Genomic DNA, 576,716 nt, shown 5'->3' with positions numbered 1-576,716 from the left:
TGATCATGTGATTTCAGTTTTTCTTTTTTAATAAATTTGCAAAAAATTCTACATTTGGTTTTTTTTCAGTCAAGATGGGGTGCAGAGTGTACATTAATGAGAAAAAAAATTACCGTATTTTTCGGACTATAAGACGCACTTAGGTTTTAAAGGAGGAAAATAGGAAAAAAATGTAAGCAAAAAATGTGGTCATGATGCCCTGTTATGGGGGAGGGGGTCTGCTGCTGACACTGGTATTGGGGTAATGTCCCCCAATTCTGTTAATATCCTCCATCCTGGTATGTATGACCCGTCGTTCCTGGTATAAGTGGCCCCCATCCCATCCTGGTATGCATGGTACCCCTTGATTCCCCCATCCTGGTATGCATGGCACCCCTTGATCCCCCATCCTCGTATGCATGGCACCCCTTGATCCCCCATCCTGGTAAGCATGGCACCCCTTGATCCCCCATCCTGGTAAGCATGGCACCCCTTGATCCCCAATCCTGGTATGCATGGCACCCCTTTATCCCCCCATCCTGGTATATATGACACCCCTTGAGCCCCCATCCTGGTATGCATGGCACCCCTTGAGCCCCCATCCTGGTATGCATGGCACCCTCTGAGCCCCCATCCTGGTATGCATGGAACCCCTTGAGTCCCCATCCTGGTATGCATGGAACACTCTGAGCCCCCATCCTGGTATGCATGGCACCCTCTGAGCCCCCATCCTGGTATGCATGGCACCCTCTGAGCCGCATTACAATACACTGGTATTGGGGTAATGTCCCCCAATTCTGTTAATATCCTCAATCCTGGTATGTATGGCCCCTCCTTCCTGGTATAAGTGGCCCCCATCCCATCCTGGTATACCTGGCCCTAATCCCCATCCTGTTATGCATGGTACCCCTTGATCCCCCATCTTGGTATGTATGGCACCCCTTTATCCCCCATCCTGATATTCATGGCACCCCTGATTCCCCATCCTGGTATGCATGGCACCCCCTGAGCCCCCATCCTGGTATGCATGGCACCCCCTGAGCCCTCATCCTGGTATGCATGGCACCCCCTGAGCCCCCATCCTGCTATGCATGGCACCCCCTGAGCCCTCATCCTGGTATGCATGGCACCCCCTGAGCCCCCATCCTGCTATGCATGGCACCCCCTGAGCCCCCATCCTGGTATGTATGGCACCCTCTGAGCCCCCATCACGCTGCCTACAAAAAAACAAATAAACAATCATACTCACCTCCTCTCTCCTCCAGCGCTGTCCCGCTCTGCTGCCGACACTCTCACTGTATGAGCCGCGCATGGCCGGGCGCGCCTAGCGTCCCTGCCATGCGCCCTTACACAGTGTGAGACGCTGTGCTGGAATAGTCACTGCTCCCCACGCCAGGACTCTGTGCTTGGGGAGCAGTGACCAGTCTGTTCAATAGCCGGCACACTGGAGTAGCAGCGCGGCTCCTGCTGCCGCTCTGCGGTCATTGTACCTGCTATTAAAGACCATGGATATTCACTACAACCCATAGGACTGGGTCATATGGAATATTTATGAGCTTTAATAGCGGGCCAGCTATTAAGAAAAATGAATATTCATTGCTCTCCATGCCCATGGGTGTGGGGAGCAGGGAATATTAATTTTCTTTAGTAGCAGGCACAGCGTAGGCTGCAGCTGGCGGCTGCTGCCTCCTGTGCCACGCTGATCCCCCGCTGACGCTCCCCCACACCCACCACCATGCACAGCCATGTATATAGTATTTGGACTATAAGACGCACCCCCCACTTTCCTCCAAAATTTTAGAGGAAAAAAGTGCGTCTTATAGTACGAAAAACACGGTAACTTTTTAGAATTTACCAAATGGCTGCAATGAAACAAAGAGTGAAAAATTTAAATGGGTCTGAATACTTAACCATACCCACTGTATGTACTTTTCTTTCAACGACTTTCGTAAAATCGTCTTTAAATTACAAGTAAACCTTACATTTTCCATGTCAAGAGTGTTCTGAGTAAGATCATCTGACACTTATGTTTCCAGAGAAGACTTGGTCCAAGTCAGATCTTGAAATCTCTTTGCGGATTGTTCTTGTAGCACATTCAGGGTCTTTAATATTTTTAGTTACAGCAACATTACCATGATTTGTCTTGCTGTTGTGTAACACAGGTGCCGGAATGTAATGCACAGAGACAGAAGGCAAGAACAGTCAGGGATTGATAAAACCACTTTATATGTATAACAAGTATTATTAAAGGGGGTTAGTAACAGGGATAATAAACAGCAACTTTGAAAAACAATAAGAAATAGTTTCAGTGAATAACGGTAAAGTTCTTTGCAAAAGTGTGATGCACCCAGTCGTGGGAGTCACCAAGTGAGCTCTCTTTGTATGGCCGTAGCGGGGGTCACAGGTTCTTCATGCTAGGCCGCAAGTGTCTTCTGGATAAAGTCTATCACATCCCATTTAGCCTCCCGCTCACCAATCGGCCCCCACCCAATCTGAAAACCTAATCCCAACTGTCCCCGGTACCGTAGGTGAGAGTTGGAAGTGACGGCCCTGTTTGCTTGCGCGATTCCTCCGCTGTTGCTGGCGAGTCTCTCCTGTCGCAGTTCTCTCTCAGCTCATCTCGGCTTGACCGTTGATGGTAGTCTCTCACTCTTGGGGCAAGGGGATCCAGACCTCGGCTCTTGACAGGCGGCGTCAGGTCCCGGGAACTTACTCAGTGTTGGGCGCAGGTCCTGACTCTGACCAACATAAGCAGGGCTCAGGGCACTTCTGTGAGTAGTCCGGAGCCTCTCAGGCAGTGTCTGACTCTGGTGCAGTGCAGGCCTCCGGCTGAGGCCTGTTGCGCTGGGCTCTGCAGTCCCTCTGGAGCACATCTGTCCACTCTGCTGCCTGGCGCCAAATTTGCCTGTGTCTTGGCACGCTGGACTTTTATATTCAGGAAATCCTTCCTGGGGTCACCTGATCAGGTCCGGCATCTGAATTTGCTCCGCCTTCAACTCTTCTAGCACAACTTGGTTCCTCTTGATTTCGCCTGGCCAGCAGATGGCAATCTTTCCTCATTTCTGGCACATCCTGCAAGAATTCTCCTGATGATTCATTGCCCTCTACTACAGTTGTATGCATGATCCTTTAGATGCCATAACATATTTTCATCAGCTTCATATAGACCACAATTTGAACCTGAGTGCTTTCTAAAGGACTTTTTTATCCTATTTGCGGGAGTCAGTTCCTGAAGATGTTTCATTTCCTCTGGCAATAATCTGGGAGGCTCAGGGACAATATATTCCTGGAAATCTTTTTGATGTGAGAGAGGTTCTGTATATTAATGACGATATTGAATATATACATCAAAAGTTTCTAACCAGCGATCATACTGTTCTTTTTACTTATACTTCCTGTCAGTGTCGGACTGGGGTGCCTAGGGACCACAGGAGGAATTGATCCCACAGGCCCCACCAGACTGTTAACTTACATATCAATTGTACCTGTTTATACTCAAACGTCATGCACATTGAGGCACCATACAGCGTTTAAATCAGAGTGTGCCTCTTAATGAACTTGGCGCATTTTTCACCTTACATCCACCACTACAAGTGTAGCGCTATGCCCGGCGCCCCTGCATGGTGTCCCCTTCTCCCTCCATGCAGGGACACCGGTTTACTCCCTGCCCCAGCCTGGAAGTGCAGTTGCCACAGTGGTGACGATTTTACCACATATGTGGCTACTGACTGACTGCAGCAGTCACGTGACCTTCAGGCTGTAATAGAAATTGTGAACACCAGTTGGGCACATGGGTAGCGTTTCTGGCAAACTACAGGGGTCATTTATGTATATAATTTATTTTTACTTTCAGACTACAAAGAGACACAAATGTGCCAGGGGAGAAGATTATACAAGTTCTTTATTTTACACGCTGCTGTCTTCCATAGTGAGTTACCAGAAAGATCTGCACCAAAAATCATGCAATTTAATGCAGATTATTTTTTTTTGTGGATTTTCTTGTAGATTCTTGCTGATTTGCTATTTAAATTCTCCACGGAAATTCTGCTACATTAGGACAGACTGGGCTTCATGCAAATGTCTGTTTTTTTTCGGGTACATAAAAAATAAATTAAAACGATTTGCATCAGAGTGCTGGATCAGATTTTTATTGCTGTTTGGGCAGAGTGTGAGTTTTCACTGCATGCAAAAAAAATAAAAAATATGGACATGTGGACGGCCCCATAGTCTAAGAAGGGTACATATTCTGTCCATAAAAAAAATGGATGGAATATGGATTGAAATAACAGAGGTCTAGCTGAGACCTCTACCCCACGTAAATTATCTAATAAAAGTGCAGCCCTCACCCTATACATAACATTTACAGCAAATCCCCCTGCTGAATATATATGATCTATTTTATGGTTTATAAAGTATTCTTTCTGCCCACACATAGCATACAGTACATGTAGCATACATTTACAATAAAGCTGCTACCAAAAAAATAAATTCATAGAGAATACTCCTGCCCCACACATACCACATATAAGTCCCCCCTCCCCCACACATAGTATGCACAGCCAAGTCCCCCTTCCTCCACACATAGTATGCACAGCCAAGTCCTCCCTCCCCCACACATAGTATGCACAGCCAAGTCCTCCCTCCCCCACACATAGTATGCACAGCCAAGTCCCCTCCTCCCCTACACATAGTATGCACAGCCAAGTCCCCCTTCCCCCACACATAGTATGCACAGCCAAGTCCTCCCTCCCCCACACATAGTATGCACAGCCAAGTCCTCCCTCCCCCACATAGTATGCACAGCCAAGTCCTCCCTCCCCCACACATAGTATGCACAGCCAAGTCCTCCCTCCCCCACACATAGTATGCACAGCCAAGTCCTCCCTCCCCCACATAGTATGCACAGCCAAGTCCTCCCTCCCCCACACATAGTATGCACAGCCAAGTCCTCCCTCCCCCACATAGTATGCACAGCCAAGTCCTCCCTCCCCCACACATAGTATGCACAGCCAAGTCCTCCCTCCCCCACACATAGTATGCACAGCCAAGTCCCCCTTCCCCCACACAAAGTATGCACAGCCAAGTCCTCCCTCCTCCACACATAGTATGCACAGCCAAGTCCCCTCCTCCCCCACACATAGTATGCACAGCCAAGTCCCCCTTCCCCCACACAGTATGCACAGCCAAGTCCTCCCTCCCCCACACATAGTATGCACAGCCAAGTCCCCTCCTCCCCCACATAGTATGCACAGCCAAGTCCTCCCTCCCCCACACATAGTATGCACAGCCAAGTCCCCTCCTCCCCCACATAGTATGCACAGCCAAGTCCTCCCTCCCCCACACATAGTATGCACAGCCAAGTCCCCCTTCCCCCACACATAGTATGCACAGCCAAGTCCCCCTTCCCCCACTCATAGTATGCACAGCCAAGTCACCTCCTCCCCCACACATAGTATGCACAGCCAAGTCCTCCCTCCCCCACACATAATATGCACAGCCAAGTCCCCCTTCCCCTACACATAGTATGCACAGCCAAGTCCCCCTTCCCCCACACATAGTATGCACAGCCAAGTCCTCCCTCCCCCACACATAGTATGCACAGCCAAGTCCCCCTTCCCCCACACATAGTATGCACAGCCAAGTCACCTCCTCCCCCACACATAGTATGCACAGCCAAGTCCCCCTTCCCCCACACATAGTATGCACAGCCAAGTCCTCCCTCCCCCACACATAGTATGCACAGCCAAGTCCCCCTTCCCCCACACATAGTATGCACAGCCAAGTCCCCCTTCCCCCACACATAGTATGCACAGACAAGTCCTCCCTCCCCCATACATAGTATGCACTGCCAAGTTCCCCTCCCCCACACATAGTATGCACAGCCAAGTCCGCTCCTCCCCCACACATAGTATGCACAGCCAAGTCCCCTCATCCCCCACACATAGTATGCACAGCCAAGTCCCCTCCTCCCCCACACATAGTATGCACAGCCAAGTCCCCCTTCCCCCACACATAGTATGCACAGCCAAGTCCTCCCTCCCCCATACATAGTATGTGACTTGCCCCCTGGGCCGTGGGGCACCCGAACCGGGCTTCTGTGCGATGCTGGGGGTAGTAGTGGCAACCCGATCCCGTGGCTGAGGGTGGTCAGACCAAATGCTGTGGCAGTCTATTTATCAGTGTTTTGAATGTCCGACTATGCCACCCGTGGATTGCGGTCAGGGATGACCGCCGCTGCATGGCAGACCGCTGAGGCTGGTGTTGGTGTGCAGCACAGGGATAGGATAACTCCCCACGGGAAGAGTGTAGCCTCAGGGCGATGTAGGTGGATGCTGGGGGTGATGGTGCAGGCGCAGCATAAATCACACAGAGTCCAATGGTGCAGTTCAGGCCTTTTACTCACAGTTGATATCCAAGTCACCTCTGTCAGCAATGACTTCCCAAGCCGTTCTGCGTCCACCAGGTGAGGGGCTCGGTCAACCCTCAGGCAACTCAGGAGTGTGGCACAGGACCCCCTTCTATCCTTTCTCTGGCCTCTCGTGCCCCACCAGTGACCACGCTTCTGTCCGGCTGCCTCGGGCCTTCTCTGGTAAAACTTGGCGCCAGTTTCCCTGACCCTATGTGGTGCCTTCCTAGCGGGTGTAGCAAGGGGTCGCACCAATAAATGATCACGACCTCTGGTTCTTGGCTGAGGGATGATTTACCTCCACCAACTTGGGAATCCGGTACCCTTCCGCGGCCTGACCCTTCACCCGATATAACGTGGGCTTGCAACGGTTGCTGTCCGTTCTGCTCTCTTAGGGTCCCTTCTGCCTTCTTGTTTCTGGAGCCTTTCTACTCCTCTGTCTCTCCTCTTTCCTTCCTTCTCCTCTTCTCCTCTCTGGCCCCGGCCTTCTCTCCAGGCCTGCCTCGTGGAGCTGAGCTCAGGCTGAGCCATAGCTCCCTGTCAGCTCTCTCTGGCTGAACTACTTCTCTCTCAACAGAACTGAACTCTGACTAAAGATGTCTCCCACCTTTTATCTACCTCCTGTGTCTGAGCTCAGGTGACCTGCACCCAATGAGCTCCTTCCTGTGCTCCAGAAACCGTCCCCTACTGCTCCTACATCACTGGGTTCTCTCCCCCCACTCCAGCCAGGGACATGGTCAGTTGTGCCTGCATAAATGGGAGCACCGTCGAGCTGTTCCCCGGAAATGGGGTGAGTGTGTGTATGCAGCTTACTGAGCCCTGGTCCACACTCCATCCTTACCTGGGAGTGGAATATCACACCTCTGGTTGAGGTGCAATACCCCTGTAGCAACTGAACCCTCGGGGCGCCACATATGCACAGCCAAGTTCCCCTCCCCCACACATAATGTAGCAAGTATAGCCAAATGACCCTCTCTTACACATAGCATATGAACAGCCTCCCCCAAAATTGATGTATATAGGTCCACTATTCTATTATACATACAATTTTCACATTAAATAAAATTAAAAAATGAAAACTGCTTTTCCTACACGATGCTGAAGTTGCAGAATTGTTTTTCCTACCGGTCTTCAAGCTCACAGAAGTCTTCTTGATGCCACCACTGGCAGCAGAAGAGGGAGAATGTCCGTGTAGAACGAGCAAAAAAGCTTGTAAAAGAACTTCAACATGACGTTTCAAGGATGGAGCGAGACTGCCATCTACTGGCCAGAGACAGTCAAGCGGAACCAAAATATACAAGGGAAGTTGCAGGGAGGGCAGATTCAGAGGCTGGACCCGATCAGGTGACTTCCAGGAAGGAGTTCAGAGAGATAAGAGGCCAGCGCGCCAAACCTGAGGGGTCTTTGGCGCCAAGCAGCAGAAAGGAGCAGACGTGCTCCCTGCGTCCTGAGAAACCCCGCGTGACAGGCCAAATCAAGAGGCCTGAGAGGTGCTCCAGCCGGGCACCGGTAAAAGAGCTCCGGATCCCTCACAGTTGTGACTCGAGTGCTGTGCCTGCTGAGGATACTAGGAACCTGATCGCGGTGCTGAGTGAGTTCGCGGAACCCGACGTCAGCCGCCGACAGACGAGGCCTGGACCCCCTATCCAAGGCTCGAGAGACTGCCCCCAACAGCCAAGCAGGGAGGAGCTGCATACGTGAGCAGGGCCGTCACTTCCACTGCTCACCCACGGTACCGGGGACAATTGGGTTTAAGTACTCAGGTTGGGAGGGGAACGGTTGGGGCTAAAGTAGCACAATGTGATTTAGTTGAATTCATCCGGAAAGAGACTCACGGCCTAGCGGGAATAACCGGTGACCCCTGCTAGGGCCAAATTCACGGTTAAAGAACTTGTGTGGTGCTTCTCATGCTTGAGGGCATCACCTTACTTTAAGAGACTGCGCCTTATTTTAAGAGACTGCGCCTTATTTTGAGAAATTTCGTATTTTTCTGATATTTCAAACCACTGTTCATTACCCTTGTTGCTAATCCCTTGTTTCAGTATAACTGTTGTATAAAACTGTTTACAAAACATCTCTGACTGTTCTCGCCTTGTGTCTCTGTGCGTTGCATTCCGGTACCTGCTTTACATCCGGGCGGTAGCTGTGGTGACCCATTGGCTCCCTGTGAAAACATTGCAGGGGGCTGATGGGAGCTGGTCAGATTGATATCTCTGCAGGTGAAGTGTCCCTAGCACAGCTATGCACTGCTCAGCTAATCTGATTCTATAGTGGCAGAAGAGGTGAGTTTACTGAGATCTGTGTAGGAGAGGTTTAGTGACACTTCTTTTGCAAAGGTGTTAGTCTGACTCTAATACATAGCAGTGGCACTGCAGTGGGAGGAGCGAGTCTGCCACTGTGGATGCAGGTTAGCTAAGCAGTGCATTGCTTGCTAGGATAGGAGGGGACATCCATCGGCCAGCAGCAGGGCCCACCGGAGGATTCACTGATTTCTGTGTGGGCCAGTCTGAGCCTGCTTTCTGTATTTGCTATAAAGCAAATATCAGGAAGTTTTGGAGATGCATTCTGCTCAATGCTGATAGATACATCTTCAAAAGACGCGTCAGAGATATTCATAGAATCATAGAATGGTAGAGTTGGAAGGGACCTCCTGGGTCATCTGGTCCAACCCCCTGCTAAAAGCAGGATTCACTAGATCATCTCAGACAGATGTCTGTCCAGCCTCTGTTTGAAGACGTCCATTGAAGGGGAACTCACCACCTCTCGTGGCAGCCTGTTCCACTCATTAATCACCCTAACTGTCAAAAAGTTTTTTCTAATATCTAATCTGTGTCTCCTCCCATTTAGTTTCATCCCATTGCTTCTAGTCTTTCCTTGTGCAAATGAGAATAAAGATGATCCTTCTACAATGTGACAGCCCTTGACATGTTTGTAGACAGCTATTAAGTCTCCTCTCAGTCTTCTTTTTTGCAAGCTAAACATTCCCAAATCCTGCAACCGTTCCTCATAGGACATGGTTTGCAGACCAGTCACCATTCTGGTCGCTCTTCTCTGAACTTGCTCCAGTTTGTCGATGTCTTTTTTAAAATGTGGTGCCCAAAACTGTACACAGTATTCCAGATGAGGTCTGACCAAAGAGGAGTAAAGACCGATAATGACTTCACGTGATCTAGACTGTATGCTTCTGTTAATACATCCCAGAATTGTATTTGCCTTTTTTGCTGCTGCATCACACTGTTGACTCATGTTCAGTCTATGATCTATTAGTATACCTAAGTCTTTTTCACATGTACTGTTGCTTAGCTCTATTCCTCCCATTCTGTATATGCTTTTTTCATTTTTATTGCCCAGATGTAGTACTTTGCATTTTCCCCTGTTAAAAACCATTCTGTTGGTTGCTGCCCACTGCTCCAGTTTATTTAGGTCTTTTTGAATCCTCTCTCTCTCTTCTCTAGTATTAGCTATCCCTCCTAGCTTTGTGTCATCAGCAAATTTAATCAGTTTACCCTCAATTCCTTCATCTAAATCATTGATAAAGATGTTGAACAATACAGGTCCCAGGACGGAGCCCTGTGGTACCCCACTTGAGACATTCATCCAGCTGGATGTGAAGCCATTTACAACCACCCTTTGAGTCCGATCACTAAGCCAGTTATGAATCCACCTAACAGTTGCCTGGTCCATTGCATACTTGGTCATTTTTTCAATAAGGATGATGTGAGATACTTTGTCAAATGCTTTGCTGAAGTCAAGATATACTATATCTACAGCATTTCCCTGATCCACCCAGTCAGTGATTCTGTCATAGAAGGAAATTAAGTTAGTCTGACATGACTTGTTAGTTACAAACCCATGCTGACTCTGGTTAATCACTTCATTCTTATCCATGTACTTACATACATGTTGTTTAATAATTTGTTCAAAGATCTTTCCTGGTATAGAAGTCAGACTCACCGGCCTATAGTTCCCTGGGTCCACCTTCTTCCCCTTTTTGAAGATAGGAACAACATTTGCTCTTCTCCAGTCTTCTGGGACTTCTCCTGTTCTCCAAGAATTTTCAAAGATTATGGAGAGTGGTTCTAAAATTTCTTCTACAATCTCCTTCAGTACTCTGGGGTGTAATTCATCTGGACCTGGAGACTTGAACTCATTTATGTTAGCTAAATATTCCCTCACAATCTTTCTGTTTACTGATAACTTGGATTCCTCTATTCCTTTAAAAGGACAGTGAAGATCAGTTGATGTTACATTTTCTTTCTGAGAGAAAACAGATGCAAAATAGGAATTAAAAAGTTCGGCCTTCTCAACATCCTCTCTTACCATTTCTCCATTTTCATCCTGTAAAAATCCTATAGCATCTTTGACTTTTCTTTTACTTTTGACATACCCCCAAAATCCTTTTTTATTGCTTTTGACATCTCTTGCAAGCCTTAATTCATTGTCAGCTTTAGCTAACCTGATACGTGCCCTGCAGGATCTGCAGACTGCATTATAATCTTCTTTAGATATGCCTCCCTCTTTCCATTTAATAAACATTTCTTTCTTTCTTTTTAGCATGTGTTTAAGTTCTGTGTTCATCCATCCTGGTTTCCTTAAATGCTTCCCATTCTTCCTACTTTTCGGGATTGTTAACGATTGTGCTTTGAGAATCTCATTTTTAAAAACTTCCCATCCTTCCTGGACATTTTTGTCCTTAAGGACATCCAGCCATTGGATCCCTCCTATTCTCTTTCTGAGTCTCTTAAAATCTGCCTTTCTAAAATCTAACCTTGAAGTTTGAGTCTTCACATGTCTTCCTCCTCTAGTTATCCAAAATTCTATAATAGCATGATCGCTGCCTCCTAGGGTCCCAGCCACCTTTACCTCCTCAACCATTTCCTCCCTGTTTATAAGGATTAGATCCAAAGTAGCAGATCCCCTTGTTTTCTCCCCTACCTTTTGGAAGATAAAGTTGTCAGCAAGAGAGGATAAGAATTTGCTTGACCTGTTAGTTTTACTTGAGAGAGATTCCCAACAAATGTCTGGATAGTTGAAATCTCCCATGACCACTACGTCATATTTTTTGGAGAACTTGGTCATTTGATACATAAAGAGTTCATCCATATCTTCAGCTTGCCCAGGTGGCCTGTAGTAAATGCCTACAATGGTGTCCTTTCCGTTGTTCTCTCCTTGTATTCTTACCCAAACAGTTTCCACAGAACTCCCAGTCTCTGAAGCTTCAATCTCTGTGCAGATATACGCTTTTCTAACATACAATGCGACACCTCCTCCTCGTTTATCAAGTCTGTTTCTTGCAAATAAGTTGTATCCTTTTAGCCTTTTATTCCAATCATGTGTATCGTCCCACCAAGTTTCAGTGATTCCAATGACATCATATTCCTTTTCCTGCATTAGTAGTTCCAATTCTCCTTGTTTGTTGCCCATGCTTTGTGCATTTGTATAAAAACATTTTAGTTTGTGATTGGTTTCTCTTCCTCCCATATTTTTATTATTTAGATTTTTTTGTCTTTGTTCTTCTTTTCCACTTCCAGTAGCAGAGATCTCAATAGTATTTGTCAGCTGTATGGCTTTTTCTGGCCTTTTGCTTCCCTTCCCACATTGTTCTAGTTTAAAGCTCTTCTGATGAGTGTAGCAAGGCGACTTCCAAATACATGTTTTCCAGTCTTCGTAAGGTGCACCCCATCTCTAGCAAGTAGTCCATCGTATAGGTAATTCATTCCGTGATCCAGAAATCCAAATCCTTGTTGACGGCACCATCGACGTAGCCAGTTGTTCACCTGTAGAATCTTATTCCACCTCATTGTTCCATGGCCATCCACTGGGAGGATGGATGAGAAGACCACCTGCGCTCCCAATTCTTTCACTTTCTTGCCTAAGTCTTCAAAGTCACTGCAGATGGTTTCCAGGTCCTTTCTTGCGGTGTCATTTGTCCCCACATGTATTAGCAGGAATGGGTAGTGATCTGTAGGTCTGAAGAGTCTTGATATCCTGTCAGACACATCTTTAATTTTTGCTCCTGGAAGACAGCACATTTCTCTTGAGGTTATGTCTGGTCTGCAGATAGCGGCCTCTGTTCCTCTTAACAGGGAATCCCCCATGACCACCACTCTCCGTTTTTTCTTCACAACATTCTTCTTTCTCCATCCAGGAGGATTCTGAGGGCTTACAAGGTTATTCATTGCTGGCAAAGTCTTATCTTGCTGTATTTCTTCATGGTTCTCCTGTGTGAGAGCCTGGTACTGGTTCCTGAGCAGTATGGGTGCTGACTGCCTCTCGATCCTCCTGCTTCTGTGGGTCACATGCTTCCATTCCTCTGTTTCGTCAGGTGCAGTTCGAATTTCTTCTCTTTCTGAATCATGAAGAGATAATTCTGCTCTGTCTAAGAACTCTTCACCTTCCTTAATGATTTTCAAGGTAGTTAACCTCTCTTCTAGATTTCGCAACTTTTCCTCCAACAGGGACACAAGCTTGCATTTCTGGCATGTGAAGTCTGGCTTTTCCACTGGCAAGTCTGTGAACATGTAGCAGGATATGCAGCTCACCAAATGGCTCCTGGACTCTTCCATGTTCTTATTGTTAATGTTCTGAAAACAGTGAAAAAAGCTTAAAAAAAAAGCTTCAAAATGCGCGCGCCTATCGGCGCGCGGTTTACCGGTGTCCTCTTTTCAGCTCCAACAGCCAAAATCCAGTGTTCCTTGAGCTCGCGGAGACTCTTCACTTACCCCAAAATGCAGTGGGAATATGCAAATTATGTCCTCAGGACTCCTCCCCTGGAGGTTATCTGGAGGTTATCTTATTAAGCGGTTATCTTGAGGAGGCATCACAGCTGACATCATGCAGTATCGGCCCCGGCCGATCTTGATTCCGATAGTGGCCGATTAACCGCTTAAATACCGCTGTCAATCGTGACAGCGGTATTTAAGTGATTATCAGGGGGTCTTGTGACCCCTTTAGTAATCATCGGACCCCCGCGATGATAATTGCGGGTCCTGATGGTCTCCATGGTACCTTGAGATCTTGTGATCTCAGGCCTGTGAGATCCAGCAATAAGCTGCAGAGTATGAGACCAGCTATCAAAATAACAATCACATACAGTGGCATGTAAATGTTTGGGCACCCCTGGTAAAAAAAATACTGTTATTGTGAACAGTTAAGCAAGTTGAAGATGAAATGACCTCTAAAAGGCCTAAAGTTAAAGATGACACATTTCCTTTATATTTTTGGCAAAAAAATAAATATTTTCTTATTTTTTACAGTTTAAAAATTACAAAAAGGAAAGTGGACTGATGCAAAAGTTTGAGCACCCTTGAAGATTTGTGTTCTCAGATAACTTTGACCAAGGTTTCAGACTTTAATTAGTCTGTTAGGATTATGGCTTATTCACTATCATCGTTAGGAAAGGCCAGGTGATGCAAATTTCCCAGCTTTATAAAAACTCAGCCTCCTCTAACCTTGTGCCAAAAAACTGCAGCTTTGGGTGCTGCTAAGCAGTTGCCTAGCACTCTGAAAATGAAAATGGTGGAGGCCCACAAAGCAGGAGAAAGCTATAAGAAGATAGCAAAGCATTTTAAGTTGCCCTTTCCTCACTTCAAAATGTAATTAAGAAATGGTAGCTAACAGGAGCAGTGGAGGTCAAGATAAGGTCTGGAAGACCAAGCAAAATTTCAGTGAGAGCTGCTTGTAGGATTGCTAAAGAGGCAATTAAGATCCCCCGCTTGACTGCAAAAGACCTTCAGAAAGATTTAGCAGACTCTGGAATTGTGGTACATTGTTCTACTGTTCAGAGACACCTGCACAAATATGGCCTTCATGGAAGAGACATCAGAAGAAAACGTCTCCTGCATCCTCACCATGAATTCAGCATTAGAACAATGCAAAAGAACATCTAAACAAGCCGGATGCATTTTAGAAACAAGTCCTGTGGACCGATGAGGTTAAAATAGAACTCTTTGGCCACAATGATGAAAGGTATATGTGGAGAAAAAAAACACAGAATTTCAGGAAAAGAACATCTCGCTAACCATTAAGCATCGGGGTGGATCAATCATGCTTTGGGGTTGTGTTGCAACCTATGGCACGGGGAACATCTCACGGGTAGAGCAAAGAATGGATTCAATGTCATTTTAACAAATTCTGGATGCAAATATAACACCATCTGTAATAAAGCTCCAGTTGAAAAGAGGATGGCTTCAACAAATGGATAATGATCTTAACACACATCAAAATCCACAATAGCCTACCTCAAAAGGAGCAAGCTGAAGGTTTTACAATTGCCCTTACAGTCCCCTGATCTGAACATCATTGAAAATCTGTGGCTAGACCTCAAAATAGCAGTGCATACAAGATGACCCAGAAATCTCACAGAACTGGAAGAATTTTCCAAGGCAGAATGGATGAAAATCCCTCAAAGAAGAATTGAAAGACTCTTGGCTGGCTACAAAAAGCATTTACAAGCTGTTATATTTTCAAAAGGGGCTGCTACTAGGTACTAACCATTTCCACACACAAACCACAGTTAATAATCTGGTTTAAGGAAGATATACAACAAAAATCTTAATAAAATCATTCTTTTATTTCACCAATTAAAAAAAAATTTTTCATAAGAATACAATAAGAAATAAGTAAAAGCAGAGACCTAAAAACAATGAAGGAGACCACTCCCAATCAATCCAGTAACATATAGTATTATCCCTAACTGATATATCTACAAGAAATTTGGTATCACTCCAGATCCATTAAGACAGCAGCACAAATTGCACTATTCCCATAAAAAATACTCCTAATTTAATTTTGTGCATAATATGGAAAGCAATATTGTGAATAAATGTCAAGTGACAGACTAATTATAGAATGTAATCATAGTATAAAGTGCCAAAAAATAGTGCAATTGTTCTAGTGTAAAACCCAGGTATGAAATATCTAGGGTATGTCTAAGGCATCTAAGGTATGTCTAAGGTATCTATATTTAAGACAGCCGTAATACTTACAAAGGGATTGCTGATAATGCTATGTATCTGGAGGTCTCCAAGACAGAACCTGCCCCGACGACGCCGTTTCGCTAATGTGCTTCTTCAATAGGGGCGTATACTCAGTACGAAGCCTTCCGTTTTTATAAGTCCCCCACCAGCCGATTTCAATAATTATCAATATGGGAGTGGTTTCGGCGCATGACCGCATTACTGGGAGTACCGTGTGCATAACCGGACTTCCGGAATATGGCGCCTGACACGCATGCGATGGAACGCACGCTGTGTGTAGTGCGCAAGACCGGAAGTCCCACGGGTCCGCTCGTGCTCATGCGCACTCTCCATACTAGGTTCCCCATATAGAAGTGGCGAAGCATAGATCGTGCCCGTAAGTGGATAACCATTATATTTACTGTTGTGTATGGTTTGAACCCTATAACACGCGGTACGGCAGTAGCTTTAACTATAATTGAATCCAAGGGTGACCATATAGTCATTATGAAATAATAATGTACATATGTGGCATAGCAATAAAAAAAAAAAAAAAATTATCAAAAAGAAGTGCCATATAAAGATGAATTTATATAAATAGTGTACTGTATATCAAATAATGTCTATTGTACAATGCATAAATAAATTAGTCATAACAGATGCCATGAATAACACATAATATAGATGTAAACTACTGTGTATGAATTATAAAGTGATGTGTAGGGAGGTATAATTATTTATTGTTAATATTACATAAGATATAAAGTATAAAGGTGAAAAAAGTGGTGCAATATAATAGTGTGATGTAAATGAAAGAGGATTTAAATATATTATAGTGAAGTGACCATATTCATATATGTAATATATTATACAGTGACATGTAGAATATAGTGACGTGTGCAAAAAATCATAAATAATAAAAAATAAAAAATATAAATGGCGGTGTCCCTTGTGTTGGTCGTGGTTTGGTTGTGTCCTTGTGGTGATCTGGCCAGACCTCTGCAAAAAAGGAGATGAATAACATAAGAAGATAAAGGTCGGAGCCTCTACCTGAAACCGAATCAACAAATAGCATAAATTTAAACTGTGGACTTCCTAAAAAAAGTAAAAACATGTATGTGTACAGTGATGATGGAATTAGTTATAATTGGAGGAATTATGAGCTGTATCGCATTACTGTTATATATTACATTAATTAATTATATATTTTTTATTTAGATCTTATATGTCTCTGTAAAATATTATATATAAAAAATTGTTTTATTCATTTATTTATTTATTCTTCAACCTAGTAACACTAGTTCACTTTAGTCACCCTATATATTTTTTATTTTTTATTATTTATGATTTTTTGCACACGTCACTATATTCTACATGTCACTGTATAATATATTACATATATGAATATGGTCACTTCACTATAATATATTTAAATCCTCTTTCATTCACATCACACTATTATATTGCACCACTTTTTTCACCTTTATACTTTATATCTTATGTGATATTAACAATAAATAATTATACCTCCCTACACATCACTTTATAATTCATACACAGTAGTTTACATCTATATTATGTGTTATTCATGGCATCTGTTATGACTAATTTATTTATGCATTGTACAATAGACATTATTTGATATACAGTACACTATTTATATAAATTCATCTTTATATGGCACTTCTTTTTGATAATTTTTTTTTTTTTTTTATTGCTATGCCACATATGTACATTATTATTTCATAATGACTATATGGTCACCCTTGGATTCAATTATAGTTAAAGCTACTGCCGTACCGCGTGTTATAGGGTTCAAACCATACACAACAGTAAATATAATGGTTATCCACTTACGGGCACGATCTATGCTTCGCCACTTCTATATGGGGAACCTAGTATGGAGAGTGCGCATGAGCACGAGCGGACCCGTGGGACTTCCGGTCTTGCGCACTACACACAGCGTGCGTTCCACCGCATGCGTGTCAGGCGCCATATTCCGGAAGTCCGGTTATGCACACGGTACTCCCAGTAATGCGGTCATGCGCCGAAACCACTCCCATATTGATAATTATTGAAATCGGCTGGTGGGGGACTTATAAAAACGGAAGGCTTCGTACTGAGTATACGCCCCTATTGAAGAAGCACATTAGCGAAACGGCGTCGTCAGGGCAGGTTCTGTCTTGGAGACCTCCAGATACATAGCATTATCAGCAATCCCTTTGTAAGTATTACGGCTGTCTTAAATATAGATACCTTAGACATACCTTAGATGCCTTAGACATACCCTAGATATTTCATACCTGGGTTTTACACTAGAACAATTGCACTATTTTTTGGCACTTTATACTATGATTACATTCTATAATTAGTCTGTCACTTGACATTTATTCACAATATTGCTTTCCATATTATGCACAAAATTAAATTAGGAGTATTTTTTATGGGAATAGTGCAATTTGTGCTGCTGTCTTAATGGATCTGGAGTGATACCAAATTTCTTGTAGATATATCAGTTAGGGATAATACTATATGTTACTGGATTGATTGGGAGTGGTCTCCTTCATTGTTTTTAGGTCTCTGCTTTTACTTATTTCTTATTGTATTCTTATGAAAAAAAAATTTTTAATTGGTGAAATAAAAGAATGATTTTATTAAGATTTTTGTTGTATATCTTCCTTAAACCAGATTATTAACTGTGGTTTGTGTGTGGAAAAGATTCTATGGCGGAGGAATACTCTTTGACCTTTTTGATATAAAACTAACTGTGTACTATTTTTGAACAGATGGTCTAACAAATTTAAATGGATTTCAAAGCCAGGGAGACAGCCTGGAGATCCAAAGCTTCCGATATGTTTAAGCAGGGACTCTCAGGTGCTGCACAGGACCCTATAAAGGAAAATAGGGATTTGATGATGCAATACAAATTTGAAATTCAGAAGAAATTGAGGGTATGGTGGAATAAGACAACATTAGAAAATTATCATGAACAGAAAATCATCCCTAGGGGTTTGCGAGTCCAAGTATATCCATCCTTTGACCTGGAGAACATAGATCTGATTAATAGGTGGAAAAATGCCGCTAGTGCTTGTTCATTAGAGTTTCTAAAAATAATTATTGAGAAAAATACTATTTCTCTCAATATAATTGACAAAAAAATTGAAGATCTACATAACGATCTGAGAAAGGAGCTCCACTCGGATAGATTTGACAGTTATCTTAAAACTGTAGAAAATGACATTGACAAGTGGGAAGATGAGATCAGTAGAATCAAACAAAAGAAATATATATGGGATTTGCATGACTATGAGAACAATAAAATTTTTAAGTGGCAATTGCCTAAACGTAAGACTCAGAATCAATTGAATGCCACCAAGTCCTCGGTTGCTGAACCATTTGGTTCAGAAACTAGCACCTCATGCAGTGAGACTGAAGAAACTGCTGAACAGACGAGACCCAACACAAGATTACAACAAAGAAAATACCCCGAGATATTCTCGAAAAGGTCTGGCAGGAAACAAGATGATAGACTAAAGGTAATAAACTTATCAAACGTGACACTAACAACAACACAGGTAAGAGTCTTGGAAAAGGGTTTAACATTCTCTCCATCCTCATATTTAGATCAATTCACGGTGGTAAAAGACCTCCACCTTTTTGCTAGGAAATTGGTCCTACAAAAGCTTCATTTTAAGTCAGATTTGGACTTACTTTTTCCCACCGAACTGGAAAGGAGGACCCTCAAAGATCTTGAAGATCTAGAGAATGAAAATGTACAGAGTACCAGAGGTAGGTTTCCCATGCATCTGGTCCAAAAATCAAAAATCTTTCCCCCACTCTCGACATGTTCAGCGGTAGATGTCTTCACTAGAATGGTGACTACCGAGATTGAATCACTTCCACGCGTCTCCAGGAGTAGACTTAACCTAAGTTCTGAAGAAAAAGTGGCCCTTGAGGATCTGAAAAAGCTACCAAATGTGATCATAAAACCGGCCGATAAAGGCGGGAATTTGGTTATTTGGCCACAAAATCTCTATGAGAAACAAGCCAATAAAATCCTGGACTTCCCCGGTTGTTATCAGAAACTTACCTATAACCCATTGACCCAATTTCAGTCTCAATTAGTCGTAATCCTTGAAAAAGCATTTGAAGCAGATTTAATTCCCAAGAAATTTGTCGACTTAATTAAAAAACTACGACCAAGATTGTCTACTTTTTATTTACTACCAAAACTACATAAAGATCAGATGGACCCCCCTGGGAGGCCCATTATCTCTGGCAATGGTAGTCTCTGTGAGGATATTTGTGTCATTATTGATTTCTTTCTTCAGCCTTTGGTCCACACGTTACCATCATACATCAAAGACTCTACTGAAGCCTTGAAAAGAATGGACTCAGTACATTTGGAGACAGGATCTATGATGGTAACTGTTGATGTTGAGGCACTTTATTCATCAATTAGACATCAAGACGGATTGAAGGCAGTGGCCCTGTTTCTTTACGAGAGTAATATCGAACAATCTATGTCGACATTAATTATCACTCTACTTGAATTTGTTTTAGAACATAATGTTTTTATTTTCAATAAGAAAATTTATTTACAAAAACAAGGCACTGCAATGGGGGCTTCCTGTGCCCCTTCATATGCAAATTTATTCTTGGGGGCATGGGAGAGATCTCTTTTTCAGGGCGATGTCATCGATGATATCCACCTCGTACAGGGGTGGATGAGATTCATCGATGACATCTGGTTCATTTGGGAAGGTACTGACGTGCAATTGAAGAGATTCATGGAGCAATTGAACAACAACGATTTGAATATTAAATTGACATTTCAATATGGGTGGGAAGTCAATTTTTTGGATTTACATATCTGGACCTCTGTTAGTGGTTGTATCATGACGGATATATATAGAAAAAAGACCGCCACTAACACCATACTCCATAATACCTCCTCCCACCCACCATCCACCATTAGGGGCATTCCTGTGGGCCAATTTTTGAGGCTAAGACGGATTTGTACAAGCAATGAATCCTTTCAAAGTCAATCACGGGACCTTGTAAGACGCTTTCAGGACCATGGATATAGTAAAAGGAATATAAAGGCGGGCTTTAAGAGAGCGGCAAATACTGATCGGCAACAACTATTATATGGTAATAAGACAACTAGGGAAGATAAACCAGGAATTGTCAGATTCATATCAGATTATAATGTGCAGTGGCCGGAACTTGGGGCAATATTGAGGAAACATTGGGGAGTCCTATTAACTGACCCCATACTGAAAAAATTTTTACCTCCAAAACCAGTCATGGTTGCAAGACGTTCCAGGAACCTGAAGGATTCCTTGGTACACAGCCATTATGAAAAAGATTCACATGTGCGTAAAGTGGACGACAATAAGAATGGCTTCTTCGTATGCGGAAAATGTAAATCATGCAAAAATATGACCAATAGTAAGTGACGCGCCCCCTGGGCCATATTCTTTAGGGGAATACCCGGAGCCGGATCAGATGGGAGTTGTAGTCTTCCGAGTGGCTGTGACCCGGTCCGTGCCCAGGGTGTCAAACTCAGTTGTATGTGGCAGTCCTACAGATGTTATTAAGTTCTTAATGTCGACTACGCCACCCGTTGTATTGCGGTCACTATGGCCGCCGCTGCAGCAGGGTCCGCTGAGGCTGATGGTGTTGGTGCAGCTTTTGGTAGTATAACCCCCAACGGGTGGGGTATAGCCTCAGGGGGTCAGGTGCAGAGAATGGGGGTTGTGGTGGTGCAGCATAGATGTTAAATGAAGACAGAGTCGGGTTGTGCAGTTTAGGGTATTTACTTACTGCTGATGTTCCGGTCACTCCAGCTTCAAGTGACCACCCGAGCCGTGCTGCGTCCACCAGGTCCTGGATTCAGCCAACCCCCAAGCAAGTCCGGAGCGTGACCCTGAGCCCTCCTTCCTGTCCTGTCTTCTGGCCGTCCCCACCAGGGATCCACCTAGGTCCAGCTCCCTCGGGCCTTCTGTTGGGAGACCCTTGGCCTTGGGTTCCCTGACCCTACACGTGGTTTGCCTTCAGGGTGGATGTGGTGGGTGGCCGTGGCAGATCCTGCCCACGGCCTCCGGTCTCTGGCTAGGGTGTGCTTTTGCCCCCACCAGTTTGGGATCCGGTACCCTATTGCCGACTCTTCACCCGGGGATTGAATTTGGGTTCTCAGAGTCCTCTCTTTGTCTCCTCTGGGTCTTTCCTTCTCTGCTCCACTCTCTCTCTCTCTCTGGGGCTTCTCTGCTCCTCTTCCTCCTCTGACTTCTCTCTGCAAAAGGCTGGCAGACTGACTGACCCTGATCTTAGATGGTGCCCACCTTATATACACCCTCTATGTGTGAGCTCAGGCGACCAGCACCCAATGAGCTCCTATCTTTACCCAGGCTGCTCCCCCTATCTGCCCCTACACTACTTGGGATGTTCCACCCCCCTCCCACTCCAGCCAGGAACAGACTCGGTCGTACCTGCACATTTCTAAGTGGGAGTACCGTCGGCCTGCCCCTCGGAAATGGGATGTGTGTAGTGCATGCAGCCTACCGAGCTCAGGTCCACACTCCATCCTTACCCGGGAGTGGAATATCACACCTCTGGGTTGAGGTGCAATACCCCTGTAGCAGCCGAATCCTCAGGGTGCTACATAAGGAGTTCAGGAATCACGACAATAGTCGAATATACGAGATTAGAAAGCCCCTATCATGCAGTTCAAAGGGTGTTATTTATCATGCGGAGTGTCCGTGTAAGAAAATATATATTGGGCTCACAACACGAGAATTAAGAATAAGGACTAGGGAGCATATCCTGGATATACAGAAATCAATGTCCATGGAGGAAACAACTGGATTGAGAACTCTCCCTAGACACTTCAAGCTCCATCATAATAGCGACCCCAGAGGTCTCATAATAAAAGGCATTGACCAGGTTGATATGGGGATTAGAGGTGGTAATTTGGGCCAAGCCTTAGCGAGACTGGAGAGTAAATGGATATTCAGGCTGGGCACTATATCCCCCCAAGGCCTGAATGAACAATTCGGCTTCGCTGCCTTTTTATAGCAACTTCATTAAGAATTAATTGGGATATATGGCATATATTCATATCCATATCCATGATATCATTTCCATAATTTTGAATTGCATAACATCTAATACAGATTCCATTATATAGAACCTAAATTTTAGTCTATACAATTGTCGCTGTATCTTCTTCATTCTCTAATATACAATTTTTCATTCCCTTAAATCTTGTCCGGCACCTTTTTAAGCTGTTCCGTGTTTTTATGTGGTTTTAACTTTATTTTGTTCTATTTAGTCCTCACCTGTTGTTCTGGTCGATGTTCCGTGGTGGTGTCCCTTGTGTTGGTCGTGGTTTGGTTGTGTCCTTGTGGTGATCTGGCCAGACCTCTGCAAAAAAGGAGATGAATAACATAAGAAGATAAAGGTCGGAGCCTCTACCTGAAACCGAATCAACAAATAGCATAAATTTAAACTGTGGACTTCCTAAAAAAAGTAAAAACATGTATGTGTACAGTGATGATGGAATTAGTTATAATTGGAGGAATTATGAGCTGTATCGCATTACTGTTATATATTACATTAATTAATTATATATTTTTTATTTAGATCTTATATGTCTCTGTAAAATATTATATATAAAAAATTGTTTTATTCATTTATTTATTTATTCTTCAACCTAGTAACACTAGTTCACTTTAGTCACCCTATATATTTTTTATATTTTTTATTTTTTATTATTTATGATTTTTTGCACGTCACTATATTCTACATGTCACTGTATAATATATTACATATATGAATATGGTCACTTCACTATAATATATTTAAATCCTCTTTCATTCACATCACACTATTATATTGCACCACTTTTTTCACCTTTATACTTTATATCTTATGTAATATTAACAATAAATAATTATACCTCCCTACACATCACTTTATAATTCATACACAGTAGTTTACATCTATATTATGTGTTATTCATGGCATCTGTTATGACTAATTTATTTATGCATTGTACAATAGACATTATTTGATATACAGTACACTATTTATATAAATTCATCTTTATATGGCACTTCTTTTTGATAATTTTTTTTTTTTTTTTTTTATTGCTATGCCACATATGTACATTATTATTTCATAATGACTATATGGTCACCCTTGGATTCAATTATAGTTAAAGCTACTGCCGTACCGCGTGTTATAGGGTTCAAACCATACACAACAGTAAATATAATGGTTATCCACTTACGGGCACGATCTATGCTTCGCCACTTCTATATGGGGAACCTAGTATGGAGAGTGCGCATGAGCACGAGCGGACCCGTGGGACTTCCGGTCTTGCGCACTACACACAGCGTGCGTTCCATCGCATGCGTGTCAGGCGCCATATTCCGGAAGTCCGGTTATGCACACGGTACTCCCAGTAATGCGGTCATGCGCCGAAACCACTCCCATATTGATAATTATTGAAATCGGCTGGTGGGGGACTTATAAAAACGGAAGGCTTCGTACTGAGTATACACCCCTATTGAAGAAGCACATTAGCGAAACGGCGTCGTCAGGGCAGGTTCTGTCTTGGAGACCTCCAGATACATAGCATTATCAGCAATCCCTTTGTAAGTATTACGGCTGTCTTAAATATAGATACCTTAGACATACCTTAGATGCCTTAGACATACCCTAGATATTTCATACCTGGGTTTTACACTAGAACAATTGCACTATTTTTTGGCACTTTATAGTATGATTACATTCTATAATTAGTCTGTCACTTGACATTTATTCACAATATTGCTTTCCATATTATGCACAAAATTAAATTAGGAGTATTTTTTATGGGAATAGTGCAATTTGTGCTGCTGTCTTAATGGATCTGGAGTGATACCAAATTTCTTGTAGATATATCAGTTAGGGATAATACTATATGTTACTGGATTGATTGGGAGTGGTCTCCTTCATTGTTTTTAGGTCTCTGCTTTTACTTATTTCTTATTGTATTCTTATGAAAAAAATTTTTTTAATTGGTGAAATAAAAGAATGATTTTATTAAGATTTTTGTTGTATATCTTCCTTAAACCAGATTATTAACTGTGGTTTGTGTGTGGAAAAGATTCTATGGCGGAGGAATACTCTTTGACCTTTTTGATATAAAACTAATAGGTACTAACCATGCAGGATGCCCAAACTTTTGCATGTGCCCATTTTCCTTTTTATAATTTTTAAAATGTAAAAGATAAAAATATATCATTTTTATTTGCCTAAAATACAAAGGAAACGTGTCATCTTTAACTTTAGGCCTTTTAGAGATAATTTCTTTGTTAAGTTGCTTAACTGTTTACAATAACAGTAATTTTGACCAGGGGTGCCCAAACTTTTACATGCCACTGTATGTCCCACGGTGGGACTTGGTGAAAAAGTAAAAAAAAGTTAAATAAAATGTGTAAAAATGTAAAAAAAAAAAAACACAAAAAAGCGCACACAAATCACTAAAATCCATTTCGCCACTCAAAACTCAACGTTTGTGATAAAACAAAAATAAATGAAAAAACGTACACATAATTGGTATCGCCATGTCCAGAACGACCCGCTCTATAAAACTGTTGCGTAATTTAGTCCGTTTGGCAAATGCCATAAAAAAATAAGAATAAAAAACACGCCAAAAATTACGCTTTTTCATCATACTGACTCACAAAAAAGTGAATAAAAAGAGATCAAAAAGTCGTATGTATAAAAAACAAATTATACAAATAAAAACGCCAAACCGTCCCTCAAGAAAGAAGCCATAATATGGCTCATTTGGCAAAAAAATAAAAAAGTTACAGCTCTCAGAATGCGACGATGCAAAATCAAGTTCTTTTTTGTAAAATACTGTTTTTAGCCTGTGAAAATAGCAAAGCATGAAAAAAATATATAAATCTGGTTTCGCTGTAATCGTACCGACCCGGCAGACAAATTGGTCTTATCACTTTTACCGCACGGCGAACGGCGCAAAAAAATAAAAAATAAAAACAATAACTAAATTGCTGGTTTTTGTTCATTCTGTGTCTTAAAATTCTGAATAAAAAGCAATCAAAAATTACTATGTGCCCCAAAATGATACCAAAAAAATCTGCAACTCGTCCTGCAAAAAATAAGCCATCATACAGCTCTGTTCACCAAAAGATAAAAAAATTACAGCTCTCAGAATATGGTAACGAAAATAACTACTTTATATAAAAAAAGCATTTTTATTGTGTGATAGCTGCAAAACCTAAAAAAAAACATTAATCTGATATCGCAGTCATCACACCGACCCGAAGAATAAATCCACCTAATCACTTATACCGCACGGTGAACTGCGAAAAAAAACTATTCTGGTATTGCTGTCTATTTCTTCATTCTGCCTCCAAAAAATCAGAATAAGGCTCGGCTCACGTTTATCCTGCGTTCTTCGCTGAGCGCTTACGTTGGGGTTTCTGTGTAAATTCACCAAAACCACAATTCAGACAAAAAAACCCAGATGGAGCCACTCACTTATGAGGCTGATGGAGTCTCTTTGGACTGGTCTCTGCTCCAGCGTGCGTACCATCATTTTAGGCTTTTTTAGCGCACAAGTGTGGACGACCACAGATCTGTGGATCAGACGTCAAACAGGCTCCAAAGTGTCTCCATCTGCCTCTTTGTGGTGGGTGGTTCCGTTGGGGGTTTCGTCTGAATCGCATTTTTGTGGGATTTACATGGAAACCCCGTCATAAGTGCTCAGCGTAGACTGGTGATCCTGTCTTATTCTGGAAGCAATCAAAAATTATGTACCCCAAAATGTTACCAATAAAACCCCTAATTTATCCCACACAAAACCAGCCCCCTCTCAGGTCTGTCATCTGTCACTGGGACTATAAGGGGTCCCACGTTACTGGTAAAACAAAGACTCTGGAAAAGCGACAGCTCCCGCCCCCTCAAATAAAATCCAGTGAATTCTGTGCTCCCAAATCCATATGCCCCCTCCTTCTGAGCCCCACTGAGCCTAAAACGCAGTAAGCGGCCACATGTTTGACTTTATTATAGCAGGGAGAGCACTTAATTTACGAGGTGTGTGTCACCAGGAGAAATGTATGGAGGCACTACACTTTATGGGAGCACAATGTATGGGCATTAAACTGGCATATTTGGAATTTTCCAGAATAAAGCCTGGCTTGGATGTTACATAATAGTCACTGCAGCAGTAGATTAATTCATTGAGATGTGTAATTTCTACAATGGGGTCACTTTTGAGGTTGTTCTGCTGTTCTGGCAGCTTGGGGGTTCCGCAAATGTCGCCCACAAACTATTCTTCCAAAATCTATGCTCCCAAAGCCAAATAGTGCTCCTTCCTTCTCAGCCCTGACGTGTGGCCTAACAGTAATTTCTGATGACATAGGGGGCATCATCGCGTTCGGGAGAAATAGCATAACAAATTATGGGGTCCGTTTTCTTCTATTATCCATTGCAAAACTTACAAATTTGGGGCTAAAACTAGATTTTCGTGAAAGAGATTAAAATTTTCAGTATGACGACCTAATGTTATCAAATTCTGTGTAGTACCTGTGGGTTCAAAATGCTCACTATACCCCTGGATAAAATCCTTGAGGGGTGTATTTTCCAAAATGGGGTCCCTTGGGAGGATTTCCACTGTTTAGGCACATCAGGGGCTCTCCAAACTCGACACCCGCAGACCATTCCATCAAAGTCTGCATTCCAAACGTCACTCCTTCCTTTCCAAGCCCTGCCGTGCGCCCAAACAATAGTTTTCCCCTACATATAGGGTATGTCCGTACTCAAAAGCAATTGTACAACAAATTTTGGGGTCTATTTTTTCCTGTTACCCTTGTGAAAATAAAAAAATTGGGGCTGAAAGTACATTTTTGTGGAAAAAAATTTGATTTTTTAATTTCACGAATGGCTCTACGTTATAAACCTCTGTGAAGCACCTGGCAGTCCCAGGTGCTCACCACACATCTAGATAAGTTCCCTGAGGGCATCCGCTAATTATTCAAGCAAATTTTACATTCAAAAAGTCAAATGGTACTCCTTCCCTTCTGAACCCTGCCATGCTACCAGTGTTTTTTCCCCACATATGGGGTATTGGCTTACTCAGGAGGAATTGCACACCAAATGGTATGGGGTAATTTCTCCTGTTACCCTTCTGAAAATGCAAAATTGGGGGCTGAAAAACATTTTTGTGGGAAAAATGTGAAAATTTTATTTTTACGGCTCCATGTTATAAGCTTCTGTCAAGCACCTGGGAGTTCAAGGTGTTCAGCACACTTCTAGATAAGTTCCCTGAGGCGTCTAGTTTCCAAAATGGTGTCAGTTGTGGGGAGTTTCCACTGTTTAGGCACATCAGGGGCTCCCCAAACGCGACATGGCATCCACTAATTATTCAAGCAAATTTTAAAATGCAAAAAGTCAAATGGTGCCGTGCCATGTTTTTTCCCCACATATGGGGTATTGGCTTACTCAGGAGGAATTGCACAAAAAATGGTATGTGGCAATTTCTCCTGTTATTCTTATGACAGCTCAAAATTGGGGGCTGAAAAACATTTTTGGGGTTTGTTGTTTTCCCCCACATAAGGGATATCGGCATGCTCAGGAGAAATTGCACAACAAATTTTGTGGTCCGTTTTCTCTCATTACCCTTGTGAAAATATAAAAAATTGGGTCTGAAGTAAACACTCTGTGAAAAAAAGTTAAATGTTCATTTTTTCCTTCCACGTTGCTTCAGTTCCTGCGAAGCACGTTAAGGGTTAATAAACTTCTTGAATGTGGTTTTGAGCACCTTGAGGGGTGCAGTTTTTAGAATGGTGTTACTTTTGGGTATTTTCTGTCATATAGATCCCTCAAAGTCACTTCAAATATGATGTGGTCCCTAAAAAAAATGGTTTTATAAATTTTTTTGGAAAAATAAATCGCTGGTTAAATTTTAACCCTTATAACTTCCGAACAAAAAAAAAAATTTGGTTAAAAAAAATTGTTCTGATGTAAAGTAGACATGTGGGAAATGTTATTTATTAAGTATCTTGTGTGACATATCTCTCTGATTTAAGGGCATGAAAAATCAAAGTTTGAAAATTGCAAAATTTTCAAAATTTTCGCCAAATTTCCATTTTTTTCACAAGTAAACGCAAGTCTTCTTGAAGAAATTTTACCACTATCATGAAGTACAATATGTCACAAAAAATATTCTCAGAATCAGTGGGATCCGTTGAAGCATTCCAGAGTTATTACCTCATAAAGTGACACTGGTCAGAATTGTAAAATTTGGCCCAGTCATTAAGGATATAATTGGCTCCCTCCTTAAGGGGTTAATTTAACAGAGTGACACCAGGTAATACATCAAAGCATAAATGATTCGACAGACTTCTATGAATGCTGAAATGTTTGTAATGTCCCCTTTTGGGTCATTCATTACATATAGCAGAACCGCTCCTTTCTAATGGTAACATGTTGTTACGGAGGCCCACATCTATGCGTCTTTAAATTGTTATTGGGGCATTTCCCAAATTTAGACAGCCGTTGTAGTCACTGCATACGCAATAACTGTATAGAAGAACTGCTCCTTTCTAATGGGAACATGTCGTTACTGAGGCCCACCTCTATGTGTCTTCAAATTGGCATTGAGGTATTTCCCAAATTTAGGCAGCCCTTGCAATCACTGCATGGGCATTACCACAATAGGAGACGCACTCCTTTATAATGTGAACATTTTTTTTACTGATGCCCTCCTCTATGACTCTTCAAAAGGGTATTGGGGTGCGTCCAAATTTTTGGTAGCCTTTGCAGTCACTACATACACAATAACACTATAGTAGACCCACTCTTTAATAATGGGAACAACAAAGCATAGTCGGCTGATGGCCCTCTAACAATAGTAAAGGGCTGACTGCTGGCCCTTTAAGAATAGTAAGGGCCGCCTGATGGCCTTATAAAAATAGACTGTCACGGGTGTGTCAGAAGTGACAAACAGTCGCCCTGCAGCTGTTATGATCTGCTACAGGGACTAAGGAAAGACAGGAGAACTGTCCCTACAATAGAACTAAACTAGATCCCTACGATGTAACGGGGAACCTGATCCTGCGATCAGACCCGCTAAAGTCCTCGGCTAGTCTGAACGAAGACCTATAGATGTGAGGGAGGGATCCCTACAAGAACTAGGGACTGGGATAAGTTGGACACCTCCTAGCAGAAATAGTAGCAGTCAAAGACAAACACACAACAAAAAGCATAGAGGTCAGAAGACCTAGCAAAACTAACAGAGAACGGCAACAGAGCACCAAGCTAGCTCAAGAGTAGTAAATACAATGAAGTCCAGCAAGACCAGGAGGGCGGAGCCGGATTAAATAGGCAAAAATGGTCATGTGACCAGCAAACTAAAAAAAAACTAACAGGAGAGTTCTAACAGTACCCCCTCTTCTAAGAGGATCCTCCAGATCCCCTAGGCCCAGGCCTACCAGGAAACCTCCTGTGAAATGCTCTGACAAGTCTGGAAGCAGAAACATCATCCGCCCTCACCCATGAGTTATCCTCAGGTCCGAAACCCTTCCAAGCGACGAGATACTGCAAACTCCCTCTATACCGTCTAGAATTTAGGATGCGGGAAATTTCATATTCCCTGTCCTCCACCACCGGAGGAACAGTGGCAGAGGCATCACCATCAGACACATCAGCTTTTTTCAACAGAGAAACATGAAACACCGGGTTAATCTTCCAGGACGTAGGAACCTCCAACCTAACAGCAGATTGGTTAACTATCTGAAGCACCTTAAAGGGCCCTACGAACTTGGGACCCAATTTTTTAGAAGGAATCCTCAATCGCAGATTCTTAGAGGACAACCAAACCATGTCACCAACAGCAAACAAAACCTCTTGCTGTTTCCTATCAAAGTACCTCTTAGATTTTTTGTTAGCCTCCTGAAGATTACCACGCACATCCGTCCAAACTCTCTCCAAATCACTGGAAAAACTCTCCTCCTCAGGCACAGCCGAAACCAATTTGGAGAATGACCCAAAAGACGGATGTCTCCCAGAACAACAAAAAAAGGCGAACACCCAGCAGAAGAGGATGTATGGTTGTTAAGAGCAAATTCAGCAAGTGGCAGAAACTCAGACCACCCCTCTTGATTGTCTGCCACAAAACAACTCAAGAACTGCTCAACATCCTGGTTCTTCCTTTCTGTCTGGCCATTAGACTCAGGATGATATCCAGATGAAAACGACAAATGAACTCCCAACCTGTCACAAAAGGCACGCCAAAAACGAGCCACGAACTGAGGTCCCCTATCAGAAACAATGTCAGTAGGAACACCATGTAGTCTGACAATTTCCTTGACAAAGGCCTTAGCGAGTGTCTTAGCGCAAGGCAGTTTGATGAAGGGAACCAAGTGACACATCTTGCTAAAACGGTCCACGACCACCCAGATGACCGTGAAACCTTCAGAGGGGGGAAGGTCAGTAATAAAGTCCATAGCCAGATGTGTCCAAGGTGCACTAGGAACCTCCAGAGGGCAAAGCAACCCCGCAGCAAGAGCATGCGAAGACTTGGATCTAGCACACACAGTACATTGGCGCACCCACTTAATGACTTCCTTCTGCCATCCAGGCCACCAAAAACTGCGACCCACAAGTCTCTTGGTCTCAGAAATTCCTGGATGACCTGCCAACCGAGACTCATGACACTCAACAAACAAATCTCTCCTAAAGGTCCTAGGCACAAACAACCTCCCATGGGGAGTGTTAGATGGGGCATTCTCCTGAGCTTTAAGAATCTCATCCTCCAAAACGGAGTCCAAAGCAGCAATCACAACACCTTCTTGTAAAATGCTCTCCTCTTCCTCCTCAACACCGACCATTGGAGAAAAGCTGCGAGACAAAGCATCCGCTTTAACATTCTTGGTACCCGGGATGTAAGTAACGGAAAAATTAAACCGCGAGAAAAAAAGTGCCCACCTAGCCTGACGGGCATTCAAGCGCTTGGCAGCATCAAGATAGATCAGATTTTTATGATCAGTGAAAACCTGAATGGGAAATTCAGCACCTTCCAAGAGGTGACGCCAGTGTTCAAATGCGAGTTTAATCGCCAGCAATTCCCAATTACCAATATCGTAATTAAGTTCAGTCTCAGAAAATTTTTTTGAAAAAAGGTCACAGGGATGTACTCCATCCTTGTTTTCCTGAGACAACACCGCACCGACCCCCACCGAAGAAGCATCAACCTCAACCAAAAACGGCTTAGTCACATCAGGCTGCATAAGGATGGGAGCAGAGGTGAACCTCTCCTTTAGAAACACAAAAGCTTCAATGGCCTCAGAAGTCCACTGAACAGCATTAGCACCTTTCCTGGTGAGATCGGTCAACGGTTTGACAATAATAGAAATTTTTTTTATGAATTTTCTGTAATAATTGGCGAAACCCAAAAACCTCTGTATCGATTTCAAACCAATAGGCCTAGGCCATTCCTGCACAGCTTGAACTTTAACCGGGTCCATCTCAAAACCTTCACTGGAGATAATGTAGCCCAAAAAACTAATTCTCTGTACAGCGAACTCACATTTCTCCAGCTTAGCAAAAAGCGAATTGTCCATTAATAACTGTAATACCTCACGTACGCTCCGCCAATGAGACTCCAGATCAGGCGAATAAATCAGAATGTCATCCAAATACACAACCACATTTTTGCCGATTAAAGGTCTAAGGATGTCATTAATAAGATTCTGAAAAAATGCTGGAGCATTGGTAAGACCAAAAGGCATAACCAGATTCTCAAAATGACCCACAGGAGTGTTAAAAGCAGTCTTCCATTCATCACCCTCCTTCATGCGCAACAAATTGTATGCCCCCCGGAGATCAATTTTAGAGAACCACTTGGCCCCCACTAACTGGTTAAATAAATCAGGAATCAATGGCAGTGGGTAAGGATTGCGTACAGTAATTTTATTAATCTCACGAAAGTCCAGACTAGGATGTAAACCGCCATCTTTTTTTTTTACAAAAAAAAATCCAACAGCCACAGGAGACTTGGAAGGCCTAATGTGACCGGCGGCCAAGCTTGTCTGTATGTATTCCTCCAAAGCCTTTCTCTCAGGAATAGTAAGATTAAATAAACGACTTTTAGGAAGAGTCGCTCCAGGGACAAATTCAATGGTACAATCATAGTCTCTATGGGGAGGCAATATTTGTGACTCCGCCTCAGAAAAAACTCTCCAAAAATCCTGAATAGGTACAGGCAATTCCCCTTTATCCACAGCAGCAATATGTCCGTTACAACACTTGTCATAACACTTAGGGCTCCATGACTTAATTTCATTGGTAGACCAATCCAGTACAGGATTGTGCAATTTTAACCAGGGTAACCCCAATATTACTGGAGAAGGCAAATTATCCAATACCACCAAATCCAAATTTTCTTGGTGAATACCATTAATAGTGAGGGGAAATTCACAGACCTTATGAGTAACACTCTTCAAGGGAGAGCCATCAACAGAAACCACAGCAATAGGGGATGACAAAGTTTTAGGTTCTAATCTAAGTTTTTCCAAGAATCCCCCATCAATCACATTCAGAGTAGAACCACAATCCACAAATACCCGAAATTCAATTAATTCATCCTGAGCAGCAGTAGTGGCAGATAGGAATACTCCCTTAGAATTTAAACAGGCAATACGGGCATAACTGACCATTTTTTTTTCTTTCTTCAAACGAAGCACACAGTTCTTAATAAAATGACCAGAATTTCCGCAATAGAAGCACAAGCCTTCAGAAAGCCTGCGATCTTTTTCCTGAGAGCGGGGTGCCATCGCCCCAATCTCCATTGGCTCTCCATTGTCAGCACAGACCCTCTCAAGACTCGGAGCTGACATAGCAGAGGATTTGCTCTCATTAACCCTTGCACGCAGTCTCCTGTCCACCCGTATAGCTAATTGCATTGCCTCCTGCAAGTTTCCAGGTGTGGGATAAGCAATCAGTAAATCCTTAACCCTTTCACCTAGCCCTGCAAGAAACAAGCTTTTCAAAGCTGAATCGTTCCACCCCACCTGGGCAGACCACCGACGGAAGTGAGAACAATATTTTTCCACATTACCTGATCCCTGCCTCAAACGTCTCAATTCAGACTCAGCAGATGAGACACGATCAGGATCATCATACAACAAACCCAAAGCAGAAAAAAAACTATCCACTGATCTAAAGCACGGATCACTAGGTTGGAGAGAGAAGGCCCATCCCTGAGGATCTTTGCGCAAAAGTGACATTATGAACCCTATGCGCTGTGATTCATCACCAGAGGATCCGGGTCTCAAACGAAAATACAATAAACAAGCATTTTTAAAAGAAAAAAAATCTTGTTGTTCGCCAAAAAATAAATCAGGCAGACGTACCTTTGGTTCCACAAAATGTGCTCCAGAACAGCTACTCACGTGTTGTTGGAGCTTGGCCACCTCCAGAGAGAGTCCCTGCAAGCGTTGAGCCAAATCTTGAACCGAGACCATGATGGAAAACTGGACGTCTTTCCTTAGTGAAAATTTTTTTTTTTTCTTTTAGGGCTGGACCTACTGTTATGATCTGCTACAGGGACTAAGGAAAGACAGGAGAACTGTCCCTACAATAGAACTAAACTAGATCCCTACGATGTAACGGGGAACCTGATCCTGCGATCAGACCCGCTAAAGTCCTCGGCTAGTCTGAACGAAGACCTATAGTTGTGAGGGAGGGATCCCTACAAGAACTAGGGACTGGGATAAGTTGGACACCTCCTAGCAGAAATAGTAGCAGTCAAAGACAAACACACAACAAAAAGCATAGAGGTCAGAAGACCTAGCAAAACTAACAGAGAACGGCAACAGAGCACCAAGCTAGCTCAAGAGTAGTAAATACAATGAAGTCCAGCAAGACCAGGAGGGCGGAGCCGGATTAAATAGGCAAAAATGGTCATGTGACCAGCAAACTAAAAAAAAACTAACAGGAGAGTTCTAACAGCAGCTGGTTGCAGGAGATCTCTTCGTGGCATTACAGACACCTTCTTAGAGGCTGTCTCTCTAGAACCCAGCGTCTACCTTCCTCTTGCTAATAAACATCCTGGTCTGGGTATATAAATACCTGCTGTCTGCTAGAGGGAGGTTCCGGTAATACTCACATTACTCCTTGTGAAGGCTCGGAGCAAGTGCATTACTTCATCTTCTCTGGAGCTATGAGGACGGGTGTTCATCTCTCTGAAGTCGACTAAAAGCTAAGCTATCTTTCCTTGTTTGTTCCCCCTTGTTGTCTTTAGTTGTCAGTGGGGATCGACTAGCGCTCATCCCCCTCCATTCCTGAGCCAGAGCCAAATGCCAGGGAAAGACAGGGAGAGGTTCACGTGCGGCAATTGGTGAAGAACCAATATAGGGACATTAGTGGAGACAGGGTGATATTAGATCAGCCTAGGAGGTCTCCACTCCCCCTTTCCCTAGAGTCTGGGCTCCCTTTCCCTCTTCCCTTTGTGTTGCACTAAGTGATTCCCACACCTTACGTGACATAGGCTTTGTGACTTTCAGAGTCCCTCCTTCATAAATGAAACAGGATTTGTCTGATCATGTCTTGCACACCACATGGGAAGATAAGGTAGTAAAATGTTAAAATGACATTTACTGGTAAATGTATTTTTCACAGTTGAAAGCAATGCAAAAGTGCAAAAATGCATCAAAAAAGCTACGTGTGAACATAACCCAGGGTGTGGAGGAGCATTTTTGTTTTTGTTTATTTATTTTGCCTTATATACAAGTCATTACTAGTGCTGAGCGAGCATGCTCGACACTGCTCGGTACTCGCCCGAGCATCTCACTACTCGGGATGTTTGGCGAGCACCGAGCATTTTCGGGTTACTCGGGCGGGAGCTCGGGTCTCCGCCCTGCATGTTTGGCGCTCTTTACAGAGCCAATGAACATGCAGGGATTGCCAGCCAGTCACTGTAATGCCGCAGCCATGTTGGTTATGGGCATTACAGTGATTGGCAGGCCGCACAGCGTCACGTCGAGTATTTAAAACCAGGCGCAGCCATCTTGGACACAGTCGCTCCGGATCAGACAGTGTTGGGAGAGTGCTGCTGAGCTAGGGAGAGATTTATACTGCGAAATAGGTAGTGTAGGGTCTCTAAATCCTGCAAATCAAACAAACAGTCCTTCTGAGGACTAATATCCATCCCAGATATCAGGCAGGCAGGCTGTATAGGAGACGCAGTGGTTATACCAACAAACACTGCAGTACAGTCCTGTGTGCTGCTGCTGCTGCTCAAATTCCTAGACTTAGCCCCAGGTCTCAGGGGCCAGGAAAAATCCTTTTTTTTTCATCTAAATCCTCTTTTTTCTTTCCCTCAGTCAGACTGTACAAATACCCATCTTATTAACCTTTTGGTATTTCCCACCCCCCAAAAAAATAATTGAGTGTGTCTGTGAGTGTTCAGACACAAATATATCTGTTTAAAAGAGTCTGGTTTCGGCCAGATAACTAGAACTGTGGTTTTGCAGTTCCACGGTTCAAATCTCTGTATTATCCACTTTTTTGCCTTTTTTCCATAAGAAAAAAACAGTTTGAGTGTCTTGCTGACTGTTCAGACACAAATATATCTTTTTAAAAAAGTCTGGTATACTCCAGGAAATTAGAACTGTGGTTTTCCTCTTCCATGGTTCAAATCTGGGTGGTATCCACCTCTTTGCCTTTTTTCCATAAAAAAAAACAGTTTCAGTGTCTCGGTGACTGTTCAGACGCAAATATATCTATTTAAAACAAGTCTGGTATACCCCAGGAAATTAGAACTGTGGTTTTCCTCTTCCACGGTTCAAATCTGGGTGTTATCCACCTTTTTGCCTTTTTTACATAAAAAAAACAGTTTGAGTGTCTCGCTGACTGTTCAGACACAAATATATCTGTTTAAAAGATTCTGGTGTAGGCCAGAGAACTAGAACTGTGGTTTTCCTCTTCCACGGTTCAAATCTGGGTGTAATCCACCTTTTTGCCTTTTTTACATAAAAAAACAGTTTGAGTGTCTCGCTGACTGTTCAGACACAAATATATCTGTTTAAAAGATTCTGGTGTAGGCCAGAGAAATAGAACTGTGGTTTTCCTCTTCCACGGTTCAAATCTGGGTGTAATCCACCTTTTTGCCTTTTTTACATAAAAAAAACAGTTTGAGTGTCTCGCTGACTGTTCAGACACAAATATATCTGTTTAAAAGATTCTGGTGTAGGCCAGAGAAATAGAACTGTGGTTTTCCTCTTCCACGGTTCAAATCTGGGTGTAATCCACCTTTTTGCCTTTTTTACATAAAAAAAAACAGTTTGAGTGTCTCGCTGACTGTTCAGACACAAATATATCTGTTTAAAAGATTCTGGTGTAGGCCAGAGAACTAGAACTGTGGTTTTCCTCTTCCACGGTTCTAATCTCCTTTTTATTACCCTTTTGCCATTAAAAATTAATAGTGCGAGTGTAAGCTATTTTACTTCATTTACAATGGGCAAGGCGCGTGGCAAGGGACGTGGAACTGGACGTTCTGGTGATGTTGCGTGCAGAGGACGGGGCCATGGCCAAGGTGAAAATGTGCCACAACCAACAGCCACATCTTCTTGCTCCCAGTTCTTGACCGAATTACTAGGGAAGCACACAACACCACTATTGCGAACTGATCAGTGTGAACAGGTTATTAATTGGATAGCAGATAATACTTCCAGTCACCTGGGCACCACCACCTCCGGTCTGTCTTCCACACGGTCAAGTCTTAGTAGTCGTGAGTCTCGACCGCATACTCCTCTTCACCCTGATGCTCCTTCCTCCCACCATGCCGAGTATCATCAGACAGCAACTGATCCCACAGTTGGACAATCTGAAGAGCTGTTCACTGGTCCATTTCCATATTTGGGCCCCTCGCCTGCTCTGCTTGAAGTGGTGGAAGAGGAGATCCCATGTAGCGATGGCCAAATATTTGAACAGCCACGGCCACAGGAAGGCGGTGCTGGCAATTTGTCACAAGAGGTGGACGATGACGAGACACAATTGCCACGAAGTGAGGAGGAGGACCGTGGTGCGGAAGTGGAAGAGGAGGAGGTGGTGGATGATCTAGTAATTGACCCAACATGGCAGGAGGACACGCAGAGCGAGGCCAGCAGCACACAGCGGGAAGGAGGAAGAGTACCCCAAAAGGCAGGAAGAAGCAGTGTGGTGGGTGCAGACAGAAGGCGGGCAACCGCTCCCCGTAACACCAACATGAGGGACGTTGCCAGTACAACCGGTAGGTCTTCCAGAGTCTGGAATTTTTTTAAAGACTCTGCTGATAATCACAAAAAGGCCATTTGTACCACCTGCCAGGCCAGCATCAGCAGGGGTGACAAAACGACCGGCCTGACCACCACCAGCATGATCAGGCACATGTCAGCAAAGCACCCGACTTTGTGAGGCGAACTCCAGGGTCCACGACTAGTGTCAGCGGGTGTCACCACTGCTTCTTCCGCTGTTGTGCATGTAAGAGAAACCCTGTTGTGCGTGCAAGGCAATCCCCTGTCCATACTGCATGCAAAGATGCCCCCTCATCTCAGTCTTCACTTGTTATGGCAGTTTCTCAAGAAACAGCATCAACGTCCATGTCCCACCGCAGCTTTCAATTGTCCATATCCCAGACCTTTGAACGAAAGCACAAATTCGCAGCCAACGCCCCACAGGCCACAGTCCTAAATTCGCACATTTCATGACTGCTTGCATTGGAAATGCTGCCTTTTAGGCTGGTGGAGACGGAATCCTTCCGCAACCTTATGGCGGTGGCCGTCCCTCGGTACTCGGTTCCCAGTCGACACTATTTTGCCCGGTGTGCCATCCCCGCACTACACAAGCACGTGTCCCAAAACATCTGCCGTGCCCTCAACAACGCAGTTACTGGGAGAGTCCACCTGACAACGGACACGTGGACAAGTGCTTGTGGCCAGGGACGGTACATCTCCCTGACGGCACACTGGGTAAACATAGTGGAAGCCGGGACCCAGTCGGACCTTGGGACGGAACACATCCTCCCCACACCGAGGATTGCGGGCCCTATGTCAGTCAGAGTTGCCCCCACAGTGTACAGCTCCTGCGCATCCTCCTCCTCCTCATGTTCAGCCTCCATCTCAGATATCACCACATCAGTTACAAGCTGGAAGCACTGCAGTGCTGCCTCAGCCAAGCGGCAACAGGCTGTGCTGAAACTCATAAGCTTAGGTGATAAACCTCACACTACTTGTGAGTTGTGGACAGCTGTGAAAGAGCAGGCAGCTCTGTGGCTGAGACCGCTGAACCTACATCCAGGCATGGTCGTGTGTGACAATAGCCGTAACCTGGTGGCGGCTCTGAGGCGAGGCGAGATAACACATGTACCATGCCTGGCTCATGTGCTTAACCTCGTGGTTCAGCGGTTTCTTAAATCGTACCCTGAGTTGCCAGATCTACTCATCAAAGTACTCCGCCTGTCAGCTCATTTTCGGAAGTCGGCTACAGCTTCCGCCACCCTTGCTGTGTTGCAGCAGCGTTTGCAGCTTCCGGCACACCGACTGGTGTGTGATGTCCCCACACGTTGAAACTCTACCCTCCACATGTTGCAAAGGATTTGTGAGCAGAAGAGAGCAGTTGTAGAGTACCAGCTGCAACAATCCGTCGATATTCAGGTCAGACTCCACACATAAAACCTCAGGAGTGGACCTGGATGTCTGACATATGTACCATCCTGACAAACTTTGAGGAGTCCACCAAGATGGTGAGTGACGATGACGCCATCATTAGCGTCAGCATCCCACTTGTCTGTCTTTTGCAACGCTCTCTGCAGAGAATTAAAGAGGAGGCATTGCAGCCAGAGTATGATGAGATGGATCAAGAAGCCTTAGCGGGCGATTACACACAGCCCAGCCTCATCTCATCCCAATGTGCACTGGGGACAATGAGGGAGAGGAGGAGGAAGAACAGGAGCTGGTATCATACGCTGTAGACGGTAGTACCTGTACAACTGTCATACCGTCGGTTCAGCGTGGGTGGCCTGAGGACAGGGGGGAGGAGGAGGACAGCATGATCAGTCGTAATCTTGGTGAGGACACGGAAGTCTTGCCCGTTACCAGTCTGGCACGCATGGCTGACTTTATGTTACGCTGCCTTAACCGTGACCCTCGCGTTGTCAAAATGTTGGGTGACAGTCATTACTGGTTGGTGACACTTTTAGACCCCCGCTACAAGGAGAACTTTCATTCTCTTATTCCTGAGGTGGAGAAGTCTACAAAAATGGGGCAGTACCAGAAGGCCCTTGCTGCAGAACTGTTAAAAAAAAATCCCATCTGAACACGCTAGTGGCAAAGGTCACAGTTCGTTGCCCAACCAAGGCGTACAGGTGAGAGAGACGCAACTCCAATCCAGCAGAGGCAGGAGAACACTGTCAACGTTCTGGGACAGTTTTCTGAGACCCGCCTTACAGGCCCTGAGGTGCGGGGTACTCTCACAAGGAGTGGAAAGTTTCAAAAGATGGTGAGGGAGTACCTTGCCGACTGTCCCAGCATCCTCCGTGATTCCTCTGTGCCTTCTAATTATTGGGTATCCAAGCTGAACACTTGGAATGAACTCGCTCTGTACGCCTTGGAGGTCCTGGCCTGCCCTGCCGCTAGCGTGTTATCGGAGCGTGTTTTTAGTGCCGCTGGGGGAATTATAACTGATAAGCGCACTCGCCTGTCAACTGACAATGCTGACAAGCTGACCCTTATCAAAATGAACAAGGGCTGGATTGGGCCAGACTTCTCATCACCACCAAATGACGGCAGAGTAACATAAAGTCAAATCCACTGTGTTATTTCGGGAGGTGTATTCCCATGCACCGCTTCACACCCACACATGGGTATACGCTTCCTTATTTCGGCTGTTTTTTGCTCTTCTCCTTCTCCTCAGCCTCCACCACCACTACACTGTGCTCTGAATTATTAGGCAAGTTGTATTTTAGAGGATTATTTTTATTATTGATCAACAACTATGTTCTCAATCAACCCAAAAGTCTCATAAATATCCAAGCTTAATATTTTTGGAAGTTGGAGTGGTTTTTTTTTTAGATTTGGCTATCTTAGGAGGATATCTGTTTGTGCAGGTAACTATTACTGTGCAGAATTATTAGGCAACTTAATAAAAAACAAATATAATCCCATCTCACTTGTTTATTTTCACCAGGTAAACCAATATCAGTGCACAAAATTTAGAAATAAACATTTCTGACATGCAAAAACAAAAACCAAAATAATTAGTGATCAATATAGCCACCTTTCTTTATGATGACACTCAACAGCCTTCCATCCATAGATTCTGTCAGTTGCTTGATCTGTTTTCGATCTACATTGCGTGCAGCAGCCACCACAGCCTCCCAGACACTGTTCCGAGAGGTGTACAGTTTTCCCTCCCTGTAGATCTCACATTTTATGATGGACCATAGGTTCTCTATGGGGTTCAGATCAGGTGAACAAGAGGCCCATGTCATTATTTTTTCTTCTTTTAGACCTTTACTGGCCAGCCACGCTGTGGAGTAGTTGGATGCATGTGATGGCGCATTGTTCTGCATGAAAATCATGTTTTTCTTGAACAATACCGACTTCTTCCTGTATCACTGCTTGAAGAAGTTGTCTTCCAGAAACTGGCAGTATGTCTGGGAGTTGAGCTTCACTCCATCCTAAACCCGAAAAGGTCCCACAAGTTCATCTTTGATGATACCAGCTCATACCAGTACCCCACCTCCACCTTGCTGGCTTCTGAGTCGGAGTGGAGCTCTCTGCCCTTTACTGATCCAGCCTCTGGCCCATCATGAGTCACTCTCATTTCATCAGTCCATAAAACCTTTGAGAAATCAGTCTTATAATATTTCTTGAACCATTCTTGAAGTTTTATCTTATGTTTCTTGTTCAAAGGTGGTCGTGTCACGCTGTCTCTGTATACTGGAGGTAGGGGGCCTAAGCTGACCCTAAGCTGGGGCCCTGACTAATCCCTCAACCTGGAGGTACTGTTAAAGGTACAGAGGTCCAGGCCGCCAGCGTAACCCCTACCTCCTGAGGATCCCTGCACCTAAGTAATCTAGTCCTGAGAAGGACCCCGATCACAACAAAAGGGGACAAGTAATAATATGCCCACACACAGTACTTAGACGAACGAGACAGTACAAGGGAAAAACCAAAACCACCTTGCATACAAAAACTACACAACTACAACAGAGGGAACACCAACGGGAAAGGAGATAAATGATAAAGCGAGGAAGGGAAAAAACTCTCCGAATACACTTATCTCTGAAACTCCAAATACCACGATCCGCTCTGTTAGTCTGCATGAAATGCTTTCACCGACACTTCCCTAACAGACCAGCAGGCATTTGAAGGAGTCTCACTACAGCAGCATTGATTGCAGCTGGGCAAGGCTGGACCTCGTCTAGCACAGAGAGAGAGAATTAACTCCCTCACTGCCGAAAAACACAAAGCACCAAAAAGTCAGCTGCGAGAAGTCAGGCTGTGTAATCGTGACGATCTTCGTGGCGACACACCCGTGACAGTACCCCCCCTTCTACGAGGGGCCTCCGGACCCTCAGGGCCAGGTTTATCCGGGTGAGTCGTGTGGAAGGCCCGAACTAATCGGTCTGCGTTAATATCCGACGCAGGAACCCACATCCTCAAAGTCCGCCAGAAATGGAGGTAAGACCCAAGGAGTAACCGCACCGATGACCGTGTTCATGCAGTTTTTATTACAGAATTTACTCCATTGGCTTATCTCTCTGGTTTGCCAATTAATAACCGGGTTATGCTTAGTTAACCAAGGAAGGCCCAACACTATAGGAGTGGGAAGACCCTCCAACACGTAGCAAGACAACAGTTCTTTATGTATCGCCCCCACTTGAAGTTTTACGTCATGCACAGCTTGCAAAAAACTTCCCTGACCGAGAGGCCTGGCATCGATCGAGAATATGGGGATGGGTTTAGCCAACTCACTCAATCGCATACCTTGAACCCGGGCAAACCGAGCATCAACCAGATTAGCCCCGGCCCCACTATCCAGAAGAACAGATATCCTCTCAGTTCTCGTACCCACCACCACCTCCGCCGGTACGAGAAACTGAGACGAACCTAGGGACGAAATACCTACTCCCAGATTGCCGTCCACCACACAACCTGGGATCAACAGTTTTCCGACGACTCTTCACTCTGCAAGGGACGGGATGGACACCCCCCAATAAAATGTCCCTTTCTCCCGCAGAAGAAACACCTTCCTGTCTTATGGCGCACCACCGGTCCCCTCCCCCGAAATGATGTCCCTCCTAATTGCATAGGCTCCTCTGGACTGACCAGGGGAACCACCATATGAGGGGACCTTGTAGGAGGTGGAGTCATCACAGGGGGTAGAGTTATCCCGCACCTCTCCCGAAGCCGTCTGTCAACGCGAAGAGCAAGGGCCATAGCGGCTTCCAGTGACGCGGGAGAGTCATACTGTGCCAACACATCCTGTAATTTGTCGGATAAACCTTGACAAAACTGGCTCCTAAGAGCCGGGTCATTCCACTGGGTGTCCGTGGCCCACCTACGGAACTCCGAACAGAATTCCTCCGCCGGACGATCTCCCTGCTGGATCCTACGTAACTTAGACTCAGCAAGGGAGATCCGATCTGGGTCATCATATACGAGTCCCAGAGCAGCGAAAAACCTATCCACTGACTGGAGAGCCGGGGAGCCCGGGGGAAGAGAGAACGCCCAAGATTGTGGGTCCCCTTGTAGGAGCGAGATGACAATTCCCACCCTTTGTTCTTCACTCCCCGATGACCGAGGCCGCAGCCGAAAGTACAACTTGCATGCCTCCCGGAAAACAAAAAACTTGTCCCGCCCCCCAGTGAACCTGTCAGGGAGAGCTACTTTAGGTTCTGGTCCGGCTTGCTCCTGAGGATACAAAACCTTGGACCTAATGTCCGCCAGCTCCATGGACAAACTCTGCAACTGCCGAGCTAGACCGGCTACTGGATCCATGGTAGCTGGAGAAAAACTAAGTGGTCGGTGAAAATGTCACGCTGTCTCTGTATACTGGAGGTAGGGGGCCTAAGCTGACCCTAAGCTGGGGCCCTGACTAATCCCTCAACCTGGAGGTACTGTTAAAGGTACAGAGGTCCAGGCCGCCAGCGTAACCCCTACCTCCTGAGGATCCCTGCACCTCAGTAATCTAGTCCTGAGAAGGACCCCGATCACAACAAAAGGGGACAAGTAATAATATGCCCACACACAGTACTTAGACGAACGAGACAGTACAAGGGAAAAACCAAAACCACCTTGCATACAAAAACTACACAACTACAACAGAGGGAACACCAACGGGAAAGGAGATAAATGATAAAGTGAGGAAGGGAAAAAACTCTCCGAATACACTTATCTCTGAAACTCCAAATACCACGATCCGCTCTGTTAGTCTGCATGAAATGCTTTCACCGACACTTCCCTAACAGACCAGCAGGCATTTGAAGGAGTCTCACTACAGCAGCATTGATTGCAGCTGGGCGAGGCTGGACCTCGTCTAGCACAGAGAGAGAGAATTAACTCCCTCACTGCCGAAAAACACAAAGCACCAAAAAGTCAGCTGCGAGAAGTCAGGCTGTGTAATCGTGACGATCTTCGTGGCGACACACCCGTGACAGGTCGTTTTTCAGCCTTCCTTACCTTGGCCATGTCCCTGAGTATTGCACACCTTGTGCTTTTTGATACTCCAGTAACGTTGCAGCTCTGAAATATGGCGCAACTGGTGGCGAATGGCATCTTGGCAGCTTCATGCTTGATTTTCCTCAATTCATGGGCAGTTATTTTGTGCCTTTTTTGGCCAACACGCTTCTTGCGACCTTGTTGGCTATTTTCCATGAAACGCTTGATTGTTCGGTGATCACGCGTCAAAAGTTTGGAAATTTCAAGACTGCTGCATCCCTCTGCAAGACATCTCACAATTTTGGACTTTTCAGAGCCCATCAAAACTCTCTTCTGACCCATTTTGCCAAAGGAAAGGAAGTTGCCTAATAATTAAGCACACCTTATATAGGATGTTGATATCATTAGTCAACACCCCTCCTCATTACAGAGATGCACATCACCAGATTTACTTAATTGGTAGTTGGCTCTCAAGCCTATGCAGCTTGGAGTAGGACAACATGTATAAAAAGTATCATGTGATCAAAATACTCATTTGCCTAATAATTCTGAACACAGTGTATACCACCAGGGTGACCGTGGTCCGTGTTGCCAGCATTGCAAGTTCCTCTGTCCTAATTTTTGGCAGCTTTTGCTTGGAAGGCATAGGCAAAGACTATGGGAGACCCACTCCCCAATAATGGGAATAATATTTTTAATATGCTGTACTGCATGGCTCTTGTAAAGGGCATTGCAAGTTCCTCCGTCCTAATTTTTGGCACCTTTTGCTTCGAAGGCATAGGCAAAGACTATGGGAGACCCACTCCCCAATAATGGGAATAATGTTTTTAATATGCTGTACTGCATGGCTCTTGTAAGGGGCATTAAAATCGTCTTGTTAAGCTACTGTGACCTCCACGTCTCTTCCAAGTGTCATTGATATTGTCTTTTTATTACACTCTGAACTCCACGTCTCTTCCAAGGGGCATTAAAACCGTCTTGTTAAGCTACTGTGACCTCCACAGCTCTTCCAAGGGGCATTGAAATGTTGTTTTTAATTACCTCTAACCTCCATGACTCTTCCAACGGGCATTGCATTTCCTCCTTAATTTAGTCAGCTTTTGCTTTTCAATGCATAGGCGAACACTAAGGGAGACCCACTCCCCAATAATGGGTAGAAGGTTTTTAGTACGCTGTAATCCACGTCTGTTTCAAGGGGCATTGCAGTTCCTCATAATTTTTGGAAAGCCTTCCATTCACTGCTTAGGCCAACAGTGTACAAGAGACCCAGTTGCTATAAATGGAAAAAACGGTTTAGTTAGGGCCCTCTGACCTTCATGTCACATCCAAGGGACATTGGAGTGCCTCGAAATTTTTGGTAGGCATTGCACTCACTGTATGCCCTATAACTGTGTAGCCGAACCGCTCCTTTTGGTACAGAAACATATCCTACAAGACATGTGTGGCTGACTGGCCTGATATTGATGTGAATGGTCCCTGTTCCTCCTGCTCTTTCTCCTTTGCCACCACCTCATCCATCATTCTTCACCTGAACCTTTGTTTTAACGGGAGTCATAGAACTGGGATAGTAGCAGGAAAACATCCAGCAATCCTCGGAGGAGGTAGGATATGTGCCAAAACGCTGACCACCTCAGGCCTAGCCGCTACTACATACATGCACTTGCATTACAAGGAACAGAAAGCTAAGGAGATGGATGGTCTCATGATCATGAATAATTTACTCGTTGTGTAGGAGGCCGACCACTGCTGCTGTCTACCTTCTGAACTTTGTGTTGAAGCCTGATAGACCCAGGACCCGCAATCCTCTATGTCTGCAGGACATGTTGCATCCCAGTGTCCAACTGTGTCCCGGCTTCCACAATATTAACCCAGTGTGAAGGCATCAGTGAGACGGACCATCCCTGGCCACATTCACTTGTCCACTTGTTTGTGATTAGGCTGTCCTTCCCACTAAATGCACTGGGGAGGGCACAGGTAATGTTTGGGTATGTGCGCTTGTGTATAAGGCCTCCTCCAAACTGAAAGGCCCCATTTCAAGTGCAAGCTAGCAGTATAGTATTGCAGCCTGCGGGTGGGTGGGTGGTTGGCTGCATATTTGCGCTTGCATTGCAAGGAATGGGGTAGGTACAATTGAACACTGCCCTGGGACAAGGACTTGCACGGGGATAGTTGCAAGTCTGCATCTTCTGATGCGGCAAGGATCACTTCTGATGGACACACTTTTAGGCAGTGACCTGGGTGTCATAGATGCTTCCAGGGGTCTTCCCCATGCTGTTCCCATGTCTTTTCAGCACTGTATACATGTGTCACACAGCACATGGCCAGGTTGTAAAATGTTAAAATGACATTTCCCGGTGAATGCATTTGTCACGGTTGAAAGCAATACAAAAGTGCAAAAACGCATAAAAAATGCTACTTATGAACATAGCCCAAGGTGTGGAGGAGTATTTTTGTTTTTGGTTATTTGTTTTACCTTATACACAAGTCTTTACCCTGGAAAGGATGTTCCTTAACATATTTCACAGGAAAACAGTTTCAGTTTGGTTTTTGAACGTTTTATTGTGAGCCCGTAAAAGTGGCTTAATACCTTTGACCACGTTGTTGACAGCAGCAACCTGGGGGGTCAGAAATGCTTCCTGGGGCGATCCCCATGCTGTCCCCATGTCATTTGAGCACTGTCACTATCGTTTTGGGCACTTTTTAGGCTTTCTACAGACTGCTGGGGGTGCCGCCGCAAAAATGCTCGGGTCTCCCATAGACTAACATTGGGCTCGTTGCTAGGGTCGAGCACCCGAGTATCACGGTGAGTCGAGCACTCGAGCATTCCAATTTGCTCGACTCGAGCAATGAGTACCTGAGCATTTTAGTGCTTGCTAGTCACTAGTGCTGGCATGAGCAGGGGGGCCTTGCGTGCCTTGCAGGATTTTAATCCATGATGGCGTAGTATGTTACTAACAGTAATGTTTGATACTGTGGTCTTCGCTCTCTTCAGGACATTGACTAGGTCCTCCCTTGTAGATCTGGGTTGATTCCTGTCCTTACCCCATCCTTACCCCACGAGGCGAGCCCCAGACCAAGGAAGATTGACAGTCACCTTGTGTTTCTTCCATTTTCTAATAATTGTGCCATCAGTTGATGCCTTCTCACCAAGCTGCTTGCCTATTGTCCTATAGCCCATACTAGCCTTGTGCAGGTCTACTACTTTGTCCCTGGTGTCCTTAGATAGCTCTTTGGTCTTGGCCATGGTGCAGAGGTTTTAGTGTGATTGTGTGGACAGGTGTCTTTTATACAAGTAACGAGTTCAAACAGGTGCACTTAATACTGGTAATGAGTGCAGAGTAGGAGGGCCTCTTAAAAAAAAATAACAGGTCTGTGAAAGCCAGAATTCTTGCTGGTTGGTAGGTGATCAAATACTTATTTCATGCAATAAAATGCAATTTAATTATTTAAAAATCATACAATATAATTTTCTGTTTTTTTATTTTTCGATTCTGTCTCTCACAGTTGAAGTGTACCTATGATAAAAATTACAGACCTCTCCATTCTTTGTAGGTGGGAAAGCTTGCAAAATCGTCAGTGTATCAAATACTTATTTTCCATACTGAATGTCCCCCATCCTGGTATACGTGTCCCCCATCCTGGTATACGTGTCCCCCATCTTGGTATACGTGTCTCCCATCCTGGTATACGTGTCTCCCATCCTGGTATATGTGTCCCCAATCCTGGTATTGATGTCCCCCATCCTGGTATACATGTCCCCCATTCTGGTATACATGTCCCCCATCCTGGTCTACATGTCCCACATACTGTTATATCTGTTCCCCATCCTGGTATACCTGTCTCCCTACCTGTTATACATGCCCACCCATCCTGGTATATATGTCCCCTTTCCTGGTATACATGTCCCCCATTCTGGTCTACATGTCCCGCATACTGTTATATCTGTCCCCCATCCTGGTATACCTGTCTCCCTACCTGGTATACATGCCCCCCCATCCTGGTATACATGTCCCCTATCCTGGTATACATGTCCCACATTCTGGTCTACATGTCCCGCATCCTATTATACTTGTCCCCCATTCTGGTATATCTGTCCCCCATTCTGGTATACATGCCCCCCCATGATGGTATACATGCCCCCCCATCCTGGTATACATGTCCCCCATCCTGATATACATGTCCTCCATTAAGGTATATATGACCTCCCATCCTGGTATCTGTGCCTCTCATTCTGGTGTACTTGTCCCTCATGCTGATATACATGTTACCCATCCTGGTATACATGTCGCTCTTCCTGGTATACATGTCCACCTTCCTGGTATACATGTCCCTCCTCCTAGTATATATGTCCCCCTTCCTGGTATACATGTCTCTCATTTTGGTATACATGCCCCACCATCCCGGTATACATGTCCTTCATACTGGTATACATGTCCTCCATTCTACTTCTAAATAAAAAAACAAAACAAAAACATTCTTCTCACCTTCTTCCAATCCCATGACATGCGGTGTCCTCGTCTGTTGGCGGCGCTGAGGCCAGCAGCTGACATCGGCGTTCCTGCCATAGTAAGGCATGACTTCACTGCCAAGCGACACCGACGTCAGCTGCTGGCCTCTGATTGGCCAACGGCGTGTATTGCAGAGCAGGAAGCCGGAGTGTCTCTGAGCTGCAATACACTTCAGCTGATTGTGCGTCCTCGGAAACACATCCAACTGAAGTTGGCACTGGGGTCGACGGGCACCCCTCCTGTACAGGCCTAGTTGTGGTTGCCCCCTCTGCAACCGCGATCGTTACGCCCCTGTGTACCTCCATTCAATGTGTAGCTGCCACTGGTGGCTACTGCAGAATAGCTTATTTTCTCCTGTGTAAATCTGGCTGCCGCCAGAGCTGATAACGGCTGCATGGTGGAGGTGCTGGGAGTCGAACTTCCACAGAGCCAATATTGATGATCTATTCTATAGATAGATCATCAATATGTTGTGAAGTCGGCCACTCCTACCAACTTATAAAGGACCAACTGACCATTAGATGTCTATTGAGACAGTAGACTCTTCCGTAACATATTTAAATACCCGTTCCATTGCATATTGGGAGATGACACCAGAGGTGTCTAGTAGAGATGAGCAGATACTTTCGCGGGACTCTGTTCCAGTGTCCAGGTCAGCAGTACCTAGCAGCAAAACGGAAGTCCTGCGAATCTCTTACCTTCCGGCTTAGCTTTTGTTTAGCCAGGGCTTGCACAAATGATGTCACGCCAGCCCTGACTAATCAAATGCTGCACTGGGGACATCGAAAGGTAATTGATTTTTGGGCCTTCTGTCTAACTGCCAGGTACCACTGACCTGGACGCTGAACTGAAGTCTCGCACATCGATCTGCTCATCTCTAGTGTCTAGCAGTGGCTTTCCCTATTGACTACACATAAACCCTCAGTCATGCTGATCATTCTATTAAATGGGGAAGTCAGAAAAGATATTTGTTGGCAGGACAAGTGTCTTGTCAATAGTAACTCGTGTCTATGGCCACCTTAGCATCCAAAAAGCCATTCTCCAACCTACCATAAAAACAGAGGATAGGTAAATGATGTTACACCCTCAGCTAAGTCTCACTTAAAAGAAGTCATGTAACAAATATTCTATAATAGTAATGTAAATAAATGTCATTTTCCAAAACTTTATTTAGCATTCACTCAGAAAATTAAAATCATTAAAATATAAACTCCATTTTAAATTTTAAAAAAAAAAGCTGCAGGGGCAACAGTTTTTGTTCTGAAACTCCTTTGTGGTCAAGCTGCCCTTCTGTCAAAGGCCATGCTTGTTCTTGGTCTTCCCCATCCTGCGAATTCTGAAGACCAGGATTGCTCCTCGGGGTCAGGCTTTTGTTGACTAGTCGTGAGGTCAGAATGCGATGGAGATATTTAGCCTTCAGTTTAGGAAAGCAAGAGGGGAATAAGATAAATGTGATGTACTGACAAGACAGAGCTAAAAAAACAATATGTATGAAATAGCATGTGACGTTGCAAGTTGAACAAAAATTGGGCCACAATGACCAAAGTGCAGTAGCATTAAAGAGCTTACAAAATGCATGATTTAAAGAGAAACTGTCATTTGCCATAAATATGTAATTTTTTTCCAAAACAACTTCAGGGTAACAAAATCATTTAGCCCAGTTAAATATTTCCATATTTATGGCAAGTGACAGATCTTCTTTAAAGAAGAACTCCCGACAAACATTTTATCTTGTAAACCTTTCTAGATACGATATGTATGCTATGTAGTATTATCGTATTACAATACTTACTGATCACCTTCTACCCCGGTTTTCAGAGCCACCACGGAACATTAAGCTGCTAGAACTTTTTTGCACACCCCCAAATCTTTATTCAATTAGTCCATAACCCTGATCTTATGAAACCTTCTCTTCATCCCAACTAAGCTTTAATGGCATGTGGCTGAAAGAGATCTTCCTCATCAGAATCACCCTACATGTAAACTTTAGGGAATCCAACAATGACTAAAAATTTCTGACCATCACCATCACATTACACCGCATTCACCTCTCGAACTTCCACTAATAAGCTAATCACCTTGACAGCTGGCAGCCTACACTGCCCTTTTAGTGAGTCCGCTTCTATTCATAAATAGGACAGTCTTGAAAGTGGAAAAATATTTTTTTTGTGAATTCCATTAATAATTTCTCCTCTGCTTCCTCGCTACCTGGCTAAGTCTGTCTTCGCTAACAAGACTTACATAAAAAAAAAAAACATCCACGTACTCTCCTTCCCTGATGCTCTTACTACAAATGTATAAGTGGATGACAATAAACATATCCTGCGCTGTGACTAGTAACTCACTGTTCTGAGCTTTCAGCCACACTTCACAGCTTTCAAACACTTTATTAACGTGTTAAACATATTTCCTTCCTAACTGCATGCGTCTTCATCTGACCATACAGCCCCATCCAATGAATTAGAATAAGACTTACTTGGCTACTGCAGTGCTACTTGGATTGTGTCCTTGCTGTGACTTGGCCTTGTTTGGCCAATGTTTGCTGTGTCAGACCTCCATACTCCGGCCACCTCTTATCGTCTAGTGTCCACATCTTGTTGCACCTTGCCCCTCTCTTGATCTCTGCAACAACAGACACTGTGCGAGTATGCGTTCACATGTGATTTCACTGAGGATGCAACAAATTCCTGCCCACGCCAATTACTCCCTGTATTTGGCCTATGCTGTGACCACTCACCTAATCCTTTTCGCTGTCCATGGTTCCCAACTTGAATTTGTCCTGGACTCTGTTCCTTACATCTCCTAGTTCTGAGTCCTTGATCTGCTCCTGCTATATACCGGTTATGTTCAAGGCCTATTTCTTGTTATAGCTTGTGGTCATGAACAGGGGTGGATTAAGAGTAGCAAGGGCCCCGGGCAGTTTAGAAGGCGTGCCCCCCCCACACACACACACCTGATGTATCATGTGACATGTCACATGATCCCCTTTGATAGATCATGTGATAGTTCACGTGAAATTAATTTTGCACAATATTAATATATTATAATCATTTTTTTACATTAATTGTATGACTTAATATTGAGCACAATTAAGTATGCTGACATCCCCTATATACAGTATGAGACCCTACACACAATATGAGCTGCCACATAATCCTCCTATACACAGCAGGAGGCCGCACATAGCCATCTATACACAGCGAGAGGCCGCACGGTGCCATCTATACACAGCGGGAGGCCGCACGTAGGCATCTATACACAGCGGGAGGCCGCACATAGCCATCTATACACAACAGTAGGCCGCATGTAGCCATCTATACACAGTGGGAGGCTGCATGGTGCCATCTATACACAGCGGGAGGCCGCACATAGCTATCTATGCACAGCAGGAGGCCGCACATTGCCATCTATACACAGCAGGAGGCCGCACATTGCCATCTATACCATCTATACACAGCGGGAGGCCGAACGTAGCCATCTATACACAGCGGGAGGCCGCACGTAGCCATCTATACACAGCGGGGGGCGCATGTAGCTATCTATACACAGCGGGAGGCTGTACTTAGCCATCTATACAAAGCAGGAGGCCGCACGTAGCCATCTATACACAGCAGGGGCCGCACGTAGCCATCTATACACAGCGGGAGGCCGCACGTAGCCATCTATACACAGCGGGAGGCCGCACATAGCCATCTATACACAGCGGGAGGCTGCACGTAGCCATCTATACACAGTGGGAGGCCGCACGTAGCCATCTATACACAGCGGGAGGCCGCACGTAACCATCTATACACAGCGGGAGGCCACACGTTGCCATCTATACACAGCAGGAGGCCGCACATAGTCATCTATACACAGCGGGAGGCCGCACGTAGCCATCTATACACAGCGGGGGGGTGCACGTAGCCATCTATACACAGCGGGAGGCCGCACGTAGCCATCTATACACAGCGGGAGGCCGCACATAGCCATCTATACACAGCGGGAGGCTGCACGTAGCCATCTATACACAGTGGGAGGCCGCACGTAGCCATCTATACACAGCGGGAGGCCGCACGTAACCATCTATACACAGCGGGAGGCCACACGTTGCCATCTATACACAGCGGGAGGCCGCACATAGTCATCTATACACAGCGGGAGGCCGCATGTAGCCATCTATACACAGCGGGGGGGTGCACGTAGCCATCTATACACAGCGAGAGGCTGCACATAGCTATCTATGCATAACAGGAGGCCGCACGTAGCCATCTATACACAGCAAGGGCCGCACGTAGCCATCTATACACAGCAGGGGCCACACGTAGCCATCTATACACAGCAGGAGGCCGCAAGTAGCCATCTATACACAGCAGGAGGCCGCACGTAGCCATCTATACACAGCAGGGGGCGGCATGTTGCCATCTATACACAGCGAGAGGCCGCACGTAGCCATCTATACACAGCGGGAGGCCGCACGTAGCCATCTATACACAGCGGGAGGCCACACGTAGCCATCTATATACAGCGGGAGGCCACACGTAGCCATCTATACACAGGAGGAGGCCGCACGTAACCATCTATATACAGCATGAGGCCGTACATGGCCATCTATACACAGCTGGAGGCCGCTGGGCGCCCCCCCAGATACAACGGGAGGAGGCCATACGCAGTCATGCACACACATACAAACACAAAAATACATATAAACAGACATCAAACAATGATATCTGCACACAGAGACACACTATGACATGCACTCACACACACACACACACGTACATCACTCACCATCCCCCGGCTCGGCTCCAGACGTCGTCCAGCTCCTGTCCGATGCAGCAGTGCAGGGCACACACTGTGTTACGTCACACTAGCGGACACAGCCGCGCAAATGGCGTGGCTCCTAACTGTGACGCGGCCGGGCAGCACAAGCACACAGGGAAGCTAACATGTGCAGTGCTGGCCCAGCCGAAGAAGAAGCAGCGGCCCTGCGCCGCTGCTGGGGGAGCGGTCCGGGGGGCCCCCGCCTCTGCCTGCCGGTGTGTGCCGCATTGACGTCGCTGCACCGCACATATTATAATGAGGGCAATCTGGCCATGGGTCCCCCGGAGTCCCGGGCCCCGAGCGGTAGCTAAGATTGCCCTCATTATAATTCGCCTATGGTCATGAACCTGATCTCGGCTGTGTCCCTGGTGCAATGATCCTGGATGCAGCTACTTGCTGTGTCCTAGTTGTCTGTGACCGTGCTTACAGCTCAACATCTGATACTCAAAGGGGTTTTCCAATGAACAAAAGTTCATTTTAATCAATACATCTTGGAATAATAATAACTTCCACAATTGGATGTATTTAAATAAAATGTTCCTGTGCTAAAATAATCTTAGAAATGTGCCCCTGCTGTGTACCGTTTAATGGCCCGACTTCTGCATGGCACTGAAACACACGGCCCCGTGTTGGGGTGCCACCGAAGCACAAGGTTCCGCGTTCGGGTGCCACCGAAGCACACGGCCCCGCATCCGGGTGCCACCGAAGCACATGATCCCGCATCCAGGTGACACCAAAGCACTCGGGCCCACGTCCGGGTACCACCGAAGCACACGGCCCCGTATCCGTGTGCCGCCGAAGCACACGGTCCCGCGTACATGTGCCACTGAAGCACACAGAAACGCGTCCCGGTGCCACCGAAGCACACGGTCCCGCATTCAGGTGCCACCAAAGCACACGGTCCCACGTCCGGGTGCCACCGAGCACATTGTCTCGCATACGGGTGCCATCGAAGCACAAGGTCCCGCATCCATGTGCCACTGAAGCACACGGTCCCGCGTACTGGTGCCACAGAAGCACACAGCAATGCATAACTGTGCCACTGAAGCACACGGCCTTGCATCCGGATGCCACCGAAGCACACGGTCCCACGTCCGGGTGCCACCGAAGCACACAATCCGAGTCGATGTGCCACCGAAGCACATGGTCCCGCGTACTGGTGCCATCGAAGCACGCGGTCCCGTTTTCGGGTGCCGCCGAAGCACACGGTCCTGCAAATGGTTGCCACCTAAGCACACGGTCCTGTGTACCGGTGCCACAGAAGCACACGGCAATGTGTCCCGGTGCCACCGAAGCACACGGCCCCGCATCCGGATGCCACTGAAGCACATGGTCCCACGTCCGGGTGCCACCGAAGCACACATTTTGTGTCCGGATGCCACCGAAGCACACAGTCTCGCGTACTGGTGCCGACGAAGCACGCGACAACACGTCTCGGTGCCAATGAAGCACACGGCAATGCGTACTGGTGCCACCGAAGCACACGGCCCCGCATACCGGTGCCACTGAAGCACATGTCTCTGCATACTGGTGCCACTCAAGCACACGGCAATGTGTACTGGTGCCACTGAAGGACACGGCTTCGCATCCGGATGCCTTCAAAGCACACGGTCCCACATCCGAGTGACACCAAAGCACTCGGACCCACGTCTGGGTGCCACCGAAGCAAATGGCCCCGTATCCATGTGCCACCGAAGCGCACTGTCCCGCATACCTGTGCCACTGATGCACTCGACAACGCGTCCCGGTGCCACCGAAGCACGCGGTCACGCATAAGGGTGCCACGGAAGCACATGGCCGTGCGTACTTGTGCCACAGAAGCACACAGTCCCGCATCCGGGTGCCACCGGAGCACACAGTCCCACATCCGTGTGCCACCGAAGCACACAGTCCTGTGTTTGAGTGCCAACGAAGCACATGGTCCCGCGTTCGGGTGCCACCGAAGCACATGATCCCGCGTACCGGTGCCACCAAAGCACACGGACCCGCATTCTGGTGCCACCGAAGCACACAGCCCTGCGTACTGGTGTCACCGAAGCACACAATCCACATTCGGGTGCTACCGAAGCACACAATCGGCCTCCAGGTGCCACCGAAGCACACGGTCCTGCATCCAGTTGCCACCCAGCATACGGTCTCGCGTACGGGTGCCACCGAAGCACACGCTCCTGCATCCATGTGCTACTGAAGCACACGGTCCCACGTACCGGTGCCACGGAAGCACATGGCAATGCGTCCCGGTGCCACCGTAGCACACGGCCTTGCATCTGGATGCCACCGAAGCACACGGCCCAACATCCGGGTGCCACCGAAGCACACAATCTGCGTCCGTGTGCCACCAAAGCACACGGATCCACTTACCGGTGCCACCAAAGTACACGGCAACACGTCCCGGTGCCACGTAAGCACACGGTAATGTGTCCAGGTGCCATCAAAGCACATGGCCTTGCATCCGGATGCCATTGAAGCACACGGTCCCACGTCCGGGTGCCACCGAAGCACATAACCCGCGTCCAGGTGCCACTGAAGCACACGGTCCCGCATATGGGTGCCACCGAAGCACACGGCAATGCGTTCCGGTGCCACCGAAACACACGGCCCCGCATCCGGATGCCACCGAAGCACACGGTCCCGAATCCAGGTGCCACCGAAACACACGGTCCCACGTCCGGGTGCCACCGAGCACAAGGTCTTGCATACATGTGCCACCAAAGCACACGGTCCTGCATCGGGGTGCCACCGAAGCACACGGCCCCATGTCCAGTTGCCACCGAAGCACACAACCCCGCGTCCGGGTGCCACTGAAGAACACGGCCCCGCATATGGGTAAAAACAAAGCACACGGTCTTGCGTACCGGTGCCACGGAAGCACACGGCAACACTTCCCGGTGCCAACGAAGCACACTGCCCGCATCTGGATGCATTCAAAGCACATGGTCCCGCGTCTGGGTGCCACGAAGCACACGGTCCTGTGTACTGGTGCCATCAAAGCACGCATTTCCCGCTTTCGGGTGCCACCGAAGCACACGGTCCTGTGTACGGTTGCCACCTAAGCACACGGTCCTGTGTACCGGTGCCACGGAAGCACACGGCAATGTGTCCCGGTGCCACCGAAGCACACAGCCCCGGATCCGTATGCCACCGAAGCACACGGTCCCACGTCCGGGTGCCACCAAAGCACACAATCCACGTCCGGGTGCCACCGAAGCACATAGTTTCGCGTACCAGCGCCAATGAAGCATGCGGCAACATGTCCCGATGCCACCGAAGCACACGGCAACACATCCCGGTGCCACCGAAGCACACGGTCCCACGTAAGGGTGCCATCAAAGCACACGGCAATGCGCACTGGTGCCACCGAAGCACACGGCCCCGCATACCGGTGCCACAAAGCACATGGCCCTGGGTACTGGTGCCGCTCAAGGACACGGCAATGCGTCCTGGTGCCACCGAAGCACACGGTCCCGCATCCGGGTGCCACCGAAGCACACAGTCCCGTATTTGAGTGCCACCGAAGCACACGGTTCCACGTTCGGGTGCCACTGAAGCACATGATCCCGTGTACCGGTGCCACGGAAGCACATGGACCCGCGTTCTGGTGCCAACGAAGCACACAATCCGCGTCCGGGTGCCACTGAAGCACAAGGTCCCGCATCCGTGTGCCACTGAAGCACAAGGTTCCGCGTACCAGTGCCAAGGAAGCACACGGCAATTCGTCCTGGTGCCACCGGGGCACACGGCCCCGCATCCAGATGCCACCAAAGCACACGGTTCCACGTTCAGGTGCAACCAAAGCACACAATCCGCATCCGAGTGCCAGAGAAGCACACGGTCCCGCATACCACTGCCACCAAAGCACATGGCAACATGTTCCGGTACCACCGAAGCACACGGTCCCGCGTAAGGGTGTCACCAAAGCACACGGCAATGCGTACTGGTGCCATCGAAGCACACGGCCCTGCATACCGGTGCCACCGAAGCACATGGCCCTGCATACTGGTGCCACTGAAGCACACGGCAATGCGTACTGGTGCCACTGAAGCACACAATTTTGCATCTGGATGCCTTCAAAGCACACGGTCCCACATCCGAGTGACACCAAAGCAATCAGACCCACGTCCGGGTGCCACCGAAGCAAACGGCCCCGTATCCGTGTGACACCGAAGCACACGGTCCCGCGTACCGGTGCCACCAAAGCACACGGCAACATCTCCCGGTGCCACCGAAGCACACGGTCCCGTGTAAGGGTGCCACCGAAGCACACAGCCCCGCATCCGGATGCCACCGAAGCACACGGTCCCACGTCCGGATGCCACCGAAGCACACGGTCCCACGTCCGGGTGCCGCCAAAGCACACAATCCGCGTCCATGTGCCACCGAAGCACACAGTCCCGCATCCGGATGCCACCGAAACACATGGTTCCGCATCCAAGTGCCACCGATGCACACAGCCCCATGTCCAGGTGCCACCAAAGCACACGGCCCCACGTCCAGATGCCACCGAAGAACACGGCCCCGCGTCCGGGTGCCACCGAAGCACATGGTCCCGCATACCGGTGCCATCGAAGCACATGGCAATGCATACTGGTGCCACCGAAGCACACGGCCCCACATACCGGTGCCACCAAAGCACATGGCCCTGCATACTGGTGCCACTCAAGCAAACGGCAATGCATTCTGGTGCCACCGAAACACACAATCCCGAATCCAGGCGCCGCTGAAGGACACGATCTCACGTCCGGGTTCCACCGAGCACAATGTCTCTTTTAATGGTGTCATCGAAGCACACATTCCTGCATCTGGGTGCCACCGAAGCACACGGGCCCGCGTCCGGGTGCCACCGAAGAACACGGCCCCGCATCCGGGTGCCAACAAAGCACACAGTCCCGCATCCATGTTAAACCGAAGCATACGGTCCCACATCCGGTTGCCACCGAGCACACGGTCTCGCGTATGGGTGCCACCAAAGCACACGGCAACATCTCCCTGTGCCACCGAAGCACACGGTCCCGTGTAAGGGTGCCACCGAAGCACACAGCCCCGCATCCGGATGCCACCGAAGCACACGGTCCCACGTCCGGATGCCACCGAAGCACACGGTCCCACGTCCGGGTGCCGCCAAAGCACACAATCCGCGTCCATGTGCCACCGAAGCACACAGTCCCGCATCCGGATGCCACCGAAACACATGGTTCCGCATCCAAGTGCCACCGATGCACACAGCCCCATGTCCAGGTGCCACCAAAGCACACGGCCCCACGTCCAGATGCCACCGAAGAACACGGCCCCGCGTCCGGGTGCCACCGAAGCACATGGTCCCGCATACCGGTGCCATCAAAGCACATGGCAATGCATACTGGTGCCACCGAAGCACACGGCCCCACATACCGGTGCCACCAAAGCACATGGCCCTGCATACTGGTGCCACTCAAGCAAACGGCAATGCATTCTGGTGCCACCGAAACACACAATCCCGAATCCAGGCGCCGCTGAAGGACACGATCTCACGTCCGGGTTCCACCGAGCACAATGTCTCTTTTAATGGTGTCATCGAAGCACACATTCCTGCATCTGGGTGCCACCGAAGCACACGGGCCCGCGTCCGGGTGCCACTGAAGAACACGGCCCCGCATCCGGGTGCCAACAAAGCACACAGTCCCGCATCCATGTTAAACCGAAGCATACGGTCCCACATCCGGTTGCCACCGAGCACACGGTCTCGCGAATGGGTGCCACCGAAGCACACGGTCCCGCAGCCATGTGCCACTCAAGTCCACGGTCCCGTGTACCGGTGCCACCGAAAGCACACAGCCTTGCATCCAGATGCCACCGAAGCACACGGTCCCACGTCCGGATGCCACCGAAGCACACGGTCCCACGTCCGGGTGCCGCCAAAGCACACAATCCGCGTCCATGTGCCACCGAAGCACACAGTCCCGCATCCGGATGCCACCGAAACACATGGTTCCGCATCCAAGTGCCACCGATGCACACAGCCCCATGTCCAGGTGCCACCAAAGCACACGGCCCCACGTCCAGATGCCACCGAAGAACACGGCCCCGCGTCCGGGTGCCACCGAAGCACATGGTCCCGCATACCGGTGCCATCGAAGCACATGGCAATGCATACTGGTGCCACCGAAGCACACGGCCCCACATACCGGTGCCACCAAAGCACATGGCCCTGCATACTGGTGCCACTCAAGCAAACGGCAATGCATTCTGGTGCCACCGAAACACACAATCCCGAATCCAGGCGCCGCTGAAGGACACGATCTCACGTCCGGGTTCCACCGAGCACAATCTCTTTTAAGGGTGTCATCGAAGCACACATTCCTGCATCTGGGTGCCACCGAAGCACACGGGCCCACGTCCGGGTGCCACCGAAGAACACGGCCCCGCATCCGGGTGCCAACAAAGCACACAGTCCCGCATCCATGTTAAACCGAAGCATACGGTCCCACATCCGGTTGCCACCGAGCACACGGTCTCGCGTATGGGTGCCACCGAAGCACACGGTCCCGCAGCCATGTGCCACTGAAGTCCACGGTCCCGTGTACCGGTGCCACCGAAAGCACACAGCCTTGCATCCAGATGCCACCGAAGCACACGGTCCCACGTCCGGGTGCCACCGAAGCACACAATCCGCGTCCGTGTGCCACCGAAGCACACGGTTACGTGTACCGGTGCCACGAAATAACACAGCAACACATCCCGGGGCCACTGAAGCACACAGTCCCGCATAAGGGTGCCACCGAAGCACACGGCAATGCGTACTGGTGCCACTCAAACAAAAGGTAATGCATATCGCTGCCACCGAAGCACACGGTCCCACCTTCGGGTGACACCAAAGCACACTGCCCCGCATACCGGTGCCATGGTAGCACACGGCAACGCATGCCGGTGCCACCGAAGCACACGGTCCTGCAAATGGGTGCCACCGAACCACACGGCCCTGCGTACTGGTGCCTCTGAAGCATACAGCAATGCGTCTCGGTGCCACCGAGCACACGGCCCCGCATTGAAGCACACGGTATTGCGTACGGGTCCCACCAAAGCACACGGTCTCACGTCCGGGTGCCACCGAAGCACACAATCCGCGTCTGGGTGCCACCAAAGCACACGGTTACGCATACCGGTGCTACCAAAGCACACGTCAACACGTCCTAGTGCCACGGAGGCACACGGTTTCACATCCGGATGCCACCGTAGCACACGGTTACGCGTACTGGTGCCACAGAAACACACAGCAACATGTTAAGGTGCCACCGAAGCACACAGTCCCGCGTAAGGGTGCCACCGAAGCACATGGCAACACATCCTGGTGCTACTGAAGCACACAATCCGCGTCCGTTTGCCACCAAAGCACACAGCCCCGCTTACGGATGCCACCGAAGCACACAGCCCCGCATTTGGATGCCACTAAAGCACACGGTCCCACGTCCGGATGCCACTGAGCACACGGTCTCATGTACATTTGCCACCGAACCACATGGTCCCGCATCCGTGTGCCACTGAAGCACACGGTCCCGCGTACTGGTGCCACGGAAGCTCACGGCTATGCATCCTGGTGCCACCGAAGCACACGGCCTTGCATCCAGATGCCACCAAAGAACACGGTCCCACCGCGTACCGGTGCCACTAAAGCACACAGCAACACGTCCCGGTGCCACGGTAGCACATGGCAATGCGTCCCGGAGCCATCGAAGCACACGGCGTTGCATCTGGATGCCATCAAAGCACACGGTTCCATGTACCGGTGCCACCGAAGCACACGGAAATGTGTCCCGGAGCCACCGAAGCACACGGCTTTGCATCCGGATGCCACCGAAGCGCACGGTCCCACGTATCGATGCCACCGAAGCACACAGCAATGCATCCCGGTGCCACCGAAGCACACAGTCCTGCATCCGGATGCCACCGAAGCACACAGCCCCGCATCTGGATGCCACCGAAGCACATGTCCCCATGTCCGGGAGCCACTTAAGCACACAGCAATGCGTCCTGGTGCCATCGAAGCACACAGTCCCATGACCGGTTGCCACCGAAGCACACAATCCGCGTCCGTGTGCCAACGAAGCACACAATCCACGTCCGGGTGCCACTGAAGCACACGGTCCCGCATCCGTGTGCCACTGAAGCACAAGGTCCCGCATACCAGTGCCAAGAAAGCACACGGCAATTCGTCCTGGTGCCACCAGAGCACACGGCCCCGCATCCAGATGCCACTAAAGCACACGGTTCCACGTCCGGGTGCCACCAAAGCACACAATCCGCATCTGAGTGCCAGAGAAGTACATGGTCCCACGTACCGGTGCCATCGAAGCACATGGCAACATGTCCCGGTGCCACCGAAGCACACGGTACCGCGTAAGGGTGCCACCAAAGCACAGGGCACTGCATACTGGTGCCACCGAAGCACATGGCCCTGCGTACTGGTGGCACTCAAGCACACGGCAATGTGTACTGGTGCCACTGAAGCACACGACTTCGCATCCGGATGCCTTCAAAGCACACGGTCCCGCATCCGAGTGACACCAAAGCAATCGGACCACATCCAGGTGCCACCGAAGCAAACGGCCCCTATCCATGTGCCACTGAAGCACACGGTCCCGCGTACCAGTGCCACCAAAGCACACGGCAACATGTCCCGGTGCCACCGAAGCACACGGTCAAGTGTAAGGGTGCCACCGATGCACACAGTCCCGCATACCGGTGCCACCGAAGCACATGGCAATGCGTACTGTTGTCACTGAAGCACACGGCCCCGCATACAGGTGCCACCAAAGCACATGGCCCTGCGTACTGGTGCAACTCAAGCAAACGACAATGTGTTCCGGTGCCAACGAAACACACGATCCTGCATCCAGGTGCCACCGAAGCACACGATCTCACTTCCGGGTTCCACCGAGCACAATGTCTCGTGTAAGGGTGCCACAGAAGCACACAGTCCTGCATCTGGGTGCCACCGAAGCACACGGGCCCGCGTCCGGGTGCCACCGAAAAACACGACCCCGCCTCCGGGTGCCAACAAAGCACACAGTCTTGCGTAACGGTGCCACCGAAGCACACGGTCCCGCATATGGGTGCCAACGAAACACACGGCTCCGCTTTCCGGTGCCACCAAAGCACACAGCCCTGCGTACTGGTGTCACCAAAGCACACAATCCACTTCCGGGTGCCACTGAAGCAAACAATCCGCGTCCGGGTGCCACCGAAGCACATGGTCCCGCATCCGAATGCCACCGAAGCACACGGTCCCGTATCCAGGTGCCACCAAAGCATATGGTCCCACATTCGGGTGCCACCGAAGCACACGGTCCCGCATCTGGGTGCCACTGAAGCACACGGTCCTGTGTCTGGGTGCCACCGAAGCACACAGCCCCGTGTCCGGGTGCCACTCAAGCACACGGCAATGTGTCCTGGTGCCACCGAAGCACACAGTCCCATGTCCGGGTGCCACCGAAGCACAGAATCCGCATCCGGGTGCCACCAAAGCACACAATCCGCATCCGCTTGCCACCGAAGCACACAGTCCCGCATCCATGTTAAACTGAAGCACACGGTCCCACATCCGGGTGCCACCGAGCACACGGTCTCACGTATGGGTGCCACCGAAGCACATGGTCCCGCAGCCATGTGCCACCGAAGTCCACGGTCCAATGTACCGGTGCCACCGAAAGCACACGGCCTTGCATCCTGATGCCACCGAAGCACACGGTCCCACGTCCGGGTGCCACCAAAGCACACAATCCGCGTCCGTGTGCCACCGAAGCACACGGTTACATGTACCGGTGCCACGGAATAACACAGCAACACATCCCGGTGCCATTGAAGCGCACAGTCCCGCATAAGGGTGCCACCGAAGCACACGGCCCCGCATATTGGTGCCACGAAAACACACGGCAACGCATCCCAGTACAACCTAATCACACGGTCTTGCATATGGGTGCCACCAAAGCACAGGGCCCTGCGTACTGGTGCCACTGAAACATACAGCAATGCGTCCTGGTGCCGAGCACACAGTCTAGCGTACGGGTGCCACCAAAGCACACGGTCCCGCATCCGTGTTCCACTGAAACACACAGTCCCGCATACTGATGCCACTGAACCACATGGCAATGCGTCCTGGTGCCACCGAAGCACACGTCCTTGCATCCGTATGCCACCGAAGCACAAGGTCCCGCATCCGTGTGCCACCGAGCACACGTTCTCGCGTACGGGTGCCACAGAAGCACATGGTCCCGCGTCCGAGTGCCATCAAAGCACACGACCCCGCATCTAGATGCCACCGAAGCACACAATCCGCTTCCAGGTGCCTCCGAAGCACACGGTCCCACGTACTGGTGTCACCGAAGCACACCGCAACACATCCCGGTGCCACTGAAGCACACGGTCCCGCATACTGATGCCACGGAACCACACAGCAATGCGTCCTGGTGCCACCGAAGCACACGGCCTTGCATCCGTATGCCACCGAAGCACACGGTCCCGCATCCGTGTGCCACCGAGCACACTTTCTTGCGTACGGGTGCCACAGAAGCACACGGTCCCGTGTCCGGGTGCCACCGAAGCACACAATCCGCGTCCGGGTGCCAACGAAGCACACAATCCGCTTCCAGGTGCCTCCGAAGCACACGGTCCCACGTACTGGTGTCACCGAAGCACACCGCAACACATCCCGGTGCCACTGAAGCACACGGTCCCGCATACTGATGCCACAGAACCACACAGCAATGCGTCCTGGTGCCACCGAAGCACACGGCCTTGCATCCGTATGCCACCGAAGCACACGGTCCCGCATCCGTGTGCCACCGAGCACACTTTCTTGCGTACGGGTGCCACAGAAGCACACGGTCCCATGTCCGGGTGCCACCGAAGCACACAATCCGCGTCCGGGTGCCAACGAAGCACACAATCTGCTTCCAGGTGCCTCCAAAGCACACAATCCGCTTCCAGGTGCCTCCGAAGCACACGGTCCCGCGTACTGGTGCCACCGAAGCACACCGCAACACATCCCGGTGCCACTGAAGCACATGGTCCCGTGTAAGGGTGCCACCGAAGCACACGGCAATGCGTACTGGTGCCACTCAAACACACGGCAATGCATATCGGTGCCACAGAAGCACACGGTCCCACCTCCGGGTGACATCGAAGCACACGACCCTGCATACGGTGCCACGGTAGCACACGGAAACGCATCCCGGCGCCCCGAAGCACACAGTCCTGCAAATGGGTGCCACCGAACCACACGGCCCTGCGTACTGGTGCCACTGAAGCATACGGCAATGCGTCCCGGTGCCACCGAGCACACGGCCCTGCATCGGATGCAATAGAAGCACACGGTCTTGCGTATGGGTGCCACCGAAGCACACGGTCTCACGTCCGGGTGCCACCGAAACACACAATCCGCGTCTGGGTGCCACCAAAGCACACGGTTATGCATACCGGTGCCACCGAAGCACACGTCAACACGTCCTAGTGCCACGGAAGCACACGGTTTCACGTCCGGGTGCCACCATAGCACACAATCCGCATAAGGGTGCCACCTGAGCCCATGGCAACACATCCCGTTGCCACCAAAGCACACAGCCCCGCATCCGGATGCCACCGAAGCACACAGCCCCGCATCCGGATGCCACTAAAGCACACGGTCCCATGTCCAGGTGCCACCGAGCACATGGTCTCATGTACGGGTGCCACCGAACCGCATGGTCCCGCATCCGTGTGCCACTGAAGCACACAGTCCCGCGTACCGGTGCCACGGAAGCTCACGGCTATGCATCCCGGTGCCACCGAAGTACACGGCCTTGCATCTAGATGCCACCAAAGAACACGGTCCCACATCCGGGTGCCACCGAAGCACACAATCCGAGTCCGTGTGCCACCGAAGCACACGGTTCCGCGTACAGGTGCCGCTAAAGCACACAGCAACCCTTCCCGTGCCACGGTAGCACACGGCAATGCGTCCCGGAGCCACCGAATCACACGGCTTTGCATCCGGATGCCATCGAAGCACACGGTCCCACGTACTGGTGCCACCGAAGCACACGGAAATGCGTCCCGGAGCCACCGAAGCACACAGCTTTGCATCCGGATTCCACAGAAGCACACGGTCCCAAGTATCGGTGCCGCCGAAGCACACGGCAATGCATCTCAGTGCCACCGAAGCACACAGCCCCGCATCCGGATGCCACAGAAGCACACAGCCCCGCATCCAGATGCCACCGAAGCACATGTCCCCGTGTCCGGGAGCCACTCAAGCACACGGCAATGCGTCCTGGTGCCACCGAAGCACACAGTCCCATGTCTGGTTGCTACCGAAGCACACAATCCGCGTCCGTGTGCCAACAAAGCACACAATCCATGTCTGTGTGCCACCGAAGCACACGGCCTTGCATCCGGATGCCACCGAAGCACACGGTCCCATGTCCGGGTGCCACAGAAGCACACATTCCACGTCCGGGTGCCACAGAAGCACACAGTCCCGCGTACTGGTGCCAACAAAGCACACGGCAACAGGTCCCGATGCCCCTGAAGCACACGGTCCCACCGAAGCACATGGCCCTGCGTACTGGTGCCACTCAAGCACACGGCAATGCGTCACGGTGCCACCGAAGCACACGGCCTCGCATCCGGATGCCACCGAAGCACACAGCCCTGCATCCGGTTGCCACCGAAGCACACGGTCCCACATCCAGGTGCCTCCGAGCACATGGTCTCGCGTACGGGTCCCACCGAAGCACACGACAATGCGTATTGGTGCCACGGAAGCACACGGTCCTGCGTACGGTTGCCACCTAAGCACACAGTCCTGTGTACCGTGCCACGGAAGCATATGGCAATGTGTCCCGGTGCCACCGAAGCACATGGCCTCGCATCTGGATGCCACCGAAGCACACAGTCCCACGTCCGGGTGTACCGAAGCACACAATCCGCATCCCGGTGCCACCGAAGCACACGGTCCCGCATCCGGGTGCCACCGAAGCACACAGTTCCACGTCCGGGTGCCACCGAAGCACACGGTCCCGTGTTTGAGTGCCAACGAAGCACACGGTCCCGCATTCGGGTGCCATCGAAGCACACGGCCCTGCATACTGGTGTCACCTAAGCACACAATCCGTGTCCGGGTGGCACCGAAGCACACAATCCGCGTCCAGGTGCCACTGAAGCACACGGTCCCGCATTCTGGTGCCACCAAAGCACACGGCCCTGCATACTGGTGTCACCTAAGCACACAATCCGTGTCCGGGTGGCACCGAAGCACACAATCCGCGTCCAGGTGCCACTGAAGCACACGGTCCCGCATCCAGTTGCCACCCAGCACACGGTCTCACGTACGGGTGCCACCGAAGCACACGCTCCTGCATCCGTGTGCCACGGAAGCACACGGTCCCGCATACCGGTGCCATGGAAGCACATGGCAATGCGTCCCGGTGCCACTGAAGCACACGGCCTTGCATCTGGATGCCACCGAAGCACACGGCCTTGCATGTGGATGCCACCGAAGAACACGGTCCAACATCCGGGTGCCACCAAAGCACATAATTCGCATCCAGGTGCCACTGAAGCACACGGTCCCGCATATGGGTGCCACCGAAGCACACGACCCTGTGTACTGGTGCCACTCAAGCACACAGCTATGCGTTCCGGTGCCACCAAAGCACACGGCCCTGCATCCGGATGCCACCGAAGCACACGATCCCGAATCCAGGTGCCACTGAAGCACACGGTCCCACGTCCGGGTGCCACCGAGCACAAGGTCTCGCGTACGTGTGCCACCAAAGCACACAGTCCTGCATCTGGGTGCCCCAAAGCACACGGCCCCGTTTCCGGGTGCCACCGAAGCACACAACCCCATATCCGGGTGCCACCGAAGCACACGGCAACACATCCCGGTGCCACTGAAGCATATGGTCCCGCGTAAGGGTGCCCCCAAAGCACACGGCAATGTATACTGGTGCCACCGAAGCACACGGCCCCACATACTGGTGCCACCGAAGCACATGTCCCTGCGCACTGGTGCCACTCAAGCACACGGCAATGCGTACTGGAGCCACTGAAGCACACAGCTTTGCATCCAGATGCCTTCAAAGCACACGGTCCCGCATCCGAGTGACACCAAAGCACTCGGACCCACGTCCGGGTGCCACCGAAGCAAACAGCCCGATATCCATGTGCCACCGAAGCACACAGCCCCGCATCCGGATGCCACTGAAACACATGGTCCCGCATCCAAGTGCCACCGATGCACACGGCCCCATGTCCAGGTGCCACCAAAGCACACGGGCCCACGTCCAGATGCCAACAAAGAACACGGCCCCACGTCCGGGTGCCACCGAAACACACGGTCCCGCATACCGGTGCCACCGAAGCACATGGCAATGCTTACTGGTGCCACCGAAGCACACGGCCCCGCATACCGGTGCCATCAAAGCACATGGCCCTGCGTACTGGTGCCACTCAAGCAAACGGCAATGCGTTCCGGTGCCACCGAAACACACAATCCCGCGTCCAGGTGCCGCCGAAGCACACGATCTCACGTCCGGGTTCCACCGAGCACAATGTCTTGTGTAAGGGTGCCACCGAAGCACACAGTCCTGCCTCTGGGTGCCACCGAAGCACACGGGCCCGCGTCCAGGTGCCACCGAAGAACACGGCCCCGTGTCCGGGTGCCAACAAAGCACACAGTCTTGCGTACCGGTGCCACCAAAGCACACGGTCCCGCATATGGGTGCCAACGAAACAAACGGCCCCGCTTTCTGGTGCCACCAAAGCACACGGCCCTGAGTACTGGTGTCACTGAAGCACACAATCCACGTCCGAGTGCCACTGAAGCAAACAATCCGCCTCCGGGTGCCTATGAAGCACACGGTACCGCATCCGAATGCCACCGAAGCACACGGTCCCGCATCCAGGTGCCACCAAAGCACATGGTCCCACCAAAGCACACGGTCCCGCATCTGGGTGCCACCGAAGCACATGGTCCCGCGTCCGGGTGCCATCGAAGCACACAGTCCTGTGTCTGGGTGCCACTGAAGCACACGGGTCCGTGTCCGGGTGCTACTCAAGCACACGGCAATGCGTCCCGTTGCCACCGATGCACACAGTCCCGTGTCCAGGTGCCACCGAAGCACAGAATCCGCATCCGGGTGCCACCGAAGCACACAATCCGTGTCCGTGTGCCACCGAAGCACACAGTCCCGCATCCATGTTAAACCAAAGCACACGGTCCCACATCTGGATGCCACCGAGCACACGGTCTCACGTACGGGTGCCACAGAAGCACACGGTCCCGCGTCCGGGTGCCATCAAAGCACACGACCCCGCATCCGGATGCCACCGAAGCACACGGTCCCACGTCCGGGTGCCACCGAAGCACACAATCCGTGTCCGAGTGCCACCGAAGCACATAACCCGCGTCCGTGTGCCACTGAAGCACACAGCCCTGCATCCGATTGCCACCGAAGCACACAATCCGCGTCCGGGTGCCAACGAAGCACACAATCCGCTTCCCACGTACTGGTGCCACCGAAGCACATGGCAACACATCCCGGTGCCACTGAAGCACACGGTCTCGCGTAAGGGTGTCACCGAAGCACACGGCGATGCGTACTGGTGCCACTCAAACAAACAGTAATGCATATCGGTGCCACCGAAGCACACGGTCCCACCTCCGGCTGACACCGAAGCACACGGCCCTGCATACCGGTGCCACAGTAGCACACGGCAACGCATGCCAGCGCCACTGAAGCACACGGTCCTGCAAATGGGTGCCACCGAACCACACGACCCTGCGTACTGGTGCCACTGAAGCATACGACAATGCGTCCCGGTGCCACCGAGCACACGGCCCCGCATCCGGATGCAATCGAAGCACACGGTCTGGCGTACGGGTGCCACCGAAGCATACGGTCTCACGTCCGGGTGCCACCGTAGCACACAATCCGCGTCCGGGTGCCACCGAAGCACACGGTTACGCGTACCAGTGCCACAGAAGCACACAGCAACACGTCAAGGTGCCACCGAAGCACACGGTCCCGCGCAAGGGTGCCACCGAAGCACATGGCAACACATCCTGGTGCTACCGAAGCACACAATCCGCATCTGTGTGCCACCAAAGCACACAGCCCCGCATTCAGATGCCACCAAAGCACAGTCCCGCATCCGGATCCCACTAAAGCACACGGTCCCACGTCCGGGTGCCACCGAGCACACGGTCTCATGTACGGGTGCCACCAAACCGCATGGTCCCACATCCGTGTGCCACTGAAACACACGGTCCCGCGTACCAGTGCCACGGAAGCTCACGGCTATGCATCCCGGTGCCACCGAAGCACATGGCCTTGCATCCAGATGCCAATAAAGAACACGGTCCCACATCCGTATGCCACCGAAGCACACGGTTCCGCGTACCGGTGCCACTAAAGCACACAGCAACACGTCCCGGTGCCACGGTAGCACACGGCAATGCGTCCCGGAGCCATCAAAGCACACAGCTTTGCATCCGGATTTCATCGAAGCACACAGCCCCGCATCCGGATGCCACCGAAGCACACAGCCCCGCATCCGGATGCCACCGAAGCACATGTCCCCATGTCCGGGAGCCACTTAAGCACACGGCAATGCGTCCTGGTGCCATCGAAACACACAGTTCCATGTCCGGTTGCCACCAAAGCACACAATCCGCGTCCGTGTGCCAACGAAGCACACGGCCTTGCATCCGGATGCCACCGAAGCACACGGTCCCACGTCCGGGTGCCACAGAAGCACACATTCTGCATCCGGGTGCCACAGAAGCACACAGTCCCGCGTAAGGGTGCCACCAAAGCACACGGCAATGCATACTGGTGCCACCGAAGCACACGGCCCCGCATACCGATGCCACAAAGCACATGGCCCTGCGTACTGGAGCCGCTCAAGGACACGGCAATGCGTCCTGGTGCCACCGAAGCACACGATCCCGCATCCGGGTGCCACCGAAGCACACGGTCTCGTATTTGAGTGCCAACGAAGCACACGGTTCAGATGCCACCAAAGCACACGGTTCCACGTTCGGGTGCCACCAAAGCACACAATCCGCATCCGAGTGCCAGAGAAGCACACGGTCCCGCGTACCGGTGCCACCGAAGCACATGGCAACATGTCCCGGTGCCACCGAAGCACATGGTCCCGCGTAAGGGTGCCACCAAAGCACACGGCAATGCGTACTGGTGCCACCAAAGCACACGGCCCAGCATACCGGTGCCACCGAAGCACATGGCCCTATGTACTGGTGCCACTCAAGCACACAGCAATGCGAACTGGTGCCATTGAAGCACATGACTTCGCATCCGGATGCCTTCAAAGCACACGGTCCCGCATCCGAGTGACACCAAAGCAATCGGACCCATGTCCGGGTGCCACCGAAGCAAACAGTCCTGTATCCGTGTGCCACCGAAGCGCGCGGTCCCGCGTACCGGTGCCACCGAAGCACATGGCAGCATGTCCCGGTGCCACCGAAGCACACGGTCCCGTGTAAGGGTGCCACCGAAGCACACTGCCCCGCATCCGGATGCCACTGAAGCACACAGTCCCACGTCCAGGTGCCACCAAAGCACACAATCTGCATCCATGTGCCACCGAAGCACACAGCCCCGCATCCGGATGCCACCAAAGCACATGGCCCCACGTCCAGATGCCACCGAAGAACAAGGCCCCGCGTCCGGGTGCCACCAAAGCACAAGGTCCCGCATCCGAATGCCACCGAAGCACACGGCCCCGCATCCAGGTGCCACCAAAGCAAATGGTCCCACATCCGGGTGCCACCAAAGCACACGGTCCCGCATCCGGGTGCCACCGAAGCACACGGTACCGTGTCCGGGTGCCATTGAAGCACACGGTCCTGTGTCCGGGTGCCACTGAAGCACACGGCCCCGTGTCCAGGTGCCACTCAAGCACAAGGCAATGCATCCCGGTGCCACCGAAGCACACAGTCCCGTGTCCGGGTGCCACCGAAGCACACAATCCGCATCCGTGTGCCACCGAAGCACACAGTCCCGCATCCATGTTAAACCGAAGCACACGGTCCCACATCCGGGTGCCACCGAGCACACGGTCTCGCGTATGGGTGCCACCGTAGCACACGGTCCCGCAGCAATGTGCCACTGAAGCACACGGTCCCACGTCCGGGCACAAGGTTACGTGTACCGTGTAACACAGCAACACATCCCGGTGCCACTGAAGCACACAGTCCCGCGTAAGGGTGCCACCGAAGCACACGGCCCTGCGTATTGGTGCCACTCAAGCACACGGCAATGCGTTCAGGTGCCACCGAAGCACACGGCCCCGCATCCAGATGCCAGTGAAACACACAGTCCCACGTCCGGGAGCCACCGAAGCACACAATCCGCGTCCGTGTGCCACAGAAGCACACGGCCCTGCGTACTGGTGCCACTCAAGCACACGGCAATGCGTCCAGGTGCCACCGAAGCACACAACCCCGCATCCGGATGCCAGCGAAATACACGATCCCACGTCCGGGTGCCACCGAAGTACACAATCCGCGTCCGTGTGTCACCGAACCACACGGCTCCGCATACCGGTGCCACGAAAGCACACAGCAACGCATCCTGGTGCCACCCAATCACATGGTCCCGCATATGGGTGCCACCAAAGCGCAGGGCCCTGCGTACTGGTGCCACTGAAGCATACGGCAATGCGTCCCGGTGCCACCGAAGCACACAGCCCCGCATCCGGATGCCACCGAAACACACGGTCCCGCATCTAGGTGCCACCGATGCACACGACCCCATGTACAGGTGCCACCAAAGCACACGGCCCCACGTCCAGATGCCACCGAAGAACACGGCCCCGCGTCCGGGTGCCACCAAAGCACACGGTCCCGCATACCGGTGCCACGGAAGCACATGGCAATGCGTACTGGTGCCACCGAAGCACATGGCCCCGCATACTGGTGCCACCAAAGCACATGGCCCTGCGTACTGGTGCCACTCAAGCAAACGGCAATGCGATCCGGTGCCACCGAAACACACGATCCTGCGTCCAGGTGCCGCCGAAGCACACGATCTCACGTCCGGGTTCCACCGAGCACAATGTCTCGTGTAAGGGTGCCACCGAAGCACACAGTCCTGCATCTGGGTGCCACCGAAGCACATGGGTCTGCGTCCAGGTGCCACCGAAGAACACGGCCCCGCGTCCGGGTGCCAACAAAGCACACAGTCTTGCATACCGGTGCCACCGAAGCACACGGTCCCGCATATGGGTGCCAACGAAACACACAGCCCCGCTTTCTGGTGCCACCAAAGCACACGGCCCTGCATACTGGTGTCACCGAAGCACACAATCCATGTCCGGGTGCCACTGAAGCAAAGAATCCGCGTCCGGGTGCCACCGAAGCACACGGTCCCGCATCCGAATGCCACCAAAGCACACAGTCCCGCATCCATGTGCCACCAAAGCACATGGTCCCACATCCGGGTGCCACCGAAGCACACGGTCCCGCATCCGGGTGCCACCGAAGCATACGGTCCCGCATCCGGGTGCCACCGAAGCACACGGCCCCGTGTCCGGGTGCCACTTAAGCACACGGCAATGCGTCCCAGTGCCACCGAAGCACACAGTCCCGTGTCCGGGTGCCACCGAAGCACAGAATCCGCATCCGGGTGCCACCGAAGCACACAATCCGCATCCGTGTGCCACCGAAGCACATAGTCCCGCATCCATGTTAAACCGAAGCACACGGTCCCACATCCGGGTGCCACCGACACGGTCTCGCATATGGGTGCCACCGTTGCACACGGTCCAGCAGCCATGTGCCACTGAAGTCCACGGTCCCGTGTACCGGTGCCACCGAAAGCACACGGCCTTGCATCCAGATGCCACCGAAGCACACGGTCCCACGTCCGGGTGCAACTGAAGCACACAATCCGTGTCCATGTGCCACCGAAGCACACAGCCCCGCATCCGGTTGCCACCGAAGCAGACGGTCCCACGTCCGGGTGCCTCCGAGCACACGGTCTCGCGTAAGCGTGCCACCGAAGCACACAGTCCCGCGTTTGGGTGCCACCGAAGCACACAGTCCCACGTTCGGGTGCCACAGAAGCACACGGTCCCACGTTCCGGTGCCACCGAAGCACACGGTCCCGCGTTCCGGTGCCACCGAAAAACACGGTCCCGCAAAAGGGTGCCACCGCAGCACACGGCAATGCATACTGGTGCCACTCAAACACACAGCAATGTGTATCGGTGCCACCGAAGCACACGGTCCCACCTCCGAGTGACACCGAAGAACACTGCCCCATGGCCCCTGTGAAGATACGAGATGTGCAGCATTTGAAACGGATGCTGGAACCCTGTGCTACCATTTCTTCTGTGGTGTTGCTACCACTGTGTCAAGAGTGGGAGAAGAGGGTTGCCTTGACAATCCAACACAATGGGCAGCACTTTGAACACATTTTATAAGTGGTCATAAACTTGTAAAAAACTCATGAAAGAATAAAGTTACGTTAAAACCAAGCACACCATTGTTTTTCTTATGAAATTATCAATAAGTTTGATGTGTCACATGACCCTCTTTCCACTGAAAAAAATAAAGTTGGATCCAAAATGGTCGAGCTCAAAATGGCCGCCATGGTCACCACCCATCTGGAAAAGTTTTCCCCCTCCCATATACTAATGTGCCACAAACAGGAAGTTGATATTACCAACCATTCCCATTTAATTTAGGTGTATCCATATAAATGGCCCACCCTGTAGTGTATTTCTAAAAGTCAGACTAGTATTTGTCTAACCCTGATTGCAGTCTCCTCTTGGGTAGGTCAACAATGTTGTTTGCTAATATGCTAATTGTACTATTACTAAAGCCAGCTATTTAAAACAGCCCCTGTGATACCAACTATGTAAATAGATTATCTCAAACAATGATAGGTGAGCCCTGCACCTTTACCTCTGACATGTGATATACACACTTAACTTTGGGGGAGGACAGTGAGAGCAGTTCTGCCATTCAGGGGCCTGAGCCTAGAAAAGCAGAAGGGACATGTGTTTTTTGTAAGAGTCATACTTGAGCCCACAGAAGCAGAAAGGAGATGTGTTTCTGAGACAGGGTGAGTCTTGGGACAGAGATTGAGACTTGACACAGAGATTCAGACAGACTTTGGAAGGAGAATGAGAGACATCCTTCAGGAAAGTAGATGGACTGCATGGCATTACCAAAAAGACACAGATTTGAATTCTATATTATTCTAGCCTAAGGGTACCGGCCCTGACTTGAAAGATTCGGATCTGCTCCATTAACCATCAGGAAGACATGGATACATTTTGGGGGGTCCAGGAGAGGACGAAGAAGTCACCTGGCCCCATGGATATGTTGTTTTGGGGTTGCTAGGAGGGACCCACCGGTCACCTAGAATCCATGGAGACATTTGGAGTTGCCAGGAGGGACCCATCGGTCGCCTGGCCCCATGGAAACTCTCGGAGAGGCCAGGTTGGGACCCTCGGGTCTCCTGGTCTTGTATCTCGATGGACTCCTAGCTTCCTAAGCTCACCGCTACCTCCTCTCTGTGGGGGCCCGCCAGAAGCGGGGGGCCTCTGGTTGAGGTAGTCGGCCCTGGAAGTCTCCAAAGTCGCGGCTGTTCTATCCCAGGCGGGCGGAGAGGAAGGGTGAGACTGTGTAATGTTGTACCTTCTTGGGTATTTGCTGGGACTGTTCTGTGTGTTTATTGTCCGCTTTGTGGTTCAATAAAGTATTGCCATGCTGTTTTACCCTCTCCCCGTGTTGTCTGAGTAGCGTTACGCCCACGGAAGACCCCGGGTCTTCACAAATACCGTGGTGAAAAACAACCACGGTATCTAAGTGGATAGACATAGGGAGGAGATCCTTTAATCTCAGTATCTCTAAAATGTGAAATAATGGAGTATTCAGAAGTACAAAAAAAAATAAGTTAAAACCAAAAAATAACTTTTTTTTTACATTAAAACGTGTTTTAACAAAAAAATCACAAGCAAAAAAATATAAACCTACGGTAATTTATATTGCAGCATCTGTAACTACCCAAACTATAAAGTCATCACAATATTTATCCTGACTGAAAAATGGCATAATAATAATAACACCACAATTGCTATTATTGATCATAAAAAAAACACCAGAATATATTACCTATACTGCTTTATAAACTCTGTACAGAAAAAAAAAATAGGCATGGATTTTTAAATAAATAACCAAATGGAAAAATTCATACCAGTCGTCACCCCCCATGGATGAAACAGAGAATGCTCCGATGCAGGGCCGGCTCCAGGTTTTTCTGGGCCCCGGGCGAAAGAGTCTCAGTGGCCCCTTTAACACATACCACGATTCATGATGCAGAGATACGGCGGAGAAATAAATATATATATATATATATATATATATATATATATATATATATATAGTACAATGCAAAGATTTCACTTCTTACATTACATGAGTGATATCTATTGTAAATTCCACAATAGCTCAGAAACCGGTGAATAGCTCCACACAGAATACTGGCCCCCATATAAGGCTCCATACGGAATACTGGCCCCCATATAAGGCCCCATACGGAATACTGGCCCCCATATAAGGAATACTGGCCCCCATATAAGGCTCCATACGGAATACTGGCCCCCATATAAGGCCCCATACGGAATACTGGCCCCCATATAAGGAATACTGGCCCCCATATAAGGCCCCATACGGAATACTGGCCCCCATATAAGGCTCCATACAGAATACTGGCCCCCATATAAGGCTCCATACAGAATACTGGCCCCCATATAAGGCTCCATACAGAATACTGGCCCCCATATAAGGCTCCATACGGAATACTGGCCCCCATATAAGGCTCCATACGGAATACTGGCCCCCATATAAGGCTCCATACGGAATACTGGCCCCCATATAAGGCTCCATACGGAATACTGGCCCCCATATAAGGCTCCATACGGAATACTGGCCCCCATATAAGGCTCCATACGGAATACTGGCCCCCATATAAGGCTCCATACGGAATACTGGCCCCCATATAAGGCTCCATACGGAATACTGGCCCCCATATAAGGCTCCATACGGAATACTGGCCCCCATATAAAGCTCCATACAGGATACTGGCCCCCATATAACGCTCCATACAGGATACTGGTCCCCTTATAACGCTCCATACAGGATACTGGTCCCCATATAATGCTGCATGCAGGCTGTTACCCCCCACATAATGCCCCATACAGGCTGTCCCCCCTTATAATGCTCCATGCAGGCTGTTACCCCCCACATAATGCCCCATACAGGCTGTCCCCCCCTTATAATGCTCCATGCAGGCTGTTACCCCCCCACATAATGCCCCATACAGCCCCCCCCCTTATAATGCTCCATGCAGGCTGTTCCCCCCCACATAATGCACTATGCAGTCTGCCCCCCCCCTTTATAATGCCCCATGCAGGCTGTTCCCCACCTTATAATGCCCCATGCAGGATGTCACCCCCCCTCTTTATAATGCCCCATGCAGGATGTCCCCCCCCTCTCTTTATAATGCCCCATGCAGGATGTCCCCCCCTCTCCTTATAATGCCCCATGCCTCCATACATTAAAAAAAAAAATCAAATACTCACCTCCCTTCTCCTCACCTGCTGCCTGCTGCCCGCTGCCTGCTGCCTGCTGCCCGCTGCTCGGGTCCGAACTCCAGCGTTGTCGGCATCTTCCCGCTCAGCGCTCCCTGTGACGGCTCAGGGGAGGGCGCGGTGTAAAGACGTCACCGCGCCCTCTGACCTCACACGTCACAGGGAGCGCAGAGCAGGAAGACAGCTGATCTGCGGAGGCACGGGGAGAGGTAAGTATCCAGCTGCCGGGGCCCTGAGCAAGCGGAGGGGAGAGGGGAGGGGGTGCTGACACCGCTCTCCTCCGCCCATAGCCCAGCGGGGTGCGCGACCGCCAGTGGGCCCCTCTGCCTGCTCAGGGCCCCGGCATTTGCCCGGGTGCGCCGGGTGCTGACGCCGGCCCTGCTCCGGTGGTCTGCATCAGATCCGGAAGTGATGATTTCGCCGTCCGGATGTTACTTGATCGCTGATTCACTGCCGAGGTCAGGAAACATCTAATGACTCACTGGTTCAATCGCCTGTCCGGCCAATCTCAGGCTTCAGCATCGGTCACATCTGGACGGCTTAGTCATCGTTTGTATCTATGGTGAGGGGGGATATAGCATTTGTTTGTTATTTTTAAAAGATCAATGCTGAATAAAAATATTGGATAACTAATTTAAAAGTAAAATAATGGTAGCTCTCAGAAAATGAAGTGATTATATTGAGCAAAAGCTTGTAAGCTTAAAAACCTTCTAATTTAGGTATATTGCTAAAAAAAAAACTAAATACCGTATATACTCGAGTATAAGCCGACCCGAATATAAGCCGAGGCACCTAATTTTTCCACAAAAAACTGGGGAAACGTATTGACTCGAGTATAAGCCTAGGGTGGGAAATGCAGCAGCTACTGGTAAATTTCCTCATCCTGGTAAGAATGGCCCCCTCATCCCCAATCCTGGTATGCATGGCCCCCTAATTCCAATCCTGGTATGGATCGTACCCCTCATCCCAATCCTGATATGCATGGCTCTCCTCAATCCCAATCCTGGTATGCATGGCTCCCCTCATCCCCAATTCTGGTATGCATGGCTTCCCTCATCTCCAATCCTGGTATGCATGGCTCCCCTCATCCCCAATCCTGGTATGCATGGCTCCCCTCATCCCAATCTTGGTATGCATGGCACTCCTTATTCCAATCCTGGTATGCATGGCACCCCTCATTCCAATCCTGGTATGCATGGCACCCCTAATCCCAATCCTGGTATGCATGGCACCCCTCATCCCAATCCTGGTATGCAAGGCCCCCTCATCCCAATCCTGGTATGCATGGCACCCCTCATCCCAATCCTGGTATGCATGGCACCCCTCATCCCAATCCTGGTATGCATGGCACCCCTCATCCCAATCCTGGTATGCATGGCACCCCTCATCCCAATCCTGGTATGCATGGCACCCCTCATCCCAATCCTGATATGCATGGCACCCCTCATCCCAATCCTGATATGCATGGCACCCCTAATCCCAATCCTGGTATGCATGGCACCCCTCATCACCAGTCCTGGTATACATGGCCCCCCATCACTGCACACTTGAAAAAAAAAACTCTTCTACTCACCTACCTTCCTTGATCCCGTCCAGCGCTGCATCCTGTCTGCCAGCATCTCACCTCCGCATCTGAGCAGCGCATGACGTCACTGCTATGCACCCTCAGACGCAGAGGTGCCGGAATATTCACTCCTCTTCACGCCGGGACTATGGGCATGGAGAGGAGTGAAAAGTCATTCTCCTTACTAGCGCAGTGTGAGTCGCAGGCCCAGAGGATCGATGAGTCGCAGCAGGAGGCGGCAGCTGCGACTCACACTGTGCTATTAAAGAAAATGAATATTCACCCCTCTCCACTCCCACAGGCGTGGAGAAGAGTGAATACTCATTTACCTTTAGCAGCGGGCACATATGGTAGCGGCAGCAGCAGCTGCTGCTTGTGCCCGCTCCTCCGCCGCCGCAATTCCCACCCCACACACAGTATATACTGCATATATAAGTATATATAAAGTATATACCAGAGTATAAGCTGAGGGGTTTTGTTTCAGAAATATGTACTGAAGAAGTCGGCTTATACTCAAGTATATACGGTAACATTTTTTCCACAGAATGTAGCTTTTTTTTTGTTCATCTTTCCTAAAAAAAATGGAATTAAAAAGTGAAATGTCTTTACCCTAAAATAGTACCACTGCGCGCTATAGATTGTCCTGGAAAATTCAAGCCTTCATATAGCTTAGTCAACAGAAAAAAAATAACAAGTTATTGCTCTTAAAATATGGCAATACAAAATCAAATACATATTTTGTCCCTTTCCAGATTTCTGATTCACTTGTACAATGTATGTGGGGTGATTGTGTACGTGGCCCACTCCATACAGGGTGGGTGCTGGCTGTGTTATACAGATGGCACTGGCCTCTGAACAGCAGCTGCTGAAAATAGCACCGATTGTTGCTGTCAATTTATGATAGCGGCATTTAAAAACGTGTGGGCGTTTGTTTGGGCGACTATTGCTACCAGCCCCCACCACGCACTATAGAATAGCGAGTGCTGCTGGCTTTGACATTGTTCAATTTCACCAAACAAATTACAAAACAACCCAACATGGTATTACTAAAACCAACAGCTCAAAAAAAGAAAAAATGCATTGGTCTCTGAATATGGCGACACAAGGCAATTTATTTTTACAAAACTTTGGCTTTCTTAATCCCAGTTTCCCTGACACGGGCGAGCTGAGCCTACATCTTTGACAGCAGATGATGGCTGTGTTATTCAGCCATCACTTGCCTCTAACAGCTGCGAGTGTAGCAGAGCTTCGCCCATAGCTGTTAACCATTTAAATGCTGCTGTCAATCTGTGACAGAGGCATTAACAGCACGGTCCAGGGGAGCGCTCTTCTAATTGCCCTTTGGCGCCAGCGCAACGTGATTGTGAGGCGCCGGGTTGCCATGACAGCTGGGGGTCTGCTGAAGACCCCGGTTGCTCGTCAGTACTGACAGTACTCTGGTGAACTCCAGATTCTAGTTGTCATTCATAGGAGATCAAACACCGAGATTTTTTTCTATATACAGCAATACAGTGGCATTGCTGTATAAAGTACAAGCGATCAGAAGATCAGACTAATAATTACAGTGAAAAGGAAAAAAAAGTTCTAATCACCCTCCTTTTCCCCCATTAAAAATAAGTAAAAAATAAAAATTGACACATAGTGTGGTATCGCGATTTCTGTATAAAATAAATTAACCCAATCAGTAACAGCGTAATGAGAAAAAAATGCAACATGAGGCGATCGAAACATCGTATCTACCCCTAAATTATATCAATAAAAACATCAGCTCTGGGCGCAAAAAGCGAACCCCTCGCACAGCCCCATCCACCAACACTGGGAAACCTATCGGGTCTCAGAAAATGACAACACAAGGGAATTTTTTTTTTTTTACAAATTTCCGATTTGTTTTCTACACGTAAAGAAAAAATAACTATGTATGTTTGGTATCGCTGAAATCGTACTGCCCGGGAATCATTGCCAGGACATTGTTACCATATAATGAACACTGGAAATAATACAGAGTTGTGGGATTGCGCTTTTTTCACTGCAGTTGGAATTTATCAGAAGATAAAATGGTGACATTCAATAGCAGAACCCGTCCCCCAATAAACCCCCTTTATCTCTCGGCCCCTGGATGCACATTATATGGACACGTGAATGGAGTCATTAATAAGAGGAAATCACTCAGCAAATCAGGAGCCGTCGCAGGGTTCTGCCGACAGAAGAAGAAGAGTTATGGAGGAAAAATAACAGTGCGGAAATCAGAACTGTCAGGAAGGGGTTAAAGTGTATTTACTCCATTAGTATATTTCTATATTTGGTGTCAGCTGAATCCCCCAGAATAACCCAGCAGTGCAGAGACCCCCATCACCCATGTATGTATGTACACTGCTATCTATATACACACACAATGCTCACAGCTCGTACATCGCACAGCCTCAGCCGGGGGCTCCACCACCCGCAGCACAGACCTCGGACCCCCGCTGTGAGCGGTCATATCGCTGCTGGCTCTGCTCCTCCGCCCTCAGCAATACTGGGCGCAGGGGCGTGGCTTCTCACTGTAACTGTCGCTGACGTGTTGTCATGGAGATCTCATGGGGCGTGGTCTCTCGGAAATGGGCGGAGTCTCTCGGGAACGGGCGGGGCTTCTGGTTTATAGTGTTCCGCACATAACAGGAAGTAGCAGCAGTGCATGCTGGTCCATACAGTCTATGATCCATCCTGCTGCTGCTACTAGGGGAAGGTGGAGAGGGACAGAGAGCGAAAGGACAGATCTGTAAGAGGAGAGAGAGATGGGAATCTGTGTGAGAGGGAAGATAATGGGGGGCAGTGTGTAATAGTGGGGGGACGATGAGGAGCAGGCTGTATGAGAGGGGACTACAAGGAGCCAGCTGTATGAGAGGGGACTATGGGGAAAGTGTGGGGGCTGAGGAGCAGACTCTGTGAGACGGAACTATGGGGAAAGTGGGAGGACTATGAGGAGCAGGTTGTATGAGATGGGACTATGGGGAAAGTGGGAGGACTATGAGGAGTAGGCTGTATGAGAGGGGACTATGAGGAACAGGCTGTATGAGAGGGGACTCCAAGGAGCCAGCTGTATGAGAGGGGACTATGAGGAAAGTGGGGAGACTAGAAGGAGCCAGCTGTATGAGTGGGGACTATGAGGAAAGTGGGGGGACTATGAGGAGCAGGCTGTATGAGAGGAGACTGGGGAAAGTGGGGGGACTATGAGGAGCAGGCTGTATGAGAGGGAATTATGAGGAAAGTGGGGGGACTATGAGGAGAAGGCTGTATGAGAGGGAACTATGAGGAAAGTGGGGGGACTGCAAGAAGCCAGCTGTATGAGAGGGGACTATGAGGAAAGTGTGGGGGCTATGAGGAGCAGGCTGTATGAGAGGGGACTACGAGGAGTCAGCTGTATGAGAGGGGACTATGAGGAAAGTGGGGGGACTATGAGGAGCAGGCTGTATGAGAGGGAACTACGAGGAAAGTGGGGGGACTACAAGGAGCCAGCTGTATGAGAGGGGACTATGAGGAAAGTGTGGGGGCTATGAGGAGCAGACTGTATGAGAGGGAACTATGGGGAAAGTGAGAGGACTATGAGGAGTAGGCTGTATGAGAGGGAACTATGAGGAAAGTGGGTGGACTACAAGGAGCCAGCTGTATGAGAGGAGCCAGCTGTATGAGAGGGGACTATGGGGAAAGTGGAAGGACTATGAGGGGTAGGCTCTATGAGAGGGAACTATGGAGAGCAGGCTGTATGAGAGGGGACTATGGAGAAAGTGAGTGGACTATGAGGACCAGACTGTACGAGAGGGAACTATGGGGGAAGTGGGGGGGCTTTGAGGAGCAGGCTGTATGAGGGAACTATGTGGAAAGTGGGAGGACTATGAGGAGCAGGCTGTATGAGAGGGGACTATGAGGAGCAGGCTGTATGAGAGGGAACTATGAGAAAAGTGGGGGGACTATGAGGAGCAGGCTGTATGAGAGGGGACTATGGGGAAAGTGGGGGGACTATGAGGAGCAGGCTGTATGAGAGGGAACTATGAGGAAAGTGGGGGGGCTATGAGGGGTAGGCTGTATGAGAGGGAACTATGAGGAAAGATGGTGGACTACAAGGAGCCAGCTGTATGAGAGGAGCCAGCTGTATGAGAGGGGACTATGGGGAAAGTGGGAGGACTATGAGGGGTAGGCTGTATGAGAGGGAACTATGGGGAGCAGGCTGTATGAGAGGGGACTATGGAGAAAGTGAGTGGACTATGATGATCAGACTGTATGAGAGGGAACTATGGGGAAAGTGGGGGGGCTTTGAGGAGCAGGCTGTATGAGGGAACTATGGGGAAAGTGGGAGGACTATGAGGAGCAGGCTGTATGAGAGGGGACTATGGGGAAAGTGGGAGGACTATGAGGGGTAGGCTGTATGAGAGGGAACTATGAGGAAAGTGGGTGGACTACAAGGAGCCAGCTGTATGAGAGGGGACTATGGGGAAAGTGGGAGGACTATGAGGGGTAGGCTGTATGAGAGGGAACTATGGGGAGCAGGCTGTATGAGAGGGGACTATGGAGAAAGTGAGTGGACTATGAGGATCAGACGGTATGAGAGGGAACTGTGGGGGGGCTTTGAGGAGCAGGCTGTATGAGGGAACTATGGGGAAAGTGGGAGGACTATGAGGAATAGGCTGTATGAGAGGGGACTATGAGGAGCAGGCTGTATGAGAGGGGACTATGAGGAGCAGGCTGTATAAGAGGGGACTATGGGGAAAGTGTGGGGGCTATGAGAAGCCAGCTGTATGAGAGGAGCCAGCTGTATGAGAGGGGACTATGGGGAAAGTGGGAGGACTATGAGGGGTAGGCTGTATGAGAGGGAACTATGAGCATCAGGCTGTATGAAAGGGGACCCTGGGGAAAGTGGTGGGACTATGAGGATCAGACTGCATGAGAGGGAACTATGGGGGAAGTGGGGGGGCTTTGAGGAGCAGGCTGTATGAGGGAACTATGGGGAAAGTGGGAGGACTATGAGGGGTAGGCTCTATGAGAGGGAACTATGGAGAGCAGGCTGTATGAGAGGGGACTATGGAGAAAGTGAGTGGACTATGAGGACCAGACTGTATGAGAGGGAACTATGGGGGAAGTGGGGGGGCTTTGAGGAGCAGGCTGTATGAGGGAACTATGGGGAAAGTGGGAGGACTATGAGGAGCAGGCTGTATGAGAGGGGACTATGAGGAGCAGGCTGTATGAGAGGGAACTATGAGGAAAGTGGGGGGACTATGAGGAGCAGGCTGTATGAGAGGGGACTATGGGGAAAGTGGGAGGACTATGAGGAGCAGGCTGTATGAGAGGGGACTATGAGGAGCAGGCTGTATGAGAGGGAACTATGAGGAAAGTGGGGGGACTATGAGGAGCAGGCTGTATGAGAGGGGACTATGGGGAAAGTGGGGGGACTATGAGGGGTAGGCTGTATGAGAGGGAACTATGAGGAAAGTGGGTGGACTACAAGGAGCCAGCTGTATGAGAGGGGACTATGGGGAAAGTGGGAGGACTATGAGTGGTAGACTGTATGAGAGGAAACTATGGGGAGCAGGCGGGACTATGGAGAAAGTGAGTGGACTATGAGGATCAGACTGTATGAGAGGGAACTATGGGGGAAGTGGGGGGGCTTTGAGGAGCAGGCTGTATGAGGGAACTATGGGGAAAGTGGGAGGACTATGAGGAGCAGCCTGTATGAGAGGGGACTATGGGGAAAGTGGGAGGACTATGAGGGGTAGGCTGTATGAGAGGGAACTATGAGGAAAGTGGGTGGACTACAAGGAGCCAGCTGTATGAGAGGGGACTATGGGGAAAGTGGGAGGACTATGAGGGGTAGGCTGTATGAGAGGGAACTATGGGGAGCAGGCTGTATGAGAGGGGACTATGGAGAAAGTGAGTGGACTATGAGGATCAGACGGTATGAGAGGGAACTATGGGGGAAGTGGGGGGGGGCTTTGAGGAGCAGGCTGTATGAGGGAACTATGGGGAAAGTGGGAGGACTATGAGGAGTAGGCTGTATGAGAGGGGACTATGAGGAGCAGGCTGTATGAGAGGGGACTATGAGGAGCAGGCTGTATGAGAGGGGACTATGGGGAAAGTGTGGGGGCTATGAGGAGCAAACTGTATGAGAGGGAACTATTGGGTAACTGGGAGGACTATGAGGAGCAGGCTGTATGAGAGGGAACTATGTGGGAGGTGGGAGGACTATGAGGAGCAGGCTGTATGAGAGGGAACTATGGGGAAAGTGGGAGGACTATGAGGAGTAGGCTGTATGAGAGGGGACTGTGAGGAGCAGGCTGTATGAGAGGGGACTATGAGGAGCAGACTGTAGGAGAGGGAACTATGGAGAAAGTGAGTGGACTATGAGCATCAGGCTGTATGAAAGGGGACCATGGGGAAAGTGGTGGGACTATGAGGATCAGACTGCATGAGAGGGAACTATGGGGGAAGTGGGGGGGCTTTGAGGAGCAGGCTGTATGAGGGAACTATGGGGAAAGTGGGAGGACTATGAGGAGTAGGCTATATGAGAGGGGACTATGGGGAGACTGAGGAGCAGGTTGTATGAGAGGGAACTATGAAGAAAGTGGGGGGCTTTGAGGAGCAGGCTGTATGAGGGAACTATGGGGAAAGTGGGAGGACTATGAGGAGCAGGTTGTATGAGAGGAGACTATGGGGAAAGTGGGGTAATATGAGGAGTAGGCTGTATGAGGAGACTATGGGGAAAGTGGGGTAATATGAGGAGTAGGCTGTATGAGAGGGGACTATGGGGAAAGTGGGAGGACTATGAGGAGTAGGCTGTATGAGAGGGGACTATGGGGAGCAGGCTGTATGAGAGGGAGCTATGGGGAAAGTGGGGAGTTCTCTATGAGAGGAGGAACTAAAGGGAAAATGAACGGTCTGTGGGGAGTTTACTGTGAGAAGAGGGACTATGGAGCATATAAAGGACATTAGGAAGTGGTCTGTGAGTGAAAAGGTTTGGGTAAAATGAGGGACCATAGCTGGTGTCTGTGAGAGAAGGGATTATGGAGAAAGTGGAGGAACCATGAGGAGTGGTCTGACAGAGCGAACTATGGGGAAAGTGGAAGGACCATGTGAAGGAGTTTGTGAGAGGAAGGACTATGGGGAAACCATGGGACATGGTCTATGAGAGGAGGCCTATAGAGAAGTGGAAGATGAGGGGAGTGGTCTGTAAGAGATCAAAGACTTGGGGGACAGTCTGTAAAAGTGGGGGTACCACAGGGAGCCGTCAGTTAATTTGGCCAGTGCGGAATGGGGGGAACCGTGGTGAGCGGTCTCTGATCGGGACCATGGGAAGCAGTTTGTGTTAATTGAGAGACAATCGGGATCACAAGATGAGAGGAGTGACTGAGAGGAGAGGTCAGGTGCTCATCATATAGATTAATGGCTGAGTGTATGGCATGTGCTGTGATGAATATAAAGTCTGCACTGTTGCATCATGATGTTCTGTCTGATAAGTGACAGTGAGCCCTGGACCCAGAGGTACAAACCCACTGCACACCGCCCCTGCCCCCCAGTTCTAAATTACCCTAGGTACAAGCCCCCTGCACACAGCTCCTGCCCCTCAGTTCTATATTACCCTAGGCACAAGCCCCCTGCACACAGCTCCTGCCCCTCAGTTCTATATTACCCTAGGTACAAGCCCCCTGCACACAGCTCCTGTCCCCTCAGTTCTAAATTAGCCTAGGTACAAGCCCCCTGCACACAGCTCCTGTCCCCTCAGTTCTAAATTAGCCTAGGTACAAGCCCCCTGCACACAGCTCCTGCCCCTCAGTTTTATATTACCCTAGGTACAAGCCCCCTGCACACAGCTCCTGTCCCCTCAGTTCTAAATTAGCCTAGGTACAAGCCCCCTGCACACAGCTCCTGTCCCCTCAGTTCTAAATTAGCCTAGGTACAAGCCCCCTGCACACAGCTCCTGCCCCTCAGTTTTATATTACCCTAGGTACAAGCCCCCTGCACACAGCTCCTGCCCCCCAGTTCTAAATTACCCTAGGTACAAGCCCCCCGCACACAGCTCCTACCCCCAGTTCTAAATTACCCTAGGTACAAGCCCCCTGCACACAGCTCCTGTCCCCTCAGTTCTAAATTACCCTAGGTACAAGCCCCCTGCACACAGCTCCTGCCCCCCAGTTCTAAATTACCCTAGGTACAAGCCCCCCGCACACAGCTCCTACCCCCAGTTCTAAATTACCCTAGGTACAAGCCCCCTGCACACAGCTCCTGCCCCCAGTTCTAAATTACCCTAGGTACAAGCCCCCTGCACACAGCTCCTGCCCCCAGTTCTGCATTACCCACAGATACACGCCCCTTCACATAGCCTCTCTCCTCCAGCTCAAAAAAAAAACAAAACACAAATGTTACACAGCTCCATGGGCACACTGCAGCAGCACAGCAGGCTTTACTGTATATGGTCTAATGGTACGGCCCCTCTCCTTTCTTCACAGATGCAGCCCGAAATTAAATAGGCGTGATCAGCGGCTACTTCCTTTCTCTATGAGACCGCGGTGCCGGCAGGTGGTGTGAGGGCGCGGAGGAGAAGAGCACGTGCTCCAGGCATGGCAACTCCAAGTAGAAGAGTCAGACGCACTATCTTTATGTGTGCCTCGAGCACAGCGGTTCCTGGCCAGGGACGGAGCAGTGCCATGGCTCCATTATATGTCCCTCTAGGTCGGCTGGCAATGCCATGGCTCCATTATATGTAACCATGTTTCCTCTAGGTCGGCTGGCAGTGCCATGGCTCCATTCTATGTCCCTCTAGGTCGGCTGGCTGTGCCATGGCTCCATTATATGTCCCTCTAGGTCTGCTAGCAGTGCCATGGCTCCATATGTCTCTGTTTCCTGTAGGTCAGCTGGCAGTGCCATGGCTCCATTATATGTCCCTCTGTTTCCTCTAGGTCAGCTGGCAGTGCCATGGCTCCACTATATGTCCCTCTGTTTCCTCTAGGTCGGCTGGCTGTGCCATGGCTCCATTATATGTCCCTCTAGGTCGGCTGGCTGTGCCATGGCTCCATTATATGTCCCTCTAGGTCTGCTAGCAGTGCCATGGCTCCGTTGTGTCACTCTAGGTCGGCTGGCAGTGTCAAGGATCCATTATATGTCCCTTTAGGTCTGCTGGCAGTGCCATGGCTCCATTATATGTCACTCTGTTTCCTCTAGGTCTGCTGGCTGTGCCATGGCTTCATTATATGTCCCTCTAGGTCTGCTGGCAGTGCCATGGCTCCATTATATGTACCCCTGTTTCCTCTAGGTCTGCTGGCTGTGCCATGGCTTCATTATATGTCCCTCTAGGTCTGCTGGCAGTGCCATGGCTCCATTATATGTCCCTCTAGGTCGGCTGGCAGTACCATGGCTCCATTATGTCCCTCTAGGTCTTCTGGCAGTGCCATGGCTCCATTATTTTTTGTCCCTCTGTTTCCTCTAGGTCGACTGGCTGTGCCATGGCTCCATTATATGTCCCCCTGTTTCCTCTAGGTCGGCTGGTAGTGCCATGGCTCCATTATATGTCCCTCTAGATCAGCTGGCAGTGCCATGGCTCCATTATATGTCCCTCTGGGTCTGCTGGCAGTGCCATGGCTCCATTATATGTCCCTCTAGGTCTGCTGGCAGTGCCATGGCTCCATTATATGTCTGTCCCTCTAGGTCGGCTGGTAGTGCCATGGCTCCATTATATGTCCCTCTAGGTCAGCTGGCAGTGCCATGGCTCCATTATATGTCCCTCTAGGTCTGCTGGCTGTGCCATGGCTCCATTATATGTCCCTCTAGGTCTGCTGGCAGTGCCATGGCTCCATTATATGTCCCTTTAGGTCTGCTGGCAGTGCCATGGCTCCATTATATGTCCCTCTAGGTCTGCTGGCTGTGCCATGGCTCCATTATATGTCCCCCTGTTTCCTCTAGGTCGGCTGGTAGTGCCATGGCTCCATTATATGTCCCTCTAGGTCTGCTGGCTGTGCCATGGCTCCATTATATGTCCCTTTAGGTCGGCTGGCAGTACCATGGCTCCATTATGTCCCTCTAGGTCTGCTGGCAGTGCCATGACTCCATTATATGTCCCTCTAGGTCTGCTGGCAGTGCCATGGCTACATTTTTTGTCCCTCTGGGTCGACTGGCTGTGCCATGGCTCCATATGATGGTCCGCACTTTCCTGGTCGCCTGCTGATGCCCAGCAGCAATAAGTGCTCCGTGGCTTCCTGTGGGACTGATACCGCTCTGGTAATGTCCAGTTACATCATTCCTCTGCTGTTTGATGCCCGCTGCCTTTGTATTGCCCATTTACTGTATAATTGGTAACTGTGGTGTCAAATAAGGCAGAAAGAAATGCCATCATTGCTGCCTGGCTCTGGGAGGTCTCCTCCCTGAGTGTATATCTGTGCTGGGATACTCCTGTACCATCTATCACTTGGCAGCACACGATGCAGGTGTTACTTGTATACTAGTAGATGCTGTCCATCGCCACTAACTGACAGCGATGAAAACTTATCCAGTTTTCTTCCTGCAGGGGCAGCGCTGGTCTGTGCACGCTGGGTACTCTGACACCGCTCTGCTGCTGGGTCCTTACTGCTGATCTGAGCTGACAGGGTGTGTGCTTATTGTGCACATTGTGCAGGGACTAGCCCAGCCTGTAAGGGTATGTTCCCACAATCGGGACCCGCTGCAAAATAGCTGCGCCACTTCTGCCCCAATACAAATGAGCATGTACACACTTTTTCTCCTTCCCCCATGACGGCACCACAGAGAGAGGGGATCCGCCCTTCAAGGACAGGAAACCTACAGATAAAAGGGCGGTACCTCTCTCCCGCATCAGTTGGTTTCCTGTCCTTGACGGGACCCTACAGTTCGGAGGAGGCATACCTGCGGGGTGCCAGAAGATTGACGTCGTGGGATGCCAGGCCCGGCCAGTCCGATCCAGGCAGCGGGGGTCCCCCTGCCTCGGCTGGTGCGGTGTCCTGAAGCGCCACCGCTGAGGTCAGAGGTCCTTTAGGGTGTGCGGAGGGAGGTCTGGACGAAGAGGAGGCCACCAGGACGGTGCTAGACCCCCCTGGTTGCGGAGGTGAGAACGCGCGCGGCCCGGCAACATGTATTTAAGCTTCCGGGTTTACCGCGCATGCACGGGCGCCCCCGGATGGCGCCGCAATGCATGACTGGGTAACCAGTCTGTGCAGGTGGGGGCGTCCCCCCATGGGTGCGGTGTAGGGAGGGTGGGGGCCTTAAAACACAGCAGAAGACTCCAGTATTTGCTCTTCTGGGCTCTGGCACGCTGTGTGAAAAAAAAAAAAAAAACTGTAACAATGAGTGACCAGGACCTACCTGAGGAGCAGCAGCTACATCCTCAGTCGCCACCATCACCGCCTACCCAACGGAAAAAGGGACCGGAAGGCCAGAACCGGAGTGGAAGCGGGCGCTCTGGCAGATCGTCGCAGCGCAGCAAGGACTCCACCTCGGCATCTTCCAGGAGGACTTCGGCTACAAAGATGGCTCCACCTCCTGAACGGGTACCTGCTCTTCCGTCTGGTTGGTAAGTGAACTTCGTGAAAGTCCACTTTGTAACTAGGGGCCCTTGCTCTCTATCTCTTTTGTCTCCCGTAGGGAAAAAAGAGTAAAGGGAAAACAAAAAATAGGACTTCTGCATTATGCACTGAGGCCTTGCCCACTACTTGGGAAAAGAAGCTCTGCAGCTCCTGCATTGAGCAGACCATATGCGAGGGAACCCTGAGATTTGCCTCTGATCTTAGAGACCTAATTAAGTCGCAAGTTGAAAACACTATTAAATCTTTTCAGGGCAAAAGATTAAAGAAAACTAAAAACATATCCCCCGAGTCCACGTCTAGTAGTTCTGAGGATGACGGGGATTCGGACACTTCCACCTCTTCCTCCTCCTCTTCCTCGTCTACAGTTAGAGGAGGTCGGAGCTGTTTTCCCGTTGAGAAAACAGATAGCCTTATCAAGGCAGTCAGGTCTACCATGGGTCTAACAGATCCCTGGCCCAAAAAATCCATACAAGACATGATGTTTAGCGGCCTAGAACAGAAAAAAAGGAGATCTTTTCCACTCAATGAACATGTTCATTCGCTGATTATGAAGGAGTGGAAAAGACCGGAGAGGAAGGGCTTCCTTTCCCCTAAACGAAAGTACCCGTTTGAGGACCCCGTATGCTCCTTTTGGGAGAAAGCACCAAAACTGGATGTCGCTATAGCCGAAGCCTCAAAAAAATACTCCCTTCCATTTGAAGACATGGGTGTCTTGAACGACTCCCATGGATAAAAAGGCAGACACCTTTTTAAAGGGTTCCTGGGAAGCCGCTGGGGGGGGGTTAAAACCGGCGATAGCTGCCACGTGTACGGCCAGATCCCTAATGGTCTGGTTGGACCAGCTAGAATCACAACTGAGGCAGAAGACATCCAGAGACACAATCCTTGAAGCCATCCCGACAATGAAAGGGGCAGCGGCCTTCCTGGCAGATGCCTCGGCGGACTCCGTCAGGTTAAGTGCTAGAGCGGCGGGGCTTGCCAACGCGGCTAGACGAGCCTTCTGGCTCAAATGTTGGCCCGGGGACCTACATACTAAATCCAGATTGTGCTCCATCCCCTGTGAGGGCGAGTTTCTATTTGGGCCTGCCCTTGATGACATCCTGGATAAAGCAGGGGATAATAAGAAACGGTTTCCTGTCCCGTCTAATGCTGCTTACAAGAAGCCTTTTCGGAGTAGAAGATTTATGCGTAGGAAACCCCCTAAAGAGCAGGATAGGTGGGAAGACAGGAGAAGGAAGACCAAGGGATTCCTATTTAACAAGCCCTCCAGTGATAATAGAAAGGCCGCCCAATGAAGATTTGCCCCGGGTGGGGGGAAGGCTATCAAGTTTTCTCCCGGCCTGGGAGCTAATATCCAACAGCTCATGGATTCTGACCCTAATTCAATCGGGCCTGAAACTCCAGTTCTTCAAAGTCCCTCAGAGAAACTTTATTATAACCCCCAAAAGATCTTCAAACGAGGAGCAACTAGCCTTGGAGCAGGAAATCCGGCGACTAGTAGGGAAAGCAGTCTTCCAGGAGGTCCCGGGGGAAAGGAAGGCATGGGCTTCTATTCTCCACTATTCCTGAGAAAAAAACAGATGGGACATACAGGACGATTGTGAATCTGAAAAAGCTGAACAAGCTGTTGAAGGTGGAACCCTTCAAAATGGAAACAATAAAATCTTCAATAAAAATGCTGTTTCCTGGTTGTTTCATGGCCGTCCTGGACTTAAAAGACGCTTATTATCACGTCCCGATACACAAGGACTACCAGAAGTTCCTCAGGGTAGCTGTTCCTATGGGTGGAGTGGTCAAGCACTACCAATATACAGCCCTCCCATTCGGCATCGCCATAGCCCCAAGGGTCTTCACCAAAGTGGTTGCAGAGGCGATGGCTCATCTAAGGGAGCAGAACACCCTGGTCGTCCCATACCAGACGACTTCCTGATAATAGGCAGCTCCATCCTGGACTGCAAATCCCATCTGGAAAAGGTCATGGATTCCTTGACTCGATTAGGGTGGCTTTTGAATCTGGAAAAGTCCAAGACAGAACCATGCCAGATACAGGAGTACCTAGGCGTCATACTGGATTCAAAAATTCAGGAGTGTCGTCTCCCCTCAGGGAAAATTCAAAAAATCTTAAACCTGATATCACGGGCGAAATCCCACCCGTCTATGTCCCTTTGGAAGGCCATGTCCCTGCTAGGTTCCCTGGCAGCGTGCTTTCTGGCCGTTCAATGGGCTCAAATACATACCAGGACCCTTCAGTGGGAAATCCTAGAGGCAGAAAAGGCACTAAAAGGGCGTTTAGAAGGGCTGTTAACGCTATCTGTAAAAACCACACTTTCCCTAGAGTGGTGGGGGAACATACACAATCTGGCCCGGGGGATTCCTTGGACAATCCCGACACCGCAAGTCCTGACCACAGAGGCAAGCCCCGGGGGCTGGGGGGCCCACCTCAACAACCTGGTAGCTCAGGGGGTCTGGACAGAACGCCTGAAACTAATGTCCTCAAACATGAAGGAGCTCCTACTCCGGGAGTTCATGCACACACTACAAGGACATCACGTGAGGGTCTTCTCAGACAACCAAGTAGTAGTGGCATACCTGAACCACCAGGGGGGTACACGGTCCCATTCCCTAATGCAGACGACAGAGGTCATCTTTCACTTCGCCGAGGAGAACTTGCAATCCCTATCCTCTCTACACATAAAAGGGGTAGAAAACCGCACCGCAGACTTTCTGAGTCGGACTCAGTTGAAGCAGGGCGAGTGGGAATTAAGTCAGGCGGTTTTTCGGCAGATTGTACAAAGGTGGGGCCGTCCCTTCATAGATCTGTTTGCCAACAATCAGAACAAAAAAACACGCTCTTTTTGCTCCCTAGATCCCAAAGGGAACCCGGTAGCCGTGGATGCCTTTATGATCCCTTGGAATTACCCTCTAGCTTATGCTTTTCCTCCGACCTCTCTGATTCCAGCTGTTCTGAGGAAAATCAGAGAAGAGGAAGCGAGGGTAATCCTAATAGCCCCCTTTTGGCCAAAGAGAGCATGGTTTTCATGGCTGAGGAGGTTGTCAATCTCCGATCCATGGGTTCTCCCGGAGCTCCCGGACCTTCTTTCTCAAGGTCCGGTCCTCCATCCTCAGGTGTCAAGCTTACACTTGACAGCCTGGAATTTGAGAGGGCTCTTCTGAAAGACAAAGGTTTCTCCCCAAATTTGATCACCACACTACTTCAAAGTAGAAAACCAGTCACCACCAAACTATACGGGAAAACCTGGAAGAAATTCCTTTCAGTCTCAGGTTCCAGGTTGGGTGGGGAGGTTCCGTTGACAGCTATCCTGGAATTTTTACAGAGGGGTTTGGGGTTTGGAGCAGGGCCTGACCACAAGTACCTTAAAAGTTCAAGTTGCGGCCCTGGGAGCACTCTATAAATTTGACCTAGCCAGGGATAGATGGGTATCTAGGTTTATTAAGGCATCAGCTAGATCCCACCCTATCCCATCCCGAAATACTACACCCTGGGATTTGAACTTGGTCCTTTCAGCCCTAACTGAGGCACCTTTTGAACCCCTGTCAGAAGCGTCCCTAAAAACTCTGTCTCTAAAAACAGCACTCTTGGTAGCTCTCACATCCGCATGTAGGGTTAGTGATATTCAGGCCCTATCGGCAGGTCCCCCCTTCACACAAATCTTGGAGGATTGGGTTATTCTGAAAACTGACCCTGCCTATCTACCAAAAGTGGCATCAAGATTTCACAGGTCCCAGGAAATCAACCTCCCTTCTTTCTGCCCTAACCCTAGGAACACGAAAGAGAGGGTCCTGCATACACTAGACGTCAGAAGGTGCCTAATCCAGTATCTAGAGGCAACACGAGTGTAGGCAGGATAGTTCTCTCTTTGTCTGCTTTCAGGGTCCTCGTAAGGGGAAGAAAGTTTCTAAGGGCAGGCTGGCCAGATGCATAAGGGAGGCCATCACATTATCTTACTCCTCACGTGGAGAAGCTGCCCCGGAGAAACTGAAGGCCCACTCAACAAGAGCAGTGGCAGCCTCCTGGGCGGAGAAGGCCAGTGCTACGATAGAGCCGATATGTAGAGCGGCAACCTGGTCTTCCCCCTTTACCTTCTTTAATCACTACCGGCTAGACTTAACCTCTACTTCAGACCTTACTTTCGGTAGAAGGGTTCTGGAAGCTGTGGTCCCCCCCTAATGAGTCACTTCTCTGCAATTCTCTCTGTGGTGCCGTCATGGGGGAAGGAGAAAGACGTAGTTACTTACCGGTAACGGGATTTCTCAGAACCCATGACGGCACCCGTACATTCCCTCCCTTCACGTGTGGGTGCGCATGCTTATTAGTTAATTATTGTAGCCACGTGGTGTGTCTAGCGAGGTCTTAAATTGTAAAATTTTGTGTTACTAACCTGGTGGTCCTCTCATGCTCTGTAAACAACTGATGCGGGAGAGAGGTACCGCCCTTTTATCTGTAGGTTTCCTGTCCTTGAAGGGCGGATCCCCTCTCTCCGTGGTGCCGTCATGGGTTCTGAGAAATACCGTTACCGGTAAGTAACTACGTCTTTTTTCCACATGTGGACTTTCCCCATTGATGCAAGACTATGGGGAAAGTCCACATGCGGTCCTGCAAGAGAAATTGACATGCTGCGGATCTGAAAGACGTGCTGCCGCATGTCAATGATCTGCAGGTGTACATAGACTCATAGTGGACATAGGATTTCTACAAACCCCATCCACTATGCTGTAACATCTGGGAGCTGTGGGTTTCACACTGCATAAACACGCAGCGTCAAAACTGCAGCAAATCCTGAACATGAGAACCCACCCTTAGACTGAGTCACTGACACTTAGTGTTCTTGTGGTCTTGTTTTTTACATACTATATAATAAGAATCTGTTTTCTTTGTTACTTCTAGGTCTATTTTGCTGTGACATGATTCCTCACACTCTATTCTTGAATGATGGATGACAATCCCCTAGGCACTTAATGATGCCCAACAGAAATAAAGGGTCAGTGATTTCCTGCTGAGATAAGGACATTGCCTCGTTAATACTGGTCATGTACAGAACTTATTTAATTGTTGCCCATTTGCTATATAAATGGTGAATGTGGTGTCAGGAAAGGCAGACAGTAATCCCATCATGGCCTGCCGCACCTCCCGATGTCTCCTCTCTAGGTGTATGGCTGTGCTGGAATAATTCTGCAGCTTCTCACTTGGCGGCACCAAATTACCATTATTGTACTGATAGAGGTTGTTCAGGAATACTTTGCCTTCCGATAAGTGAAGAATAAACATGTTGGTTTGCTTCTCTGCATGGGATGGTTACACCAGTGTCCATCTGCTTCACTAGCTGGTCTAGCAGTTAAAGGGAATCTGTCAGCAGGGTTTTCCACTTAATCTGAGAGCATCATAATATAGGGCACGAGAGCCTGATTCTAGGGATGTATTGGGCTGTGGGTTTCCATGCAAACAGTGTTATCAGTAGGAGATCAGGACTACAGCTCAGGTGACCAGCATCAGGCAATCTGTGTTAACCCACTGGTCACAATGCAGTGTGCACAGGAAGCTGCCAGTCAGGGTGTGGGTCAGGTTATATCAGACTAAACGGCTAAACTATGAAAACTACACCAAGCAGCCCAGTGAGTGATACATCCCTGGAATAAGGCTTTCTTGCCCTATGTCACGCTGCTCTCAGATTATATAGCTCATACCTGTTGACAGATTCCCTTTAACGGGAACCAGAAAGCAGTTTTTTTCCCCTATGAGGTAAGTCTAGTACCTTTCAGCCCTCATATACTGCATTCTATAATTCTGTATATATGCCCCCAATCCAGCCTGCAAGACAAGAAAAATAGCTTTTATTACTCACCTATGGGGCGGTCTGGTCTGATGGGTGTTGCCTCCTCTCTTCTTGATGTTCCCCTCCTTCTCTGCTTCGTGTGGGTGACGCGTCCTACGTGATCCAGTGTCCACCACCATGCTCCTGCGCAGGCGTTCTTTATGCCGTGGTGAGGGCAGAGCAAAGTACTGCGGTGCACATGCTCTGCGCTGTGTGGCCTTTCCCTGCGCACTGCGGTACTTGTACTTCTCTGCCCTGCTGAGAGCAGCCTGTGCAGGAGTGCAATGCTGGACACTGGATGAAGTAGGATGCGTCATCCACACGAAGCAGAGGAGCTGCCGGGTCAAGACAAGCGACACCCATCGGACCGCCCCGTAGGAGAGTATAATAAAAGGTGTTTTTATTGTCTTGCATGCTGAATTGGGGGCTTATATACAGCATATTAGTATAGTTAAAAATACAAACTACAAAAATTGATATAAAGTGCACACAAAGACAGAAGAATAAAAAGCGCTTAGCCCAAATTTTCCATAATTCATACGAATGGTATCCCATGTTAATGAATACAGGACCATAAATATACTCATGCTGTCAAATATAGTGTAATAGAAAATCTTTATCCATGTTTTATGGTCCTGTATTCATTAACATGGGAAACCATTCGTATGAATTATGGAAAATTTGGGCTAAGCGCCTTTTATTCTTCTGTCTTTGTGTGCACTTTATATCATTTTTTGTAGTTTGTATTTTTAACTATTCTAATGAATAAAATAATTTTTTATGAGCCAATAAGACTCCATGTGTTCTCCAGTTTAAGTATCGCTATATGAGGAGTTTTGGGAAAGGGCACCTATTTCTTTATTGACACTTGTCTTAATTGGGTGCTCTGAATAATACACTGCTCACAAAAAATAAAGGGAACGCTCAAATAACACATCCTAGATCTGAATGAATTAAATATTCTCATTGAATACTTTGTTCTGTACAAAGTTGAATGTGCTGTCAACAAAATCATGCAAAAATCATCAACTTTGATGTAATGTCCTTTAAAACAAGTCAAAATGAGGCTCAGTATTGTGTGTGGCCTCCACGTGCCTGTATGACCTCCCTACAACACCTGGTCATGCTCTTGATGAGGTTGCGGATGGTCTCCTGTGGACTCTCCTCCAGGATGGCACATCAATGTGAGCTGTGGCAAGAAGGTTTGCTGTGTCTGTCAGCATAGTGTCCAGAGGCTGGAGGCGCTACCAGGAGACAGGCCAGTACATCAGGAGATGTGTAGGGGGCCGTAGGAGGGCAACAACCCAGCAGCAGGACCTCTACCTCCGCCTTTGTGCAAGGAGGAACAGGAGGAGCACTGCTAGAGCCCTGCAAAATGACCTCCAGCTGGCCACAAATGTGCATGTGTCTGCACAAACGGTTAGAAACAGACTCCCTGAGGGTGGTATGAGGGCCCGACGTCCACAGATGGGGGTTGTGCTCACAGGCCAAAACCATGCAGCAAGCTTGACATTTGCCACACAACACCAGGATTGGCGAAGTCGCCACTGGCGCTCTGTGCTCTTCACAGATGAAAGCAGGTTCACGCTGAGCACATGTGACAGAGTCTGGAGATGCCGTGGAGAGCGATCTGCTGCCTGCAACATCCTTCAGCATAACCGGTTTGCAAGTGGGTCAGTAATAGTGTGGGGTGGCATTTCTTTGGAGGGCCGCACAGCCTTACATGTGCTCGCCAGAGGTAGCCTGACTGCCATTAGGTACCGAGATGAGACGATATGCTGGTGCGGTTGGCCCTGGGTTCCTCCTAATGCAGGACAATGCCAGACCTCATGTGGCTGGAGTGTGTCAGCAGTTCCTGCAAGATGAAGGCATTGAAGCTATGCACTGGCCGGCCCGTTTCCCAGACCTGAAACCAATTGAGCACATCTGGGACATCATGTCTCGCTCCATCCACCAACATCGCGTTGCACCACAGACTGTCCAGGAGTTGGCGGATGCTTTGGTCCAGGTCTGGGAGGAGATCCCACAGGAGACCATCCGCAACCTCATCAGGAGCATGCCCAGGCATTGTAGGGAGGTCATACAGGCACGTGGAGGCCACACACAATACTGAGCCTCATTTGTGACTTGTTTTAAGGACACTACATCAAAGTTGGATCAGCCTGTAGTGTGTTTTTCCGCTTTAATTTTGGGGGCGACTCCAAATCCAGGCCTCCATTGGTTAATAAATTTGATTTCCATTGATTATTTTTGTGAGATTTTGTTGTCAGCACATTCAACTTTGTACAGAACAAAGTATTCAATGAGAATACACCCCTGGCAAAAATTATGGAATCACCGGGCTCGGATGATGTTCATTCAGTTGTTTAATGTTGTTGAAAAAAAGCCGATCAGACATGGCACAAAACTAAAGTCATTTCAAATGGTTACTTTAGGGCTTTAAGAAACACTAAAAGAAATCAAGATTAAAAATGTGGTACTCAGTAAGGGTAATTTTTTCAGACCAAGCAGAGGGAAAAAATTATGGAATCACCCTGTAAATGTTCATTTCCAAAACTAACACCTGCATCAAATTAGATCTGCTTGTTAGTCTGCATCTAAAAAGGAGTGATCACACCTTGGAGAGCTGTTGCACCAAGTGGACTGACATGAATCATGGCTCCAACACGAGAGATGTCAGTTGAAACAAAGGAGAGGATTATCAAACTTTTAAAAGAAGGTAAATCATCACGCAATGTTGCAAAAGATGTTGGTTGTTCAGTCAGCTGTGTCTAAAATCTGGACCAAATACAAACAACATGGGTAGGTTGTTAAAGGCAAACATACTGGTAGACCAAGGAAGACATCAAAGCGTCAAGACCGGAAACTTAAAGCAATATGTCTCCAAAACAAGAAATTCACAACAAAACAAATGAGGAACGAATGGGAGGAAACTGGAGTCAGTCTGTGACCGAACTGTAGGAAACCACCTACAGGAAATGGGATTTACATAAAGAAAAGCTAAACATAAGCCATCATTAACACCTAAACAGAAAAAACAAGGTTACAATGGGCTAAGGAAAAGCAATTGTGGACTGTGGATGACTGGATGAAAGTCATATTCAGTGATTAATCGCAAATCTGCATTGTGCAAGGTGATGATGCTGGACCTTTTGTTTGGTGCTGTTCCAATGAGATTTATAAAGATGACTGCATGAAGAGAACATGCAAATTTCCAGTCATTGATGATATGGGGCTGCATGTCAGGTAAAGGCACCGGGAAGATGGCTGTCATTACATCTTCAATAAATGCCCAAGTTTACATTGATATTTTGGAGTTTTCTTATCCCATCAATTGAAATGATGTTTGGGGATGATGACATCATTTTTCAAGATGATAATGCATCCTGCCATAGAGCAAAAACTGTGAAAACATTCCTTGAAAGAAGACACATAAGGTCAATGTCATGGCCTGAAAATAGTCCGGATCTCAATCCAATTGAAAATCTTTGGTGGAAGTTGAAGAAAATGGTCCATGACAAGGCTCCAACCTGCAAGGCTGATCTGGCAACAGCAATCAGAGAAAGTTGGAGACAGATTGATGAAGAGTACGGTTTGTCACTCATTAAGTCCATGCCTCAGAGACTGCAAGCTGTTATTAAAGCCAGAGGTGGTGCAACAAAATACTAATGATGCATTGGAGTGTTCTATTGTGTTTGTTTTTCATGATTCCATAATTTTTTCCTCAGAATTAAGTGATTCCATAATTTTTTTTCCTTCTGCTTGGTCTGAAAAAAATTACCCTTACTGAGTACCACATTTTTAATCTTGATTTCTTTTAGTGTTTCTTAAAGTCCTAAAGTTGCCATTTGAAATGACTTTAGTTTTGTGCCATGTCTGTGATCTGCTTTTTTTCAACAACATTAAACAACTGAATGAACATCCTCTGAGCCCGGTGATTCCATAATTTTTACCAGGGGTTGTATTTCATTCATTCAGATCTAGGATGTGTTATTTGAGTGTTCCCTTTATTTTTTTGCTCAGTGTATATAGGATGTTATTGCTGGGATTCTGTTCACTTAGCATATTAGTATGCTATATATCAGGGCGTACTGGCCTTGTCTCATTTGGGAAAAGCCCGCTGACCGGTTCCCTTTAAGGCATATTCTTATTGGGTCAATAATGCCTTATCTGCAGAAATTGCCTCTGATTTCCTGTAGTTGCTTGACTTTCCACAAATCAGGAAAAGGATCTGCTCCAAATAAGTCCACTTAAGGCAATATTCCTGGTTGCTATGCATCAAACTGGGTTAGACGCCCATTCCCTACGTGGGGTAGGGGGGGACTCCGCTTTAATTCTGGTGGTGTAATTGCAAATAATCTAGAAAAATTGCATGCGACAATGAAGATTTCATTTCCTGTTTTGAGGATTCTCACATTTTTTTTCATACTTGTAGGTAACGTAATCAACCCTTCACTTAATGCACACCATAAGGAGCCTGTTAGGAGGTAAGCACAAACCATATTCTGACACTTTTACATTCAAATTATGGGAGGATTTCCCGACGGGACTCTCATTTGTAATTCTGGTGATTGCTTCCTTAATCGATCACATGATGGCGGTACCATCCTCTGCAGCATCACCCGCATGGAAAAGTTGCTGGATTATTTAAGAATTTTCAATGTTTTCTTACTGTGGGGGTTTGAGTGGAAAACAATTGCAAAAAGACTTGATCAAAGTAATTCAGCCCCCAAATTTTTTTGCCACCACTCTAGAGCCCGATAAGTCTTATTAGTCCAACTTTTTGTGGACATCTGAGGACAATGTCATCCTGGTTACTCTTATTACTTGTGCTTCAAGCCCTCTCTTATGAGAACCCATTTTCTATGTTCTAAGTTTACAAAATGTTCTGTTGTGCTGGAGCAGGGAGGTTTGCCTTTGTGTTACCCATTCATTTTATCAAAATGATGAATGTGGCGTCAAACAAGGCATACAGTAACTTCCATGCCCCTTGTCGTGCCCTGATATTATTGTGCGGGTACTAGGTTGAATGGGAACAGTTGTGTCCTAACGTACATTGTACTGTTTTGTGTATTTTTAACTATTCATGCTCAGAATATAAAAACTTGGGTTTAATTTATCAAAATTGTCTGAAACAAACTATTACCCATAGCAAGCGGTCATATGCCTGCAGAACTTTTAGAGCTTTGGAAAAAAAAAAGCTGCTTTGACAGGCTGCTATGGGCAGCAAATACTTTTGGTTTATTTTTGACTGCTTTGCTAAATCTCCCCAATGAGGTCATTAGTATGGCACATGCACCAGGAAACTGCCCTGCTTGTTTTACAACTGTTCTGGACACTGTGCCTTCCCCATTGGTGCATGGCTTATCTTTAGTGATGAGTGCAAGTGCTCCTTACTCCTTTGCCGAGGGTGCTCGGGTATAGCGGGTGCTCGAGTGACATGTTCGAGTCCCTGCAGCTGCATATTTCGCGGCTGTTTGACCTCCACAAAACATGGGATTGCCTGCGTTTGTCAGACAATCCCTGCATTTTTTGTGGCTGTCTAAAAACTGCAAAACATGCGGCCACATGGACCCTAACATGTCACTCGAGCACCCGTGATATTTGGTGTATCCCCGAGCACCCTCGGCAAACGAGTAACGAGCACTACTTCTCTTGTGATGCGGTTATGCCCGGTGACATGCACAATGCCAGTCTTAATGAACTGTGTTGTGTAATTTGGCTTATAAAGCAGAAAGGCACAATCTGGGTCAATCACAAACCCCATGAACCCTAACCTTTACATTTCTGGGATCTTCAGTAAGATCTATAGGTCAATGTTAATAAGGGTGCACTCATATTGGCTGACAGTGACCATTAAATATTTAATGGCCTATTTAGACTGGCCCACCACACTTTCATATGCACAGATTGATCGTTAGAGGGGTTGTCTGGTCTAAAATAAGTACAGGAGGTCGAGTCCTTATGGGTGGCGATACATGGGGCAAAAAACAATAATAAAATTATCATAGGAGTCTGTTATAAACCACCAAATATAGCAGAAGCCACGGAAAGTCTATTAATGAGACAAATAGACGAAGTAGCAAAAAATAACGAGGTGATTATTATGGGCGACTTCAACTACCCCGATATAGACTGGGAAACCGAAAGCTGTAGATCTCAGAAAGGAAACAGGTTTCTGTCAATTATCAAAGACAATTATTTGTCACAACTTGTGCAGGAACCAACTAGAGGGACGGCCCTTTTAGACTTAATATTAACTAACAGGCCAGACAGAATAACTGAGGTGCAGGTCGGGGGGGCACCTGGGAAATAGTGACCACAACATTATACAATTCCACATGTGCTTCAGTAGGGTGTCCAGCAAGGGAGTCACAAAAACACTGAACTTCAGGAGGGCAAAGTTTGATCAGCTAAGAGATGCCCTTCACCTTATAGACTGGGATAGTATCTTCAGTAATAGGAGCACGGATAGAAAATGGGAAATTTTCAAAACAGTCCTACATAGTCACTGTAGAAGGTGCATACCTTATGGGAATAAAAGGGCTAGGAATAGGAGGAAGCCAATGTGGCTAAATAAGGAAGTCAAGAGGGCAATGAAAAACAAAAAAAGGGCTTTCGGTAAACTTAAACAAGAAGGCAGCGAGGAAGCGCTAATATCTTATAGGGAAAAAAACAAAATCTGTAAGAAACAAATAAGAATAGCAAAAGAGGAGACAGAGAGACTAATTGCCAAGGAAAGTAAAACGAATCCCAAACTGTTCTTTAACTATATAAACAGTAAAAGGATTAAAACTGATGGAGTTGGCCCATTGAAAAATAACCTGGGTAAAATCATAGAGGGCAATGAGGGTAAAGCAAACCTACTCAATAGCTTCTTCTCCACTGTTTTCACAAAAGAAAACAATTTATCAGAGGAAATGCAGAGTGATAAAGTAAACCCTCCGCTAAATATCACCCACCTAACCCAGGAGGAAGTTCAGAAACGCCTAAATAATATCAAAATAGACAAGTCACCAGGCCCAGATGACATACACCCCCGGGTACTAAAAGAATTAAGTAATGTGATAGACAGACCGCTGTATCTTATATTCAAGCACTTATTATGGACAGGGACTGTCCCACTAGACTGGCGCCAAGTAAATGTGGTACCAATATTCAAAAAGGGGTCTAAAAGTGACCCTGGGAACTATAGACCAGTAAGCTTAACGTCTGTTGTGGGTAAATTGTTTGAAGGATTTCTTAGAGATGCTATTGTAGAATATCTTAATGATAATAACTGTCTAACTCCATATCAACATGGATTCATGAGGGATCGCTCCTGCCAAACAAACCTGATGGCCTTCTATGAGGAGGTGAGCTCACAGCTGGACCGGGGAGAGTCAGTGGATGTTGTATACCTTGACTTCTCCAAAGCGTTTGATACCGTGCCACACAAAAGGTTGGTATATAAAATGAGAATGTTTGGTCTGGGGGATAATGTGTGCAAGTGGGTAAATAGCTGGCTGAGTGATAGAAAGCAGAGGGTGGTTATCAATGGAGTAAGCTCAGGGTGTGTCAGGGTTACTAACGGGGTGCCTCAAGGGTCTGTCTTGGGCCCTATATTATTTAATATATTTATTAATGATCTAGTGGAAGGGTTGCATAGTAAAATAGCAATATTTGCAGATGATACTAAACTTTGTAAAGTAGTTAATACAGATGAGGATAGGGCACAGCTACAGGAGGATTTAGATAAATTGGGGAGTTGGGCCAAAAAATGGCAAATGGGGTTCAATGCCGATAAATGTAAGGTCATGCACATGGGAAAGAAAAACAGCAGTCACCCATACATATTAAATGGGAAACCGTTGGGGAAATCTGACATGGAGAAGGACCTGGGCGTCTTGGTTAACAGCAAATTAAATTGGAGTGCCCAGTGTCAGGCAGCAGCTGCGAAGTCAAATAGAGTCATGGCATGCATCAGAAGAGGAATAGGGGCATATGATAAGAACATTGTTCTTCCTCTGTATAAAGCGCTGGTAAGGCCACACTTAGAATATTGTGCACAGTTCTGGGCTCCGGTGCTCAGGAAAGACATATTGGAGCTAGAGAGGGTACAAAGGAGGGCGACTAAGGTAATAAAGGGAATGGAGGGACTAGAATACCCAGAGAGGTTGTCAAAATTAGGCCTATTTACGTTGGAAAAGAGAAGGCTTAGGGGAGACCTCATAAACATGTATAAATACATCAGGGGGCAGTACAGAGATCTCTCCCATGACCTGTTTATACCAAGGATGGTGACAAAGACGAGGGGGCACACTATGCGTCTGGAGGAAAGGAGGTTCCTGCACCAGCATAGAAGGGGATTCTTTACGGTCAGAGCCGTGAGACTCTGGAACTCTCTGGGAGAGGAAGTGGTGATGTCCAACTCACTTAATGAGTTCAAGAGAGGCCTGGACGCCTTTCTTGAGAACAATAAAATTACATCTTATGCTTAGTGATAGTTAATTAATCCAGGGATTTAATCTGACTGCCAGATTGGAGTTGGGAAGTGAATTTTTCCTCAATGATGTAAATTGGCCTATACCGCATGGGGTTTTTTTTGCCTTCCCCTGGATCAACGCTGCGGAATAGCTGCAGTGCACAAGAAATAGGCTGAACTGGATGGACGCTTGTCTTTTTTCGGCCTTATAAACTATGTAACCTATGTACAGTCACTGTGACTTGTTAATCCCCTCAGCGCGCACACTGCATGCATTGGCCAGTTTCTGAGCCTGGAATGGTGATGTATGCGATATGCCTACTCCAGGGAGAAGCAGTCTAGTGGGCACGGCCTCTCTCCATATGAGTGTTATCGAGTGATGCTGCACCCACTAGACTGGTTCTGCCCAGGAGTAGGCATATCGCATACATCACTGACGTTCACAGCTCAGAAACCGGCAAGTCACTGCAGTGTACAGTGCCTGCGCTGGGGGGATTCATAAGTCTGCAGTCACACACACTGACTGCAAACTTATCATTTGAGACTGGAAAAACCCCTTTAAAGTAATTTTCGGTATCCAGAAACCTAGCCCAAAGCTGCAGTTTGTTTTTTTTAATCTAAAAACTTTTTTATTCAACCTATCCAGGTCCAGCACGGAGTCTGTGCCCCTGGTATACTGCAGCTGGGGGACAAAGGTTTTCTGAAATGGAAAACCTCTAGAATTTCAAGTGTTCTGAGTTCTAGAATATTCTTGACAGCACATCCTGTTTACATAGGACATGTGCCACCAAGAAGCTCCAAGCTTAAAAATCATTGCACGCTACAAATGAGTAAACCGCTTGGGTGTTGGCAGCCTGCTTATCCAGGCCAACAGTCGGGAAACGAGCATTTCCAGGAGCACTGGTTTTCTCATTATAATTGGACCTCAGCCCTGACTACATTATTCCTATAGCTTGGACATGATCAAAACTCTTGCACTAAAACCTCGAATGAATCCCTGCTCCCTTGGCAGTCACGATAGTGCTGTGCACCATTGTGCGAAGGTAGGAGGCAGGCAAGGCTGGGAAGGCAGTGGCTGCTACAACCTGGAACTTGTTACCATATTGCTTTTATACAGTATTGGTTACCTGCCAAACTAAAATTGTCACATTTTCTTGACATCATTCTGTACTTACACCACTTTTTTCCTTATTCTTTCTAGATCGTCAGGAATTGTACATGAGCAGCTTGTAAATACGAAGAACTTGTCCATCCTGATCTCAGATGTGTTTCTGACCATTTGGAATTCATTAAATTACATTAAAACCTTATAAACTGTAATTGGATCTTGTCTTTATTTGCATAATGTTATGTATGCGTATGAGGCTGAAACGTTCTGGTCAGGAGACCTGCAGCCGATCCAGGAATCAGTCTGTACTTACACCTTTGTCACGGTCTGTGTGACTGCAGGATTACACGGTCAGGCGGCCTCTGGCTCCATCTAGTGGTAAACTCCTAATTATGAAGAATGCCGTAAATGATGCAACTTTTGTTTCTCACGTCAAGATTACTAATTTACACAAGATGGAAATGTGTGGAAGGTTAAACAAAGCCTGCAAGAAAAAAATACCACACTTGAATAGAAGTTAAAATAAATTAATAAATGGCTAAAAATACATAAGTTTATATGATGAATAAACTTATGTTTGGTGTGGTTGTTATGTGTGGTGATCACACACAATGAATGGATTTAGGGAAAGGGGGGGTGTGTAGGGTAGTCTTTACAGTAACTGTCCGATAATCACTAAATATCATAATCCAAATTACTTCTAAATAAGATGCAAATTGTTTCTTCAGAAAGGAAGAGGACATGAACTGTAGCGCCACCTATTGGAAACAGCAATCCTACAAGTCCTTATCGACCCTTTAACGAGCCTTGAAATATGACTTAAGATAAAAGCAAATTCAAAATCTGTTTGTAGACAGTGTTTCAGGGTATTGCCCCTTGTCAGTACAAGCGGGATAAAAGCCAAATCAGAATCTCAATTTCTAGGCACTAATGAGGGGCAATACCCTGAAATACAAAATGAGATTTTGACTTGGCTTTTATCCGGAGTCATATTTCAAGGCTCGTTAAAGGGAATCTGTCATCCCCTGGGACTTTTCAGACCGCTAATATGGGCATACAGGTGATAGAAATGTGAATCTATACTTACCTGTATATATTAGCGGTCTGGTTTCTGTGTAATCGCATTTTTATTAAATGATTTCTGCTAAGCTTCGCATCCCCAGACGCCAAGAAATGCCCGCGTACTAGCCCTATTTTCATACTCTCCCCACCTCCCCTGCACGTCACATGGCCCAGTAACGTGCAGTTCCCGGCCGCATCCTGCGCCTGCGCTGTTTCCTCTGTACGGACGGCGCTCTACTCCCTGCCGTCCGTACAGCCTTGTGGAGCAGGGAACTTGTGTGCAGGTGCTGGAAAGGCCAGAAACTTGTCCTACCATTTTGAGGTCTTTATAGCTCACAAGTGTGGTCAACCACAGACCTGTGATGCCTAAAAATATGGACACCACCGGAGCAGACACGAAACCGGAGTCTAAAGCGTCTCCATCTGCCTCATTATGGTGGGTGGTTTTGTCTGAATTGCATTTTTTAAAATGTACACGGAAACCCTGACGTAAGTGCTCAGCACAGAACACAGGATTGTGATTCCAGCCTTATACTGAAAGTGATCAAAAAATGTTATGTACCCCAAAATGTTACCAATAAAAACCCTAACGTATCCCGCACAAAACCAGCCCTCACTCGGGTCTGCCACCTGTCACTGGAACTATAGGGGTTTCCCATGTTACTGGTAGAACAAAGACTCAGGAAAAGTGACATGGCTCCTGTCCCCTCAATAAAATCCAGTGAATTCTGCGCTCACAAATCCAAATGCCCCACTGTGCCTAAATCATAGTAAGCGGCCACATGTTTGTCATTATTGTGGTGGGGAGAGCACTTAATTTATGGAGTGTGTGTCGTCAGAAGCACAAGCTGGGCACAATGTATGGGGGCACAATGTATAGGCACTAAACTGGCAGATTTGCAATTCTCTAGAAAAAGAATGGCGTGGATGTTACAAAATAGTCACTGCAGCCATAGATGAATTCATTGAGAGGTGTAATTTCTACAATGGGGTCACTTTTCAGGGGTTTCTGTTGCTCTGGCACCTTTGGGGCTCCACAAATGTCGCCAGAAAACTATTCTAGAAAAATCTGTTCAACAACAAATAGCGCTCCTTCCTGGTCAGCCCGGACGTGTGGCCTAACAGTAATTTCTGGCATATGGGGCATCACCACTTTCGGGAGAAATTGCGCAATAAATTATGGAGTCCAGTTTCACCTATTAACCCTTGTGTTACATGATAAATTTGCAGCAAATACAAAAATTACGTTTTTACCACAAAATTGTCATATTTCCTGTCTCAATGCTCTAAAATTGTGAGGCACCGTGGATTCAAAATACTCACTACACCCCTAGATGAATTCCTTAGGCAGTGAAGTTTCTAATATGGGGACAGCTGGGGGGTTTCTGCTGTTCTGGCACCTCAGGGGTTCGGCTAATCGAGCCCATAATCTATTAAAACAAAATCTGCATTCTAAAAGCCAAGTCTCTCCTTCCCATCCATCCGGTGTGCTCAAACAGTAGTGTACATCCACATATGGGGTACTGCCACATTCTGGAGAAATTATATAACAAATTGTGGGGTCCAATTTCTCCCATTACCCCTCGTGTAAATTATAAATTTGGTGCTAGAACAGTATTTTAATGGAAAAAAAAAATTTTTTCTCACATCTGAATGTTATAAAGTTTCGTGAATCACTTGTAGGTTAAAAGTACACCCATAGATGAATTCCTTGAGGGGTCTAGTTTCCAAAATGAGGTGGGGGGTTTCCACTGTTCAAGAGCATTAGGGGCTCTCCAAACGCGACATGGCGTCCACTATCTATTCCAGCCATTTGTGCATTCAAAAAGTCAAACAGTTCTCCTTCCCTTCCAAGCCCTGGCATGAGATCAGACAGTAGTTTTCCCCCACATATGGGGTATTGGCATATTCAGAAGAAAATGGAACAAAATTTGCTGTGAAATTTCTTCTGTTACCCTTGTAAAAATAAAAAGTTTGGGGCTTAAAGTACATTTTTGTGGGAAAAATGTAGAGCCGTGAAAGCAAAAATTACATTTTTTTCCCACAGGAATGTACGTTTAGCCCCAAACTTCTTATTTTCACAAGGGTAACAGAAGGAAATGGACCCCAAAATTTGCTGTGAAAAAAAATTCATTTTTTCCTTACACATTGCTTGAATGTGGTTTTGAGCACCTTGAGGGGTGCAGTTTTTAGAATGGTGTCACTTTTGGGTATGTTCTGTCATATAGGTCCCCTAAAGTCACTTCAAATGTGATGTGGTCCCCAGAAAAATGGTTTCTTAAATTTTGTTGAAAAAATAAGAAATTGCTGATCAACTTTTAACCCTTATAACTTCCTAACAAAAAAAAAATGCAAGCAGTTATGATGCTGGGGCCCAAGTAGGGTGGAGGCTGAGGTCCTTTTTCAATGAGCGTGCCTCCAGGCCGGCAGAGGTCAGTAGGTTTTAGACACGGTTGTTTGGGGTCTCAGAAGAGCTTTTTGTACCATCCCCATAGTAAGGTTAATAGAAATAAAAGTGGGTGCAAGGGACCAAGCTGTGATAGAAAGGGAAGTTCTAGATTTGTTCGGTCAGAGTGCCAAAAGCACCTCATCTTGTTGCTCAAAAAATTATTTTATTTTTTACTTCTATAGCACCAATTATTTTTTTTGCACAATTGTGTGGTATGTTTTTAACGTTATACCTTAATAAATATATAATTTTAAAATGTCTTCCCTTTAGTTTATATACTTATCTAGCACCATCATAGTCCACAGCGTTTCAGATATTATCCCATACAGCTTTGTTGACAGAAAAATGTTGAACTTACGAATCTCAGAACAAGGTGACACAAACTCTTTTTCAAACAGTATTGTATGAAAGTAATAAAACGATCACTGTGACATTGACATAATCCTGCTGATCCACAGAATTGCAGCAAATAAAAGAGCGTCACATTTTAACTATCAAAAACCAGCAGAATTGCTGGGTAAGGGGTGTTGTTATGCGCATAAAAAGTTAATAAAAATTAAGAAATGTTGTTTGTACCCCAAAATGGTGACACTGACCAATAAAACTCATCCTGCAAAAAAAAACAAGCTTTGGTATAGAGCTAAGTCACCAAGAAATAAGCTATGGCTCCTGGATTGCAACGATGAAAGACAAATTGTGGACATTCAAGGGTCATTTTGAAGTTGTCTCCTGAGCAGTTCACAACTCTACAGTCTCCTTACTGCCTGGTTAGCAGAGCTGTAATACTAGTAGAACTACAGTATATAGCTCTGCACAACTTCTGCTGTAACACATTCAGCTATCAGTGGTTTGTTCTGAGTCTACACTTTTAAAATTAGCTGTAGACAGGGATGTCAAACAAACACAGAGGGACAAAATGAAAAACTTGGACAAAAGTCGTGGGCCAACCAGTATACAGTATAATGGGAACACACAGTCTTCCATACAGAATAATGCCGGCGGTTCTGGTGTTGCGGGCCAAATATAATCAATCCCCTGTGGGCCAGATTTGGCCCGAGGGCCAAAGTTTGGCACTTATGCTGTAGAGCCATGGCAACATCTACTTGAAGGACCCAAGTTCCCAGTGACTATACTGACCATACAAATCTGGAATGCCTTCAGTTGGTCCATAAGGCTGAACCCTCGTCAAGATCGATGGTTAATCTTCTTATCATGGTTTAACTTAATCCTCACTTACTGTGCTGCCAAGAAAAATCACAGGGCTAATGCATTATATAATCCTTTGATCCTTGTGATGCCTGTGAAGATGAACCTCACATATAATTGAACCTGAATATATCCTTGCTACCATCTTTTCGATTCTCCACCTAAATGACTTTCGAAAGCACTCTACTGGAAAGTCTCATCGTGGGCCCATTTTTCTATTCACTCTGGTCACCCAGGAGTTACACAAACTGCTAAACTACTTTCCTATTTCTACAGGTGGCACAAATAGAAACAAGATGTGAAAGAATTCGTAGTATCTTGCCCACAGTGTGTGCAGTTTAATCCATCAAGTCACGCACCTCTCAGTCCTCTTCAGCCTCTTCCTATACCACAAAAACCTTGGGCCGAGATTTAAATCTAGATGTTTTGAATATTGTATTTCCATTTTTTCATCATTTGCTCATCATTAATATGTCCATCGACCCTTTGATTTCCATAATTCCATGACTTTTTCTTATTGGTGTTGAAATTTTAATGATGGCAAATGTATATAAGATTTGTATATAAGATTCAGTAAAATATATGAATGTGATGTGACCGACTATACAGAACAAATAGAATATAGATGTAAAGGCTAAAGCCTTCCAATTACATTCAATATTTTCCCTAAAAAAAATATTGAAGCAAAAAAACACAGACATGTGAATAGCCACACGGACTTTAATTGGTTCGTGTTCTATCCATGAAAACCACGGAAAGAACAAGTATGTGAAAAACGGAGGTCGGAATGAGATCGAACTCTTATAGACAATAATACTTTAAAACTTCCCAACCAGGCGATGTTCTGTTTTTGCACTTTCGATCTTTCTTCCCTCTTCTTTAAAGAGCCATAACTTTTAATTTTCTGTCAACATTGCAATAGGAGTGCTTGTTTTTGCCGAATGAATTGAGATGTAGTTTTGAATGATATCATTCATTTTCCCATTCAATGTACTGAAAAATGTGAAAAGACTTCCAAATGATCTGGGATTGCAAAAAAAAACACAAATGCAATTCTGCATTTTTGCTGCACAATTAATGCCATGAAAATAAATTAAAAAACCAAATGTCGAAATTTAGTTTTTTCTTTTCACCATTTCACCACTCGTGGAATTTTTTTTCCATTTCCTCTTACTCTATAATGGTGAAATGAATGGTATCATTCAGAACTACAACTCAACAGGCAAAAAAAAAACAAGCCCTCATATGTTTATATTGACAGAAAACTAAAAATGTCATGGCTATTTGAAAAAGGGGAGGAAAGAATGAAAACTGTAAAGATTAAAATTGTCTGCTTCTGATGGGTTAACAGCAGTGGACCATCATCTGCCAGGTATGATGCAGACTCGATCGGCATCATAAATGGGGCCCGATATAGGACGCACCAATATGCTCAATATTGGGAAGGGGCTAAAATACCATCTATTTCAAAGTATTATGGAAGCAATAAAACTACTGTTGCTTCACGATCATTAGGAAAAAAGTACAATTACAATTATTAAAGGTTTCGTTTGTTTTTTTTTTAAGTATAATCTAAGTATAATCTAAGATCAGCTATTTTACTGGATGGTAAACAAAAAAAAAAGAAAAAAACAAGCAATTGCATTTGTTTTTTTTTTGCATCTCTCCCATGAATAATTGCATCAGTTACCGAATAATGCAGATACAGGTGCATCTCACTAAATTAGAATATCATAAAAAAAGTTAATTTACTTCAGTTCTTCAATACAAAAAGTGAAACATTATATAGAGTCATTAAAAACAGAGTGATCTATTTCAAGTGTTTATTTCTGTTAATGTTGATGATTATGGCTTACAGTCAATGACAACACAAAAGTCATTATCTCAGAAAATTAAAATAATTAACAAAAAGCACCTGCAAAGGCTTCCTAAGCGTTTATAAAGGTCCCTTAGTCTGTTTCAGTAGGCTCCACAATCATGAGGAAGACTGCTGAGTTGACAGATGTCCAGAAGGCAGTTATTGACACACTCCACAAGGTCCCAGAGTTCCAATTTTCATTTGGAAATCAAGGTCCCAGAGTCTGGAGGAAGAGTGGAGGGGCACACAATCCAAGCTGCTTGAGGTCTAGTGTGAAGTTTCCACAATCAGTGATGGTTTGGGGAGCCATGTCATCTGCTGGTGTAGGTCCACTGAGTTTTATCAAGAGCAAAGTCAGCGCAGCAGTCTACCAGGACATTTTAGAGCACTTCATGCTTCCCTCTGCTGACTTGCTTTTTGGAGATGGAAATTTCATTCTCCGGCAGGACTTGGCACCTGTCCACACTGCCAAAAGTACCAATACCTGGTTTAAAAACAACAGTATCACTGTGCTTGATTGGCCAACAAACTCACCTGACCTTAACCCCATAGAGAATCTATGGGGTATTGTCAAGAGGAAGATGAGACACCAGACCCAACAATGCAAACGAGCTGAAAGCTTCTATCTAAATCAACCTGGGCTTCCATAACACCTCAGCAGTGCCACAGGCTGATCGTCTCTATGCCACGCCACATTGATGCAGTAATTGATGCAAAAGGAGCCCTGACCAAAAGTGGCCGGACAAAATTGTTGGCACCCACAACTTAATATTTGGTTGCACACCCTTTGGAACACATAACTGCAATCAATCGCTTCCTATAACCATCAAATAGCTTCTTACGCCTCTCAACTGAAATTTTGGACCACTCTTCCTTTACAAACTGCTCTAGGTCTCCCATATTTGAAGGGTGCCTTCTCCAAATAGCAATTTTAAAATCTCTCCACAGGTGTTCAAATGGGATTTAGACCTGGATTCATTGCTGGCCACTTTATAACTCTCCGGCGCTTTGTTTCCATCCATTTCTGGGTGCTTTTTGAAGTATGTTTGGGTCATTGTTCTGCTGGAAGATCCATGACCTAGGATGCAAAACTAGCTTTCTGACACTGGGTACTATATTGCGAACCAAAATCCTTTGTGTGCAAGGCATCTTGAAGAATCTGAAGAGTACCAGTCAAGGCATCCAGTGCCTGAGGCAGCAAAACAACCCCAAAACATCCTTGAACCTCCACCATATTTGACTGTAGGTACGGTGTTCTTTTCTTTGTAGGCCTTATTCCTTTTTCGGTAAACAGTAGACTGATGTGTTTTACCAAAAAGTTTCATGTTGGTCACATCTGTCCACAAGATGGATTTTGGCTTACTCATGTAAATTTTGGCAAATTGCAGTCTAGCTTTTTTATGTCTCTGTGTCAGCAGTGGGGTCCTCCTGGGTCCATAGGGTTTCATTTCATTCAAATGTCAATGGATAGTTCACGCTGACACTGATGCACCCTGAGCCTGCAGGACAGCTTTAAATTTCTTTGAAACTTGATTGGGGCTGCTTATCCAAGATCCGGACTGTCCTGTGTTGCCATCTTTCATCAATTTTTCTCTGGCATCCACATCCAGGGAGATTAACTACAGTGCCATGGGTTGTAAATTTCTTGATTATTTTGCAAAGTAACATCAAGATCTCTGGAGATTGATTTGTATCATTGTTAATAATTTTCAACAATTCTGGTTCTTAAGTCCTCAGACTGGTTCTTAAGTCCTTCTCCTCTTTCTGTTCTCCATGCTTAGAGTGGCACACACAGACACACAATGCAAAGATTAAGTTAACTACTCCCCTTTTTATCTGGTTTCTGGTATGATTTTCATATTGCCCACACCTGTTACTTGCCACAGGTGAGTTTGAATGAGCATCACATGCTTGAAACAAAGCTGTTTACCCATAATTTTGGAAAGGTGCCAACAATTTTGTCCTGCCCATTTTTGGAATTTTGTGTTTAATGATGTCCAATTTGCCTTTTTTAATCTGTTTTTTTTATGCTGTTCCAATACACAAAGGAAATAAAACGTGTATAACAAAATGTGTAATTGCAATACATTTCTTGGAGAAATACTTCATTTTCTGGAACAATTTCAAGGGTGCCAACAATTTCAGCCATGACTGTATTTAGATCCTGGCTAAGATTTTGTTGAGTACTTGGCTTTGCTCTGTGCCAGGTATTTTTTGTCGCATACTAATTGATTTGATATCCCTACTGTAGAAGGCATTGCTCTTGCTGCTGCTGTTTGCTAGGAAATCTGTGGTTACACATCTGGTGAATAAATACAAGTAGACTTTTGTTTTGTTTTTAAGATTTTATTCTTAAATACTTTTAGATTTTAATACTGCAAGAATAAAATAAATTCAAAATGTCCTCAAAAAAAAAAAAAAAAAATTACAAATAATGTTTCACTTGGTATACAAGCATCTATAGGCCAAATGTCCTTAAACAACTAGAATCTAAGATTGTGCCAAACAAGTAGGTGTGACGTCAAAGATTTCAAAATTCCGGCAGCTAGAAATGATTGGCTTTCGTCATCACAGACCACATAAAATGTACACAGGGTTCGTAACAATGGCATTGGAGCAGCAGATTTCATGTGGTCACTGTAACATTGGCGGCTGATGTATGAGACACAAGCTTTGTTTGGGTTTTCCTAGAACAGTCTAGAGTTTGGTTTCCACAACTTTCTATAGAAAGTGGTCACATAACGCACGGGTAATAACTTTGCCATTACGATCACTGTGGTGCAGGCTCCAGCGATAACAAGGGCTGAAGAGATTTTCCATTTAGTCTGTCATGGAAATGTAATTTATGGGGGTTCTTGGTCCATAGATCATCCTAACATTTCCACTGTTGTCAGGTTTCGGAGGTAAGGCGTGAGGTCTGCACTGTTTTGGTGTTTTTCAGACTGTGCTTTCCATCCCGGCTGCCATGAGACACACCGGCCTCAATCAGGCTATCCTTGGACCCGTTCCGTCTCTGAAATCAAAGTTGAAATTATTACGTCAAATGTGTCTCTATGGAGGTTATCACAAACTGGTAAAATAAGACATCGTCAACAATGTTTTATGTACTATTAAAAAAAAATCAATCTGCAAAAAAAAAATAAAAAAGTGTTAATCACAAAATACCTGTGAGGAAGGTCCAGTGATGCAATGGGTATCTGAGGCTCGTGTTACAGTCAAAGGAGGCACAAGATCAGTTTTCACACTAAAAGAGATATACAGATATCACTGGCTTAGCAAAAATGAAGAACATGATGGAGAATCCACATAAGGAATATCAGGCTACTGTGATCATCGGTCTGGACTGGGCGCAGGGGTGCACAACTCCAGTCCTCAAGGGACACCAACAGTGCATGTTTTCAGGATTTCCTTATTATTGCACAGCTGATAATTTAATCACCTGCATAGGTGATGCTTCCCACACCTTGTGCAATGCTAAGGAAATTTATGCTTCTCCCCATTTCTGCTATTGTTTCCAATACTGCAGTCACATCTACAGCGCTGCAGCCAATAATAATAATAATAATTTTTATTTTTATAGCGCCAACATATTCCGCAGCACTTTACAATTTTAGGGGGGACTTATACAGACAATACAGAATAAGCATATCTCATATCGAAAGGAGTGAGGGCCCTGCTCGCAAGCTTACAGTCTATGAGGAAATGGGGGAGACACAAAAGGTAAAATGTACATATATTGTATAATGCAGCCTTGATATACTAAATAGGATAAATAATAATACATGGACTGGTCGCCTGCCAGTATGTGTGCAGTCCTGACCGAGGCTATTATGTGCATGGATGGTATGAGCCTGAAATTGAAGAAGATTTAAATATGAGCCAAATATGGGACGGACAGATAGTGTGTTGAGGCGATACAGCGATACACCAGTCTAAAGAAATGGGTTTTTAGGGTCCACTTGCAACTGTGGGTATTGGGAATTAATCGAACTGTCCTGGGTAGTGCATTCCAAAGAATTGGCGCAGCACGCGAGAAATCTTGGAGATGGGAGTGGGAAGTTCTGATTATGGAGGGTTTTAGTTTTAAGTCATTGGCAGAACGGAGGGCACGTGTAGGGTGGTAGACTGAGACAAGGGAGGAGATGTAGGGGGGTACTGAAGCATGGAGCGCTTTGTGGGTAAGCGTGATAAGTTTAAATTGAACTCTATATTGGATGGGCAACCAATGTAATGACTGGCACAGGGAAGAGGCATCAATGTAGCGGTTGGCGAGGAATATGATCCTGGCTGCTGCGTTAAGGACGGATTGGAGAGGGGAGAGTTTAGTAAGAGGGAGCCCGATAAGTAGAGAGTTGCAGTAGTCCAGACAAGAATGAATAAGAGCTACAGTAAGAGTTTTTGCTGAGTCAAAGGTGAGAAAAGTCCTGATTCTTGAGAGGTTTTTGAGGTGTAGATGACATGAACGAGCGAGTGATTTGATGTGAGGAGTGAAGGAAAGATCTGAATCAAAAATGACCCCAAGACAGCGGGCTTGTTGCTGGGGAGTAATGGTTGAGCCACAAACGGAAATGGCAATATCGGGCACAGGTAGGTTAATGGAGGGAGGAAATACGAGTAGTTCCGTTTTTGACAGATACAGTTTTAGACAGAGGGAGGACATAATGTTAGACACAGCAGAAAGAATCACTGGTCTTTTGTAGTAATGCAGGGGTGAAGTCCAGAGAAGAGGTGTATAATTGGGTGTCATCAGCATAGAGATGGTACTGAAAACCGAATCTGCTGATTGTTTGTCCAATAGGAGCGGTGTATAAGGAGAAAAGAAGGGGGCCTAGGACCTATCCTTGAGGAACCCGACAGTAAGGGGAAGGAGAGAGGAGGAGGAGCCAGCAAAAGACACAGAGAAGGAGCGGTCAGAGAGATAGGAGGAGAACCAGCAGGGAACAGTGTCCTTGAGGCCAATAGTGCGGAGCATAGTGAGGAGGAGCTGGTGATCCACAGTGTCGAATGCAGCAGAGAGATCCAGGAGAATCAGCAGGGAATAGTGACCATTAGATTTAGCTGTTAGTAGATCATTAGAGACTTTAGTGAGGGCAGTTTCAGTAGAATGTAAAGAGCGGAAACCAGATTGTAAAGGGTCAAGAAGAGAGTTGTCTGAGAGATAGCGGATTAGACGGGATTGGACCAGGCGTTCCAGGAGTTTAGAGATAAAGGGAAGATTGGAAACAGGTCTGTAGTTGGCCGTGCAGTTCTGGTCAAGGGAAGGTTTTTTAAGTAATGGTTGTATGCTGGCATGTTTAAAAGAAGAGGGAAAGATACCAGATGAGAGGGAGAGGTTGAAAATTTTAGTTAGGTGAGTGGTGACAGCTGGAGAAAGGGACTGAAGGAGATGTGCGTGAATAGGGTCACTGGTGCAGGTGGTAGGGCGAGAAGATGCAAGGGTCGTGATCACTTCATCTTTCGTGACTGGTTTGAAGTCAGAAAGTGAGCAAGATACAATGTGGGGGGGGGGGCATGCATAACGTTTGGGGATTGGGAGAAAATTTCCTGTCAGATATGGTCAATTTTTTCAGATTGCCAGTGCTGAGGTCGGTGGTCGGGGCCTGTGCTGTTTGATTGAGGAAAGAGTGAAACGTGTCAAAGAGTCGTTTAGGATTATTGGAAAGTGAGATGATGAGGTTGTTGACGTAGGTTTGATTGGAGAGGTGAAGGGCAGAGTTATAGGTTTTCAGCATAAATTTATAATGGAGAAAATCTTCGGGCAGATTAGATTTTCTCCACAGCCGTTCAGCGCACCTGGAGCACCGCTGGAGAAGACGTGTTTGAGGCATGTGCCAGGGTTGTCGCCGTCTATGCCGAATTGTTCTTTGTGTAGGAGGGGAGGCTTCATCCAGGGCGCATAGCAATATTTCGTTATAATGCTTCAATGCAGAGTCGGCACATGAGAGGGAGGAGATCGGGGCCAATGATGATTGCAACTGTTTCATAAATTTCTGGGTGTTAATGGCGCGTATATTTCTATAAGTGTGGAAAGTGGGGGTTTCTTGAGTAGAGTCACAGTTCTTGATAGAGAATGAAAGAAGATTATGGTCAGAGAGTGGAAGGGGAGAGTTAGTAAAGTCATGTACTGAACAAAGCGGGAGAAGATCAGGTCCAATGTGTTCCCATCTTCATGTGTAGGAGAATTAACAAGCTGTGAAAGGCTGAAGGAGGAGGTTAGCGATAAAAGATGAGCGGAAGATGGGGAAAGAGAATCGCCAATTGGGATGTTAAAATCTCCCATGATTAGAGTGGGGATGTCACAGGATAGAAAATTTGGAAACCAGGCAGCAAAGTGATCCAGAAACTGACGGGAGGGACCTGGAGGGCGATAGACAACCGCCACTCGCAGGGAGAAGGGCCGATAGAGTCTGAATGAGTGGGCCTCAAAAGAAGGGAAGACAAGGGAGGGTACTGGGGGGATAACCTGAAAAGTACAATGACTAAGCTCAGCAGCTCCACCCTATTTGAAGGCAGAGACAGACGCTGAGCTCAGTTATTGGCCACAGCGCTGTCAACATGACATGAGTGCTGCAGATAATACCACACACTGGTAAGCAGCGGAGACAAAAGAACATTTTTTTAAATACGGCTTAGTGAAAAGACAGCCCTGGTGTCCGTTCTACGCTTCCATGACTAATTTCATCAGGGTCCACCAGTGCAAAGCGAATGAACAAAAGAGAAATCAAAATTAAAATCAATATTTGGTGTGATCATCCTTTGCCTTCAAAACAACATCTAAGCATCAATTCATCTAGGCACAGCCGCACAGTTTTTGAAGTAACTCACCAGGGAGGTTGTTCCAAACATCTTTTAGAATTAAACTCAGATCGTTTGTGAATGTAGGCTTGCGCAAATCCTTCTGTTTTTTTTTCATGTAATTCTAGACAGACTCAATGTTGTTGAGATCAGGGCTTTGTGCGGGTTATCTCATCACTTTCAGGACTCCTTGTTATTCTTTACACTGAAGATAGTCCTTAATGACATTGGCTGTATGTTTGGGGTCATTGTCCTGCTGCAGAATAAATTTGGAGCCAATCAGATGCCTTTCAGATAGTATTGCATGATGGATAAGTATCAGCTTGTATTTCTCAAATACAGCCTCAAACTTGCAAAAAACCTCCACCATGCTTCACTGTGTCCTGCAGACACTCATTGTTCCGCTCTCCAGCCCTTTGGTGAACAAACTGATTTCTGGTACAGCTAAATATTTCTCATTTTGACTCATCAATCCAGAGCACCTGCTGCCATTTTTCTGCACCCCAGTTACCAAGTTTTTGTGCATAGATGAGTCGTTTGGCCTTGTTTTCATGTTAAAGCTATGGTTACTGGTTGCTTCCAGTTCAGAGTTTATGGCGCTGCTGGACTTCTTCCCATTTTGATGGGAAGTAAACATGATGGTAAACATGATGTGTCTTTCATCTACTGCACTAAGTTTCCTTGGCTGACCACTGCATATGCAGTCCTCAAAGTTCCCCATTTTTTGGTGTTATAAACGCTGAGAATACAGATATTTATCCATCATGCAGTACCCTCAGGGAGGCTTCTTATTGGCTCCAAATTTATTCTCCAGCAGGACAATAACTTCAAACGTACAGCCAATGTCATTAAAAACTATCTTCAGTGTAAAAAAGAACTAGAATTTCTGAAGTGATGATATGGCCCCCACATCATCAAATCTGTTTGGGATTACATGAAGAGACTAAAGGATTTGTGCAAGTCACATATATAGCAGATCTGTGGTTAGTTCTCCAAGATGTTTGGAACAACCTCTCTGCTGAGTTCCTTCAAAAAAAGCGCAAGAGAACCTATAAGAATTGATGCTGTTTTGAAGGCAAAGAGAGATCACACCAAATATTGCTTTGATTAACTATTAACACGGTCTTACTTTGCAGCATATTTGACTCCTGACTAGTGTTGAGCATTCCGATACTGTAATATCGGGTATCGGCCGATATTCGCGGTATCGGAGTTCCGATACTTTTAGAATATCGAATACCGGAATCGGAAGTTCCCATAATGCCTGCGCTCTGCAGTGTTTCTGAAGGATGACAAGCTGGATGGCAGCGCTCAGCTGTGATCCAACCTGTCATCAGAATGCCACCCCAGCCTGGGAGAATTCTCCTGATGGTTTAAAAGCCGGCGGGCGGTAAAAAGCCGCCGGCTTTTAAACAATCACACAGCCCTATACTGCTTCCCCGCAGCCTCCCACCCCGATCCTCCGCTCCCCTCGCCACCTCACATCCCGATCGTAAGTTAGGACCGGGCGGGGAGCGTAGCACCAGGGAGCGGGGAGCGAAGGACCCGGGCGGGGAAGCCGGCAGTGAAAAGACTTCACCGCGGCTTTCCCGTTCTGTCCTGCGCTCTCCCGCCGGGTATTTCAAATGAACAGCTGAGGTATCAGGTGATGCCGATCAACTGTTCATTTGAAGTAGCCGCGGTGCCCTCAGAGGGTTCATGTGAGTTCATGCTTGACTGCATTGCATGAACTCACATGAACTTTCCCATGGCCGCACAGGTCAGCCTCACCTCCCAAACCATCAGCCCGTCATGATTGGTGTGTGCGCGGTGTCTGTGCGATGTCTGCAGGTGTGTGCGTGCAGGCAGACATAGGCCGATGTGACACTACTACTCCCATCGGCCTATGTCTGTCGCCCGTCCACTCGTGCCAGCAGGATCAGCTCGATGGGAGCAGTAGTTCCCATCAGCCTGATCCTGCTATTTAAACTGCCCCATATGTTATTTTTGCCCCTATACATCTTTTATTCTTTTAGGCCCCCATATATTTTTTTGTTTTTGGTCCCCAATAAATTTTAAATACATGTCATTGGTGGCCAGTGGTTCCCTAAAATAAATTAGTTCATACATTACCTGTCCCCGCCGATCGCCACCTAAAATAAAGTAAAAAATAAAAAACTACACCTATACTCACCTAGACACCCAATTCCCCGAAGCCATCGATCTCCTGTAATAAAATCTAAAATAATAAACCAAAACCTTATCCTTACCCCTCCGTAGTAGTCCACGAGTGTCCCACGAAGATCTCCAGTTTAGAGCAGCCACATAGAATGTGACCACTCTGAACCGCTGCCGCCGCTAGAATGACGGGGCCGTAAAGCAGCCCCATCATTGCATAAGCGGGTTCGCCGGAGTTCAGGCAGCGCTGCTCCGGTTAGCTCCTTTACAGCCCTGCTGTACCGTGAGAAATTCCCACGGTACAGCAGTGCCGTAAAGGAGGTCTCCGGAGCTGCGCTGACTGAATGCACTCCGGTGACCTCAGTCAGTGGCTCCCGCTGCCGGGAGCAGACGTGTTCCCGGCAGTGTGAGCTTACAGCAGCCATGCACAGCTGTCACCATCTCCAGATGTGACAGCTGTGCATGGGAGATCAGCGCAGGAACGTGGACAGGTAACTATTTTTTTTTAGTAAACTAAGAATTAAATAAAATGGTGTGTTTTATTTCAAATAAATTATTTTTTTCTGGGTGTAGTGTGTGTTTTTTCTTTTTAACACTTTGTAGGTTAGTAATGGCAGTGTCTTATAGACGCCCATCATTACTAACCTGGGCTTCATAGCAGCTGGCGCTGACATGAACCCCACCACTATTACCCCCTGCCACCGCACCAGGGAACCGCACCCTGCCAGCGCACCTTCGCCATATTTTTGTATGCCAGCAGGTACAGCATCCAGGAACGGGCTGCCCCCAACTCCCAGCTGCCTATTTGTACCTGGCCGGACACAACAATATAGGGAAGCCCTTTTTTTTATTATTATTATTTTTATTATTATTTAATGAATTTCATAAAAAAAATTTAAAAAATACGTGGGGCTTCGCCATATATTTGTGTCCAGCCAGGTACAACTAAGCAGCTGGGGGCTGGAATCCACAGCGCAGGGTGGCCCAAGCTTTGTGGACCCCCCTGCTGCGAACTGCAGTCCGCAGCCACCCCAGAAAATATCACGTTCATAGAAGCGCCATCTTCTGGCGCTGTATCCAGCTCATCCAGGGCCCTGGTGCGGTGGCTCACTGGGTAATAAAGGGGTTAGGGCCAGCTTTGTATTATCCGCTGGCCCTAAGCCCAAAATTCATGGGGTCACGCCAATATTAGGCTATGTGCCCACGATGCAGAAATGAAGCAGACATTCCCCCCCCCCCCAAAAAAAAAAAATAGGGTCCCCCTAAAAATTGGAGCCAGCAAAGGCTAGGCGGACAGCTGCGACCTGATATTAATAGCCTAGATAGGGGCCATGGTTATAGGCCCCCTCCCAGGCTATAATATCAGCCCTCAGCCGCCCCAGATTTGGCACATCCTATTTGTGCGCCAAATCTGGCGCTTAGCCTCGCTCTTCCACACAGCCCTGGTGCGGTGGCAGGGGGTAATAGTGGTGGGGTTCATGTCAGCGCCAGCTGCCATGAAGCCCAGGTTAGTAATGATGGGCGTCTATAAGACACCCCCATTACTAACCTACAAATTGTTAGAAAGAAAAAACACACACTACACCCAGAAAAAAATTATTTATTTGAAATAAAACACACAATTTTATTTAATTCTTAGTTTACTAAAAAAAAATAGTTACCTGTCCACGTTCCTGCGCTGATCTCCCATGCACAGCTGTCACATCTGGAGATGGTGACAGCTGTGCATGGCTGCTGTAAGCTCACACTGCCGGGAACATGTCCGCTCCCGGCAGCGGGAGCCACTGACTGAGGTCACCGGAGTGCATTCAGTCAGCGCAGCTCCGGAGATCTCCTTTACGGCACTGCTGTACCGTGGGAATTTCTCACGGTACAGCAGGGCTGTAAAGGAGCTAACTGGAGCAGCGCTGCCTGAACTCCGGCGAACCCGCTTATGCAATGATGGGGCTGCTTTACGGCCCCGTCATTCTAGCGGCGGCAGCGGTTCAGAGCGGTCAAATTCTATGTGGCTGCTCTAAACTGGAGATCATCGTGGGACACTCGTGGACTACTACGGAGGGGTAAGGATAAGGTTGTGGTTTATCATTTTATATTTTATTACAGGAGATCGATGGCTTTGGGGAATTAGGTGTCTAGGTGAGTATAGGTGTAGTTTTTTATTTTTTACTTTATTTTAGGTGGCGATCGGCGGGGACAGGTAATGTATGAACTAATTTATTTTAGGGAACCACTGGCCACCAATGACATGTATTTAAAATTTATTGGGGACCAAAAACAAAAAAAATATATGGGGGCCTAAAAGAATAAAAGATGTATAGGGGCAAAAATAACATATGGGGCAGTTTAAATAGCAGGATCATGCTGATGGGAACTACTGCTCCCATCCTGCTGGCACGAGTGGATGGGGGACAGACATAGGCCGATGGGAGTAGTAGTGTCACATCGACCTATGTCTGCCTGCACGCACACACCTGCAGACATCGCACAGACACCCCGCACACACCAATCATGACGGGCTGATGGTCTGGGAGGTGAGGCTGACCTGTGCGGCCGTGGGAAAGTTCATGTGAGTTCATGCAATGCAGTCAAGCATGAACTCACATGAACCCTCTGAGGGCACCGCGGCTACTTCAAATGAACAGCTGATCGGCATCACCTGATACCTCAGCTGTTCATTTGAAATAACCGGCGGGAGAGCGCAGGACAGAACGGGAAAGCCGCGGTGAAGTCTTTTCACTGCCGGCTTCCCCGCCCGGGTCCTTCGCTCCCCGCTCCCTGGTGCTGCGCTCCCCGCCCGGTCCTAACTTACGATCGGGATGTGAGGTGGCGAGGGGAGCGGAGGATCGGGGTGGGAGGCTTCGGGGAAGCAGTATGGGGCTGTGTGATTGTTTAAAAGGCGGCGGCTTTTTACCGCCCGCCGGCTTTTAAACAATCAGGAGAATTCTCTCACGCTGGGATGGCATTCCGATATTAGTGTCCCATTGACTTGCATTGGTTTCCGGTATCGGAATCGGCGATATCCGATACTTTTTGGGTATCGGTCCGATCCAATCCGATCCGATATTTCCCGATATCGGAAGGTATCACTTAACACTACTCCTGACCAATTCTTTTGCACAGTTATATTATATAAAAATATATACATACATACACACACACACACACACACACACATACTGTATATGTATGTCAAAAGGGTGAACAAACTTTTAATTTGATTTTGATATTCCTACAGTGTACCTGGTAGGGCACCTACTAACTGCATTTTGTCTTTGCTTGTGCTGACTCAACTTTATATAAATATATATATTTATTTGTGTGTGTATGTATATAATTTATGCACATGCATGCACAGTACAAGATACAACTCCAGTCTACATTTCTATATTTTTCCTTGAATAAGATTGCTCTAGATATTTCTATATTTTTCATGAATAAGAGTACTAAAGATATTTATAAATATATAACATTGGTGATTTCAGAACTTACTTGACTTCAGATAGAACTGATCTTTCACCATCAGAACACTGAGATCTTCTGTACTGACGAAAGCTTCGTGGGGAGTGAGAGTGCCTGATGCGTATAGGGTCACCTTGAGTCCTGGATAAACCAAATGGACGTTATATACAATAGAAGTATCTTATTTACATTATCTACAAGTTAGCAATGTATTACATACTGTAAGGGCAGTAGGGGCAGAACTAGGAAGGGCTGGGCCCCATAGCATTCTTTTGAATTGTCGTCCCCCCAGTCCTAAATATCACTCTTAGGCCTCATTCAGACGTTAATTTTTTTGACATGTGACAAAAATAGATTGCGTTTCATCAGTTTTATGAGATTTTCATCGGCGTGTAATCAGAGTTTAGTCAGTTTCATCAGTTGTTTTCACCGATGAGTAAATAAAATTATTTCTCCAACTTCTTCTATCAGACAGTGAAAAACTGACAGAGCGGTGACGTCAGTAACGTCCCTGCTCTTCACAGTCACCTGGTCTCGTGGAGCGCAGCGTGAGCTGGGAGTAGCTGGTGCTAAAAAGCCTATGGAGCCTCGAAACTAGACTCCATAGGTTTTGGTCGACGGAATCGAGGAACATCGGGGGAAGGAGCTGGACTTTAATAATAAAATTGGTGAATGAAGGACAGGTCTTGTTTTTATTTCTTTTTATGTTTTTCAGGTTTCCATTTGCAGACTACATCGGATTCCCTGGCTATGTCGGACCTGAATAGGATTGTTTGTTTGTTGTTTTTTTTTAAATAAATTGGTGGACCAATTTGGGGGAGTTGGGGAGTGTTTTGTAAAATAAACTTTTTGTGTGTGTGTTTTTTACTTTTTAGTACTAGGTTAGTAATGGGGATGTCTGATAGACACTTCTCCATTTCTGACATCAGGGATTGATGTCAGCTGTGTTTTTGGACAATTCACAGCTGACAGCAACTCCTACTACCATTACCCCAATTGCCAATACACCAGGGCAAAATCAGGAAGAGTGAAGGTGAAGCACCAGACTTGGGTGGCTGTGGGCTGGTATTTTTAGGCTGGGAAGGGCCCAATAACCAGGGACCTTCGCATCCTAATAATATTGTGGTGCCCCTGCGGGTCCAGTTGCCACAGAGGTACTGCATCTCAGCCAGAGGTGTGGTAACCCACTCTCAGTTAAGGAGGGAGCACTACCCGGGACCTACACACCTACATCCAACACTACACCACTCCAGACCAGCAGGAGGGGCAAGATGCACTTGGTCACTGCTGAGCCCTGTCCCTGGCTGGAAGGGGGGAACCAAGAGAGAGGGAATCATGTAGTGGGTGTGGGTGGAGGAAGGAGTTTAGGGGAGCACTGAGAGAAGCATATAAAAAGAAGGGTGGAAAGATGTAGAAGGAGTTCAGAATGAGTTCTGCTCAGGGGAGCAGTTCAGTTCTGCTCAGGAGAGCAGAGGAGTGGGGCCCAGTGAGAGAGGCCCAGGAGGAGAGTGAGGAGGGAAGACAGGAGCAGTGGGAAAGGCTCCAGATATAGAGGGGATCCTAGGTACACGGTGAGTGCGGAGTCCACCCATGCGACCGAGTTCACGCTGACCATGGAGGGATTAGGCCGCTGTAGGGGACTGGCCCCAGACTAGTGGAGTACTTCAAGTCTCAGCTAGCAAACCGGAGGTTGCGGTATCTTCAAGTGCTGTAGCCACAATCCACACATAATCGCTGAAAAGGTGGCCATATAGGACCAAGGGGACTCAGAGGACGTCGTCCAACAAGGCCTGTGGCCACTGGCTTGGGACAATGTGTGTGAAGCGCAGGGAAGGAGGGCGAAAGCCAGCGCAGAGAGAGACGACCTGGGAAGGTACATAAGAAAGGGTTCCCGTTCAAGTGCTTCCAAAATATCTGAGAGTTGGCTGGATCACTTCCCCTGAGGACACAGGACGACATGGGCAGTTACAGACCGGTAACTGTAACCTGGAGAACTTAACAACTGTGAGTAAAACCTGAAGACGGCACCCCACTGTGTCCTTGAATAATTGCTGCACCATCACCTGCCTGGCACTACATCAGCAACATCTACAACACCCATCTAATATACTGCTCTGGGGCCTAGCTCTGCCCGTGGAGAGCCGATTTATCTTTGCTGCGTCACCATCAGCCCCAGTGGATCTGACCCGCAGCGGCGGCCCCATATAGCTGCATACTACGGGTGGCGTCACGAACATTATCCCCAAATCTTTATTCCCCCAATTGACTGTTACTTTAATTGACCGCCCTGGGTCATGGACGGGGTCACTGCCACCATGACTACCCCAATACAGGACCGGCCCGGCTACAGAGTACCCCACGGCGTCAATATCAACTCACAGCTGTCTGCTTTACCTTTCCTGGATTCGTAAAATAGAGTGGACCCCACATAGTTTTTTTTTTAATTCATTAATTTATAAAGTTAAACATGCATAAAAGCTGTAGAATAAACTCCACCTGAAAGGGTTCAAGTTAAAATATGTAGGGGATTGTATAATTATATATCTGCAGGATATCCATCTTTATTTCTATTTATTATACCTTATATACTTAATATCTTTCTATAATTATCTATATCTTTATACAAGATTGCTTTATCATTTTGTCAGTTTCCATAAAGTATTATAGTATGTAAAAGATGAAGTTAAAAACGCATAGCATACGGATTGCATACGCATGTTATACGAATCACATACGGATCCGAACCAAGAAAATAATCTCACACTCGCATAACAAAGGTAAATTGTACGGATTCCACTTGTCCCAACTTTTCTGGATGAGAATGGGACCGTTTTATTAAACGCTAGTGTGAGCGAACCCTCAATGTGTACATTCAGATGGACTGTATCTGATCAGATACTGGCCAATGCCAGGAGTGGATCCAAAGGAAGGAAACTTATAAAGGAGAGAATTAAACTTCTTTCTTTTGTTTCCATTACATTGTTTGCACAAAATAGACAGCACCAAAAACTGCTTTTCAGCCTAAAAGAGACAAGTTATTTAAATTGTAAATTATTAACAGGTCAAAAGAATATTAAAGGGCTTGTCCGGGATTAAAAAAAAAATAAGGTAATGGCAGGAATTGTGTAAAATAATACAATAACCATTGCTCACTTATTGATACCCTGCCATACCAGCAATGCCACTCCAATGGTCTCTGCAGCGATGATGTCATGTGATTCAGTCATGTGAATGATATTACTGCCATATCACCACTGCCGGACTACAGGGACCAGAGGAGCTGGAGTGTCAGGTGGTGGTGGGGGGGTTTGAATAACTAAGGCTTATTTTATTATTGTAACACATTTCTAGCTAGACAACCTCCTTAAGGAAACCAGTAGTCTTGAGATTAGCAGAGTCTCAAAACTCAGATCACCCATCAAAGGTTTCCTCTCACAACACAATTCAAATCATAAACATGATGAACACTTTTGCAATTATTTTTTTATTCTTCCAGTGCATATACAATAGACAGGAAAGCCACTATGCAAAAAGTCTTGGTTTCTATATCTCTCTTCTTTTTGGGTCTTCAGCTCCTATGCAGATCAATGTGTCTCCACATTTACAGACTAAATTCACAGCCTGTGTGTAACCTGATCCTGCAGTTTTTTTGTTACTCTGTTCCGCCTATTCTTCCTCTTCTTCTTGCTAACCCGACAGTCAACGGAAGAGAAGGCAAGTTCAGGAAATTGTAGGATTATAAATTCAAATTACACAGGGTGTTTATAACCTGCAACCACGGAGACGCATGGGACTGCATTGTTGCTGTATACACAAATAGTAGATTTTTTGGTTGTGACACTACTGTTTAGCTGCATTATGCAGGTCCATATTCAAGAACACATTTTCACTCTTGCAGTATTACTTTACAAGCCTTCAGCTTGCAGCGAGGGTGCATTTAAGGTTAATTAACTTACTCTATCTTCATGTACGGAATTTCCTTTAATTGTTCTGCGGATAAACCTGAGGGGTCGACCAGTTCCTTCCTGCAAATTAACAATATCCAGATCTGAATATGTGTGTACTTACATATAAACACGTCTACTGCACGGCTGATAAATGTAACTAATGAAATAAACGCAGATTTAGAGTACAGGTGATGGACTTTGCCATAATTATTAAAGGGGTATTCCCATCTCCAAGATCCTATCTCAATATGTAGTAGGTGTAATAACAATAATATTAGCAAATACCTCCAATTAGAAATGTAGTATAGTATTTTAGATTTGCCATGTCTCTTTCCTCATGTGCAGGCATTGCAGGACCTTAGGTATCCACAGATACGACCAGCTAGTTAACTGTCACTTTATCAGTGGACTTAACCATGGATACCTAAGGTCCTGCAATGCCTGCACATGAGGAAAGAGACATAGCAAATCAAAAATACTACACTACATTTCTAATTGGAGGTATTTTCTAATATTATTATTATTATTACTACACCTACTACATATTGGGATAGGATCTTGGAGATGGGAATACCCATTTAAGTCTTACATTTTGCTAGTAGCTTTTGAGGACACTGGTAGGTTCGTCCTTTACTTTCTGTGTGTGGTAGAACAGTAATGGACTGGTTTATATTCCGCAGCCATTATCAGCGCCTCTACTTTCTGACTATTTCTCCTATTAGAGTAGACACTACGGCTGGTAAATTAGGAAGCTTATGCTAAAAGGGCTGTTTCTTAAAAGCCAAATGAGGCAGGCAAAGTGATCTGTTTTATTCTTGGCAGAAATTGCAACCGGCAATATTTATTTTATTTTACTCACTTATATAGCGCCATTAATTCCACAGCGCTTTGCAGACATTATGGACACTTTCCCCATTGGGGCTCACAATCTATATTCCCTATCAGTATGTCTTTGGAGTGTGGGAGGAAATCGGAGAACCCGGAGGAAACCCACACAAAAATGGGGAGAACAAACTCCTTATAGATATCTTCCTTGGTGGGATTTGAAACCAAGACCCCAGCGCTGCAAAGCAACTGTGCTAACCACTGAGCCACCCTGCTGGCCAATACGTAGAAAGCCTCATTAAGACAACCATACATTTTCTCATATGTGGGAAAAAAAACTATTTTCATCAGTGTGCTAGATCAGATTTTCATCAGTGTGCTAGATCAGATTTTCATCAGTGTTTGGTCAGTGTGTGTTTATACCAGCACTGATTTTCTCGTTTGCAAAAAAAGAGAAAAGAAACTTTGCAAAGCTTCTCATACCTGTTTCAGTTTAAAAATCTATGTTTTGTCCTTGATTTCCATAGAGCTGACCCATAATACTTGTATGGGCGATTTCAATCTGTGACTTGGATCATGTCCCCGTGACTATTTTGTGGACACTCAGTCCACAAAAATAAAACCCCAAAGGAAAATGAATAGTTCCAGAAGTTCTAAGTGCTATATGTTTTATCAGTGAAGAGCACGGACAGAACACGCAGATAAAATACCGGACAACTGGACGAGACCTTAGTGAGACATCTCCTTCTGTATTATTGTGCTGGCAGTAGATTTGGGACACATTAGATCTAGGTGTTAGAGGGGCAGGAACTTACCAGGTTTGAAGTTTAGAACTGCGCAATTTCTGATACTATTGCACCAACTTAATAGTGTGTGACATCGTCACATTGACGGTGATACAGTCTTTAAATATAAGGTGTTGGACATGAGCTAAATTCAACCAGCAGAGATGAAAACCAATCCTTCCTTAGGAAATGCTGGTTACAGTGGCCAGAACAAGGCCATTAATATGTTCTATTAATACCACTAATGCCAATAGCTTCTCTCTTGTATCATCAGAGCTTCATTATCACTGGACATACTGGTTTAGTGAGTATGAACAGAAGGAAACATACATCCAAAGAGAGGAGAAATGAAAACTATCTATCTAAGTAGTTCCACTTGGAAGCAGATGTCTTATATGGCATTACATTGACCTCCAGGGTAGCTACCTCTACTAGGTGGCACTGCCAAGACAGTTTTCTTTCCTTCCTGGACAGAGCTCATTTGCACGTTTTTTTCCCAACGAAACGTTACATTTAAGACTCCAAAGTCAGCTGGTATTCTTACAGAAAGCAAGACCCCAAAGAAGAAGTGATGATGTGGTGTCCTATGGTCCAATGTGTGAGGAATGAGACTTTATACAAGGGGGACTGTTACTGGGGATAAGCATTTGATAATATGGAGTAATGGGTATACAAGGGGGCATTTTATTTCTTTAAAGTCTATTTGGCCCACTATAATATTAATAGGTTTCTTAGAGAACAATAATTTTTTTTTAGTGTTTAAAACATTATTTTCAGAAGCCTTCTGCCATAAAAGAGGAAATAGTGGAATCTTACTGAATATGTTTCCACAGTTCTTCTTTCGCTTGGACATCTGGGCTTCTCCTGACAAAAAGAAAAAAAAAATCAATTAAATCATTTAGGTTTCATATATCGGCAGATCCGTTGTTAGTTTCATGCCATAGTGATCTGATAGCTCAGAGATTTACATGTTTTATAAATCTCATCTCCGTAACAAAGAACACTCAAAAATAAGCAACTTTGTAAATATCTGATTAGAGAAATCTGCTTCTTTCTCCTCATGGACTGGTTATACATTCTATTTAATGGTAAAATCGGTATTCAGTGAAGACAGATTTTCCAATTACCAAGATAGGAGATGACAGTTGGAGCTTATAAAGTTCTATGTAGATGGGAAGAGGGAGCAGCTAGAGGCAGACACTGGCATTCTGCTGCAAGTTCTCCTGAAAGTTACACTTTCAACATTCATTTCTTGTTTAGTGTTCCTTTAAGATAGTTGTAGATTACATCTATCTTTACAGTTATCATTAGATCTGTATCAGGTCTTTTTAAGAATCAGAGATGCAGAAAATCCATTAGTACATTTGTATTAATGTGTTGTGCTGAAGCCCAAATAGAATTAAAGGGGTTGTTCACCTTTAGTAAATTAATTTCCACAGCTGAAGGTTATTGTAAAGAAACAAACTGTGCTGCACTCACTTTTCCCAGGTCCACTGGCGACATGCCACTTATTCTCCCAGTGTCTGGCATTGGCTATGGCACTGACGTCATGTCCACAGCCAACCAATGCAGAGCGGCTGATCTCACTGATTTATTGCCATGCTGTCGACATGACGTCATTGTCACATCCAAAGCCACACATCAGGAACACCAGTGGACCTGGGGAAGGCAAGTACAGGGCGGTTTGTTTCTTTACAATAACCTACAGCCGGGTGCATTAATTTACTAAAAGGGAACAACCCCTGTAAGAATACTCCTTAAAGCACCACTCCAGTTTTGTTTTTCCTTTTCCTGCTGGAGTACTGCCATGAATCCAAGTTCCCTGCTCCTGGTATCATACTCACCAACCGCCATCTTCTTCTGTTATCGCTGCCGCTCTGGTCGTTCTTCTGCAGGCTGGGATCTGCCAGATCGCTCCAGTGTTTGTTAAGCGAGTCGGAAGTCACAACTCAATCTAGGGCCACGTTCACATGTTCAGTTTGTGGTCAGTATTTTACATCAGTATGTGTAAGCCAAAACCAGGAGTGGAACAATCAGAGGAAAGTATAATAGAAACACATCACCACTTCTGTATTTATCACCCACTCTTGGTTTTGGCTTACAAATACTGATGTAAAACACTGGCCTATGTAAGTTAGCGCTATTCATCACGCTGGGGTACTCGCTTCACCGGATCAATTAAAGCACACATGCAACGCTTTCCGGTAATATGTAGTCCAGCAGTTTATTACACATCATAAACAGCACATAACATAGTCCATCTCAGTGGCTCGCAGGAGTGTTACACATGTATCCTAGAGCCTTTTCAGTGGCAGCTCTGCCCGCTTGGCTTCAAATACAGACTTCAGCAAGGTACAGCAACAATATTCACTTATAGCGCCAATTTACCTTTGCCAGGTCTCAGCTGCTTCTATCAGCTCGGTTCTGCCACAGCTGTGGCTTTAAGGCTTCCCCGATGTGGCCTCCAGGCCACGTGCCTTCCAAGGCTACTGGTATCTCAAACACAGGGATCCAGCCTCTGCCTTCCAGGCTTCACCAGGCCTCTCTCTCTCTAATTGTTTTAAAATCACCAGGGTTTATATATCCTTCTGTGCACACAGGACCTGTGATAATGTCACAGTCATGTGATCAGTCACTTGAGGGGGAGGTAAATGGTCAGCCAGAACACACCCCCTGGATATTTTAGCAATGCAGCAAGCTGCTGCATTACATATCCCCCCCTCTGTTCAAACTTGTGGGGTTGAACACATAATACACACAATCATTATAACCCACAGTTCACACAGAGACCATGTACTTGACATTTGCGCTGCTCAGCCCCTGGAACATTAGTCATCAACATTAGCCCATTCCTTAGGGACCTACCATCTGTCATTGTCACAAACTTCGTCAAGTCACATTTCCGAGTCGTAACCTTGTCAGACCTCCCCTGCTCCCAGCGGTCAATACAGCAGTGTGACTCACTTGCCCTTGTATCTAAGGTCAGTTCTGACTTCGTGCTGTCCCGTACTCTATTGGGTCGTTTGTATAGGCCTCTCAGACCTGAGTTACTGGAGGTCTCACTACTTCTAAACCCACGCCCACTAGCCTCAGGAAATCTTGGAAGGTCTCTAACTTCTACTGTAGCCGTCCTATTATTTGAAGGGCCCTTTCTCTGTCTGGTCCCACAACTTATAGACGGCTGCCTTCTTCTGCTGCTCAGACGATGCGGTCTTTCCATTCACAGTCTGGCGAGATTCAACTGTTCTACCTCTCGCAGGTAGGTCACTCGGTACTCCATCACCATGCGTATATATGCAAGACTTACTTCTGTTCCGACAGGGGAGAATGACACCATGCCGTCTTCATCTGGTATCCAGTCCTGACGATCACGTGGACTGCTTACTTTCATCACACCAGACTTCTTTACCATCATTTGCATGTTTCGGCCATTTCTCCCAATGAGCTTTCTTACCAAAGCATGAGGCACACGGATGACTTCTTCCCGCAGACTGAGCTTTTCTCATAAGCTCCAGTTGTCTAATCGCTTGTTAAGTCTTCAACCGGACAAACCGCTTCGTGTGAACACATCGCCAGTGCATGTCACTTAGGATAGCCACCCTCTTCACTGTGACTTCGGTTGTGGACAGGACCACCAGCTGTTTAGCTTCTGAAGTCGAGTACACCTTACATGCTCCCACGGCCTTCTTAAACTCTTCATGCACTGACTCTCTGGTGCATTCCTCTCTCAAATCTTCGGGTACATCTATGAGGCACTTGTACCGAGACGTTTCCGTCTCACCAGTGGTCTCCCAATGATCATCTGGCTCAGGTTTCAGGGACAACTGCCTTTCAGCTTCTTCACCCTGTATGCTTCCCCTGAGCTGACTCACAGCTATGAACTCAAGAATTCTCATCTTGACCACTTCCATTTCATACTTATCTTCTTTTAACACTCTCTCAGCTCTCCTCAGGTCCACCTTCTCATGGTATAAAGGATTAAGCGCAACTTGTTCGTCCTTTTCCTTCTCCAAGGAGGCCTCATTCACTGATTGGTACTTTGCCAGGTGACCTTTGAGTTCAAAAACTTCTTCCTCTAGCTCAACTACTCGCCTCTCTGCAACCCATCTCTGAAGCTCTTCCGGCTTCAACTGCTCCTTTATCAGCAGAATTTTCTTAGACCTCTCTCTGTCTCCAATGCGCCCACTCGGCTCTCGACAGCCAGTCTCTCAAGCTTCTCTTGCTTCAAATGGGCTTGTAGCGTCTCCTTGAGCTCCTTGATCTCAGCTCTTACATCCACCGAATCATCCAAGCTTGCATTATTCGCGGAGGCATTTGCTTTATACCTTCCTTCTCCAATAGACTCCTTCATCCTGCAGATTCTATCCTTAAGGCACGTCTCTGCCCTCTGGAGATCACCACAGAACGTCTGCAGCTCCTTCACCTGAGCTTCCAGTCCTGGGATCTTTCTGCGGAGATCATCATTCTCATCACGGGTGTCCTGTAGAGTAGTCTCAATCACTTGGCGCATGAGCTCTGCATCAGTTTTATCATCCTCTAGTTTTTCCTTAACCTTGAGGAGATCCTCATAGTCTCTCTTGATTTGTTGTAGTTCCCTATTGAACATTTCATGCCTCTTTTCTGCCTCACGGTCGTGACCAGACACTTCATCTTTTATTGCCTCTTTTAGAGCGGATAGCTCCCTGTCTCGCTGGTACAGAGAGTCCACCAGCCGCTCCTTCTCCTGCATTAGAGGCTTTACTTGGTCCTGGAATTGCTGCAGCTCCCTCATGAGTTCACCATACTCCTTCTTGGAGTCACACAGCTCCCGGTTGAACTGTTCGCGCAGTCATTCTAGGTTTTGATCATGTCTAGAAACTTCATCCTGCAGCGCTTCTTTTAAGGCAGAAAGCTCCCTATCCCTCTGGTGTAGACCCTCATCCAGCTTTTGCTTAACCTGCATCAGATCTAACTGTACCAGGGAGAACCGATCTTTCATCTCACACAGCTCATCTTCAAACTCCGCTTTGTCAAGCTCCAACTGAAAAACCTCCTCTTTATTTTTCTGGAACTTTTCCTTCCAATTGTTGACTTCCTTGCTACTTTCCTCCAGTTCTCGCTGTAAGTTCCTCACAACCTGGTTTATTTTCTGTCGTTCAGACTCCAGGCTCAGCTGGTCTGAGGACACGTTCTCCAGGTTTTTCCTTAGTTACTGCACGTCACGCTGATACGGCAGCTTGACAGGCTCAAGCTCTTGGTCAGGATTGGCCACCTCCTCCTTCAGGGCTGTCGGTTCCTGATCCTTCTGTCTCAGTAGACCATCCTGCTTGTAACTAATCTGCAGAACTGCATCCAACTCTTCCTCCTTATCTTCTGCTTCTAAAGGAGGATCCATACTCTGAATAAGGGCACACAACATTGCATTTTCTTTATTTGCCCTTTCAGCAATGTCTACAGGAGCAACTTTTTTGTGGCCCTTGCGCCGTCGACGACGAGAGGGGGGCTTTCTCACCTCGTCTAGCTCCTCCTAACTGAATTCTCTTTCTACTTTCGTAGTGTCACCATCAGCTGTGGGGTCTGTGTCACTCCCCATGGTGTTGTGGACCAACAAGTCACCTCCCACTTTGACGTCAACCCCTTCTACAGGAGCTGCCCTGTTATCAACGGTCAAATTGTCATTTTTAGGAAGTACCAACCCACAACCAGTAACCAATTTTGGTTTTCTATACTCCACGCTCTTTTGAAACTCCGCCCCCTTTTGGACACCCACACCTGTAGGGGGATTTAAAAAAAAAAAAAAAAAAAAACACACACGATAGTCTTAGGACCCAGTTCACAACATCTCTTACCACCTCGCCGGGCACTCTGGGGCAATTCCGGCGCCCCAGGAGAACTCACCGCCATTCTATAAGGTGCCAACAGCTCCTGCCGTTCCTGCACCATGTCCTGTTGCTGTAATTTTAACAGGTACCTTAACAGCCCAGCAGCTTCAGTCTCATCTGCTGCTCCCTTCACAGCCATCTTTATCTGCTCCTGCATTTCTTCAGAAAACTCTATTTTGCTGAAGAGCGTTTGCAGCCAGTCATCTAACCACTTCTCCATTCCGACTGGGGATACTGCTCCACTCATAGCCATCGCGGTACACTGTTCACACTAGACACTTCACACCGCTCTCCCCGGAAATTTTTCGTAGCCCCACCAAGCCACAGCAAATCAAGTTTGAGTGCGACGACAATTTTCGTAACCCTGCCGAGTTACAGCCAGATGCTTTAATCTTCGTGACACCGCCGAGCCACAGCAAAATGCTTGCATCCACATTAGTCGTCCTGTGCCGTTACCTCTAACAACCAGGCTGCAGTTGCCCGCATTCTCCAACCACATGTAAGGTAGCGCTATTCATCACGCTGGGGTACTCGCTTCACCGGATCAATTAAAGCACACATGCAACGTTTTCCGGTAATATGTAGTCTAGCAGTTTATTACACATCATAAACTGCACATAACATAGTCCATCTCAGTGGCTCGCAGGAGTGTTACACATTTATCCTAGAGCCTTTTCAGTGGCAGCTATGACCGCTTGGCTTCAAATACAGACTTCAGGAAGGTACAACAACAATATTCACTTATAGCGCCGATTTACCTTTGCCGGGTCTCAGCTGCTTCTATCAGCTCGGTTCTGCCAACGCTGTGGCTTTAAGGCTTCAAAGATGTGGCCTCCGGGCCACGTGTCTTCCAAGGCTACTGGTATCTCAAACACGGATCCAACCTCTGCCTTCCAGGCTTCACCAGGCCTCTCTCTCTCTAATTGTTTTAAAATCACCAGGGTTTATATATCCTTCTGTGCACACAGGACCTGTGATGACGTCACAATCATGTGATCAGTCACCTGAGGGGGAGGTAAATGGTCAGCCAGAACACACCCCCTGGACATTATAGCAATGCAGCAAGCCGCTGCATTACACCTAATACTGAACGTGTGAATGTGGCCTAAGTCTGTGAGAGCCAGAACGAGGTTCTCTTAGATTTACATTGAGAGCTTCTGACAATTACCTCCGACTTCCGGTCAGCCAGAAGTTGTGGTTACAAGATGATGGATTGGGACCGGAGTGGCGCCAGAAGAATAGAAGACAACAGCTGGTAAGTATAATACTAGGATCAGGGAACATACATTAGTGACACCACTCCAGCGTGGAAATAAAAAACGGTGGAGTGGTGCTTTAATTGCTGATAATAAAATTCTCCTACTAGTTCACATAATATGCAGATTTATTTATTGGTTTAAGGATAATAACTCTTTGCTCAAATCATCACTGAGCAATGGACCATGCAGTCTCACTCAAAAACAAAATCCAGTTACTCAGGTGAGGTGAAAGAGGTGAAACAGTAAAACTGATGAGGACCTATCCACAAACTGTACATTTATACTTAACATACGATCGAGACCGATGTTTTGACCTCCGGGAATTAGGGTCGCCCTGGTTCTTCTCTTTTTGTCTTCTTAATACAGCTTCCCACTGCGGAGCAGAATCCACCATGTCATTTTCCTGCCGTAACCTGCAATAAATGAATTCTTTATATTTCCAGTGAAGCAAGTGCAAAGTGCAATCATGTGACTCATACTTTTGCTACTATGTAATTTTGCCGCTGTGCTTGTTTTAGAGAATTACATAGTGGGTCTAAAGAAATGAAAGTCTGACTTGTGAAATACAGGGGAAAGTTGAGTATTGGTAACAAACAACAGAAAACACTGTAAAATACCCATCTTAGAAACATTTGGCATATGTAGAAAAGGCCTCCATTCAGAAGACTGTGTATTCGCTGCATATTTCTTGTTATTTAGAAGTTCTATGTCTATTTATTAATTAATATTAATTTTCTATTAGTCAGTAACAGCTGTGGCAGCAATACACACAACCATTCTTATATCTGTACTGTACACATCGCGTGTCCCTGAGGAAGTGCAACAAAACGCTCGTCAGGGTGGAGGACATTGGACCTTCTCGGCGCCTTGCCCAAGTCTATGCATTCTATTTGAAAGGTATTTATTATGCTTACCACTTGGTTTGATGGCACATGCTAAAGCACCAAGCACTTAAATTGGAGATAGTTTCACTTTCTATTAGGTCACTTTATTAATATTGCTAGACACTATGTGTAGCTGTTGTGATCTAAATAGATTAGAAAGATTGCACCATGGTATTACCTAATGTATTATTATATATATGTTGCTAGGCAGTGCGACCAGCTATAAAGTCTATATATTTAGAGATCCAGTTGCAGTTATGTATTCAAACTGAGACAATTCACAGCCTGCACACAGGGGCGCTCTATGCAGACAGTAGCAGGTCTATTTCATGTCCCTCACAGTGTGAGGCTCCTTTTTAACTTCATAATTAGTGTTGAGCGAGTAGGTTCTGTCCGAGTATGCTCGGGCCGAGCTCCGAGTATTTATAGCTGCTCGGTGATATGCTTGAATCACTCCCGAGTGCATGATTTGCAACTGTTTGGCAGCTTTATTACATGTGAGGAATGTGTAAGAAATAGACATTCCTCACATGTAATAAAACTGTCAAACAGCTGCAAATCATGCACACGGGAGCGATTCAACCATATCACCGAGCAGCTATAAATACTCGGAGCTCGGCCCGAGCATACTCGCCGAAAGGGTTAACAGAACATACTCGCTCAACACTATTCATAATGTTTTTGGGAATTTGTTAAATATTGTTTCATCAATAAAGAGTTTATATGCTATCTAAATGTATGCTGTGGGTGCTTGGTTATACCAATATAGTGAACTGAGCCAATTGATTAGTTATGGTATTTATAACTGACTGACAAAACAAAACCTGTTTACAACATGCATCATCTACTATATAATCGGCTTATCCCGTCTGTCTGTCCGTCAAGGAAATCCGGCGTCGCTGATTGGTCCGGACGCGACCAATCAGCGACGCGGGATTTCAGAACAAGATGGCGGCCGTTAGTGGCTCATCTGCTGCACGGAGGCCAGCGGCGATGCAGCCGGGAGATGACTGGCTGCTCGCAGCAGAAGTACCCCGGCCGGCGGCCTAGGCGGCGCCGCTCCCCGGTCCTCCCTTCACACTTGCCGTCGGGAGTTCAGCGGCCCTAGCCGCTGATCTCCCGACGGTAGCCGCATAGAGGACAGCGGCGAAGCAGCCCGGTCATTTCCCGGCTGCTCGCAGCGGAAGTACCCGCACAGGCAGCACTGCTCACCGGTCCTCACTAACACGGTTCGCTGATTGGTCGCGGCCGCCAGCTGCGACCAATCAGCGATATTGGCATGAAATTTAAAACACTGCTGTCCTGATTGAATACCCGAAGTGTTAGAATCGGGCCACCATCTAGTACATCTATATGGACATAAAAAGAGGTGAATATGTGGATGCATCAAGATTAAAGAGGATGTCTGGGTAAAAATGTAGTTAAATGTGCTTAAAGGCGTTGTCCAACAGAATACTATACAGTGAGTACGGAAACTATTCAGACCCCTTTAAATTTTTCACTCTGTTTCATTGGTAAATTCTAAAAAGTAAAAAAAAATTTCACTAAAGTACACTCTGCACCCCATCTTGACTGAAAAAAAACAAATGTAGAAATTTTTGCAAATTGATTAAAAAAGAAAAACTGAAATATAACATGATCTTAAGTATTCAGACCCTTTGCTCAGTATTGAGTAGAAGCACCCTTTTGAGCTAGTATAGCCATGAGTCTTCTTGGGAATGATGCAACAAGTTTTTCACACCTGGATTTGGGGATCCTCTGCCATTCTTTCTTGCAGATCCTCTCCAGTTCCGTCAGGTTGGATGGTGAACGTTGGTGGACAGCCATTTTCAGGTCTCTCCAGAGATGCTCAATTGGGTTTAGGTCAGGACTCTGGCTGGGCCAGTCAAGAATGGCCACAGAGTTATTCTGAAGCCACTCCTTTGTTATTTTAGCTGTGTGCCTAGGGTCATTGTCTTGTTGGAAGGTGAACCTCCTGCCAAGTCTGTGGTCCAAAGCACTCTGGAAGAGCTTTTCATCCAGGATATCTCTGTACTTGGCCGCATTCATGTTTCCTTCAATTGCAACCAGTTGTCCTGCCCCTGCAGCTGAAAAACACTCCCATAGCATGATGCTGCCACCAACATGTTTCACTGTTGGGATTGTATTGGGCAGATGATGAGCAGTGCCTGGTTTTCTCCACACATACCGCTTAGAATTATCACCAAAAAGTTCTATCTTCATCTCATCAGACCAGAGAATCTTATTTATTTCTCATAGTCTGGGAGTCCTTCATGTGTTTTTGAGCAAACACTATGCAAGCTTTCATATGTCTTGCACTGAGGAGAGGCTTCAGTCGGGCCACTTTGCCATAAAGGCCTGACTGGTTGAGGGCTGCAGTGATAGTTCCACAAAGTCAACTTTCTCCAATCTCCTTACTGCATCTCTGGAGCTCAGCCACAGTGATCTTGGGGTTCTTCTTTACCTCTCTCACCAAGGCTCTTCTCCCACGATTGCTCAGTTTGGCTGGACGGCCAGGTATAGGAAAGACTTCTGGTGGTCCCAAACTTCTTCCATTTAAGGATTATGGAGACCACTGTGCTCTTAGGAACCTTGAATAATGCAGAATTTCTTTTGTAACCTTGGCCAGATCTGAGCCTTGCCACAATTCTGTCTCTGAGCTCCTTGGGCATGATTCTCATTTGGTCTGACATGCACTGTGAGCTGTGAGGTCTTATATAGACAGGTGTGTGCCTTTCCAAATCAAGTCCTATCAGTTTAATTAAACACAGCTGGACTCCAATGAAGGAGTAGAACCATCTCAAGGAGGATCACAAGGAAATGGACAGCATGTGACTTAAATATGAGTGTCTGAGCAAAGGGTCTGAATACTTATGACCATGTGATATTTCAGTTTGTCTATTTTAATAAATTTGCAAAAATGTCTACATTTCAGTTTTTTTTTCAGTCAACATGGGGTGCAGAGTGTACTTTAATGAGAAAAAAATGAACTTTTTAGAATTTACCAAATGGCTGCAATGAAACAGAGTGAAAAATTTAAAGGGGTCTGAATACTTTCCGTACCCACTGTATATTTAATAAGTCTTGGAATAATTGTAAGGTGCATAATTAGATGTGATGAACTAATAAATGTGGCCTTGCTATGTACTGTGTTATTTGTGGTGTCCAACCATGCAGAGCTGCTCAAGTTCATGGTTGGCACATACCACAGCTCCTGACCAGGGGAGAAGCACAAGTCACTTATGACCACTATACAGACAACACAGCAGGGGCTCACAGCTGCTTTTTTTCTATGAGGTAACACATTTCCCTGCCTGTTTTATCACAGGAGCGAGTGTTTCTGCCATTTCTCCAGCCCTATGAGCTCATCATAAATCAAGTCAGTGACATAGGAGCTCCTGATGGCTGCTTAGCTCAGAGGGTGGAGACGCTGCAAGATCAGTCAATGCTGTGTCATCTGTATATTTTCTTATATCTTTCTTCCCTGGCCAGGAGCTGTGATATGTGGTGACCATGAACTGGAGCAGCTCTACATGGTCAGACATTGTAGACAGTACATAGCAGAGGTGATCCCTTAAAGGGATTGTATCACATATAGTATTAATTATATGAAGCTATTTTTAAAACAAATTAAACATTTTTCTATTAATTAGTTTTTTATTATTTTTTTTTCTTCAGACACTTGCGACTACCATTTTTATTTGCTGGTGTATAAACAGAGCACAACACTAACACGCTGCAAATACAGCAGCTCAAGGCCATAAGTGACTGTGATCGGTGTCCAACCACATCGCCTATACTGTAGCTACCTGAGCTGTGTACTCTGCATGCCCACCTCTTACTGTAACCCAGCGCTGTGCGCTGAGCTACAGTTCCCCCTCATCACAGCTACTTACAGCAGTGACAGGAGGTTCGGGCACCAGGCAGCGGCAGTGAGAACACGTCGGCAGCCTGGTATTTTACTACTATGCCAGACTACTGACCTGTTTTCACCGCTGGAAGAAGTTACTTCCGGAGCCCTGCTCTGATCAGTGTTGGGGTGGTGACTTCTTCCAGCAGTGAGAACAGATCCCTAACCTGGCATTAGTCATACAGTACCAGTCTGCCGATGTGTTCTCACTGTTGCAGTGTAATGATCACTCTGCTGTGCACAGAACACTGACTGAGCTCTACTATGTCAGTGTAAAGAAGCGATTACTTTGCCAATGGATACGGTGCTCAGCACATTCAACTTCAATGTGCAGAGCGCAGTAACCAGTGATAAAGACATCACTTCTGATGAGCTTTGAAGACAGCAGTAAAGCCTCACTCAGACATCCCCATACATCACAGGTGTCCGAATGAGGCTTTGCACACTGATTCAGCACTGCTCAGTCAGTGTAGAGGGTGCAGTAGAAAAGTAAGAAGTAAAAAAAAAAAAGAAATTAAGTAAAAGGTAAAAAAATGTAAAAATAAAATGCGAATTCCCCTCTACCTTCTTTCTTATTAAAAATAAAGAAAATCATATAAAAAAGGTAAACAGTCCCTGTATTTGTCCAGTCTATAAAAATATATATTTTATTAAACTTTACGGTAAATGCCATAAACAGGAAAAAAGTCAAAATTCCCATAATTATTTTTTTGGGTTACCCCACCTCCCCAAAAAGATTGCAATAAAAAAAAAAAAAAATTAAAACATTGTATGCACCCTAATCAATTAAAATATCAGCTCACCACGCAAAAAAAACCAAGCTCTAACATATCCCCATCGACAGATAAAACCCATAAAGGGTCTCAGAAAATGATGCCACAAACCCTGCCAAAATCAATACAAGTTTGGTATCACGGTAATCATACTGATCCGGAGAATCATGATGACAGGTCATTTATATCAAACAATGAACGCCGTTAATAAAAACCACAAAACAATGGAGGCATTGTGCTTATTCACTGCATGTTTATATTGCACTGTGGTGAAGGGGCGCCATTTCAATTTTTGTTTCTTTTGCAGAAAAGCCAGAATCAGCCCTGCCAGCCGTCCTCGGCGACACTGTCCACATGTCAGTATCACACTGCAGTCACCACTGTGATCCTAAACTTCATCCTCCCTTATCCTTATGCAAACACCCAGAAGGGGAGGGGAGAAGTGACATCAAAAAATGCCGCCCACATTTACTGCAGTCATAATGCGAGCCAGCACTAGGTTTCATGACAAACGTCAGCAGCTGCTCCCCCTACTGTTTATGGATTGAAAATATCAAAACCTTTTATATCATTTTTCATATTTTATACTACTTAAAACACACATATATATTATTTTTTTTAATTAAGCGTTACATTTTTTCAATTGTTGATTATTTTTCATGACCATTGTTCCCTTTAATTAATATACCTATGGACAGAGTGTATTCCACTAATTATATGAATTATAATACGTGCAGATTTAGAAGTGCAACATCAGAATATACAGGGCACTAACTATCAATTAATGACAAGGGTGTCATGTATAGTTTAGATCAAAACTTTGGCCATGTCCTTTTATTATCTGAATGTAAGACTCAAGTCAAAAAGCAAGAGTCAGGCTATGTGCACACGAAGCGTTTTTGATGCGTTTTCGTGGAGGTTTTCCCGCCGCAGAAACACTGCGAAAACGCTTGTTAATAGGTCTGCCAGCAATAGCAATGGTAATCCTGATGTGTTGTGCACATGATGCGGAAATTTCCGCTCAGGATTCGCATTGCGGTATAAACCGCAGCATGACCATTGTGCGGGCGTTTCTGCTGCAAATTCGCACCCATTGACTTGAATTGAACCGCAGCAAAACCACAGGTATAATATTTATACCTGCAGATTTGCTGTGTTTCAATTAAAGCCAATGGCCGCGAATTCGCGGCAGAAACGCGGTGAGGGTGGTACCGGGGTCGGAGAGGACTACTACTTTTCTCATCCGACCGCCGCTCCCGCTGATAACAGCGAGAGCGGCTCGGCTGGGGGAAGCAATAAAAAAAAAAGTCCTTACACTCACCTGTCCGGCACCCCCAGGTGTCCTCCTGGTCCTAGGCGATGCTCTCTCTCCGCGTGAGTGATCTGTGCTTCCAGGACCTGCGGTCACAAGGGCGATCAGCTGATCACTCATGAGACCTCACCGTGGGGGCATTCTGAAGAATGTTCCCAGGGTGATGGTGGTGAGAGCTCACTGGGGCTGCTCAGCTGATGAACCCCAGTGATCTCCTGCACAACAATGTATACTGATAGGAGTGATTTTACACTCCTGTCAGTATACACTGCTGTCTTCTACAGCAGTGACATCAGCGATTGCTGATGTCACTGCTATAGAAGTGACCCGGATCGCCGTGGGACAATCGTTGGCGGTACATGGACTGCGTCGTGACGGCGGACAGGTGAGGAATATGGTTGCTTGTTTTTTACTTTTTTTTCCAGAAGATCGATGACTTCATGGACCCAGTACAATAACAATTTTTTGTTTAAAAAAAACAGTGTTTTTTATTTCATTAAAATACTTTATTCTGGCCGTGTATTTATTGCAAAAGTGGCAACCATTTTACTACGCAGTTAGTAAGGGGACGCCCTCCATTACTAACTTGGGCTTCACATCAGCCGCCAATACAAGGCTGACGTGAACCCCAACCCCATTACCCCACTCGCCACTGCTACACGGCAGTGGGAAGAGCGGAGGCTAAGCGCCAGATTTGGCGCATCTTATGGATGCGCAATTTCTGGGGCTGCTGAGGGGTGATATTAATAGCCGCGGAGAGGGATAGTATCCATGGCTATTAATATCAGCCCGCAGATGTCTAGTTTAGTCTTTTCTCGTTAGATTTTATAGGGGGACCCTACGTCAATTTTTTTCTGGGGTCCCCCTGTAATCTAGCCAGTAAAGGCTAAACAAACAGCTGTGGGCTGATATTAATAGCCAGGGAACATTTTTGGCTAATGGCGTTACTAATATCAGCCCCCAGCGGTAGACTTTCCCTCTGCTGGTTATAAAAATGACGTGGGAGCCTACGCCATTTTTTTTTAAATTTTAGGCTGTGTGCCCACGATCCGGACAAAGCAGCGCTTTGGACGCATATTTTTGCTGCGTCCAAAACAGTGCATTCTATTGAACGCAGGTAAATCCACATGTGTTCAATGAACCATGCGTATTTACCGAATTCAATACATTCTAGTGGTCAAATTTCTAATGCAGAGACAAGTGCCTCCACAAGAGAATTTGACATGCTGCGGTCCTGAAAGATGTGCCGCATGTCATTGTCCACGGGTGATCCACAGCCTCAAATGCACGCATAGTGGACATGGGATTTCTAGAGATCCCATCCACTATGCTGTAACATCTGAACGCTGCGGGTTTGACGCTGTATAAACACGCAGTGTTAAACCTGCAGCGGCTCCGGATCGTGGCCACGTACCCAAACTCACCTGCAGCATGTCAATTTCTGTAGCGGGCACACTGGTCTCCACTGCAGATTTTGACAGATTGAAGTGTCATTATATGCGGTGGATTCACATTTACCGACAACAAAAGTGCGGCATTAGAACACCGTGTTTTGAATGCAACAAAAATGCACTGCGTCCAAAACGCTACTGAGTGCTGATCGGGGGGGACGAACCAGCTGTGAGCTACTAACTATAACCAGGGACCATGTTTGCAAATGGCACCTTACCAGGCTTAAAATAGAAGCTCACAGCTGCCGCATAAATTAAAAATAAAAATGCTAATGAACATTTGGTGAATGGGACTGACACCCAGCTCTTTTGTTTGGTGATGACAAGGTGTCAATCAGACCTTTCCATGACCAAACTTAATTAAAGTAAAGTAAAGAGTTAAATAAACACACAGACACAGAGCAAACACTTAATTTAAATGATTAAAGAATGTGTCTGTTGTATTTCAAATAAAGTAATATACCCACCAAGTTCTGATGATAAACAAAGAGTTTAAGCAATGTCCCACCAAATAACTTTGATGTACAAAAACGCATAAAACCGGGTAAAAAACGCGAGGAATTTCTGCAGCGTTTTTCCTGCCAAGGAGATGCAGAAACGCTCAGGAAATTTCTGCTTCAAATTCTGATCGTGCACACATAGCCTTAACGTGGTTCAGGGAATATGATCAACGGTGAAGGGTGATTTTTGTCAAATGATTATCAGATTGGGTCTTGAAACACAGAATTGTTCTACTCATGTGCATACTCATGTAAAGGTCAGTTCTCACACTTTAATCCAAGGGTAAATTTGGGTTCCAGTTAAACCTGGCATGTAGCAGGGTAAACTTCAGCGACAGCCTGATATAAAAGTGATGTGACCCAGCAGGAGCTATTCACCGGGACAAGCAATCCAGAAATCTATAATGACATTAATGTATCCAATTGCACATGTGCGTTCACACAACTACAACACAGGCTGACAACCTCCCGCTGAGACCATGAAAGATTAAAGAGAATTCTGAATTTGTGCCAAAATACAACCAGCTTTTTGTTCTCCACCTATTCTCTGCTGCTGCTTTATTCTCTTGAATGAGGATGAAGTCAAAGAAAGCAGAAATATACAGTACAGACCAAAAGTTTGGACACACCTTCTCATTTAAAGATTTTTCTGTATTTTCATGACTATGAAAATTGTACATTCACACTGAAGGCATCAAAACTATGAATTAACACATGTGGAATTATATACTTAACAAAAAAGTGTGAAACAACTGAAAATATGTCTTATATTCTAGGTTCTTCAAAGTAGCCACCTTTTGCTTTGCACACTCTTGATCTTTAAATGAGGTGTGTCCAAACTTTTGGTCTGTACTGTATAGGAATCAACTTATCAAGGTTAAGCCCAAACCATACAGCCTAATATCTGCCAATGAGGTGAATTTGCACAACCTGCAAAACCAGGCACATTTTTTTCCTAATGGAAAAAAACAAAGCTATTTAAATTAAACTTGAGTGTGGACGACCCAAACCTGAATGGTGCCCATGTAATACTATGTTACTCCTGCAGCGACCGCTGAAGACACAATGCCTTGCTTTCCTTGGCCTAATTTTAAAGAGAATCTGTCACCAGTTTTCTTGATTACCCCATCAGGGAGCAGCATAATGTAGGGGCTGAAACCCTGATTCCAGTCACTTCCTAAACTGCTTGCTGCAGATTTGATGAAATTGCAGCTTTTTCTGCTGCAGATCTACCAGTTATCTGAATGTTGAGCTCTCTATAGCCCCGCCCACAACCCTTATTGAAAGTTTTAAGCCTATGCACAGTGTACACAGAAAACTGTTAATCAGTGGTGGGGGCGGGGTTATACGGAGCTCATGAATATGGAAGACTACATGGCAGCTGGTTTATTAGTCCTCTACTGATAAGGCCTCATTCACACATCAGTATTTTTAATCAGTATTTCATCAGTATTTGTATGCCAAAATTAAGAGTGTCTCCAAAACACAGAGCAGTTGTTAATCTTTCAATTATATTTCAATTATAGTTTTTCTCTGTTAGTTCCACTCCTGTTTTGGCAATACAAACACTGATACAAAATACTGACCAAATACTGATGTCTGAATGAAGCCTAAAACTGTGATTTTATCAAACCTGCACCAAGTCCAGTAAGTGACACATCGCTGGAATGAGGGTCTGTATCTGTACATTAGGCTGCTCTCAGATTAGGTGATGAAAAACAGCTGATTCCTGTGTACACTGGCAGCTTGCTGACAATGTACAATCAGTGGTGAGGACGGGGTTACACAGATTAGCTGGACTGCTTGGCACACCATACCTAGTCCTGCAGTGATAATCTCCTGCAAATTAAACACTGATTGTATTGAAATTACAGCAAACTGCTGAGCAAGTGACATTGTTGCAATCAGGCTCTCTGCCCCTATGTCATGCTGTTGTCAGATTGAATAGCAAAAACCTGCTGACAAATTCCCTGTAAGATTTATATGAAAAGATTTCTTCTTGATTGTGAATAAACAGGATTCATTCTTGAAAGAGTGCGCTGACATTTAGGAATCTATTGAAGCAGATCACTGATTTCACTTCTAATATTTGCTATTGAATACTATAAAAAGTGGATTATTAAATCCCACGATTCATGTATATGTACAGACCAACGCAGCTGAGAATCAGTCTGGAGCACCTATATTCTTGATCTGGGACTACACACACGCTTATTTTTTGATGTCTTCAATGATGATTTTGGTCTAATGCTCTTTTTTTCATGCATGAATTCTGATAGTTGACAAAAAGTAGCATGTATATACAATTGCCATAAAGTATAGGACAATCGGCATTATATAAAGCCAGAAACTTAGCACTGGAAAAGTTATTATTAATTTTAATGTATTTTTATAGTAATTATACATTTGTTTTCCTAATAAATAGCTCTTAATATATATGGGTATTAAACAGAATGGGGCATATCTATCATGCTAATTGCACCAGAATTATCTGCACCCAAAAAAATAACTGTCATTCATGGACTGCACCATATTTATGATGCGTTTTAGACCCTTTTTACAATGTGTAGCCTCGCCAAAAGGGTCATGGTTGGAAAAGGGCCATGTCTTATTGTTTACTACTGCTCCAAAAATTGTGGTGCACATTTCTGGAACAAAGCAAGCCATCTAATTAATAGGTGGGATTTTTCAAACATGAACTACTTTGATAAATTTGACACAGACTGATTAATTCTTGAACAGTTAATTCTTACACTAGACAGTTTGGATAAATATGCCCTAATGTTCAGGGTGAGTTTAGCCACCAGAGGGGGCTACAAGCATATGGTGCTTATTATGGACTCTTACGATCCCCTAGTGTTGAATGCAGGTCTGAATTTTGGGTTAATGAGGACCTTTCAACACTATGGGCAAGTCTATATAAGTAAATGCTTCTATTCACCATGAAATAACAATTCTGGAGCAACTTTTCTTACGACTCTGCATTGTATTGTGACATTCTTCTATTATTACTCAGAAACCTATGATCAAATTGAGATTTATAAATCCCCTTTATTTCTCGTTAAACTGCCAGCACTGATTGGACAGTATCAGAGTCTGTACACACCCCAATTGGTAACACCCAGCTGTCAATTTATTCACAAATTTTTAAGACTAATAACAGAGGAATAGCACAACACGAAGACAAAGACGCTGCTGCAGCTTCTAGTGACTGTGTTCCCATCCCAGTGCTGTATTTACAGCAACAATGCTCAGTAATGCTGTAAAATGCCCTTCATGCTGCTGCTTAGGACTATGAGATTGAAATGGACTCCTCACCATTGATATTGCAACACCAAGAAGGAAAAGTCATTGAACTATGGAAATCAAAGGATCAATGAACATGTTGATGATATGAAAATAATGAAAAACTCAATTTTCAAAACATCTCGATTTGTTCAGGATTGGATATGTGCGCCACATGCTGAAATACACACTTACACGCTTTACCGACCAATGGCTTTCCAGATGTTCTCAATGGGTGACAAGTCCAGAGATGCTGCAGCCCTTAGTAGCACATTTAGGCCATGCAGGCTGCTCACAGTAGCACGAGCAACATACGTCTGGGGTTGTTGTATTGAAAAAATGGCTCTGGCTACCATACATTATGCCACCCCACACCATATTACCTTGAGTAGGATCAGTATGAAGTTGCCTCGCGAAGGCGGAGACATGTGGTCTCCAGACCAATATCTGGCTATCTTTGCATCCAAGACAAAAGCAGGATGCATCACTAAAGAGAATAGACTTCCATTTCAGCCTCCATTACCTTCTTGCTCTGCACCCTAACACCCTTTAGGAGCATTGGCCTGAGGTCAATGGATCACCTTCATGTGGGAACATCACGCCAGTCATACTCCAATGATTATGGTGTGGGGTGACATAATGTACTGTATCCAGACCCCTTTAGTCTTTTATTCCAGGTACACTAATAGATCTGAGTTACATTGATTTGGTTGTGGAACGGCCATCTCTCCAAAGAGTCACAAAAGATGTTTTTCAACACAACAATGCCAGGCAGCATGTTGCTCGTACTACTGTGAGTAGCCTGCATGGCCTAAACGTACTGCCATGGCCTGTAGTGTCTCCAGAGTTGTCTTCCATCAAGCACATCTAGGACTTCATTGGTCGGCAATTGCAAAGGGAGCTGCCAGCAGTGGAGCTTGATTATTTATGTACCCAAGTGCATTGTGTGTGGCAGAACATTCCTCAGATAACCATTAGTAACCTCACTGATAGCAACCAAGGTGTGCAAGTGCTGGGATTTCTGCACGTGGCACTTATATTTGATACCGAATAAATCAAGATGATTTGAACATATTGTCTCCATTTTTTCATTATTTACATATCATCACATATCAGGTCTCTCAATCCTTTAATTTCCATAACTCCATGACTTTTCCGTATTACTGTTGCAAAATCAATGTTGAGGTGTGTAGATAAAAAGAGCAGGACCTCATGTTTTCCCATAAAATCTAGTTTAAGATTTTTTTAGAACTAACCTCATGAAAAATTGACAAGAGATTTAGCCTGCTGTTGTGGAAACAAATGATAAAAGCGCCATATATTGGTCAGAAACAGCTCTGCTACTGATGTACACATTATATTTCATACTGAAAAGTAACCTCCAAAGACAGGATATTTGGAACATCTTATCAGAAAAAAAACAAAGCTCCAATGGCTATAAAGATTTATTGAGAAACTAATCAGCATGGAATATTGAACCTAAGGAATTTATTTATTTTACTCACTTATATAGCGCCATTAATTCCATAATGCTTCACAGACATTATCATCACTGTCCCCATTGGGGCTTACAATCTACATTCCCTATCAGGATGTCTTTGGAGTGTGTGAGGAACCCGGAGAACCTGGAGGAAACCCACACAAACATGGGGAGAACATACAAACTCCTTGCAGATGTTGTCCTTGGTGGGATTTGAACCCAGGACCCCAGTGCTGCAAGGCTGCAGTGCTAACCACTGAGCCACCGTGCTATATTTATAGAGCTTCACTGATTAATTGCATTCCTGTGTCATCGGTTCTCATTTATAAAAGCAGTAGGAATCGTAGATGAGAAGTAATGGATGCCATGATATGAGATATCAAGTAGAGCAATGCTTCATTCATTTTTATTATGGGATTATCGCATAGTGTTCACATAGCTTGAAGACACCAGTCCTCCGCTTGTGAAAGCTTCGCCTTGTTAGATGATTTGGTGGAGTAGCGGCAATAACATGGCGCTAACTCTGATGACCGTTACTAATGTTGTAGACAACTTGGCAGATAATCATGCAATAAATCAGTAATGCTTTTGCATATAACATGTTAATATAAGTATCTTTGTATTCTGCACTACTGCATGATAAATGATAGTCAGCCTAATGAGATTTTACAGAAAAGCAAACACTCTCCGGCTCGCCGTATCAATCCTGACAGTACACACGCATCATAAAGAAAGGCTGCTTACACATGCTCATTAAGCTCATGTTTATGACCACTTTTCTTGCCATCTTGTTGCGCCAAGTAATTTTAATTTATCATGACGTTGTCAAGTATTGATCGCACCAAGCTCTGCATGAAAAAGACTATGGAGAGTAAATGAGGACATTGCTGATTAGGTGAGACGCTGCTTCAGTAGACAGGATTATTACAGGTTTTGCTATTGTTGGGCAGTGGAATAGATTGGCCATCAGTGCGGAGAAAAATGGTAATAAGTGACTTCTTTACTGTCAGGCACTGTCTGCAAAGAAAAAACTATTTACAATGGCTTTGCACTCTCCAATCACATACGTCCAATCCTAAATAGAGAAAGAGGCACAGCGCCTGTATGGGTATGTCCTATACCAGTCCAATATTGGAAGCACGGGGGCTCAGTGGTTAGCACTGTAGCCTTGCAGCACTGGGGTCCTGGGTTCAAATCCCACCAAGGAGTTGTATGTCCTCCCTGTGTTTGCATGGGTTTCCTCTGGGTTCTTCCCAAACACATACTGATAGGGAATTTAGATTGTGAGTCCCAATGGGTACAGTGATGATAATATCTGTAAAGCAATGTGGAATTAAATAATATTGAAAAGTGTAGTCATTGTCTGTTTCCTATAGGCGACCTTTATTGTATATCTATGTGTCCTGGGATGTTCAGCAGTGCCCATATCCGGATTCTTCATGCAGAGACAATCACCAACAAGCACATGCCACTGCATTATATTTCTATGAGCAACAGTTTAAGTTTAGATTTTTTAGACTAGCTTAGAAAGTGTTCTGGATAGTTTTTTGCCTTGCTAGACAAGAGTGTGTGGCTTAGTATGAAAGAGACGCGACTTGAACTGCAACACAATCCGGAAAATTTTGGCACAAATTCTTAGCGCAAAATATGCCAACAAATGGGCGCCATAGACTTATAAAATATATATATATATATATGCTGTAGTGGTGAATGTGGCATTTTTAGACTGTCTAGTCCAAGTTTGCACTGCTCTTTTATGAGGTTTCTTTTTCACAAATGCTCTCTTTTCAATACGAATTATAACATTTCACATTTGCTTATGCAATGCACCAGCTACAGCACTTCTTAAAAAGTTGTCCCTTAGATATGGGATAATTTTCTGTTTGCAGGAACCATAGTGGCCCCGAGAACTTGGATGGAGCAAAGGTGTGAATGTTCGACTTCCACTGCAGTATTTGACTGCTGAAAGCAGCGGAACGCTGTACTCTCCAGCAGTCACATAGACAATCAATGGAGCAGAGATCGAGCATGAGCACCTTTGCAGGGCTGCAGGGCCCGGTTCCTGGGTTTCAGAGGCCTGATTCCCGATTGGAGTGCCAATGGCTCTATAAGACAAAAGTTTAGCAGTATTGCTGATTTTGGGTCCCAGAAATCAGACTTCCAGAGATCAACAAGTCATTCCATAAGCAATGTATAAGGGATAAAGGGTTATTTCCAAAGTAACAAGTTAAGGCATAAATGATTAAATCATACTGATGAATATCTTCTATTCAATTCATAACAATGTAATGACCCAAGTGTATTTTTGTACCACTGGAAATCACCTCTCTACACCACTAGGTGGCAGGCAAAGAATCTTTACTAATCCATCAGTAATAAGAAAGAGATAAAGAATGGAGGCAGGTGCACATGCAAGATTGCTGAATATGTACAAATTACAGCAATTTTTCAGTATTGATTCAAAGAGAATTTCTTTTTTTTTTTCTTTTTAAAAGGGGTTAAAGTAATCTAGTAAAGGAAATTTTTCTTACTACTAACTGTAAAAAGAAAAAAGTGAGGTGTACATGGACCGTGAGATCAATTATATATCTATCTAAAGTATCCAGCTTATTTTACCGGAGACTCTTATTTCTAAAAATGATATAATACATACTATGACTCAAAAGAAAAGCTATGCTTTCAGCCTTTAAAAATAAAAATGTATCGGATTATAATTGTTTACCCATTGAAAACATACACACATACTAAGTGAATAAATATTTTCTATGGGATACCATACTACAAGATACTCCCACAAATGTGGGCCATTGATTGCAAACAAGATTTGTTATTTTGCACACTCAAAAAGGTAATTTTCCTAACAAATTCATTCAAGAACATGTTGCGAAAATGTGTACACCCCAATATAAGTTTTAGGACCAAAGTTTAAGTTTAGACTACAAAATTCTAATTAACAAGAATTCGACCACAGGTAAGTGTAATTAGTCATTAAACATGTTTCCAGCAGACAATTGGCTATAAAATAGTGTTGTTTAACAAAGAAAACCTCTTCCTATTTTATGCTGACACACATGGCACCACATGGAAGAGAAATGTCACAAGACTGGAGAAAGGAAATAATTTCTTTACACTAGAAAGGTGAAGGCTACAAGAAGATCAGCAAAGCTTTACTTATCAGTCAGAATACTGTAGCAAAAGTGATCCAAATTTATCAAAGATGGAACTATAACCATCTCACAGAGATGTCTAGATCGACCACGGATGTTAACATCTTGTGATGAGAAGAGTTGAAGAAAATTGACAAGCAAGTTCACTGCAGCTAAAGAAGTAGACGGTCAAAGCAAAAACAATACGGCATACAATGTAAGAATGGCAGGTATGGGTATTGTCCATGAAGAAACCTTTTCCTAAAGCCCATGCACAAAAAAGGACCACCTACAATCTGTGAGGTCCCATGCTGAAAAATATGAAGACTATTGGATCTCTCTACTTTGGAGTGATAAGAGTAAGATAAATGTCTTTGGAGCTGATGGCCAAAATTGTATGGTGTCACAAAAGTGAGGAGTACAAAAGAAAAATATATGGTGCCTACAGTGAAACAAGGATGTGGCAGTGTCTTTATGTGGGGCTGCATGAGTGCTGCTGGTGTCGGGAGCTACAGTTCAATAGTAGTATCATGAAATCACATGTACTGCTCTATACTGAAATAGAAGATGCTACCATCACTCTGTGCCCTTGGTATACGTGCATGTTTCAGTTATGACAATGATCCAAAACACACATCTAAGGCCACTGTTGCATTTCTGAACAAGAACAGGGTGAAAGTGATTCAGTGGCCAAGTGTCTCCTGATCTGAACCCAACCAAACACCTATGGGGAATTCTGACGAGACAAGTTGAGCAACATTCTCCATCCAGCATCCAGGCTGTAAGAGAAGTCGTTCTTGAAGAATGGAAAAAGATAAGATGTTGCAATATGTCACCAACTTGTTCATTCAATGCCTAGTAGACTTGATGCAGTCCTTAAAAATTATGCAGGTCATACAAGATTTGAGATGTAGTAGTTTTAAGTTTTTGAGGTGGGGCGTACTCATTTTTACATTAACTAATTTGCGTAAAACTGAAGATTTTGTAATGAAAGTTATATTATTAACCATACTTTTCATGTTATGGGCTAAAATAATATTCTATGAAACGAAGACTTGTCAAAATTTTGAAAATTGTTCTTGTGTTCAGTTACATATACATTTCCAGGAGAAGTTGTATTGTTCACAGCTGATGGAATCGTCACCAGTTACTGACCGATTACCTGTTTCGTTTTTTGCGATGTTCCCTGTTACAGTTTTCAGACTCACTGCCGCTACTAGTATTACAGCGAGATCGAGACCTGAAGAATTGGACATCAATATATCAGTGGTGGAATTTCAATAAAAACAGTAACTGATAATCCATAATGCAAAGCCTTATGCACATGGCCATATTGTGCCTCTGCACATATTAATAGCTATGTGCAGATGTGATATGGCAGCCCAGAACTCTATGGGCCCACATAGTACTTCTACACATATTATATTCCATATTTTGACAAAATTAAAAAATAAAAATCTGGATGACGCCATGTCACATCAATGCTTCTGGAGGACAATATGTTTTATACATTACATGTCGGATTGCCTATGGCTCTATAAGACAAAGCCTTGAATATTACATGTGTCATCACACAGTCCAAATTTAAAACCACACTATAAATGCCTTTTTTGAACGATCCAGATTTGGTCCCTCGTGAAAAATGTCCGTCACTGTCAGTGGCTTTTGTGGAGAAAGCCTTCTAAAAAGGAGACAAGCTCCTCCGGACCGCTGACAGAACCAGCCCTGACGACACCAGCGATGATCCGATCAAAGGGCAATGGAGGGGGAGAGGTGTTTCTCACTTTTTAGATATCACAGACAGATACAACCATTTTGAGAAGATGCAATAGGGCTCCACAAGAGAGGATCAGTGAGAAAAGCAGGGCACCAAGTATTTATGACAATGAACAAACATTTGTAGGACAATCCACTATTGTAGGATAAGAGGGTCTGCATCTGCCGGCTTGAGGTGTGACAGCTTCCAATACAGGCTCCAGGTACAGTCTTGTATGGAGACATTTATAAGCGTGTATGTGCCGGCATGTAGACAATACATACATTTTTTACCACAGTTAACTCAGCTCTGCGTCCACTTCATCAGTATCTAGGAGATCTTTGCGTGTCTATACATTTAAATCGTGATGAAAAAAGGTTTTATGTGCAGCATATTGACATATGTGAGGAGGGAAATGTGGTACATTAGGAACAATAAGTGTGCGACTTCTAAGGAGCTGTGGCATCATATTATTACGTTGTTGTCTTTTTGTTCTTTCGTTTTATCTTTTTATATGCACTTGTTGATTTACTGTCAGGGGCTGTCCAGTAAAAAGTAGTTATCGCCTATCCGTGGGAGATGTGATAGCTTGTAGATCAGTGAGGGTCCCGCTCTAACCACCATTATGGGCAACTTTTATCCTCGTTAGAATGGAGTGCTGCACTTGCTCGATCGCTGCTCCATTTTTTCCCTGTGGGATGGCCAGGTGCTGCAGTCCCCATTCTAATGGGGATCCTTACTTACCCCGTTCTGATGATCGGTGGGGGTCCCAGTGGTTGGACCCAATCTATCACTTATCCCGTGACAGATGATGGCTTCTTTTTTTCTGGACAACCGCTTTAAGACACAGAATTTGAGAGATCATGTATCTGGACAGAGATTGGTACAGCTGTGCCACCATTCATCTTTCTTGAATTATGCGAAGTTATTCAACTTGTCCTGATACCAATTCAATAAAACCTTGCATCGTTCAGTAAAATATGTGTTCGTTAAACAGATGTTTCTACATTTTTTTTAACAGGTGAGCCAATGGGTGATCGATGGCAAATGGAAAGCATCCGTCTGATATACGTTTGATTAACACTTTGTGACATACATACGAGACATGTGAGGTATAGAGACAAGAAGGACACATCTGTACCTAGAGAAAAGTGATGACTTCATTGCCACAAGCAGGCTCATTCTTTAAGGAACTGTCTGTCAAGCGACCACTAAATCTATTTGTGACTGTACAACAATAATTATTATATAGCAAAATGAGTGCACTGAAAAGTCCGTAATACACGCACCTCCTTCTGTGCTTGAGATCAGAGTCCTCTCCGCTGTTCTGTGCTTTCCTGCATATTACAGAATACAAAATTATACAGACATATGCGCTACAAGATATTAACATTTTAGTTACAAAAAAAAAAAATCATAATTTTATCAAAATGACGATAAGTATGCAAATAATAAGACACGGCTATATAATCATTTCATTATATTATAGTATCACATCATTAATAAAATGCACATCAACCACATCAAAATATATATTTTATATACACAGTTGCAATCAGACTAATTCAACCCCCATTGCAAATTAGCTGACAAATTGTACATTTCGTTAAACCGGTCTAGAATAAAACGAACAATTTATATTCAATCTGTTTTATTAAACATCAATTAAGCATTAATTATTAATCATTTTACATTTTGCAGATCAAGAAAAATATATTGTATTCGACTTTGAAGAAAATATAACAAAATAGAATTATAAAAAAATGTCCAAAGTTCATATGGGGTCACTTTTTTCAAATAATTCAAATGGTAGTGTATTGAACAATATAATAGTTGTAAGATATCCGCCTATAAGAGGATCATATGTTGAGGCAATTTCTATACTGTATCTGAAAAGCCCATATAAGAAGAAAAAAGAAAAGGAGGGAGAAAAGAGAAAAGAAAAGAAAAGACAGGGGGTCAGGGAGAGGGGAGAGGTCCTTATGCCTGTGTGACTAATTATGAACCCAATCACATGTATCTGTTCAAACTATTAGAACTGGGTATGAAAATCAGGTGAGTCCTGGAACAGAATCCATCCGCTCCAAACCCTTCTAAGTTTATCATTGGTTCCATTATATTCTGCAGACAGTTCTTCCATTCTACATAGATTCACCATTTCCTTGTACCAATCTAATATATTAGGGGGGTTTTTAAGTTTCCAAAACCGCGGAATTACCGTCCATGCCGGTGTTATGCAAAATCAAAGTAAATCCTTCTTTCGTACACCTATTGAGGAAGGAAGGATTGACAGAAGGGCTATTTGAGGAGACCCTAATACTCTGTTTCCTGTGATACATTGGTAATTGTCAAATACCTTCTCCCAAAATGGTTTAATTTTAGAACACTCCCATCAGATATACAAACAATTTATATACCGGAGCACAAATGATGTAACAAGTGGTTTCTCTAAATTGAACACAAAATGCCACTTTCAATGACTACAGCAGTCTCAGAATTATTAAACCTCACAGTCAGAGAATGGTCCTGGCTTGTTCTACTGTCAAAACTTTCATTCCCCTTATGCATAAGGGACATTGAAAATATACAATCACTTGATTTCTTCTTTTAGTCCTCATAAACCGACCCTCCTAATCTCTTGGGAAATAAAAAAAAAAAAAAAAAAAAAGTTAAACATTATCCTAACCGACTCTGAAGTCAGGACTATCCTCTAACTCACACGGCTTCTCTAAGTGTACACTTTTACAGGAAAATTCTTACAAAATACTATCTCGGTGGTACAGGACCCCTTATGTCCTACACCACCTACGGTTAACCGATTCTAACTTGAGATGTAGTACTCACAAAGGTGCCCTATTCTCACATATTATGGTTCTGTACTAACTTATCGTAATTCTGGGCCGAAATTAACCAGACTCTGCGAGATTTAGGCTTAATTAAACAAACTGAAACCATCAGAAGTCATACTATCGTGCCCTTCCAAGTACTTTAAACCTTGGAAACATGATCTCCAAGCTCTAATGATTGGAGCTGCGAAGCACCTAATCCCTATACATTGGAAACAGTCCACTCCCCCCACACACAGAGTGGTTATCTAAAATACACCTAATACACTGACTAGAAGAATTGTCTAGTTGGGAAACACATACACATCTACACATCAAGTTTTCCTTAAAACATGGTCACCCTGGATTAATAAATCCTAATGTACGACACCAAGAGATACACCTCCCATTTCTGGCCATCTCTCCGCCTCTTCCCTCACTACCGCCTTTGCCACTATAAAGTTCCTATTCAATCTTCTCTAACGATCTCCTTGTTAGTGCCTCCTTCACTTTATTTTGCCCTACTCCAGCCATATATTCCATGATGGACTGGTTTATCTACTCAATTTAAGGTTGTTTATTTTTGCATTTTATAACCTCTGCTCATCTTAACCGTACATTTTGCTATGTACCAAATTCCTTGTTTATGTTTTTTGATATTCTGATATATATGTTGCATTTGCCTTGTCGTTTTATTAAAATAAAGAACTATTTAAAAAAAATAATTATTAAACCTCTTCATGACAAGCGTCTTTAGTACTTCATAAAGTCCTTTTGGCTTTTATAACCTGCTCCAATAGTGATGCATAGTCATTACTTCTGGTAGAGTTTCAGAGAAATCTTAGTCCACTCCTCAGGGGCAGAGACCTCCAGTTTACCAGTATTGTTGGGTTTGTATGCTGCAAACGCCATCCTACCAAAGATTTTCTCTGGGGCTCAAGTCAGGTGCTGTGACGGCCACTCCAGAATCTTCCAGAACTTCTTCTAGATCCAAGGCTTGGTGAACTTTGAGGTACGCTTGGTGTCATTGTTCTGTTGGACAGTCAAGTGACATTCAAGATGCACCTTCTTCACAGACATTTTCTCCAAAAATTTTGATACTTAATTGAATCCATTTTGCCCTCCATATGTTGTAAGTGTCAAGTACCAGAGGAAGCAACGCAAGCCCAGAACATTACCACACCATCATCATGCTTCACTGCCATGATTTACTGTAGGCAGGTTGTTCTGTTCAGCGTATGCTTCTTCCTCCTCTAGACATATCACTAATCCTCAGGAATCTGATGACAACCGGTGATCGCTTACTCTTTTTGCCTTATCCAGGTAGTGTAGCCAATGTCTTTTTAAACTGAACTTGTTAACTCTGCTTACAAATTTATATCTCTAGGAACATTCAGTGCATTTGTTAGTATCCTTTTCCTTGTTTATGTAAAAATCCCTTCTCTTAACTTTTTGGACCTCTCTCTTGACAACCCAAGAAAATAAGGAAACTGGAGGCATTTATACATGAGGATTGGGCTAATATTCCTCAGGAACATTGCCAGAAGCTGGTGTTTGGCTATGCATCATGTTTGCAGCAGGTCATTACAGCCAAAAGGATGCTCAACTCAGGTTCTGTTCACATGTCCAGTTGTCTTCCATTTGTAACAGATCCAGGATTAATAAAAAACTTGATCCATTACAAATTGTGCAAAAATAGATACAAAATGGAAACCATCCATTATATTTAATTTCCCATACACTTCAATGTTAGAGAACTCACCAAGGTGTTACTTCAATGTTAAAGAATGGACCTAGCTGCTATCTGTTTTTTTAGCCAGACAAAAACAAAAAAGTTGTGCATACAATGTTTTTAAACTCAGCTAAAAAACAGCAGATGGAAAGGAAGCAAATGGAAGACATTTTATGACATTTCTATTGTAATTCAAATGAATGGATCCTCTACTGGAACATTTTATTCCAAAAAGAATCCAAAATCGGAAATAGCTATAGGACATGGGAACAGAGACGAAGTGCTAAAGACAATTGTCACAAAGGGGATGAATAATTCTGAAACTGTAGTAGCTATTAAAAGTGGCAATATGTAAAACACATAATTAATTTGCAGAAACCACTTGTTACATTACTTGTGTTGAGTAATTTTACATTGTTCCTGATTGACTGCTTTTTTGCAAACAGCAAAAAGTTTGTAAAGTTTGACAATCAAATTTGCAATGCGAGTTGAATCATTTTGATTGCAACCGTTAGTGGTGAGTGTATATACACGGCTCAAAAAAATAAAAGGGAACACTTAAACAACAGAATATAACTCCAAGTAAATCAAACTTCTGTGAAATCAAACTGTCCACTTAGGAAGCAACACTGATTGACAATCAATCTCACATGCAATAGACATGGAATAGACAATAGATGGAAATTATTGGCAATTATCAAGACACACTCAATAAATGAATTGTTCTGCAGGTGGGGACCACAGACCACATCTCGGTACCAATGCTTTCTGGCTGATGTTTTGGTCACTTTTGAATGTTGGTTGTGCTTTCACACTCGTGGTAACATGAGACGGACTCTACAACCCACAGAAGTTGCTCAGGTAGTGCAGCTCATCCAGGACGGCACATCAATGCGAGCTGTGGCAAGAAGGTTTGCTGTGTCTGTCAGCGTAGTGTCCAGAGGCTGGAGGCGTTACCAGGAGACAGGCTAGTACACCAGGAGGCATGGAGGGGGCCGTAGGAGGGCAACAACCCAGCAGCAGGACCGCTACCCTCTGCCTTTGTGCAAGGGGGAACAGGAGGAGCACTGCCAGAGTCCTGCAAAAATGACCTCCAGCGGGCCACAAATGTGCATGTGTCTGCACAAACTGTTAGAAACCGACTCCATGAGGGTGGTATGAGGGCCCGACATCCACAGATGGGGGTTGTGCTCACAGCCCAACACCGTGCAGGACGCTTGGCATTTGCCACAGAACACCAGGATTGGCAAAGTCGCCACTGGCGCCCTGTGCTCTTCACAGATGAAAGCAGGTTCACACTGAGCACGTGTGACAGACGTGAGAGTCTGGAGATGCCGTGGAGAGTGATCTGCTGCCTGCAACATTCTTCAGCATGACCAGTTTCGCAGTGGATCAGTGATGGTGTGGGGTGGCATTTCTTTGGAGCACCGCACAGCCCTCCATGTGCTCGCCAGAGGTAGCCTGACTGCCATTAGGTACCGAGATGAGATAGTCAGACCCTTTGTGAGACCATATGCTGGTGCGGTTGGCCCTGGGCTCCTCCTAATGCAGGACAATGCCAGACCTCATGTGGCTGGAGTGTGTCAACAGTTCCTGCAAGATGAAGGCATTGAAGCTATGGACTGGCCCGCCCATTCCCCAGACCTGAATCCGTTTGAGCACATCTGGGACATCATGTCTCGCTCCATCCACCAACGTCACGTTGCACCACAGACTGTCCAGGAGTTGGCGGATGCTTTAGTCCTGGTCTGGGAGGAGATCCCACAGGAGCATGCCCAGGCATTGTAGGGAGGTCATACAGGAACGTGGAGGCCACACACAATACTGACCCTCATTTTGACTTGTTTTAAGGACATTACATCAAAGTTGAATCAGCCTGTAGTGTGTTTTTCCACTTTAATTTTGGGGGTGACTCCAAATCCAGGCCTCCATTGGTTAATAAATTTGATTTCCATTGATGATTTTTGTGTGATTTTGTTGTCAGCACATTCAACTTTGTACAGAACAAAGTATTCAATGAGAATATTTCATTCATTCAGATCTAGGATGTGTTATTTGAGTGTTCCCTTTATTTTTTTGAGCAGTGTATATTGTTATACACACATACACAGTCAGGTTTAAAAGGACCATAGTCCACCCTAAGGGCATCTTTTCATATGGAACCACCCTTGTCATCTACAGTGGTGGCCAAAAGTATTGGCACCCCTGCAATTCTGTCAGATAATACTCAGTTTCTTCCTGAAAATGATTGCAATCACAAATTCTTTGGTATTATTATCTTCATTTAATTTGCTTGCAAGGAAAAAACACAAAAGAGAATGAAGCAAAAATAAAATCATTGATCATTTCACACAAAACTCCAAAAATGGGCCAGACAAAAGTATTGGCACCCTCAGCCTAATACTTGGTTGCACAACCTTTAGCCAAAATAACTGCGAACAACCGCTTCCGGTAACCATCAATGAGTTTCTTACAATGCCCTGCTGGAATTGTAGACCATTCTTCTTTGGCAAACTGCTCCAGGTCCCTGATATTTGAAGGGTGCCTTCTCCAAACTGCCATTTTGAGATCTCTCCACAGGTGTTCTATGGGATTCAGGTCTGGACTCATTGCTGGCCACCCTAGAAGTCTCCAGTGCTTTCTCTCAAACCATTTTATAGTGCTTTTGGAAGTGTGTTTTGGGTCATTGTCCCGCTGGAAGACCCATGTCCTCTGAGGGAGACCCAGCTTTCTCACACTGGGCCCTACATTATGCTGCAAAATTTGTTGGTAGTCTTCAGACTTCATAATGCCATGCACACGGTCAAGCAGTCCAGTGCCAGAGGCAGCAAAGCAACCCCAAAACATCAGGGAACCTCCGCCATGTTTGACTGTAGGGACCGTGTTCTTTTCTTTGAATGGCTCTTTTTTTTTCCTGTACACTCTATGCTGATGCTTTTTGCCAAAAAGCTCTACTTTTGTCTCATCTGACCAGAGAACATTCTTCCAAAACGTTTTAGGCTTTCTCAGGTAAGTTTTGGCAAACTCCAGCCTGGCTTTTTTATGTCTCGGGGTAAGAAGTGGGGTCTTCCTGGGTATCCTACCATACAGTCCCTTTTCATTCAGACGCCGACGGATAGTACGGGTTGACACTGTTGTACCCTCGGACTGCAGGGCAGCTTGAACTTGTTTGGATGTTAGTTGAGGTTCTTCATCCACCATCCGCACAATCTTGCGTTGAAATCTCTCGTCAATTTTTCTTTTCCGTCCACATCTAGAGAGGTTAGCCACAGAGCCATGGGCTTTAAACTTCTTGATGACACTGCGCATGGAAGACACAGGAACATTCAGGTCTTTGGAGATGGACTTGTAACCTTGAGATTGCTCATACTTCCTCACAATTTGGTTTCTCAAGTCCTCAGACAGTTCTTTGGTCTTCTTTCTTTTCTCCATGCTCAATGTGGTACACACAAGGACACAGGACAGAGGTTGAGTCAACTTTAATCCATGTTAACTGGCTGCAAGTGTGATTTAGTTATTGCCAACACCTGTTAGGTGCCACAGGTAAGTTACAGGTGCTGTTAATTACACGAATTACAGAAGTATCACATGATTTTTCAAACAGTGCCAATACTTTTGTCCACCCCCTTTTTTAGGTTTGGTGTGGAATTGTATCCAATTTGGCTTCAGGACAATTCTTTTTGTGTTTTTTCATTGAAGACAAATTAAATGAAGAGAATAATACCAAAGAATTTGTGATTGCAATCATTTTCAGGAAGAAACTGAGTATTATCTGACAGAATTGCAGGGGTGCCAATACTTTTGGCCACCACTGTATACTGTGTTTTCTTAGGATGCTACCTGGATTATTCCCATTAGTTGGATGCAGTCTGCTGTATGATTGATGTGGTTATCTCCAGCACAACTCTAAATGCAGCTCTTCATTATCCATCTCTGTGTTTTATATATTTTTAGAGCAGACATCGGCCATTGAGTACCCAGAATAATAATCAAGATGCTTTTATGCAGTCCAGCAGCAATCGTTAGCATATGTTAACCGGCAGCCGATGTACTATAGATACAGATGTAAGAAAACATTGGGATGCCACTTACCTCCTCGTAGGTGGTCCTGACTCATTTTCACTCCCGGACTGATTGCGCCGTCGAGGACTGGGGAACTTTGGTGACTTTGTGCGGTCATTGGGAGAATTATAAAGACCACTGAAAAGAGTTAAGCAGTAAATTCTCTGGTACGTGTGTCCTTTATGCAGATTATTGCAGCACAGCTGAGTAATTGGATCTCTCTAGTAGCACTCACAGAGTGACACACTTGACCCATGAAAATGAAGACTGGGGAAAGAGACGGGTTTCACTATGCAAAGAAACAATTCTCAGGCTAGCTTTGATTGAAAATGATTTTGTATGAATCTGGTGATCCTGAAGTCTTGGTAATCTGATAACCTATATTACATATACAGTAAGTGTATATATCCAAGTAATAAGAACATATAAAATTAGGCTGCATCGAGGTACAGCAGATCAATAAAAAGAACTTGTGATCATTTTTTTTAACAGAGATTAGTGTTAGCGATCATACACCTCTCAGGTGGTAACTAAAGGCGTATTATGTATGCAATCCTAGTGCTGATGTATGGGGTCTCTGAGGTGCATTCTTTCCTTGGGGCATGCAATAGTTTTTTTCTTATCAAATTAGAATGAAAACTCTGTACGTCCTATTACAAAACCAGAGGTACATGGAGATGTAGTATGGGCCTATAGGAGACTGGCACCACATGACTGAGCTTTACAATACAGATCTGTAATGTAGCCATGTGCATGAGACCTTAATATAGTGAATGAATTTAATTCTATATCTAATAAGGTCCATAATGAATGCACTTTATCATTATATACAAGATATGATAAAGGAAGGGCCAGGAATCAGTACACCTGCATTAGACACAGTGAGCCTAGAAGTAAAAACACTTTTTAGAGCACAGTACCTCGCAGAGCCATTTTCTTCCCAAGGGGCACTTGCTTTACTTCTTTGGGTATCTGGGCTGTTGTCACGTTTGACCTTCTTGGAACTGCAGAAATGCATAAATGAAGAAAAATGTGAATCCCCTTAATAAGATATACAAAATAAGTTCTTCAGGACTTTTTTTTTGGACCTAATTGTACATTAAAATTCCAGGTGTTGCTAGGTTCACGTCACGTTTAGGATCTATGCCCGGTACATATGCACCCAAAAATGCCTCCAATGTATACATCTAATATACCCATTGACTTTCATTACCCAATTGTACAGTATATCATAAGAGTGTAATTTGGCATACACTTTGCTGGTACATTTTGGTATACCGGTATAAACATACCAAGCTGCCATCGTGCACACAGGCTCTGATTCATGCTGACCATGCTTTGGGTGGTATGAATCAGATGACAGGTTCCCTATAAACTCTGCAGCAGCAAAATTGGAGATAATTTTTTTATGAAAACTATTTAGTACGTTGAATAAGCAAGGTGAAGAGAGCGGCACTTCCAGCAGGTGAAAAAAAAACAAAAACAATTTCTTTATTCAAGCCATAATAAACAATAGACAAATGATAAAAGACTGACGCGTTTCTGGCATCTAACACACCCTTATTCATAGTAGTTACCGTCACCTTGCTTATTCATTAATGCTGTGCTGCACCAGCCGGAGACATGGTACCCACCGGTTCCATCCTCGCATGGACTTATATTAAACAGGTGTGGTAAGTTCCTTTTTTTTCTCCTATATTTAGAAAGTTTATTAAGTTTCCATTTAGGAAGCAAATGAGCAATAAAAAAAGTTCTGTGTGAATGTGTACACAGCCTTTAAAGTGTTCTTCTCAGCAACTCTTTTCAGTAGCGCACTAGTACCCAACCTCCCAACTTCCCGCGGCTTTCAGGAACTGATTGCAGAGGTGAGCAGTGACCGGATCATGAGATGATGAGGAAGATGACTGCACTTTAGAACGGCTCATGGACTACTGTGCCTGCTCAGGAGCCATTGTATAGAAATGAATGGGACTATAGAGAGCTGGCCAGGATTAGGAGCTAAAGTGCATGTTCAAGATCCTGACAGACCTCAGTACAAACTGTGCATGTTCTGCCACCGCTCCTAGAGATCAGTGGTGGCTGGTGAATTATTATTATTATTTTCTATAATATATATATATTATATATATATATATATATTCCCAAATATATATACCCTTTCACCGAGTGCGCTCAGGTGCTTGCCAAGTATCTTCGATGCGCTCATATATTATGTTCGAGTCCCTGTGTCTACATGATTTACAGCTGTAAGACAGCTTCAACACATGTGAGGATTCCCTAACAAACAGTCAATCTCTGCATGTGTTGAGGCTGTCTAACAGCTGTAAATCATGTAGACACAGGGACTCGAACATAATATATGAGCACACAGAAGATACTCTGCAAGCACACGAACATGCATGGTAAAAGGGTTAAACAAGCATGCACGCTCATCACTCACTAGTTACCATCATTTCTAAAACCAGGAATGGTTAAAAAAAGAGATCCCACATGCATATTACACTCCATTTACAAGACAAATATGGGATTCCTGTTTTTTACTCTATGGGGTTGTGAGTGGTGGGATCCTCATGATCATACACATACCACTTGTCCAGTGGATAGGAAATAAAAATTGGTGGTGGGATCATTTTAAACTTTACATAATTCAGTCTCTTCCTTCTTGTGGGATATATGAGGATGCAGTACAGAAATCTATATACATAGTGTATAGTCAGTGTGTGAAACAAATGAACATATACAGCTCTGGCAAAAATTAAGAGACCACTGAACAGTTTTCTATTGGAAAGCATGGAAAGCCTGGTGGAAAGCATGGCAAGACGCATGAAAGCTGTGATTAAAAATCATGGTTATTCCACCAAATATTGATTTCTGAACTTTTCCTGAGTTAAAACATGAGTAATTTGAGGTCTGAAAGCACATTTTTTTTTTGTATTTTGACGCTTTATCATTTGCTGCAAATAAATACAAAAATTTTTGCTTTAAATTTCAGAGACATGTTGTCAGGAGTTTATAGATTAAAACAACAATGTACATTTTACTCAAAAATATACCTATAAAGAGAAAAATCAGAGAAACTGAAAATTTTGCACTGGTTCTTAATTTTTGCCAGAGCTGTATATTCCAAGAACGATATCTCCCAATTTACAGAGTTTCACAGTGTGAATTACTGATGCAAACTAATGTTTCGTTTTACGTCAATGGAGAATTTCTTTTCCCGGTCGTTGCTTGTTCTAGAGAAATGAATACATGTACATGGGCTTGTACTGAGCGGAGAAGTCATTAGTAGAACAATCACAGCAGGGAGAACAATGAGCGCATGTGTGGCTGGGGCAGCGCCTGCGAAACGCTACACTGCTACAAAACAAAACACCAAATACATAGTTTATTCCAAGAATAAGAAAGATGAAGATTTTATATGACAATGAAAAAGATAATACTATATGCAAACTTTTTTCAGCTTATTATAAACTTTCTTGCATGAGTAAATGACAGCTGAATGCAAATATGCAGAATTTATATGAAATTTCTTCTGGACATCATTTTTGTCTGTGATAAATGCATAAAAATATATATTTCACCATGTTTAAGACACAGCTGTCATACATTTCCTATACTAGAAAATGATGAAGTTTTTTTTATACATATCACAGAATGATATTTTATACATATCACATATTCCCTCTAAAATCAAATGAACATGCATAAGACATAAGAGGGAATGGAAGTCATCAGATGTCTGCAGCTGCCACCAGAGGGGAAAGGGGCATTAGGAATTACTAAAGATAGATTTCATATTAAATGTCCCCAATCAGTTACCCTTGTAGTGGCCGCAGGCAGCCAGAATTTTATTCTCTAATTCTATGCCTGAGAGTAGTAAAGCAAGTAATTTGCTTCTCTTGACCCATAAATGTTTGGATGTCTGACCACTAAAAACTCATATTATAAAATTAAAGACTTTGAATTTTTTTTTTAATAATTTTTACCCACATGGAAAGTTATGAAACTTTGCAAATTATTTTTTTGGGCAAATTTGTCTTTATTCCTGAAAATAAATGCATGCAAGTGTTTTCCAAACCCCTGCTTTTCCACTGTATATTTGCCAAAATGTACTCATTAGGAGTACAGATGATGGCAGTTAAAGGGTCAGCTCAGTACCTATGTGGCACTAACTCTGGGGATCTGATGATCTGATATGCACAACATTTAGAGGAGAAGACAAGGCTGACCCTTTCAATGCTAGCATCTGTACTCCAAAGGAGTACGTTCTGATATCAGTGCAGGTAAAGGCAGGCAAATAGACAAGGGAAAAGCAGGGGGTTTGGAAGCCACTTATATGCAATATTTTTTTTAAAGGAATGAAGACCAAACCCCTAACAAAGTGATTTACAAAGCTTCAGAACTTTCCTTGCTGACAGTGATGGGCAGTCCGGCTCTTTCTGGTGAGTTTGACCATGTGGCTCCGCTCATCAAAAAGTCAGGTCTTTTGGATCCCAAATGGATCCCTATTAAATGTGTTCATCCACAGGTGAACACATATTTAAAGGTAAAATCGCTGCTGTCCCATGCAGGGTTTTCGCATCATGGATGAGTTTTACCCACTTTGAGAGCTATTCAGAAACTTCAAGAATGAAACTTTAGTTACTTTTTAACCATCCTGTCTTGTACACACTTAGACCAATAAAAACACTACATTATTTTTTCACTTTCAATCTCCATTTCATGTAATCATCCACAATAAATATATTATAATATGGAATAATGTTGTAATGTACCTTTTTATTGGTGATGGGGCAATAATTTTGGTTGTGCCCTCGCTTTCCCCATTTTCTCCGTTCGTCATGATCTGTTCTGAATTATTTGAGCCTAGAAACAAAAAAAACTTTCCTTGTGAGTTGGTAACTTCTTTTTGTATCATGCATGACAGACAGATGCTCATGTTATATTACATTTATTTCAGGTCTACTCATTTCTGTCATCACAGATCAGCAATGCAAAAATCAAAATGCCGCTTAGGGCTAAAATCACAAGTCAGATGAACATGTTTCTTTGAAGTAGTTTTGCTCTGCTGATATAGCTGTATTGTCAAAGCTGGGCGAATTTCTGAGAAAAGTGTTGGGTTAGAGGGAAGCTTTTTGGCAAACTCAGCAGTTGTTGAAGGTTGTTCTGTGGAAGTTCATTCTGTAAAGGTTCCATTTCAAAAACAAAATTTCTACAATATATGTCCTCCAAAAAGTCAAGACTACATAAAGGTATCAATAAAGTGATAAAAAGAACTAATCAACTTCAAAGTATATGCAAAGTGTCTGCTCTGATTCACCATAGAGTGCCTTGAAAAAGTATTCATACCCCGTGAACTTTTCCACGTTACACCCACAAACTTAAATGTATATTATTGTGATTTTGTGTGAGCTATAAAACACAAAGTAGCAAGTATTTATGAATTGTAAAGGAAGTGATACATGGTTTTCTAATTATTTTAAGAATATAAATCTGAAAATTGTGACATGCATTTGTATCATGTAGTCTGATACCCTTAAATAAAATCCTGAGTGACCCATTGCCTCCACATAATCACATAAGGTGATTATGTCACATAATTGAGTCCACCTATGTGTAATTTATTCTCAGTATAACTACAGCTGTTCTGTGAAGGCCTCAGAGGTTTGTCCGAGAACATTAAGAATCAAACAACATGATGAAAACCAAGGAACACACCAAACAGGTCAGGGATAAAGTTGTTGCAAAGAGTCAAGCAGGGTTAGGTTATAAAAAAATAGTCCAAACTCTGAACATCTCACGTAGCAATGTTCAATTCATCATTCAAAATGGAAGGAGTATGGCACAAGTCCAAACCTACCAAGACATGGCCATCCATCTAAACCGACATCAAAGCAAGGAGAGCACTAATTAGAAAAGCAGCCAATAGACCCATGGTCAATCTGGAGGAGCTGCAGAGATCCACAACTCAGGTAGGAGAATCTGTCCACAGGACAAGTATTAGTCATATATTCCACAAATCTAGCCTTTATGGAAGAGTGGCAAGAAGAAAGTCATTTTTGAAAGCCAGCCATAAGAAGTCCCATTTTCAGCTTGCAAAAAGCCATGTAGTTCTTGTAAGTGTTAGATAATGACGAGGTCAACAGATTCTAAGAAAGCGGATGCAGAAGAGGCGAGAAAGTTCTGTCAGTACAAGTCTCCAAACAGCATGAGGACACATCTCAAGCTTCATGAGGATGCCGGGCCAGTCTTGGGCCTAAGGCCCGGAAGAGGTATTGAGTGTCATATCTCTGTTCCCCCTGTGAGGACATTTTCGGATGGGTCTAAGTGTAAGGGAAGGTTGGTGGGCCTCAGGGAAGCTTTTATGTCTGAAAGGAAGTCCCTAAGGTGAGCAGAAGAAGTTGGGCTAGGAACAGGTCAGGCAGAATGTAGTCAAGGACTGATAGGGAGACAGAATCCCCTTCGTATGATGTTCCCTTTGTCCAGTATACTATGTGCTGCAACTGCATGTATCCAAATTGCACAGTAAAGCCGAAGTTGTTGAACCGGGCCTATGGTCAAATTTGTAGCTGCAGTCTGTCCCATGGACGGGGAGGTAACAAGGACCCCAAAACTACAAGTAAGTAAAGAAAGAACCCCGCCTCACTTCATACATCACTCAGATTCCTGTTTAGAAGAGGGGTTTCAGAGCGAAGGGAACTCAGTTCCGGCCCACAGCATATCGGCACTGTACCCCCCCCCCTCACGTATGTTGCTGCAGTGTTGGTAAAATCACTGTTTTATTTGCTGCAGGTCAGCTAGTCCTCAAAGATGAGCTAAGTCTATCCATGTCCACACCATTGACCGTTTTCTGCTTACATTACCTGCCAAACAGTAGTGGCCAGTGGGGAAAGTCAGAGCTCATGATTATAGAGTACCAAATAACAGAACCTCAACTTTGAAAGGATTAGCAGAGCTGGATCAGATAAAACAGTGTTTATGAAAACTACAAGAAGAGGTGAGTAACCAAGTACTAAAATTAAGGTCTCTATCAATATTATTAAATTAGACAGGCTCAGTAAAATATGTCAGTAATGATCCTTGCAAGATACTTTTTAATCAAAGCAAAACCCAAATAGGAGTGTGAGGCTGTGTGCCCACTATGCGTTTTTTAAGCGTTTCCGCAGCAGCAAAAACGCTGCAGAAACGCTTAAAAAACGCATGGTAGAAGGCCTGCCATGGTCCCCAATGATAATCCGCATGTGCTGTGCACATGCTGCGGAAATGTCCGCTGCGGGTTATGATTGTGGGGAAAAAAGCAGCACTGCCAATTATTTTGCGGAAGTGCTGCGTTTTCGCCGCCATTGACTTGCATTGAAACGCATGGATTACGCATCACTGGATAAGTAGATGCACATTCCATGCGTTCCAATGTGCGGATGGTACCCAGGTCTAGAGGAGAGGAGACTCTCCTCCGGACCCGGGTACCATAGAAACTGTAAAAAAAAAGAATAAAATAAAAAATAAATGTTATGTTTACCTTCTGATGGCCTGCGGTGTGCTTGTCTTGTCTTGTCGGCAGATCACGGTGGACTCAAGAACCTGCGCTGACATAATTTAGTCATGTGACGGCAGGTCCTTCAGTGTACCGCGAGCTGCCGGCAAGGGAGTACGGAGTGAAGCAAGACTCCAGGGGCCATCAGAAGGTAAGTATAGATTATTTTTTTTATTTTTAAACATTTCTTTAAGGTCACACTATATAAGTCCATGCCGTTTACATGGATTTATATAGTGTGACCAAGTTGACAAGCACTTTCCAAGTGATGCTAAAATCGCTTGGAAAGCTCTTGACAACCCGCATGCGGAAATGCATGTGAAGAACGCTTCACATCCGCTTGTCCCTGGCAGGAAAAATGCATGTACAATCCGCATGTACAATCTGCATGTACAATCCGCATGCGTTTTTTCTGCCAGGGAGATGCAGAAACGCTCAGGAAAAATCCTGAGCATTTCTGCATCGTGGGCACATAGCCTTAATGGGTGGATTGAGAGTTATTCTGTTTTTCAAACAATGGTTCTGCCAAAATATTTTATGTTTATAAGAAAATTAAAGACTATATCCACCTGCACAACCAGATTAAAAACGTCATACATTTTCTGCCTACAGCTACTATGCAGAGATATCAGTTTCCAAAGTAACAATTAATAAAACAAGTAGTATGGTGATCCTCCTACCATCTGTCCCTGACTTCTGATGTATCAGCAAACAATTGGGTGCAATGGAGGGACGTTTGATAACTTGATCAGTCTATTCAAAGTTTGTTTGTTTTTTCTTTAATCAAGACTATTTACAGATTTGCTTAGTTATAAATTATGGTCATAGCTTTAGGTGCATAAAAAAATCTAATACCTGATATACAGGCAAATTCAAGATTTAAAGGTAATCTGTCAACAGGTTTTTGCTACCTCATCTGAGAGCACCATAATATAGTAATATAGGCAAAGAGAACCTGAATCCAACAATGTATCACTTAGACTATTGGGTGCAGCCGTTCTGACACAATCAGAGTTAATAGATTTAGCAATGCAGCAGAGCTGAGAAAGCTAACCTCGCCCACACCAGGGTCTCTATGTACATTGTCTATAGACCATGAGCTGCTTATCACAGAAGGGGCGGAGCCAGACCAGGGTCACACAATTCTGTAGTTTGAGCAATGCTAATCTCAAGATGCTAAAACCTTCAGTCCAACTAAACAACAGCACACAGCTGGACATGTGACACATCATTGAATTCTGTCTTTTAACCCCTACCTCATGCTGTCCTCATTAAATAGCAAAAACCTGCTGACAGATTCACTTTATGGCCATTCCCCTTTGGGCTGTACATCTTGTCCATTTAGCTATTCATAGGCAGGTGTAAAACAGTCAGGTCTAGGTCCTGCTCCGCCCTCATCTATTTTGAGGCCGGCTTGCACATATCAAGGCGAGATATTAGAGGTAGGGACCATCCTGATTGGGTACACCTTGTCATGGTGGGATGGCTTTTATGCTCTTTTGATCAAAATAGTGTCAACTAAGTCCCCTATGTTATTTACAGTACATGTTCTATTACTATGTATTTACTTACTGCAGAGTATTTGCTAATTGTTTTCATTCTAGGTTTTGTCTGTTAATGACCAGAGTGTGAATGTGCACCTACACACTGCACTTATACCAACAGATATGCTTGCTCATGTCTTTGGGTCAAATGTAACAACCATTACACAATACCTGGCTGCTGTGTAAGAGCTGTTCTTTTAGGATAGGTCTTACTCCGACTTCTCTCTACCCTTTGATCAGGCCGGGGAAGCTGGATGGACAGGTCTCTGCACATTTGTGAGGCAGTCCTACCACTGGGAATAACAGAACAGATTGTAATTTCAATGCATAATTAAAGAGTTAATGAAAGCATCTGTACATGAAGGCTGCCATTGCAGCCCCTAGTGCATGCAACTCACAAACCGTTTATAACTGAAGACTTTCAACATGATCATCAGAAGTAACCTTTAAAATGTAATAAATCAGAAAGTGACAAGGAATCTGAGAGAACATCAGACTCAGCGGAGATCTTAAAGGAAATATAACAATGAATGAGCTTTATGGATGCACTGAACACCACAAAAAATCAATAATCGTCCCATGAAACAATAAGTCTAATATAACTTTCAAAAAATCTACTAATATATCTACATTATGTAAGACGTGCTCGCCTATAGGCACATATCACACACCTGTATCGATGTCTGGAGCCTAAGGAGCCAAGTTTACTGAGCTTCCTCGACAAAGTGTTTGAATCATTTTCAGGAATCCTTGAAGGGAAAAATATGTTAAAAAAAACAGTCCCAAATCAATAGTTATATCCCCAAATAGTGACTCGGAAGTAATAGGAGGCTCGTGTCCTCCTGTATGTGTCTCCCCGGCTGGTCTTAGCACTAGCACTGGGGTAAAAAACATAACATTTCTTTAATATCTTTATCATCATTTTTTATACATTATAATATAATATTTTGAGCTGTTTTTTGAGACTCACTTTGAAAAAAAAATGTCAAGAAGTAACCATTGTTTAAATTTATTTTATTCTTTCACTCTATTCAGTGGTAAAATCTGTCTTCAGTGTATACAGATTTTCCAATTACGGAGATGTAAGATAACAGTTGGTGCTTATAAGATTCTATGGAGAAGAGAGGAGAGTGAGGAGCTAGAGACAAACCTAGACATTCTGCTGCAAGTTCTCCTGAAAGGACAGTTACATCAGGACCTTTGGTTTTGGTTTATGCAGTATATTAGTATACTATATCAAAATTACATTTATGTTAGTATATTTAGATATTCATGTTTCATGCAGAGTGGCAGGAGACAGTTCTAATGATCCTACTATGTATAGCAATGGGTCTAGAAAACTAAACCTATAAAATATATATATATATATATATACTGTATATATGTCCACTGCGATTCATTAATCAAATTCGTTTTATTGAAAAAAGTATTAAAATATTTTTCTATACATAAATATAAAAAAAAACAGGTAGGGAGCCAAAAACACATATTGTAAGGGTAATAATAGACAAATGGGCAAACAGCCCACTATAAAAGTATGTCAATAGATTAAAGTTGTATGAATATGCATGGTGAGATTGTAGAGATATATAAACAGTAAGGTGTAATCAAGGTTCTATGGAATTGTATATAAATACTACATGAATAGGGATATCTGTGATTAACAGAAAATATATAATTCTAAACAAAGTACACCATCATAGTAAACTGGGATGAGACATACCTAATAGGGAGAGCTCTCACTCCAACGTATGTTTCGCACAGAGCTTTTTCAAGGAGTGATGTATATTCACATATATGTATGTATATTCATTTATGTGGGATCAATTAACAGGAAATAATAAATGCCATTTTGGACACAATGTGGGAGGCACGATAGAGAGATGGAGGGTCCATTTATAAAGAGGTTGATTACTTTATCTTGATTTTAGCAAAAGTGTGGGGGACATGATTTTGTGGCACTTACTAATATGCAAGTATTACATGTTCTTTTTCTTCTTCCTCACAAACAGTGCAGCTCTCCTATTCTCAAAACATCTGCGGATGAAGAAGCATGTGACCAGACCTGTCAGCCACCTCCAACAGAAAATCAGCATTCCCATGTGAGGTGTTTTTCAATTGGAGGAGGCTGATGGACCGGTGTCAGAATTCCTGTTGTCCTTCTACATTTTGACCACTAGTGACTGCTATTGTTCACATTAATAATTATGCTGCAATCCCACTCCTTACCACTGGAGGCAGATGTTCTGCAGTTGCCTTTTACTGGGATGGCAGATTCTGAACCTGTGGGATCCATCTTATTTCCTGTTTGGGCCTACTTAAAGCTGCATGGATCTCGCACTCATTGCTTGAGTATTGTGTCTAGCCTTTAGCCTAGTTCCAGTCTCCAGCTCCTGAACATTCTTACCCAGACTGTTCTCACCTATCTACAGATTGTTTGCTACAACTACTTTGCTAACTCCAAAAACTTTTAATACCGCTTGCTGTTCCTGGTCGTGCTCCTTCGGCCACTGGTTTTCCAGCAGTACTATCCCAGTATCGTAACAACCGGTCACATGCTCCTACATCAGCAGCCATTTTGTGAGAAGGAAAGCTATGCAGTCTGTGGAGAAGTCAGCACAAACAAGAGCAGGAGAAGAACCTGTAATACTTATATATTACTAAGTGTCACAAAATCATGTCCTTAACACATCTGTTAAAATAAAAATGAAGTAACCAAACCTCTGAAGATATAGTAGTTATTGTCTCTGCAGGATCACTGACATCCACTGAAATTAATAGGTGTGGAGTAATTTTTTCATCTTTCCTACAGCAGTGAAGGAATATTTGCATTACCTCCCTGCCACCCCCCAAGACAGCTGATGAGGAGGGGGGTCTCTGAGGTCCAGAAACATGGAAATTCCCATTTCTAGCTTACTTTTAGAAAGACATTGTAACAATGTCTTTAAATTGAGTTTTGGGGTTTAATGTAAAGAAAGCTTCATCCCCACATAAATGCAGATATACATAATAAACTGATTCAATCTCACATAAAAAAGCATCGGAAATAGAAAAACAATAAGCATGGATACATTCACATATGGAGATTACACTTCATTTTCCTAAGCCTAACGGTAATGTACTGACCATCGCATTACTTCATTCATATAAGATAATAATCAAGCTGAAGAAATTTTACCTTATAACACTGTCTCCCTACACAAGTAGCTTGATTCATGCAGCTATGTATTAGCAGCATTGTATGTACTGTATCTGCCAGTACAATTATTCAGTCCATGTAAAAGTTACATTTAAAATAAGCATAAAACAGTTTAGTGCAATAATCAGGCCTCAGGTCTTCATGTCGGCTGGTAAATAGTGTATGACGGGCAGTGCTGAGCTTTAGAAAGAGAACCTGCGCCTCCTGCTGATAGACAGGCAAGGAAACATGAAAAGAATAAGCTTTTTCACAGCAAACTACACCCACACAGCTAAACTATGAAGTCCTGAAACCCATCATTTTACCAGCTGGGCAGCTGTGCTGTCAATCTGCTCCATGCGATTCTGCTGTGATTATTAAGATATGTTTATGCGCGCAGAATTTCCCTGCAATTGTGGAACTAGAACTAGATGTGGTTCAACAGCACAAAGTCAAGCGATACTGTATATATGGATTATGGCTCCACTGAATTGCAGTATGATAAATCAGCACCTTCTGGGGCACTTTTTTCACTTAAAGGGAACCGGTCACGTTGGATAATGCCATTTACCAGCAGCTCTAGGGTTAATCTTCAGGTTATTAGCGCATTAAAATGCTGTTCAGTCACCATACTGAAAGTGCGGCTACCAGGAGAAAATTAACTTATTTAGTTCTGGAAGCTGCCAGCTTTCAGTCATAGAAGTGGGCCGGCACAGCCACAGTCACAGTCACCGCTCACAGCATGTGTGAGCATGCCCCAGCACTTTAACTGACAGCTGGATCTGCCCTGATGCACTGCAGAGCCACCTGACAAATCACGTGTCGGGGTGTGCTTACAGCTGGCACGCCTGTATGACTAAACGCCAGAGTCTCCCAGGAGGAATAAAGTTAGTTTTCTCCCAGGAGCTGCACTTTCAGTACAGCAGGCAGCTGCGCACGCTATTTGTCTGAAGATTAACTCTTCACCTGCAGATTAACATCATTATCTGAAGTGACAGGCTGGCCTAAAAAAAAAAGAATATTTTTTGCAATTGGGTTTTGCACCATTTGCCTTCTATAGCTTCTACATTGCACTGTCTTTTGCTGGCTGCTGAATGAGTTATCTAAGAATCCATCAGTAAGCTCATTCTAAAGGGAAAGTTTGCAACACGTCTTTCTTTTTCTGAGCTTCTCTTAATAGATTTATGACCGATCACAGACCACGTCAATGTTGATCTGAGCTTTCATGTAATCATACATCTGCTCAGTGGGGCTCAGAAGAAGATAAAGAGTTACAAGTTCTCGTGTCAGATCAAGTTGACTTGACAGATTCTCAATTGAAAATTTCATAGTTTTTAAGGTTGAAGGTTAAGTCCATCAAGCTGAACCTATAGCCTACCATGTTGATCCAGAGGAAGGCAAAAACCCCATGGGGCAGACACTAATTTTCCCATATTAGGGGAAAAATTCCTTCCCGTCTCCACATGTGGCAATTGGACTAGTTCCCTGGATCAATGTCCCATCACAGAATCTAGCGCCAATAATCTGTAATATTATATTTTTCAAGAAAAGCATCCAGTTAACTCATTCTGCAGCCAGCAATAGATGCGACACAGACTATAAAAGGAAAACCGTGTCAAATTTTTAATGAAACCCAATTTGATTACTCATGGATTCTCAATTAACTCATTGACAAGTCAGCAATATACAGGGAAACAAAGAGCCTGTAAGGCTAAGCTCCCATGATAAGTATTTGGTATGTTTTTGATGTAGCTGGTATTCTGCACAAATTAGCTAAATTAGATTACCTGTTTGTTTTCATTGCATTTTTCAGTGCGATTTTTTTTTACACAAATTTTTATTGAGTTTTTTTCTTCTGCGTTTTTTGTCTCCTTTTGGTGTGTCCTGTTTTAAATAAAGCAGCTTTGTTTTGGAAACAGCTTGGATAAAACTTTAATGATAAACTCAAGTGTGGATTACATGCATTTTAAAGTGCGTTCCCGTTGTGGAAAAAAGCACTAAAAAGACACATGAGTTTTCCTCCTGTGAATCAATAGTCTATAGGTAAAGTAAAAAACTTTACCACAAAAGAAATTGATGTTCCCCATTTCAAAAACGGAACCACAGGTCAGATTATGCAGCATGTAGAAAATAAAAAAAACAAATTGGGCATGACATGTGTCACGGGTGTACCACGACAGAGAGGGGCCAGAAGACCACGGTGTCTGGTTTCACGCACTCCTGCACTGGTTAGAAGTACTTCACCATTTTATGTAACAGTGCAGGTTTTTTCCTTGCTAGCAGTGCAAGGGTTAATTAACTATTCAGTAGAAGCTCCTGGAGCTTTCCTACTTGGATTGTCCCAGATGTTAAGCGTTGGCCACTCCCATCTGTTATATATTCTCGCCACTGGCACTTCGGGATTGCCAGTGTTAGTTCTTCCTGCCTGGTTCTGGAGTTGGAGGTGTTGTTCGTGGTTGAAATTAGCATTTGGAGATTGTTGCTTGGAGTTTTGTCTGTGTGCACATCCTCATCCTCTCCTATTTAGTTTCTCCTTCCTTTAACTCCTCTGTGTCCCAATCTGTAGTTTTGTGTGTGTATTTTGTAGGATTGCTATTTTCATTTATCCCTGTCGATCTTCCCTTGTTTGTCTGGATAGTGTGTGCCTATACACTTCAGGTTTCCACTACACTGGCTGGGGGATGGGACAGATCAGGGTAGATATAGGAGCATAGCAAGGCAAGAGAACCCGGCATCTCCACCTTCAGGAGTAATCCGGGGGGGGGACAGGGATATACTAGGGCACCCTTAGTTCTAGGGACCTGGTTAGCGCCAGAAGTCCCAACCTCATCGTGACAATATGTCTATAAATCCCATCCACTTTGCTTGAACTGTAAAAACGCAGCTTCAAAAACCCAACAAATACTCATCGTGGGAACTTAACCTGAGAGCCAAACTGTGCCTAATTTTTAATGAAACCCAAGTGTAAATATGATCTTTAGCCCAAAATGCAAGCATTTAAGTAAAAAAAAAATTGTCCCCAAAGATGTGTGTATCCTTAAAAAAACAGTTTGTGGTACCAATCCCAACTACATTCACGTGTTTGAAGTCTAACTTGCAAACATGAGTATATTTCCCATTGCTCCATCAATGACACACACTGTGTGAACAACGCATGCATACAAACCTGAAAAACGTGTGGTGCTCCACACAACATTTCCACAGGTGCTTACAGGCCACTTTGTTCCGTGTTTCAAAAAAAAAAGAGGTTTCAGAACACTAAAAAAAAAAAGAATAGAAAGAAAGGGACAATAAGAAGCCAGACTGCTTTATGCCTATAATAAAATTACTCTTAAACCACTGATTTATCTGTCGGTTCCTTCACCATTTCTGTACAATCCTGATGAGGTCTGATTGACATTTCTACTTCAAAAATAAAAAGATACAACCTCTGCCAACTCAAACACACACTGATTTCAGATGGCAGGGATCCAAGCTCAACGCTGACAATATACACAGGTGTCTGCTAAAATAACTAGAATGATGGCTGCTCTGACCGCAATACACCTACAAGAGCTGCTAACGAAAACCTCAGCAGCATTAGCAATGTACACGAGATCTGTACTTGGCCTACAAAATCAAATATTTTCTTTTTTCCTGGATGTGTCCTAGCATACACCACATTTAGATCTCGTCACATGATGGAAAAGCTACATGATGGCAGCCAGGGTCATAGCCCCGTACTACAGAGCCATATAGGATCCATGTAGCACCACAATTCTCACTAGAGTGTGATATTATAGGGTTAATCTGTCCAACGCTTCTAGAATGAGAAAAGGTCCATACATGCCGCATCTGATAAAGGATGTCACAATTTGTTTCTTGTAAACTTCCTGCAATTCTGTAGGTACCCTATTACAGGAAAGTACAAAACAAGGTAGTCTACATGAAGCCCTAGATTTAGGTTTATTTTAGTTTTTGGTTTTATTTTTTTAATAATTGTGAATTTAAGAGTTCAACAGGGTCGAGATCACTGATCTGCGTGAGCCAGTCAAGGTCTTCCACATCAAATTCGCTCACCCATGCCTTTATGGATCTTGCTTTGTGTACTGAAACAGTCATCCTGAAACAGAAAAGGGCCTTCCGCAAACTGTTCCAACATAGCTGGAAACATTCAATTGTCGAAAATATCAAAAAAGTTATGCTGAAGAATTCAGAGATCCTTGATGTCGAGAGAGTATGCTGTTTATTCTCAAAGCGTTTCAAAGTTGGGCCAAATTCTTCCTCAGGAGAACCACAGGCTCCTGAGGAAGAATTCGGCACAATGAAGTCGTGCCGACTTCTTCCTTAGAAGGCTCTATTCTGTGGTTCTCCTAAGGAAGAAGTCAGCATGACTTTGAAGGCGTTGAGAATAAACAGCATACCAAGTTGTGCCAACTTCTTCCTCAGGAGAACCACAGAATAGAGGTTCCTGAGGAAGAATTCAGCACAACCTGGGCAGCACGGTGGCTCAGTGGTTAGCACTGCAGCCTTGCAGCACTGGGGTCCTGGGTTCAATTCCACCAAGGACAACATCTGCAAGGAGTTTGTATGTTCTCCCCGTGTTTGCGTGGGTTTCCTCCCACACTTCAAAGACATCCTGATAGGGAGTCTAGATTGTGAGCCCCAATGGGGCCAGTGATTATTATATCTGTAAAGCGGTGTGGAATTAATGGCGCTATATAAGAGAGTAAATAAATAAACCTAGACTAGCATATCAGACGGTAAGATAGAGAAGTGTGATCACTCCACAGATCACGTTTACACTGCTCCAGAGTCCATTATCGGTCATGGAAAACCATATACTGAAACATTTTTTGGCAGATGTTAATGGCAGAAGACTTTTGGAACTCTGCAGTCATTCAGTCAGCAGAAAGTGGGTGATTTTTATGACTTTTGTGCCTTAGAACTCTGCGACCCCACTTTTATAACGTCATATAATCTGCCACTATGGTTCCTAGACACTTCACTTTTTAAGAATACCACTCCCAGTTGATTGCTGAATATTTAGGAGGGAAGACATTTCACAAACTATCTTGTTCCAACAGGCCACGCTCGAATTCAGTGAGCCATTTATAATGACCCATTTTTTCACAAAGTCTGTAAGGACAGACTGCATGGCGAGGGCTGGATTTTTGCACCTGTGGCAACAGGACTGAATGAAAAAAAAACTAAATTTCAGTGATAAAGAAATGTGTTCCAATACTTTTCTCCATATAGTGTAGATAGATCCCAATGCCCCCTCTATACTATGCTATCCTCAGTTGGGATAAGATAGAAGACTTTACAGATCACCTTTAACTTTATAGATCTGCAATCTGGTCATTTCTTTTTCTTTTAATTTCTTTAAAATTTTTATGTGCTTAAAAAAATAAATAAATAAGTTTTGTAGCATACTTATATCAGCCTGACAAACACAGTTCTGCATGCGGGCTGCATACTTTAACTGGTAGAAATATTTTATCAAGTATATCTGCATCATTTTTTTGGGATGCATTAGAGCAAAAAAGAGCCTTTTAAATGGAATATATTGTACTATTATGATTAATGAGATATTGCTATAAATAAAAGATTACAATACGTATTATTTAAATTCGCTCATTAAAAGCCGCCGATTCATGCGGTACAGGTTTTTTCTTGTAACAGGTAATTTCTGATAAAGGGGGGCAATATGTTGGCCTTCTTTAAGCAATTAAATAAAACAAATCTTTAATTAGAGAAAATTACACTTTCATCAAAAGGATTTCACTGAAAAATATGTTCTGTAGAGATTGCACGGGTAATTAACAAATATCTCTCTCCGTGCTATGAATTTCTGACAAACAGCTAGAGCCGAGCACCTGAATCCCACATGTAAATGTGCATTGGTCTTTTTTCAACTGCTTATTTATGTATTTTTACAGATAAAACGCCTCATGAAAGGAAAATTATCAAGAATACCACTGTGAGGCTTTAAAGGAAAAAGTGTTAGCTGTATTATTCTATGAACGTGCATATGGCACGTTATGTATCACAGCCACTCCGTTCTCGGCTTTGTCAGGGAGAATGGAGGGGGCACGAAGAATATACAAAATCATTATATGAAGATAAGGCGGAAACATATGCAGACATATAAGACTTAATTCAGAGCAGAAATGTAAAAAAAAACTCATTCTGCTGTGATAATACAACAATTATTAAAACTAAACAACCAACAAACTAACAGGTGGTTAACTGGTATTGTACGTGTGCCCAATTAGCTAAAATTAGTATTGTTGCCTGCATGCTAGGCTCTTCTGTGCAGCGGGCTAGAACTTCACAGCAAGTGTCACATGCATACATTCATTACATTATTCTGCTTGTCAGTATGAGATGTACTTCTTCATAGCATTGATTAAAGGGGATGCGTCACCCCCTGGGCAATATCAGACCTCTACTATGGCCATACAGGGTATAGAAAAGTAAATCTATACTTACCTGTATGCAGGGCCGGCGTCAGCACCCGGCGCACCCGGGCAAATGCCGGGGCCCTGAGCAGGCAAAGGGGCCCACTGGCGGTCGCGCACCCCGCTGGGCTATGGGCGGAGGAGAGCGGTGTCAGCGCCCCCTCCCCTCTCCCCTCCGCTTGCTCAGGGCCCCGGCAGCTGGATACTTACCTCTCCCCGTGCCTCCGCAGATCAGCTGTCTTCCTGCTCTGCGCTCCCTGTGACGTGTGAGGTCAGAGGGCGCGGCGACGTCTTTACACCGCGCCCTCCCCTGAGCCGTCACAGGGAGCGCTGAGCGGGAAGATGTCGACAACGCTGGAGTTCGGACCCGAGCAGCGGGCAGCAGGCAGCAGGCAGCGGGCAGCAGGCAGCAGGTGAGGAGAAGGGAGGTGAGTATTTGATTTTTTTTTTTAATGTATGGAGGCATGGGGCATTATAAGGAGAGGGGGGGACATCCTGCATGGGGCATTATAAAGAGAGGTGGGGGGGACATCCTGCATGGGGCATTATAAAGAGGGGGGGTGACATCCTGCATGGGGCATTATAAGGTGGGGAACAGCCTGCATGGGGCATTATAAAGGGGGGGGGCAGACTGCATAGTGCATTATGTGGGGGGGGGGGGGGACAGCCTGCATGGAGCATTATAAGGGGGGGGCTGTATGGGGCATTATGTGGGGGGGTAACAGCCTGCATGGAGCATTATAAGGGGGGGACAGCCTGTATGGGGCATTATGTGGGGGGTAACAGCCTGCATGGAGCATTATAAGGGGGGGACAGCCTGTATGGGGCATTATGTGGGGGGTAACAGCCTGCATGCAGCATTATATGGGGACCAGTATCCTGTATGGAGCGTTATAAGGGGACCAGTATCCTGTATGGAGCGTTATATGTGGGCCAGTATCCTGTATGGAGCTTTATATGGGGGCCAGTATTCCGTATGGAGCCTTATATGGGGGCCAGTATTCCGTATGGAGCCTTATATGGGGGCCAGTATTCCGTATGGAGCCTTATATGGGGGCCAGTATTCCGTATGGAGCCTTATATGGGGGCCAGTATTCCGTATGGAGCCTTATATGGGGGCCAGTATTCCGTATGGAGCCTTATATGGGGGCCAGTATTCCGTATGGAGCCTTATATGGGGGCCAGTATTCCGTATGGAGCCTTATATGGGGGCCAGTATTCCGTATGGAGCCTTATATGGGGGCCAGTATTCCGTATGGAGCCTTATATGGGGGCCAGTATTCCGTATGGAGCCTTATATGGGGGCCAGTATTCTGTATGGAGCCTTATATGGGGGCCAGTATTCTGTATGGAGCCTTATATGGGGGCCAGTATTCCGTATGGAGCCTTATATGGGGGCCAGTATTCCGTATGGGGCCTTATATGGGGGCCAGTATTCCGTATGGAGCCTTATATGGGGACCAGTATTCTGTATGGAGCCTTATATGGGGGCCAGTATTCTGTATGGAGCCTTATATGGGGGCCAGTATTCTGTATGGAGCCTTATATGGGGGCCAGTATTCCGTATGGGGCCTTATATGGGGGCCAGTATTCCTTATATGGGGGCCAGTATTCCGTATGGTGCCTTATATGGGGGCCAGTATTCTGTATGGAGCCTTATATGGGGGCCAGTATTCCGTATGGGGTGGGGCCTTATATGGGGGCCAGTATTCCGTATGGAGCCTTATATGGGGGCCAGTATTCTGTGTGGAGCGATTCACCGGTTTCTGAGCTATTGTGGAATTTACAATAGATATCACTCATGTAATGTAAGAAGTGAAATCTTTGCATTGTACTATATATATATATATATATATATATATATATATATATATATATATATATATATATATATATATATATATATATATATATATATATATATATATATATATATATATATATATATATTTTTTTTTTTTTATTTCTCCGCCGTATCTCTGCATCATGAATCGTGGTATGTGTTAAAGGGGCCACTGAGACTCTTTCGCCCGGGGCCCAGAAAAACCTGGAGCCGGCCCTGCCTGTATGTCCCATAGCAGAGGTCTGATTGCAGAGATATCTGGTTTTATAAAGTCTGTTTTCCAGAGGCTTGGCATCCGAGGGACACCAAGCAAACCCCTCCTATCTGCTTACTATTCCCCTAAATCGCCGCCTCTGTGCTAAATTACCATATTCCCCCCCTCCCCTGCTCATCACAGGGACCTGTGACGTACCGTGCTCTGCCTCCCCTCCCGCACATGCGCAAAGCGACGCTCCCACGGAGCGCACTTTGTTTCCCTCTGGCCCCGTTTGGCTGTGTACTGCCAGCGGAGCGGAAGTCTCAGTGACTCACCGTTGCTTCCGCAATACAAAGCTGTGGTGCAGCACGCAGCCAAATGGGGCCGGAGGGCAACAGAGCGTGCTCCATGGGAGCGGCGCTTTGAGCATGCACGGGAGGGGAGGCAGAACAGGGCACTGGGGAATATGGTAATTTAGCACCGAGGCGGCGATTTAGGGGAATAGTAAGCAGATAGGAGGGGTTTGCTTGGCGTCCCCCGGATGCCAAGCCTCTGGAAAACAGACTTTATAAAACCAGATTTCTCTGCAATCAGACCTCTGCTATAGACAGGTAAGTATAGATTTACTTTTCTATACCCTGTATGACCATAGTAGAGGTCTGATATTGCCCGGGGGGGTGACCGATTCCCTTTAAAGGGGTTGGCCACTTATTTACATATCCCTCTCATGTAATCTAACTGCCACAGATAAGCACTTAACTAAATACTGTATAAGTCGAGTTTTTCAGCACATCTTATGTGCTGAAAAAGTCCCCCTCTGCTTATACTCGGGTATATACTCGAGTATATAGAAATTCCGGTGGTGGATAATGGTGGGGGGTTGCGGTGGCGGAGGAGTGGGGCATACGCAGTAGCAGGCTGCTGCAGCTACCACGTGTGCCCGCTACTATAGGGAAATTAATATTCACTCTTCTCCACTTCCATGGGTGTGAAGAAGAATGAATATTCATTCTCTTTAGTAGCGGGCACAGAGAAGCGCTGAGCCACGGCTCCTGCTGACAGTGCCCACTACTAAAGAGAATGCATATTCACTCTTCTCCACGGCCATAGTCCCAGCGTGGAGAGGAGTGAATATGCCGGCAGCTCACATCAGAGTCTGAGAGCACATGGCTGTGATGCCATGCGCTGCTTAGATGTTGGCATGAGCTGCTGCAGCAGAACAGGACGCAGCGCTGGAGCAGAGGTGAGGAAGGAAAGTGAGTATAAGTGTTTATTTTTTATGTGTGCAATGATGGGCCATACATACCAGGATTGGGTGATGAGGGGTGCCATACATACCAGGATTGGGGGATGAAGGGTGCCAAGCATACCAGGACTGGGGATGAGGGGGGGGCCATGCATACCAGGACTGGGGATGAGGGGGGCCATGCATACCAGGACTGGGGATGAGGGGGGCCATGCATACCAGGACTGGGGATGAGTGGGGCCATGCATACCAGGACTGGGGATGAGTGGGGCCATGCATACCAGGACTGGGGATGAGTGGGGCCATGCATACCAGGACTGGGGATGAGTGGGGCCATGCATACCAGGACTGGGGATGAGTGGGGCCATGCATACCAGGACTGGGGATGAGTGGGGCCATGCATACCAGGACTGGGGATGAGTGGGGCCATGCATACCAGGACTGGGGATGAGTGGGGCCATGCATACCAGGATTGGGGATGAGTGGGGCCATGCATACCAGGATTGGGGATGAGTGGGGCCATGCATACCAGGATTGGGGATGAGTGGGGCCATGCATACCAGGATTGGGGATGAGGGAGCAATGAGTACCAGGATTGGGGATGAGGGAGCAATGAGTACCAGGATTGGGGATGAGGGAGCAATGAGTACCAGGATTGGGAATGAGGGAGCAATGCGGACCAGGATTGGGGATGAGGGAGCAATGCGGACCAGGATTGCGGATGAGGGAACAATGCGGACCAGAATTGGGGATGAGGGAGCAATGCGGACCAGGATTGGGGATGAGGGAGCAATGCGGACCAGGATTGGGCATGAGGGAGCAATGCGGACCAGGATTGGGGATGAGTGGGGCCATGCATACCAGGACTGGGGATGAGTGGGGCCATGCATACCAGGACTGGGGATGAGTGGGGCCATGCATACCAGGACTGGGGATGAGTGGGGCCATGCATACCAGGACTGGGGATGAGTGGGGCCATGCATACCAGGACTGGGGATGAGTGGGGCCATGCATACCAGGATTGGGGATGAGTGGGGCCATGCATACCAGGATTGGGGATGAGTGGGGCCATGCATACCAGGATTGGGGATGAGTGGGGCCATGCATACCAGGATTGGGGATGAGTGGGGCCATGCATACCAGGATTGGGGATGAGTGGGGCCATGCATACCAGGATTGGGGATGAGTGGGGCCATGCATACCAGGATTGGGGATGAGGGAGCAATGAGTAGCAGGATTGGGGATGAGGGAGCAATGAGTACCAGGATTGGGAATGAGGGAGCAATGCGGACCAGGATTGGGGATGAGGGAACAATGCGGACCAGAATTGGGGATGAGGGAGCAATGCGGACCAGGATTGGGGATGAGGGAGCAATGCGGACCAGGATTGGGGATGAGGGAGCAATGCGGACCAGGATTGGGGATGAGGGAGCAATGCGGACCAGGATTGGGGATGAGGGAGCAATGCGGACCAGGATTGGGGATGAGGGAGCAATGCGGACCAGGATTGGGGATGAGGGAGCAATGCGGACCAGGATTGGGGATGAGGGAGCAATGCGGACCAGGATTGGGGATGAGGGAGCAATGCGGACCAGGATTGGGGATGAGGGAGCAATGCGGACCAGGATTGGGGATGAGGGAGCAATGTGGACCAGGATTGGGGATGAGGGAGCAATGCGGACCAGGATTGGGGAAACTTACCAGTAGCTGCTGCATTTCCCACCCTAGGCTTATACTCGAGTCAATACGTTTTCCCAGTTTTTTGGGGTAAAATTAGGTGCCTCGGCTTATACTCGGATCGGCTTATACTCGAGTATATACGGTACTTTACCAAATCCTGCAGTAACTGGAGCTGCTCTCCTGGCCACATGGTCTCTGGCTGAGTATCCCCTGCTTCCTTTGATGTCAAGTCAGTTTCTCGCTCTGTTCCAGGAGCTGGACATTTATGGGTGGGCGGACTTGCCGAGCGGGTGGGCGGGGCTGCATTTGTCAGAGCTCACTCAGTTTCTGTAAATAATGCTAGCTCCTCCTGCAGACCCAGCTCTCCCCTGCATCTGTACAGGGCATTATAGCTAAACATCCTCACTTTGCTCTGGTCTGTCTAAAAGGACATTATTCCACAAGTCTTGCTGTTTCTTCAACTGGAAAGATTGGCAATTCTCTTGAATGTTTCCTCTTGCGAATAATCTCTGTGTCACTGTATAATGATGGACTCCAAATTGTTTGGAAATGGCCTTATGACCAGGGTGCACCTAGTTTTTCTCATGACTGTATATATAGTCCTGTGTAAAAGTTTTAGGCAGGTGTGGGAAAAAAATGCTTAATACGGATATTAACCCCATATAGGTATGTCATCGGTCATCTCCCTACCCACATTAGATTAGCTGTCATGTGCATCTAACAGCCGCGAGTGGAATTTGCGATCCACGCGTGGCTGTTAAGTTAAATGCCGCTGTCAATCTCTGACAGCAAGCATTTAACACGCACTGGCCACTGTCGCCCCTGTCATGTGATCACGGGGTGCCGATGGGTTGTCATGTCAGCCTGGGGTCTGTAGAAGACCCCTGTGTCCGTCATTGTAAATCTCCTATGAACGCCGGACGGTGTTCATTGGAGATCAGGATTTATGCTACACATAACAGTGCGGCAGCTCTGCTATGTGTAGCACAGGCTATCAGATGATCCCAGCTTCAAATCTTGATATTACGGAGTTCAGAAATGTCCGATCTATCAAAATATAAAGTAAATTAATCTGATCGGTAAACGGTGTAACGAGAAAAAAAATGTGAAAGAACAGAATTAAGTTTTTTTGGCCACCGCCACAGTGCAATAAAATGCAATAAGAGGCGATCAAAACATTGCATCTACTCCTAAATGGTAATAATAAAAACGTCAGCTCAGTGCGCAAAAAATAAGCCCTCACCCAACCCCGATCCTGAAAAAATTGCATTTTTTTTTTTTGCAATACCACCGCACTTGAATTTTTTTCCTGTATACTATATGGTAAAGTGAATGGTGTCATTCAAAAGCACAACTCATCCCGCAAAATACAAGCGCACATATTGACGGATAAATCAAAAAGTTATGGCTCTGGAAAGAAGGGGAGGAAAAAAACAAAAACGAAAAAAACAGAAAAATGCCCGGGGGTGAAGGGGTTAATATTCTAGCTAAAATTTTTGCTTTGAGATTAAGTCGGGTTCTGTCAATAATACAGCCTGACCAAACTGATTTCATTCCTAGTGAAGCAAAATATTAATATTAAACGGTTAATCTTAAATATAGCAGCTGCCCTTGATGACCCTTTTCCCGGTTTTGTTACATCCCTGGATGTATGTAAAGCCTTTGACTCTGTCGAATGGCAATATTTGCATTCACTATTGTCGCACCTCAAGTTTGGTCCCAACTTTTGTATTTGGGATAAACCATTATACAATTCTCCTAGAGTAAGAATTCAAACTAACTTGGAGATGTCACAAGCTTTTCCTTTGCAAAGAGGGACTACACAGGGGTGCCCCTTGTCTCCTCTGCGGTTTGCAGTAGCCATCGAGCCATTAGCCCTGGCTAATTGGCAGGCTCGGGACTTCAAAGGTTTAATCCAAGGGTCCTTAACAGAAAAACTCTGTATGCAGATGATACCTTAGTAAATACAGCAGACATCAGTCCTTCCCTGTCTTCCCTCCTAAGGTTGGTTGATGAATTTGGGTCATTTTCTGCATTAAATGTTAATTGGCAGAATATAATAATAATAATCATCATCTTTACAAATTGGTTCTTTTCCGTCTATCACGTTCATATAGTCGGAGCCAGACTCAAGATGTTTGTGTACCAGTAGCTGAAAATTTTAAGTATTTGGGGATTATGGTTTCTCAAAAGGTAGAACAATTTATTGCATTAAATGTTGATCTTCTAATAGCAGAGACGGGTAGACAACTCAACTCTAAACAACATTTCCCTCTAACTCTTATTGGGTGCATAAATCTCTTTAAAATTATATATTTGCCAAATTCTTATATTTATTTCATTCCTTCCCAGGTTATAATTATTAGAGGAACATTTTGGCTCTTGGAAAGTTTGGTGCGTACCTTTTACTGGCAAGGAAGTTCCCCTAGAATAAGTTTATCAAGTTTGCAAGCGCGAAAACATCATGGAGACCTGGCGGCTCCTAACTTATTCTTTTACTTCCTGGCCGCTCAGTCAGTGTACGCTTATTGATGGATAGATATGGACATGAGCAAGGCCGCCACTGCACAAGCAGGCTCCAATTCCTCTAAATACAGTAGGTAAAGTGTGGGGCAATAGCACAGAGTATATTGAGGGGCTCAGATACAACACCGGTGTCGCCCAGTGTGCTGCTTTGGTTTAATCTCCACCTTCCACATTTACATTCTTTGCCTGATATGGTTCTCTGGGCGAAGTATGGCGTCAAATTCGCCTTTCATATTTTCTCAGATACCTCCGAATTACTTACCCTTAAGGATTTCCAAACTAGATATGGAATTCCTGATACCGCTAAGATCCTATAAGTACAACTTCGTCATGCACAATTTGGGAGAGCGCCAGTGTCCCTAGGCTTTTTAAAACTGGAGGAGCTCTTGGGGACATCTGATTTACTTAAACCCCTAACACAAGCATATTCTCTTCTCCAGTCATCTGTTGTCAAGCCTTAAGATCAGGCTTAAGTGAAATGGGTTTTATTTCTCAGTAGTAAGCGCTATGGACGGTTTGATCCAGACAAAATTTCTAAACAGAGTTTACTACACTCCAGAAAGGTTGAGGAGGTTTGGGATGGCTCTGGATGATTTCTGTTTTCATTGTCAAGCGGCGGAGGGTTCCTTTCTCCACTCAATTTGGTCCGGTCCAAAAATTCTTCCATTCTGGCCTGAGCCCCTTCTGTTTATTCATTAACACTCTGACTTCCCTAGGGTGTTGTCCCCCTAAAAAGAGTGCCTGCTGGGTACTATATTATATTATTGATGGGTCCTACAATAGACTATTTTTTAGATGTCTGTATTTCTGTGCTAGAAAAATACTTATAATACCATAGAAATCCATGGAAGTCTTCTGTATACTCCACTGGCTGCAATTAATAAATACAGTGCATTGTGAAAGTATTTGGTCCCCCTTGAACTTTTCTACCTTTTGCCACATTTCTGTCTTCAAACATAAAGATATAAAATTCTAATTTTTGGGGGAAGAATCAACAACAAGTGGGACACAATAGTGAAGTGGAATGAAATTTATTGGATATTATAAAATTAAAAAAATAAATAAATAAATGAAAAGTGGGGCGTGCAACATTATTTGGCCCCTTTACTTTCAGTGCAGCAAACTCAATCCAGAAGTTCAGTGAGGATCTCTGAATGATCCAATGTTGCCCTAAATGACTGGTAATGATAAATAGAATCCACCTGTGTGTAATCAAGTCTCTGTATAAATGCACCTGCTCTGTGATAGTCTCAGGGTCCTGTTTCAAGTGCAGAGAGCATCATGAAGACCAAGAAACACACCAGGCAGGTCCAAGATACTGTTGTGGCGAAGTTTAAAGCCAGATTTGGATACAAAAAGATTTCCCAAGTTTTTAACATCTCAAGGAGCACTGTGCAAACGCCCTCCATCCAACCTCAATGAGCTCGAGCTGTTTTGCAAGGAAGAATGGGCAAGAATTTCAGCCTCTCGATGTGCAAAACTGATCCAGACATACCCCAAGCGACTTGCAGCTGTAATCGCAGCAAAAGGTGGCGCTACAAAATATTAACTCAAGGGGGCCGAATAATATTGCACGCCCCACTTTTCAGTTTTTAATTTTTTTTAAAAGTTTAAAATATCCAATAAATTTCGTTCCACTTCACCATTGTGTCCCACTTGTTGTGGATTCTTCCCAAAAATTAGAATTTTATATCTTTATGTTGGAAGCCAGAAATGTGGCAAAAGGTAGAACAGTTCAAGGGGGCCAAATACTTCCACAATGCACTGTAAATATAGTCCATACGAGATAAATTATGTCATACTAGATGAACATGCATACTGCTCTAATACAATATTCAAGAGTATGGATCTCAGAAACTACCGGTTCCAAGAAGAACTATATGTATAAAGCTATAGACAATAAAATCTGCATAGTCATCCATATGCGAGCAGTCAACTAATAATAACCACCGTAACCATACAAGTCAAAAGCTACTTGAAAATTATCTTACATTGATTTGGACTGCATTAAATGGGTTGTCTCATCCTGAACATTTATGGCGTATACACAAGACATGCCATAAGTTTCTTACAGATGCAAACTTCTACTGTGACTGCTGCTCAAGAAGGGGCCCCACTGTGCCCAGTGGTGGGACCTACATCTGTGAGACATTTACGCCATATCTTGTGCATCTGCCATAAAAGTTTGAGATGGATGAACCCCTTAAAAAATCATCCCACATATTATCTGTCATTGAGCTACTAAACACAACCACATCAGACATTTAGAATCCTTGAAATACCCTGGTTCTGTCTTCACAATGTGCAAACAATGTCCATGCGCCAGTTTACTCCTCCAGAAATAATGATGCTGTTTATCCAGTGATTTTACATAGCTGGAATAACTGTGTTGATTAGTTAGTTAGACAACATTTACTTAGTCTTCTTTCCAATTGTAAAAATGCCACATATTATATATCTGGTCAATCATGCTGCTAAAAAATATATATATATATTTGATCAATCCCTGTCCCTCACTAGAGCTTGCAATCTACTAGGGTTAATTCATGGGAATGTCAATATAGAAATATAGGAACCAGCTCATCCATCCTGCCATACACATAGGCAAACATAAGCCCGCAATATCGGCACTGCCCGATGTATCATGGTATGTAAAGGAAGAATAAGGGTCCTTCTCCAGATTAAATTCAAACATTAAAATCCATCGTTCTTTATTGGAGATCCACTTAATCCTACGTTAAGAACATGCTCGATGTTTGAAAAGTGTTGGTGAATAATATGGTACTGCATCACTATATGTTAGAACAGATCTTCAATAAAGGACAATGGATTTTAAAGAGAATCTGTCAGTAAGATCAACTCTCTTAGGCCATCTATATGGGCATGTAGGTCATAGGAAGCTGAATAAAATGATACCTTGATATCTGCGATCCAATGTCTTATTCCAGAGAAAGCCACGTTTTCTTAATATGTAAATGAGCTGTTCGGAACTATGGGCCGGAAACTGATCTGCATGAGAAGCTTCCTTCAGAGATCATTTTAAATAAAAGGGAGAGTTCCCAGTGTGATATGTAATGGCCGCTTTCTGCTCTCCTGATCTCACTGCAGAGCTGTGTGTGACTAGAACTCACACAGTACAGTATTAACCATATCTTCAGTGTCGTCTCATTGCTTCAGCTTCCATCCCACAGGCAGTCAGAGACAGAGGTCAGTTCTACTGTACCGTGATAGTTACATGCCTCACTCTGAAATGCCCACTTTTAAAATCAGGAGCTGGAACATTTTTTGTACATTTACATAATAATTCTTAGAAAGCCAATTAACCTATTAGAATATTTTTGCCATGTAGAAGGAAGTAGCAAAATCTCTTTTACACAGATAGTTGTATTGTTAATACGGTTGAAAAAAGACAAATGTACATCAAGTTCAACCAAAGGATGGGAAGTGATAAAGGGGATGGGGTATACGTGCAACTGTAATGCATGATCCAGTCTGCCCCACTCTTCTGCCAGTACTAACCATCGAGCCACCGTACTTCTTATATACTTAATACATCCAATGAACTTTAGTGATTTAGTTTAGATACAGGGTTGGCGTCAGCACCCGGGCAAGTGCCGGGGCCCTGAGCAAGCAGGGGGGGTGCCCAATCACCTTTGTGGACAACAGCACACTATGGGGCCCATTCTCTATGGAGCATTATATGGTGCACATTATTCTTTATGGAGCATTATATGGGGTCCATTATTCTGTATGGAGCATTATATGGGGTCCATTATTCTGTATGGAGCATTATATGAGGCCCATTCTGTATGGGTAACAAACCAAAGAGCAAAAAATACCCATTAAAAAGTAACTTTTAATTTTACATTTAAAAAATATGTACCAAATAGTACAGTTAGGACAAACTACACATATTGAGATGAGATGAGATACTTGATAATAAGGGAGTGGTGGGGATAGTCATATCACAATGAAAATAAATAATAAACCCTGAATGACCCTGGTAGAGGAGCTCTCCCTACCTAGCAGCGGAGTGTTTTCACCCTAAGAGTAAAATGGTGCCCCCGCTCCACGACCGCTGTCCCTCACCTGACCCTAAATATCCTTACTCAAACACACACACAAGAATGACCAGTAACTGCCTAATTGCTGAACTAGATATGTATCAAGCACCCAATAATTATGTCAATAGGGATAGTAAACAGACACACAAAAAATAAAATGAAAAGGATCGCCTAAAAAATGAAGGCAATCCTAAAGAAACAATAGCCAATTGCAACATATACTGGTCAAAAATTATATGATTTCAAAAATATATAGCAATGGACATTAGTCTTATTCAAGTCTTTCTGAGGTTCCAACTGGTATTGAGGGACTATGAGACTATTCTGAAGGGACTTTTTGATCCGTTGACGATTTTGGGACTGTATGTAAGATATATGTTGCCTGCTGATGACTCCATATTTGTCTGAGGTACCACTACTAAGGGTACCTGGTGTGCTTCTGAAGTAATCTGCTTATATGTTCTGCTGAGACTACCTCCTGGACCGGGTTCATACAGCCACACACTCGTTGGGTCTGAAGGGGATATCTCCCTGAACACCAGCCGGAACCTCAGAAGGATCTGAATAAGATAAGTCCATTGCTATATAATTTTTGAATTTTTTTGAGATTCTTCGGGACTTTTTTTTTTGATCCTCTGATGATTTTGGGATTATATCTAAGAGACATATTACCTGCTGGTGATTCTATATCTGCCTAAGGGACCGCTATTAAGGGCATCTGATGTATTTTTGAAGTGAAGGTGTTTTGCTGGGAGTACTTCTTGGACCTGGTTCACACAGCCACATATTCTTTGGGTCTGAAGGGGATATTTGCCTCAATACCAGTTGGAACCTCAGAAAGACTTGAATAAGACTAATGTCCATTGCTATATATTTTTGAAATCATATAATTTTTGACCAGTATATGTTGCAATTGGCTATTGTTTCTTTAGGATTGCCTTCATTTTTTAGGCGATCCTTTTCATTTTATTTTTTATGTGTCTGTTTACTATCCCTATTGACATAATTATTGGGTGCTTGATACATATCTAGTTCAGCAATTAGACAGTTACTGGTCATTCTTGTGTGTGTGTTTGAGTAGGGATATTTAGGGTCAGGTGAGGGACAGCGGTCGTGGAGCGGGGGCACCATTTTACTCTTAGGGTGAAAACACTCCGCTGCTAGGTAGGGAGAGCTCCTCAACCAGGGTCATTCAGGGTTTATTATTTATTTTCATTGTGATATGACTATCCCCACCACTCCCTTATTATCAAGTATCTCATCTCATCTCAATATGTGTAGTTTGTCCTAACTGTACTATTTGGTACATATTTTTTAAATGTAAAATTAAAAGTTACTTTTTAATGGGTATTTTTTGCTCTTTGGTTTGTTAGTTAGTTTATTTACCCTGTTTCTCCAACAGTTGTTAGATATTTTTCTGGTATTTCCCATTCTGTATGGGGTATTATATGGGGTCCATTATTCTGTATGGAGCATTATATGGGGTCCATTATTCTGTATGGAGCATTATATGGGGTCCATTATTCTGTATGGAGCATTATATGGGGTCCATTATTCTGTATGGAGCATTATATGGGGTCCATTATTTTGTATGGAGCATTAGATGGGGTCCATTATTCTGTATGGAGCATTATATGGGGTCCATTATTTTGTATGGAGCATTAGATGGGGTCCATTATTCTGTATGGAGCATTATATGGGGTCCATTATTTTGTATGGAGCATTATATGGGGTCCATTAGTCTGTATGAAGCTATATATGGGGCTCATAATGCTGTATGGAGGGCTATACTATCCGGTCTGCACTGTGTGCTGTGAGGATTCGCCAGTTTCTGAGCTATTGTAGAATTTACAATAGATATCACTCATGTAATGTAAGAAGTGAAATCTTTGGGATTGTACTATTATATATATATATATATACATATATACACACACATATACACAGTACAGACCAAAAGTTTGGACACACCTTCTAATTTAAAGATTTTACTGTATTTTCATGACGATGAAAATTGTACATTCACACTGAAGACATTAAAACTATGAAATAACACATGTGGAATTATATACTTAACAAAAAAGTGTGAAACAACTGAAAATATGTCTTATATTCTAGGTTCTTCAAAGTAGCCACCTTTTGCTTTGATGACTGCTTTGCATACTCTTGGCATTCTCTTGATGAGCTTCAAGAGGTAGTCACTGGAAATGGTTTTCACTTCACAGATGTCCCCTGTCAGGTTTAATAAGTGGGATTTCTTGCCTTGTAAATGGGGTTGGGACCATCAGTTGTGTTGTGCAGAAGTCAGGTGGAGACACAGCTGATAGTCCTACTGAATAGACTGTAAGAATTTGTATTATGGCAAGAAAAAAGCAGCTAAGTAAAGAAAAACGAGTGGCCATCATTACTTTAAGAAATGAAGGTCAGTCAGTGTGAAAAATTGGGAAAACTTTGAAAGTATCCCCAAGTGCAGTTGCAATAACCATCAAGCGCTACAAAGAAACTGGCTCACATGAGGACCGCCCCAGGAAAGGAAGACCAAGAGTCACCTCTGCTTCTGAGGATAAGTTTATCCGAGTCACCAGCCTCAGAAATCTCAGGTTAACAGCAGCTCAGATTAGAGACCAGGTCAATGCCATACAGAGTTCTAGCAGCAGACACATCTCTACAACAACTGTTAAGAGGAGACTTTGTACAGCAGGCCTTCATGGTAAAATAGCTGCTAGGAAACCACTGCTAAGGACAGGCAACAAGCAGAAGAGACTTGCTTGGGCTAAAGAACACAAGGAATGGACATTAGACCAGTGGAAAGGTGAACGGATGGACTCGACATGCCTGGTTCCCACCGTGAAGCAAGGAGGAGGAGGTGTGATGGTGTGGGGGTGCTTTGTTGGTGACACTGTTGGGGATTTATTCAAAATTGAAGGCATACTGAACCAGCATGGCTACCACAGCGTCTTGCAGCGGCATGCTATTCCATCCGGATTGCGTTTAGTTGGACCAGCATTTATTTTTCAACAGGACAATGACCCCAAACACACCTCCAGGCTGTGTAAGGGCTATTTGACCAAGAAGGAGAGTGATGGGGTGCTACGCCAGATGACCTGGCCTCCGCAGTCACCAGGCCTGTACCCAATCGAGATGATTTGGGGTGAGCTGGACCGCAGAGTGAAGGCAAAAGGGCCAACAAGTGCTAAGAATCTCTGGGAACTCCTTCAAGATTGTTGGAAGACTATTTCCGGTGACTACCTCTTGAAGCTCATCAAGAGAATGCCAAGAGTGTGCAAAGCAGTCATCAAAGCAAAAGGTGGCTACTTTGAAGAACCTACAATATAAGACATATTTTCAGTTGTTCCACACTTTTTTGTTAAGTATATAATTCCACATGTGTTAATTCATAGTTTTGATGCCCTCAGTGTGAATGTACAATTTTCATAGTCATGAAAATACAGAAAAATCTTTAAATGAGAAGGTGTGTCCAAACTTTTGGTCTGTACTGTATATATATATATATATATATTTCTTATCTGTGCATCATGAATTGTGGTATGTGCTAAAGGGGCCCACTGAGACTCTGTCGCCCGGGGCCCACGAAAACCTGGAGCCGGCCCTGTTTGGATGCACTGAATATTACTTATGAGATAACTAGAAATTAGTTTATCCTAAGCAGAAATGTGAACTGATGGCTCATTCCCTCATCAATTAATGCAAACGTGATTACTGCTGCTCCCGCTTCCTGTGAAGACAGTATGAAGCCACAAAACCCATTACTGCAAATAATAATGTACATGTGAACTGTAAGCAATTAATATTCATTAGCTCAATGCAGTTAGTGAGATAAAATGGTGTTACATGGAATCAAAGCTGAAATAATAAACTGGAAGATCACAGCAAAAAGCTCTTAACAATCTTGTATCAATCACCGGCATAATAAGTAAAGCAGGAGCGGGTGATAAGGAGAACGTGAATAGAAATTAATTTGACAAAATTATTTCCAGTTAGCGGACAGCGACACTATAAAAGATCAATGGGTAAAATATTAACATTCCGCAATTAATCTGTATCACAAACTATACAATCTCTCAACTTTGTCTTCTGCTGGCTGCATACAAAACTTCCACTAAATAGACTATGCAAGTGCAAGAGAGATAAGACCTCTGAATAAAAACACCTTAAATGTACTAAACAATTATAACCAAAAAGTAAAGTTTCCAGATAGCACGTGTCCACAAGAAGTCCATGTGACCGCAAGTATGCAATATGAATACTTCTGGCCACATTCCGACTAGACGTATTCGGCCTTGCTCAATTCACTTGTTTTGAGCAAGGCCGCACACGTCTAGTTGTCATGTAACTGCACGTATGCAAAAAGCATACCTGCAGCCATTCGCCCACCTGCTACTAGAGAATCCTACGAGCGCGCACACTGAACATTGTGAGGATTCACTCTACGTGACTGCAGACTTGAACTACAGGCCTGGACCACCACTTTAACAGCACCAAAATGAAAGAAATACATCTTACATTTTGGAATTTACATATTTGGATAAATGTAATGACTTAAAAAAGGTATATTAATTGTAAAGTTTCATCAAATGAATTAAACAAGTGGAATGAAAAATGACAACTTTCCGCTATTCCAGAACAAATTATTTATTTAGCTTTCATTCAATGGCTGATAATGACCAAAAGCACAGCAATGATGTTTCCAAGTATTCTGCCCCAAGTCATTAGTCTGGGCTGGCTACAGACGCACCTGCAAGTCATTCTTTGTCCTCACTAACAGGTAATACTGGTAAGAGTTTGCCTTTTAAGGAAGGTCATATTGCATGCCAGGCATAGCTTGTGCAGAGAAGCATGAACTGGCAGTACAGCCGGGGGTGAGTGAAAATTAACTCAAGGAACGCTGGGCATGATGATTCATGTAAACAGCAGCCGCATGTCTCCATGTTCTTCTTGTGCTAATGTGCTCTATACTAGAAGTGAATTAGGTAGAAAAGAAAGAAAACTTTTGCCATATATTATTTTAAAGAAGCACAAGTTGTATATATTAGTCAGATAAAAGGTGTATACTATGCTCAGGGAGTACTTATTACTGGAAGTTGCCCAGGATGGAGGACATTATTATAGGATGGGGAACATTCTTAAACAAAGGGCTCAGGACAGGGGACATTATTAAATAATAGGGACTATTATACCAGGAATGGGCCCAGGATAGAGTACATTGCTACAGCATGGGGCCCAGGATGAGGGGAATTATTACTAGATGGGCCCAGGACAGGGGGCATGATTACGGGAAGGGGCCAAGGATGGGGCGCGATTACTGGAAGGGGCCCAGGACGGGGCGCATTACTACTGGAAGGGGCCCAGGAAGGTGGACATTATTACTGGAAAGGGTCAAGGATGTGTGACATTAGCACTGTCAGAAGCCAATACGAGGGACATTATTACATAGGGGGCGAACATGTATGTCTTTATAGGATCTGGAACACTACAAGGGCCCATACATCTCACCAACATGCAGTTGGGAGCCCAGGTCCAAATTTTGCACTGCGGCCCATCGGACTCTAGATATGCCACTGTTTCATGCCATACAGTCTCCTGGGTCCTGATACACAGTTGGTTCACGTAGAAAACAGTCACTGCATCAACAACACAATATATAAAGATATAATCTTATGTGTGTTCTTATTGTTAAAGGGGTTATCCCCCAGCAACATTATCATCTATCCAATGATCAATAATACGGGGAACCAATGTACTCAGTGTGAATGGCTCAGTATTGCACCTTTTGACCACTTATATGGCAGCAGTAGAGTGCATGTGTGACCATTGCTCCCATAGATGGTGAATGGAGCAGCAGTTATGTAGTCACACTACTGCTGCAAGGGGTAACGATTCTCCTTGTGGAGAGTTACATGCCAAGCCAGGCATGCCAATGTGAGGAGACTTAAGCCTCACAATGCTCCTCTAGGAAATTAAATATGCAAATTGCCTCTTCAGAGAGGAAGAGGACTAGAACTCTAGTGCCACCTATAGAGTTCTAATCCTCTTCCTCTCCGTAGAGGCAATTTGCATACTACTGCTCCATTCACACTGGACAGAAGACTCCGTTTTCCTGATCTTAGGTCCCAGCAGTAGATTTTCCACCAATCCTATACTGATCACTAATCCTGTGGATAGTTACTTATCCATAATTCACATTTTCCAGCAGATTTGTGTCAGGTATTTGTATAGGGATTCTAAGTAACATGTTCAGCAATGGCCAAAAGCAATTCATCTTGTGTCTTGCATGAAACTTTAACAATGAATTTTCTCCTTTATGTTTTAGCCAAATTAAGTTTTACAATAATAAACCACATTAAGAATAAGAATTCTAAACTTTTTAAAGAATAGAATAGTTTACGACTAGCCAAGTTAAAGGGATTCTAAAATGCGGAGATATTGAGGATATAGCCTTAGGACAGGTCATCAACATCAGATCTGTAGAGGTCTGACATCCGGCATCCCCACCAATCAGCCAGCGGAAGTACACAATGGACGGTACCAGGACACCCCAGCTCCATACACTCTAGTGGCTTTTTTGAGCACTACAGCTCAGCTCTCATTCACTTCAATAGGAGCTTGGCAGCAGCATCCGAGAACAGCTGATCGGCAGGGTGGATCATTACTGATCACATTAATGATGTATCCTGAGCACTGGACAGCCCCTTTTAAAAAATGCATTTCAGTCATATCTTCATGACACTTTTGAAGAATACTATCACAATCGTAAAGAAAAAGTGAATATGTTCCCTTGGAAATCAGGATATTGTAGACAGAGTTATGTTACATTAATATACCAGGTGAAACATTTACGTATGAGGAAGCCCAGCCTGTCTGCTAGTTGTACAGGGTGAGAGTAACCTGCCAAGCAGGGCATCCTCCCTAATTCCTGACAGCATACCTCATCCCTGCTGTGCTGTTTGCAGACCTCGATATGTGCCAGCTCGCTGGCTCTGCTCACTTTCATGAAGTTTGGGGGAATTTAGTTTAATCACCAGGCAAACAGCCTATTAGCTGAGGTCAATGGCAACAGAAATATCTCAAAGCGGTATTATTTGGGTGTGGGTATGATGCACGGTGACGTGAAAGAGGGGGATGTTAGCATTACGAGGAGGAAATGTTACTGTATTACAAGATTCTGCATTCTCTTCGGAGACACGGCTGGAGTTTCATCTTGTTTGTTCGCCGTCGTTAATCCCTTCGGTTGAATTTCAACAACCGAGAGGCTGATCTTTATGTGCCATCAATATATAAAGAAAAACATGCATAGCGGTCTAGGCGAACATCCAAATCATGAAAAAGTCCACTTTGGATTCCAAAAATGCTCACCCATCACCAGGAAAGAAAAATGAAATGGTGTGAAAAGATTACACCTTTATTTGTCAAGTGATTAAATCCCTGAGTGTGTAGGAACATGTTTCTTAAAGAGCATAAAATAAAGAAATGGTTTTAAATATGAAAAAAAGTCTATTTTCTTCCCCTTCCATGCCCATAATAAATATCTCCATTATATAGACCATGCATAGTGGTCCGTACTCTGACAGTGATACAAGAACATTTAAATATGGTCTATGGGTTCGTTCAAACAAACATATTTTCGGTCAGACACATGTCGATGTGAAGAACAGACGGCACAATGATCATAAATGTGTTAGTTCACATGAATGCCTTTCCACGCAGACGTAATTGATCTGTTAAAGTATTGATGTATAAAAATGGATACCGTATGGAAGTCAAAATCGGACACATGGAGGGCATACCGGTGACAATATGGAAAAAAATAGTCTACTTTTTTCAAGGTGATAAACAACGCCTAAGGATACATTCACACATTCCTGTGACACACATCTTAGTCCTGTCCATTTTTTTTCTCAGACAGTACACTGGCCCATAGAGTTTCATTGATACATACACACATCAGTTTCAAAAATGGGTGTGTGTCCGGGAGACTCAGTGTATGCCCTATTCTCATCTCTTCTGCAGATCAGACTCAGCCATAAAAATCTATGGTAATCCATGAGATACATATGAAACTGGGAAGACAAAGTCTGTACTTCTGTTTAAATACAAGTGTTGAAGTTGTACAATCAGTAATGACAATTAAAGACTCTGGAGGACACACCCTGTTGACAAACTGAACAGTAACATCTATTTGTTCTGCTTTCATCAATATTTCCAACATTAAAAGGGGTTATCCGGGACTTGTATCATTTTTGCACATGGGGCTAAGAACTAACAGGCAGGTAATTGTTGACTAACTGCCTGTTCTGCTAATCTCTGCCGCCCAGAGTATTCAAAGACCACTCCTGTTAAAAAGGACCACAAATCTGCGGCTTCATTTGACCTCATGTCAATAAAGCAGCATTTCCTCTTCCGCTCAGTTGACAGGACCTTACTATCGACGTCATGCTTATTCATAGCCGATTCCCCGCAGTTAGGCACTGGGGAGCCGGCGGTCAATCAGAATGACATTGGAAGTGGTACCCTGACAACAGAGCAGAGCTGAAGACAAGAATCTGCTCAGATGATGTGACATAACCGGAAGCCATAGAATCGCCGGCAGGGACTACCTGCCTGGAAGTTCTTACCCTCGGAGGGGAAAATAAGCAAACTCCCAGATAAGGCTTCATTCAAATATTGTGATTCATCAGTATTTTGGATCGGATTTTCTTTGTTTTTTGGACTGTATGTCAATATATACCATCAGCTTTTTTCTTACGCTACATAGAACTGATGAAGGTTTCTCAAGCTTCTCCTAATAATCAAGAAAACGAACAGCACTAAGATGCAACCAGGATGGCATCCATGTGTGTTCAAGACTTGAATGAGCGAGTTTGACCCATGACTGGAAATCAAAAGAAGTCAGGTCTGTTTTCTTCTTGCTGGCCACCCACTCAGTCCGCAAAAAACCCCATCAGACACGTGCACAGCGAGATAGAAATATGTACTCACTGCAGTCTATTTGTGAAAAACGCAAATAGTACATGTATATGAGATGTCTGAACGAGCCCTAGATGATAACTATGCATTATATGTAGATTAATATCTTTACAAATTAACTGTTTTATTAAATTCACTATACAAACAATAATCATGTATGTAAAATAGCCTTTATTACAATACACTTATAATTCAGGCTGTGTTTTTTCCCCTGAAATGATGTGATACATCAGTTTTAATACACAGTATAATCTACATGCATTGAATAATTTACTTATCGATATACATTTGTACATGTAATTTTTATCCCTTTCTTCTATTCATTATCCCTTGAATCCTATTATTCCATGCAGCTACTTGCGTCTTTCTAACACCACTATTAATGACATCACGGCAAAAATATATCAACACTGACAGTTTAATTTACTTACATCTTTTCCAACAACTCGTAGTTCAAACTGTGTCTCCTTGAAATGAATCTTTGTAATTCTAGGCCTATTAGGAAAAAAAAAAGAACATTATTGAATATGAGCCCACAATTACTTGTATTTCTGACTGCTTGATTCACGAGGAAAAGTTCACAATTTTAATTAAATTTCCAGCAAGCTGTTCCAGAGATATTCTGTGTACTCAGGTTGTTGGATCAGGGCTGAACAGTAAGTTGTGCCAGCAGCAGATTACATAACTTTGTGCCGATATCTCCATTCCATTCACCATGTACATGTTCACAACAAGTAACGAGGCCAAACGACAAGACAAAACAAACAGGCGCCAGAATGGACGAATCTACCATGTACACCACTGACAAGAGCGCTAATGTACACAAATGATAACTATTTCACCTGCACACCTTGTCTAATAATGTGCTTGTAAGGCTGGGGCTACACACAAACATTCCTCACATGCCTTCCATTATGAATACATTTAACCACTTCAGTATCAGTTTTACTAAATGTGTTGCTAAATTCTTTTTTCACTTATTTGCGGAATTATTCTTATTTCTGTGCTGTGACTAAGGCCCCTTTCACATAGGGTTCTTCTCCACGTTCAGTGGTCCCGTCGAGGCATGCACCTGAACCCCTCACAAAACGAGATTGGGGTGTATGTGCCGACAGGGCCATTGACTAGAATGGTGCCGACGTGGTCAACGGGTGCTCTGATGTGCATAATTTTCGGACATATATACTTACTGGAGGCGGACACTAAGGGCTCATACCCATATGTGTGAAAAAAAAGTTCAGATATCTGGACCAAAAAATTGGACGAGTGTCATGCAAGTGTCTTGCGATTTTCATGAGAGGACAATGCGATTTTTCACACCTAGCATCCATATGACATCCGTATGAATGCGTTTTTTTTCCCTGCAACTAATTTTTTCTCAGTCCGATTTCAGCTGAGAAAAAAAATCGCAGATGAGCTGTAACTTATAGAATAACATTGGTCAGAGTGCAATTCGATAAAAAATCGGATTGCACTCTGACCAATGTTTTTCTATAAGTTACAGCTCATCTGCGATTTTTTTCTCAGCTGAAATCGGACTGAGAAAAAAAATTGCAGGTATTGCCGCGTATATCGGACTAGACTCGCCAATGCAAGTCAATGGGTGCGAGAGGAAAAAACGGACGGCACACGGACCATCTGTACGTCTATTTTTCTCACAAATGAGTATGAGCCCTAAGACGCAGTCTACTATGTCTGAGTGTCCGCCTCCAGTAGGCGTATACAACCAAAAATTATGCATGTTAGAGCATCCGCTGACCATGGTGGCGCATATGCCCTTATCCCGTTTTGTGGAGGCGTTTGGACACAAGCCCCAACAGGTCTGCTGAACGTGGGCAAGAACACAATATGAAAGCACTCTTACTTCTTACTTTTCTATATATTATTGATGCACTATTAAGAAACTGACAACCTATTTTTAGGATAGGTCACAGAAGTCAGATTCTTTTGTATAAGAGTTGATCTGCAATACCCAGGAGCAGTTACCAAATAGTGCACCAAGTTGTGCTGTTCGGCTCTATACACTAACTAGGAGAGCTACACTACTACCGAAACGCGATGTGGTGGTTTAACCATCAACTGCTATAATTACATTTAAGTCAAGCAAATGAGAGGATATAAAAAAAGAATGTACTTGAATTCTATGGTTTACATCAAGTCTTTCAAGGTCTTAAAAGTAGGTCAATACAATTTCAGATGAACAAACACTATATACAGCAAATTACACAGTTTCATTATTTAACAAAAACTAGGCCAAATGAAGAACAGTATGTGAAATTAAGTACACCATTAATGCTTTAACAATAAATCATGTAAATAACAGCCAGCTGCTGCTAATCAAATGCCATCAATTAATTGTTCATCAAAAAGTGTGAAAACCTCTATAAAAGTAAAAGATTTTGACAGTTTTCTCAAGTGGAAAACATTCAAGACCGTTCAAAATGTTCCCATGAGTGAACTACCCAGCAAAGGTCAAACTGTGCAAAGTTCAAAGAAATTTAAAAAAAAAAAAAAAAAAAAACAAGAGCTACAGCTCAGCCTCTAAAGGCCTCACATAGCATGTTAAATGTTCAAGTTTCTCACAGTACAATTATAAAAAGACTAAACAAGCAAGGATTGTTTGGAAAGCTAGCAGGAGAAAGCCTCTTCTAGCTAAAAAGAACAAGGTAGCACAGTTAAAGAAGTTGTCCACTACTTTATATGAACCCCCCCAATGTATCCCCCCGGGGCCCTGAAGTGTTTTTGCAAATACCTTGCAGTACCTTTTCTGCCTCTGAGCAGCGCTATCGCTGAGCGGCATCAAGTGAGCCGTGACATCAGTGACGCGCTCCCCGCGGTGGAAGCAGGGCTGTGGGCGGGGTTACCCCGTGCGTCACACCCAGCATCCAACACGCGTTTTCCCAGTGAATGAGGAGAGTGAGAGTGCGCAGTGGATGCCGGGTGTGAAGCGTGGGGTAGCCCCGCCCACAACCCAGCAGCCACCAGTGGAACGCGGAAAAGGCACCACAAGGTATTTAGAGAAACACTTATGGGCCCTGGGGGAATATATTGGGGGATCATATACAGTAGTGGACAACCTCTTTAATGTTTGCAAAGCTGCATCTGAACAAAGCACAAGACTTCTGGATCAATAAGCTTTGGACAGAAGAGACCAATGTGGCGATGTATGGGCATTATGCCTTGCACCACATATCAGTACAAACATCTTACACCAAGTGTCCAACACCTCACAATAGTGAAGGGGTTATTATTTTGGCTAGTTTTGCAGCCACAGGACCTGGGCTTCTTGCATGGAGTCAACCATGAACTCCTCAGTATACCAAAGTATTCTATGTGAAGTCAACTATGAAAATCTAAGGCTTGGCCGAAACTGGGTCATGCAGCAGGACAATGATCCCAGGCACACCAGTAAATCTACAATATGATAGCTGAAAACGTAAAGAAACAAGGTGTAATGGCTCAGTCAAAGTCCAGACTTCAACCTAATTGAAAGGATGTAACGGGATCTTAAAGGAAACCTGTTACCTGATTCATGCTATCCAAATTGTTGGAAGCACAAAGTATTGATAAATAGAAGCATGCTCTTCCCAGAACCAGACTAATCTAGTCTGGTTATGGTGTGTACTTAAAGGGGTATTCTTATCTCCGAGATCCTATACCAATATGTAGTAGGTGTACTAATAATATTAGCAAATATCTCCAATTAGAAATGTAGTATAGTTTTTCTGATTCACTATGTCACTTACCCCATGTGCAGGACATTGCAGTAGCTAAGGTATCCATGGTTACGACCACTAACAACTAACTGTCACTGTATGAGTGGTCATTACCATGGATACCTAAGCTACTGCAATGCCCTGCACATGAGGTAAGTGATTGTATTTTCTTAAATTTAAGAGCTTCTAAGGGCCAGATGTCCTCATATGCAGGGGCGGACATAACATTTGTGCAACCGAACAGGGCCCAGAGAGGTAAGCAGGTGGAACTGTGCATTAACTATTGGACTGCACAGGTCCATATATCATACTTGCACAGGGTCCATATATCGTACTTGCACAGGGGCCCTATTTTGTCTTTTTCCAGTGCCAATACGTAAAATAGAATTCAAACAGGGTGTACTTAGTTTTCACATGACTGTTCATCTAAACTTATCTGTCAACTACTTCCACAGCATTCATAGCATCTAATCAGTAACCACATTTGAAGTCGTATAACCCTTTCAAAAGACCAAAATAAATGAAAATACCCGATCAATCATCTAATGTTCGTAAAACAAAAAAAACTTACCAAAAATACTTTCCCACTTGCTTCTTATTCTTGTACACAACCAGCCCTACAGGGGTGAGACCTAAAAAGTATTCAGAGTTGTTTTCCCCCTAAAAAAAAAATATAATGAAGCACAAAATATTGATAAATGTCTCTATTAATAGGACGGTTGTACAGAAGACAGAGGCTTTACATGTGCTCCATCCAAAAACACCTGCCACTACCTTTATGTATTTTAGGCCCCTTTCAAAGCACCTTCATACATGCAATTTTTTTTTTTTTTGCTTTTGTGTTACATTCGCCACAACCAGCTTCCAGAGTCATAGGAGCTAGAGTGAAACATTTATGGTTCTTAAAATCTGGTTCTGATGAACTGCGGGATATCTGGGCGTTATGTCTGTAATAAGCACAAACAGTGCCCGTATTATGGTTTCTGCAAACTGCCTTAAAGGGTTAGTCCAAAACTCAAAAGTAAATTTCAATTAATAAATCTTTAAAAACTAATAACTTTTGTAATTTAAGACATGGTGAAATTCCCTACCACTCACTCTGTACTGCCACTTAGGGTTCTGATGGTATTACCCACTTCCTATAACAAATTTGTTTATGAATCCCAGTGCATGATGGGATACTCAAATGAATAGTCATCTGCTGCCACTCCCCTTTCTGCCTTGAAACGAAGCATCAGTGATGACGTCTCGTTTCTTGAGTCAAGAGAACAAATGCGTTACCGCCCCCTGATGAAGCTTCATTTCAGAGCGACAAGCGAGGCAAGGGGAGAGTCGGGAAGTCCCAGCCCCCCGATGATGCTTCGTTTCAGGGTGGAAAGGGGAGTGACAGTTTTAGCCAGCAGATGACTATTCATTTGAGTATCCCATCATGCACTGGGGTTCTTAAATAAATCTTCATAGGAAGTGGTAATACAATCAGAACCCCAAGTTGCAGTACAAAGTGAATGGTCAGGAATATTACCATGTCTTAAATGATAAAAGTTATTCGTTTTTAAAGATTTACTTTTGGATTTTGGACTAGACGTTTAAGGCTTATTCACACATTAGTATTTGGTCTGTATTTTCCATTAGCGTTTGTATGCCAAAATCAGGAGTGGAACTTAGAGAAAAACTATAATTGAAAGATTGACACCTGTCCTGTGTTTTGGAGATACTCCTGGTTTTGGCATACAAATACTGATGAAATACTGATGTGTAAATAAAGCCATAGGCTGAGTTCACACCAGCTTTAAATGTGTGCCACACCAATTATTGGTTTTCGTAATCTATTAGATTTCTATTGCTTTTTGATATTATCCAATAAAAATTACAAAAAAAGAATCCACCCATTGTAAGTCAATGTGACACATCTGGATCATAATAGACATGGATGACAGATCCAATATCCACAAAATTAAGCAGAAAGACTAGATTTTCTGTTTTTGATAAATGAGGCCCAATGTATAACGTATATGATGTATAATATTGTTGGAAACATCATTATATTTTGACTTATTACACAATTTCAGGCACTATATTATAATAGATGTTATGATAATCATTTGTTACTATGTTTCCCGTATTTCTTACTGAAGAATGCACATATAATATAAATCTACATAAAATATATTCAAATTTATACTCGGCTCGATGAAGAATAAAATATGAATTCTCATTTCAAACACATAAAAACTCTAAGGCTGGTAATAAGGCCAATTCCCTCAGATAGGGCTAATGGAACAGAAACATTTACATTGTTAAACCTTTATGCTTGTAATTGAATACGGGAAATACATTTATTCTGCCTGTTTTATTATACTCAGCAAGGGCACATTACAGCCAATTAACAGTTTATATAGAGTCTGCATGAAACGATGAGATCAAGTACTAAAGTCAACTCATTTGGCAGAGGATGAATCCATCTCTATGTTTCTGGGACATAAACTACTTTGATATTTTTCCAATGTTACATCAAATTTTGCAATCCAAAAAAACAGAGCTGAAACGAGTAGGTGCATCATGTACCCCCCAAGGGCACCAGCAGTTTCATTTTTAAGGAAAACATTGGGGTAATTTATTAAAACTGGTGTTTTGTGAGCCAGTCTTAATTGAAAGTACAAGATGAGCCTAATTAAGTAAGATTTTATTAATGTGTCTTAAAGTGTAACTAAACTCTTATTAGACTTCTGATAATTTGGAACTCCTTTAACATTGTGTAGCTCACTCCACTTAGTGCTCCAATCAATTTAGAGAAGTGCTCAGCTTCTGCATAAGCATGTGCACAGCAGTCTATGATCCCAAACACTACTGTGTGTACCCATATAGTAGCAGAGTGCTTTTGCTTGTTGAGCGATCCACTGATCAGGATCTGGGCCACCACTGATCTACAGAATGTTTAATGGGCTCCAAAATAAATAATTAAAAAAAAAACAATTAAAGTTTAGTTACACATCTCTGGTCGCCTATGGGCTACAGGAACATTTTATTACTTACAAAAGCTTAAAAATGCCATTACAATTACCAATGCATGAATAGTCCTATTTGTTAGGGCAGGTGGGGAAAGACTGAGATGGCTGCTTCTTAGGTGCTTTACGGTTTAATGAGGAACAGAATCTGTATGGTAACACGTCCAAATGGCATAAGACCTCACCAAACAAACGTAACTGGAACTGCTGAAGACTTTGAGGCTCATTTTGAAGCAATTGCCTTGAGCACCAGAAGAGTCTGTCCCACCCCTGAGGAACATTTAAGAGATGGCATCACAAGAGCAAATCTCTGCATGATCCCTCCTTTTGAAGGATGGTCCTCACAAAGAAGATGTGTATTATGCACAGTATGATATAAGTCTTCTGAAATTGATGGTCTTTCGGAGAAGTTTCACCATAATGCAGTTTCCCAATATTTCATATTATGTACTGAAACTGTTACACATGATGGTGTACTCAGAATTATGCAGACAATCATGGCTGGCTAAATTATGGCCAAGTGCTATGAGGCCTCTTTCATAGAATAGGGGAAACAAAATGGTGTCAGAACTGTTCTTGAATCCTAAACTATTGTGAAAAATCTCAACCTTTGTGGAGATTTCATTCATAGGGGTTTGAAGACCCCTCACTTGCTTTTTAGTAAGAAATTCACTACACTTCTTCACTAGTTGGTAATTTAAAAGTGAATGCCATAGAGATCAATGGTGTTCAAGTGCAAATTAGTAACAGTGCATGCACTGCGGTGTTACACTCACAAAGGAAACCTTCATAGAGGTAGCTAATGTTGTGGATGTTAGAGTGATATCAAATGCCTACATTGGCCTCAAAAGTCACTAGAGCTAATCTGTAAAGCTTTATAGTAGTTTCTGGAATCTATACTAAAACAGGTTTCTACTTCTTTCATCCTTCTAAGAAATGGAGGATTTTTATGTGAAAAAATTGTTTAATATCTCTTTACACATATTACTAATAGGCTGTAAAACAATTCCTGAACTACATTAAGGAATGACCCTGTTCTGACTGTAAATAGTATTCTGTGCTTTAGGATATCAATAAATCTTTTTCTTTATTGTGTCAATAACCACCTGGAATGTATAGTTACCTGGAATGTATAGTTAGCCCATTAGAGCAGGGGTCTCAAACTCGGCTGGGTATGTGGGCCGCACATGGAAAAAATTTGAATTTGGGGGGCCGCATTCTTTGCAGGTCAAAGTGCCATTTTTAGTGATACCATTTTTTTTTGTATACACAGTTTGAACATTTTTGCCGTGTTTATTTATTTTTTTATGGCTTGGGTCGTTACGGATGTGGCAATAATAAACGTGCACTTTTTTGTGTTTACTTTAGTTTATATATAAAACAGCATTTTTAGTGCCAACATATATTTTTCATGCTTTATTTTTTTATTTTTTTTTTTTTTTTTTTAACTTTTACAATTTTGTTTCCCCCAATTGGCCACATACATTAATATTGTCTTACAATTAGCACCATATAGTAATTCTGGCAAACATCTTGTAGCAATGCGCCCCATCCAGGTCCCCATCTTGTAGTAATGCGCCAGATCCAGATCCCCATCTTGTAGCAATGCACCCCATCCAGGTCCCCATCTTGTAGCAATGCGCCCCATCCAGGTCTTCACCTTGTAGCAATGCGCCCCATCCAGGTCCCCATCTTGTAGCAATGCGCCCCATCCAGGTTTTCACCTTCTAGCAATGCGCCCCATCCAGGTCCCCATCTTGTAGCAATGCGCCCCATCCAGGTCCCCATCTTGTAGCAATGCGCCCCATCCAGGTCCCCATCTTGTAGCAATGCGCCCCATCCAGGTCCCCATCTTGTAGCAATGACAGTGACGTCAAACGCCTCTGCACCAGCACACAAATATCAGCTGCTGGCCTCTGATTGGCAGGGGGCTGGCATTGGTAATGCTGTGCTGGGAGACAGTCTCTGCGCACAGTGCGCAGCAATGCAGCGCTGCTGTTGATGGCTCCTCCTGGACCAGGTTGGGATCGTCAAGGGGTCTGACTCTGTGGTGCCTGCGGGCCGCATAAAGCAGCCTCAGGGACCGCGTGTTTGAGACGTCTGCATTAGAGGAACCGAGTCACCTCAAGAAAAAAAAAACATTTACCTGCAAATATAGGTTTTATTTGCAGGTAAACAGTGTTACAATGGTGCCTGGCTGCCTTACTGAAAGTGCGGCTACTGGGAGAAAATGAACTTATTTCTTCCTGGGAGCCACCGGTTTTCAGTCATGGGGGCGTACGTAACTGCTAGACTCACAGCATCAATCAATATACTATAAGCGATCTTTCACTCTGCGCAGATGGCTGCAAATCAATTTGCTGGGGCTATTTGGCTATGGAGTCCAAATTTTACCGGAATAATGCATCATGTACTTATACAGTACAGACCAAAAGTTTGGACACACTTTCTCATTTAAAGATTTTTCTGTATTTTCATGACTATGAAAATTGTACATTCACACTGAAGGCATCAAAACTATGAATTAACACATGTGGAATTATATACTTAACAAAAAAGTGTGAAACAACTGAAAATATGTTTTATATTCTAGGTTCTTCAAAGTAGCCACCTTTTGCTTTGATGACTGCTTTGCACACTCTTGGCATTCTCTTGATGAGCTTCCAGAGGTAGTCACCGGAAATGGTTTTCACTTCACAGGTGTGCCCTGTCAGGTTTAATAAGTGGGATTTCTTGCCTTATAAATGGGGTTGGGACCATCAGTTGTGTTGTGCAGAAGTCTGGTGGATACACAGCTGATAGTCCTACTGAATAGACTGTTAGAATTTGTATTATGGCAAGAAAAAAGCAGCTAAGTAAAGAAAAACGAGTGGCCAACATTACTTTAAGAAATGAAGGTCAGTCAGTCCGAAAAATTGGGCAAACTTTGAAAGTGTCCCCAAGTGCAGTTGCAAAAACCATCAAGCGCTACAAAGAAACTGGCTCACATGAGGACTGCCCCAGGAAAGGAAGACCAAGAGTCACCTCTGCTTCTGAGGATAAGTTTATCCGAGTCACCAGCCTCAGAAATCGCAGGTTAACAGCAGCTCAGATTAGAGACCAGGTCAATGCCACACAGAGTTCTAGCAGCAGACACATCTCTTCAACAACTTTTAAGAGGAGACTTTGTGCAGCAGGCCTTCATGGTAAAATAGCTGCTAGGAAACCACTGCTAAGGACAGGCAACAAGCAAAAGAGACAAGTTTGGGCTAAAGAACACAAGGAATGGACATTAGACCAGTGGAAATCTGTGCTTTGGTCTGAGGAGTCCAAATTTGAGATCTTTGGTTCCAACCACCGTGTCTTTGTGCGACGCAGAAAAGGTGAACGGATGGACTCTACATGCCTGGTTCCCACCGTGAAGCATGGAAGATGAGGTGTGACGATGTGGGGGAGCTTTGCTGGTGACACTGTTGGGGATTTATTCAAAATTGAAGGCATACTGAACCAGCATGGCTACCACAGCATCTTGCAGCAGCATGGTATTCCATCCGGTTTGCGTTTAGTTGGACCATCATTTATTTTTCAACAGGACAATGACCCCAAACACACCTCCAGGCTGTGTAAGGGCTATTTGACCAAGAAAGAGAGTGATGGGGTGGTACGCCAGATGACCTGGCCTCCACAGTTACCAGACCTGAACCCAATCAAGATGGTTTGGGGTGAGCTGGACCACAGAGTGAAGGCAAAAGGGCCAACAAGTGCTAAGCATCTCTGGGAACTCCTTCAAGATTGCTGGAAGACCATTTCCGGTGACTACCTCTTGAAGCTCATCAAGAGAATGCCAAGAGTGTGCAAAGCAGACATCAAAGCAAAAGGTGGCTACTTTGAAGAACCTAGAATATAAGACATATTTTCAGTTGTTTCACACTTTTTTGTTAAGTATATAATTCCACATGTGTTAATTCATAGTTTTGATGCCCTCAGTGTGAATGTACAATTTTCATAGTCATGAAAATACAGAAAAATCTTTAAATGAGAAGGGGTGTCCAAACTTTTGGTCTGTACTGTACGTCTGAAGGTGGGGACAGTGACGCCAGCGTTGCTAGGGGTCAGGGCTCCAGGAACGAGAGTGCAGACACTGGTGGATCGGCTCCGGCACGGGCGATGAGTAAAAAAGTGTTTTTATTTTCATGGGGGCAGACATTCAGATCAAGAAGGGGTTGTCCTAGTAGTGGGCAACCACTTTAATGTGTTGCCATATTGTAAGAGACTTTACTTTTTAATTTTTTCATTAATGGAACGGTGGTTCGGCTTGTTTTTATTTGCAGGACAGGCTATAATATTCATTGGCATTATTTTGGGGAACATTTTGCTGTTTTGATCATTACATTTTTTGACACACGATCAACAAAAACAAGTTGTTCTACCAGTGTTTATTTATTTTCAAATGTTCGCCATGCGGAATAGACAACATGATAAACTTATAGTTCAGGTTGTTACGAGGGATGCAGCGATATCAATTATGAATATTTTTTAGATTTTATTACTTTTGCACAATAAAATCTCTTATTTTAAGAAACAAAAATCACGGTGTTCTATTAAGCCACAATTGTTTTATTTTTTTGACGTTGGATTGTTATGTTTTTTTACTTAGTCCCACTGTGGAACTTGAATATTTATCAGTTTGATCACTGGTATAGTACACTGAAATACTTCTGTATTGCAGTGAATTATATCTGTCACAGTCATCTTAATTGACCCTGCTGCTAGCAGGGCATAAAAAGGGCTTCCATGTTTTGCTAACCCAGAGGCAGTTAAAACTTTGGCATTCATCAGCATCCAGTGATCGCATCACAGGGGGCCAACAGAAGAACAGAGGGAGCCCTCATCTTCTGTCAACCATCCAGCACTGGGCCAGCAGTGGTTAAACGGAGTCTGTCAGCACAAAATGACTGATCAAACCAAGCACAGTCACTGTGCGCACCCTTTGTGTTGCCAAGCAGTTCAGTGCATCTTCCAGCCTACTTGTTTTACATCCATCTAACCCATCGTTCCTTGTTTGACAGTTCCAGCTTTACAGGAGTCAGAGCACTGAACTGTTCGCCAAGGATGCCCGAGATCATGTGTTTCTCGTTCATGGTAGCATTTAAAGAGAACCTGTCACCTTTAATTTGTCTCTTAAGAAATACTTGTATTTTGCAAAATATACTAGCTCTAGATTATCTTTTCTTAGAACTCTGTTTTGTTCCATTCCTCTGTTTTTCTCACTGGAAATAAATGAATAAGGTCTCATTCAGACGTCCATGTATCATGGTCCTCATATTTGGAGGCTGTCAAAGTTCAGGTCAGGAGACCTGCGGCCAGTCTCTGCATCGCAGTCAGAAATCAGACCGTGATACACAGATGTCTGAATGAGAGACCTGGTTACCATTCCCTTATTATTGGGGTAATGTCAAACACTGTGATATTGCTCAATCAGTGCAGACAGTGTCAAACTTTGTAGGGAGAAACCCTATTGACAAGGGCAATGGTAATGCCCAGTTATTAAAATATTCATACAATGTCAGAGGAATGGAACAATGCAGAGTTCTAAGAAAGGATGTGTTAGTTGATATTTCATATGGAATGTAAGCAGACAGGTCCGCTTTAACAGAGAACATGCATGTGGCTCAAATTTTATTAATAATTGCATATTTTGCACCAGTTAGTTCAGGGAGGTTCGTGGGTAAAAGCTATGTCTAATTTATGTAGAGCATGGTACCTAAATGATTCAGAGAACTATGCCTAATATTTATAAATGGGGTGAATTTATACTTGTCTGATTAATTTTTTATATGCTCTTGACACACAAGTCTAAAAGTGTGCATATAGCTGGTTTTATTAAACTGAATTGGCAAGACAAAGAGCAAAAAATTGGGAAATTTTATGGAACCTCTTTTTATATTGTGCAATTTTAGGTTAAAATTTCTACATTTCTAACTAAATCCACATGGCCATGTACAATAAAATCAGCCGGTACTCACTCTTCCGGGGTCCAGCAAAGCATCGCTGCTACAGTGATTGTGTACAATCCGCAGAAGTGATGGCACATCTACAGCGCTGCAGCCAATCACCTGGGCTCAGCGTCTTGATCAATCTACATCGGCAAATCCTCTGAGCCCAGTGAATGGCTGCAGGGCTGTTAATGTGACGTCAACTCTTCAGCCTACACACAATCACTGAAGCATCAGTAGAGGAACGGCACTTACCCCAGGGCGGATAATCAACAGATAATTTTATTCTTTTCAACATGGCCATAAGGATTTATTTGAAAAAAAAATTAAAAAGGGGAAAATCCATTTAAAGTTAATAATAAATCTGACAAATATCTATAGTTCTAAATTCCCAAAACAGTCTGTTCTAGTGAAAATAAATATTTGCATAACTATTACACATTTTATTCCTTTCATTTATACAAGGCAAAGAGATAATAGTTCTCTGGTTTAGGTTCAATTACTGTTGTTTTTTCTTATTTGTTTTTAAGCAGAAGCTCAAAAATAGTCGTTCTAGGCCGATAGATACACAACAAAGAAAATGACTTGGAAAGAAGAAATATCATTTTTTCAGAGAATAGAGACTAATTTAGCACTTCTAACACTTATCACTCTAAAATAAAGTCTTTCTTCTTTCCTTTCTTCTGCTCCCTTCACAAGTTGGGTAAAAAGTAAAGATAATTTCGCTTGTTTATGTTTTATGCGAAACAGTCAGCCTGACAAACCTCTGTAAAGATTCCCAAATACAAGTATATTAGACATATTTGCACCCTTTATATACCCATAAACACTCTCAAAATACCAGTGAACATACGGCTTTTCTTTTAATATTGGTTTCCTTAAAGGGGTTTTCCCATCAACAATGTATAGCAATGTGACATCTTTTATAAGTGGCGGCTTCAGCTGCTTCTTTCTTTCTTGGATGCCATGAAGAGCCAAGAGTGATCGAGGGAAGAGTGGGGTTAATGACTCAAGTTTCTTTGGTCAAAATGCATATGTAATGATCTTGTATGACTCTAGCTGACTTAGAGGTTTTCCCCATGGACAAAAGTTTATTCAAAGATCCAGTGATTAAAATTATCATAAGTTCCACAATTGGATGTATTTAAATAAAATGTTCCTGTGCTGAGATAATCTTATAAATGTGCCCCTGCTGTGTACTGTGTAATGGCTGTGTTTCACCATACAGGAACATGGTCTGATCATACCACATCTCCTGGGCAGGGGAGGAAGCAAAAGAGTATACAGACATTACAGCAGGGGATCACAGCTGATTCTTTCTTTGAAGTAAAACATTGTTTAAAAACCGGCAGTGAAATGTTTTACCTCATAAAATGAATCAGCTGTGATCCCCTGCTGTAATGTCTGTATACTCTTTTGCTTCTCCCCTGCACAGCAGATGTGGTATGATCAGACCATGTTCCTGTATGGTCAGACATTACACCGTACACAGCAGGGGCACATTTATAAGATTATCTCCGCACAGGAACATTTTATTTAAACACATCCAATTGTGGAAGTTATTATTATTCCAAGATCTATTGATTAAAATTAACTTTTGTTCGTGGGGAAAACCTCTAAGTCAACTAGAGTCATACAAGATCATTACATATGCATTTTGACCAAAGAAACTTGAGTCATTAACCCCACTCTTCCCTCGATCACTCTTGGCTCTTCATGGCATCCAAGAAAGAAAGAAGTAGCTGAAGCCGCCACTTATAAAAGATGTTACATTGCTATACAATGTGCAGCAGAAAAAGTCTGACAATATCAAAACTGTCATTTACTACTTGCTGATGCTAATCTACTTGGTCCTAACAAACTTTAACTGCACCTTATCCCTCCGCCATATCATGACATCACTAATGTAAGGAACAGCCCTGTAAGAAAACATGACCATGTGTTTGCATCTTCTGATCAGCCGAACCTCAAGTGTTACATATCATAAATGTTTGTAAAAGGGACATGTCCATCAAGCTTGTGTGACGCCTCTACTCAGAAAGCCCGTGTTTTACCCTGGGTGTTGGGGGACTCTGTGTCGGGCCCTGCGTTGAAGAGATGGGATGCAGCCGTGGCCCGGGCCCGACCCGTGCTCAGGGCCGTCACATTAGAAAGAGATGGTGTGGGCTATTCCGGGTTGAGTGGCTGATTAATGACTTTGCCACCTGTGGTGTCTGGTGAAAGGCCACCAGCGCAGCTACAGTCCGCCGAGGCCTGGTGTCGTGGCGGCTAAAGTTCTCACTGCTCCCCACAGGCGGAGCAAGGCCTCAGGGCAGGCAAGACAGGATGAAGGGGGGTAGCAGTAGCGTGGGAGAGAGTACGGACACAGCGTCGCGTGGTATGGCGCGTAATGAACAGTCCGGAGGCCTTAGGGGTGAACTTCCAAAGCTTTACTCACTCAGAGATGTTAGCGGGAAGGCGACTCCCTGCTCCCCGCGGAGTCCTGCGGCCACCAGGGACGGGGGTCCGACTACCTCCAAGGAAGTCCAGTGTTCGGTAGCGACCCTGCACCAGAGTGTTCCTGCACTACAGACTTCACCCTTTCCCGTCTGTGCGTGTGTAGATAGGCCGGGTATCCCTCTGAGCTCCTCTCAGGTGTAGGGGTCGGGTGGCAATTCCTCTCCATCCGACGCCCGGTGGGATCCTCAGGGCCTAACCGGGCTTTCCCGTCCTGAACGTAGAGTACGAGGTCGGGGGCCGGTACCTCTCTTGCAGCCGGAATCCCTCTGAATAGATCAGGTAGGCGAGGACAGGTGGCGTACTCCGCTCCGTCTGCATCCTCCCCGGGACCCATTTGCTAGGGAGCCACACTCTAAAGCTCCCGGGCCTTCTTGATCCTGGTCCTCGGCCGGGTTGAGACATTCCTCGTCTGCAACCTACCTCTCGTCCCAAAGATCGGGGTACGAGGGCTGTGTCCCATGCCGGTGCAGGCCCACACAGGATCTGCGCTCCTGGAGGGAAGTCACATTACACACAGTAGTTTAACAGCACAGTGACAGCCGACAGACTAGCAAAGGCTAGACTGATGGACCAGAGAAGAACCGAAAAAGTCTAAGATCAAAGATGGCATTCTATTAAATATGAAATCTAAAGTGTCACTATCTAGTTGTTCCTCCACCCACACACCACTAACTGGTTCCTACCACTTTGTGTTCCCCAGTCTCCCTGTAACCAGGGGAGCAGCACCTAGTGCATACTAGCTCCCTCTGGTGGAAATGTGGTGTTGGATGCAAAAGGTTAGGTCACTACCATCACACTGGCCTTACCTCAGAGGAGGAACACCACACTCCATTGAAGAAGTGCAGCATTCCTGTGGCGGTCGAACCCTCAGGGGCGCCACACTTGACCAAGGAAGGGAAGGTATTGTGGAAGAAAGGAAGTACGGGGAATCTCACAACTTAGGCCTTCTTCACATGTCTGTATAAAACACATACGTGGAGAACCTGGACCGGTGTCATCAGTGTTTTCCACCCGTGTGTCTGTTTTTACCATCAATGTGTCATCAGTGTTTTTCATAAATGCATAAAAGAAATGAGTTCATTACAAAGCTTCTCCTGTACTTTACAACGTTAAACATGGACAGCGCATAGATAGCACACAGATGCCATCGTGAGCTGTATGTGTTTTTCATGGACCCATAGACTTGTATTGGCCCTTCGTCATCTGTGCTGCTGGAAAAAAATGGACATTTCTCTATGCGTTTTGCATGTACACACAGTCCATGTAAAAACACAGACATAGGGTATAATGGGTACGTGTGGGATCCGTGAAAACATACCACACATACTGGAAACAAGGAAATGTAAAGGCTGATGAGGAAGGAGCATTCCAAGGAACGCATGTTTCATGATTTTTGGCCTGTTTAAACAGGATGGCAATCACTCAACGACCGAGCAAAAAGCTTGTTTGTCGGGTGAAACGATTATTAATCAATCTAAAAACTACAGTTCTTGGCAGCATATCGTAGTGTGTGAACAAGAGATGTGCTGCCAATAAGTTGATATTCTATGAACACAAAACGATGATCGTATTAGCGATTGTTCTGTGCGCATAGAAGTGTGTTCAGCTTGTCTAAATAGGCCATGAAACTTTTAACAGCTATGTTCAGAATGTACAGTACAGACCAAAAGTTTGGACACACCTTCTCATTTAAAGATTTTTCTGTATTTTCATAACTATGAAAATTGTACATTCACACTGAAGGCATCAAAACTATGAATTAACACATGTGGAATTATATACTTAACAAAAAAGTGTGAAACAACTGAAAATATGTCTTATATTCTAGGTTCTTCAAAGTAGCCACCTTTTGCTTTGATGTCTGCTTTGCACACTCTTGGCATTCTCTTGATGAGCTTCAAGAGGTAGTCACCGGAAATGGTTGTTCTAACAATCTTGAAGGAGTTCCCAGAGATGCTTAGCACTTGTTGGCCCTTTTGCCTTCACTCTGCGGTCCAGGTCACCCCAAACCATCTCGATTGGGTTCAGGTCTGGTGACTGTGGAGGCCAGGTCATCAGGCGTAGCACCTCATCACTCTCCTTCTTGGTCAAATAGCCCTTACACAGCCTGGAGGTGTGTTTGGGGTCATTGTCCTGTTTAAAAATAAATGATGGTCCAACTAAACGCAAACCAGATGGAATAGCATTCCGCTGCAAGATGCTGTGGTAGCCATGCTGGTTCAGTATGCCTTCAATTTTGAATAAATCCCCAACAGTGTCACCAGCAAAGCACCCCCACACCATCACACCTCCTCATCTATGCTTCACGGTGGGAACCAGGCATGTATAGTCCATCCGTTCACCTTTTCTGCGTCGCACAAAGACACGGTGGTTGGAACCAAAGATCTCAAATTTGGACTCATCAGACCAAAGCACAGATTTCCACCGGTCTAATGTCCATTCCTTGTGTTCTTTAGCCCAAACTTGTCTCTTCTGCTTGCTGCCTGTCCTTAAGCAGTGGTTTCCTAGCAGCTATTTTACCATGAAGGCCAGCTGCACAAAGTCTCCTCTTAACAGTTGTTGAAGAGATGTGTCTGCTGCTAGAACTCTGTGTGGCATTGACCTGGTCTCTAATCTGAGCTGCTGCTAACCTGCGATTTCTGAGGCTGGTGACTCGGATAAACTTATCCTCAGAAGCAGAAGTGACTCTTGGTCTTCCTTTTCTGGGGTGGTCCTCATGTGAGCCAGTTTCTTTGTAGTGCTTGATGGTTTTTGCAACTGCACTTGGGGACACTTTCAAAGTTTGCCCAATTTTTCGGACTGACTGACCTTCATTTCTTAAAGTAATGATGGCCACTCGTTTTTCTTTACTTAGCTGCTTTTTTCTTGCCCTAATACAAATTCTAACAGTCTATTCAGTAGGACTATCAGCTGTGTATCCACCTGACTTCTGCACAACACAACTGATGGTCCCAACCCCATTTATAAGGCAAGAAATCCCACTTATTAAACCTGACAGGGCACACCTGCGAAGTGAAAACCATTTCCGGTGACTACCTCTGGAAAGAGTGTGCAAAGCAGTCATCAAAGTAAAAGGTGGCTACTTTGAAGAACCTAGAATATAAGACATATTTTCAGTTGTTTCACACTTTTTTGTTAAGTATATAATTTCACATGTGTTAATTCATCGTTTTGATGCCTTCAGTGTGAATGTACAATTTTCATAGTCAGGAAAATACAGAAAAATCTTTAAATGAGAAGGTGTGTCCAAACTTTTGGTCTGTACTGTATATATATGTGCCCTTCATTAAAAAGAAAAAAAAAAAACAGAAAAAAACAAAAGTAGGCTGTATGGCTGGGAGAACTTGCTGAAAAAAAAATAGTAGGTGAAGGTTCTCTTGTTGGACAGTGCGTTTCTATTATGTACTGGTGTCTTTTTCAAGTAAAAAAAAAAATTTTTTTTTTTTTACAAGAAAATTTTCTTGGGAATTGCCTCCTACCTGCCGGCGTCCCTGGATCCTCTTTTGATTAGGCAGCCTGGCGCGTCACACCGCAATGATGTGCTAGCTAACCTAAAGAGCAGCCAGAAATGCTGGTGGCCAGGAGGTAGTCCTCAGAGCTCCCACATTCCTGCGAATCTATTCTCTCATCTCTCGTTTCCATGCTGCGAATCTATTTGCTAATCTCTCGTTTCCATGCTGCGAATCTATTTGCTAATCTCTCGTTTCCATGCTCTCCATCTTCATTATGCACATGTAAAAAGTATAGAATTTACTTTTCATTTCCACTTACATAGACAGGGTGCAGGTCAACTCCATACATTTCAAGAGATTTGGCCACCGACAAATAATTAGATTCCGCTACGGCAGGGACCTGACTCCTACAGAAAGAGAAAATTAAAGAAAAAAAAAATATCATTAGTCAAAATATTTGACAATCCATCTGACAGGTTTTCAATGTAATTTAGAGGGGATTTCAGAAATCATATAAACAAGATGGGAATCTCAAGCTTAGCATCCAGTAGCGCTACAAAACAGTATGAAACTCATAAGATGCCTCCTAATGGGTATGTTCCTACAAGAACCGTTCACTGCATTATTATATACTGTATATAAATAATATAGACACAAGAAATGAGTGGGACTTTTATTTTAGAGTCCGGCGAGGATGGAGATTTCAGACAATAGCAGAAGATTTAAGATTAGAAACCATATGGGACAGCAAGGTTCACTTTACCTCTCCACCTGTAAGGGACGGCTTCCCGCTTTTGTAGCTATGAAATATAACATGACATTGTCCCTGTAGAGTCCCACGGGCTGCATATATTTTATCTTCACCCCTTACTCTGTATTAAACATATGGACCAAAGGGTCTGAAGCCATCACAAGACTTTACTGTGGGCTTATTGGCTTTAGATTGCATTGATGATTTGTTCCAGTGCCGATTATTACTTTACCACCAGATTTCACAATACAAACGCATATATTATTGTATAGATCTTAGACTGGATGATTCTGTTAAATGCTCAAATTATAATGAACATGCTCATTTGAATATTAGGCAAGGAAACTTTTAGAAAAGTCTACACATTCATCCTTAAGGTATGTTCACACTGTGTTTTTGATGAGTTTTTCCCACGAAAAAGCAGCATTTTTACTGTCCCAGCAAAGTGAATGAGACTTCTGAAATCACAGTGGTTTTACCTTCTATATCACTGCAGGCAAAAAGAGCCTGAGGGACTTTATACAGTAGTTTTTGGGCAAATTCATACGCAGTTGACACATTATAAATGCAGGTTAAATTTTATTTGAAAGATCCTATTACTATTCCAAAGTCTAATTTTGTTGGAATCACAATCACAGTTGAGATACATGTGGATAAATTGAAGGGGTTGTCCAGGCTTGCTACAAAAGTTTGCAGTCACTTTATGTGACAACAGAATGCCGAATCAGTGTGCAGTGCACATTCGGTCACAATTTCCCAATGTGACCGCATTTATGAGATTTGCATACTTGCGGTCACGTGCCAACTAGACATGTTTGGCGTTGCTCAATACAAGTGAATTAAGAGAAGCCAGATGAGTCTAGTTGGCATGTGACTGCAAGCATGCAAATTATATAAATGTAGTCATGTGACCATCCGGTCCCAATGGGAATGTGGTCACGATTTGGCTGTCTGCAGTCTCGTAGTGACTGCAGATTTTGTCCCAGGCCCGGAATACCCCCTTTAACAAATTTATCTGCAGACCAGGAATTTCCACTAATGATGGCAATTTTACTACAGAATGAAATAAGGGCCTTTAAGCACAAAGAACGTTTGCTGTTAGATCCGACATTTACATAAGTAGCACACAGCACAGGTCACAGTAAGTACACCGCTTATCTTGCTCATCAGAGTCCCTTCACAGTACAGAACTGACAACACAATGAGCGGCAGACAAGAAGCAATCAGGAATGTTAGGTAAGCAATTAATCTAAACTGAGCAACTACAGAGACAAAAATAATTAAATCCTCTCTCAGGCAGCCAGTTTAGGCTTTCGTGACCAAGCCCTATTTTTCCAAATCTGACATGAGTCACTTTATGTAGTTTTGACCAATTGAATATGAGGTGGATTCTCATGTACCGACAAAAAAAGTGCGGCATTATTACAAAGCGTTTGGACACCGCAAAAATATGCTGCGTCCAAACAGCTGCTTGTTGCTGATCAGGGGGATGTAGCGGCTAACGAAAAAGATGTGAGCTGTTAATAATAGCCAGGGACCATGTATGCCTATTAGCACCTTCCTAGACTAAAAATAGCAGCTCACAGCTGCCCCAGAAATTACATGAATGGGAATGCTAATGAAGATTGGGTTTATGGGAGTAGCTGACACCTAGCTCTTTTGTTTGGTGATGAAAAGGTGTCAATCAGACCATTTCATCACCAAACCTAATTAAAGTAAAGAACACACAGACACAGAGCAAGCATTATTTGAAATACAACAGACACGTTCTTAAATTAACCAATATACTCACTTCAGTTCTGATGGTAATCCAAGGATTAATAAAGCAATGTCCCACGTTACTTTTCAAATAACTATTTAGCTCCAAAAAGCATTCATTTATGTACAAAAAAGCTTAAAAAAACACGGCAAAACGCATGTTTTTTTCCGCAGCGTTTTTCCTGCCAAGGAGATGCAGAAACACTACAGAAATTTCTGCTTCAAATCCGGAACGTGCGCACATACCCTAACAAGGAGCAAGGTGAAAACTCTTCTGAGATAAACTTCAATGCATGGACTATTGCAAAAACGCATCAAGATGGTCCCCAAGCGGTTTGTGATCATCTTCTATGGCCAAGAGAAGCAAATGTAGAACCTCTGAAGATCACATGTCATTACACCGGATATAACACACATACCCAAAAACATATATGGTTTTAGGCTATGTTCCCACATGTTGTGTTTTTTTTCAGTCAGAAATCTGCAGCAAAACTGATCTCTGGCAGGAAATCAACTGCGTCAAATCTGCAGGTTTTGCTGCGTTTTTTCCCGTGTTTTTTTCTGCTGATAAAACAGATTTTATTGAATCTATAGCAAGCAGACCAGGAAGTGATACAATCAGAGTCTCTGCTCCTACATTATGCTGCTCTCAGATTGGATTGCAATAACTTGGGTGACAGATTCCTTTTAAAGTGGATCTGTCACCAGATTTCACAATATAGATCTCTTACACCTGATGAGGCTGGCGTACTTACTTTAAAAATGGCTGTAAAATCCTTTATGAAAGTTGTCTAACCAGATATTCAAAGAAGCATGTTATGAGTCCCGGTTTTGTTAGACTAATAAAATTATAATTTTCGTATCAGGATTATACTGCCAATTTGATATGGATTTTCAAAGTAAGTACACCAGCATCATCAAGTCTAAGCAGATCTTTGTAACAATGCATGCGGTTTGGATTATAAAATCCGGTGACCGATCTACTTTAATATTTTGTCTTATTGAGAAGGTTAATAAAAGAATCCAGTATTCATTTTTCATTATTGTTCTTGCTCAGCTTATTAACAGGAGATACCAGACAGTATATTATTCTGTCAACAGAGAAACACGTGGATGTCTGGACATATTAGGAAACAAAATGAAAAATGTTGTAAACTACATATGCCATGTTTCAGAGTAATGAGAGACGACATATTGTAGGCGCCTCCAGAACGTATCTCATAAACATTGCTTCATTAGTCCATCGCAGTCTTTTAAAATGCTCACCTCAATATTCCACCATGTAAAGTGCTACAGAGGATGGAAGCACAATAGAAGTAATCATACCTTGGCCGCAGACATTAGATTGAGGGCGGTGATAAGTTGCCATGGATTCTTAGAGAAAAAAAACAGATTGCTATTCTATAAGATAATTGGAGTCAGTTGTGTCTTCCAGCCATATACAGGAAAAAAAACTTGTACACAGCAAAGCCTACATAAAGAGCTGTAGGCACCCTGCGTGTCACCATATGGTGCGCCAAAGTCAAGGTATGGTCTGTAATATGACATCTTTAGTCACACAGGGATATAGTAGGTTCCTATAAAAGCTTATAGGCTTCATAATATAGCTCTATAAAACTCAGGAGGTTGTATGAACTGTTACACTTATGTATTTAAGAGCTAAAGTGCTCAACTAGTCAAACTAAGTTCTAATGTCAATCAAATCTCTTTCAATCAAAACTTTTTCACAGCCAAAATGTTGATCATACATAGTCAATAAATTTTAGATTAGTTTCCCAAGTGGGTGTTATCAGATAGTTTTCACGAGGGGTGTGTATTTCTTCACCCTGTATGATGCTGACCAATCATAAGCAGGTAGCAACACACAGCAGAAAAAAAAAAAAAAAAACGCCACCAGAGTAGCTTAGAGCAGGATTCTTGGGGTACGAGATGTGTTCACACTTAGGCTATGTGCCCACGATGCAGAAATGAAGCAGAAAATTTCTGCAGCATTTCTGCATCTCCCTGGTAGAAAAAACGCATGCAGATTGTGCATGCGTTTTTCCTGCAGAATACATGCGGATCCACATGCGGATTCACATGCGTTTCTGCATGCAGATTGACAAGCGCTTTCCATGCGATAGCATCACTTGGAAAGTGCTTGACAAGTAGGTCACACTGTATAAATCCATGCAAACAGCATGGATTTATACAGTGTGAACCGTAAAAATTAAAACAAATAAAGCTATACTCACCCCCGAGGCCCCGGCGTGGCTGCAGCGCTCGTTCCCGTCTGGTTCCCGGCTGCCGGCATATCGCGAGACAGAGCGGTGAAGGGCCTGCGGTCACATGACTGTGACGTCACCGCAGGTCCTCAAGCGATGCCAGCATTCAGAGAGAAGCCGCCGGACAGGTGAGTATAAACTTTATTTGTTATTTTATTCTTTTTTTACAGGTACAATGGTACCCAGGTCTGGATGAGAGTCTCCTCTCCTCCAGAACTGGGTACCATCCGCACATAGAGACGCATAGAAGCCGCTTGTAGAAATGTACAGTCGCGGTTTCTATGCGTTTCAATGCAAGTCAATGGCGGGAGTTCCGCTGCACTTCCGCAAAATTAAATGACATGCTGCGAATTTTTGTACACAGCATTAACGCTGCGGAAAAATCCGCAGCATGTGCATAGAACATGCGGAATCCCCTTGGGGACCATGTGGGGCGGATTACCTAGCGTTTAACAAGCGTTTACGCTGCGGAAATTCCGCAGCATAAACGCTTGAAAAACGCTACGTGGGCAGTATTCCAATTTTAGCAATTTTTTTTTGTAGATTTAAAAAAAATATACAATTTTTTGAGAAAATAAATTAGGCACTTGCAAATTTGCCCATTTTAGATGGTGGAATTAACCCCTCAATAGAACTTTGCACGCGGTCTGCACATGCCCTGCTTACGAGAGGTGACGGGTTGTTGCTGCTGCCGACATTTATAATTTCTTTTAAAGAGTAGATCAGCTGACGAACAAGCATTTGCTTCTTTGTGGCAATCAACAACCATGTTTGCAAAGGTCAAAGATCGGTCAATTATCAGCCTGTGTTTTTTATAGCATGATTACATATGTTTTTTTTCTTGGTGCCATTTCCTCGCATTTCTCAATGAGGAGGTAATTTCCTTTTTTGTTGCCCTTTATATTTTGTGCAATCTTTCCTTTTTTCCATTGTTGATGAAAGCTTGGGATGGGCTGAAACGCGTCCTGTGTGTTAATTAGATTAAAGTCTTATTCATCAGTACGTGAGTGCTGGGACTTCATTGGATATTACATATGTATTTTCCATGGGCATCACTTGAGTTTACCGAGAGACAATCTATGTTGGGATTGTGCAAAACACGCTATGCATGTGTCCATCACATGATCTGGACTGGTTTATAGGTGGTAATTAATGATGAGCGCAAGTGTTCGTTACTAGAGTTTGCCTAGGGTGCTTGGGTGTGCACAGAGAATCGCGGGTGCTCAGGTGACATGTTCAAGTCCCTGCGTGAATGTATACACGGGCAATCCCCGCATGTTTTGTGGCTGTCTAACAGCTGGGAAACAGGTGGTCGCAGGGACTCGAACAGGTCACTCGAGCACCCAGGATACTCTGTGCACACCCGAGCACCCTAGGCAAACTCGAGTAACGAGAACTTGCGCTCATTACTAGTGGTAAAGAATAATGGTTACTACTAAATTCCGCCAAGCAAAGATCTTAAAAAGACAAGAGGGATTGATACAGAAAATATTTTGAAAAAAGTATAACTTTTCATTTATGAGCTAAAACTGTAATCCACTTGCATCATATTTCTTATTTTTCACCTCCAAATTCTCTTTTCTAGGACGATTGAAACTCAACTTCATTTTCAGAGTGTATGTCAAATTTAGAAAGGCACCTTTATACCCTATATAATTAAGCATAAGAACAAAAGTGCCAGTATTCCATGTAGTTTACTAAGAAGTCCTTATTTTTACCCAGGAAAACCATGCCATCCATGAATCAACACTGCCATACTAACAAATGCTTGTATAGCCCACTAATGCTTCAACAATATCCTTGATGTAGGCGTCAGATCTGGGAGCAGAAAATACATTCTTTATGAGTGTGAACGTTATTCTTTGTTTCCACGTGAAGGTGACCTGTGAAAGGTCAGTGAAAGTGAGCGATTAGTATGCAGAGCACTAGCCAGGAGGCGCACCCTGCATCACCGGAGGTCCTGCAACTCATGTTAAAGTATTAAAAAAATAAAGATGAAAATCTAAAAAGTAAAAAAAAAAAAAAAAAAAACAGCTAGGCAGATAAAGCTTTATAGTTTGATACACTATATTTCATGAAGATGTCTTTATTCCTTTATGGATGTTAAAAATAAACATTAATTCATTCACTTTATGCCAAAGTCCTCATCAACAATATAAAAAGTCATACGATAGTCCCAGTATTTATTGTGTCCACGGTGACTAAGGCTTTTGGCATTACCAAGTCAAGAAAGGTATCACAAGTACTAGAATTGCCGGATGTGACCTCGGAGGAATCCTACACATGTCATCTGTAATGTCACACAGAGCACACATCATGTTCTCCCATAATTATTGTAGGAGTCTAAGTTTACATCACCTTGGTCAATAAAGTCTAGCAATAACGTATGTGCACAAGGGAAGGGAATGCCGAGTGCAGATTTGGCCATCGAATATCCAAAGTGAAATATAGCACTACGCATGCGGATAAGATTTTAACAAATTTTTATATGCAGAAATTGATCTGTGTTCTGTCATTAATCCACATTATGTCAATTTCAGATGTTTCCTGTGGATTTAAACTGACCGCACAATCTGCATGTTACGCAGTTATGGATTCACAGTGAATTTTTCATTACATCAGGACCTGGCCTTAAACATTTTTATATTATGGTATATTTACAAGCCTGAAACATACAGCAGGACTTAACTTTATTGAAGAAATAAAATGGTATTTAACAAATGTTTGATCATATTTTCTGCAACACAAACCTTTGTATGTCTGGAGGAGCTACCATGTAGCAACACATGGGGAGTGGTTGCAACGTAATAAGGTCGGACAGCCAAAACCACAACAATCCCAAAAGTGAAGGAACTGCAGTGCTAGTTAATTTTATAGCTTTTTTTCTGCACAATAGTGCCCCTGTCCACCCAGGTCTATTCACTTGAATAAAGCTGTAAAGAAGTTTTCTGCATAGAGGATGGACAAGAGCTTGGATATCATGTGTGTACTCGCCAAATCAAGCATACATGTGTATAGGGGTTGCAGGAGAGATAGCTGCTGGACTAACAAGCTTTAACCCCTTCAGGACCCAGCCTATTTTGACCCTAAAGACCTTGGCATTTTTGTCAATTCTGACCAGTGTCCCTTTACGAAGTAAAAACTCTGGAACACTTCAACGGATCCTAGCGATTCTGAGATTGTTTTTTCGTGACATATTGGGCTTCATGTTAGTATTAAATTTAGGTCGATAATATTTGCGTTTATTTGTGAAAAAATCAAAAATATGGGAAAAATTTTGAAAATTTTGCAATTTTCAAATTTTGAATTTTTATTCTGCTAAACTAGAGAGTGATGTGACACAAAATAGTTAATAAATAACATTTCCCACATGTCTACTTTACATCAGCACAATTTTTGAAAAAAAAAAAATTTTTGGTAGGAAGTTAGAAGGGTTCAAAGTTCATCAGCAAATTTTCTTTTTTCCAGCAAAATTTGCAAAGCCATTTTTTTTAGTGACCACATCACATTTGAAGTCCCTTTGAGGGGTGTACATGACAGAAAACACCCAAAAGTGACACCATTCCAAAAACTGCACCCCTCAAGCTACTCAAAACTACATTCAAGAAGATTATTAACCCTTCAGGTGCATCACAGGAACTAAAGCCACATGGAAGAAAAAAATGAACATTTTTATTTTTCTAACAAAAATTTTCTTTTAGCCTAAATTTTTTAATTTTCACATGGGTAACAGGATAAAATGCATCCTAAAATTTGTTGGTCAATTTCTCCTTAGTACACTGATACCTCATATGTGGTCATAAACCACTGTTTGGGCACACGGCAGGGCTCAGAAGGGAAGGAGCGCCATTTTACTTTTTGAATGGAAAATTAGCTCCAAAAGTCAAATTGCGCTCCTTCTCTTCTGAGCCCTGTCATGTGCCCAAACAGTGGTTTACGACCACATATGAGGTATCAGTGTACTCAGGAGAAATTGACCAATACATTTTAGGATGCATTTTATCCTGTTACCCATGTGAAAATTAAAAAATTTAGGCTAAAAGAAAATTTTTGTGAAAAAAAAAGTACTTTTTTGTTTTCACAGATCATTTTGTGAAGCACCTGGGGGTTCCAAGTGCTCACTATGCATCTAGATAGGTGCCTTGGGGGGTCTAGTTTCCAAAGTGGGGTCACTTGTGGGGGAGCTCCACTGTTTAGGCACATTAGGGGCTCTCCAAACGCAACATGGTGTCCGCTAACAATTTGAGCCGATTTTCCATTCAATTTGTTAGCGGACACCATGTCGCGTTTGGAGAGCCGCTGTGTGGCCAAACATTGGAGCTCCCCCACAAGTGACCCCATTTTGGAAACTAGACCCCCCAAGGCACCTATCTAGATGCACAGTGAGCACTTGGAACCCCCAGGTCATTCACAAATTAATCCGTAAAAATAAAAAAGTGTTTTTTTTTCCACTTTTTCATTTTTATGAATCAATTTGTGAAGCACCTGGGGGTTCCAAGTGCTCACTATGCATCTAGATAGGTGCCTTTGGGGGTCTAGTTTCCAAAATGGGGTCACTTGTGGGGGAGCTCCAATGTTTGGGCACACAGCGGCTCTCCAAAAGCAACATGGTGTCCGCTAACAAATTGTCGGCTCAAATTGTTAGAAGACACCATGTTGCGTTTGGAGAGCCGCTGTGTGGCCAAACATTGGAGCTCCCCCACAAGTGACCCCATTTTGGAAACTAGACCCCCCAAGGCACCTATCTAGATGCATAGTGAGCACTTGGAACCCCCAGGTCCTTCACAAATTAATCCGTAAAAATAAAAAAGTGTTTTTTTTTCCACTTTTTCATTTTTATGAATCAATTTGTGAAGCACCTGGGGGTTCCAAGTGCTCACTATGCATCTAGATAGGTGCCTTGGGGGGTCTAGTTTCCAAAATGGGGTCACTTGTTGGGGAGCTCCAATGTTTGGGCACACAGCGGCTCTCCAAAAGCAACATGGTGTCCGCTAACAAATTGTCGGCTCAAATTGTTAGAAGACACCATGTTGCGTTTGGAGAGCCGCTGTGTGGCCAAACATTGGAGCTCCCCCACAAGTGACCCCATTTTGGAAACTAGACCCCCCAAGGCACCTATCTAGATGCATAGTGAGCACTTGGAACCCCCAGATCCTTCACAAATTAATCCGTAAAAATAAAAAAGTGTTTTTTTTTCCACTTTTTCATTTTTATGAATCAATTTGTGAAGCACCTGGGGGTTTCAAGTGCTCACTATGCATCTAGATAGGTGCCTTGGGGGGTCTAGTTTCCAAAATGGGGTCACTTGTTGGGGAGCTCCAATGTTTGGGCACACAGGGACTCTCCAAACGCAACATGGTTCCAATTTGTTAGTGGACACCATTGTGTAGTGTATGTCAGGTTGGTGTGCGGTGTGGTATATTGTAGTGTATACACCACACACACTACAACACACACACCAACCTGACATAGCCTACTAAGCTGAGTACGCCCTAGACTGGGATGAGTGGGACGGGCGGGACATTTTGTGTGCTGTGTGCGTGTGTAAAAAAAAAAAAAAAAAAAAAAAAAAAAAATCTAAACTTTATTATAGTGTGAGTGTACGTGTGTGTGTGTGTGTGCTTGGTGTAACCTTCTGCAGTCACGTGTGGGGGCTGTCAGGCGTAGGGGGGCTGTCAGGCGTAGGGGGGCTGTCAGGCGTAGGGGGGCTGTCAGGCGTAGGGGGGCTGTCAGGCGTAGGGGGCTGTCAGGCGTAGGGGGGCTGTCAGGCGTAGGGGGGCTGTCAGGCGTAGGGGGCTGTCAGGCGTAGGGGGCTGTCAGGCGTAGGGGGGGGGCTGAAGAGATGGAGGAGCCAGCAGCTGCAGCAAGGGGGGTGATCACTGGGGCAGGAGCCGGCAGTAGCAAGGGGGGTGATCACTGGGGCAGGAGCCGGCAGCAGCAAGGGGGGTGATCACTGGGGCAGGAGCCGGCAGCAGCAAGGGGGGTGATCACTGGGTTTGCGGGGGGGGGGGGATGATCACTGGGATGGGGGGGTGCACACTGGGGATGGGGAGTGAACACTGGAGACAGGGGGGGTGAACACTGGGGACAGGGGGGGGTGAACACTGGGGGGGTGAACACTGGGGTCAGGGGGGGTGAACACTGGGGACAGGGGGGGTGAACACTGGGGACAGGGGGGGTGAACACTGGGGACAGGGGGGGTGAACACTGGGGGAGGGGTGATTATTGGGAGGTGGGGGGTGATATCACTGGGACTGGGGGATGGTGGGTTTGATCACAGGAGCAGGGCATTTACACTGAGCCTGCTGCTGCTGTGATCACAGTCCACCGGCTGTCAGAAGGAGAGCAGCAGCCGGTGGATGAAGACGTGGGAGAGGGAGCAGAGGGAGCGGAGGTCGGGGTGCAGGTATGAAAGTGGAGGGGGGGTCGGGGGTGGAGGGGGGGGCAGGGTGGAGTGGAGGGGGGGTCGGGGGGGAGCGGGGGCAATACTACCTGATGCAGATCAGCGGCGGCAGCAGGCGATCAGCGGCGGCAGCAGGCGATCCACGGGGGGGCAGCTGCAGAGGGTCCACGGGGGGGCAGCAGCAGAGGGTCCACAGGAGGCAGCAGCAGAGGGTCCACAACGGCCGGCACCCGATCCATGGACGGGCAGTTGCGGCCATCATTAAAAACTCCCTCCACATCTGATTGGGGCTAGTATCCATGTGACGCTAGCCCCCCAATCAGATCTGGGGGGAGGGGGGGACAGAGGTGACACTCCCCCCAGCCAATGGCTGATGCTGTAAGCATCAGGCCATGCCCAGATTTAAATATTACACCAATTTTCATTGGTGAAATATTTAATTCATACCGATTGGCAGTTTCATTAAAAGTGAAAATGAAACAGCCAATCGGAGGGGTCCCAGGCACGGGGGGGTTAATCCACCCCCCGGGGGGTCGACTTCAGGATGTCCAGTTGCAGTAGCAACTGTGACACCTGAGCGACCCCGCTCGCAGGCGCTGCAGGGGGTCTTTCCCTCCATGTCACAGACGCTGTGACATGGGTCGGGAACGAACTGTTTTCCATGTCACAAACGGTGTGACACGGGTCGGGAAGGGGTTAAAGGGAACCTATTCATTAGAGTCATGCTGCCCTAAACACAGGCAGCATGAAGCAGAGCCTAGCTGTGGATTGCAGCAAGGTATGGTTTTCTCTGAAACGCCAGAGAAAATATAGTTTCAAGAGCCAACTGGGGGAATATGGAGAGAAGAGACTAGTTCTGCGCAGCCAATGGCCATCGTCTTCCTGCTTTGCTGCAGGTGATTGACAAGTGTTTCCCCATGTACAGACATGGGAGCGACGTGTCAATCAGTAAGACCGATGCAGGAAGAATCCGTGCAGGGTTGTGCTGGACTAGTTTAGTCTCTCCCTATAGTTCCCGGCCAGATGTTCACACTATGTTTTGCCTGAAACACAGGAATATTTCAGAGAGAAACATAACTGGCTGCAATCACACAGACAGGCTCTGATTCATGCTGCCCATGGTTTGGGGAACATGAATCAACCGACAGGTTTCCTTTATGGGCAGTTTAAATCTCGGAGATAAATGGAGGAGATAAAACACTAACTTGTATAATAACCACAGTTCACACATTACATTTTTATCTAAACATAAATCAAAGTTCATCTACACAGAAATATTCTGCTATTGTAGTAAAATAAACTAAAGAAGGAGATTTTGCTTGTTTTGCAGCAGGAAAACTAAAAACTGTTGACCTTTTATACCATTATCATCTATTGCCTACATGCAGTTATTAACTATGGTCTCTTACAGTCAAAATACAAAGGTAAATAGTAATTTGTGATGTATCACCAAATTAACCATGTTGAATTGGACACATGATTTAATAGTGGCTGCAGAGCGGAATAAAACTTTTCAATTTTGCCTCTCTGTTGCAGAAATATTAGAAATTAAAGTATTTGGCACCTACAGATTTAACTTTGGTTAAGTACAAGTTGGTGTTATTAGATAGTTTTCACTAGAGGCGTGTACTTCTTCTCCCTGTGTGAGGCTGACCAATCAAAAGCAGGTAGCAACACACAGCAGAAAAAGAACACGCCTCCACAGTAGCTCAGAGCAGGTTTCTTAGGGTGTGAGATGTGATCACACTTATATCCGCTATGCTGAATCATATTGTACTTGCTCGGCAGTGATATCAGATTAGGGCTGTCATTATATTTCATAAAGGAGCAGCCTGTTTGTTCTGGACTACTACTGCCTGATATGTAATGACAGCCTGCTGTCATCTTACTACAGAGCCAGCCCAAGTTGATCACTGGAGACAAAAGTGTGATTACTGACACATTTCTGGAGAGGCAGTCTGAGGTGAAGGGCAATATAACAGAGGTGATAGTGCTATGAGAAGAGGAGTAGACCCGATAGAAGGGTTTGTAATGTGACACAGCTAAACTCTGATAAGTTGGACTTGAAAGTGAACTCACTAGGTACAAAATCCTTTGATTGCTAATATCTCTGCAAAGGAAAGACTAAAAAAAAAAATAAAGAAAGTTTTATTCCACTCTGCAGCCACTATTGCTCCGTGTATCCAGTTCAACATGAAAAATTTGGTGAAAGGTCCTCTTCAAAAAGCTACTATATTCTGTGCAGGGCAAATATGGGAATTGCTATTTGTTTGGATATTTATTCCCATGTGTCTGGTAGTAGAAGATAAACTATTAATGTGCCAAAAAAGTCCTGTGCCAAGTTGTGCCAATCAAGAAATAAATATATCTCCTAAACCCCTCAAGCACTAAATGCAATAAGTCTAGATGTTTAATATTGCAAGAACAGAGAATGGTAACAAGCTTCATAAAAAAAAAACATGCAAAAAAAAAAAAAAGTATTGAAAAAAACAGAATGTCACATGCTCACAATCAAATCAATACACATCAAAAAAAGAGGTGAAGCGGAGGTGAGCACATAGCTACAGGCAGTAATGGATATTGTGTCAAGTTTTCCAACTCTCCCAGTTCAGACTTCTAACAATGACGGTAATTAGTCTGCAGAGTACAGCAAAGAATGAGTGGCCAATGTAACCAGACAGCAAGTCAAAATTAGCTACACACATACATTACTGGTCGAGTTGGAACCCCAGGACTTGGGGTCTCTCTCTGCACCAGTGGTATGCCCACCCCTGATTATATTATACAGAGTATACATATATATCAGTAGATTTATTCTCAACACTTTCCTATAACAGTTTAAGAAAAATCCTCCATATCATAGCAAAAAATACAAATGCAAACAATAATTTCTGCAGAAAGTTACATTTTTAATTTGATAATCATGCTTCATCATAGTAAACAGAAAAAAAGCTGCATTTCCGGCCATCACTTTTTAAAGTTTTACAGGTCAGTAATAATAATGGATGTACACTGCTCAAAAAAATAAAGGAAACACTTAAACAACACAATGTAACTCCAAGTCAATAACACTTCTGTGAAATCTACCTGTCCAGTTATAAAGCAGCACTGATTGTGAATCAATTTCTCCTGCTGTTGTGCAAATGGAACAGACAACTGGTAGAAATGATCGGCAATTAGCAAGAAACCCCCTATAAAGGAGTGGTTCTGCAGGTGGTGACCACAGACCATTTCTCTGCTCTCATCCTTTTTGGCTGTTGTTTTGGTCACTTTTTCATTTTGCCATTACTCTCACCTCTAGAGGTACAGTAGCATGAGGCGGTGTCTACAGTACAACCCACAGAAATAGCTCAGGTAGTGCTGTTCATCCAGGATGGCACATCAATGCGAGCTGTGGCAAGAAGGGTAGCTGTGTCTGTCAGCACAGTGTCCAGAGCATGGAGCAGATACCAGGAGATGTGGAGGGGGCCATAGGAGGGCAATAACCCAGCAGCAGGACAGATACCTCCTACTTTGTGCAAGGAGGAACAGGAGGAGCACTGCCAGAGCCCTGCAAAATGACCTCCAGCAGGCCACAAATGTGCATGTGTCTGCACAAACTGTTAGAAACAGACTCCATGAGGATGTGTGGCACCCCAGGGGTCTGGTTGCCACAGTAATAGAAATATTATGTCTGGGAGCAAGTGGGAGGTTTCTCTGGTCATGAGCCCTAAGCATGCAACACGGCCCACCCAGACCTGGGAGGGGAGGAATCTGCCCTTATAAACTGGGTCTGGGGCGGGATTAGGGAGTGAAGTCCCAGACAGAGACGCAGTCAAGTCTGGAGGACAGCAGACACAGGGAAAGTGACAACAGGAGCTCTGTAGGAGCAGGAGCGAGTGCCAGAGGCTGGAAGCTAGAAAGCTCGCCTTGGCTAAAGACACTAAACCCGGACACGGAGTCCGAGGCTGTGGGGACATCCAGGTCCAGCAGCAGAATCCAACCGGCAGGGGATTCCATGTCCTCTGGCCATAGAAGCCCGGAGGCACGGTCACAAGCAAGGGACCAGCACCGCCATCGTGAAGCGGAGGCTAACGGAAGGCCCCAAGTCACCGGCCATACGGGTGAGCACCACACGGTATACTCAGGGACGTGGGCTACTTCTACCCGCATAGAGCAAGGTAGCCAGGAAAGAGTGCAGATAGTCGGGGAGGCCTACAACTTCATCTGGCCAGGGGAGATCCTACTTGCTTACAGACTGACCAGGCCCCTACTGCTAACCAGTACTCCCGGGAGGGTCTGCGTTATTCCATCAGTAAAGACCCTGAACTGCACCACACGTCTCTGTGTTTCATCGCCGCACCAGCACCATCAGTACTGGGACGCTCACACCATCACTCCCATCATCCACACTAGCTGCCCTGAAGCAATACTTCTCCCGTGGGGAGTTATCCCATACTTGGCTGCGCATACAACATCAGCTTCAGCGGTCTGCAGCGCAGCGGCGGTCCCCACTGACCGCAATCCACGGGTGGCGTAGTCGGACATTTGTTATCACACTCAGACTGCCACTGGTTTGACCGCCCTGGGCACGGACCGGGTCACAGCCACGGAGGACTACAACCCCCAGCGATCCGGCTCCGGGTATCCCCTGCACAGCACAGGCCCAGGGGGCGCGTCAGATGGTATGAGGGCCCGACGTCCACAGATGGGGGTTGTGCTCACAGCCCAACACCGTGCAGGATGCTTGGCATTTGCCACAGAACACCAGGATTGGCAAAGTCGCCACTGGCACCCTGTGCTCTTCACAGATGAAAGCAGATTCACACTGAGCACATGTGACAGACGTGAGAGTCTGGAGACGCCGTGGAGAGCAATCTGATGCCTGCAACATCCTTCAGCATGACCGGTTTGGCACTGGGTCAGTAATGGTGTGGGGTGGCATTTCTTTGGAGGGCCACACTGCCCTCCATGTGCTCGCGCCAGAGGTAGCCTGACTGCCATTGGGTACCGAGATGAGATCCTCAGACCCCTTGTGAGACCATATGCTGGTGCGGTTGGCCCTGGGTTCCTAATGCAGGACAATGCCAGACCTCATGTGGCTGGAGTGTGTCAGCAGTTCCTGCAAGATGAAGGCATTGAAGCTATGGACTGGCCCCCCGTTCCCCAGACCTGAATCCGATTGAGCACATCTGGGACATCATGTCTCGCTCCATCCATCAACGTCACATTGCACCACAGACTGTCCAGGAGTTGGCGGATGCTTTAGTCCAGGTCTGGGAGGAGATCTCACAGGAGACCATCCGCAACCTCATCAGGAGCATGCCCAGGCGTTGTAGGGAGGTCATACAGGCACGTGGAGGCCACACACAATACTGAGACTCATTTTGACTTGTTTTAAGGACATTACATCAAAGTTGGATCAGCCTGTAGTGTGTTTTTCCACTTTAATTTTGGGGGTGACTCCAAATCCAGGCCTCCATTGGTTAATAAGTTTGATTTCCATTGATGATTTTTGTGTGATTTTGTTGTCAGCACATTCAGCTTTGCACAGAACAAAGTATTCAATGAGAATATTTCATTCATTCAGATCTAGGATGGGTTATTTGAGTGTTCCCTTTATTTTTTGAGCAGTGTATTTGTTAAATATGAACGGATGCAAAATGAAATATTGAGTTCTGATGGCAAAAATACTCAAGAATTGAACAAAAAAAATACAATAATGCAAACAAAAAAAAAAGGTCTGTAAAATTGCTTTTTTTCTGGTATGCAAAGCTTTTATAAACGCCCCCATCATTTCTATTGACCAGAAGTGTGAATTGTTGTAAGCTCCGGCTGTGACAAGTGACACAGAATTCAGCCATTACAACCAGCAAGTTTAGGGGCAATAACCTTTGCTCCTCATAAAAATGTGTCAATATATTAACACTGTTTTATACACATTCTTGTCAGAGGCCAATAAATCTAAAAAGTCAACTTGTGAGAGCTGTTATATGGGCTACATTCAGGTCAGGGAGCCAGGGTTACACAGAAGTCATCACTTGTCAGTAAAGAAGAAACCTCCTGAAAGAACAGGACTCAAAAAAAAGGTGCACCTATAGGACGTGCATGTCATACAGGCCAACTGGTAATGGAAAAGCACCTGACATCTTTCAATGAAAACCTCTCTCATGCATACTCTTAAAAAGGATTTTCTGGTTTCAAAGAACCCCTGTCCACGAGCTGCAGTTTGTTTTACAAAACCAAACTGCGCTTCACTCACTCTCATCAGGTCCAGTGGTGAGTCTTCACCACCATTCTCAGTATCTATTATTGTCAGCACTGCTGACGTCACGCCGACAGTAGATGGCACAAGACACTCCAAGACACTGAGCTCAGTGATAATACATAATATAAGTAATGCAGAATATACAAACCAAAGAATACTCTGTAAGCACTAAGATATATGCAAACATTGAATATATGAAATTTTGAACTGCATTAAAGCTATATAGAATATATTTATAAAAAATTAAGGGAATTGGTCAATTCATGAGAACCCATCAGCCATGACAAGACGATCTTTCTTTGATGGGACCCCAAACCTAATATTTATCAAACATGTCTCTCCCGGGCTAAAAGCCTACAAATTTAAAGAAAATGTAGGATCCAGCCGAAATTAAAAACAGCCTTAAGCTTATGGTAGGAGTGCACAGTCAGTACCTTCATTTTCACATGTTTTTTTGCAGCATACTATTGGAGGATTTGACTGCCTCCTCTTCTGACTGAGCACTCCTCCCATCAGCCGAAGGCGGTTTTTAATTAAAGATGGATCCTACTTGCCCTTTACATTAGTAGACTTTTAGCCCGGAGAGGCATGTTTGATAACTATTAGGTTTGGGATCCTATCAAAGATAGGTTGCCTTGTCATGGCTGATGAGCCCTCATGAATTGGCCAATTTATGAGCCAAGTACCTTCATTTTTATAAGCATATTCTATATAACAGTAAAGCAGTTCAAATTTAATATCTTCAATGTTTACATACATCTTAGTGGTTACAGAGTACTGTTGTATTCTTTTGTTTGTATACGAAGCTCAATGATTGTCTGCACCGCCGATGATGTGAGATCAACACTACGGAGAATAACAGGCACAAGGAGCAGCAGCGGAGATTCATCGCTGGACCCTGCGGGGGAGATTGAGTAAAGCACAGTTTTGTTTTTTTAAACAAACTGCGCCAAGGGGAAGGGCTTATCTGAAACTCGAAAACCCCTTTAATTGGCACTACTAATGAAAATCACACATGATTGAAATACTTACATTAGTGTTTTATGTATACGTTCAATGGCTTCCTCCAGCTCTTCCTTCTGGTCAGGCACAAAACGATACTCAGATACATAACTAGAGAGGTTCTTATATGGATCATAGTCACCAAGTTCCGCTGCAAAAGAGAGAAGCCGCCATTAATGATTACGATATCACATTATGGGTCATCTTAATCTTGGAACCTCGGAGGAATTCAAATATGGAAGGCGGCTCAAAGAGGAAAAAGAAGCAGAAAGTCCTGTGAAGTTTGTGCAGGATACAATACATTCTTTCTATCTGTAAAAATGGGTTATACCAATAGAGGCCTGTCCCACAACAGCATCTATTAGAAGAACGAGACCCCTTCATGCATCGCTGTCAGAGAAGAGGCGGTCGCACAGTGGAAGGCAACAGGACCCCGATCTGAAGATAGATACATGTACCATTGGTAGGATCCGCGTCTACCATAAATGCATGGCATGATTTGTGGATATACCCTAAATATACAAAATGGGAATAGCCCTTTAATCAACATCAAGTAGCACAGCTAATTAACTATCCAATTTTAGGCAACGTTCACATTTTGGACGGTCTTGTTTTTTGTTCATGCAATTGTGGTAATCAAGGGTAAAACAATGCATTTTTAAGATGATAAAAACCCGCAACGCGTGAATGCATCATTGGGTCGTGTACACACGGTGTGTTACCAATGTGTTTTTTGGTCTGAAGAAGATGCATTTTTAGCTGGATTCACACAGATTGATAGAGGTGAAGTTGAACACATGAAAGCTAAAAGGTGTAAAAAAAAAATAGATAAATAAAAAAACAAGCTGTGTGTTAGTGATGGAAATTCAGACATTTCCATTGATTTATAAGTAATATTTCCAGAGACTTTATATATTTTATGTAGGGAATATGGGTATTAATGATGCTAACATATTACAGATATGGCATAGTTGCCTATTTATTTGGTATAACATTCCTGTAGCCTAGAAATAGGACACAAAGAAGACTCCAGCCAACACCAGCTTTTCCGCTGGGAAATCAGCCCTAAAACCTATTTCAAGAAAAAGATAGAGCTAAGCATTTTTAATGCATTTGTAAATGTTAGCTTTCCAGGACGTACAATAGTGAAGCTTATCATTACTTTCTGGAAGGACATTAATGAGAAATATATATATTAGTAGAAGAAGGTGCTGTGTGTATTTTTCTATCTCGGGCTAGATTTGCTCTATCTTGGGGATTGACATTTTAGCATATATGTTTGGCGGGAAGGGCCTTGAAGGTTGTCTGTGAGCGATAAAAACTCAACTTCAAAGTTCTATTTATTGTAAGAAAAGCTTTTTCAATTCAAGGGAGTTAACGGCAGAACATTATTATCCCGAAGGAAAAAATAAGAGAAACTTTCTGACACACTGAAGCTTCACCTGAAGGGGCCTTCTTCTCGACAGAAAGCCAAATGAGCTTTTTGGAGGAAAGGACACAAAAATAATGATAAACAAGAAAAGCGTTTAATCCTTCTCTACTCAAAAAAAGCTGGTTATTTGTGTAGGAGCAGGGTTTCTTAAGTAGATACTTCTAGGATCCAAGCTCTTTCAACCCAACTGTGTTTTCATCTCCTTCAGCCTATAGAAATCTGTCATTATTTGTTATCTGATGCAGGACTGTGCTAACCCCATTGACATTCCTCACATTCAGTTTCCTTCATCCATCCGGCAACACTATAATGGTATAGGAATGGATTAGACTGGGTATTATAAATTTAATAGAAACTTAAAAAGTGGGACTAAAACAGGCCTCATCATCAGTAACATTTGGGAATAATCAAGTGGAACGTATAACGATTTTCCATTTATCAATAACAAGTATATATAAAAATGTAAAATAACTGTTAAAAATGTTGTGGATTTTGAGTAAAAATTGGGAGCCAAGCATTCAACAAAATAAGCATTACTTATCTACTGAAGCCCTCGTCGCTCCAGTGCAGCTTTTCCACCGCTCCCTGCTGCCATTTCTTCACAAAGCTGCAGCCCTGACTTCATGTCTATGACACAAGACCCGCTATAGTCACTTACTAGCCCCAGCTGTTATGCGGGAGCAGACAAGACCACTATAGCTTATAATTGGCAGCAGGAGTCATGTGTTTTAGTCGGGACATCATTGCTGTTGGACTGTAAATAAAAAGAGCAAGCAGCAGCGATAAGGTGGTACTAGTGAGGTGGCTTCAACAAGCAAGAAATGCTTAAAGGTTTAGTCTCATGACATGAAATTGGTAGTTTGATAGACAGCAGGAAAATGAGCAAGTTTGCAATTGACTTGCTATTTCTATCCGCTGTGGTTCTCCTGCTAGGAGAGTTTTAGAGGGGTTGTCCAGTCTAAAATGAAATGTCTGCAATCACTCTGACTGCAGACTTGTGATTCCTCCCCAGTGCACGCACTGTGGTCAATATGCGATATGCATACTCCCGGGCAGAACCCGTCTAATGGGCACGGCCTCACTCAATACAAGGGTATAGACAGGTTCTGCCCGGGAGTATGGATAAGATATATCGCGTACCTGAGCGCCCTTTCCCGGGCAGAGAATGGCGGACCCTTGCAGCGCACATTTAATTTTAGACCGGACAATCACTTTAATCTTACATTGTTTAAAGCTCCTTGGCAAGGAGCTAACGAGTATGAGCAGTATCTACATTCCAGGATAAGGAGTTAACTCTTGAGATTGCAGTCACCTCTCTCCAGACCATTAATTTATGTGCAGCAGTTAGCTGCTCACCTCCCATTCCTTGCCAGCCACTAATCTCATGTCCCTGCTTCCACATCAGTTTTCCTCATCATTTCTCACTTTCCCAAAGCATGTGCCTGTTCAAAGGCCCTGTTATCTCTGTATGCAAATATAGCGATAACAAGGTAGACTTCAGAACAAGCACTGACCAATGTGCCACTGCAGCCCATAAGCTCAGCAGAAGGATGATGAAACTGAACCAGAATGGTCACTCAAGGAGGAGTTCTCCCCTAACCCCAGCAACAAGGAGGTGAAAAGGCTGGAGAGCTGATAGCTCCTGATGAAACATGTTGAGAATAAAACAAAAGATACAAAACCCCTTTTACAAGTAGCTCAGTGCAGCTATTATATTTTAATTCATGGGAGTAAGTATACCATTGTATGAGTTAAGTTACAATTGTATTCATCAGCAATTAACCGATTGCTAATCAGCAGGTTGGAACACACTATATGGAAAGCTTTACAAACACAAACACTAAATTTAAATAAGCTTTCAGTATTATGAAGAATGTCAAGGGGTGGTACGGCACTTAAAATTTATTTTCCAACTATCCATATTTATACTCTACCCATTTTTTTTTTCCCGTTTGAGGGCAGTGCTAGAAGCTGTGGAGCGGCGCTGGTGTCACTCATTGCTTCTATTTCGACCCCCTGATGACGACTTCTTTCACAGAAGTTAGGGCAGCATGAACTCACATCTCACAGAGTCCATCAGGATATCTTCAGCGGGGGCAGCGATGCAAGAAACGAATGAGTAAGTGGAGCGCTGACCCCTGTGACATCCAACCAGGAGCCGATGGATGCTGCAGGGAGGCAGTGCAGCCCCAGCCTCCTGTGACGTCACATTTGAGACTCCTCTCAAACAAAACATAACCGGAAATAAAGTAAAAAAATACATTTAGAGATCAGGTAGACAGGGATAAGTGTAGGGTGTTGTGTAAAAAAGCTCAATACAAAAGTGGTGAGGATGTAAAGATAGATAGAAAATACAGTTTAGGTGCCAACCACCACTTTAAGAAAGTTAACTTAAAGAGGTTGTCCACTAATTTTACACTGATGGCCTATCCTTAGGATAGGTTATCAATGTCTGATCGGCCGGAGCCTGACACCCGCCCCCTGATCAGCGGATGTCGGCGGCCAACAGCTGGAAGTATTTACTTGCCAAGCTGGCAGTCTGCTTGTAGTGGCTGCTGCATGGGTGTTACAAGTAGACAGCCAGCTCGGCAAGTAAGTACTTCCAGCTGTTGGCCGCCGACAGACAACACCGATAACTGCTGTTAGGGAGAGGAGGGGAAGCAGAGTGTTGGACTCTGGCCAATCAGACATTGATGACCTATCCTAAGGATCAATGTAAAAGTAGTGGACACCCTCTTTAACTAGGATTAATTGCAACTAAATTGTGTAATTATATGTCAATCACATTACTCAACTGCTTTTACAAAGACTATGGCGAGTATTTATCAATTCTAATTTAGGACTTTGCAAACTTAGATTATAAAACAGACAGTCTTGCCAAATTGCTAATTTATCATATTGGTTCATCCAGTTTTATAAATCTGAACCAGCCTTAGATGGTCTAGTCTAAGCTTACACCATATATTGTCTTACTTTGAGTCAGAAATTTGAATGAAAATTTAAGCATATTTTTTGCAGCACAGTTGCACAAGCCACTTTTGACCAGTACCACCCACATTTACTGCTAAGCACCTCTTCTTGACAGAAAGTCAGAAAGTGTCTATTACATACACTGTGTGCAGAGTTATTAGGTAAGTTGTATTTTAGAGGATTATTTTTATTATTGATCAACAACTATGTTCTCAATCAACCCAAAAGACTCATAAATATCCAAGCTTAATATTTTTGGAAGTTGGAGTGGGTTTTTTTTTTAGATTTGGCTATCTTAGGAGGATATCTGTTTGTGCAGGTAACTATTACTGTGCAGAATTATTAGGCAACTTAATAAAGAACAAATATAATCCCATCTCACTTGTTTATTTCTAAATGTTGTGCACTGATATTGGTTTACCTGGTGAAAATAAACATTTCTGACATGCAAAAACAAAACCCCAAAAAATTAGTGATCAATATAGCCACCTTTCTTTATGATGACACTCAACAGCCTTCCATCCATAGATTCTGTCAGTTGCTTGATCTGTTTTGGATCAACATTGCGTGCAGCAGCCACCACAGCCTCCCAGACACTGTTCCGAGAGGTGTACTGTTTTCCCTCCCTGTAGATCTCACATTTTATGATGGACCACAGTTTCTCTATGGGGTTCAGATCAGGTGAACAAGGGGTCATGTCATTATTTTTTCTTCTTTTAGACCTTTACTGGCCAGCCACGCTGTGGAGTAGTTGGATGCATGTGATGGAGCATTGTCCTGCATGAAAATCATGTTTTTCTTGAACGATACCGACTTCTTCCTGTACCACTGCTTGAAGAAGTTGTCTTCCAGAAACTGGCAGTAGGTCTGGGAGTTGAGCTGGACTCCATCCTCAACCCGAAAAGGGCCCACAAGTTCATCTTTGATGATACCAGCCCATACCAGTACCCCACCTCCACCTTGCTGGCGTCTGAGTCGGAGTGGAGCTCTGTGCCCTTTACTGATCCAGCCTCTGGCCCATCCATCTGGCCCATCAAGAGTCACTCTCATTTCATCAGTCCATAAAACCTTTGAAAAATCAGTCTTAAGATATTTCTTGGCCCATTTTTGTCGTTTTATCTTATGTTTCTTGTTCAAAGGTGGTCGTTTTTCAGCCTTCCTTACCTTGGCCATGTCCCTGAGTATCGCACACCTTGTGCTTTTTGATACTCCAGTAACGTTGCAGCTCTGAAATATGGCAAAACTGGTGGCGAATGGCATCTTGGCAGCTTCACGCTTGATTTTCCTCAATTCATAGGCAGTTGTTTTGCGCCTTTTTTGGCCAGCACGCTTCTTGCGACCCTGTTGGCTATTTGCCATGAAACGCTTGATTGTTCGGTGATCACGCTTCAAAAGTTTGGAAATTTCAAGACTGCTGCATCCCTCGCAAGACATCTCACAATTTTGGACTTTTCAGAGCCCGTCAAATCTCTCTTCTGACCCATTTTGCCAAAGGAAAGGAAGTTGCCTAATAATTAAGCACACCTTATATAGGGTGTTGATGTCATTAGTCAACACCCCTCCTCATTACAGAGATGCACATCACCAGATTTACTTAATTGGTAGTTGGCTCTCAAGCCTATGCAGCTTGGAGTAGGACAACGTGTATAAAAAGTATCAGTGATCAAAATACTCATTTGCCTAATAATTCTGCACGCAGTGTATAAAAAACATGGTGCAAGTCATGAAAGACATTTCTGGCGCAGATTGTGGTATAATGCTGCTGCTTTAAACTTGAGGAATTTAATCTGGGTTGCCACATATGAACTGCATTTTTTAGTACCTGACTTGGGTTGAAAACAGGGATAAATTCAAGAATAAGGTAAAATATAAAACGGGGCCTTCTTTTGCATTCTGTTTAATTGTATCACTGAATAATTGCGCTGCACTTGTGTATAATATTGCAGAATTCATGGTTTCTCAAGAGGCAAGCTGTCCGGATTATGGAGAAGCAAACTGTTACTTTGCCGGCTTGTCTGATGCTTGCTTTGTGCCACATGCAACATGATAACTATTGTCCAGTATAACTTTTCTATCCATAAACCGTATCATAAACCATATGGAGATCATCAAAGGGTCTTGCATTTTTATTACATTTTGTGAAATTACCCTGTTACTCTCAGACTAAGTGCCCACGATGCAGAAATGCTGCATATTTTTTCCGCTTCTCCCTGGCAGGAAAAAGGCATGCGGATTTTACATGTGTTTTTCCTGCCAGGTAGAAGCGTTTGTCAAGCGTTTTTGCATGCATTTCTGCATGCGGGTTATCAAGCGCGTTTCCAAGCGATTTTAGCATCACTTGGAAAAGTGCTTGACAACTTGGTCACATTATATAAATCCATGCAGCCGGCATGGATTTATATAGTTTGACCAAGTAATAGTTAAAAAAAAAAAAAAAAAAGAGGAATCATGTTAAAAAATAAAGATTATACTTACCTTCCGATGGCCCCCGGTCTTTTCTCCCGTGCGTCCCTGGGGGAGGGAGGCGTAGCACCACAAAAGGCAGGAAGAAGCAGTGTGGTGGCGCTAGAGACAAGGCGGGAAAGTGTTCCCCGTAACACCAACAAAACGGAAGCTGCCAATACAACTGTTAGGTCTTCCCGAGTCTAGTTGTTTTTTAAAAAGTCTTCAGATAACCTCAAAAAGGTCATTTGCACCACCTGCCAGAACAGCATCAGCAGGGGTAGCAAAACTAGCAGCCTGACCACCACCAGCATGATCAGGCACCTAGCAGCAAAGCACCCTACTAAGTGGGCCGAACCCCAGGGTCCAGGAACAGTGTCTGTGGGTGATATCACTGCTTCTTCCGCTGTTGTGCGTGTACGCCAATCCCCTGTCAATGGCGCATGCGAAGATGCCTCCCACCCTGCACCTGTCATTGCATACTCTCAACTAGCACCATCAGAAAGCACATCCAAGTCCTTGTCCCAGCGCAGCGTTCAGTTGTTCCTACCCCAGTCTTGGAACGCAAGCGCAAATACGCAGCCAATGCTCCACAGGCCACACTACTAAATTCACACATTTCGCAACTGCTTTTTTGATACTCCAGTAATGTTACAGCTCTGAAATATGGCAAAACTGGTGGCGAATGGCATCTTGGCAGCTTCACGCTTGATTTTCCTCAATTCATAGGCAGTTGTTTTGCTCCTTTTTTGGCCAGCATGCTTCTTGCGACCCTGTTGGCTATTTGCCATGAAACGCTTCATTGTTCGGTGATCATGCTTCGCAAATACGCAGCCAATGCCCCCCCACACTACTAAATTCACACATTTCGCAACTGCTTGCGCTCGATATGTTGCCTTTTAGGCTCGTGGAGACGGAAGCTTTCCGCAACCTGACGGCAGCCGTCCCTTGGTGCTCTGTCCCCAGCCGCCACAGTTTCTCCCGGTGTGCCGTCCCCACATTACACGAGCACGTGTCCCACAACATTAGCCGTGCCCTCAACAACGCAGTTACTAGAAAAGTTAATCTAACCACGGACACGAGGATGAGGACAAGTGCTTGTGGGCAGGGGCAGTACATCTTGCTGATGGCACACTGTTAATATGGTGGAAGCTGGGACCCAGTCGGACCTTGGAACGGAACACGTCCTCCCGACTCCGAAGATTGGGGGCCCTGGGTCAATTTAGTTTGCCCCCACATTCTACACCTCCTCCTCCTCTTCAGCTTCCATCTCCGAAATGACCACATCAGTCACAAGCTGGAAGCACTGCAGCACTGCCTCGGCCAAGCAACAGGCTGTGCTAAAGCGAATATCCTTAGGTGACAAACCACACACCGCTGAAGAGTTGTGGACAGCTCTGAAAGAGCAGGTAGATCTGTGGCTGACACCACTGAACCTACAGCCACGTATGGTCATGTGTGACAATGGCCGGAACCTGGTGGTGGCTCTGAAGCGAGGTGAGCTCACACACGAACCATGCCTGGCCCATGTGCTTAACCTCGTGGTTCAGCAGTTTCTCAAAACCTACCCGTATCTGCTTGTCAAAGTACGCCGCGTGTGCGCCCATTTTAGAAAGTCAGCTACAGCTTACGGCTCACCGACTGGTGTGCGATGTCCCCACGCGTTGGAACTCTACATTGCAGATGTTCGGAAGGATTTGTGAGCAGAAGAGGGCAGTTGTTGACTACCAGCATCAACACGGCATTCGGTATTCAGGTCAGACTCCATGCATAGGACCTCAGGACTGGACATGGATGTCAGACATCTGTACCATCTTCCAAAACTTTGAGGACTCCACCAAGATGGTGAGCGGCAATGACGCCATAATTAGCGTCACCATCCTGCTTCTCTGTCTTCTGAAACGCTCTCTGCTCACAATCAAAGAGGATGCATTGCAGGTGGAGCACGATGAGATGGAGCAAGGAACCATACAGGGTGATTACACACAGCCAAGCCTCATCTCATCCTAACGTGGATTGGGTGACAATGAGGAAGAGGAGGAAGAACAGGAGCTAGTTTCCTGCGCTATAGAAGGTACTACCTGCACAACCGTCATACTGTTCAGCATGGATGGCATGAGGACAGGGAGGAAGAGGAGGAGGAGAGCATGGTAAGTCGTCCTATTGGTAAGGACACAGAAGTCTTGCCTCTTTGCAGTCCGGCACACATGGCTGGGTTTATGTTACACTGCCTTTCCCGCGACCCTCGCGTTGTCCAAATTTTGGGTGACAGTCATTACTGGTTGGTGACACTTCTAGACCCACGCTATAAGGAGAACTTTCTCTCTCTTATTCCCGCGCAGGACTGACCTAATAAAATGGGGCAGTACGAGAAGGCCCTTGTTGCGGAATTATTTAAAAAATTTGCATCTGAAAACGCTCGCGGCAGAGGTCACAATTTGTTGGACAACCAAGGAGTACAGGCGAGATAGACACAAATGCAATCCAGCAGAGGCAGGGGAACACTGTCAAAGTTCTGGAACAGTTTTCTCAGACTCTTCCATTGCACAGGCCCTGAGGCGTGGGGTACTCTCACAAAGAGGGAAAAGTTTTAGAAAATGGTGAGGGAGTACCTTGCCAAACGTATCAACATCCTCTAGGATTCCTCTGTGCCTTATAATTATTGGGGATCCAAGCTGGACACGTGGCATGAACTGGCTCTCTATGCCTAGGAGTTCCTGGCCTGCTCTGCCACTAGCGTTTTGTCAGAGTGGGTTTTTAGTGCTACTGGTGGAATTATAACCGATAGGCGCATCCGTCTGTCAACTGAAAATGCTGACAGGCTGACTATTCTAAAAATGAACAAGGCCAGGATTGGGCCAGACTTCTCAACACCACCAAATGATAGCAGCGTAGAATAAGCTCAAATACAGTGTGTTTTCTTGGGAGGTCTAACTATTTGCATGCACCTCTGTCTTCACACCCAGACATGGGTATACGCTTCCTGATTTTGCCTATTTGCTCTTGTCCTCCTTTTCCTCATCCTTAACCAGCAGATCATCACAATATCTACCATATCTACGTCTCTTGCAAGGGGCATTGGAGTTCCTCCAAATTTTGGCAGCTGTTGCAGTCACTGAGTAGGCAAGCAGTATGGGAGACCCACTTCCTAATAATGAGAACATGGTTTTCAAGAGGCCCTCCGACCTCTACGTCTCTTGCAAGGGACATTTGAGTTCCTCCAAATTTTTGGCAGCTGTTGCATTCACTGCATAGGCAAACAGTATGGGACACCCACTTCCAAATAATAGGAACATGTTGTTACTATGGCCCAGCTCTATGCGTCTTTAAATTGGTATTGGGGTTTTTTCCCAAATTTTGGCAGCCCTTGCAGTCACTGCATGGGCATTACCACTATAGGCGACCTACTCCTTTATAATAGGAACATTTTTTTTACTGAGGCCCTCCTTTATGTCTCTTCAAAGGGGTATTGGGGTGCGTCCAAATTTTTGGCAGCCCTTGCAGTCACTGCATACCCAATAACAGTATAGGAGACCCACTCTTTAATAATGGGAACAACAAAGCATAGCCAACTGCTGTCCCTTTAACAATAGTAAGGGCCGCCTGATGGCCCTATAAAAATATAGTGTTTGTGACCTTCAGAGTCCCTCCTTCATAAATGAAACAGGATATGTCTGATCATGTCTCACACACCACATGGTAAGATAAGGTAGTAAAATGTTAAAATGACATTTACTGGTGAATGTATTTTTCATTGTTGAAAGCAGTGCAAAAAAGGCATCAAAAATGCTACGTGTGAACATAGCCAAAGTTGTGGAGAAGCATTTTTGTTTTTGCATATTTATTTTGCCTTATATACAAGTCATTACCCTGGAAAGGATGCTCCTTAACATTTTTCCCAGGAAAATCCATTTTGCCAGTGTCCCATCCCCTGAGGATGCCGCACATGCGGTGAATGTTGGGGGGGGGGGGGGGGAGAGAGACTCATGCTAAGAGAACAGTTTGTCTTATTCTGCCATTTGGATGAAGGCACCTCGTGGTGCCGTTAGATTTAGATTAGGGATGTTTTATATACCAATAGGCATTTTTAATCAAATATGAAATAAAAGCTACGTTTTACGGTTTGTTAGAGAGGGGTCTCTTTTGGGGTTCTCCCCAATTTGTAAATATATTATCAATATACCCTCCCAGGCCATTGTTTTCCTCACAGTTTGTTACTTAAAATCTGAAAGTAAATACTTTTCCACAGAAATGAATCAATTGAAAGTACAGAACACGCTCTTATGTCATGAAGGACATGTTATACACCAGGGGTGTGGGAACCTCGGCCGGCGGGCCGTTTACGGCCCTCGATGACCTTTTATCAGGCCTCTGGGCAGATGCCCCAGGGCCGAAGTGCTTCGGCCAGCCCATTAATTTCTTGCTCTGTGACCACGCGCACGCAGTGTTCTCCACTGACGGTCAGGGTGCGAGCAATGAAAGATTACGTCCTGACACCACTGCCGGCGTCAGGACGTACTTTTGGTTAAGTTAGCGCGCAATTTGTATGGCCCTCGAAGGACTACCCACCACGGTTATACACAGTATCACAGGGAAGGACTAGACCTAATATCATGTATGTGGACATTTGTGAGGTGTCCTTTGAATCTTTGGCAGGTGGTTAAGAATAATTCATAGTTTTAATTACCCTTTTAGCAGTAACAGAATAATCTTAGCAGGAATACTGACATGTGGGGTACAAAATAAATTATCTACTTTCACAGAATTGAAGTTTAAGGTGACTTAATATTCTCTGGCTTAGATCGGAAGTTGTAATTGGAGGAAATACGTTTTTTGTATGATTAAAAAATGTGTGCATATTGCAGGAAAGTTCTATATACATGCATAATACATCAGGTCAATTATGAGAACGCCTCCACCTGTCTTGGCAGGTGCCTATGCTGTTATCCGAATAAAGAGAACTGTAAACAATTGTCACAAAGTCAGATTTTTTCCTAGAACAACAGCTGTCACATGGATATACTGCAGAAACGTTTTTCCTTTGGCACCCAGGTATACATGTGAAGACGTAGCCGGGAGTATATTGAGTCTAAATGTACACATACATTCTCTAATACATTTTTCACAAAGTGAACTCATAAGCAAGGTCAGATTAGTTTTTTTTATAAATATTATATATCAGTTTATTAATAAGGAAAAATAATAGAAGAGAAAATATTAGTCACCAAAGAGATGACATTTATTTAAAGACAACCTGTCATCAGATTCATGCTGCTTGAACTGGGGTGTCACTTGGGTAATACTGATCACAAAATAATACATTTTCACTTATACATCCTTTAATGAGCCGTTCAGGAGAGGGGCAAATAGGGCACTAAACAAATTCCCAGGGGTCTGTATTGGGCCCTCGTCTTTTTAATTTATTATTAACAACCTTTATAAAGGACATACAGTGTAAAAAATAAATATTTTCAGATGATAGTAAACTCTGCAAAGTAATTAACAAAGAGGAGGATAATTTAACATTACAGAGGGATTTATGCAAGCTTGATACTTGGGTGGGGACATGACAATTAAGGTTTAAAGTAGACAAATATAAGGTCATGCACTTTGGTCAAGGAAATAAAATGTACAATATTGTAATAAGTGTTAAAATACTAGGCAAAGTCTAAGGGAAAGACTGTTTAATCATCATCACAGATTAAGATTCTTTACTGTAAGAGTAGCGACATTAGGAAACTCTGTCACAAGATATGGTTGATTCACTAAAAAAAAAAAAAGTTCAAGGAGGGCCTGGATGTCTTTCTTGAAAAATATATTACAAGTTATGGGTACTAAATTGTATAATGGGAGCTAGTTTAATAGCTATATGTGAAATCAGGAGTTTCCCCCCTAATATGGGGCAATTAGCAACTGCCTCAAGGGAATTTTGACTTCCTAAGGATCATAAGCTATAGGTTGAACTCAATGGACTTAAAAACTTATAAAACGTTTTACCTGTATGACATTGACCAATCATAAGCAGGAGGCTACACTTCTTGCAGCTCTCATCTCATGGCAGTCAATATGGGGGAGAGACTGAGTAGAGAAGTACTGACAGTGCTATGAGAGGAGAGCTGTAAGAGGTGATTGTAATTGCACACAGCTCTGCTATACTCCCTTCCCCAGCTTGTAATCACAGTTGATGTCAGAAGAGAGATCAGTGAGGAGAGCAGGACTGTGTGTTATTACATATCGCACACAGAGAAAGCTGTTCTGACTTTCTTTGGAGGAGTGTTCTTTTTTCTCCCTGCTTAATACTTTCTGCTCATGATTGGTCAAGGTCATGCAAGGGAAAATGTAAATGTCCCAGACAAGAATCTCCGCAAACGCATCCTTTGTCTTACTGAAAATTAGAATTTAAACTTGACAAGCGAATGTCCCTGCAACAGAGTTCGTTACATAGGTTGAAAAAAATACTTCATCCGTCAAGATCAATCAAAAAATAAAAAACAAAGTTTTATTCAGCCCTGCAGCCACTATTCCATGCTGTGGCCAGTTTAACATGTTCAAATTGGGTCAAGGTCCTCTTTAAAGGCAGTTAAATGTTACACATACCCAGCACCCCAATTTATTTTTATACTTACATTGTATAGCATAGGCCCCAAGCTGAGCAGCAATATTAAAAGGACAAGGCAATCTACCTTGCAAAACATCCTGTTTCACTTGCAAAAAGAACTGATACCTAAAGGAACAAAAAATACACATTTATAACAGATCAGCATCTTTGCTTATGAACTTAAAGAGTAACCGTCGTTTTAAATTTTATTCCATAAATCAATAGTACACGTGAAAATAAGCAACTTTGTAATATATCTCAGAGAAATCTGCTTCCTTCTCTGCCAAAATTGATCATTATCAAAATTTTCAATTCGGAGGTAAAAATAGAATTAGTCCTTACCGGTAATTACTTTTCTAGGAGCTTTCCACGACAGCATTGGAGGATGTCGTCCACGCCCTATTGCGGGACAGGAACACAGAGAGGTTAAAAGCCCCTCCCCACATCAATCACAAGTGTTTACCAATATCACCTGGAAATGGTTACCTGACAGTTATATGGAAATCCAAGAACCAAGTAGGGAGGGAAATTCGTGCTGTTGTGGAAAGCTCCTAGAAAACGAATTACCGGTAAGGACTAATTCTATTTTCTCATAACTCCTTCCACGACAGCATTGGAGGAATACCAACAATATTTCATTAGGGAGGGACAATAGCTTGGAGGACTTTCCTACCAAAGGCTAAATCCCTACTAGATGACAGATCTAATCTATAATGCTTGGAGAATGTGTGAAGGGAAGACCATGCAGCTGCCCTGCAGATCTGCTCTGAAGATGCGCCCACTCTTTCGGCCCAGGAAGCTGATGTAGATCTGGTAGAAAGTGCCTTTAGAACAATCGGAGGAGCTAGCTGTTGGTTGATGTAGGCTTCGCTGATCGCCTTCTTAATCCAGTTTGCTATAGTGGATTTAGCTGCCTTCCTCTGATATGCCCTGAGTGTTAGATAAAGAGATTCTGGTCCTGTCCCCAAGACTTGGTTTGTTGAAGATAGTGAAGAACAACTCTGCAGACATCTAGGAGATGAAACTCTGCTTCCTTTGAATTAGTAGGGTTTTGGCATTAGGAGGGAAGGAAGACCTCCTGAGAGTGATGAAAATCTGAGACCACCTTCGGGAGAAATGAAGGATCCAGGCAAAGTGTAATTCTATCCTCAGTCACATTCATGTAGGGTTCTCTGATAGAGAGAGCCTGCAGTTCTCCCACTCTTCGAGGTGAAGTGATGGCTATTAAAAAGGCAGTCTTATGAGAGAGAGATTGTATCGTGCTGGAGGATAGTGGCTCGAAGGGAAAGAGAGTTAGACCCTTGAGCACCATGTTTAGGTCCCAAGTTGGGACATGAATCTGAATTCTCGGATGAAGTCTGAGTGCCGAAGTCATGAATCTCTTGATCCATCTGTGAGAGGCCAGATCTTGATTGAACACAGAACTTGGGGCTGAAATCTGCACTTTAAGGGTACTAGGTTTAAGCCCCAACTCCAATCCACTCTGTAAAAAAATCAAGGATCTGAGCTATGTTAGGGTTTAGGGGATCAGGAGTGTCCAGAGCACACCAAGAAATTTTTTTCCATATCTTGCCGTATATGGCATTGGTTAATGAATTCCTACTCAGCTGAAGAGTTCTTATGACTTTCTCCGAAAGACATTTGGATTTTAGGATCGCGGCTTCAGTAACCAGGTTGCAAGGTTTAGCCATTGAGGATTTGGGTGGAATAGTGGGCCCTGTGAGAGAAGGTTGCTGACCTGTGGAAGTATCATTGGACCGTCCAGACAAAGTTCTGTGATGGCTCCAAACCAGGGCCTCTTGGGCCACAGAGGGGCCACTTTTTCTAACCGGATTTTCTGGATAGTTTTTGACAGCAGGGGAATTGGAGGAAATGCATAAACCAGTTTGAAGTGCCAGGGATGTACTAATGCGTCCAACTCTATGGCACGGTCTCTTCCGTCCAGTGAGACAAAGAGAGGAACTTTTGCGTTTAGGCGACTAGCAAAGAGATCCACCTTGGGGAGACCCCATTTTGATACCAGTGACTTTAACACCTGAAGATTCAGGCTCCATTCTCCTGGATGGATGTCTTTCCTGCTTAGAAAGTCTGCTTGTGTGTTGTGTGAGCCCTTCAGGTGAACTGCCGAAAGCGGTAGAAGATGATGTTCTGCCCAGGAGAATATTCGACCCGCGACTTGTTTCAGACTGTCTACCTTCGTGCCTCCTTGATGATGAAGGAAGGCGACTGTAGTCATGTTGTCCGAGAGTATTTTGATGTGAGACCCCTGGATCAGGTTGACTGCGGCTCTGAGGGCTTCTTCTACTGCTTTTAGCTCCTTGAAGTTGGAGGATTTGATACTCATCTCGTGACTCCATTTGCCCTGAAAAGGAGTGTGTGCCACCATGGCCCCCCAACCTCGTATGCTGGCATCGGTAATAATTGTAATTAGAGGGTCTTGGGTCCAAGAGATCCCTCTCTGAAGATTCTGGGAGCTTAGCCACCAAGAAAGGGAAGCCTTTACCCGACCGGGAGTCGTGGTCCATTTGTTTAGAGAGTCCCCCCCCATCTGTTCCTGGATTTCAGGATCTGATTCTGAAGGAGCCTTGAGTGGGCCTGAGCCCATGATACCGACTGGATACAAGCTGTCATCGACCCCAATAATGACACGGCTGTTCTCAAGGTTGGGTTTTCCTGGTGTCTGAAAATCGAAACCTTGGTTTTGAGAGCAGTTTGATGCTCCAGCGGAAGGAAAGAAGTTTGTTTTTTGGATTTTTGGAGCCTAGTAGGACACCCAGGAATCTTCTCCTTGATGATGGAAGGAGCTTGGATTTTTTGGTGTTTAGAATCCACCCTAAAGAACAGAGGGTTTCTAAGGTTCTGGACACCTGAAGATGAGTGACACCACGGAAGGTTCCGGACACCCATGAAGTCACCACGGAAGGGGCTACGATCAACACGTCGTCCAGGTATGGCATTATACAGACACCCTGTTTTTGAATGAACGCAATGACTTCGGCCATAATCTTCGCAAACACCCGAGGTGCTGAAGAGATGCCGAATGGCAGTACTTTGTACTGGTAGTGTTTCATCATATTGTCCCGGGAGATTGCGAAGCATAGGAACTTCCTGTGGGACGGATGGATTGTTACATAGTAATAAGCGTCCTTTAAATCTATAGTTGCCATCACATAGTCTTTCCCTATTAGTGGGATAATTGATCTTATGGATTCCAACTTGAATTGTCTGTACTTGATGTGATGGTTCAGGGACTTCAGGTTGATTATGATGCGCGGGGTCCCCGAAGGTTTTCGTATTAAAAATACTTTTGAGTAATGACTCGTCCCTTACCTACCAGGGGGGACTGGAGATATTACTCCAGAGTTTAGAAGGTCCTGTAGACCGACTGATAACAAGTACTGAGCTCTACGAGAAGGAAGGGAAGTGACCCGTAGGACCTGAGGGGGACGAGTCTCAAATTCCAAGAGAAGACCCTCTTTGATGATATTGAGGATCCACTGGCATGAAGATATTGCCTGCCACTGGGGAAAGAAACCCGAGATACGCCCCCCCGACACTGATCAAGTCACTACTACTCCTGCTGCTGAGGTACAAGGATGTTACGGCCCTTGCCTACTTTAGGGTAGCCCCAGTGCCCAGATTTTCCCTTCCCCTTATATTGCAAGGGATGATTCTGAGGAGGTCGAAAAGAACGCTTCTTAGCTTGTTCCTGCTCAGGAAGGGTTTTCTTTCTGTCAGAGGCCTTTTCCAGGATATCATCCAGGGCTGGCCCGAATACATATTTTCCCTGAAAGGGGATGGAGCAGAGTTTTACCTTAGAGGTGACATCTCCACACCACGTTTTAAGCCACAGTGCGCAGCGAGCGGTATTGGATAAAACAGCTGCTCTGGCCGCGATTAGGACTGACTCAGCCGAGGTGTACGCCAAGAAGCCCGTGGCTTTTTGAAGGAGGGGAATGGAATCTAGCAGGTCTTCTCTAGATGTGCCCAGGACAGATGTTCCTCCAGTTGAGCTAGCCACTTGAAGAGGGATCTGGCCACACAAGTTGAAGAGATATTGACCTTGAGAGAGGCAGAAGAAGTTTCCCATGATTTTTTAAAAACGCTTTCCATTTTACGGTCCAAGGGGTCCTTTAATTGGGGTGAGTCTTCAAAGGGGAGCGAGGAAATCCAGTTTGCTTTTTTGATTTAAGACCCCTACACATTTCATCCTGAACAGAACAGGGAACCTCAACCTCTTCTAGCCCCATAGTGCCCCTGACGGCATCATTTAACTCCTCCAAGTTGTCTGATGAGAAATAATATCTACCAATCTCCATTTTTTTTGACGGGGCCTAAGGATGCTCTCTCTTCAAAATCGTCTGAGGCAGAACTACTGGCCTCAAAGGAAAACACGTCTGAATCTACCTCTTGAACCCTTCTCTTCTTAGGGGAAGAGGGTCTAGAGGAGGTGTAGTTGGGCAGGGCGGCAATGGATGCCTGGACCTCCTGCTTGACGACCTGGACTTCTTGTCTAACCAGCGACCTAAGTTCCTCTATTAAAGAAGGGTTTTCTTCTTTAACTACATTATCCTTGCAGGGTTGGCACAATTTCTTCCTATGGGACGAGGGCAGCTTTTTAGCGCAGATACCACATCTACGGGACTGGTTCTTATCCTTCTTAGTATGCGGGGGCCTCGTCTTCCAAGAGAGGGGAAGAGAAGGGAACCCATGTAACTAGAAGGAGGGGAAACTAGTGTCATCTCAAAAAGAGAGGCTAAGTTAACCCCTTAGTGACCAACTCCAGTACTACTCACTGTAGCCGGGGGTGTGCTGGGCTCTGTACATGCAGGGATACTGGCTCTGTCACCCTCCATGATGGAGATAGCCTTATCTGGTGATGTCTTCTGGCAGGTTTTTCTAGGAAAAAACTGTGCCCCCAGCAAGGAACACCTGTTCCCTCCCACTTCCGGTCAAACTGGCGTGTCATCCCCTGCATGCTGGCTCTGGAAAGCGTGGAACGCATAGCCCGGAAGTGACTAGGACCTTGGATGACGTCACTACCGGCGCGCGCGCCCATACCGCCGGAGGAAGCACGAGATGCCGGAGAGCTGAAACAGGCCTCCGGCATGAAAATTATCCGGCCTGCTTTACCCTCTGAGGCGCAGGAAAACCAGGACGGTCCCCATCGGGAGCAGCATGGAGTGAGGAGGGAGCACCCCGACCGATCACTACCCGGAAAGTATAACCTTTAACACAATGCTGCCCTGCCGGCCAGAAAGCACTGCAGGACCTCTCCATGCCCCAAGGGAGACAGGAAAACACTGGTGATTGATGGTGGGGAGGGGCTTTTAACCTCTCTGTTCCTGTCCCCCAATAGGGCGTGGACGACATCCTCCAATGCTGTCGTGGAAGGAGTTTTGAGAAATCTGTATTGCATAAGTGAAGACAGACTTTCCCATTAGGATAGATAGGAGATGGCAGCTGCTACTTATGAGATAACTAAATAGGAGGGGCTCCGCCTATAGCTCCTCTTTCCTCCTCCTATCTACAGACATAGAATCTCATCAGTAGCAGCTGCCATCTCCAATCTCAGTAATGGGAAAGTCAGTCTTCACTGAATACAGATTTTACATCAGAATTGATAATTTTGGCAGAGACCGCAGCAGATTTTTCTGATCAGATATATTACAAAGTTGCTGATTTTCAAGTGCACTATTGATTTATGAATTAAAAATTAAAATGACGGTTGCACTGTAAATAGTGTCAGAAATAAAAACAAGAATGAAACAAAAACAAACAAAATGATGGCCATACAAATTAGCCTGGCAGCCACGTAATTTGATAGCCGTCACCAAGCAACAATTCCAAAGACATGTCAAACATTAAACTGACTGACCATACACCGTTAAAAGGCGGGAAGGAGAATGTGGGATAGAGATAAAGGCAAAGGTTTTCTACAAGGTGCATTATAAAGAGCAGTCTAGCTATATATTCATAAATATAAATTATACGGTAATAAGTGAAACACCTGGTATTAAAGGGAATCTGTCAGCAGGCTTTTGCTACTTCATCTGAAAGCAGTATAACGTAGGAGAAGAGACCCTATTCTAGGGATGTATCACTTAGTCTACTGGGTGCAGCAGTTGTGACACAATCAAAATTTATAGATGTAGCAAGTAGCAGAGCTGAGAAAGCTAACCTCGCCCACACCAGGCTCTCACTGTACATTGTATATATTGACAGTGAGCAGCTAATCAGTGCTGGGGGCAGAGTTGGACCAGGATGCACAGAAGTAGTCATGTAAATTGAATCTCCTGCTAATAAAATACAGATTGCACTGAAACAACAGAACACAGCCTAATAAGGGCCACATCGCTGAAATTAGTGCCTCATCCCCCATCTGATGCTGCTCTCAGGTTACTTAGCAAAAATCTGCTGTCCTTTAAGTGACTAGGCAGCAGATGACTGGCTGAAATTATATGTTATAGTCGTAGTGACTAGAGATGCTAGAGAGGTGCTAAATTCCGAACACGGACTTCTCTTGGGAGTTTTGGGGGAAGTCTGGAGAAGGAGAGAGAGAGAAAGAAAAAAAAAAAGAGAAAGAAAAAAAGAGAAAAGGAGAAAAAAAGAGAGAAGGAGAAAAAAAGAGAAAAGGAGAAAAAAAGAGAAAAGGAGAAAAAAAGAGAAAGGAGAAAAAAAGGAGAAAAAAAGAGAAAAGGAGAAAAAAAGAGAAAAGGAGAAAAAGAGAGAAGGAGAAAAAGAGAGAAGGAGAAAAAGAGAGAAGGAGAAAAAGAGAGAAGGAGAAAAAGAGAGAAGGAGAAAAAGAGAGAAGGAGAAAAAGAGAGAAGGAGAAAAAGAGAGAAGGAGAAAGAGAAAAATTTCAAGCTCCATAGTTCGGGTCGCCATTTTTTTTTCAATGGAGTTCAGGTTCAAGTTCGGGTACAGTTCTGGTACCCGAACTTTGGACTAAAGTTCGGGTGGGGCACCAGAACCCGAACTTCCATGGTTCCGCTCATCTCTAGTAGTGACCAGGAAAAATACTTTTTCCTGTCAAAATTTCTTTCATGGACTTTTAAGCCAAGGTCAATGAAGAGTATTTGGTGAGTTTTTCACGCTGTGTATTTTCGTTGCAATGAAGGCAGGGTCTTCAAAGTTCCAACAAAGTAGACGGGATTTATAGAAACCTCACCCCCTGTGCTTTTTTTTTTTATGCCGCGCAAACTGACCTACAGTGTGTATTTGAAGTCCGCAGCATGTGAATTTCTCTTGCGGTAAATGTGTGATTTTCTGATTTTCCCCATAGACGAATAAAATGAGGAAAATCCATAGGTAAAATTTACATAACCATTTTCAGTGTTTAGCTTTTGCAGCAGAAACACACTAAAAATGCAAGTAATGTGTATATGACTATCAATAAAGTTTTACCAAACACAAATACCACGAGGTATAAAAGAAACAAAGCAGTTTTATTTAAAACATGATATACTACCATAAATAGACAAAAAATAAGCAGATAAAACGTGATTATACTGCATATAGAAAACACACTCAGAAACACAATGAAAAATATAATTAATCTACTTTAGCTAATTGGTGAAAAAAATTCTTCAACATCCAAACCTCACCAAATGCTCATAATGGGAACTTTACCGTAAAATAGGAATAAAATAACCATTTTATTAAGAACCAACAGCATATAATAAGGATTTATACAGGGTACTCCTGTTCCAGTTTTGCTGGTGAGTGCAGTGAGATATTTTAGTAAAGCTCCCAATGTACACTGTTGGCAATGAACATGACTATATCTTAGATTCACTGTTCTCACTACAACTACAGTATATGGTGGATTTCCAGCACGCTGCAGCCTGCATGAGGTGAGGGGAAAAAAAGCAACATGGTGCAATATATCAAACCAAAGCCAGGAATGGATCCATAAAGTAGTTGAAAATACTTGTGTAAAAACTATCTAAATTTTTTTGATGAGGTTGTGTTGTAACAGCCAGCAGCATCTCCTGCATCTGCTGAGCGTGTCCCATTTGGGATAGCACTACAGAGCGTGCTACATGTAGTCACTAATGATTTAGAACTTAAAGCACCACTCCAGGGTTTTTTAATTTTTTTTCAGCGCTGGAGTGGAGCTTTAAATGTAAGTCCCCTGCCTCCGGTCATATACTTCACCCTCCGGCGTCTTCACCGTTTTTCGGCACCGCTCCGGATCTGAGATGCCACCTTGTGACCGTAGCTTCTGACTGGCCAGAAGTCAAAAGATCTGTCACAAACTTGCAATGCAAGAGAGCCAGACTCTCATAGATTAGTATTGAAAAGTCACCTCCGCGCAGCTCCATGAAACACTGGAGCATCCGGCAGGTCACCTTTCGCCAGAGACAGACAGGAGTGAAGTTGGAAAATGAGGAAGGTGAGGCGGCGGGTGAGTGTGAGACGGGGCAAGGGACTTACATTTAAAAGCACCAATCCAGCAGTGCAATTAAAAAAAAAAAGCTGGAGAGGTGCTTTAAGGTGCTATGGCCCTGGCCAGATGGTTCTCTCAGTTCACGAGGTCAATTAGCTAAATATGGAGGGTGCTTTTCTCAAGAAAAGTAAGAGGGGTGTACAGCAGGTGCAGGAGCACCACTGCCTTAATTCTTCCGCCCTGAGATTTTTCCTAGTGACAGACTTCTGCTAAAGAAAATGTAAGACAAGCATTGTTATATCGTTTGCCATAAGGGCACAGTGCTCAATTGTGTGTGAATAAGGCCTGAAGAAAAGGCCTCATGATTTATTTAGTGCAGCAAGTATATGTCATGATCCAGTCACTCGCTGTGTCCTAGGGACGCTCAGCCGCCCAATGGATAGAAGGGGTTTGTCAGGCTGTCAGTGTAATGTTTGGGTTTCCTCCAGATATTTTCCTTTCCAAATAACTGCCAGGCTATTTAACTGGCTGGCAATGTTATGTCATTGCCAATTGTAGCTTTGTTCCTGAGGTGTGTGTCTGATCTATGCTTTTAGTCTGGTATTCTGATATTTGCTGTTCGACCTAGGATTTGTCTGGCCTAGCCCATTTGTCGTGATCCGCTACCTTCTTAGAATTCTGACCTCGGACTGTTTCCTAACTATGTCTTTGTCTCACCCCTCTGTCTATGATCTATCCTCTTGACTTTTGACCTCGGACCTCGTGACTACACAGCCTCATGGCTTGTCTCACAGCAGGAAGTTTCAGTGTGCTCACTATGTCGTTGTCCTCACTTAAAAAATAAAATATATTTAACTGAAAAATGAGCAAAACAGACGTTGTTTGGTAAGTGTTATTTCAGTGCACAGCAGTGTTCAGTTTCATCAAACATAATATGTTTAGAGGTTCTGGAATGACTGATGCATATTTTGTTTGAATGCAGATTGCACATTTTCTGTTCGTACAATAAACCTCATTTCAAGGCAAAAACATTACTGTGTCCAACAGTTATTACATATATCAAACTGAAATAGCTGTTGCAAAAACACCAATTTTTATAAAACATTAAGCTTAAGATTAATAGGGGTGCCCAAACTTTTTCATATAACTGTATGTATGTATGTAAACTTCTGGTTTCAAATGTATGTATGTATGTATGTATTGTAAGGCAGCACTAGTCATCATAATGGGGGATACTCGCTGCACCGGGTCAATTAATGCACACCAGCAAGGTCTTTCCGGTATTTCTCAATTCAGCAGTTTATTATTGCACTTCATAAACCGCAGTTCACACATATAAAGTCCACGAGCCTTTCCAGTGGCAGCTATGCCCACTTGGCTCCAGGTAAACTATAACACTTGGCTTCAGCAAACTATAACAATGTCCATATATCACAATGTCCATATAACGTACCGCTTTTACCTTTTGCAGGGTCTTAACGGTTCCAGGTTTAGTTTGCCACCACTTCCGCTTTTAGGCTTCCCAGGTGGGGGTCTCAAGCCCTCGTACCTTCGAAGGCTACTGGTATGTTTTCACTCACATCCAGTCTGCGCCTTTCAGGACGCTTATCCTCCAAAGCCGCTGCCTTCCAAGGCCACTGACATCTACACAAGATCCAGCCTCGACCTTTCAGGCTGCCAGGCTTCACTCTATCACGGTGTCCCACACACACGGGGAACAGGCCTCACGCCCAACACACCGAACACACCTGTCTCCCATCAAGCAGGGTTTATATATCCATCCCGTGCACACACACACACACACACACACACACACACAGGACCTTGCTGATGTCACAGTCATGTGATCAGACATTCTGTGCACGCAGGACCTGTGTGATGTCACAGTCATGTGACCAGTCAGCTGAGGGAGAAGGTACATGGTCAAGTAAAACACATCCTGGACCATTACCGTAATGCCAGCAAGTCGCTGCATTACAGTATGTATTTATGCATGTATGTATGTAAACTTCTGGTTTCGTATGTATGTATGTATTGTAAAGCAGCGCTAGTCATCATGCTGGGGGACACTCGCTTCACCTGATCAATTAAAGCACACCAGCCACGTTTTCCAGCATTTCACAATTCAGCAGTTTATTACACTTCATAACTGCTTATAACCGAGTCCATCTTAGTGGCTCGCTGACATATTACACATATAATGTCCAAGAGCCTTTCCAGTGACAGATATGTCCACTTGGCTCCAGATACAGCCTTCAGCAAGGTAACAATATAAACGTCCACATCAAGCATTGTTTTACCTTTGCTTGGTTTTAGCTGCTTCAGATTTGTTCTGCAACAGCTGTGGCTTTACGGCTTCCCAGATGGGGGTCTCCAGCCCTCGTACCATCCAAGGCTACTGGCATCTACTGCACACACAGGATCCAGCCCCTGCCTTTCACGACTCTTGTCTTTCAAGCCTCTTGCCCTCCAAGGCTACTTGCATCGCTTACACATAAGGATCCAGCCTCTGACTTTCAGGCTTCACCAGGCCTCACCAGGCCTCACACTCTAACGGTATCCTATACAGGGAACAGGCCTCACGCCTTTCACACCTGTTTCAAAACTACCAGGGTTTATATATCTTCCAGTGCACACACAGGACCTGTGCTGATGTCACAGTCATGTGATCAGTCACCTGAGGGGGAGGTACATGGTCAGCCAAAACACACCCCCTGGACCATTACAGTAAGGCCGCAAGCCGTTGAATTACATATCCCCCCCCTGTTCAAACTTGTGGGGTTGAACACATAATATACACAATCACATTATAACCCACAGTTCACACAGAGACCATGTACTTGACAATTGCGCTGCTCAGCCCCTGGAACATTAGTCATCGACATTAGCCCATTCCTTAGGGGCCTACCATTTGTCATAGTCACTGACTTCGTCAAGTCACATTTCCGGGTCGTAACCTTGTCAGACCTCCCCCGCTTCCAGCGGTCAGTCGTAACCTTGTCAGACCTCCCCCGGTCAATACAGCAGTGTGACTCACATGCCCTAGTATCTAAGGTCCGGTTTGACTCCGTACTGTCCCGTACTATATTGGGTCGTTTGTATGGGCCACTCAGACCTGAGTTACTGGAGGTCTCACCACCTCTAAACCCACGTCCACTATCCTCAGGACATCTTGGAAAGTCTCTAACTTCTACTGTAGCCATTCTATTATTTGAAGGGCCCTTTCTCTGTCTGGTCTCACAATTTCTAGACGGCTGCCATCTTCTGCTGCTCAGGCGATTCTGTCTTTCCACTCGCAGTCTAGCGAGATTCAACGGTTCTACCTCTCGCAGGAAGGTCACTCGGTACTCCATCAGCATGCGTATACAGTACAGACCAAAAGTTTGGACATACCTTCTCATTGAAAGATTTTTCTGTATTTTCATGACAATGAAAATTTTACATTCACACTAAAGGCATCAAAACTATGAATTAACACATGTGGAATTATATACGTAACAAAAAAAGTGTGAAACAACTGAAAATATGTCTTATATTCTAGGTTCTTCAAAGTAGCCACCTTTTGCTTTGATGACTGCTTTGCACACTCTTGGCATTCTCTTGATGAGCTTCAAGAGGTAGTCATCGGAAATGGTCTTCCAACAATCTTGAAGGAGTTCCCAGAGATGCTTAGCACTTGTTGGCCCTTTTGCCTTCACTCTGCGGTCCAGCTCACCCCAAACCATCTTGATTGGGTTCAGGTCTGGTGACTGTGGAGGCCAGGTCATCTGGCGTAGCACCCCATCACTCTTCCCCTTGGTCAAATAGCCCTTACACAGCCTGGAGGCGTGTTTGGGGGTCATTGTCCTGTTGAAAAATAAATGATGGTCCAACTAAACGCAAACCAGATGGAATAGCATGCCGCTGCAAGATGCTGTGGTAGCCATGCTGGTTCAGTATGCCTTCAATTTTGAATAAATCCCCAACAGTGTAACCAGCAAAGCACCCCCAGACCATCACACCTCCTCCTCCATGCTTCACGGTGGGAACCAGGCATGTAGAGTCCACCCGTTCACCTTTTCTGCGTCGCACAAAGACACGGTGGTTGGAACCAAAGATCTCAAATTTGGACTCCTCAGACCAAAGCACAGATTTCCACTGGTCTAATGTCCATTCCTTGTGTTCTTTAGCCCAAACAAGTCTCTTCTGCTTGTTGCCGGTCCTTCGCAGTGGTTTCCTAGCAGCTATTTTAACATGAAGGCCAGTGGCACAAAGTCTCCTCTTAACAGTTGTTGTAGAGAGGAGTCTGCTGCTAGAACTGTGTGTGGCATTGACCTGGTCTCAAATCTGAGCTGCTGTTAACCTGCGATTTCGGAGGCTGGTGACTCGGATAAACTTATCCTCAGAAGCAGAGGTGACTCTTGGTCTTCCTTTCCTGGGGCGGTCCTCATGTGAGCCAGTTTCTTTGTAGCGCTTGATGGTTTTTGCAACTGCACTTGGGGACACTTTCAAAGTTTGCCCAATTTTTCGCACTGACTGACCTTCATTTCTTAAAGTAATGATGGCCACTCATATTTCTTTACTTAGAATTTGTATTATGGCAAGAAAAAAGCAGCTAACAGTCTATTCAGTAGGACTATCAGCTGTGTATCCACCAGACTTCTGCACAACACAACTGATGGTCCCAACCCCATTTATAAGACCAGAAATCCCACTTATTAAACCTGACAGGGCACACCTGTGAAGTGAAAACCATTTCCGGTGACTACCTCTTGAAGCTCATCAAGAGAATGCCAAGAGTGTGCAAAGCAGTCATCAAAGCAAAAGCTGGCTACTTTGAAGCACCTAGAATATAAGACATATTTTCAGTTGTTTCACACTTTTTTGTTAAGTATATAATTTCACATGTGTTAATTCATAGTTTTGATGCCTTCAGTGTGAATACACAATTTTCATAGTCAAGAAAATACAGAAAAATCTTTAAATGAGAAGGTGTGTCCAAACTTTTGGTCTGTACTGTATATACAAGACTTCCTACAGCGGAGAATGACACCATGCCGTCTTCATCTGGTATCCAGTCCTGTCGATCATGTGGACTGCTTACTTTCATCACACCAGACTTCTTTACCATCATTTGCATGGTTCGGCCATTTCTCCCAATGAGCTTTCTTACCAGAGCCTGAGGCACCCGGATGACCTCTACACGCAGACTTTGAGCTTTTCTCATAAGCTCCAGTTGTCTAATGGCTTGTTCCGTCTTCAACGGGACAAACCGCTTTGTGCGAATACATCGCCAGTGCATGTCACTTAGGATAGCCACCCTCTTCACTGTGACTTCGGTTGTGGACAGGACCAGCAGTTGTTTAGCTTCTGAGGTCGAATACACCTTACAGGCTCCCACGGCCTTCTTAAACTCTTCATGCACGGACTCACTGGTGCATTGTTCTCTCAAATCCTCGGGTACATCTATGAGGCACTTGTACCGAGAGGTTTCTGTCTCACCAGTGGTCTCCAAACGATCATCTGGCTCAGGTTTCAGGGGCAACTGACTTTCAGCTTCTTCACCCTGTATGCTTCCCCTGAGCTGACTCACAGCTACAAATTCAAGAATTTTCGACTTGACCACTTCAGTTTCATACTTATCTTCTGTTAACACTCTCTTAGCTCTCCTCAGGTCCACCTTCTCATGGTATAAAGGAATAAGTGCAACTTATTTGCCCTTTTCCTTCTCCAAGTAGGCCTCGTTCACTGAGTGATACTTTGCTAGGTGAGCTTTGAGCTCGAAAACTTCTTCCTCTAGCTCAGCTACTCGCCTCTCAGCAGCCCATCTCTTAAGCTCTTCCTGATTCAACTGCTCTTTTAACAGTAGAGTTCTCTCAGACCTCTCTGTCTCCAATGTGCCCACTCGGCTCTCAACAGCCAGTCTCTCAAGCTTCTCTTGCTTCAAATGGGCTTGTAGCGTCTCCTTGAGCTCCTTGATCTCGGTTTTTACATCCACCGCATCATCCGAGCTAGCATTTTTCGAGGAGGTATCTGTTTCATACCTCCCATCTCCAGTGGCCAACTCCTGGCCCTGGTCTGTGGCTTCTCCGATAGATTCCTCCATCTGTTTCCGCTCAGCTTCCATCTTGCTGATTCTTTCCTTAAGGCACGTCTCTGCCCTCTGGAGATTATCACAGAACGTCTGCAGCTTTTTCACCTGAGCTTCCAGACCTAGGGTCTTTCTGCGGAGATCATCATTTTCATCACGGGTGTCCTGCAGAGTGGTCTCAACCACTTGGCGCATGTGCTCTGCATCCGCCTTATCATCCTCTAGTTTTTCTTTAATCCTGAGGAGATCCTCATAGTCTCTCTTAATTTGTTGCAGTTCCCCACTGCGTTCACCATATTCCTTCTTGGATTCACACAGCTCCCAGTTGAACTGTTCGCGCAGTCATTCTAGGTTTTGTTCACGCCCAGAAACTTCATCCTGCAGCGCCTCCTTCTCAAGCTTCAACTGCAAAGCCTCCTCCTTGGTTTTTCGGCGGTCCTCCTTAATTTCCTGGAACATTTCCTTCCATTGGTTAATTTCCTCGTTGCTTCCCTCCAGGTCTCGCTGTAAGTTCCTCACAACCTGGTATATTTTCTGCCGTTCAGACTCCAGGCTCCGCTGGTCTGAGAACACGTTCTTCAGGTTTTCTCATAGTTGCTGCACGTCACTCTGACACTGCTGCCTGATAGGCTCCAGCTCTTGGTCATGACTGGCCACCTCCTCTTTCAGGGCTGTCAGATCCTGATCCTTCTGTCTCAGTACTGTACCGGAGGTTGCTACTGGCAACGTCACCTCATCTTCTGCCTCTAAAGGAGGATCCACACTAGAAATAAAGGCACACAGTACTACATTTTCTTTATTTTCACTTGCAGCAAAGACTACAGGAGCAACCTTTTGGTGGCCCTTGCGCCGTCGACGACGAGAGGGGGATTATCTCCCCTCGTCTAGCCCCTCCTGACTGAACTCTCTTTCTACTTTCATAGTGTCACCGTCAGCTACGGGGTCTGTGTCACTCCCCATGGTTTTGTGGACTAACAGGTCACCTCCCACTTTGACGTCAACCCCTTCTACTGGAGCTACCCCATTATCGACGGTCAAATTGTCGTTTTTAGGAGGTACCAACCCACAACCAGTAACAAATTTTGGTTTTCTATACTCCATGTTCTTTTTTACAAAAAAAAAAAAACAACAATAGTATTAGGACCCAGTTCACAACATCTCTTACCACCTCCCCGGGCACTCTGGGACAATACTGGCGCCCCCGGAGAGTTCACAGAATGGTCCACTGCCGCCATTCTATACGGTGCCCACAGCTCCTGCACCATGTCTTCTAGACGTTTCTCAAATACCTGCAGCGGTTTTAACCGGTACTTTAATCGCTCAATAGCTTCATTTTCTTTTGCTGCTCTGTTCACAGCCATCGCGGTACACTATTCACACTAGACCCTTCACACCGCTCTCCCCGGAAAATTTTCGTGGCCCCGCCGAGCCACAGCAAACCAGGTTTCAGTGCGAGAACAATTTTCGTAACCCCGTCGAGTTACAGCAAACCAGGTTTGAGTGCAAGGACAATTTTCGTAACCCCACCGAGTTACAGCAAGATGCTTTAATCTTCGTGACCCCGCCGAGCCACAGCAAGATGTATGTATCCACACTCGTCGTCCTGTGCCGTTACCCCTAGCAACCAGGCTGCAGTTGCCCCTAGCAACTGGGCTGCAGTTGCTCGCATTCTACAACCACATGTAAGGCAGCGCTAGTCATCATGCTGGGGGACACTCGCTTCACCTGATCAATTAAAGCACACCAGCCACGTTTTCCAGCATTTCACAATTCCGCAGTTTATTAAACTTCATAACTGCTTATAACCGAGTCCATCTTAGTGGCTCGCCGACATATTACACATATAATGTCCAAGAGCCTTTCCAGTGACAGATATGTCCACTTGGCTCCAGATACAGCCTTCAGCAAGGTAACAATATAGAAGTCCACATCAAGCATGGTTTTACCTTTGCTTGGTTTTAGCTGCTTCAGATTAGTTCTGCCACAGCTGTGGCTTTACGGCTTCCCAGATGGGGGTCTCCAGCCCTCGTACCATCCAAGGCTACTGGCATCTCTTGCACACACAGGATCCAGCCTCTGCCTTTCAGGCTTCCCCAGGCTTCACTAGGCCTCACACTCTAATGGTGTCACACACAGGGAACAGGCCTCACGCCTTTCACACCTGTTTCAAAACTACCAGGGTTTATATATCTTCCAGTGCACACACAGGACCTGTGCTGATGTCACAGTCATGTGATCAGTCACCTGAGGGGGAGGTACATGGTCAGCCAAAACACACCCTGGACCATTACAGTAGTGCCGCAAGCCGCTGCATTACAGTATGTAAACTTCTGGTTTCGTATGTATGTATGCATGTAAACTTCTGGTTTCGTATGTATGTATGCATGTAAACTTCTGGTTTCGTATGTATGTCTGTATGTATGTATGTGACCTGTAAAGGCATGGCCTTTTTGCTGAATGCCATCACACAGCCATACAGATACTCAGTATACTATACCTGGTTATCTCTTCCTTCAGTTTACATGGATCTTCCGTATAGAATTTAACCCCAAAATATAGTGTGTAGGGAGGGCCGGCTATAAAACAGAAAAGAGCAGAAGTTGCATACATGTATCATATGTTTAAGATAATGTAATTGTTTATATTAGCAGCAGCAACTATAGAACAGCTGCTAGAATTCAGAATTCAAATACACAGAGGGACAAAATTAAAAGCTTACACAAAGTCGAGGGCCAACCTTGATATTTATTAAAATAATTTCTACAATTGAGAAAGTTTTTCCTCATAATTAAAAATAAAGATGAACATTTTCATATAAAAACAAACTTAAACGGGTTGTCCCAAGAACAAAGTACATTTCAACTAAAAGTTCTTAAGAGTCAGATCACATGACCAGAGCATTGGGTATTTCCTCAAGGGCAGGGGTCTACATAGAAATTAAGGGGCCACATAGCAGAAGTTATAATTTGCTCCACCAAAAAGATAAAACCTTAATATTTGGTGGGGTCACAGAGGAGCATATATCACAACTTTCCAGCCCTTACAAAGTCATTTTCCTTCTATTGAAGCACCTAGTTTGCCCTTTCATTGCCCCCATAAAATATGATGCCAACAAAAGTGCCCCCTCAAACATAGTATGATACCATCACATGCACGGTATGATGACCCTACTGTACCCCCCTCAATACTCCCAGCAATGTATGTTGACCCCAACACAGTACGATGCCCCAAATGTGATCCCCACAGAACCTTACACACAAAATAATGGGCACCACATAGTTCTCTAGAGGCAGCCATTAACCTTCACCAGTATAAGAACAGAATTATATTGGTCGCCATCAAATCACACTGTTGTCTTTTTGCACTTTGCTTAATTATGCCTGATTCTCGTCAGTTTCCTGTAAAGGCAATATACTCACCCAACATCACTTACAGTAAGCCAGAGACCCTTTGTCACTGTACCGAGTGCTGTGCTGCGGCGTCACTGCTTTACAGGCCCATGGTTAGGCTCATAATGCAATGCTAATGATGCTCTGGTATGTCATGAAAAGGGACAATGTTGTGAACCCTTCCAAGTATTCAGGAATATCATACTCATTCCCAACCGCTGCATGGAACGGTCAGTCCTTAGAAATCAATGCATAAATCTAGATAATTCCAATAAACTGAGTTCTGATTATTATCACATTTACAAACACAAAATAATAAGACACAAAACAGTTGTCTGTCAGCGTAGTGTCCAGAGGCTGGAGGCGCTACCAGGAGACAGGCCAGTACACCAAGAGATGTGGAGGGGGCCGTAGGAGGGCAACAACCCAGCAGCAGGACCGCTACCTCCGCCTTTGGACAAGGAGGAACAGGAGGAGCACTGCCAGAGCCCTGCAAAATGACCTCCAGCAGGACACAAATGTGCATGTGTCTGCACAAACGGTTAGAAACCGACTCCATGAGGGTGGCATGAGGGCCCGACATCCACAGATGGGGGTTGTGCTCACAGCCCAACACCGTGCAGGACGCTTGGCAGTTGCCACAGAACACCAGGATTGACAAAGTCGCCACTGGCGCCCTGTGATCATCACAGATGAAAGCAGGTTCACACTGAGCACATGTGACAGACGTAACAGAGTCTGGAGACGCCGTGGAGAGCAATCTGCTGCCTGCAACATCCTTCAGCATGACCGGTTTGGCAGTGGGTCAGTAATGGTGTGGGGTGGCATTTCTTTGGAGGGCTGCACAGTCCTCCATATGCTCGCAAGAGGTAGCCTGACTGCCATTAGGTACCGAGATGAGATCCTCAGACCCCTTGTGAGACCATATGCTGGTGCGGTTGGCCCTGGGTTCCTCCTAATGCAGGACAATGCCAGACCTCATGTGGCTGGAGTGTGTCAGCACTTCCTGCAAGACGAAGGCATTGAAGCTATGGACTGGCCCGCCCGTTCCCCAGACGTGAATCCGATTGAGCACATCTGGGACATCATGTCTCGCTCCATCCACCAACGTCACGTTGCACCACAGACTGTCCAGGAGTTGGCGGATGCTTTAGTCCAGGTCTGGGAGAGATCCCACAGGAGACCATCTGCAACCTCATTAGGAGCAAGCCCAGGCGTTGAAGGGAGGTCATACAGGCACGTGGAGGCCACACGCAATACTGAGCCTCATTTTGAATTGTTTTAAGGACATTACATCAAAGTTGGATCAGCCTGTAGTGTGTTATTCCACTTTAATTTTGGGGGGTGACTCCAAATCCAGGCCTCCATTGGTAAATAAATTTGATTTCCATTGATGATTTTTGCGTGATTTTGTTGTCAGCACATTCAACTTTGTACAGAACAAAGTATTCAATGAGAATATTTCATTCATTCAAATCTAGGATGTGTTATTTGAGTGTTCCCTTTATTTTTTTGAGCAGTATATATATAGTACAGACTAAAAGTTTGGACACACCTTCTCATTTAAAGATTTTTCTGTATTTTCATGACTATGAAAATTGTACATTCACACTGAAGGCATCAAAACTCTGAATTCATAGAATCATAGAATGGTAGAGTTGGAAGGGACCTCCTGGGTCATCTGGTCCAACCCCCTGCTCAAAGCAGGATTCACTAAATCATCTCAGACAGATGTCTGTCCAGCCTCTGTTTGAAGACGTCCATTGAAGGGGAACTCACCACCTCTCGTGGCAGCCTGTTCCACTCATTAATCACCCTAACTGTCAAAAAGTTTTTTCTAATATCTAATCTGTGTCTCCTCCCATTTAGTTTCATCCCATTGCTTCTAGTCTTTCCTTGTGCAAATGAGAATAAAGATGATCCTTCTACAATGTGACAGCCCTTGACATATTTGTAGACAGCTATTAAGTCTCCTCTCAGTCTTCTTTTTTGCAAGCTAAACATTCCCAAATCCTGCAACCGTTCCTCATAGGACATGGTTTGCAGACCAGTCACCATTCTGGTCGCTCTTCTCTGAACTTGCTCCAGTTTGTCTATGTCTTTTTTAAAATGTGGGGCCCAAAACTGTACACAGTATTCCAGATGAGGTCTGACCAAAGAGGAGTAAAGACCAATAATGACTTCACGTGATCTAGACTGTATGCTTCTGTTAATACATCCCAGAATTGTATTTGCCTTTTTTGCTGCTGCATCACACTGTTGACTCATGTTCAGTCTATGATCTATTAGTATACCTAAATCTTTTTCACATGTACTGTTGCTTAGCTCTATTCCTCCCATTCTGTATATGCTTTTTTCATTTTTATTGCCCAGATGTAGTACTTTGCATTTTTCCCTGTTAAAAACCATTCTGTTGGTTGCTGCCCACTGCTCCAGTTTACTTAGGTCTTTTTGAATCCTCTCTCTCTCTTCTCTAGTATTAGCTATCCCTCCTAGCTTTGTGTCATCAGCAAATTTAATCAGTTTACCCTCAATTCCTTCATCTAAATCATTGATAAAGATGTTGAACAATACAGGTCCCAGGACGGAGCCCTGTGGTACCCCACTTGAGACATTCATCCAGCTGGATGTGAAGCCATTTACAATCACCCTTTGAGTCCGATCACTAAGCCAGTTATGAATCCACCTAACAGTTGCCTGGTCCATTGCATACTTGGTCATTTTTTCAATAAGGATGGTGTGAGATACTTTGTCAAATGCTTTGCTGAAGTCAAGATATACTATATCTACAGCATTTCCCTGATCCACCCAGTCAGTGATTCTGTCATAGAAGGAAATTAAGTTAGTCTGACATGACTTGTTAGTTACAAACCCATGCTGACTCTGGTTAATCACTTCATTCTTATCCAGGTACTTACATACATGTTGTTTAATAATTTGTTCAAAGATCTTTCCTGGTATAGAAGTCAGACTCACCGGCCTATAGTTCCCTGGGTCCACCTTCTTCCCCTTTTTGAATATAGGAACAACATTTGCTCTTCTCCAGTCTTCTGGGACTTCTCCTGTTCTCCAAGAATTTTCAAAGATTATGGAGAGTGGTTCTAAAATTTCTTCTACGATCTCCTTTAGTACTCTGGGGTGTAATTCATCTGGACCTGGAGACTTGAACTCATTTATGTTAGCTAAATATTCCCTCACAATCTTTCTGTTTACAGATAACTTGGATTCTTCTATTCCTTTAAAAGGACAGTGAAGATCAGTTGATGTTACATTTTCTTTCTGAGAGAAAACAGATGCAAAATAGGAATTAAAAAGTTTGGCCTTCTCAACATCCTCTCTTACCATTTCTCCATTTTCATCCTGTAAAAATCCTATAGCATCTTTGACTTTTCTTTTACTTTTGACATACCCCCAAAATCCTTTTTTATTGCTTTTGACATCTCTTGCAAGCCTTAATTCATTGTCAGCTTTAGCTAACCTGATACATGCCCTGCAGGATCTGCAGACTGCATTATAATCTTCTTTAGATATGCCTCCCTCTTTCCATTTAATAAACATTTCTTTCTTTCTTTTTAGCATGTGTTTAAGTTCTGTGTTCATCCATCCTGGTTTCCTTAAATGCTTCCCATTCTTCCTACTTTTCGGGATTGTTAACGATTGTGCTTTGAGAATCTCATTTTTAAAAATTTCCCATCCTTCCTGGACATTTTTGTCCTTAAGGACATCCAGCCATTGGATCCCTCCTATTCTCTTTCTGAGTCTCTTAAAATCTGCCTTTCTAAAATCTAACCTTGAAGTTTGAGTCTTCACATGTCTTCCTCCTCTAGTTATCCAAAATTCTATAATAGCATGATCGCTGCCTCCTAGGGTCCCAGCCACTTTTACCTCCTCAACCATTTCCTCCTTGTTTATAAGGATTAGATCCAAAGTAGCAGATCCCCTTGTTTTCTCCCCTACCTTTTGGAAGATAAAGTTGTCAGCAAGAGAGGATAAGAATTTGCTTGACCTGTTAGTTTTACTTGAGAGAGATTCCCAACAAATGTCTGGATAGTTGAAATCTCCCATGACCACTACGTCATATTTTTTTGAGAACTTGGTCATTTGATACATAAAGAGTTCATCCATATCTTCAGCTTGCCCAGGTGGCCTGTAGTAAATGCCTACAATGGTGTCCTTTCCGTTGTTCTCTCCTTGTATTCTTACCCAAACAGTTTCCACAGAAATCCCAGTCTCTGAAGCTTCAATCTCTGTGCAGATATACGCTTTTCTAACATACAATGCGACACCTCCTCCTCGTTTATCAAGTCTGTTTCTTGCAAATAAGTTGTATCCTTTTAGCCTTTTATTCCAATCATGTGTATCGTCCCACCAAGTTTCAGTGATTCCAATGACATCATATTTCTTTTCCTGCGTTAGTAGTTCTAATTCTCCTTGTTTGTTGCCCATGCTTTGTGCATTTGTATAAAAACATTTTAGTTTGTGATTGGTTTCTCTTCCTCCCATATTTTTATTATTTAAATTGTTTTGTCTTTGTTCTTCCTTTCCACTTCCAGTAGCAGAGATCTCAATAGTATTTGTCAGCTGTATGGCTTTTTCTGGCCTTTTGCTTCCCTTCCCACATTGTTCTAGTTTAAAGCTCTTCTGATGAGTGTAGCAAGGCGACTTCCAAATACATGTTTTCCAGTCTTCGTAAGGTGCACCCCATCTCTAGCAAGTAGTCCATCGTATAGGTAATTCATTCCGTGATCCAGAAATCCAAATCCTTGTTGACGGCACCATCGACGTAGCCAGTTGTTCACCTGTAGAATCTTATTCCACCTCATCGTTCCATGGCCATCCACTGGGAGGATGGATGAGAAGACCACCTGCGCTCCCAATTCTTTCACTTTCTTGCCCAAGTCTTCAAAGTCACTGCAGATGGTTTCCAGGTCCTTTCTTGCGGTATCATTTGTCCCCACATGTATTAGCAGGAATGGGTAGTGATCTGTAGGTCTGAAGAGTCTTGATATCCTGTCAGACACATCTTTAATTTTTGCTCCTGGAAGACAGCACATTTCTCTTGAGGTTATGTCTGGTCTGCAGATAGCGGCCTCTGTTCCTCTTAACAAGGAATCCCCCATGACCACCACTCTCCGTTTTTTCTTCACAACATTCTTCTTTCTCCATCCAGGAGGATTCTGAGGGCTTACAAGGTTATTCATTGCTGGCAAAGTCTTATCTTGCTGTATTTCTTCATGGTTCTCCTGCGTGAGAGCCTGGTACTGGTTCCTGAGCAGTATGGGTGCTGACTGCCTCTCGATCCTCCGGCTTCTGTGGGTCACATGCTTCCATTCCTCTGTTTCCTCAGGTGCAGTTCGAATTTCTTCTTTTTCTGAATCATGAAGAGATAATTCTGCTCTGTCTAAGAACTCTTCACCTTCCTTAATGATTTTCAAGGTAGTTAACCTCTCTTCTAGATTTCGCAACTTTTCCTCCAACAGGGACACAAGCTTGCATTTCTGGCATGTGAAGTTTGGCTTTTCCACTGGCAAGTCTGTGAACATGTAGCAGGATATGCAGCTCACCAAATGGCTCCTGGACTCTTCCATGTTCTTACTGTTAATGTTCTGAAAACAGTGAAAAAAGCTTAAAAAAAAAGCTTCAAAATGCGGCGCGCGGTTTACCGATGTCCTCTTTTCAGCTCCAACAGCCAAAATCCAGTGTTCTTTGATCTCACGGAGACTCTTCACTTACCCCAAAATGCAGTGGGAATATGCAAATTATCTCCTCAGGACTCCTCCCCTGGTTTACCGATGTCCTCTTTTCAGCTCCAACAGTCAAAATCCAGTGTTCTTTGAGCTCACATGTGGAATTAACACATGTGGAATTATATACGTAACAAAAAAGTGTGAAACAACTGAAAATATGTCTTATATTCTAGGTTCTTCAAAGTAGCCACCTTTTGCTTTGATGACTGCTTTGCACACTCTTGGCATTCTCTTGATGAGCTTCAAGAGGTAGTCACCAGAAATGGTCTTCCAACAATCTTGAAGGAGTTCCCAGAGATGCTTAGCACTTGTTGGCCCTTTTGCCTTCACTCTGCGGTCCAGCTCACCCCAAACCATCTCGATTGGGTTCAGGTCTGGTGACTGTGGAGGCCAGGTCATCTGGCGTAGCACCCCATCACTCTCCTTCTTGGGTAAATAGCCCTTACACAGCCTTGAGGTGTGTTTGGGGTCATTGTCCTGTTGAAAAATAAATGATGGTCCAACTAAACGCAAACCGGATGGAATAGCATGCCGCTGCAAGATGCTGTGGTAGCCATGCTGGTTCAGTATGCCTTCAATTTTGAATAAATCCCCCACAGTGTCACCAGCAAAGCACCCCCACACCATCACACCTCCTCCTCCATGCGACACGGTGGGAAACAGGCATGTAGAGTCCATCCGTTCACCTTTTCTGCGTCGCACAAAGACACGGTGGTTGGAACCAAAGATCTCAAATTTGGACTCATCAGACCAAAGCACACATTTCCACTGGTCTAATGTCCATTCCTTGTGTTCTTTAGCCCAAACAAGTCTCTTCTGCTTGTTGCCTGTCCTTAGCAGTGGTTTCCTAGCAGCTATTTTACCATGAAGGCCAGCAGCACAAAGTCTCCTCTTAACAGTTGTTGTAGAGATGTGTCTGCTGCTAGAACTCTGTGTGGCATTGACCTGGTCTCTAATCTGAGCTGCTGTTAACCTGCGATTTCTGAGACTGGTGACTCGGATAAACTTATCCTCAGAAGCAGAGGTGACTCTTTGTCTTCCTTTCCTGTGAGCCAGTTTTTTTGTAGCGCTTGATGGTTTTTGCAACTGCACTTGGGGACACTTTCAAAGTTTGCCCAATTTTTCAGACTGACTGACCTTCATTTCTTAAAGTAATGATGGCCACTTGTTTTTCTTTACTTAGAATTTGTATTATGGCAAGAAAAAAGCAGCTAACAGTCTATTCAGTAGGACTATCAGCTGTGTATCCACCAGACTTCTGCACAACACAACTGATGGTTCCAACCCCATTTATAAGGCAATAAATCCCACTTATTAAACCTGACAGGGCACACCTGTGAAGTGAAAACCATTTCCGGTGACTACCTCTTGAAGCTCATCAAGAGAATGCCAAGAGTGTGCAAAGCAGTCATCAAAGCAAAAGGTGGCTACTTTGAAGAACCTACAATATAAGACATATTTTCAGTTGTTTCACACTTTTTTGTTAAGTATATAATTCCACATGTGTTAATTCATAGTTTTGATGCCTTCAGTGTGAATGTACAATTTTCAAAGTCATGAAAATACAGAAAAATCTGTAAATGAGAAGGTGTGTCCAAACTTATGGTCTATAATATATATATATATATATATATATATATATATATATATATATATATATATATATATATATATATATAATCTCTGCAGTGCAAGGTGAAAAAGTTAATGGATCCATTAATTTTTTAACCTGTAGATCCCACTTCAGCAGCAATAACCAGCACAAAATGTTTTGTTTAGCTGCAATTAAGATTTGCATAATAATGCCGAGGAATTTTGGATAATTTCTTTCTGTAGATGTGTTTCGGTTCATTAATATTTCTGGGACGCCTTTCATGTACAGCTCTATTCAGGTCATCCCAAAGCATCTAAGAGTTAAGGGTCAGGACTTGGACTTGACCATTCCAAACCATTAATTTTATTCTTTTTTATTCATTTAGTTGAGTAATTATGTGCTTTGGGTTATCATCTTGTTGAATCAGGGTCTTCGGCCTGCTGCCTTTACATTCTCATGTAAAATAATCACAAGTCAGCCAGGTCCGGAGGCAGCAAAGCACTACTGAACCATGAGCTTCCTCCATGCTTCACAGTTGGGATGAGGTTTTGATGCTGGTGTGACATGTTTTATATTCCACTGAGAATAAAATTGTGCATTTGTGCCAAAATGTTCCCCTTTTGCCTCATCAGTCCAGAATTTATTTTACCAAAAACATTGCTTTTGACAAGCCACAATTTATCTTTTTAGTCCCCTTCTTTGTGGTGTCCTTCCACAAACACCATTCTTGTTAAGTGTTTTCCTAATGGTGGATGCATGAACAGAGGTTTTTGCAGTTTGTAGAGTCTTCAGTAGGTCTTTTGTTGTGACACTTCAAATCTTTCTCATCTCTTTCGGGATTGGTGAAATCTTACCAGAGATTGCAACAGTCCTGAAATTTGTAGACAACCTAACCATATATTGATGTACAGAAAGGTTTTAGCAATGCTTTCATAGCATTTTCCAAGTTCAGTTTCTCTATGACACATCTTCTTGCCTCAAGGTATGGCTCAAACTAACCAATCTTTCTTGAAATGAACAGATTTATCAGCAACCAGGCTGTGTGTGCCTTATTTAAAGGTATCTAGGGGTAATATTTCTCCTTGAGGAGAGTGACATGTTAAGCAAGTCAGGTGAGGAGACTTTTAAAGCCGCAATGCTCCTCTGGGATATATGCAAATTGTCTCTTCAGAGAGGAAGAGGACTAGAACTCTAGTGCCACCTACAGGAAGTAACAATCCTAAAAGTTAATAGTGACCCTTTAACGAGCCTCATCACATGACTTAGGATAAAAAGTCAAGACAAGAAACTCAATTTGCAGACACTGCACTGACGAAGGGTTGTACCCGAAACACAAAGTGTGAGTTCTGGTTTGGCTGGATGAGAGGCGTCAGACCAGTATCTAGGGGTAATATTTCTCTTTGCGGAGAGTGACGTTTATTTAAAGGGCATAGGAATTGTGAAAGACATTAAACACAGAGAATGTTCCTTATGGTTATTGCACTATGGATATTTATAACCTATGAAAAAACAATTGAGCATATACCCTGAAGTAAGTAAATAGTAATAGTACATGTAAAATAATATAGGGTATTTAGTTCACACTATTTTGATCAAAAAAAGCATAAAAACCTTCCCACCACGACATGGTGTGCCCAATCAGCATTGTCCTATCTCTCTATGTGCCAGCAGGCCTCAATAGATGGAGGAAGAGCAGGACCCAGACCTTACTGTTCTACACCTGCCCCTGGAAAGCTATATACACAAGATGAACAGCCCAATTTAGTTATTCACTTACTGCAGGGTGTTTGCTCACTGTATTTTTATTCTAGGTTCTGTCTGTTAATGGCCACAGTGTGACTGTTCTCCTACACATTGAACTTATAGCAACACGCGCTCCAGCTAATTTCTTTGCTTTTACTTCTTGTGGATATTTACTTAATCTGTGTGAACAGTACAACTGTTTCGTTAGTTTACTTAGATTGTGTTTTATTGTAACCTGTTATCTGATTTAAGAAAAATTTAATCGACAAACCATGCAACATTAACAATCAATGCAGAAATATTACACAGTGTGGTCATGGTACTCTAACCTTGAAATACAGAGAATGCCACAGAGTTCACTTAACTTTTTTTTGCAACTGTAGTGCCATAATGTCTACTCAATACGATGTAGAACAGGTGTGGGAACCTTATTTCTGCCAAGGGCCACTTGGATATTCATACCATCCTTCAGGGGCCGCACAAATTGCACGCCAACTCCGCCCTCAATGTACGTCCTGACACTGTCACTGGCGTCAGGACGTAATCTTTCATTGCACGCGCCTCAACACTGCGTGCGCATGCTCACAAACAAGAAGTAATTAAAGGGCCGGTAACTGTCAAAATACAGCTGCCCCTGGGAATCTGCCCGGGGGCCGGATAAAAGGTCATTAAGGGCTGTAAACAGCCCGCAGGCCTGAGGTTCACCACCTCTGATGTAGAATAAAAAAAATTGTTTTTTGTTGGCTACCATGGTACCAAAATATATGTAAATGCTTTTATGTCAAAGGACAAAACGTATCACTCCTAGAATACTTTTTTTTACCATAAAAATATTTACATACATTACTCCCTTCAAAATCACAATAAACATCTTATGATAATATCTATGCATTCTCCTGAAGACAAAATTCACTGACCAATGTGTGTATTGTCGTAGTATCTACCCATTTTCCTAGTCCCTGTAAAATCTTTGAATCGCAAAATCTTTATTTTTTTTCCACTTGATTTTTTTGTTGTTGTCGTAATGAATAAAGAAATCAAAAAGTATCTAAAGTTAACAGACATCAACTGGATGTAACAAGCATCTCTACATTGCCATGTTTTGTTATTCTGGGATCTCATTACATGAAATGCATTATTGCGAGCATTGCTAATCCTGTAAAACACTCTATTCTGATGCATAATCTGGCTAATCCATGTCGTGTCTCATACAAACTCCTGGCAGATCACATACAAAGTACTTACTGCTAATCAAGTCTTTATGTTCTGAAATAGTCTTTGCTGGATCCAGCCAGTACTGTGTGGGAAAAAAAATAAAAAAAGTGTCACATATTAATATAATAGAAAAGAAATAACATTGTATTATGCTTTTTGCGTTATCTAATATTTCAATGTTATTTCAGGTCATTTTTAGATAGTAAAGTACATGTAGAAGTTAATTTGAAGAGAACCCATCACGTCAAAAGAAGACAGTTTTTGCTCTTATTTTATTATTCCGGTTGCTCCTACAGTATTTCATTTCTTGCTTTATCTTTTTAATACACCATACTGTCCCAGAGATATGGGCCTTTTTATTTAGTGCTAATTTTTATGTTATTTTTTTATACACAGGATACAGACGGTGCTAGACTACAGTGAAGCATTATTACAGGAACGCACTTCATGAACACTGTTTTTTAGTCATCATGAAGGCCTCAGCACAGCCTTGACATGCTGGCATCAATTTCTTGATGGATTTTTTAGATAGTATGTGGCCCCAATGTACAGAGAGAACATCATAGGAAGAAGCTATTTGTGTTGTTAACAGGATGGGAGATCAGTGGATTGTTTAACCAAGTGACAAATGGGGATTTTCACATTGGAGATAAATTCCCCTCCTTGCTGGTAACATCATCGTTGTCCTGCAGAAAGCTATAATGCTCCTGGCATTGTAAATCAGGTTTTTTTATTTTTGTTATATGCAGAATTAAAAGCAATGATAAAAAATATAAATACATTTTATTATGATACAAGGATCCGGTGAAAGTAGTGTAAAATGCCTTCTCTCAATGTATTGGAACACAATATAGGATTCATTCTCCATGCATTTTTCTTGTGAACTAGACATTTCCCATGCCCCTTAAAAGGCACAGATTGACTGTTGAAAGCAAGTACAGGCGGTCTATGCTTCACGACGGCCAATCTTTTATATACAGCTCCCCACCTGCTTGGTTTCTATCTATCTCCGCCCTTCTCTGGTTCTATAAAGACAGAGCTGTCAATCAAAGAAGAGGGGGTGGAGATTGATAGAAAACAAGTAGGTGAGAAGGTGTATATAAATGATAGGCCCCGCTGTGAAGCACCGAGCGGCGGGACTTAGTTTGAATAGTCACTTTAAGGGGCATGGGAAATGTCTAGTTCCCAAGAAAAATGCACGGACAGACATTACAGTAGGGAATCACAGCTGATTCTATGAAGTAAAACATGGTTTATAAACTGGCAGGGAAATGTTTTACCTCACAGAAAGAACCAGCTGTGATCCCCTGCTGTAATGTCTGTATACTCTTTTGCTTCCTCCACTGCCCAGGAGCTGTGATATGATCAGACCATGTTCCTGTACAGTCAGACACAGACATTACACAGTACACAGCAGGGGAACATTTATAACATTGTTCCCCAACTCCAGTCCTCAAGACCCACCAACAGATCATGTTTTCAGGATTTCCTTAGTATTGTTCAGGTAATAATTCCATCACCTATACAATACTAAGGAAATCCTGAAAACATGATCTGTTGGTGGGTCTTGAGGACTGGAGTTGGGGAACACTGAGTTATAAGATTATCTCAGCACAGGAACATTTTATTTCAACACATCCAATTATGGAAGTTATTATTTTTCTAAGATCTATTGATTAAAATTAACTTTCGTTCGTGAGAAAACTCCTTTTAAAAAAAAAACTATAAGTAATGCAGTCAGCCAGCTGATATTTTTTTTCACTAAGGGGCAGGATTTCTTTCTAATTACTGATAAGATTTCAACGGGTGCCATGACTTTCCATGGTGTTATGCACACTCTCTCTCTTCATGTGTTCAATACTTTTTCCCTGCGTCATTTCTCATTATTACACATAACTTAAAGGGGTTGTCCGGTCTAGAATGATGTATGCGATATGCATACTCCCAGGCAGAACCTATCTAGTGGGAATGGCCTCGCTCCATATACTTGTATTGAGTGAGGCCTCGCCAACAGGTTCTGGACGGGGGTGTATGTGTAGCACCCTGAGGACTCGGCTGCTACAGGGGTATTACACCTCAAGCCAGAGGTGTGGTATTCCACTCCCGGGTAAGGATGGAGTGTGGGACTGAGCTCAGATAGCTGCATACACTACATACATCCCATTTCCGGGGGACAGACCGACGGTACTCCCACCAGTATATGTGCAGGTACGACAGTGTCTGTCCCTGGCTGGAGTGGGAGGGGGGTGGAACATCCCAGTAGTGTAGGGGCAGATAGGGGGAGCAGTCTGGGTAAGGCTAGGAGCTCATTGGGTGCTGGTCACCTGAGCTCACACATAGAGGGAGTATATAAGGTGGGCACCATCTTAGATCAGGGTCAGTCTTCTGTAGAGGGTCAGTCAGTCCTGAGAGAGGTCCAGGAGCGCCTGCAGAGAGAAGAGAGAGAGGAGAAGAGAAGGACCCAGAGGGGGAGAAGAAGGAACCCCAAGAACCCAGTATACAACCAGAAGGGTGAAGGGTTGGCACGCAAGGGAACCGGATCCCAAATTAGTGGAGGAGAGAAACTACCCTCAACTAAGAACCGGAGGCTGCGACATTACATGTGGAGCAGCCCCTCACCAAGTCCACTAAGAAGGCACACCGAGCATAGGGTCAGGGAAGCCAAAAGAAGGTTCACCCAACAGGAGACCCGAGGGAGCCGGACATAAGTGGACCCCTGGTGGGAACGGCCAGTAGAGAGGACAGTCAGAAAGGGAGCTCAGGACCACGCTCCAGAATTGCTTGGGGGTTGGCCGAGTCCAGGACCTGGTGGACGCAGCACGGCTCGGGCGGTCACTCAAGGCCAGAGTGACCAACAGAACAGCAGTAAGTAAAAACCCTGAACTGCACAGCCCGACTCTGAGTCTTCTTACCATCCACACTGCACCACCACTACCACCATCCTCTACACCTGACCCCCTGAGGCTATACCCCTCCCGTTGGGGGTTATACTACCACAGCTGCACATATACCACCAGCCTCAGCGGACCCTGCTGCAGCGGCGGCCTTTTGACCGCAAATCAACGGGTGGCGTAGTCGACACTAAGAACAACTAATAACATCTGTAAAGACTGCCACACACTGAGTTTGACACCCTGGGCACGGACCGGGTCGCCGCCACTCGGAGACTACAACCCCCATCAGATCCGGCTCCGGGTAATCCCCAAACAGCACTGGCCCAGGGGGCGCGTCATATGCACATCACATACCTGACTGCCGTTCTTGTGGAAGAGAACAGTGAATCCTCGCAGCACACAGTGTGTGTGCTGGGAGAATTCGAAAGCCTGCAGTCACAGAGAATTGCACACTTTTCATTCTAGACCGGACATCCCCTTTCATTTATGGACATCTATGGTTTGATTTCTTTGCCTGTGTGGATTAGATGGGTTGTTACTAATATTGGGTGAGAATTTCATGTCAATAACACCTTTAGAAATACATTTACTTAGAAAATTGGTGACGTGTTCAATACTTATTTCACCCGCTGTATATGTATATTATACAAATTTTAAAGAAGAAGATAGTTTAAGCATATAAAATAACAGTACAGATTGAAGTGGCATAAAAAGTAATTCCCTGCAGATTAAGTCATATAAGGTGCAAATGGTGCAATAACAAATGGTGTAAACGTAATTAGGCTCACCCACCAAACACCCGACGCGCGTTTCACCAATGCTTCGACCCTTGATGAAGCATTTGTGAAATGCGTGTAAGGGTGTTTGTTAGGTGAACCTTATTAGGTTTACATCATTCATAGTATGCATTAATTGCAACTAATACGACAAGATAAAAAAGGAAAGAGACTTAAAAAAAGACGCAAATGATGAATCAAGACCTACATGTACAACAACAAAACCCTTTTAATTGCCCAAGAAAGGTCACTTGACATTATATATATATATATATATATATTTATTTATTATTTACATATACACACATACACTGCTCAAAAAAAATAAAGGGAACACTCAAATAACACATCCTAGATCTGAATGAATTAAATATTCTCATTGAATACTTTGTTCTGTACAAAGTTGAATGTGAGGACAACAAAATCACACAAAAATCATCAATGGAAATCAAATTTATTAACCAATGGAGGCCTGGATTTGGAGTCACCCCCAAAATTAAAGTGGAAAAACACACTACAGGCTGATCCAACTTTGATGTAATGTATTTAAAACAAGTCAAAATGAGGCTCAGTATTGTGTGTGGCCTCCACGTGCCTGTATGACCTCCCTACAATGCCTGGGCATGCTCCTGATGAGGTTGCGGATGGTCTCCTGTGGGATCTCCTCCCAGACCTGGACTAAAGCATCCGCCAACTCCTGGACAGTCTGTGGTGCAACGTGTCATTGGTGGATGGAGCGAGACATGATGTCCCAGATTTGCTCAATCGAATTCAGGTCTGGGCGGGCCAGTCCATAGCTTCAATGCCTTCATCTTGCAGGAACTGCTGACACACTCCAGCCACATGAGGTCTTGCATTGTCCTGCATTAGGAGGAACCCAGTGCCAACCGCACCAGCATATGGTGTCACAAGGGGTCTGAGGGTCTCATCTCGGTACCTAATGGCAGTCAGGCTACCTCTTGCGAGCACATGGAGGACTGTGCGGCCCTCCAAAGAAATGCCACCCCACACCATTACTGACTCACTGCCAAACCAGCCATCCTGAAGGATGTAGCAGGCAGCAGATCGCTCTCCACGGCATCTCCAGACTCTGTCACGTCTGTCACAAATGCTCAGTGTGAACCTGCTTTCATCTGTGAAGAGCACAGGACGCCAATGGTGACTTTGCCAATCCTGGTGTTCTGTGGCAAATGCCAAGCGTCCTGCACGGGTGTTGGGCTGTGAGCACAACCCCCACCTGTGGACGTTGGGCCCTCATACCACACTCATTGAGTCGGTTTCTAACAGTTTGTGCAGACACATGCACATTTGTGGCCAGCTGAAGGTCATTTTGAAGGGCTCTGGTAGCGCTCCTCCTGTTCCTCCTTGCACAAAGGTGGAGGTAGCGGTCCTTCTGCTAGGTTGTTGCCCTCATACGGCCCCCTCCACGTCTCCTGGTGTACTGGCCTGTCTCCTGGTAGCGCCTCCAGCCTCTGGAAACTATGCTGACAGACACAGCAAACCTTCTTACCACAGCTCGCATTGATGTGCCATCCTGGATGAGCTGCACTACCTGAGCAACTTCTGTGGGTTGTAGAGTCTGTCTCATGCTACCACGAGTGTGAAAGCACAACCAACATTCAAAAGTGACCAAAACATCAGCCAGAAAGCATTGGTACTGAGATGTAGTCTGTGGTCCCCACCTGCAGAACTACTCCTTTATTGAGGGTGTCTTGATAATTGCCAATAATTTCCATCTATTGTCTACTCCATTTGCACAACAACATGTGAACTTGACTGTCAATCAGTGTTGCTTCCTAAGTGGACAGTTTGATTTCACAGAAGTTTGATGTACTTGGAGTTATATTCTGTTGTTTAAGTGTTCCCTTTATTTTTTTGAGCAATATTTCTATACTACCTCTTGAAGCTCATCAATAGAATGCCAAGAGTGTGCAAAGCAGTCATCAAAGCAAAAGGTGGCTACTTTGAAGAACCTAGAATATAAGACATATTTTCAGTTGTTTCACACTTTTTTGTTAAGTATATAATTCCACATGTGTTAATTCATAGTTTTGATGCCTTCAGTGTGAATGTACAATTTTCATAGTCATGAAAATACAGAAAAATCTTTAAATGAGAAGGTGTGTCCAAACTTTTGGTCTGTACTGAGATATATATCCTTATGGCTCTGAACTAGACATCACTGTGCTTTTTAGTGGGTCTGCTCTTGTATCCACTGGTTAGCACTAATAGACCGTCTGATAAACGCTCCAAACTAAGTCAGCTACAAACAATGATAATTATTATTAAAACATATAAAAAGGAAAGATTAGTTTCAACCGTAGGAAATTTGTCCCATTAGTTGCTGGATTTTCCTTAATGGTTTTCCCAGTAGTCAGTGATTAAATGTTGTGGAGTAATATCTTGAAACTACATCTGCATTTACACTGTAATAGAATTGAGAATGAGCTCTCTTAAAAGTACTCATTTCATGATACTCTTAGTGCAAAAAAGCTGTAAAACAAGCTGCTGATCACCCGATAAAACGAGCAAAACAATGTTTTGTGCAGCACAAAAAATCATCCTTCTCGGCAGCACATCGTCCTGTGTAAACAGGACTCATGCTGCCGAGGACAATGTCAGCCTGTGAGTGATCCATTACAGATCGTTCACTGCACATCGTTTAGCATGGTCGGCATGTGTAAAGGCTACTAAAAAAAACGTTGATTGGTAAATCGGATTTACTGACTGGCGGTAGTTTAGTGCACACAGAGTTCATTGATTTTTCGGGTGAAATGTGGTGGAGGGGGCACGTTTTCACTAGGAAGAAAAAAAACCTTGAAAAATTGCTTAAAAAATGTTTGAAAGACTCTAATTTTTCATTTCTATTGTAAAACTACTGTGATGTCTATATGTTCAGTCCTTTAAGCAAGAAGAGGCGGAGGTATGTCACTTTTTTGAAGTGGCGACTAATGTAATATAGCCCAAACTATGCACTGTCCAATCTGGAGCGGTGGCGGAGCGGCCGCAGTGCTGCTAGCATAGCAGCTAAGAGCAGAGTGCAGAGGACGCGGGGCGGTGCAGTCCAAGATCCTGAATATCTATAAATGCGTGCATCTGACCTGTGTAGAGATACATAGAGACGCAGGTCAGATGACCACAGCATGCTGCCCTGACTTCTCCTCACAGTGAGTGCGCCAGACTCCGTCAGTACACCCTCACAACTTAAGTTTAATAAAACTGCAAAGGCCTGCCCCATGTAAGTATAGAACAAGATATTGGGCTTAATACACATGTGACATGTAGGATGCATGGATCCACATGTGCATGAGGCCCTCTATCTTTTATTACAAGTTAAAAGGGGCTGTCCAGAATTGGTATTAAAGGGGTTGTCCGCTACTAGGACAGCCCCTTCTTAAGCTAAATGTTCGCCCCGATAAAATAAAAACACCTATACTCACCTCCTGTGCCGGCTCCATTCCAGTGGTGACGGTACTTGCGGTCCGGGGGCTGTGATGCGGTGGAATTACATATGATGCCCGGCGCCCAATCAGCGCTGGCATCACTGTACTTCCTCTTCATGTTCAGTTTGTATGAAGGCGAAGTCTGGGATCAGCTTCCTCTTCATGTTCATGTTACGGTCTCCTTCCCCGTTCCTGTAGAATGTAAGCCAGCAAGGGCAGGGCCCTCTTCTCTCTGTACCTTTCAATCAGTTAGTTTGTTTAATGTAAGTGATATCTGTATTTGGTATGTAACCCCTTCTCATGTACAGCGCCATGGAATTAATGGCGCTATATAAATAAATAATAATAATAATGTTCAGTTTGTATGAAGGCGAAGGACAGTGACGCCAGCGCTGATTGGGCGCCGGGCATCATATGTAATTCCACCACATCAGAGCCCCCGGACCGCAAGTGCCGTCACCACTGGAATGGAGCCGGCACAGGAGGTGAGTATAGGTGTTTTTATTTTACCTGGGCCGAACATTTAGCTTCAGAAGGGGTTGTCCTAGTAGCGGACAACCCATTTTAAGTCTGTAGTCACTCTATGTGACACAATCCTACATCTGAATCCTCAAAGAACGAGGTGCGCAATTCTCCAGGAGCGAGTATAAGTATGTGATCTGCATACTCCCGGCCACATTCCGACTAGATAGGTACAGCCTCGCTCAATGCAAGTGTATTGAGCAAGGCCGCTCACATCTAGTTCAAATGTGGCCGGAAGTATGCAGATCACATACTTGCGCTCACACAACTGCCTGCTCGCAGAGAATCCTGACAATGCACACACTACGCAGTGTGAGGATTCACAAGTCTGCCGTTACATCAAGTAACGGCAAACTTGAGCCCCAGGCCTGGACAACACCTTTTAAATAAGGCAGATGTATATAAATGACATTCATAATGCGTAAATGCTAATAACCTGCAGATACAGGTTTAATCTAAAGGTTAATTGCACTCTAAAGCTGTGCAGCTGCTTTGAAAGCGGAGCTATGGGAAGAAATGAACTTTAATCCTCCCGGCAGCCTCAGGCTGAGACACGGCTACAGTCACCGCTCAGTACAAAGTGAGCGGCGTCTGTAAGCATGTCCCGCTCACTTTGACAGCTTGCTTTGCAGTACATCAGTACAGACCTGGCTGTGTGTTGGCATGCTTACATCTACTGCTCACCATGTACTGAGCAGTGACTGAAAGCCAGAGGATGCCTGGAGGAATAAAATTGTGTAGGGGTAACATGTTGACTAGCTTCTACTAGATTTTACTATAAAGCTTATTATAACATGTATTCCTACCAAAATAAACATCTAATCAAAACCGTATAATTTACTGTTTTTCAGAACCAATAAAATATTGAGCTGAATTCAGTTCAGCCGATTGGTTCGGCCCTCCACAACTGTCCCAGTTCCTCATGTAGCCCCTTGGGAAAAGTAATTGCCCACCCCTGGTCTAGGCCATACGTGTCAAACATCGGCCCGTGAGCCAAATCTGACCCGCAGGTTGATTATATTTGGCCCGCGACACCAAAACCTGTATACTGGTTGGCCTCCGACTTTGTCCAAGTTTTTCATTTTAGCCCTCTGTGTGTTTAAGTTTGACATCCCTGGTCTAGGCAAAAGCAAAAAAGAGTCCACTGTACAGCTTCCCTTCAGCATTGCTTGATTGACAGGTTTTTCCCTGTGTGCAAATAGGGAGAGACCTCTTAATGAAGCAGAGTCAGGCGGGGAGAATCTGGCGGTAGCTGCCTTACTGACTCATTATTCTCTTTTGCTCAAACTCTTGTTCCGGTGTTTGGCATGGCTGGCAAGCTGGATATTCAGAGCGAAATATAATTTTCTCGATCGCAGTATTCAGAGGGTTAACAGCCAGGGGCGGCGCTGACACTGCTCCTGGCTGTTTAGTGCCAGCGCTCAGCCACTGGCAGCGCTGACCTCCGGCACTGATCGGGCAGCAGACGCTGAAATTTCAGCGTCTCCTGCTCCATCATGCTGTGATCGGTCAGTCAGATTGACTGACCGATCGCAGCGATCTGGGTGCAGGGACCGACGGCACAGGTCCCTGCACCCCTTCTAGTGCCACTCAGCTGTCACAGACAGCTGTTGGCACTGAACGGGCACAGCGTGCTTACACACTGTGCCAGTTCAAAGCTAATGACGGACACTGCACGGCAAGGAGCGATAATTTACACCATGCCGTGCAGTGTTCGTTATTGAGCGCTATGGGGTTAAAGGGAATCTGTAAACAGGTTTTTGCTATGTAATCTGAAGAGAGCAGGAGATAGAGGCTGAGACACATAATTCTGGGATGACTCACTTGTCAAAGTAGTACTGTTGTTTACTAACTGTGAAGGATTTATCACTAAGAGATTAACATTGTCAACTAGCCAGGCAACTAAGCACCTCACTCTCTATGGACTTTGTACATACAGAGTCTGGTGTGGGCGAGGTTAGCTTTCTCAGCTCTGCTTCATTCTAAATCTAAAAGCTCTGATTGTGTCAGAATGGCTGCACCCAGTAATCCAAGTTATACCTCCTTGGAGTCAGCTTCCCTTTGCCTACATCAAGATGTTCTCAGATGATGTAGCAAAAACCTGCTAACAGAGTCCCTTTAACTTCTCTCAATTCTTTTGTATGGAGAGAAGCCAGGCACATCTAGTCGGAAAGTGGCCGGAAGTATGAAACGTGCATTTGTGCAGTCACGTGACTGTCCGCTCCCTCCGGCAAGACTGGTGAATCCTCACAGCGTGCACACTGGCAAGATTCAGAGGTCTGCAATTACAGAGTGAATTCAGACTTTTACCAGAAGACTGGACAACCCCTTTAATGTCCATACAAGATATGAACCAGTTAAAAAGCAGATAGATACAGTTATAGTAATACTAAATGTGGCAGAGGCGTTTCATGAATATTATATGCAAGAAAGTTTTCAATCAGTGGTGCGGGCGGAAATATACTGACCTAAGCATTAGAGAACTGCTAGAGCTGCAACAGATAAAATCACTGCTTTATCAAAACTGCAGCAAGTAGCCCTGTAAGTGACATCTCTGGAATCAAGGTTTCCGCCCCTACATCATGCTGCTCTAAGATGGTTTAGCAATACCTGGTCATAGATTTCCTTTAAAGTATATGTTTATCTTGACAGACTTTGTATAGCAGGGGAAAAGATGAACAGATGCAAACAACACAGGCAGAGCTTGTCCTGGGAGTAGCAATGTAAAAGGACAGAAGTAAAATCCAGTAGAAAGGCTCACAGACAGGCTCGGACTGGTCCACAGGTAAACAGGGGAATCCTCCGGTGGGCCCCTGTGCATGAGTAGTACACCCTCCTATATGAGTAGTACTTGGCACAATACACTTGACGGACTATGTACAGACAAAGGCAACATATCATCATTCATTTAACAAACTACCCAGTTTTAATATAACAATTTGTGAATGAGGGTAATGTAATATATGCATGCAGCTGAGTAGTGGGCCCCCAGAGTTGATGTTACAGGTGGGTCCTTGGCACCTCACTCCAGTACTGCACACGGATATTAAACTGTCAGCAGATTTCTCTGATTCCTCAAGAATTTCTGACAAATATAAAACCCATTACCACAGTCACACCTATTATTAACCAATGACACCTAATAACCAGGTCATTGACTCCGACAAGAGTGAAATCCACTGTGAAATCTGCAAAATAATGAGCATCCTGCACATTTCAAAACCTGCATCATGCGCATATTTCTGCACAGATTTTTCCCACTGTGGGTAGAAAAGAAGGAGTTTTCAGGATGGAGTTCTGAACACCTCATCCACAAATTCAGTGCAGTAAGATCTGCGGTGCAGAATCCGTAGTACAGGACGTGGTATAATGCCCCTCGCTATCTGCCTAAAAGAATTGGAAAGGACGTGCTATTAATGCCATGACACTGCCATGTAATCCAGCATTACACCAAATCATTCTTATCTATAGCACTTAAGCACATTATGGATGGTCTGCAGAATCAAAACAACCTTTAGCAATCTATTTAAATAGAGATTATCAGGACGAAAATGTAATTAGCAGATAAAAAAGCTAATTATACCAAGAAAATTGGAATTGCCTACATTTAAGGAAGGAAAAATTAAGCCTTGAATATAAACTATAGCAAACATTCATACATCGATCATCACACACCAGAAAATCGGGCATAATAGTGTATATAATATCTCCATATAGTTCAGGGAGGTCAAACTCAAATACACAGACAGAGGACCAAAATTAAAAACTTGGACCAACTTTGATATTTAGTTAAATAAATGTGTTCAATTGAGCAAGTTTTTCCATATCAACAAATATAATGATGAAACTTTTCATATGGAAACAAACTTAAAGGGCTTGTCCCATGAACAAAGTACATTGTATCAATAAAGCTTAGATTATGTGCTAATTTTAATCACAAATGGGGCATACTAGAATAATATAATATGTTATGTAAGAGCAGTAAAAAGCATATGGTCCAATGGCCTAGTTTAAATATGTAATAACAAAGAATAAAAAACCTTGAATTGAGAAATACAAATAAAAGTATGATGCCAACAAAAGTGCCCCCAAACACAGTGTGATACCCACACAGTGAACTTCTCAACGGTACCCTCCACATACACAGTATGATGACCCTACTGTACCCCCCAGCAAAGTATGGTGACTCATTACAGCATGATGCCCAAACTGTGATCCCCACACAGACCTCCACACAGTATAATGGGCCCCACATAGTCCTCCACACAGTGTAATAGGCCCCACATAGTCCTCCATACAGAATAATGGACCCACATAGTCCTCCATACAGTAAAATGGGCCCCACATGATTGAGGAGGAGGGGTGCCATGCATACCAGGACTGAGGAGGAGGGGTGCCATGCATACCAGGATTGTGGATGAGGGGGCCATGCATAGCAGGATTGGGGATGAGGGGGCCATACATACCAGGATTGGGGATGGGGTCCATACATACCAGGATTGGGGATGAGTGGGCAATACTTACCAGGATGGGGAAATTTAGCAGTAGCTGCTGCCTTTCCCCACCCTAGGCTTATACTCGAGTCAATAAGTTTTCCCAGTTTTTGTGGTAAAATTAGGTGCCTTGGCTTATACGGTACTTATTATTCTGCAAAAGTTTCACCTTCTGTTTTTTTTTTTTTTTTAGAAGTGGGTATTTAGAGTGTATTGTTAAAAAGTTTGACTAACATTGCGACGTAAGTATATCTAACGGACCTTGTTCTAGAAGTGGCATCCACATCAATAAGTAAAAAAGAAAAATAGCATTACGCATGAAAAGCTAGACAAACAGTAGTCAAAAAGTAGATTGTAATCTTTTCGCAGAGCTCAGAGCAGTGACCTGCAGGTCTTGATGATCATCAGTCTGCTCTCTTGCTGGCTTCATAAAATGGAAACACTGTACACAGATAGGCCTGTGTTTAAAGGGTTAGGTCAGACATAAAATAACAAAATTCTCAAAACAGCTTAGAATATTTTAAAATAAGGTCCTATCCATTTTACAAATCCCCGTTCACTCTAATTCCAATACTTAGTGATTTCTGGCTGGTTTCTGTACATCCCTGCAGGAAACCACATGCTGTTTAGGCATGTTAACGTTGCAGCCATTTACTACTCATGAAAAGTAGTAATGACTTTTGTATTTTCATTAGCTGCAAGCCATAATCATCAACATTAATAGAAATAAACACTAGAAATAGATCACTCTTTTTGTAATGATTATGTCATATGTTTCACTTTTTGTATTGAAGAGCTGAAATAAATGAACTTTTTGATGATATTCTAATTTAGTAAGACGCACCTGTACTTGGCCACTAAGTCACTTTCACCCAGTCTTCAGAAATGCAACAGATGTGTGTTTTGGGTCATTGTAATGTTGGAAAAAAGCATGTCTACCAAGGACACGGAGTGATGGTAACATCTTCTCGATTAATATAGAGCAGTATGTCTCTGAATTCATGATACCATCAATGAAATGTAGCTCCCCAACACCAGCAGGACTCTTGCAGCCGCACATAAGTAAACTGCCACCACCATGTTTCACTGTAGGCATCATGCATTTAGAAAAAAGCAAGTCTACCAATAGCACAAAGTGATGGTAGCATCTTCTCTTTCAATACAGAGCAGTACATTTGTGAATTCATGATACCATTAATGAAATACAGCTCCATGTTTCACAGTAGGCACCATGCATTTTTCTAAATTATTTTGTCTAAATGCATGCTAGCATCACTCCATGCCATTGGTAGGCGTGCACTTTTCAAACATGACAATGATCCAAAACATAAAAACACAAATCTGTTGCATTTATGAAGAGAAGTGTGAAAGTGATTTAGTGGCCAAGTACCCTCCTGATCAGAACCCAGCCAAAACTCCTATGGGAAATTCTGAAGAGACAAGTTGATCATCACTCTTCATCCAGCATCCAGGCTCTAAAATAGGTCATTTTTGAAGAATCGAAAAAGATAGATGTTGCAATATGTCACAGACTTGTTCATTCCATGCCTAGAAGACTTGGTGCTGTCCTTAACAATCATGGAGGTCATACAAAATACTAGATGTAGTAGTATTTGATGTGGGGTGTATTTTTGCATCAACTAATTTGAGTAAAACTGAAGATTTTGTAATGAAAGTTATATTATTGACATAACTTTCATATTATTGGTTAAAAAAAGTTCACTGAAACTAATGTCTAGTCAAAAATTCCAAAATTGTTCTGGTATTCAGAAAGATATTAATTACGGTAACATCCTACCTTTCAAAGGGGGTGTACTCATTTATACTGAGCACTGTCTCCTTTGGATAGGCGATAACTTTTTTTTTTACTGGACAACCTCTTTAAGGCTGAGTGCCCACGATGCAGATTTAATGCGTTTCCGCGGCGACATTCCCGCCGCGGAAACGCATTTAAATCGCTCGTTAAGAGGTCTGGGACGTATCCGAATGACAATCCCCATGTGCTGTGCACATGCTGCGGAAATTTCCGCTGCGGATTAGCATTGCGGAAAATTCCGCAGCACAACCAAGCCATTGCCGCCGACACTGATAACAGCTTTTCGGCGGGGGTGCTGGACGTCAGACCTCGACCAATCAGACATTGATGACCTATCCTAAGGATAGATCTTCAATGATAAAGTAGTGGACAACCTCTTTAAAGGGACTGTCAGCACAAAATGACTGTTCCAACCAAGGACAGGCGCTCGGTGCTTCACAGCGGGGCCGATCATTTATATACACCTTCCCACCTGCTTGTTTTCCCCCAATCTCCACCCCCTTCTTTGACTGACAGCTCTGGCTTCATAGGGCCAGGGAAGGGTGGCGATAGATGGAAACCAAGCAGGTGGGGAGGTGTATATAAATGATTGGCCCCTCTGTGAAGCACCGAGCGGCAGGACTTGGTTTGAACAGTCATTCTCTGCTGACAATCCCTTTATATCACTGTGTTCATTGAAGATGCCATATTTTTGAGTCAATTAGTAAATGTAAAGGTGCGTTACCTCTTCTTACCCTTAAACTTGAATGATAGATTAGGGCTCATTTCTATAGATGAAGCAATCTGTTGTTTTTCTCTCTGGCATGATAGTGAAATTCCAGAGGAAAACTGATCTAATAAAGAGTGTGTGATATAAGCACTGTAAGGCTTATATCACACACGATGTCCACGATGCATTTTTTAAGTGTTTCCGCAGCGGCAATTCCGCCGCGGAAACGTTTAAAAAAAGCTTGGTAGAAGGTCTGCAATGTTCCCCAATGATAATCCACATGTGCTGTGCACATGCTGTGGAAATTTCCGCTGCGGATTATCATTGCGGAAAAATCCGCAGCACTACCATTAATTTTGCGGAATCGTGGCGTTTTAGCCGCCATTGACTTGCATTGAACCACATAATATCCGCATGTATACATGCGGATGTTATGCGGTTAAATGCGCGGATGGTACCCAGGTCTGGAGAAAAGGAGACTCTCCTCCAACCCGGGTACCATGGTACCTGCAAGTTAAAAAATAATTATAAAGTAAAAAATAAAACTAAATATTCACACTCCCCTCTCCGGCAGCCCCCGGTCTCCTTCCGGCCGCGTCCTCTCTCCTCGGCATCTCACGGTGTACTGGTAGGACCTGCAGTGACGTCATTTAGTCAGCTGATGGTCACGCGACCGCTGACGTCAGCGGTCAGGTGATGGTCGCGTGACCATCAGCTGACTAAATGACGTCACCGCAGGTTCTGCCAGTACACCGCGGGACGCTGAGGAGAGAGGACGCGGTCGGGAGGAGACCGGAGAGATGAATATTTTTTTTTTATTTCTTTTTACTTTAATTCTTTTTTTTACTTTAGATGCAGCATTTGATAGTAGAAATTTCCTCTAAGTTGGTCACACAATATAAATACATTTCAGTTGCATGCCCCGTCTCATGCTGCACATAACACATCTGCATCTCTGGCTGCTGTGGGCATAAAAGGGGACAAACTTATGGTGTGGCACCCATGCTCCCCTGACCTCAACCCCATTGAGAACCTCTGGAGCATCATCAAAAGGAGTGTCTATGATGGCGGGAGGCAGTTCACATCTAAGCAACAGCTCTGGGAGGGTATTCTGTCCTCATGCAAAACAATTGAAGCAGAAACCATCCAAAACCTGACAAATTCAATGGACGAGAGAGTTCAGAAGCTCCTTTCGAACAAGGGGTCCTATGTGCAAATGTAACATCACCTAGAATAAAGTTTTGAGTTGAAAACTGTTTAATTTCAGTTTGTAATAACCTGCTAATGCTTATAATTTCAAAAATGACCATTTTTTTTGTTCTTTATTAAAATTAAAAGGTTGAAAACTCTGCTGTGCATAATAATTTGGAACATGCATTTTGAGTGCAGTTTGATAACAGTATATTTTTAAAAAAATAAAAACCTCAGAGGCAGTTTGTACAAAAACCTTTCAATTGTACTCTAATAGTTATTTGACTGGAAAATTACAATGACTGCAATTCATATAGGTAATTTGGGAAAATCTGAGAAAATATTATTTGCATAATAATTTGGAACACAGTGTATTGTGTGACTAACTTGTCAAGCCCTTTTCCAAGTGATGCTCAAAATTGCTTGGAAAAATGCTTGAAAAAAAAAGCATGCATAAACGTATGTAAAAACGCTGAAAAAACGCATGTAAAATCCGCATGCGTTCTTTCTGCCAAGGAGATGCAGAAATGCTCAGGAAATTTCTTCTTCAAATCTGCATCATGGGCACATGATAAAAAAAAATGTAAACATTTCTTATAGTATGTCTGAAACAAGCAGCCTAAGGCTATGTGCCCAAGATGCAGAAATGCTCCGGATATTTCCTGAGCGTTTCTGCATCTCCCTGGCAGAAAAAACACATGCGGATTGCGCTTTCCAAGCGATTTTAGCATCACTTGGAAAGTGCTTGACAACGTGGTCACACTATATAAATCCATGCAAACGGCATGGATTTATATACTGTGACCGAAAGAATGGTAAAAAATAAAAATATATATATATACACTTAAATTTCTGATGGCCCCCGGAGTCTATATCCGATGCGTCTCGGCTTGCCGGCAGCTCGCGGTACACTGAAAGAACATGCCGAAGTCAGCGGTCGCGTGACCCGTCACATGACTAAATGACGTCACGGCAGGTCCCTTACAGACCATCGCGAGCTGCCGGCAAGCCAGGACGGATCGCTATGGAGACCGGGGGCCATCAGAAGGTAAGTATAATATTTATTTTTTATTTTATTATTTTTCTTTTTACAGGTTCTATGGTACCCAGGTCCAGAGGAGTCTCCTCTTCTCCAAACCCGGGTACCATCCGCACATTGAAACACATAGAATGCGCATCTACAGATCCAGTGATGCGGATTCCATGTGTTCCAATGCAAGTCAATGGCGGCGAAAACGCTGCGTTTACACAAAATAATTGGTAGTGGTGCGGATTTTTCCGCACTGATAATCCGCAGCGGAAATTTCCGCAGAATGTGCACAGCACATGCGGATTATCATTGGGGAACATGGCAGACCTTCTACAAAGCGTCTTAAGCGTTTCTGCAGCGGAATTGCCGCTGCGGAAACGCTTAAAAAACGCATATTGGGCACACAGCCTTAATAACAATACTTCGTGTAGTATGAATAACAATACTGATATATGATCCTCTTTGGTTTCACATAGCAATAGGGTTTCGCATTATCATAACAGTCTGATAATAGAAAGGAGGCCCCGTCTCCTGATCACCAGTCACACACAGCAGAGAAATACTACAATAGCACAGGGGATCCATTACACAGCATGGCATACATTCAACACCCTGTCTCATTCATCAGCATGTTATCAAATTGTGTGATAAATGTCTCATAAAGCCGTATGATGACTGAAGGTATCATCCCTTACAGATGAGTTTTGTTATCCAGTTATCTACACAGACAGTGAGTTACATGAACAAATGGCCTGATAAAGCCTGAAGACAAAGTACGGTACTGTTCCTTGATGAAGTATTCCGATGCAGTGAAATGAGCACAAAAAGCCACTTATTAGCAATTTACATGTTTCCCAACCCCACTTCAAAAAAACAAAAACCGTCATCTAGTAAAAGAAGAGAAACCTTTCTTGATTCTAGAACAGAGGTCTTTGATATTAAAATGACTTTAATCTACAGTAGAGAAGTAATTATTACAAAGTACTCTCACAAGGACTAATTATACAGGATCTGCTACAAAAAAAAGTCTATTTGAATGGAATTATCCAGAGCAGAAAAGACATGAACATAAATTCAGATAAGGCATTGATCAACAAGATGTGAACCAAGCTTTAATAGTGGCATGTGTCCATCATTGATTACTGCCTTAAAAAAGAATTATTAGACACATTGGTAATCTGGTTAGAAGTCTTCATGTCAGCACACCTTGTTCATACAGCCTGGTGTCAAAGCACTGCGGGGTGGGGCGAGGGAGTACCTGCACCTTATGAGTACAAGGTGAAAGCCCTTTAAACCTTTTTGCAGAAATTCTAACAAGCAAGGAATAGCTGGCCTATCCAAGTCCAGAAGCTGACCATAGCAAACTTCTTTGGAAGGAGAGAACTTCTTACAAACCTTAAAGATACATTTTGGAAGTAGTGGCTTGCCTACTGAAAAATATTTTGGGAAATCACTTTTTCTGAAAGTACCTCTCTAAGTTAAATTAAAGGGGTATTCCGATCTCCAAGAGCCAATCACGTGTAGTAGGTGTAATAATAATAATATTAGCAAATACCTCCAATTAAAAATGTAGTATAGTTTTTCTGATTTGCTATGTCTCTTTCCTCAAGTGCAGGCATTGCAGGACCTTAGGTATCCATGGTTACCACCACTAGCACCTAGCTGTCACTATATCAGTGGTCGTAACCATGGATACCCAAGATCCTGCAATGCCTAAAAGAGACATAGCGAATCAGAAAAACTATACTACATTTCTAATTGGAGGTATTTGCTAATATTATTGCACCTACTACATATTGAGATAGGATCTTGGCGATGGGAATACCCCTTTAAGTTTTCAGTATCCAGGCAAAAACATCAAGTAGGTTAACCCTTTTGCAACCTTGGGATTTTCCATTTTTGTTTTTTGCTTCCCTTCTTCCCAGAGCCATAGCGTTTTTATTTTTTGGTCAATATGGCCATGTGAGGGCTTATTTTTTGCGGGACGAGTTGTACTTTTGAACGACATTACTGGTTTTACCATATCGTGTACGGGAAAAAAATTCCAAGTGTGGTGAAATTGCAAAAAAGTGCAATACCACAGATGTTTTTTTTTTTTTTTTTTTTTTAAACACGTTCACTGAATGCTAAAACTGACCTGCCATTATTATTCTCCAGGTCATTACGAGTTCGGAGACACGAAACATGTATAGGTTCTTTTTTATTTAAGTGGTGAAAAAAAGTTCCAAAGCTTGCTATAAAAAAAATTAAAAAAAAATTGGCGCCATTTTCCAAGACCCGTAGCGTCTCCATTTTTCGGGATCTGGGGCCGGGTGAGGGCTTATTTTTTGCGCGCCGAGCTGACATTTTTATTGATACCATTTTGGGGTAGATTCGATGTTTTGATCACCCATTATTGCATTTTATTGCAATTTTGCGGCAACCAAAAAAAGTAATTCTGGCGTTTAGAATTTTTTTCTCGTTACGCCGTTAACCGATTGAATTAATTTTTTTTTTATATTGATAGATCGGGCGATTCTGAACGTGGCGATACCCAATATGTGTATGTGGGTTTTTTTCTTTATTATTTTATTTTGAATGGGGCGAAAGGGGAGCGATTATAAAACTTTTATTTTTTTTTTATATATTTTTAAAACCATTTTTTTTTTCACTTTTTGCTTGCTTCTATAGTATCCATAGGCGACTAGAAGCAGCACTTGTCTGATCGCCTCTGCTACATACAGGTGATCAGCAGATCTCCACTATGCAGCAGAAATGCTCCTGTGCTATGAGCGCCGACCACTAGGTGGCGCTCATAGTGATCAGCTCATGACAACCACTGGAGTCTGCTGCAGACCCAGGGTTGTCATGCCCACGCATCGGTGACCCGCGGTCACGTGACAGGGTCACCGATGGGCAGGGTAAGTGATGCGCTTCCGACGCGGCGCTGTTAAATGCTGCTGTCAGATTCACAGCGGCATTTAACATGTTGCGGGCACATGTCAGCTGTAATAATCAGCTGACATGTGCCCGGTTCAGTGCGGGCTCAGCGCCGGTGCCCTCACTGAACCGGGGGTTACAGCCTGGTGCGTACTAATACGTCCCAGGCTGTAAAGGGGGATTGTGTTGATAAACTGAATCCTAAAGTGGGAGCTGGGACATTTGGAATATGGACCAGGCTCTAAAGACTCATTTTCTTCAGAAATGCAAACTAGATTTTGTTGGGTCAGTACGAAGCTACCAGGATTATAGTATCGGTTTCTCTAACTAGACCTTCAGAATCCGAGAAATTGTTAGAAAGTAGGGATGAGAGAGAGAATATTTTCCAGTTCTGAAGTTCGGGTCCCTGTACATTTCAATGGGGTTTGGGTTCACATTCAAGTTCGGGTTAAGTTCTGGTGCCCAAACTGAAGTTTGGACAAAGTTCGATCGGGTACCAGAACCCAAACTTCCACGGGTCCGGTCTTCCCTACTAGAAAGCCATAGACCAGATTGAAACTCTAATGCTAGTTAAGGCATCTACTAGGAAGATCTGAGGGATTTGAAAAGAAGAATAAGTCGGTCTTTTGGTTTGTCTTTGTTGCAAAACAGTCTATTTGAAGGAGAACCAACTGGACATCAGCTGATAAAAGATCTATGTGAAAAGTGACCATTTTCCCCAATCCACCTTCTTGTTCAAAAAGCCCTGAGTTAAGCTGCAGTTAGAATGAACTGATTTCTCAACTCAGAAAAAAAAATTGTTTGCAATAGCCTGTAGAGGACCATTGCCTGATCTCCCCTAGTAATGGGTGAAAGCTATTTCTATTGTATGATCTGTGTAAATTTTTGGGTCAGTTTTAGGTCAAGTGTTGACACTTCTGAAGGGTCTTCCAAATTACTTGAAATTTCTTGTAGTTTGAAGATTTAAAACGCACATGATTGAGGCGACTTTCTTCCCTGCAGAGTTAGATGCTAGGCTTGTACTCCCCAGCCTCACATGCTCACATCGGAAGTGATAGGATAGATCTGTTTCAGAAGCTAAGGAACCACTCTGGCTAGGATATGGGTCAAGATCCACCATCTTAAAAGGAGTACTTGACCTTGGCTGATATGACAATCCATCTTTCCAAGGAAGACTGACTTCTGTTCCAGTTGGAAAGGATGAATTTTTGAAGAGGTCTTTTATAAAATTGGACCCAGGCTACAACAGATATGCAGGATGTCATGTGGTTCAGAACTGGCAGCAAATTCTAAAGTTGAGGAGCATTAAGACAAGAACATTTTTTATTTGATTGTGTGGTCACACCAAATATGGATTTGATTTAGATTTCTCTTTTGTTCATTAATTTTGCATTTTCTTAATAAAAATGAACTATTAACACTTCTATTTTTTCTCTCTGAGCTGTTGGGCAGTAACTAATTAGATGTCTCCCATAAATACCCATAAATACTACATAGCAAAAGGGATTCCGGCTCTTCTTTCTCTGTAGTAAATAGAGAGAAGCAGCAGCATGGAGGGCATTATACAGCTGTACGGAGAAGTATGGCTGTGAATCCAGCGAACCCATCTGACTGTGCTTTGTGCTCCTCACTCCTCCCCTCTCTATGGAGCATAACAGGAGGTGTAATCGAACACCTCACAGTGCTGGCAGTCCATCTTGGTTTAACCATGACAGATTTGAGCTCTTTTTCAGAATGAATGATGAGTTCGGTATGCAGGAAAAAGGAAACAAGTGGCTCATGAGTGGAGAAAGAAGCAGATTTCTCTGCTATATTACAAAGTTTCTTATGTTCGCTTGTACTACCAATTTGTGGAAAATTTGAGGAAGTGACAGTGACCATTGAAAGTGAAAATGTAAGGGGTTCCTTCCAGCACATTGATATCGAGTATGGGCATCCACAGATATTACATCCCAAACATTGCAACTATACCATAAAGTTTAAAGTTGTATTACACAAAAGTTAGTCATGGTCTTTAGTTTGCATATTGAAGAGAGAGGAGCATGAGCACTGACCATGACCCATGTGCATGGAGGCCTTTATTGTTGGAAAGCTACCACAGCCTTAGCTAAGTTTAGCTAGCGTCTCGCCAGCCTTAGACAGTGGTAGATGTGGCGTGTAGATATACAGAACAGTATGCTTTGCTCATCACACATTTGTTGCACTGCACCTGAGAGATTAGGATCAGGGCTCCAACATAATGTAGCAGCCTGAGTCATACAATGAATGAGGTGTCAAACAACACAGCTTAAGTATCTGTATGTTATCTTGTGGACCTCTCCCCTTCATGATGAAAGGGTGTAACATGCAAAGACAGGATTCTTGTTGAAAGGAGAAATATTAATTCCAACACTACAAGGTTTCCACTTTCACTACAACTATAGTTATGTTTTCATTCTGTCATAGTCTATTAAACTGCCAGTCAGCAACCATCCATTAGAAGTGTCAGTGGCACCGACAAGGAAGCCTCACTGTAAGTATCATGTACAATGGTCACAGAGACCTAAAACACCGTCATTCAAGGTAAAAAGGCTACAATATTTTCTATTGTTTACACAGAGCAGGTAATGGCACAGCGCAAATGTCTAACTGTACAATGTCTTGAATTTAAAGGGAATTGGTCACCAAGTGTTTACTACACCATCAGAAAGCAGCATAATGTAGGGGCAGAAATGCAGATTCCAGCAATGTATCACTTTCTGAGTTGCTTGCTGCAGTTTTGATAGAATCACTGCTTTCTCTGCTGCAGATCTAGCAGTTCTCTGACTGCTGAGCTCTGTATAACCCCGCCCACACCACTGATGGGTAGTTTCTGCCCATGTGCAGTGTATTGTACACAGAAAGCTGCCAATCAGTGGTGGGGGTGGGGTTATAAAAAGCTCATGAATATGCTTGACTACCTGGCAGCAGGTTTACTAGTCCTCTAGTGATAATCTCCAACTGATAGTGATCACTGAACAGTGATTTTATCAAAACTAAAATAAGAAGCCCTGTAAGTGACACATCAGTAGAATGAGGCTCTGTCTCTACATTATGCTGAGCTCAGATTAAGTGGCAAAAGCCTTACATTAAAAGGGACAGATTTCCTTTAATGTCTGACTAAACTGACAGACACACTTATGTGCCTACTCTTAGGGTAGATACACATGACCAATTTATCAATCATTTTCTATACGAACCAACACCCCCTGCCCCTCCCCAAACATCCTACAAATAAGTTCCATACTGTGGCTTACACAGATTTACATTAAAGTGGGTCGTAATCATGAGGCCTAGCGGAAATTATAACTGGACATTTGGATTTTTCATGCATTTTTTATGCAACGCTGGTGGATGTGGATCCAGTCCTCATAACTGCAGCAGCTAACTAGAGGGTCAGAGGTACGGGTACAAGGTACAGGAGGGCGAGACAGAGGCGTAGTCAAACGGTCTGAGGTCAAGCAGACAGCACGGGTTTACAGTACATACGGGGAGTCAGTCATGGAGAAGTCAAACAAAGTGGGTAAACAGGCCGGGTCGATAACAGGAGACAGAATAGAGAGATATGCAGAAACTAGGTGCTAGCAGGTTAGGAACCAATGTTCAGGCAGAGAGTGGTGGAAGGAGCTGCCTAATATGGACCATGCTGGCACGTGATAGGCCAAGGAACCTAACCTCTGCAGGACACAGCAGTGTTAAATTCCTGCAGAGACCGGTTACGACCCCCTAAAGCCACATGGAAACCACATGCAAATGCAGCAGTGCTGCAAAAGGCAAACTCAGCGAGATTGCCTGACTCAAGGAGAAGCAGCGAGATGACCACGGTGAGTAAGGTGGCGGTGGGAGGCATGCGATTTACCACAGTGCCATTTTACTTATATGTTAACATGTTCCAGGGGCAGCTCCTTAACTCTTCCTTCTTCTTAAGATGATTAGCTAAGTTTTTAATTTTAACACAGGGGTGAATCGAGTCCATATGTGGTCAAAAAACTATTTCAGAGATTTTTTGGAATGTTTTCCCACACTTTACTGAGTAAACTTTGAAGGAAAGCTTTGTAAAATGAGTTATATTTGGTGTGACTTACTTTTTTTCCCCTAATTATTCATATATGTCGGTAATATGGGTGCAGAGATACAGTTAGGTCCAGAAATATTTGGACAACGACATGTTTTGGCATTTAAGCCGTTTACCAAAACATATTCAAGATGCAGTTATATAGTCAATATGGGCTTATAGTGCAGACTCTCGGTTTTAATTTGACATAATTCAGATCTTAATTGAAGTAAGGGTTTAGGAATTACAGCTCATTAACATCTTAAAAGTAACTGGACAATAATCTCAAAAGCTCTTTAATTGGCCGCATGGACTATTCCCTTGTTAATCCATCATCAGTTAAGCAGGTAAAAGGTCTGGAACTCATTCCAGGTTTGGAATTTGCATTTGGAAGCTGTTGCTGTGAACCCACAACATGTAGTCAAAGGAGCTTTCAATGGAAGAGAAACAGACCATCACTAGGCTGAAAAAAAGAAGAAATCCATCAGAGATAGAAGAAATGTTAGGAGTGGCCAAATCAACAGTTTGAAACATTCTGCAAAAGAAGGTGCGCACTAGTTGTCACACTGACACTGCATACAGGAGGTCAGGGGCCTAAGCTGACCCTAAGCTGGGGCCCTGACTAATCCCTCTACCTGGAGGTACTGTTAAAGGTACAGAGGTCCAGGCCGCCAGCGTAACCCCTACCTCCTGAGGATCCCTGCACCTCAGTAATCTAGTCCTGAGAAGGACCCCGATCACAACAATAGGGGACAGGAAATAATATGCCAACACACAGTACTTAGACGAACGGGACAGTACAAGGGTCAAACCAAAAACCACCTTGCATACAAAAACTACACCACAACTACAGAGGGAACACCAACGGGAAAGGAGATAAATGATAAAGCGAGGAAGGGAAAAACCACACCAAATACACTTAGCTCAGAACTCCAAAATACCACGATCCGCTCTGTTTGTCTGTATGAAATGCTTTCACCGACACTTCCCTAACAGACCGGCAGGCATTTGAAGGAGTCCCACTACAGCAGCATTGATTGCAGCTGGGCGAGGCTGGACCTCGTCTAGCACAGAGAGAGAGAGTTAACTCCCTCACTGCCGAAAAACACAAAACACCAAAAACTCAGCTGCGAGAAGTCAGGCTGTGTAATCGTGACGATCTTCGTAGCGACACACCCGTGACAGTACCCCCCCTTCTACGAGGGGCCTCCGGACCCTCAGGGCCAGGTTTATCCGGGTGAGTCATGTGGAAGGCCCGAACTAATCGGTCTGCGTTAATATCTGACGCAGGAACCCTTCCAATGAACCAGGTATTGAAGGGACCGGCGATTAAAGCGTGAATCGATGACCTTCGATACCTGGAACTCCAAGTTACCATTGACCACCACTGGAGGGGGAGGTAAAGGTGACGGTATCACCGGCGCCACATACCTCTTAAGCAACGATCTGTGGAACACGTTGTGAATTTTAAACGTAGGGGGGGAGGTCAAGGCGGAAAGCCACCGGATTAATTATAGAACTGATCCTGTACGGCCCGATGAACCTGGGACCCAGTTTCCAGGAGGGAACCTTAAGTTTTATATTCCTGGTAGACAACCATACCCGATCGTTCACACTTAGGTCCGGACCAGACACTCTCCTCCTATCAGCCATACGTTTGTATCGGTTCCCCATAGTATTCAGATTCTTCAGCACCCCACTCCATACTGAAGCGAGTGACGACGAAAATCGTTCCTCCTCAGGAACCCCCGAAGAGCCCCCTCTACTGAAAGTACAAAACTGGGGGTGAAAACCATATGCTCCAAAAAACGGGGACTTACCAGTGGATTCGCTCCGCCTATTATTAAGAGCAAACTCCGCCAGAGGTAAGAAAGAAGCCCAGTCCTCCTGGTTCTCTGACACAAAACACCGGAGATATGTCTCCAAGCTCTGGTTCATACGTTCCGTCTGACCATTGGTCTGAGGATGAAAAGCCGATGAGAATGACAAATGCATCCCCCGCCGTGCACAAAATGCCTTCCAGAATTTGGAGACAAACTGAGACCCCCGATCTGACACCATCTCGGAGGGTACCCCGTGAAGCCTCACAATCTCCCCAATGAACACCTGCGCAAGAGTTTTAGCATTAGGAAGAGCAGGAAGAGCGATAAAATGTGCCATCTTGCTGAACCTGTCCACTACAACGAGTATGACCATTTTACCCGAAGACGGCGGGAGGTCCGTAATAAAGTCCATAGACAGATGAGTCCAAGGACGCTCCGGGATCTTCAAAGGTAAGAGGGCCCCAGACGGACGGGTATGTGAGGTCTTAGAGCGCGCACAAACCCCACAGGACGCGACAAAAGTTACCACCTCCCTATGTAAGTTAGGCCGCCAAAACCGACGCGAGAGGAGATCCACAGTTGCTTTACTCCCCGGGTGTCCTGCAAAAACTGAGTTATGGTGTGCCTCGATCACCTTTTGTCGCAACTGATCTGGAACAAACAGTCTCCCTGGAGGTCCAACAGGGGCGTCCCCCTGAGCCTCCAATACCTCCTCCTCAAGCTCAGAGCATACTGCCGAAACCACCACCCCCTCCTGAAGGATAGGAACCGGGTCGTCCGTATTCCCGGCCCCAGGGAAACTACGAGATAAGGCATCCGCCTTTACATTTTTTGACCCAGGACGATATGCAACGACAACATTAAACCTGGTAAAAAACAATGACCACCTAGCTTGTCTGGGATTCAGACATTTAGCGGACTCCAGATATAGCAGGTTCTTGTGATCGGTGATGATGGTGACCGGATGGACTGCCCCCTCTAAAAAATGGCGGCACTCCTCAAAAGCTAACTTAATGGCCAAGAGTTCCCTATTGCCGACATCGTAATTCCTCTCAGCGGACGACAATTTTTTAGAGAAAAAGGCGCACGGATGCCACTTACCAGGGGACGAACCTTGTGACAATACTGCTCCCACCCCTACTTCGGAAGCGTCTACTTCTACAATGAATGGCTGTGACGCATCACGTTGAATGAGTATGGGTGCCGAGGCAAAACATTTTTTCAAGGAGGAGAATGCTTGACAAGCCTTGTCAGACCACCAAGAAAAATCCATCCCCTTTTTTGTCATGTCTGTGAGAGGTTTAACCATGGACGAGAAATTACGAATGAACTTCCGGTAATAATTAGCAAACCCCAGGAAACGTTGTAGTGCCTTAAGATTCTCTGGCAGATCCCACTCAAGAACTGCCCGCACTTTCCCAGGGTCCATACGAAAACTGGACGCTGAAACCAGGAAGCCTAAAAACTGGAGTTCCTGTACGGCGAACACACACTTTTCCCATTTGGCATACAGTTTATTATCCCGCAAGATCTGTAACACCTGCCTAACATGCTCCTGATGAGACACCAGATTCGGCGAGTAAATTAAGATATCATCCAGATATATGACAACAAACTGTCCCACCAGGCGGCGAAAAATGTCATTAACAAAGTGTTGGAACACCGCCGGGGCATTAGTCAGACCGAATGGCATGACAAGGTTCTCATAATGCCCCTCCGGAGTGTTAAACGCCGTCTTCCACTCATCCCCCTCCTTCATCCTAATCAGATTGTACGCCCCCCTGAGATCCAACTTAGAGAACCATTTGGCGCCCACGATCTGATTAAAGAGATCGGGAATAAGTGGGAGCGGATACGGATCTCGGACCGTTATCCGATTAAGTTCACGGAAATCCAGGCAAGGGCGTAGGCCTCCATCTTTCTTCTTCACAAAGAAGAACCCCGCGGCCACCGGTGAAGATGAAGGTCTAATATGCCCCTTAGCCAGACTTTCAGAAATATAATCCTTCATGGCCTGCCTCTCAGGACCAGAAAGGTTATACAACCTAGCTTTAGGTAACTTGGCCTCAGGGAGCAGTTTTACAGAACAGTCATACTCGCGATGAGGAGGTAGTTCCTGACACCCTTTCTCCGAGAATACATCCTCAAAGTCCGCCAGAAATGGAGGTAAGACCCTAGGAGTAACCGCACCGATGACCGTATTCATGCAGTTTTTATTACAGAATTTACTCCATTGGCTTATCTCTCTAGATTGCCAATTAATAACCGGGTTATGCTTAGTTAACCAAGGAAGGCCCAACACTATAGGAGTGGGAAGACCCTCCAACACGTAGCAAGACAACAGTTCCTTATGTATCGCCCCCACTTGAAGTTTTACGTTATGCACAGCTTGCAAAAAACTTCCCTGACAGAGGGGCCTGGCATCGATCGAGAATATGGGGATGGGTTTAGCCAACTCACTCAATCGCATACCTTTAACCCGGGCAAACCGAGCGTCCACCAGATTAGCCCCGGCCCCACTATCCAGAAGAACAGATATCCTCTCAGTTCTCGTACCCACCACCACCTCCGCCGGTACGAGAAACTGAGATGAACCTAGGGACGAAATACCTTCTCCCAGATTGCCGTCCACCACACAACCTGGGATCAACAGTTTTCCGACGACTCTTCACTCTGCAAGGGACGGGATGGACAGCCCCCAATAAAATGTCCCTTTCTCCCGCAGAAGAAACACCTTCCTGTCTTATGGCGCACCACCGGTCCCCTCCCCCGAAATGATGTCCCTCCTAATTGCATAGGCTCCTCTGGACTGACCAGGGGACCCTCCATATAAGGAACCCTTGTAGAAGGTGGAGTCATCACAGGGGGCGGAGTTGCCCCGCACCTCTCCCGAAGCCGTCTGTCAATGCGAATAGCAAGGGCCATAGCGGCTTCCAGTGACGCGGGAGGGTCATACTGAGCCAACACATCCTTTAATTTGTCGGATAAACCTTGACAAAACTGGCTCCTAAGAGCCGGGTCATTCCACTGGGTGTCCGTGGCCCACCTACGGAACTCCGAACAGAATTCCTCCGCCGGACGATCTCCCTGCTGGATCCTACGTAACTTAGATTCAGCAAGGGAGATCCGATCCGGGTCATCATATACGAGACCCAGAGCTGCAAAAAACCTATCCACTGACTGGAGAGCCGGGGAGCCTGGGGGAAGAGAGAACGCCCAAGATTGTGGGTCCCCTTGTAGGAGCGAGATCACAATTCCCACCCTTTGTTCTTCACTCCCCGACAACCGAGGCCGCAGCCAAAAGTACAACTTGCATGCCTCCCGGAAAACAAAAAACTTGTCCCGCCCCCCAGTAAACCTGTCAGGGAGAGCTACTTTAGGTTCTGGTCCGGCTTGCTCCTGGGGATACAAAACCTTGGACCTAACGTCCGCCAGCTCCATGGACAAACTCTGCAACTGCCGAGCTAGACTGGCTACTGGATCCATGGTAGCTGGAGAGAATCTTAGTGGGTCGGTGAAAATGTCACACTGACACTGCATACAGGAGGTCAGGGGCCTAAGCTGACCCTAAGCTGGGGCCCTGACTAATCCCTCTACCTGGAGGTACTGTTAAAGGTACAGAGGTCCAGGCCGCCAGCGTAACCCCTACCTCCTGAGGATCCCTGCACCTCAGTAATCTAGTCCTGAGAAGGACCCCGATCACAACAATAGGGGACAGGAAATAATATGCCAACACACAGTACTTAGACGAACGGGATAGTACAAGGGTCAAACCAAAAACCACCTTGCATACAAAAACTACACCACAACTACAGAGGGAACACCAACGGGAAAGGAGATAAATGATAAAGCGAGGAAGGGAAAAACCACACCAAATACACTTAGCTCAGAACTCCAAAATACCACGATCCGCTCTGTTTGTCTGTATGAAATGCTTTCACCGACACTTCCCTAACAGACCGGCAGGCATTTGAAGGAGTCCCACTACAGCAGCATTGATTGCAGCTGGGCGAGGCTGGACCTCGTCTAGCACAGAGAGAGAGAGTTAACTCCCTCACTGCCGAAAAACACAAAACACCAAAAACTCAGCTGCGAGAAGTCAGGCTGTGTAATCGTGACGATCTTCGTGGCGACACACCCGTGACACTAGTAGAACGACTTCACACACACACACTTTTTCTGAGGGTTTTTTAAACAAGTTTTTATTGGTTTTTCAAATATCAACCAAACACACAAAACACACAATTCCGGGTTTGCTGACCTATAAAGGGGTTGTCCAGCCTTATGAAACTGATGACCTATCCTTAAGACTGGTGGGTCTAACACACGGCACCGCCACAGATCAGATGTTTTTCAGTTCAAATGTTGGCCGGATGTAATCCGTGAACAGACCCACAACAGCACAGCTCCGTACATTGTTTAATTGATGCTGCCTAAAATTGCAATGCAGCACCTATTCAGTTGAATAGTATCAGCAGAGCGGTGGGGTGCTGGTGTAAAAATGCCATACATTCACAAGTTTTTTTTTTTTTTTTTTTTAAATATATATATATATAATAATATTATATTATATTATATATATATATATATATATATATATATACACACACACACATACATACATATACATACACACATACATATATACACACACATACATACACACACACACGTACTGTATATACATATATACACACACGCTTTTATAAGCTTTCTTTTGTCATTTGACAAGCATTTTTAATCCAACTATATTTTAAATTCCATTTAAAAGCTTATAGACAAAAAAAAAAAAAATCACTCCCAAAGCATCGTGTGTTTTAATGAAAGTAACAAAAATGCAGCAAACCAAGATGCTTTGTAGGTAAACTTTACAATACCTACAAACCACTGAGAAAGTGCATCCAAACTCTTGCAAGGATTTCCTAAGCTACTCGTGCCAGATTTCCGGCTTAGGCTAGGTCCACACGACATTTGTAGCTATTGTTGGGCACATATGCTAAGGAGGTATGCACACAATGGGAGCCACTCTCAGGATGGGTGCCGACACATCTGTCCATCATACGGACCCATAATTAAGAAACGTGCACATCACGGTGTAGGTTTCTTCGCAGTGGCCTTCTATGTAGGAAAGAGTAGTTTGCTGTGCTCTACTATACAGTTAAAAAATTGTTATGCAAATGCATTTGATACAGACCAAGGCAGAAAGAACACACTTTTGTCCTCTGTCGCCTATGGCAAAGTAGGTACTGTAGGTTAAGAGCACAGAGGAAGTCCATGTTTTGCACCACATTTATTATGTGTTTTAGAAAGATTTTTCAACAGGCTTGACAACTAGGTGTGGCCTATCAGTGGACTGGGGTGTGGTGCTGCGTGACAAAACCGCTCTGAAATCATGCCACACATTGGCATAACTTAGTTAACTAAACTAAGTCAACTAATAAGTGGTGCAAACATAGAATAATCTGAAGAGGTTTCCAAATTATCAGACATCAGTAGCTACTTTTAAACATTTTAAATTACCGTATATTTTTAAAACAGTTTAAACTAACTTTGCATTGTCTAAAAGTTACACAGTTTAAGTAAATCCAGCCCTTGTGTGCAAGAGCTTACCAACGAGCAGAATTGTAAATGCTGCTCTGGACTACAATAAATGTGGAATTGTAAGTGCTGCTCTGGACTGCCTATTAGCTAAGTTATGACAGCTATATTTCACCGTCAAATAGATAGGCGTGCGCTCAATTTCAAGAGGGGAGGTTCAAGTGGAACGGTGTCTAAAGCCCATCACACATCTCTGGTAGTGATGGGCGAGCACTAAAATGCTCGGGTGCTCGATGCTTAGGTCGAGCACATTGGAATACTCTGGGCTCGTGGCTTGGGTCGAGAACCCATGTAAATCTATGGGAAACGCAAGCATTTTTCAGGCGGCTCCCCCCAGCGGTCTGCAGAGGGCCTAAAAATTGCCCAAATCAATGGGAACAGTGATCAAATGACATGGGAACAGCATGGGGAAGAACCCTGGAAGCATTTCTGACTCCCAAGTCACTGCTGTCAACGACGTTGTCAGACGTATTACGCCACTTACAGACAATAAAACATACAAAAACTAAACCAAAATGGATTTTCCTGGGAAATATGTTAAGGAACATCCTTTCCAGGGTAATGACTTGTATGTAAAGCAAAATAAATAACCAAAAACAAAAATACTCCACCACACCTTTGGCTATGTTCATACTTAGCGTTTTTGATGTGTTTTTGCGTGGGTGTAGAAGTGTCACCAACCAGTAATGACTGTCACCAAAAATTGTGAGAAAGCGAGGGTCATGGGAAAGGCAGAATAACAAACTCAGCCATACGTGTCAGACTGCTAACAGGCAAGACTTCCGTGTCCTCACCAAGAGGATGACTGACCATGCTCTCCTCCTCCTCTCTGTCCTCTGGCCACCGACGCTGAACAGACGGTATGACAGTTGTGCAGGTAGTACCGTCTATAGCGAATGAAACTAGCTCCTGTTCTTCTTCCTCCTCCTCCTCCTCATTGTCACCCAATCCACGTTGGGATGAGATGAGGCTGGGCTGTGTGTAATCACCCTGTATGGTTCCTTGCTCCATCTCATCGTGCTCCACCTGCAATGCATCCTCTTTGATTGTGAGCAGAGAGCATTTCAGAAGACAGAGAAGCGGGATGGTGACGGTAATTATGACCTCATCGCCGCTCACCATCTTGGTGGAGTCCTCAAAGTTTTGGAGTATGGTACAGATGTCAGACATCCATGTCCACTCCTGAGTTAATGTGTGGAGTCTGAACTGAATACCGACGGCCTGGTTGATGCTGGTACTCAACAACTGCCTTCTTCTGTTCACAAATCCTTCCCAACATCTGCAGTGTAGAGTTCCAACACTTGGGGACATCACACACCAGTCTGTGAGCCGGAAGCTGCAAATGCTGCTCAAACACAGCAAGGGCGGCGGAAGCTGTAGGTGACTTTCTAAAATGGGCACACAGGCGGCGTACTTTAACAAGCAGATCCGGCAGCTCCGGGTAGGATTTGAGAAACTGCTGAACCACGAGGTTAAAACACATGGGCCAGGCATGGTACGTGAGTGAGCTCACCTTGCCTCAGAGGCACCACCAGGTTCCGGCTATTGTCACACACGACCATGCCTGGCTGTAGGTTCAGCTGTGTGAGTCACAGATCTGCCTGCTCTTTCAGAGCTGTCCACAACTCTTCAGCATTGTGCGGTTTGTCACCTAAGCATATTAGCTTCAACACAGCCTGTTGCCGCTTGGCCAAGGCAGTGCTGAAGTGCTTCCAAGCTTGTGACTTATGTGGTCATTTTGGAGATGGAGGCTGAAGAGGAGCAGGAGGATGAGGTGCAGGAGCTGTAGACTGTGGGGACAGCCCAGATTGACCTAGGGCCAGCAATCCTTGGCGTCGGGAGGACGTGTTCCGTCCCAAGGTCCGACTGGATCCTGGCTTCCACTATGTTAACCCAGTGTTCCATCAGCGAGATGTACCGTACCTGCTCACAAACACTTGTCCACGTGTCCGTGGTTAGGTGGACTTTCCCGGTAACTGCGTTGTTGACGGCACGGCTAATGTTTTGGGACACGTGCTTGTGTAATGCGGGGACGGCACACCGGGAGAAATAGTGGCGGCTGGGGACCAAGTACCGAGGGACGGTCGCCGCCATCAGGTTGCGGAATGCTTCCGTCTGCACAAGCCTAAAAGGCAACATTTCGAGTGCAAGCAGTCGTGAAATCTGGCAATTTAGTAGTGTGGCCTGTGGGGCATTGGCTGTGTATTTGCGCTTGCGTTCCAAGGACTGGGGTATGGACAACTGAATGGTGCGCTGGGACAAGTACGTGGACGTGCTTGCTGATGGTGCTAGTTGTGAGTTTGCAATAACTGGTGCAGGGCAGGATGCATCTTTGCTTGCACCATGGACAGGGGATTGGCTTCCATGCACAACAGCGGAAGAAGCAATGGTGCCACCCACAGACACTGTTCTTGGACCCTGGGGTTCGGCCCACAAAGTCGGGTGCTTTGCTGCCATGAGCCTGATCATGCTAGTGGTGGTCAGGCTGGTCGTTTTGCCACCCCTGCTGATGCTGGCCTGGCAGGTGGTGCAAATGGCCTTTTTGGGGTTATCGGCAGAGTCTTTAAAAAACAACCAGACTCGGGAACAGCTGTACTGGCAACTTCCTTCGAGTTGGTGTTACTGGGAACGGTTGCGAGCCTTCTTCCTGCCTGTTGGGGTGCTCTACCTCCCTCCCCGTGCGCTGCTGTCCTCGCTCTGCATGTCCTCCTGCCAGGTTGGGTCAGTTACTATATCATGCACCACCTCATCTTCCACTTCCACACCCTGGTCCTCCTCCTGACTTTCTGGCAATTGTGTCTCATCATCGTCCACCTCTTGGACACTTTCCCACCGTTGCCTTTGTGTGACTGTGGCTGCTCAAATATTTGGGCATCGCTACATGCGATCTCCTCTTGCCCTGCTTCAAGTGGACCGGGCGAGAGGTCCGAATCTATAAATGTAAAAGTGAACAGCTCTTCAGAGTGTCCAAGTGTGGGATCAGTTGTCTCCGGGCACTCGGCATGGTGGGAGGAAGGAGGATCAGGGTGAGGAATATGCAGTCCAGACTCACGGCTAGGCTACTGAGACTTGACTGTGTAGAAGACAGGGTGGTGGTGGTGGCTAAGTGACTGGAAGTATTATCCGCTATCCAACCAACAAACTTTTGAGACTGCTCTGGGTTTAATAGTGTTGTGCTGCGGTCCCCTAGGAATTGGGACAGGAAGGTCGGGCGAGAAGATGTGGGTGTTTGTTGTGGCACAATTTCAGCTTGCCCACAGCCTCGGCCTCTGCATGCACTATCACCATCACGTCCAGTTCCCCGTCCCTTGCCACGTGCCTTGCCCATTTTAAATGGAGGACAATATCTTCCATGCTCACTACAAATGGCTGAATTTGGAGCGAAGTTACATGTAATCCGTGTGATGGAGAAACCACAGTTTTAAATACCTGGCCTGTAGGTAACTATTTTGAACAGCAAACCGGTATCAAAAACTTCGCTGACACTGAAAAAAAAATTTGAATGAGGCAGTATTTTCAGCGCAATTATATGCGAGTGTGATCCGTGTGACGGACAAACCACAGTTTTAAATAGCTAGATTTTTAGCGCTGTAATATGGAAAGGACCTGGCTGTATTCTGCTGTGCCAACAAGCAAATGGCGCAGAAAAACGGTGTTCTCTGGATTGCTTTTTAAGCAAATAATGAGGATTAAGATCCAAAAAAAATTATTCCTGGCCCCTGAGACCTGGGCCTATTTCTAGAAATATCTAACAGCACCAGAAGGCAGAATTGGAATGGAGCCTCTTGTGCTATATGCACTGCAATCTACTATATACCGTACCTGCCTGCCTGATATCTCTGCAGATGGATTAGTCCTCAGAAGGACTGTTTGTTGAGATGGATATGTGTAATGTACTCGTTTTCTCCCCACACTACATAATATATAACCAAATCTCTCCCTAGCTCAGCAGCACCTCTCCCTACACTGCCTGATTGCGGAGTAGACTGACGAGCACAGTGGCGCCAGGTCTGATATAGACCTGATGACGCTGTGCGGCCAGCCAATCACTGTAATGCCCACAACCAACATGGCTACGGCATTACAGTGCATGGCAGGCAATCCCTGCATGTTCACTGGCACTCTAAAAAGCGCCAAACATGCAGGGAGGGGACCCGAGCATCTCGCAAGTACTGAGATGCTTGGGCGAGTACCGAGTACTTGCGAGTATGTTCGCTCATCCCTAATCTCTGACAAATTCAATGGAGAGTGTCCGTCATTTATTGCACATTAGAGAATTAGCAAGATTCATAAGTAGGGCAACAGGATATCAATGAATGTTCCTCCTGGATCTTTATCAGGAATGTTGCTCAGTTGAAGACATGGATAACTAATAAAGCGGTCTTATCAGCGTATACAGTTCACAATGCTCGGACTGAGAAGGTGCATCCTGCCCCAAACTTAAAGACTCAAATACCCCATGAGGCTGCAAGTTAGAATCACTTTTGTATGGTGACCGGTGACTAGTTTGGGCATTGCCGGATCGTCAAATAGTGCCATATGAGCCTGGTTTTAAGTGATCCTCTAGTTCACGGACCACATTTAACAAACAATAGGGTATAAGGACCAATACTATCTGGTGCCCTCCTTTTGGTTCACTCTGCTACCGAGCCACAATTTTAGAGACTTCTCTTCTTACGCCCAGCATAACCATTGCAACTCTGACACGGAAACATTCTCTCTCTATTACAGTGCCAGGTACCACGTATACCTTATAATCCATCACATGTGAAAATTGGGTCTATGGACCAGTGGGTCGCTTTTATTGTAAAATGGTGCTTAAGATTAAGATATATTTGAAAACTGATAAATTGTAGCCAATGGTAGCTAGAGGCATAGAAGATTGGAATGGTGAGATGGTGAGGATAAGGGACAAAAAAAAAGTAAAACAAATAAAAGGGGCAGGATGAAGAAAGGTAAAGATCAAGGATTTTAAGGCACACGTCCTCCAAGAGGAGAAGATTTTCAGAAGTTTTGCAGATCTAAAATTGAAATTTAGTTTTCATTAAAGTCTTTTCCACACTTGCGAACAAAGTGCTATTTTACAATTCATTTTATGTGCACCCTTAGGATATCTTAATATGAGTTACAAGGTTTTGGAGAGTCCGGTCATGTTTCGATATGAAGGAAAATAAATAAATTATGCAACTTGAAGTTTTAATCAGAATCGTGCTGTGACATGAAACGCTTATAGAATTTTCTATACATAACCCTTTATTACTGAACAAACTGCACAACGGTCACTTAGACTAAATGTACACCTGAGCGTTCTTCAAAGGACGTCTGTTTATACAGAATGGAGGAGGAATTCTACAATGAACCGAGAGGTGAGAACATTAAGGCTTCTATGTACAAAGTGAAGTAAGGTCAGCTTCTACCAATAAATACCAGGAGATAAATCAGGGCTGACAGCACAAATATGCCTCACATACTATTTGCTGCTTGTACGCAGGGTACAGTCATAACCTATGGCTGGGATATTGTACAAGGCAAGACCCACACCAGCATTTTACATTGCAAGCTTTATTCCATATTTCATGAAACAAATTCCAGAGCAATGAATCATTCTCCTTTATTCCTCCATGATTAATTAGGGCATCAGTCTGATAAAACCCAGTAATGTCTTCTGGTGCACATGCACTGTAGAGAACGGAAGCCTGAGCAAGCTGGAAAGCGCTCCCAACTCCCCCATACACATGAATGATCGGCTCAGCTGAGTGTTTCATGTGTTCTCTATGGGGAGAGCAGAGTAAGCGGCTGCTATACTCAGGAGCTCACCTTCAGAACAAGAGGATTAATGTCTGAAATCACATCACCCCATTATTATCTCCACAGACATCATCTGCAGCGAGAAAGTTGGGGGAACACTATACACAGCTTTACTAGGTATGGTTCAATAAGAAGGTATCTACAAACAGGTATCCAGCTACCGCCAAAAAACATTTTCTGAAAATCATTGTTTATTGGTATGCTCTAAAAGAAGGATAGCTAAAAATAAAGGAAACAGTGCCTACGCATTTCAAGCATTAAAAGCTAAAGTCATGGTTTAATTACAGAACCAATGACAGATTCTTGTCTGTCACACTTTATACCAATACTAGCTGTACTACCCAGCTTCACCCGGGTTAATAACTGCTGTTAGCAAAATAGAATGTGTTAACAAAAATGTATTCTCCACACAAAAAAAAACACAAAACAAATAGATAGACAGTTCATTGGCTCTTGAGGAAGCAGTTCTTGTTCTCTTGTCTGCAAGCCTCGCTTCCCTCTCCTCAGAAAGTTCATTGGCTCTTGAAGAAGCAGCTCTTGCTTTCTTGTCTGCAAGCCTCGCTTCCTTCTCAGAAAGTTCATTGGCCCTTGAGGAAGCAGCTCTTGTTCTCTTGTCTGCAAGCCTCGCTTCCCTCTGCTCAGAAAGTTCATTGGCTCTTGAAGAAGCAGCTCTTGTTTTCATGTCTGCAAGCCTCGCTTCCCTCTCCTCAGAAAGTTCATTGGCTCTTGAGGAGGCAGCTCTTGCTTTCTTGTCTGCAAGCCTCGCTTCCCTCTCAGAAAGTTCATTGGCCCTTGAGGAAGCAGCTCTTGTTCTCTTGTCTGCAAGCCTCGCTTCCCTCTGCTCAGAAAGTTCATTGGCTCTTGAGGAAGCAGCTGCTGTTCTCATGTGTGTCAGCCTTGTTTCTCGGTCTTCACATTTTTCATTGGCCCGTAATGCAGCTTTTCGTTTCGCATCAGCTGACATTCGTGCCATAAAATTCCTTTTCTTATGAGGCATTATTGTGGTAAAATTAGTCTGTAGCTGGCAGTTTCTATATCCTCTCACAAAGAAGTAATGTGACTGACATCAGCCTTTCCACCAACACACCCTAACTGACATCTTATTACCTTACACAAGCTTTGTTATACTGAGAATGTCCTTTGTTGCCTATATTAACCAATCACAGCTCAGATTAATTAACTGTAGCAAAATAGAAGTTGAGCGGTGATTGGTTGCTATTGGCAGCCTGATAAATCTTTGTGAGAGGAGTTTTGTGTGTGCTGAGGGTGGTATATGTGTTCAAGCACATGATAGTGTGTGGCGCATTTTGTGTGTGTGTTTATATCCCCGTGTGTGGTGAGTATGAGTATCCCATGTCGGGGCCCCACCTTAGCAACTGTACGGTATATACTCTTTGGCGCCATCGCTCTCATTCTTTAATTCTCCCTTGTTCACATGTGGCAGCTGTCAATTTGCCTCCAACACTTCCTTTCACTTTTTCCCCATTATGTAGATAGGGGCAAAATTGTTTGGTGAATTGGAGTGCGCGGGGTTAAAATTTCGCCTCACAACCCAGCCTATGACGCTATCGGGGTCCAAACGTGTGACTGTTCAAAATTTTGTGGCTGTAGCTGCGACGGTGCAGATGCCAATCCCGGACATACACACATACATACACATTCAGCTTTATATATTAGATTTGGGGCAAAACTGTGGTGTAACCAGGCAAACTTAAAAGCTAAATAAAAAAAAACAAAAAAACAATCTAAAATACATTTCAAGCATAATTATAATATACACTGCTCAAAAAAAATAAAGGGAACACTTAAACAACAGAATATAACTCCAAGTAAATCAAACTTCTGTGAAATCAAACTGTCCTCTTAGGAAGCAGCACCGATTGACAATCAATTTCACATGCTGTTGTGCAAATGGAATAGACAATAGATGGAAATTATTGGCAATTATCAAGACACCCTCAATAAAGGAGTAGGTCAGCAGGTGGGGACCACAGACCACATCTCAGTACCAATGCTTTCTGGCTGATGTTTTGGTCACTTTTGAATGTTGGTTGTGCTTTCACACTCGCGGTAGCATGAGAAGGACTCTACAACCCACAGAAGTTGCTCAGGTAGTGCAGCTCATCCAGGATGGCACATCAATGCGAGCTGTGGCAAGAAGGTTTGCTGTGTCTGTCAGAGTAGTGTCCAGAGGCTGGAGGCGCTACAAGGAGACAGGCCAGTACACCAGGATACGTGGAGGGGGCCGTAGGAGGGCAACAACCCACCAGCAGGACCATTACCTCCGCCTTTGTGCAAGGTGGAGCAGGAGGAGCACTGCCAGAGCCCTGCAAAATGACCTCCAGCAGGCCACAAATGTGCATGTGTCTGCACAAATTGTTAGAAACCGACTCCATGAGGGTGGTATGAGGGCCCAATGTCCACAGATGGGGGTTGTGCTCACAGCCCAACACCATGCAGGATGCTTGGCATTTGCAACAGAAAACCAGGATTGGTACCATGTGCTCTTCACAGATGAAAGCAGGTTCACACTGAGCACGTGACAGACGTGTCAGAGTCTGGAGACGTCGTGGAGAGCGATCTGCTGCCGGCAACATCCTTCAGCATGACCGGTTTGGCAGTGGGTCGGTAATGGTGTGGGGTGGCATTTCTTTGGAGGGCCGCACAGCCCTCCATGTGCTCGCCAGAGGTAGCCTGACTGCCATTAGGTACAGAGGTGAGATCCTTAGACCCCTCGTGATACCATATGCTGGTGCGGTTGGCCCTGGGTTCCTCCTAATGCAGGACAATGTCAGACCTCATGTGGCTGGAGTGTGTCAGCAGTTCCTGCAAGATGAAGGCATTGAAGCTATGGACTGGCCCGCCCGTTCCCCAGACCTGAATCCGATTGAGCACATCTGGGACATCATGTCTCGCTCTATCCACCAACGTCACATTGCACCACAGACTGTCCAGGAGTTGGCGAATGCTTTAGTCCAGGTCTGGGAGGAGATCCCACAGGAGACCATCCGCAACCTCATCAGGAGCATGCCCAGGCATTGTAGGGAGGTCATACAGGCACATGGAGACCACACACAATACTGAGCCTCATTTTGACTTGTTTTATGGACATTACATCAAAGTTGGATCAGCCTGTAGTGTGTTTTTCCACTTTCATTTTGGGGGTGACTCCAAATCCAGGCCTCCATTGGTTAATAAATTTTATTTCCATTGATGATTTGTGTGTGATTTTATTGTCAGCACATTCAACTTTGTACAGAACAAAGTATTCAATGAGAATATTTAATTCATTCAGATCTAGGATGTGGTAGTTGAGTGTTCCCTTTATTTTTTTGAGCAGTGTATGTAGGAAGGTGCTGTGGTCAGATGAAACCAAAATTGAACTTTTTTGCCATCAAGGTAAACTATGTCTGGCGCCAAACCAACACATCTCATCACCCCAAAAACATCATCATCATGTTTTTCGGCAGCAGGGACAAGGAGAATGTCCTGAGTCGAGGGAAGATGGATGGTGTGAAATACAGGAATATTCTTAAGCAACACCTATTTCAGTCTGTCAGTGATTTGAGACTGGGACAGAGGTTCACCTTTCAACAAGACAATGACCCAAAGTATACTGCTAAAGCAACACTCGAGTGGTTTAAGGGAAAACGTGTAAATGTTTGGAGTGGCCTAGTCAAAGCCCAGATCTTAATCCAATTGAGAATGTGTAGTAAGACTTGAAGATTGCTGTTCACCAGAAGAAGCCATCTAACTTGAAGGAGCTGGAGCAGTTTTGCATTGAGGAATGGACAAAAATCCCAGTGACAAGATGTGGAAAGCTCATAGAGACTTATCCAAAGCGACTTACAGCTGTAAGTGCCGCAAAACGAGGCTCTACAAAGTACTGACTTTAGGGGGTGAATAGTTAATGCACACTGACGTTTTAAAGTTATTTTGTCCTATTGGTTGTTTGCTTCACAATAAAAAGATAACCAAATATTTACAGTAGTAGGCATGTTCTTTACATAAACTGATGAAAACTCTAAAAAAAACAAAACTGAAATTCCAGGTTGTGAGGTAGCAAAACATGAAAAATGACGGGAAGTGGGGGTGGGGGAGTGATGTGAATACTTTCGCAAGCCACTGTAGGTCTTTAGTAATACACACCTGTGTGTGGGTGACTGGATGGGTGTGTGTGTGTACATAATTTTAAAGCCATGCCCCCTCTCTTGGAAAAAAAAGTCTAACTAGTCAAATGTGGTTCCCAGCCAGCGCCTCACCGCCCTGCTCAAGTTGACTAACAGGTCTCTTTCATGTGTGTGCATAGGAGAGACCTGTTAATCAACTGGATCAATAGGAAGCTGGTCAGGGACCGCATCGGACTAGTCCGGTCTCTTCCCTTAGTCCAAGGCCAGCTTTTCAAAGCAGGTTTTCTTTGAGATAGACCTGTCTGCGAGGTCAGACTGATTCATTTTGCCCTTGGTTCAGTCAGCATGAAGCTAATGAAACGTTCATTCAGCTGTTAGTCTATTTTTCTTGCACAACTGAGTTTCAGCAGATTTTCCTCACCGTTTGGACAGAGTTTCATCAGTTTTTTTTCACAGATTTCTTTTCTCTCCACATTCTCCTATAGATCAGTCAGTAATAGACAGATAGCATGTCAATGCTGTCAGATTTTTTCACTGACCCATAGACTTGTATTGCCAATTTTGACCCAATACTCAGACCAATATCAGACATGCCTCCGCAATTTTGCACAGACCACTCAGTCTAACGAAAAAAATTTGACATGTGAACAGCCCCAGACTGTCATAGGGCTGATTGCCATCTGGGGAAAAACGGAGAGCCCTCGTACGTGAAAAACTGTCATGCGAATGAGCTCATGAGGTGGTTTTTATGTTAAAGTTACTAGTTTTCAGTCCTCTACTCAGACCTTAATTGATAAATAGAGTAATCGGAAGCTGACAAACATTTACTTGTGAATATTTGGCATTTTGGTTATATTTTAAAAAGGCAAGGAAGAGCCTGGCTTCCAGTGTGCAGAGTATCATTTCCAATTTAATATTGCATAAAACTAACTTTTTCTTCATTTCATTTACTTTCTTGTGGTCTAATTATATACATGTTCGTTTGCTGTTCTTATGGCACGCAGAGTAAAAGCTTCCAGATAGTAATTATATGAACGTCAATTCTGATTCCTTTTTGTTTTGGCATCGTAATTAAGTCACCTGTGCACATGTAAGGGGTTTCTGGAGACCGGCTTTGCAGGTGGGACTTGAAGACTGGCTTTAACAACCAATATTTCTTTCATTGCAGACAACATGCATTTTCCACTTGTCATTAAACACCATCTCTCAGCGATCTCTCCGGAGTCGGTCTGTCAGACTGCCTTTATGAGGAAGCATTAAGAGCTCTGCCTGCTTCTTCTAACAGAGCCGGTGCAACGCTTTAGGGAAATCACGTATCCACAACAAAATTACTTGTATTGAACATGCACAAAACAGGAGGAAATGGGGCCTTACTTATCACCGTCTATGTCTAAAGGTTCATACAAGCCGGCAGCATCAGCGGGGCACAAACAAGTGACCAAGGACTCACTGAGAACGTAGCCATTGGGCAAAAGCAAGGAGAGCAGAGTCACGCTGACTACCGGCCTCTAAAATTGTGGTTGTTTCAACCACTTGGGGTGATACTGCAAGAAGAGGAACATGCTCAGGATGGGGTGAAGTGGAAATATTTGTGTCCAGGTCAAGTTATGTATGAAGCACGAAATAGGATTGTGACAAAGACGTACCTGAAAAAAAAGTCACATGTAAACCGAATGCGGAGAGAAAGTCTAAAGGCCCAAGGAAGAGAGATCCATAGAATGGGTGCAGCTTGGGAAAAATCATGTTAGGCAGATGGAGGAAACAACAAGGGCTGGTAAAAGCATACCTTCCCCCACACACTTTACAATACACCACCACCTGGCACACGTTATGACAACCCCACAGTGCTCTCCATGCAATGATGCCCCCTATAGAGTATGATTTTGCTACAGTGCTCTCCAACACACTATGGTGCCCTCCTTCCCAACTGTATGGTGCCCTTTTACTTCACCCCACTGATGAAAATATAACTCAAGTAACCCCTTTCCTACAATGAAAGAAAACAGAACTCTGTTCTCTGCTGTGTGTGACTGTGCAAAGTGGGCGCGATCTAACGATGGTATCACACCTCCTGTGTCAAGCCTCAGACACCACAAAAGAATCATCAAGCAGGGAGCTGCGGTTCCCTGCGCCACCATTATATTCACCTGTATTTGCATCCCAAAGCTCACCGAATAGAGGACAGTCTCACTGCATCCAGGACAGCTGGGAGGCATGTAAAAGTGATGGGTAGCTAAGCAATCAGCACAAGTGGGTAAATAGCCTGAGATCAGAGCATCCATGTAAGCAGTGCAACCAGGGCTGTGGAGTCAGAGTAGGAGTAGGTGTCCATTTTGGTGGAGTCTGGGTTGGAGTTGGTATAAAATGGACCGACTCCTAAAATATATAAATAAATTGGTACAGTAGTTCAATGCAGAATGTACTGTCAATGTTTTCATAAGAATTTGACAAAGTTATGAAATGTCCTATAAATGTCTGTTCTATTCCTGATCTAAGGATCTCGGCTTTTAGTGGAGATGAATCTGTGCTGCACTTTATGTACACGCTCAGTAGTGAGGCCGGGCTGTGGGGTTGGAAGTCAGGGAAATTGAGGAGACTGGTTTGGCTTATCGACTCTACAGCCCTGACTGCAACCACTAAGAATAATCATTATGGATGTAAAAAGAACAAACATGATTGCTAATCAGAGACCCTAAAATTATGGTTTTAGGAAATGTACTGAATTACTGGATATTAAAAATTTTAGACCCTACATGCATACTGAGAGTTTGTCTGCTGATGGTCAAATCTTCTAGTTTATAACCATAGAACACCATAGAACATAAAACAAATTAAAGGCGCTGGCTGGGACTTTTACATTGATGGCCTATCCTAAGGGTAGAGTCAGAGGGCCATAGAAATACATGCAGCTGTCATGCCTGGGTGGGGAGAGCAGCCAGCCAGTCCGTTAACTACCTTGTGTTCTCACTCTGATTTATACGGCCATTTGATTCTGCCCTTAGGATAGGTCATCAATAGCTGATCAGTGGGGGTGCTGCACCCGATGCCCACCACCAATCAGCTTTTTCCAATGCGGTTTGCGGCTGCAAATTCTCAGTTGTGGAGCTACACAACACCACTCCATATATTGTATAGTGGCAGTGGCCGAATACGTGACCCCTATTGATTAGAGTAGCGGGCGGAAATGCAGTACCTGTCCGAGCCCACCATACACAGCTGATAGAGCCGTTCTGTGCAGCTCCACAACTGAGCACTTTCACCCACTGCCACCACCAGCTGATTGGTAGGGTGCGGTGTGTGTCGCACTCTCCCCAATCACATATTGATGACCTATCTAGGCTACCTAAGGTTAGACCATCAGTATAAAAGTCCCAGATGACCCAATAAGGTTAATAGAGTGATGAAGAGATGGTAATAATTTCAAGAATAAAACTAAAACCGAAACGGAGGCCACGGCAAGCAGCAGAAAAACAAACAGAAAAAAATACAGAAATAATATAAAATTATACTTCAAATTGCACCTTATTAGAAGCCACGCTTCTCTACGATGCTTGTTACGCTGTGTCCACCTGATACTTGTGCCATGAATCCCCAAGGAAGCTATATAGCTCCCACTGACATCTGCGAGAAAGAAATGCATTAAGGCCACGGCCCCACCATCAGTATTCGGTCAGTATTTTTCTCAGGAGTGGAGCCAAAACCTTGTGAGGAACAATCAGATAAAAGCTATAATAGAAACAAGTCACCAATTCTGCATTTATCACCCACTCCTGGTTTTGGCTCCCACTCCTGAGAAAAAATACTGACCGGATACTGACCAAATACTGATAGTGGGGCCATGGCCTTTGTAGAGAGAATTAAAGCCTTTTTAAAATTAGAATGCTTCCTTGTAAGTTTACAGACATAAAAGGTGAAAGACCTTCATTCTTATGGTGTTGTATGAAGACATAAAATAACACCCGTCCATCGGTGACCACCAGCTAAAGTTGGAGCTGATCAGAGGGGGAACACCTTTGATCTCTACGAAATTTCTATAAAACTGAAGGTTCAAGATGATGTGGAGAATGGGGCAGTATAACTAACAGGAAGGACAAATCGATTTCTAGTTTCATGCAAAGATTATTTTCAAAATTTAATGTTCCTCTAAAGCACCTAAAATACAGTAGGTAAAAAAGGTCAGTCTAGTAATAGGAGAGAGCTACTGCCCCTACAGCGTTATCAAGATTTCATTCATAGGTTACCCATAAGTCTCAGGTAGTTTCTGTCTGAACAACAGGTGGTTAAACAGCTTATTTGACAGACCTACTTATGTGGCAGGTTTTTAGATACGGATGACTTGCGTTAAGAAATGCATTCACTGACCCTTAGGAATGTTTCGGGTGTAGTATACACACACACTGAATGTTCTACATCTGGTCTCTCTAGAAAAAGAAGTGCTAGATTCTCTAGGTAGTTAGTAAATGATCGATAGTAACTGTGCTTGCATAATGTAATAGACTCTTGACTCTGAATGGAGTAACAGATAGGGAAAGGAAGTCTAAGGGCGGCCAGACAAACAATGCTGGTCGATGGATCAGCCGATAGCCATATCTCCCATACACAGGAGGACTTTATTGCGTGAGTGCTACTGTGTTCTCTTTGAGAGAAAAATGCAATTGGCAGTCAAAAATCAGAGGTGCCTGATCGACAACTCCCCCCAAACACAACTGTCAGCCCAACCCGTCGATATTTGCGAGTTTGGCTGACATTAGTCTAATCTGTAGGAGGGGCTGTAGGCTATGTGCACACAGAGTTTTTTGAGGCTTTCAAAAACTACAAGAAACCACTCTAGGAAACGCTCATTTTTCGGGGAGTTTTTCTTTTCTTAAAGAGTTTTCTGAAATAAGTTTGAAGGGTTTTAGAAAAAGATTTAACCTAAAGCGTTTTTTTCTGCAGCCTTGTGATTGGTCAGTGCCTATTTTGGAACGGATTCTTTTATGATCTGCTTCAAAAGAAAAGACATGCAACTTTCTTTTTCCACCAGATATTTTTCAAAATGTCTTCAGGAAAAAAAGCTAAAAAAAATACTTCTATCAACAGCAAATTGGATTTCCCATCAAAATTAATTGGAAGATTTTGGGGAGGATGCACTCAAAAAAACTGTACACAAACCCCAAAAAGGTATGCCGAAGGGTATGGCACAAAAAGTCATATTCTGGTTGTGTACACAAACAGTTAGGGTTTTGCTGAAGCGGCTTTGTCTGATACAACTTGGCGGGTGTGTCGGTGTCGAAGGGTTTGTTTTTGCAGGAGAAACTGATCAAAACCTCACCAAATCCTTCTACAAATCTTATAAAAACCTTAGAGTTTCCGCTCAGTTTCTGCTCTGAAAGCTCAACCAGACTCTGTGTACACATAGCCTTACGGTATGTCCACACAGAGTTTTTGAGGCAGTCAAAAATTAGGAGTTTTCTAGTGGAAGCTACTTCAGGAAACACTACTTGTTTGGGAAGTTTTTGTATAATTGAGGCAGATTCCATCAGGAGCCACTGCAAAAAAGTAAAAAAAAATTTTTATTTATTTTTTTTTTATTCAAAATCTAAAGCAGAAATAAATCTTCAAAAAACTAAATGCATCAACAGCAGAGTGGTTTTACAATAGAAATTAATAGGAAGAATTTTTCAAGCACTTTTTAAGCAGACCTGCACAAAAAAAATTGTGTGTGTACATACTCTCAAATTTATGACATGAAGTATCAAGGATAGCGTATACAAAATAAGGTAATAAGGTATAAATAACTTATTAGATATACAGTTCGGACATTTCTTTATACATTGTGCTACAGTTAGTTTATTATGTATCGATATAAACCATTAGGGACAGTTTGAGACTAACAGCTTTTCAAGGATCCTATTTAAGAAATAGCACGTTGGGGATAATTTTCTAGGTAGTTTCTAAATCATACTCTTAGATCTGGTGTATGGCATTACTAGGACTTTCGGTTATATACATTCTTGAGACAAAGTAGCTAAAAAAAACCCACAAACATTTAATGTGTAAGAAAGTGTTCCGACTCTTCCCAGGAGCAGACACATGGAGAAAGAAGGAAATCAAATAGGCCGGGTACTTTATTCCTAGAAGAAATAGGTCACTCTTTCCCCATTAAGAACACCAACATGATTGCTCGACAAAGCACACACAGTGGGGAGAAAAAGTCTACACACCCTTTTAAGTTTTTACATTTTGACATGTAAAAAAAAAAAAAAAAAAACTACCCCGAAGAATCATTTCGAAACATTTTCCATCTTTAATGTCACCCATAATCTGTACAAATGCATTGAAAAACAAACTGAAATAATTTAGAGGAGGGAAATAAAAATAACAAAACTAAAATAATGTGGTTGAATAAGTGTGAACACCCACTTATAATTGCAGATGTGGTTGGAGCTCAGTATTAACCAAATCACATTGTCAGTATTTTACATCAGTATTTGTAAGCCAAGACCAGGAGTGGGTAAAAAATGCAGAAGTGGTGACGTGTTTCTATTATACATTTCCTCTGATTGGTCAGTATTTCACATCAGCATTAGTAAGCTAAAATCAGGAGTGGAACAAATACTGAACGTATGCACGTGGTCTTAAACTCAAGTTAAATAGTGCTCACTACACAGCTGCCATCATTTACAGAAATTCTGATTAACCAAATATAAAGTTTAGCTGTCCCAGTAAGATTTTCCAGACATTTTAATTCCATTTTACTTCAAAAGCCAAGGACCATAAACGGCTTACAATACAGCAAAGGGATCTTATTGTTATAAATTATTAGTCAGGAGAAGCATACAAAAAAAAAAAAAAAGTTGAAGGCATTAGATGTACCATGCAATATTGTAAAGACTCATCAAGAAGTGGCTTAAATGTGGCACAACAAACAGTGACAATACCTAGAACTGGATGTCCCTCAAAAATTGATGAACAATACTATTTTGCCAAAAACTAAATCACATCTGCCAAAAGAATGTGGGAAAACGTGCTATGATCCGGTGAGACCAATGTTGAACTTTTTAGCTATAATTCAAAAAGGTACAGTACAGACCAAAAGTTTGGACACACCTCATTTAAAGATTTTTCTGTATTTTCATGACTATGAAAATTGTACATTCACACTGAAGGCATCAAAACTATGAATTAACACATGTGGAATTATATACTTAACAAAAAAGTGTGAAACACCTGAAAATATTTCTTATATTCTAGGTTCTTCAAAGTAGCCACCTTTTGCTTTGATGACTGCTTTGCACACTCTTGGCATTCCCTTGATGAGCTTCAAGAGGTAATCACCGGAAATGGTCTTCCACAATCTTGAAGGAGTTCCCAGAGATGCTTAGCACTTGTTGGCCCTTTTGCCTTCACTCTGCGGTCCAGCTCACCCCAAACCATCTCGATTGGGTTCAGGTCTGGTGACTGTGGAGGCCAAGTCATCTGGCGTAGCGCCCCATCACTCTCCCTCTTGGTCAAATAGCCCTTACACAGCCTGGAGGTGTGTTTGGGGTCATTGTCCTGTTAAAAAATAAATGATGGTCCAACTAAACGCAAACTGGATGGAATAGCATGCCGCTGCAAGATGCTGTGGTAGCCATGCTGGTTCAGTATGCCTTCAATTTTGAATAAATCCCCAACAGTGTCACCAGCAAAGCACCCCCACACCATCACACCTCCCTCCATGCTTCGCGGTGGGAACCAGGCATGTAGAGTCCATCCATTCACCTTTTCTGCGTCGCACAAAGACACGGTTGTTGGAACCAAAGATCTCAAATTTGGACTCATCAGACCAAAGCACAGGTTTCCACTGGTCTAAGGTCCATTCCTTGTGTTCTATAGCCCAAACAAGTCTCTTCTGCTTGTTGCCTGTCCTTAGCAGTGATTTCCTAGCAGCTATTTTACCATGAAGGCCTGCTGCACAAAGTCTCCTCTTAACAGTTGTTGTAGAGATGAGTCTGCTGCTAGAACTCTGTGTGGCATTGACCTGGTCTCTAATCTGAGCTGCTGTTAACCTGCGATTTCTGACGCTGGTGACTTGGATAAACTTATCCTCAGAAGCAGAGGTGACTCTTGGTCTTCCTTTCCTGGGGCAGTCCTCATGTGAGCCAGTTTCTTTGTAGCGCTTGATGATTTTTACAACTGCACTTGGAGACACTTTCAAAGTTTGCCCAATTTTTCAGACTGACTGACCTTCATTTCTTAAAGTAATGATGGCCACTCATTTTTCTTTATTTAGCTGCTTTTTTCTTGCCATAATACAAATTCTAACATACTATTCAGTAGGACTACCAGCTGTGTATCCACCTGACTTCTGCACAACACAACTGATGGTCCCAACCCCATTTATAAGGCAAGAAATCCCACTTATTAAACCTGACAAGGGCTCACCTGTGAAGTGAAAACCATTTCCGGTGACTACCTCTTGAAGCTCATCAAGAGAATGCCAAGAGTGTGCAAAGCAGTCATCAAAGCAAAAGGTGGCTACTTTGAAGAACCTAGAATATAAGACATATTTTCAGTTGTTTCACACTTTTTTGTTAAGTATATAATTCCACATGTGTTAATTCATAGTTTTGATGCCTTCAGTGTGAATGTACAATTTTCATAGTTATGAAAATACAGAAAAATCTTTAAATGAGAAGGTGTGTCCAAACTTTTGGTCTGTATTGTATGCTTAGCGCAAGACCAACACTGCATATCACCAAAATAACACCATACCGACAGTGAAGCATGGTGGAGGCAGCATTACGCTTTTGGGCTATTTTTCGGCAGCCAGAATTAGAGCTTTAGTCAAGGTGGTTATTAAAAATCTGAAGAATAGGAATTTCACCTTTCAGCATGACAACGACCCCAAGCATAAATGCAAATCAACAAAAGAATGTCTTTTTCCAGAAAAAGATAAAAGTTTTGGAATTGCCCAGACTTGAATCCAATTTAAAATCTGTGGGCTGACCTGAAGAGGGTGCTGTACACAGGAGATGCCCCTGCAATCTGACAGATATGGACTTACTGCAATGTATACCCTCAAGGCATAGGCTAAAAAAGTGAGATAGAAAGGATACCTATAAGGAAATAAATCTTGAAAGGGTATTAACAGTATATGCGTTTCTGATTTTATTAAAAAAAAAAAAAATCAATTAGTTTATACAACAGAATTACAAATCAGTGCAACATTATACAGCTACGAATTTCACAATATTTCAGTGATTGAGTGTGTCATGGCTGAAAGATGAAAAGGTAAGGCGATTTCCGCTCTCCATCTGCTATCATAGAAAACCCAGCTCTGGGAAGTGACCCTCATTGTCTGCTTTGCCAAGAAGTCGGAAATAATTCAAACTCCACAATAACGCAGAGTCACAAATGGCTATTAAACTGTCAGCAGAAGCATTTACTGCATGAAGCACAAGAGGCAGCCAGAGTGACTGAAGCCATCATTCTTAATGTGATTTTCAGCCACTATGAAAGGGCAACACTTAACTTTTAATATCTGCTAGAAGAGTGAGGACGTGTTACAAGATGGATAATAATATGTTTGTTGATGGGGGGGGGCGAACAAGATGCCAGGATATTACCGGTGTATGACCGTAAATGCTTGACTGCTCGCCTCCATAAGAAAATTGGAAGTTGTGTGCTTTGAGTAAAGGGGTCCATCTCCTTTTTATGTCACACTGACTGCGATTAAAAGAATACCAGCAGGGGTTTTATAGCCACACACCCACTGCCGATCACACAAGCACACCTGTAAAGTGTCGCGTTACCATTGTCCACATCTTATTCATTTTTGATATACCAAACAAAACAATTAAAAAATAAATACAAAAAAAAATTAGCCTCACAACACTTCGCTATCACTTATGTTGAAACGCCTTTGATCGAGAAGGCCTGAGTATGAATATTTAACCGATCGCCAAGACTCATTTCCTTTCTATGGATCTGTCCATTTAAATGCCTAGCCTTGTCGTCATCTTGGCCCTGGTACTTCATGCATAACCAGCACTTTGACTCTGATCAGCCATGTTTTTTGATGATTTTTTTCTGCTATCCAGAACATAATCTCATTCAATGTGATTGTTGAAGAATCTGTGTGTCAAAATAATACTTAGGTATGCAAGAAGAAGCAATAACGATGGACCCTTCTTTCAATGCCCTTCGCGTGCCGGCTACATTGAGCAGGGCAAGATTCGCAGGAACATGTAGAGAAGTTGATGAGCGCAATTTGAACATACCACATTCTTGGCGATTACTTTAAAACTTCTGTGTATGTATGGGAGGGGCAAAGTGGCGGCCCATATACCTTGCTCTATAGCCCTGAGCGGCCAGATCCCCTTACCCATTATACTTGCAGAGTTATTTACAATGTAATCTAAGTTGACTTAAAAAAAAATATACATGCCACGAAAATAGCAAATGTAATTTCCAATTTAAGGCTAAAAGAAGTAAGCTTATAATATTACACCAACATTACAGAATTTTCATGGGAAAATAGCGTGCTGCATAGCAAAATATTCATAAATGTATAAATTGTTTTCTTTTTAAATCACATTATGAAAGTGAAATTAATGCCTGTCACGGTAAAACTATAAAAAGCTGAATTTTCATTAGGAATAAGAATTGGCTAAATTATTTTCCAGAAAAGGAATCACATGTGAAGTGATACCAGACAGGTGTTAATGTTCATGCTGGAGAAAAGGAAATGTAGCAAACAATATATCCCATTACCCTGCAGGGCCATCTCCTGGAAGATGAGCAAATATGTATGGGTCTAGGAACTCATCAGATGTCAGCCAACGCCCTGGAGGGTCAACGGCTGAACTATGGTGGAAGTAGGAGAGATTTAGGTTTCCGAGCTGTCTTTTCTTTAACTCTATAAAAAGCTAAACTTCACAAATGTATTAATAAAGCAGAACACCAGAACAGCCATGTAAACCCCATTTCCATTAGTAAATGTTTCGCTGATCCACTGAATTTTCATTGTACAATGGTTCCCACTAGATCAAAATTACTAGATCTATAAAACATTTTATTCTACACACACTCTCTGGACAAAAGTATTGTGCTACCTACACATTACACCTACAGGAGCTTTTATGACATCCCATTGATCCCTCCATAAGCATTAATACGGAGTTGGTCCCTCCTTTTGCAGCTTTAATAGCTTCCATTCTTCTGGGAAGACTTTTTACAGGAATTTGAAGCGTGTCTGTGGGAATTTCCCCCCCATTCATCCAGAAGAGCATTTGTGAGGTCAGAAACTGATGTTAGATGAGAGTCCATGGCTCACAATTGTCATTATAGTTCATCCCAAAGGTATTTGATAGGTCCGAGTTCAGGACGCGGTGTGGGACAGTCAAGTTCTTACTCACCAAACCCTTTCTTTATGGATCTTCCCATGGCATCGGGCTACAAATCGTGATGGAATAGAAATCGTGCAGCACCTTTAAAGTTAGGGACCCACTGAGAGGTTCACTGTGACGTGGCAGTGGGCTTCATATTGTCTGATCAGAATGTTAAACTAAGAACTTCATGTTCAGTTTCATACATTTTTGCTTAGCTGCAATAGATCAATGTATAAGTTTTGGATATGTGGTCCATGGGTCTTCCCCCAAACTATACCCACAAAGATGGAAACACATAATTGTCCAAAAACTCTTGGTTTACTGAAGCATTAAGATTTCCCTCCACTGGAACTAAGGGCCTAGGCTGACCCCTAAAAAAAAACAAACTCAATATCATCATTGCTATGCCACCAAACTTTACAGTCGGCACAATATAGTCAGAAAGATAAAGTTCTACTTGAATTTGCCAAACCCAAACTTTTCCATAAGACTGCCAGATAGAGAACTGTGATTCGTCACTCCACTGAACACATTTCCACTGATTCAGAGTCCAGTGGCAGCCTGCTTTACATCACTCCATCTCACCCCTTGGCATTGTGAATGGTGATTGAAAGCTTTCATGCTACTGCTAGGCAATAGAAAGCCAGGCCATGGAGCTCTCAGCACAGCGCTGGCAGCTTTTATGTCCTATGTGCCTCAGCACTAAGTGACCCCGCTGTGTAACTTTACATGATCTGTCACTTTGTTGCCAAATTGCTGCGGTTCCTAAATGCTTCCACTTTTCAATAATACAGCTCATAGTTGATCATGAAATTTCTTCCCAATACAGTGCTGTAACCCAGACACAATGCACTACAGGTATGTGTGACTGGTACCCTATACAATGTAAGTTTTTCTTTTAAGGCTTCCGTCTTGCCAGCTTACCCCTCAGGCCAGACATATAAGAATATGGGAGATTGTTGTCCCATAAAGTACACAACCAGTACTTGCCAGAAACTGCTGCAGCTTCTTTAATGTCCCTCTAGGCCTCTTGGCAGTCTCTCAGACCAAATTTTCTTTTCGTCTTTTCAGCAATTTTTGAGGGACATTCAGTTTTAAATAATGTCACCTTGTGCCAAATTTAAGCCACTTCTTGGTGACGATCTTCAGTGTTCCATGATATATCTAATTTTTGTACAGGTCTCCTGACCGATAACTTTGAACAATGAAATCCCTTTGCGGTGCTGTAAGCTGTTTATGGAGAATGTCTTTTTACTGTAAAAGAAAATGGCAGGAAAAACCTGCTATAACAGCTAAACTTTATATGGGGTACTGACTACTAATTAACATGTGTTAGGAAGACCAGGTTAGGTGACTCTTCTAAACTTCAGGTCCAGGTGGGCACATAGACCCCCAACGTTGATGCACAAAGCAGAAAAGCACAAAGCAGCATGAACTTGGCACGCTTAGGAATCTCAGGAGTGTTAAAATAGATTAAGTGGAATGCAGCAAGGATGGAAACAAGTAAAAGCACAGTATGCATAGAAGGTGGAGCACACCAAACATAGAAGTCTAGAGTCTTATTCCCAAAACAAAGGCGTGTGTCTTAATAGGCCTTAAATAGGTCTAGGGAGATGAGGTCATTGATCCATGCCAGGCAACTTGCAAAACTCAACATGGAGCACAACAGAGAGCAGCGGACCCAGGTGAAGGAAGTGGAGACCGATACCCAGGACAGGTGTGTAACAACATGAGTTTAAATGTGATTGGCTAATACTGATCACAACCACATCCCCAATTATAAGAAGGTGTTCATACTTTGGGTTTAATAAATTATGAAATTTAGACTTCGCATTCAAAGATCATTTCACCTGCCGAATTCGCATTTTGCTTGTTCATCAAGTGAACAGGAGCCTGTTTAGACTGCACGGCCATCCGGAAACAAGCATTCCTAAAAACCCTCGTTCATGATAATTGTGCAGTGTAAATGCACCTTAAAATATATTTAGACAGTGGTTATATTGAGATTTATTGCCACAACTAGCACAAAATCAAGGGAAAACTTTGTGATTTCGAAAATCACTGAATTTGGCAGCAATTTAATTGTGGACGTAGCAGAAAAAAACAAAACAATATGGACTGCTATGTCTGGAGTGATCCCAGTTTTAAAGTTCTTTGTCTCCATGTACAATGTGAAGACCACTAATGGCAGTCTCTACATACACTGTGTTCCAAATTATTATGCAAATAATATTTTCTCAGATTTTCCCAAATTACCTATATGAATTGCAGTCATTGTAATTTTCCAGTCAAATAACTATTAGAGTACAATTGAAAGGTTTTTGTACAAACTGCCTATGATAACAGTATATTTTTTAAAAAATAAACTCAAACTGTACTCAAAATGCATGTTCCAAATTATTATGCACAGCAGAGTTTTCAACCTTTTAATTTTAATAAAGAACAAAAAAAATGGTCATTTTTGAAATTATATGCATTAGCAGGTTATTACAAACTGAAATTAAACAGTTTTCAACTCAAAACTTTATTGTAGGTGATGTTACATTTGCACATAGGACCCCTTGTTCGAAAGGAGCTTCTGAACTCTCTCGTCCATTGAATTTGTCAGGTTTTGGATGGTTTCTGCTTCAATTGTTTTGCATGAGGACAGAATACCCTCCCAGAGCTGTTGCTTAGATGTGAACTGCCTCCCGCCATCATAGACACTCCTTTTGATGATGCTCCAGAGGTTCTCAATGGGGTTGAGGTCAGGGGAGCATGGGTGCCACACCATAAGTTTGTCCCCTTTTATGCCCATAGCAGCCAGAGATGAAGATGTGTTATGTGCAGCATGAGACGGGGCATTATCATGCATGAAATGATCTCGATGGTCCAGATGGATGGAGTGGAGGATGGCTGGTTGATGGACACCCCATGCAAACACGGCTACGGCGCTAACAAGGAGGAGGTGGAGTAATGTTTTGGGCTGGAATCATGGGGAGAGAGATTGTTGGCCCTTTTAGGATCCCTGAAGGGGTAAAGATGAACTCCATAATGTATGTTGAGTTTCTCAAACAGCACTTCCTTCCATGGTTCAAGAAGAAGAACCATGCATTCCGCAGCAAGATCATTTTCATGCATGATAATACCCCGTCTCATGCTGCACATAACACATCTGCATCTCTGGCTGCTGTGGGCATAAAAGGGAACAAACTTATGGTGTGGCACCCATACTCCCCTGACCTCAACCCCATTGAGAACCTCTGGAGCATCATCAAAAGGAGTGTCTATGATGGCGGGAGGCAGTTCACATCTAAGCAACAGCTCTGGGAGGGTATTCTGTCCTCATGCAAAACAATTGAAGCAGAAACCATCCAAAACCTGACAAATTCAATGAATGAGAGAGGTCAGAAGCTCCTTTTGAACAAGGGGTCCTATGTGCAAATGTAACATCACCTAGAATAAAGTTTTGAGTTGAAAACTGTTTGATTTCAGTTTGTAATAACCTGCTAATGCTTATAATTTCAAAAATTACCATTTTTTTGTTCTTTATTAAAATGAAAAGGTTGAAAACTCTGCTGTGCATAATAATTTGGAACATGCATTTTGAGTGTTTTATTTTTTAAAAAATATACTGTTATCATAGGCAGTTTGTACAAAAACCTTTCAATTGTACTCTAATAGTTATTTGACTGGAAAATTACAATGACTGCAATTCATATAGGTAATTTGGGAAAATCTGAGAAAATATTTGCATAATAATTTGGAACACAGTGTAGAAGTAAATACTGGGAGGCCACTCTCAGGAGATCCCCATTACCAATTATTACTATTGACTACTAGCATATAAGATCAAGAAAACTCAGTAACGACTAAATGGAATAGAAGTAAAAAAATAAAATAAATTATATACACCCTATTTTTCAGATTAGAAGACACACTTTCCCCTTCACCCAAAAAAATTTGGGGGGCAAATGGGGGTGTGTCTTAATCAGAATGTAGCTTACCAGCTGCGGTGTAGCAGGGTCGCTGCTGCAGGAAACATCTGGTGGCGGCAGGAGTGGGGCAATGCTGCGGGCCCCAGGCTAGTAGGGGGGGGGGGGAGAGGAGAGGAGAGGGGGGTGTTCGGCGGAGCCGCCAACAATTTCCATGCTTTTGAATGAGGTAGACTCCAGGAAAATTGCCGGCGCATGCCCATATTGAGATATCGGCACTGAGATCTCGTCTCCCAAGATCTCAATTAAGCATGCGCCGCCTCCGGCAACCATTTACCCAGAGTCCACCGCATTCAAAAGCATGGAAAGTGAGGGAGCTCTGGGCTTTCACAAAATGTTGGCGGAGCACGCGCACTGCCAAACACCGCCTCCTACCAGCCTGGGGCCCGTAGCATCTCCTGCCGCCTCCACCAGCTTCCTGCAGCAGTGAACCCACTCCATCGCCACCCCCCCCCAGGTAAGCTATTGTAAAAGCGGAAAACACAGGACCTGTGACGATACAGAGTAAAATCTTAAGCCAGACGTTTAGATTTGTTAAGCCAAGAGAAATAGACTATTATATTTACAATTCAATTTAAACACATGTGTATCTCTGTGGCTGTGGACAGACCAGTATTTGTATAATCCTGAATTCTATTCATTTGGAAACAATCATGTTTACTATTCTAATGACAAATTGTACTAAAAGTCAGCTAGAGGTTTATTTGCAATAGCAACTAACTATGCTAATGGATTCGCTAAAACAATGATAGCTGAGCCATGCGAGTCTGCCCGCTAAAAACCTCTTGACCTGTGGATGCGTATTTAAAAAGGAGATATGCTTCTGAAGGAGGCAGTCTTGGGACAGATGCAGAAAGGCTTTTCAAGGAGAATGAGAGACATCCTTCAAGACAGTAGATGGATTGCGTGGCATCCAAACAGACTAGAATTATGTAGAATACAAATCTGTGTCTAAGGGTATCGGATCTGACTGTAAAGAAACGGATTTGCTCCATTTAATCATCAGAGAGACCATAGATACTTTTGGGGAGTCCAGGAGAGGACGAAGAAGTCACCTGGCCCCATAGATATGTTGTTTTGGGTTTTCTAGGAGGGACCCACCGGTCGCCTAGAACCCATGGAGACATTTGAAGTGGCCAAGAGGGACCAACCGGCTGCCTCGCCCCATGGATACTCTCGGAGGGGCCAGGGTGGGACCCTTGGGTCTCCTGGCCTTGTACCTCAATGGACTACTAGCTTCCTAAGCTTGCCACTACCTTCTCTCTGTGGGGGCTCGCCAGAAGCGGGGGGCCACTGGTTGAGGTAGTTGGCCCTGGAAGTCTCCAAAGTCACAGCTGTTCTATCCCAGGCAGGAGGAGAAGGAAGGGTGAGACTGTAATGTTGTACCATCTTGGGTATTTGCTGGGACTGTTCTATGTGTTTATTGTCCGCTTTGTGGTTCAATAAAGTATTGCCACGGTGTTTTACCCTCACCCTGTGTTGTCTGAGTAGCGTTACGCCCACGGAAGACCCCGGGTTTTCACACCACCATTTCATTAAAAACATTTTTTTTCCTATTTTCCTGCACAAAATTTGGGGTCAGTCTTGTAATTCGATTCATTTTAAAATCTGCAAAATACGATAGATATAGATATATATATACACACACACACACACACACACACACACACACACACACACAGTACAGACCAAAAGTTTGGACACACCTTCTCATTTAAAGTTTTTTCTGTATTTTCATGACTTTGAAAATTGTACATTTACACTGAAGGCATCAAAACTATGAATTAACACATGTGGAATTATATACTTAACAAAAAAGTGTGAAACAACTGAAAATATGTCTTATATTCTAGGTTCTTCAGCCACCCTTTGCTTTGATGACTGCTTTGCACACTCTTGGCATTCTCTTGATGAGCTCCAAGAGGTAGTCACTGAAATGGTCTCCCAACAATCTTGAAGGAGTTCCCAGAGATGCTTAGCACTTGTTGGCCCTTTTTCCTTCACTCTGCGGTCCAGCTGACCCCAAACCATCTCGATTGGGTTCAGGTCCGGTGACTGTGGAGGCCAGGTCATCTGGAGCAGCACCCCGTCACTCTCCTTTTTGGTCAAATAGCCCTTACATAGCTTGGTGGTGTGTTTGGGGTCATTGTGCTGTTGAAAAATAAATGATGGTCCAACTAAACGCAAACCAGATGGAATAGCATGCTGCAAGATGCTGTGGTAGCCATGCTGGTTCAGTATGCCTTCAATTTTGAATAAATCCCCAACAGTGTCACCAGCAAAGCACCCCCACACCATCACACCTCCTCCTCTATGCTTCACGGTGGGAAACAGGCATGTAGAGTCCATCCGTTCACCTTTTCTGCGTCGCACAAAGACACGGTGGTTGGAACCAAAGATCTCAAATTTGGACTCATCAGACCAAAGCACAGATTTCCACTGGTCTAATGTCCATTCCTTGTGTTCTTTAGCCCAAACAAGTCTCTTCTGCTTGTTGCCTGTCCTTGGCAGTGGTTTCCTAGCAGCTATTTTACCATGAAGGCCTTCTGCACAAAGTCTCCTCTTAACAGTTGTTGTAGAGATGTGTCTGCTGCTAGAACTCTGTGTGGCATTGACCTGGTCTCTAATCTGAACTGCTGTTAACCTGCGATTTCTGAGGCTGGTGACTCGGATAAACATCCTCAGAAGCAGAGGTGACTCTTGGTCTTCCTTTCCTGGGGCAGTCCTCATGTGAGCCAGTTTCTTTGTAGCGCTTGATGGTTTTTGCAACTGCACTTGGGGACACATTCAAAGTTTGCCCAATTTTTCAGACTGACTTACCTTCATTTCTTAAAGTAATAATGGCCACTCGTTTTTCTTTACTTATCTGTTTTTTTCTTGCCATAATACAAATTCTAACAGTCTATTCAGTAGGACTATCAGCTGTGCATACACCTGACTTTTGCACAACACAACTGATGGTCCCAACCCCATTTATAAGGCAAGAAATCCCACTTATTAAACCTGACAGGGCACACCTGTGAAGTGAAAACCATTTCCTGTGACTACCTCTTGAAGCTCATCAAGAGAATGCCAAGAGTGTGCAAAGCAGTCATCAAAGCAAAAGGTGGCTACTTTGAAGAACCTAGAATATAAGACATATTTTCAGTTGTTTCACACTTTTTTGTTAAGTATATAATTCCACATGTGTTAATTCATAGTTTTGATGCCTTCAGTGTAAATGTACAATTTTCAAAGTCATGAAAATACAGAAAAATCTTTAAATGAGAAGGTGTGTCCAAACTTTTGGTCTGTACTGTATAATATATATATATATATATATATATATATATATATATATATATATATATATATATATATATATATATATATATATATATATATATATATATATATATATATATTTTATTTATTTTTTTTCCTCTCTATATATACATACACACACACATAATTTTTTTAATAAGTTTTGAACACCTCACCGAATTTCTAAGAATCTATTTCTAAAGGTGCTATTGACATTAAATTCTCACCAGAGGTCAGTAACAACCCATCCAATCCACACAGGCAAAGAAATCAAACCTTAGATGGCCATAAATTAAGTTATGTGTAATGATGAGAAATGATACAGTGAAAAAGTACTGAACACGTGAAGAAAGAGGTACAAAAAGCCATGGAAAGTCATGACACCAGCTGAAGTCTGAGTAATTAGAAAGCAATCCTTTTTTTTGAACCAGCTTACATTATTTTTCACTAATGGCCTATAAAAAAGGTGTCTCATTACTAAGGTGCCACACAAGAAACATCTCATGATGCGCAAAATCAGTGAGCTGTCTCTATCGTCACAACCTTATTGTTGCAAAACATACTGACGGCATTGGTTACAGAAGAATTTCTAAACTACTTAAGGTTCCAGTGAGCACTCTTGGGGCCATAATTCAGAAGTGAAAAGAACATCATTTCACCATAAACCAGCCACGACCAGGTGCTCCCTGCAAGATTATAGACAGAGGAGTGAAAATAATTATCAGAAGAGTTGTCCAGACCTGGAATCAGCAGGTACAATGGTTTAAAAGAAAACTATAAGTAATGCACTTAACCTCCATGGCTTGTATGCACGCTCACTACGCAAGACTCCATTGCTGAACAAAAACCATGTTCAAGTGTGTTTAAAGTTTGCTCAACAACATTTAGACAAGCCTGTGAAATACTGGAAGAATATAGTCTGGTCAGATGAGACCAAAATTGAACTCTTTGGATTCCATAAGACACACCATGCTTGGAGGCCAAAAAGCACTGCCTATCACCCCAAAAACACCATACCAACAGTGAAGTTTGGAGGTGGGAACATCATGGTGTGCGGCTGTTTTTCAGCACTGGCAAACTTCATATAATTGAAGGATGAATGGACAAGTGTACAGCCATTCTTGATAAAAATCTGCTGCCATCTAACAGGATGATGAAGATGAAAGGAGGGTGGACATTTCAGCAAGACAATAATCCCAAACACGCAGCCAAGGAAACGCTCAATTGGTTTCAGAAAAAAAAAAAATCCACAAGAAAAAAAAAAGTCTGAGGCCGTGAAACAGCAGTTAGCTTTTACTGCATATTTGTCTCCTGTATATTTCTTTTATGCACGTAATGTAAATAAACAGAAATCTTGGATGAAGATCTATGTGGTGAGTGTTGTGAATATACCGCTCTTCATGAAATAGAAAGAAAATAAAGCTGCTGTAATGGCCCAGCCAATCACCTGACCTGAATCCAATGGAAAATTTATGGAAGAAGCCAGAAGCTCAGAGTTCATAGAAGGAGCCCACAGAACCTTCAGGATGTGCAGAGTGTTTATGTGGAAGAACTGGTCAAAAATCACACCTGAGCAATGCATGCGACTAGTTTCTCCATACAGGAGGAGTCTTGAATATGTTATCACCAACAAAGGCTTTTGTATGAAGTATTAAATAAATTTCAGTAACAGTGTTCAATACCTTTTCCCTGTGTCATTTCTGATTATTACACATTACTTAATTTATGGACATCTATGGTTTGATTTCTTTGCCTGTGTGAATTGGGTCTGTAATTTCTAAAATTATTTTACTTGCTTATATAGCCGTTAATTTCCACAATCCATTACAGACATCATCATCATCTAAATCTATTATTTCTATAGATTGTTACAAAGAAAACGCTATGGTTACAAGAAATCAGGTTTAAAATAAACAAAAAAATAAAACAAAAAAACGTAGCCATTAGTACATCGCTATTCACATCTTGTGACCATGATTGCATCTATGCCTCCCTTCATCCTCGGGTGAGCTACATCAATATAAAAGGTCACAGACAGATGCAATGGTTGGACAAACAGAATGTGCACTGTCTCTTACTCACCGTCTGATGGCTTCTGTCACAGTAACGTAGTCCAAAGTAATCTATCTCCACAAGGTTTAGGTGACGGAATACGTAGTCCAGGACAACAGAGCCTTTAGTTGACTTCTGTGGGAAAGAATGTACAGAATCTATTCAGGAGAATATTTCGGGTTGTCAGCGTCATTCATGCATTCACTATGGCTTTGTGTAAGGAGAGGGGTTTGTATTATTGACTAGGAGCTACGTTTGGCCTCCTCACAGCAAGAGACTCTTAATGCTTTGTCGTTTTACTCCAAGGGTTTATTCACTTTGCCTGGATTTCATGCATTTTGTAAAGGTGCCGCTTTTGTGTTCCTCTGCACCGTGTCTGACAAGTGACAGTCCACTGTCAGGGGCGTTTCCTTATCATTTCTATAAACCCACGGTAAGACACAGACACCTGATACTGTCTACATGCTACATCATTTATCTCGGAGAAGTGACTGACCGCATGAGAATATTACACCGAGCACTGGTACGAGGAATAGCGAAGAATTCCACCAATATCAGGAATTTCAATGTAACTTCCCTTCACAAGATACTAAACTCCCAAATGCCACTACTATTATGACTTCAGATTTACCTATAGACTCACATGGAAATTTTGATCAGAAGCAAGGAGTTATCCAGACGTGTGAAACCGGCCTTAGACTATTTCCGGTCCCGGAAAAAACGGTACCGGACATATCAGTGTCCCGTGTGTGTCACACTTGTGGCAACCATTTGCCACATCAGGATCACACGTTCTGCACACGAATGCCATCTGTGTGACACATTCCGGTGCTTGGGAATCAGTGTACAATTAGCGCTGTTCCCAGGGGCAGAGTGCTGAAAAATTCCCTCATCATGGTTCCCTGCCGGCGCTGCGATCAGCACCAGCAGGGACAATGTTGAGAGTAGTAGTGTCCACTCCCGCAATGTCCTCACCTGTAAAAATAAGAATTAAAAAAATCCATATACTCACCTGTCCTAAGTCCCCCGCTGTAATCCATGCAACTGCTCAGCAGAGGAGCTGGGGAGAATGACTCTTGCAGTGAGCGGGCCCCGGACCTCTGCTGAGCTCAGGAGCGATGTCCTGTTACTCACTGAGCGCAACTCCGGGGCCCGCTCGCTGCAGCGGCTCATTCTCCCCGGCTCCTCTGCTGATCAGTAGCATGGATTACAGTGGGGTACACTTAGGTCAAGTGAGTTTAAGGATTTGAATCCGAGACTAGCTCCGTTTGTTTGCAAATGTGTATGTCTCGTTCTGAAACGGCTCCGAATTTCAGAAGACAATATGGTTCAGGCTGCATGAATCAACAGTCATGTTCCTCTAAGACTTGCAACTTTAGTCATACAACATCAAACATCTTGTCCGTTGTACATCCCAAAAAAACGTGTGCCATTTACCCTTAACTGGTCATCACACAACTATTTTTGGGTTGCAATTTTGGAGGGAAGAAAACAACCAAATCTCAACAGGTTCCAAGCAATTCAAAGTTACACGTGGATTACTTTGTGGCCCATTATGGCAAAGTCACACATGAGTTGCTACTGAAATCGAGCAAGTTTGTTTTTTTGCAGATATAAAGTAATTTGAAGGAACTGGCAAATATTAAATGTCGTATTGCAATTTTAGGGCTCATTCACAAGTCCTATTTTCACATACGATTGCCATCTGTATTTTTCGCACTAGTACCTGTGAAAGTCTATGGAGCCATTCACATGTCTGATTTTTAGCGGACCGGTCAAAAGAAAATCGCAGTGACATGTTCGATTTTGATACAAGAGGACATCAGAATAACTGTCTGTTTTTCTATGTTAAAAAAACAGATGTGTGAATGAGTCCTAACACTGCGGCCTTCACGTTGGGATACCAAAGCCAATCTACAGCCCTAGCCTAAGGGGCATACACAATAGACAGAAGTTAGCTCAACCTGTCATCATCGGCAGGATCAGATAATAGTCTAAAGTGTATGGTGGCCTGACTATCCTGCAACAGAGGATGTCGGAGAGAAGGATCCTGCGTGCTGGAATCCCAACAGCAAATTGTTTTGGCCTGTGACAGATAAGCCACTACCAGGAGTCTGACAGCTGCTCTCAGACAGAACACAGGAGCTCTCGGTCGAGCCGAGAGGTCCTATGTATGGGGCAGTTGGGCTAGATAGCCATCACCCGAACAATAATTTGGCTGACACTATCTAATGTATATGGGGGCCTTAATTTATAAACTTTAAAAAGTACCAGACAGCTTATACATGCTGCCCATTCCAAGAGCAGCATATCACTCTTATAGGTATGAATACCATCAGTGAAAAACACAGATCGCACTTGTATGCAAAAACACAACAGACACCTGAATGAGCCCTTATACTGACATGTGAATGCAGCCTATCACAATCCGTGATTTCCAGACCATAGAATCATAGAATCATAGAATCATAGAATGGTAGAGTTGGAAGGGACCTCCTGGGTCATCTGGTCCAACCCCCTGCTCAAAGCAGGATTCACTAGATCATCTCAGACAGATGTCTGTCCAGCCTCTGTTTGAAGACGTCCATTGAAGGGGAACTCACCACCTCTCGTGGCAGCCTGTTCCACTCATTAATCACCCTAACTGTCAAAAAGTTTTTTCTAATATCTAATCTGTGTCTCCTCCCATTTAGTTTCATCCCATTGCTTCTAGTCTTTCCTTGTGCAAATGAGAATAAAGATGATCCTTCTACAATGTGACAGCCCTTGACATATTTGTAGACAGCTATTAAGTCTCCTCTCAGTCTTCTTTTTTGCAAGCTAAACATTCCCAAATCCTGCAACCGTTCCTCATAGGACATGGTTTGCAGACCAGTCACCATTCTGGTCGCTCTTCTCTGAACTTGCTCCAGTTTGTCTATGTCTTTTTTAAAATGTGGTGCCCAAAACTGTACACAGTATTCCAGATGAGGTCTGACCAAAGAGGAGTAAAGACCGATAATGACTTCACGTGATCTAGACTGTATGCTTCTGTTAATACATCCCAGAATTGTATTTGCCTTTTTTGCTGCTGCATCACACTGTTGACTCATGTTCAGTCTATGATCTATTAGTATACCTAAGTCTTTTTCACATGTACTGTTGCTTAGCTCTATTCCTCCCATTCTGTATATGCTTTTTTCATTTTTATTGCCCAGATGTAGTACTTTGCATTTTTCCCTGTTAAAAACCATTCTGTTGGTTGCTGCCCACTGCTCCAGTTTATTTAGGTCTTTTTGAATCCTCTCTCTCTCTTCTCTAGTATTAGCTATCCCTCCTAGCTTTGTGTCATCAGCAAATTTAATCAGTTTACCCTCAATTCCTTCATCTAAATCATTGATAAAGATGTTGAACAATACAGGTCCCAGGACGGAGCCCTGTGGTACCCCACTTGAGACATTCATCCAGCTGGATGTGAAGCCATTTACAACCACCCTTTGAGTCCGATCACTAAGCCAGTTATGAATCCACCTAACAGTTGCCTGGTCCATTGCATACTTGGTCATTTTTTCAATAAGGATGGTGTGAGATACTTTGTCAAATGCTTTGCTGAAGTCAAGATATACTATATCTACAGCATTTCCCTGATCCACCCAGTCAGTGATTCTGTCATAGAAGGAAATTAAGTTAGTCTGACATGACTTGTTAGTTACAAACCCATGCTGACTCTGGTTAATCACTTCATTCTTATCCATATACTTACATACATGTTGTTTAATAATTTGTTCAAAGATCTTTCCTGGTATAGAAGTCAGACTCACCGGCCTATAGTTCCCTGGGTCCACCTTCTTCCCCTTTTTGAAGATAGGAACAACATTTGCTCTTCTCCAGTCTTCTGGGACTTCTCCTGTTCTCCAAGAATTTTCAAAGATTATGGAGAGTGGTTCTAAAATTTCTTCTACGATCTCCTTCAGTACTCTGGGGTGTAATTCATCTGGACCTGGAGACTTGAACTCATTTATGTTAGCTAAATATTCCCTCACAATCTTTCTGTTTACAGATAACTTGGATTCCTCTATTCCTTTAAAAGTACAGTGAAGATCAGTTGATGTTACATTTTCTTTCTGAGAGAAAACAGATGCAAAATAGGAATTAAAAAGTTCGGCCTTCTCAACATCCTCTCTTACCATTTCTCCATTTTCATCCTGTAAAAATCCTATAGCATCTTTGACTTTTCTTTTACTTTTGACATACCCCCAAAATCCTTTTTTATTGCTTTTGACATCTCTTGCAAGCCTTAATTCATTGTCAGCTTTAGCTAACCTGATACGTGCCCTGCAGGATCTGCAGACTGCATTATAATCTTCTTTAGATATGCCTCCCTCTTTCCATTTAATAAACATTTCTTTCTTTCTTTTTAGCATGTGTTTAAGTTCTGTGTTCATCCATCCTGGTTTCCTTAAATGCTTCCCATTCTTCCTACTTTTCGGGATTGTTAACGATTGTGCTTTGAGAATCTCATTTTTAAAAATTTCCCATCCTTCCTGGACATTTTTGTCCTTAAGGACATCCAGCCATTGGATCCCTCCTATTCTCTTTCTGAGTCTCTTAAAATCTGCCTTTCTAAAATCTAACCTTGAAGTCTGAGTCTTCACATGTCTTCCTCCTCTAGTTATCCAAAATTCTATAATAGCATGATCGCTGCCTCCTAGGGTCCCAGCCACCTTTACCTCCTCAACCATTTCCTCCCTGTTTATAAGGATTAGATCCAAAGTAGCAGATCCCCTTGTTTTCTCCCCTACCTTTTGGAAGATAAAGTTGTCAGCAAGAGAGGATAAGAATTTGCTTGACCTGTTAGTTTTACTTGAGAGAGATTCCCAACAAATGTCTGGATAGTTGAAATCTCCCATGACCACTACGTCATATTTTTTGGAGAACTTGGTCATTTGATACATAAAGAGTTCATCCATATCTTCAGCTTGCCCAGGTGGCCTGTAGTAAATGCCTACAATGGTGTCCTTTCCGTTGTTCTCTCCTTGTATTCTTACCCAAACAGTTTCCACAGAACTCCCAGTCTCTGAAGCTTCAATCTCTGTGCAGATATACGCTTTTCTAACATACAATGCAACACCTCCTCCTCGTTTATCAAGTCTGTTTCTTGCAAATAAGTTGTATCCTTTTAGCCTTTTATTCCAATCATGTGTATCGTCCCACCAAGTTTCAGTGATTCCAATGACATCATATTCCTTTTCCTGCATTAGTAGTTCCAATTCTCCTTGTTTGTTGCCCATGCTTTGTGCATTTGTATAAAAACATTTTAGTTTGTGATTGGTTTCTCTTCCTCCCATATTTTTATTATTTAAATTGTTTTGTCTTTGTTCTTCCTTTCCACTTCCAGTAGCAGAGATCTCAATAGTATTTGTCAGCTGTATGGCTTTTTCTGGCCTTTTGCTTCCCTTCCCACATTGTTCTAGTTTAAAGCTCTTCTGATGAGTGTAGCAAGGCGACTTCCAAATACATGTTTTCCAGTCTTCGTAAGGTGCACCCCATCTCTAGCAAGTAGTCCATCGTATAGGTAATTCATTCCGTGATCCAGAAATCCAAATCCTTGTTGACGGCACCATCGACGTAGCCAGTTGTTCACCTGTAGAATCTTATTCCACCTCATTGTTCCATGGCCATCCACTGGGAGGATGGATGAGAAGACCACCTGCGCTCCCAATTCTTTCACTTTCTTGCCCAAGTCTTCAAAGTCACTGCAGATGGTTTCCAGGTCCTTTCTTGCGGTGTCATTTGTCCCCACATGTATTAGCAGGAATGGGTAGTGATCTGTAGGTCTGAAGAGTCTTGATATCCTGTCAGACACATCTTTAATTTTTGCTCCTGGAAGACAGCACATTTCTCTTGAGGTTATGTCTGGTCTGCAGATAGCGGCCTCTGTTCCTCTTAACAGGGAATCCCCCATGACCACCACTCTCCGTTTTTTCTTCACAACATTCTTCTTTCTCCATCCAGGAGGATTCTGAGGGCTTACAAGGTTATTCATTGCTGGCAAAGTCTTATTTTGCTGTATTTCTTCATGGTTCTCCTGCGTGAGAGCCTGGTACTGGTTCCTGAGCAGTATGGGTGCTGACTGCCTCTCGATCCTCCTGCTTCTGTGGGTCACATGCTTCCATTCCTCTGTTTCGTCAGGTGCAGTTCGAATTTCTTCTCTTTCTGAATCATGAAGAGATAATTCTGCTCTGTCTAAGAACTCTTCACCTTCCTTAATGATTTTCAAGGTAGTTAACCTCTCTTCTAGATTTCGCAACTTTTCCTCCAACAGGGACACAAGCTTGCATTTCTGGCATGTGAAGTTTGGCTTTTCCACTGGCAAGTCTGTGAACATGTAGCAGGATATGCAGCTCACCAAATGGCTCCTGGACTCTTCCATGTTCTTATTGTTAATGTTCTGAAAACAGTGAAAAAAGCTTAAAAAAAAAGCTTCAAAATGCGCGCGCCGGCAGGCGCGCGGTTTACCAATGTCCTCTTTTCAGCTCCAACAGCCAAAATCCAGTGTTCTTTGAGCTGGCGGAGACTCTTCACTTACCCCAAAATGCAGTGGGAATATGCAAATTATCTCCTCAGGACTCCTCCCCTGGACCAATTGCGGAATTAACGGCCTCATAGGCATATATGAAGCCGTTGAGTTGTGTTGGTATACCGACTGTCGGGTCTGGAAATTACAGCCTACAGACACAAACCATGAAAAATTGACATGTGAATGTAGCCTTACAGCACTGAATAAATCTATTCAATTCCAATATGCCTAATACTTTTCATATAATAGATATTTATTTTCTATAAAAAAAATACATATATTCCAGAAAACAGACGCTAACTTACTAGTATACTTTGGTTTTGGCTAAACACAACAGCAGAACAATTACCTTCATTAGATCAGTCTCTATTTTTTCGTGACAGATTTACTCCAATATATACACTGTCAATGCAGAGCTGAATGCTTAATGGATCTGCTGCTAATGAAGCATCGATCAATAACGCTCAGCTATAGAATGATTGGACGAGCTATTGTCTGATTTAGAGAGGCATAAACGAGCTGTTAAAATAGAAGACTATTCCTTCCTCTTCCATCCTAGTTCTAGGGCTGTAGAAAGGTTTTTAATTAACCATGATGTTTGAAAACAGATCATAGCAATTCCTGCAATTATAGCTTCCACCCCTCTGCTCCTATTGGATCTTGTATTAAAATAAAACACATACATACATACATACATACACACATATTATATATATATATAGTCTCTAATATGCAAACAGAAGAGATTATCCATCCCCTTTCTCCGTAGAAACTGGTCTTTGCATGTAACTGACTGCAGAAGGAGCCTCCCCCCACTGCTCTGCCTGCAATAAAAAAAACAGTAATGTTAAAGAGAACCTGACAGCTGATACATGATGCCCAATCCACAGGTGGCATCAGGCATTGGCGGTATGAACTCAGCCAGGTATGGCTGAGTTCATACAGCCACTGTGATACATGCTGAGCAATCCTTGGGCAGCATGCATCAGGTTCTCTTTAAGCGCCATCTCCTTGGCTTAGCCCCATCCCTATCCCTTTTGTCAAACAAAATCAGAAGGGAATTAGTAACTAAGTTTCCCGCACCACGTGTTTTTTTTTATATTTTAGCCAGGAAAAAGTTGAAAAAGTGGTTTTCTGAATTAGCAAAAAATGTATGGAAAAAAGAGGCAAGAACGCTGGCACTGCTACAACACTTGTATGGCAATTCGTCCAGAAGCAAATTATGGCAAAAAACGTATTGGGTGACCAGATCTAGCAGTGCACAGCTTATAGAAAATAAACTGGAGAAAAGCAGCAGCACTCCCCATTGGAACCTTGAACCGGAAGAAGCGTAATTTATGCAAAACAGCTCTTACCCATTCATCCTTTCCTCTCCTCATGTGATGACCTAATAAAGTTGCAGTTTTTTTCCATTTTTCATTCTCCAGTTTCATGTTTTATATTAGAAAAATGTATGCCTAGCCACCAAGTAACTCAAAAGGTGTAAAAAGAACTATCCCTATCGGACTCCTAATCGAGCTTGCAGGACTTATCCAAAATTAGTGTTTCCCCAAACCCACCCCTCTACTTTTTTCTATTTTTCTTGTATAACTAAAAAAATATAAAAAATAATAACAAAAAAAAAAAAGCTTTAGAGCCACGTCTTGATCGCTGCAGCAGGTTAGAAGAAAACCAGTAGGCAGAAACAGGGATACGGCACTGGAGCAGAAATGAATGAATGGGAGAGTACACTTTTCATTTTTTTTTTTTTACTTATTTTGTGTGTATTGGTGGCTGGGGCAGATTTTTTTAAATAACTTGAAAAACCTTTTTACAGTTAACTAGGACAAATAATAATTTCATCTATTAAAAGCTAGAGTTTTCAACTAAATTGAATGCCAATTGAGGATCTTACAATACAAAAGAAAACCCATAACAAAAAAATAAAATTTGACTTTCAAGCTTCCCTACAATTAGTAATTCATTGACCATTTAGCTATTAAAAGAGCAAATTTAAAAAAATAAGCACAAATGGGATAGATGAAAACACCGCCAATCAAGAAATTAGGGCACAATAATAGAGAAGGAGTACGCTGAGTAAGATAGATTACTTTCTTAAAAGTAAGTCAGTGCAAAATGACTGTTCAAACCCAGCACATGCGCAAGGTGCACCCTTGGATCCATCTTGAACGCCCCCCCCACTCTTCCTTCATTGACAGCTGTGGCAGAAATAAATGGAAAGTAAGTAAATGGGAAGGTGTACTGAATTTTTCAGCCACAACAAAGGTGCATCGAGTACAATATGCTTGGTTTGAACAGTCAGTCATTTTGTGCTGACAGACTCCCTTTAAAACTTCACATTAAATACTAAGTAGATCCTAAAAAGTTACTAAAAACAGAATGAAAATCTGATTAACTTTGTACCTCTACAGTATAATTGGAAAGGAAAATGATTCTTTTGTGCACTGCAATAGCTGGCGTTTCAAGTATGAAGCCCTTGAAGTGCACTCGTAGGGGTATTACATAATCAGCATGTACTTGACGATTCCAGACTTGAAGTACTATGAAACTTTATAGCAGAATGCATTTATCCTGGATACCCATCAGTAAGGCTTTCAGTAGACAACAAAGGCTGCTCCACAGACCTATAAATACTGTTTGTACCTTTCATTTCATAAAACTAATGTTCAAAGTATTCTTTCTGCAAAATAGATAAACCCTCTGTGCCAATGATCACATGTAGCATAAAAACCAATATCCTAAGAAAATCAGAATATTCAACATGTCGTTGGATGAGAAATGCAGAAGGGAAGATTGCAAACTGGAAAGAAGAACATTGTCATTTTGGTCAGTGCTTGATTAACCCTCTTCAAAGAAAATAATCAATGATGAAGTCAATGTGCTGTGCAATATAAAAGTCCTAGAACAAACTGTTATGGGAGTTACACACTGTGATATTGGGCGCGCTGTCTACTTATGTTTCAGCTACGTTGTGCCACAACCAATTGGCCGCATTCATTAAGACCGGCATTGTTCATGCCCTGACCCACCCCAGTTCCATTACTTTGGGAGATATAAGAAAAGGCCTCCATTAACCCCTTCACCCCGAGCCAGTTTTCACCTTCATGACCAGGCCAAATTTTACAATTCTGACCACTGTCACTTTATGAGGTAATACCTCTGGAACGCTTCCTCGGATCCCACTGATTCTGAGGTTGTTTTTTTGTGACATATCGTACTTCATGATAGTGGTAAAATTTCTTCAATATGACTTGCATTTATTTGTGAAAAAAAATAAAAATTTTAGAAAATTTTTCAATTTTCAAACTTCATTTTTATGCCCTTAAATCAGAGAGAGAACAAAATTTACATTTTTTTTTTTTTTTTAGGGACCATATCACATTTGAAGTAACCTTGAGGGGGTCTATATGACAGAAAATGTCCAAATGTGACACCATTCTAAAAATGTCAGCCCTCAAGGTGCTCAAAACCACATTCAAGAAGTTTAATTCCTGTGAAGCACTTGAAGGGTTAATAATGGAATATTTTTTTTTTTTTCACAAAAAAAATTTTTTAGACGCAAAATTTTTCAATTTTCACAAGGGTAACAGGAGAAATTGCACAACAAATTTGTGGGTCCATTTTCTCCGGAGTATGCAGATACCAAATATGTGAAGGAAAACTACTGTGTGGGGGCACAGCAGGACTTGAAAGGGAAGGAGCGCCATTTGACTTCTTGAAGGTAAAATTTGTTGGAATAATTAGTGGACACCATGTCGCGTTTGGGGAGCCCCTGATGTGCCTAAATAGTGGAAACCCCCCACAAGTGACACCATTTTGGAAATTAGACCCCTCTTGGAATTTATCTAGATGTGTGGTGAGCCCCTTGAACCCACAGGTGCTTCACAGAATTTTACAACATGGAACTGTAAAAATAGAAACAATATATATTTTTCCCACAAAAATATTGTTTTAGTCCCACATTTTTTCATTTTCACAAGGATAGCAGGAGAAAATGGACCCCAAAATTTGTTGTGCAATTTCTCCTGTGTACGCAGATACCCCATATGTGGTCGAAAACTACTTTTGAGGCACGGTGCAAAGCTCAGAAGGGAAGAAGCGCCATATTGGAGTTCAGATATTGCTGGACTGATTTGAGGGTGCCATGTCACACTTGCAGAGCCCCTGAGGTGCAAGAACAGCAGAACCCTCCATAAGAGACCCCATTTTACAAACTACACCTCTCAATGAATTCAACTAGGGGTGCAGTGATCTATTGACACCACAGGAGGGTCACAGAATGTTGTACCATTGGGCAGTGAAGAAAAAATAATTACATTTTTACCACCAAAATTTAGTTTTAGCCCCAGATTTAAATTTGAACACTGAGAAATGAGTAAAAATGCACCAAAATTTGTCCCACAATTTCTGCTTAATGTAGAAATACCCTATATGTGGCTGTACAGTACTGCTTAGCCATACGGAGAGACTCGAGTGGGACGGAGCAGATTTTTCTAGAATAGTATGTGGACTCCATATACAGAGCCCCTAAGTGCTAGAATAGCAGAATCCCCCCTCAAGTGACCCCATTTTGGAAATTATACCCCTTTGCAAATTTATACTCTGGATTTTGACTCCATGGGGGTTTTCCAGAAACAAGCAGCAGTGGATGCTGCTGAGTGAAAATTGCAAACTGCCGTTGTAGTGACCAGTACGTTGTGTTCAGCTTGTGCTTCTGGAGACATGCACCCGTAAATTAGGTGGGCTCTCATTGCTACAGTTAGGCCAAACATGTGGACGCTAACTGTGGTCTAGGCACACTGGGGCTCAGAAGGGAGTTGGGCATTTGGATTTGGGAGTGCAGAATTCATTGGATTTCTTCTGGGGAACAAGGAGCAATTTAAATTTTCCTGAGCCTTTGTGCTACCAGCAGCGTGGAAGCCCCCTATATTTCCGTTAACAGATGACCTGAGTAGGGGCTTTTTTTGTGGATTGATTGAAGCTTATGTTAGGAACATTTTACATAACATTTTGGATCACATTTTTCTGATGCTCTACGCTGAGCACTTATATTAGAGTTTCCATCTAAATCTCTGAGTGACGCGATTCAGATGAAATCCTCGAATGATCAGTTCACCATAATGAGGCAGCAGAGTTACACTGGACTCAGTCTTGCCTTTTTTCAGTGGTGTCCTTTTAAGAAGTGCACAAAACTGTGGCCGACAGCACTTTTATGCACACCTAAAAAGACGGACACCGCTGGATCACAGGCCAAACGGCAAACACAGTGCGTCCATTTGCCTCATTACAGGGAATCTTCCTCCAGGGGTTCTGTCTGAATCACGTATTTCAGAGATTTACACGGAATCCCCGATGTAAGCGCTCAGCGTAGAGCGCAGGATAAATGTGAGCCGAGCCTTACTGCGATCTTTGGGAGGCAGAATAAACAAATCAACAACAGGTGAAGAATTGGTTTTATTTATTTTTTACGCCGTTCCTCGTGCATTATAAGTGATTGGATGACTTTAACCTTCGGGTCGGTGCAAGTACAGGGATACCAGATTTATATCGGGTTTTTATATTTGGCTGCTTTTACACACTAAAAGACGCTTTTTATTGCGCATCGCCATATTTTGAGAGCTATAATTTTTCCATATTTTTGCTGACAAAAGTCATGTGAGGGCGAGTTTTTTTGTGGGACGAGTTGACGTTTACATTGGTTTTCGGGTACATGACATTGTTTGATCATATCTATTCCGATTTTTGGGAGGCAGAATAAACAAAAACCAGCAATTCAGGAATAGATATTGTTTTTTGCTTTTTACGACGTTCCGCGTGTGATAAAATTTAATAAGGCAGCTTTATTCTTCGGGTCAGTACAATTACAGCAATAACACATTTATATAGTTTTTTTATATTGTGGTGCTTTTACACAAAAAGTTTTATAGAAAAAATAATTATTTTTGCATCGCTTTATTCTGAGAGCTATAACTTTTTTATTTTTCCGCTGATTGAGCTGTATGGCGGCTTATTTTTTGCAGGACAAGTTGAGGTTTTCAGAGATACAATATTTATTTACATTTCCCTTTTTGATTGCGTTTTAATCCAGTTTTTGTTTGACGGTATGATAAAGCACAGTTTTTTTTTTTTTACGGTGTTCACTGAAGGGGTTATAAACTGAGACAATTTTATACGTTGGGTCGTTTCAGACACGATGATACCAAAATATGTGTTTTGTGGGGTTTTTTTTTTTGCATAAAAATATTTATTTATGGGTACAATATATTTTAAATGTATTATTTTAGGATTTTTTTTTTATATTTTTACTTTTTTTCTTTTGTAGCTGTATAGTGGCTTGTTTTTTTTGTGGGACAAGAGGACGTTTATATTAAAAATAAATAATTCGGGAAGTCCTTCCCGACCACAATTTATATATACTGCAAATGGCACAAAGAGGTTAATGTGCATCTTCATATGTAAAACGCCATGAAATAAATGGCGCTATAATAATAATAATAATCTTGTCTTCCAAAAATAGGTAATCCAAACATAAGGAGAGGGAGGAGAGACCTGAAACCCCCCCTCCCCCCCCCCCCGAAAAAAAAAAAATATCAGGGAATAGCTATGCCAAAAAGATTTCTATCCATCATTTTCCATGAAGAGTATTTGTGGAATAGTGCGCACTGGCAGGGAGAGCTTCCATGTGCATAATCTCCACTGAAAGTCGATGAATGACTGGCGTCACAATGCCGGAGTGTGGGCACATGCTGTATTGATGAGATCCCGGATCACTGAGTTGCAATATGACGGGAATTTAATGTTATGATGATGGAGAAAAAAAAAGCCAGGTAATAAGGGAGAGATTTTGCCAGATATTTGTAGAGCATTTCAGACTGTTGAAATGTTAACCTAAGGCAGAAATCTGAGCAGCAGAAGTATCAGCGATGTCACGACTGGCGCATGACTTTGCTGACTTCTGACCTGCTAAATAGTTCTAAGGACACTTGGAATAGGAGCAGTTGTCAGTTTGGTGTGTGTAGTAATGGGATCAGAGGACGGCGTCTGATATCCAGGAAGAGATCTTCTCAGTTATGAGACATATAAAGTTCTCGGTGGATTAGATGCTATTTCCAGTAGCATCTCCTGCACACACTACTTTGTACTGTCATGAGGAGAAGTTTAAAGCCATGACAATATTCTATTCCCTGCTGATGAAGGACAGTGATCAGACTTCACGACAACTGTTCTTCTTTATTGTGAGTATATCAAGTACATTGAGGTAAACATCTAATTATATATATATATATATATATATATATATATATATATATATATATATATATATATATATATATATATATATATTAGATAAGTGTTTACCTGAATGTGCTAGATGATACCTTGAATATAACTAAGCTTTAGGAGTCCAGAAAAGAAAGAAAACAAATAACCCATAACCACAAAATGAGACTAGGTCTTTAAAGAGAGCATGTCACATTAACAGGTTATTGGGCAAGATATACTGAGTTCACTGACATACTGAATCTTCACATACAGTAGTGTTCAAAATAACAGCAGTCGAATATGACTAACCAGATTAATCCCTGTTTTTGGTATAAAATTATATTACCACATGTCAAACAATATCCCAGTTGGTGCAGTAGATTGTAAGAAAACCAACAGACTCCACATTCATGATCTGCATGTTTTTGAGTCTGTGTATTTGAATAATTAATTGTAAGGGAGTGTGTTCAAAATAATGGCAGTGTGGAGTTCAATTAGTGAGGTCAATCATTCTGTGAAGAAACAGGTGTGAATCAGGTGGCCCTAATTTATGGGTGAAGCCAGCACATGTTGTACATGCATTTCTCCTTGAAAGCCTGAGAAATATGGGTCATTCGAGACATTGATCAGAAGAACAGCGTACTTTAATTAAAAAGTTGATTGGAGAGAGTAAAACTTATAAAGGAGTACAGACAAGGATAGGCTGTTCAGCTAAAATGATCTCCAATGCTTTAAAATGGAAAGCAAAACCAGAGAGACGTGGAAGAAAACAGAAGACTACCATTCGAATGGATCAAAGAATATCCAGAATGGCAAAAGGCTCAGCCAATGATCAGCTCCAGGATGATCAAAGACCAGTTTCAAGTTACCTGTGAGTACTGTGACAGTTAGAAGACGCCTGTGTGAAGCTAATCTCTTAGCAAGAAGTCGCCACAAAGTCCCACTGTTAAAAAAAAAAAAACACATGTACTGAAGAGGATACAATTTGACAAAGAACACATCAACTGGCCTAAAGAGAAATGGAGAAACATTTTGTGGACTGATGAAAGTAAAATTGTTCTCTTTGGGTCCAAGAGCCGTAGACATAGTCAGACGACTCCCAAACTCTGCATTCAAGCCACAATACACTCTGAAGGCAGTGAAGCATGATGGTTTCTCTTACTATGGTGCCGGACCTATTTACCGCATACCATGGATCATGGACCAGTTTGCATACAGTACAGACCAAAAGTTTGGACACACCTTGTCATTTAAAGATTTTTCTGTATTTTCATGACTATGAAAATTGTACATTCACACTGAAGGCATCAAAAACTATGAATTAACACATGTGGAATTATATACTTAACAAAAAAGTGTGAAACAACTGAAAATATGTCTTATATTCTAGGTTCTTCAAAGTAGCCACATTTTGCTTTGATGACTGATTTGCACACTCTTGGCATTCTCTTGATGAGCTTCAAGAGGTGGTCATCGGAAATGGTTTTCACTTCACAGGTGTGCCCTGTCAGGTTTAATAAGTGGGATTTCTTGCCTTATAAATGGGGTTGGGACCATCAGTTGTGTTGTGCAGAAGTCTGGTGGATACACAGCTGATAGTCCTACTGAATAGACTGTTAGAATTTGTATTATGGCTAGAAAAAAGCAGCCAAGTAAAGAAAAACGAGTGGTCATCATTACTTTAAGAAATGAAGGTCAGTCAGTGCGAAAAATTGGGAAAACTTTGAAAGTGTCCCCAAGTGCAGTTGCAAAAACCATCAAGCGCTACAAAGAAACTGGCTCACATGAGGACCGCCCCAGGAAAAGAAGACCAAGAGTCACCTCTGCTTCGGAGGATAAGTTTATCCGAGTCACCAGCCTCAGAAATCGCAGGTTAACAGCAGCTCAGATTAGAGACCAGGTCAATGCCACACAGAGTTCTAGCAGCAGACACATCTCTACAACAACTGTTAAGAGGAGACTTTGTGCAGCAGGCCTTCATGGTAAAATATCTGCTAGGAAACCACTGCTAAGGACAGGCAACAAGCAGAAGAGACTTGTTTGGGCTAAAGAACACAAGGAATGGACATTAGACCAGTGGAAATCTGTGCTTTGGTCTGATGAGTCCAAATTTGAGATCTTTGGTTCCAACCACCGTGTCTTTGTGCGACGCAGAAAAGGTGAACGGATGGACTCTACATGCCTGGTTCCCACCATGAAGCATGGAGGAGGAGGTGTGATGGTGTGGGGGTGCTTTGCTGGTGACACTGTTGGGCATTTATTCAAAATTGAAGGCATACTGAACCAGCATGGCTACCACAGCATCTTGCAGCGGCATGCTATTCCTTCCGGTTTGCATTTAGTTGGACCATCATTTATTTTTGAACAGGACAATGACCCAAACACACCTCCAGGCTGTATAAGGGCTATTTGACCAAGAAGGAGAGTGATTGGGTGCTACGCCAGATGACCTGGCCTCCACAGTCACCAGAGCTGAACCCAATCGAGATGGTTTGGGGTGAGCTGGACCGCAGAGTGAAGGCAAAAGGGCCAACAAGTGCTAAGCATCTCTGGGAACTCCTTCAAGATTGTTGGAAGACCATTTCCGGTGACTACCTCTTGAAGCTCATCAAGAGAATGCCAAGAGTGTGCAAAGCAGTCATCAAAGCAAAAGGTGGCTACTTTGAAGAACCTAGAATATAAGACATATTTTCAGTGGTTTCACACTTTTTTGTTAAGTATATAATTCCACATGTGTTAATTCATAGTTTTGATGCCTTCAGTGTGAATGTACAATTTTCAAAGTCATGAAAATACAGAAAAATCCTTAAATGAGAAGGTGTGTCCAAACTTTTGGTCTGTACTGTATATTAAAATACTTGGAAGTCATGTTATTTTGCGTCAATGACCCTGAACACACCAGTAAATGAGCAAAATCTTGGTTCCATTTCAACAAAATTCAGGTTATTGAGTGGCCAGCCCAATCCCCGGACCTTAATCCGATAGAACACTTGTGGGGTGACAGCAAAAATGCCGTCTGAGGTAAAGCCAACAAATGCCAAAAAATTGTGGTATGTAGTCAAAGCATCCTGGGCTGGAATAACAGTTGACAGGTGCCAGAAGTTGGTTGACTCTCTGGAACATAGAGGTGAAGCAGTTTTAAAAAACTGTGGGTATACAACTAAATATTAGGTTAGTGATTCACAGGAATGCTAAATCCTCAAAAAAAAGGAGTACATATTGTGAGTTTGTAAAGACAAATGCAGATGCTGCTAATTTTTAGAACAGCCCAATGTTCAGTTTTTGTTATTTTCTGTAAAGTAGTTAAAAATTATATACATTTCTCTTCATGTTTTGACTTAGAAAACAGTGAGCAATGTTCCCAATGCATGGAAATAAAAACTAGTAAAGATTTTTTGCTTAACTCATGTTTTTGAACACACTGCTATTATTTTGAACACTACTGTATATAACATGTTTATTTTAATTCCTACTATGCTTTGGAGTCCAGTGGAAGGTTCTATTTAGTGTATGATTGTGCAGAACCTCCCACTGGACTCCCAAGAATAGAAAGAGCAGGGTTTTCAATGAAGAGGATATAGGTGTCACACAAGGTGTGGGAAAAACTTATTGCAACTCAGACGGAAGAGGGAAAGGGAGCACAAACACTGGGGAAAGGGGGGAGTGAAGACCTCCTAGTCTGGTCTAATGTCACCCTGTCTCAACTACCATCCCTATATTGGCTCTTCACCAATCGCAGCACGCGTGCCTCGCCCTGACTTTCCCTGGCATATGGCTATGGAAGGAAGGAGATGAGCACTAGTCAACCTCCACTAAACTCTGTAGACAACAAGGGTAGACAAACAGGGTGGAAATTGCTTAGCTTTAGACGACTCCAAACAATTGCGCACACGGCATCGAGCTCCAGAGAGGACGAAGTACTGCGCTTGCTAAGCCTCACAAGTAGTAATGAATATTGCCGGCACCTCCCTCAGACATTTATACACCCAGGCCAGGGAGCTAATTAGCCAGAGGGAGGTAGCTGCTGGGTCCTACAGACAGCCAGCCTCTAGGAAAATGTTTGTAATGCCTAACATAGAGATCTCCTGCAACCAACTGCAGGGCGACTGTCACCTCTGACATCCCTAGTTTTGTGATGAATCTTACAAAGCTATATTAAATTTAACCTCACAGAGGATCCTTGCTGCACGATCTCCCTATATGCGCACGTAGGCAGAGACCTGTTACTCCAGGGCAGTGGTGGGGAGAAGCCGCCAGGGACTCTCCTGTCTGACTAGTCTCCAACGCTGCTCGGTTCTTGGCGGCTTTCAAAGTAGGTGTATCTCTGAAACGCCGCAGCGTTTCAGAGTCAAACATGTCTAGCTGAATTCATACAGCAAGTGCCTGATACACGCTGCCCGTAAAATATAACATGTACGCTGTAAAACACATTATGAAGTGCCAAGTATTAATTATTCTGATTTCAACCTAGTGTTGTCAGTGATGGTAGGCTAACCCTGTTTCTGGTGACTATTATCTGTGATCCAATGTGGTCTGTACTTTTCCCTCTATAATGTTAAATGGAACTGGTTCAATTCATGTTGCGCAAAATATGGAAGCGATGTGGGAAGAAGCCGGCCAGGGGCAGCATCGCACCAGTCAAGTCTGTTCAAACTATGTGTTTCTCCTGAAATGTCAAAAAAATATATAGCTTTCTGGTCATGCACTCAGGCTCTGATTCATGCTGCCCATAGTTTGCCAGCATGAATCCACTAGTTTACTTTTAAGCAAGTTGTTACATCACACAAAACAGAACTTTTTTTCAATAGCATTCATTAGAAAATTCTGCCATGCCATCTACAATAAGGGTACCATATTTTGCAGACTATAAGACGCACGTTTTCCCCAAAAAATTTGGGAGGAAAATGGGGGTGCATCTATAGTCCAAATGTAGTTTACCAGGTGGTGGAGCGGGGTCACATGAGGCAGGGATGCCGCTGCAGGAAGCCGGCGGCGGCAGGAGTGGGGCGATGCTGTGGCACCTGGGCAGGGAGGAGGGCGTGTGTTGGCGGTGGACTTCAAGAAAATATTGGTGATGCAGATTTATCTCCCAGCAGTGGACTACAAGAAAATGGCAGCCGGAGGCAGAACATGCACATATCTAGCTCAATGACTAGCAGAGATCTCAATTTGCGCATTCGCCACCTCCAGCGACCATGTTCCTGAAGTCCACCGCCAGGAGACGAATGTGCAGAGGGGGACTCGGCTCCAGCCTGCACCACCAACATTTTCTTGAAGCCCGCCTCCGGGACACCCCCTCCTCCCAGAGTCTCAACCCAGGGCCCACAGCTTCGTACCACTCCTGCTGCCGCTGGCTTCTTGCAGCGGCAACCCTGCCTCCCGTGGTCTCTCTCCACTGCCGACCCCCTCTCCACACCTCCCCCGCTAAGCTAAATTCAGACTATTTAAGAAGGATCCTCATTTGACACATTAAAAAAATAATAATTTTCCTCTTCAAAATTTGGGGTGCGTCTTATGGTCCGCAAAATACGGTATGTGCACATGACATCATACACTCCGTAACCCGCCTGAAAAACCGGTCATTAAAAATAATTAAACATATGCACTGCAAGGTCAAAACGACTTGCTGTGCACATGTTCCATCTTTTTAACATTGTTTAATTGCTCTAGGCTTCGAAAGTCGAGAAGTGGTTAAAAGTAGTGAGCTGGCCAATCTTCAGGCGGCTTCTGCTTGGAAGCTGACACTATTATATATATAAAATTTATAAAAATAAAAATAAAAAAAATGAAGACGACGCTGGTGGTAAAGTTGCCACAAAGACGATAAGAAAGACCACAAAGAAGCCTTCCTATAGCAAAATATATGCAGGTACGCTGGTGTCTATAAGCCGCTGGGTGCGCATACATATGTCCTTCTATTCACAAGATCCTCAGGCACAGGGGCGGTGGAGTCATCGCTGCTATTGTCCAGCCAATACAAGCTGGGACAGAAGAAACAGCTCTCACCACCACTGGACATAGTAGGTGGACTTTCTTAGGGGGGAATGGAAAAAGAGCAGGGGGCATCAAAGCAATATATAATTGCAATATCTAGACACAGGGTATTTTTTTTCTTTATAAAAGCAGTTGAATAATTCTGATGTTTTCATAATGATCCAACAGAGTAAGTTCATATTCAATCGTGGGACAACCCAACTTAGAATTTTGCTAGTGTGCTAAAAGTTTCTCAATAACCAAGAAGATGTCAAGAACAATTATGGAACCACCAAGGTTGTACAATAAAAGTGTACAAAAGCAGCAGAAAAACAAAAGAAAAAAAAATACAGAAATAATATAAAATTATACTTCGAATTGCACCTTATTAGAAGCCACGCTTCTCTACGATGCTTGTTACGCTGTGTCCACCTGATACTTGTGCCATGGATCCCCAAGCAAGCTATATAGATCCCACTGACATCTGCGAGAAAGAAATGCATTAAGGCCACCGCCCTATCATCAGTATTTGGTCAGTATTTTTTCTCAGGAGTGGGAACCAAAACCAAGTGAGGATCAATCATAGGAAAGGTATAATAGAAACAAGTCACCAATTCTGCATTTATCACCCACTCCTGTTTTTTTCTCCCACTCCTGAGAAATAATACTGACCGAATACTGATCGTGGGGCCGTGGCCTAAGGTGCAATGTAGCATTTCTTCTTCTCTCACTGACTGAGGAAATACCGCTGTTGCTGTATGTGGTTTTCTTTTGATAGACGGGTATTCATGAGATAATGACCGCCAGTGATTGCAGATGTGCCCGTAGTAAGTGAGCGATAACAGAACATATTTGGGTCATTTACCAAAAGCAAATGCCACCATATTGGACTGAAGTTATTTATGGTTTTGGTGACTGTTCCTTTTGTGAATCTCAAAATCACTGAATTGCCAAAATCGGAAATGAAAAAAAGAATCAGACTTTTAGGGTAGATTCAAATGTCGTGGATTTGGTGCAGAATTTTCCATCACATATCTGCAGCAAAATCCATGCATAGTACAAACCTCTTTTCAAACTAAACTAGTCATGACAATTCTTCAAACTATTCATACATTTTCAGAAAAAAATAACGCAGAAACAGTAAAAATTAACATTACTGAAACGCTCTAGAATTGCTATTTTACAGGAAACACAAATGTTCACCCAAAAAGACTTGTCTGCAAAGCTGACAGATTGTACGTGACGTTATCAATCAAAGCCAATGAATGCATGAGCACCGGACCGTTCAGTCTATACAAATATCGTCCATGCGCTGCCATTGACTGTTCACCGATTGACTTTTACTATTAAATTGAAGTTAAATTTCAGGAAAATAGCCATTTTCAGTTAGCCATTAAAAGGTATCAACCACTGAGGACTCTCAAATCTAAATAGTTAAATTTTGTAACAGTCTCTACCAATGATTGTTTTATCAGTTTTTTTATTTTACACTGGCCCAATATCATTACAGGGTCATAAAAATAGGAATTATAAAACCAGAGACATATAAATAACCTTTATACCTACATATAGCAAAGGAGAAGATGAAAATTACCCTGGTTTACATCATGGCTGTCTTCATCATGACAAGTCTTCACTAAAGGCCATATGAGAAGGAGGAGTGATCTGTCGCCTGAGGTTCAGACTCGGCAGACATGTTGGCTTACACAAGGGATATGCCTGCAAATTGTACTTCAAGTATGTTAGAGTTCCCAGAGGGTAGGAGCTGACAATTACACTGTATGCAGTTTTAACTTTTAATAAATAGTCTATGACAAAGCTGGATAATTCCCAGGAGGCGAAAAGAAAATCTACAAAGTTTCTTACTTCTAATTTTTTTTTTTTTTTTTTTACATTAAGTTCTTCCTATGACCACTAAGTCAAGTTGGCTCCTGGAAAGAACTGACTGCTAAAGCCTACATCTCCTTGTCCTCAGGAGTGGTAATGTGTGCCTCATATGTTACGACCACTTGTGACAGTTGGTAAAATAAAGCGGCGCCCTCTAACACTGCGGTGTTTGCATTGCATTAAACATTCACTTGAGTAGAGTTTGCTGCTGCAGAGTTAAAACTGTCGTGAAAGAAGATTTATGAAACATTAACTCAAGTTGTGCAAGTATTAAAACAGTAAGTTGTTCATTTTATTTTTTTCAAGACCTTAGGTTTCTTAAAAATGTTGTCAATTTTACAAAAAGGGTTCAATAAGGAGAAACAAGTCTAGTAAAAATTAAAGGTTGTTCACTACTTTTTCATTGATGACCTATCCTTAGGATAGATAATCAATGCCTGATCGGCCGGAGTACGACACCCGGCACCCCCGCCGATCATTTCTATCAGTGGCCGCCGGCCGGATGTACTTCCTTCCGCAGCTGGCCGTCTACTTGTAGTGGCTGCCACAGGGTACTACACATCCGCCTCCTATTGATGTGAATAGGAGGCGGATGTGCAGTAACAAGCCCCGGCCACTACAAGTAGACTGCCAGCTCTGCAAGTAAGTACATCCCACCGCCGACACCGATAACAGCTGATCGGCAGGGGTGGATTAAGAGTAGCCAGGGCCCCGGGCAGTTTAGAAGGCATGGGCCCCAGTACCTGGTGTATCACGTGACATGTCACATGATCCCCTTTGATAAATCATGTGATAGTTAATGTGAGTAACATACAAGTACTCTGGTGCAGATCTGTAAACGGAAAAAGATAGTGGGGCACACCTTGCGCGCCCCGCAAATTTTTCCCTTGTGTACAGCACTATGCATAACATAGCGCTATACAAAATAGAGCAGGGTAGGAAATTAATTTTCCCAAGGGGACGCATGAAAGACTGACTGTTGTGGAGGCCGAACCAATAGGCTGAAATTAATTCTGCTCAATATTAATATTAAACATATTAATTATTTTTTTTACATTAATTGTATGACTTAATATTGAGCACAATTAAGTATGCTGACATCCCCTATATATAGTATGAGATCCTACACACAATATGAGCTTCCGCATAATCTCCCTGTATACAGTATAAGCCGCACGGCGCTCCCCAGATACAGCGTAGGGCCGCACGGCGCTCCCTAGACACAGTACACGCACACGTGGTTATGCACAAGCAGTCATGTATACACATGCAAACTTGAACGTCTACGGGTCACAGAAATGTGCACACGTGTACACACACACACACACACACACACACACACACACACAAACATATTTGAATATATACACAAAAATACATATAAACAGACATATCACACATACATAGCTAAAACACAATCATACATGTACACACAGACACACTGTCTCACACACACACACACACACACACACACACAATCACACGTCACTCACCATCCCCCAGCTCCTGCTGGTGTAGCAGTGTGCACTGCGTGAAGTCACGTTGGCAGACATGGCCACGCACAGGGCCATGTCTCCTAGCTGTGACGCGGCCGGGCAAGCACCTAAGCAAGTTTAAAGGTGCAGTGCCGGCCTGGCCAAAGAAAAAAGCAGAGGCTCTGTGCAGCTGCTGGGGAAGCAGCCCTTTAGTAGAATTTTCCTGAAATATATCATATATGAAACATTATGGCAGAAAAGTTACATAAGTATCCAGGAAGGTGTATAAGAATGCCTAAATAGGAAAGTAATTGAAAGTATACAGCCCAAGTAAAAGAGAACACAAGGAGGATGACTTACAGAGGAAAGAATAGCGAAGGCTAGAAAAGTCAGAATTAAAAAAAAAAAAAAAAAATTTAAAACGAGGGGGATGCGAGAGTGAAAGGAGAGGATGTGGGTGAGAGCACTGCTATGGAGGCTGAAGAAAGCAGAAAGACTTGTGAGGGGCAGCAATGATCAAGTAAAGGGATCAAACCTTAGACTTGAAAAGGAACTACACTTCTTCATAAAATAATAATACAAGTGAAGATAAAAAAAAAACACCTTTGTTATATATTTTATTACAGAAGTTTGCTTCTCTGTCCACTTGCCATTGTCTCCTGCTCTGATCATCCACTCTCAGAAATGATCTCAGGGTATGTGCTCACGATGTCTTTCAGGTAGATTCTGTCTGGAACCCGCTGGAAAAAAAAAATCGCTGCAAAACTGCTGAAAAAGTTACTATAATGCACAGCAATGTAAAAACATCATGTCTGTGCACATGTGCAACTTATTGTGGCTTCTAGTAACCACTTCAGAGTAAGGAAACTGGTGGGTAGTCATAGATTAAATTATAGCAAAAAGACGCTGGCCGCCATAAGAAAACGATGGCCAAATCGCCAGCGAAGCCACTTCAGGAATAAGACCGCCAGCTCTCTCTTGAAGTGGCTTTGCTTAGAAAAACCTTGATGTATGCGCGGCCGTTTAAAGGGGAACCTGTCATCTGGAAAAAAAACTTTATCCCAATATCTGCAGGTTAATAGTTTTGTTAAATTGCCCAATGCCTGAGCTGAGACCCACGCTGCTGTAAGGAAATTAACATTATTAAATGCCGCCAGCATTCCGGATTCAGCCTTGGGGGTGAAGCCGGCATGGGTTCAGTCACCGCTCTGTGTATAGAAAGCAGCGGCTGTAACTGCGCACTCGGCACTGACTGACAGCTGAGCCCCAATGCTGAGCGGCTGTCAGTCAGTGCGGGGGGTGCGGTTACAGCTGCTGCTCTCTATACACAGAGTGAAGACTGAACCAGCGCCAGTGCTGCCCCCATGACAAACTGGAATGCTGGCGGTGGGAATAGCCTTAGTTACTTACCGGTAACGGGATTTTTCGGAGCCCATGACAGCACCACGTGAGAGAGAGGATCCGCCCATCAAGGACAGGAAACCTACAAGTTAAAAAGGGCGGCCCTCTCTTTCCGCCTCAGTTTAGTTAACAGAGCATGAGAGTACCGCCAAGGTTAGTTATAACAAAACATAATCACATTAAGTACATTACTTTTCATCAATTTCCCACAAGGGTGCACAAAAAGAAATCAAATCTACAGGAGTGCACAACACCAGTGAAGGGAGGGAATATACGGGTGCTGTCATGGGCTCCGAAAAATCCCGTTACCGGTAAGTAACTAAGGCTTTATTCGGTCATCCATGACAGCACCACGTGAGAGAATTACAGAGACGAAGGAAATTAGGGAGGGACCACAGCTTGAAGCACCCTTCTCCCGAAAGTGAGATCTGCAGAGCCACCCAGATCCAATCTATAGTGCCTATAGAAAGTAGAGGGAGAAGACCAAGTGGCAGCCTTACAAATCTCCTCAATGGAAAGCCCTGTCTTCTCCGCCCAGGAGGTTCACACCGCTCTGGTAGAATGCGCCCTCAATCCCTCTGGTATCTCTTTATCCCCTGAGGAGTATGCGAGGGAAATGGCCTCCTTAATCCATCTAGCGATTGTAGCCTTTGAGGCCTTACAACCCTTCCTAGCCCCCTGATAGCAAATAAATAGGGACTTATCCTTTCTAAAGCCATCTGATACTTCTAAGTACCTTAGTACGCACCTCCTAACGTCTAAAGTGTGAAGTCTCTCCTCTTTTTGATTTTTGGGCGGAAAGCAAAAAGTTGGGAGAACTATTTCCTGGGTTCTATGGAATCGAGTGGTCACTTTAGGAAGAAAGGCAGGATCAGGTTTTAATATAATCCTATCGTCCAGAATTTGCGTGAATGGAGGGCATATTGAAAGGGCCTGTAGGTCACTGACTCTCCTGGCTGAAGTTAGGGCTACTAACAGGACAGTCTTTAGGAAAATCATTTTGGGGGAGACTAAATCTAGTGGCTCAAAAGGAGGACTGGTCAAGGCATCTAAGACATAATTCAAATCCCAGGGAGACATCTTTGCTTTGGTAATGGGTCTACACCTAAAGGAAGCTTTTATAAAACGGCCTATCAAATAGTTATCTGCAATATTGGAAGAAAATAAAGCTCCCCACGCCGACACCTGTACTTTCAAGGTACTGGTAGTGAGACCTAATTCTAAGCCTCGCTGCAGAAATTCCAGAATTTTCCCAATAGGGGGCCCCTCCTCCACCTTAACTTATGCAAAGGACAGAAACTTCCTCCAGGTCCTGGCATAAATTCACTACATTTGCGGGGAATCCTTTGTTGGTCAATAACACCCTCTCAAATTCCACGCCGTCAAATGTAGACTCGGGGTTGGAGGATGGGAAAGTGGCCCTTGAGTGAGGAGGTCCGGAATCTCCGGAAGAACCCAGGGATCTGATATGGACATCTTCCGGAGACAAGGGAACCACGGTCTTTTGGGCCAAAAGGGACATACGAGTATCACTCTGGCCCGGTCTGCCCTGATCTTTTTTATCACCGCTGGGAGCAGGATCATGGGAGGGAAGGCATATGCCAGAGGAAACCTCCAGGGAACCATAAAGGCGTCCACTGCCAGGGGTCCTTCTCTGGGGTATAAGGAACAAAAATTTTCCACTTTCCGATTGGCTCTTGTTGCGAATAAGTCCACAGTCGGAAGGCCCCACATTTCTACGATTCTGGAGAATATTTGTGTATTTAGGGACCACTCTCCTTCTTTTACAGAAGTACGGCTGAGGAAAATCCGCTGTGATGTTTTCCTTGCCTTTTAGATGAGTAGCCGAAAGAGAGAGACAGTGATCTTCGGCTTTCAGCAGAAGTGCGTTCGCTACCCTCATCAAGTTTCTTGAGCGGGTTCCCCCTTGGTGGTTTATGTAAGCTACCGTGACTTGATTGTCCGAGAGTACACGGACATGCTGGTCCTGAAAATATATAAGGAACTCGTTGAACGCATGCAGCACCGCCAGAAGCTCCTTAACATTTGATGACAACTGTTGCTCACTGCTTGACCAGGTTCCCTGCACTAATTTCCCTTCAAAGTGAGCTCCCCAACCTGTAGCACTTGCATCAGTGGACAAGACTGCAGTTGTACTACATTCCCAGGGAACCCCTTTAGCAAGATTGTCTTGTCGTAACCACCAACAAAGGGACCATATGGCACGAGGACCTAGCGTAAACTTACAGTCTAGATGCCCCTCTAAAGCTGCGTTATTGTACAACACATCCCACTGAAAGGCTCTTGAATGCAATTGTGACCAACGAACCGCAGGAAAAGTGGAGGTGAAGGTTCCCAATAGTAACATGGCCTTACGGAGTGACATAGAAGGTTTACGTATACATTGTTCTACCAACTCCCGGATTCTATCAATTTTCTCTTCTGGAAGACAACATAGCTATTTCCTGGAATCTAATATGACCCTCAGATATTGTTGTACCTTGAGTGGAGATAGTCTAGATTTTTCTAAATTTAGAAACCACCCCAAACTCTTTAAGACCGACATGGTCTCCTGCAGGTGGGTCTCGCATTGAACCAACGAATTCCCCACTATCAGGAGATCATAGAATCATAGAATGGTAGAGTTGGAAGGGACCTCCTGGGTCATCTGGTCCAACCCCCTGCTCAAAGCAGGATTCACTAGATCATCTCAGACAGATGTCTGTCCAGCCTCTGTTTGAAGACGTCCATTGAAGGGGAACTCACCACCTCTCGTGGCAGCCTGTTCCACTCATTAATCACCCTAACTGTCAAAAAGTTTTTTCTAATATCTAATCTGTGTCTCCTCCCATTTAGTTTCATCCCATTGCTTCTAGTCTTTCCTTGTGCAAATGAGAATAAAGATGATCCTTCTACAATGTGACAGCCCTTGACATATTTGTAGACAGCTATTAAGTCTCCTCTCAGTCTTCTTTTTTGCAAGCTAAACATTCCCAAATCCTGCAACCGTTCCTCATAGGACATGGTTTGCAGACCATTCACCATTCTGGTCGCTCTTCTCTGAACTTGCTCCAGTTTGTCTATGTCTTTTTTAAAATGTGGTGCCCAAAACTGTACACAGTATTCCAGATGAGGTCTGACCAAAGAGGAGTAAAGACCGATAATGACTTCACGTGATCTAGACTGTATGCTTCTGTTAATACATCCCAGAATTGTATTTGCCTTTTTTGCTGCTGCATCACACTGTTGACTCATGTTCAGTCTATGATCTATTAGTATACCTAAGTCTTTTTCACATGTACTGTTGCTTAGCTCTATTCCTCCCATTCTGTATATGCTTTTTTCATTTTTATTGCCCAGATGTAGTACTTTGCATTTTTCCCTGTTAAAAACCATTCTGTTGGTTGCTGCCCACTGCTCCAGTTTATTTAGGTCTTTTTGAATCCGCTCTCTCTCTTCTCTAGTATTAGCTATCCCTCCTAGCTTTGTGTCATCAGCAAATTTAATCAGTTTACCCTCAATTCCTTCATCTAAATCATTGATAAAGATGTTGAACAATACAGGTCCCAGGACGGAGCCCTGTGGTACCCCACTTGAGACATTCATCCAGCTGGATGTGAAGCCATTTACAACCACCCTTTGAGTCCGATCACTAAGCCAGTTATGAATCCACCTAACAGTTGCCTGGTCCATTGCATACTTGGTCATTTTTTCAATAAGGATGGTGTGAGATACTTTGTCAAATGCTTTGCTGAAGTCAAGATATACTATATCGACAGCATTTCCCTGATCCACCCAGTCAGTGATTCTGTCATAGAAGGAAATTAAGTTAGTCTGACATGACTTGTTAGTTACAAACCCATGCTGACTCTGGTTAATCACTTCATTCTTATCCATGTACTTGCATACATGTTGTTTAATAATTTGTTCAAAGATCTTTCCTGGTATAGAAGTCAGACTCACCGGCCTATAGTTCCCTGGGTCCACCGTCTTCCCCTTTTTGAAGATAGGAACAACATTTGCTCTTCTCCAGTCTTCTGGGACTTCTCCTGTTCTCCAAGAATTTTCAAAGATTATGGAGAGTGGTTCTAAAATTTCTTCTACGATCTCCTTCAGTACTCTGGGGTGTAATTCATCTGGACCTGGAGACTTGAACTCATTTATGTTAGCTAAATGTTCCCTCACAATCTCTCTGTTTACAGATAACTTGGATTCCTCTATTCCTTTAAAAGGACAGTGAAGATCAGTTGATGTTACATTTTCTTTCTGAGAGAAAACAGATGCAAAATAGGAATTAAAAAGTTCGGCCTTCTCAACATCCTCTCTTACCATTTCTCCATTTTCATCCTGTAAAAATCCTATAGCATCTTTGACTTTTCTTTTACTTTTGACATACCCCCAAAATCCTTTTTTATTGCTTTTGACATCTCTTGCAAGCCTTAATTCATTGTCAGCTTTAGCTAACCTGATACGTGCCCTGCAGGATCTGCAGACTGCATTATAATCTTCTTTAGATATGCCTCCCTCTTTCCATTTAATAAACATTTCTTTCTTTCTTTTTAGCATGTGTTTAAGTTCTGTGTTCATCCATCCTGGTTTCCTTAAATGCTTCCCATTCTTCCTACTTTTCGGGATTGTTAACGATTGTGCTTTGAGAATCTCATTTTTAAAAATTTCCCATCCTTCCTGGACATTTTTGTCCTTAAGGACATCCAGCCATTGGATCCCTCCTATTCTCTTTCTGAGTCTCTTAAAATCTGCCTTTCTAAAATCTAACCTTGAAGTTTGAGTCTTCACATGTCTTCCTCCTCTAGTTATCCAAAATTCTATAATAGCATGATCGCTGCCTCCTAGGGTCCCAGCCACCTTTACCTCCTCAACCATTTCCTCCCTGTTTATAAGGATTAGATCCAAAGTAGCAGATCCCCTCGTTTTCTCCCCTACCTTTTGGAAGATAAAGTTGTCAGCAAGAGAGAATAAGAATTTGCTTGACCTGTTAGTTTTACTTGAGAGAGATTCCCAACAAATGTCTGGATAGTTGAAATCTCCCATGACCACTACGTCATATTTTTTGGAGAACTTGGTCATTTGATACATAAAGAGTTCATCCATATCTTCAGCTTGCCCAGGTGGCCTGTAGTAAATGCCTACAATGGTGTCCTTTCCGTTGTTCTCTCCTTGTATTCTTACCCAAACAGTTTCCACAGAACTCCCAGTCTCTGAAGCTTCAATCTCTGTGCAGATATACGCTTTTCTAACATACAATGCAACACCTCCTCCTCGTTTATCAAGTCTGTTTCTTGCAAATAAGTTGTATCCTTTTAGCCTTTTATTCCAATCATGTGTATCGTCCCACCAAGTTTCAGTGATTCCAATGACATCATATTCCTTTTCCTGCATTAGTAGTTCCAATTCTCCTTGTTTGTTGCCCATGCTTTGTGCATTTGTATAAAAACATTTTAGTTTGTGATTGGTTTCTCTTCCTCCCATATTTTTATTATTTAAAAATTGTTTTGTCTTTGTTCTTCTTTTCCACTTCCAGTAGCAGAGATCTCAATAGTATTTGTCAGCTGTATGCCTTTTTCTGGCCTTTTGCTTCCCTTCCCACATTGTTCTAGTTTAAAGCTCTTCTGATGAGTGTAGCAAGGCGACTTCCAAATACATGTTTTCCAGTCTTCGTAAGGTGCACCCCATCTCTAGCAAGTAGTCCATCGTATAGGTAATTCATTCCGTGATCCAGAAATCCAAATCCTTGTTGATGGCACCATCGACGTAGCCAGTTGTTCACCTGTAGAATCTTATTCCACCTCATTGTTCCATGGCCACCTGCGCTCCCAATTCTTTCACTTTCTTGCCTAAGTCTTCAAAGTCACTGCAGATGGTTTCCAGGTCCTTTCTTGCGGTGTCATTTGTCCCCACATGTATTAGCAGGAATGGGTAGTGATCTGTAGGTCTGAAGAGTCTTGATATCCTGTCAGACACATCTTTAATTTTTGCTCCTGGAAGACAGCACATTTCTCTTGAGGTTATGTCTGGTCTGCAGATAGCGGCCTCTGTTCCTCTTAACAGGGAATCCCCCATGACCACCACTCTCCGTTTTTTCTTCACAACATTCTTCTTTCTCCATCCAGGAGGATTCTGAGGGCTTACAAGGTTATTCATTGCTGGCAAAGTCTTATTTTGCTGTATTTCTTCATGGTTCTCCTGCGTGAGAGCCTGGTACTGGTTCCTGAGCAGTATGGGTGCTGACTGCCTCTCGATCCTCCTGCTTCTGTGGGTCACATGCTTCCATTCCTCTGTTTCGTCAGGTGCAGTTCAAATTTATTCTCTTTCTGAATCATGAAGAGATAATTCTGCTCTGTCTAAGAACTCTTCACCTTCCTTAATGATTTTCAAGGTAGTTAACCTCTCTTCTAGATTTCGCAACTTTTCCTCCAACAGGGACACAAGCTTGCATTTCTGGCATGTGAAGTCTGGCTTTTCCACTGGCAAGTCTGTGAACATGTAGCAGGATATGCAGCTCACCAAATGGCTCCTGGACTCTTCCATGTTCTTATTGTTAATGTTCTGAAAACAGTGAAAAAAGCTTAAAAAAAAAAAAAGCTTCAAAATGCCGGCGCGCGGTTTTCAGCTCCAACAGCCAAAATCCAGTGTTCTTTGAGCTCGCGGAGACTCTTCACTTACCCCAAAATGCAGTGGGAATATGCAAATTATCTCCTCAGGACTCCTCCCCTGGTTTAGGATCATCCAGGTAAGGGATAATTAGAATGTCCCTTTCTCTTATATGGGCCATAACTTCCGCCATTACTTTAGTAAAAACCCGTGGGGCTATAGCTAAACCGAAGGGGAGTGCAGTGTATTGGAAGTGTTTAACCACCCCGTCTATTTCAATGGCCAGCCTCAAGTATTTCTGGTAATCACTATGAATTGGGATATGGTAATACGCATCTTTGAGATCGAGCACTACCATATAGCAGTGGGGAAAAAGTAACTTTATTACGGATTTTAAAGACTCCATTTTAAAGGTGTGTATTTTAAGGAAATTATTCAGGGATTTCAGATTTATAATTGTCCTGAAACTTCCATCCGGTTTCGGAATCAAGAAGAGCGGGGAGTAGAAACCAAGACCCTTTTCAGCTTCCGGAACCTCAATCAGGACGTGCTTTCTTATTAGGGTTTGTACTTCCGAAACGAGGGCAGCCTGGCGTTCTGGGGAAGAACTGGAGGGAACAACCATGAACCTTTTGTCAGGCAATGCTTTAAATTGAAACTTAAGACCATACTTAATCAGGCTCAAAATCCAATTACTATGATAAATCTGTTCCCAAGCTGGGACAAAAAAAAAATGACAATCTCCCTCCCACCTGGGCTGATTGTGTATCCCCTGTCTTCTGCTCAATTTTTGGAGACGGACCAAAGAGTAGACCTCTACCTTTTCGACCTCTTTCATCAGACTTGTCTTGCTCCCTGAAATCTCTCTTCCGGAAAAATTTCCTCTTCCGGAACGATCTCTTAAAAGGAGGGTAGAGGTACTGATGGAAACCCCTTCTTAGGGTCCCCCGCTTTCTCCAATAAGTCGTCCATGGTCTGACCAAAGAGGTATTCCCCTTCACACGGGATTGTACACAGTCTGGACTTAGTCTGTAAATCCCCTGGCCAGCTTTTAATCCACAAGGCTCGCCGAGCCGCATTTGACAGTGCTGCTGACTTTGCTGCCAACCTCACCGAGTCCACAGATGCATCAGCAAGAAAAGCTGCCGCCCCCTGAACCAGTGGAAGGGAAGAAATAATGTCTTTCCTAGAAGTCCCATCCTTCAACTGACTGTCTAGCTGTTCAAGCCACACCATCAGGGCTCTGGACGTACAGGTAGCTGCTACTGTTGGTCTCAGTGCTCCCGCAGCTGTCTCAAATGCCCCTTTCCGGAAAGTATCAGCCAGTCTGTCTAGGGGGACCCTCAATGCACCCATATCATCGAACGGGAGGGAAGTTCTTTTCGCTGCTTTAGTAACAGCAACATCCAGCTTGGGTGCTTTTAACCAGGAGGAACACATAGCATCCTCAAACAGATATTTCCTTTTAAAGGATGGAGGAACACTACCCTTCTTGTCAGGCTTTCTCCACTCCTTATCAATGAGGTCTTTCACCCTTGAATTTACTGGAAAGACCCTTCTCTTCTTTAGCCCCAGACCACCAAACATAACATCCTCAGCTGACTTCTCTACCCTCAAGTCCACTATCCCCATTGTAGATCGGACGGCTTTTACTAGGGCATCGACCTCCTTCAGGGGGAAGCACTGTCTGTCTGGCTCACTATCAGAGGAAGAGAAGGCGGAGGAGGAAGCGACCGATAGCTCAGAGTCTGAACCCGGCTGGGTTTCTTGAGGAATATGCCCAGACTCTGAACCTTGCAATGCTTTGCCCATTTCTTCCCTTATTAAAGTTCTTAGGCCTAGGGAAAAATCTGGGGTCTCCTCCGATATCATTTTGCTGATACAAAGCTGACACAACCTTTTGCTATAAGAATCAGGGAGTGGACAGCTGCATAAGGCACACTCTCTGTGCTTGGACTTCGAGGAACATTTCTTGCTCTAAAAGAAAGTCATAGATAGAAAGAAGGAGGAAACATTAGTAGAACTTTCACAAAGATTCCACTCACCCCACAGAACCTTCGGTACCGTAGAAGCAGAAGAATCCAGCATGCATGGCGAGGAATCACGCCGCACCGGACCGTCCTTCCTGCTCTTAGTGGTAGCTCTTCTAGTTGTACGACCAGACCCTAGCCGGGAATGACGCTGCGCCACTAGTTGTGAGGGCTCCCCAGAGGGCTGCTCCTGCAGCAGATGTTGTTGCCTAGGTGACAGCTCCTGTGAATCTTCCATAGCTTACAATGTAAGAATGGGCTGGGAAGCACCTCTGTATGTTACCAGACCCTTTATATACTGGCCATACCGGTTCCATGTGTGGGTGTGTGTTTCCTTTTTTTTTTTTTTTTTTTTTTTTACCCAGGAGGGCGTTACCTGCTCCTTGGTCTTCCTCCCCAGGTCCAGGTGGGATCCAGGTGGGCTACTCGCCGCCAAGTCCTCAATCCCCCGGCGTTCAGCTGCTCGCGCCAAAAAATTCAAACGAGCCCCGCCCTTTCCGGTGACGTCACAGGGCTTCCTGCCCAGCGCACCGGAAGTCGCGTCAGAAGTTCGCGCCCGTCACGTGCGCCGCCGGCGCGACCTGGATCTCCTGCAAGCGGTAGCGAGGGGGGGGGGGGAGCACCTGGCGGACATCTACCTCCCGTGAGGCGATGTCGTGCCTGCCCCATGAGCCCTGCCGTGGCGTTTCCAGAGGACCGGGACGGACCGGCTCCAACCACCTGCTGTGGCCCTCTCTGGGACAGGAGTCCATCTTCTGCAGGTAAGCCTGCAAGGTCCCCCATCATGGACAGGAAACCTAAACTGAGGCGGAAAGAGAGGGCCGCCCTTTTTAACCTGTAGGTTTCCTGTCCTTGATGGGCGGATCCTCTCTCTCACGTGGTGCGGTCATGGACGACCAAATAAAAAGTTAATTTCCTATCGGCAGTGTGGGTCTAAGTGCCGGAGCCGAGCAGATTCACAATGCTATTAACCCCATATCTGAAGGTTAATAGCATTTTTTCAGGTGACAGGTTCCCTTTAAAATAAGTTGTGTGCACAAACCCCAAATGTGTCTACAAATCTGTCTTCAGTGAGTATAAAAGCCTATGGAGAAGGGAGGCAGGCAGCAAGGAAAAAAATGCAGAGCGCACAAGGAGAAAATGCTAAAAGCGGTCAAAAAAAAAAAAAAAATGCACAATACAAGTCATATAATGGCAAGAAGAAATGTTACTCCTTCTCTACATAAATGACAGCTTATTCTGAAAAGTCACCTGAAAGGGCAGTTATATATTAAATAAAGGTTAAAGTGTAACACTTTTCTGTGCAGGAGCAGGAGGCAGGTCAAGATCCTAACCCAAGGGCAGGATACTACTGCCAATTTCATCAAGCCCAGCAGGTCCAATCAGGAAAGTCCGCTTATGAAGTCTGCACTTTCCCTAAGGGCTCATGCACAAGATCCTATTTTTGGTCCAAGTGGTATCCAGCAAAAAAATTTGCATTGCGTTCAGACCAATGTTATTCAAGGGGCAGTGCAGATGAGCGATTTTTATATTTATACATATACACATGGATACATACATACATACATGGCATGCACTAGTTTCTTCCGTAAATAACATGAAACTCATCCATTCAAGTCTTTAGGTGTGAGAAAAAAAAAGGATACCATGCGGAGACACCGTATAGCTTCAGTTGTTTTTATGGATAGATTGCAATTTGGGAACATAGGAAACTGTAAATGGTTTTTGTAAATGATTAATAGCTGCTGCTGTAAAAAAAAAAAAATAATAAATTGACTGCACAAATGAAAAAATAAAATTGTTGCATTTTTTCCAGATGAAACTATGAACAAATTTTTATACGGTCGTGTGACTCTACTCTAAAAGGTGACCAACAAAACCAAGTGCCTCATAAGTCTTCAACACAATCCAGTATAATGTTTATGTAGCACCCAACAAATTATTCATGCTTCATGTCTAAAAATAACAGTAAATAAATCGCCCATTGTTCTTTCAGTGCAAGTTAGAATATTAAATTGCTGTCCTAATTAGCTGATGAACCATTTGTCTGCACTTGTCCATATGTGAAGCCAGATGACTGAGTGGGTACTTCCCAAGGAATGCAGGGGCGGACAGATCATTGGTGGAACCTGCCGCACAGGGGATCAAGAGGTAAGGGGGTCCCATTCCCAGCTACAATACAGATGGGATTGTGCATTATAATGACTTATTGGACAGTAAGGCCATGTGCCCACATAGCGTTTTTGCAGCCGCAAAAAAGCTTGTAAAACCGTCTGCCATGCAAAGCAATGTGAATTTGGATGTGCTGTGCACGATGCGCTAATTAGCGCGCCAAATTCGCATTGCGTGGTAGCCGGGATGAAGAGGAGTTGTAGTCTCCTCTCCATCCCAGGTAGCACACGCATCCCGATTACGCTGCAAGTTCGCGGCCATTGAGTAACATTGAAACGCAGCAAACCCGCAGGTATATGTGGATTTGCTGCGTTTCAATTAAATTCAATGGCTGCGAATTTGCAGCGTAATCGCGGTGCGTGTGGTACCCGGGATGCAGAGGAGACTACAACTCCTCTTCATCCCGGCTACCACGCGGTGAAAAAAAGAAATAAAGTTAAAAATAAAAAAAAAACAACTGTATACTAACCTCTCCGGTCTGTTCCTGGCAGCGTCCTCTCTCCTTGGCGTCCCACGGTGTACTTGCAGGACCTGCGCTGACGTCATTTAGTCAGCCGATGGTCACGCGACCGCTGACGTCAGCGATCAGGTGATGGTCGCGTGACCATCAGCTGACTAAATTACGTCACCGCAGGTCCTGCAAGTACTCCGCGGGATGCCGAAGAGAGAGGACGCCGCCGGGAGCAGACCGGAGAGGTGAGTATACAGGTTTTTTTTATTTTTAACTTTCAATTTTTTTTTTTTTTTACTATAGATGCAGCATTTAAAGCAGCATAAGCTGGTCACACAATATAAATCTATGCCGGTTGCATGGATTTATATTGTGTGACCAAGTTGTCAAGCACTTTTCCAAGTGATGCTCAAAATCGCTTGGAAAAGTGCTTGAAAAAACGCTTCTCTCTGGCAGAAAAAATGCATGTAAATTTGCATACGTTTTTTTTTTCTGCCAGAGAGGCAAAAACGCTCTGCATCAAATCTGCTATGTGGGCACATAGCCTCAAAGGTCCATACACTGTTCTTGAACAGGGGCCTCTTGTACTGTTCGCCAGTAAAGGAATGAGTTGGAGAACTAATAAAAGGCTATTCTTACTGGCACAAAGCATATTTACTGACATTAAGTTATTTGCCATTAGCTGTCAGTAATACTAAAATGACATACCCTTAAAGGGAACCTGTCATGTCCTATCTACTATCTACACTGCCCCCATAGCGTTGTTAGTGCTGCAATGTGCATCACTAACACGCTTTTTTCATTAAAATTGGTAGTAATAAAAGAAGTATATAACATTTTAAATATGTATATTCTACCTGCTCGTTTTTAGTCATAGGGGTGTGATCCTAGTATTCACTCACTGCTTGTGCCGCCCACGTATTAGAATTTTGCTCCTGGATAGCGCTGATATAAGTGGAGCGCTTACGCAGTATGACATCATCAGTCTTGGCCCCCCGCGCGTGCACTGAGGCTGTGTAGTTCCCAGCTTCACTGGGACGAGCGGCTCCGGCTTCACACAGTGACGCTCAGAACTACACTGCGCACACGCAGGGACCCGAGACTGGCAACGTAAAACTGCGCATGCGCCCCACTAATATCAGAGCTAGCCAGGAGCAAAATTCTAATACGTGGGCGGCGCCAGCACTGAATGAATATGAGGATCACGCCCCTATGACTAAAACGAACAGGTAGGATATAAGTATATAAAATATTATAGAATCATTATATTACCACAAATTTTAATGAAAAAAGCTGGTTAGTGATGCACATTGCAGCACTAACAAAGCTATGGGGACAGTGTAGATAGTAGATAGGACACGACAGGTTTCCTTTAAGCAAATTAGATGATAAAAGGGATAACAGATGCAGTGATTTATATGCACGTAATGAATAGGTGTAGCATCGGCGTCTCTGCCCTCTGCTAGGCAGCGACGCCGTCCCTCTTACCGCCGCGCTCCTGCGTCTTCCGGCCTCCCTGCTGCTGCTGCATGCAGCTTCCTGGGCACTGTGCATAGGGCACGCGCGCACCCTCCCTCTTAAAGGGGCCGTGCGCCGTCCTAAAAAGTCCCCGGCCAATGGCTGGAGGATTCTCCCTATTTAAAGCACCTCCTCCAATATGGAGGTACCCGTGCAAGGTTGTTGCTTTGTGATACTTACTTTGCTTCAGCCCTCAGGTCCTCTGCAAGTCAGTCCAGTCCGCCAGCCTGACTACTTTCCAGCCCGACAGTCTGTCTATGGGCTCTGCCTGCCTGCTTACCTGGAAGCACCTGCCATGCCCACCTGCCTGCTCACCTGAAAGCACCTGCCTGTTATCTGTTGTGGCCGCCAGCTTGCCTACCCGGAGCACCTGTCTGGCTATCAGCCGAATCACCCTGTCTGACTACCTGGACCACCCGTCAGCCTGCCTGCCGTGCTCTTCCGCTGTACCGGTCATTTCCTGCTTTCAGACCCGTGTGAGTCATCTGCTCTCATACAAGGTCGGTCCCAGAGTGGCACCTGGTCCCTCTGCTCGGTCCCTCCCTGGTTCACAGAGTCGATTGAGCCGCCGTGTGACCTTGGTCAGGCCGAGTAGGTACTTAGTCACGCCCCTCTGGTCCCTCTTTGCACTGCAGCACAGAGGTTCCACCACCCGGATCCGTAACAATAGGTCCGGGTTCTCCATTAGAAACTAACATTTTTATATAGCAGAAAAGTACAGTACATGTCCTCAACCAACTGATTTGAAAGACAAAGGGCTTGTCATATGGGGCATGCAAACTTTTTACAAGAAACAATCTATGAACTATAGCAGGAGAAGGATGGACTGTTCACCTGTCACCATTGCTGGTCAGGAAGTGGAGCAAGTCGAGAGTTATAAATATTTTGGGGTCCACTGGGACAGTAAACTGGACTGGAGGGGCCGTACGGAGAAGATTTACAAGAAGGAGATGAACAAACTGTACTTCCTACGAAAACTAAGGTCGTTCAATGTGTGCAAAATGTTAGAAATGTTCTACCAGTCCATAGTGCAAAGTGCCATCTTTTTCGCAATCATATACTGGGGAAGTAGTGTGCGGGTGTCTGATGCTATCTTGACACTTGAGGAAGTAATGGAGGAAAAAATTCAGTAGAAGTATGTAGCGATAATGAGCAATAATGCACCCCATTATAAGAGCTGTTGATGAGGCAGAGGAGCACCTTCAGTAACCGTCTAATCCTACTAAGGTGTAAGAAGGAAAGATACAGGAGATTGTTCGTGCCGACTGCTATGGGAATGTACAACAACTACCCAAGTGGAAAATCCTCAAAGTGAATTGTTGTTCTATTTGATACCAAATGTGTATGACCTGTGGATAATTGTGTATGACTGTGTATAACAGTAATGTTTGACTTTCTTCTGTTAATGAATAAAAACAAAAACAGTAGAGTCAAGTACTTTCATGTTCTTGTATATGTTGTGCTGCTGTGATACTACAATTTCCCTCGGGATCAATAAAATGTATTGTATTGCATATCAAGAAAAAAACTTTTCATAGACCAAAGCAGGGCACCTAAATATCATAAAGCAGGGGTCTCAAACACGGAGACCAGCCCTCTGCGCCACAATACTGTACCTATACCAGCAATTATGTTATATACCAGCAGCTGACGTCGCTGTGCCCGTTGCAGCAGCACATGACGTCACTGCTAAGCACCGCCCCAGCTGGGAAGGAGGAAGAGGACTCTATTCGCCGAGGGAGCGAGGTCAGGTGAGATTTTTTTTTAATGTGTATCTGAAAAACGGCATATTGGGGGACTTTATTACAAGAGGACGACCAGGATGGGGGAAATTACTGCAAGATGGGACCAGGAAAGGGCGTAGGATGGGGGGCATTACTATAAGATGGGGACACGCCCCCTGACGAAGCAAGGGTGAAACACGCGTTGGGGTTAATCTGACCACACTACACCTATCCTGTCTGTAGCACCACATGATGCAAGTACAATTCTATTACTTAATAAAATATTTTGCAACTAAAAATGACGTTTTATGTAAAAATTGAAGTAAAAAAGAAAAAAATTCTACCATAACACGTGATAAACCCCATTAATAAAATATGGCAAAAATGGTACAAAATGATCAAAAAGTCATATAGAACAAGAAATGGCATCATCGCACGAAAAGATGATGTTTTCAAAGAACTAGGCCCGTCATATTCGAATTTTTACTATGTGGCGACACATTTACTCGGCTGAGTTTGAGACCCCTGCCATAGAGGATGGTTCCCCATATACATAGAGTGGAGAGTCACTAACATAATAACTTTTAATATGACCAGCATGTAATATTTCATAATGTACTAAACACTACAGTGGACAATATGGCTGGCCGCATATATTGGGAATGTAAGGTCTCAACCTTTAAATTGACTGTACGATTAGAAAATGACCTATTGTTTAAATCAGGCTTTGTGTCAAATGTTTTTGTTTTTTTTAAAAAATGCATTTTTTCATATAACAATTTGTAGTAAAAAATAGAAATCAATAGATTCATACTTCATGTTCTTTACAGAACAGTTTTCAACAGTCTCACTATCATCACAGACATGATTACAATGACTGGTAACTCCTCAATATGCAGTAGATAACACCGGGTCCACCATTCACAATATGCGATGTTACTTCTTATCTCCTCCTCTTCCTTTACAATGACCTTTGCACACACTCATTAGATGCTGCAGTACATAAATAGGGTCTGAGTCAGTCTGTTGCTACTTATGAGGATTTCCTTTAAAAACCGGAAATAAAATATTAGGCTGCCTTAGTGGCCAGTGTGAAGTTTGCAAGATTTTTATTTCTTCTTTTAATACATATGGTGACATGAAAGAAAAAAAAAAAAAAAAAAAAAAAAAAAAAAAAAAAGCAAGGGCCAAAAATTTGTAAAAAAAAACACAAATACAAAACTACACCTACCACATATAAAGCCAGATTTACAGGTAATATGTCAGTAGGATCAACCCTCCTAAGCCGTCTATATGGTCATGCAGGTCAAAGAGTTGAATAAAATGATACCTTGATATCTGCGATTCAATATAATATTCCAGAGAAATCCGCATTTTTTTCTTAACATGTAAATGAACAATAAAGATCTATGGGCCAGACACTGATATCAGGGTGAGACATGTAATGACTGATGGTCTGCTCTCCTGATCTACATGTCTCACACTGATAACGCCCCTTAAATTTAAAATAATCTCTGGGAGCAGATTCGCAGGGAGCTCAGTGTCTGGCCCATAGTTCTTAACAGCTCATTTATATAGTCCACAGGGACTTTACTATTTATTACTCTTTCCTTCTTTGTTAAAAGGGTTGTCCACTACTATTCAAAATAGCCCAATGTATTTTTATGATGAAAAGAAGCTTCTTTCTAATTACCTCCCGCGGCTGTTTCTGCCTGTGAGCGGCGCTATCGCGGGCCTCTCATAGGCAGCATGTGACCCCCCCCGCTGACGTCACGTCAACACGTCACATCCAGCATCCATCATGCACTCTCCCAATGAATGGGCAGAGGGAGAGCGCATGGTGGATGCCGGGGTGACGCGGGGGGTAACCCCGCCCACAATCCAGCAGCCACCGTGGAAAGCAGAAGAGAGAAACTCCCGGCTGCAGCCTGGGTCATGTGATGCCTGTGAGAGGCCAGTGATAGCGCCGCTCACAGGCAGAAACAGCAGAGGTACTTAATTACAAAGAAAATTCTATTCAGCATAAAAACACATTGGGCTATTTTGAAAAGTAGTGGACAACCCCTTTAACTATGTAGTGTCGGCGTCCCTGCCTCCTGCTAGGCAGAGACACAGTTCCTCTCACCTCTCCGCTCCGTGCCCGGCGTCCTCTTCCCGCGCTGCCGCTTCCCAGGCACTGTGCTTAGGGAACGCGCTCCCTCTCTCTCTCTTAAAGGGGCCGCGCGCGCGCCGTCCTAAGGAGTCCCGGCTAATAGCCGGTGGAGCTCCCATATATAAGGCACCTCCTCCAAAAAGGAGGTGCCCGAGCAAGTTGTTGCAAAGCCTTTCACCTCTGCTTCAGCCCTCAGGTCCCACTGCCAGTCTGTTTTCCAGCTCTGTTTACCTGCTTGCATTCCCTGCGGTCCGACAGTCTGTCTACCAGCATCTGCCAGTCTGTCTATGGACCAGTCCGCCTGCGGATTAGGAAGCACCTGCCTGATACCTGCCTGAGACCACCTGCCAGCCAGAAGAGAGACTCTTTCCCGCTCACCTGGGAGAGCTCACCTGCTACCGCCAGCTAGCCTACCTGGAGGCTCTGCCGTCACTTGCCGTGACCTCCTGCCCTTCTACCCAGAGACCGTTCCTGTCGCTTGCCGTGTCTACCTGCCCGCCTTCCCTGGGAGCCACCCGCTTCCTTACAAGGACTGCCCCTTTGTATAGTAGCTCAGAGGTTCCACCTCCCAGACGCATTACAAACTATATTAGTTGATTTGACACCCTTTTTTCTACACATGCAATTTTTGCCTGTGGTCCCTTAGTGTTATTCTTTCTATACATGTGCAATACACCTGTATATGTAGCTTTCTGGCTCACCCACCATCTTGTTTCCTGTGTCTGTGTATTTTTTGGATTTTTATCTATTTATATATTTTTTAATGAGAAGGGAACACTCAAATAACACATCCTAGATCTGAATGAATGAAATATTCTCATTGAATACTTTGTTCTGTACAAAGTTGAATGTGCTGACAACAAAATCACACAAAAATCATCAATGGAAATCAAATTTATTAACCAATGGAGGCCTGGATTTGGAGTCAACTCCAAAATTAAAGTGGGAAAACACATTACAGGCTGATCCAACATTGATGTAATGTCCTTAAAACAAGTCAAAATGAGGGTCAGTATTGTGTGTGGCCTCCACGTGCCTGTACATAGTTACAATGCCTGGCCAATGCCGGATGAGGTTGTGGATGGTCTCCTGTGGGATGTCCTCCCAGACCTGGATTAAAGCATCCGCCAATTCCTGGACAGTCTGTGGTGCAACGTGACGTTGGTGGATGGAGCGAGACATGATGTCCCAGATGTGCTCAATCGGATTCAGGTCTGGGGAACGGGCGGGCCAGTCCATAGCTTCAATGCCTTCATCTTGCAGGAACTGCTGACACACTCCAGCCACATGAGGTCTGGCATTGTCCTGCATTAGGAGGAACCCAGGGCCAACCGCACCAGCATATGGTCTCACAAGGGGTCCGAGGATCTCATCTCGATACCTAATGGCAGTCAGGCTACCTCTGGTGAGCACATGGAGGGCTGTACGGCCCTCCCAAGAAATGCCACCTTACACCATTACTGACCCACTGCCAAACCGGTCATGCTGAAGGTTGTTGCAGGCAGCAGATCGCTCTCCAAGGCATCTCCAGACTCTGTCACATGTGCTCAGTGTGAACCTGCTTTCATCTGTGAAGAGCACAAGGTGCCAGTGGCGACTATGCCAATCCTGGTGTTCTAAACGGTGTCGGGCTGTGAGCACAACCCCCATCTGTGGACATCGGGCCCTCATACCACCCTCATGGAGTCGGTTTCTAACCATTTGTGCAGACACATGCACATTTGTGTCCTTCTGGAGGTAATTTTGAAGGGCTCTGGCAGTGCTCCTCCTGTTCCTCCTTGCACAAAGGCGGAGATAGAAGTCCTGCTGCTGGGTTGTTGCCCTCCTATGGCCCCCTCCACGTCTCCTGGTAGCGCCTCCAGCCTCTGGACACTACGCTGACAGCTCACATTGATGTGCCATCCTGGATGAGCTGCACTACCTGAGCAACTTCTGTGGGTTGTAGAGTCCATCTCATGCTACTGTGGCACCCCAGGGGTCTGGTTTCCACAGTAACGGCAATGTTATGTCTGAGAGCAGGTGGGAGGTCTCTTGGTCAGGGATCCTGTGCATGCCACACCTCCTGCCCAGTCCTGGGAGGGGAAGAACTTCCCCTATATAAACCTAGGGCTGAGGCAGGGTTAGTGAGTAGAGAAGAAGTAGAGACAGAGAAGCAGATATAGGAAAAGAACATCAGGAGCTCTGTGGGAGCAGTGCTACAAGGAGTCAGGGGCTGGCAGCTGCAGAGCTCGCCCTGACTGAGAAGTTATCACCGGACCCGGAGTCCGAGGCTGTGGGGACTAACTCCTATCCAGCAGCAGAAACCGACCGGCAGGGGATTGCAGGTCCTCTGGCCCAGTAACCCGAAGGCACGGTCACACGCGTGGGACCAGCACCGCCGTCGTGGAGCGGAAGCTACTAGAAGGCCCCGAGTCACCGGCCATACGGGTGAGCACCACACGGTACACTCAGGGACGTGGGCTACTTATACCCGCTTCTAGCAAGGTAGCCAGAAGAGTATCGTTAGTTTGGGAGGCCTACAACTCCGCCTGGCCAGGGGAGATCCCATCTGCTCAAGGACTGACCAGGCCCCAATCGCTAGCCAGTACTCCGGGAGGGTCTATCTTTATCACCAGTAAAGACCCTGAACTACACCGTACCGTCTCCGAGTGGTTCCTGCTACCCCCATCATCCACGTCGGCTGCCCTGAGGCCATACCCCTCCCGTTGGGGGTTATACCATCACGCTGCACAATCCTACCACCGGCCTCAGCGGTCTGCCCTGCAGCAGCAGCTCCTTAGCTGTACTCAACGGGTGGCGTAGTCGTCCAACATCTACCAATACAGCGCCACTTAGTCTGACTCCCTGGGCACGGACCGGATCACCGCCACGAGACTACAACCCTCAAGAGATCCGGCTCCGGGTAAGCTCCCGCGTGCGCAACGCAGCGAGACACAGGCCCAGGGGCGCGTCACTACCACGAATGTGAAAGCACAACCAACATTCAAAAGTGACCAAAACATCAGCCAGAAAGCTGAGATGTGGTCTGTGGTCCCCACCTACAGAACCACTCCTTTATTGAGTGTGTCTTGATAATTGCCAATAATTTCCATCTATTGTCTATTCCATTTGCACAACAGCATGTGAAATTGATTGTCAATCAGTGTTGTTTCCTAAGTGGACAGTTTGATTTCACAGAAGTCTGACTTACTTGGAGTTATATTCTGTTGTTTAAGTGCTCCCTTTATTTTTTTGAGCAGTGTATATTTTCTTGTGATTTTTTTTTTATTCTGCACTTTCTCCTTTCGTTTAAGCTCATTTAGACATTAAGAAAACCGTGGGTTTCTCTGGGCCATCGTAGATATCAAGGTATCATTTATTCAGCTTCCTATGACCATGTCCATATAGACGGCTTAGGAGGGTTGTTCCTACTGACAGATTCCCTTGAAACAATAGGTAATTTTCTGGTGACACTACCTTTAAAGTTATAGTTTTGAGTTCACGGAGAAAAGTGAGCTTATAGCTTAGCTACAAAATATTGTACATTTCAGATACTGAACAAATCTTACAAATTATTCTCTTATGGTGCTTGAAGATTTTGACATTCTTATGTTATATGAATAGTATATGGATATGACTTTACCGTTCGTTAACACATTTTCTATGCAGCACCCAGTCATATATCGATCTCTCAGACCAAATGTCAATATGGAAGATTCTCTCTTACTATACAGTCAGCTATTGTTTCACCTACCGGAAAGCTCACTTAATTGACAAAGAAAACGTTCTCGATGCCAATGTTCGCTAATTGTCAGCTATGACCTCTGTTTAGAATTACCAAGGATGCAGAAAATGCAGCAATTACAGGGTGCAAGGGCGTATGTGATCTGATTAGCTAGACTAACGCTGGGCTCCAGAGAGGCAAAATTAGGAATTGTTCTCTAATAATATTTATTACATAACAAGAAACTACCAAGATACCACTTTAAAGAGGACCTATCACTTGCCATAAATATGTCATTTTTTCACTTGGTGTAACTGCCGCTGTTCTCCTCTGGCATTCACTATATTTTTGTTCCTATGCCCCTCCATTTCTGAGATGTGGCCCCCTTTAATGCTAGGGTCAGACAGCCATAGATTCTCTGATCCGAGAAAATTGGGCCGATTATGCTGATGACATTCTGATCAAACTCTGATTTTGGCATAGTGCGATCCAATTGTTTCGGATGAGAAGATTGTGAACAAAGTTTCTCCATCTTCTCCACTGTGTCAGTGCGTGGAAATCGGCCTGCACTCAGATGTCATCAGAGTGCAGTCCAATAAATTGCATGGCAGAGTTCAATCCGATAATCGAATCAAACTGACATGCTGCGATTTTTTTTTCCTTGGACTGACTTGGTCCGAGGGGAAAAAAAAAAAAAAAAAAAAAAAATATATAATAATAATAATAATAATAATAATAATAATAATAATAATAATAATAATAATAATAATAATAATTGGACATGTGTGCAGCCCCATAGACTAACATTTCACCCAAGTGCAATCCGATGTTTTGTCGAATTGCACTGGGACGGTAAATATGGCCATGTGCACCTGGCCTTACCTGTATATAAATCTAGTCTTTTTAGCAAAATGAGTGTGGTTATCAAGAATGTAGCAGCAGATGAGCATGCCCACTTAACTAAAAATATTGCTGTATTTTCCGGCGTATAAGACTACTTTTTAATCCCTGAAAATCTTCTCAAAAGTCAGGAGTCGTTTTATAAGCCAGGTGTCATCTTATAGTGCATATAATTATGGTAATTTATAAGCCCTCCCTGTCTCCAAGACTATCAGAGCGTTAGCACATCCCTCTGGCCGGCCCCTGTATCCCATTACCAATACCTTCTTCTCTGCCTCTCTGATCTCGCTCCTGAGGACTGCCGTGACGAGGTGAGGGGGCGCCTCACCGGGAAAGTGTAAGTGAAGCAAGCTGCAGGCATCCGGGACGCCTGGGGTGTGGAAAAAAGAGAAAGAGCGGTGCTGTGCCCAGAAAAAGCCTCTTTCACTCGTCTGGCCCGCCATTGTATTACCTCCTTCTCTGCCTCTCAGATCTCGCTCCTGAGGACTGCAGTGAAGCGGCGCAGGCGCGCATGTGCGAGATCGGAGAGGCAAAAAAGGAGGTAATACAATGGCGGGCCAGACGAGTAAAAGAGGCTTTTTCTGGGCACAGCACCGCTCCTTCTCTTTTTTCCATACCCCGGGTGTCCCGGATGCCTGCAGCTTGTTTCACTTACACTTTCCCGGCGAGGCGCCCCCTCACCTCGTCACGGCAGTCCTCAGGAGCGAGATCAGAGAGGCAGAGAAGGAGGTACCGGTAATAGGATACAAGGGAGGGCCAGAGGGATGTGCTACCGCTCTGATAGTCTTGGAGACAGGGAGAGCTGGGCAATCCAAGCAGGATTTGTATGCAACAACCAGCCAATCGCTGGTAAGGTTCATCACTTTAAAATTACCATATTGAAGTCAAATCTGATTTATTTTTATTTTTTTTCCCTATGTGCGTTAGAAGAGGGGTAGTCTTATACGGCGAGTATATCCCAAACTCTATATTTTAACTGGAAAAGTTGGGGGTTGTCTTATACGCCGGAAAATACGGTACATACAGTGAAGAGGGGGCCATATTTCAGGGACAATGAGGCACAGAATCAAAAAAATATTCAGGAGAACAGCAGCATTTATACTAAATAGTTACCAGCACATACATTATCAGGAAAAAAAAAGTCCAAAATTACACCTATGGCACTTCAAACACATACTCTGCTCAAATTATCCAGATACAGAGTAAAGAAGAGATCCATATTCATTAAAAAACAAATTCTTTATTAGACAATGGTTTAAAACATTTAAATAAAATATAGAAACAGAGTGCCCAGTAGGGGGGACACCACTACATCCCCAGTAATACACTATTATTCACGTAGGATATCCAAGGTTAAACAAAAAGAGTAAAAAAGGTGAATAAAACTCCAAACTGTGACAGTATATACTCGTACCTGATGTTTGCTTTGAATGAAGTACAGAGCAAAAATGCCACAGGTCTGGTAGAAAAAGGAATGATCCCACAGCCCAGCTCAATGAAAATGCTTGCATAAATGGATAACCCTAGTGTGGGTACTAAAGCCCTACACGGAGACTATGCTGTGTAAAATATTTCATATAAACAATGCATTTACACAGGCAAAGCCAAAGATGGACAAATTAATAGGAAAATACCTTCAAATTAAATGTGTAAAGAGAAGGCAGGTGAGGCAGGATGTAAGGAGCGCCCCCTCACCCCGACGCATGTTTCGCCACTAGCTTCTTCCGGGGGCGTGTCAGGGTGAGGGGTAACTGCATGAGTGTCAATGAACACTTCCGAGGAAGCTTACATTGTATATGGGGAGGAGCGCACGCGTCATGCGCTGCTGATGTCAGGAGTGCACAAACACACACCGCCTCTCGGCAGTACTATTGGTGGACAGTATATAAAAGGGCTTTTATCCCTCACGCCCCCTGAAGAAGCTAGGGGCGAAACGCATTGTATGATTTTTACATTTTATTGCATGTAATAAGTATTTGCTACAATAGAAAAACAGAACTTAATATTTGGTACAGAAACCTTTGTTTGCAATTACAGAGGTCAGACGTTTCCTGTAGTCCTTGACCAAGTTTGCACACACTGCAGCAGGGATTTTGGCCCACTCCTCCATACAGATATTCTCTAGATCTTTCAGATTTCAGGGTTGTCGCTGGGCAACATTGAGTTTCAGCTTCCACCAAAGATTTTCTATTGGGTTCAGGTCTAGAGACTGGCTAGACCACTCCGGGAATTTGAAATGCTTCTTACAGGGCCACTCCTTAGTTGCCATGGCTGTGTGTTTCGGGTCATTGTCATGCTGAAAGACCGAGCCACGACCCATCTTCAATGCGCTTACTGAGGGAAAGAGGCCATTGGCCAAAATCTCCCGATACATGACCCCATCCATCCTCCCTTCAATACGGTGCAGTTGTTCTATCCACTTTGCAGAAAATAACCCCCAAAGTATGATGTTTCTCCCACCATGCTTCACGGTTGGGACGGTGTTATTGGGGTTGTACTCATCATTCTTCCTCCTAATACTGCGTGTGGAGTTGATGCCAAAAAGTTCTATTTTGGTCTCATCTGACCACATGACCTTGTCCCATGCCTCCTCTGAGTCATCAAGATGGTCATTGGCGAACTTCAAATAGGCTTGGACATGTGCTAGCGTGAGTAGGGGGACCTTGCATGCCCTGCAGGATTTTAATCCATGACAGCATAGTGTGTTACTAACAACAATGTTTGAGACTGTGGTCCCAGCTCTCTTCAGGTCATTGACCAGGTCCTCCAATGTAGTGCTGGACTGTTTCCTGACATTTCTCAATCATCCTTACCCCACGAGCTGAGATCTTACATGGAGCCCCAGACCGAAGAAGACTGACTGTCATCTTGTGTTTCTTACATTTTCTAATAATTGTGCTAACAGTTGTTGCTTTCTCACCAAGCTGCTTGTCTATTGTCCTATAGTTCATCACAGTCTTGCGCAGGTCTACAATTTTGTCACTGGTGTCCTTAGACAGCTATTTGGTCTTGGCTATGGTAGAGAGGTTGTAGTGTGATTGAGTGTGTGGACAGGTGTATTTTATACAGGTAACAAGTTAAATCAAACAGGTGTGATTTAAACAGATAATGAGTGCAGAGCAGGAGGGCTTCTTAAAGAAAAACTAACAGGTCTGTGAGAGCCAGAATACTTCCTGGTTGGTAGGTGATCAAATACGTATTTCATGCAATGAAATTAAATTTAATTATGTAAAAATCATACAATGTGATTTTCTGACTTTTTTTTAAAAATTACAGACCTCTCCATTCTTTGTAGGTGGTAAAACTTGCAAAATCAGCAGTGTATCTAATACTTATTTTCCCCACTGTATGTAGCAGCTGTTAATATTTGTATAGGCACTGTATAAATTTGTATAAAGCAAAATACAGTATATAAAATATGGTGATAATTGACTAACTACTAACAAGCTGTTCAGCCGATGATACATTATATCTTCTCCTTACATGACTATGGAATTTTAGGATGGAAGTGAGAGGCATGAACGCATAAAAAGGGTTATGGATTTGTAAATACCTGCAGACTTGTCCCTTCTGACACAGCATGCACGGCCCCAGGGAAATGCTATTAGCTTCGTATAATCTAATACTCTGCCTGTGCTGTCAAGTCTTGACACTAAGTACAGGGATACAGGGTGTATACTGGCTTATAGATACAAGAAAACTCACGTCTAAAGTCAAAATATATTTTTTATTTACCTAAAAATACTACAAAATGAGAAAATTAGAACATCAGTGAATCTCATCACTGAAATGGCACAATAATAAATGGATAGTATCACTTATATCGTGTGAGAATGACGCATGTCTAGTCTCCAGTGCCATAGGATAAAACAGGAGTATTACTAACACGGGTGCCAAGATCATTAACTTAATAACAGGTTATCTGTAGCATTATGTAATGTGGGAGGTTTTCACAGATATTAAAATACTAAGGTGATTAGTGGTAAAGTGCGGATAATACTCTTCTGCCTACATGAGGGTTATACAAATAGTAAAAAGAAAACAAGTCAGAACTACAGTTCACTAATAATTCAACCAATATGTGCGTTATGTTAAAAGGGCATCAGTCAGTAGGATCAACTCCCCTAAGCGGTCTACATGCGCATGTATGTCATAGGAAACTGAGTAAAATGATACCTTGATATCTGCGATCTGATGTTTTATTCCAGAGAAATCCAGGGTTTCTTATAAGTAAATGACATCTTCAGGACTATGGGTCAAACATAGATTTGCATGAGAATCTGCCTCCAGAGATTACTTTACATAAAGGGGGAGTTACCAGTGTGAGACAAGTAAAACTGAACTTTATCGCCTTACAAACACATTTTTTGAAGCTCTCTCAGCTCTGCTGTATTGTAACAATATTGCTGCCCTGTCTGACTGTGAGCTGGAAGCTGAAGTGGAGAGGAACCTGCAGATGTGTCAGGTATAATCACACACAGCTCTGCAGTGAGATCAGGAGAGCAGAGAGCGGCCATTACATGTCTCATACTGGGAACTCTCCCTTCATGTATAATAATCTCAAGATGAAGATTCTCATGCAGATCAGTGTCAGGCCCATAGCCTGGAACAGCTCATTTACATACAAGAAAAACCTGGATTATTGGCTTAAGACATCAGATCGAAGATATTAAAGGTATCATTTTATCCAGCTTCTTCAACCTGGTTGCCATTTGTTAGTCCGTAAAACACAATAATTTTTTCTATATAAATATATGTCCATACAGTACATAAATTTAGGGGAAATTTGTAAAATTTGTCATGAATGTTGCTTCAGTTTTGCTGCAGATTTTATTTGCATTGCAGAGGGTGAAATCCATACTAAAAACCTGCAGCACATATTAACATGACGTGAATTTATCACCTTCCTTATCAAGTGACTTTTCATTTTTTGCGCTTTTGTTCCCTCCTCCACCTTTTTACAGCCCAAGAGCCCCAACTTTATTTTTTCATCGACAATGTATGAGAGCTTGATTTTTTGTGGGACGTGTTGTAGTTTTGAACACCACCATTCAAATTACTAAAAAAATTATTGAAAAATTATAAACAAAATTCAAAGGGTGAAAGGGTTTAGAAAGGAATCCCACTATTGGTGTTTTTTTTATTTTAATTTAGTTTCTTATTGCCTTCATTATGTGGAAAAAATGACCTGGAAGCAAAATTCTCCAAATCAGTACGATTACCTCAACATCAAACATAATACATAAATATATACACTGCTCAAAAAAAAAAAAAGGGACCACTAAAATACCACATCCTAGATATCACCAAATGGAATATTCCAGTTGCAAATCTTTATTCATTACATGGTGGAATGCGTTGAGAACAAAAAACATGAAAATGATCAACGTATATCAAAATTAATATCCCATGGAGATGAGGATTTGGAATCAAAATCAAAGTGCAGAATAAAATTACAGGCTGATCCAACTTCAGTGGAAATGCCTCAAGACAAGGAAATGATGCTCAGTAGTATGTGGCCTGGGGCATGCTCCTGATGAGGCGGCAGATGTTCTCCTGAGGGATCTCCTCCCAAACCTGGATTAAAGTAGTCAACTCCTAGACAATCTGTGGTGCAACGTGGCGTTAGAGGATGGAATGAGACATGATGTCCCAGATGTGCTCGATTTAATTCAGGTCTGGGGAACGGGCAGGCCCGTCCATAGCTTCAATGCCTTCATCATGCAGGAACTGCTGACACACTCCAGCCACATGAGGTCTAGCCTTGTCATGCATCAGAAGAAACCCAGGGCCAACCGCACCAGCACAGGGTCTCACATTGGGTCTGAGGATCTCATCCCAGTACCTAATGGCAGTCAGGGTACCTCTGGCTAGCACATGGAGGACTGTGTAGCCCTCCAAAGAAATGCCTCCTCACACCATTACTGACCCACTTCCAAACTGGTCATGCTGGAGGATCTAGAAGGCAGCAGAATGTTCTCCATGCCAACTCCGTCATGTCTGTCACATGTGCTCAGTGTGAACCTGTTCTCATCTGTGAAGAGCACAGGGTGCCAATGTGGAATCTGCCAATCTTGGTGTTCTCTGGCAAATGCCAATCGCCCTGCACAGTGTTGGGCTGTAAGCACAACACTCACTTGTGGACGTCGGGCCCTCATACCACCCTCATGGAGTCTGTTTCTGACAGTTTGAGTAGACACATGGATGTTAGTTGCCTGCTGGTGGTCAATTTGCAGAGCTATGGCACTGTTCCTCCTTGCACAATGGAGGATGTAGCAGTCCTGATGCTGGGTTGTTGCCCTCCTACGGCCCCTTCCACGTCTCCTGGTATACTGGCCTGTCTCCTGGTATCTGCTCCATGCTATGGACATTGTGCTGACAGACACAGCTACCCTTCTTGCCACAACTCTCATTAGTATGCTATTCTGGATGAGCTGCACTACCTGAGCAACTTCTGTGGGTTGTACTGTAGACACTGCCTCATGCTGCTGTACCTCTATGGGTGAGAGCAATGACAAAATGCAAAAGTGACCAAAACAGCCAAAAAGGAGGAGTACAGAGAAATGGCCTGTGGTCACCACCTGCAGAACCACTCCTTTATAAGGTCTGTCTTGCTAATTGCCTATCATTTCTACCTGTTCTATTTGTCCTACAGCAGGAGAAATTGATTCACAATGAGCATAACTGGACAGATTGATTTCACAGAACTGTGATTGACTCGGAGTTACATTGTGTTAATTGTTCCCTTTATTTTTTTTGAGCATTGCAATTAAATTATATATTTATATTTGTATCTTTTTTTTTTTTTTTTTTTTTTTAAGTAGTGAAAACAAATTCTGAATTTGTTGGTGTCACCATTTTCTGATACACAACTTTTGCTTTTCCTTCAATGGAGCTGTGTGACAGCTTTTTTTTTTTATAAGGAGTTGTAATTTGCTGGATGTATTGCACAGCGGACACTTGCCCTGTGTGCAGTAGGCTCAGTTCCAGAGCCTGCTCCAAATACCAGCACATAGAACGTAACAGTAAGTTATATATTGGGAAGGGGTTAAAATCAGGGCGGCATTCCCATGTGGGCTCAGAGTGGATTTTTTTCTGAATAACGTATGGATGAAATTCGGTATTATATGTGTATATTTTTTTTTTTCACATTACAATCTCTACTAAAATAAAAAATAGATCTCTTGCAATTCTCACACTGGCCACTGGGGCTTTTTTAGATTCTAACTTCCTGTTTCAGGAAACACCACATGCACATTAGCCACAATGATCAGACCTGAACCATTCTTTGGTACTGAAGTGTCTTATGCGCATGTGCAAAGGTCTTTGTGAAAGAGGAGGAACAGGGTGAGCTGTTACATCACCTACTGTGATTGGTGGATCCTATGTAATCAGCTGTGTATAGAGGTATTATCTGTCACTGTAATTCTGCCTCTGATAATTCAGGGCCTTGCTGAAAAGGTTTCCTGAAACGACAGGAAGTAGGAGTCTAAAAAAGTCACAGTAGCCAGTGTGAAAATTGCAAGATTTTTTTTTTTTCCCCACATCACGATCCGTATTAAAATGAGAAAAAAAAAAAAAGTAAAGTCAAAATGTTTTAAAAAAGACATGTAACACAAAAACCTAATTAAAACAGGAGAATAGCTTCCTTTTAAAACACTTGCATCTTTATAATCAACTTCCAAAACTTGAAGGACATATTCATATTGTTTTCCCAAGACGAAATCCTTGAATCACGCCCGCGTTCTGCAAATAGCTTGGGCTGACAGCGCTGCCAATGAACAGAAAACTTTCAAGCGCAGCATAATAAAACTTAGACATAAAAATACAGTAACTAATTATATTATCTCAAGACTTCTTTTTGTCATTTTCTACCAAAGCTATTAAAACTTTCACTTCAAAGGCAGTAATTAAAAAGTATGTACTAGACATGAAACTGAACGATTTTCTGCATGGCTGAGAAGTTAAAATGTAAAAAGCTTATTTTATAAGATTTGAACAAATGCCCCAATTAAGAAAATATCTACTTCAAAAGTAATCCCCGAAGCACTATACAACCTCTTTCTACATTCGCAATAATAGCAATTGTTAAAACCTATTCATGTTATTTGCCACGGGTCCAGAGTGCGTACTGTACATATATCATTTATATTAATGTCCTGAGACCAAAAATGACTAGACATGTAAAATGGATCCAATCATATACATATTAAGAGTTCCAAAATACAGTCATAGAACTTAAAAAAAAAAAAAGTTATTTTAATGAAATATTATAGAATAGTTAATTTTCTAAACATTTTTAGCATCTCTGGGTGTTCCACATATATATGAGGACACAAGAATAATTCAGTGGATAAAGATATGATGAAGTCAACAAAGGATAAGAACCTCGAGGCATTACCCTTGTACTCAAGGAATCTGTCATGTCAAAAAAACGTTATTAACCTGGGGTTATTCTGCAGGTTAATAGCGTTCTAAAGATGCCCGGCCGCCGCACTGAAAGCCTGGTTACCGGGAAGAAATTAACTTTATCCCTCCCGGCAGCCTCCGGCTTTCAGTCTTAGGATGGGCCGGTGTGATTTCAGTCCCTGCTCAGTGCATAGTGAGTGGCGGCTGTAAACACGTCCCAGGACTGACTGACAGCTCTGCACTAACTGCACAATAAAGTGGCTAATTCAAGACAACAATATATATTACAGATCAACAAAAACATTACCAGACATGTTGGATGTTTAGGTCATTACTAGAGCTGGTGCTAATCAATACAAATAAACCGGGCCATCGACCAGTAATCTGTGGCTTCTGGATGGGAGCCATGAGACCCGTCTCTTACCTGATGGCATCTACTGCTGTTCTTTTCATTAGCCGGCATGGGGCAAAGTCATTGTAACAGCGTTGACACATGTGAAGTCACATCAGGCTGGCTAATGAAGATAAGAGTTGCGGATGCATTCAGGTAAGAGATGGCCCTAATGGCTCCCTTCCTATGGCCATAGATTACTGACGAGGCCGACCAGGTAACGCAAATCGATCCACATGAACTGTTGTCATTACTTAATTCTAATTTGATGAGCAGCTGATATGCAGCCAACAGAGGACTTTCATTTTTGCATGTGAAATCTTTTGTATATGAATAGTTGTATGGGATTTGTAGCGCTAGCCCTTAATATACTATTGGAACTGCTGGTATATCTGATCGCCAGTTTTCAACCCATGTGGCTATAGCTCCATTCTTTTACAAAATCTGCACATTCAACAATTGATGAGCATGGAAGGAATAACAAAATGGGAAAACTCACAACCTCCTATTGGGGTGAAAAGATACAATATATGGAGCACCAGCGACTGACATCTGAACAGCATGTTGAACAATGCATTGCCATGTGCAGTAATTACTGATAGACTCCGATGGCTCTGCATGGGGCTTTAATGACAGTTGAGTAATTATATCTACTGTGTTTTTAAAGGGAACCTGTCAAAAATTTGTACCTGCTCACCCTCCAAACCAATAATATTATTTTGTTGCCCTTTAAAAAAGAAGCCCTACATGGAACTCACATTTTGAAGTTGTGCCTGGAGGTGTACTGGGGTGTGACGATGCACTTACAGCTGGTCACCCTCAGGCTGTATTCCCTACCTAACCGCCCCATCCCCTGGCTGATTGACTGGTCATTTGTTCTGGTATACTGACCTGTCAATCAGCCGGGGGAGGATGCTGCTAGGTAGGGAATACAGCATGAGGCTGAGAAGCTGGAAGTGCATTGTCACTCCCTGATGCACTTCGAACAGTATCTACATTATCATACAAATGAATTTGAGGATTGTGAGAGGGGGGTTAAAGTTTCTAATAGGTTGCCTTTAAGGGAAATCTGTCACCATTACTATGTAATCTGAGAGCGGTATGATGTTGGGGCAGATTCCCTGATTCCAGAGCTATGTCACTTACTGGGCTGCATGCTGTCATTTTGATAAAATCCCTATTTTCCCTGCTGCAAATCTAGTAGCTCTCTGAATGCAGAGCTCTGTATAACCCCACCCACAACCCTGATTGGCACCTTTCAGTCAATGTACAGAGAAAGCTGCCAATCAGTGGAGGGGGCGTGGTTACACAGAGCAGGATGACTACATGGCAGGAGGCTACTAGTCCTCTAGTGATAAACTCCTGCTGATAAAACACTGATTTTATCGTAACAACCACGCAGAGACCAGTAAGCGACATCTCTAATCAGGGTTTGAAACCCTACATCATGCTACTCTCAGATTACATAGCAAAAACTCGGTGACAGATTCCCTTAAAGATTCTAGAAGAAAATGTGCTAGAATGTTGGTAGCTCAACAGTTGAAGGTAAATCCTAAAAAAATAAAATGACACAAAAGGTATATTTTCTATTATTACTGTAATCATACCCAGTCACTTCTAGACAATATTAAACCAATACAGTAAAAATAATGGGATAATGATATAAATGATCAATAAAATAGTCAACGTTTAGACTTGCCAAAGCATTAGTAAATCTGTAGTGGAAGGATCACATTAAGTCTTAATTCTGGAAGAGGGTGACTTGCCCAGGCTCGCCATCACTCTGACACAGTAACAACAGAAGTAATTACCAGCCTTTCTGTAACGCTGTCATCTGAATTAGCTTCTATGATATTAATATCAGAGCCGCTTGTCTCAATTATTCTCCCATAGGAGAAGATATTCTGGATATTTTCTCAAAAGATGTTACCACTTAATTACTGTGCACTTAAGTCTGCAATTTTGACACTGGTTTTGACTAAAATATTCGGGATTTCCTTTCTTCTACATAGAAGGTAATGGGGATGTCTAGGATTTAAAAAAAAAAAAATGCAGCTAACAGCAGAAATGTAAGTAAAAATTAAAAATACCTAGTAAAGCCTCCACAAATTGAGCATCAATTTGTGATCCCTGAAGGTCTTTGTTTCTGAAAATTAGCCCTGACCTGGAAAACCCCTTTAAGAGAAGAGATCATGGCCTTGAAAGGAATATAAGAAGATGGCAAAGGATAGCAAAGACATTGAATGTTCCTAGTCATACAGCTGAAGAGCACACAAGCTCAAAGTCAAAGAAACACTGGCTACACTACCAGGGCACAAAGTGGAATCCATCACCGGCTGCCACCAGATTCCTAACAATGCAGATGGTCAAAACCCACGAGTGACTGCAAAAGACCTGCAGTAAGATTTGGTGGCAGCGGCACTGAAGTCTTTGTTTGCACAGCAAGGGGCATATTAAATGCTGAAGATTAGATAATGGCCAGACTCCAAGACAAATCTGTAGAGCCAAAAGCACAAGAAAAGCTAACTACAATATGGTCAAAGTCATAAATGAGCCACAAAATCTGTTCTGTGGAGCGATTGAGTCTATTCTGGTACGGGAATGCTGCAGTATATGGAGGACAAGATGAATTCAATGAAAGTATATTGGAATCCTATGAGTAAGCGTCATGACGTCTGTGAGGAGGCTGAGGCTTGGCCATCACTGCAACTTCAAACCGGACAATTATCTCAAGCATACCTCAAAGTCCACCATGGATTGGTTTCAGAAAAAGTCCTGGAAGCTTCTGTAGTGGCCGTCAGTTTTCTGACTTGAAACCTAGATAAAATCTTTGATGGGATTTGAAGACTGTTGCAGAACGCAAACCCCAAAATATTAGTGAATTGCAGGCTACTGCCCATGAGGAATGGGCCAAGATTCCTCAGGAACGCTGCCAGAAGCTGGTGTCAGGCTAAGCATCATGTTTGTAGAAGGTCATAACATCCAAGAGCGCTCTACTAGAGATGCTGGTCATAAATGGGATGAATGATTCAGAGACTGCTGTGGCCATGAAAAAGTCACATTAGGTGTTGAATTTGAAGAAACCACTTAAATTACTCGTTTGATAAAGAATAAGAAACAGGAGAAAGTTTGTAAATGTTGATAAACCTAATTTGCAGTCGGGATTCAATCATTTTGATTTATATTGGGGGCACATTTGAACAAAATTGGTCTAACATTCCCAGGTGTAGGGACTCTTATTTCTTTCTGGACAGCTTATCAAAAAATTACAGACAATATATATATATTTTTTTTTTTACGGACACTTTGGAAAATCATAATAAATCTAAATCATAAGTGATCCACGTCTACAGCCCATAATTCTGATATGACGATATCAGCCTCATTCACTGAACTGTAAAATGATGATAATCTGTACCAGTTTCTTCAGATTAAAAAATAAATAAAATCATCAGACACCTTAAATTTTATTATTTTTTTTATGGACAGGCAAAAAGTGCCTTTTTTTTTTACAAAACTGTCCTGGAATTTTTGGACAGTTGGCAAGTGCAACTGACGCGCCCCCTGGGCCTGTGTTGTGCAGGGATTACCCGGATCGCTGGGGGTTGTAGTCTCCGTGGCGGTGACCCGGTCCGTGCCCAGGGTGGTCAATTCAGTGGCAGTCTTAGTGTAATAACAAGTGTCCGACTACGCCACCCGTGGATTGCGGTCAATGGGGACCGCCGCTGCAAGGCAGACCGCTGAGGCCGGTGTTATGTGTGCAGCTAAGAATGGGATGACTCCCCACGGGAGGAGTACAGCCTCAGGGCAGTTCGCGTGGATGATGGGAGTGATGGTGGAGATAGTCCCAATACCAATAGTGCCGGAGGAGCAAGAAGTCACAGACAACGTGTTGCAATCCAATGTCCTTTACTCACAGTTTGTATTCTCCAGGTCACTCTCGAAGCAGTGACCACCCAAGCCGTGCTGCGTCCACCAGGCAAGGGACTCGGTCAACTCCCAGGTCTTTCTGGAGTATGTCTCAAAGCTCCCTTCCGTCCTCTCTCTGGCTCGTGCCCCACCAGTGACCAAGCTTATGTCCAGCTCCCGCGGGCCTTCTCTTGGGAGGGCTACGTGCCCACGTCCCTGACCCTATATGGTATGCCTTACTAGCAAGGTGTAACAAGGGATGAGGTGCAATACCTCTGTAGCGACCAAGTCCTCGGGGCGCTACACAACCCTTGAGCCTTAACACCAAAGTAGAGTAAGAAAAGGTTTATAATTTATTTATTTTTTTATATATAAAAAAAGCAGAATCATTATTTATTGTTAAAATTCAATATAAACACTGGATCTCAGCACTTGACTAGACAATATTTATAGCAGAGCGTATAGTTCGTTAAATTGACATTAAAAAAACTTCTGCAAAAGAACACAGCCAGTTTGAACAGAACTTCATTTCCACCATATATTATGCATAATTCCCCCCCAGAATTAACGTAATTGTACATAGCTGTCTCAAGAAGGTTTTACTGTGTATTGTAAACAACGTACAAGTCCTCGGTGTATGGATATGGTCCTAATAGGCAGACAAGCAGAAACTTCTAATCTCATGTTCACTAAATCATGGAGGAGCCACAGGTCTATGAAATAAAGATGGAAGTCCCATATAGCCCATCAATCTTTTCTACATATTTTAAAATGTTCCAATTAAAATGACAAAAATTAAAAAAAAGACAGAGCTTTGACATTTTGCCTTCAGATCAGATCATTTCAGAACACTTGATAGTCAATCAATACTTAGAAATGAGTGAAGACCACAACTTCATCATCTAGATTCTCTTGGTCACATCAGCAAATTATTCTTCTTAACACATACAATTTTATGATTCCACATATCTGGCGAAGGGACAGTAAAATTTACTCCTTAGCATTTTAATTTAATTTCTAGTAATCAATATCCATTGACGGGGGATGTAAAAGTTGCCCACCTTATTCGAAGCTCTGCTGTACTTTGAAGATCACAGAGGTAACAGTGTATGGAAACATCCAAAAGGGTGCATTATTATCATAGCTAAAATTATGATGGGACTTCCATAGTTGGGACATTAAAAGGCCCCAAAAGAAAGATCTGGCATGTTCGATTTTGGCCTGCAGATTATTTTGTTCTGTAAGGGTATGTGCACACGGTGCGGATTTGCTGCGGTTTTGATGCGGCAGAATTTCGGCACCATTTCTGCACCGAATATGCAAATTAGGTTAATTGCGTTTTTTTTTATGCATGCGTTTTTCAGGTCTTCATGTTGAAATTTGCAGAGTTTCAGAGAATAGGGTTTTTTTAAACAAACTTTATTGATCATCATGTAGTGTTTTTGTGTGCGTTTTCGCTGCGGAAACCCTATTGAAAACACATGCGTTTTTTACGCATGCGGATTTTCCTTATCTAATGCAAGTTTAAGGAGAAAATCCGCATGCGTTTCCACACCTCAAGTCAGTTTCCGCAGGGTACACAAAAACGCATAGTGGGCATGGGATTTCTAGAAATCCCACCAACTATGCTGTAACATCAGGCCGCTGCGGTTTTGATGCTGCATAAAAACGCAGCAAATCCGCACCGTGTGCACATACTAAGAGATAAGCTGCCGCCAAAGAGGTCTGGTAGCGGCTCTCATACAGGGAACCCCTTTTTCTCCATTCCAAAAAAAAATGTAAAAAAATAAAAAAACATTAGAAAAAAAAAGCAATTAACATATTTGGTATTGACGCATTTGAAAAAATCCAATTAAACCAATCAGTAAATGCCATAAAACAAAACAAAAACGCCAGAATTCCTTTTTTTTTCCCCTAAGACACCTCACCTCCTCAAAGACATAATAAGAAATCAAAGTATCTTATGTACGCAAAATCAATACAAATAAAAACGTTGAGCAAAACACAAACCCTCGCTCAACCCCATCAACAGAAAATTATAAATGTTATGGGTTTCAGAAAATGGTGACAAGACAACAAAAAAAGTTTTAAAATATTCTGAATTTTTTTCATCACTTAAATAGAAAAAAAAAAAAAAGGATGCATGTTTCTGTGATCGTCATTATCGGACTGACCAGGACAATCAAGCTTCCAGGTTATTTTCATAGTACAATAAACGCCGTAAAAACAAAACCCAAAAAAAGAATGGTGGAATTGCATTTTTTCTTCACTATTTCATCCCACTTGGATTTTTTCCCGATTTTCCAGTACATTATATGACAAAATGAATGGTGCAATTCAAAACTACAACTGGTCCCATTTATTAAAAAAAAAAAAAAAAAAAAAAAAAAAAAGCCCTCACACATCTAGATAGACAGAAAAAAAAAAATTACGGCTCTTGCAAAACAGTGATGAAAAAATAAAAGTACAAAAATTAAAAAAAATTCCCTGGCTCCTGCGATAACACTTCATCAAAAACGCAGCTACTTACAGTTCCAGTTAAGTGGATAGGATTAGAGAAATCTCCTGTCCACTGCGCTTTTTTTTTTAATCTGCAACATGTCAATTTCTCTTGTGTTTTGTGTGATTTTTTCCCAAAGAATTACATTAAAATGTGTAAAATTAACAGGTAAAAAAAACAAAACAAACAAACAAAAACAAAAAAAAAAAAACACACATGCACTCCACACATGACTGTGTGAAAAACAAGAAGTATGAAAAACAAAGCAGCTTTATTTAAAACATGACACCAACCCGAAACAAAAATCCTCAGCGGAAAAAAGTGGTTAAAAAAAAAAGATAAAAACACACTCAAAAACGCAAAGAAAAAAAACGCCTAAGTCACCTAATTGACATAAGTGCAGAAAATCTGGAACACCAAAAACTCGCTAAATACTTATTATTGGAACATACTATGAAGACTGTTAGGCTATTAGTGCAGCAAACAATGGTTTATAAGGGTGAACAAGTGAGACCCCCCCACCCTCAGTCGGCCTAGGCTCTTGCTTTGCTTCAATAGCTCTGGAAACATTTTATTGAGTGTATAATCCCATCTGCTCAGGTAATGCCAACCAACAACATGACTCTGGTTTAAGAAGTCCTTTACCCCTGCGGTTTTCCAAGGTTTCCCCAAAGAATCAATTAATCTTGCATGTAAAACAGCTACTGCACCTAGAAGACGGTGCAGCCGATGGTAATGGAAAGTGGAGAGGCGGCAGCGGCACAGGGCTGTTACGGTATGACGCCGCAGAATGACAGCTGCATGTGAACGCAGCTTACGTGATCTTCAGGTCCTGGATGATGGCACATATTTTAATAAGAACTAATGAGCTCTACATTAAAATATTTTATTGAGAGGTTTTCATAGATGTTTTTCCCCCTTAAACCTTTCTTCAAATCTTCTAAAAGAAAGAGGTGAAGCGTTAAATTGGATTCAATACCTAAATGCAGTGGATTAAAATTTTACTCCAGAAACCCTTCATGTACATTATTAAGCTAAAATACTTTAAGAATTAGATTTAATAACCACCAGCCGCACGCAAATTTTATACCAGTCATCAAATGATGAAATAACCCTGGCAGTCATTAGAGGTCATCCTGAAAAGCTTATGATATTCAACTTAAAAAGACATTTTGGGTAGCAAATATAGCTATTGGCGACATGTATAATTGATAGGAGCCACAGCCATGGCAGCCATGGAGATTTCAATCAGGTTGTAGGATTTAGGAAATCATAGCAACAAAAGCGAACTCAAAAATTTCCAATTGGGGAAGTAGCATTGAGCTGGGCATTATAACAGGTCTTTATTTTCACTTTAATTACCTAAGCATATAGTGAAATGATGGAGTACCATTCTAATTTTTGATCATAGAATGGATGATTTGAGCGAAGGGGAGACTGTTCACGTACACTTGTCCATGAACATGGGATATTCCCAAAGACACCTATATATAGTAAATAACACCTGGTCAATGAATGTAGCTTTACATATTGTCAAAGTTACACATTAATTCAAAATATGAAGTATCAAATTGTGTTCAAAGGTAAGCCATAAGCGATGAAGTCTGAAATGAAAAGTCACTTTGTGACTGCAGACAGTCAAATCCTAACAGTGTGCAATGCGCACAATGCCATGATTCCCTGTGGGGGTAAGAGATAAGATCGCGCTCAGTGGGGAAAAACTAAACAATCTTGCAGTTATGATACCTTTTAATGGCTAACAAAAATGAAATAAATGATGTTACATAGCAAGCTTTCAAGATTTCTTAGTTCTCTTCCTCAGGCATGGTATAACAAAGTACCATATATACCTGAGCATAAGCGGCGGTACCTAATTTTACCACAAAAAAAAAAAAAACTGGGAAAATTTATTGACTTGAGTATAAGCCTAGAGTGGGAAATGCAGCAGCTACTGCTAAATTTCCCCATCCTGGTACGCATTGCTCCCTCATCCCCAGTCCCGGTATGCATGGCCCCTTCATCCCCAATCCTGGTATCCATGGCACCCCTCGTCCCCAATCCTGGTATGCATGGCACCCCTCATCTCAATTCCTGGTAGTGGGGAAAAAAAGTATTTAATCAGCCACCAATTGTGCAAGTTCTCCCACTTAAAAAGATGAGAGAGGCCTGTAATTGACATCATAGGTAGACCTCAACTATGAGAGACAAAATGAGAAAACAAATCCTGAAAATCACATTGTCTGATTTGGAAAGATATTTTTTTCAAATTTTGGTGGAAAATAAGTATTTGGTCAATTACAAACAAGCAAAATTTCTGGCTCTCACAGACCTGTAACAACTTCTTTAAGAGGCTCCTCTGTCCTCCACTCATTACCTGTAGTACTGGAACCTGTTTGAGGTTGTGGACAGGTATCTTTTATACTGATAAGTTCAAACAGTCACACTCCAAACTCCACTATGATGAAGACCAAAGAGCTGTCGAATGACACCAGAAACAAAATTGTAGCCCTGCACCAGGCTGGGAAGTCTGAATCTGCGATCGGCAAGCAGCTTGGTGAGAAGAAATCAACTGCGGGAGCAATAATTAGAAAATGGAAGACATACAAGACCACCGATAATCTCCCTTGATCTGGGGCTCCACACAAGATCTCACCCCGTGGGGTCAAAATGATCTCAAGAACGGTGAGCAAAAATCCCAGAACCACACGGGGGGACAGAGTGAATGACCTGCAGAGAGCTGGGACCAACGTTACACAGGCTACCATCAGTAACACACTACGCCGTCAGGGACTCAGATCCTGCAGTGCCAGACGTGTCCTCCTGGTTAAGCCATTACATGTCTGGGCCCGTCTGAAGCTTGCTAGAGAGCATTTGGATGATCCAGAAGAGTATTGGGAGAATGTCATATGGTCAGATGAAACCAAAGTAGAACTGTTTGGTAGAAACACAACTCAGCGTGTTTGGAGGAGAAAGAAATAATGCCGAGTTGCATCCAAAGAACACCATACCTACTGTGAAGCATGGGGGTGGCAACATCATGCTTTGGGGCTGTTTCTCTGGCAAGGGACCAGGACGACTGATCCGTGTACATGAAAGAATGAATAGAGCCATGTACCGTGAGATTTTGAGTGCAAACCTCATTCCATCAGCAAGGGCATTGAAAATGAAACGTGGCTGGGTCTTTCAGCATGACAATGATCCCAAGCACACCACCAGGGCAACGAAGGAGTGGCATCCTAAGAAGCATTTCAAGATCCTGGAGTGGCCTAGCCAGTCTCCAGATCTAAACCCTATAGAAAACCTTTGGAGGGAGTTGAAAGTCCGTGTTGCCCAGCGACAGCCCCAAAACATCACTGCTCTAGAGGAGATCTGCATGGAGGAACGGGCCAACATACCAGCAAACAGTGTGTGCCAACCTTGTGAAGACTTACAGAAAACGTTTGAACTCTGTCATTGCCAACAAAGGATATATAACAAAGTATTGAGATGAACTTTTGTAATTGACCAAATAACCCACCAAAATTTGAAAAAAAAAAATCATTTCCAAATCAGACAATGGGATTTTCAGGAATTGTTTTCTCATTTTGTCTCTTAGTTGAGGTGTACCTATGATGTCAATTATAGGCCTCTCTCATCTTTTTAAGTGGGAGAACTTGCACAATTGGTGGCTGACTAAATACTTTTTTTCCCCACGGTATGCATAGGGCCCCTCATCGCCCCCAATCCTGGTATGCATAGGGCCCCTCATCGCCCCCAATCCTAGTATGCATAGGGCCCCTCATCGCCCCCAATCCTGGTATGCATAGGGCCCCTCATCGCCCCCAATCCTGGTATGCATAGGGCCTCTCATCGCCCCCAATCCTTTTATGCATAGGGCCCCTCATCGCCCCCAATCCTGGTATGCATAGGGCCCCTCATCCCCCCCCAATCCTGGTATGCATAGGGCCCCTCATCGCCCCCCAATCCTGGTATGCATAGGGCCCCTCATCGCCCCCCAATCCTGGTATGCATAGGGCCCCTCATCCCCCAATCCTGGTATTTATGGCCCCATCACTGCACACATAAAAAAATAAAACACTTATACTCACCTTCCTTCCTCACCTCTGCTCCAACACTGCGTTCTGTTCTCCTTCTGCAGCTCATGTCAGCATTTGAGCAGAGCATGGCGTCACAGCCATGCGCTCTCAGACACTGATGAGCTGCTGCTGCAGGCATATTCACTCCTCTCCACGCCAGGACTATGGGTGTGGAGAGGAATGAATATGCATCATCTTTAGTAGCAGTCACTGTCAGCAGGAGCCGCAGCTTAGCGCTCCTCTGTGCCCGCTACTAAAGAGAATGAATATTCCCTCTTCTCCACACCCATGGGAATATTCATTCACCTTTAGCAGCGGGCACACGTGGATCTGCAGCAGCGGCTACTGCTTGTGAACCGCTCCTCAACCGCCCGAACACCCCACCACTACTATCCACCAACGGAATTTCTATATACTCGGGTATATACCCAAGTAAAAGCAGAGGGGGGGCTTTTTCAGCACAAAAAATGTACTGAAAAACTCGACTTATTCTCTAGTATATAAAGTAATAACTATAGCACACCTGTCCAATATATGCACAAAAAGTGGGAAGGCATGGCGTAATAAATGGACATTTAAATAAACAAACAAACTGAGCTCAGAGAGTGAATCCTTAACTGGATTAGATTAATGGTGTGAAAGTTTTATGGTCCCAATATCCATGTGTAGCACCCTGAGGATTCGGCTGCTACAGGGGTATTGCACCTCAAGCCAGAGGTGTGATATTCCACTCCCGGGTAAGGATGGAGTGTGGAACTGAGCTCAGTTAGCTGCATGCACTACACACATCCCATTTCCGAGGAACAGACCGATGGTACTCCCACTAGAGAAATGTGCAGGTACGACAGTGTCTGTTCCTGGCTGGAGTGGGAGGGGGGTGGAACATCCCAGTAGTGTAGGGGCAGATAGGGGGAGCAGTCTGGGTAAAGCTAGGAGCTCATTGGGTGCTGGTCACCTGAGCTCACACATAGAGGGAGTATATAAGGTGGGCACCATCTTAGATCAGGGTCAGTCTGTCAGTCTTTTGTCAGAGCAGAGCAGAGGAAGAGAGCAGAGGAGAAGAGCGGCTCCAAGGCCCAGAGAGAGAGAGGAGAAAGAAAGACCCAGAGGGGGAGAAAGAAGGAACTCCAAGAGCCCAAATTAGACCAGAGGGTGAAGAGTTGGCAACAGGGTACCGGATCCCAAGCTGGCAGAGGCTACAGCACACCTTAGCCAGGAACCGGAGGTCGTGGGCAGGATCTGCCACGATCACCCACTAAATCCACCCGGAAGGCAGACCACGAATAGGGTCAGGGAACCCAGAGACAAGGGTTTACCACCAAAAGGCCCGAGGGAGCCGGACATAGGTGGATCCCTGGTGGGGAAGGCCAGAGAAGAGGACAGGACAGAAAGGGAGCTCAGGACCACGCTCCAGAATCACCTGGGGGTTGGCCGAGTCCAGGACCTGGTGGACGCAGCACGGCTCGGGTGGTCACTTAAGGCCGGAGTGACCAGAACAACTGCAGTAAGTAAACAAACCCTGAACTGCACAGCCCGACTCTGAGTCTCATTTCCATCCCCGCTGCACCACCACAACCCCCATCCTCTGCAACTGACCCCCTGAGGCTATACCCCTCCCGTTGGGGGTTATACTACCTGAGCTGCACATACATCACCAGCCTCAGCGGACCCTGCTGCAGCGGCGGCCGTATTGACCGCAATTCAACGGGTGGCGTAGTCGACACAAAAGAACATCTAGTAACATCATAAGGACTGCCACACTCTGAGCTTGACACCCTGGGCACGGACCGGGTCACAGCCACTCGGAGACTACAAACCCCATCTGATCCGGCTCCGGGTATCCCCAACAACACTGGCCCAGGGGGCGCGTCACATGCAAGAGCATAGACCTGGTGCCCTCACTGTCTCTGGAGTAGATTCCTCAGATTTTATCAGAAGCTCCCTGTCATCTCCACCAGCTACAGGTACCTTTCCTTGCAACCAGAAAAAAAATGTAAAACCTGTCCGTTTATAATGCCCACAGACAAGATAAAGATCCCCAATTCACATCAGGACTATAAGATCCCAGGTACTTTCAGCAGTATCACATCTAACGTAGTGTACTTAATTATATGTACCAAATGTCCAGCTGGGGGGGGTCTGTATGTAGGGGAGACAGGGCAAAAACTTAGGACAAGGATGAATCATCATCACCACACAATTAAAGGAAAAAAAGAATAGATCTACTTGTAGCCAAGCATTTTTGTTCCCCTGATCACAGAATCAAAGACATTAAATTATTGGTATTAAAAAGGTAATTTCAAATCTCAAAGAGAAAGAAGAATCTCGGAATATAAACTGATGAGGACCTTTGCCACTTTCAGAGCAGGAATGAATGTGTCGCATGGATTTGTGTCATTCTACATCAACTAAGGAATGTGCTCCTCAGACCTGTGAGGCCATCATAACACTGTTCCTAGTTACAGAACAATAAAACCTTCACACTCCTTATCTATTAGCCGCTAAAATATTTATAGTCCAAACGGTTTATCTCTCCCATAATAACCCTGCTTTCCATCACCTGTCTTATCTATTGCATTATCTTTGTGTCTTATGGTGTATAAATGTGACTCTTCAGATTTTGTGTTATACTAGCCTGATGAAGAGACCTGCGTACGCTAGAAAGCTTGCAATTTGTTACCATCTTTTCAGTTAGCCATTAAGGTATCAACCACTGAGGACTCGTCTAAATATTTTTCAGATTTTGTAGTACGTGATAAAACCTCCTGACAGATTTATTCTTGTGTGGAGGGAATCAAAGACTAAGTTTGTATTCCCAGACCCTTCGATGTTTTTGTGATTTGAAGTTGCCTTTCAATATGACAACTTTAATATTGTTGATGTTATGTCCTGGAGCACAAAAAAGTTTGGCCACAAGCAAGAGGTTTTTTTTTTTGGTATCTGTAATTGTGTGGTGATGAGACCTTATCCTTGCTACCAATTTGTCTCGTTTCTCCCACATAAAGACCACCAATAGGACATATAGTGCACGGAACTAAGTACACCACAGTGGAAGAGGAACAGCAGGACTATAATATTCCCAGGACATTCACATACTTCAAAATTATAGTGTAACTGGCACTTGCAGAGAAAATGAAAAATTGGATTGGATTTGTAACCCCCCCCCCCACCTCCACCCCATTGAAAACAATGACAAACTCCAAAAATGCTTATAAAATGCAGCCTAACCTTTGTGCTGAGTTTTTTTTCCAAGTTTATTTGCAGTGTTCCTGTTTTTATTAAAAAGGCTCGTCTTTACAGACAAAGTTAATTAAAAAAAAATAATAATTAACATATACTGTAGCTAAAAAGCACAAGAAATCTGCCTGGAAAACACACACAAAAAACAAACAAATGTAACAAGCGACAAATGCATGTGTACTCACTTATATAGCGCCATTAATTCCATAGCACTTTACAGACATTATGGGCACTGTCACCATTGGGGCTCACAATTTAAATTCCCTATCAGGATGTCTTTGGAGTGTGGGAGGAAACTCATGCAAATACGGAGAGAACATACAAACTCCTTGCAGATGTTGTCCTTGGTGGGATATGAACCCAGGACCCCAGCGCTGCAAGGCTGCAGTGCTAACCACTGAGCCATCATGCTGCCCATATCCTTACTCTTTAAAGAGAATCTGTCAGCAGGTTTTTGCTATGTAATCTGAAGACAGCAGGAGACCGAGGCGGAAATACAGAATTCAGGGATGTGTCACTTGTCAAAGTACTGGTGCATCTCACCAAATTAGAATATCATAAAGTTAATTTATTTCAGTTCTTCAATACAAAAAGTGAAACTCGTATTATATAGAGTCATTACAAACAGAGTGATCTATTTCAAGTGTTTATTTCTGTTAATGTTTATGATTATGGCTTACAGCCAATGAAAACACAAAAGTCATCTCATTAAATTAGAATAATTAACAAAAAACACCTGCAAAGGCTTCCTAAGCATTTAAAAAGGTCACTTAGTCTGTTTCGGTAGGCTCCACAATCATGGGGAAGACTGCTGACTTGACAGATGTCCAGAAGGCAGTCATTGACACTCCACAAGGTCCCAGAGTTCCAATTTTCATTTGGAAATCAAGGTCCCAGAGTCTTGAGGAAGAGTGGAGAGGCACACAATCCAAGCTGCTTGAGGTCTAGTGTGAAGTTTCCACAATCCGTGATGGTTTGGGGAGCCATTTCATCTTCTGGTGTAGGTCCAGTGTTTTATCAAGACCAAAGTCAGCGCAGCTGTCTACCAGGACATTTTAGAGCATTTCATGCTTCCCTCTGCTGACTTGCTTTTTGGAGATGGAAATGTCATTCTCCAGCAGGACTTGGCACCTGTCCACACTGCCAAAAGTACCAATACCTGGTTTAAAAACCACAGTATCACTGTGCTTGATTGGCCAACAAACTCACCTGACCTTAACCCCATAGGTATTGTCAAGAGGAAGATGAGACACCAGACCCAACAATGCAAACGAGCTGAAGGATGCTATCAAAGCAACCTGGGCTTCCATAACACCTCAGCAGTGCCACAGGCTGATCGCCTCCATGCCACGCCACATTGATGCAGTAATTGATGCAAAAGTAGCCTCGACCAAGTATGGAGTTAATTTATTTAACATACATTTCAGTAGGCCAACATTTCGGATTCTAAAAACATTTTTCAAGCTGTTATAAAAGTATTCTAATTTACTGAGATAATGACTTTTGTGTTTTCATTGACTAATCCATAATCATCAACATTAACATTAACAGAAATAAACACTTGAAACAGATGACTCTGTAACGACTATATAATATATGAGTTTCACCTTTTGTATTGAAGAATTTAAATAAATTAACTTTATGATGATATTCTAATTTAGGGAGATGCACCTGTAATTCTATAGGTGCCATCTGTTGGCTCAGGACACCTCTAGGGGATTGCAGAGCTGTGTACAAGTCATTACTTTTAGGCCTCGCTCAGATGTCCGTCATTTTCAAGTTTCCTCAGTATCAGTTTTTACCATCAGTGTTTCATTAGTGATTTTCACATATCAAAAAAAAAAAATTAATTGCAAAGCTCTTATTCATTGCAATGTTGGTCACAGACAGCACACGGATTTCACATAGATGCCATCAGTGTGTTTTATGTGATTTTCACGGATCCATATACTTGTATCCGTGACGCAGATCAAAATTAAACCGGTCTCTTATTTTTTTTTGTGGATACGGTTCACAGAAAATCTCAGACATGTGAGCAGCAGATTATAATGGGTACATGATTCCCAAATGTCTGAATGATGCCTTACATTGTAGGCTGGAATCTGTTGGTTGTGGAGAGTAACGGCGCTGTCTATATCTGCTGCACTTCTTTGCATTTCTTCGCTAAGAGAATTCTACGAAACGCTGATAATTCTGATAATTGTAGTGATTTGAGAACAGAAATCACTCAGGGAATAGATCATTGATCTGTGCATCCAAAGCATGCTCCTGATAATGAAGACACTTTGGTTTTATACTAAACCTCTATAAGTGTGAGATTATCTGCTCAGAATTATTCACTGGGAAAGGAACAGAGACGCAGATGAAAATGGAACAGTAACTTGAAAGTAACTAAACTTACACCCATCTGTTGCTTCTAAAAATATCCCCCGTACGTTCCCTTATTAAACCTGCCATTTATGAGACAGTAAGATTGTAGAATTGATTATTTATATGTTACAGGCTTTCGTGCTGTTGCCTAGTAACCTGCGCTTTTAGATATAATGTCTCCACATGTCTTATTAACGGTGAGCCAGTGATCTCACAAGCCCATGGCCTAAAATACACCGGGATGGAACGACAAGAGCAGGGACCAATTTACAGTGTATCTTCTGTTAGAACCAAAAAGTAAAGTAAGGCAGGATGTGCGTTCCCAAATTATTCTTCATAGAAAATGTACAGTATCCCTAGCCCCCCTGATTATAGCCACCTTTGTTGTAGAAGATTGAATAGGTGCTTACTGCATTATTATTTATTAAAGCAGTATTACTACGGGATTTATAAATAATATCTGATTGGCGACAGTGCCACCTCTAGAAGGTCTGTCAGGAGGTGGTCGAGGGAAGTTTGCCCTCTAACTTTCACAATTGCATGCAGAAGGACACGATCTGCGCAGTCATCTCTTCATTCATTCAGTGTACACCGCTCATCACAGCAACTGAGGTTGGGGACGAGCCATAACCGGAGAGATAGGAGTTCCAAAAATGGTAGGGGTTGGCATCATATCTCTAGCCAGTGAGTCATAGAGCTAAGCGTCGTGTGCGGTCAACCTCTGCAGAAAGAACAGAGCTCTGCGAATGGCTAGAGTGGTGATCGGCGCTGGGGACGTGACATCACCGCCCTAGTTACAACACCAGGGACCGCGTGACATCACCGCCCTAGTTACAACACCAGGGACCGCGTGACATCACCGCCCTAGTTACAACACAGTGGGGAGCGTCCATTTTTTTGTGGTACAGGGTGCCGTTACCACCTTCAAAAATGCAATTTTTTTTTTTTTTTTTATATTTGCATTTTTTGAAGGTGGTAACAGCACCCTGTACCACAAAAAATGGACGCTCACCACTGTGAGGTCCATTAGATTATGCTTTTAAACCACAGAGCACTTTATAGCACCGAGTCACTTTTTTTTGTAGTGCTCCCCTAGATACGAGCTACACTCCCCTGATGAATCCTCTTTGAGGAGGAAGAAACGCGTCGGGAGGCATTATTTTGTGGGGTAATCGATACACTTGGGTACTGCCTTTGTTAGGGCGGGAGTAATTATCAGGGGCACGACAGGGTAGATTTACTCTCAGTGAAACAAAACAACTGAATTGGAGGGAAAAAAAAACCCTGGATGATGTCCACAGACAAGAGAATGGGTGAGATCCACACATATTGTTAAAGTTTTTATATCACTGTGTTCAAGTTATATATGGACCAGACCGGATTAATATTGCTGGTTCTTTCTAACATGCAATGTAAGAGTTTATCCATAGTGTCCTGTTTTCATGTTTGGGTGTATGAGTAGTTTATATTGGACATTGGAGGTACAAAATAATTTTAAAGATTTAATAAAAGTTATATTTTAAGAGTTTTCCTCTTGGCTGATTTATATATTTAATGTACTTTACACACTTTGATGACCATTTTACAGAAAGTGAATATCCCTTGACTTTTTTTTTTTGCACAAAAAGTTAAACGTTTTGCAAAGAAAAAAAAAGTTGCGACAAAATATCTCATATGGAGTACTTTTGCAACAAATTTTGCTACACTGTGTGCAGAATTATTAGGCGAGTTGTATTTTAGAGGATTATTTTTATTATTGATCAACAACTATGTTCTCAATCAACCCAAAAGACTCAAATATCCAAGCTTAATATTTTTGGAAGTTGGAGTGGTTTTTTTTAGATTTGGCTATCGTAGGAGGATATCTGTTTGTGCAGGTAACTATTACTGTGCAGAATTATTAGGCAACTTAATAAAAACCAAATATAATCCCATCTCATTTATTTTCACCAGGTAAACCAATATCAGTGCACAAAATTTAGAAATAAACATTTTTGACATGCAAAATCAAAAAAATTAGTGATCAATATAGCCACCTTTCTTTATGATGACACTCAACAGCCTTCCATCCATAGATTCTGTCAGTTGCTTGATCTGTTTTCGATCAACATTGCGTGCAGCAGCCACCACAGCCTCCCAGCCACTGTTCCGAGAGGTGTACCGTTTTCCCTCCCTGTAGATCTCACATTTTATGATGGACCACAGGTTCTCTATGGGGTTCAGATCAGGTGAACAAGGGGACCATGTCATTATTTTTTCTTCTTTTAGACCTTTACTGGCCAGCCACGCTGTGGAGTAGTTGGATGCATGTGATGGAGCATTGTCCTGCATGAAAATCATGTTTTTCTTGAACGATACCGACTTCTTCCTGTACCACTGCTTGAAGAAGTTGTCTTCCAGAAACTGGCAGTAGGTCTGGGAGTTGAGCTTCACTCCATCCTCAACCCAAAAAGGTCCCACAAGTTAATCGTTGATGATACCAGCCTATACCAGTACCCCACCTTCACCTTGCTGGCATCTGAGTCGGAGTGGAGCTCTCTGTCCTTTACTGATCCAGCCTCTAGCCCATCCATCTGGCCCACCAAAGAGTCACTCTCATTTCATCAGTCCATAAAACCTTTGAAAAATCAGGCTTAAGATATTTCTTGGCCCATTCTTGACATTTTATCTTATGTTTCTAGTTCAAAGGTGGTCGTTTTTCAGCCTTCCTTACCATGGCCATGTCCCTGAGTATCGCGCACCTTGTGCTTTTTGATACTCCAGTAACGTTGCAGCTATGAAATATGGCAAAACTGGTGGCGAATGGCATCTTGGTAGCTTCATGCTTGATTTTCCTCAATTCATGGGCAGTTATTTTGCGCCTTTTTTGGCCAACAAGAGTCTTGCGACCCCGTTGGCTATTTGCTATGAAACGCTTGATTGTTCGGTGATCACGCGTCAAAAGTTTGGAAATTTCAAGACTGCTGCATCCCTCTGCAAGACATCTCACAATTTTGGACTTTTCAGAGCCCGTCAAATCTCTCTTCTGACCCATTTTGCCAAAGGAAAGGAAGTTGCCTAATAATTAAGCCCACCTTATATAGGGTGTTGATGTCATTAGTCAACACCCCTCCTCATTACAGAGATGCACATCACCAGATTTACTTAATTGGTAGTTGGCTCTCAAGCCTATGCAGCTTGGAGTAGGACAACATGTATAAAAAGTATCATGTGATCAAAATACTCATTTGCCTAAAAATTCTGCACACAGTGCATATTTTGAAAACTCACAAATGATGAATTATAAGAAAACATCTGGAAACCCCAAGATCTGCCCACAATGGTGAACTAAAAAACAAAAAAAAAAACAAACCCGTAGACTTTAAAAAGACATGAATGGAATGAGGAATGTGGAACAAAATAAAAAATGCATTTATGAATTGGATCCACAGGCCTTGATTCAGGATTTGGGCTTTAAGACGCTTTCCTTTTTTTAGTCTTGTGTTATTAGTTGCCGTTTTTGGCGCCAAATTTATCCAAATGGTGACATGACAAATATGATTCATGAATTCAGTACAAAGTAAAGAAAAAAAACGTTTTATTTCCGATCTTGAACTGGTTATTTTTTGCGTCTTTTGCCGTCAAAAGTCACAATTTGGCATCAAAAGTCTAGGTTTGGTGTACTCAGAAATAGTGACCTTTTAAAAAGTTGCAATTGATAAACACAAAACCGGCACAAAGGCAATGATCAATTGGGGCGATCGTGTTTTGTACTCAAGCCTCAAAACACTGCAGAAAATGTATGCAGAACGCCTACAGATGTTAATCCTGAGCTGTCGCTGTCCTGCCGACTGCTCACCAGGTGTTGACCTCATGTGAAATTGGACATTTAATGATGACAGCCCAATACATTGGAGTCCTGTGAGGTTCAATGGCAGAAAATAACAGTACAGGGCCGGGCTGGCATCCATAGTCACAGCATCTACATAGGAACTGAACAGGAAAAAATGAAAAATGCTAAAATAAAACTCCTCTCCGTAAGCTGCTGGCAGAGAAGATGAAATATTGAAATCAAATATTTCTGACAGCTTCTTCTGACAATTGCCGTCTTGTGAAGTCCATTGATTACGTCTGGAACATATAAAAGAAGTTGGCAACATCAAAGCAAAACTGAATTAGTGAGATGGACGACAGCAGCGCTCCTGACAAGCCGACCACGGCCTCCTGACAGTGGTAGATGTAAAGGAAAAAATGTGTAGAAACGAAGTCCTATCACTCGCAATAAACTGTTCAAGAACATTGTACTGCCGCTGTCAGTGATGACTGGCATACTGGTGGTCAGATATGGCTGCCAAGTGCCGGATGTACCCAGGAATCTATTCATTTACTGTCAATTAAGCAGATATCATAACATTTATGGGAAATTGAAGAACAAAGTTAATTAAAATATCACAAAATTACTAAAATTGACTGTCCCAACTAGACAAGCCTTTCTCAAAATAAAATCTGCAGAGTTCAAAGCGGCATTCCAGTCTCATACTTTTATGGCACAGCCACTGTACACTTATGGCCTATCCAGTATATAAGCCATTAATGTACAAAATAGTAATACCACTTTAACTATAATCCTGTAATTTACAAAATATTGTGATTCAACATGAATGTCACCGATTAAGTCAAACCCTTCATGCGGGAGGCTCAATAGTGTAATCATGGCAGGACCGGCCCTAGTCCCAATAAATTCCTAATTGTGCTTGGGAAATCTATGGCCAGCCAAAGATTTCATCCTCTCCAAAATGGACAATGGGCAGCACGGTGGCTCAGTGGTTAGTATTGAAGCTTTGCAGCGCTGGGGTCCTAAATTCAAATCCCACCAAGGACAACATCTGCAAGGAGTTTGTATGTTCTCCTTGTGTTTGTTTGTTTGTTTGTGTTTCCTTCGGGTTCTCTGGTTTCCTTCCATTCTCCAAAGACATACTGATAGGGAATGTAGATTGTGAGCCCCAATGTGGGCAGCGATGAGGAGGTCTGTAGAAAACTGCAGAATTAAAAGGGAACCTGTCATCTGCAGATTAATAGCGTTTTTGTGGTGACAGATTCCCTTTACTGACGCTATATAAGTGAGCATAATAGATAAATGTTCCAGATGGTATTTACTGAGTGGCATAAGGAAACCTCAAAATTTAACTCACAGTAGGTGTAACTTCCACTCCTAAAACCAGAAGTGAAAGACCAGCACATGCTTAAAGTGTTTCAGTTTTCATCAAAGAAGCCTGCCTCCTAGGCACTTCAAGAGTAACTGAAAATTTAATTTCTACTTCATCAATGAATAGTACATGTGAAAGTAAGAAACTTTGTAATATATCTTATCAGAGGAATCTGCTTCTTTCTCCTCCTGGACTGATCTTTCACTATGAATTCTTGAGTAAAATCTGCATTCAGTGAAGATAGGTTTTCCCATTACTGAGGTAGGCAATGGCAGTTGGTGCTTTTAAAATTCTATGAATAAGAGAGGAGCTAGAGGCAGACAGACATTCTGCTAGGTCTGTTCTTATGAAATGACACCTAGTTCTCCATGGAACTTTATAAGCACCAAAGGTCATTTGACTCAGTAATGGGAAAATCTTCACTGAATACAAATTTAACCCATGAAAATTAATAAGTCCAGGAGGAGAAAGGAGCAGATTTCTCTGATATTTTGCAAAGTTTATTTTCATATGTACTAATAATTTATATATAAAAAAATAAAATGAGGGCTACTCTTTAAGAACAAATTTATTTTGCCCATAAGTGGTTTCCACAGACTTTACTCCTGGATTCCCTTCTATCCATCCCATCCGCTGCACTTTTCTAATGTACTCTCTGTTGCGGTTTAGTTATGAGACCCCTAAATATTTCATTATGTAGCTGGAGTCTAAGTATTTTAAATCCTTTTTGATATGAATTTTCAAAGTAAATTCACCTGTTTCATCAGGTCTAAGATATGTTTAATAAATGCAGTTTGTTTTGCGAAACCTGGTGTAAAATCCGCTTTAAAGTAGTAATTTTTATTGTGGCAGCAGAAAGGTTTTAATATTTTTCAATACTCTCAGGAAACCCCTTTTATTCCAATGTTATTACATAATTCAATGTGAAACTGTAGAACTTGTGGAATTGAGATTATTGACGATTATTATGTCCTAATTATGGCAATGACATTAGCAACACAATGGAAATGGAGAAACTCTTGTTTAGTTTCCCGCATTAATATCCATGTTGCATATTCCAAAGCAGGATGTTCTGCCGGCAGCTCAACGATTGCATCTTAAAAAAGGCAATAAAATATTGTAAAAAGTTTCAAAACTTATTTGACAAACTTTGCAGCCCATTGATATGTTAAGTATTTGGAATTATTAAAATATCAAAGTCTGCAATAATTTAGGGGAAGGCAGATCGTATTACTCACAAGCTTTTATTTGCAAATGTTGAACTTTCAAGCTCTGTCCCTTGTGAAAAAGCAACGTCTTAAAGTCGAAACTGATGCCTTTCTGCTTTCTTCTAAGAGTAGTAGTCATGGCTGACATGTGATTTGCCGCATCCAGCAGAAAACTTCACCTTTGAAGTGAAGTTGTTGTACATCAGGTTGCAGGAGTTAGATGGGAAGTAAATGTCAGAAGAAATTAGGACAGCCGTATGTACTCTGCAACTCTCCATCTGGGCTAATGGATTTATCAGCCAACAAACCAGACTCGATAGATGTATAGTGGGTGCAGAACGTCAATAGCACTCAGCGCCGGGATAAAAGAAACACTTCACACTGGCTCCGGCCCATACGCATCAAATGCTACTTAACCTACCTGATGCCAGAAGACACTACAAATCTCAGGCTGCAACTATTACCTGTCACACGTGTGGGGAGATTTTATCAGTCCCAATATGCTTTCCTCAATGGGTGGGGAAGGGGTGGATTGGGGCAGTACCAGACATTTCTCATAGCAGGTTATCTCCCTTAAGATGGCTCTGTCAAAGATTTCAAAATACAAACTATATACATTATTAAATACTTGATGAAGCTGGTGTGCTTACTTTGAAAAATCCATGCCGAATTCACAAATGGCTTATTAGAATATCAGGCAAGAAAACTTTTAAAAAAGGAAGGTACTTTCAAAAAAAAAATCCAAATCAGTATTACACCAGGTTCAACAGATCTGTCGCATGATTTCACAATACAAACTATAGATCATAAGAACAAAAAGATTCGTCATGCTGTAAACCAACATTATTTATACTTTATTCCTCCTGACATTCAATATCAGAAAAGAATCAGGACACTAATTCACATTGGATGATCAGTCGGTCTGACAGAAATCAGGGAATTAGGTCAATATTCCTATAATGTGAATAGCCCCCCCTTACACATATATACGGTAAATAACAGAGGGGTCTCACCACTTACGATAGGTGAAGGACAAAGCTCTTCTCCTTCCCTTCTCTACAAAGTTCAAGTTTCAAATTCTCCCATTGAAATCGTAAAAGGGAATCTGTCAGCAGGTTTTTGGTGTTTAATCTAAGAACAGCATCATGTAGGAACAGAGACCCTGTTTCTTGGGATGTGTCACTTACTAGGCTGTGTGCTGTAGTTTCAATACAATCAATGTTTTATCAGCTAGATATTATCACTTCTGTCTAGGTCTCGCGTCCAGTCAGCTTAATCTGTGTAACCCCACCCCCACCACTGATTGGCAGCTGACAATGCACAGTGTACACAGGAAGATCAGGGGTGGGCAAATCAGGGGTGTGGGTGGGGGTTATACATAGCTCAGCATTCTGAGCACTGCTACATCTACAGCAGAGAAAACAGGGATTCTAACCAAACTACAGCAAGCAGTTGAATAAGTGACACATTGTTGGAATCAAGGTCTCTATTCTTACATCATGCAGCCCTCAGATAACACAGAAAAACCTGCTGACAGATTCCCTTTAAGATAACGTCACACTAATCGTGCCTATGGTCCATGTAGCTGCTGTTATGCATATCTCTAAAATCTGTTAACAGAAGCTCAAGAAAGATGGCCGTGCCTATAATCATGTACTGTAAGTAAAAGAAAAAAATAATCTACAGTTAAAAATTCACATAGATAAACCCCTATCAGGCAATGTATTCCCATCTTCATGGATGGGCAGATTTGGATAGTGCTTGTGAAAACAAATAACTTTCCAATTTACTGTTTATTAAAATGCCTCCCTTATAATTACAGTTATATATTTTTCTATATCTGGTAGCCCAGAAGCACCGGCCACCGCCGTGGTCTAGCAGCAGTGGCCATGCATGCACAGTGCTTACAGGCCCTTTTGTAATCGAGCTCTGAAGTACTGCTCTGAATCTGGCAGGGGACAACTTTTAGCCTCTAATCCTGAGCAGCTTCAGTGATCCTGCGCTCCTCCAATGTTACAGAGCCATAGCTGTCTCATATAGGAGAGTCAGAGAGTTCACAGTTACCAGCAGTGCGAAAGGTCGCTGGTCCAAACTGTCAATCAAGCAGGAGGGCGTCACATCCCCATGCAGTCAGGAGGGCTGGAGGTTGGGAGCTCTGCATTCCTACTTCAGAAAACGGGAAAAAGACTTTAAATGCATCTTTGTATGAAAAATAAATAAATTTAAAAAAATAAATTAAAAAAAGACAACTTGTAAAATTATGAATTTTTAGTCTAAACTTTTAAGTTAAAAAATAACAAGAGGGAGAATCAAGAATTTTGACTTTTAAATATTCATAAGGGCTTATCTGGTCACAAACTGATAACAAATCCATCTCATACAGTCATGTCAAACTCTGGCCCACAGGGTGGTTATATTGGCCCCTACACCAGAACCGCCACCCCTATGTGGTACCCATATTCTGTATGGAGGACCGTGTGGCAGGGCCGGCTCCAGGTTTTTCTGGGCCCCGGGCGAAAGAGTCTCAGTGGCCCCTTTAACACATACCACGATTCATGATGCAGAGAAATAAATATAAATTATATAAATATATATATATATATAGTACAATGCAAAGATTTCACTTCTTACATTACATGAGTGATATCTATTGTAAATTCTACAATAGGTCAGAAACCGGTGAATCGCTCCACACAGAATACTGGCCCCCATATAAGGCCCCATACAGAATACTGGCCCCCATATAAGGCTCCATACGGAATACTGGCCCCCATATAAGGCCCCATACAGAATACTGGCCCCCATATGGAATACTGGCCCCCATATGGAATACTGGCCCCCATATAAGGCTCCATACGGAATACTGGCCCCCATATAAGGCTCCATACGGAATACTGGCCCCCATATAAGGCTCCATACGGAATACTGGCCCCCATATAAGGCCCCATACAGAATACTGGCCCCCATATAAGGAATACTGGCCCCCATATAAGGCTCCATACGGAATACTGGCCCCCATATAAGGCTCCATACGGAATACTGGCCCCCATATAAGGCTCCATACGGAATACTGGCCCCCATATAAAGCTCCATACAGGATACTGGCCCCCATATAAGGCCCCATACGGAATACTGGCCCCCATATAAGGCTCCATACGGAATACTGGCCCCCATATAAGGCTCCATACGGAATACTGGCCCCCATATAAGGCTCCATACGGAATACTGGCCCCCATATAAGGCTCCATACGGAATACTGGCCCCCATATAAGGCTCCATACGGAATACTGGCCCCCATATAAGGCTCCATACGGAATACTGGCCCCCATATAAGGCTCCATACGGAATACTGGCCCCCATATAAAGCTCCATACAGGATACTGGCCCCCATATAACGCTCCATACAGGATACTGGTCCCCATATAATGCTGCATGCAGGCTGTTACCCCCCACATAATGCCCCATATAGGCTGTCCCCCCCTTATAATGCTCCATGCAGGCTGTTACCCCCCACATAATGCCCCATACAGGCTGTCCCCCCCCCCTTATAATGCTCCATGCAGGCTGTTCCCCCCCACATAATGCACTATGCAGTCTGCCCCCCCCCCCTTTATAATGCCCCATGCAGGCTGTTCCCCACCTTATAATGCCCCATGCAGGATGTCACCCCCCCCTCTTTATAATGCCCCATGCAGGATGTCCCCCCCCCCCCTCTCTTTATAATGCCCCATGCAGGATGTCCCCCCCTCTCCTTATAATGCCCCATGCCTCCATACATTAAAAAAAAAAAAATCAAATACTCACCTCCCTTCTCCTCACCTGCTGCCTGCTGCCCGGGTCCGAACTCCAGCGTTGTCGGCATCTTCCCGCTCAGCGCTCCCTGTGACGGCTCAGGGGAGGGCGCGGTGTAAAGACGTCACCGCGCCCTCTGACCTCACACGTCACAGGGAGCGCAGAGCAGGAAGACAGCTGATCTGCGGAGGCACGGGGAGAGGTAAGTATCCAGCTGCCGGGGCCCTGAGCAAGCGGAGGGGAGAGGGGAGGGGGCGCTGACACCGCTCTCCTCCGCCCATAGCCCAGCGGGGTGCGCGACCGCCAGTGGGCCCCTCTGCCTGCTCAGGGCCCCGGCATTTGCCCGGGTGCTGACGCCGGCCCTGCCGTGTGGGGCCCACTATTCTGTATGGAGGACCGTGTGGGGCCCACTATTCTGTATGGAGGACCGTGTGGGGCCCACTATTCTGTATGGAGGACCGTGTGGGGCCCACTATTCTGTATGGAGGACCGTGTGGGGCCCACTATTCTGTATACTGGTTGGCCGGCAACTTTGTCCAAGTTTTTCATTTTGGCCCTCTGTGTGTTTGAGTTTGACATCTCTAATCTAACATCTTGAACAGGATCTGTTTTGCAGTACCCAGCAGACTTAATGGATCCGTACTTTGCAGCTCTCCAGGAGGGTAACGATCGCAATCACAGAGTAAAAAACAGCAGTCGGTGAGAGAGATCGGTGTTGGACCCCCACTGATCTGATAGTGATAGTCTAACCCATGGATCGGTCATCAGTTTATTGTGACTGGACAACTCCTTTAAACTCAAAATATATTGAAATATATTTTGCAAGCATATCCAGATAAGAATAATAAAAAAAAAAAAAAATCAAGATTACTTTCTCCTCAACCAAAATTGAAAATCAGGATAGACACTGCAGAGGATTTTCTGCTGGATACATAGTGATCACCTCGATCCTCTCCACTACAGCACTACTACACATCACTTTCTAGATATTACCCAACACAATCAGTTAGTTACAGGATTTCTACTTGGCTGGACATGTAACGGGTCTAGTGTTTTCTATTACTGCCAATCCACATCCACTTCATGCAGCGAAAGTTATCTGGAACCTAAAAGCTGAAGGTGATGGGGGCAGGTGAAGAAGGAACAAGAACTTTCACCTGTTAGTCACGGAAGGAATTTAACGCATGCGAGTCCTTGCTCTAAAGGTGTATAAAGGACAGAGGCTGCTCTCGTATCACATCACTGGACGTTCCTGTAGTATAGTACCAGATCAAAGCAATAGTAAAACTGAATGCTGAATAACAAAAATTACAATTCTCAATTACAAAAATGACAACTGCTGTATAAGTTGTGAGGAAACACATGCAATAAATGTCTCACAACTATTCCATATAATGTGGTTAAACACAAATATATATATATATATATGAAGACGACCACAGTAATGAAAATATGTCTGAAGGCAAATCCTGTAAAATAGCGGAATCTAAGCTCTGTGCCGTCCTTTCGCTCCGTTAGGCTTTTGTATCCTCTAATTGACAAAATACCCAACGAGCAATGTAAACTTAAAGGGTTTATCCCGGACATTATTTTTACTAAAAGCCAAAAACTAACAGGCAGGTACGGTAGTTGCTTGTTCTATCCGATGCCGGCACAGAACAATGACTGACTATTCCTGCCTGTTCCAAATCAACAGAGCAGCTCTTCTTCTTCCGGTCTGCTCTGTCAACGGTGCGTAACTGCCGACGTCATGCTGAATGACAGCTGGCTTCCCATTACGAACTAACAGAGAAGAGCGAAAAGAAGCAGTTGATATGTCAAAGTGAAGTCTGTGGAAGTTGCAGAATACTCACCTGATAAATTTGATGCAGTTCCGATGATCCTGCCGATAGGGTTGACTTATCCTATGCACGACATGCCAACCATGCACATGTAAAAGTTGCAGTCAGTCAATCACTGGCCTCAGTGGTCTCGTGTCGTACAAGTACCACAGCTAAGGACAGTGATTGACTGCAAAGGTCACAAGAAGCAGAGAGATCATGTCCTCTCTACCAGAGAAGTAAACAAGACTGGCAGGACCACAGGAGCGGTAGTGATGGAGCGGCAGGTGGTGTGAGGGTAGAAGTTATTTTTTATTTTATCACATTCCCTGCAGTTACAATTATTTTTTAAAAATCCTGGACGAACTGCCTCCTAGGGCTGCACCTGCCATTAAGGTTATTACAGTGTCAGGCAAATAGTTTAAGGGTAAATGTATTTGCTTTTAAATTTTGCAATTTTCAAAAAGATACTTTGTTACATCAGTTCCCCGCAATCCTCAAAGTATGTACTTTGAATCCATTTCATTTTCTCGGTGCGCACACTCTTTAAGGGGATCCATAGTTTTATATTTAATCATTTTGTGGAACATAATTGTAAGCGAGGATGAAATTTGCTGTCACTTAAGACCTTTTTGATGGGTTAAAAATGCCGGTGTTCCAAATTAAATCACAAATTAGGCTGGAGGGGGGCAAATACTGGGTACTTTTTATAAGCTTAAATGACAAAATGTATAAACAGTACTCAAATGCACGAAACTACTACACAGGCATAACCAACAAACATACATAATACAATGTGACAAAAGGGCCCGGACGCTGCTGTGTATTTAATTAAATTCTGATAAGGTTGGGAGGAGGATCAGAAAAAAAAAAAAAGGGATCCTAGTTTCTGTAGATGGAAAGTCCCAGGTGGGACAGACAATGCCGGTCTCATCTGTAAAAACCCTGGAGAAATTACTAATCTAGTTTAGCGATGTGAAGGCAATTCCTAAGACTAGTTAATTTATGGCCGGATTTGTGGAGGCCTTTGTTCCTGGCGAGGCGCAAGTCAATGTCTGTTTTATTTTTCTGCAGAATCAGAATACATTACTGCAAAAACCGATCTCCCAAATTTACATTTAAATACAAATAAACACTTACATGAAGCTTAACAATTTGATTACAAAAGATCCGTTCTGAATTGAAATATTTCACAACAACTTTTGAATAGAAAATAAACAGCAGTCACGGTTTCCTCATTTCTAGCTCTGATAACATTGTTGATTGACAGGTCATTTTACAAAAGGAGTCTCTGGCTGGAATTTAAGAGGTTATCTCCAGCATTCGGCTTTGGCTACAAGAGAAACTTGAGAACAACTTTCTCCCAATATGAGTTTTAAATGGCAGGGTCATTGTAGACACAGAAGCACGTGTGCCTACGGGGAACACAAGTCTCCATCCACCAAGCAATTGTCAGATTTTCACTGAGACATGTGCCCATTTGTAAGCCAAGTGTCGAATACTTTCATTGAAATCTTTCAGAAAAACAGAGGTGTTCCAATCCCAGTTGTCTTTTTTTTTTAATGAAAGAGTGTAAAAAAATTTTTTTTTTTTTTTTTAAAAAGTGTGGCTTGTAGCCCAAAGAAATAGTTGACAAACGGCTGACAGTGGTGATAAATGAGAAAAGGAGCAGAGGGAGGTATTCAGATGTTGCATCGTAGGTGCAGTTAATAACTGCATATGGGAAAAAAAAAAAAAAAAAAAAACAGACACACTTTGCCTTTCAATATGACGATTACAGATAAAGAAAAAAAAAAAACCATGTACCTGTGGCCAAACATTTCTGTAGTCCAGGACACAACAATATGAAACTTTTCATATTAAAAGGCAACTTGAAATCATGAAAACATCTAAGGGTTTGGGAATACAAACTGATTAGGGTCTTTGACACCCTCCACACAGGACTAAATCTGTCAGGAGGATTTATGACTCACTACAAAATCTGAGGAATTTGCTCCAGAGACAGTGAGGGTACCAGACCTCTGATCTTACAGGGTTATTGGGACCAGAAAACTGTCACACCACTAATCTAATCCAATTAAGGATTTATTCTGAGCTCAGTTTATTTAAATGTCCATTTATTAGGCCATGCTTCTGCATTTTTTTTTTGTGCATATATTTGTGTTTCTTCATATATTTTGTTATACCATGCCTGTGGAACAGACCTAAGATGTCTCAAAAGCTTGCTATGCAACATCCTTTATTTTATTTGCCATTAAAAAGGTATCATAACTACAAGATTATCTTGTTTTTCCCACTGACCGCAATCTTGTCACCAGGGCTGTGCAGTCGGTAATCCAAACCTCCGACTCCTCAATTTCCATGACACCGACTCCACCTCCCTCATACATGGCTCATGTTTAAGTGATCAATTTACTGTAGCACAGATTTCTCTCAGCTAAAAGTCTAGACCCTTCGATCAGGAATAGGACATTTCAGAACTTTCCCAAATTCTTGTGAGAAAAAAAATATATTCCCCACAAACTGCACTGAACTACTGTAACCAATTTATTATATATTTTAGGAGTCGGAGTTGGTCCATTTTATACCGACTCCACAGCCCTGCTTTTCACAGTACATAGAGTGACGGCAGACTTGTGAATCCTCACAGCATGCACAGTGCGCGCTGTCAGGATTCTCCGGTACCAGTGCTGGGAGCGGGTGATCATGTGACCGCAAAGATGCAATTAGCATACTTCCAGCCACAATCTGACTAGCGTGCTCAAGCTCACCCAAATCATTTGTATGGAGTGAGGCCATGCAAGTCTAGTCAGTACATGACCGCACGCATGCAAATCTCATACTTGAGGACACGCACCGGCCCGCTCCCAGTGTCTGAGAATCCTGAGAGTGCGCACTGTCAGGATTCACAAGTCTGCAGTCACAAAAAGTGACGGTAGACTTGAACCCCCAAGCCTGAACAACCCTTTTAGGATATTATGCATTTTTTTGTGCTATATTGGGATACACACTGATCTTCTAGGATTACCCTTTATTTATATATTAGGACTGTATAAAAGGACACTATAACCATCTATCTATATTGTACCTATTGCATATGTTTTGTGTTTAGTCCCTGATTTATCACTAAATTTTCTATATTAGGCTTATTGCTCTTACAAAGAAAAAAAAAATCCTTTTTTTTTGCTACTATTTTATATAAAATTCTTTAATAAAGATATATTTTTAGTAATATTATAATATAGAATTTATTGATTATCTTTGGCAATTTAACAGGATGATGTTCATTATTTCAGAAGACCTGCTCAATCGATCACGTTCTTATTACAACTATGTCAGTACCTCTTCTTCAATCATTACTGAAATGAGGAAAGCAAGCCATATATTAGTGTTTTTATATTACTGCTGTCTGAACAACTAGTGGTTGGTCTGTGACAAAACAATCGATCAATCTATGCTGTGATCTGTCTAGACCAGGTTTACACAACCTAACTGGCAGTGTTAATGACCACTGACCTGGTTTGCCGACGGGTGGTCGTTTAATCACTAAAGATGCATTTACAATCGTGGCCAAAAGTTTTGAGACTGACTCAAATTCTAGTTTTCACAAAGTTTACTAATTCAGGTTTTATAGGGGCAATTTGCATCAACTCTAAATTGCTATGAAGAGTGATCAGATGAATTTTCAAAATATTGTAAAGTCATCCTGTGCCATGAAAACTAAACTTAAAACCATTTCTATTGAATTTCAGCACTGCCAAAAAATTATCTGCTTACACCATTTCAAATTATCTTATTGTTAGCTCAGGAGAAAGTGTTAATGAGGACAAGGTAGCTTATATCACTCTATCATAATTCAGTCAACATCAGAGAAGAATAGTTGCTTTAAAAGGGGGCTGAAATCATGGTCTTCTGGTAAGTATAGTCAGCTCCAAAAACACATGTGTAGTCATCATTGCTTTGTCATCCTACAAAAGGACTTTCCAGGCAAGGACATTGCTGTTTGTAAGACTGGCCCTAAATCAACCATTTATTGGACCATCAATGACTTCAGAGGTTCAATTCCTGTGAAGAAGGTTTCAGGGCAACCAAGAAAGTCCAGCAAGTGCCAGGACCATCTCCTAAAGAGGATTCAACTACAGGATTGATTCAATTGCAGAGCTTGCTCAGGAATGGCAGCAGGCAGGTGTCCGCACGTATGCACACTCAGTAAGGTAAAGGCTTTTGGAGGATACCCTGATGTCAAGTAGAACAGCAAATAAGTTTTTATTGGAGAGAAGTGGCACCCAGGACAGACTGACATTCTACAGGAAGTACACAGATTGGACTGTACAGGATTGGGGAAAAGTTATTTTCGCTGATGAAGCCCCTTTCAGACTGATTAGAGAAGTCTGAAAGAATGATTGTCTGGAGAAGAAAAGATGAACATAAACACGAGTCCTGTGTCATCCAAGGGAATATTGTTTACTCACAATTTTGCCAAAAAACATTGCCATGGATAAAGAACGGTATCTAAACATCCTCCAAGAGCCACTTCCCCCAATGATCCAGGAGCAATTTGGTGATGAACAATATTTTTCTAGCATGATGGAGACCATCTCACAAAGAAAAAGTGATAAATAAGCAACTCTGTGGGCAAAACATTGAGATTTTAGATCCATAGCCAGGAAACTCCCCAGATCTCAATCCCACAGAGAATTCTGAATAAAATGAGTGGACAAGCAAAAACAGAAATTGTGGAAACTGGTATTGGACATTGTAGATTCCTTATGGAGCTCTAAATGCCCAATTAGCCCCTTTTACACTATTGGAATAACTCAGGCGATGAAATCAATAAATTTGAGGGCCCTCCAAAACGGTTACATATTCTACTCTATTATAAAAAAAATGAATTCCTAAATATTGATTGCACCCTCCATCCCAGAATTAATAGCCCAGATTAAACATTATACAGAACTGCATGACACATCTTGGAGGATGTCAAAGCAAATCTTGGCCAACTCCGCAACACTGGTTGACAGAAATCGGCTCAGTACAAACATAGCAACGGGACAGTCTCCCCTTATCCTTCTTAGACGATGGCTTTTTACATAGTCTTATTTTAATACTGTTTGTCAGGTCTATGGAGTCGGAGTCTGTGCTCATTTTGGTGGAGTCGGACTCCTAAAATATACACTGCTCAAAAAAATAAAGGGAACACTCAAATAACACATCCTAGATCTGAATGAATGAAATATTCTCATTGAATACTTTGTTCTGTACAAAGTTGAATGTGCTGACAACCAAATCACGCAAAAATCATCAATGGAAATCAAATTTATTAACCAATGGAGGCCTGGATTTGGAGTCACCCCCAAAATTAAAGTGGAAAAACACACTACAGGCTGATCCAACTTTGATGTAATGTCCTTAAAACAAGTCAAAATGAGGGTCAGTATTGTGTGTGGCCTCCACGTGCCAGTATGACCTCCCTACAACACCTGGGCATGCTCCTGATGAGGTTGTGGATGGTCTCCTGTGGGATCTCCTCCCAGACCTGGACTAAAGCATCCGCCAACTCCTGGACAGTCTGTGGTGCAACGTGACGTTGGTGGATGGAGCGAGACATGATGTCCCAGATGTGCTCAATCGGATTCAGGTCTGGGGAACAGGCGGGGCAGTCCATAGCTTCAATGCCTTCATCTTGCAAGAACTGCTGACACACTCCAGCCACATGAGGTCTGGCATTGTCCTGCATTAGGAGGAACACCGGGCCAACCGCACCAGCATATGGTCTCACAAGGGGTCTGAGGATCTCATCTCGGTACCCAATGGCAGTCAGGCTACCTCTGGAGAGCACATGGAGGGCTGTGCGGCCCTCCAAAGAAATGCCACCCTACACCATTACGGACACACTGCCAAACCGGTCATGCTGAAGGATGTTGCAGGCAGCAGAACGCTCTCCACGGCGTCTCCAGACTATGTCACGTTTGTCACATGTGCTCAGTGTGAACCTGCTTTCATCTGTGAAGAGCACAGGGCGCCAGTGGCGACTTTGCCAATCCTGGTGTCCAATGGCAAATGACAAGCGTCCTGCACGGTGTTGGACTGTGAGCACAACCCCCATCTGTGGACGTCGGGCCCTCATACCACCCTCATGGAGTCGGTTTCTAACCGTTTGTGCAGACACATGCACATTTGTGGCCTGCTGGAGGTCATTTTGCAGGGCTCTGGCAATGCTCCTCCTGTTTCTCCTTACACAAAGGCGGAGGTAGCGGTCCCACTGCTGGGTTGTTGCCCTCTTACCGCCCCCTCCACGTCTCCTGGTGTACTGGCCTGTCTCCTGGTAGTGCCTCCAGCCTCTGGACACTACGCTGACAGACACAGCAAACCTTCTTGCCACAGCTCGCATTGATGTGCCATCCTGGATGAGCTGCACTACCTGAGCAACTTCTGTGGGTTGTAGAGTCCGTCTCATGATACCACGAGTGTGAAAGCACAACCAACATTCAAAAGTGACCAAAACATCAGCCAGAAAGCATTGGTACTGAGATGTGGTGTGTGGTCCCCACCTGCAGAAATACTCCTTTATTGAGGGTGTCTTGATAATTGCCAATAATTTCCATCTATTGTCTATTCCATTTGCACAACAGCATGTGAAATCGATTTTCAGGGTTGCTTGCTAAGAGGACAGTTTGATTTCACAGAAGTTTGATTTACTTGTTATATTCTGTTTAAGTGTTCCCTTTATTTTTTTTTGAGCAGTGTATAATAAATTGGGTACAGTAGTTTAATGCAGAATGTGCTGAATATTTTTTCATAGGAATTTGGGAAAGTTATGAAATGTCCTATAAATAGCTGTTCTATTCCTGATCTAAGGCTACATTCACACACAGCGTTTTTGCTGCGTTTTTTGAGGATACGTTTTTCAGCTGCAAAAGCAGATCAGCTTTTTAAAAAAACACATCACCTGAAATGTTTAATGTTAATGTTTTCAATAGCAAAAGCAGATTAGAAAAACGCCGCACAAACTGACATGCTCATTCTTTGTGAGCATCCGTTTTTGAGCCCAAAACGGATCCTCACAAAACGATGTGTCTGAATCGCATATCTTGAAACCCATTGACTTTGCTGGGATGCCCAGAGTCACTGCATTTTACTGCAAAAAAACGTATCTGCAAAAACGCTCGGTGTGAATCATGGCCGTAGCCAGCGAGGGGCAGCTGCCCCCCCCCCCCCCCTAGAAGCAGGGGCATGCACATATCAAAACTCACTTGTATGCTGCAGTGCTCCAGTCCTGCACCCGCTGCAGACTGCAGGGGGCAATCTCCCCTCCTCTGTCCTGTCTTCTGCCGTCTTCACCAGAGAGAGGAGGGGGGTGCCTGCCCTGCACAGGATCTGATTCCTGGGCCCAGAGCTGGAGAAAGTGAAAGTACTACTGCTCATCTGTCACAGGAAGGTAACTAATGCTAATATTGTAGGTGATTATTATGTGCAATGCACTATTTGCTGTCTGTAGCTGTCATCTGTCTATCACACACTATCCCTCCATGTATTCATCTATCCCTCCAGCTATCCATCCATACATCCCTCTATGACTTTATCTATTTAAATATAAGCAATATATGTGGGAGTAGGAGTCGTGGAGTCGGAGTAAGGGAAATTGAGGAGTCGGAGTTGCAGGTTTGGCTTACCGACTCCACAGCCCTGGTTTATATGGTCATCAGCATTACCTACCCAGTCTGCGTACTATAATTGGGTTATCTATAGTGATGAGCGAGCACTAAAATGCTTGGGTACTCGTTACTCGGGTCGAGCAAATTGGAATACTCGGGTGCTCGACCCGAGCAACGAGCCCAATGTAAGTCTATGGGAAACTCGAGCATTTTTCAGGCGGCTCCCCCGGTGGTCTGCAGAGGGCCTAAAAGTTGCCCAAATCGATGGGAACAGTGCTCAAATGACATGGGAACAGCATGGGGGAAGACCCCTGGAAGCATTTCTGACTCCCAGAAATGGATTTTCTTGGGAAATATGTTAAGGAACATCCTTTCCAGGGTAATGACTTGTATATAAGGCAAAATAAATATACAAAAACAAAAATGCTCCTCCACACCTTGGGCTATGTTCCCATGTAGCGTTTTTGATGCGTTTTTTGCACTTTTGAATTGCTTTCAACCAAGACAAATGCATTCACCAGGAAATATCATTTTAACATTTTACAACCTTATCTTGCCATGTGGTGTGTGATACATCATCAGACACATGCATACAGTGCTGAAAAGACATGGAAACAGCATGGGGAACACCTCTGGAAGCATCTCTGACTTCCAGGTCACTGCCTAAAAGGGTGCCCATCATAAGTGATCCTTGGCGCATGCAAAGATGCCTCCCGCCATGCACCCGTCGTTGCAGGCTTGCAACAATCACCGTCCACGTCCTTGTCCCACTGCAGCGTTCAGTTGTCCCTACCCTATTCCTTGGAAAGCAAGCGCAAGTATGCAGACTGGCACGAACCCACAGGCTGCAATACTATACTGCCAAATTTTTGACAGCTGCTTGCACTTGAAATGTGGCATTTTAGGCTCGTGGAGGCGGAAGCTTTTCACAACCTCATGCCGGCGGCGGCCGGGTGTCCATACTCTGTCCCCAGCTGCCACTATTTCTCCTGGTATAGTCTCCACCTTCCACAAGCACGGGTCCCACAACATTACCCGTGCCCTCCCCAGTGCACATACTGGGAAGGACCGCCTAACCACAAACACGTGGACAGGTGAATGTGGCCAGGGACGGTACTGAGCCAGTCCACAACTTTTTTGGCTGAGAGTTGTATTTAGCTTGGTGAAAGGACCTGCATGTCATTTCTCCCAGGAAGTCCTCTAAAGCTGCTTGCACTTGAAATGTTGCCGGAACATTACTGCTGGTACTTTTCTGGGGGAATTTGCTTGCCTCCTACCAGCCTGGAATATTTCCAGCAAACTATGGTACGACGCCATGGTATTAGCACTGCCCCCAGTACCAGTAGCGAAGCCATCCCCAATTTCCTTCTCAGGAATTTTATTTGGTAGACTGAGTGGCTGCCCAAATACATTAGTTTCTCACAAAGGAGCTGAAGATAGAGTGGCAGTAGGTGCAAGTTTCTCCAGCTTGTTAGATATTAGAGGGTGAACGACAGCACATTGGATCAGTGGTTAGCACTGAAGCCTTGCAGTGCTGGGATCCTGGGTTCAAGTCCCAGCAAGGACAACATCTGCAAGGACTTTGTATGTTCTCCCCGTGTTTGCATGTGTTTCCTCCTCAGTAAAAAAGCAGCCATAGAGTGTCCGGGAACCTTCCCACACACTTTTCTTAGCCAGGACTGGTTCTCAGCAGGGTTGGACGGTCCCACCAGAGAATCCTCTGGTGTGCCTTGGCTTCTACCTCAGGAGAGTTCAGGATAGCGCTAACTTTGCAGCTGCTATGGGGCTCTTGAGCGGGTGAGAAAGGTTAGCCCTCAGAATCAAATCCTCTGGTGGGCATAATGTTTTTCAATCTGAAACAGCTTCTCAGTTTGAGTTGTATTTCACCACAGCCATATTCTTTAGCTCGGTGAAAGGACTGGCATAGAGGGAAACCGTATCTACCCCGGCTGTCATTTCTCCATCACCAGGTTCCACCCATTGTCACACACGACCATGCCTGGCTGTATGTTCAGCGGTGAAAGCCACAGATAAGTCTGCTGTGTTACAGCTTTCAAACAACTCTGCAGCACTGGGCGGTTTGTCAATTAAGCATGTTGTTATCTTCAGCACAGCCTGTTGCCGCTTGGCCAAGGCAGTGCTGTCAGCTTGTGACTGATGTGGTCATTTCGGAGATGGAGGAGGAGGTGCATGAGCTGAACAATGATTACATTGAGGTTAAATTGGTGACGCTGTTTTTTATACTAAAGAAAGATCCTATTGTTTTGGGTTTTTTTACGCTATTTTTTTTTTTTTTTTTTTTTTTTTTTTTAAGACAAATGCATTCACCGGGAAACGTCATTTTAACATTTTACAACCTTATCTGGCAGTGTGGAATGTGACACATCATCAGACACATCCTTTTTTATTTATGATGGAGGGACTCAAAGTCATAAAGCCTATTTTTACAGGGACATCAGACGGCCCTTACTATTCTTAAAAGGCCACCAGTCGGCCGTAGCTATTGTTAGAGAGCCATCAGCCGGCTATGCTTTGTTGTTCCCATTATTAACAAGTGGGTCTCCTATACTGTTATTGCGTATCCAGTGACTGCAAGGGCTGCCAAAAATTTGGACGCAATCCAATACCCCTTTGAAGAGACAAATAGGAGGGTCTCAGTAAAAAAAAAAAATGTTCCCATTATAAAGGAGCGGGTCTCCTATAGTGGTAATGCCCATGCTGTGACTGCAAGGGCTGCCAAAATTTGGGAAAAACCCCACTAAGAATTTAAAGACACATGAAGCAGGGCCACAGTAACAAGGTACGACATGTTCCCATTAGAAAGGAGAGGGTCTGCTATACAGTTAAAGGGTATACAGTGAGTCCAACGGCTGACCAATTTTAAGAAAAACCCCACTAAGAATTTAAAGACACAGAGCAGGGCCACAGTAATGACAAATTCCCATTAGAAAGGGGAGAGTCTCCCATAGTGTTGGCCTATGCAGTGAATGCAAGGGCAGCCAAAAATTTGGAGGCACTCCAATGCTTCTTGGAAGAGACGTGGAGGAGGACCTCATAAAAAAAATGTTCCCATTAGAAAGGAGCGGGCCTCCTATACTTGTAATGCCCATGCACTAAGTGTATGGGCTGACAAACATTTACCCCTGGGGGTATACATGAACATACTGTATAAAACATTTTTTTTTTTTTTTTTTTTTTTTTTTTTTAACGGGCATCATAAACGCCCTTTAAAAAAATTATGTGTTGCATCACTGACCACGGTCACCCTGGTGATATGGTGGTGGAGGATGAGGAGAAGGAGGAGGACAAGAGCAAATAGCCAAAATCAGGAAGTGTATACCCATGTGTGGGTGTGAAGAGGTGCATGGGAATACACCTCTCAAGAAAAGACACTGGATTGGAGTTTGTTACGCTGCTATCATTCGGTGGTGTTGAGAAGTCTGGCCCAATCCAGCCCTTCTTCATTTTTATAAGAGTCAGCCTGTCAGCATTTTCAGTTGACAGGCGGATGCGCTTATCAGTTATAATTCCACCAGCGGCACTAAAAACCCGCTCTGATAAAACGCTGGCGGCAGGGCAGGCCAGGACCTCCAAGACAGAGAGCCAGTTCATTCCACGTATCCAGCTTGGACACCCAATAATTATAAGGCACAGCGGAATCACGGAGGACGTTGGTACGGTAGGCAAGGTACTCCCTCAGCATCTTCCCAAACTTTGTACTCCTTGTGAGAGCACCCCGCGCCTCAGGGCCTGTGCGATGGGAGGGTCTGAGAAAACTCTCCCAGAACTTTGACTGTGTTCCCCTGCCTCTGCTGGATTGAAGTTGTGTCTCTCTCGCCTGTACTCCTTGGTTTTCCAACTAAGTGTGCCCTCTGCCGCCAGTGGTTTCAGATGGGAATTTTTTTTTTTTTTTTTTTTTAAGAGTTCCGCAACAAGGGCCTTCTGGTACAGCCTCATTTTTGTAGACCTGTCCGCCTCAGGAAAAAGAGATATAAAGTTCACCTTGTAGCGTGGGTCTAGAAGTGTCACCAACCAGTAATGACGGTCACCCAAAATTTTGAGAACGCGAGGGTCATGGAAAAGGCAGCGTAACAAACTCAGCCATGCGTGCCAGACTACTAACAGGCAAGACTTCCGTGTCCTCACCAAGAGGATGACTGACCATTCTCTCCTCCTCCGCTCTGTCCATCCAAGCTGAACAGATGGTATGACAGCTGTGCAGGTCGTACCGTCTATAGTGCATGAAACTAGCTCCTGTCCTTCCTCCTCTTCCTCATTGTCACCCAATCCACGTTGGGATGAGATGAGGCTTGGCTGTGTGTAATCACCCTGTATGGTTCCTTGCTCCATCTCATCGTGCTCCGCCTCCAATGCATCCTCTTTGATTGTGAGCAGAGAGCGCTTCAGAAGACAGAAGCAGGATGGTGACACTAATTATGGCGTCATCGCCGCTCACCATCTTGGTGGAGTCCTCAAAGTTTTGGAGGATGGTACATATGTCTGCCATCCATGTCCACTCCTGAGGTCTTATGTGTGGAGTCTGCACTGAATACAGACTGCCTTGTTGATGCTGGTACTCAACAACTGCCCTCTTCTACTCACAAATCCTTCCCAACATGTGCAGTGTAGAGTTCCAACACGTGGGGACATCACACACCAGTCTGTGAGCCGGAAGCTGCAAACGTTGCTGAAACACTGCAAGGGCGGCGAAAGCTGTAGGATCAGGGTGAGGAATATGCGGTGCAGACTCACAGCTATTGAGACTTGACCGTGTGGAAGACAGGGTGGTGGTGGTGGTGGCTAAGTGACTGGAAGCATTATCCGCTATCCAACCAACAACCTTTTGACACTGCTCTGGGTTCAATAGTGGTGTGCTACGGTCCCCTAGAAATTGGGACAGGAAGGTCAGGCGAGAAGATGTGGATGTTTGTTGTGGCACAATTTCGGCTTGCCCACGGCCTTGTCCTCGGCCTCTGCATGTACCATTACTATCACGTCCAGTGATGGACGCCCATTTGGATGCCCATTTTAAATGGAGGACAGTATCTTCCACGCTCACTACAAATGACTGAGTTTGGAGCGAACTTGTATGTGATCCGTGTGATAGAGAAAACAGAGTTTTAAATACCTGGCCTGTAGGTAAGTAGTTTGAACAGCAAACTGCGGTGAATTGCTTCAATGACACACTAAAGGAAATTTTTAATGGAGGCCAGAAATGGCAGTATTTTCTGACGACGTGTATGTGATCCGTGTGACAGAGAAAACAGTTTTAATTAGCTGGATTTCTAGCGCTCCAATATGGAAAGGAGCTGGCTGTATTCTGCAGTGCCAACAAGGAAATGGCGCAGAAAAGATGGTGTTCTCTGGATTGCTTTTTAAGCAAATAATGAGGATTAAGATCCAAAGAAGAGTATTCATGGCCCCTGAGACCTGGGCCTTTGTATAGAAACATCTAACAGCAGCAGAAGGCAGAATTGGAATGGAGCCTCTTGTGCTATATGCACTGCAGTCTGCTATCTACACTGCCTGCCTGATATCTCTGCAGATTGATTAGTCCTCAGAAGGACTGTTTGTTAAGATGGAAGTGTGTAATGTACGGTTTTTCTCCCTACACTACCTAATACACGATCAAATCTCTCCCTGACACAGCAGCACCTCTCCCTACACTGTCTGATCTGGAGTGACTGTGACAAGCATGGCGGCGCCAGGTCTGATCTAGACCTGATGACGCTATGCGGCCAGCCAATCACTGTAATGCCACAACCAACATGGCTACGGCATTACAGTGCATGGCAGGCAATCCCTGCATGTTCATTGGCTCTCTAAAGAGCGCCAAACATGCAGGGAGGGGACCCGAGTTCCCGCCCAAGCAACCCGGAAATATTCGGCGAGCGCCGAGCATCTCGAGCAGTGAGATGCTCGGGCGAGCACCGAGCAGTAGCGAGCATGCTCGCTCATCACTAGTTATCACCCTTGTTTATGTTGAATTATACAATTTGTTAAAACTTTCAATTAAAATGATATATTAGAAAAAAAAAAAAAGAGAAAAATTGTAATAACCTCCAAGCACTGATTAGACAAAAATAGTTGTCAGTCAGAATCTGGCAAAGAAGCGGATATCCAGCTGCCAGGGTAAATTGCAGAAGTCTTGAAAAACATGGGTCAGCACTGTGAATATTGAGTCGTTACGCAAGTTTTCAGTCTTGCATCAAGTTTATGAAATGTTTAAAATTCTACTTCAGTAATCATAGAAAGATCTGGCTAAGGCTGTGTGCCCATGATGCGTTTTGTAAGCGTTTCCGCAGCGGCAAAAACGCTGCAGAAACGCATGGTAGTAGGCCTGCCATGTTCCCCAATGATAATCCGCATGTTCTGTGCACATGCTGCGGAAATTTCCATTGCGGAAAAAAACGCAGCACTACCAATTATTTTGCGGAAGCGCTGCGTTTTCGCCGCCATTGACTTGCATTGGAACGCATGTAATCCGCATCACTGGATCTGTACATGCGGATTACATGCGTTTCAATGCGCGGATGGTACCCGGGTCTAGAGGAGAGGAGACTCTCCTCCGGACCTGGGTACCATAGAACCTGTAAAAAAAAAAGAATAAAATAAAAAATAAAATATTATACTTACCTTCTGATGGCCCCCGATGCGCTTGTCTTCGCTTGCCAGCAGCACGCGGTGGACTGAAGGACCTGCGCTGACGTCATAGTCATGTGACGCGGTACACTGAAGGACCTGCCGAGCTGCCGGCAAGCCAGGACGGAGTGAAGCAAGACTCCGGGGGCCATCAGAAGGTAAGTATAGATTTATTTTTTTATTTTTTGACATTCTTTGGGGGTCACACTATATAAATCCATGCCGTTTGCATGGATTTATATAGTGTGACCAAGTTGTCAAGCACTTTCCAAGTGATGCTAAAATCGCTTGGAAAGCGCTTGTCAACCCGCATGCGGAAATGCATGTGAAGAACGCTTCACATCCGCTTGTCCCTGGCAGGAAAAACGCATGTACAATCCGCATGCGGTTTTTTTCTGCCAGGAAGATGCAGAAACGCTCAGGAAAAATCCGGAGCATTTCTGCATCGTGGGCACATAGCCTAAAGGATCTAAAAACGATGAAGGAGCAAACTTTGTGAAAACCAAAACTTCTCTCCATGGCTGTACACCATGCGATTATCATGAACAGTGTGCTTAGGAACGCTCTTTTCCTAAAAATACTGCAGTGTGAACAGGCTGTCAATCACCTGATGGACGCGCAAAATGATCTTTTGGCCTTTTTAAAAAATCATTGTTCTGGCCATCATTGTCTTGTGTAAACTGGACCTGTGCTACAGAGATCCGTGGCTGCCTATGCACAATTTTCAGTCTATTACAGATCATTCAGTGTGCAACTGCAGCACAGTCTGCCTGTCTATACTGGCTGTTAAACGACTGCCAATTGGCAAGCATGTCACCGATCAGCGGTCGTTTACCATAGCCAGCAGGGTAGTGTAAATCTACCTTTAGAAAGACTGCACTTCACATGCGCACAGAGTGATTAGTATTCGATTGATCAGTGCACATGGGCTGCCATGGTTCTCAGACAGGTTATGTGCTGCCAAGAATGATGATCTTTTAAGGAATGCAAAAGTTCATTTCACCTGACGAACGAGAGTTTTGCTTGTTCATCAGGACATTGGCAGCCTGTATATACACACTGCAGGATCAGGAAAAAAGCATTCCCAAGATTGCTTGCTCCTGATAATCGTAACAGACAACTGTCAATTAGTGATGTGGGAAGGGTTATTCAGAGCACTGCTAGAGCTACAGATAAAATAGTGATTGTATCAAAATGATGTCACGCAGCCCAATTAGTGACACATCGCTGAAATCAGGGTCTCTAACCCTACATCATGCACTTCTCAGATTACATACCAAAACCTGGAGACAAATTAATTGGGACTTGCATTTATGGGATACAGATCTGTTCTTTATATTGGTAGAAAATGGCGTAAATCTGTATGGCCACCTTAGGTTAAAGAGAATCCATCATCCGGTGAAAAACCTGAGTTTTCATGTATTGAAAAATAAAAAATAAAAAAATCCAAAATACCGTTACAGAGAAATGGGTCTTTTTTGTTTAGTGCAAAATATTTTTTTTTTTGGGGCTTTACAGGAAGACATGGCTCACAGATATTCTAAGTACATATCTTTAGGTTGCGTTGCAAAGTTAACCTGTGGACCATGACCCCTAGGTTTAGACCATAAAAAGTAGTACTAAATAATAAAGACCCATATCACTGGGACCGGATTTAAAACAAAAACCTTGATACTTCTTAGGGAAACCGTGGGAGCAAAGGGACCACTTTTGATCTAATGAAAGGTTTTCTTTAACTCTCAATGGCATCATATATAGTATATCTCCCCATGCCCTTTTTAATGTTGGCGCTTCTCATTGCCATTGGTTATAGTCATCTTTTAAAAATTACAAAAAGGAAAATGGGCCGATGCAAAAGTTTGGGCACCCTACATGGTTATTACCTAGCACCCCTTCTTTTAAGTATCACAGCTTGTAAATGCTTTTTGTAGCCAGTCAATTCCTGTTTGAGGGATTTTCATCCATTCTTCCTTGGAAAATTCTTCCAGTTCTGTGAGATTCCTGGGTCGTCTTTCATGCACTGCTATTTTGAGGTCTAGCCACAGATTTTCAATGATGTTCAGATCAGGGTACTGTGAGGGCCATTGTAAAACCTTCAGCTTGCGCCTTTTAAAGTAGTCTATTGTGGATTTTGATGTCTGTTTAGGATCATGATCCATTTGTAGAAGCCATCCTCTTTTCAACTTCAGCTTTTTTACAGATAGCGTAATGCTTGGATTCAATGAAATTTCAACAAATTCTTGATGTATTCTTCCCTCTACATGTAAAATGTTCCCTGTGCCATTGGCTGAAACACAAGCCCAAAGTATGATTGATCCACCCCCATGCTTAATGGTTGGCGAGATTTTCTTTTCCTAAAATTCTGTGACCTTTTTTCTCCACACATACCTTTGATCATTGTGGCCAAAGAGTTCTATTTGAACCTCATCGGTCCACAGGACTTGCTTCCAACATGCATCATGCTTGTTTAGATGTTCTTTTGCATACTTCAGATGCTGAATTTTATGTTGAGGACGCAGGAGAGCTTTTCTTCTGATGACTCTTCCATGAAGGCCATATTTGTGCAGGTGTAGAACAATGTACCACAACTCCAGAGTCTGCTAAATATTTCTGAAGTCAAGCAGGGGTTGTGATTTGCCTTTCCAGCAATCTTACAAGCAGCTCTCACTGAAATGTAGCTTGGTCTTCCAAACCTTATCTTGACCTCCACTGTTCTTGTTAACTGCCATTTCTTAAAGGGAATCTGTCACCCCCTGGGACGTATATAACCTATTAACATGGGCATACAGGTGATAGAAATGTTAAACTAATCCTACCTGTATGCCTCATATTAGTGGTCTTGTTGAGAAATCTAATTGCATTTCTTTATACTAATGATTTCTTCCAGGCTCCGGGGCGTGCGGTGCCTGGAAGAAACCCTGCCTCCTGTCTTCATTATAATGCCACCCCCTCCCCTGCCCTGTGATGTGCAGTTGTGGTGCTGGAATCCGGCACCTGCGCCTTGCACTCGCGCCATTATCTGTATCGTTTCCTCCCTTCTATGGGCAGTGTATGCAGTGATCTTCCGCGCAGTCACTAGAGCGGAAGTTGCAGTGACTTGCTTGCGGAGAACATCCCTGAATACACTGCACTAAAGGGAGGAAAAGATACGGATTTGGAGGGAGAGCAGGGAGCGGGATTCTAGCGCCACAACTGCACGTCACAGGGCACTGATGTGCAGGGGAGGGGGTGGCATTATAATGAAGAGAGGAGGCAGGGATTTCTCCCAAGCATCCTATGCCCCGGAAGAAATCATTAGCATAAAGAAATAAAATAAGATTTCTCAACAACAACACCATTAATATAGGCATAGAGGTAGGACTAGTTTAACATTTCTATCACTGGTATGCCCATATTAATAGGCTATAAATGTCACGGGGGGGGGGGGGGGGTGACAGATTCCCTTTAATCACATTTCAAACTGAGGACAGGGCAACTTGAAAACGCTTTCCTATGTTCTTATAGCCTTCTCCTGCTTTGAGGGCCTCCACCATTTTCATTCTCAGAGTGCTAGGCAGCCACTTAGAGGAACCCATGGCTGCTGTTTTTTGGCAAAAGGTTAGAGGAGGCTGGGTTTTTATAAAGCTGGGAAGTTTGCATCATCTGGTCTTCTGAACGATGATCGTGAACAAGCCATAACCCGAACAGGCTAATTAAGGTCTGAAACCTCGGTCAAAGTTATCTGAGCAATCCCCTATCTCCAAGGGTGCCCAAACTTTTGCATCTCTACAATACAAAGGAAATGGGTCATCTAACTTTAGGCCTTTAGATATCATTTCATCTTCAACTTGCTTAACTGTTCACAATAACAGTCATTTTGAGCAGGGGTGCCCCAAACTTTTACATGTCAATTGATATATCATGCCCAATGTATCCCGCAGTGCATTACAGACATTGTTATTGGGCTCTGGAAGATAACTAGTGACCTTGTACTGAACATGATGGAAGTTCCTATTTTCTCCTTGATATTTGCACAATTTGCCCATCACATGTACATGAAGCATTGCACAGCTGTAATCTCCCCACACATACAGAGGTCCTGCCTGGCCTCGGGGTGATTTCCATTCTCTGACACATACTTGTCAAACAACTCTCAAGTATATTAAAATACAAAGAGCGGAGAAGCCAGTTCCTATTGTCTGGGACTCGTGGAAATCATATCTCACACCAGAACCGTGCCAAAGGCCACAACAGGCTACGGCATTTGTCAAGAGCAATGTTTCCCAAGCTCTTAGTCTATGAAGTACCCAATGCCAACAATACAGTCACCTGCTGCTGAGGATTAACACCGTAGTTTCAAGGATTGTGAAGCAACCTAATGGATAATAAGCAGTGCGGACATAAGACATGAGCAGCCGATTCAGCTACAAGGGGGCCCGTGGGGGGCTACATGTATCTCACTGCTGTGATTGCTCTGTTTACTCCCAAGTGTAAGATTCACGTCCATCGATTCAGGATATTGGGGGACGGGACCCCACGCATCTGTCTGTGCTCAGTAGATGACGTCATATATGGAAAGTTAATTATTTGATTTTCTTAAAATGCGTTCGTTTCTGGGATTCAAACTCACAACCTATAGTACGGCAGACAGAAACTTTAACAGCGAGCCACAAACTGAACTGCTAAAATTAGGATGCCAAAAAAAATCTAAAATGTTCTTCTATTTTACAGGCATATTGTATGTATCGCTATATACTTGTAAAAGGTATGTTCAATTTCAGTATTTTGAAGAGTTTAAAAAACAGGTGTTTTTCAAGCAGAAACTACTTCTGTTCTGGGCAGTTTCTGGAGATTTTCTTTTCCTGTAGTGGTTTTGAAGAGTTTTGGAAGTTTTTTTCCTGGAGTTCTCTTTGCAGCCGTTTGGCTAGACAGTGCTTCGTTTGGCGGGATTTCCTTCAGGATCCTCCTCAAAGAAGTGACATGTATTATTTTTTTTCCCACTAAGTGTTTTTCTAAATGGAATAAGTTAAAGGTTTTTTTTTTTTTTTTTTTTTTAAAAAGGACACTTAACAAATCTAGATTGGTGGGAGTACAACCACTGAGACGCTTATTGCCAGAAACAGAGGTTGTAGAAACCAAACAGTCAAACATTTTACAGGGAATCTGTTAGCAGGTTTTTGCTATGTAATCTGAGGACAGCATGATGTAGGGGTTAAAACACAGAATTCAATGCTATGTCACATGTCCAGCTGTGTGCTGTTTACTTAGACTGAAGGTTTAATCACCTGGTGATTATCACTGCTGTGACTAGCTGGCATGTGCTTCCAAGACTGTCTCTGCCTCCTTCTGTGATAAGCAGCTCACTGTCTATAAACTATGTACATATGAGCCTAGTGTGGGCAGGGGCAGCTTTCTCAGCTCTGCTGCATTGCTAAATGTAAGAACTCAGGTTTTTTCTGGGGGTGTGTCTTTAAGCTGCCGCGCATTAATACCCTGTGAGCTACACCACCTTGTAAAATTAGCCCATCTCTCTGGAACCATAAGGCTGAGCTAAAGAAAACAAAAACTACGCAATACTGGGGGGGGGCGAAACTGGACCCTTCTTATCTGGTGACAAGTCCCGTAGGCAAGGAAAGGAGCAGAGGTGCGCATGCTCGGACCCCCAATGATCAGCAACTTATCTTCTGCCCTGCGAATAGGGGAAAACTTGCCAGTTTGGGACCCCTTTAAGCATTGTTCAGAGCTCATTCAATAAGTGCAGGTCCAAGATCTCAGACGTCAGTGATGTTATCACCTGTGCACATGACAATCATGTCCGCCCCTCACACTGGCAACAGCCTCTGCCGGCCTCCTGCTTCGGTCATGGCTCAGCCTACAAAGATCTCCCATCACTGACCGCAAGGAGCAGCCTCATCATCTACACCTTTGTATCTAGGCAGGAGCAGTCTTCTGACAAAGGTTTTACCAAGTTCTTCCAGAATAACAATTTTGGATATTCTTTCTATATAACGAGTCACTCAGATGTACAATTTTTCCGTACGAGTGACATCTGTGATTTTCACAGACAGCACTCGTACCTGTGATCGTCTATGGGGCTATTCACATGTTCGTGATTAAAATCTGCCATGCAATTCAATGGGTCCGTAAAAGGAGTTATCCACTACCGCCCCAATGTATCCCCCCGGGGCCCCCCCCAAGTCTTGGATGCTGGGTGTGACGCAGGAGGGTGGGGGGTAACCCCACCCACAACCCAGCAGCCTCCGCGGGGACCCCAGCGCTGAGTCAAGCCTCGCCTGTCGTGACATCAGTGCGGGGTCACGTGATGCCTGTGAGTGGCAACCGATAGCGCCGCTCGCAGGCAGAACCTGCAACGGAAGGTATTTACAAAAAGTCTTAAGGGCCCCGAGGGGAATACATTGGGGGGGTGGTCTAAAGTAGTGCACAACTTCTTTAAGAGAAGAAAATATATATATATATATATATATATATATATAGTACAGACCAAAAGTTTGGATTCTCATTTAAAGATTTTTCTGTATTTTCATGGCTATGAAAATTGTACATTCACACTGAAGGCATCAAAACTATGAATTAACACATGTGGAATTATATACTTAGCAAAAAGTGTGAAACAACTGAAAATATGTCTTATATTCTGGGTTCTTCAAAGTAGCCACCTTTTGCTTTGATGACTGCTTTGCACACTCTTGGCATTATCTTGATGAGCTTCAAGAAATGCAGAAAAATCTTTAAATGAGGTGTGTCCAAACTTTTGGTCTGTACTGTGTAGATATTTATTGTCAGACTGCACTCAGATGATATCGAAGTGCAGTCTGATTGTCACAGACTATCAGAATGGAGAAGGTGGAGTCTTTTTTTCCTCCACATCCAAATAAATTGGACCACGCTCTGATCAAAATAATCAGTCCATTTTCCTTGTGCGTGAAGTAGCAGACATCTGAACGAGCCCTAATTCTCTGCTTGTGCCTTTCCTCTGTTATTCCTCCTAGAAATTTCAGCATGAGACTGTTCACATTTCTGATCCATCATAAAGGCAGAAAACAGAAAATGACAGAAAGCAAAGAGTCACACGACAGACACCAGTGTCATCCACAAGACCCCCTTGATTATAATGGAGGTCTATCACATTCCATCATTGAAAAAAAAATAATATAGAGCGGTATTGGATTTTTCCTGATAATATGGTGAAATCTGCAACAGAGGGGTCAATCAATGTGAACACTGCCTAAAGTGACAACTGAGTGCTATTATTTCTCCTGTCAAAGGGGTGTGTCCCTCTGGTCTCACACTGACAGCTGTGATTGGACACAACCCAAATGGTGACACCCAGTTGTCAATCATACATTTCTCGGAGGAATAACAGAGGAACAGGAATGATGCCCCAGAACAGTCACAGAGGTGTAGGGGGCAGTGCCGGCTCTTCTGCACATCTGTGCCCCTGACAGATGACAATCATCTCTGGCACCCACATCCCATGGGCAGAACAAAGCAGCAGGCACCTACCATGCCCAGCACTCCCGGATCCGGGCTGTTCTGTGTGCAGCGTTAATGCCCCCAGAGCTGTGCTCCTCCATGGTCGCCATCACACAGGAGCAGTAACTTTTTGCGGTGTCCTGGGCGTGCACAGCCATTGTCTCGTCTGCCACAACTTGTCAGCAATCAGCAGCTGCCGCCCCGGAGGGCACAGCCCCACACTGGCACCAGCCGGCACTTACCTTCACCCCCTGCTGCTGGGTGGTCAGTGACAACTTGGACTCATCCAGTAACAAAACTTCACAATAAAATTCCTCCGGGACGGTGCAGAAACAACCCATCACTGCTCACAGGACGCCGGTCAGTCAGAGGCAGCAGTGTGCGGAGAGATGGAGCCCCCCGGTGCCGCCCCGCCGGGCACTGAGCATGTTCTCACTGCTGCGCGCCGCGCACACTGGGGTTACCAAGGCTGTATGGAATAAAGACACGGGGCGGGCCTTGCTGCGTGACGTCACCGAGAGGGCGGGTTCTCACGCTGGTTACCGACTGGCCCTTGTGATTGGACGTTACATTTGCGTCCAAGGTTTCGCTACGCAGCATGCCTCGTCTGCCCCCTGTCGGCTGAAAAGAGGAATTGCGCACCCTTCAAACAAAGCAGTACAGGCTATGGTCACACACTCAGCGTTTTTGTAACGTATTTTTGTAGCTAAGACCTTCGTTCTTGGTAGTAAAAAAACGCTGCATTGAAAATGCAGATTTTGCTGCATTTTTTCAACATTTTTGCCGGTTTTCTCTGGTGTGGATCACAGGTGTGATTTGTCTACAGTAATATTAATATAATAATAATTAGTATTTATATAGCGCCAACATATTCTGCAGAACTTTACAATTAAGTAGGGACATGTTTAATAAAGTTAGTTTATTCACCAAAACTGCAGCAAAACCTATTTAGACGCAGTGGTCTGCGTTTTTCTGCCCTCCTCCATTAGCCGTATGAGGTCGAAAATGATGCAAAACAGAGCACACGGTGACTGCATCATATGGTCAATGCCCCGTAGGCCCATACACACAAATCCCATTTTCTGGGGGGTTTGGACGCAAGCCCTAACATAGCCACTGACCGTAGGAGAAAACGCAGTGTGAACAGAGCCTACTGCTTCAGTAATATTGCGGCCCATGGGGTTGGAGCAATCGCACAATGTGGCGCTCAGATCCACAAGGCCGTCCTACCCTGGTTAAATTCAAATGATCTCTGTTAATAGCCGGCCCACCGTTTCCCTCTGCAGACCTATAAAAGTTCCCACAATGAGAATTTGCTGCATTTTTTATGCTACTGACTTTTGTAAATAGCGTCTTATAGTTCCAGCAAGGTGGATGAGATTTATAGAGATCCCCTGCCCCCTCTGCTTCTTTTGTACTCAGCATATACTGACCTGTGGTGCAGGTTTCACATCTGCAACATGTCAATTTCTCTATGTTATATGTTTTATTTGCATTTGCAGAAGTCACCCAAAGGACGAGCATGTCATGTCTTTCATCCACTTCAGAGTTTCCAAACCCTGAAACAGTCAAAAGAAATTATATAAGATGGAAAATGTGCACAGCAATGGTATTGTGACATTGCTGTGAATTATTTCCCTTTTTTATGGTGCTTTTTTGGCGAAATCTGCCTCAAAAAGATGCTGTGTGCACACACCCTATGGGACCATTATCATCTGCTTTTAAATCGGAGGAGTGCAATCCGATAAAAAAAATCGGATTGCACTCTGACTAGTGTTAGTGAATGATTCCCTGCTCATCTGCGATTTTTTTTTTCAGCTCGGATCGGACATAGAAAAAAAATCGCAGCATGCTGAGAGCGGCCGTGTTTATCGGACGAGACTCGGCAATGCTAGTCAATGGGTGCGAGAAAAAAAACAAATCGCACGCCACACGGATCATGCAAGAGCCGTCTGATTTTTACTCATCCATCTCATTGGAAACCCGACATTTCATCAGCAGAGTACAGTAAATTCACAGCGTGAACCGTCAGAATAGATAGATAGAATAGATATATAGATAGAAATATGTCAGTGAGATATATAATCAGTGCTTTGAGTGTGTAGCTTACTGTACTTGTATTTAAATAATAAGTAAATAAATTAATGAAAAAAATGGCGTGAGGTCCCCTTTAATTTTAATAACCAGCTGAGGGAAAGCCGATAGCTGCGGGCTGGTGTTATTATTCTGGGAAGAGGCCAATATCCATGCATCTTCCCGGCCTATTAATATCAGCTCATGTCTGCGTGGCCTTTACTGGTTATTAAAAAAAAACTGGACCAAAAAAAAAAAATTACGTTGGGTCTCCCCTATTTTTATAATAATGCCACATTTGCATGTAGATGAAAAGTGGGGCCCTGGTGTTGGTTACTGGTGGGCTCTTGGCACCCCAGTCCGACACTGGGTGTACATATCCTTTGTCCTGAAATGGCTTGGCTGACTATTGTGCTGCAGGCTTCTTACCTATACTTTCAGAAATAAAGAGTGTTGTTTTTATATTGCTGTGCATTATGTTCACTTTTTGTGGTGCTTTTTCAGGTGGATTCCCTAAAGGGCATGTGCACATGGTATCTTTTTGATGAGTTTTTTGCACACAACGTCTTTTAAACTCAAGTGAACCTTTCAAGCAGAAAACTCTGGAGTTTTTTTTCTGAGATCTTGTGTCGTTTTTTTAAAAAAACTTTTGGCCATTAATAGTTTTCTGGAGGTTTTCTCATGGTTTTTGTGAAGTCTTCTTTATTGTTGTGCACACAACATCTTTTTACAGGTGGATTCCGTCTTGGAAACCATCTAAAAAAAAAACTGTCAAAAAATGTTCAAAAGAATGAACATAAGCCATTCTATGTAAATACAACTTGCTGTGTAGATGTGATCTAACCATTTCCCTGGTATTTTCCACTCAGAAGACACTCTGCACTTTACAATGCAAGTCAATGGGAAAACTCAAAAGACAACCAGGCACTTTCTTTAACATTTTACCCTTATTTTGCTTAAAAAATGCTTTTCTAATTGTTTTCCATGGCGGAAAAGTGCATGTAAGGAGATAGACATACTGCCCACATACCCCCCTGAAGAAACAAGTTTAATGTTATTTGGTGTAATGTGGAATGTGATGTATGATGTGAATTGTGATATGCGTTAAAGGTGTTATTAATATTGATGTGTGAAATTTGATAATAGAGATAGTGAGAGCTAATATTTGGGACTAGCCCAGAGTGGGAGGTGATAAGTTGAAGGAAAAGTGACAATTTCCTGTCAGAGAGGCAGATGGGGCATGGAATGCATAGAAAAAGGATCTAAGGTCCATTGTGAGCAGTGCTGCATTCTGGGGTGTCCCTAAAGTGAGAGGAGACCAATGGAAAGAGATAGTGAGATCTGGAGCAGAAACGAGGAAAGTGATTGAGAGACAGAGTGAATTACCAGAGAAGGGTCCTGGGAGAGGACAGCTAACAGTATGGCCCAGAGTTCATAATTCTTGAAGGTAACGGACCTAGACAGGACTGAATACGTGAGACGAATAGATTGTCCCGAGCAGGAGTTCCAGAGTGTCAGCACTAGAGAAGATAAGTACCGGCCATACTGGCACACCGAAGGGAAAGAAGACATGGATCTGCGGATCGAGTAAAGAACTCTTGCTAAACAGGACTGTAGTGTCGAGCTAAGTTGTGGTGAAGTAGTGAGAAACAGTGGATAAAGAGAACAAGTAGAAAAAGTAAAGAGGAAAGGTGAAGATAGAGAAATGAAGGAAGGAAACTGTGTGGAAAATACTTCGAGTTGTTAAGGAAATGTTCATAAGACTGTGTATCCTCTATCTCTTGTAAATATTCCCTACCAAGTTCCCGTTCAATAAAAAGTTTATTTTTGATTGGTGGTCTCTCTCATTGAACTGTCCAACATCTGGTCCTGGAAAACCAGCAACATAGATTATATGTGGCCAGCACGGGCGTAATGCCCTCACAGCACAAGTCCACACACCCAGCCAGGACCCCCACCTTCATGTTATGTGCCGGGGTGCAACAGACGAGTACCTCGCCCACAGCTACGACCCTGTGCCACGTTACATGCACACAACGTTTTTTGAGGAGGCTTAGGAACAGAAAATAAGCAGAAACTTTCCAAATCTTCCTCAAAAATGCAAAGCTCCTCAAAACTTGTAGTTTCTCCTCAATTTCCTCTAAAATAACCTCAGGAAAAGACTCCTTGCCTACAAAGCCAATGAGGGGAAACTCTTGAAATCATCCTCCAAATTTCAAAACCTGTCAAATACTTGGATTTTCCGCTCAGTTTCTGCTTTGAAAACTAAGAAAAAAGACCTTGGGAGCCACTGAGTGGAGAATCCAAGCTTTGAAAAGGATTTGGAGAGTTTCTGCTCAGTTTCCGCTTCAAAAACTCATTGAAAATCTTGTGTGCACATACCCAGTTTTTGCTGTAAAATCTCATCAAACTCCACATGCACATAGAAAAACAAGCAGCGTTTCCTGTGGCAATTTCTACTAGAAAAATGTTTTCACTGCCTGAAAAAAAACTTTGTGTGAACATATTCATTGGCTAAGTTCCCAAGATAAGTATTTGGTGAGATGTTGAGGTTGCAGATTTTCTGCACCTATTAGGTAAATTAGGTTACTTGCGTTTTTTCACTGCGTTTTTATCGTGGTTTTCCTGCTGTAGTTTTTGTCTCCTTTGGTGTCATGTTTTAAATAAAACTGCTTTTTTGGATACTTCCTATTATGGCTCGCACTCATCTGCGTAAATAAAATCGTTCCGATTTTGTTCCTGAAAAGTAGGACCAGTGTCATGCGAGTACAATGCGAATTTTCTCAAGTTGCATCTGTATGACATGCGTATGTAATGCGTTTTTAACATAATCTTTTACATACAGTATTTACGTCTTTAATAAAACAATCTTACATACAGAGATAGATAAATACAATAGATAGTTAGAGGTCAGTGATATATGTAATCATTGCTTTGCATGTGTAGTTTTCTGTACTTGTTTTTAGCTAATAAATACATAAAAGAAAATAATGGGGTGGGGTCCCCCTTATTTTTAATAACCAGCTAAGGGAAAGCAGATAGCTGCGAGCTGGACTTAATAGTATGGGAATGGGCCAATATCCATGCATCTTCCCAGCCTTTTAATATCACCTCACAGCTGTGTTGCATAGCCTTTACTGGTTATTAAAAAGGGGCGACCCCCAAAAAATGATGTCCCCCCTATTTATAATAACCAGCAAAGGCTAAGCAGAGAGCTGTGGGCTGATATTAATAGGCTGAAAAGGGGCCATGGATATTGGCCCCCTCCCAGACTAATAACACCATCCCTCAGCTGCCCCAGAAATAGCACATCCATTAGACGTCCATTAGGGTCCACCATAAATCCATAAGAAGGAGATCCCACAACGATCTCTGACTCTGCTACATCTGGAGGCTGTGATGAGCAGTGACATCAGTAACGTGACCGCTCACCACGGGTGCCGGTTCTTACGGTAACCTCTGTGTGATCCGCCTGCTGTGAACTCCTCACACTGTGAGCAGTGACATCAGTAAGGTTACAGCAGTTCACAGTTGATGGATCACACAGTGAGGACGTCACTATAGCCAGCGGTTCTCACACTACTCTCATTGCGTTTTGGCAGCAGCCTGTGTGACTGCAGACTTATGAAACCCACCAGTGCACACACTGTGCACTGCGGGGATTCACCAGTTACTCCTGGCCAGTGGACATGGCCTCGCTCCATACACTTGCATTGAGCGAAGCCGTGCCCCGTCTATGATGTGGTCATCCAGTGGGCGTGGCCAACTAGAGGGTGCGGCCTCGCTCCATACAAGTGTATGGAGAGCAAGGCTGAGCCCATTGGCCGGTTGTATGTGTAACTCATACATACCCTTCGGTCCTGGCTCAGAAACCGGTGAATCCCCGCAGCGCACAGTGCGAGCGCTGGGACGACTCATAAGTCTGCAGCCACACAGAGTGACTGCAGATTTATCGATTTGGACAGGACAACCCCTTTAAAGTCTGAAGCCGTCGAGACACATAGATCTGGATAGGAACTGTATACACAAAACAATAGACTTTAATCAATAATATTGCAAAGTTACTTCATATTATTAGATGAATTGCAGAGTGTGTAAGAGATTGTTGCAGCTCTCATTCATATTCATGTAAAACAATGATGGCACAATAATTGTTAATATGGCTTTCTTGTAACATGATGATGCCATTTTGGCATCACTTCTCTTTTCTGTTGGCGCAGCTGAAAATATGTAAACTTAGATTTCATTCAGACGTCGATGATTTTTCCTCATACGTAAAAACACGGAAAGTTGTTCATCAGTGTTTTGGATCTAATTTTCATCAGTGTTTGGTCATTGTGTAAGTTTTTATTGCAACATCAAAAACTCACCAAAATATTCAACGTGGGAACGTGGCTTTAGTTCTATAGTATAGTTATATAATACTATATGGAGGACCATGGGGAATGCAGTATATTATGGAGGACTATGGGGAATGCATTATACTATATGGAGGACTAGGGGGGTGCATTATACTATATGGAGGACTAGGGGGGTGCATTATACTATATGGCTATATGGAGGACTATGGAGGTGAATTATGCCATATGGAGGAATATGGGGTGCATTATACTATATGGAGGACTATGGGGTTGCATTATACCATATGGAAGACTATGGGGTTGCATTATACTGTATGGAGAACTATGGGGAGTGCATTATACTATATGGAGGACTATGGGGAGTGCACTATACTATAGGGAGGACTCTGGGGAGTGCATTATACTATATGGAGGACTATGGGGAGTGCATTATACTATATGCAGGACTATTGGGAGTGCATTATACTATATGGAGGACTATGGGGAGTGCATTATACTATATGGAGGACTATGGGGAGTGCATTATACTATATGGAGGACTATGGGGAGTGCATTATACTATATGGAGGACTATGGGGAGTGCATTATACTATATGGAGGACTATGGGGAGTGCATTATACTATATTGAGGACTATGGGGAGTGCATTATACTATATGGAGGACTATGGGGAGTGCATTATACTATATGGATGACTATGGGGGATTCATTATATTTTATGGAAGACCATGGGGAATGCAGTATACTATATGGAGGACTATGGGGTGAATTACACTGATGAGCAAAAGCGTAACAATGTTTTGATCTTTTGAGTTTCAGGCTCTATATCTCACCATCTACCTCTGCTTCAAACATGAGACTACCATCATTTTATAGACAATCATCTAGGCTATATCATACATAAATTTGACTTGCAACTATTTAGCATATGATTAGTAATGCAGATTCTTGTCATGTCACCGCATTATTACTGTTTTTCTCCTAAAAATCTAAATTTTACTGCTCAACTCACTTGGGTATGTTTACAAGAACAATGTAATAAATAATAAAGGTCATATGCAGTTTCCTATTTTTATAATTGTAATATATCCATGAAAAACGCATGACAAATGGATGATAACCTGTATGTGATAAGTTGTTTTTTTTACGTATCCTTTGACTTATAATGGGCGACTCTGATCCTGAATACGGATGATCGGTGTTAGAACCTTGCTCTTAGGTTTTTTCCTTTGCTGGTCACATGACCTTGTTGGCCTATTTAATCCTGCTCCGCCCTTCTGGCTTTGCTGGACTTCATTGTATAACTACTTTCTAGCTAGCCTGTGCTCTGTATCTAACTCTGTTAGTTTGCTTGGTCTACGGACCTCTTTGTTCTTTATATTTTGTTTGTTTGTCTGTCTGCTACTGTTTCTGTTAGGAGGTGTCCCATTTTCCTCCCAGTCCTTAGTACTTGTAGGGATTCCTTCCCCACATCTATAGGTCTCCGTACAGACTAGCTTAGGACTTTAGCAGGTCTGATCGCAGGATCAGGTTCCCTGTTACATCGTAGGGATTCAGCTGAGTTCTATCGTAGGGACAGATCTCCTCTCTTTCCTTAGCTCTGGTAGCAGAACATAACAGTAAGTCCAGCCTGCAAATTCTCTAAGGAAAGATTTTTCTGTTCCATCATGGTGTCGGTTCAGGATTTGGCTCATCGCCTGCAGGGACTCTCTCTGGAGGTGGCCGAGCTCCGTCAGCACGTGAGTAACTATCCTGGAGCACATTTCTTGGAGCCTAAGGTATGTTTGCCGGATTTATTTTTTGGTGAACACCGAGAATTTTTTTCATTTAAAAATGCTTGCTTATTGTATTTTCGTTTGAGACCCAAGTCCTCTGGGGATGAATCCCAGCGCATAGGGTTCATAATGTCACTTTTGCGCAAAGAGCCTCAGGAGTGGGCCTTTTCTTTGCAACCTAGTGATACATGCTTCAGATCAGTGGATAGTTTTTTTTCTGCTTTGGGACTATTATATGATGATCCTGACCGTGTCGCATCAGCTGAGACTGAGTTAAGACGTTTGAGACAGGGATCAGGTAATGTGGAAAAATATTGTACTCATTTCCGTCGTTGGTCTACTCAAACAGGGTGGAACGATTCTGCTCTCAAAAGTCTATTTCTTGCTGGGCTCAATGAAAGGGTTAAAGACCTGCTAATTGCTTATCCTACACCTGAAGATTTGCAACAGGCTATGCAATTAGCTATACGGGTGGATAGGAGACTGCGTGCAAGGGTTAATGAGAGCAAATCCTCTGCTATGTCAGTTTCTGGTTATGAGAATGTGTGTACTAACAGTGGTGAATCGATGGAGATTGGATCGGTGGCACCTCGCTCTCAAGAAAAAGACCGTCGATTTTCTGAAGGCTTGTGTTTCTATTGCGGAAAATCTGGTCATTTGATTAAAGGCTGTGAGCTTCGTATGAAGAAAGAAAAAAAAATGGTCAGTCATGCCCGTATTGCCTGTTTAAATTCCAAGGGTGTATTTTTAGCTGCTTCCACGATTGCTCAGGAAAAATTAATGGAATTTCGGGTGTTTGTTGATTGTGGATCTACTCTGAATGTAATTGATGGGGGATTCTTGGAAAGACTCAATTTAAAACCCGAACCTTTATCATCCCCCATTGCTGTGGTTTCTGTGGATGGTTCCCCTTTGAAGAATATTACTCTCAAGGTCTGTGAATTTCCTCTCACTATTAATGGTGTTCACCATGAGAAATTGGATTTGGTAGTTTTGAATAACTTGCCTTCTCCAGTAATATTGGGATTGCCCTGGTTAAAATTTCACAATCCTGTACTGGATTGGTCTACCAATGAAATTAAATCCTGGAGCCATAAATGTTATGACAAGTGTTGTAACGGGCGTATTGCAGCTTTGGATAGGGGAGAATTGCCTGTTCCTATTCAGGATTTTTGGAGAGTTTTTTCTGAGAAGGAATCGCAGGTTTTGCCTCCCCATAGAGATTATGATTGTTCTATTGAATTTGTCCCTGGAGCGACTCTTCCTAAAAGTCGTTTATTTAACCTTACTATTCCTGAGAAGAAGGCTTTGGATGAATACATACAGACAAGTTTGGCCGCCGGTCACATTAGGCCCTTTAAGTCTCCTGTGGCGGTTGGATTTTTTTTTGTAAAAAAAAAGGACGGCGGTTTACGTCCTTGTCTGGATTTTCGTGAGATTAACAAAATTACTGTACGCAATCCTTACCCACTGCCATTGATTCCTGATCTGTTTAACCAGTTAATGGGGGCCAAGTGGTTCTCTAAAATTGACCTTAAGGGGGCATACAATCTGTTGCGCATGAAGGAGGGTGACGAATGGAAGACTGCTTTTAACACTCCTGTGGGTCATTTTGAGAATCTGGTTATGCCTTTTGGTCTTACTAATGCTCCTGCATTTTTTCAGAATCTTATTAATGACATCCTTAGACCTTTGATCGGCAAAAATGTGGTTGTGTATTTGGATGACATTTTGATTTATTCGCCGGATCTGGAGTCTCATTGGCGGAGCGTACGTGAGGTATTACAATTGTTAATGGACAATTCGCTTTTTGCTAAGCTGGAGAAATGTGAGTTCGCTGTACAGAGAATTAGTTTTTTGGGTTACATTATCTCCAGCGAAGGTTTTGAGATGGACCCGGTTAAAGTTCAAGCTGTACAGGAATGGCCTAGGCCTATTGGTTTGAAATCGATACAGAGGTTTTTAGGTTTCGCCAATTATTACAGAAAATTCATAAAAAAATTTTCTAGTATTGTCAAACCTCTGACCGATCTCACCAGGAAAGGTGCTGATGCGGTTCAGTGGTCTTCTGAGGCCATTGAAGCTTTTGTGTATCTCAAGGAGAGGTTCACCTCTGCTCCCATCCTTATGCAGCCTGATGTGACTAAGCCGTTTTTGGTTGAGGTTGATGCTTCTTCGGTGGGGGTTGGCGCAGTATTGTCTCAGGATAACGGGGATGGATTACATCCCTGTGCCTTTTTTTCAAAAAAATTTTCGGAGACTGAACTGAATTACGATATTGGTAATCGGGAATTATTGGCTATTAAACTCGCATTTGAACACTGGCGCCACTTCTTGGAAGGTGCGGAATTTCCCGTTCAGGTTCTTACGGATCATAAAAATCTGATATATCTTGATGCTGCCAAGCGCCTGAATGCCCGTCAGGCTAGGTGGGCACTGTTTTTCTCGCGGTTTAATTTCTCCGTTACTTACATCCCTGGTACTAAGAATGTTAAGGCGGATGCCTTGTCTCGCAGTTTTTCTCCCATAGTCGGTGCTGAGAAAGAGGAGAACATTTTACAAGAAGGTGTTGTGATAGCTGCTTTGGACTCCGTTTTGGAAGATGAGATTCTTAAAGCACAGGAGAATGCCCCATCTAACACTCCTCATGGGAGGTTGTTTGTGCCTGGGACCTTTAGGAGAGATTTGTTTATTGAGTGTCACGAATCTCGGTTGGCAGGTCATCCCGGAATCTCTGAGACCAAGAGACTGGTGGGTCGCAGTTTTTGGTGGCCTGGATGGCAGAAGGAAGTCATTAAGTGGGTGCGTCAATGTACTATATGTGCTAGATCTAAGTCCTCACATACTCCTGCTGCGGGGTTGCTTTGTCCTTTGGAGGTTCCTAGTGCTCCTTGGACACATTTGGCTATGGACTTTATAACTGACCTTCCCCCCTCTGAGGGTTTTACTGTCATCTGGGTGGTCGTGGACCGTTTTAGCAAGATGTGTCACTTGGTTCCCTTCGTCAAACTGCCCTGCGCTAAAACTCTCGCTAAGGCCTTTGTCAAGGAAATTGTCAGACTTCATGGCGTTCCTACTGACATTGTTTCTGATAGGGGTCCTCAGTTCGTGGCTCGTTTTTGGCGTGCCTTTTGTGACAGGTTGGGAGTTCATTTGTCGTTCTCGTCCGGATATCATCCTGAATCTAATGGCCAGACAGAAAGAAAAAACCAGGATGTTGAGCAGTTCTTGCGTTGTTTTGTGGCAGACAATCAAGAGGGGTGGTCTGAGTTTCTGCCACTTGCTGAATTTGCTCTGTACAATCATACATCTTCTTCTGCTGGTTGTTCGCCTTTTTTTTGTTGTTCTGGGAGACATCCGTCGTTTGGGTCGTTCTGCAAGTTGGGATCTGCCGTGCCTGAGGAGGAGAATTTTTCCGGTGATTTGGAGAGAGTTTGGACGGATGTGCGTGGTAATCTTCAGGAGGCCAACAGAAAATCTAAAGACTACTTTGATAGGAAACGACAGGAGGTTTTGTTCGCTGTTGGTGACATGGTTTGGTTGTCCTCTAGGAATCTGCGGTTGAGGATTCCTTCTAAGAAATTGGGTCCCAAGTTTGTAGGGCCCTTTAAGGTGCTTCAGGTTGTCAACCAATCTGCTGTTAGGTTGGAGGTTCCTACCTCCTGGAGAATTAATCCGGTATTTCATGTCTCTCTGTTAAAAAAAGCTGTTGTGTCGGATGGTGACGCCTCTGCCTCTGTTCCTCCGGTGGTGGAGGACGGGGAATATGAAATTTCTCGCATCCTTAACTCTAGACGGTATAGAGGTAGTTTGCAGTATCTGGTGGCCTGGAAAGGTTTCGGACCCGAGGATAACTCTTGGGTGAGGTCAGATGATGTTTCCGCGTCCAGACTTATCAGAGCGTTTCACAGGAGATTTCCTGATAAGCCTGGTCCTAGGGGATCCGGAGGATCCTCTTAGAAGGGGGGGTACTGTTAGAACCTTGCTCTTAGGTTTTTTCCTTTGCTGGTCACATGATCTCGTTGGCCTATTTAATCCTGCTCCGCCCTTCTGGCTTTGCTGGACTTCATTGTATAACTACTTTCTAGCTAGCCTGTGCTCTGTATCTAACTCTGTTAGTTTGCTTGGTCTACGGACCTCTTTGTTCTTTATATTTTGTTTGTTTGTCTGTCTGCTACTTTTTCTGTTAGGAGGTGTCCCATTTTCCTCCCAGTCCTTAGTACTTGTAGGGATTCCTTCCCCACATCTATAGGTCTCCGTACAGACTAGCTTAGGACTTTAGCAGGTCTGATCGCAGGATCAGGTTCCCTGTTACATCGTAGGGATTCAGCTGAGTTCTATCGTAGGGACAGATCTCCTCTCTTTCCTTAGCTCTGGTAGCAGAACATAACAATCGGCCCATGTGTAGAAACGTACATGTGAACTATAACAGTGACTTGCATTGGTCTGCGTGCTGCCCATATGCTATCAGTTTTGCATATGGACTGTACACGAATGTCTAATACATTCGTCTGAACGAGCCCTTAGGTAACATTTACACATTGACACAGATCCATTTTTAAAACGGATGTGTGTTTGGATGAATGAAATTTTATGGATCAGTAGGTGGTCCGAGAAAATAAAAGGACAGCACACGGACATGTCACGGATGTGTGAATGTATCCTTGCTGGCAAATAATTATACCCATATGACTCATTACCAATGTTGTTTTAGTTCCTATCACTGAAATTTGTGACTTATTTATTTTATTAAGTAATGTGAAAGCTGCTTACAAATCAATCGTGTCAAGAGACCTTTGTGTGGTTAGGATAAAAAAAATGTAAAAACATCAAGCGTCTGAGCAGCTGAGCAGCGGTCCCAGTCTCATAGTACAACCTGACACATCGTTACGGAGCTTCTTCCCTCTGATATGTGAGACACATTGCAGAGCAATTCATAAATGATTAATTAGCAGGTAATCTCATCTCAAAACAGTACTGCGTGGAGTCATTACCAAATAGCTGAGCGGGAGAAATATGCTAAGGGATAATCAGATATTATATATCACCCAAAATGAGAAACATATAGTGAAGAAGCTCCAGCATTCCTATTAGGCAGAAGTTATTCATAAGTGATCCATGACGTGTTCACCTGAGCTAGAATACGCAGGGTGTAGCTCAAAAGATCATCAGGTGACCCTGACTGTGATCTACATACAGTGGGGAAAATAAGTATTTGATACACTGCCGATTTTGCAAGTTTTCCCACCTACAAAGAATGGAGAGGTCTGTAATTTTCATCGTAGGCACACTTCAACTATGAGAGACAGAATCTAAAAATAAAATAAAAAAAACAGAAAATCACATTGTATGATTTTTAAATAATTAAATTACTTATTTCATTCAATAAAATGTATTTGATCACCTACCAAGCAGAAAGAATTCTGTCTCTCACAGACTTGTTAGTTTTTCTTTGAGAAGCCCTCCTACTCTGCACTCATTACCTGTATTAATTGCACCTGTTTGAACTCGTTACCTGTATAAAAGACACTGTCCACACAATCAATCACACTCCAACCTCTCCACCATGACCAAGACCAAAGAGCTGTCTAAGGACACCAGGGACAAGATTGCAGACCTGCACAAGGCTACAGGACAATAGGCAAGCAGCTTGGTGAGAAGGCAACAACTGTTGCCGCAATTATTAGAAAATGGAAGAAACACAAGATGACTGTCAATCTTCCTTTGTCTGGGGCTCCATGCATCTTGCCACATGGGATAAGGATGATTCTGAGAAAGGTAAGGAATCAGCCCAGAACTACACGGGTGGACCTGGTCAATGACCTGAAGAGAGCTGGGACCGCAGTCTCAAACATTACCGTTAGTAACACACTACGCCATTGTAGATTAAAATCATGCAGGGCACGCAAGGTCCCCCTGTTCACGCCAGCACATATCCAGGCCCATTTGAAGTTCACAAATAACCATCTGGATGATCCAGAGAAGGCATGGGAGAAGGTCATGTGGTTAGATGAGACCAAAATAGAACTTTTTGGTATAAACTCCACACGCCGTCTTTGAAGGAAGAAGAAGAATGAGTACAATCCCAAGAACACTGTCCCAACCATGAAGCATGGTGGGGGAAACATAATACTTTGGGGATGCTTTTCTGCAAAGGGGTTAGAATGACTGCACCATATTAAAGAGAGTGGATGGGGTCATGTATCGTGAGATTTTGGCCAACAACCTCCTTCCCTCAGTAAGAGCACTGAAGATGGGTTGTGGCTGGGTCTTCCAGCATGACAATGACCCAAAACACACAGTCAGGGCAACTAAGGAGTGGCTACGTAAGAAGAATTTCAAGGTCCCGGAGTGGTCTAGCCAGTCTCTAGACCTGAACCCAACAGAAAATCTTTGGTGGGAGCTGAAACTCAATGTTGCCCAGCGACAGCCCTGAAACCTGAAAGATCTGGAGGAGATCTGTATGGAGGAGTGGGCCAAAATCCCTGCTGCATTGTGTGCAAACTTGGTCAAGAACTACAGGAAACGTCTGACCTCTGTAATTGCAAACAAAGGTTTCTGTACCAAATATTAAGTTCTGTTTTTCTGTTGTATCAAATACTTATTTCATGCAATAAAATGCAAATTAATTATTTAAAAATAATACAATGTGACTTTCTGTTTTTTACTTTTAGATTTTGTCTCTCATAAGTGAAGTGTACGTATGATAAAAATTACAGACCTCTCCATTGTTTGTAGGTGGGAAAACTTGACAAAATCGGCAGTGTATTAAATACTTATTTTCCCCACTGTAGATAGGAGGAATCAGAGGCATAACTAGAGTCCTATGGACCCCGATGCAAAATTTGGACCTGAGCCTGCACTGGCATGTTGGTCAGATGTATGGGCCCCTGTAGTGTTCTAGATCCTATGACTTCAATCCGCCCTCCCCAAAAGAAAAAGTTACATATAAGACACACACAGTACAGACCAAAAGTTTGGACACACCTTCTCATTTAAAGACTTTTCTGTATTTTCATGACTATGAAAATTGTACATTCACACTGAAGGCATCAAAACTATGAATTAACACATGTGGAATTATATACTTAACAAAAAAGTGAATTCATGAGAATGCCAAGAGTGTGCAAAGCAGTCATCAAAGCAAAAGGTGGCTACTTTGAAGAACCTAGAATATAAGACATATTTTCAGTTGTTTCACACTTTTTGGTTAAGTATATAATTCCACATGTGTTAATTCATAGTTTTTATGCCTTCAGTGTGAATGTACAGTTTTCATAGTCATGAAAATACAGAAAAATCTTTAAATGAGAAGGTGTGTCCAAACTTTTGGTCTGCACTGTAAATCTCATAGAAAACACAGCAATAAGCAATCATTTTTTAAGCACTACTTCTAAATAGTAGCACCATACTGTTACTGAACAAGTCCCCTATCACAAAAATAATATTCCAATAAAAAAACAAAGAGGATATATACCGCCACACAATGACCATATACACTACCGTTCAAAAGTTTGGGGTCATTTAGAAATTTCATTATTTTTGAAAGAAAAGCACATTTTTTTTCAATGAAGCTAACATTAAATTAATCAGAAATACACTCTATACATTGTTAATGTGGTAAATTACTATTCTAGCTGCAAACGTCTTGTTTTTATTGCAATATCTACATAGGTGTATAGAGGCCCATTTTCAACAACCACCACTCCAGTGTTTTAATGGTACATTGTGTTTGCTAACTGTGTAAGAAGGCTAATGGATATTTAAAAAACCCTAGACAACCCTTGCACAAGTATGTTAGCCCAGCTGAAAACGGTTTGGCTGATTTGAGAAGCTATACAATTGACCTTCCTTTGAGCTAATTGAGAATCTGGAGCATTACACTTGTTTGTTCTATGAAACTCTCAAAATGGCCAGAAAAAGAGAACTCTTATGTGAAACTCGACAGTCTATTCATGTTCTTAGAAATTAAGGCTATTCCATGCGAGAAGTTGCCAAGAAGCTGAAGATATCCAACAAAGGTGTGTACTACTCCCCTCAGAGGAGAGCACAAACAGGCTCTAACCAGAGTAGAAAGAGAAGTGGGAGACCCCGCTGCACAACTGAGTAACAAGACAAGTACATTAGAGTCTCTAGTTTGAGAAATCGACGCCACACAGCTCCTGAACTGACAGCTTCATTAAATAGTACAAGCAAAACGCCAGTGTCAACGTCTACAGTGAAGAGGCAACTCCGGGATGCTGGCCTTCAGGGCAAAGTGGCAAAGAAAAAGCCATATCTGAGACTGGCTAATAAAAGGAAAAGATTAATATGGGCAAAAAAAACACATACATTGGACAGAGGAAGATTGGAAAAAAGTTTTTTGGACAGACGAATCAAACTTTGAGGTGTTTGGATCACACAGAAGTACATTTGTTAAACGCAGAACAACTGAAAAGATGCTGGAAGAGTGCCTAACGCCATCTGTTAAGCATGGTGGAGGTAATGTGATGGTCTGGGGTTGCTTTGGTGCTGGTAAAGTGGGACATTTGTACAAGGTAAACGGGATTTTGAATAAGGAAGGCTATCACTACATTTTGCAAAGCCATGCCATACCCTGTGGACAGCGCTTGAATAGAGCCAATTTCATCCTACAACAGGACAATGACCCAAAGCACACCTCCAAATTATCCATGAACTATTTAGGGAAGAAGAAGGCAGCTGGTATTCTATCTGTAATGGAGTGGCCAGCGCAGTCATCAGATCTCAAACCCATTGAGCTGTTGTGGGAGCAGATTGACCGTATGGTACGCAAAAAGTGCCCATCAAGCCGATTCAACTTGTGGAAGGGGCTTCAGGAAGCATGGGGTGAAATTTCTCAAGATTTCCTCAGCAAATTAACAGCTAGAATGCCAAAGGTCTGCAATGCTGTAATTGCTGCAATGCTGTAATTGCTGCAAAGGAGCATTCTTTGACAAAAGCAAAGTTTGAAGGAGAAAATTATTCTTTCTAATAAAAATCATTATTTCTAACCTTGTCAATGTCTGGACTATATTTTCTAATTTTGCAACTCATTTGATAAATAAAAGTATGAGTTTTCATGGAAAACACAAAATTGTCTGGGTGACCCCAAACTTTTGAACGGTAGCGTATCACCACATAGACTCCAATTCTACAAAGCAATTTGCCGTAAATTGCTTTGAAAAGTCTGAAAATTTTTGTGCAACTCAGAATTTTCACCTCGGTTTCTCCCGACTTCACCAAAATGGTAGAGCTGCAGTGGGAAAGGAGCATGACAGAAAAGCTTGTCTAATCCATGACGATATGCAGTATTTCTTGCACCAATTCACCAATTCTGCATTAATCACCCACTCCTGGTTTTGGCTCCGACTCCTGAAAAAAAAAAATACTGACCAAATACTGATAGTGGGGCTTCACATTTTATTTGCTTTATTTCAAATCTACTGTGGTCGTGTTTTAAAGCTAAATTATGAACATTCTGTTACGGTCCAAATACTTCAGGATCTCGGATCTATAAATAATGTCTCCTGCACAATATTCTACCTTACACAAAGCCCAGTGACTAATTCTGAGACTTGTATTATTGCTGCTGTTGGATCATAAGAAAAGCGATATGACATACCGTGTCTGCTTTAAAGGTCTGCTTCAAATGAGTCCATAATGAATATAAGCACCTACAGGGATCTGCATCATCTGAACAAAATCTAAAACGGAATACCACAGGAGCAGACATTTCTAAAGGCTCGTTCCTCATTTCTCTGTTCTTTTATATAGTTTGCTTTTGTGTAGTTGCTGCCTTGGAGGAGGGCTGGTTCTATATGAACTCCATAGAAAAAAGTGTACAAATTAGCTCTCGTCCATAAAGAAGGTACATCATCTAGTTAGTACAGCTTTTAGCACGTAGCTACCCGAAAAGTCAAGTACCTGTCCCCAGTGGGGGCCCACAATCCAACTTCCCTTTGTCAGATACACACATAACATGGACAAATTAATTCAAGGACTTTATTGGGACAACCCATCTTTATTACTATATTCTCCTGTGTAAAATAAAAATAACATATACTCACCTCCCACAAGGGCGTCACTCCAGCAATGTCGGCGCTGGGTCTCCCGGGGCTCACATGATATTGTTATGCCAAATGAGCACTACAGCCAAACAGTGGGCACTAATTGGCTGCTTCGTTACACTTCCTTCAGACAAACCTCAGACGTCTGACGGGAAAAGAACTGCAGCACATTAATGGCGCCAGTGCGGGAAGTGAGTATCTGATATTTTTATTTAAGATTAAAATATTTAAGAATGGGTTGTTTGAGTAGTAGAGAACACCTTTAAATGTTGATGGAAACCCAGACAGACATGAGAGGGGCACATATGGGCAGGGGAAACTTGGCTTGATGTCATTTTGGGTTTGCAGCCAATAAAAGTTCCATTGTACATAGTACGGTTGAAAAAAAACTAACAACAACCCAGCTCTAGCTGTTAGCACCCAAGGTTGATCAGGATTAAGACAGATGCAAAATCTTTGCAATCTTTGTATAGCAGCTACAAATTGCCTTTATGGGGAAAATAATTTACGTCTCCAAATATGGACAGATATCTTCTAATATGTTTCCGTCTGAGATACTTATATATGATGTACTGTTGAAACAAGGTCCTGAAAGACAGAGGATTACAAAAATAACAGACCCATGACAAAAGTTCAAAGACCTGCCCATTAAAAAATACATTTCCTTGCATAAAGTAACGAGGATGCCACACACCTTAAAGTGAACCTGACAGATGACACATGCTGCCCAATCCATGGGCACTGGCTGTATGATTTATTTTTTTGGATGTGCTGGAGGTGCCTTAAATAGGAAGTGTCTCCCAGCCATTGTCTGGGGACACTTTAGGATGGTGCGCGAGCCTCTTTAAGAAGGAGACAGAGAGAACTCGCCCTACGCACAGTGCTCGGGGATCTGCACGTGGTGTGTGTACCCCGGGCAACAACAGAGCAGGAAGGAGAAGGAGGAGCAGGACGGGGGCGGCGGCATGAGTGAGTCGGCGTCTCTGTGTCAGGCAGGGTGTGCAACACAGAGCAAAGAGGGAAAGGGAGCCCAGACACTAGGGAAAGGGGGGAGTGGAGACCTCCTAGTCTGGTCTAGTGTCACACTGTCTCAACTACCATCCCTATATTGGCTCTTCACCAATCGCAGCACGCGTGCCTCGCCCTGACTTTCCCTGGCTTATGGCTAAGGCTAGGGAAGGGAGGAGATGAGCACTAGTCGATCTCCACTAAACTCTTTAGACAACAAGGGTAGACAAACGGGGGGGATTGCTTAGCTTTAGACGACTCCAGCCAAATGCGCACACGGCCTCAATCTCCAGAGAGGACGAAGTACTACTCTTGCAAAAGCCTCACAAGTAGTAAGGAATATCCCTGGCACCTCCCTCTCAGACACACAAGATATTTATACACTAAGGCCAGGGAGCTAATTGTTAGAACCTTGCTCTTAGGTTTTTTCCTTTGCTGGTCACATGACCTTGTTGGCCTATTTAATCCTGCTCCGCCCTTCTGGCTTTGCTGGACTTCATTGTATAACTACTTTCTAGCTAGCCTGTGCTCTGTATCTAACTCTGTTAGTTTGCTTGGTCTACGGACCTCTATGTTCTATATATTTTGTTTGTTCGTCTGTCTGCTACTATTTCTGTTAGGAGGTGTCCCATTTTCCTCCCAGTCCTTAGTACTTGTAGGGATTCCTTCCCCACATCTATAGGTCTCCGTACAGACTAGCTTAGGACTTTAGCAGGTCTGATCGCAGGATCAGGTCCCCTGTTACATCGTAGGGATTCAGCTGAGTTCTATCGTAGGGACAGATCTCCTCTCTTTCCTTAGCTCTGGTAGCAGAACATAACAGTAAGTCCAGCCTGCAAATTCTCTAAGGAAAGATTTTTCTGTTCCATCATGGTGTCGGTTCAGGATTTGGCTCATCGCCTGCAGGGACTCTCTCTGGAGGTGGCCGAGCTCCGTCAGCACATGAGTAACTGTCCTGGAGCACATTTCTTGGAGCCTAAGGTATGTTTGCCGGATTTATTTTTTGGTGAACACCGAGAATTTTTTTCATTTAAAAATGCTTGCTTATTGTATTTTCGTTTGAGACCCAAGTCCTCTGGGGATGAATCCCAGCGCATAGGGTTCATAATGTCACTTTTGCGCAAAGAGCCTCAGGAGTGGGCCTTTTCTTTGCAACCTAGTGATACATGCTTCAGATCAGTGGATAGTTTTTTTTCTGCTTTGGGACTATTATATGATGATCCTGACCGTGCCGCATCAGCTGAGACTGAGTTGAGACGTTTGAAACAGGGATCAGGTAATGTGGAAAAATATTGTACTCATTTCCGTCGTTGGTCTACTCAAACAGGGTGGAACGATTCTGCTCTGAAAAGTCTATTTCTTGCTGGGCTCAATGAAAGGGTTAAAGACCTGCTAATTGCTTATCCTACACCTGAAGATTTGCAACAGGCTATGCAATTAGCTATACGGGTGGATAGGAGACTGCGTGCAAGGGTTAATGAGAGCAAATCCTCTGCTATGTCAGTTTCTGGTTATGAGAATGTGTGTACTAACAGTGGTGAACCGATGGAGATTGGATCGGTGGCACCTCGCTCTCAAGAAAAAGACCGTAGATTTTTTGAAGGCTTGTGTTTCTATTGCGGAAAATCTGGTCATTTGATTAAAGGCTGTGAGCTTCGTATGAAGAAAGAAAAAAAAATGGTCAGTCATGCCCGTATTGCCTGTTTAAATTCCAAGGGTGTATTTTTAGCTGCTTCCACGATTGCTCAGGAAAAATTAATGGAATTTCGGGTGTTTGTTGATTGCGGGTCTACTCTGAATGTTACTGATGGGGGATTCTTGGAAAGACTCAAATTAAAACCCGAACCTTTATCATCCCCCATTGCTGTGGTTTCTGTGGATGGTTCCCCTTTGAAGAATATTACTCTCAAGGTCTGTGAATTTCCTCTCACTATTAATGGTGTTCACCATGAGAAATTGGATTTGGTAGTTTTGAATAACTTGCCTTCTCCAGTAATATTGGGATTGCCCTGGTTTAAATTTCACAATCCTGTACTGGATTGGTCTACCAGTGAAATTAAATCCTGGAGCCATAAATGTTATGACAAGTGTTGTAACGGGCGTATTGCAGCTTTGGATAGGGGAGAATTGCCTGTTCCTATTCAGGATTTTTGGAGAGTTTTTTCTGAGAAGGAATCGCAGGTTTTGCCTCCCCATAGAGACTATGATTGTTCTATTGAATTTGTCCCTGGAGCGACTCTTCCTAAAAGTCGTTTATTTAACCTTACTATTCCTGAGAGGAAGGCTTTGGAGGAATACATACAGACAAGTTTGGCCGCCGGTCACATTAGGCCTTCTAAGTCTCCTGTGGCGGTTGGATTTTTTTTTGTAAAAAAAAAGGACGGCGGTTTACGTCCTTGTCTGGATTTTCGTGAGATTAACAAAATTACTGTACGCAATCCTTACCCACTGCCATTGATTCCTGATCTGTTTAACCAGTTAATGGGGGCCAAGTGGTTCTCTAAAATTGACCTTAAGGGGGCATACAATCTGTTGCGCATGAAGGAGGGTGACGAATGGAAGACTGCTTTTAACACTCCTGTGGGTCATTTTGAGAATCTGGTTATGCCTTTTGGTCTTACTAATGCTCCTGCATTTTTTCAGAATCTTATTAATGACATCCTTAGACCTTTGATCGGCAAAAATGTGGTTGTGTATTTGGATGACATTTTGATTTATTCGCCGGATCTGGAGTCTCATTGGCGAAGCGTACGTGAGGTATTACAGTTATTAATGGACAATTCGCTTTTTGCTAAGCTGGAGAAATGTGAGTTCGCTGTACAGAGAATTAGTTTTTTGGGTTACATTATCTCCAGCGATGGTTTTGAGATGGACCCGGTGAAAGTTCAAGCTGTACAGGAATGGCCTAGGCCTATTGGTTTGAAATCGATACAGAGGTTTTTAGGTTTCGCCAATTATTACAGAAAATTCATAAAAAAATTTTCTAGTATTGTCAAACCTCTGACCGATCTCACCAGGAAAGGTGCTGATGCGGTTCAGTGGTCTTCTGAGGCCATTGAAGCTTTTGTGTATCTCAAGGAGAGGTTCACCTCTGCTCCCATCCTTATGCAGCCTGATGTGACTAAGCTGTTTTTGGTTGAGGTTGATGCTTCCTCTGTGGGGGTTGGCACAGTATTGTCTCAGGATAACGGGGATGGATTACATCCCTGTGCCTTTTTTTCAAAAAAATTTTCGGAGACTGAACTGAATTACGATATTGGTAATCGGGAATTGCTGGCTATTAAACTCGCATTTGAACACTGGCGCCACTTCTTGGAAGGTGCGGAATTTCCCGTTCAGGTTCTTACGGATCATAAAAATCTGATATATCTTGATGCTGCCAAGCGCCTGAATGCCCGTCAGGCTAGGTGGGCACTGTTTTTCTCGCGGTTTAATTTCTCCGTTACTTACATCCCTGGTACTAAGAATGTTAAGGCGGATGCCTTGTCTCGCAGTTTTTCTCCCATAGTCGGTGCTGAGAAAGAGGAGAACATTTTACAAGAAGGTGTTGTGATAGCTGCTTTGGACTCCGTTTTGGAAGATGAGATTCTTAAAGCACAGGAGAATGCCCCATCTAACACTCCTCATGGGAGGTTGTTTGTGCCTGGGACCTTTAGGAGAGATTTGTTTGTTGAGTGTCACGAGTCTCGGTTGGCAGGTCATCCCGGAATCTCTGAGACCAAGAGACTGGTGGGTCGCAGTTTTTGGTGGCCTGGATGGCAGAAGGAGGTCATTAAGTGGGTGCGTCAATGTACTATATGTGCTAGATCTAAGTCCTCACATACTCCTGCTGCGGGGTTGCTTTGTCCTTTGGAGGTTCCCAGTGCTCCTTGGACACATTTGGCTATGGACTTTATAACTGACCTTCCCCCCTCTGAGGGTTTTACTGTTATCTGGGTGGTCGTGGACCATTTTAGCAAGATGTGTCACTTGGTTCCCTTCGTCAAACTGCCCTGAGCTAAAACTCTCGCTAAGGCCTTTGTCAAGGAAATTGTCAGACTTCATGGCGTTCCTACTGACATTGTTTCTGATAGGGGTCCTCAGTTCGTGGCTCGTTTTTGGCGTGCCTTTTGTGACAGGTTGGGAGTTCATTTGTCGTTCTCGTCCGGATATCATCCTGAATCTAATGGCCAGACAGAAAGGAAAAACCAGGATGTTGAGCAGTTCTTGCGTTGTTTTGTGGCAGACAATCAAGAGGGGTGGTCTGAGTTTCTGCCACTTGCTGAATTTGTTCTGAACAATCATACATCTTCTTCTGCTGGTTGTTCGCCTTTTTTTTGTTGTTCTGGGAGACATCCGTCGTTTGGGTCGTTCTCCAAGTTGGGATCTGCCGTGCCTGAGGAGGAGAATTTTTCTGGTGATTTGGAGAGAGTTTGGACGGATGTGCGTGGTAATCTTCAGGAGGCCAACAGAAAATCTAAAGACTACTTTGATAGGAAACGACAGGAGGTTTTGTTCGCTGTTGGTGACATGGTTTGGTTGTCCTCTAGGAATCTGCGGTTGAGGATTCCTTCTAAGAAATTGGGTCCCAAGTTTGTAGGGCCCTTTAAGGTGCTTCAGGTTGTCAACCAATCTGCTGTTAGGTTGGAGGTTCCTACCTCCTGGAGAATTAATCCGGTATTTCATGTCTCTCTGTTAAAAAAAGCTTTTGTGTCGGATGGTGACGCCTCTGCCTCTGTTCCTCCGGTGGTGGAGGACGGGGAATATGAAATTTCTCGCATCCTTAACTCTAGACGGTATAGAGGTAGTTTGCAGTATCTTGTGGCCTGGAAAGGTTTCGGACCCGAGGATAACTCTTGGGTGAGGTCAGATGATGTTTCCGCGTCCAGACTTATCAGAGCGTTTCACAGGAGATTTCCTGATAAGCCTGGTCCTAGGGGATCCGGAGGATCCTCTTAGAAGGGGGGGTACTGTTAGAACCTTGCTCTTAGGTTTTTTCCTTTGCTGGTCACATGACCTTGTTGGCCTATTTAATCCTGCTCCGCCCTTCTGGCTTTGCTGGACTTCATTGTATAACTACTTTCTAGCTAGCCTGTGCTCTGTATCTAACTCTGTTAGTTTGCTTGGTCTACGGACCTCTATGTTCTATATATTTTGTTTGTTCGTCTGTCTGCTACTATTTCTGTTAGGAGGTGTCCCATTTTCCTCCCAGTCCTTAGTACTTGTAGGGATTCCTTCCCCACATCTATAGGTCTCTGTACAGACTAGCTTAGGACTTTAGCAGGTCTGATCGCAGGATCAGGTCCCCTGTTACATCGTAGGGATTCAGCTGAGTTCTATCGTAGGGACAGATCTCCTCTCTTTCCTTAGCTCTGGTAGCAGAACATAACACTAATAGCCAGAGGGAGGTAGCCGCTGGGTCCTAGAGACAGCCAGCCACTAAGAAGATGTCTGTAATGCCAAATGTAGAGATCTCCTGCAACCAACTGCAGGCCGATTGTCAGCTCTGACACACCCGTGACAATCTGCCAGAGGAGGGAGGCAGAAGGCAGAAACGCCGGCGCTACAGTACCCCCCTTTTACGCCCCCTCTTTTTCAAGCATGCAAGGAATCTCTCTAGGAGAGGGGCATGGATGTTCTCCCTAAGCTCCCAAAATGTCTCCTTAAGACCAAACCCCTTTCAATGCACAAGAAAAAAAGGTTTTCCCTCTTACCCTCTTGGTGGCCAGAATGTTCTCTATCTCAAAAATGTCTTCAGTGCGGACTGAAGTAGGAGAGGATCTTTGCAATCGGCATGGATTTATATAGTGTGACCAAGTTAATAGTTAAAAAAAAGAATAAAAATGGTAAAAAATAAAAATTATACTCACCTTCTAATGGCCCGTGGTCTTCTCTCCGATGCGTCCGGTCTCTTGTACGGCCCGCTGTGGTGTAAAAGGACCTTCCATGACGTCATTTAGTCTTGTGACAGGTTACGCGACCGCCGGCGTAAGCGGTCACGTGACCTATCACATGACTAAATGACGTCATGCAATGTCCTTTTACACCATCGTGAGCCACTAGGGAGCCAGTACACACCGTACAGGAGACCGGGGGCTATCAGAAGGTAAGTATAATGTATATTTTTTATTTAAAATTCTTTTTTTTAACAGGTACTATGGTACCCGGGTCTGGATGAGAGTCTCCTCTTCTCCAGACCCGGGTACCATCTGCACATTGAATCGCTTAATATCCGCATGTGCACATGTAGTCATGCGGATATTAAGCGATTCAATCCAAGTCAATGGCAACGAAAACGCAGCGATTACGCAAAATAATGGACATGCTGCGGATTTTTCCGCAATGATAATCCGCAGCGGAAATTTCCGCAGCATGTGCACAGTACATGCGGATTATCATTGGGGACCATGGGGCAAGCGTTTTTTAAGTGTTTTCGCTGAGGACATTCTGCAGCAAAAAACGCTTGAAAAACACATAGTGGGCACGCAGCCTTACGATCACTAGCTTCTCTTTCTGCTTCTCTCAATGAAGCAGGGGCTGTAGTTTTTTTTTCACTGAACATTGAATCAGGAAGATCAGCTGGTCAGAATGTGACTGTAAGGCTATGTTCACACATTACGTTTTTGCTGTGTTTTTTTTCTGCAGACATAACCTGCTCTCTTGGCAGTAAAGAGTTTTTGCTGCATATTTGCTGCTTTGTTTTGATGATTTTTTGGGGGGGTACATTTGTCTCTTGTGCATGCAAACATGATGCAACTTGGAAGATTGGAACAAAACAAAATCGTGTAAACTGCGTGCTAGCAAATGCCAGGAGCCTGACAAACAAGATGGATGAACTGGAAGCAGAAATATCTACAGGTAACTATGACATAGTGGGAATAACCGAGACATGGTTAGATGAAAGCTATGACTGGGCAGTTAACTTACAGGGTTACAGTCTGTTTAGAAGGGATCGAAGAAATCGGAAAGGGGGTGGAGTCTGTCTATATGTAAAGACGTGTCTAAAGCCTACAATACGGGAGGATGTATGGGAGGGAAATGAGGAGGTCGAGTCCTTATGGGTGGAGATACATGGGGCAAAAAACAATAATAAAATTATCATAGGAGTCTGTTATAAACCACCAAATATAGCAGAAGCCACGGAAAGTCTATTAATGAGACAAATAGACAAAGTAGCAAAAAATAACGAGGTGATTATTATGGGCGACTTCAACTACCCCGATATAGACTGGGAAACCGAAAGCTGTAGATCTCAGAAAGGAAACAGGTTTCTGTCAAATATCAAAGACAATTATTTGTCACAACTTGTGCAGGAACCAACTAGAGGGACGGCCCTTTTAGACTTAATATTAACTAACAGGCCAGACAGAATAACTGAGGTGCAGGTCGGGGGGCACCTGGGAAATAGTGACCACAACATGATACAATTCCACATGTGCTTCAGTAGGGTGCCCAGCAAGGGAGTCACAAAAACACTGAACTTCAGGAGGGCAAAGTTTGATCAGCTAAGAGATGCCCTTCACCTTATAGACTGGGATAGTATCTTCAGTAATAGGAGCACGGATAGAAAATGGGAAATTTTCAAAACAGTCCTACATAGTCACTGTAGAAGGTACATACCTTATAGGAATAAAAGGGCTAGGAATAGGAGGAAGCCAATGTGGCTAAATAAGGAAGTCAAGAGGGCAATGAAAAACAAAAAAAGGGCTTTCGGTAAACTTAAACAAGAAGGCAGCGAGGAAGCGCTAATATCTTATAGGGAAAAAAACAAAATCTGTAAGAAACAAATAAGAATAGCAAAAGAGGAGACAGAGAGACTAATTGACAAGGAAAGTAAAACGAATCCCAAACTGTTCTTTAACTATATAAACAGTAAAAGGATTAAAACTGATGGAGTTGGCCCATTGAAAAATAACCTGGGTAAAATCATAGAGGGCGATGAGGGTAAAGCAAACCTACTCAATAGCTTCTTCTCCACTGTTTTCACAAAAGAAAACAATTTATCGGAGGAAATGCAGAGTGATAAAGTAAACCCTCCGCTAAATATCACCCACCTAACCCAGGAGGAAGTTCAGAAACGCCTAAATAATATCAAAATAGACAAGTCACCAGGCCCAGATGGCATACACCACCGGGTACTAAAAGAATTAAGTAATGTGATAGACAGACCGCTGTATCTTATATTCAAGCACTCTTTATGGACAGGGACTGTCCCACTAGACTGGCGCCAAGCAAATGTGGTACCAATATTCAAAAAGGGGTCTAAAAGTGACCCTGGGAACTATAGACCAGTAAGCTTAACGTCTGTTGTGGGTAAATTGTTTGAAGGATTTCTTAGAGATGCTATTGTAGAATATCTTAATGATAATAACTGTCTAACTCCATATCAACATGGATTCATGAGGGATCGCTCCTGCCAAACAAACCTGATCGCCTTCTACGAGGAGGTGAGCTCACAGCTGGACCGGGGAGAGTCAGTGGATGTTGTATACCTTGACTTCTCCAAAGCGTTTGATACCGTGCCACACAAAAGGTTGGTATATAAAATGAGAATGCTTGGTCTGGGGGATAATGTGTGCAAGTGGGTAAATAGCTGGCTGAGTGATAGAAAGCAGAGGGTGGTTATCAATGGAGTAAGCTCAGGGTGTGTCAGGGTTACTAGCGGGTGCCTCAAGGGTCTGTCTTGGGCCCTATATTATTTAATATATTTATTAATGATCTAGTGGAAGGGTTGCATAGTAAAATAGCAATATTTACAGATGATACTAAACTTTGTAAAGTAGTTAATACAGATGAGGATAGGGCACAGCTACAGGAGGATTTAGATAAATTGGGGAGTTGGGCCAAAAAATGGCAAATGGGGTTCAATGCCGATAAATGTAAGGTCATGCACATGGGAAAGAAAAACAGCAGTCACCCATACATATTAAATGGGAAACTGTTGGGGAAATCTGACATGGAGAAGGACCTGGGCGTCTTGGTTAATAGCAAATTAAATTGGAGTGCCCAGTGTCAGGCAGCAGCTGCGAAGGCAAATAGAGTCATGGCATGCATCAGAAGAGGAATAGGGGCATATGATAAGAACATTGTTCTTCCTCTGTATAAAGTGCTGGTAAGGCCGCACTTAGAATATTGTGCACAGTTCTGGGCTCCGGTGCTCAGGAAAGACATATTGGAGCTAGAGAGGGTACAAAGGAGGGCGACTAAGGTAATAAAGGGAATGGAGGGACTAGAATACCCAGAGAGGTTGTCAAAATTAGGCCTATTTACGTTGGAAAAGAGAAGGCTTAGGGGAGACCTCATAAACATGTATAAATACATCAGGGGGCAGTACAGAGATCTCTCCCATGACCTGTTTATACCTAGGATGGTGACAAAGACGAGGGGGCACACTATGCGTCTGGAGGAAAGGAGGTTCCTGCACCAGCATAGAAGGGGACTCTTTACGGTCAGAGCCGTGAGACTCTGGAACTCTCTGGGAGAGGAAGTGGTGATGTCCAACTCACTTAATGAGTTCAAGAGAGGCCTGGACGCCTTTCTTGAGAACAATAAAATTACATCTTATGCTTAGTTAATTAATCCAGGGATTTAATCTGACTGCCAGATTGGTGTCGGGAAGTGAATTTTTCCTCAATGATGTAAATTGGCCTATACTGCATGTTTTTTTTTTTGTTTTTTTTTTGCCTTCCCCTGGATCAACGCTGCGGAATAGCTGCAGTGCACAAGAAATAGGCTGAACTGGATGGACGCTTGTCTTTTTTTGGCCTTATTATAAACTTATAAACTTCCTGAGTTTTCTGCACCACTTACTCATTTCTGCACTTACTCATTGCTTTCTATGGGTGAAAAAATGCTGCAAAAACGCTGAAAGATGTGACGTGCTGCAGTTTTCAAAAATGCACCATAGCTTTTGCTGGTACTGTAAAATGCAGCTTAAGATTTGCATTAAGAAAAGCAGCAAAAACGCAACGTGTGAACATAGCCTAAGTATGCAAATCACATGTGATCGGTCACCTAACGACTACTCAAACAGCTTAAACTGTGTATAGGAGGATGCCAAACTGAATTTTTGCCCCGGGTGCAATAAAACCTAGATGCAACTCTAATTGTCACGGTCTGTTCAATAGCAATATTAATAATGAGATTAGTAATAGAAAACTTGTACAGTCTGAGCAAATAACTTACTGAATCATTTGTTCAACTTGGTTTTGCCTAAAATTTGACTTAATTTATTTTTTTTAAAAAAAACTCAAACAATTGTTAGTTTCATTTTCCAGAAGTGTGATTTTATTTTGATCTGTAACGCTTATTGCAAGGGAATTATTACCAAAGTTACATTTTCTTCTGACAAGCTTATCTAGAAATGATACCCACTGCTGTCACCAGGCAGAGAAAATGATGCTGTAATTACTGTATTTATGTTCCAGCAGGATTCCTGTTGTAGAATACTGGATTAACCTCATAATGTCAGCCTGTTGTAAATTATACTGCAGTGTAAAAAGAGAGGAGGCGTACCTGGTACTGCACTAACAGACATCAAAAGATATTCAGGAACACTTAAACCAATGGGGAAATTCAGAAGGGGAGGGATGTTCAACTGGCAATTTCAAATAGATTAAAGTTGGGGGGGGTGGGGACGGACTATCCTTAATACTGATAAAATGTGAACAGTTGAATGATTGCAATGTGGGAGAAGTGGGATTAGAAGCCAGTGAGTGAATATTTAACAGGGGAGCCACCCACCCACATTTGCCTGGGTGGCTCCCCTGTTAAATATTCACATTTTATCAGTAATAAGGATGGTCCTTTCTTCTTTTTTTTTTTCCCCCAACTTTAATCTATTTGAAATTGCTAGTTGAACGTCCCTCCCCTTCTGAATTTCCCCATTGGTTTAAGTGTTCCTGTGGGTGTTCCCTATGCAATTGGCATCCATTTTTGGCCTTTAAAAACCCATTCTCATTCTGTACACATTTGTTTTTTTTACTTGAAAAAGATGCCTGTACGTCGTTGAAATGTGTTGTTAATAAAAAGCCTTTTCTTCATCATCATCTCTGAAGAATTGATTTACTTCAGCAGCGCAGCCCACTTACGTGTTTATCCAACTGGATCCAACAAATTAACAATAACAGATTGGTACAGAGGGGACATGGCCCTGCCCTTGCGGACTTACAATCTACCGGATAATCGAGAAGGACACATTAGGTTGGTGGGGGTTGGGGCAGCTCCGGTAATGGTGGTGAGGAGGCGGCTCCGGTGGTGGTGGTGAGGAGACAGTGGGGTCATTGCAGGCTGTAAGCTTGCTTGAAAAGATGTGTTTTTAAGTTCCGTATGAAAGTTTGAAAACTGGCTGATAATCGGATGTGTTTGGGCACAGAATTCCAGAGTATGGGGGAAACTCGGGAGAAGTCTTGTAGGCGATTGGGTGAGGAACATGTAAGCGTGAAGGACAGAAGAAGGTCTTGAGAGGACCAGAGATTATGTGTTGGAAAGTAACAGGAGATTAGTTCAGAGATATACAGTATGGAAGAGACAGATTATGGACGGCTTAGTACGTCAATGTTAATAGTTTCAACTGGATACGTTGGGGAATTAAGAGCCAATAAAAAGATTTGCAGAAGGGAGAAGAGGAAGAATAGTGAGGCAAGAGGTGGATTAGTCATGCAGCGGAGTTAAGGACAGACTGAACAGGTGCAAGAGTATTAGCAGGAAGGCCACAGAGGAGGATATTGCAGTAGTCGAGGCTTGAGATGATGAGGCCATGCACTAACAGTTTAATAGATTCAGGATTGAGGAAAGCACAGATTCTAGAAATATTTTTGTGTTGGATGTGGCAGCAGGTGTCTAGAGCTTGGATGTGCGGTTTGAAGGACAGGGCAGAGTCAAGGGTTACTCCAAGGCAGCGGACTTGCGGTTCTGGGGAGAGCATGATATAATTTATTGTGATAGATAGATCAGATAGGGAAGTTAGGTGAAATGGAGGAAAAATGATTTCAGATTTGCTCACATAGAGCTTTAGGAAGCATGATGAGAAGGAAAATATGGTTATTAGACACTCATGGATTCTGTACAGCAGAAAGGTAATGTTTGGGCCAGAGAGATAGATCTGAGTAGCATCAGGGTATAGATGGTACTGGAAGCCATGGGTTGTCCCAGGCCAAAGGTATAGATTGAGAAGAGTAAGGACAGAGCTTAGAGAGACACCCATCCTACTTTTCTGGATCAACATCAGAGCGATTTGTTTTTTACGCAGATGAGAGCGAGCCCATAGTGTGAGTGGGAGACGGTAAATGTGCGGTTTTAGGTATGAGGAGATCATCCAGGAGAGGGAGAGGTCTTTGACGCAAGAGAAGAGAGGAAGAGAGGATTTGTAGCAGGAGGGAGTGGTTGAGTGTCTCAAAGGCAGAGGACAGGTCTAGAAGGAGAAGTATAGAGAATTGTATGTTAGCTTTAGCTGTAAGTAAGTAGCTGGTCATTTTGGTCAGGGTATTTGGAGGCGAACAGGAGCAGCGATATGGGGCGATAGCTGGACGTGAAGGTCGGGTTGAGGGATGGCTTTGGGCTGGGATAAGCCTGGTGGTGAGGTTGGGGAGGAGGTGGGATGGGGTCAAGTGCACAAGTGGTGTGGTGCGATGTGGAGAGGAGAAGAGTGTGCTCTCCTTCAGTGATGGTGGGGAGGAAGGTTATATAGGAGGGGCAGTTGTCTTTTATACATAGGGGTTGTGGTGGATGGGCAGTAAAGACTTGCCTTGTTTGATCGACCCTATTTTTGAAATGTGCGGCAAAGCCTTCTGCAGAGATGAGGGGGTGTTGGAGGGGACGGTGGAGGGCGAAGGAGGGAGTTAAAAATAGCTATTTGGGTTTGTGGGATAAACAAGAAACAAGGGTGGTGATGTGGTCTTGTTTAGCAGAGATGATGGATGACTTTAATGTCAAAACTGCTGTTTTTAATGAGGTGAAGTCTTCTTGAGAGTGTGTTTTCTTCCAATACTGGTCCGCAACCCTGGACACTTGCTGAAGCTTTTTAGTGTGGTTATTGTGCCAGAGTTCTCTATTGATTTGTTGCACTCTGCCATGCACAAGAGGGGCGACTGAGTTAATAGCCGATGCCAGTGTGGTGTTGTAGAAAACAGTGGCACTGTCTGTGTCGTTGAGTGAAGATATGGAGGACAGCAGTAGAATAGAGTCACAAAGTGTGTGTCTAGATGTTTGAGGCTTCTGTGGGGGTATGCTAGTTTCTAAATATGGGGCAGGTGAGGAGGACAAGAAAGTGAGCAGATGGTGGTCAGATAGGGGGAGAGGTGAGGGTGTGAGGTTCGATAGGGAGCAGAGGTGGGTAAAGATGAGGTCTAGTGTCTGTCCATCTGTGTGGGAGGATGCGGAAGACCACTGGTCAAAGGATGAAGCAAGGGATAGGAGCTTGGAGGCTGCAGGCTGGCGGGTGTCAGTGGGGATGTTGAAGTCACCCATGATGATGGTGGGAATTTCAGCACAGACAAAGTGTAGAAGCCAGTTGGAGAAGTGGTCAATAAAGGCAGTGGCCGGGCCAGGGGGTCGGTATATTACAGCCACTTGTAGGTTAGAGGGAGAGTAGATATATACAGAGTTTACTTAAAAAAAAAGAGAGGATGAGGGAGGCTAGAGGTGGAATTGGGTTGAAGGTCCAGTTGTTAGAAAGGACACCCACTCCTCCACCAGGTCTATTGCCAGGGTGAGGAGTGTGGGTGTAATGAAGGCCACCGTAACACAGCGCAGCTGGTGAGGCTGTGCCAGAGGGTGTTAACTATATTTCAGTGAGGCCCAGGAAAGATAGGTTACAAAAGGTAAAGAGGTCATGAATGGCATGGAGCTTATTGCAGACGGAACGGGTGTTCCAGAGTGCTCCAGAGAAGGAGTGGGGGTCAAAGTAATAGGTTTGATGTTGCAGAGATTGCAGTGGTTTCTAGTAGGTGGGGAGTGAATAACATGAATAACATTTTAATGGATTGAATTAATAAAGAAGATTGCGATTTTATTTATCTGTGGATGTGCCAGCTTTTTTTCTCCTTTTGTTTACACAACAGTTTAACCTTTTAGATGCTTCTATCAGTCATGACAGTAGCACTTAGAAGGTTAGGAATGGTCACTTCCAATGCCCACAACTTCCTAATCCTGCCCCCTTGGGCCTGTGGCTGGGCTTCATTGGGGAAGGCAACCAAAAGATTGCAGGTTCAAGTCCCATAAGGGGACTAATAGAATAATTAAAAAAAAAATTATATACACTGCTCAAAAAAATAAAGGGAACACTTAAACAGCAGAGTATAACTCCAAGTAAATCATACTTCTGTGAAATCAAACTGTCCACTTAGGAAGCAACTCTGATTGACAATCAATTTCACATGTTGTTGTGCAAATAGAATAGACAATAGATGGAAATTATTGGCAATTATCAAGACACCCTCAATAAAGGAGTGTGTCTGCAGGTGGGGACCACAGACCACATCTTAGTACCAATGCTCTCTGGCTGATGTTTTGGTCACTTTTGAATGTTGGTTGTGCTTTCACACTCGTGGTAGCATGAGACGGACTCTACAACCCACAGAAGTTGCTCAGTTAGTGCAGCTCATCCAGGATGGCACATCAATGCAAGCTGTGGCAAGAAGGTTTGCTGTGTCTGTCAGCGTAGTGTCCAGAGGCTGGAGGTGCTACCAGGAGACAGGCCAGTACACCAGGAGACGTGGAGGGCAACAACCCAGCAGCAGGACCGCTACCTCCGCCTTTGTGCAAGGAGGAACAGGAGGAGCACTGCCAGAGCCCTGCAAAATGACCTCCAGCGGGCCACAAATGTGCATGTGTCTGCACAAACGGTTAGAAACCGACTCCGTAAGGGTGGTATGAGGGCCTGACGTCAACAGATGGGGGTTGTGCTCACAGCCCAACACCGTGCAGGACGCTTAGCATTTGCCACAGAACACCAGGATTGGCAAAGTCGCCACTGGTGCCCTGTGGTCTTCACAGATGAAAGCAAGTTGACACTGAGCACATGTGACAGACGTGACAGAGTCTGGAGATGCCGTGGAGAGCGATCTGCTGCCTGCAACATCCTTCAGCATGACCGGTTTGGCAGTGGTTCAGTAATGGTGTGGGGTGGCATTTCTTTGGAGGGCCGCACAGCCCTCCATGTGCTGACCAGAGGTAGCCTGACTGCCATTAGGTACCGAGATGAGATCCTCAGACCCCTTGTGAGACCATATGCTGGTGCGGTTGGCCCTGGCTTCCTCCTAATGCAGGACAATGCCAGACCTCATGTGGCTGGAGTGAGTCAGCAGTTCCTGCAAGATGAAGGCATTGAAGCTATGGACTGGCCCTCCCGTTCCCCAGACCTGAATCCGATTGAGCACATCTGGGACATCATGTCTCGCTCCATCCACCAACGTCATGTTGCACCACAGACTGTCCAGGAGTTGGCGGATACTTTAGTCCAGGTCTGGGAGGAGACCATCCGCAACCTCATCAGGAGCATGCCCAGGCGTTGTAGGGAGGTCATACAGGCACGTGGAGGCCACACACAATACTGAGCCTCATTTTTACTTGTTTTAAGAACATTACATCAAAGTTGGATCAGCCTGTAGTGTGTTTTTCCACTTTAATTTTGGGGGTGACTCCAAATCCAGGCCTCCATTGGTTAATAAATTTGATTTCCATTGATGATTTTTGTGTGATTTTGTTGTCAGCACATTCAACTTTGTACAGAACAAAGTATTCAATGAGAATATTTCATTCATTCAGATCTAAGATGTGTTATTTGAGTGTTCCCATTATTTTTTGAGCAGTGTATATCTAAAATATAAAAAACATGAACGTTTGAAGCATCCTATGCCCTTAATGCTATCACCTCAATCTAAAATAATAAAACAAAAATTGACATACATGTTATTGCTGCATGCATATTTGTCCTAACTAATCAAAAATAATAATATTTATTCTATACAGTGAATGCCTGACTGGAAGAAAAAATCAGAATGGCATTCGCGGAACAGGGACATAATACTGCAACTTTACAAAACGTTAGAGCATCCTCATCTGGAATATTTAGTTCAGGTCTTGGCAACAGTTCTTAGAAAGGATGCCCTGGAGCTAGAAGACGTAAAAACAAGAGCCACAAAGTTGATTAGGGGCATGGCATCTTAGTGATGCAATGCAATGGAATCTGCATATAAAGTCCTCATGTGCTAGTACATGGTCACTTTGTGGATAGCACACATTGTCACTGGTTATGCTGCCATTTATTGAGGAGTCCACTTACAAAGGTGATATACAGCATATGTGGTGAACTTGCCCATGGTTATCTCGCTTCTGATCTTGAGGATTATATCTGGTCTGAGCTTTCTTCCATAACTCCCTTACTAGGAATCCCTGGGAAGCTTTGATGCACCATAAATCATCCACAATCACTTGGTCTCAGTGCAAACTTCTTACTTTTCTCTATTTAGCAGCAAAGCAAACAATATCCCATGCTTGGAAAAAAGGCATATTCCATTCCCAGAAATTATAGCACGTGTAGATAAATTTATGATATATGAGCAACTTATAAGTATCTTGAATGACACTGAGGCTAAATTATTCAAAACCTGGGACCCGTGGATGCCATCTACATTTGTCAAGTGGCAGTCTGACCTTTGGTTAATTATATGCTTTAACATATCTGTATCAACTCCTGGTCCCTTCCTTCTTATTTTTCATGTGCCCCTTCCCTCCCTTATCCACCTACCCCTTAGCTACCCCCCACCAACCCTCCTTTTCTTTTTCTCTTCGTTTTGGTTGTCCCCATTTTTATATTACTGTACTGACACTATATGTCATTATGGTTTTTTTTGAGTCCGATAGAATATAATTTGCGTAAAGTGCTTAAATTGTATACTAAATTTTACGCTTGGTGATACTGATAAAACACAAAATAATTGAAAAAAAAATAAAGAACTCAAAATTTTTATGTACCACCAATAAAATCAACAGCTCACTCTGCAAAAAGATAAGCCCTCAAATAACTCTACTGGCTGAAAAATAAAAAAAAAGTTCTGACTCTCAGAATATGGTGACTGAAGGCGAATATCTTTTTTGTTTTAAGGAGCAAAAAATAAACAAAAAACTTTCGTATCACCATGACCATTCTAACCTGTAGAACAAAGTTATCTTGTTATTTGTACCACAAAGTGAGTGTTGTAAAAACAAAACCCCAAAAACAAAAGGTGGAATTAAATTATTTCTTCCCCTCCCCCAATTTGTAATTTTATTCTGGTTTTTCAGAACAACATATGGTAAAATCAATAATGTCATACAAAACTATAACTTGGAAAAAGCAAGTAATAAAATGGCAATATCAACAGGAACAAAAAATGTTAGGGCTCTTGGAAGACAAAGAGGAACAAAAAAGTACAAAAATGAAAAATTGCAGCGTCTCCAAGGAATTAAAGCATCATCAGGTGTCAGAGGGTGCAGTCACTGCCGCAGCCTCTGCCCCCTTCCTGAAGAGAAGCGTCATCAGTGACGTCCTTTTCAGGGGCTGGGTTAGTCCTTGCGTGCTGTACAATGTGCACAAAGACAGCGCGAGCTCTGTTGTAGGCTCAGATCAGCAGTAACGAGTTGGCAACAGAGCGCATTGTCAGAATACCTGGCATGCAGAGACTAATGCCGCCCCCGGAAGAAACATCCCTGGTCTCTGCACGCTGGGTATTCTGACAATGCTCTCTGTTGCCGACTCGTTACTGCTGATCTGAGCCTACAACAGAGCGCGCGCTGTCTTCGTGCACACTGCACAGTGCAGAGCGGGAAAGGGACTAGCCCAGGTGTTTCAAATTCATTTAACAGTGAGCTGTCAGTCAAGCAGAGGAAGGTGGGTATGGGCGGGGAATACAGCCAGAGAGGCAAAGGCTTGGGAAGTGCTTTGATCACACCCAAAGGGAACTGGCCACCTGAAAAGATGTTCTTAAACTGCAAATATGGGGTTAATCTGCAGGTTAATAGCATTGTGAATCTGCCTGTAGCTGGCACTTAGACCCTCGCTGCCGGGAGGAAATTAACTTTATTCCCTCTGGCAGTATTCCGGTTTCAGTCACTGGGGCAGCGCTGGTTCAGTCACCACTCAGTGGATAGAGAGTGGTGGCTGTAGCCGCGCCCCGACACTGACTGACAGCAGGGTCTAATGCTGAGCTGCAGTTAGTCAGTCCAGGGGTTGCGGTTACAGCCGCCACTCTCTTTACAGAGCTGTGACCAAACCTGCTGTGCCGGTGGCGCCTCCGTGACTGAAAGTGGATAGCGGCCTGGGGCAATAAAGTTAATTTCCTCCCAGCAGCATGGGTCTAAGTGCTGGAGCCGGGCAGGTTCACAATGCTATTGAACTGCAGATTAACCCTATATCTGTAAGTTAATAGCGTTTTTTCAGGTGAAAAGTTCCCTTTAAGTCTTATTTGGATAACAATTAAAGCAGCAATTGTTGAATAACAGAAAGAGGGATAAAATATGCGGCGCACGCAGCGAGTCAGAATTTGGCCACGTCTCTGGCCACACCCCAATCCACACCCATGGAGAGTGATGGTGGCAGTGAGGGAAATTCAGCAGACGCCCGAGACTGCAGGGCGTAGATCCAAATCTGGGACTGTCCACGATATTCGGGACGGTTTTGAGGTGAGCAGATCGATCACAGGACTGCGGTCGAGCATGCAGTTCAGTGGAACCTGGCGCCTGGAGCTTCTGAACAGGTGATGTCGGTGGGCGGCTACTTTCTCCATATGCCTTAAAAGTTTTCCATTTCAACATTGTATTATGCTATGAAAAAGGATCTACGTATCCGAAAAGCGTAAGCCTCTGTACGCTTTTATTTGTACTATGGTCTCATGTTTTTAATTTTTTCAAAATAAAGGCTATTTTTTAAGTCAATTTCACGAGTTGCTAGATAACTACCCTTTCATCAGAACCTGGCGCCTGGACAGGAGGTCCGCGAATTCCTTAACTTCTGGTGTCCCCGACTTGGCTTTTGATTAGCCAGGGCTGGAGTGTCGTCATCTGTGTGTCCTGCTCATCTCTAGTTAAGACCTATAGATTTATTTTTTGTTCATTCACAGTCGTAGCAGCGAGAACGTTCTCATCTTTATGTAGCTTCACTAAATGACATCTGGCCGTGTTCACACATTGCTTACTGTGTCTCCTTTTCTGCTGGTGTGTGCACCAAACTACTCAATAACAATCTTCTCTGGTTATTTCATTATTGTTGCATTTTTTATGTCTTTCCCCCACTATTTGATGTGTTTTTGGTGCAGATGTGAAGCAGCGGTTTTTATGTGTTTCTTAAAGTACAGGGTGGGCCATTTATGTAATGCACACGCCCGGGCTGAGTGGCGTGTGCGTGTATATGTAGTGATTCCACTGGACCGTGCCGGAGAGTGAATGCCTGGAGGGGCGTAACTAAGTATCCACCCGATCCGACCAGGGTCGCACGACGGCATACGACGCCAGTGCACCAAGGAGGAACCGAGCAGAGGGACCAGGTGCTACTCCAGGACAGACCCCGGACACGGCTGTTGACCCACACAGGGGAATACAGGAACAGGCAGGTTAGGCTGGCACACAGACTGCTGGGTATAGGCCGACACGGCTGGTATGCAGACTGGCGGATGCTGGTAAGCACAACTGGTATGCAGGCAGGGAGGTACTGGCAGGTACGACAGGTTGGAGCACCGAGTGGATAGGACCCAGTACAGACTGGGACTCAGGAACAGAACCGCAGATGCGGTGGACAAACAGCAGAGTGAGGCTGCCCAGAGCGGCGAGCAAGTGCAGAACAAGACGAGACCGCCTGGAGCGGTGAGCGAGAGAAGTGCAGGACAAGGTCGCCTGGAGCGGTGAGCGAGAGAGGAGCAGGACGAGACTGCCGAAGCAGCGAGCAAAGGGTCAGAGCAGAGCGAGACTGCCGGAGCAGCGAGCAAAGGGTCAGAGCAGAGCGAGACTGCCGGAGCAGCGAGCCAAGGGTCAGAGCAGAGCGAGACTGCCGGAGCAGCGAGCAAAGGGTCAGAGCAGAGCTAGACTGCCGGAGCAGCGAGCAAAGGGTCAGAGCAGAGCGAGACTGCCGGAGCAGCGAGCAAAGGGTCAGAGCAGAGCGAGACTGCCGGAGCAGCGAGCAAAGGGTCAGAGCAGAGCGAGACTGCCGAAGCAGCGAGCAAAGGGTCAGAGCAGAGCAAGACTGCCGGAGCAGCGAGCAAAGGGTCAGAGCAGAGCGAGACTGCCGGAGCAGCGAGCAAAGGGTCAGAGCAGAGCGAGACTGCCGGAGCAGTGAGCAAAGGGTCAGAGCAGAGCGAGACTGCCGGAGCAGCGAGCAAGGCAGAGCAGGCAAGAACTGCCGGAGCGGTGAGCAAGGAAGGGCAGAGGGGACAGGGCTCTGTTCACACGGAACAGACTGGAAGGGAAAGGCAGAACCAGGTACACACAGGATACTTGCAATGAAGTAGCGAGTGGACTCTAAACTCACAAACGGGAGTACAGGGACAACGAGTAGGAGTTAGGTACGGGATCAGATTCTGCAGGAAAAGGGAAGGTACAGACATAGAGAGAAAAAGGGAACAGGCTAGGAGAGTATTCAGACAGGAACAGGCAAGATACAGGAACGGGTCTAGGTATGCGGCCCCTAGAAGGCGGAAAGAACAGGCTAGGAGCGTGTTCACACTGGCCTGGAAATACAGCCTCCAGGTGTAGCGCCGGCGTCCCTGCCCTCTGCTAGGCAGGGACGCTGTTCACCTCACCTCCCTGCTCCGTGCCCGGCGTCCTCCTCCCGCTCTGCTGGCAGCGCGCGCTCCTTCCCGGCCACTGTGCTTAGGGCGCGCGCGCGCTCTCCCTCCCTCTTAAAGGGGCCGCGCGCGCCGTCCTAAGGAGTCCCCGGCCAATGGCCGGAGGACTTCACCATATTTAAGGCACCTCCTCCAAAATGGAGGTGCCCGAGCAATGTTGTTGCACTGTTCACTACTCTGCTTCAGCCCTCAGGTCCCATTGCCAGTTACCTGCCAGATACCTGCCAGATTCCTGCCAGCCTGCTGTCTTTTCCTGCCTGATATTCCGCTACCTGCCTGCTAGCCTGAGGTCCGACGGTTTGCCTTACAAACTCTTGTCAGTCTGTCTAAGGACCTACTTGCCCGCTCACCTGGGAGCGCACTTCAGCTACCTGCCTGCTTGCCTGAGGTCCGACGGTCTGCCTTCCAACTCCTGTCAGTCTGTCTATGGACCAGCTTGCCCGCTCACCTGGGAGCGCACATCTGCTACCTGCCTGCTAGCCTACCTGGAGGCTCCGCCGTCACGTGCTGTGACCACCTGCCTGTCCAGTGACTCCTGTCCGCTCACCTGGGAGCGCTCATCTGCTGCCTGTCCGTTAGCCTACCTGGAGGCTCTGCCGTCACGTGCTGTGACCACCCGCTTATCCAGAGACTATCGCCCGCTCATCTGGGAGCGCTCATCTGCCGCCTGTCTGTTGGTCTTCCTGGAGGCTCCGCCGTCACATGCTGTGACCACCCGTTTATCCAGAGACTCTCGCCTGCTCACCTGGGAGCTCAAGTCTACCATCTGCCGCCACAGGTTGTACCAACCCTTTACCCAGAGACTGCCCCGGTCACTTGCCGTGACCATCTGCCCGTTCTTCCAGAGACTGTCCCGGTCACTTGCCGTGATCATCTGCCCGTTCACCCAGAGACTGCCCCAGTCACTTGCCGTGATCTCCTGCCCGTTCTTCCAGAGACTGTCCCGGTCACTTGCCGTGACCATCTGCCCGTTCACCCAGAGACTGTCCCGGTCACCTGCTGTGACTGCCTGCCTGGTCGCCACCCGCTCCCTTACAAGGACCGCCCCCTTGTATAGTAGCTCAGAGGTTCCGCCTCCCAGACCCGTTACACCAGGTTAGGCAGAAGACAACAGGCTAGAAGATAGTTCAGGCAGGACACAGTTCAGACACGGGAACTGATACCGCAAGGCAGGAAGCATAGACAAGACCTGGCACATCAGTGACTGGACGCCAACTGACAGAACACAATGCTCAGGCATGGATTCCAGGGAGGAGCTGGGTTAAATACCAGGTGACAGACAGCAATAGGCTGAGGACGCACAAGGGGTGTGCCTGCAGCAGCTACAAGAAGCAGGAAGTGATCGGGCGCCGCCCTTAAGCAGCAGAAACAGAGGCAAGCAGACAGCATGGAGGGAAGCCAGGCTAGCAGACTGGACTGGAGATCAAGTGCGCGCTCTTGCACAGTGGGAGATGGACCACTATGCAAGGACGCCGCCAGGTATGTTACAATTTATATGGATACACCTAAATTAAATGGGAATGGTTGGTGATATCAACTTCCTGTTTGTGGCACATTAGTATATGGGAGGGGGAAAACTTTTTCAGATGGATGGTGACCATGGTGAAGTCGGCCATTTTGTATCCAACTTTTTTTCAATGGGAAGAGGGTCATGTGACACATCAAACTTATTGACAATTTCATAAGAAAAACAATGGTGTGCTTGGTTTTAACTTAACTTTATTCTTGAGTTATTTACAAGTTTATGACCACTTATAAAATGTGTTCAAAGTGCTGCCCATTGTGCACAGGCTAAGGGTCCGTGCCCACAATGCGTTTTTTAAGCGTTTTTGCTGCGGAATTTTTGCAGCGTAAACGCTTGTAAAACGCTTGGTAATCCCTCTCCCATGGTCCCCAATGTAAATCCGCACTTTCAATGCCCATGCTGCGGAATTTTCCGCAGCGTTTTTGATGTGCGGAAAATTCTGCAGCATGTCCATTATTTGTGCGTTTACGCATGCAGAATTGACTTCTCAATGCATTAGAAAACGCAAGGCAATTCCGCATGTGCAAAACGCTTAAAAAAACGCGTGGGATTTGACACGCGTTTTTCCAGGAAAGGACATGCAGAAACAAAGCGGAAATTTTCCGCTTCATTTCTGCATTGTGGGCACATAGCCTTAGGCTTAGTGCCCACAATGCAGAAATTTTCCTGAGCATTTCTGCATCTCCTTGGCAGAAAAACGCATGCGGTTTTTACATGTGTTTTTGACGCGTTTTTGCCATGCGTTTTTCCAATGCATTGTATAGGCAAATACGCATGTAGAAACGCACAAGAATTGGTCATGTCGGGATTTTTTCTCAAACTAAAATCCGCGCAGAAAAAATCCTGACCATGTGCACAGAACTTGCAGAATGTCATAGGAAGTCATGGGATAAGGTATGCAATGCACTTCTGGAGCGTTTCCGGGCTGCGAATCCGCATCAAAAACGCATCGTGGGCACACAGCCTAAAGATGCTGCTGAACTGTGAGGTTTTGGTGCTTTTTTTCCTCAATAGGCTTCTACGTGGAAAATTAGCAGCTTGGGTGAGGCATATGGTATTTGTGAAAAGATAGAAAAATAATGCAAAATCAATTATCCCTAAACATGCATTAAGCACATATACAGTGCCTACAAGTAGTATTCAACCCCCTGCAGATTTAGCTGGTTGACACATGCGGAATTAACTTGGCATTGTGACATTTGTACTGTAGATCAGCCTGGAAGTGGGAAATGCACTGCAGCAATTTTTTTTTTTTTTTTAAAACGTTAAAAGTTAATTCAGAGTGTCATTTATTATTCAACCCCTCAAACCACAAGAATTAAGAAGTAGTTCAGGCACCAAGAATAATGAGCTTCACATGTGTGGATTAAAGATCTCTTTGCCAGCCTTTTCTGACTATTTAAGACCCTCCCCAAACTTGTGAACAGCACTCAGACATGGTCAACATGGGAAAGACAAAGGAGCATTCCAAGGCCATCAGAGACAAGATCGTGGAGGGTCACAAGGCTGGCAAGGGGTACAAAACCCTTTCCAAGGAGTTGGGCCTACCTGTCTCCACTGTTGGGAGCATCATCCGTAAGTGGAAGGCTTATGGAACTACTGTTAGCCTTCCACGGCCTGGACAGCCTTTGAAAGTGTCCTCCCGTGCCGAGGCCAGGCTTGTCTGAAGAGTCAAGGCTAACCCAAGGACAACAAGGAAGGAGCTCCGGGAAGATCTCATGGCAGTGGGGACATTGGTTTCAGTCAATACCATAAGTAACGTACTCCACCGCAATGGTCTCCGTTCCAGACGAGCCTGTATGGTACCTTTACTTTCAAAGCGTCATGTCAAGGCTCGTCTACAGTTTGCTCATGATCACTTGGAGGACTCTGAGACAGACTGGTTCAAGGTTCTATGGTCTGATGAGACCAAGATCGAGATCTTTGGTGCCAACCACACACGTGACGTTTGGAGACTGGATGGCACTGCATACGACCCCAAGAATACCATCCCTACAGTCAAGCATGGTGGTGGCAGCATCATGCTGTGGGGCTGTTTCTCAGCCAAGGGGCCTGGCCATCTGGTCCGCATCCATGGGAAGATGGATAGCACGGCCTACCTGGAGATTTTGGCCAAGAACCTCCGCTCCTCCATCAAGGATCTTAAGATGGGTCGTAATTTCATCTTCCAACAAGACAACGACCCAAAGCACACAGCCAAGAAAACCAAGGCCTGGTTCAAGAGGGAAAAAGTCAAGGTGTTGGAGTGGCCTAGTCAGTCTCCTGACCTTAACCCAATTGAAAACTTGTGGAAGGAGCTCAAGAATAAAGTCCACATGAGACACCCAAAGAACCTAGATAACTTGGAGAAGATCTGCATGGAGGAGTGGGCCAAGATAACTCCACAGACCTGTGCCGGCCTGATCAGGTCTTATAAAAGACGATTATTAGCTGTAATTGCAAACAAGGGTTATTCCACAAAATATTAAACATAGGGGTTGTATAATAATTGACCCACACTTTTATGTTTAAAATTTAATAAAATTCAACTGAGCAACATAACTTTTTGGTTTGTAAGATTTATGCTTCTGTTCATAAAACCTACTCTCGTTTGCAGTTTGAAGGCTCTAACTCAGGGTTCCCCAACTCCAGTCCTCAAGGCCCACCAACAGGTCATGTTTTCAGGATTTCCTTAGTATTGCACAGGTGATGTAACTATTGCCTGTGCTGATGATGGAATTATCACCTGTGCAATACTAAGGAAATCCTGAAAACATGACCTGTTGGTGGGCCTTGAGGACTGGAGTTGGGGAACCCTGCTCTAACTTATTTGCATCTTATCAAACCAGCTAAATCTGCAGGGGGTTGAATACTACTTGTAGGCACTGTACCTGCCAGACTTGGTAAAGAGAAGACCATTCGGGCAAACACAGACACTAAGGAAGACGAAATTTCTATGTAGAGCCTGAAAGAAACACAAGTAAAAAAAATGCCTTTGCATTTTTAAGAGCAGAATCAAAGCTTTTCTATGCTATTAATAAATCATTAAAAACGCGGTTTTACATTTGCACCACAAACACATCAAATATGGGGGGAAACGCATTAAAGAAATGCAGCAAATATGCAATAATCAGAGAAAAATTTTATTGTGTCGTGTGCGGACAGTTGCAGAAAAACGCAGCATTTATGCTATATGTGAACACGACCTCAGCGTTACATTTCTGTCACATTTTTATGGGTTTAATAGAGAAAAAAAAATAATGCCATTTTTTCCGCCATTTACCGATCCCCGTAAATAATCTGATTGATGTGTTGTGCAGGTTGTTACGATTACAGGTAACTAACAAATAAAGCAGCACTCTGCAATGCTAAGTATGCTAACATGAAATATGAAATTTGAATAGCATTACTGCTGTAGAAAAAAGAAATAAATGAGAAAACTTAGCGCATAAATTGGCCAATTCATGTGAACCTGGTAGCCACGGTAAGGCGTTTCTCGATACCAGGACCCTGCCAATGTGTATCCACTCCTAGAGACTAAAGTGTGCATGCGTATGGGAAGGTAAGATCCTGCTGTAATTAAAACCGCCTGTGGCTTAGAGGCAGAGTGCTCAGTCAGAGGGCCTATGCATATAAACGAAAAAACTGACCGTCACTTCCAAAACAGAACACATACAGACTTTAGTCTCTAAGAGAGGATACACATTGGTAGGTTCCTGGTAATGAGAATCACCTTACCGTGGCTACCAGGTACACATGAATTGGCCAATTTATGCGTTAAGTCTTCTCAATTATTACTATTTTCTAGAGCAGTAATGCTATTCAAATTTCATATATTTTATGTTTGCATACTATAGGACTACAGAGTGCTACTTTATTTGTTAGTTATATATGGAGAAGGCTACTCTTAGTAAGCACCTGTACACACCAGTTTTCTGTTTTGGATGTGATGGTCAGTTTTTTAGTTTTGTTACGATTACAGGGACACCACATATATCCATGTTATTTGCTGATTTGCGATTTTTTTTTTTTTTTTTTAAAGTGCAGTAAAAACTAAATTATTGTAATTGTTTTTCACTATTTTTTAGTAATTTTATAGGAAGGAAAAAAATCTTTCTTTTATTCTCCATAGAATATGGGGTCCTAGACATACACTGCTATGCACAATGTATCTCTGTGTACCATATAATCTGCCTGTGGCTCAATAGCTTCAGCTCCAGCTGGCAATTACAGGCTTGTGGGTTCAAGTCCTGGGGAGACTCACAAAAGAAAATTACATTTTTGTAATTATTTTTAGCGGTTTTATAGGAACAAAAAATAAGACTTTTTCTTCACCTATAGAATACAGATACATAGAAATACACTGCTATATATAATGTATCTCTATGTACCTGTATCATCTGCTTCTGGGTTCACGGCATGCAATACAGCTCAAGATTACCAAATTCTCCTATGTTTATCATTGTGGGCTGTGGCTCATAGCTAGAGCTGCTGCCTATAAACATTGAGTCCCAGGGAGTCCGGATCACAGGAGAAGGGAATTGTTTATTTAAATTATGTTAGTGCAAAGAGATGTGGCCCACCCCCCAAGGAGGAGGAGGAGCTATGAAGACATCAGAGAGAGGTGAGTATTAGAAGTCAGGACAAAGCCCTGACAGGGCCGGACTGAGTCCTCAAATTGGGACAGTCCCGCTGAAACCAGGAAACGGTTGGGAGCTATGGTAAAGGTATGTATGACATTATCTTTCAGAACGCAACATTACCATAAGAAAATGTATTCGGGGATGGATGGGGTGGTAAGATTTTTCTGACTGATCCCTTTAAAATATAGGAACATTTCTGATTATAATTTAATTTTAGAGCCTAAGATATAAGCAAAAACCCTGAGGTAAGTAAATAAATAGCAATAGAACATGTAACATAGGGTACTTAGTTAACATTGTTTTGATCAACAAAATGTAAAAGCCATCCACTGTGACAAGGTGTACCCCAATCGGGACGATATCTAACTCTTGAAGTTCACCTCACTGATTGGGGTACACCTAGTCGTGGTGGAATGGTTTTTACATTTTTTTTAATCAAAACAATAATAACAAAGAACCCTGTGTTATTTACATTTATTATTACTATTTATTAATTTACTTATTACAGGGTAGTTGCTCATTTTGTTTTTATCTTAGGTTTTATTTGTTAAATGGCCACAGTGTGAATGCACATTTATGCTCTGCACTTACATCAACATGTGCTCTGGCTTAATTTTTTTGGTTTTCATAATTTAATTTGCAAAACATGTTCCATTTATGGCCATGTGAGGGCAGTCATGAATCAAAACAATAATGAATCAGTGTCAGAATTGGCCACCATCCTCTCCTGACCTCAACCCTATTGAGAACCTTTGGAGTATCCTCCATCTAAAGATCTATGAGGGTGGGAGGCAGTTCACAGCCGAACAGCAGCTCTGAGAGGCGATTCTGACATCCTGCAAAGAAATTTAAGCAGAGACTTTCCAAAAACTCACAAATTCAATGGATGCAAGAATTGTGAAGAGTATATCAAAGAAGGGTTCCTATGTTAACAAGTAACTTGGCCTGTTAAGATGTTTTTTGTTTGAAAAAGGTTTTGATTTCAGTAAATGTGACCTCTTAATGCTGCAAATTCAACAAATGACCATTTTCAGTTCTTTACAACCTAAAAAATGTTTGGAAACTCTGTTGTGCAGAATAATTTGGAACAGCGCATTCTGAGTTTTTTTAGTTTTGAAAAAAATACTGTCATAATAATACTGTTAAAATTTGATTTATCCTCTAATGGTTGATGATTTGAACATTATACTGACTCATTTGCATCAACAATTTAGGAAAATCTGAGAAAAATAGCATTTCTGTAATAATTTGGAACACGGTGTATATGGTTTTATAGAGGAACAGGTGCCGAAAAGAGCAAATGTTTTTTTTCGCTTTGCTATCTGCAATTTCAATTTTAAGATCAGATAATTCAAAATCTCTCTCTGGGGCATGTAGGAAATGACTCAGAAGCCTTAAGTTCTGGTGCCATTTATTTTATGCTGGGTGTGACTTCTACAGAACCTACCTAGAGAGATGTGTATTACTAGTGCTAAGCCCATTGCTTTAGTAACCTTCTATTAGTTTACTTTTTAGACTACTATTTACTTAGAAAAGTAGCATAGAATTACTGTCATTAGCCGACTACTTGTCAAATGTATGTAAAACTCTGCACAATTCTAAGTTTGTGCAAACATTTTATATTTTGTAGTTAAAATGAAATCAGTCACCTGTCATGTAAGTAGCTAGAGATCATTTGGATACTGTTATTTAATAATGGCATTTTTAAAAAAAATAATACATTTGTTTGTTTATGGCATTAATAGAAATGATGTCCAGAATTCCATAGTTTTGAGTTTTAATCATTATTTTAGTTATCACATTCCATAAAACAACAAGAGATTGCTCAGTCAACCAGATAAGATATTGGAGGCATGGATTGCTGCTGCTCGTACTGCAGCCTCCAAAATTCTGTCAGGCTGACTGAACATGATCACGTGTGTTGCTAATATTATTATTTACTATTATAGCGCCATTTATTCCATGGCGCTTTACATGTGAAAAGGGGTATACATAGCAAAAACAATTACAATAATCTTGAACAAAACATGACGGCGACTGGTACAGGAGGAGCGAGGACCCTGCCCGCGAGGGCTCACAGTCTACAAGAAATGGTTGAGGATACAGTAGGTGAGGGTAGGGCTGGTCGTGGAGCGGTATGGTGGAGCGATGGTTAATTCAGGTTGTAGGCTTGTCGGAAGAGGTGGGTCTTCAGGTTCCTTTTGAAGGTTTCCACGGTAGGGAAGAGTCTGATATGTTTGAGTAGAGCGTTCCAGAGTAGGGGGGAAGCACGGGAGAAATCTTGCATGCAATTGTGAGAAGAGGAGATAAGAGGGGAGTAGAGAAGGAGATCTTGTGAGGATCGGAGGTTGCGTGCAGGTAAGTCCCCGGAGACTAGGTCACAGATGTATAGAGGAGACAGGTTGTGTATGGCTTTGTATGCCATGGTTAGGGTTTTGAACTGGAGTCTCTGAGCAATGGGGAGCTAGTGAAGGGATTGACAGAGGGGAGAGACCAGGGAATAGAGGGAGGACAGGTGGATTAGTCGGCCAGCAGAGTTTAGATAGATAGATTGGAGGGGTGCGAGAGTGTTGGAAGGGAGGCCTCAGAGCAGGAGGTTGCAGTAATCAAGGCGGGAGATGATGAGGGCATGCACTAGTGTTTTTGCAGATTCGTCGTTGAGGAATGTGCGGATCCGGGAGATATTTTTGAGTTGGAGTCGGCAGGAAGTGGAAGGGGCTTGGATATGTGGTTTGAAGGAGAGATTAGAGTCCAGGGTTACCCCAAGGCAGCGAGCTTGCGGGACTGGGGAGAGTGGACAGCCATTGACGTTAATAGATAGGTCAGATGTTGGGGCTGAATGAGATGGTGGAAAGATGATGAATTCTGTTTTATCCATGTTAAGAAATCTAGCAGAGAAGGATGAAATAGCGACAGACATTGTGGGATTTTGGTTAGTAGGGAGGAGATATCAGGTCCAGAGAGGTAGATCTGTGTGTCATCAGCATAGAGGTGATAATGAAAGCCATGAGACTCTATGAGCTGTCCCAGGCCGAAGGTGTAGATGGAGAAGAGCAGGGGTCCTAGAACTGAACCTTGGGGACATCGACAGATAGGGGGCGAGATGAGGAGGTGGTGTGTGAGTGAGAGACACTGAATGTCCTGTCTGTTAGGTCTGAGGAGATCCAAGATATGGCCAAGTCTGTGATGCGAGAGATGAGAGAGTCTGTAGTAAGAGGGAATAGTAAACTGTGTCGAAGGCAGATGACAGGTCCAGGAGGAGGGGGACAGAGTAGTGCCGCTTGGATTTGGCGGTAAGTAGGTCATTGGTGACTTTAGTCAGGGCAGTTTCAGTAGAATGGTGCTGTCGGAAGTCAGATTGTAGGCAGTCAAAGAGGGAGAAGGACGAGAGGTGGGGGGACAGTTCAAAATGGACATGTTGTTTCAGTAGTTTTGAGGTGTAGAGAAGAAGTGATATGGGGTGATAGCTAGTCAGAGAGGATGGGTCAAAGGAGGACTTTTTGAGGATGGGTGTGATCGAGGCATGTTTGAAGCATGAGGGGAAGACACCTGTTGTTAGTATCAGGTTGAACAGGTGGGTTAGGGTTGGGATGAAGATAGTGGTAAGGTTGGGGATGAGGTGGGATGGGATTGGGTCAAGTTCACAGGTGGTGAGGTGTGACTTGGAGAGTAAACTTGATCTTCCGTAATGGTGGAGAAGCTGCTTTTTGAGGAAGAGGATTGAGGGGCTGTGGGGACTTTAGGCAAAAGCTTTGTCTGATGGTGTCAATCTTCTGCTTGAAGAATGAGGCAAAGTCTTCGGCTGACATGAGAGGAGAGGGAGGAGGCACCAGGAGACGGAGGAGAGAATTGAAGGTGTTGAATAGCTGTTTAGGGTTGTGAGACAGGGAGGATATGAGAGATGAGAAGTATGTTTGTTTTGCTACAGTGAGTCTGCAGGTAGTGAGGGACTGTTTAAATGCGATGAAGTTCTCATTGGAGTGGGATCTTTTCCATCAACTCTCAGCAACCCTGGAGGCCCGTCGCAGTTCTTTAGTTAGGCTGGTGTGCCAGGGTTGCCTGTTGATTGTGCGAGCTTTAGTATGTGTGAGGGGGGCGACCAAATTGAGAGCTGCAGCTGTTGTGTTGTATAAAGTGGCAGCAACATCTGCATCATGTAAGGAACTAATGTCTGTAAGAGGGAGAAGGGATTCAGAGAGTGAGTGTAGGTCAAACTGTTTAAGGTTTCTCTGAGGGTGTGCAAGTTTTTTGGAGTGGGGATTGTGGCCCTGGAAAGGAGAAGGAAGAGAATGTAAGTAGGTTGTGGTCAGAAAGAGGGAGAGGTGAGTTAAAGAGGTTAGATAGGGAACAGAGGCGGGTGAAGATGAGGTCCAGAGTGTGGCCATCTTTGAGAGTGGCTGCAGAAGACCATTGAGTAAGGAGGAAGTGAGGGATAGAAGCTTAGAGGCAGCTGAGAGGGAAGTGTCAATGGGCATGTTGAAGTCGCCCATGATGATAGTGGGGATGTCAGCAGAAAGGAAATGAAGTACCAGGTGGCGAAGTGGTCAAAGAAGGTAGGGGGGGGGATTATACTATATAGAGGACTATGGGGGTGCATTATACTATATGAAGGACTGGAGGGGGTTCATTATACTATAGGGAGGACTATAGGGGGTCCATTATACTATATGGAGGACTATAGGGGGTCCATTATACTATATGGATGACACTGAGGAGTGCATTATACTATATGGAGGACTATGGGGGTGCATTATACTATATGGAGGACTATGGTGGGTGGATTATACTATATGGAGGACTATGGGGGGGTGTATTTACTATATGGAGGACTATGGGGAATGCATTATACTGCATGAAGGATGATGGGGGTGTATTATACTGTAAGGGACACTATGGAGGGGTGCATTCTACTACAGTATATGGAGGAGTATGGAGGTGCATTGGAAAACAGTGGCATGTAAAAGTTTGGGCACCCCTGGTCAAAATTACTGTTATTGTGAACAGTTAAGCAAGTTGAAGATTAAATGATATCTAAAAGGGCTAAAGTTAAAGATGACACATTTCCTTTGTATTTTAAGCAAAAAAAATCCTCAAATAAAACCCCAAAACCTCAAAATAGCAGTGCATGCAAGACGTCCCAGGAATCTCACAGGACTTGAAGAATTTTCCATGGAAGAATGGATGAAAATCCCTCAAACAAGAATTGAAAGACTCTTGTCTGGCTACAAAAAGTGTTTACAAGCTGTGATAGTTTCAAAAGGGGTGCTACTAGGTACTAACCATGCGGGGTGCCCAAACTTTTGCATTGGTCCATTTTCCTTTTAGTAAATTTTAAAATGTAAAAGATGACTATAATATTTTTTTTTCTTAAAATACAAAGGAAATGTGTCATCTTTAACTTTAGGCCTTTAAGAGATCATTTCATCTTCAACTTGCTTAACTGTTCTCAATAGCAGTAACCTTGACCAGGGGTGCCCAAACTTTTAGATGCCACTGTACAGTATGATGGGCCCACAGCTCCGCTATATACAGTATGAAACCTCCCCAGCTCCTCTATACATAGTATGATGTCCCAACTGCTCCCCCAAAACACAGTATAATGACCCCCACAGAAGCCTTCACACAGCATAAAGGCCCCAACAGTAGAACGCTGTATAATGGCCTCCACAGTAGTCCACACATTATCCCTCAAACTGTATAATGGCCACCACAGTAAGCCCCCACATTATTGCATATGCTGTATAATGGCTCCAACACTTTGAGGACCCCCACAGATGTCCCTACAATGTATGAGAGCTGCCCACAATGTATAAGGGCCCCCCACAGTAGTCCCCACACTGTATGACTGCCCCCATGGTAGGCCATAAACAGTATAATGGCCCTCACATTATCCCCCAAACTGTATAATGGCCACCACATTAGACCCCAAACTGTATAATGGCCACCGCATTAGACCGCAAACTGTATAATGGCCATCACATTAGCCCCCAAACTGTATAATGGCCATCGCATTAGCCCCCAAACTGTATAATGGCCCCCACATTATCCCTCAAACTGTATAATGGCCAACGCATTTAGCCCCCTTCTTGTTGCCAGCTTGCTCCACTGGTCAGCAGCTTAGTATGTGGCCCCAGGCCAGGGGACCCTTGCAGGGCTGGCGTTAAGGGGGGGAGCAGGCTAGGCATCTGCCTAGGGCCCCCACTCCCTTGTGGGCCCCCAGAGGCTACAGCAGGAGCTTCATTGATAATAGCATTATTAGTGAAGCTTCCGATGTAGAGACTGGTTAAGGACCTGTAGCGACATCACGATCATGTGACCATGATGTCACTGCAGGCCTTGCAGTCTGAAGAGCTTCAGAACATGGCCACTGAACCTCTCCCATCAGAGTGATAGAAGCGCTCACTGACCAGTGCTCCTGTCCTCCTGCACAGAGCGTGAGGTGGCGGGGGGAGCCAGAGAACGACACCTACCGATCTGAGCTGCCAGATAAGTTCTCCTGTGTCCACCTGTGTGTGCTGTGCTGCTCCTGTCAACCTCCCCTTGCTCCTTCCAGCCTCCTCCTGCTTCTGCCATCCTCCTCCTGCCAGCCCCCTCCTGCTAGCCTCCTCTGCCTGCTCCTGCCAGCCTCCTCTGCCTGCTCCTGCCAGCCTCCTCCACCTGTTCCTACCAGCATTCTCTGCCTGCTCCTGGCAGTCTCCTGCGCCTGCTCTTACCACCCTCCTGCGCTTGCTCCTGTCAGTCTCCTCCGCCTGCTCCTGCCAGCCTGCTCTTGCCAGCCTCCTTCTGCTCCTGCCAGCTCCCAGCAGAGGAGAGTGCAGGGAGGTGCCTGCTGGGACAGTGCTGCTGTGAGAAGCAGAAGCTGCAGATCATATTGTAGAACCTCTTCATTCCCTCCATCATAAAGCAGTGTGTGTATGTGGGATGTGTGTAGTGTGTGCTGTCTGTGAGAGATTTGTATGTGTCTATATGGATGTTTGTTGTCCTGCATACATGTGCTGTGTGTAATGTGTGTATCTACTGAGCATTTGTTGTGCAGCGTGTACCGTATACAAGTGTGTGATGTGTGTGCCTTGTATATGTGTGTATATAAGTGTGTAAGTTTATAGATTTTATTGCATTATTCTAATTGTATATACACTACCGTTCAAAAGTTTGGGGTCACGCAGACAATTTTGTTTTTTCCATGAAAACTCATACTTTTATTTATCAAATGAGTTGCAAAACGAATAGAAAATATAGTCCAGACATTGACAAGGTTAGAAATAATGATTTTTATTAGAAAGAATAATTTTCTCCTTCCAACTTTGCTTTAGTCAAAGAATGCTCCCTTGGCAGCAATTACAGCATTGCAGACCTTTGACATTCTAGCTGTTAATTTGCTCAGGTAATCTTGAGAAATTTCACCCCATGCTTCCTGAAGACCCTTCCACAAGTTGGATCGGCTTGATGGGCACTTTTTGCCTACCATACGGTCAAGCTGCTCCCACAACAGCTCAATGGGGTTGAGATCTGGTGACTGCGCTGGCCACTCCATTACAGATAGAATTCCACCTTCTTCCCTAAATAGTTCATGCATAATTTGGAGATGTGCTTTGGGTCATGTTGTAGGATGAAATTGGCTCCAATCAAGCGCTGTCCACAGGGTATGGCATGGCGTTGCAAAATGGAGTGATAGCCTTCCTTATTCAAAATCCCATTTATCTTGTACAAATCTCCCACTTTACCAGCACCAAAGCAACCCCAGACCATCACATTACCTCCACCATGCTTGACAGATGGAGTCAGGCACTCTTCCAGCATCTTTTCAGTTGTTCTGCATCTCACAAATGTTCTTCTGTGTGATCCAAACACTTCAAACTTTGATTCGTCTGTCCATAAAACTTTTTTCTAATCTTCCTCTGTCCAATGTCTGTTTTCTTTTATTAGCCAGTCTCAGATATGGCTTTTTCTTTGCCACTTTGCCCTGAAGGTCAGTATCCCAGAGTCACCTCTTCACTGTAGACGTTGACACTGGCGTTTTGCGTGTAATATTTAATGAAGCTGCCAGTTGAGGAGCTGTGAGGTGTCGATTTCTCGAACTAGAGACTCTAATGTACTTGTCTTGTTGCTCAGTTGTGCAGCGGGGCCTCCCACTTCTCTTTCTACTCTGGTTAGAGCCTGTTTGTGCTCTCCTCTGAAGGGAGTAGTACACACCGTTGTAGGAAATCTTCAGTTTCTTGGCAATTTCTCGCATGGAATAGCCTTCATTTCTAAGAACAAGAATAGACTGTCGAGTTTCACATGAAAGTTCTCTTTTTCTGGCCATTTTGAAAGTTTCATAGAACAAACAAATGTAATGCTCCAGATTCTCAACTAGCTCAAAGGAAGGTCAATTTTATAGCTTCTCAAATCAGCCAAACCGTTTTCAGTTGGGCTAACATACTTGTGCAAGGGTTTTCTAGGTTTTGTTAAACATTCATTGGCCTTCTTACACAGTTAGCAAACACAATGTACCATTAAAACACTGGAGTGGTGGTTGTTGGAAATGGGCCTCTATACACCTATGTAGATATTGCAATAAAAACAAGACATTTGCAGCTAGAATAGTCATTTACCACATTAACAATGTATAGAGTGTATTTCTGATTCATTTAATGTTAGCTTCATTGAAAAAAAATGTGCTTTTCTTTCAAAAGTAATGAAATTTCTAAATGACCCCAAACTTTTGAACGGTAGTGTGCGTGTGTGATCCACATTTATAAATCCCGGCAGTGTGCCCATCATTCTTCCTCAAGCGGTGTAAAGAGGCCGGGAAACAAGCGTCGAACGACTTCAATATTGTTGATCACGCTCATTAAACGGCCTCAACTCAGTGCATGTAAATATTACCGAAATGTTTGGGTGTGATGGTGCAGAATGTCAGCATTTAGGGCCACACATTAAACTTTTGCTTAGGGCCCCACTTTGCCTAAAACCGACCCTGGACCCTTGTAAGTCCATACGCCTGTACAGGGGTTAAAGGGTGAAGGACAAGACAAGCCCTGAGATTTGGTAAACAGGGTGGCTTGTGCTATCCCGGTTTGTGAAAGCCCAAGAGATTACCCTGCAAGCAGAGACCAGCTCTGCCCCATTTTGGGGACAGGACTGGTCTCTGTTCTCCCTGCTCACCTCACCAGGTAATATCCTGACGGTGCGCTCTCTTACCAGCTTGTAACTTCTAATTAGAGCCAGCGAAGGCAAGCGCTGTCAGTGTTCACTGAGAAGAATATTGCACACTGAGCTCATACTGGGTAATGGAGCATACGTCAGAATTGACAACCTGATGAAGTCCTGTTTGTGTCCCAGCATGCATTAGGAATTCTCAAATGAAGTGGCATCAAAACGAAAATGGGTAAAAAAATAAAGTAAAGCAGGTAGATTAGAGAGGAATGGTAGCAGCGTCGGACTGGTGTGCCTTGGGACCACCATAGAAAATCATTCCTGGGGCACACTATGTAGCTACATAGAAATAATACAAGCTCACCAATTGTGTAATAAAATGTGCTAATTTTGTGGTGTAACATAAAAACACAATGGTTCACATTTATCAGAAATGGCGTAATTTGAGCCAAATCTTGTGTACTCACTTCAACTCCACTATTCCATATTTATCATATTCCATCCCTAATGATAAATTTGGTGCAAATTATTTAAGCGCAACATTTTAAGCATGGTAGAACACTTCTCAATGTTAAAAAAGAGCTGGCGTCAGGTATGTGAAATGTTGTATAGTTATATCATTTTGTACAAATTGCAACTTTTTAAAAAGTTCTAATATAAATGCATTTGTTCCATGTCTTTTTTAAGACAGCCAGTGTCGGGATAAGGGCGCTCCGGTACCCATGCACATACATAAAATCAGTTCATAATATTAATCCCTTGGCACAGATGAACATACAGTACCAGTACGCAGGGCTGGCTCCAGGTTTTCGTGGGCCCCGGACGAAAGGGTCTAAGAAGGCCCCTTTAACACATACCACGATTCATGATGCACAGATACAGCAGAGAAATATAGGTATACAACAAAGGGCCCAACCTATCCCCTCATAAATTTCTGCCAGCATGTTATATGCTGGGGGGTTAACTCTCTTAAAGAGTATGGTTTTATGGGAATGGAAAAGAGGGTGGGAGGCTATTCCCCTACCTCCCCTCAGGATGTGGCTGAGCAAGGTTTAAATGTTCAGTCAGTTTTTTTTCTCTGAGTAGTGCGTGGCCTGGAGAGAAGTCTCCAGGCTGTGTTGGGTTGAAGCCAGAGAGTTAACCCCGAGAGGGCCTGTTTATTTTTATGGGACACAGCTGGAGTTTATGCCACATAATAAACCCGCAGGAAGCTTTACCCGAACCGTGTGTTTTGTGTCTGCCTCCTGAGAGCCGAGCAAGTCGCTTTAGCACAGTTGGTGGATAATTCGGACAAGATTCCAGGAACACGTGTACCTGCCACAGAGACCATTGGATGTCCTGGATGAAGTCCGGCAGCCAGCCAGAGAAGTCCGGCAGCCAGCCAGAGAAGTCCGTCAGCCAGCCAGAGAAGTCCGGCAGCCAGCCAGAGAAGTCCGGCAGCCAGCCAGAGAAATCCGGCAGCATGGAGGCGTTATGATCTGCAACAAGTACTAAGGAAAGATAGGGGAAAGCTGTCCCTACAGTAAGACTAAGCTGAATCCCTACGATATAGCGGGCTGCCTGTTCCTAGTGAACAGACCCGCCTTAGTCCTCAGCTGGTCTGAACGAAGACCTATAGAATTAAGGGAGGGGTCCCTAAAAGAACTAAGGACTGGAACAAAAATGGGACACCTCCTAAACAGAAGTTGTTGCAGAGCACAAAAAGACAAACTGACAAAAAGTACTAGAGGTCCCAGAGGACCAAGCGCACTGATAGAGATAGGCACCGAAGCACCAGGCTAGCAAAACAGTCAAACAACACTGAAGTCCAGCACAGCCATAAGGGCGGAGCTGGAATATAAAGGCAGATGGTCACGTGACCGCAAAACACAAGATAGAAAAAACAAACAGGATGGTTCTAACAGTACCCCCTCTTTTATGAGGATCCTCCGGATCCTCCAGGCCCGGGCCTATCCGGAAACCTCCTGTGGAAAGCTTTAACAAGCCTAGGAGCAGAGACATCATCCGTCCTTACCCAGGAGTTGTCTTCGGGACCGAAACCCTTCCAGGAGACAAGATACTTGTAACATACCTGGCGGCGTCCTTGCGTAGTGGTCCATCTCCCACTGTGCAAGAGCGCACACTTGATCTCCAGTCCAGTCTGCTAGCCTGGCTTCCCTCCATGCTGTCTGCTTGCCTCTGTGTCTGCTGCTTAAGGGCGGCGCCCGATCACTTCCTGTTTCTTGTACCTGCTGTGGACACACCCCTTGTGCATCCTCAGCCTATTGCTGTCTGTCACCTGGTATTTAACCCAGCTGCTCCAATGAATCCCTGCCTGAGCATTGTGTTTCATTCAGTGTGCTCTTTCACTCTGAATGTGCCAGGTCCCTTTCTGTGTTTGCTTGCTTGCCTTTCTTGTAGGCTGTATTTCCAGTCCTGTCTGAACACGCTCCTTGCCTGTTCGTTCTGCCTTCTAGGGGCTGCATACCTAGACCCGCTCCCGTATCTTATCTGTCCTGTGTGAACACGCTCCTTGCCTGTTCGTTCCGCCTTCTAGGGGCTGCATACCTAGACCCGCTCCTGTATCTTGTCTGTCCTGTCTGAACACGCTCCTAGCCTGTTCCTCCCGCCTTCTAGGGGCTGCATGCCTAGACCCGCTCCTGTATCTTGCTACTGTGTCTGTTCTTGTCTGTATACTCTTCTAGCCTGTTTCCTGTGTCTGTACCTTTCCTTTTTCTGCAGAGTCTGAACTCGTACCTAACTCCTGCTCGTTGTCACTGTACTTCCGTTTGTGAGTTTGTGGTCCACTCGCTACTTCACTGCAAGTACCCTGTGGGTATCTGGTTCTGCCTTTCCCTTCCTGTCTGTTCCGTGTGAACAGAGCCCTGTCCCTGCTCCGGCGGTTCTAGCCTGCTCTGCCTTGCTCACCGCTTCGGCGGTTCTAGCCTGCTCTGCCTTGCTCACCGCTCCAGCGGTTCTAGCCTGCTCTGCCTTTGCTCACTGCTCCGGCAGTCTTGCTCCGCTCTGACCCTTTGCTCACTGCTCCGGCAGTCTTGCTCCGCTCTGACTCTTTGCTCACTGCTCCGGCAGTCTTGCTCCGCTCTGACCCTTTGCTCACTGCTCCGGCAGTCTTGCTCCGCTCTGACTCTTTGCTCACTGCTCCGGCAGTCTTGCTCCGCTCTGACCCTTTGCTCACTGCTCCGGCAGTCTTGCTCCGCTCTGACCCTTTGCTCACTGCTCCGGCAGTCTTGCTCCGCTCTGACCCTTTGCTCACTGCTCCGGCAGTCTCGCTCTGCTCTGACTACTCTTGCTCACCGCTCCAGTCGGCCTCGTCCTGCTCTACTCTCGCTCACCGCTCCAGGCGGCCTCGTCCTGCTCTACTCTCGCTCACCGCTCCAGGCGGCCTCGTCCTGCTCTTCTCTCGCTCACCGCTCCAGGCGGCCTCGTCCTGCTCTACTCTCGCTCACCGCTCTAGGCGGTCTCGTCTTGCCCTGTTCTCGCTCACCACTCTGGGCGGCCTTACTCTGCTGTGTTTGTCCGCCACATCTGTGGTTCTGTTCCTGGGTCCCGGTGTGTACTGGGTCCTGTCCCGCCTGTGTTCCTACCTGCTAGTGCCTCCCTGTCTGCACTCTAGCCGTGCTTGCCTGTACCCCCCTGCCTGCATACCCGCCTGCCTGCATACCAGTCGTGCTTGCCTATACCCACCAGTCTGTGTGCCAGCCTAGCCTGTCCGTTCCTGTATTCCCCTGTGTGGGTCAACAGCCGTGTCCGGGGTCTGTCCTGGAGTAGCACCTGGTCCCTCTGCTCGGTTCCTCCTTGGTGCACTGGCGTCGTATGCTGTCGTGCGACCCTGGTCGGATCGGGTGAATACCTAGTTATGCCCCTCCAGGCATTCACTCTCCGGCATGGTCCAGTGGAATCACACGCACACGCCGCTCAGCCCGGGCGTGTGCATTACAGCACGCTCAGGCAATGGTTCCCGTTGAGCCCCATGGCCTTCACTCTCTGAGACGTTTTCCAGCGAATACCTGCATTAAAAATAAATAAATTAAAAAAAAAAAAAATTTTTTTTCTTTAGCTGAGTTCCAGGCGAAGTACGCAAACGTCCAGATGGATCTATCAGCACTCGTTCCTGCGGATCCGCCACGGTACTTTGGGGATCCAAAACAAAGTCGTGCATTTGTGGAGCAATGCATGCTACACTTCAAGGCCTACCCTCTCTATTTTCCTTCCGATTGGGCTAAAGTGGCCTTTATGATTGACTACCTAGCGGGTGATGCCTTGAAATGGGTCACCCCCCTAAAGGAAGCATGGGATCCTGTCGTCCTTGACCTGCAGGCCTTCCTGGTGGCCTTTCGTATGGTCTTCGAGGACCCTAGCCCTGAGGCCCCTGCTGAAGCTTCACTTCCCAATGTCCCGGAGCAGCCCCGACGGGTAGTGTGTGTGGGTAGCGCACTAGTCCTCCTGCCCGAAGAGACTACTGCCCACCCAGAGTCCACACAGGATGACTACGCTCTCCGGAATACTTCTCACGACCTCAAGAGGCAGTCCAGACGTGCTAGGCGTAGAGGCGAGCCGTCACGCCAGGGTCTGTTCTCCCAAAGACCTCCTGATTCCAACCTTGAGGTTCCTGCTGAAGCTTCATTTCCCGGTATCCCGGAGCAGCCCCGACGGGTAATGTGCGTGGGTAGCGCACCAGTTCTCCTGCCCGAAGAGACTACTGCCTACCCAGAATCCACACAGGAGGACTTCCTGCACCCGGTATCTGATGCTTCACCCACTTTAACCGGTGAGCCTGTCCAAAGGTACTTTGAAGCAGTGATTACCTCCGAGTCTGTGCATCTCTGCTATCTGGCGGAGGACCCCCTGTTGCCTCCTGAATCCTCCGGGATACCACCTGATGACAAATGGAGAGAGACTTCCCTATACTCGGTACCCGATACTTCGTCCGCTCCGTCCTGTGAGCTTGACAATGGGTACCTTAAAGCAGTAGTTACCCCCAAGTCTCTACACTCCTCCGACCAGGCGGAGGACCTCCAGTTGTCTCCAGAACCCTTCGGGGTGCTACCTGGTAGCGAATGGACAGAGACTCTCCTATACTCGGTACCTGATACCTCGGCCGCTTCGTCCAGGGAGTCCGACCTAGTGTACTCCGAAGCAGAGGTTATCCCCGAGTCTCTACACTCTTCCGACCCGCGGCGGAGGACCCCCAGTTGTTTCCTGAATCCTCGGGGGTACCACCTGATAACAAAGAGACAGTGACTTTTCTGCACCTTGTACCTGATACCTCGCCCATTTCATCCTGTGAGCTTGACAAGATGTACCCCGAAGCAGAGGTTACCCCCGAGTCTCTGCACCCCTCCAACCCGGCGGAGGGCTTCCAGTTGTCTCCTGAACCCCCTGGGGTGCTACCTGATAATAAGTGGAGAGAGACTTCCTTGTGTGCTGTTCCTGGTACTCCGCCCGTTTCGTCTGTTGCTGAGGATGGCTGGATGGGAGGTAGCATCCTAGCTACCCAGAGGAGACCAGTTTTTCCGGTGGACAGTGGAAGTGATCTCCTTGAAGTGAAGGATTGGCCCTCGAATTCCCTGCGGAACATTCTGGCCTGAAGAAGAGGGGGCGTAAGGGGGGGGTACTGTAACATACCTGGCGGCATCCTTGCATAGTGGTCCATCTCCCACTGTGCAAGAGCGCGCACTTGATCTCCAGTCCAGTCTGCTAGCCTGGCTTCCCTCCATGCTGTCTGCTTGCCTCTGTGTCTGCTGCTTAAGGGCGGCTCCTGATCACTTCCTGTTTCTTGTACCTGCTGCAGGCACACCCCTTTTGCGTCCTCAGCCTATTGCTGTCTGTCACCTGGTATTTAACCCAGCTGCTCCAATGAATCCCTGCCTGAGCATTGTGTTTCATTCAGTGTGCTCTTTCACTCTGAATGTGCCAGGTCCCTTTCTGTGTTTGCTTGCTTGCCTTTCTTGTAGGCTGTATTTCCAGTCCTGTCTGAACACGCTCCTTGCCTGTTCGTTCCGCCTTCTAGGGGCAGCATGCCTAGACCCACTCCTGTATCTTGTCTGTCCTGTCTGAACATGCTCCTAGCCTGTTCCTCCCGCCTTCTAGGGGCTGCATGCCTAGACCCACTCCTGTATCTTGCTACTGTGTCTGTTCTTGTCTGTATACTCTTCTAGCCTGTTTCCTGTGTCTGTACCTTTCCTTTTTCTGCAGAGTCTGAACTCGTACCTAACTCCTGCTCGTTGTCACTGTACTTCCGTTTGTAATTTTGTGGTCCACTCGCTACTTCACTGCAAGTACCCTGTGGGTATCTGGTTCTGCCTTTCCCTTCCTGTCTGTTCCCTGTGAACAGAGCCCTGTCCTCCCTGCTCTGCCTAGCTCACCGCTCCGGCGGTTCTAGCCTGCTCTGCCTTGCTCACCGCTCCGTCGGTTCTAGCCTGCTCTGCCTTGCTCACCGCTCCGGCGGTTCTAGCCTGCTCTGCCTTTGCTCACTGCTCCGGCAGTCTTGCTCCGCTCTGACCCTTTGCTCACTGCTCCGGCAGTCTTGCTCCGCTCTGACCCTTTGCTCACTGCTCCGGCAGTCTTGCTCCGCTCTGACCCTTTGCTCACTGCTCCGGCAGTCTTGCTCCGCTCTGACCCCTTGCTCACTGCTCTGGCAGTCTTGCTCCGCTCTGACCCTTTGCTCACTGCTCCGGCAGTCTCGCTCCGCTCTGACCCTTTGCTCACTGCTCCTGCAGTCTCGCTCTGCTCTGACTATTCGCTCACTGCTCCGGCAGTCTCGCTCCGCTCTGACTCTTTGCTCACTGCTCCAGCAGTCTCGCTCCGCTCTGACCCTTTGCTCACTGTTCCGGAAGTCTCGCTCCGCTCTGACTCTTTGCTCACTGCTCCGGCAGTCTTGCTCCGCTCTGACCCTTTGCTCACTGCTCCGGCAGTCTCGCTCTGCTCTGACCCTTTGCTCACTCCTCCGGCAGTCTCGCTCTGCTCTGACTACTCTTACTCACCGCTTCAGTCGGCCTCGTCCTGCTCTACTCTCGCTCACCGCTCTAGGCGGTCTCGTCTTGCCCTGCTCTCGCTCACCACTCTGGGCGGCCTTACTCTGCTGTTTGTCCGCCACATCTGTGGTTCTGTTCCTGGGTCCCGGTGTGTACTGGGTCCTGTCCCACCTGTGTTCCTACCTGCTAGTGCCTCCCTGTCTGCACTCTAGCCGTGCTTGCCTGTACCCCCGTGCCGGCATGCCCGCCTGCCTGCATACCAGTCGTGCCTGCCTATACCCACCAGTCTGTGTGCCAGCCTAGCCTGTCTGTTCCTGTATTCCCCTGTGTGGGTCAACAGCCGTGTCCGGGGTCTGTCCTGGAGTAACACCTGGTCCCTCTGCTCGGTTCCTCCTTGGTGCACTGGCGTCGTATGCCGTCGTGCGACCCTGGTCGGATCGGGTGAATACCTAGTTACGCCCCTCCAGGCATTCACTCTCCGGCACGGTCCAGTGGAATCACACGCACACGCCGCTCAGCCCGGGCGTGTGCATTACAATACTGTAATCTCCCTCTATGCCATCTAGAATTCAAGATAAGCGAAATTTCAAATTCGCCATCTTCCACCACAGGAGGAACTGTGACAGTGGCATCCCTATCAGATACGTCAGCCTTTTTCAACAAGGAAACATGAAACACAGGATTAATCTTCCAGGAAGTAGGGATATCCAACCAAACAGCAGACGGTTTAACAACCTGAAGCATTTTAAATGGACCCACAAACTTAGGACCCAGTTTTTTAGAGGGAATCCTCAACCGCAGGTTCCTCGAGGACAACCAAACCATGTCACCCACAGTAAACAAAACCTCCTTACGTTTCCTGTCAAAATACTTCTTGGACTTCTTGTTAGCCTCTTGAAGGTTGCAACGTACATTAGTCCAAACTCTCTCCAAATCACCGGAAAAATTCTCCTCCTCCGGCACCGCCGACCCCAATTTGGAGAACGAACCAAAAGACGGATGTCTCCCAGTACAACAAAAAAAAGGAGAACACCCAGCTGAGGAGGATGTATGATTGTTAAGAGCAAATTCTGCGAGAGGCTGAAACTCAGACCACACCTCTTGATTGTCCGCCACAAAACAACGCAAAAATTGTTCAACATCCTGGTTCTTTCTTTCAGTCTGTCCATTCGACTCAGGATGATAACCAGACGAAAATGACAAATGGACTCCCAACCTGTCACAAAAAGCACGCCAAAAGCGAGCTACAAACTGAGGTCCTCTATCAGAAACAATATCCGTGGGAACGCCATGGAGCTTGACAATCTCCTTAACAAACGCCTTAGCAAGTGTCTTGGCGCAGGGCAACTTAATGAATGGAACCAAATGACACATCTTACTAAAACGGTCCACGACCACCCAGATGACAGTAAAACCCTCGGACACAGGAAGATCAGTAATAAAATGTAACATACCTGGCGGCGTCCTTGCATGGTGGTCCATCTCCCACTGTGCAAGAGCGCGCACTTGATCTCCAGTCCAGAATGTCTCTCTGGCTTCCCTCCATGCTGTCTGTTTGTGTCTGTTTCTGCTGCTTAAGGGCGGCGCCCGATCACTTCCTGCTTTTTATACCTGCTGTGGGTCACACCCCTTGTGCGTCCTCAGCCTATTGCTGTCTGTCACCTGGTATATAGCTCAGCTGCTCCCATCTATCCCTGCCTGAGCATAGTGTTTCATTCAGTGTGTGCTTGCACTCTGAAGGTGCCAGGTCCCGTTCTGTGTTCTCTTGTCTGCCTATCCTGGAGGCTGTATTTCCAGGCCTGTCTGAACACGCTCCTAGCCTGTTCCTCCTGCCTTCTAGGGGCCGATTACCTAGACCCGTTCCTGTATCTTGTCTGACCTGTCTGAACACGCTCCTAGCCTGTTCCTCCCGCCTTCTAGGGGCCGATTACCTAGACCCGCTCCTGTATCTTGTCTGTCCTGTCTGAACACGCTCCTTGCCTGTTCGTCCTGCCTCTCTGGGGGCCGTATTCCCAGACCCGCTCCTGTATTCCGCTGCAGTGTCGGTCTCCTCCGTACACTCAGTTCCAGTCTGAACTCTCTCCTATCCTTTACCTGTTTTGCCTCTATGTCCGTTCCCTTCCTTTTTCTGCAGAGTCTGAACTCGTACCTAACTCCTGCTTGTTGTCTCTGTACTCCCGTTTGTGAGTTTGTGGTCCACTCGCTACTTCTCTGCAAGTACCCTGTGGGTGTCTGGCTCTGCCTTTCCCTTCCTGTCTGTTCCGTGTGAACAGAGCCCTGTCCCCCCTACTCTGCCTTGCCTGCTCTGACTCCTTTGCTCACCGCTCCGGCGGTTCTAGCCTGCTCTGACTCCTTTGCTCACCGCTCCGGCGGTTCTAGCCTGCTCTGACTCCTTTGCTCACCGCTCCGGCGGTTCTAGCCTGCTCTGACTCCTTTGCTCACCGCTCCGGCGGTTCTAGCCTGCTCTGACTCCTTTGCTCACCGCTCCGGCGGTTCTAGTCTGCTCTGACTCCTTTGCTTACCGCTCCGGCGGTTCTAGCCTGCTCTGACTCCTTGCTCACTGCTCCGCAGCCTTGCTCCGCTCTGACCCTTTTGCTCACTGCTCCGGCAGCCTTGCTCCGCTCTGACCCTTTTGCTCACTGCTCCGGCAGTCCTGTCCTGCCCTGCTTCTGCCCGCTGCTCCGGCAGTCCTGTCCTGCCCTGCTTCTGCCCGCTGCTCCGGCAGTCCTGTCCTGCCCTGCTTCTGCCCGCTGCTCCGGCAGTCCTGTCCTGCCCTGCTTCTGCCCGCTGCTCCGGCAGTCCTGTCCTGCCCTGCTTCTGCCCGCTGCTCCGGCAGTCCTGTCCTGCCCTGCTTCTGCCCGCTGCTCCGGCAGTCCTGTCCTGCCCTGCTTCTGCCCGCTGCTCTGGCAGTCCTGTCCTGCCCTGCTTCTGCCCGCTGCTCCGGCAGTCCTGTCCTGCCCTGCTTCTGCCCGCTGCTCCGGCAGTCCTGTCCTGTCCTGCCCTGCTTCTGCCCGCTGCTCCGGCAGTCCTGTCCTGTCCTGCCCTGCTTCTGCCCGCTGCTCCGGCAGTCCTGTCCTGCCCTGCTTCTGCCCGCTGCTCCGGCAGTCCTGTCCTGCCCTGCTTCTGCTCGCTGCTCCTGCAGCCCCGTCCTGCTCTGTTCTTGCCCACCGCTTCGGGCGTTCCCTCTCTGCTGTGGTTGTCTACCGCATCTGCGGTTCTGTGACCCAGTCTGTACTGGGTCTTAACCTTTCTGTGCTCCAGCCCATCCTTTCGGCCAGTACCTCCCTGCCTGCATACTCGCCTGTATCTACCCATCTGCATACCTGCCGTGTTTGCTTACATCCACCAGTCTGTGCCAGCCTAACCTGCCTGTTCCAGTAATCCCAGTGTGGGTCAACCCCCGTGTCCGGAGTTTGACCTGGAGTAGCACCTAGTCCCTCTGCCCGGTTTCTCCCTGGTGCACTGGCGTCGTATGCCGTCGTGCCACCTTGGTCGGATCGGCCAGATACTTAGTCACGCCCCTCCAGGCACTCTCCGGTCCATGGTCCAGTGGAACCACAACACCCGCACACGCCAGTCAGTCCGGGCGTGTGCATAACATAAAATCCATAGTGAGATGCGTCCAAGGCACACTAGGAACCTCCAGAGGGCAAAGCAACCCCGCAGCAGGAGTATGTGAAGCCTTTAACCTAGCACACTGTAACGGGTCTGGGAGGTGGAACCACAGAGCAACTATACAAAGGGGCAGTCCTTGTAAGGAAGCGGGTGACACCCAGGGAAGGCAGGCAGGCAGTCACGGCTAGTGATGGGGACAGTCTCTGGGTAAGAGGGCAGGAGGTCACGGCAAGTGACGGGGACAGTCTCTGGGTAAGAGGGCAGGAGGTCACGGCAAGTGATGGCTAAGCCTCCAGGTAGGCCAGCAGGCAGGTAGCAGGTGGACGCTCCCAGGTGAGCGGACGAGAGTCTCTGGACAAGCGGGTGGTCACAGCAAGTGACGGCAGAGCCTCCAGGTAGGCTAACAGACAGGTAACAGGTGGACGCTCCCAGGTGAGCGGGTAAGAGTCTCTGGACGGGCAGGTGGTCACAGCACGTGACGGCAGAGCCTCCAGGTAGGCAAGCAGGCAGGTAGCAGGTGGACGCTCCCAGGTGAGCGGGTAAGAGTCTCTGGACGGGCAGGTGGTCACAGCACGTGACGGCAGAGCCTCCAGGTAGGCTAGCAGGCAGGTAGCAGGTGGACGCTCCCAGGTGAGCGGGCAAGATTCTCTGGACAGGCAGGTGGTCACAGCACGTGACGGCAGAGCCTCCAGGTAGGCTAGCAGGCAGGTAGCAGGTGAGCGCTCCCAGGTGAGCGGGCAAGAGACACTGGACGGGCAGGTGGTCACAGCACGTGACAGCAGAGCCTCCAGGTAGGCTAGCAGGCAGGTAGCAGGTGAGCGCTCCCAGGTGAGCGGGCAGACGGATCCATAGACAGACTGGCAGGGCTGGTAGGCAGACTGTCGGACCGCAGGAATAACATTAGATAGACACGAGTCAGGCAGGTATCAGACAGGAAACTGGCAGGTAGCTGGCAGGTAACTGGAAATGGGACCTGAGGGCTGAAGCAGAGTGATGAACTATGCTACAACATTGCTCGGGCACCTCCATCTTGGAGGAGGTGCCTTATATATGGAGAGGTCCTCCGGCCATTGGCCGGGGACTCCTTAGGGCGGCGCGCGCGGCCCCTTTAAGAGAGGGGGAGCGCACGCGCCCTAAGCACAGTGGCCGGGGAGGAGCGCGCGCTGCCAGCAGAGCGGGAGGAAGACGCCGGGCACGGAGCGGAGAGGTGAGGGGAACAGCGTCCCTGCCTAGCAGGAGGCAGGGACGCCGACGCTACAGTCACACAGTACACTGACGCACCCACTTGATGACTTCCTTCTGCCATCCAGGCCACCAAAAACTGCGACTGATAAGTCTCTTAGTCTCCGAAACTCCTGGATGACCTGCCAACCGAGACTCATGACACTCCACAAACAAATCTCTCCTAAAGGCTCTAGGCACGAACAACCTCCCATGGGGAGTGTTAGATGGAGCATCATCTTGAGCATTAAGAATCCCATTCTCCAAAAAGGAGTCCAAAGCCGCCACTACAACTCCTTTCTGTAAAATGCTCTCCTCCTCCTCGGCACCGACCGTAGGAGAGAAGCTGCGAGATAAAGCATCGGCTTTAACATTCTTAGTCCCAGGGATATAGGCAACAGAAAAATGAAACCGAGAAAAAAAAAAGTGCCCACCTAGCTTGACGGGCATTCAAGCGCTTGGCAGCATCCAGATAGATCAAATTCTTATGATCTGTGAAAACCTGAATAGGAAATCTAGCGCCTTCCAAAAAATGACGCCAATGTTCAAACGCAAGTTTAATAGCCAACAACTCCCGATTTCCAACATCATAATTCAGTTCGGTTTCCGAATTTTTTTTCGAAAAGAAGGCACAAGGATATACTCCACCCTTGTTCTCCTGAGACAAAACTGCTCCGACCCCCACCGATGAAGCATCGACCTCAACCAAAAAAGGCTTGGACCCATCAGGCTGCATAAGGATAGGGGCAGAACTGAACCTCTCTTGGAGATACTCAAACGCTGCAATGGCCTCAGTAGTCCACTGGGCCGTATTCGTAACTTTCCTGGTGAGATCGGTTAGAGATTTAACAATTACAGAAAAATTCTTAATGAATTTCCTGTAATAATTGGCAAAACCCAAAAATCTCTGTATAGATTTGAAACCAATAGGCCTAGGCCATTCCTGCACAGCCTGAACCTTGACAGGGTCCATCTCAAAGCCTTCGCTGCACACAATGTAGCCCAAAAAACTAATTTTCTGCACAGCGAACTCACATTTCTCCAGCTTAGCAAAGAGTGAATTATCACTCAATAACTGCAAAACTTCACGTACACTCTGCCAATGGGACTCTAGATCTGGTGAATAATTCAAAATGTCATCCAAATACACAACCACATTCTTACCAGTCAAAGGTCTCAGGATGTCATTAATAAGGTTCTGAAAAAATGCAGGTGCATTGGTAAGACCAAAAGGCATCACCAGATTCTCAAAATGACCTACCGGAGTGTTAAAAGCAGTTTTCCATTCATCACCCTACTTCACACGTAACAAATTGTATGCCCCCCGGAGAACCACTTGGCTCCCACTAACTGGTTAAACAAGTCAGGAATTAACGGTAATGGGTAGGAATTGCGTACGGTAATCTTATTAATTTCACGAAAATCCAGACATGGACGTAAACCGCCATCCTTTTTTTTTAACAAAGAAGAATCCAACTGCTACAGGCGACTTAGAAGGTCTAATGTGACCAGCAGCCAGGCTAGTCTGTATGTATTCCTCCAAGGCCTTTCTTTCAGGGATAGTCAGATTAAACAAACGACTTTTGGGAAGAGTAGCACCCGGAACCAACTCAATGGCGCAATCATAATCCCTATGAGGAGGTAAAACTTGCGACTCCTCCTCCGAAAAAAACCTCCAAAAATCTTGAATAGGTACCGGTAATTCCCCTTTTTCCACAGCCGCAATGTGACCATTACAACATTTATCATAGCACTTCGGACTCCAAGACTTAATCACGTTAGTAGACCAGTCCAATAAAGTGCAGTTTTAACCAAGGCAATCCTAGAATGACCGGAGAGGGTAAATTATCCAAAACAACCAAGTCCAAAATTTCTTGGTGAACTCCATTGATAGTGAGGGGAAATGCAGCAGTCTTGTGAGTAATACATTCCAAGGGAGTGTTATCAATTGCAATCACAGAAATAGGTGATGACAAAGGTTTGGATTTCAATTTAAGGTTTTCCAAAAACCCTTTATCAATCACATTAAGTGTTGAACCACAATCCACAAATACCTGAAATTCAATCAAATCTCCCTGCACAGTAGTACTCCCAGAAAGAAACACTCCTGCAGAGCATAAACAAGCTATACGGGCATAACTGACCTTTTTTTTTTCTTTACTTAAAAGACGCTCACAATACTTAATCAAATGGTCAGCTTTACCACAATAAAGACACAATCCCTCGGCGAATCTCCGATCTCTTTCTTGAGAGCGGAGTGACATCGCCCCAACCTCCATCAGTTCCCCGCCATCAGAGCAGATTTTCTGGGGACTAGGACATGACATTACAGGAGTCTTTATCTCATTGAGCCTGCACCTCAGTCTCCTCTCTATAGGAACAGCTAACTGCATAGCTTCCTGCAGAGTCTCAGGTCCAGGGAATGCAATTAACAAATCCTTAACCCTTTCACTCAGACCAGCAAGAAATAAACATCTCAGCGCCGACTCATTCCACTTAACTTCTGAAGCCCATCTCCTGAAGTGTGTGCAATAATTTTCAACATCATCTGACCCCTGATTCAAACGTCTAAGTTCTGATTCAGCAGATGAGATTCGATCAGGATCGTCATATAATAGCCCCATAGCAGAAAAAAACTCTTCAACAGACCTTAAACACGGATCATTAGGCTGGAGAGAAAAGGCCCACCCCTGTGGTTCATTGCACAAAAAGTGACATAATAAAACCAATGCGCTGTGATTCATTCCCAGAGGATCTTGGTCTCAAACGAAAATATAACAAACAAGCATTTTTAAAGGAAAAAAAATCTTGCTGTTTACCATAAAAAACATCAGGCAGTCCTACCTTGTGTTCGACAAAATGCGCTCCAGGACAGCTACTCACGTGTTGTTGAAGCTCGGCCACCTCCAGAGACAATCCCTGCAGGCGTTGAGCCAAATCCTGGACGGAAACCATACTGATCCCCGAATTTCTTTCCTTTTAGTTTTTTGGGCTGGACTTACTGTTATGATCTGCAACAAGTACTAAGGAAAGATAGGGGAAAGCTGTCCCTACAGTAAGACTAAGCTGAATCCCTACGATGTAGCTGGCTGCCTGTTCCTAGTGAACAGACCCGCCTTAGTCCGTGGCTAGTCTGAACGAAGACCTATAAAATTAAGGGAGGGGTCCCTAAAAGAAATAAGGACTGGAACAAAAATGGGACACCTCCTAAACAGAAGTTGTTGCAGAGCACAAAAAGACAAACTGACAAAAAGTACTAGAGGTCCCAGAGGACCAAGCGAACTGACAGAGATAGGCACCGAAGCACCAGGCTAGCAAAACAGTCAAACAACACTTAAGTCCAGCACAGCCATAAGGGCGAAGCTGAAATATAAAGGCAGATGGTCACGTGACCGCAAAACACAAGACAGAAAAAACTAACAGGATGGTTCTAACAGGAGGAGCTCATTAAGCACCTGGTGCAGAACTAACAACAGATGCACCAGTAGCACTTGCAGAGCTAGCAGCAGCACCAGGAGATGACCAAACTGTTACCACAACAGATTTAGTTGCAGCAAAAGTCGCAGCAGCAGAACCAGCAGGAGCAGCAACAGCAGATATAGCTTCTGACGGACGCCATCCAGGGCAGGGCAACCGCCCCCCCCCTCCCCCAGACCCAGGGCCGACTGATGACTCCCACGTCAGGAAGGCGTTAAGACGGGCCATGCAGAAGATGACCCCCGGGCATGATGTAGAAGCATTTCTGACTGTCTTTGAGAGGGTGGCTGATCGGGAGAGACTTCCACCAGAACAGTGGGCAGAGGTTTTGGCGCCATTTTTGTCAGGTGAACCCCGAAATGCATATTACGACTTGGCACTGCAGGACGCCAAGGAATACGCCAAGCTAAAAACAGAGATCTTGGCACGCCTGAGAGTGAATATGGCGGTGAGGGCCCAACGAGCGACAAACCCCCTCGCTCGCAGATGTTTGACCTACTGCATCTCGTTCAGAAGTGGTTGCAGCCAGAGTCCTCCACTCCGGCTCAGATGGTCGAGCGGGTGGTGATTGATAGATTTGTGCACTCCCTTCCCAAGTCGGTACTGACTTGGGTTGCCCAGGGCGATCCCCAGAACGCAGATGACTTCATCGGTCTGGTAGAGAGGTACCAGGTGGTTGAGAAATCCCTCGGGAAACCGGATATAGTCACTTCTCCATACTGGGATACCCAAAAGCGGGCGGGTTCACAACGGAAGGGGTCTAGAGCCACCTCTGGGGGGCGTCCCACTCCCACTGAAGGTGCCACAAGGACTGTTATGAAAGATATAGTCTGTTGGCGGTGTCACAACCCTGGACACGTAGCCGCCAGGTGTCATATGTCCTGTGAACCCATGGACTGCAGCCTAGGCAGACGGGTCTCCTATTATGCTTATCCAGCCTGCAGTGTGGACTGTCGACCCAGAAAGGGGCCTCAAGCATGTGCTTTGTCCGTTAGTGGGGTAAAGGTGCTTGGACTGTTGGACTCTGGGAGTCTGGTGACCTTAATCAGAGCTACCCTTCCCCACCAGTTGATCCCTTCCAAAACTGTGGGCGTTTGGTGCATCCATAGGGACTCCAAGGACTATCCCGTGGCCACAGTGACAGTAGGAACAGACTGTGGTGCCCAGTCCCACGAGGTCGGGGTGGTTAAGGAACTAATACAGCCCGTCATACTGGGCCGTGATTTTTCTTTATTTTGGGACTTGTGGGGGAAGGGAACTGGACTAAGTAGCGTGGGCAAAAGCCAGGTCCCTGGAGAAGAACCCCTGACGAAGTCTCAAGTGGATGAGTTCCCACTGTGCGTCCTTGCCAACAATGAGGGCTAGACGGTGACTGAGGAGGCCAACCTCCCTGAGTTAGATGTGTCCGGAGAGAACTTGGGGACTGCTCAAGTTTGGGACCTGACCTTAAAGGGGGCGTTTGACCAGGTTACTGTATGTAATGTGATTGCCCAAGAGCTGGGGACCGATACCAGGTTCCACCACTTTGCAGTTCAGGGGGAGTTGCTATATTGGGTGGCTAAATTAAGGGGCGGTGAGACAGTGGAACATTTGTTAGTGCCGGGGCCATACAGACGGAGGGTACTGGATATGGCCCATTCATATGTTCTGGGGGGACACCTAGGGGTCGAGAAAACTCAGGAGAGGATTTTAAGAAGGTTTTATTGGCCTTGGTGTTAGCGAAAAATTCACAACTATTGTTGGTCCTGCCCCACCTGCCAAATAACCGCTCCCTCTTCCCACTTTTGTAGTCCATTAGTACCACTGCCGGTGATAGAGATCCCCTTCGAGAGGATTGCTATGGACCTAGTAGGGCCATTAGTCAAGTCAGCCTGAGGCCACCAATACGAGGGGCGATCCAAAAGTAATGATAATCAATACTAAACACAATGAATATAGTCAAAATATTTTTTTATTTTTCTACATAGTCTCCTAACAAGTCTATACATTTAGTCCATCTTGTAATGCACACGCCCGGGCTGAGCGGCGTGTGCGTGTGATTCCACTGGACCGTGCCGGAGAGTGAATGCCTGGAGGGGCGTAACTAGGTATTCACCCGATCCGACCAGGGTCGCACGACGGCATACGACGCCAGTGCACCAAGGAGGAACCGAGCAGAGGGACCAGGTGCTACTCCAGGACAGACCCCGGACACGGCTGTTGACCCACACAGGGGAATACAGGAACAGACTGGTTAGGCTGGCACACAGACTGGTGGGTATAGGCAGGCACGACTGGTATGCAGGCAGGCGGGTATGCAGGCAGGGGGGTACAGGCAAGCATGTCTAGAGTGCAGACAGGGAGGCACTAGCAGGTAGGAACACAGGTGGGATATGACCCAGTACACACTGGGACTCAGGAACAGAACCACAGATGTGGCGGACAAACACAGCAGAGTAAGGCCGCCCAGAGTGGTGAGCGAGAGCAGGGCAAGACGAGACCGCCTAGAGTGGTGAGCGAGAGTAGAGCAGGACGAGGCCGCCTAGAGCGGTGAGAGAGAGAAGAGCAGGACGAGGCCGCCTGGAGCGGTGAGCAAGAGTAGAGCAGGACGAGGCCGCCTGGAGCGGTGAGCAAGAGTAGTCAGAGCAGAGCGAGACTGCCGGAGCAGTGAGCAAAGGGTCAGAGCGGAGTGAGACTGCCGGAGCAGTGAGCAAAGGGTCAGAGCGGAGCGAGACTGCCGGAGCAGTAAGCAAAGGGTCAGAGCGGAGCGAGACTGCCGGAGCAGTGAGCAAAGGGTCAGAGCGGAGCAAGACTGCCGGAGCAGTGAGCAAAGGATCAGAGCGGAGCAAGACTGCCGGAGCAGTGAGGAAAGGGTCAGAGCGGAGCAAGACTGCCGGAGCAGTGAGCAAAGGGTCAGAGCGGAGCAATACTGCCGGAGCAGTGAGCAAAGGGTCAGAGCAGGCCAGAACTGCCGGAGCGGTGAGCAATGCCGAGCAGGCTAGAACCGCCAGAGCAGTGAGCAAGGCAGAGCAGGCTAGAAACGCCGGAGCGGTGAGCAAGGCAAAGCAGGCGGAGCGAGACTGCCGGAGCAGTGAGCAAAGGGTCAGAGTGGAGCGAGACTGCCGGAGCAGTGAGCAAAGGGTCAGGGCGGAGCAAGACTGCCAGAGCAGTGAGCAAAGGGTCAGAGTGGAGCAAGACTGCCAGAGCAGTGAGCAAAGGGTCAGAGCGGAGCAAGACTGCCGGAGCAGTGAGCAAAGGGTCAGAGCGGAGCAAGACTGCCAGAGCAGTGAGCAAAGGGTCAGAGCGGAGCAAGACTGCCGGAGCAGTGAGCAAAGGGTCAGAGCGGAGCAAGAACTGCCGGAGCGGTGAGCAAAGGCAGAGCAGGCTAGAGCCGCCGGAGCGGTGAGCAAGGCAGAGCAGGCTAGAACCGCCGGAGCGGTGAGCAAGGCAGAGCAGGGGGGACAGGGCTCTGTACACACGGAACAGGCAGGAAGGGAAAGGCAGAACCAGATACCCACAGGGTACTTACAGTGAAGTAGCGAGTGGACCACAAACTCACAAACGGAAGTACAGTGACAACGAGCAGGAGTTAGGTACGAGTTCGGACTCTGCAGAAAAAGGAAAGGTACGGACATAGAGAAACACAGGAAACAAGCTAGAAGAGTATACAGACAAGAACAGACACAGTAGCAAGATACAGGAGCGGGTCTAGGTATGCAGCCCCTAGAAGGCAGGAGGAACAGGCAAGGAGCGTGTTCAGACAGGACAGACAAGATACAGGAGCGGGTCTAGGTATGCGGCCCCTAGAAGGCCGAACGAACAGGCAAGGAGCGTGTTCAGACAGGCCTGGAAATACAGCTTCCAGGAAGGGCAGGCAAGCAAGCAAACACAGAAGGGGACCTGGCACATTCAGAGTGAAAGAGCACACTGAATGAAACACAATGCTCAGGCAGGGATTCATTGGAGCAGCTGGGTTAAAGACAGGTGACAGACAGGTGACAGACAGCAATAGGCTGAGAACGCACAAGGGGTGTGCCTGCAGCAGGTACATAAAGCAGGAAGTGATCGGGCGCCGCCCTTAAGCAGCAGAAACAGAAGCAAACAAACAGCATGGAGGGAAGCCAGAGAGACATTCTGGATTGGAGATCAAGTGCGCGCTCTTGCACAGTGGGAGATGGACCACTATGCAAGGACGCCGCCAGGTATGTTACACATCTCTTTTCTAAACTTAGAATTCCCTTCGAAAAAAATTCTTGATCTTGACCCTCAAAAAAATCCCCAACAGCGGTTATCACGTCGCTATTGTCGTAAAATTTCTTGCCCCGGAGGTGTTCCTTGAGCCGAGGAAAGAGAAAGAAGTCACTGGGGGCTAGATCTGGCGAATAGGGGGGGTGTTCCACCAGTTCAAAGCCCGCTTCTTGAATGGTAGCCATGGCAACTGCAGCTTTGTGAGCCGGCGCGTTATCTTGGTGAAACAGCACTCCAGCCCGCAGTTTGCTGGGCTGGAGCCTCCCGCAATCTTCGAATTTGTTCTGCGTAGTAGGAGCCCGTAATAGTGGCTCCCTTCTCCAAATAGTCCACCATAATAATTCCTTCAGCATCCCAAAAAACGGACGCCATAACCTTCCCTGCTGAGCTTGACACTTTGAATTTCTTCGGCGTCGGTTCGTTGGCTCTTTTCCATGTCATCGATTGTTGTTTCGGGATTAAAGTGGTGGATCCAGGTCTCGTCCATGGTCAAAAAACGTGACAAAAAATTCTCCTTGTCTCCTTGGAACTTTTCGAGATTTGCTATTGAAATGTCAACTCGTTTCTTCTTTTGCTCGTCAGTTAACATTTTTGGCACCGAACGCGCCGAGACCTTTCTCATATGCAATTCATTTGCAAGGATTCTTTGAATACTGCCATATGAGATCCCTGTGACCTCAGCTACATGCCTGATAGTCACTCTTCGATCGGCCAATACAACTTCTTCAACTTTTTCCACGTTTTCTTCATTGAGGGACGTGGATGGGCGTCCTTCACGATGTTCATCTTCCGTCAATGTTCTTCCCAGCTTAAATTCCTTGGCCCAGCGTGCAACTGTGGAATATGGAGGAGAAGAGTCCCCCAATGTTTCCACCAAGTCGCTCTGTATGTCTTTGGTAGTCATTTTTTTCAAGCAGAGGTATTTGATGACTGCTCTGAGCTCGTTTTTTTCCATATTGATGTTCACTCCTCAGCAGTTCCTATTCAAATGAATGTAGCTCCCGGGAATCGTGGCCTATTTAAGTGATTTTTTTTCCTGGACTAGTGGTTACCTAAGAGAGAAGAAAACATTTTATTTTAATTTCTGTGTGCAATAGAAATAACCAATTATCATTACTTTTGGATCGCCCCTCGTACATTCTGGTGATCATGGACTATGCGACCCGGTATCCAGAAGCGGTTCCGCTAAGAAATTCATCAAGTAAATGCATAGCCAGGGAACTTGTCCATATATTTGACAGAACCGCTCTGCCAAAGGAAATCCTAACGGACGAAGGGACCCCGTTCATGAGCAAGGTAATGAAAGAGCTGTGCAAGGTCCTCCAGATTACCCAACTGCGAACCTCCGTTTACCATCCGCAGACAGATGGCTTAGTAGAGCGCTTTAACAAGACCCTGAAAGCGATGCTCAAGAAACTCGTAGAGAAGGACAGACGTGACTGGGACTACCTGCTGCCCTTCCTGCTCTTCTCAGTAAGGGAGGTTCCACAAGCCTCTACCGGTTTTTCTCTGTTTGAGCTCATGTATAGATGACATCTGCGAGGTCTCCTGGATATCGCTAAGGAAACCTGGGAAGCCGAGGTTATGCCACACCGGAGCATCGTTGAACATGTCGCCCAGATGCAGGAAAGAATAGCAAAAGCGATGTCGATCGTGAAAGCGCATCTCCTCCAGGCGCAGGAAGCCCAGGCAAGGGTCTATAATCGATCGGTGAGGCTGAGGCAGTTCTAGCCCAGGGACCGTGTTTTGGTGCTAATCCCTACAGTCGAGAGCAAGTTCCTGGACAAATGACAAGGTCCGTATGAGGTGGTGGAGAAAGTCAGCAAAGTTAATTACAAAGTCCACCAGCCATGTGAACTTGCTCAACCGTGGCGGGACTGGGAACCTGTGGAAACTCCTTGCCTGGGAGCCGTTCCCAAAGGCAAGGTGGAAGAGGTCAGGTGGCAGAGACTCTATCACCAGCCCAGAAGCAACAGTGTCGAGAACTACTACAGCGAAATAGGCAGTTGCTCTCAGAGTTGCCGGGGCATACTCAGGTGGTAGAGCATGACGTGCTGACAGAGCCACATGTAAGAGTGAATCTGAAGCCGTACTGGATTCCGGAAGCAAGCCAGGAGTGAATCTCCAATGAGGTGAAGAGGATGCTAGACCTCGGGGTGATAGAGGAGTCAAAGAATCGGTGGTCGAGCCCAATCTTCCTCGTGCCAAAACCCAACGGAGAGTGGAGATTTTGTAATAACTACCGCTGGCTGAATGAGGTGTCCAAGTGTGATGCGTACCCGATGCCCCACATCGACAAACTCATCGAGAGGCTTGGACCGGCAAGGTACATAAACACTCTTGACCTGACGAAGGGCTACTGGCAGATCCCCATGTCCCAGATGGCCAAGGAGAAGACAGCTTTCTCGACACCTGATGGGTGCTTTCAATACACTCGGATGCCGTTCGGACTACAGGGGGCACTAGCCATTTTCCAGAGGGCTATGGATCGGATCCTAGCCTCACATGAGAAGTATGCTGCAGCCTACCTTGATGACATTGTAGTCTTTAGCTCAGACTGGCTAGTCATCTACCTAAACTGCAGGCCATTCTGGATGCGCTGAGGAAGGCAGGATTTACTATAAATCAGAGAAAATGTGCCATTGGGAAAGAGGAGGACAAGTACTTGGGCTACATCGCCGGGAGAGGCGAAATAAAGCTGCAAGTCAATAAAGTGGAGGCAATCCAGACCTGGCCGCAACTGCTCTCCAAGAAGCAAGTAAGAGCATTCCTGGGAATGGTAGCATATTACCGGCGGTTTATCATGAATTTTGCCATGATGGCCACGCCGCTGACGGATCTCCTAAGAGGCACAAGATCAACCATGGTGAAGTGGACGGAAAAAACAGAGACCACGCTTCAACAGTTGAAGCTAGCACTGTGTAAGCAGCTGGTCCTGGTCGCACCAGACTTTAAGAAAGAGTTTGTGCTCCAGACAGATGCTTCAGAGGTTGGTCTAGGAGTCATACTCTCTCAAGAGATAAATGGGGAAGAACATCCCATTCTCTACCTGAGCTGGAAACTTTCGTCCTGCGAAAAGAACTACGCAATAGTGGAAAGAGTGTTTAGCCATAAAGTGGGCCGTAGATACTCTAAGATATTACCTATTAGGCCGGAAGTTTAAATTGGTATCAGACCATGGCCCTTTGAGATGGTTAAGGGAATAGATGGGTAAAAATGCCAGGGTAACTGGATGGTTCCTAGGTCTTCAGGACTTTAACTTTCACATGGAGCATAGGCCCGGGAAGTTACATGGGAATGCGGACGCCCTCTCTAGGATTCCCTGCCTGGTATCGGAAAGTGCCCAAACCCTCCGGGCTTGGGCAGAGGGGGGGGGGGGATATGTGACAGAGTCACTGGTATGATATACGAGGGGGAGGTATGTGTCACTCAGGTTGCTCTCCTGTGTGAACTAAAACCTAATAAATTTCTGCCCGCATGTTATATGCTGGTGGGTTAACTCTCTTAAAGGGTATGGTTTTATGGGAATGGAAAAGATGGTGGGAGGCCATTCCTCTACCTCCCCTCAGTATGTGGCTGAGCAAGGTTTAAATGTTCAGTCAGTTTTTTTTGTCTGAGTAGAGTGTGGCCTGGAGAGGGAAGTCTCCAGGTTGCGTTGGGTTGAAGCCAGAGAGCAACACCGGAGGACGGGTTCTGCTGAAGATTTTGCTGTGCTGCCTGGACCAGGCCGAGCCTTGCTTGCTAATAGACTCTGTTGTACTTTCTCTTTAGTTTTTCTGTTAACCCCGAGACGGCCTGTTTATTTTTATGGGACACTGCTGGAGTTTATGCCGCATAATAAACCCGCAGGAAGTTTTACCCGAACTGTGTGTCCTGTGTCTGCCCCGGAGAGCCGAGCAAGTCGCTTTACCACAACAGACATGCACACACACAGTATGCAGACATGCACGTACGCACACACACAGTACGCAGACATGCACGCACACAGTATGCAGACATGCGCACACACACTGTACGCAGACATGAACACACACAGTATGCAGACAAGCACGCACACACAGTACGCAGACACGGACACACATAGTACGCAGACATGCACACACACATACACACATTACGCAGACATGTACACATACAGTATGCAGACAAGCACGCACACACGGTACGCAGACATGCGCACACACAGACACATTAGAAATATTTTTAATATGTGGATTGGGGAAGCTAGCAACAAGCCTTGCTCACCTGCCCCCAGCCTGTGTCCCATCCAGCTCCTCAGGCATGTGGCAGCTCAGGGCCATCGGCGTGTGTTTGATGGTCGTCACAGACATGGCCCTGGACCATCAGGGGGCCCACTTGCCGTTGGGGAAGGGCCGCTCCCCCAGCATCTGTACAGAACCGCTGGCGGTTTGAGTGCGGTCACTTCACCAGGCATGGCCGTGCGCAGTGCGGCTGTGTCTGCTAGTAATGACGCAGCAGGGGAGACACACAAGCAAATTTAAAGGCGAGGTGCCGACCCTGCGGTGTCATTACTACCAGACACAGCCGCACTGTACGCAGCCATGTCTGGTGAAGTCACAGCAGTCAAACAGCTCCAGAGGTCCTGCACTGATGCTGGAGGAGTGGCCCGGGCTCCGACGGAGAGTAGGCCCCCCTGATGTTCCAGGGCCCCGGCACTTGCCCGTCTGCGTTGGATGCTGACGCCGGCCCTGCCAGTACGTCCACAGCAGAATCCGCATGTGTGGAGTTGGTGAGTGCAGCCCACTTCACACGCAACATATGACAACTGAGTTATACAGAGAGCATCTGTGTGTATTGTTACCATTCAGCTGTGTGCCCCCAATTTGATATTCCTTTGAAATCCAGCATTAGGCTGGATTTATATGAGATCATTATTTCCTCTATATACTGTTACTGTTATATTAAAACATACAAAACAAGCAGGGGCGTAATGATTGCGGTCATAGAGGGTGCAACCAGGACCAGACCCATGCTAGAGCATGGCCCAACGACACCAATTTCACCTGGATGTGCGTCCTCTGATGCACCTTCTGCTGAAATGTATTGTGACGCAGAGACCCGCTGGCTCCCTGCACTGCAATACATACTGCCGGCCAATCAGAGGCTAGCAGCAAATGTCGGCTTGGCAATGATGGGTTGCACATAGCAGTGACGTTGTGCGCTGCCCTTGGCGGCCTGCAGAAGTCAACTCCCAGCTGAGGGAACATTATACCAGGATTGGGGACATCGGACATTATACTAGGATGGCGGACATTTTATCAGGATGGCGGACATTATACCAGAATGGTGGACATTATGCCTGGATAGCGGACATTATCCCAGGATGGGGGACATTATATCAGGATGGAGGACATTATACCAGAATGGCAGACATTATAGCAGGATGGGTGACATTATACCAGGATGGGGGATATTATATCAGGATGATGGACATTGTACCAGGATGGGGGATATTATACCAACATGGGAGACATTATACTAGGGTGGAGGACATTATGTCAGGATGGGTGACATTATACCAGAATGGCGGACATTATACCAGGATGGACGACATTATACCAAGATGGGGAACATTATACCAGGATGACTATTACTGTTATTATTTATTATTATAGCGCCATTTATTCCATGGCGCTTTACATGTGAAAAAGGGGTATACATGCAAGAACAATTACAATAATCTTGAACAAAACGTGACGGCGACTGGTATAGGAGGAGAGAGGACCCTGCCCGCGAGGGCTCAGTGTCTACAAGAAATGGGTGATAGATACAGTAGGTGAAGACAGAGCTGGTCGTGCAGCGGTATGGTGGAGCGAGGGTTACTGCAGGTTGTACGCTTGTTAGATGAGATGGGTCTTCAGGTTCATTTTCAAGGTTTCCACGGTAGGCGAGAGTCTGATCTGTTGGGGTAGAGAGTTCGAGTAGGGGGGATGCACGGGAGAAATCTTGTATGCGATTGTGAGAAGAGGAGATAAGAGGGGAGTAGAGAAGGAGATCTTGTGAGGATCGGAGGTTGTGTGCAGGTAAGTACCAGGAGACTAGGCCACAGATGTATAGAGGAGACAGGTTGTGGATGGCTTTGTATGTCATGGTTAGGGTTTTGAACTGGAGTCTCTGGGCAATGGGGAGCCAGTGAAGGGATTGACAGAGAGGAGAGGCCGGGGAATAGTGGCGGGACAAGTGGATTAGTCGGGCGGCAGAGTTTAGGATAGATTGGAGGGGTACAAGAGTGTTGGAAGGGAGGCCACAGAGCAGGAGGTTGCAGTAGTTGAGGCAGGAGATGATGAGGGCGTGCACTAATGTTTTTGCAGATTCGTGGTTGAGGAATGTGCAGATCCGGGAGATATTTTTGAGTTGGAGTCGGCAGGACATGGAAAGGGCTTGGATATGTGGTTTGAAGGAGAGATCACAGTCCAGGGTTACCCCAAGGCAGCAAGCTTGCGGGACTGGGGAGAGTAAACAGCCATTGATGTTGATAGATAGGTCGGGTGGGGGGGATGAATGAGATGGTGGAAAGATGATGAATTCTGTTTTGTCCATGTTAAGTTTTAGAAATCTAGCAGAGAAGAAGGATGAAATGGCGACAGACATTGTGGGATTTTGGTTAGTAGGGAGGAGATGTCAGGTCCAGAGAGGTAGATCTGTATGTCATCAGCGTAGAGGTAATACTGAAAGCTGTGAGACTCTATGAGCTGTCCAAAGCCAAAGCTGTTAATGGAGAAGAGAAGGGGTCCTAGGACTGAACCTTGGGGGACATCTACAGATAGGGGACAAGATGAGGAGGTGGTGTGTGAATGGGAGACACTGAATGTCCTGACAGTTAGGTATGAAGAGATCCAAGATAGGGCCAAGTCTGTGATGCCGAGAGATAAGAGAGTCTATAGTAAGAGGGAATGGTCCACTGTGTCGAAGGCAGATGACAGGTCTAGGAGGAGGAGGACAGAGTAGTGTCGCTTGGATTGGGCGGTTAGTAGGTCGTTGTTGATTTTAGTCAACGGACATTATATCAGGATGGCGGACATTATACCAGGATGGCGGACATTATACCAGGATGGGGACATTATACCAAGATGGGGGACATTATACCAGGATGGGGGACATTATATCAGGATGGGGGACATTATATCAGGATGGGGGACATTATGTCAGGATGGCAGACATTATATCAACATGGTGAACATTATCCCAGGATGATGAACATTATCCCAGCATGGCGAACATTATATCAGGATGGCGGACATTATATCAGGATGGTGTCAATCAAGGTGTGGGAAAGACTTAGTGCAACACAAAGGGAAGAGGGAAAGGGAGCCCAGACTCTAGGGAAAGGGGGGAAAGTGGAGACCTCCTAGGTTGATCTAGCGTCACCCTGTATCCCCTAACTTCCCAGTATTGGCTCTTAACCAATCGCTGCACGCGTACCTCGCCCTGTCCTTCCCTGGTGTTTGGCTCAAGCTAGGGAAGGGAGGAATTGAGCGCTAGTCGATCTCCACTAAACACTATAGACAACAAGGAAGGACAAACAGGGGAAAAGTGCTTAGCTTTAGATGACTCCAGACAAATGCATAAACATGTCCTCAAGCTCCAGAGAGGAAAAGGTACTGCTCTTGCTAAGCCTTCACAAGGAATAATGAATATCGCCGGCACCTCCCTCTAGAACACACCAGGTATTTATACACCCAGGCCAGGGAGTTAATTAGCCAGAGGGAGAGAGCGGCTGGGTCCTAGAGACAGCCTCTAAGAAGATGTCGTAATGCCAAACGTAGATATCTCCTGCAACCAACTGCAGGGTGACTGTCTGTCACCTCTGACACACCCGTGACAGTACCCCCCTCTATGAGTGGCCTCCGGACACTCCGGACCCGGTTTCTCAGGATAAGAGGTGTGGAATGAGCGAACCAATCTGGAAGCATTCACCTCTGACGCTGAAACCCACATCCTCTCCTCTGGACCATAGCCTTTCCAGTGCACCAAGTATTGTAGAGAACGATGTTGGAGACGAGAATCTACAATCCTCGAAATCTGGAACTCCAGATTACCATCAACCATTACTGGGGGCGGTGGTAGAGGCGAGGGCTCAAGAGGTTCCACATACTTTTTGAGTAAGGACCTATGGAAATGTTGTGGACCTTAAGAACCTGAGGAAGTTCAAGACGAAACGCTGCTGTGTTAATGACGACGATTATTTTATAGGGACCAATAAATCTAGGTCTCAGCTATCAAGAAGGAACTTTCAATCTTATATTCTTGGTAGACAAACACACAAAGTCATTCACATTCAGGTCCGGACCTGGCAAGCATTTTCTGTCAGCCATAAGTTTATACCTGTCTCCCATGATCTTTAAATTACTCAGGACACCCTGCCATACTGAGGACAGCGACGAAGCAAACCGTTCCTCATCAGGAACTCCTGAAGCTCCTCCCTCACTAAAGGTACCAAACTGTGGGTGATAACCGTATGCAACGAAGAACGATGACCTGCCAGTGGATTCTTGACGATGATTATTAATGGCAAATTCTGTCAGCGGTAGGTAGGATGCTCAATCCTCCTGATTTTCGGAAAAGAAACACCTGAGGTATGTCTCCAAATTCTGATTGACACGCTCGGTCTGTCCATTCGACTGAGGGTGGACGGCAGAGGAAAAGGACAGCTGCACCCCCAGTTGAGAAAATAATGCCTTCCAGAACTTGGAAACAAACTGGATCCCCCAATCTGACACCACATCGGAGTGAACCCCGTGAAGCTTCAGAATCTCATTTATGAACACCTGAGCAAGTGTCTTGGCATTTGGAAGTGCAGGCAATGCAACGAAATGAACCATTTTACTGAAACTATCTACTACCACCAAAACCACCGTTCTGCCTGCAGAAACCGGTAGGTCAGTAATCAAATCCATGGACAAGTGTGTCCATGGCCTACTATGGATAGGTAGTGGAAGAAGAGTACCACACAAACGGGTATGCGAAACCTTAGAACGCGCGCAAATACTACAAGCAGATACGTGTTCAATCACATCTTGATGCAACCCGGACCACCAATAACTATGAGAGAGGAGGTCCGTGGTTGCCTTACAACCTGGATTCCCAGCAAGCACAGAGTTATGATGTTCCTTAATTACTTAAGATGGTACAAATTACCTTCCTAGAGGGCAGGAGGCAAGGGAGTCCCCCTGAGCCTTCAACACCACACCCTCCATTTCAGGAAACAGTGACGAAATGATTACTCCTTTCTGTAATATTGGGGCAGGGTTCTCATGGTCACCACCACCAGGGAAGCTGCAGGACAAAGCATCGGCCTTAACATTTTTGACCACTGGACGAAAAGTGACAACAAAATTTAACCTAGTAAAAAACAGGGACCATCTGGCTTGCCTAGGGTTGAGATGCTTAGCTGACTGGAGGTATGACAGGTTCTTATGGTCAGTAATAACAGTAATAAAATGGACAGCCCCCTCCAACCAATGTCGCCATTCTTAGAACGCCAATTTGATCGCCAAAAGTTCCCTATTAAACAACAACCTCTTTAGGAGGGCACCATCTAATGATCGGGATCTACCTGCTGCACGCAAAAAAGTATCATTGAGCATCAAACAAAAAGAAAACGTGCATCTAAGCAGTGATCACCGAGATAATAAATGAAGAAGAATAGTAATAAATATCCTGGATGTAAGATACATCAATTAATTTTATTTAAATATCATCAGACACAAATGAAGGACATACCAACAAGTTAAAACACCATTAAAAGATAGTGGAATGAACCACTTTATGAGGAGCCAGCTACTCCAAAAACCTTCCCATAATGTTATAGACTAGAATGCAAATGAAGCACACAATTAGGTCAAACCGCGCAGGCTGTGTAAGATATCTGTAGTGGTCAATATTGCACAGATCCTATATTGCACACACCCTAAAAGAAAAATTATATATTGTACACTCAGTTTGAGTAATCAAAGTGCAAACAATAATTATCAATAAGCTGATAAAGTGTTTACTCCCCATATGCAAGGTGTCGGGCCAGTGATATGGTAGAATTATGGATAGAATAAGGAAGTGATATATTAACACTAAATACCCCCACAAAGTTGATCACCCCGACAATTAAGGCAGAAAAAACTGCTCCCTGCAAATATGGCAATCTAGATCCGCAACATGACCCTAGACGAGTATACTTAATTCAGACAGCCTGTGCTCTGGAAGGTGGAGCTGGGACCTCAGTGCCCAACACGTGTTGCCACGCACGGTGGCTTCATCAGGGGCATGTATGATCCCATTCCATGTGCCAGTATATAAAACCTAAATAATTAATGATTTACCCAAGAAACAGCTGCATTCCAAGAGACGCCGAAGCCCCAGACATCGCGGAGCGGAAGTGTATGTTACTAAACCGGAAGTACTCCCCTCGGCATAAATACATCATGTGCAACCAGCATAATATGCGTCCTGTGTTGCTAGGGTGACCCACGCCCACATACCCATCCAGTCCCCGTGTATTGGCGCATGCGCAGCTTTATGAGGTACACCCACTGTGTTGGCCGCAAAACGAATGCTGGCAAAGTCAGATGGAAGATTTTTTTAATAAATGAAAGCTCTCCACCTAGACCCAGTGAGGTAGGCATGGATACAACAATGAGAGCCCAGCTCTGTCAGGGTGGGGATATACCATGACAGTAACCACATACCGTAGATGAGACACACAGGAGTGTATACAAAAGTACCACCCCTGCGTATCCTCAAGAAGATAAACGTTAAGAGAAGATTGGAGCACATCCACTTCCCAAAGTCACTCTAAGTCTGATCCGTGTCCAGTAAGTTTTTGTCATTCTGTTGTCAGACAAGCACAACCCATAGGGATGCATAAAAGGTCATGGGGACCATCAAACACACATCAACAACCACGATCGACATGGACATATCATTTGTTGTGTGAATACAGTAGAAGTACCTGTATGCTCAATCTGCAAAAAACCCAATAAAGGTGACTAGATATACCCACAGTTCGTTTTGCAGAAATTTGTAAATGACCCCCCATTTTTCTAGTTAGTGCCAAAACAAAGAGAGTGGTTATTGGATATTGAAAGTGTGAAATTTCACGATCGACGCAAAAACCCACCAAGACACTAATGGCACTACCCAACCGCAAGATAACGCAAACAGATCGATTCCTGTCATGAATGGACATAAATGTATTTATTAGTTATTCATTTAATGCCCTCCATATATAATGGAGAGAAAAACTAACAATGGGGTGCATCTCACAAAAGGGGGGGGGCTTGGCAGGTAAGTATTTTCCATTGGCCAACAAGGTAATCAATAGCTGCTATGTGTGTGCCCCATGCAATATCACCACTATTGACCACCACAGATACAAACTGGGAAAACCCCAGAAGGCGAACAGTAGGAAAAATAATAGAAGAAGATGATATATATAGATAAACCAACTGTCCCATTAGGTGCACGATGACTCTGCCCACATAGCAGGTTCCAAAAAAATTGCTATGCTGAGAAGACCACAAGTAGATCATAATAGTCCTATCCATCTCTCCGGTTCTTCCTAAGTCACGGGAGCAACGAAGGCCCAGACGAACCAATTATGCCAGCCAAATCATGGTTCCGATCCACAGTCCAATACGAAAGATGAATAAATGGTGATAGGAAGGGTAGAGGTGATAGAACTTGATTCCCCGATTTCTCCTTTCACCTCCTCCCTCCCTCTCTCCCCTTGATCACAAGGAGGCTATGAGTCCCGCAACCAGTGAGTGTCTTCCCTTCCACCATCAACGGGTCCATTAGTCCGTGCATCGAGGATGTCTTCAGGGGATCAAACTCACTTAGTCCATCTTCAATCGACTTCAAGAAAAATGCACCATGAGTGGAATCGGATTTTTGGTACAGTGGAACTGGTGCATGCTTCTTGCAACAGATATCCTGCGGGAGAGAGGGTAAGAAAATGCAGGGGGTGAGAATATAGACCAGGCGGGCTCACAACAGTTTATAGAAGCCTGTGAATAGAAGTTCGCCATTTAAACCTCCGGCATCAAGCTCTGTAGATCGAAGATCCATTTAGATTCGCACCTCAAAAGAGCATTTGTGCAATCACCTCCCCTTATATTGGTTTTTATCTGTTCCAAACCCAGTACCTGGAGTCCAGATAGTTGGCCGTTATGGACATCCAAGAAATGTGTCGCCACGGACGTTATTGTTTTGTCCCTGTCACGGTCCCTCCTAGCCATGGAGATGTTGGAGATGTGTTGTTGGATTCTTTTCCTGAGTTCTTGCGATGTCTGTCCGACATATATCTTTGGGCAACCGCAAATCAAGGCGTATACCAGGTTTCGTGATCGACAGTTAAAGTAGGTCTTTGATCGGATCTGATAGGGGAAAATGGGAAGTGTTAGGCTATGTGCCCACGTTACGGAACTGAAGCATATTTCTAACGCTTCTTCCTGGCGGGAAAATCGCATGCGGATTTTACATGCGGTTTTCCCGCCAGGTAGAAGCGTTTGTGAGGCGTCTTTGCAGCGTCTTTGCATGCATTTCCGCATGCGGGTTATCAAGCACTTCTCCAAGCATCACTTGGAAAAGTGCTTGACAACTTGTTCACACTATATAAATCCATGCAACCGGCATGGATTTATATAGTGTGACCAAGTAATAGTTAAAAAAAAAGAATCAGAATGGTAAAAAATAAAAAAATAAAGTTTATACTCACTTTCCGATGCATTCTCTGCCCCGTCCAGAGTCTTTAGCGGCTCACGCTGTTGTGTGCAGGACCTGCGGTGACGTCATTGAGTCATGTGATGGGTCACATGACTCAATGACGTGGCAGGTCCTTCACACAACAGCGCGACGGCGGGAAAACACCAGGAAGACATCAGAAGATGAGTATAAACTTTCTTTTTTCTTTTTTTTACAGGTTCTTTGGTACCCAGGTCTGGATGAGAGTCTCCTCCCATCCAGACTTGGGTACCATCCGCACATTGATTCCGCTGCGCTTCCGCAAAATTAATGACCATGCTGCGGATTTTTGACCGCAGCATATACGCTGCGGAAAAATCCGCAGCATGGGCATTGACATTGCGGAATGCCATTGGGGACCATGGGGTGCGGATATACATGCGTTTTACAAGCGCTTACGCTGCGGAAATTCCGCAGCATATACGCTTGTAATACGCAACGTGGGCACGCAGCCTTGTACCATCTTGTGCAACTGTATATTGGCGAATGTTACATCCCCCACAAGGATAGGTACCAAAGACTCTACCCCCTCTGTCCAGTCAGGTGGAGGGTCATGTATAATGACTCTGACTCAGTTTATCTTTTAAATTCCTTGCTCTGCGGGCTACCAACCTAGGGGTCATTGAGATATGTTTGATCAATTTTGGCTCATTCAGGAGAATTCCCCAATTCTTTGTGAGCACATTACAAATATCCGACCACTGATTGTTGAAGGTGGTGATTAGGCTCAAAGGTCTGGCCGGTCTTGCCCCTCGTGTCCGTAGTAAATCGTTACGATTCCTACCTCTTGCATCCTGGAATGCGCCCGAGATGACTCGTCGTGGGTAGCCCCTCTTTAGAAAATGCCATGAGAGGTCCTTGGACTGTTGCTGGAATTCCTCCACAGTGGTGCAATTCCTTCGGACAAAGGGTGTGTGCAATATAGGACCTGTGCAATATTGACCACTACAGATATCTTACACAGCCTGCGCGGTTTGACCTAATTGTGTGCTTCATTTGCATTCTAGTCTATAACATTATGGGAAGGTTTTTGGAGTAGCTGGCTCCTCATAAAGTGGTTCATTCCACTATCTTTTAATGGTGTTTTAACTTGTTGGTATGTCCTTCATTTGTGTCTGATGATATTTAAATAATATTAATTGATGTATCTTACATCCAGGATATTTATTACTATTCTTCTTCATTTATTATCTCGGTGATCACTGCTTAGATGCACGTTTTCTTTTTGTTTGATGCTCAAAAGTTCCCTATTACCCATGTCATAATTTCTCTCAGTCAAAGACAATTTTTTAGAAAAGAAGGCGCACGGACACCATTTACCAGGGGATGGACCCTGAGACAACACAGTCCCAACCCCGACATCCGACGCATCAACCTCCACAATAAAGGGTTGGGAAACATCGGGTTGAATGAGTATATGTGAGGTGGCAAAATGATTCTTTAAGGAAGAAAAAGCCAGGAGGGAAGCATCTGACCATTAGAAAAAATCAGACCCCTTCTTAGTCATGTCAGTAAAGGGTTTCATTATAACAGAGTAATTTTGGATGAATTTCCGGTAAAAAATTAGTAAAGCCCAGAAAACGTGGTAGAGCCTTCAAGTTCTCGGGACGTTCCCAATCAAGGACTGCACGGATCTTTTTTGGATCCATCCGAAAACATGAAGATGACAATAAGTACCCCAAAAACTGCACCTCTTGAACAGCGAAAACACATTTTTCCAGTTTGGCATAAAGTTTGTTATCCCTTAATATCTGGAGCACCTGTTTAACATGCTACCAAAGTGTCTTAAAATCAGGTGAGTAAACCAAAATATCGTCCAGATAGATCACCACAAACCTCCCCACCAAATGATGGAAAATATCATTTATGAAATGCTGAAATACCGCAGGTGCATTGGTCAAACCAAAAGGCATGACCCGACTCTCGAAATGTCCTTTCAGGGTATTGAACGCTGTTTTCCATTCGTCCCCTTCTCTGATTCTAACCAGATTGTAGGCTCCCCTTAAATCCAACTTGGAGAATACCTTTGCTCCTACAACCTGGCTGAACAAATCAGGAATCGGAGGAAGAGGGTATGGATCACGGATGGTTATTTGATTTAAACAGGGACGTAGACCGCCATCTTTTTACTTCACAAAGAACCCTGCTGCCACAGGCGAAGATGAGGGTCTGATATGTCCCTTCTCCAGACTTTCCGCAATTAAATTCTTCATGGCTTGTCTCTCAGGGCCAGAAAGATTATACAGTCTGGACTTCGGTAAGTAAAGCTCTGGGGGTCAGGTTAATAGGACAGTCACAAGCACGATGAGGAAACAAATCCTCACACCTCCTCTCAGAAAAAACGTCCTCAAAACCAGACAGAAAAGCAGGTAATATTTCCGTAGAGACAGTAGCAAGGAAAATCTCTAAACAGTTCTCATTGCAGAAATCTCACCATTCAATAATCTCCCCGGTTTGCTAATCCACCAACGGATTATGTTTAACAAACCAAGGGATACCCAAGACAATCGGTGTGGGAAGATTGTCAATGACATAGCAAGGGATTATTTCACAATGAACTGACCCCACCCTCAGTTTTACATTATGTACAATCTGAGTAAATGCTTTCTGTGCAAGTGGTGCCAAGTTGATGGCAAAGATGGAAATAGGTTCAGCTAAAGTACAGCAAGCAAGACCATGAGTTTTCACAAACTCAGCATCAACCATGCTGACTCCGGTTCCACTGTCAAACACAGAAATGTTCTTGGTTTTGCACTCTAGCACCACCTCCGCTGACAGGACAAAGCGGGAACTGCAGGTTGGTAACAAATGAACCCCTTGTTTATCCAACTCTAGGCTACCAAGAGTTAATCAAGTCTCCTTTCATTTAGGAATTGAAGAAGGACAGGTCCCAACAAAATGTCCCTTTTTCGCACAAAAAAAACATACTCTTTTTTTCCAGCGAATCTCCGGGGAGATGTATCATGTAGAGCCACCCCCTAACTGCATGAGTTCCTCCACCTCCCCCAGTACTGGTTCACCTCCAGACCGCTCCCCCGGCAGAGGTGCACAACCCTGACAAGAAAGCCATGGAGAAGGTGGTCTCACCCGTCTATCTGGTAGGCGTCTATCAAGACGTATAGCCAACGTCATAGCAGCTTCCAAGGACTGAAGGGTTTCATATACTGCCAAGGCATCTTTCAACCTTTCAGTAAGCCCCTCACAAAACTGACTTCTAAGGGCTGAGTCATTCCATTTGGAATCCGTTGCCCATCTACGGAATTCCGAACTGTATGTCTCCACTGACCAATTCCCCTACTGAAGGCAAAGTAGCCTAGAATCGGTCATGGCGACTAGGTCAAGGTCATCATAGATGAGGGCCAGAGCCCCGAAAAACCCCTCCACAGACTGAAGACAAACCGAATCCTGCGGTAAGGAAAACGCCCACGACTGAGGATCTCCCTGCAATAGAGAGATCACAATACCGACCCGTTGCTCTTCATTTCCGGAGGAGTAAGGATGAAGATTAAATATATGTGGATATATATATATATATATATATATATATATATAGTACAGACCAAAAGTTTGGACAAACAAAACATGCATATGTGTCTTTTTATATAGTGTATGTAAACTTCTGGTTTCAAATGCATGTATGTATGTATGTATGTAAACTTCTGGTTTCGTATGTATGTAAACTTCTGGTTTCGTATGAATGTACAGTACAGACCAAAAGTTTGGACACACCTTCTCATTTAAAGACTTTTCTGCATTTTCATGACTATGAAAATTGTACATTCACACTGAAGGCATCAAAACTATGAATTAACATATGTGGAATTATATACTTAACAAAAAAGTGTGAAACAACTGAAAATATGTCTTATATTCTAGGTTCTTCAAAGTAGCCACCTTTTGCTTTGATGACTGCTTTGCACACTCGTGGCATTCTCTTGATGAGCTTCAAGAGGTAGTCACTGGAAATGGTCTTCCAACAATCTTGAAGGAGTTCCCAGAGATGCTTAGCACTTGTTGGCCCTTTTACCTTCACTCTGCGGTCTAGCTCACCCCAAACCATCTCGATTGGGTCCAGGTCTGGTGACTGTGGAGGCCAGGTCATCTGGCGTAGCACCCAATCACTGTCTTTCTTGGTCAAATAGCCCTTACATAGCCTGGAGGTGTGTTTGAGGTCATTGTCCTGTTGAAAAATAAATGATGGTCCAACTAAATGCAAACCGGATGGAATAGCATACCGCTGCAAGATGCTGTGGTAGCCATGCTGGTTCAGTATGTCTTCAATTTTGAATAAATCCCCAACAGTGTCACCAGCAAAGCACCCCCACACCATCACACCTCCTCCTCCATGCTTCACGGTGGGAACCAGTCATGTAGTCCATTCGTTCACCTTTTCTGCATCGCACAAAGACACGGTGGTTGGAACCAAAGATCTCAAATTTGGACTCATCAGACCAAAGCACAGATTTCCACTGGTCTAATGTCCATTCCTTGTGTTCTTTAGCCCAAACAAGTCTCTTCTGCTTGTTGCCTGTCCTTAGCAGTGGTTTCCTAGCAGCTATTTTACCATGAAGGCCTGCTGCACAAAGTCTCCTCTTAACAGTTGTTGTAGAGATGCGTCTGCTGCTAGAACTCTGTGTGGCATTGACCTGGTCTCTAATCTGAGCTGCTGTTAACCTGCGATTTCTGAGGCTGGTGACTCGGATAAACTTATCCTCAGAAGCAGAGGTGACTCTTGGTCTTCCCTTCCTGGGGCGGTCCTCATGTGAGCCAGTTTCTTTGTAGCGCTTAATGGTTTTTGCAACTGCACTTGGGGACACTTTCAAAGTTTGCCCAATTTTTCGGACTGACTGACCTTCATTTCTTAAAGTAATGATGGCCACTCGTTTTTCTTTACTTAGCTGCTTTTTTCTTTCCCTAATAGTAATTCTAACAGTCTATTCAGTAGGACTATCAGCTGTGTATCCACCAGACTTCTGCACAACACAACTGATGGTCCCAACCCCATTTATAAGGCAAGAAATCCCACTTATTAAACCTGACAGGGCACACCTGTGAAGTGAAAACCATTTGCGGTGACTACCTCTTGAAGCTCATCAAGAGAATGCCAAGAGTGTGCAAAGCAGTCATCAAAGCAAAAGGTGGCTACTTTGAAGAACCTAGAATATAAGACATATTTTCAGTTGTTTCACACTTTTTTGTTAAGTATATAATTCCACATGTGTTAATTCATAGTTTTGATGCTTTCAGGGTGAATGTACAATTTTCAAAGTCATGAAAATACAGAAAAATCTTTAAATGAGAAGGTGTGTCCAAACTTTTGGTCTGTACTGTATATTATATATATATATATATATATATATATATATATATGTATATATTACAGTATATATATGTGTGTGTGTTCCCATAGTTAATTTCTTTTCGGTGTTAGAAAAATACATAGTTTTGGATGATTACTATTGTCCCTTCATTGTCTGCGCCGTTGCATCCAAATAACCTGTTTACAAAATCAAAGTATGTCATTAGGTGGGAAGGGGTTAAACAGGCAGTTTTGATGACATCACAATTGGTATAGAATGTCCAAAGTGTAACACCTGAGCCATCTTGTTTCATTAGAGCCTGACAGCTTGAAGAGAACAAGTCCAGGTAGGGAACTCTTCACTTACGACCTCACTCATACATTGTACAGATGGGGGGTTGTAGTGGGATTCAGAACTGCATCATTAACCTGAAAATCTCAGCAAAAAGTGCTGGATCATGTGTCCTGTGCTGTGATTGTTATAATGAGTCTATGATTTTAAAAAAATGTTATTGACCAGATTCCTAGGAAAATCTGCACATTTGGGTGCTTTAGTAAGGCAGTATGAGCCCAACCTAAGAGAGGTTACCAATCTGGACAACCCCTTCCCTGAATGAGGACTTGCTGGTCGATCAACTGATCATCTGTCAGAGGTCTTGAAGACCCTCAGCAATCGGCTGTTTTTTCCATCTATGACACCCATGTGCTAATAAAAGCATATAGAAAGGGGTGGGCCAGTTGAGACAACTCCATTTGGCTCAATTTTTTGGAAACTTTGCCATTAATGTTGTCAAAACATAGTGTTTCCATAACATAAATGTAATTGCAGACTGCTCCAGTCCTCCATAGTCCGATCTCTTGGTCCTGTTGGATCAGAGGTGACCTGGAACTGACAGTTTATCGTGATCAGGAATCGCAGTATGGCGCCCTGTGTTTTCCTTTAGGTCATAGAACATTAAGTGATGCGGATTAGAATAAAAGGGTGGAAATGTTTAGGTTATAACGTGCACAATGACTCAATTAAAAATGAGGCTGGTGGTTATTTGCAGCCTGTGATTTTATTAATTCAACTCTTCCTTGATGTTGGAAAGGTGATACATAACACAGCAGAGGCAGATATTATGACATCACAGGGGACATGACATAACAGGGCACATGACATCATAGATATCACATGACATCACAGTTGGTACAGAATGTATACAGTTCTAATCCTGAACCATCTTGTGTCCCAGAGGCAGCAGCTTAAGGAAGGCAAGTTCAGGTAGGCAGCTGTTCACTGAACACTAAGGCCCCATTCACACCTTGTGTAGCTGTGGGGTGTTTGTGCTGAAGTTCAGAACTACACCATTTACCCATAAAAAATCTTAACAAACATCTCTGAGTGACGTGTTCTCTCTTGTGTATCAGGATGATTCCTTAAATAGGACCTATCATTGAATCCTCTTTTTTGTAATGATAGGTGTTATGTCTCATCAAGTACAGATGAGCAGCTGTAATTAAGCACGGACAGATGACGGTGGCGCAGCAGGATGGCCGAGCAGAAACAACGGAGAACATAGTAGCTTGATGGCAGCAGAAGGACCAGAACTGGGACCACAGGATATCATCAGCAGAATTGAAGCAACACCAACTGGTGTAATGGAGTTACTTGCACTGCAATTACCATATTTTGCGGACTATAAGATGCACCGGACCATAACACGCACTTCAAATTTTAGGGTGGAAAATATTTTTTTTAAATAAAATGGTGGTGCCTCTTATAGTCCAATTAATGGTAGGTTACCGTGGGGCGGCGGTGGAGTATGGTCACAGGAGGCAGAGCCCTTGCTTCAGGGGGCTGGCGGCGGCAGGAGTGGGGCGATGCTGCAGGCCCTGGGCTCTCATAATGTAACGACGCCGGTAAGCAGTGTCCCCTTTCCTATTGATTGCCCAGCATTGGGCTTTGGGAAAATGGCCGCTGGAGGCAGCGCATGCGCCTCCTCCAGCATCCATTTTCCCAAAGCCCACTGCAGGGCAATCAATGGGAAAAGAGACTCTGCTCTCTGGCGCCGACATCTTATGAGAGCCCAGGGCCCACTGACACCGACCTCCTGTGACCCCGCTCCACCGCACCAACCCCCCCGGTAAACTACATCCGGATATTGTACATTAGATTGTAAGCTCCTAGGACAGGGTGTGCATTATTCTGTATGCACTCAGGAGCAGTCTGTATATTGTATATTAGATTGTAAGCTCCTAGGACGGGGTGTACATTATTCTGTATGCTCTCAGGAGCAGCCTGTATACTGTATATTAGACTGTAAGCTCCTAGGACGGGGTGTACATTATTCTGTATGCTCTCAGGAGCAGCCTGTATACTTTATATTAGACTGTAAGCTCCTAGGACAGGGTGTACATTATTCTGTATGCTCTCAGGAGCAGCCTGTATATTATATATTAGATTGTAAGCTCCTAGGACGGGGTGTACATTATTCTGTATGCTCTCAGGAGCAGCCTGTATACTGTATATTAGACTGTAAGCTCCTAGGACAGGGTGTGCATTATTCTGTATGCACTCAGGAGCAGTCTGTATATTGTATATTAGATTGTAAGCTCCTAGGACGGGGTGTACATTATTCTGTATGCTCTCAGGAGCAGCCTGTATACTGTATATTAGACTGTAAGCTCCTACGACGGGGTGTACATTATTCTGTATGCTCTCAGGAGCAGCCTGTATACTGTATATTAGATTGTGAGCTCCTAGGACAGGGTGTGCATTATTCTGTATGCTCTCAGGAGCAGCCTGTATATTGTATATTAGACTGTAAGCTCCTAGGACAGGGTGTGCATTATCCTGTATGCTCTCAGGAGCAGCCTGTATACTGTATATTAGACTGTAAGCTCCTAGGACGGGGTGTACATTATTCTGTATGCCCTCAGGAGCAGCCTGCATACTGTATATTAGACTGTAATCTCCTAGGACGGGGTGTACATTATTCCGTATGCTCTCAGGAGCAGCCTGTATACTGTATATTAGACTGTAAGCTCCTAGGACAGGGTGTGCATTATTCTGTATGCTCTCAGGAGCAGTCTGTATATTACATATTAGACTGTAAGCTCCTAGGACGGGGTGTACATTATTCTGTATGCTCTCAGGAGCAGCCTGTATACTGTATATTAGATTGTAAGCTCCTAGGACGGGGTGTACATTATTCTGTATGCTCTCAGGAGCAGCCTGTATACTGTATATTAGACGGTAAGCTCCTAGGACATGTCGGGTGTGCATTATTCTGTATGCTCTCAGGAGCAGTCTGTATATTATATATTAGACTGTAAGCTCCTAGGACGAGCTCTGCAGCTGCCAGCCCCTGACTCCTTGTAACACTGCTCCCACAGAGCTCCTGTTGTTTCTTCCCATAGCTGCTTCTCTTCTCTGTCTCTACTTTTGGCATGGCCCTAGTGAAATTTAGTACTCCGGGACTAAACATATTTTTAAACATAACAAGGTATAAACAATAATAGTACAATAAGAAAAACATATAAAGATGGTCACGGCGTGTCCGCAACCGGGTGCAGTTTTTGAAGAAAAGCAAGGTGTCCATTTCACCAAAACAGGGAGACGTAACCAGGTAGGGGTCTGTCCTGCCCCGAGTCCTTAACAGTCTTTAGTCCATTCCTGGGTTACGCTCCAACCATGTACAAAGGATTCCCGGTAAATCCACCAAAGACTCCCATAAATTACTAGAAACACATAATTATTTACAGGATATGGCCGCTCTCAGTCCTCGGCCAGGTAGAGGGAAAGAACGACCGCTCTCAGTCCTCGGTCAGTGGGAATAAGGGATGGCTGCTCACAGTCCTCAGCCTGGTTTAAGATAGGGGCACATGGGGAACAATTCACTAATCCCAACGGGGACCATATTTTAATTAGCAGCAGTCCTTGTACCCTTACGGGTAACTATTTACAGCTCTTTATTCACGCTACTTCCCTTCAGTAGCTATGTCCTCTTTGTGCTCCCTCCTCGGTTAGCTGGGTTAGTATCTCTGCGACAGTCCTCCTCCCAGGTGGCCAGGACTTTACCTCCCTTTGGGCTGCCCCGGTTAATTGGGCCACCAGGATGCTCACTTTTTGCTCCTCTGTGAGGGGGTACACCTGGAAGAGGCTATCCAGCTTTTCTCTAAAGTCATGCAGGGTATGTGACTCCCCTGAGTACTGGGGTAGCCAGGCTGCCCCCGGGATATAGGGCATGGTGAAAGGCATGACCGCAACAGCGGTGGCGCTGGCGGGGGTTGAAGCGGTGAAGCTCTCCTCCGTATCCGGCATCCTTCTCCCCCCTAGTGGACCGTGGCCTACCTTGCGATGATCCTCTTCCGTAGGCCGCGGCTCCGCAGTGGATCGTCAGGGTTGAGGACCTTCCGTCGCGCTCCTGTGACGTCGGCGTCTGCTGGGCTCCTTCCAGGACCTTACGCAACGTCCGGACGTGAGGCGGGGCTTCAGTTCTCGCGCGCTTTCGGAGTCCACGCCCCTCTTCTTCCCACGCGGCATCCTCAAGATGGCGTCCAATGGCGGGAAAACTCCACGTATGGCGGGAAGAAGGCCGAAGATGGCGCCGGATGGCGGGAAAACTCCACCGATGGCGGGAAGGAAGCGGAAGATGGCGCCGGATGGCGGGAATCTTCACCACAGGTAAGTTTGAACAGTCTTTTTCAGGCACGCAGTACCCGGTGGTTGCGGGCACGAAATCCTGCCGACTACGCCAAAAGTTGACGCGCCCCTGGGCCTGTGTCGCGCTGCGTTGCGCACGCGGGAGCTTACCCGGAGCCGGATCTCTTGAGGGTTGTAGTCTCGTGGCGGTGATCCGGTCCGTGCCCAGGGAGTCAGACTAAGTGGCGCTGTATCAGCGGTAGATGTTGGACGACTACGCCACCCGTTGAGTACAGCTAAGGAGCTGCTGCTGCAGGGCAGACCGCTGAGGCCGGTGGTAGGATTGTGCAGCGTGATAGTATAACCCCCAACGGGAGGGGTATGGCCTCAGGGCAGCCGACGTGGATGATGGGGGTAGCAGGAACCACTCGGAGACGGTACGGTGTAGTTCAGGGTCTTTACTGGTGACAAAGATAGACCCTCCCGGAGTACTGGCTAGCGATTGGGGCCTGGTCAGTCCTTGAGCAGATGGGATCTCCCCTGGCCAGGCGGAGTTGTAGGCCTCCCAAACTGACTGTACTCTTCTGGCTACCTTGCTAGAGGCGGGTATAAGTAGCCCATGTCCCTGAGTGTACCGTGTGGTGCTCACCCGTATGGCCGGTGACTCGGGGCCTTCTAGTAGCTTCCGCTCCACGACGGCGGTGCTGGTCCCATGCGTGTGACCGTGCCTTCGGGTTTCTTGGCCAGAAGACCTGAAATCCCCTGCCTGACGGATTCTGCTGCTGGGTAGGAGTTAGTCCCCACAGCCTCGGACTCCGGGTCCGGTAAGAAATCTTCTCAGTCAGGGCGAGCTCTGCAGCTGCCAGCCCCTGACTCCTTGTAACACTGCTCCCACAGAGCTCCTGTTGTTTCTTCCCATAGCTGCTTCTCTTCTCTGTCTCTACTTTTGGCATGGCCCAGGAGCTGGGCCCAGCCGGAGCCACAGCTCCCTGTCAGCCCTCCTGGCTGAACTCTCCCTCTGAACTCTCTAACCCTGCCTCAGCCCCAGGTTTATACAGGGGAAGTTCTTCCCCTCGCAGGACTGGGCAGGAGGTGTGGCATGCATAGGATTCCTGACCAAGAGACCTCCCACCTGCTCTCAGACATAACATTGCTGTTACTGTGGAAACCAGATCCCTGGGGTGCCACATTCCCCCCTAGTGAAATTTAGTACTCCGGGACTAAATATATTTTTAAACATAACAAGGTATAAACAATAATAGTACAATAAGAAAAACATATAAAGATGGTCACTGCGTGTCCGCAACCGGGTGCAGTTTTTGAAGAAAAGCAAGGTGTCCATTTCACCAAAACAGGGAGACGTAACCAGGTAGGGGTCTGTCCTGCCCCGAGTCCTTAACAGTCTTTAGTCCATTCCTGGGTTACGCTCCAACCATGTACAAAGGATTCCCGGTAAATCCACCAAAGACTCCCATAAATTACTAGAAACACATAATTATTTACAGGATATGGCCGCTCTCAGTCCTCGGCCAGGTAGAGGGAAAGAACGACCGCTCTCAGTCCTCGGTCAGTGGGAATAAGGGATGGCTGCTCACAGTCCTCAGCCTGGTTTAAGATAGGGGCACATGGGGAACAATTCACTAATCCCAACGGGGACCATATTTTAATTAGCAGCAGTCCTTGTACCCTTACGGGTAACTATTTACAGCTCTTTATTCACGCTACTTCCCTTCAGTAGCTATGTCCTCTTTGTGCTCCCTCCTCGGTTAGCTGGGTTAGTATCTCTGCGACAGTCCTCCTCCCAGGTGGCCAGGACTTTACCTCCCTTTGGGCTGCCCCGGTTAATTGGGCCACCAGGATGCTCACTTTTTGCTCCTCTGTGAGGGGGTACACCTGGAAGAGGCTATCCAGCTTTTCTCTAAAGTCATGCAGGGTATGTGACTCCCCTGAGTACTGGGGTAGCCAGGCTGCCCCCGGGATATAGGGCATGGTGAAAGGCATGACCGCAACAGCGGTGGCGCTGGCGGGGGTTGAAGCGGTGAAGCTCTCCTCCGTATCCGGCATCCTTCTCCCCCCTAGTGGACCGTGGCCTACCTTGCGATGATCCTCTTCCGTAGGCCGCGGCTCCGCAGTGGATTGTCAGGGTTGAGGACCTTCCGTCGCGCTCCTGTGATGTCGGCGTCTGCTGGGCTCCTTCCAGGACCTTACGCAACGTCCGGACGTGAGGCGGGGCTTCAGTTCTCGCGCGCTTTCAGAGTCCACGCCCCTCTTCTTCCCCCGCGGCATCCTCAAGATGGCGTCCAATGGCGGGAAAACTCCACGTATGGCGGGAAGAAGGCCGAAGATGGCGCCGGATGGCGGGAAAACTCCACCGATGGCGGGAAGGAAGCGGAAGATGGCGCCGGATGGCGGGAATCTTCACCACAGGTAAGTTTGAACAGTCTTTTTCAGGCACGCAGTACCCGGTGGTTGCGGGCACGAAATCCTGCCGACTACGCCAAAAGTTGACGCGCCCCTGGGCCTGTGTCGCGCTGCGTTGCGCACGCGGGAGCTTACCCGGAGCCGGATCTCTTGAGGGTTGTAGTCTCGTGGCGGTGATCTGGTCCGTGCCCAGGGAGTCAGACTAAGTGGCGCTGTATCAGCGGTAGATGTTGGACGACTACGCCACCCGTTGAGTACAGCTAAGGAGCTGCTGCTGCAGGGCAGACCGCTGAGGCCGGTGGTAGGATTGTGCAGCGTGATAGTATAACCCCCAACGGGAGGGGTATGGCCTCAGGGCAGCCGACGTGGATGATGGGGGTAGCAGGAACCACTCGGAGACGGTACGGTGTAGTTCAGGGTCTTTACTGGTGACAAAGATAGACCCTCCCGGAGTACTGGCTAGCGATTGGGGCCTGGTCAGTCCTTGAGCAGATGGGATCTCCCCTGGCCAGGCGGAGTTGTAGGCCTCCCAAACTGACTGTACTCTTCTGGCTACCTTGCTAGAGGCGGGTATAAGTAGCCCACGTCCCTGAGTGTACCGTGTGGTGCTCACCCGTATGGCCGGTGACTCGGGGCCTTCTAGTAGCTTCCGCTCCACGACGGCGGTGCTGGTCCCATGCGTGTGACCGTGCCTTCGGGTTTCTTGGCCAGAAGACCTGAAATCCCCTGCCTGACGGATTCTGCTGCTGGGTAGGAGTTAGTCCCCACAGCCTCGGACTCCGGGTCCGGTAAGAAATCTTCTCAGTCAGGGCGAGCTCTGCAGCTGCCAGCCCCTGACTCCTTGTAACACTGCTCCCACAGAGCTCCTGTTGTTTCTTCCCATAGCTGCTTCTCTTCTCTGTCTCTACTTCTGGCATGGCCCAGGAGCTGGGCCCAGCCGGAGCCACAGCTCCCTGTCAGCCCTCCTGGCTGAACTCTCCCTCTGAACTCTCTAACCCTGCCTCAGCCCCAGGTTTATACAGGGGAAGTTCTTCCCCTCCCAGGACTGGGCAGGAGGTGTGGCATGCATAGGATTCCTGACCAAGAGACCTCCCACCTGCTCTCAGACATAACATTGCTGTTACTGTGGAAACCAGACCCCTGGGGTGCCACACATATATTCCAGGCTTTCTTCTGTTCCTACAGCGGAGAATGATACCATGCCGTCTTCGTCTGGTATCCAGTCCTGACGATCACGTGGACTGCTTACTTTCACCACACCAGACTTCTTGACCATCATCTGCATGGCTCTACCATTTGCTCCCAACGAGCTTCCTCACCAGAACATGAGGCACCCGGATGACCTCTTCACGCATACTGTGAGCTTTCCTCATCAACTCCAGTTGTCTAACGGCTTGTTCCGTCTTCAACCGGAGAAACCTCTTCGTGCGAATACATCGCCAGTGCATGTCACTTAGGATAGCCACCCTCTTCACTGTGACTTCGGTCGTGGACAGGACCACCAGCTGTTTAGCTTCTGAGGTCAAGTACACCTTACAGGCTCCCACGGCCTTCTTAAACTCCTCATGCACGGACTCACTGGTGCATTCTTCCCTCAAATCCTCGGGCACATCTACGAGGCACTTGTACCAAGATGTTTCGGTCTCACCAGTGGTTTCCATACGATCAACCAGCTCAGGGTTCAGGGACAACTGACTTTCAGCTTCTTCCCCCTTTAAGCTTCCCCTGAGCTGACTCACAGCTACAAATTCACCAATTTTCGTCTTGACCACTTCCATCTCATATTTATCTTTCGTTAACACTCTCTTAGCTCCCTCAGGTCCACCTTCTCATGGTATAAGGGAGTGAGTGCAACGTGTTCGCCCTTTTCCTTCTCCAAGAAGGCCTCGTTCACTGAGTGATACTTTGTCAGTCGACTTTTGAGCCCGGAAACTTCTTCCTCTAGCTCCGCCACTCGCCTCTCAGCGGCCCCTCTCTGAAGCTCTTCCTGCTTCAACTGCTCTTCCAGCAGCAGAGTTCTCTCAGACCTCTCCGTCTCCAATGCGCCCACTCGGCTCTCAATAGCCAGTCTCTCACGCTTCTCTTGCGTCCACTGGGTTCGTAGCAACTCCTTGAGCTGCTTGATCTCGGCTTCAACATCCACCGAACCCTCCGAGCCCACATCACTCGAGGAGGTATCTGCTTCATACCTCCCATCACCAGCGGTCAACTCCTGGCCCTGGTCTGGGGCTTTTCTGATGGACTCCTCCATCCTCTCTCGCTCAGCTTCCATCTTGCTGACTGTTTCCTTAAGGTACGTCTCCGCCTTCTGGAGAGTATCACAGGACATCTGTAGCTCCTTCACCTGAGCTTCCAGATCTAGGGTCTTTCCCCCGAGATCATCATTCTCCTCACGGGTGTCTTGCAGAGTGGTCTCAACCACTTGGCGCACTTGCTCTGCACCCGCCTTATCCTCCTCTAGTTTTTTCTTCACCTTGAGGAGATCCTCATAATCTCTCTTACTCTGTTGCAGTTCCCTACTGCGTTCACCACACTCCTTCTTGGAGTCACACAGCTCCTGGTTGAGCTGTTTGCGCAGTCGTTCTAGGATTTGTTCGCGTCCAGAAACACCATCCTGCCGCGCCTCCTTCTCAAGCTTCAACTGCAAAACCTCTTCCTTGATTTTGCGGCGGTCCTCCTTAATTGCGTAGAACATTTCCTTCCACTGGTTAATTTCCGCGTGGCTTTGCTCCAACGTCTCGCTGCCAGTTCCTCATAAGCTGGTGTATTTTCTGCTGTTCAGACTCCAGGATCAACTGGTCTGAGGACACGTTCCCCAGGTTTTCACATAATTGCTGCACGTCACTCTGACCCTGCTGGCCGATAGGCTCCAGCTCTTGGTCACGACCGGCCGCCTCCTCTTTCAGGGCTGTCAGATCCTTCTGACTCGGTACCGTACCGGAGGTTGCTACTGGCAACGTCACCTCCTCTTCTACCTCTAATGGAGGATCCACACTTGAAGCAAAGGCACACAGTACTACATTCTCTTTATTTTCATTTTCAGCCAAGTCTACAGGAGCAACCTTTTTGTGGCCCTTGCGCCCTCTACGAGATGGGGACTTTTTCACCTCGTCTAGCCCCTCCTGACTGACCTCTCCTTCTACTTTCGTAGTGTCACCGTCAGCTACGGGGTCTGTGTCACTCCCCATGGTGTTGTGGACTAACAGGTCACCTCCCACTTTGACGTCACCCCCTTCTACTGGAGCTACCCCGTTATCAACGGTCACATTGTCATTTTTAGGAGGTACCAACCCACCACCAGTAATTTTTTTTGATTTTCTATCCTCCACGCTGTTTTGAACAACCGCCCCTTTTTTGGACTCCGCCCCCTTTTTAACAACCACACCGGCAGGGGAATTTTTACAAGAAAAATCCGCAATAGTCTTAGGACTTAGTTCACAACAGCTCTTACCACCTCCCCGGGCACTCTGGGACAACACTGATGCCCCCGGATAGTTCATAGAGTGGTCCACTGCCACCATTCTATACGGTGCCCACGGCTCCTGTGGTTCCTGCACCATGTCCAGTTTCATGTCCAGTAGACGTTTCTCAAATACCTGCTCCGGTTTTAACAGGCACTTTAATCGCTCTAATCCCTCAATAGCTTCAGACTCAGTTGCTGCTCCTTTCACAGCCATTTTTATCTGCTCCTGCATTTCCTCAGGACACTATTCACACACCGCTCTCCCCGGAAAAATTTTCGTGGCCCCGCCGAGCCACAGCAAAACCAGATTTGAGTGCGATGACAACCTTCGCAACCCCGCCGAGTTGCAGCCAGATGCTTTAAGCTTCGTGAGCCCCGCCGAGGCACAGCAAACCAGGTTTGAATGCGACGCCAATCTTCGCAACACCACCGAGTTGCAGCCAGATGCTTTAATCTTCACTCGTCCTGTGCCGTTGCCCCTAGCAACCGGGCTGTCGTTGCCGCTAGCAACCGGGTTGTCGTTGCCGCTAGCAACCGGGCTGCAGTTGCCCGCATTCTCGAACCATATGTAAGGCAGCGCTTGTCATCATCCTGGGGGATACTCGCTGCACTGGGTAAATTAAGCACACGTGCAATGTCCTTCCGGTATTTTCTCAATACAGCAGTTTATTATTGCACTTCATAAACTGCAGTTCACACATATAAAGTCCACGAGCCTTTCCAGTGGCAGCTATGCCCACTTGGCTCCAGGTAAACTATAACACTTGGCTTCAGCAAACGATAACAATGTCCATATATCACAATGTCCATATAACGTACCGCTTTTACCTTTTGCAGGGTCTTAACGGTTCCAGGTTTAGTTTGCCACCACTTTCACTTTTAGGCTTCCCAGGTGGGGGTCTCCAGCCCTCGTACCTTCGAAGGCTACTGGTATGTTTTCACTCACATCCAGTCTGCGCCTTTCAGGACTCTTGTATGCCAAGACGGCTCTCCCTCAAAGGTCACTGGCATCCACGCACAGGATCCAGGCTCGACCTTTCAGGCTGCCAGGCTTCACTCTCGGCCTTACTAGGCCTCACACGAACGGTGTCCCGCACACATGGGGAACAGGCCTCATGCCTCTCACAGAACACACCTGTCTCCCATCAAGCAGGGTTTATATATGCATCCCGTGCACACACACACACATACATACTGACAGGACCTTGCTGATGTCACAGTCATGTGATCAGACAGACATTCTGTGCGTGCAGGACCTGTGCTATGTCACAGTCATGTGACCAGTCACCTGAGGGGGAAGGTACATGGTCAGGAAAAACACATCCTGGAGCATTACCGTAATGCCAGCAAGTCGCTGCATTACAGTGTACATTATTCTGTATGCTCTCAGGAGCAGCCTGTATATTAGAGTGTAAGCTCCTAGGACAGGGTGTGCATTATTCTGCATGCTCTCAGGAGCAGCCTGTATATTAGAGTGTAAGCTCCTAGGACAGGGTGTGCATTATTCTGCATGCTCTCAGGAGCAGCCTGTATATTAGAGTGTAAGCTCCTAGGACAGGGTGTGCATTATTCTGTGTGCTCTCAGGAGCAGCCTGTATACTGTATATTAGACTGTAAGCTCCTAGGACGGGGTGTGCATTATTCTGTATGCTCTCAGGAGCAGTCTGTATATTATATATTAGATTGTAAACTCCTAGGACAGGGTGTACATTATTCTGCATGCTCTCAGGAGCAGCCTGTATATTAGAGTGTAAGCTCCTAGGACAGGGTGTGCATTATTCTGTATGCTCTCAAGAGCAGCCTGTATACTGTATATTAGACGGTAAGCTCCTAGGACAGGGTGTGCATTATTCTGCATGCCCTCAGGAGCAGTCGGTATATTATATATTAGATTGTAAGCTCCTAGGACAGGGTGTACATTATTCTGTGCGCTGTCAGGAGCAGCCTGTATACTGTATATTAGACTGTAAGCTCCTAGGACGGGGTGTGCATTATTCTGTATGCCCTCACGAGCAGCCTGTATATTATATATTAGACTGTAAGCTCCTAGGACGGGGTGTGCATTATTCTGTATGCCCTCACGAGCAGCCTGTATATTATATATTAGACTGTAAGCTCCTAGGACGGGGTGTGCATTATTCTGTATGCCCTCAGGAGCAGCCTGTATATTATATATTAGACTGTAAGCTCCTAGGACGGGGTGTGCATTATTCTGTATGCCCTCAGGAGCAGCCTGTATATTATATATTAGACTGTAAGCTCCTAGGACGGGGTGTGCATTATTCTGTATGCCCTCAGGAGCAGCCTGTATATTATATATTAGACTGTAAGCTCCTAGGACGGGGTGTGCATTATTCTGTGTGCTCTCAGGAGCAGCCTGTATATTATATATTAGACTGTAAGCTCCTAGGACAGGGTGTACATTATTCTGTATGCTCTCAGGAGCAGCCTGTATACTGTATATTAGACTGTAAGCTCCTACGACGGGGTGTGCATTATTCTGCATGCCCGCAGGAGCAGGCAGTATATTAGATTGTAAGCTCCTCTTGAGCAGGGTGTATTTATCTTTTCCAAGTCAGCTCTCCTGAGCTTATAATTAGTATTGAGCGAATTTGTTCGGCATTTCAAATTCGGGTTCGTGTTCGGGCCAAAAAATCATCTCCGCCCATGAACATCCCTGATCTGCCACGCTGATGATGTTATCTGCGTGACAGCGTGGCAGATCAGGGATGTTCATGGGCGGAGACGATTTTTTGGCCCGAACACGAACCTGAATTTGAAATGCCGAACAAATTCGCTTAACTCTAATTGTAATTACATGCAATATGCAGCAGGACAGACGTGATCCAGGGAAATATCTGATCGCCACAACTGGGGTCAGGAAGGAATTTTTTCCCCCCTGAGGCAGAACTCTCCAGGGGGTTTCTTCGCCTTCCTCTGGATCTTTGGGTCCAGTGTCTCTCAGCCGCTCCTCAATGACCACGGCCAGTTCTGCGGTCTCTATGGGGCCTGACCTGAGAGTCACTGCGATCATAGTTTAATTTCTTAAAGGGCCGGTAATATTTTTATTACAATGTTGCTTATTGCTATTCCAATAAAAAATAAAAAGAAAGAAAATAAAAGTGAGGTTTTTTGTCTTGACTTTTTTTTTTTTACAGTTACAATGATGGGAGTGATCACTACTTGCCTCATTATTCCACAGGTAGAACCAGGAATTATGGGGGCACTATTTACAGACGGCAGACCACATAGATCTCCACACATTGTGGTATCATAACGTCAGCTCCTGTCCCAACTTACATTACAAGGGTTATGGGAGTCGATCTCTGAGATGGGGGCAGGGCACTAAAATAGTGTATGTCCTACACAATAAACTACCTGATAGAAGACTGAAGACTGGGACACAGAGCCGCCAAATAGAGACACAAGCAGTGTCGGGCTGCGGTGCCAAGGGTCCACCAGTAACCAACTCCAGGGCTCCACTATTCAGCTACATGTAAATGTGACATTATCCTCAATCACAAATGTATATAACAAAGAGCTGGGTAGATTGTTAGATGAATAAGACGCTGCCTTTGTCTGTACATGATGATTCAAGTACAGGTGCATCTCACTAAACTAGAATATCATCAAAAAGTTAATTTATTTCATTTCTTCAATACAAAAAGTGAAACTCATATATTATATAGAGTCATTACAAACAGAGTGATCTATTTCAAGCGTTTATTTCTGTTAATGTTGATGATTATGGCTTACAGCCAATGAAAGCACAAAAGTAATCTCAGCAAATTAAAATAATTAACAAAAAACACCTGCAAAGGCTTCCTAAGCATTTAAAAAGGTCCCTTAGTCTGTTTCAGTAGGCTGTACAATCATGGGGAAGACTGCTGACTTGACAGATGTCCAGAAGGCAGTCATTGACACACTCCACAAGATCCCAGAGTCTGGAGTAAGAGTGGAGAGGCCACAATCCAAGCTGCTTGAGGTCTAGTGTGAAGTTTCCACAATCAGTGATGGTTTGGGGAGCGATGTCATCTTCTGGTGAAGGTTCACTGTGTTTTATGAAGACCAAACTCAGCGCCGCTGTCTACCAGGAAATTTTAGAGCGCTTCATGCTTCCCTCTGCTGACAAGCTCTTTGGAGATGGAAATTTCATTCTCCAGCAGGACTTGGCACCTGTCCACACTGCCAAAAGTACCAATACCTGGTTTAAAAACCACAGTATTACTGTGCTTGATTGGCCAGCAAACTCACCTGACCTTAACCCCATAGAGAATCTATGGGATATTGTCAAGAGGAAGATGAGACACCAGACCCAACAATGCAGACGAGCTGAAGGCTGCTATCAAAGCAACCTGGGCTTCCATAACACCTCAGCAGTGCCACAGGCTGATCGCCTCCATGCCACGCCATTGATGCAGTAATTGATACAAAAGGAGTCCCGACCAAGTATTGAGTGCATTTACTGAACATACATTTCAGTAGGCCAACATTTCAGATTTTAAAAACATTTTTCAAGCTGTTGTTATAAAGTATTCTAATTTACTGAGATAATGACTTGTGTTTTCATTGGCTGTAAGCCATAATCATCAACATTAACAGAAATAAACACTTGAAATAGATCACTCTGTAATGACTATATAATATATGAGTTTCACTTTTTGTATTGAAGAACTGAAATAAATTAACTTTTTGATGATATTCTGATTTTGTGAGAAGCACCTGTATATTGTGCCAAGTACTGCTCAAATAAGAGGGTGGTGGCCCACCAGAGGATTCTCCGGTTCTCCTGTGGGCCAGTCCAAGCCTGAATGGTAGGAACTTTTCAAAATAGACATTTAAGATTAAAGTGAATATTATCTTTGGACTACCCCTATAACACTGCAATCTATAGGAGAAGTTGTGCAAGTTATCTTTTTTTTTTCATGAGAAAAATCACTGATGGTAAACAGGATCTCTGATGAAAATCTGACCCAAAACATCGATTAAAACAAGACCGATATTTGTGTAGGAGACAAATCACTGATGAGTCCAAGGCCTCCTTCACACCTCTGCGTTTAAACGTACCTGAAAACCTCGGCCCTGGTATCATCAGTGTCTGCTTTTAGTTACGATCAGTGTTTTTCCGGTATGGAAAAAGAAATAAATGACAAAGCTTCTCTTATATGTTGCAATGTTGAATACAGACGGTACACTGATGCCATCCGTGAGCTGTACGTGTTTTTCACGGACCCATAGACTTGTATTGGCCCTTGTCATCCGTGCTGCTGGGAAAAATGGAGACGTCTGTGTGGTTTACAAGGACACATGGTCTGTGAAAAGACACGGACGTGTGCACAGCACCATAGGGTATAATGGGTAGGTGTGGGGTTCGAATAAACAGACTGGAAACACTGATGTGTAAAGGAGGGATTAGGCTATGTGCCCACAATGCAGAATTGAAGTAGAAAATTTCCGCAGCGTTTCTGTATGTTCTTGGCAGTAAAAACGCTTGTGGATTTTACACGCGTTTTTTAAGTGTTTTTGCAGTGTTTTTACATGTGGATTTAACTTGCGTTTTTCAAATGCATTGTGTAGGCAAATCCGCATGCGGAAGCGCACAAATAACGGACATGCTGCAGATTTTTCCGCTGCAGAAAAATCTGCAGCATGTGCACAGAACATACAGATTTTCATTGGGGATCATGCGGCACGTATTACCAAGTTGTGGAAATTCCGCATCAAAAACGCATAGCAACCTAAAAGGAGATTTCTACACTTACGATGTAACGGCCTGTACTCCGCATAGGTGATTAATACCAGATGGCTGCAGGGCCCACACCCGATCACCTGTTTCAGCAGCCACCATGTGTGAATAGTGGACAGAGCTGAACACTACAGCGCCGCACACTGTTGTGGCCGTTCCCAGGTACTGCAATAGTAGTAGCAGTAGTCAGGGCGGCGCTGTAGTGTTCGGCTCCGGCCACATTACACATGGCCGCTGCTGATCAGGCGTCGGACCTGCAGCCATCTGATACTGATGACATGTGCTAATAGCGGCCATTACTAGCACAAGGTTGGAAAACGTCCTTATACAAAAAAAAAGCCTCAATGTGTTCGCTGGAGACTGCGCTGCAGATCCGCGGCAGAATCCGCAATGATCCATCGCTGTAGGATTTTGTTGTGGTTTTTGACAATCTGCTCCAATTGACAGGTGTGACCTCCTCCCCACAGGCAGATTGTGGGCAGGACATTTCCACAGCCGGTGTCTGAGATTCCCTAACATGTTGCACTGTGGTCCCGGAGCATGGAGGGTCACACATGATCTCTGGCCCCGGTGTAAAATGTTCACAAGCCCACCGGACCCAAGAACTCATTCTAATCAGAGCATCGCCGCTTCCTCGCCAGGACTACATTTCCCAGAAGCCCTCAGCGGCGGAAGCGGAAGTTGCCGTTGCTAAGCGATGAGCTTGGCGTGTCAACGGGAAGCGGCAGTGCTGGATTGCTGGCGGAGCTGTGCTGGGGCTGATTGATGCGCGGCCCCGATCTCCGGTAACGACAGCGCTGCCATGTGTGAAGGGGCGTCCACGATCTCCGGGCCCATCCCCCCCGACCCCACGCTGTTCCCCAACTACTACAGGCGGCCGGCCTCCGCTCGGGCTCGGCTGGAGGGGGCTGATGTGAAGCTGGACTTTCTGTCAGGACCCCTGGCTCCGGATTCCACCTTATATCCCACCTGTTACAGTGCCAGGCCTGCCAGCCCGGTGCCCAGAGTGCGGCCCAATGCCAGGGCCATCATGGAGAGGGGGCAGAGCGGCACCGTGGGGGTTCTCCTGAGGCTGGAGGGGATCTCTCTGCACACCGCCTCACCCCCTCCCAAAAAACCGAAGGACCACGGTAAAGAGAACGTGCAGCGTCTGCGGGAGATCCAGAAGCGGTGCAGAGAGAAGGAGCAGGAGAAGGTTCAGGGGGCGCCCAAACCTGTCAAGGCTTTGTGGAAGTCCTCCAAATACGAGCAGGTGGAGTCTAAGGTGAGAGCCAGACTTCAGGAGCAGCCGCCACCTCCAAACCCAGCCCAGGCCACCTTCCTGAGGTCCCACACCCGGTGCGGCACAGGGTTACCCCCACCCAGGAGGTACCCATCACCCAGGCCCACCACCCCTGGTGACGACATGCAGATCCATGGCTCCAGCATTGACTTTGTTGCCCACAATGCAAGAAACGTAAAGAAGATCCCGATGAGGAGATCTCGCTCTTTACAGAACCTGAACGAGGTCCTGCAGGAGAAGCAGCGGCAGCAGAAGGAGTACGACTCCAAACAGAAGGGACATGTCCCTCAGTATCTCTTGGACCTGAAGGATAAGTGGATGAAAGAACAAGCGGAGCTGAAGAAGCAGATACCAGACCCATCTCTACCCCCGGGACACACCATGATGCCGGAACATGAACGGCAGGAGACGCTTCACAAAATCAAGGTGACCCAGTCCCAGCTCCTGAAGGAGCTCCTGATGCTTCCAGTCCGAGCGGACAACCTCAGCATTCAGAACCGCCGCACCGAGTTGGAGAAGAAACTTTCCGAGATTGAAGAGGCCATCAAAGTATTTTCCCGGCCTAAAGTCTTCATTAAGATAGATTCATAATTTATATCTCATAATTGACCCAGAATCCAGTTGCCTCTTGTCTATAATTTCTAGAACAGTTCTGCTGAACTCATCTACAGGACACAGAGGTTTCCACTAAGATTGCACAGACTGTCCCTGCTGCCTCGAAGGGATGTTTGATGTTTCATAGCCCTCTTAGCATGTGGATTATTTATTTTAATCTTTATAATTTTAATATAAAATGGAAAAATAATTTATCAAAAGCAGTGCACGTGGAAGAATTAAATCTAATTCTGCACTCCAGTAGGTCTCCTGATTTATTTGGACATTATTGGTTCATCCATAACTTGTTCCATATTATCACTGTGCTGTTTTTTTCCGTTTCTTAGGGCTCATGCTCATGACCGATTTTCTCATACTAGTGTTATCCGTGGTTTTTACAGATAGCACTCGTGCCTATGATAGTCTATGGGGCTGTGCACATGTCCAGTTTTATTCCTCAGACCAAGTGGTACGTGGAGAAAGATCGGACACGAGTCAACAATGCAAGTCAATGAGTCTGTGAAAAAAATCAGACCGCACTTGGACTGCCAGAATGGAGAAGGTGGAGAAACTTTTTTTTTTTTTCTTCAAGTCCGAGAAAAACTGATGACATGCTGATCAGAGTCAGAGCAGAATAATCAGACTGTTTCTCTCGGACGTGGAGAAATCAGGCGTGAGAACCTATCCCTAGAATGAGAACTCCTTGTATTGAAGCTGTAGACCACAGATTAGGTATCTTCAGATGAATGTATTTTCAGTCAGTGTACGATCCATGTGGAAAGCAGACAGCGCATAGACCCAATGTCAGCCTATGTGCTTAGGTGTAAATCGCAGGCAGATCCTGCACCCTCTGCTGTGAGGACAGGTGCACAGAGCTGCATACGCACCCAGATACAAATGCAAGTAGCAGACAAGATATGTTGTAGTCTGATGATTGGCTGGGGAGCTTTGGGACATTTAAAGATGCTGTCCACTACTTTATCACTGATGACTTATACTTGGGATAAGTCATCAATGTCTGATCAGTGGGGGCCCGAAACCCGGCTCCCCCACCAATCAGCTGTTATTGGTGTTGGCGGCTGCTGTCCATCTGGAAATGCTCAATTGTGGAGCTGCTCTGTCTTCCGATAGTGGCCACGGAAAGGTACTACACATGTGCCTCCTATTGATTTGAATAGAAGGCAGGTGTGCAGTACCCGGCTGCAGCCATTATTGGAAGATGGAGCAGCTCAGTAATTGAGTATTTCCAGCTGACACTGAGAACAGCCGATTGGTGGGGGTGCCAGATGTCGGACCCTGACCGATCAGACATTGATGACATATCCTAAGGGTAGGTCATCAGTGATAAAGCAGTGGACAAGCTCTTCAAATTACTGTTTTATTGCGAAAGTGTTAATTCTATTGTGTAAATTTTTTTTTTCGCTCAAGATCTTTGCTTGTTGTTATTGATCAATTCATTGTTCACATGGACACTGGAAAGCTGACAATGTGCTGCAGACACAGCAGCACCGACTGTAAGGTTATGTTCACTTACATTATTTTTAGTCATTTAAAAAGGATGAGTTTTATAAGCAGAAACTTTTTCGGGAAATGCTCTTTATTTATTTTTTTAAGTTTTTCTTTTTTTGAAAAAGTTTTGAAGACTTTTTTTTTTTTCCCCTGAAGTGTTCTTTGTAGCCTTTTGATTGGACAGTTTTCGGTCTGGATCTTGCTTCAAAGAATTGACTGACATACATTTTGTTTTACTACCAGGTGTTTTTCAAAACCTCTTCAGGAATAAAATATCTCATATGAACCGCATAACGAATATCCCTCAAAATATGAATAAGAAGAGTTTCCCTAGAGCAGGTTTTTGGAGAAGATCCGCTGCAAAAAGCTCCATGTGAACAAAGCCTAATATATATTAGAATATTTTTTTTGTAACTCTGCCTTCACCTGTGTCAGTTGAATGGGATGGTCTCATGAAAGATATTTATGGAATATCTGTAGGACATGCTATAAATGTCTGATCGATGCTGATCCCACCTCAGGGACCTACATCTATCTTCATAACTATGGTCCCTGTACAGACTGACATTGACCATCAATGAGTGGAGAGGTAGCGGCACATGTGCCTGCTCTCTCCATCTCTGTCGGAGTTCTGAATGCACCCAAGACAATGCCATAAAATCTCTTTTGAGACCGTCCCTTTAACATGTCCACCTGCAGCAATGTCTGTTACTATGATAGGCAGGGTTCTGGGTTAGCACCTAAGAAATGCCCGCTAGGCCCGATACCCCCCCCAGTTCCTAATAATGAGATGCAGATCCACAGTCACACATGGAGAGTACACTGACCGATAATATGGCCTTCTAAATGAGGCGTTAGGCAACTATTTTTTCTTACACTTGTCAATAAGGCCTTAGGCTGTGTTCACTCTTTGGGGCTGCCATGCTGTTTTTGTTTTCTAAAGTAGAAGCAAAAAAAAAAAAAAGATGTTGCCACGAAACTGATATTTGAGATCACAATATAAATGCGTTGTTTTTGCCTCAGTTTTCTACAATTTTGGTGAAATTGCAGAAAAAACAACGTGGTTTAACTGTGATTTTGAATATTGTCAAAAACTATGGTTTGAAAAACTGCAGCAACATAGATGGGGTTATAGTCCTGCATACTCTATTTTCAGGACTGGTGGGGGTCCCAGAGGTTGGACAACCACTGATGGAATATCCTAGGCTGTGTCGTTACTTTACAACCCCAAACTATAAGCTATTGCATAGGAAACTTGGACCATAGTTGGTATTTGCAGCAGTAGGAGAGTTTTTTTCTTATGTCCAATTAGTGCCAGTGTTGTAGATATAATATATTTCAATCTATGCTCCTTTTAAAGGGGTTGTCCACAACTTAATTGCTCCAAGGAGCTGAAGAAAATAACAAAAAAATGTATACTTACTCCAGATCCATTCTCAGCCAGGAGCCCCCCATCCGTCTTGTGACCTAGACAATGTCATGTGACTGCTGCAACCAAACGGGGGGGGGGGGGGCGTCTGATTGGCTGCAGCCTTCATAATTCTGATATGAAAGAACATCATTAAACTTTAAAAACCATTGTCCTTAAAAAAAATTATAGACTTTCTAATCAGCATTTTATGTCCAGCTCTAAAGAGGTTGTCCAGGTACGGCTTTGCCTGGCAGTGGAGAGATGGAAGTGCATTCTGGAGAGTTAGAAGAAAACCTTCAGGTACCCTGTGAGTGCTGTTCACTGGTCCCATGAAATGAAATAGGACCTATAATAATACTTGATGGACTTGAGTGGTTGTCTCAGAACGTCCCCGTCCCCCCCCAGCGTGAACCTGTGTTTCTCCAATCTTGATCGGGCAGAAGGGCCTGCACATCGCCTTGAAAGTAGAATCGCTGGCATTACACAGATCAAATTAATTCTACTGAGATGATCAGAACGGAAATAACCAACAATAGTCATCTGTGCACTACTTCTCTTCTTTTCACTTCCACTCACAGACCACTCACACTCCAGGCCTCTGCTTCTGTCATCTCATACAAGTCCAGAAGGCTACAGAAGTCTCGGCGGCTTTGCTTCCAGTCTGGTCTGTTGCCACACATTACTAATGCGGCCTCTGAAGAGGGCTGACTACTACCTATTTCAGTAGCCGAGCCAAACATCTCTGTCATGGTTAGTGAATAAACAGAGTAGGGAGCTGGTTTAGGTATTGGTATGAGCAGTCAGCCAGCCCCCTCACCCACAACATGTGCCGAAACAACACTGTCATGTCAACGGAAGGACCGGAAGGGAATCTGCCGGGACAGCAGTGGCGCCTGGAGGATCAGAGAACCTTCTGATATTAAACTATATAGGTTATAGAGTTTACACACTTAAACTTATTTGTATAGTTTTAGGTTGAACTATGCCTTAAATACAATGGTAAAATATAGACTGACTGATATTCCAATAGAAAATATTCAGAGCTGCTTTCTATAATTGGTGCAGAAAAAAATAAACCATACACTCTATTGGTTGAAATGAGCATGCATGTTTATGGCTGACTTAAAGGGGTTGTCCAGGACTTACATAATGATTACCTGTATATAGGATAGGTCGTCAATATCAGACTGGAGGGAGTACGATACCCGGAACCCCAACATTCGGATCAGCTGATATCTCATCCAGCGGTGCCTGAATGTAGTGAACAGCGCATCTCCGACCGACCATTGTTCAGTGGCTGCACTCTATTCATGCACATAGGAGACGATGCATTACCCGGGAGTCACCACGAAACAATACGCTCATGCACTACACTAGCTCCGTATATTATTAACATCCGGCTGCCACTAGAGCACAATACAGCTGATCGGCGGCGGGATCTGACCACCAATCTGATATTGATATTCTACAGATAGGCAATCAATATGTTGGTCCCAGACACCCCCCAAGGGGACGCTGTGAGGCAATACACAGACTCTGTAAAGCATGTGTCCAATAAGAAGATACTTGTGCAATTGTAGATGCGATTTATCAATGTCAGTGGGGGCATTTATGATCTACACTGTGAAACTACAATAGACAGCTGGGTCGGGAAAGCAATGCAGCCCCCTGTCGAATACACTTCCATTGTTGGGTTATTCACGTCTGGCATATGCCCAAACATCATTTCTAACAAGCTGTTCCATGTGGAGTTTCTAACTATATAATGGGTTCATTCATTACATGCTTTACTGGCTGCTAGTCTGGAAGCATTCCCACAATATATCAAATTTTAATTAGATTTATTAAAACTTTATTTAATAAAAAATAGGAAATGAAAGGAGAGACACAGAAAGCTCAGTTTTAGGTAATGGCAGGCAGGATGCAGACAGACACGTCTGGTAGATCCCAGGCTCCGTTATCTATGTGCATTTGAGGACACACAAGATGAGATCAGAACCACTTATAGGACTATGAATACTTAGTCACAGAACCAGACACGTCTGCAGAGCCGATATGGTGCCCGCACTAAGGCCACCTTCACACGTTTAGTATTCGGTCAGTATTTTACATCAGTATTTGTAACTTTGAAAAGATGCTAAAGTTTTGCGCAATGTGGAGTAGTGCAAAAGTTATGTGACTCTTGTTGTTTTCATGCCAGTGTGAAACAGCTCTGCCAAAATTGGCAGACCAGGGGAGGAGTTGGGGTGGCTAAGCCTGCCTGTCAAATTCAATAAAAGTGGCAGCATTTTTTACTCCTGAATTGCTACTCTAGTCCCTGACCAGAGTAGCATTTCTGGTTAGGCGCGCTCCACAGAGAGGAAGCGCCAAATTCATTAAGTGGCATGTGTCTGTTAATGGATGTGGCACATTGTTCTCCAATGTGCCCTTCATTTGGTGTATGAAAGATCGGGGCCTACCTCTATATTAATTTGGTCCCCAGTTTGCAGCAATAACACCTCTCATTCTTCTGGGAAGGTTATCTAGAAGAGTTTGGAGTGTGCTGCAGGAATGTTTGCCTATTCATACAGAAGATCACTGGAGACATCAGACACAATGAGCCAAATTCACCAAAGTGTTTTCCCAGAATTTTGGTGTAAAACATCTTGAAATGCTGCAAAATTTTTGCACAACTCAAGGTTCACCAAAGTGGGCAGAGTCGGAATAGAGGGTGGTGAAGCTTGATAAATCCAATAAAATTTACACCACCATAGTGGCATAAACGACACCAGAACTGCATATTTCTGGTGGAGGCGCACGCCAGTTGTAAGATGTGCCTAATTCATTAAGCGGTGTGTGCCTCTTAATAAATTAGGCGGTCTCTTCGTTAAGAATGGTGTGCACAATGCCAGTCTTAATGAATAAAGCCCAATGTCTTGGTATGCTGAAGCATTAAAATTTCCCCTCACTGGATCTAAGGGGGCTAGGCAAACTCCTGAAAAAGTACTTAACAGCATTATTCTTTCTCCATCAAATGTTACAGTTGGCACAATGCAGTCAGACCGGTAATGATCTCTTGAAATTCCCGACCCAGAGCTGTCTATCAGATGGCCAGATAGAGAAGCGAGATTCGGCACTCCACCGAACACGTTTCCATTGCTCCAGTGTACAGTGCCAATGTGCCTTACACCACTCCATCTGACACTTGGCATTGTGCTTGGTTTGCATACACCTGTTTGGGCATGGAAACCCAAGCCATGGAGCTCCTGGTAGTGGGGAGCACAGTTTTTGGGCTGATAATGACAGAGAAGGACTGGTACTCTGCAGTTACTGAGTCAGCAGAGCGCTGGTGACTTTTATGCATTCAGCAAACCCCCTCTGGAAATGGTGGTCTTCAGTTTGTGGCGAGTTACTGTGGTTCCTCAATTCTTCCACTCCTCAATAATACCACACACATCTAATAAGACAATATTTAGGAGGGAATAAATTAGAAAAACTAACTTGTTACAATGGTGGCATCCTACTACAGGACCATGCTGGTATCAGTGAGCTCTTTAGAACAAGCCCTTCTTTCACAAGTGTTAGTAAAGGCAGACAGCATGGCGAGGGGCCGGATTTTATACACCTGTGCTAGTGGGGTTGAATACAGAACATGAATTCAATGATTAAGACGTGTGTCTGTATATGAGGCTTTAAAGAAGTTGTCCACTACTTTTACATTGATACCCTATCCTTAGGATAGGGCATCAATGTCTGCTTGGACGGGGTCCGACACCTATTCAATTGAATAGGAGACGAATGTGCAGTACCCCGCAGCGGCCACTACAAGTAGACTGCCAAGCTCGGCAAGTAAGTACTTCCGGCCGGTGGTCTCCACCACCGATAACAACTGATTGGCGAGGGTGCCCAGTGTTGGACCCTGGCCGATCAGACATTGATGCCCTATCCTAAGGATAGGGCATCAATGTAAAAGTAGTGGACAACCTCTTTAACCCCTTTCTGACGTGAGACGTATCTATACGTCCTTATGCCCTGGGCCTTAATGACCAGGTACATATAGATACATCTCACCGAACGCGCTCGCACAAAAGCTGTGCGGGAGCAATTGCCGCCGGGTGTCAGCTGATTCTGAAAGCTGACACCCACCACTCAGTGCAGGGAGTGGTGCCCACACCGCTCCCGGCACTTTAACACCCTAAATTCTGCGATCGCAGCATTTAGCGAGTTAGCAGAGGGACAAAGGCCCCTCTGCTCTTGGATCAGAGACCCCGCGACGTCATCACGGGGTCCCGATCATTGCTATGGTGACCCGACATCCAGGTCACTAGGCACTAGCAATATAGCAAGATAGTTAGATCATGCGCAGTGCATGATCTAACTATCTTGTGTTTGCAGAGCTGACAGCTATAAGGTATAGCAGTGATCCTGCACTGCTATACCTTATAACTGTGATCAGACGGCAGAAAGTGAAAGTCCCATAGAGGGACTACGTAAAAAAGGGGAAAAAAAGTAAAAAAAAAGTTGTAACAAATATCTTTAAAAAAAAAATCACAAAATAATAATGAAAACTATATATAGTGTACTCATAAATATTATTATGAGAAAAAAAACAAAACAATAAAAGTACACATACTTGGTTTCGCCGCGTCAGGAACGACCTGACCTATAAAACTGTCCCACTAGTTAACCCTTTTAGTAAACACGGTAAAAAAATAAATAAAAAACTAAGCAAAAAACGATGCTTTATCATCATACCGCCAAACAAAAAATGGAATAACAAGCGATCAGAAAGACAAATATAAATAAAAATGGTACCGCTGAAAACGTCATTTTGTCCCGCAAAAAATCAAGCTCCCATTCAGCTCAATCAGCGGAAAAATAAAAAAGTTATAGCTCTCAGAATAAAGCAATGGAAAAAAAAATATTTTTTCTATAAAATAGTTTTTATTGTGTAAAAGCGCCAAAACATAAAAAAAGATATAAATGTAGTATCGCTGTAAACGCACTGACCAGAAGAATAAAGCTGCCTTATCAATTTTACCACGTGGAACGGCATAAAAAAAAAAAAACACAAAAAAACAATTCCTGAATTGTTGGTTTTGGTTTATCCTGCCTCCCAAAAATCAGAAAAAAAGGTCTAGTGCCCGTAAATGGAGCCAAGAAAAAGTCAACTTGTCCCGCAAAAAAACAAGCCCTTACATGACTCTTGTCGGCTGAAATATGGAAAAATTATAGCTCTCAAAATATGGCGATGCAAAATCTAGTCTCTGCAAAAAAAAAGCATTTTTAGTGAGTGACAGCTGCCAAACATAAAAACCCTATATAAATCTGGTATCTCTGTAATCGCACCGACTCGAAGAATAAAGTCGTTTAATCACTTACACCGCATGAGGAACAGCGTAAAAAATAAATAAAACCAATTATTCACCTGCTGCTGATTTGTTCATTCTGCCTCCCAAAGATCGCAGTATGGATCAGCTCACATTTATCCTGCGATCTGCGCTGAGCACTTACACTGGGGTTTCCGTGTAAAGCTCTGTAATACGCGATTCAGACGGAACTCCCGGGGGAAGATTCCCTGTAGTGAGGCATATGGAGGCACCGTGGACGCTGTCTGGTCTGTGATCCCATGGTGTCCATCTTTTTATTAGGCGTGCATAAAAGTGCCGTTGACCACAGTTTTTTGAACCTCTAAAAAAAGGACACCACTAAACAGAGGCCAGACGGAGTCCAGAGTAACTCTGCTGCCTCATTATAGTGAATGTATCCCTCGGGGGTTTCATCTAAATTACGTCACTCGGAGACTTAAATGGAAACCCCAATATCAGTGCTCAGCATAGAGCACAGGATAAATGGGAATATTTTACATAATATTTTGGATCACAATAAAAACTTCAACTCAATCCACAAAAAAAGCAAGTCCCCACTCAGGTCCGTCATCTGTTAACGGAAATATAGGGACTTCCACTTTACTAGTAGCACAAAGGCTCTGGAAAAGTGAAATGGCCCTTGCCCCCAAAAAGAAATTCAGCAAATTTTTTGCTCCCAAATACAAATGCTCCCCTCCCTTTTGAGCCCCACAGTGTGCCTAAACCGCAGTTAGCGTCCACATGTTTGACATTTCTGTAGCGATGAGAGCCCGCCTAATTTACAGGTGCATGTCTCCAGAAGCACAAGCTGGGCATAACGTACTGGTCACTACAACGGCACTCTGCAATTTTCACTCAGCAACATCCACTGCTGCTTGTTTCTGGAAACCCCCCATGTAGTTAAAATCCTCACAACTGTAGATAAATTCCCAAAGGGGTATAATTTCCAAAATGGGGTAAATTGTGCTCTTCTAGCCCTTAGGGTATCTGTATATGGAGTCTGCATACTATTCTAGTAAAACCTGTGCTACAGGAGGCAAATAGCGCTTCGTTCCTCCCCAGTCTCGCCGTGTGGCTAAACAGTACTGTACAGCCACCTATGGGTTATTTCTACATTCAACAAAAATTGTATGACAACTTTTGGTGCCATTTTTACCTATTTTCCAGTGTGAAAATGTATAATCTGGGGCTAAAACAAAACTTTGGTGGTAAAAATGTAATTATTCTTTCTTCACTGCCCAATGGTGTAACATTTTTGTGAGGCACATGTGGTGTCAACATGCTCACTGCACCCCTGGATGAATTAATTGAGAGGTGTAGTTTGTAAAATGGGGTCTCTCATGGGGGGGTTCTCCTGTTCTGGCACCTTAGGTGCTCTGCCAATGTGAAATGGCACCCTGAAACCAGCCCAGCAAAATATGAACTCCAATATGGCGCCTCTTCCCTTCTGAGCTTTGCACTGTGCCTCCAAAGGAAAGTTAGAAAATGAGACCACTGGAAAACTATGCAGATAGTGCAATGTATTGGAATCCAGTCTCTGGCATGAAATCCAAAATATGGAAGTCAGCACAAGGACCATAGAATGGCTGACCATTCGGTAAGAATGCATATGAAAAGGAGAACAACCTGAGGAAAAGTATGTGCGCAGCACGTGACACGTGCTTAATACTACACTTATTATAGTTATCCAATGTGATTACACAGGAGAACAGACTCGATATAACAGTCTGTCCTATCATAAAACATTTGACCAGCTTAAACCCCATATATCCTTACACAGCTCAGCATGTTGTTGGGGTTTGAATATAACCCCTTGGCAAGGTGTTTGGCTTGGTAATCCTATATACACTGCTCAAAAAAATAAAGGGAACACTGAAATAACACATCCTAGATCTGAATGAATGAAATATTCTCATTGAATACTTTGTTCTGTACAAAGTTGAATGTTCTGACAACAAAATCACACAAAAATCATCAATGGAAATCAAATTTATTAACCAATGGAGGCCTGGATTTGGAGTCAACCCCAAAATTAAAGTGGAAAAACATACTACAGGCTGATCCAACTTTGATGTAATGTCCTTAAAACAAGTCAAAATGAGGCGCAGTATTGTGTGCGGTCTCCACGAGACTGTATGACCTCCCTACAACGCCTGGGCATGCTCCTGATGAGGTTGCGGATGGTCTCCTGGGGGATCTCCTCCCAGACCTGGACTAAAGCATCCACCAACTCCTGGACAGTCTGTGGTGCAACGTGACGTTGGTGAATGGAGCGAGACATGATGTCCCAGATGTGCTCAATCGGATTCAGGTCTGGGGAACGGGCGGGCCAGTCCATAGCTTCAATGCCTTCATCTTGCAGGAACTGCTGACATGCTCCAGCCACATGAGGTCTGGCATTGTCCTGCATTAGGAGGAACCCAGGGCCAACCACACCAGCATATGGTCTCACAAGGGGTCTGAGGATCTCATCTCGGTACCTAATGTCAGTCAGGCTACCTCTGGCGAGCACATGGAGGGCTGTGCGGCCCTCCAAAGAAATGCCACCCCACCCCATTACTGACCCACTGCCAAACCGGTCATGCTAAAGGATGTTGCAGGCAGCAGATTGCTCTCCACGGCTCTCCAGGGAAAGGGGGAAAAAAAGATAGATGCTACCAGATCATGTCAGGGGGTGACGAAGGACGGTGGTCCAAAATGCGCGTCAGGGTGTTGGGCTGCGCAGTAGGTGATTACTACACAGTTATGTAATTGTACATCCAGAGACATGATCTGGTAGCATCTATCTTTTTTTCCCCTTTCCCTCCCCTATTTGAGGCATACTGGTCTCAGTACAGTCGGACTCAGGGTCATATGATTTATGCACATGCTAGTGAGTTATTTTTTGACAACGTGGACATACAGTACAGACCAAAAGTTTGGACACACCTCATTTAAAGATTTTTCTGTATTGTCATGACTTTGAAAATTGTACATTCACACTGAAGGCATCAAAACTATGAATTAACACATGTGGAATTATATACTTAACAAAAAAGTGTGAAACAACTGAAAATATGTCTTATATTCTAGGTTCTTCAAAGTAGCCACCTTTTGCTTTGATGACTGCTTTGCACACTCTTGCCATTCTCTTGATGAGCTTCAAGAGGTAGTCACCGGAAATGGTTTTCACTTCGCAGGTGTGCCCTGTCAGGTTTAATAAGTGGGATTTCTTGCCTTATAAATGGGGTTGGGACCATCAGTTGTGTTGTGCAGAAGTCTGGTGGATACACAGCTGATAGTCCTACTGAATAGACTGTTAGAATTTGTATTAGGGCTAGAAAAAAGCAGCTAAGTAAAGAAAAACGAGTGGCCATCATTACTTTAAGAAATGAAGGTCAGTCAGTGCGAAAAATTGGGAAAACTTTGAAAGTGTCCCCAAGTGGAGTTGCAAAAACCATCAAGCGCTACAAAGAAACTGGCTCACATGAGGACCGCCCCAGGAAAGGAAGGCCAAGAGTCACCTCTGCGTCTGAGGATAAGTTTATCCGAGTCACCATCCTCAGAAATCGCAGGTTAACAGCAGCTCAGATTAGAGACCAGGTCAATGCCACACAGAGTTCTAGCAGCAGACACATCTCTACAACAAGAGGAGACTTTGTGCAGCAGGCCTTCATGGTAAAATAGCTGCTAGGAAACCACTGCTAAGGACAGGCAACAAGCAGAAGAGACTTGTTTGGGCTAAAGAACACAAGGAATGGACATTAGACCAGTGGAAATCTGTGCTTTGGTCTGATGAGTCCAAATTTGAGATCTTTGGTTCCAACCACCGTGTCTTTGTGCGACGCAGAAAAGGGGAACGGATGGACTCTACATGCCTGGTTCCCACCGTGAAGCATGGAGGAGGAGGTGTGATGGTGTGGGGGTACTTTGCTGGTGACACTGTTGGGGATTTATTCAAAATTGAAGGCATACTGAACCAGCATGGCTACTGCAGCATCTTGCAGCGGCATGCTATTTCATCCGGTTTGCATTTAGTTGGACCATCATTTATTTTTCAACAGGACAATAACCCCAAACACACCTCAAGGCTGTGTAAGGGCTATTTGACCAAGAAGGAGAGTGATGGGGTGCTACGCCAGATAACCTGGCCTCCACAGTCACCAGACCTGAACCCAATCGAGATGGTTTGGGGTGAGCTGGACCGCAGAGTGAAGGCAAAAGGGCCAACAAGTGCTAAGCATCTCTGGGAACTTCTTCAAGATTGTTGGAAGACCATTTCCGGTGACTACCTCTTGAAGCTCATCAAGAGAATGCCAAGAGTGTGCAAAGCAGTCATCAAAGCAAAAGATGGCTACTTTGAAGAACCTAGAATATAAGACATATTTTCCGTTGTTTCACTCTTTTTTGTTAAGTATATAATTCCACATGTGTTAATTCATAGTTTTGATGCCTTCAGTGTGAATGTACAATTTTCATAGTCATGAAAATACAGAAAAATCTTTAAATGAGAAGGTGTGTCCAAACTTCTGGTCTGTACTGTATGTCCACGTTGTCAAAAAATAACTCACTAGCGCGTGCATAAACCATATAACCCTGAGTCTGACTGTGCTGAGACCAGTATGCCTCAAATAGGGCAAAGAAAGGGGAAAAAAAAGATAGATGCTACCAGATCATGTCTCTGGATGTACAATTACATAATTGTGTAGTAATCACCTACTGCGCAGCGTACACCCTGACGCGCGTTTCGGACCACCGTCCTTTGTCACCCACTGACATGATCTGGTAGCATCTTTTTTCCCCCTTTCCCTGGAGAGCAATCTGCTGCCTGCAACATCCTTCAGCATGACCGGTGTGTCCAAACTTTTGGTCTGTACTGTACATATATATATATATATATATATATAGGATTGCCAAGCCAGATACCTTGCCAAGGGGTTATATTCAATCCCCAACAACATGCTGAGCTGTGTAAGGATATATGGGGTTTAAGCTGGTCAAATGTTTTATGATAGGACAGACTGTTATATCGAGTCTGTTCTCCTGTGTAATCACATTGGATAACTATAATAAGTGTAGTATTAAGCAAGTCACGTGCTGCGCACGTACTTTTCCTCTTGTATGTAGTAACATTTTTTCAATGTTTAATAAAAGGTATTTTAATTACTATTATCTTCAGCTACTTTTTGTCGCTTTCTACTGTCTTATGGACGGCAAGTTCGGGTTGTTCTCCTTTTCATTGTGCCTCAAAAGTAGTTTTCAACCACATATGGGATATCGGCATGCTTAGGAGAAATCGCACAACAAATTTTGGGGTCCATTTTCTCCTGCTATCCTTGTGAAAATGAAAATATTGGGGGCTAACATTTTTGTGGGGAAAATATGTTTTTTTCATTTTTACAGATCCCCGTTGTAAATTGTTTTTCATCACATGCTGGGAAGCAGAAGAAAAATTGGCTAATCTGCTAGATGGCTTCTTTTTGGTCTGCGACAGTTCTGATGACCGTTATCTCTTAAGCCTAAGTTTTCGTTCCCATAGTAAAACACTTCATACTAGAATCGAACCACACATCTAAATAAATTCCTTGAGAGGTCTAGTTTCCAAAATGGGGTCACTTGTGGGGGGTTTCCACTGTTTAGGCACATATGGGGTATCTTAGGAGAAATTGCACTACAAATTTTGGGGTCCAATTTCTCCTGTTACCCTTGTGAAAATAAAAAATTGGGGCTAAAAGATAATTTTTGTGGAAAAAAAGCGATTTTTTATTGTCACGGCTCTACGTTATAAACTTTTGTGAAACATTTGGGGGTTCAAAGTGCTCACCACACATCTGGATAAGTTCCTTAAGGGGTCTAGTTTCCAAAATGGGGTTACTTGTGGGGGGTTTCCACTGTTTAGGCACATCAGGGGCTCTCCAAACGCAACATTGCGTCCGCTCTCAATTCCAGCGAGTTTTGTGCTGAAAAAGTCAAATGTTGCTCCTTTCCTTCCGAGCCCTGCCGTGTGCCCAAATAATGGTTTTCCCCCACATATGGGGTATCATCATACTCAGAAGAAATTACACAACAACTTTTGGGGTCCAATTTCTTCTGTTACCCTTGTTTAAATTGAAAAAAATTGGGGCTAAAAATCATTTTTGTGGAAAAGTGTGATTTTTTATTTTCATGGCTCTATGTTAAAAACTTTTGTGAAACACTTGGGGGTCAAAGTGCTCACCACACATCTGGATAAGTTCCTTAAGGAGTCTAGTTTCCAAAATGGTGTCACTTGTGGGGGGTTTCCACTGCTAAGGCACATCAGGGGCTCCCCAAACGCGACATGGTGTCTGCTAATTATTCAAACAAATTTTACATTCAAAAAGTCAAATGGCTCGCCTTCTCTTCCGAACCCTGCCGTGCTCCCAAACAGTGGTTTTCCCCCAGATATGGTTTATCAGCGTGCTCAGAAGAAATTGCACAACACACTTTGGAGTCCATTTTTTCCTGTTACCCTTGTGAAAAATAAAAAAATTGGGTGGAAAGTAATTTTTTTGAGAAAAAAAGTTAAATATTCATTGTTTTCTTTCACATTCCAAAAACTACTGTGACTCACCTGAAGGTTAATAAACTTCTTAAATGTGGTTTTGAGCACCTTGAGGGGTGCAGTTTTTGGAATGGTGTCATTTTTGGGTATTTTCTGTCATAAAGGCCCCTCAAAGCGACTCCAAATGTGATGTGGTCCCTCAAAAAATGGTTTGGTAAATTTTGTTGGAAAAATTAGAAATCGCTGGTTAACTTTTAACCCTTATAGCTTCCTAACAAAGAAAAAAATTGGTTCCAAAATTGTGCTGATGTAAAGTAGACATGTGGGAAATGTTATTTATTATTTTGTGTGACATATCTCTCTGATTTCAGGGCATGAAAATTCAAAGTTTGAACTTTTCAAAATTTTCACCAATTTTCAGATTTTTTTCACAAATAAATGCCAGTCATATCAAATGTTACCATTATCATGAAGTACAATATGTCGCGAAAAAACAATCTCAGATTCAGTGGGATCTGTTGAAGCGTTCCAGAGTTACCTCATAAAGTGACAGTGGTCAGAAATGTAAAAATTGGCCTGGTCATGAAGGTGCAAACAATCTTCGGGGGTAAAGGGGTTAATGGGGTTGTCCGGTCTAAATCGATAAATCTATAAGTCTGTGTGACTGCAGATTTACGACTCCCCCCAGTGCAGGCACTGTACGCTGCGAGGATTTGCTGGTTTCTGAGCCAGGAATGGCGGTGATGTATGCGATATGCATAATCCTGGGCAGAAACCGACTAGTGGGCCAGCCTCGCTCCATACACTTGTATTGAGACAGGCTGAGCCCCATCTAGTGACACGGCCGCCAAGTGGGCACGGCTTTGCTCAACAAAAGTGTATTTGCAGCTTCTGTACAAGAGTATGTATATCGCATACATCACCACCGTTCCTGTCTCAGAAACCAGTGAATCCCTGCAGTGCAAAGTGCGAGAACTGGGGGGATTCATCAGTCTGCAGTCACAACAGAGTAACTGTAGACTTATCGATTTAGACCGGACAACCTTTAAGCTCAGGTTAGAAGTTGGACAAGTAACCGTGGCTGTAACATGGACAGTTGTGTGAATACACCCTTAGGTTCACCGCACATTTTTTCTATACCTTAGGATTTGTTCGCTTTCTCCTGTGTTTTTTTCCTGACATATTTTTGGACCTTTCCTGACCACTTGTTCGATGTTTGTAACCACCGGCGAGTTTTTTTTTCCAGTGCTTTTGGGTTATCCTTTCTACTGGTGTTTTCCAGATATTTTTCTTTTTAATTCCACTCAAAAATGAAGAAACAGCAGGTGTTTTTGAGGCTGTGTGCCCACGTAGCGTTTTACAAGCGTTTATGCTGCGGAATTTCCGCAGCATAAACGCTTGGGAAACGCTTGGTAATCCGCCCCCCATGGTCCCCAATGACAAGCCGCACTTTCAATGCCCATGTTGCGGATTTTTCCACAGCGTTTATGCTACGCTCAAAAATCCGCAGCATGTTCATTAATTTTGCGGACTCGCAGCGTAATCACCGCCATTGACTTGCATTGAGACGCATATAATCCGTGTCAGTACATTTGTACTCACGGATTATATGCGTTTCAATGTGCGGATGGTACCCAAGTCTGGAGGAGAGGAGACTCTCATCCAGACCTGGGTACCATAGAAATCTGTAAAAAAAGAATTTAAAATAAAAAATAAAGTTTATACTCACCTACCGATGTCTTCCCGGTGTTTTGTCTGCTCCGGGACGGTGTCTTGCAATGTTCGCGTTGATGTGAAAGACCTGCCATGACGTCACTGAGTCATGTGACCCATCACATGGCTCAATGACGTCACCGCAGGTCCTTCACACTACCGCAAGCAGTGCAAGACACCGGACGGAGCAGATAAAACACCGGGAAGACATCGGTAGGTGAGTATAAACTTTTTATTTTTATTTTATACCATTCTTATTCTTTTTTTTTTAATTAACTTGGTCACACTACTATAAATCCATGCCAGTTGCATGGATTTATATAGTGTGAACAAGTTGTCAAGCACTTTTCCAAGTGATGCTAAAATCGCTTGGAAAAGCACTTGATAACCCGCATGCGGAAATGCATGTGACTCGCCCCCTGGGCCGTGGGGCACGCGGATCCGGGCGATAGGGGAACGATGGGGGTAGTAGTGGCGGCCCGGTCCCGCGGCTCAGGGTGGTCAGACCAATGGTAGTCTGCTACGTGCTTCAGATAATGTCCGACTACG

The 576,716-nt window shown here is 44.5% G+C and overlaps 2 protein-coding genes and 1 non-coding gene across 7 annotated transcripts; 2 read left to right on the top strand and 1 right to left on the bottom strand.

The window, feature by feature from the left end:
- Nucleotides 1-100,879: 100,879 nt before the first annotated feature.
- LOC141175067 (small nucleolar RNA SNORA13) lies at nt 100,880-101,008 on the top strand. Its single transcript, XR_012253009.1, has one exon. It is a non-coding gene; the product is annotated as a small nucleolar RNA SNORA13 (small nucleolar RNA).
- A 13,431-nt stretch (nt 101,009-114,439) lies between these two features.
- Nucleotides 114,440-449,087, bottom strand: EPB41L4A (erythrocyte membrane protein band 4.1 like 4A). 5 transcript variants are annotated; one of them, XM_073677363.1, is made up of 23 exons: nt 448,862-449,087; nt 344,159-344,263; nt 282,252-282,303; nt 271,031-271,109; nt 254,100-254,197; nt 240,660-240,780; nt 222,524-222,611; nt 207,845-207,933; nt 203,989-204,052; nt 179,741-179,832; nt 174,068-174,145; nt 173,568-173,689; nt 169,094-169,184; nt 165,239-165,322; nt 164,349-164,456; nt 156,989-157,036; nt 155,106-155,183; nt 137,496-137,615; nt 130,899-130,946; nt 128,482-128,550; nt 124,556-124,666; nt 115,280-115,358; nt 114,440-115,127 (listed from the first exon to the last, which is right to left on the bottom strand). In XM_073677363.1, the coding sequence occupies exons 1-23, from the start codon at nt 448,958-448,960 to the stop codon at nt 115,005-115,007; spliced, it is 2,046 nt and encodes a 681-aa protein (XP_073533464.1). In that variant the 5' UTR covers nt 448,961-449,087; the 3' UTR covers nt 114,440-115,004. The 5 variants fall into 5 exon arrangements, with proteins under 5 accessions (XP_073533464.1, XP_073533472.1, XP_073533481.1 ...); XM_073677371.1 differs by lacking the exon at nt 448,862-449,087 and adding an exon at nt 367,304-367,396; XM_073677380.1 differs by lacking the exon at nt 155,106-155,183.
- A 109,382-nt stretch (nt 449,088-558,469) lies between these two features.
- On the top strand, nt 558,470-559,945 carry ENKD1 (enkurin domain containing 1). The gene has a single exon (XM_073655007.1). It carries the CDS (start codon nt 558,611-558,613, stop codon nt 559,679-559,681), a length of 1,071 nt encoding a protein of 356 aa, XP_073511108.1. The 5' UTR covers nt 558,470-558,610; the 3' UTR covers nt 559,682-559,945.
- Nucleotides 559,946-576,716: the final 16,771 nt, after the last annotated feature.

The sequence above is a fragment of the Phyllobates terribilis genome, unplaced genomic scaffold, assembly GCF_046119375.1.
Source record: "Phyllobates terribilis strain yellow unplaced genomic scaffold, ASM4611937v1 Scaffold_1__5_contigs__length_1240528914, whole genome shotgun sequence".
Taxonomy (NCBI): Eukaryota; Metazoa; Chordata; class Amphibia; order Anura; family Dendrobatidae; genus Phyllobates; species Phyllobates terribilis.
The sequence above is the reverse complement of the archived record's forward strand: the minus strand, read 5'-3'. Positions and strand labels throughout refer to the sequence as shown.

Excerpts from the sequence above, each read along its gene's own strand:
- EPB41L4A (XM_073677363.1), bottom strand. The coding sequence starts at position 448,960 with ATGGGTTGTTTCTGCACCGTCCCGGAGGAATTTTATTGTGAAGTTTTG. Across the intron at positions 174,146-179,740 it reads GAGCACCACACGTTTTTCAG|GATTCCTGAAAATGATTCAA; the intron begins GTTTGTATGCAT and ends TTTCCCTTCAAG. Across the intron at positions 115,359-124,555 it reads TCAGTTCTATCTGAAGTCAA|TGTGAAAACTGATCTTGTGC; the intron begins GTAAGTTCTGAA and ends TATCTCTTTTAG.
- ENKD1 (XM_073655007.1), top strand. The coding sequence starts at position 558,611 with ATGTGTGAAGGGGCGTCCACGATCTCCGGGCCCATCCCCCCCGACCCC.